The following is a 576,716-nucleotide window of genomic DNA, read 5'->3' as shown; positions in this document are numbered from 1 at the left end:
TTGGAGCAGCAAAAACATATAGAATTAGCACTGTCCCAAAATCTCCTGTTGAATGACTTCCTCTTTTTTTATTGACATATAATTGATATATAAAATTATATTACCTTCAGGTACACAGCATAATAATTCAATATTTATATGTACTGCAAAATGATCAGCATAATAAGTCTAGTTCACATCCATCACCACATATAGTTACCTTTTTTCTTGTGGTGAGACCTTTTGAGATTTACTCCCTCAACAACTTTCAAATATGCAATACAGATTATTAACTATAGTCACTGTGTTGTACATTACATTCTTGACTTATTTATTTGATCAGTGGAAGTTTGTACCTTTTGATCTCCTTCACCCATTTCACCCTTCCTCCATGCCCTCCCCTCTACTTCTGTTCTTTTGGTACTGCTCAGAATCTTTGAATGAAAGGAATCACATGGTCTACTAATGAGACCATGAGAAAGGTCAAAGGACCAGAGTCCAGCTTTTTTGATTGTATGTGAAAGTGTGTGTGCAAATGTATTTAAAACACATAGAAAAATAACACAAAAAATCATAAAATAATACATTTACTAAGTACATTTTTACTTTAATTGATTCTGATATTTTTTTTTCTTTTTCCCTTTCTCTCTCTTTCTCTCTGTCTCTCTTTCTTTCCTTCCTCCCTCCCTTCCTTCTTTTTTTCCTGGTTGAACCATATTGATTTCATAATCCAAAAATGTGGTAGTCCTCAATGTGGACAATACTGCTCCCAGGGAATGTGTTGGATATTTGTGAGGGCTTTCATGCATTTATTGGCCAGGAACCAGAGATGTGGACATATGATACAGTCCTAAATAATGAAGAATTATTGCACATATCACAGAACTTTTGATATTGGTACAGGTGATTATTGGATATGCCTGTCAGTTAACAAAAAACTGTTTACCTAAGAACTCCCTTTACAAAGTAAATGTAGGATAGTTTTAGTATATCAGTCTTATAATATGTCAGTGGCAAATTGGACTTATGTCGGTCTGTCTCATAAAATTATAGCCTGTCACATGCTAAAGTGGAAGCTCCTTGAAGGTAGGAGTGGCATAGTATTCATCTGGATAACATCTACACTTGGTACACTGGGTACTTGGCAATGGACTTTATGTCTAGGAATTCGGGAGGAGTGAGTACATAGGCTTCAGTTAGTGAAAGATGTAGTTTAAGTTCCAGCTATATCATGCTTGCTGCTTATGGGTAAGGGTTATATCATGAAGCTTCTCTAACCATCAATCAGTCCTCTGCAGAATGGATCAATAATGCACATATCACGAAATTTCTCTGGGGGATTAAATAAAATAATGTTTGTCTTATTATAACTATTATGAGTGGTAACAATTCTTTTCCTTGAAGAAATATTTGTCCCATTGATTTTTGACCCATCTTGTTCTAATATGTTTTTTAACGACAATAACAAGCACTAATATTTATTGAATGCTTGCTTTGTGTCAGAAATAAAAGCTTTATAGGACTATTTTCTTCAGTTAATGTTTGGTACAACCCTGTAAGGTAATTATATATCTATCTATCTGAGAAAACTTAGGTAACTAGCTCAAAATCTCATCATAGTGCAAAAGCTTTACACTGAGGGAGTCTGATACTAGCATATATCTTAACCATTTTGCTATCTTGTTTGCTAATATAAACAACTTTTAAAAAATTCCACAATACAGTCTACACTTCAACTGGTTTTGAGTTTGACAAATCTTTGATATTGTTCTTCAGAAATTAAGGTATACTGATATAAAGCAAGAAACATGTGCCCAAGAATACAAACATGAGACACTGTATGCAAGTGTTCTAGAAGTAACTTATATTGAAAATCAAACATCTAGCTTCCAAATATAATGTGTGAATTAAGATTGAATCTATCATGGAACCTTATTTCTCTGATTGTGCTATTTCATTAATCAACTAAGCAGGGAAATATTAAATTGCTAATATATTTAGGTGTGAATCAAGATAATAGAGTCAACCATAAGGGTAATATGGTTATAATAGTAACAATATTATATATAACATAATAATATATTTATATTGTATTAATAATAATATTATTTAATAGGGCTTATAGATATAGGTTAATATATAAGGGTAAACTTCAGGTAAATATAGAGAGCTTCTGTACTGAGCCTAGCATGAAGTACAGTACTTACAGGCCCTGCCTGTCTCTTCCCAGTTCTCTGTGTACTGGTCTACAGCCCTCTGACACATGGCCATGAGGGAGTTGTATTTTTTTACCTACAGCTAAGTGTCAAATTGAAGCCTCTAATCTTGTGGAGATGGAGAAGTCAGGATGGTTTGATTTGAACACCTCACTACTACTGCAAACACAACTCAGAATACCTTACCATCCTAGGCTGGGGTCAGCTGATGCTTCTTGTTTATGATGTAATCTCTATATATGATGAATTTATGCATGAGTGTGGGGGAGGACATGGATGCTATGCTGAGCTCCTGAACCAGTTCATAGCATTCCTTAAGAGGCCACATCAGACATCAGATGGCAGGCAGGGCTGTGCTTTACACTCAGCCCAACAATATTGCGAAAGAGCTCATTTATAATTTAATTTTGCTGACAACAATGACCGACTGTAGAAGTGCGGTAAAGTTAAGACAGGAGGAAAGAATCACTCAGCAGAGCTGGGGTCTGAGGATAGCTGCAGAACTGCCCCACTGATTTGACAATAGTGTCTTTGACCTCAGCTTCATAATAGGCACAAGTGACCCATAGATGAGAGGATATTGTGGAAGGAGGATGTTAGCAGAACAGTTGAGGAAAAGACTGAGAGAAAGCCTTGTGCCAGAGAGAAAGCCTTGAGGGGCAGGGGTGGGGGTGTTAGTGACAGGAAGGATCTTAAAGAAATGTGGAGCAGTTGAGACTGGAGCCAGTTTCTCTGTGGCTTGAAAGAATATACGTGCATAGGAAAATGACGACCCCCAGTTTCTTACCGTAACGTGATTTTTGTTGCCAGCCCACACAAATGCCAGAAATGAGAATGAAGATAAGGAAGATCACTCTGCCAACCTTTTAGTTTGTTGCTGCTTTTGTTAATTTATAAAATTGAGTCATTTCAAGTTTTGGTGTTCCTTAAACCTTCACGCATGATGAACTTAGTTTCCATCAGGTGTGGGTGATTTGACGGATATTAGAAAAAAAACATCTGGAAACTCTTTCTAGTCCTGGGGCTTGAGGATGGGTGCATGGTGTGTCCTTTAGAGTAAATGAAGGAAAATAACTCCATACAAAATCAGCCAGGTATTTTCAGATTATCAAGAGTTGGCAGACTAATTTGCTCAAATTAAGTTTAGAATTCCTGTGATAGAATATACAAATTCATTTCCACGTAGTTCTTGAAGGACAATATTTCTGTATATTCTGAAAATTTTTTTCAGCTCTGTACCACCCAACAGTAATCTGGAATGTTCTACAAAGTGAAAGTCTTTTTAGTATGAATCTTTGGTTTGATGATGAGCCATCGTTATGTTATCAAAAGACATGCCAAATGTAAATGCAACTGGAATTTAAGATATTTTAACATCAAAAATAAATATTGCATATATATTGCCTGGAATAATATCAGAAACATGGTGGGTGCTTTGTAGACATTTGATGATAGTAATGAAGTGATGAGAATGAGCCACCGTAGCTATAGTCCAGATATTTCATCATGCTACCATGCTATCTTGCTATGATGTTATCATGCTATCATGTGTGTCTTCTGTTAGTGTTTCTAACATGATCTTTATAGATACCTGCAATGATTGAATTGACTTTTTTTGAGTGTGTTGTATTTTTCTTATATGTATTTGTCAGTGTAGGCTAAGTTTTGTTGTGCATATAACAATCTCCAAAATATTCTTGGTTTAACACAATAAAGATTTATGCCTCATTCTTGCAAAGTCAGCTGTAGGGTGAGATGGTCCTCCAAACAGCAGATCACGTCTGCTTTTGCCTGGGGCACTCCTATGTCAATGTGTGCTACCGGTGTCCTACCAGAGTCATATCACAGCAGGCAAAAAGAGTATATGAAAAATCCTATACTAGCTCTTGAATGCTTCCACCTGGAAGTGCCACATGTCCTTTTTATTCAGATTTCATTGACCAAAGCAAGTCATGTGGCTACATCTAACCTCATGGAAGTGGATAGGTACAATCCTGTGACCCAGAAGTAAATGATAAAATGATATATTAGTGAGCGGCAGCAACATCACCACACCTACATTATCTTATTTATCATTTCATCTTTCAAAGAGTTCTATGAGGTTCAAAATTTTAGTAATCTTGTTTTGTAGATGAAAGAGAAAAGAATCAGAAAAATGAAATAACTTACCTGTAGCCAGGCAACTAATTGAAATGGGTGAGCATTTGATCCCAACCTTCTAACTCCATAGCTCTTATTTTTTTCCATTCAATAGACAGTTATGAGTCTATCACTGAGAATATGTGTTTAGAAGCAGACTTTACATCAGCTTGGATTTTTTTGCAGAGTTGCCACCATATTGACAAGTATGTAGTTGTACCTGAAGTATCAATATGAAACTAATATCAGGAAGGGGCTGCTTATTATATTGTTTCTGGGAAATTTCCTGGGTAGATGGGAGAAAATGTGCCAGGACTCTGGAACACATGCACTGCCTGCTAAGTGGGTCCAAAGGGTCTGAGTACAAGGAGTAGTTGGAGCTAGTCTTTAGGTCTCCTGAGTTAGAGACTGGCCTTCTAAGTGTCTTGTGCTATGATCTGCTCTACTCCTACAGCCAAGGAACCTGGAGATGAAGGAGTGCAGTCATTAGTTGACCTTCCTTGACCTTCCTTCAGGGGCCTGAAGGGTGCTTTCTACTTTATAGATGATGATAGCAGATTCTTGAAAAGGTTCAGTAATTTGCCCAAGGCTGGGAGCTAAGGGGGTTGGGGAGATCCTAGGATTCCACAGACTTAGGAAGATTCTTTCCATTTGTACCATATGCGCTCTTGAAAGATGCCCCACGAAATGCTTTGCCAGACTTCTGAGAGCTGATAAGAGGTAGAGACAGGAGTTACACCTTTCAGCTGGAAAGAGCTTATTTTTTGGTGAAAAGGGGGAGGAGTTAGTGACTCTCTTGTTTTTTCGGATAACAGTGTAATTATCATCCCCCACCCCCAACAACTTTGAAATACTGAAAAGTAAATATGATCCATTCTTCCAAAATTCCAAGACAGATCGCCATGGCAGGGAAGTACAAACAAATGTACACATGCAAACATACACAAACACAAAATATATAATCAAGGCTTTTCTGATGATCTTATGTTCCTAAACTTTTCATTACTCACTTCTTTCTCAAAATAGCCTCATGTAAAATGGAGTGTACTTAAACAACAAATGAGAAGTGGAGAAAGAAATTACTTTTGATGTTTGGGATTTTTAAATTATGTATGATCTTATTTTTTTTGTTGTTGTTTAGAATAAAACTATAAATAGGGTAAACTTTTATTTTGATTTGTGCAAAGTAGTCTTATTACCAAAATATTTCATAAGCTCCCCAATTGCAATTTCTTATAGAATTGTGTCTAGGAAAATAGTTCTAGGTGGACTCCTTAAGAAAACTCATCTTCAGGCACCTGGGTGGCTCATTTGGTTGGCCTTCTGCCTTTGGCTCAGATCATGATCCTAGGGTCGTGACATCAAGCTCTGTATCGGGCTCCCAAGTCAGTGGGGAGTTTGCTTCTCCCTTTCCTACTGCCTCCTCTCTGTTCGTGCTCTCTCTCTCTCTTTTACTTGTTCTCTCTCTCAATAAATAAATAAAATCTTTTTTAAAGAAGAAAAAAAGAAAATTCATCTTCTCCAGGACTGAATCCCAGCATGCACTTAGTTTCATGATTGTTAAAAGATAATGATCCTGGAATGCATGAGAACAGCATGTAGGAGAAAACAAGAACTGCATGCATTTCTTGTTACTGGAGCCCAACAGATGTGTGACATCAGTGGAGGAGAGAAGTCTTGCTGTAGGGCTGATGTCAACTCCCCCTATCCTGTTTCCATTTCTTTGTAATTAAGGATCGTACACACCAGTGCCACCATGACATAGTTCCCCTTCATTTTATGAATACCTTTTTTGAGAACATGTACAGTGTAATGGGATAAATTCTATTACAGAGAGAATGTTTATGAGGAGAGAAAACTGCCTTTCTCAATGACTGAAATACTTATACACTGAGGTACTGAGAACACCATATATATGAAGCTGTCAGAGGCAGTGTAAAGCCCTTTATGGATTTCTGTATATAAATAATTGACATGAAAACTGCAGACCATTCTCCCATGTGTATTTAAGCAAATGGCCTAAGGGCCTTTTATTGGGCTGCTGCTTTGGTTGAGTTTTTCAGCAAATAGGCTGCATCTATATTCTTTTCTTTCTTTATTCTCTTCTCCTTACACCTGTCCTCCTTCCTTCTTTTTTTTGACAAATGATTATCGAGGGCTACTAGGTGCCTGTCCCTCTTCTAGGCCTTAGGGAAACAGCCATGGACAAGGTGTAGCTCTCTTCTCATGGAGTTAACATTTGAGTGTGAAGGGGAAACACAGCATGACATATATGAAGTTCATTTTAGGAAGTGGGGAATGCCTTGTGGTTAATGGCATGGGGCTTGGCAGTGATGCTGGGTTAGGTAGTCAGGGAAGGAGTCTCTGAGAAGTTTGTACTTGGAATGTGAGCCAATGACTGCAAGAAGACGGGAGGAAAGAGGATCTCAGGAGGACTGAAGAGTGGAAGCAAAGGCAGAAAGCAGAGGGCAAGGTTAGTTCAGAGCCTGTGTGACTGGAGCAAAGACATCAACAATGGCAGGGCCAGGATGAGGGGTGGGCAAGATCCATATCATATGGCAGTACCCGCCACTAAGGAACTCAGGCTTAAGAAGTTCTTGGTATATTGTTTGGTTTCAGCATTTTTCCACAATTTGGATTTCTTTTTCTAGCTATTCTTCCTCCAGTTTCAAAGCCAATACTCTCCCCTTCAGAACTAGAATCCCTACCCCACAGTGGTGGTGGCATCACTCTCTCCTTTTCTTCCCACTTCTCTGACTCTTTACCTCTGCTTCTTCACTGATTCTCTTCCTTTCTCTAGACACCTTCTCTGGGTGACCTTTGAACCATGGTTTCTACACCCCTAGTTCTCCAACCCAGTTTTGACTTCTCAGCAGAGCTTATGGGCCAGTTCCACTGGAAGATGTCCCCTCTTTTCAGTGTCAACCTTTCCAATGTCTCCCTACTCCTAAAAGATGAAGCTAGAGCTCCTGAATGACCCTTATGATCTGTCCTTGCTTCATCCCAACCCTATACCTGCCTCTTCCTCCCAAAGCTGTGAGACACAGTAGGGCATTTTGTGGGCTACTGTCACCAATCCAGCTCTTCCCCAGATGTGGATTCAGTGATGAGCTTGTTCTCTGAACTGCTGGCCACCTATGGTGTGTGTCAGATGGTGCCCTATGCTCAGCACGTGAAGGTGAACAGAACCTCCTGGATTCATCCTCAAGGTGGAGGATGATGGAGTTTGAGACAACTAGCAAGCACTCAGAGAAAATAAGTGAAAGTGAAAATGTGCTTAAAATTCTTAAAGGTCAAAAAATTTTTAAGACAGGAAAGTAAACAGAGGCATGACTTGAGGAGAAGGGAAGGGATAGAAAATGGTTAGAAAGTGGAAGTTATATAAGGAAGGAAAGCTGAAGAAAAAACATGGGCAGACTCTTTTGGAACCTTAGGTGAAACAGCCTTCTGAAGAAGCAGGGGAAAGTGGGAATTTCTAGATAGGAAGGAAAGAATAGGGTGACTCCCAGGGAAACTTCCACATTGCCTTGACCAGACCATTGGCAATGGGTCCAGCTGCACTCTTTGTGGACATTACAACCTTAACCAGGGAAAGGAAAGTGATCTCCCCTAAGAACAAGGCTCAAAGTTAAATGAAAGGAAATGAAATTGTCTAAGGAAGAGAATTAATTCCTGGGTATAGAAACCTGAGGCGTGACAAATGGCAAGGCATATAAAAAGAGCCTGAGGATGTTCATTTCAGTAGGACATGAGGTGTAAGCTGGTCCCTCCACACTACTGCTGTGAACAGCCCCAGGTCTGAGGGCTAGCCCACGGTGGGCATGTCTGGCTCCCAGCAGCATAAAGGGGACTGACCAGGAGAGAAATCAAGCCCCTGTCCAGCTCCTACGAGCAAGATACTTGAACCTGACAGGTACAGCAGCACAGAGTTGCAGATGGTAGACTTCAGGACTCCTCCAAAGATCTTTTGATCTGTACAACTAAGGATAAGAGTTGGAAATGTACAAGTTAAAGATGGTCAAGAAGACTATTCAAGAGAATTATTGCAGTGGGGTTTTGCAGTAAGGGGGAAAGAGAGGGCCCGACTCCAAATACAAAAAGGAAAAGTGCAGATTTATGCCTATGAAACAGAGTGGGAGGTTGGTGGATGGAACATTTCTTGTCATATGCAGTCTAGAATTTCAGGGATATGGATGTTGATCTCTGGTCCCCAACACAATGGAGATAGATTCAAGCAACACTTCAAGAATATCTACAATGTGCGAGGTACTATGGCAGGTACTTCCGTATTTATTTTCTTTCATCCGCACAACTATCCTGTCCCTGTGATGTATCAGGATCCCATTCAAAATTGAGAAAATTAGAGGTTGAAGAAGCAACCAGGCCATAGTCATAACTTTGGGAAATGAAAAGCCAGGATTCAGGTCATCTGGCTTCAGGTTCAGAGGTATTTCCATGGCTATGTAACTGTCAGTACTGACCTTATTATTTTCCTGCCTCTGGGCCCTTTATCACTTTTAAATGGTAAGAAGACATCCCAAACAACTTCAGTTCTCCACTCCTGCCTGACCAGTGGGTATTTCAAATTAGAACTGTTTTAATCACTGACAGCTTTTAGAGCTTCTACCATTGAAATGCACACGACTTACCCTTTTCATGTTACCTTCACACATAAGAACAGATGCTGTAAGGAACAAAGGTGTGTGTGTGTGTGTGTGTGTGTGTGTATTTGGGAGTTTTGTTTCTCTATCACACCATTTTCCCCCAACAGCCCCGTAGATTAAAAATAAATTCACAGTACGCTTGAGAACGTAATTTTATTTACTACGGGCATGGTAAAACTGGACTGCCATCACCCGGGGTTCTAGCAAGGCTGGTCATGCCTTCCACAGTGAGGGTGAATGTCTAGGCACAACATTAATGACTATGCAGGCAAGTCAGCAGAGGCCTTCAGCTCTGACTTCTGTGCAGAGCAGCGCTTTGCAATCGGTGGGCAGTTGGGATGTGACTTCTTCATCCCTAGCCACTTGGCTCTGCACACTCAGAAGCTCAGTTGTGGTAGCACCAGCTGCTTCAGGTAATGATTTGCTTCAGGATGGGCGCAAATCAAATGCTCCACCCCTCTGCTCACATCATCATTAGAAGGCAGCTTCTGCGAGGTGTGGCTCCTTCATAGGCTCTTCCCCCACCCTCAGGTTCATCCACGCATAGATTCAATAAAGCCCCCCTCCCTCCTCAGTTTTTAGGAGAGCTCTAAGTCCAGATGCTCTTGAGGAAGGCAACACACTGACCTACACTGACAACAGAGGTGATGGTTCCCAGGGGATGAGGCCTCTTTGGGAGCTCTTGTCCACCGTTTTGCATCCAGATGGGAATGAGCCCATTAAAGATCTGGCAGCTCCAGCATGAACTGCTGTGAGTCTTTAAACGCAAATTTAAGGCAGTGCATAGCAAAAGAGAGAAGACCCCAGTGTGATTGGAGGAACATAACACACATTTTGCTGGAAAGAATTTGAGAGGCGGAAACACAGAGCAGACAGTCCAGCGCTGGCAGCAAGAGGAGACGGGGTTGCCAGCCTTCTCAGAGCCACTTTGTAAATATGGTGACGCGGTCTCGCCTGCTCCGGCCAGTCCATCACTGGTGTTTTCCTCAGTGTCACTTTCTCTCCTGAGTTGTCTGTAGTGCCTTCAACACAGCATGGCCAGCAGGAGAAGAATGAAAGCAATGTGATTTTTATTCATTCATCCTTAGGAACAAAGGTCACCCTTGGTAACTGTTCTTCCCTAAGACAGCTTCATAGTCACAATGACTTGTGACAGGCAGCCAGAGTCTTAATGGAAACCTTTCTTCTACTGAGAAGAACTCCCCCCCCCCGCATCCCCCCCAAAGTCTCCGCATTAGCCTCCTTCACTGTGGGGCAGATAAAAGGAGTTGTCACACTGAATCACACCGGGGAATAGACATGCTATCAAGCACACGAGTTCACACTGGCAAGGGAGACTAGAAAAGCTCCATCGTACTGTTCTTTTACCCAATGTCCTTTGGTTCCTACATAGAGAAAAGGGGGTCTCCCTTGCTGCATTATTACTCCTGCCCTGACAACCTGCCTTAGGAACTTGCATGGAGGCCTGGAGGTTCTTGTTAGATGGACATGGGGTGCAGGGAGAGTGGGGAGATGTATTTATTTAATTAGAAGACTGGGGACTGGAATGGAGAGATAAGTGAGGGCATAAACCAGAGGCTGCTGGAGACTCCACGCTCAGTAGAGCACAAGGCAGGCTTCCAGGGAAATTCCAGCTTCCAAAATAGTGCTGGCACTCTTGGTTGGCATACACAGGCATACCTCAGAGATCTTGGGGGTTTGGTTCCAGACCACCGCAATAAAACCAATTGAATTTTTTTTGTCTCCCAGTGCATATAAAAGTTATGTTTATACTATACTGTAGTATATTAAGTGTGTAATATAGCATTGTATCTGGAAAAACAATGTACATTACTTAATTAAAAAATACTTTAGGGGCACCTGGGTGGCTCAGGCGGCCTCATGGTTTTGGCTCAGGTCGTGATCTCATGGGTCGTGAGACAGAGCCTCACATTGGGCTCTGCCTCAGTGGGCAGTCTGCTTGAGATTCTCTTTCCTCTGTCCCTCCCTCCACTTACATACAAGCATGCTCTCTCTTAAATAAACAAATCTTTAAAAAATAAAAAAACACTTTATTGCTAAAAAGTGCTAACCATCATCTGAGCTTTCAGTGAGTCATACATACCAGATACCAGATCACCATAACAGTATAATAATAATAATAATAATAATGAAAAAGCTTGAAATATTATTGAGAATTATCAAAATCTGACACAGAGACAAAAGTGAATAATACTGTTGGAAAAAAATGGCTCTGATAGACTTGCTGGCTGCAGGGTTGCCACAGACCTTCAATTTATAAAAAAACACAGTATCTGTGATGTGAAATAAAATGAGGTATGCCTGTACTCTAGATTCTCCAAACAGACTAATATCCCTCCTCTAATTCTGCCTTTACACACAGATGAGGGAAGATAGGCAAACAGATGAGCTTCTTCGGGGTTTGGCAGAGAAGATAACTGCTTCCTGCTCCTTTGATCTGTGTCCTCACACATGGAAGGCATAGCTGGCCAGTATCTACTCACCCATTTTGCCCTTCATGCATTTAATCAAAATTCGTTAGAGCCCCTCCGCCCAGCCCCACTAAAGCCCCAGACATTTTGTGATACTGGTGGCACAATAGGTAGCATGGACACATTCCCTGCGCCAGCAGAAGGCTGGGTGGCACCCAACACAAACCTAGAAGAAGAGCTGACTTAGAGGAGAGAGAACACCAGGCTAGCCTGAGGGCTTAAATAAGACTGCTTTGGGAAGGAGAAATTTGGATCAGGGTCTGCAGGATGGGTGGGCCTTGACCAGGCTTCCTGGTAGGGAACATCTTTCCAGATGCAAGGAAACTCTTAAAGACACAATGCCACACAGAGTAGGCTTGCTTGAGGGCTTGCTTGAGGGTATGACTGGCGCACATCTGAGGCCAGTCCCCAATGTATACACTTCTACCTTTTTCTTCTGTCATAGTATGAAATTCTGATGTCATGTCTTAGCCACAATGGCTTTGAGGACATAGTCAGATGCCACAGCAAGTTATCCCACTTGCCCCTCGGTTACCCCAGCCTGGGCTTGGAGACAGTGTGAATACCTGTGCAACCCTGTGTGTTTAGGTCCAAGATAAGTCTCCTTTTCAGTTCTATCTACTAAGACAATAATTGCCAGGTGAGCTGCCTGTTTTGTTATGTGTGGCAGCCACTGTATCTAACTTAGATACAATCCAAACTCCCAACCCAAAACAAGGTGTGACAGAGTGTCTCAGAGTGCTTTTGGCTAGCAGGGGAAACCTATAGCTGGAAGGGAGGATGCAAATAGTAAAGGGAAACTGTTTTGAAACTAGCAGAAGTGGTCCAGGTGGCAGAGAAGCCATATAGCTAAGGAATGAGAGCTTTCCTTGGATTTACAAACACGTGGGTCATCCACAATCTGGGAAAGGCTGTTCATTTTAGCAGTGGCAGTGGGCTGAGGGGTGAACAGCAGTTAATCTGTAAAGAAGGGACACAAGGCTGTAACTGAAGGAGTGTCATGGGTTTGGGACGGAGGCTTTTATTTGTTTTTAATATTGTATGGACTTGGTTATGTTAAAATGCTACTGAGGACAGAAAACAGATGAGAGGAGACTGGTGAAACTGAGTCCAGTATGGAGTTTAGTTCACAGCAATAGACCAATGTCGATACCTTAATTTTGACAGACGTGCCCTTGTAATATAAGATGTTAGCATTAGGGAAAGTGGGGTGAAGGGCATGCCGGAACTTTCTGTACTATTTCTGCAACTTTCCTGGAAATTTAAATCTATTTCAAAACAAAAGATTGTTTTGAAAATGAGCTATTGGGAAGCTCCCTCTAATGAGAGACCAAGAAAGGAGCAAGACAAGTAGGAAGGCAGGGCCAAGAGCAGACAAAGGAGGTGGGAGGTCTGGGCAGAGGGACATTTATAAAAGCTGTGGGAAGCTCAAGGCCATCTCCCATCTTTCTCTAAAGAAAAGGTCCCGTCATTGGCTGAGTTGAGGGAAGAAGGAAATGGAAGATTGAGACAGTGGAGATACTGTTAAAAGCCACAACATATAATGGGACAGAAAGAATCTGAGTGCCATGGGTGCCTTTTAGAACCTTTATTGTTTGCCAATTGCTGATCTTCTCTCCTGCCACTTGAGAATATTCAGGCATTGGTTGTATAGATTGCAGTCCAAGTCACTGTTGTCGAATTGTCTACCGGCTCGATTCTAATGAAAAAGTTCATCTGAAAGTAGCTTTTAGAGAAAAGCAGCATTATTTACATTAGCCAGCGGTTGGGAGCAGCCCAGGGGCCCATCAATTGATGAATGGATAAAGAAGATGTAGTATAGATACGCAACGGAATGTTACTCAGCCATAAAAAAAAAGAATGAAATCTTGCCATTTGCACAGACATGGATGAACCTAGAGGGTATTATGCGAAGCAAAGTAAGATGGTCAGAGAAAGACAAATACCATATGGTTTTACTCATATGCAGAATTTAAGAAACAAAACAAAAGGAGCAAAGAAAAGAGAGAGAGAGAGAGAGAGACAAACCAAGAAACAGACTCTTAACTATAGAGAACAAACTGATGGTTACAGCGGGGAGGAGACAGGGGATGGGAGATATGGGAGGTGGGGATAAAAAAGTACACTTAGCATAATGAAAAAAAATAAGAAGATAAAAAAATAAAAGTGGCTTTTATGGATTGACTAATGTCTAATGAGGGTGAGCGAAACTTTCAATTGTCTAGATTCAGAGTAACTAGTGCAGAGTGCATCTATTAAATTTCACTGAAGCTGTGGGTTTGAGGAAAGTTAAATTAATGCTCACTATCCCTTGCTTCCCCTTTGGCTCTCAGCCGTTCTGACCGAACCACACTTAGAGTGTTCTCCCCCCAACCTCCCCAGCATCCTACCCAGGCAGTGTTAGTCACTTCCTTCACTGAGCACCAACACTTTATATGCTTCAATGAGAAGTCACATTATCTCATCACATTGCAATCACATGTTTATTTAATACTTTGGAGGTAGATTAAAATAAATACATCATACCTTTCAAATGCCCCATATAAAAGTACCTCCTTGTAAAAGTTACTAGTAGTGGTGACTGGAGAGTTTCTTCCCCACGTACCTTAAAACCATATCATTACAGCCTAGTAAAGTAGAATTGGAAATGTTTGGTTTAATATTCTTTTTCTCACTCTCTCTCTCTCTTCGTATGGCATAGAATATATGTATACCAGTGGGACCCCAAATTTTAATATTTTAAAAATTTAAATCATACTTCCAAGTTCATTTTAGTGTGTTAATGATCATGTGGTGACTATCATGCCCAAATTAAACAGGAAATACTGGAGGAAAATGCAGATAAAGACAGCATTGCACAGAGACCCTAAAATTGATTCAATATGCAGAATGAAAATTTGCTGAATTGCACTTTCCAAAACCACTGTTACTTACCAAAAAGGAACCACTATGATTTCAGTCCAGCCAGTGGCCAGATCAGTAGGGCTTCCAGAACAGGGGGAAATATAGATCCTTATTTCTCACTGTAATGTTCTCAAGAGTGCTTTTCCTGTGAGAATACTTACAACAAGCCTGCAGTCTGGTCCAAAGAGGACAATAGAAACAGGAAGTGGAGATTCTGGCCTGCTATAAGGCAGGGGCAAGGAACAGTTGTGTTTGAGAGCCTCAAACAGAGAGAGAAAGGGACAGCAGGACTAAGTAGCAGATTGGAGAGTGTGTGTAAGTAGCAAGTGACTTGAGTTTTAATTATGAGATGTTATTTTCTAGAGCTTGTCTGTCACAAGCTCTACAAAAAGTCAACAAAAAAGGGCCAGCAGGGGAATCCCAAGGAGGTAACACAGAACTCTTCCCCAACTGTCCACACAGCTGTCATGGACAAGTGATATCTGGCATCTGCTCCCGAAGCTCATCCCAAGTACAATCATCAAGAGAGGACGAAGAAATCTAGTCCATTGCCTAAAGCTAGGAGGGGCCTGTGACTCTATCTTGCCTTTGGTAAGGTTTGATCACTTGACTACTCTGCTTTTAGGTTGAGGTGTGTATTATGTATTTCTGTATAGATATATGTGTGCCTATAATCAGCTGGACAGATTTTAGTTTGAATGTTTTTAAATAGGATTTTTCTTTAATTGAGAGGCAATATGTTTCTTCTTCTTCTTCTTTTTTTCTTTTTTTTTTTTTTTGAGAGAGAGAGAGAGAGAATGCTTACATGAGCAGGGGAAGAAGGGAGGGTGGCCCAGAGGGTGAGGGTGAGAGAGAATCTCAAGCAAACTCCCCGATGAGCATGGTCGAACTTGGGGCTCCATCTCATGACTCTGAGATCATGACCTGAGCTGAAATCGAGTCAGACAGTCAACTAACTGAGCCACAGAGGTGTCCCTGGATATACTTTTTATACTACAGTTCTTAGAGAAAAATACCAAGAGGCTAATGAGAAATTGGCTCATCTCATCCATGTGAAAAATAAATGGAAAAACAACCAGCTGTAAATGGATCTTGTCGCAATAATGTAGCATAACTGACTCTTGGCAAGTCCCTTCAGGAAACCGTTTTAAGCCATGGTAACCCCTGCACGTGGGCTATTCCAGTGGAAGGTCATGGTTGAGACTCCTTGGGAAAGTCACCATTCCCACTATGGCTTCAGCAGGAAGGCACATGAATCTTTGCTCCATCACAGACCTGTTGTCAGGTCCTGCTCATGACAAAGACAACAAAGTTAAGAGTACTCCCAGCATTGAATGGAACATGAATAACTTTACACCCCATCTAGATAGGGGTAGTTATGTGATCTTTAGGAAGCTAAAGAAAAATGTACAGTCTGTGTCAAAAATGCCTTCAAAGAGCAAGTTTTCTGAGAACGGATGTTGGGACAGTTGTCTTTGCACTAGTGGGCCTGCTACAGAGTCAGAATTGGGTGTCCCTGAGCCTGATTAGAAGCCACCCTACACAGGTCTGTGACAGTCCCATGGAAGTTAAAGCCATACCTGCAAGGAATAAGGGAGCAGGGCTGCTTGGCCTCAGTAACTGATGAAAATGACTCACTTCCAGTCTATCATGTTGAGAGAAATAGAAATGACTCCCTCCACTTCTGTCACTTAGTGTTTATTGTCCTTGGTTTGGGACCATCGGGGGAAGGTTTAATGTCATTGAATGGTAATATGGGAATCCATAACCAGGAAGGTACCAAATGTCAAATGTCAGCCATATATATTTGAAGCTAGAGTCACAGCCTTTGTAAAATTTATTGACTTACCTTGGCTACAACCACTCTCCACTAAATCCCTGGTAGACGATGGCTACATTGGTTCCTTCACTCATTCATCAGATGTTTATTTACACATATTGAGTGCTCAGGCACAGTCTTGGGCTCCAGGTGCAAATGACAATGTTTATGAACCCAAGACTTCAGTCCTGAACCCAATTTTTCGGCACTGGCCAACAGAGTGGGCCTGAATCTGGAGTAGTCTCTGTGACAAGACTAGAAAAAAAAATTCTGCTTCCTGCCTCCTTGCCTCTTGACCATCTAGCTCCTTAGGCTTCTCTAGGGCAGAACACTTTCTAGAGCTTTCTGAGCTCTCAAGCAGGTACTTTCATGGGACAAGTCCAGAATGAAAGAGTTTCTAAGAAAGACTAATCCAGGGGATAGTCTTCCAATAGAAGAGACAAAATGGGGTAATTTTTTTTTAAAGATTTTATTCATTTATTCTAGAGAGAAAGAGAGAGAGAGAGAGAGGCAGAGGCATAGGCAGAGAGAGAAGCAGGCTTCAGGCAGGGAGCCTGATGTGGGACTTGATCCCCGAACTCCAGGATCACACCCTGGGCCAAAGGCAGACACTCAACCACTGAGCCACCCAGGCGTCCCACATGGGGTAATATTAAAGAAGCATTGCCCCATGTGCCAAAGATCATTAATCCTGCAGTCCACACTCAACAATGCTAGCACAGGACGTTCCTTGGTTTTGACATGCCTCGTTCCAGTGCTCCCACTAACATGGTGATTGTCCGCTCATTTCTGCTTTGATCCACTTTAGGGAGGACTCACTTGAGGAGGAGAGGGCCTACATTTTCTCTTCCAGGAGCTTACTTGAGTCAACCTTGGGGATGCAGATTCAGGTGTGGCAATCAGACCTTTTCTCTATCTACCCTGTCCTACCCTATGGTCTCCTTTGGGAAGGCCCCTGGTTGGCTGGATTGTTAAAGTACACTCCCTTTCTGGACCTAGAACATTTGGTTTGAAGAGACCTTGAGCTTTTTGGCTGGCCACAGAATTCACTGGTCTCTCTGAGGTCTTTCAGGTTGATACTAAAGATGAGTCATCAGATCCCTTTAGAGACAGCCTTGGAATAATTAAGCATCGAGCTTGCAAGAACCTTTGAGAATATGAAAACTGATCATCTTCTCCATTCTCCCGTTTGTCACTTAAATCACTTTCCAAGAGGTCGTGATCTGGTTTCTTCTAATTGTTTTAAAAGATTTTATTTATTTATTTGAGAGAGAAAAACAGAGGGAGTGAGGGAGAGGAAGAGAGAATCTGAAGCTGTGCTGAGTGCAGAGACCCATGCAGGGCTTGATCCCAAGACCATGAGAGAGTGAACTGAGCAGGCCCAGGCACCCCTGATCTGGCTTCTTTTTGAACATACACCTGAAGAAGGCACAATCCACTGGTAGTGTTCTAATGGAAGTTCTGTTGTTATGGGAACGCAGTTTCAGTTTATACTAAACTTGTTTCCATTTTAATGACAATGTATTTTCATCTTTATGGAGAACCATTTCAGCAACTGGCACATTTGTCTCTGGTGAAGTGCATGTGTTAGGATTCCTGCACCCAATAGGAAATGACTGATTTCTCTAAGGAATTGGGTCAGAAAGACAGAGCACTCCTTCTCTGCATCTGGAGTCCAAAACAGACAACAGTACGCTCTTTTTGGCACAATTTTCCAATCCAGTGAGCAAATTCCATCAGAGAGAGCATTTTGGTTTTCCATGGCTCCATCTGCTTGAAGGATTTAGGTTGTGATACATGCACTTTGCTGTCACTTCCTTCTCTCATGGTTGGAATAGTGTTGCCTATCTGCTGTTTTATTGATGTTTCATGAATAGTGCAAGGATACCTCTTAAACTTTGTGAGAGAAGTCAGGATCCAGGCCCCAGATGGTTCAAATAGCCCCTGTTAAAAATATGTGATGTTTGAGATGAATGCCCAGCATAGCTTTTGTGGAGTAATGATTTTCTTCTGAGCAGATGCCTACAGATTTTCCCAGCTGGCTGTTTGGTTACAGAGACATGCCTGTTCCTTTCCAGAACAAGAGCTAGTGCATTCCGCTTATAGCTCTCTGCTCTTAACTTTTTATTAGCTAAATGTTGTTATTTTCCAGGTTGTGACTATGTGTATCCTTGACTCAAGAGATGAGAACATCAGAATTTTAACAGGTGCTAAAGACTATAAGGGGGTTATTTTGACGACAGAGAATTTGCTAAAGAATATGCTTGGATGGGAGGATGGGATAAAGTAAAGATAAACAACCAAAACTAAGAGTGCTACCTACAAAGAAGGTCTCTTAGAGTTTTTGGGCTACTATGTCATAACTAGGTGGGCTTATTAAGAGCAGAAGTTCATTGCTCCAGTTCTGGAGGCTAGAGTTCCAAGATCAGGGTTGCAAAATGTTGACTTCCCTTTGTGTCCTCATATGGCAGAAGCGGCAGGGGAACTTTCTTTGGCCTCTTTTGTAAAGACACTAATCCTATTTATGAGGATTCTGTCCTCATGACCTAATTACCTCCCAAAAACGGACCTCCTAACACCATCACCTTGGAGGTTAGGATTTCGCTGTATGAATAACAGAACTAGTAACACACACAATACTTTTGAAAATCGTGTAAAGCACTTAGTTTTGATATAGATTTCAGGTAAACTAAGTAAGGCTTTTTAAAATAAGAACTCTGCCCAGAATTATGAGAGCAGCATACTCTGGTAGACTGAATAATGATCCGTACAGATGTCTGTATCCTAATTCTGGAACCTGTGATTGTTACTTTGTATGGCAAAAGGAAGTTTGCAGCTACGTTTAAATTAGAGATTTTGAGAGGGGGAAATTATCCTAGATTATCTGGATGGACCCTGACTGTAATCTCCAGGGTCCTTTAGGAGGGAGACTGAGGGAGATGTGACCACACAGAGGATGTGCAGACATGGGTGATGTGAGGGAGCGGTTACAAGCCAAGGCATACAGGTGACCCCGAGGACCAAAAGGCAAGGAAATGGCTTTTCCTCCAGAGTTTCCAGAGGAAACCCGCTCTGCTGACACGTTGATATTAGCCCAGTGAAACTGATTCCTACAACAAGCTTCTGACCCCTACAACTGAGAGATAATAAATTTGTGTTGGTTTAAGCCACTAAGTTTGTGGTATAATTTGATACCGGAGCAGTAGGAAACCAATACACATACCTTTATGTACTTTTTCCAGTGATTAGAGCAAAATTGAAAATCCTAAAGACTGATCAGAGGAAATTATAACTACCAGAAAGACAAAATGGAAAATTCTAATCATGAACATAAGGTTGTTAAATGAATTGGGAAGCATCTGCATGAGAAGAAAATGTAAGATTGTTTAGTACCTTACATTGTAAGAAGGTGTAAAGATCATACAAATTTTGTGAGAAAATGAGAACAGAGAACAGTGGTAGAATCAGAGTATTTCAGAAGGAAAGTGACCTTGAAGGTCCAAATTCTTCGAAGTGACCTTAAAGGTAACTATGTTCATCCTCCCATATTGAAGATGAAAGAATTTGGGCATGGATTGCTTCAGGAAATAGTCCAAAGTTACACAGCCAGGCCACTGTGAGCTGGGACCACACTTCTGCTTGCAGATTCCACATCCCTTCAGGGACTTTTCTCCTGATCTATGCATTTGACAGTCTGCAAATAACGTGTAACAAAAGAAGAAATGCTATAGATGAGCCAGTGCACAGTGCTCGGTAATAGGCACCAGGTCTTTGTTAGTCTCGTCTTCATTCTGGCTGTTATTGGGTCAGAAAGAGGGAGAGGCAGGACATTATTGTGCTTTGCTAATGCTACTAAATCAGGGTATAAAGTTGGTTGTTAGGGAAAAAGTGAGTAACAAAGAATTTAGAAATATTCTTTAAATTTAGACAATTAAAAAGGCAGATTTACTGAGAGAAGACCTTTTAAATTTAATCTGGTAGGCATAATAGCATAATTCTGAGCAATCTGGAAACTTGACATTTTTTTCCCACCCTCTTGACCTGAAATGTATTTGAGGTAAAATATTCCCAAATGTTTTGGCCCCCAATATGTTAAAATTATTTAGAAATGTGGAAGAAAGAGGAGAGGGAGGGGAAGTGGGGCACAGCAAGAAGAGGGGGAAGAAGAGGAGAAACAGAATCAGTGGCAGTGGAAGCAAAAGGAAAAGAAATTGAAGGAGACAACTTGCCCACTTTCTTTCTTCTCTTCCAGCAAACACTGGCATGCACCCATTCAACACTTATTTATCAGGCTGGTGTCAGGCCCTGGGGAAGCATCCGTGAGCAGCTTCTCTCTATTTATGTGCAATGAATGATAGAGGTGCGTTAAGAGAAGATAGATACCAAGTCTTTCCTTCCTCTCCCAGCCCAGTTCCACCCTGCCTTTTACTGGGATCAGTATCTTCTGAGTTTTTCCAGTTTGTTTAATAATTTTCTAAGTTTTTGAAAGAATTTATTAAGTAAATTGCAGCTTCACATTAGCCTTGATACTGTTTCTTGCTTTGTCATCTCTGATGGCGATGGTGCCCTTGCCCTTGAGTGGTATGCTCAAGTGAAAAAGCAGAAGGAATGCTGGAGGAATGCTCCAGACAGGCTTGATTAATTTCTGATCCTTCTCTATTTCTAGCTGTATGGACTTGAGCAAGTTATTGGATATCCCTAAGCTTGGGGCTTGGGATCTGAAGAGGGCCCATAAAATAACACTCTTCTTTTCTGCCTGAGGTTTCTTTCTTTTTTTTTTTTTTTTTTAAGATTTTGTTTATTTATTGAAAAGAGAGAGCGAGAGAGAGAGAAAATGGGGAAGAGGCAGAGGAAGAGGGAAAGAGAGAATCTCAAACAGATTTTGTGTGCTGAGCCCAACATGGGGCTCGATCCCAGGACCCCAGGATCATGACCTGAGCAGAAGGCGGGTGCTTAACTCACTGAGCCACCCAGGTGTCCTGGTAATTATTTTATTTAAAGACTAATATGGAAATAATATGAGAATTACTATTGTATAAAACTTCCAATAAATTAGAGATAGAATTTTGAGGCATCAAAACCAAATTTTAGGGCAGCCTGGGTGGCTCAGTGGTTTAGCGCTGCCTTCAGCCCAGGGCCTGATCCTGGAGACCTGGGATCGAGTCCTACATCGGGCTCCCTGCAGGGAGCCTGCTTCTCTCTCTGCCTGTGTCTCTGCCTCTCTCTCTTGTGTGTCTCTCATGAATAAATAAACAAAATCTTAAAAAAAACAACAACAAATTTTACTGTGAAAGGATAATGCCATGCAGTGAGATGCTCAGATGTGATCCACAGTGAGAATATGAGTTCAGGAAAGTAAAATCTTAAGGAAGATAAAATGGTGATGCATTAAGCATTGGGACAAATCTTTTCAAGATAGAATTTACAAACCCTCTATCTTTTGCCAGAATAAATACTTCTGAATGTTTTCTTGCTTGGTGTCCCCTGAATGTCACCTGTTTTTGGTGTTGTGGGTCCTGTAGCACAGATGCAGGTATAAACAGATGTGTTGTTCTGGCCTCTAGAGACTTCGAGGTCCTTTTCAGGCTTAGTTCTGAAACTAATGTGCAATAAACCAAATGTCATATTTAAAGACTGGGAACTCGCATGTGAACATAAACATCATGATAACCACTAATTAAATGGTAAAAAAAAAAATTTAACCATAAATCTGCATAATCCAATCACTGAGAACCGGTGCTGCTGAACATTAGGTCAGATGCAGCAGCTAGTTCCCAGCAAACTGGTCAAGTTCCTGACATGGTGTCTTGCTCTCTGTTTCAGAGCATCACTTAAAAGAAAAAATGGTTCAACTGTCTACCTCTGTAGGCTTAACTGACTTTTGCAGAGTCATCAAGCAATCCAGTCTCTCTTTGAGACACTGTGCTTTTGTATTTCGCAAACAAGCCACATCTGGAAGCTCTTGCCGAGCACCACAGGGTCCCCTGGGATTAGGTTAAGCTTGAGAGGGCCGCTATCCAGATCTACGTGGTTTCCAGCTCTTCATTTTCGAAACAAATAACACATTCTAGTTGAAATCATTGCCTTGAAAACCAGGTACCTGAGAAAGTAGCTTCCCAGAAATTGCAGTGGTGCAATTCTAGTTTTCATTATCCTGATAGATCTTGCTGTTCACATGTGGCCATGTATTTAGTGGTCAGTTTGTTTGTGAACTTATTTATAAAAACGTATACAGTTTAATCTAATAAGTAGTTATGCCTACTACATGCTGGCATTATTCTCAGCCCTGGGGAAAGAGGATTGAACAGGGCATAAGAAGGTCCTTGTTTTTGTGGAACTTAAGAGACTTCAGGTGTGGAAAATAGCTCATGAACCATAGATTACACAAAGGTGTACACACACACACACACACACACACAGAGTGCTTGGCATGTGCTGTGCTCCCAATAACCTTATGAGGTAGATATCATCATCATCTGCAATTTACAGAGAAGGAAATGGAGGTCCTTGCCACTCAAAGGCTCACACAAGTAGTAAGGAATTTGAACACACACAATGGAGCTTCAGATAACTGTGTTCTTCATCTCACATGGAAAAATAAAATATGGTGAGGCAAGAGGTGCTGAGCAGCCTCTCTGGGTTGAGAGCAGCAGGCATCTCTTTCTGAGATGCTGACCTGTCAGCTGAAGTCTGAATAACAAGAAGGCAGGCATGCAAAGGCCTGAAGGCACAAATAAGTTTGGCACGATGGAGCATCAAGAGGGAGACCAGGGTGACTGGCAAGTTGGAGGGAAAAAACACCAGGTGAGGTGGTTATGCAAAGGCCAAATCAGGTAAGGCTCAGTAAACCAAGAAAAGGAGTGTGAACATTTTTTTTAACTGCTATACCCACTCCCCCCCAAATAAAATACACTTGAAAATACAAAAACTTCCATTTGCTGTTGGTTATTCATACAAGATGAAGTCTGCACCAGTGAGAAAAGGAAACAAATGGACACACTGAAATAAGGCATATTACTTAAGTATTTATTGATTCATTTTAGAGAGAAAGAGAAAGGAAGAGTATGAGGAAGGGACAAAGGGAGAGAGAATCTGCTTGAGCCTGATGTAGGGCTCAATCTCAGGACCCCGAGATCATGACCTGAGCCAGAATCAAGGGTCAGACAGACCACTAAAATAAGGCACTTTAAACCCAGCCCCTTGATCTTTCAAAATAAATACAGAAAAATGTCACAGGATTCTGACATCTGCGTCTGTGTCATCTTATATAGTTATTATCTGAATTTTCAAACTGGAAAATGGTTGGCATTCCTAGCGCACAGCAGTATACTTCAACAGGAAGCAGTTGTTCCATATCGTACGCTCTTTGCTATCAGTTCCAAGGCAGACATCTTCTCACATTCAAATGTTTTTGAAATTGGTTTGCATCTTGCAATCAAGATGTACGTGTAGATACCACCAAAAAAAAAAACCCTGACGGGGTCTTTTAGAAATTGCAATTTCTGCAGTCTTGCAGGGCAGTATGAAAATTGAGCTCTTCACAGTTTCAGCAGGAGCCAAGGTCAGTGACATAGATCTTTCCAGGGTATCCATGGCTCCTTGGGAAGGAGTTAGATGCTGAAGGATGTGCTGCCTTTTCCTTCATTACACTCTAGCTCCGTCTTATTCCTGCAAGTTAACTCAATGTGAAGACTGTGTTTCTAAAATAAGCTTAGATTCCAGGCCTTCAACACTCACTTGCCCCGTGTGCTTCACCACAGTCCATGGCCCCTCGGGATTGACCCTGTCCTTTCCCAGATGTGTCCCTCCTTTGTTCTCTAAAGGATACAGACAATTATATGGAACTTCTGGTTCAAATACCTTAATGTCTTTTTCAAAATTAAAAGACAAATAAGATCTTAAGTCTGAGGGTACCTGGTGGCTCAGTGGTTGAGCGTCTGCCTTTGGCCAGGTGGTTATCCCAGGTCCTGGGATGGAATCCTGGATCAGGCTCCCTGCGGAGAGCCTACTTCTCCCTCTGCCTATGTCTCTACCTCTTTCTCTGTGTCTCTCATTAATAAATAAATAAAATCTTTTTAAAAAAGATATCTTACATCTGGGGGAGTATCATTGTTGTAGAGAATGTAGCAGCAGCATATTATATTACCTGCTTTTCTGTATTTTTCGAGTCCCTATTTTTAGGCTATGAGCTAATCCACTCTATCTACTCCTATTAGGTATCACTTTTAGCAAGTAGCATTTATAGCGTGCTTCTTAAGAGTCAAACACTATGTTAAGTTCTGTATTTGACTGCCTTGAGTAATTCCTACACCACTTCTGGATGGCATTAGCATCTCCATTTTGTAGGTGAACAAACTGAGTGCCAGAAAGAATGTAATTTATCTGGTCACATAACCAGACAATAGCAAAGCTGGGATTTGAATCTAGACCATCCTATTCACCTAATGCTCTTGCCTTTCATCCCCATTCCTAGAGATAACAAGAGAAAGAAGACTTACTGTTTCAAGGCCACTCTTTACATCACTTACCTAGAGCACCAAACTAGACTTAAACTCTTTGAGACAAAAATCCTGTTATAGTTTTCCTGTGCCCCGCCCAGTGCCTGACATAAAAATTCTACCAGATAATTATGGTGGATGGATTATCTCTATAGGAAGGGTTATCAGATTCATCTGAAAATATTAGCTCACCTAAAACAAATGACCACCATTTTTCCTTTTTTTATTGGTTATTTGAGATTTGTATTCTAATATTTTATTTGACTATATGGCAGATTTGCAATGTCTTAGAACTCATATGCATCAGTCAGAGTCCTGGCAGGTAACAGATGAGTAACAGAGGACTGTTTACTCAAGAGCTCTTCGCAGAGGGATGGGCCGGGTTTTAAGAAATATAGAGAAGAGTCATGCAGTCCTCCAGGGCTTAAGGCTGGAGGGTCCTGTCATCACCCCCTCGCCTGAAAAAGCAAGTGGGTGGTCAGTACTGGACTCCCAGAGAGAAAAGAGTGTGCTTTCTCTCCCAGAGAGAAGGAGTGTGCTGAATGGACAAGACCAGGTGGCAAGAGCAGTGGCTGATGGTTGAGGGAAGAAAACCCTCAACAGTAGCCCAGCGGGGAAAAAACAGGCAGATGAACAGCTTGGCCTCTTCTCTCACATGCGTCTCCTGCCGCTCCTCCCATTGGCTGAAGGTAACCAGAAGCCAAGGCACATGGGATACCTTACTGCAGTTCTAGAGTCAGTCTTCTGAACACAGATAAGGTGCGGAGAGATGAGAGTGCTGAAAGCCAGGCCTGTACCTGTATAGTTCAGAACTGTACTGATGACATCAGATAACTCTCGCTTACTCCATACACTATGCCTTCATTCAACAGCCGGATGTCGATGGTCTCACACGTGCTAGGCAAAGTATATAAATTGAGCCAGATTCTTCTAGCCTTTAAAGTGCAACTTAAGAGAATTTTGGAAGCATTAACTCTTCAAAGACATTTGAGTCATATAATGCATCCTCAACTCCAGAAAACTAACACGCAACTTTGAAGAAATTTATACATGGGGAATGTGGAATAACTATAAAATTTCACACATGCAAAACTCTGTCAGAGACCATTGAATCCTACCCTCTTGGAGAATTTTCTTCATGATTTTTAGAGAGTAATATTTTAGCACTATTTTTACCTTTTACCCTTATATAATTTTTTCCACTAAAAACATGAGCTCTAAAGTCATTAGGTGTTATTTTTCTTCAAAAGAGACAGATAGATGATATTAATCATTACTGTCTAGTTTGCAGATTGTTGCAGGTTCAAATGATTCCCTTAAAGTGTGTTGGGCTAAATATTTGTGATAAGGAGGAGGCAAAAATAAATGAATGAATAAAGTTTTTTTTACAAGAATTAATAAATATTAGGGTAAAATTCAGGCCATTTATAGGTAATGTCCTTGTTTTTTTGATTGTTACTTTGACAAGCAAATTGAGTATCATAAGAAACCATTACAAACAATTAGTCAGTCAATTACCTAGAATTACAGGTGGCTTATAAGTAAGTGCCATAGAAACATTGTATTAGCATTTCAACATTGCTTATGATTGCTATTATTTTGCCCATTCCACTTTCTATATAATAAAATCAGCATATTCTTTTCTGAATATTGTGAGCTAGGGTCTGTTAGCACATATTCTGTGTTTACATCTTCCCTGCAAGCTGTTTAACGACACTCGGAAGGGAGAGCTGATAATTGAAGTTGATAGAATTTCAGACAAAAGGATATTATTTGAAAAGCCTCAAAGGGCAACAGTCTCTTCATGAGATGGCTGGGTTTGTTTCTGAAATGAATGTTCTGCTTTGGACTAGGGCCCCGCGAATATGAGACATGCTCTTTTTAGGTGACCAACCCTTGTGCCTAGAGCAAGGCTCTTGTCTCTTTCTATTTCTTCAGTTGTAAAATCATTACACTAACTTTTAATGAACATTAGGTTTCTTTTCAGACCTAAAATTCCATAAATTTATGCTCATCAAACTATTAAGTCATCTTGGAATATATTTTTTGAGTTCTCTCAGATAAAACATATTCAAAACGAATGCACATTAATCCTTCCAGCCTCCAAAGATAATGTCTACTGCGAATATTGACCAGAGTATGGAACTGATTACTCTAAAAGTCCATGGGCTATTCATATTTTCTCCTGTCACATTGGTGGCCTATCTTGTTAAGATAAGTACGGTCTATGTTCTATAGGGAATGAGTGACATTGCAGAGAGTGATGATACCTCTTGTGCATTGAATTCTTGGCCTGTCTCAAAGCTGAGAAAACCAAAAGATGGATAGCGAGGCATTTAATGACCATGGGCTTGCTGCTAAGTATTAATCTGACTTCAAGTCAATATAAATGGACATGTTTATCCAAATGTCAGGCTTCTCTCAACTCCAGACCACTGAGGGAAAAACCTCTGAACATTCAGAATAATTGTCAGAAAGCCTCTATATTAACCCTTGCACTTTATTTTGTCTACCTTTACTCATCACTTATCAGATCAAATATAATCTGGAATTCTCAATTTAACATGCAATATAACCTGAAATTCTATAAACTAGATTTTTTGATCCTTCAGATCAAAGTATATTAGCAGCAAACTAGGAGCAAACTAGCAGCAAACGTAAAGGGAGACACAGAATTATACATAATAGAGGCAAGGAAGTGAGTCTTCAGAGCCTGGATCTGAGGAATAGATAAAATAAATATAGAAAATTGTATAATTACAAGAATGACAAATATCCGTAATAAAGTTCCTGCTTCATTAACTTTATTAATTGTATATTAAATATATACGTTATTATATAACAATATTATATACCATTAATTATACATTAAGTTATTTGCACCAGCTCATTTAAGATGCAGTATATAACATTATCTCTACAGGTTTTCATCAGAATGGTTAATTTTTCCTTTATGTTTGGTGCTATAAGAGATGAGCATTTTAAAAAAATAATCAGTTATTTAGAAGAAGTGAAGCCCAACTGGTGTCGAGGTCCCAAAAGGAAACAGATGGTACACACAAATTAGGATAATTCTAGATGGCTTGTTAATAAAAGGACTGATTACAAAGGAGACTGTAAGATAGATTGCAGGAGCTATCAAAAGCCAAGCCCTTGGTCCAAAGAGCAAGAGGAAGAGTTTACTGGAGGTGGTAATGAGCCACAGTCAATTAGAGCAAGTGGCCTGGCAACCTTCCGTCAAGGTACACAGCAAGGCTGGCATCACCTCAGAGAAGGAAACCAGGTAAATAAATTCTCTGGCCTTACTCTTCTGTCTCTCCAATCTATTTCTGGGGCTTCCCATTTCACTGAACCCAATTAGAAGCCAGAGGTTATGGGAATCTATTGATGTAGCCCATATAAGTCGGCCTCCAGGAGCTGAAAGAATAGTAGAGAAGGTTGGAGTGTAGAACTGAAGGTCAAAGGAAGATAGCTGACACATTACACGTGGTGGGTTGAATTGTGTCTCCCAAAATACATATTGAAGTCCAAATCCTGGTACCTGTAAAGATGACCTCATTTGGAAACAGGATCTTGGTAGGTGTAATCAAGTTAAGGCCTTACTAGATTGAGGTGTTCTTAAGTTCAGGGAATGGTGTCTTTATAAAAGGAAGCAGAGGGATATTTAGATACAGAGACACACTGACATACAGAGAATACACACAGGGAAGAAGAACTCTATGTAACAATGGAGACAGAGATTGGAGTGATGGTGGCTAAAAGCCAAGGAACACTGAGGACTGCCAGCTACAACAGAGCCTAGGAAGGATTCTTCCCTAGAGCCTTCAGAGGGAATACAGTTCTGCTTACACCTGGATTTCAGACTTTTGGACTCCAGAACTGTGAAAGAATAAAATTTCTGTTGTTTTAAACAACCCAGTTAGTGGTGATTTGTTATGGCAGCCTTAGGAAATTAACACATATAAAGCATTTCTGTTGCTCAGTACCATTATAATACAAATAGAGTTGAATTAACCTTCATTGGATTCTTTTTGTCAAGTGATCATAGACCCCAAAGTTAGATAACATGATGTAATTATAGTTATGGAAATGTTTGGAAGGGAAAGAGGAGAGTATATCTACTAGGTCTAAAAAAATGGTGTCCTGGGGTGGATAATACTGTGGTCACAGGTAAATAAATGAATATATGAAACATGTAAAACAAATTCTCCTGTACCCAGCAGCCCTGTGGCATGTAACCAACCAGCTTGTCCTGCTTCCCTGGTTTTCCGTCCTAGAATTTGTCCTCCCTCTTCCTTGTGGCTAATCTGGCTTATAAGTGTCCTTTCAGATCCCATCCTCTTCACTATAAACATCAGGCAGCGATATCTCAATTCTGTTCATCAGAAACTGCACCTCACCCAACCTTACCACCCAAGGTTTCATATGTTGCTTTGAAAAAAAAAAAAAAGAAAACGGAAAAACCCATCATCACCAACAAAAACCAGCTTACAAAAGTTTGCTGACAGGAAGATCCATACAACAGCCAATTAATCCCTTCTTTGCTTCCTTACAGCACATTGCTAAATTTGGCATCATCATAAATAAATAGAAGCTTTTGCTTTAAGCCAAATTGGAGTAATAGGCCCAAGTTTTCCTTCTCCTCTAAAACAACAATTAAACTGAGAAAACATAAGGAGCAATGGTTTTCAGACATTGAGCAGCAGGCAATGTGGGACAGTTCCTGAGAGAGAGGAAACAAATGAAATGAGCCCTATTGTTGCTGTAGTTTGTTTATGTCCTGGAGTGGCTGTCCAGACCCCAGGACAAAGAAAAAAATACCAGGGAAATCCCAGAGGAATCCCTGAGGTGAGGAGATAGAGTTGGGAGCTCAGGACAGCCAAGATGATCAGGGTTTCCAGAGTGGGGTATCAGAGAGAGAAGACCTGCCAGAGACCGAGCACTGGAGATCTGGAGAAGGTCCCTCCAAGTCTTCAGCAAATACGTGTGACGAAACGTCCTAAGATTGGAGAATAAACACTCAAAATAGCAAATGATTTTTTTTTCAGAGGTCACATAAGATTTGAAATAGTTGGTGTTATAACCAGGCAGAGTAGGAATATTTCATAATATACAGGGAATTAGGTATAGTGCTTAGAGAAGTATTGACTCAGTATTGGAGGAGAAAATCAGCCCTAGACTAAAGTCTGCCTTGATCCTATTAATTAATCTTAAATATAAGTCTCAAAAAATCAAACTGTTTCCAAATAACTAAAATATAATCTTTTTTAAAAAAGATTTTTATTTATTTATTCATGAGAGACACAGAGACAGAGGCAGAGACACAGGCAGAGAGAAAAGCAGGCTCCACGCAGGGAGGCCGTTGTGGGACTCGATCCTGGGGATCACGCCTTGGGCCAAAGACAGATGCTCAACCACTGAGCCACCCAGGCATCCCAAAGTAACTAAAAAATATTTTTAAACAAAGCTTATACATGTGTGTAAATATGGATAGTACTCAACCCAGTAAGATCACAATGTGTGATATTCAATCAAAAATTAATAGGCATACACAAAAGTAGGAAAATATGACCTATAATGAGGGGGAAAGCCATTTTAAGCTAACCCATAAATAACACAGATGGTAGAATTAGTAGATAAGGATATTAAAACAGTTACAACTTTATTCTATAAGTTCAGTTAAATAAAGGAAAGCATAAGTGTTAAGGAGAGATATGGAAGATACTCTGTTCAGTTAACAGTATACACTATAAATGCTATCACAGCGTCCTAAAAAATAAGTATAGTTAATAAACCAACAAAATAGATATAATGAAATTTCAAAAAAATAACTAACCAAAGGCCAGAAAAGAAGGGAAAAAGGAGCAAAGAGCAAGTGAAACAAAGGGGGGAAAAATTGAGATGATGGATTTAAATTCAACAATATCAAAGGTTACTTTAAATGTAAATTGTTTAACCATTCCAATTAAAAAGCAAAGATTGTCAATTTGAATACTCTCTGTAGATGCATTTGTGTATTTATTGTGTGTACTTTAAGGACACAAGTAGATGAAAAGTAAAAAGGTGGAAAAAGATATACCACTAATGAAAAGAAAACTGGGTGGCTATATTTGACTATATTAAATATCAGATGCAGTACATTTCAGGGGAAAGAATATTACAAGGGATAAAGAAACTCCTTTCTCAATGACAGATGGGTCAATCCTCAAGAGAACTTAATTATCCTACATATTTATGCACCTAATAACAGAACTTTGAAATACACAAAACAACTTGTACAACTCAAAGAAACAAGTAGACACATCTATAATTACAGTCAAGATTTCAATACTTGTTCAATTAATGATAAAACAAGTAGACAGAAAGTCAGCAAGGATATAGAAGACTTGAACAGGACTTCAATCAAAATGACCTAGTGGACCTGTATAAAATGTTCCACCCAACAGCAGAATACACTCTTTTATAAGAGAACGTCTTTTTACCAAAAATAAGCCATATTTTAAGCCATTAAACCCAAGTGCCAGTAAATTTTAAGAGATTCCATAACACAATGCATATCCTGTGACAATATGGAATTAAAAGAAATCAATAACATATATGTGAAAACTCACCCAAATAACTGGAAATAATATACTTCTGAGTAACTCAGGTAAAAGAAGAAATCTTAAATGTGTAGGTATTTTATACAGCCTTTCTAATCACAGTGATTATATTTCAATTTCTTATTTCTATTTCTGTTTAAGACTGTGCCAAACTGGGATGCCTCAGTGGCTCAGTGGTTGAGCATCTGCCTTTGGCCTAGGGTGTGATCCTGAAGTCCCAGGATCGAGTCTCACATTGGGCTCCCTGCATGGAGCCTGCTTCTCTCTCTGCCTGTGTCTCTGCCTCTCTCTCTGTGGGTCTCTCATAAATAAATAAACAAACAAACAAACAAACAAATAAATAAATAAAAAGACTATGCTAAACTAAATGAAAACATAATAATCCACTAAAGAATAAGTAAGCAACTTGAGTTTTTTTGACAAAGTAGATATATATATCTGCAGGTTTCTACATATGAAAATGGTTCAGGTGCCTCACTGGAAGTATAGGCAGGTATATCGCTGTTATTTAGGCATAGACAAAAATCTGGAGGTGAAAACTTCAAATTTTTAACAATTGTCATTTGGGTAGTGAAATTATAGGTAATTTTTTCCTTACTATATTTCTTGAATTTCGACATTCTTCTATAAGAGAGTGAAAATCTATTTATAAAACACAAAAAAGGGGAAAATTAACCTTATTAAACATATATATGGAAGACTTCTGGGACTACTAACAGTGGAGAGGGTTAGATTGGATTAATCATCCAACACAGTAACAAATTTAACTACTGACAAAATATGAACAATAGCTCTTCAGAGTCCCTACAAAGAGAACCAAAGCAGGAAGGAACTCGAAGAGATTTGATCTTGGAGAAAGGGAACCATATTGACTCAGACCAACATTTGTACAGCTTTTGGCCTAAGGCTACCCCCCTGCCTGTACAGCATTGGATGACTGGAACTCAAATTTAGCTGCATTCATACTGGCTTAATTTGTCACAGAGTTTGGAAACAGAGAGAGAAAATTCCAGAAGGCAGACGTAGGATGTGGAGCTTGCATATTTGTGTACAAAATCTCCTTAAATTCTTGGTTGACTCCCAATCTGAACATAAATAAAGGAAATTCCAAGTATCCCAGCAGAAAGTAACAGTGAAAGGGTGAGTAGTTCAACTACTGCCTGGCATGAAGGTGACCGTTTGGAACTTAAATTCAGTTATAAGAGGGTTTGGGAACACATTAAAATATTCTGTTGAGGGGTACGTGGGTGGCTCAGTTGGTTGGGTGCCAGAGTCTTGGTTTTGGCTCATGTCATGATCTCAGGGTTGTGAGGTTGAGTGCGCCAGGATGGGCTCCACGTTCAGCACGAAGTCTACTTGGGATTTTTTCCCTCTTCCTTTCTTTCACCCTCTGTCCCTCTCCCCACTGTGTGTCCTCTCTCTCTCTCTCTCTCTCTCTCTCTCTCTCTGTCTCATAAATAAATAAAATCTTAGGGATCCCTGGGTGGCGCAGCGGTTTGGCGCCTGCCTTTGGCCCAGGGTGCGATCCTGGAGACCCGGGATCGAATCCCATGTCGGGCTCCCGGTGCATGGAGCCTGCTTCTCCCTCTGCCTGTGTCTCTGCCTCTCTCTCTCTCTCTCTGTGACTATCATAAATAAATAAACATTAAAAATAAAATAAAATAAAATCTTAAAAAAATTCTATTGTAACTCCAGAAGAGCCAAGCCTTAGGAGTCAACAATTTCCCAAGACTAAAGATTCATCCTAAAAGTAAGGGTGAAAACTAAAACCTATCCCCCAAAAATGAAAAAGCAACAGTCAACCAGTAATGTAACTGCCCACTAGGACAAAGATTTGCAATTTTCAGAGGAAGAAAACAGAATTCAAATCCTCTGTAACATGTCACTGGCAATGCCTAGTATAAAATGCAAATATATACTAAACATGCAAAGAAACAAGAAACTGTGGTCAGGAATCAAGAGAAAAAGGCACAAACAGAAACAGTTACTGAGACATGCATATGAAGATTGGCAGAAAAGGACTTTTAAACAGCTTTTATAAATATGTTAAAGAACATAAGGGAAAAGATGGTAATAATGAATGGGTAAATAAGGGATATCAAAAAAGAAATGAAAACTTAAAGAAAAGAACCAAATAGAAATTATAGAACTGAAAACTATAATAACAGAAATGAAAAAGAATCACTGGATAGGCTTAATAGCAGATTGGAAACTGAAGGACAGTTTATTAACTTGATTTCAGATTAGCAGATATTACACATTATGAAGAGCAGAAAGAAAAAAAAAACTTTAGTGAGAAGAAAAAAAGAGAGCAGAAACAGCATTTGAAGAAATGATAGCCAAAAAAAATCCCCAAATTTATGAAAAACATTACCTTACTGATCAACAAATCTCAGAAAACTCAACCCTGATAGACATACACACACACACACACACACACACACACACACACACCCCTAAGCTCATGATGGTAACATTGCTAAGCATCAAATATAAAATCCTAAAGGCAACCAAAGGAAAATGATACATTATATACAATGGAACAAGAATAAACAGGAATATTTACTCTGCCCACTTTTATTCATTGTGCTGGAGACCCTAGCCAAAGAATATTTGTATTTGTGTATGTATAGAAAGTAAGGAAAAAATAAGGGAAGGGAAAATGAGTAGTAAAAGCAGTCTAAATTTACAGATGACAGGATTTATTTTTAGAAATTTTTGAGCAATCTACAAATCAACTACTAGAACAAATACACTTATCAAGTTTTCATAATTCTAGATCAGCATGTAAAAATCAGTTATATATCTATATAGTAGCAGCAAGCAGGTGTAATGTGAAATTTTTTAAATAAAAATATGAAATAATTAGGAGTAAATTTAACAAAAATATATAATATCTACACGTGAAAACTTAAAATACTATGGAGGGAATATATAGAAGATCTATATAAATGTAGAGATATACCATGTTTGTGGATTAGAAAGTCAATATTGTTAAGATACTATTTCTTCCAAAATTTATCCATAGGTTAAGTGCAGTTCTGGTCAAAAGCACAGTAGACCTTTTCTGAGTAGAAATTGACAGGTTGCTTCTAAAATTCATATGGAAAAGCAAAGACCCTAAAATAGTTTAACACATCTTGAAGATCAAAGTTGGAACCATAATACCTGATTTCAAGACTTCAATAAAGACAAAACAATCAGGACAGTTAGGTCATATGCTAGGGATAAGCAAATAGAAAATGGATCTCATTAGGAGAAAAAAAATTGTAACAATGTATGGTGATGGATGTTAACCAGACTTATTATTGTGATCATTTCACAATGTATACAAATAATGAATCATCACACTGCACATATGAAACTAATATAGTTATATATCAATTATACCTCAGTTAAAAGAATAAAGAATGGAATAGAAAAGTCCAGAAATAAACCCATACATATATAGTTAGTTGATTATTTTTTTTACCAAGTGCCAAGGCAGTTCAATAAAGAAAGAAACTTATTCCTGTATGACATGGGGGAAAACTGGATACACAGTGGAAATTATACTTTGATACATACTTTATCCTGCACAGGTATTAATATTGGATGGATCTAAAAATAAAAGCTAAAACTATAAGCATCTGAAAACAAAAATAGGTCAAGCTCTTTACCATTTTGTTTGGCAAAGATTTTTTTAGAAAGGACACCAAAAGCTCTAAATGTGAAAGAAAATAATGAAAAATTGGACCTAAACTTGTGCTCCTCAAAAGATAACTGGCATTCAAAAATGAAAAACCCATAGTCTCAATATATAATAAATTCTAGGAAATGATAATAAAATGACAAAAACCCAGTTAAAAAGTTGGGGGAAAAAAACCAATACATAACATCATCAAAGATGGTATACAAATGACCAATAAACACATATAAAGGTGGTCAACAGTGGTCTTATCAGGGAAATGTTAAATAATTCCACAGTAAGGTATCATTTCACACCAATGAGGATTTCTAAACTTGGAAAGATCAGTGACACCAGCTGGAACTGGCATGCATTGCCAAGAGATGCACATTGGGGTGAGGAGTTTGGCAGTTTTTTATAAAGTTAAACATCCATCTAGTCTATGATCCAATAAGTATTCAATGAAGAAAACATATTTCCACAGAAAACATTCCTATAGGAATGTTCATAATGGCTCTGTTCATTATATACACAAATATTACTATTTCCATTAATAAAAGAATAAACAGGATGCCTGGGTGGCTTGGTGGTTGAGCGTCTGCCTTTGGCTCAGGTCGTGATCCCAGAGTCCTGGGATCGAGTCCCACATGGGGCTCCCCATAGGGAGCCTGCTTCTCCCTCTGCCGATGTCTCTGCCTCTCTCTGTGTGTCTCTCATGAATAAATAAATAAAGTCTTTAAAAAATAGAAGAATAAACATAAGCAAATTGTGGTATGTTCATACAACAGAACACACTTCAGCAATAAAAAGGAGTGAAATATTGACATGTGCAACCACATGGGTGATTTTCAAAACCATTAAGAAGCCAGATGCAAAAGACTGAATCCTATAATGAGTCCACTAATGTGAGTTTCCAAAAAAGATGAAACTAGTTTGTGGTGTAGAAATTAGAAGCATGGCTGCAGGGCCCCTGGGTGGTCCAGTCAGTTAGGAGTGCAACTCTCGATTTCAGCTCAGGTCATGGTCTCATGGTGAGGAGATGGAGCCCTTCATGGGGCTCTCAGCTCAGCTCTAAGTCGGCTTGAGACTCTCTTTCTTTGCCTCTCCACCCTCTTGTGCTCTCTCTCTCTCTCGAAAGAAAGAAAGAAAGAAAGAAAGAAAGAGAAAGAACTTTTTAAAAAATGAAATTGGAACAGTAGTTGCTTATGGGGGGAGGTGGGGATTGGCTGCAATGGGGGCAAAAGGAATTTTCTGAGCTGACGGAAATGTTTTATACTTCAGTTGAGGAAGTAGTTACAGGAGTGTATACATTTACCAAGATGCAACAAATTTGACACCTAAGATCTGTGCAATGTAAATCTTACCTCAAGGAAAAGGTCCTTCAGAAACCTCATCTCAGGGAACTCTAAGAAGCTATTAAAAATCTTTCCTTATGCAGGATATATTTTTAAAACCAAATATTTCTAAAATTAAAATAAGCGATGCATTTGCTGGAATTTGGAAATGATTCTCCTATATATTTAGTTTCTAATAGTAGTAGTGATAGTTAAGAGTTCACTTCTGTAAGATTCCACACATATGAAATGATAGGACTGTTTAGCAAGAAAGAAGCAGAATGTCTTCTGTGCGCATGAAGGCTATTCCAGCTGCAGAAGGGCTCTGCAAACCCTTCTACTTATTTTTTTAAGATTTTATTTATCCACTTGACAGAGAGAGAGCACAAGCCGAGGGGAGAGGCAGAGGAAGAGTGAGAAGCAGACTCCCCGTTGAGTAAGGAGCCTGGTGCAGGGCTCGATCCCAGGATGCAGGGATCGTGACCAGAGCCGAAGGCAGATGCTTAACCGACTGAGCCACCCAGGTGGCCCTCTTCTATCTATTTTTAGGTCTTGGGTAAGTGTAAAGGCTGGTTTTTACACCCTGAGAATATCTGACTATGGAACTTAGCTCTTGTGGTTAGTAAAGCTCTGTATAGATAATAGTTATAAACCACACAGACTTCATTTTGGCCACACCCATTTTATGAAACCCGACTCACCCTTTTGGGCAGCTTCCTATCCTTCGCCACCGGTTTCTGCCTGCAGCCTATGTGCTTCCAATGTCTGTTCTGTTACAAGGAAAAAAAAGTAAGGAAGCTATTTGGCATGGAGACGAAAAGATCATGTAGGAAAACTACCTGACTAAAATCTCATTAAGGCTTTCTGATTTATTTCAGGGGCTGGGATTGTTTAAGTGTTTCCTTAATTATGTAGTATTTATTTTAAATTCATATTTTACCCATACACACAGCCACTGTCAAGTTTAAATTCACTTGCCCATACCAAACAACAAATTTTCAAGCAAATGCAGTTGATGTCTTCACCTTCTGGAGAAATTTAAAAGCCGTAATGTAGAATAGCGCTGTGGAGAAATGATCACTGCTAAGTGCTGTTGGTTTTTTTTTAAATATATTTATTTATTTTGAGAGAGAGAGAGAGAGAGAGAGAGAGTACATGCAAGTGGGGGGTAGGAGCAGAGGGGGAGGGAGAAGCAGGGTCTGAGTGGAGCACAGAGCCCAACACAGGGCTCTGTCCCTTGACCCTGAGATCATGACCTGAGTTGAAACCAAGAGTCAAGTGCCCAACTGACTGAACCATCTAGGTGCCCCTGCTAAGTGTTTTTTTTTTTTTTAAATTTTTTCCTTTTATTATTCTAATGCTTACCTGCAGGACAAAAGTGTCATCACATAATCACAGTCTATATATATAGACTTTTAAAGAGTACATAAGAACCCATCTTTCCAATGGGTGAAAGGTTTGAATAATATTCTAGTTGGAAGGGATGGGTATAGGAGGAACTTTAGAAAGACTGCTTTCTTTATCCCTAGTAAAATTAAAATAGAAGGATCAAAGTGTATATATGTATCATGAAATATTTATGACTGGAAAATGTAGTTAAATAAAAATATTTCAAAAGAGCCCTTGTTTAGCTGGCCAAAATCAGGATTATGACTTTTATGCAATGAATAAGTGCAATGCATAGATGAACATCCCAAGCTTTTCTTTTAGCCGATCCTATAAACTTCATCTGGTACCGAAGCTTTTTGCCTAATTTCTCAAAGCAGTAAAACTAGCCTTTTTGCATTTTATGATCTTTCTTCTCCTCCTGTCTTTTTTCAAAAAGAAATATTAATAGTTGGTGACTGTAGTAAAGTTACAAATGTATGATTACCATTAAATTCCTCCATTTATCCAGTAAGTTTTTATCGAGTGCCTTACTATGTGGCAGGCACATACAGCAGGAGATACAGCAGGAGACCACATAGACAGAAATTCTGCCCTCATAGAATTTGTACTCTAGTGCAGGATACAGACAATAAACAAGATAAGCACATAGGTGACATCTGTTCTTGGCAAGGAGATACAGCAGGAGACCACATAGACAGAAATTCTGCCCTCGTAGAATTTGTACTCTAGTGCAGGATACGGACAATAAACAAGATAAGCACATAGATGACATCATATGGTGGTGATTAATAAAAGGGAAAGTTAGAAGGAAACACCTAGATATGAGGATATGCACCTAATCTGTTTGGCATAACAGAAATTCCTGCGTTCCCACCAACTCCAGCCCTGGCAGAAAAGAGGATGATTTTTCTTGTTATAAACTTAGATCTTTCCAACCCTAGTCATTTCCTGAGTTAACCTTTAACCCATTGCAGCATGAGTGCAGAGACTTTGCAGCATGTCTATGACTGATCTGGTATCTGCATTATGTGTATCTTATATACAAAATTATATATTGTCAATTTGTTTGCCTTCGGGAGTTGGCTTAGCCTGTTTGCTGGTGGTGCTGATGGCAACCCAGTAGAAACAGAAGTTAGTTTGTTAGTAGATAAGGTCATAGACTCTAGAGAGAAATGTCTTGGCTCAAATCCCAGTGCTCACCAGCTGTGTGACCATGGGCAACATACTGAACTTCTCTGTGCTTCATTCTCTTTAGCTATAGAGTGAGTAGGTCATGGTGCTTACTTCACAGAACTCTCATGATCATGTGTTTATACTAATCATTCAGTACAGTGCCTGACAAATTGCTACTTAAGTAAAACAATACAAAGAAAACCACTTTGGGCATCTGTTCACCAGGATTTCAAATTTAGGTTGTGTTGAATGTGATGTTTGATGCCACATCCAGTGCTCAAACGTTACGGGTAAATGCCATTTTGCTTAAGACCTTGCAGTGACACTGAATTTAGTAGTTTTCTTTGAGGCTTAAAGATTGGGGAGAGGCTGTGTCTCCTAGATGTGCTGTGGGCTTGTAAAGAGAATGGAGTCCCTATATATCAGAAAAGTTGTGTTTGTTGTTTACTCTTTATTGTCATTTTTCTTCCACTGAAACGTAAGCTACTATGAGGGCACAGATTTCTTTCTTTTTTTTTTTTTTTTTTTTTTTGAGGGCACAGATTTTTGTTTTGCTTTACTTTGGCTTTTGCTTTTCATTGCTGTTGTTGTTTACAGATGTATCCCAAGTGCCTAGAATAGTGTTCAGCATATGGTGGGCATCCAGTACATTGCATGAATAAATGAACAAAAGAATGAATGAATGAACAATGAATGAACAAATGAGTGAAATTCAGTGTAAACAAAAGTCTCAGGAGCCTGGTTTAATTCCAGCTTAGTCACTGATCCCACTTAGGCATTGTTACTTCTCTATCTGAAAAATTTACTCACTTTTGGAACTTTTATAGAAGGCTAGTCTATGTAAGGTAATCTGCTCAACTGTGAACCCTCACCAAGTTCATAATTTGATAGTACGGATAGGAAATGGACATAAATAAATAACACAAGGTAGAAAGAGCTAGGTATTCTCACAGAAAAAATAGAAACTAGGAATTATAAAGTGAGAGAGAGACCTGAAAGAATCTGAGATTTCTTACTGCTGTTTTATCTTTTAGGGTTACTTGAGCTGATTCAGGCAATCCCACTATGAAGGGTTCTTACATAAATCTTTTGAAAATTAAGATATTTGTCAAGTTCACAAACCCTGTGAAATCCTGACAGAGAATGCATGGAGAGTTCAAGTAAAATGAGATACCCTCATGTACAAAAGCAAATAAGCAGTGAGAGAGGACAGTTGTTCTCCTGGGGCCTCTGATGAGATTTTGTAAGTCTGATTATTTTTTAGTTGATTCATATATATATTTACATTTCTAATTGTTTTGTTACTTCTCAGAGTTATGTATGTTATTTAATTTATAGAAATACACAAGATTGTTTGATATACGCATAGTGAGAATTTGTTTCTCTGACAATGATTACTTATATTTGTACAGAATAACATTACCAATGCATTAAATCCAGATACCCAAAAGAAATTGCAGCTATAAATTTCATTTACCAGAAAAGTAGACATCAACAGTTCTTTATTTTTTGCCTTTTTTAGATTTAATCTTTATAATATTGAAGACAAGATTGTCTAGTTTTTTTTAAAGCAACTCTACTGAAAGTCATTTATGATCATGATAATGCAAGTACTGTGAATGAATTTTTTATTTTAAAAAGCTGGAGTGTTCAATTTTGTATGTAAAAAGTCATCGAGAAATATCAAAATGAGAAAATAATAACTTCTTTATAATTAAAAATTCTCTGTTTACTAAAGCATCTCCAGTCTCATTATAAAGGGAATAAAGTGGGACCGCATGACACTCTTGAATCAGAACAGTAACAGCCAATATTTACTGAACACATCTTATATGCCAGACACTCTTCTAAGACTTTTACAGGTTTTAACTCATTGAATCCTTATAGTAATCATGGGAAGTTGATGATTTGATTATCTCAATCGTATAGATTAATAAATCCAAAGAGAGGCATGAAGGGAATTGCAATCTTCAGGGCCAGTAAGTAGCAGAGCATAAATTTGAACCAAGACCCCTCTCCCTCTAAAACCCCGCAGCTCAGAAAGACCCTGGACCCAGTGTGTTGACCCACCAGGTAGATAGTGGTTATATAGTAGTTGTAACCATGGCAATGATCCAGCCTCTGTCAACATGGTTTGGAGCTTGTTCCCCATAAGATTACCAGAATTTTTTTTTTTTTTTTTTGGTAATCATTATATTGAAGAGCTGTGAGAATTCTATGAATTCTCTATGAGAAGATAGTACCTAAGATAAATTCTAATGATAGATACTGGAGTCTTTCAACATTTTTTCTTATATGTTTTCATAATGTTAGCTTTAGTCCTCATTATTTCTGACTCCCAAAAGTTTTTAAAGAAGTAAATGACAAGAGTCAATTGCAGGCAGGAGGATGGGTTGGGGTGGGGTGGGGGCAAAACATTTATTAAGCACATAATAGGGCCAGGCCTGTGCAAGAGACTTTCTTGGCATTATCTTAAACAAACACAAAATAATTCTGTTATACATTCGTTCGTTCAGTCAGTCAGTCATTGGGGATAGTGATGGAAATGAATTTCAAATTGGAAAAGTGTAGACAAATATGGAATAGGGTTAGAGACTGGGAGGGAGGATGAGGTTGGGCCAAAAGATGTGGAAAAGGATGGGATGGAGATTGCTTTAAGTTGGCGTAGAGATGGGTTGAGGTTGGAAACAGCATATCTATGACCATCTGACATACTGTATATGCTACTTATTCATTGGTTGTCTCATTCTCCTAACTAGAATTTAAGCTTCCAGAGGATTCAGAGTATTCTCTTTCTTTCTTTCTTTCTTTCTTTCTTTCTTTCTTTCTTTCTTTCTTTCTTTCTTCTTTCTTTCTTTCTTTCTTTCTTTCTTTCTTTCTTTCTTTCTCTTTCTTTCTTTCTTTCTTTCTTTTCTTTCTTTCTTTCTTTCTTTCTTTCTTTCTTTCTTTCTTTCTTTCTTCTTTCTTCTTTCTTTCTCTCTTTCTTCCTTTTTTTTAGAGAGAGAAAGAGAGGGGGAGAGAGAGAGAGCAAGCGAGCAAGTGAGCTGGGAGAGGGGCAGAGGGAGAAGGAGAGAGAATCTTAAGCAGACTCTGCACTCAGCACAGCTCCATCCTGGAACTCGAGATCATGACCTGAGCCCAAATCAAGAATTTTAGGATGCTTAACTGACTAAGCTACCCAGGCACACCTATTCCTTGTTTTCTTTACTGTTACATTTCCAGAGTCTCAAACAAGGCCTAACATAGTAGGTATAAATATCTATTTAATCAATGAATGAATGGTTTCTTAAGTATTCATTTTGCCATGCCGGTCATTTCACTAGTGCTCGGATGAACACATAGGCAGGATACTACCATTGATGTGAAAGGTACTACGGTAAAGGAGGAATTCAAGAAGCACCTGTGTGATCCCGTGAACCTAATCCAGGCCTAAGGAGGCAGAATGGCCATCCTAGAAGAGGCAAGAGCATCTACACTGAGACCTAAAGCAATAGAGGAGCAGCCAAAAAGTTGTAGGGAGGATGTTCCAGGCAAAGGAAATAACAAGTAAGAATTGTCAGGTAGAGGAAGCATGGCAGGTTCAGTGGACTTGAAGGTTGCTCTTAATGTTCACGTTTTAGTTTTGAGAAAATTGAAGGTCAGAAAAGTAAAATAATTGTTCCTAAGTCACACTGAATCAAAAGTCCAGCTAAGTTCTGCCTGCATTCAAATGTCACAGCTTTTCCAATTTGCCACATGTATGTGACCTCATGGACAAGTCTCCTAGTCAATCAAATGCCGTCCTTCTACTTATGTGGCAATAGCTTTCCAAATGGAAAACATTAGTCTCATTTCTTACTATTTGACATATTCCTTAGAGACTCTCAAAGCTAATAACTTGTCTGTTTTTTTCTCATGTGATAGAAACTGGGGCCAAGCTAAACATACAGGAAGTTATGTTCACTTTCTTAGGACACCAGAGATATACTGTGTGGACTGGTATGTCCATTTAATGAATATAGCTTAAAAGGATAGGAGAATTCATGCACTATCCAAAAAAGCTCATTTTCTCCTGGGAAATAGTTGGTACATAGGGATTATCATCCCTGTTCCAAGAGAATAATTGCTTAACAATTGTTGGAGCAAATGCTATTAGGCATACCTCAGAGATACTGTGGGTTCAGTTCCAGACTACTGCAATAAAGTGAACATTATAATAAGGTGAGTCAAAGGAAAGTTTTAGTTTCCCAGTGCATATAAAGGTTATGTTTACATTATAGTGTAGTCTATTAATTCTGCAATAGCATTATGTCTGAAAAAAAAAACAATGTATATATCCTAATTAACAATACTTTATTGCTAAAAAGAAATAGTAACCATCATCTGAATTTCAGCAAGTTGTAAGCACTGATCAAGATCCCCATAACAAATGTAATAATAATGAAAAAGTTTGAAATGAAAGACTTACCAAAATGTGACACAGAGACACAAAGTAAGCAAATGCTGTTAGAAAAATGGTGCCAATAGACTTGCTTGCCATAGACCTTTAATTTGTAAAAAATGCAATATCTGCAAAATGCAATAAAACAAGGCATGCCTGTAATAAGCTGACTAATTGGTGGAAGTTTGGGCCTGTGTCCAGCCAATATCATCTGCGTATACAGCATTCATCATACATTACCTCTTAGCCAGCTTTGCCTTCTTCTGGAGACTGTTTGCCCTTGCCCATGGAACCACATTTTTTTTTCAGTTAGAAATATTTCTATCCTTTTATTTTACATTTTTGCTGTAACCACATTACTTCTCATGTGCTCTAGACCTTTCCATCTCCCCTTCATCTTTGTACACTCAGCAGGTATCTCACAAAGGTGGAACATAGTGAACTTCAGGTCTGTAGAAGGAAGCCATACTGCTATCTGTTCCTGAAACCTGTAATAATCCACTTCAGGGAGAAATTGGCTCTGACCAAATGCTACAAACAGGGCTCTTCTAAGTGTGTGGAGCAACTTGGTGGTGATTCAAGAGCTCTTCTATTATGGCAGTATTAACAAGACTCTTTAATACTCTTCTTGGTCATTTTCACCTATCTAGGAACAAGGTACTAGGGTTTGGAAAATATGAGTCTCAGCTTTGGCTCTGCAATTCAGGTTTCCTTAGGATTTTTAGGCCTCAGTTTCCTGATCTGTGAAATGGATGTAGTAACACTGGACTTCCTACTTCATAGTGCTGTCATGAGGGACAAAGGAGATAATATGTGTGGACAAATTATGAGATAATATGGTCTACAAATTATGTAGACCATAGAAATTCTATAATCATAAGCTTTTAATATTATTATCATCCATGAATTGAGATACAGTTAATTGGATGTTTTCATTTCAAGTCACTATGACCAGTCATCCTTTCAAGCAGGAGGACTTAGTTCAATGATGTAGAAATATATTGCAGAGTGTCAGTTGGACCTCAATATCACTGCCTCCATTCACAAAAGTGAAGAAGGGCAACCGTATGGACTCCAGTAATACCACACAAAGAGTTCTATTAACCACTTTTTGTCTACTTTCTGAGAGGTGATGCATTCTATATTCCTATTCAATCATATCTTAAATATTATTAAAAGACTAACTTTGGGACTGGGTTCTTAGCAGACATGTAGTAAATGGTCTAGAAGATATCACATAATGCTTTGGGCTCTGAAGTGTGCCCAATGTTCTAACGTGATATATTAGTTGGGTTTATACTAATTTATACCTGCAGGAATTAGTTAATCTTAAAATATCAGTGGCTTAACATATTGCAAGCTTATTTATATTTTATGTAAAATCAGTAATGGTTTTCCTCATTCAGTGTCTCAGGAATTCAGGTTCTTTCCAACTTAAGATATTGCTATCAATATGTGCCTTGCAGATGTGCCAAGGCAAGGGAAAAGGTTACTGTAAAATTGACACACCAGCATTTGAATGCTTTGGCCTCTGTGTGTCTCCCACCATTTTCATCCAAGTTTCATTGGCTAGAAAAGTCTTATGGCTTTGCCTAACGACCAGAGTTTGGGTAGTATAGTTTTTCCACATTGCCAGGAAGGAAGGAAGAGCCAACAAAGAGAAGTATTAGGGTCTCTACCATACCCAGTCCACCCCCTTCTTAGCCAAGTGAGTTTTGGCAAGTTAGGTTTCCTTATGTATAAAATAGAAGTAAAATAGTTTCTACCTTATGTGCTACAGTGCAGATCAAATGAAATAATGTAAACAAAACATTTAGCATAGTGTCTGGCACAGAATAATACATAATAAAATGTTAGGTGTTATTATTGTTGCTAATTAACCAGTTGACCAATTAGTCAATTATATTAGGAGATGATGAAGGCATTCCATAGCTGATCTCTGAATTACTTGATGGAAAGCCTTCAGCACAAGAATCAGCTTATTTCCAGGAGGATTGAGGTTTTTTCCCAACAACTATTAAAATATGATGAGTTTTATAATGTCTAGACAAAGTTCTTCTCTTGCTGTGAAAGCAATGCTCCTGAGGTCAATTTTATCCAAAAGCCAGATAAAAATGTATTTGTGTAATAAGATGTCAGCTCTTTGAAGGGTTTGTCATTTTTCTGCACCCATTGGACAAGACCATGATGCAATTTTTATTCAGATAGCTGTTTTGTTTGTATTTAAGACCATCTGGAGCTGGAACTTTCTTCTTCTAGTGAGTCAATTGCCACAAAGATTAACCAGATATACCCAGCAGGCAGGAAAATTCTTAGGAGACCCAGCTACTGGCTCAAGAGCCTCAATGAACATATACTGATTACCTGCTCTGCACTGAGCACCTGACATGTCCTTTCATTTAATCAACATAGTGAAACCTTCAGTTTACATATGAGAAAACAGAGTCTCAGGAGGGAGTCTTAAAGATAGTAATTGGCAAGGCTTAGATTTGAACTATGCTTTGCGGGAAGGGAGGAAAATAATGGAGGAGAATATAAACTTTGCTGTGAGAAAAAGCTGAGTTTGATCTTGGCTTTGCCACTCACCAGCACAGTATCTCAGTTAACTCATGCAATCCAGTTTATCCACCAGTATAATGAAGATAATAATAATAATGCTAACAATAACAACTAAAACTGATGTGGGCTTTTGGGCAGGGACTTCTTAAAGTTTTTATTTATTTATTTGACAGAGAGAGAGGGAGAAAGAGCATAAGCCAGGAGAGCAGCAGAGGGAGAGAGAGAAGCAAGCTCTCCACTGAGCAGGGAATCCAATGTGGGGCTCCATCCCAGGACCTTGGGATCTTGACCTGAGCCAAAGGCAGACACTTAACCAACTGAGCCACCTGGGGGCCCCTCAGCAGGGATTTTTTTAAAAAGATTTATTTATTTGAAAAAGAGTAGCAGGGTGGAGGGACACATACACACACACACACAGAGAGAGAGAGAGAGAGAGAGAGCCTTAAAAAAACTCTGTGCTGAGCACAGAGCCTGACGTGGGTCTTGATCTCACCATCCTTAAATCGCGACCTGAGCCAAAACCAAGAATTGGATGCCTGATTATGCCACCCAGTCTCCCTTGGTCAGAGATTTTTACATAGGGCTTACTATGTCAAGTTCTCTTGATGTACCTTATGCATACTAGCCCACTTAATCTATACAAACATCTGAATGAGGTGGTAAACATTATTAACCTTATTTTACAAAAAACAAAACTGAAATACTCAATGTTTAAGCAACTTGCCCAAGGTCATACAGCTAGTAAGGAGCAGAGTATGAAATTCAAACCTAAATGCTCTGGCTACTGAGTCTGAGTCCTCAGCTACTAGCTGTCCTCTGCTCAGGGTAACAATGCTTTGCAGAACAAATAAGAGAACATGTAAAGCGCAGTGCTTGCCCATGGCAGGGCACCATTATCATCATCAATTTTGCACTCTACAACACTGAGATGGGGTGTCTTCCAAGGGGGTGTCTTTTCTCCAAGGAAGGGTGCTCTAGCCCGGGGACCTATGACCATTGGCTCTTCTATGAATGACTCTTCACTCCCTTTATCCATCCAAAGGCTCCTCTCCCACCCTTTATATTGTCTTGGATTCTATCCTTCCATGGAAGAGGCATTTGCAATTTCTCTAATCTAAAGGAAATCAAACTTGAAACGACACTGTCCAGTCTCCCTTGGTCTGTAGCAGGGTCAGTTGTCTGCTGTGGGAAGTCTGTGGGCGATGACATACAAGGAGATTAGAGTCAAAGCATGGCATTTGAGAAGACCATCAATCAAAGGGTAAGTTAGCTGAATGGTATAATTGCTTAAAGATTTTATCATATATTTGGTTTTTGCTAATGGAGAGCTTAACTATAATTCCCTTAAATTGATTAGCCATTATTCCTATTGTTAGGTTGAGTTGTTAAGAATGGTTCTCATTTCCTTTCTGTTCATCTTATCACAGAAATCTAAGAGATGAAGAGAAATTCTGTTTTCAGATGAGCAGTTAAATGGTCAGGAACAATAAGAGAAAATGTGAAAGACCTGAAATCTGTAGATTAGATAAGGCATCTAATGAATTCAGAGGAAACACTGAAGGAGGGAGCTAGTTGCTAGCTGAACAGAGATGATGAACTCTATTGACTACAGAGAGCAGTCATGGTAAGTTACTATGAAAATATTTTCCAAACCTTCAGGCAAAAGCACAGACTCGGTGAAGACAAATGACTCTCCAAGTCATTTTGTTAAGTGAATACATAAGGGAGCTACAACTTACCAATGTTCTCTAATGGCTCCATTTTAATCTTCTTCCTCTCAAACACTGAATAAAATAAGTAAAAGTTGGGGTTCACTGAGAAAGCGGTCTTTCATGATACTTTTGTGTTCATATATCTTTTGATATATTCTTATCCCAAATTTAAGATCTAAAAAAAAAATAGCACACACACACATACACAGAGGCACACACATGTGTTTTAGCATAATTGCATATCGTATGAATTGCTGGATGCCCTTGGTAACTTATGGGAACATTACAGGAGTTTAATTCAATATACATTACTGAAGATGTATTATGTTCAAGGCAGTAGGTTAATTACCTCACTGCATTAAAAAAGATGTCTTCAGTAGTCACCTTGATGTTCTTTCTAAACCCCATCTAATCAGTTATGGAATCCTGTGGACTCTACTAAGAGGACCCCTGCCCCCACCTGCTGCTACCCCACTGTCTTCCCACTTGCCACCATCATCCCAGGTCTGCAGCACCATGCCAGCTTCTCACCCGCCTCCCCATACTTCATCCCCTTCTTTAAATAGCAATCTCTCCTTCAAAATGTGAATCTCATCATGCTGCTCCTCCATGGAGAACTGAGCTGCTCTCAGCATAATACCCAGACTCACCTCCTACCTCGCAGGGCTCTGCAAGTGCTGTCCTCCACACCCCCGTCAGCATGTCCACATTCCCTTTCCAACTGCATGGTTCTTCAGATCCATTGCTCTTAGGCATTTCCTCCCAGGAGCTCCTGCTTCCTGTCCCATAGCCTTCATCTGCTGCACAGCTTTCAACCCTGGTCTCACCTGGCTAACTCCTGTATTCTTTCAGAGCACTCTGTACTTTTTCACCTATGATTCTATCTTCACAGTTTATTTACATACTTAGTTGTAGAATGAAATTGCAAGTCCCGCAAAAGTAAACTCACAAAGCTTCATGAGGGAGTGGGGTGTGCTGTATCCTCATGTCAAGCACAGTGCCCCCCCCCCCGAAATGCTGAATATCTGTTGAATGAATGAATGAAAGAACTTACTATTCTTAGAAGAAGACATACAACTAACATAAATCAGGAGGAAAGAAATAATGTGGAGTACAGGTAAAATAGCCATTCATTCCTTGTAGTGGGGCTGGAGAAATCTCTGTAAATTAAAGTGGATTTTTAAGGATTAGCAAAATTAAGATGTGCAGAATTGTGGGAAAGTTCCTACCATGCAAAGAAAAGCATGAGCCTAAGATAGATAAGCACATGGTATTTTAAGGAATGGTGAGAAGATGAGTAGAGCTCAAAGCTAAAGGTCTGTTGGCGATATAGAGCAGGAGGGGAAGGTGGAATGGAAGGTGGCCTAGAATACCACACCAAAGGGTTGGAACAAGCCTGTAGAATGTGATTGTCTTTGTGAGGGAGGACGGCATGACCCCAGGTGATTTCAGTAGCACTTTACAGTTGCGTAGGAAAAATCTGGTCAAAAACATTTAACCCTGAATCACGCAAACAGTGAGAATAACAAAACCAGGGGCCAGATTCATGAGATGGTGCAAAAATCAAGTTTTGTTTTCACATTGAAATCAAATACAAATTTAATATAAGAGCATTTTTAGAACAACTGTAACTTTTCCCCCTGTGAGTGATTCATTCATTTGAAATGGCTTTTCTAACTTTTATAGGAAATTAGAGAAAGAGAGAGAGAAAGATTGTCTGGTTGATTGCTTTGGTTGCTAGAGAGATGAACTTAACCCAACTACTTTAGGCAAAATTGGGGATTTACCGGCTGTCATGCCATATAAAGGCCAGTTCACTGCTGGAGGCTCTCTTAATTTCTTGTCATCTTTCATGCTTGCTTTACTTTGGGTATCAGTTTTACTTTCTCAGACAGGTACTTTCTGAACTTTTTCTTGTGAAGTTTGTCACCGTGCTAACTTTAGAGGCTATTAGAAAACCCCTGGAGAGAAGCCCTCAGCAACATGGTTGGCCAGCACATCCACTCCTGGGGCCCAGAAGGTGTTCTGTGCCAGCTCCTCCTTAGGACCATAGAATTGATATTGCTGCTGGGGTGGACCTCTAATAAAAAAGGGTTCCATTGTAGAAAGAAGGAAAAAGTCTGGTGAGACAAAATAATAGACATCTATGACGTGGGCATACGGTATTTGAAGTACTGAATGTTGTCACATATCTAGGGACCACACAGAGCTGTTCATGTAGGTCTTGCTGGTGTTCAGTCACTTGTCTTGTAATAACTCCAGATATCATCTCCAGCATGCTCTGCTTGCAATTCGAAGAAAGCAGAAAACTTTTTTTTCTCCTCTTAGGATCTTGGATTTGGTTAACTGAAAGATTATGTTCTTTTAATGAAGTTGGAGAGCACTCCTTTCATTCCAGAAATAAAAGAATATTTGTGTAGAAAAGGAAATAGCAGAACACAATGTTTCTGTTTCTTCTGATTCTACCTTGCTTCATGGTTGAATAATGTCCGAGCTAGCCAAGGAGAAATAAATAAATGGAACCAATATTTCTCTTAAGAAATTTAAACAAAGCGAAACAAATACCCATTACAGTTCTGGGAATCTAACCCAATGACACACCCTAATGGCTTCATTAAGTCTTTGTTCTAAAGAAGTTCAAAATAATCCATTAAAAAAAAGCAACAGATGAACATAGGCTCACTGCTTAATAGTTCATCTTATGTTTCCTGTAACCACTCTTACATTATTTATTTTATTATAGAAAATAGGGTTCGACAGCTGTGGCTTTGAGCAACTGTAATCTGATGGCCGATCATTTAAAGCACATTATATTTAAAAGAGATATCTTGATATTCTTAGGAAATCAAAGCCACGAAAATATGAAATTACAGTGCATTAAGAACGCTCAAATTATATTTTTATGGATTATAAATTGTAAGATTTTTACAAAGCCTCCAAGGAATTTTAGAATTTGCTTTGGAAGCCACTCTGTGGAATTCCATAAAACATGTTAAAGGTAGGAATTTTCATGGGTCACTGAGGACTTCTGTAGAGCCCCATAAAAGTGCAATTTCTATAAAATATTATATTAATACATTTTAGTTTATTTATCTTTGTGTCTTTCCTCCAGCTATTACCTAACAATCATCTCATCTTTTATTTTTTATGTTACTTTCTTATGGCTATATTCAGATATAAATCTATACATTCATTATATTTCATGTGGCCTTTTGAGAACCATGTTATCCAAAAATAATATTTGAAATGGCACAGAGAAACATTTTTGTGAAGCTATCAGCCAACAGTGCCATGGGTTGAGAGCAGGTTGAAACGGAGACTTTCAACATTTCTAAATAAGAAGATTACATAGCAACAACTTTCATGACAGCTTCTATAATTAAAAAAAAAATTTGGCTAGTGTTGGCTTCCTCGTTCTCCCTGTGTGTACCACAGGTGGGCTGGTAAAAGCACACTTTTGGGTGTGTTATTACACCTATAACCTATCTTAAAAATAGCCCTTACCCTTCCTTTTTTAACATAGTGAATCAAATTAAACAGACCTAATTATGCTTAGAAAAACTCTACAATTTGGCAGCAGTTGAATTAAGATGGTGTATCAGTTTGCTGATATAACAAGGTAGCGATGACTGGTTGGTGTAAACAACAAGAGATTTCTTGTCTCAGTTCTGGAGGGGAGAAGTGCAAAATCATGGTGCCAACGGAGTTGGCTATCTCTGAGGGTTGTGCCTGAAAGGTCTGTTTCGGGCCTCCTTCCTTGGCTTGCAGATGGTTGTCTTCTTCTGTCTCTCTGCATTGCCTTCCCTCTGCTTGTCTGTCTCTGTGTCCAAGTCTTCTCTTATTATAAGGACACCAGTCATATTGGGTTAAAGGCCCCCCTGCAATGATTTGATTTTAACTTGGTTACCTCTTTAAAGACTTTATCTCCAAATACCGTCATATTCTGGAGTACCAGGGGTTAGGATTTAAACAGGAAATGGGGGGCCACGCAATTTGATTCATAACAAATACGTTGACTTGCCTGTCTGACCCTGCGGGCCTGCATTGGTCAGGAATGCAGTTGCGATTACTCTCATGGACAGTGGTTAAGAGTATAGGTCCCAGGGATGTCTGGGTGGCTCAGCGGTTGAGCGTCTGCCTTAGCTAAGGGTGTGATCCTGGGGTCCTGGGATTGGTCCCACATCAGGCTTCCTGTGTGGAGCCTGCTTCTCCCTCTGCCTATGTCTCTGCCTCTCTCTGTGTCTCTCATGAATGAATGAATGAATGAATGAATGAATATCTTTTAAAAAAAAGAGAGTATAGGTCCCAGAATTGCAGGGCCTAAATTGAGCTATTGCTTGTGGCATTTGTTACCTGTCTGATAGGAACTAATTCTTAACCTCACATGACCTCAGGTTCCACATCTGTACAATAGGGGTAAAAAAAAAAACCTACCTCATGGGTTGTTCTGAAGCCTACATGATGTAATCCATTAAAGTGCTCAGTAACTAGAATAGTCATAGAGTATCTTCCTCTTATGATTTTTAGTATCATGTTGTCTGTCTACTGCTAATGTTGCCCTCCTTTATTGGAGATTTTCAATGATAACACATTTTATGACTATTTTAGCAACAAAAAAAAGGAGATCCCCCTTGGTCTATTTCAGTATTTGTAGCTTAGATATGCTTCAAGAAACTTTGAATGAAAGATACTATGTGGGACACCTGGGTGGCTCAACAGTTGGGCAGCTGCCTTCGTTCAGCTCAGGTTGTGATCCCAGGATCAGGATCAAGTCCCGCATCAGGCTCCTGCTCCTGCAGGGAGCCTGCTTCTCCCTCTGCCTGTGTCTCTGCCTCTCTCTCTCTCTGTCTCTCTCTGTCTCTCATGAATAAATAAATAAATCTTCTTAAAAATAAAATAAAGTACTATGTGCAGTGTCTAAAATCTGATATTTAGAAAACTAGTAGCTAACCCAATGACTCCTTCCCTCACCCCAGGAAGTACATATAAACAATTCTGATTCCATCTATGACTTAAAAAATTATTTTGTGCACACAAGACTGAACCAGAAGCTAATTGGACTAGATATTCTAGTCTAGATCCTACAACTTCTCTGTTATCCCTTCTGTACAAAAAAAAAAAAAAAAAAAATGATGCCTGGCTTGAGGTTAAGATTTTGTCATTTTGTCTGAGAAACAATGGCTCCCCTTCAAACATGGCCACTAGTTGTCGGTCATTAGATGGAACATATGAGGAGGCTCAGACCTTGCCTTGTTTATACTGAGTATTTTACAGACAAAATTTTATTAAAATATAAAATTTTCTAAACAGAAAAGATTTTAAGGTCCCAGGTAATGATCTTCATTCAAGTAGTAGCTTGAACTATCATGAAACTTACAATAGTTGACTTTTTTTGACCTACAACAATTGCACTTTCGTGGTTAAGTGGGATCACTTCTTTAGAGGCAAAGGGAGAAAAATGATTTCAGCCCCAACTGTACATTAAAGGGGAAAATACAGGAACATGAATTATGATTGTTGCTTGTGAAACTTTCTCAAACTGAGACTTGTAAATATAGTAAAAAAAAAAGTATTTTTTTTTAATTAGGAGCAATCTGAATTAGTAAAGATAAAATCACACACACACACATGCACACACACACATTTATAATTTTAGGTCTTTTTAGGAAGAACTTAAACTCTGCCTGGAAGCTTGAGCAAGCATCATGCCCCATCCAGGAAAGAGCCTTTGCACATGTCCTCTGGAAATACAGGATCTGAAGATACTGGGGGCTGTACTGGTGTCCATCTCATACCTACCTATGTGTGTTCTTATCAACACAAACTACAAGGCCTCCTGCTCCTAGGTCAGTCAATGGCAGCAGAATAGAGGTTGGTTTAGTCGTGGTGAATAGAGGACCTTATGTTTTTGGTGCCTTTTCTTGTTTCCAGCTAATTTCCAGCTTAGCACCTAGGCCTGACTATCAACCTATAACTGTGTGTGAAAGGGGCTGGGATCACACTGAAGCATAAGCAGCTGGAACTCTGCAACATATGGGCACGATCACATCAGAAACTCACAGGATTGCCATCTCAAGGGTGCTTTTGAGGTCTGTGCAGACACAGGGAGTAAAGGAAGGGAGCAAAGGCAATTGTAGCAAATGGGGTTTTAAAATAATCCACAGATAGGGCACCTGGGTGGCTTAGTAGCTTAAGCCTCTAACTCTTGATTTCATCTCAGGTCATGATCTTTGGGTTATAAGATCGAGCCCTGTGTGGGCTTCACGCTCAGCAAAGAGTCTGCTTGAGATTCTTTCTCCCCTTCTGCCCCTGCCCCCCTCTCAAATAATAAATAAAATCTTATAAGCTACAGCTAGACATATTCAGCACAGTGTAGGTGGGAGTGCTGCCTTCCAGAGTGACTGCAGTTACATAAAACTAAGGATATGTGGGAAGAGAACACCCTGGTTTGTGCCCACAGCACCTCTGTATAATTTGCCATCCTGTTACCCTAATGTCTTTAAATGATACCCATTCATTTACAGCAAGGGAGGGTAACAGCGTCCTAGTAATTGACATTGATGTAATGGTTTATCCTTGAACACCATGATCCTTTCTGAACGTTGGCATGTTTTAGCCAACATTGTTCCCAGGACATTGGTTGTTAGCAGAGCAGTTGGGAAAGCCAGTGTGGCAGAACTGGCTTCCTGGGTGCGTGACCTGAGCAGTCTCACAAAGGCTTGTGCTTCTAAAGGGGCCATGCTTGGTTTAATGCTCTGCTGTCTCCATCTGGAGATTTTTAATTTTTTAACAAGGGCCTCACATTCTCACATTCCACTGGGGCCTGCAGATACATTGCTGATGCTGACTGGAAGACAAGGCTCTGAGGGCACCATCCCTAAAGAGGTCCGAAGAAATGCTATGAGCAGTGTCTATGGAATTGAAATGAATCTTAAAGACGAGGTGTGTGTGGATTAAGGGACTCTGAAATCTGTCAGAGAGCAGCGTTTTGTGGAAGCTTCACAGAAGAGCTCATGTGGGAAAAGAAGTGTGGTCAGGGTATCCACAAAACTCGTCAGAGTGGCCTGCTGCCAGCAGGGCCCCCTTGAGCCTGCTGTGTCTTCTCAAGAAGTAACAGTCAGCGTGTCCTGATTGTCTTCAGCTTCTGGCATGTGCTCCTCTGCTGCCCTGCCTCACTGCCTGTAGCCTCCATTTTTGCTAACCATGAGGTGAATGTTTGAAGCAAGACAATACAAAAGGTATCCCTTCTCATAGGCCATAATGAACGTTTACCCAAACTCCTTTCTTCCTTAGACTTTCTTGAGGCTTCTAGAGAAATATGAAGAAGGCTGGACATTAGAGATTTATGACAGAGACGGATAAAGTCCTCTCTCTAACTGTTAACCCCAATGAAAGTGATTGTGTAGTAAAAACTTATGAAATCACTACATGATTATATAATTAATTCTTGCTGGGATGGCAGTGAATTGAATAATAGTAAACTATCACAGGAAGGTTTTATTTTTATTCTTTTTAATAGGCAAGCCATAGAACTCTTCAAAAAATGTATAGTACTTGATTTGGCAGATGACCCCTCTATTTTAAAACAAAATAAATATTGAAAAAGTTGGTTAACCTAATGTTTTCTCAAAATTTGATTTTGTGGAAAGTAAAGAATCCTAAGTTTTTAAAAGAACAACTACTTGAAAATATAGAAAATCCTCTTGCAAACAACTGTTCAAAGAAAAAAGAAAACAAATTATAAAATGATAGAAAATAAAAATCATAAAGACATTTATAATCCTAGCACTTACACATATCGGTCAAATAAAGGAAAATAAATGAATTAAGAGTCCAATTCAAGAAATAGAAAACCAACAATAAATAAACCCAAGAAAATGGCAGGAAAGAAGAAATGGATGAATAAAAAATAGAAAATAATAGAATAAATAAGCCCAAGAGTAGATTTTTAAACAAATAAAGAAAAAGATAAAGCAATGACTGATCTAATCAAGAAAAGAAAGAAGGATGTGTAATTCAAAGGATTAGAAATGAAAAAGAGAAAGCACACAGAAAAATAACCAGCTACTCAAAAAGTAATTTACGTGATTCCACAGGGCACCTGGCTGGCTTATCATAAAGCATGTGACTCTTGATCTCAGGGTCATGAGTTCAAGCCCCACATTGGGCATGGAGCTTACTTAAAAAATAAAAAATAAAATAAAAATTACATGGCTTCACAAATTTGAAAGCTAGGGTGAAGTTTTCTAGGAAAACAAATGCTACCAAAATTGACCTCAGGAAATAGAAGGAATTAATATTATCAAAAGTCTCCCTCTCCTCCCAACACACACATACCATCAACACTAAATTTGAATGAATTTACATGTGTGTTCTTCAAACCTTATAAAAAATATATAATATGAATGCTCCATAAGCTTTTGTAGAGCATAGAAAAAGAAACTTCCAATTCTTCTCATAGGGTCAAGAACTAACCCCTCCCCCCCAAAAAATCTATATACCATTTATTTTTATACATATGAATGTACAATATGAACTAAAATCAGTGGTGCATTAAAGAAATAACTCACCACAGGGTGCCTGGCTGGTTCTGTGGGTAGAGCTTATGACTCTTGATCTTCGGGTCATGAGTTCAAGTACGACATTGGGTGTAGAGATTACTTAAAAAATAAGGTCTTTTTTTTTTAACAAAATGTGCTCTTTTAAAAAATTCTTGTAAAAAAATCATAACATTGATTTTACCACTTAAACATTTTAAGTATAAGTTTAGTAGTGTTAAGTATATTTACCCTGCTGTAAGACCTATCTCCAGAGCATTTCATCTTGCAAATCTGAAAGATTTTTTAATGTAGAGACATCTTTATTTGTTCTTTTTTTTTTTAGTTTAGATTTTAGTTAGTTAACATACAGTGCAATATTGGTTTCTGGAGTAGAATTCAGTGATTCATCACTTACATACAACACCCAGTGCTCACTACAACAAGTGCCCACCTTTATACTCAACATTCATCTAGTCCCATCCTCCACTCATATCCCTCCCTCCAGTTTGTTCTCTATCATTAATATTCTCCTAATGTTTGTTTTCTTCTCTCTTTTTATTCTTTTCCTGCTTCCCAAATGTTCATCTGTTTTCTTTCTTAAATTCCACAGATGAATAAGATCCCATGGTATTTGTCTTTCTCTGGCTGAGCTACGAATTTCTTTATCAATTAAACTGCAGTTTCCCGTTTCTTCCTCTCCCCCAAATCTCCTGGTTACTTCCATTCTAGTTTCTATTTTCGTGAATATGGCTACTTTGGATAGCTCACAGTTGTGGATTTGTACAGTATTTGTCTTTTTGTGAGGGCTTATTTCACTTAGCATCATGTCCTCAAGGTTCATGCATGTTGTAGCAGGTATCAGGATTTCCTTCCTTTTCAAAATTGAATAATATTTCATTGATGGATAGACCAGGCTTGGTTTATCCATTCATCTGTTGATAAAAATAAGTAAAACAAAAATATAAATCTTATAAAACATAAGACATAAAAATAAAATCTTAAAAAAAAAGAGAGAAGAAATAACTCAGCACAACCAAATGAAATTTATCCCAGGATTGCAAGGATGGTTCAATATTATAAAACTAACCAAAGCAACTTAGTTTAGCCTTTTACCATATACATGAAAAACTATACAGATTTTTATTGAATTTAAAGGGTATGTTTGGAATTCCTATGACTAAGATATAAGCTGTATAGTTCCAGGTAGCTACCTCAAGTAGAAAGCAGTCATGTTCCAGAACAGTTGTAAAAACAAACGATGGTTTCACAAATATCAATGCAAAGGCATGAGAGCAGAACTTCTCTCTCATAGGGCAATTTTCTCATGCTTTAGAGGGTGAGTAGCTGCAGTTTGTGTAATAATGGTTGAAGATTTTCCAGGACAACACTGATATTGTTTTGATTTTATGATTAATATAAAATGTGTGGCATTCTATTGAAGACAAAGAATTCAAGAAATTCCACTGCTACTACTACTACTACTAACTCTACTTTTATTTAAAATCACTTTAGAGGGAGGCTTGGGTGGCTCAGTGGTTGAGTGTCTGCCCTCAGCTCAGGGCCTGATCCCGGGGTCCTAGGATCCAGTCCTGTATCAGGTTCCCCACAGGGAGCCTTCTTCTTCCTCTGCCTATGTCTCTGCCTCTCTCTGTGTGTCTCTCATGAATAAATATATAAAATCTTAAGAAAAAAATCACTTTAGAAAAACTAGCCCAGGTAACTAGACAGAAGAACTTAAAAATTGCATGTATAAGTATAAAAATGTATATATTTATATAAATAATATATATTAGGATGGAGAATGACTTTTAATTATTTAATGGATGTATAATATATAATTATAAAAGTTTACTACACAGAGAATCAATAGAAAAACATTGACATCAAAAACTAATTCAGAAAAAGGACTGGTTTACCTTTAACCTATGAAACATTAGTATGCGTGTGATTTCCCCATATTCAAACTAATCATCAGAGGATGAATATATTGGATTAATGGAAAATATCTCATTTATAATTACAACAAAAAGATACTTAAGAGCAAACTTCAAAAGAAATATGCTGGATTTATAGGCAGGAAACCTTATCAATTCTATTGAGGGTAATTTAAGAAAATTTGGATACGTTAAAGACACAACTTGTCTTCAGTACAAATCATTATTTAAAAATATCAATTCTTGAATACCAATATAACAGCAAAATATTTTTCTGGAACCTTAACAAAATGAATCTGGAAAAATAAATATATGATCTTAGCTAGGATATCTTTGGAAAAGAATAATGAGAAGAACAATCAAATAGTCATATTTGGAAATCAAGTAATTAAGTAATTAAAATTAAATCTTGGGATCCCTGGGTGGCGCAGCGGTTTGGCGCCTGCCTTTGGCCCAGGGCGCGATCCTGGAGACCCAGGATCGAATCCCACGTCGGGCTCCCGGTGCATGGAGCCTTCTTCTCCCTCTGCCTGTGTCTCTGCCTCTCTCCCTCTCTCTTGGTGACTATCATAAATAAATAAAAATTAAAAAAAAATTAAATCTTACTTAATTTCAAAATACATAAGTAATTAAAATACTTTAGTGCTGAAAACAAAATTGTCAGAAAATCATTGGGATAGAATAGTTGAGAAATAGACCCAAATTTATGGAGTTTATGAAATATTTCTCAGGCTAAAAGCAAGATTTCAAATAATTGAATAAGTTGAAGTAGATTAAGTATTTTTAAAAATAAATAAAGCTAAATATCCCCTCTGTTATGTTACAGCAAATTCCATATGCATCAAAGTTTTAACTGTAAAAAGTAAAACCACAAACTATCAATAGAAAGTTTAGGCTATTTATTTCTAATCTTGAAGTGGAGTAATCATTGTTAAAGAAGTTACAAAACTCACAACCATATAAGAAAAGATCAACAAAATCACAACATAGAGTTTTGAAAATTCGTATGGCAGATTACAAAAAAAGCCAAAAGGAGGTGGATTGCAAAGCATATATCAGGGAATGCATCAATTTCTTTAGTTTTTCATTAAAAAATAATTAAAAACTAGAAGTTCACAGAAAAAGAAATACAAATGTCCAGTAAATAAAAGGAATGATGCTTGGACTTCTTCATAACTAAAGAAATTCCATTTAAAACAAAAATATATTAGATTTTACTTATTAGAATGCTAGATAATATTGGCAAAGATGTAAGGAAATAGGCATTCTCCTCTATTGCTGGTAGGAATGTAAATTGGAGCAACTTTGCAGGAAAATTTGGAACCATAATTTCCCTTCAAAGAACTTATCCTATGGATATACTCATAAATAGATGCTCCCCCAAATATACCAAAGTATGTATGTGTAAATGTGTAAGTATATATGAATACAAATATACACATGTAGACACACATATATTTACTGCAACATCAAATTCAAAGCTGGAAGCGTTTTATGTCAATGAGGAAAATAATTAAATATATGATGTTGCACTTATAGACAAGAATACCGAAGCTGTTTAACAATGAATGAATCTGGTATGTATATGCTTAATGAGGAAGGCTCTCCGAGAGATATGACTCAATTCCATATAGGTAGGCCTTATGTAATTTGACTTCTGGAAAGCATCCAACACTATCTTCTTTTTAGTTGTTGTTTTTAACAACCTTTTTGAGATATAATTCACATATGTCATACAATTCACTCATGTAAAATGTACAATTCAGTGGTTTTTAGCATATTAACAAGGTAGTGGAACCCTCACCACAATTTTTATCTCCCTTAAAATAAGCCCCGTGGCCATCAACAGCCACTCCTATTACCAACCAGCAACCCTACACAACCACTAATTGACGTTCTCTCTTTATAGATGTGCTTATTGCGGACCTTTATATAAATGGAGTTGCACAAAGAAGCTCTATGTTTTGAGGAACTGGGAAGATGTTTTTTCTGAAGTGGCTATGCCATTTTACATTCTCATCACAACGCATGGGTGTTCTAATTTCTCCACATGGTCACCAACACTTACTATCTGTTAGCCTTATTTTGGTGATCCTCATGTGGGTGAAGTGATAGCTCATTATGGTTTTGATTTGCATTTCCATGCTGCATGTTGAACATCTTTTCTGTGCTTATTGGCCATTTTTATATCTTTTGGATAAATGTCTAATTAGAAACTTTGCTCATTTTTCCAGAAGATTATTTATCTTTTTATTATTGGATTTTAAGAGTTCTTTATATATTCTGGATACAAGTACCTATCAAGCATATGATTTTCAAATATTTACTCTTATTTTCTGAGTTGTCTTTTTCGTTTTCTTTTTTTTTTTTAAGATTTTATTTATTCATGAGAAACAGAGAGAAAGAGAGAGAGAGAGAGAGAGGCAGAGACACAGGCAGACGGAGAAGCAGGCTCCATGCAGGAAACCTGAACTGGGACTCGATCCAGGGGCTCCAGGATCATGCCCTGGGCTGAAGGTGGCGCTAAACCTCTGAGCCACCCAGGCTGCCCTCTTTTTCATTTTCTTCATGGAACCATTTGCAGCACTAAAGTTAGTTTTGTTGAAATCCAATTTATCTCTCTCTCTCTCTCTCTCTCTCTCTTTTTTTTTTTTTTTTTTTTGTCATTTGTGCTTTGATATTGTATCAAAGAACATTTAATCTCTGGCCAGAAAGAGTTGCTTCTATGCTTTATTAGATTTTATAGTCTTAACTCTTTAGATCTATGATCCATTTTAAATTAAGTTTTACTTATGGGAAAAGAAAGGGGTCCTACTTCATTCTTTGCATGTGAATATCCAGTTACTCCCAACGCCATTTTTGAAAAAACTATTCTTTCCTGCATTGAATTATCTTGCCAGTATTACCTACTACAGTCAACCAAATGTTGATTGATGGTTGATTAGTTTTTATGACTTTGCCTTAAACAAAATTTTTCTTCGTTCTGAGTAAGTTTACATAGATTTTGCATTACATTTCATGAAAAATTTACCACTTAACTTTTTGTTACTGTCCAGTTTTCACACACATTTTCAGTTTTAAGGTTCTGTATGAATTGGAAAAGGCTCAATATGAAAGGCTATATTTTTTTATTTTTCTCTGTTGTAAAATTATGACAAATCACTTTGTCAGCTGATGATGATGACTTAAATGTGTTTTAGATTATTGTAATTTAGGTACTGAAGAATTAAATGGAAAAGAAAATATAGCTCTAGAGAAGGAAAATGGAATTATTAAAGAATTTTATCTTTATCATCATAATCACAACTACTATTTATTGAGCACTTACTCTTCACTACCTATATTATCTGATTTTATACTTGAAGTAACCAAAGATTGAATTCAATAATATCCCCAAAGTCACGCTATTTATAGATGTTAGAGCTGGGCTTCAAAGCCAGGTCTACCTGAATTTCAAGTTCAAAGACAGCTAACTGCCCATTCCTGGAATAGCACCTAGCATCACAGATGGCTCATGCCGAAATTCTATAAAATGGCATCATGTCCTAGGGAAATAAATTCATGTATTTGTCCAGATAAAAGGCAACTATTTCACCCAGATTGAGGAAGACCAGTTAGCAAATTCATAACTTGTTAAATATACTTCAAACAAGCACACTTCTCTTTCTGCAAAGCTTTTTCCTTATCCCAGGCAATAAGAGGTAACGAGAAACTGTAGTTCATGTTGGCAGCCCATTTGCTTCTCTCAAATCTTAGATTTCACACCAATCTCAGTCAGCAATTTTTTTCCTATAAGGCCAACTTTTGATGAAGACAGAAAGTATGACTTGGAAAAAAAAACTCCTGTTTCAACTCTGGAAGGGAATGGAGTCATATTTCCTCTGGCCTTGCATGTTCAATCTCTGGAACAATCCTAGAATCAGATGTTGATCAAATAGCCTCCAAATGCATAAGCAGTTTTTTAAAAGTTGAAAATGAAAAGAGATGTGACTGAATATAGAAGGCAGTTTGGGTTAATTCATTGATGAAAAGAGAGAAAAGGATTTGCATTGACTGTGTGAATGACCCAGATTGAAAAACACAGATAAGTGTCAGTACTATCTAGGGCTTGCACTTGGCTTTAAGGCATCTCAGTATTGAGCATACTGCATAGTGAAGATCTTATATTGAGTGGAGTAGTAAAAGCTGTATGTTGTGAAGGACTGGGTTTGGAATCTATGTTCAACTTGGAGAAATTACAAAACTCCAATTTCAGTTCCTTGTCTATAAAATGGACGTGCTTTTAACTATTAAATATGCAGTCTGATGCAGAGATCAGAGGATTCACACCTATTTGTATCAGGGATTTTACAAATCCTAGTTCCTTCCCTTGTCAGCTGTGTGATGTTGTTTAAACAGACAGCCTCTCTGAACCTCAGATTTTTCTTCTATAAATGGGATTATTAATACAAAGGATTTATGAAGATTGAGATAATATGTATAAAGAACATAAAGGTGAACTTGGCTTATGCTCTATGCTAAAAAATATATGCACCATTTGTTGTTTATTATTATTGTTATACCTGCTATGTGAGCCACCTACTAAAATGCCCACCATGTAGCAGGAATTCTTTACAAGTTACTCTCTCCCCTCACTTTTAGTTTGAAAGAATATTCATGCTTAATGATTATCCTTCCCCATATGGACAGGTATTTCCCCTTTGGCCATAAACATAAGTGTAGAAAACTTCTGGCTCCTTTTCATGAGTTCTGGGTACAGTTGTGTTATTACTTTCTCCTTAGAAGGGAACTACAGTGTTTTAGTTTAATTACTTTTGCAGAAAGTATGCCTTTCCTGGGTTAGTGAATCACATAGCTGATAAACACAGAAGTACAAGAGCTGGGGCAATGGCTTGCTAGCACCCCTTCTCTCTACATGGAAAATGTGCGTTTTCTATTAAGAATCACTATGAAAGCCACTCGCTCCAGAGGCAGAGACTATTTTTATCAGGAGAAGTCAGCCTCTAAAACTTTCTTTGCCAGCTGATTTTACCACAACTTCTCTCCTCTTGTCTGGTTCCCCACATTCCTTTCCAACTGGAAATGAGAACTGGTTTCAGGGAAATGCTTAGAGGCTGGCAGGCAGGACACATTTTATAAAAAGCAAGTATCTGAAATGAAGATTTCAACCTGCTGTCCCTGCAGCAGCTTCTTCCAGCTTTTACTTTCTACCCTGAAATGAAATTAGAAATATGGAGTTTCCAGGAAAATAAAAGGGGGAAAAAATGAAACACTTCCTTGGTTCTGACTAAAATGCACAGGCCAATGCTTCTTTAGCTTCGTCGTGTGAGTCAAAGGAACTCACAAAGAGGAACCCAAATCATTTACCAAGATAGAGGGACTCCTCATGGAAGATGCTGTTGGTGGGAGGAGACATGAAGGTCAACTATCCTTAGCTAACTTTGAGACTCCAACGATGATACTCAGAGCCTCACATGTACAAAAGCCCCACGCTACCACTGGACAACACATTGTATTGTATTTGAGTTCCTGGAGTAAAGAATTTCTGTTCCTTTGTCTTTGCTTCACTTTTGAAATGTTACAATGATCCCTATAATATGAATGCCTTATCTGGAAATAGAGATGGTTTCACATGATTTTTATAATCCCGTGCCCAATTCCTTCTTTAATCCATTGCATCCATTTTCCAGACAACTTATCAGAGTTAGCCATGCAGATTCTAGAAATTCCCCTGTATGTGTAGAGGCTGCTCCCACTAGCAGTCTGTGCCTCTTTGGACTCAACATCCACAGATCTAGAATGACTTCAGAGATTCCCAGCTTAATGTCAGAACTTAACCAAATCACCCAATTGCACCCACTCATTTTTAGATGAAGGATTGAATTGAGTCTTAGGGAGATAAAGGAATTAATCCACTGTCATCCAAACAGCTTGTGGCAAAACCGAGACTAGAAATCAAGATAATTTTTCATCTTTCCAAACTGCCCCTCTTCCTGTTATGAAGCATTGGGGATTTACTGAGTAGCAGCTTACTTAGCTGGACGTGTTCTTGCTCTACAAGATTATAAATGGTCCATTCTCAAATGAACTGCAACTGTTAAATTGCTAATAACAATTTAGGTATATTAAAATATGATAATTTGTGCCCAAAGGCACAACTCCTATTTCTAAGCAGATGACACATACATCTAATGCCAAAATTCTCCCTCTTGACTTAGGCTCACATAATATTTTGTATACAAGATAATATTCCTAATACTTGATCAGTGAATATTTAATGACTATCTCCTGTATGCTCAGCACTCTTATAGGTGCTGTAGAGATTAGAGGGGGAAAAACTGTCCATACAGATTTAGAAGACTAAAGATGCCTGTGGAGGAAATTGACAAAAAGGAAGGCCAAAGGCTTTGGCTCCCAAACACATGCTGGATCCTGAAGTATCAATGGCTGCTGGGGAGCCGCTGGGGGACAGAGATCTGATGTAGAGTCTTACTGAGATAACGTTATATCACACGGCCCAGGTCAAGGGAAAACTCTTGACGTTTCAAGATGAAAAATGCTTTACTTTGCTTAAATCAAGACTCTGTGTGTGGGTTTAATTTTTATGAAAGGAGTACAGGAGCTAAGTCATTTGCAGTCAGAGAGCTAATAAAACCCCATGAGACACCACTTTCTTTCCTAGCAGAATAATAGCCAAAAGTTAAAGATGATTATGACTTTTAGTCTGTGAGCTTTTCTGCTGACAGAGATCTTTTTCATGCATGTGTTATATCTAAATGGAACGATGGATGTCCTTGAAAAAAATGTTGCCTCTAGAATTAGGATGATGTGTGACTCAAGGTTCGAAAAGAATTTTGATGTAGTTGTAAGAAGAGAAGCACATCTTGAAATGGTCTCCAAGTTTATCAGACTACTTTTCTTTAATGAATTAAATGCCATATTCCAGCCTTCACTCTTAGAATGTTATAAACTTCTATAACTCTGAAGTTTATAGATGACTTGCATCCCCCTGCTAGGAGAGGGGAATGTTATAGATGAAGAAACTGAACTTCAGAGAGGTTAGGTGACTTGCCCAAGGTCATACAGTTAATAAGTGGCAATGTTACATGAGAAATCTTCACTGATTCCATTCGGTACTCTTTCTATCATAATCTAATGGCTCCCCATTAGAAGGAAGGAAGGGGAAAGTAAGATAAAGGCAAGAGCTAGGACTGATGAGATTCTTGCCTAGGTAACCCAGCTTCCCCCAAAGTATAACAGTTGGAAAAGAAAATTGACTCCATTTTTATATGTTTTAAAGCCCTCACCAGTGTTATATAAAATGAAAAATTAATGAACACCTGTAAAAGACTTCATTGCCCCACTCTCTGGGGCCACAATTTAAAGTTAATGTTATTTTCTGTATTAATAGCTGTTCCCAGTGATGTTTCCTTTTAAATTAATGCAGATGCCAGGTAATTTGGAAGAGATCAAATAGACCAAGAGGAGCAACTCACATTGCTCACTCAGCAGCCCTCTCATTTGAAAAGAGAGCTTCAGGAGCAGTTACTACCGTTGGGACCTTGTCGGCGGTCATTAGATGCACACAAGCTACTTCTTAAGAATAACATCCTCTATTTCTCATTCTTCAGAAAACTTGTGGGCTCCTAGTAATTGTAGAATAGAATTCCATTATCACAATACTCCCACTGAGTTTCTCTTCCACTCTTCATTTTTTAAACATTTTCCTTAAACATGACTGCTTGCTCCAGCACCGATAAGGGAGTGGGATGACACGTTCTGCTCATAAAATGGTAATGATCATCATCGGGGTGATTGCAAATGAAGAATGGAAATGTCCTGAGTCTGAGAGCCTAGGCTTAGTAATCGGAGGCATTTTGTAAACTCAAGATTTTGTAAACTCTCCAAGTCATGTCTTTATTCTGAAAGAGCTGAAACTGCAGCCCACCCTGCTTTAGCCTTCAGCCCGACCTCCCCCAAGAAAAGAGAAACTCCTAAATGTTCCCCGGTTCATGGCTAACCCCTTCTCATCAGAGACAATTATTTCTCTGGACAGGAAACAAAGGAAATGTGTGGGTGTCTTTTCTGACACTAGTTTGAAGTTATTCTGATAAATTAGCCTAAAGTAGAGTGGAATTCCCCAAGTGCAGTGAACATTTCATGTTGAATACATGTCAGGCCTTTGTATGTGCCTGCTCCCCTTCCTGTTAATTTCTAAGTTTGCTTTTTGAAGTACAACAATATGGAGAACTAATGAAGTAACTGTAGAAATAAAACTCCAAATATTGCAGATAATATATGCACCCCATATATATAATATACACATGCTAATGTATAGATATATTCTAAGAATATAAAAATATATTCTTTTTAAAATTTTTTAAAAGATTTTTTTTATTTTTATTTATTCATGAGAGAAAAAAGAGAGAGAAAGGCAGAGACACAGGCAGAGGGAGAAGCAGGCTCCATGCAGGGAGCACGACATGGGACTTGATCCCGGGTCTCCAGGATCACACCCTGGGCCAAAGGCGGCACTAAACCGCTGAGCCACCCGGGCCACCCCATTTTAATCATTTTAATGCATAGAAAATGCAAAGGTGAGCTAATGATAAATAGGAGTTGTATTTTTCCTTTACTCTAAAGAATCATCTTAAGTCCATCCTTAACCAAGGTTTTAAAATCTATTAGGTCATTGGACTAACCATCATTTTCTACTCACCATTTTCTCTCTAGTGGCCCTGTTGAGATATGGTAGGGGAACTTTGACTTTACATGGTATGAAAGCAATACACACTGAATAAAAATTATCCTTCAAATTTTGAATTTGAATCTTTTCTTGGACTGGCAATGTGTGGTATGACATTCTCTTGTAATGCTGGGCAGTGGCATTGAGCCTAAGCTCTGTCAGCCACATCAGTATGAGGGTAAACAACCAATACACACACAACCATTCTGCATGTACACAACCATTTTGTTTTTCACCTCCAGTGCAGTATTCAATAAATTGCATGAGTGCTTTTTATAAAATAGTCTCTGCATTAGATGATTTTGCCCAACTGTAGGCTAATATAAGTGTTCTGAGCACGTTTAAGGTAGGTGAGGCTATGCTATGATGTTCAGTAGGTTAGGTGTATCAGATGCATTTTTTTACTTAATATTTTCAACTTACAGTGGGCTTAACAGGATATAGCCCATCATAAGTCAAGGAAGATCTATACTGAATTACTTCTACTTGCTTATTACCAGAGTAGCAAAGGGAGCTGGGCACATGAATAGTGGCAGAGCCTCAGGTTCCCAAATACCTGGAATGTCAGACAAAGAACAGTGGGATTAGACTCAACTCTCTTTCCTTCAAAGGTACTTCTCGAATGATTATACATCTTGATTAAAATTCTCTTATAAAAAATCCATTTAACCACAGAAAATAGGAAAGGGGGAAAATATTATTCTTCCTAACATTCTCTGGATTTATGGACTCATTTTAATGGAGTCATAGAAGTAATTTTACAAATGTTCTCACCAAGTCTCAGAGAGATGACATGCCATATCAACGTTTACATAGCCAGTCCCAGTGGGTGGCAGATCTGATGCTTAAATCCTCCTATGCTCATTCTAATTCTAGGAAAATTATTTTTTTTTAATGGAGAAGTATTGGATTCCCAGGGCATCAGCAATCTCACATTTTATGCTCCCTTAAGTTCTTTCCCTTCATGCCTCTCTTAAGGTAAAGTGTACTGAAATAAAGTTTCATATTTGCCCTTATTTGTTTTCTGATTTAAGATTATTTTTTACCATTTTATTGTAAAGTGAAATGTAGATGCAGAAAACCACACAGAACACAAGAGAGATTTGGGAGCATTCTTGCAGGACCCTTGGCAGGTTAGGTGTGCTTGCCCTTCTTTGCCCAAATTCTCTCCCCACAATTCTGTGTCCTCTCCCAATTGATGCTTTACTGGGAAGCCAACTCACGGAATTGCTATGAATCCCACTCCCTTCTGGGCCTACCCACCCTCCTGTCTCTGCATAGGCTCTGCACAGCTCTCAACCTGGGACATTCCTTATTTATTTATTTATTTATTTATTTATTTACTTACTTACTTACTTACTTATTTATTTTTATTCAGAGAGAGAGAGAGAGAGAGAGGCGAGACACAGGCAGAGGAAGAAGCAGGCTCCATGCAGGAAGCGCGACATGGGACTCCATCCCAGGTCTCCAGGATCACACCCCTGGCTGCAGGAGGCGCTAAACTGCTGCCCTACCGGGGCTGCCCATACAGGGGACATTCCTTTGCTGATCTTAACTGTTGGTTTGTTTTTCTTTTTCTGAAAACATATTATTTGTTTATTTCTCATATTTTTGTTCTGCTTTCTGGAAGACTTCTTTAACTTTACCTTCCAGTTTGATTATCATTTTTTTTTAAATGTTGACTGTTTTAATTTTATTTTCCAAGAATTATTTCTTACTCACTGATTGTTTCTCTTTTATAGCATCCTTTGTTTATTTTATAGATACAATATTTACTCTTTCTGCCTGGTAATAGGTTCAAATATATTTCAAGTTTTCCTCCATGCTTTGTAGTTTCTCATTTTCCTATGTGATCTTTCTTCCTGGTGTTTGTCTTGGTCTGTCTCTCAGTCAGGAGGCTTTGCTCAGTGTCTGATAACCTTTGCTGTCTGTCCTATTTGAGAGGGGAGGCCCTGCAAACTTGACTGAAGGCTCATGTTGGGAGGGCTGACTAAACTGACAGGTGATCTACACTGCCAGGTGATCAGGGGACTAATCAAACAAGTGACAGATGGCATTATCTGGAGACTGTCTCTCTGAGGTCTTAAGTTTCCTCAGAGTAGAATCATCCAACCTAACTGGCTGCCAATATTCTGGAAGCAAGACAGGGAAGGTATCCAAGGATTCCACCATTAAACATGTGGAGTTTCACTTCATCCCATTTTGAGTTTTCTCCCTGACAATCCTTCAGTCTGCTTGGTGCTTTGAGTCCTGAGTCATCTAGAGAGTATACTTCAGCTTTCATGTAGGCAGGTTGTGTTGTGGAGTGGGTGGACAGAGAAGCAAGGGGATAGACATGTTATAAGGCATCAGAGAAACCCACTGTTCTTTCAGCCATCCCCCTTCTTTGGCCTTGTTCCCCTTCTGTACCTCCTCCAACCTCACTCCCGTCCTACCTTCGTGGTTACTAGTGCTTCCGAGAGCTTCATGGTTCTGTTGGGAGAATCAGCGGCTGCTTATTGGCATAGCCCTCAGTGGGCTCTTGAGACATAATTCTCCTCTGCTCAATCTGTTATTACTTCTCCTTCCTTTTCCTTTCCACAACAGTGTTAAAACTTCTCATCTATTGCTGTATCCTCCAATTTTCCATCTCCATATGCTTAATGCCTTTTAGGTTTTGAGAAAGATAGGAGCTAAATGGGCATCGCTATCTTGCTATTTTTAAATTTGATATCAATAGGCTACATTTGCTTTCTTAACATCTCTATAAAGTAACTTCAGTTATATGGTCCATTGTTTAAGGTTGCTTAAAGTTTTTAAGTAAAATTATATTTAGACCAAAGTATAGAGAAGTTTTATTTATGTACCAGTGAGTCCTTTAAAAAAAAAACAGAAAATGTATTACTTGCTTAGACAGTAATGATTTTAAACTGTTGAAGATATTTATCAATAACACTTATATGAGATTTGTTTTGCTACTTTTTGAAATTACAAGGAAATTTTATTTAACTCAGTCATTTTGAATTACAGCATTTTGTATTATTTTTGTTTTAGAACATACTTTCTTGAGATAATTTTTTTGAAGTTTTAACAGCTTCATCTCAGAATTATAGCCATAGCTTTTCTCTTTGGAAAGCCTCCACTAGATTTAGTTAGCCTGAACTTTATCTCATGCTCCTTGCTCCATTGTGAAGTCCCCATGTCCTTATACATAAAAGGGCTATTGGTGACCTTGAATTTAGAGGTTAATTTTGATTCTGCAAGGCTTTGTCACATCTCTAAGCAGGTGAGGGTCATTTTCAGAACAGATAATAATTTAATAAGGTAAAAAAAACTATGTGTTATTCTCTATAAGGACTGTAATATTAATTTTTTATATCAAAGCAAATGACTTTGTTGTTCTGCCTGAATCACCTACATTTTCTTCCTAGAAATTGATGTTTTTCTTGACACACATCATGACCAGCTCTACTTGCAAGCAGTCTGTCCATTAAGATACTTTCGGGCCTCCTAACTCAGCAGAGAACTGTACATGGCCCTGAACTTTTCATTACAAGTCATTTCTTGGGTTTTCTCATGAAAGTTCCAGTTATGCAAGTAACATTTCCAGCTACTGCTATCTTGGGATAATTGGGACAACTGAATTCAACAGTGCCATAGGATAGGTAAGTTGTAATGGGACCAAACCAAAAAACAATGATGGAAGACACTATCTAGAACTTTCAAAGGTGAGTTGTAGAGAGGAAGTAGAAATCCCTCAAAGCTGCTTGAGATGGAAGGGGCTGCTTTTAAGTGTAGTGAACCACACTTCTGAATTATTCACGCAAATGCCAGAGGAAATCTGGCAGAGATCCTGTAATAACTATAGCTCCCCTCGTTATGTACACATGACTATTTTCAAAATGTTTTCATATCCATTATCTCCTCTCCTTGACTCTCAGTAATCCTCTGAATCTCGTAAAGTAAGAGAACAAGTTATAATTTATAAAGAAGGAAACTGGGTACCTGAAAAATGGTGTGACCGTTCCCAACATCACACCACTGATGAGAAATATGTGGAACCAGCATTAGGATCCAAGTTTCCTGACTCCAGGCTGGGGTCTTTGCTAGATAATGTTTTTCAAAGGCCCCCTAAAATATCCCTAAAATACATAACAATAGTGAAAGTGACCAGTGAGCCCTGAGGTCTAAAAGCATAGTCTCAAGAGGCCCAAAGTAAGTGTGACATTTTCTCAAAGTCTTGCTTTATCTTAAAAAATAGTGAAGATTTTGTGGTTCATTACGTATTACTCTTTTTTTTTCTTTGTAGCAAGCAACTTCAATAACATTAGGGCTTGAGATAGTCATATTTCTATTGGGTTGGCCCAATAGTATGTGGGTTGGCCATGACTGTAGACTTGGCTCAGATAGGTCCAACTTGACTCTTGGCTGTGTGTTGGGTTCAGCTGTGTTCCACAGGTCTTCTCATTCTCCTCCAACCACAATAACCCAAGACATATCAGAGGAACAAGTAGAAAGAGGCAGTGCCTCTTAAGGCAGCTGTTACACCCCAACCTCCTTCTGAAGGCTGAAGCATGTCAAACAGCCGAGCCTAAAATCAGTAGGGCAAGATGTATATTCTCTTTGCTCTACTGTACTGCAAAGTCACATGACAGAGAAAATGCAGAGTTGAGAAAAATAATCCAGTCAACCACAGCTGTCACTCTTGACCACAATTGTTTACCTGCACCTGTAAAATATATTCATCTTCACCCTAAGACTCCAGAAAGTGTCTTCTGGTCCCAACAATAGGCTCAAAATCCTGAATCTCATGATTAACATTGGTCCAGATGCAATTCCATAAGTTATGGAGACTTATAACTAAGAAGACAAGTTACCTGCCCATCCCCTCTGCTCATATGCACACTACTACATACTCAATATGTAATGGTGGAAGTGGCAAGGCTTAGATGCCAAAAACATGTGGCAGATCAAGAATGATATAATTAACTGCAATTCTGAAATCCCACTGGGAAAATGTTGCCAGGCCATAGATAAGGGAATGTTCCTTGATTGGGCCTGGTTCTGTTCCCCGGGAGCAGCCCCTAGTACATTGTTCTCCACTGCTTTTGGCTCTACCTCCCAGAAAGTCCTTCCTTCTTGATCATCTTTCATGCCAAGTTTGAAGAGGGTTGTGGTGAATATGTTCTTCCTGGAGGCTGAGCAACTTTCTCTGCATTCCTGCCTATGGACTATTAGTTGCCTTTAAGTCTTTATAGCCAATTATACATTCTTTTTAATTAAGTCTGACAGTAGTTCTGCCAGTATAATTACCTCAAAACTTTGCAGTTTTCCATGGATTTAATGCTAGTCAATTCCATGTGCCTAAGCCACACCCACCATTCATATTGGACATAGATCTTTCTATAGACTTAATTTTAAGTCCTTTGAGCTGAATAGACTTCTAGGGAACCATACCTTTAATCTACATCGAAAAATTTTTCTAGTTAAAACCTTCTGTAGGAGCCATTTTAATCCTTTCAGATGTCTTTAAAAGCTGTGACCACCAGAGTCTTGAGTCTTGAGTTAGTGTTTGCCTCAAGGTTGTATTTTAATGAGAGTGCCCAGGATCAGGTCTTTTCCTGAGGCAGCATCTTAATGGCTTCATCTTTGGTTTGATAAGAAACAGTTTCATTTTCCAATTCTACAAGTCTTCAAATTGCTGGTCTCTCTATTCTATTTGCAAACCAGCCTTTTCTGAATTCTTTTCTGAATCTTTCTTATAGTACCTTACCAAAGGAGCCTACTCATTCTAGCAACACTTTGCCTCAAAACATTTTCAACCCAACACCACAAGTTATTATGGATCTTTTCTGTGCTCTGAGTTTTACCATAGAGGACAACTGGTCAAATCATTTGCCCATTACATATCAGAGGTCACAATTTTTCCATTCTCCTATAATGATTTCCTTGCTTCCTGTCCAGTGATCTCATAGCCAATGCTGTAGAGATTTGTTCCTAGCATTCTATTGTTAGCTACCAATTTCTGTGGGCCATTCAATGTTTGCCATGTAATAAACAAAATCAGAATCTTAAAGGGTAAAACAGCAAGTAAATATTTTTCTTGCTTAATGGTTCTCCAGTTTTGCTTGGCATGGCTCCTGGCTTTAGGTAGGGTTTAAGCAGACTCTACATGTCTCCTCATTTCCTTTGAACCGATAACTACCTGAAGCATGTTCTCAGGAGTGATCAGAAAGGCATGATGCCTCATAAAGTCTTAGGTCAGAAGAAGGTCACTGCCACGTCTGCCCCCATTCTCTTGTTCAAAGCATGTCATATGGCCAAGCCCCAAATCAGTGCCTCTCTGTGAGTCATGTGGCAGAAAGAGGGGAAGAATTGAGATAATCCAATTTATCATGCATTTCATAATATATCTTTGTTTATTATTTGTTATTTAAATATTGTTATCCTGAAGACTTCAAGGAAAATCAGTATTCCAGAATTATTCCTTCCATTTATTATGGCTTTAAATACTCCTGACACCCTATCAAATGCCCCTCAGAGGTACATGTTGTCTAATTTGGAAAGCAGAGCTTCATAAAACTGCCTCAAGCATTGTGAGGGACAATAGTCCAGTAAAGATATTCTGATTCTATGACAAAGGATGGACTGGAGGGGTGTGAAGGGCATTGAATACTTTATTCAATTTGTAATTTTGCCTTAGGCTGGTATGAGTCAAATTATGTCACTTCTCAAATGTGGCTTCACATGCTCCCTGTCTTCCAGCAACAAAACTACAAGAAAGACAAAATGAATGCAAGAGAAAGTCATCCTTTAAAAACACGTACAGATTGTTGCTTACATGTATTAGAAAAAGAACAATACAAGAATGCAATTTCCTTTTACTCATTCATTCAACAAATATCTTTTGCTATCTATTATCTGTCAGATAATGACGCAAGTAGCTAATGATATGATTATACAGTGGTTAACAAAGTGGGGTCTTGGGACTATGAAAAGCCTGAGAAATTTCTAGGGGGTCTTCAAGAGCCAAACTATTCCCATGACAATACTAAAAAGTAATTTGTATTTTTTTCTCTTGCACTTAGTATCTTAACAGAAGATAGAGAAGCTACGGTCTATTATGCTAGATATTTAATAATATTCTCAAAAAGATGATGCTACTCTTCTCACCATTTAAAAAATTTTTAAAGTAATCTCTTTGCCCAAAGTGGAGCTCAAATTCATAACCCCGTAATGAAGAGTCGCATGCTCTACCATCTGTGCCAGGCAGGTATCCCACTATTTTTTGTTTTATTTTGGAAAAACACAGTCATTTTTCTTAAGAAATATTATATTTAAGTTAATATGTAAGACTTTGTTATTGTTATTTTTGAATGAATTAATAAATTAGCACTGTTAAATGTTCACAATTTTAATTTTCCTTAGGATGAATATTGATAGATATAATCTACATAAACAAAAGTTCCCATTGATATCCTCAAAAAGTTTTAAGAGTGCAAAGGATCCTGAGACCATTTACCATAAGGGTAAAAGAAAACAGCAGGACTCCTTCCCATTTGGAGCTTGTACTGAATTTTCTGCAGACCGCCCAGCAACACTTACTCCTTCTACGCACCACCTACTATCACAGGGGCTAGAAGCCTGAGAACTCATTTCCTAGAACCCCTTGCCAGGAGGGTCCCAGATTAGATTCTGTCAATGAGATGCATTCTCACAAAATTTGGAAATTAGAAGCCAAATTCTTACTCCATAGGCAGGTGTCCGGGCTTCAGCAGATGTGAGATTTTTCAGCAGCTCTGGGTATTGCTATAATCACTAGTTTCAGCTATTCATGCAGTTATGATTATCACCAATAGTTTCAGAAATTTCTTGACTTTCTCAAAACTAGTGGCAAATTTTAAATGTTCTCCTTCTATCCTTTTGACATTTTTGTAACCATGAAATTCTATTATTTACAGCCCTTTCTGCTCAGAACACCTGGAGAGATTTTGTCTTCCCGAGCTAGTTTACTTTGTAGTTAGAGCATCAAACAAAGACCAAATCAACAAATAAATTACAAAAGATACACAGAGTATGATAAATACCACAAGAGAAATAATTGAGTGCTGTAATATAGAATAGAATAGAATCTTTACCTTAGGTTACAAAAATGTATACATGAGAACTATATGTAATCTGTTTATTTATGTTGGTGATTACATACTTTATTTTCTAAGAAGGCATGCAGTTTTTCTTAAGTTTCAAGATATAAGGAAATAAAATAACAAAATTATATTGGAAAAATGACATTGACTTTAAGAAATTAATACCAGTGTTCCTTGTCACAATGATTTGTGAATGTGTTACAGAATTTTACAGATCTTGCCATATGGAAATATTTTACACAGAAATTCTTGGGAACATAATTTAGAATCTTGTTACATAATAGCTTGATATAAAACATTGATTTGCTGATGTGACTAATGAAAAGCAAAATTTCCATTAATTTTTATTTTCATCTCTGAAAAATATTCTACTTCATTAACTCTTCTAGAAATATCAGCACAATCTAAATCCTATGACACAACTTCTAATGACTGGAACAGAAACCTTAGGTTTTAGCAATGAAATATATACCTCAGCTCTGCAGAAATGATCAGTGTTCAGCATCAATAACCATTTAATTAAAATATTTTACCAAAGTTGTAAGGAAGACATAAAAGTTGCAGTTATATTCGTCAGATAAAATGGATGTGTGTGTGTGTGTGTGTGTGTGTTGTAGAACTGATTTTCTCTGAGACTTAAAGCTATCTTTTAAGGTCCATAAGACAAAAAAGAATGTGACACAGAGGGACACACATTTGTCATTAGAAAGCGCAATAAAAGTCAAATACCAGGGATGCCTGGGTAGCTCAGCGGTTGAGCGTCTGCCTTCACCCCAGGGCTGATCCCAGGTCCTGGGATTGAATCCCACATCGGGCTCCCCGCAGGGAGCCTGCTTCTCCCTCTGCCTGTGTCTCTGCCTCTCTCTGTGTGTCTCTCATGAATAAATAAATAAAATATTTTTAAAAAGAGGTCAAATACCAAACCAGTTCATTTTCCAGATTTTGAAAATTGATAGGGCTAGTGACTTGTCTAAGGGCAGACTGATTTGGAATGCAACTACTGCCTTGTCTCTAAAGCAGTTAGTGGAGCCCAAGACTCACTGACCATGGAGAATTCCCAGAGCTCAACATTCTGGAATTTTTGATATGAAAACAACAGATCTTTGAACATTTTCCTGAATATAGAATTTACTATAATGTTGTAAGTACTTTTGAATAACTCCATATCCTTTCTCAGGGATGATTGTAAGTTCTTCCCATCCCAATCTCACTCCTCAAGAGCGTATTCCCCACCACTTGAGACTTTTAGAGGAAACTGCATTTAAAGGAAGTGAAGACGAAACATAAAATGTTTTTCTCACATGTTTAAATAGGGATTCTTATTTAGGAAGGCCTTAATAGAAGGAAATCTGGTATTAGATCTACCTTCACATAACTGTAATTTACTAAACAGGTAACTCGCATCCAATTTGTCCTCTAGACCTAAGAAGACAGTGTTAAGCTTCAAGGCAATCTAATTCTGCTGTATACATGAGTAACTGCTGGATACTCAAGCTTTTTGAGCTTTAGCTTCTCAATCAACAAGACAGGAGTGTCATACCTAACTGCTAGGACTGTAGCAGGGGCTAACCCAGTGAATGAATGGTGCATGGCTTGCTCAGTACTGGCACACAGTAGGCTCATAAAATTAGTAGTTCCTTCACATATTCACCTTGGGCACGAGCTCTGAAAGTAAATTTATTCCATGTCCCTCTTCTCATTCTGTCACATATAATGAGGTTTAGAAGTACTGAGGAGTTGGACGTGTTACAAATTTATTTATTGGCATTAATTCATTGGCTATGAGCTGTACAAAGAGGGGAAAGCAGCTATTTGATTAAACGTATTGTCTCCTAACCACAAAAGTGAATCATGGCACCTATTTCCCAACTAAGCAGGTGCTATAAAAATCACCACACAAGTCAAAGGACTGGATTTTCCTCCTTTTATTTTTAAATTCTGCTTAAATCTTTCCTTTTACAGCTTTTTTTTTTCATTAAAGCCTTAAAAAACATTTTCCTCTCTCTCCAGTAAATATTAATATAATATCCTTCACCATTATTAATGACCTTTTTAAAAAATGAGGTGGTCTTTTTGTTTATATTCAATCCACATTCTTTTCTTCATTCGGTTTCTATGGGTACCTTTCTCCTCTTCTAGTGATGAGTCATATCTGTGGGTGCTAAGAAAAGAAGAGGTTATCTAAAATATATTTAAGAAAAGTACAAAAAAAAATTACATACTTTATTTTTTTTCTGAGTTTTCTTTTCCTCCCAAAGGAGGCACATTTGTTTAAAGTACCACTAGCTTTGTAAAAACTGAGTTACTAGAAGAAGAACACAAAGCAGAAACCAAATGAAAACTAAGTATATTTTAATTATTTTTAAATTGTTGCTCTATATCTTTTTTACAGAGGTTCTCATGAACAGAGAGGATGACTGCTTTTTTTTTAACCTGGTAGCAGTGGGTATCAATGGGTATTAAGGGGGTGTTAATCAGTTTATTAACTGATGAATGGAGTGAAAGCCAGAGGAGGGCCATAGGGAAGCAAAGTAGGTTGTAAGGTTGTACGAAAGGGTATTATGAGAGTCCTGTATGGGGCTCCCATGGGGAGCCTGCTTCTCCCTCTGCCTGTGTCTCTGCCTCTCTCTCTGTCTCTCATGAATAAAGAAATAAGATCTTAAAAAAAAAGAAAAAGAAAAAGAAAGGGTGTTATAAAGGTGGAAAGAATCTTGGAGAACAATCTAATATTCCAGATCCCTTGTTTGTAAATGAGGAAGCTGCAGGCAGGTGAGATAAAGTGACAATTAAATAAGACCCATTCCTGAAAATTCAAGAGATATATATGACTCCGTTTGTACGTGGAAAAAGTAAGAAACAAAAGCCCTCCTCTACTTAAATCAGGTTTAGAAGCAGAATTGCCAAGTTGTGCTGTCTGTGTTGATGGAGTCGTCAAACTGCTCGGGAATTTTTCTAATTTCTAGTAAAAGCTGTGCTTTGCAAACCCAGTGTGGGTCTACAGGAAAGTAAAGGTCAGGCCCTGCAACCCTGTGGCTACCTGAACAGCTTTTAGCACCACATACAGCTCAGTTTGTGCTGAGAAACTGCAACCCCCTTTATATGGGCTTCTCCTGTTTTTCCAGTAGTCTGCCATCTATTCACTAAGTATCCAAGATTTGCATAGACTCAGGTTCAGTGCTTAATGAATATAAAAGTACACAGCAAGGTCCTTTAGGAACTTACAATCTAATTAATTAAGAAATTAATAGGTGAAAAAGTGGAGTGGCAGATGTGTCTGCGTGTGTAAGAAGCTCTGATTCAGCAAAGGGGGTGGCTTCATACTCTGCCTGGCACTTGAGCTGGACCAGGAAATGTGGATAGGTTCTAGATGTGTGTAGGAAACACAGAACTGCATTTTAGGGAAAGAACAGTATGTGTACCCCCCTTTAAATTGATAATAAACATCATATATATCAGGAGCAGAAAGGAAAATAATCTGTTAGGGGAGCAGGGATTCATGGTGAGGAATAGTTAGATAGGTCTGTTTTACAGGGGCTTGAGTACCAACCTGAAACATTTTATGTTTCTCTCCTTAAATACAACAGTCCTGCCCATCACAAGCCTATTAGGAAACAACCTATCCATGGTGGAAAGTAGAGAAGATAAATTGCCTTGTGATCCATTAAAATATGACACGAATCCAAGTTGCCTGATTTCCCCAAAACCCAATTTTATGAGCTTCTCTTCTGGTAAAATTCTTTTCTGACTCTGCAACTATATAAAAGAATATTCTCTATACTATAACATGGAAACAGATGAGTGCTAGTGCTTGGGCTTGCACTCCTCATGTGAATTTATAAGTCTTTATTGTTATTTCATTGTGGAAATTGTTGTGGCAAATGCATATTCAGAAATATGCTCAAAAAGCAAAAGCTTATGAAGGAAAGAAACTAAAAATGTAGTGGATTTCACAGAACAACAGAGAAATAGAAATAAAAAGGCTTGAATCTCTAGTACATATGTCAGTACTTTGTGTGACTGGACTAGAAGGAGACACGATACCTTGCCTCCTGCTTAGCAAATTCTTAAAGGTCAAAATGAGACCTGAGAAAAACGGGAAAATGATGAAGGCTGACAAAGGAAAGGAAGTCCTTTGGAATATGTTCACAGCCTGATTTGAAGTCGAGGACCCACCAGGATAAGGGATGGTCCACAAGAGATGTGTTTATGTGGCACATAACAAGGGTCAGGGGAGCCCTGTTCCATCATTCCTTCTTGGGAGGCCCTCATGCTGGGATAAGAAGGAGCATGTCCCAGCCAATGGCCTGGAAGGAGGAGCCTTTGATGTCAGGATGTGTCATGGGGTCTTATCGGTCCCTATCACTGTTAGGCTGGACATCCCTGCTGGTGCCTACAAATGGGTCTGTTTCGGGGTTGTGGCAGGGTGAAATGGGTTGTCCTACTCCACATGTGCAGCTCCAGAAGTGACACATATGGAGTGCTGAGGGCAGTGGGTCAGGGGAATAAGGGAGGACAAACCCACTTAACCAGCCAGACCAACTGACATCCACACTGCTAGACAAAAGAATTGGCAATGTCACTGCCAGCTCCACTTCATCCTGCTTTGTGTGTGTGCCTTTTAAGGGCCACTTGCAGTCACTCCTCCTCATGGACTCTAAAAGCTTCATTTTAAGACCCACCTGTATAAGATGCCTAAATAGCAAGCCTTGGGGCTCTCTTTATGGCCTTTTCTCTTTTCTCATTCTGAGTTACCTGCCCAGCCTCTAGAAGCAGTTAGCACCTTTGGGAACTCCATCTAAGGGTCTGGTAAATAGGTAGTTACCCAACCATTTCAGCATCTCAGGGTCAAGTGTTTGGCTATGTGTAGGCAGCCTTTTCTAAAGAGATACTGGATGAAGGAGACTCACCTGAGTTTACCTGGGTCTCAGCCCAGCTCCTAGGCATTCAGGACCAAAAGACCAAAGAAATGGTCCTGAAGTTAAAAACCCTCCTGCTTTTCTCCATCTGGTGGATGGGGATATACATCGAGTTTGACAACTATCCCAGCTCTTGAGCAGATCTGGGCTATTTACAGGGAAAGGAGCGATGTGAGTGGCATAACCTTTGGACTAACCTAGTAATGAACGTGTTATGTTCCCAACCCAATCTGGCCTAGACCAACCTTTACCTCAAAAATGCTTTTTGGATTTCTAAACCACAAGTTCATGATTACTGAAGCTAAACATGACCTTAATGGTCTATCAGCTGCCATGTCATAGCTGGAATGGTACCGTGGCTGTGTGGGAGTCTGAGGAATGGGGGCTCAGGGATAATTGAAGATAGGAAACTTTGAGCGGATTTTTGGATCTCGGACAGTCCCACTGCCCAATGCCATCTCACACATGGCTATCAGAGTTGCTGGGTTCTCCATTGGAGTCCTAACATCACCCTCATGAGCAGTTTGCCTTCTGCCCTGCTACCCAGGACATGCTTGGTAGAATGGAACAGAGGCAATATATGAAAGTTGGGGAGGGGCCTGAGACTAAATTTGTATAAGTCTAATCTCAGAAGTCTCTCTAGAAGGTGTTGTTATGGAAGTGAAAGAGTTATGTCTGGGTTTTACTCTAAGATTGAAGTTTCTGAGCATAGCTGAGCATGACACCACCAGGGGGCAGTATGAAGCTATATCCATTACTCATTATTTCAGTCTTGACCACAGTCCAATCCAACCTTTTCTGTCCCTGTACAGGAGCTTCATGAAAAGCTCTTAGGTGATGTTTAAACTTTAAAGCTGTGGGAATGTTAGGTAAATCCAACAACATCATTAAGAAAAGGTTATATTTTCCCCTTAAAACCAATACCAAATAAAATAAAATAAAATAAAATAAAACCAATACCAAATTCAGTTTTACTGGGAATATGTCACCATTCATATTCTCATCTAAAATGGCCGTTTTTCACTGGTTTCACCATCTGAAATAAGAATGCATTGTTTAGAATTATGTAATTCCTTGCCATCTGCTGTAAAGCAGAAAACTTGCTTCCCTGTGTCTTGTAAAGCTTTGCATCCAATCCATGTTATAAAAATTTTAAAGTATACAAGGATAGCATGATATACCAGAGATCTTATTCAGATTAATTTTTTGTTCAGCCTTTGCCATGTGTCAAGCATTACCCTGAGAATGGCATAGCTCTTGCCCTCAAAGAGCTTATGGTCTCCCAGGGGATCAGATAAATTAACAGAAGGGCCAGTTTCCTAGCACTCTGTTAGCTTTTAGGGAATAACTGGTCAATTTGGAAAATGGAAAGAAGAAACAACAATCATTTCTGGAACTGTTACAGCTTAGAGAACCTACCATGTTCATAATCTCAGATTTGGGGTTAATAATCAAGTGCCAAATGTAATATATATATGCCCCACCCTGTATATATATGGGATATATATATATATATATATATATATATATATATATATATACCCCAAACCATGTTATATATATAACCAAGTTAGGGTAAATGGCTTCTTCTTTATTAAGAGAGCATTTTTCCTTTTTCCTTCAATTGTCATTGCTTCCCAAGCAATGTTTTCTTAGGATGGTTTTGCAAATATATGATGCATGGGAATAGACAGCAGTTGAGTTGAAAATCCAGGAACTATTGCATAAAAGCACTGAGGAGTTTGGAAGAACATTGGGTTTTTGGATTGAAACAATAATAAAATAATGTCACTGCATCATGAACCAGGTGCTGCATTCTTGTCTAATGTGTCTTAATTCTAATTAGTTAAACAGCAAAATGAAGCCTTTATTTTTTGGCAAGGTTAAGTGTATGGTTGAGTGCTCTCAGCACAGGTTAGGGATTTATAAACTCTTAATCTGAGTCCCAGGTCTATTATTGACTTTGGGAAAGTCATTTAACCTCTTGTTTCTTATTTCTGGGGAGTAAAATGGAAGTAATAAAATGGCCCATCTCACTGGGATGCTGTGATGAATGTCACAAATGATGGAAATATACTTTGCAAATTCAACTGGTATTGGGAGTGCTGATATGAACCCTTAGCAAAGGGGCATGTGTCCTGTTTCTTAGAGAAAGAATCCCTCCGCTTCACTCTTTTGCTCACCTCTACCTTTGAGTATGTCCAGAAGGTCATCTAGCTCTTCTTGCCTTTATGTAAAGCAGACACCAACACTTCAAAGACATTCAGAAAGCATCTTTATGTTCTTCAGGAAGCAAGGACTGCTAAAGTAAAATTATGGTAGTTTTGCTTATACCCCTTCTTGCCTCAGGGTGATGGGGAAGGTGTTAGGGTGTGGGGAACCCTACAGATAAAGTGGCTTTATTATGTAGGAAGGAGACAATTTCTTTATGGGAGAAGGAGAACATTGGACTCTGGCTTCTTACAATGGGTTTCTCCTCACTAAACATCATGAAAGGAGGAACCAGGCAATTTCCTTTTTTACTGTGTACCCAACAACTAGCACAGTGCCTGGCACAAAGTAGCTGCGCAATAGTTTGTTAAAGGGAAAGTGGAGGAAAAAAATCAGCTGGTTCATCAGTTCAGCCACTCCAAAATGCTTAGAAGCTACATTTTCTAGGAAATAAAATAATAAAAATAAATAATCATGAAATAGTAGAGAGTAATATTAATCAATTTTTATCTTGATTTGTATGTAAAATAAAAACTTAATACATTAAAAATGAATTTTAACTTGGATCTTTGTTGGTTTATTCGATTTTCTTAGCAGTCAAATTTTTCTATAAGCTGGGGTTTCTGGAACACATAAAAATGAAGAGAGATGCTAGTTTTAAACTTACATTGTGGAATTTCCAACTAAACCTAAGTTGCTCACATGGGAAAATGTAATTTCAACCAGATGGACTTTATTCCTGTTTACTCCTAAACATCCAAAATATTTCACAATGTAAAGGTATAAAGAGTAGATGCAAATGCCTTTAAAACCTACTGTTATCTTGTAGATGCTCAGTGTTACTCGAGAATTGAAAAACAGCATGGCTCAGTGGTCTAAGCTTTTTTCAAATTTGGAAAGATTCCCTGAGGCTCACCTATAGATGGCTTGTACTGAGATTTCAATAGCTTTGTTCTTTTGGTGCTCTGTTAGAAAGAAGCAGCCACATTTTAAGATTTTCTACCAACTTAACAGAAAGTTCTATCATGAAAGGAAGTTGTTATTATTTCAGGAAAGAGTTATATTCTCTCAGATTACCACATGCCCCCAAAAAGCTATTGTGGAAAGGAACAGAGATTATTGCTCAGAGGAAAATGTAGGTTTAAAGCCATTTTCAAAAAAGAAATGCTTTTATTTTTTTTTTACATGACTTGGATCCATATTCAGTAAAGAGCTTTGCTAATCATTTTTCCTAATTACTTTGGCTAACTCATACTTGATGAAAAAATATATTGTGAAGACTGCAGTGAAGTATAAGTTGTTCTCCCATGTAATTAGTTTGTTCTCAGAGCTCATTTTTATTATGAAAATAATTTGTGGTGGTTACTTATAAGGGAGAGGCTCAAGCTGGAAGGCTTCAGTATAATATTTCCTCTATGAAACTTTCTCTACCATGACAATTCATTTTATTCCTTGGAAGTCAAATGTATATTTTACATCTAATTCCTGATATACAGACTAAACAAGCCCAGGACCTCGACTGTCTGACAGCATTTCTGTGGCATTCTTTCATGGAGAGAATTAAAGGCTTCAAGCATCTGTGGCCATGTATTTCCTTCCAGGGAATCTGTTTCGGGGGCCCTGTTTCTCTTGCCTGTCTCTCTCTCTCCCTCCCCCTGCAAATATGATTGCATGGGAAATACGGGGACTGGGGAGGGAGGGCAAAGCTATGTTCATATATGCCTGGAGTCTCTGCCCTTTGGGGATATTGGCTGGTTTGGTTCATGGTTCCCTTAAGCCAAGAGGAGAAATGAAGGGGGGGGGTGCTTTCATTTTCTTCTCTAAAATCAATCTCTCTGCCAGTGCTCTGGATCCTATCCATACCAGCCCCCCAGGAACTTTCTCTCAACTACTTTCAATTTTATCCTCCATTTGGCTCTTTCTCCTTTACCTCTAAATATGATGAGTAAGTTCATTTGTATTTAAATTTAAAAAAAAGGACTAAACCTTACCAAAGTCTTAAAAAATACGCTTTCCCTGATGCTTTTCTTTCTTTGAGACCTATTTCCTGACTTTTATGTACTTTGCAGTCTGGCCCTAGCCTGTTATACCTTTATTTCTAAAATGTTAATTCAATAAAGTCAAACTTCAAGTCTGTACATCAGAATTTCCCAAACATTTCAGGTGCCTTGAATTTTGGACAGCTCCCCCTGCTGCCCAACCCAACCCCACCTTCCCATATTCATTATAGAGGGAAAATGTATTAGAAAACACTAATAAAAATCCCACATGCCTCTGCTGATCTATTAAGGCTAACTATAGGTTTCACAACATCGCTGTAAGCATGGTTAATATATTGGAATAATTTCTAGCATTTTTAAGTACAACTCAGTAAAGTATTCCTTTATACAGTTGGCATCAGGCATTGAGGAATACAATTTGCCTGTTGGAGGGGATGATGTCATTTTTTTCAGCTTTAACTATCTCCTATGCTTTACATGAAACCAGCAATACCTAGAAAAGGATTTATGTGCTTATTTAATAGCAACTAAATTAGTAAGACCTTCTGACCTCTATACTCTTCAAATGGTATTTCTCTAACTCTGAATATCATCAACAATTTCATGGTTAGGAGAAATCTCATCTTGCATTCTTGTATCCTACCTAGTTATGCAGCCAGTTTGGATTTCTCAAATGAGAAAATGTGAGCAGTAGCCAGGGGACCCAAGGGAGAAATTCTGTTGCAAAAAGAGGCAAGTTTCACAATTGTTTTTCTCATAAAGATGGTTCTGACACAGGATGACTTCCAATGATGAGCATGCCACTCGGAATCACAGGTGTTTTCCATAATTCTGCCACTAATAGGAATTTGCTGTGGTCAAACAACAGAATTTCACTCAATCAGACTCACTAACTTTTATATTCCTCTTGTCTCAGAGTCTTTGCATGTGAAATAATTGGAGTTCAGCTGACTTGAAGTTAATATTAACTTAAGTAAAATCTCTCTTCCAAAATCTTACAAACTAACTAGGAATATTCAAAATATTTCAGGGGCCTTTTTTTTAAAAAAAGATTATATTTATTTATTCATGAGAGATACAGAGAGACAGAGACAGAGACAGAGACTCGGGCAAAGGGAGAAGCAGGCTCCATGCAGGGAGCCCAATGTGAGACTCGATCCCAGGACTCCAGGGTCATGCCCTAGGCCAAAGGCAGGTAGGTGCTAAACCACTGAGCCACCCAGGGATCCCCCTTTCAGGGGCCTTTTAATTTTTTTTGAAAATGACATTTTTCAAGTAACATCAAGTACCTTCAATGCATTCATTCACTTTTTTTAACAACCAATGATTGCAAATTTTCTTACTCATTCATTATAAGAAAATTCATTAAAGGCTTCTAGTTGGCCATGTTTAGTACTGTAACTGAAGTCACTTTGTGTAAAAGTAATAAATCTATCTGTATTTGAGGGACGCCTGGGGGGGTTACTTGGTTAAGCATCTGACTCTTGATTTTGGCTCAGGTCATGATCTCAGGGTCTGAGATCCAGTGCCGCATCAGGCTCCATTCTCAGCATGGAGTCTGCTTGAGATTCTCTCTCTCTTTATCCTTCTACCCCTCCCTTTCTAAAAAAAAAAAAAAAAAAGTTCCAGATGACTGCACATGAAATGAATAAATGTGATTCCTTGTTAAAAAAAAAACCCAAATGTATCTATTTGAAAGTATGCTAGAATACCCTTTTAATATCTGTGCCAATTAATCTGACTTCACCACACCTGACCCTAGAGAACTTTTCTACAAAGATATCTAAGCAATTTATTATTATTATTATTGCTTCCCAGCAAATAATTCAGGATATACTTTCCTGTTCTGTTGCAATATCTACTCTGTTTACACACAATTTGCCTGCCTTTTTATCTATAATGCTTTCGTATTACCCTTCTTTTCTTTCATGTGTGGTGGCATGGGTAGGAAGGGGGAAGAATGAAATGGCATTCACTGGGGCAAACTTTTTTGGAAGGAGGAGTCAAGAAGACTAATTACAAATGTTTGGAATTGGGCAGATCCTGAGGGAAGGGAAGGCTATGAGCCTTAGAATCAGGGATGACCTTGAAGCTGGTGTGGTGTCATGGGAGGCCCGACTGGGGTGGTTAGATGATGAGATGCAAGGAAAATGGAGACTGGCAATTTTTGTTCCCCACAGTAAAGATATTCCCATGGAATTGCAAGCTATGATAAATACAGAAAAGTAGCCATGGAGAGAATGGGCTATGGAGAGTTGGGCTCACACGGGTTTGAGAGCAGGCTCTGCTACTTACAACCTGCTCTTTGGACAACTTATTTAACCTCTGTGAGCCTCCACATGCTCATCTGTGAAATGAGGCTGATAATGTTGTCTCCTGACTCATAAGGTTGTTGTGATGATCACACGGGCTAATGTGTGGGGAGCAAGGCTGGGTACTCATTATAAGCTAGTTTTTGTCTTTATTGTAATAAAGCAATCAAGTAGCTATGTTAAAAATGTTTTATTTGGTGAAATGATCACTCCTTGGCCTAGTCTGTGGTTTATGTCAGTGGAAGGATCTCAGATTTTGAAGTGAGACTGACCGAGTTCACATCCTGGGTCCACTACTCAGTAAGAATATAATTTTTAATGTGGAGACTCTCATTCCTTGTGAATAATAGGGAATCGTTCTGCCTTTCTCAGTTGTTTTGTTATCAGGATTAAAAGTGATACTACTGGGCTTAATAGGATTCCTTATTAAAGATAGTTGCATAGTGATTTTCAATTCTCAGCATTTCAGTGTTTTTGCCATTCAGTGGCTAATGGAAAGTGGAACAAGTATTAAAAAGAAGAACCCAGACAAAGTAAGAATGTCCATAAGGTCTCATGATAAAGTGGAAGTAGAGTCAGTATTAGAATCTGGAATGTAGATCAGTAGAATTGGAAAACTATTCTCCATTCTATTAGCATATCTATCTACTTGAACTCAACACAAGAAATAATCTAAATGGTATAGACATAACCAATATTTTTAAAATTTTAATAACACAGCTATTTCAGGGTCAAAACTTAATGATGTTTGTGATACATTTTAATTGTGGCATAGTTCAAATTTTAATAACAAAGCTATTTTAGTGTCAATACTCAATGTGTTTGTGACACATTTTAATTGTAGCCAATGACTTTTTCTCATAGTTTCATCCATGATTTTCTTTCCACTTAGAAATGTGTTTCTCTGGATCTTAACAAGGGTTGATATGAGCAGATTTCCATTTGAGGAGATTTTCTATAGGGTTGTACTACCCCGTGTGCACTCCTTTCACAGACATCAACTAACCTCACTGCAGCTCCTGGAAGCATAGGAATCTACTGACTGCAGAGGAAGATTGCAATGTCAAGTTTCATTTTCTGGGGCTCCTCAGTGAAACTGAACTAGTCCTTCACAGATAAGATGCCCCTTGGCCTTGTCCATGATTTCAAAACCTGTATGTAGGGTAATTCATGTTCTTTGGTGGAATACTCCCCCCACTCCCCTCTGCCACCACTACCCCACACTTTACCACAGTCCCATGGTTATTTCCCACTGAGCACAGCAGGACTAATAGAAGCCAAGCATCTTTGGATAGTAGGCTCTTAATAGGATACAGCAATCATGCCTGACCATCCCTCCCCAACCAAGGGAGCAGAGAGGCAAATCAGAGATGGTTCAGCCTTTCATTCAGCCTCTCTGATTCTCAGTTGGCCTCTCCTAATTTCCTTCTCCCCCAATCAAATAAACTTGCTCTTATTTTCATGGTTGATCTAGCTTCACATGTTTACCTTCCTTTGTAGTGTGCAACTAATGTTTTATGGAAAATTAGAAGTTAAAACCTCTAATTTCAAGTATATTGCAAAGGTATATATGTGTGATTACAAGGCATTCTGTGCTATGCATTGTATGTGTATTTTACTTTTTGTTCTTCCTGTAGTTTTTAATTGGCATGAATTTTTAATTACTCAGCAGTTACTTGGTGGAAACCATTGTCATTCATTATTATTTGTATTTTTCAGGTGGAGAGACAGAGGTCCTAAATTTGTATTGATCCCACCGTGTATTCTGTGTCTCAGAGACTGTTGGAGCCCCAATCCAGAGCCCCAGGGTTTTGCTCCAAAAGATCACACTACTTATCTATGGAAGACTCTTCATTTTCTTTTTAGGTAAGGTCTTTCTTCTTGTTAAATCCCAAAATAAACATTCATCATCTTAACAGTGAATGAATAATGAACGAAATACTTCTATGTTAAACTTGACTTCTTCATTTCTTCCTCCCCAGCCCACTGGAACAAAATGTCTGAGTTGAATCTTGCGGTCTTCTTCCAATGTGTATTTGCTCTGATATGCAGCTGTTTTATTTTTTTTTAACCATTCTTTCCTTGGGCTTGCAGGCAGTGTCATTGATATGTGTTACTTTTCAGGGCATGTTTTATATTCACTTAGATGCCTGTCTTTGTATCCGGACTCTGGCTTGAAGCCATCATAATGAGTAAATAATAAGAGAATGTTCAAAGAACATGAACTTTTGGCAAACAATATGTGGACCTGTGTAGGTATCTGATGACTTTGTCTATGGATTGAATAGAATGAATAAAATATAAGAGTCCCTTTTAGGCCTGCCTAGTGATGTAATGTTGATCACAGTCAGGGTCCCACAAAAGTAGCAAGGTATATTTGCCAATTGCATTGAGATACTTTTGCTTTGCCTATAACAGCCTCCTGTAGGTGGACTTGAGTGTCTGGAATGAGTGAATAAGATGACCAAATTGACTTCCAGCTTTGGTTGTATTTATCTGGCCCAAATTCTGATCATAAAGCCATTAGTTCAGTTTTTTGTACTAATAAAAGCAATTTCCATTTTGAGTTTTCCCCCGTTACAGAAGTACACATACAACTCTCCCCATTCTGACACCACATTGTAAAATTTTGATATTTGATCCAGAGGGATTTAGGAAAGAGAACAGATAGATCCTATCCCAGCACAGTCTTTGTTCAACTTGAGTTTTGCTTTCTTGAGCAGTGTCCAAGAATGAGCCCAATACTCAGCCATATTGCAGAGCACCTGAGAACATCATGATCTGAGAATCGCTGACAAGAAGTCATTGAACTTAGCCTCACCAACCCTTGAACTGGGAATTCACAGCTTCTCTGTTTGCACCAGCTCTGACACAGAAAGTGTGCTGAGTAATACAAGAGTATTACTCTTGCAAAATAGCCTCTGAATTCAAGGAACCGAAGAGGGCATTTCTTTTCTTTCTGTAAAGTGACAGTGTTGGTAGGACACTGTCAGATGAAAGAGGGTGTGTGGATGCTGGCTTTTGTGCCACTAGAGAGCTAGTTAGTAGGTCTTGCTTATTCTTGGCCAGAAACCGAACTGACCTCAGAATGGGAACTCAGAAGTCCTCCTAGCTCCTGGTGATTTACTCTGATTTCTCGATGTAGGCATATGGATTTGATTTTCTACTGTCTCTGTAAATACTGTTGTGTCTGTCTCCCTGCCAAACCAGCTACCTTTCTCACCCCAGAGAGAAGCCAGAGATCAGACATTCCTATGCTACGGCCCCATTAGACACCATAAGGGGAGGGAGCAAATCTGGCAGTCAAAATGATGTGTGTATTTGAATCTTGAAAGAGCCAGGCTAACCTTAGAGTCAGTGGGCTCCCATAAATAACCTGTGTCCCTCTCTCTTTGTGTGGTTTGGCTTGGAATGCCTTTCTCTTTAGAGTTGTACAGGCAGCCAGAGATCAAAGAGTCAACCGTTTATGGATGCATAGTTCATTACAAAGTCATCGTGCTCAGCAGGAGGACTCTGGCTAAAGCACAAATAATTTTCTCCCATTACTATTTTGTTGCATGGATTGGGGTTGGAGGGCACTAAAAGACCTTGCAACAACTTTAAATAATGTAAAAAAGAGAGAGATGAAAATTCACTTTCAAAGGAGGGTTAAAACTTAACTGGCATCTTTTTAGGGTATGGTATGTGGTAGGAGGAAAGAGGAAGTAAAGAAATTGACCCATTACCACATGGAATGTGGTTCAAGAAGAATAATAGAAGGCAGAACAGTATCCTGTGTAATTGACTTACCCTTGGGTAAGCATTACGGAGAGCCTTTGATAAGCAGAGCAGAACATATACAGGGGTTTTTTTTAAGCCCAAACTAGATAATGCATTGGAAAAACGGGCTTTGAACTAGTTTGCTACAATGTGAAGAATACATGTGTTTTAAATTATAGCACTGGTGATGTTAACAATCCCAGAATTGTGGACGATCACAATGATACAAAATAATAACTGCTACTTATTCAGTGTCTGCTGTGTGTCCTGTGCTGTGCAGCAGCGTATGCCATATCTTTCCATATCTTTCCATCGTCCAACCATGCACAAGAGAGGTTTTGTTATCGACATTTACACATGGAAACGGGACTCCACAAAGTTCAAGTGCTTTGCTCAAAGTCATACAGTCATTAAGTGGTGAAACCAAGATTTGAACTCAACTCTGAAATGAAGCAGAAACAGCCTGTAGTTCATGTGTCTTGCTCCTAACTCCTCCCCTGGCCTCTGTTGCAGGGGGTTTTGAAGCTCTTCTGATTTCCAAACTCAGGAGTTTTGTTCGACAAAGAACCATCTCAATCTGGTGGCCGCTCTTTGGGCCAGGGTAGATCACCTCCAAGTCCTGCTTTCCTGTGTCCCTATTTCCCTTAGCCACACAGTCCTACTCTGGCTTCTAGGACTGCCATTGACCATACACCGGCCTTCTGCCAGGAGCATGATGAAGAAATCACTTAGAGGAAATACTTTGTCAGGTCGATTGCTTATTTCAAGGGCCATAAAGAACCCTTGCTGCACTTCTTGTTTAATTGTATAGAATGTGAAAAAATACTTTCTTTGAAGGAAAACTCAAGGCACTGAATGAGTCTGTCCGTGTGAGTGCCCTGTCAACGTGCTGTCGTAGGTAGGGCACGATCGTGCCCAACGTGTCCGTAGGGCACGATCACTGACAACTCATCCATCCTACTGCATAGTAATAACACTCGATCTCGTGTGTTTTCTGCATGGATGTTAGGGACTGTGTAGCTTGTAAAAGATCTGTCACATATCTGATCAGTTATAGTGATAACTGAACATTTCCTCAAATGTATTAATTTAGCAGATATCCTGTCCTACTTTGTTACTTTAATTTTAGTCAAAGCTGAACTGTATGAATCTTAAAAAGAAAAAACAAAGCATAGGGTGTAATGCAAAGAACTATTGAGTTCTTTGCCTAGAGTCTATAAAATCCCAGTGGCTAACATCTCAGTGACTATGTGATCTCTGGGAGCCTTTGTCCTCATCCCTGATAAAACCTGCATCGCAGGGAGACCCTAACATCAAATAAGTAAGATGAATGTAAAACCACAACAATCTACAAATGCTATCTTTTTCTGTTCTTCTCAGTGATACTACCTTTTGTTCAACCCCTTTCTTTATGCAGCTTTCAATAATGGTAGTTTAAAAAGGTCAGAGGGGTGCCTGGGTGGCTCAGTCAGTTGAGCATCTGACTCTTGCTTTTAGCTGAGGTCATGATCTCAGGGTGATGAGATCGTGCCTCACGCTGGGCTCTGTGACGCAGTCTGCTTAAGATTGCTGCCCTTCCCTCTACCCCTTACCCCCCAACCTGTGTGTGCTCTCTCTCTCTCTCTCTCTCTCTCTCGCTCTCTCTCTCAATAAATAAATAAATAAGTCAGAAATAGATGCAAATAATCAGTGAATTCTTTTTTTGCCAATTTAAGTGAAAGGCAATGGAGAGTGTCATCCAAAATCCTGTGGATTCTTGAAATCCCTTCCTCCACATTTTCTTGAAAGCTTTCACACGTGCAGTGTAAGAAATTGTGAGTCAGCCTTCTCCAAGCCTGACTTTAAGAGTTGCAGAAATCAGCTGCCAGGCAGCACATATGTTCTGAGTTCCATGAGAGGAAGAAAATACATTTGCTGAAAAGAAATGGAAACCTTAAAACCAATTGAGTTGTAATAAAGACACTTTGCATTTTGCTAACTTCTTTTCCCTCTGGTCCCTGGCTGCTTTTCTGGCCCTGGACAAATTCTCCTACTCCTGAGGCATCTGTCACCCCAACCACTCCCTCCCTGGGATATGGGCTCCAGCTGGCCTCAGTGGCCAATGGGGGAAAGCTGGGGAAGTGCAGAATGACCAAAAGAGGGGATTGAAATAATATATCAACAGCAAACAGTACTTCTCGAATGTGAGGCACCCAAAGGCTATAAATCCATTCTCTTATTAAGGTCTAGTAAGAATTAAATGTGGTAATAAACTTTGGTAATAAATTCCATTCTGCAGTTGTTGAGATGACTTTAGAAGGCCAAGTCATTAGGTCAAGGTCACACAGCTAGTGAACCAGGCAGAGGTGAATAATAAAGCCTCTTAGCATTACATATGGGACTTCCAGACACTGGAAAGTATTTTCTTCTGGGCAGTTGCCTTCAGTAAGCACACCCATTAACCAAACATCCTAAAGGGGAAGGCTGCTAGCGAGTACTATGCTAACATGGTAGAAACCAGATTCGAACAGGTTGTGGGTTTCTCTTGGAGCAAAAAAAAAATCAATTACAAGGAAAATGAAACTCAACTTGGTGCTCTACTTAAGACACTTTAAACTCATTTCATGATGTTTTGCCTTCTTCACCTCTCACTGAAGTAGTTCCATTCTTCAGTAATTGGTATTCTGTTGTTCTTGTGGATTGTCTGTCAGTGTGTTTTTATTCATTAAACTGCGTGAGTAAAAATTGATGTGATGGAAGAACCATGGCAGCCTCAGCCACCGAACAAAGACTTTTCTAAACCAGCATTTCTCCTATAACATCTGGATGAATGTTTCATGTGGGTTTTCCTTCCCCAAGTATCCGATGGCACAATTCTGTATTCAGAAAGAATTGACAGTGACATTCATTTGACCAAAAAAAAAAAAAAGGAAAGGAAAAAGAAAGAAACATTTCTATATTTAACAAGACCCAAAGGCAACTTGAAAAACGCTTTCAAAATTTATTTTCATTTTGCCCTCGAAAACAGACCTCAATGTTTCTGCAGACAGGTGGGGCTGGTTGTAGCTCTTCTGAGTCCTTGTGAAAAAGATCATGTTGACTTTCTGAGATTCATCATCACAAAGGGCTTTGAAACATGCTTTTAAACTCGTGTTGAAATAGGTCACAATGTAAATCCTAAAGAAAAAAAACCCAATCCAGGTAAACCCAGAATCTTGGCTCCACCTCAAACCTCACAATTTGAAACTCCAGCTCACACCTCCAGAAGTTCTCCAAAGCATGACTTCTCTATGTGCATGCTTGCCACAGACACCAACCCTGTGGTTTTCTTGACCCTACTAAAACCCGGCCAAGAAGCAGAAGCTCAAAGAATGCCATTTTGCATAAATCTCTCAAGCTGAAAAGAAATCCACAAGAAACGTATTCCTGAGTCACAGAAAACCAAGGTTTTGGTGGTAAAATAGTTGTCTTTTCCTGCAAGAGTAGTGGAAAAAATTTTACCTCCTGCCTTTAAATAAGAGATTTCCCTGAAAACAATACTGAACTCTGTGTTTAGTTGCTGGAGCCCCGCATGCCTGGGATTGAAAGAAGGGTCAGAGCTTTCAGAGGAAGCTGGAATATAATGCCCATTATGATGAACTGTAACTTAGAAGCACTCTGTATACACAAGAGAAGCCAAGGCTTTTTAAATGTGGTTTTGACAAAAAAAAAAAAAAACCTTAAATTTCAGTTGGATTGAGCTACCACTGATTCCAAATCCCTCGGTCAGTAGAAAATATACCTTTTAAAAATGGAACTTTTTCTGGGATCACAGATAGCATCCTGGCCCATGACATTTTTATGATTGAAATGCAGTCAAACTTCACAGATTATGTATTTGCAAATACCCTAACTCACTAACATTTATTTGTAGTCTCAGCATCAATACTTGGGGTGCTTTGTAGACATTCACAGAAAGCAGAGTGGCCCAAAATCTGAATCATCCCAAGTGTGTGTCTCCAGCTGAGGTCAAACAAAGTGACACTCTGCCTCAACTCGTACTGTGTACAAGTGTCCTTTTCACGGTCTATTTAGTACCACATTTTTCTCATTTTTTTGCTGTTTGTTGGCAGTTTCACTGTTTTAAGTGGCCCCAAGCACAGAGCAGAGGTGCTCTGTAGTGTTTCAAAGCACAAGAAGGCTGAGGGGTGCCTGGCAGACAAAATACAGGTGTTAGATACCCTTCACTCAGGCATGAGTTATAGCGCTGTTGGCTGTGTGTGCCATGTTAATGAGCCAACAATATACATTAAATAAGATGTCCTTAAACAGAAACACACATAAAACAAGGTTGTGTATTGATTGGTTGATGAAAATGAGACCGGAGGCTCTTGTAAACCATATCCTGTATTTCTCCTAGCAGTGGTTCAGTACTCACTAATTCTGTGTTCACGTAGATATTAGAGACTCTAACTAGTGTAAATAATGAAAATTGATTGTATTTGACTGAAAGCTCTGCACCATCTGCTGACTTAAGTGGCTCTGTTGTTAGTAGATAGTGTCCACTTATCATCTCAAATGTGACTCAGAAATGTCCTGCTGTTTAGCATGTCATTTCAGATGAGTTCAGGAGTCCTATAGACTGGATGAGGATCCAGTGATGCATGGGAAAAGAAAGGGAGGCTGGTTCTGGAATGTAAGGAGAGAAGAGAAATTTGGCCATAGGCATAGCAAGAGTTATCCTAAGATGAAGGAGGTGGAGGGAGAGGAAGAAGCTGAAGAGAGAAATCTGAAGCTAAAGGAGAATGAGTGTGCTCCTAGTAAAATCGAGAGTCCACACCCATGATAATGCTCTTAATCATTGGATGTGTCCCTGTCTGAGAGTTTTCACCATACTTCTCCCACTGAAGTATACAGTAGGTAAATTAGTGTGCATAAAATGTCATATATATGTATGTATTTTTTTGGAGAGGAGTAGGTGAGATACCACCACATTTTGCAGAGTTTAATGACATCATTTTTTTTGTGATTCAGTTTGTTTGTTTTTGCTTCCCCACGTAAGGTCATGACTCTTTGTTTCATGGCTACCCAGAAAAGACAATTTTGATTTTGGATAAATAGCATCTGTGGAAATGTTTTTCTTAAGCCAGAGGGACTTGCATGTACTTAAGTTAATGGAATTTAATAACCTATTTAATATACTATGGCAAGAGAGAGATTTTTACCACCTAACTTAGAGAAACTATGTGTTCTCATATTCATGCAAAAGGTAATTTGTTTTATAGGCAGAAAATAGAGTTTACAGTTGAAATAAACAAATCATTGCTTTAAACAGTGTAGGAGAAAGTATACTACTTCAAAAATAATTGCTTGTTTACATGCATTTGCTTGTTGGAAACAAAAGACTGAAATGAGAACTCCTCTATCATCAGTCTGTTATGTAAAGAAATGAGAAAATATATACAGGGACCTAAAGCAGTAGAGAAAATTTCCCATAATCCCAAGTGAACATGATAAATTGTACTATTTTGCCACTTAATGGTATATTAGATCAATACAGCATCTAACTCATGAGCTTTAGTTACAAATCTCAAGTCTGGTAGAAAAGTACTTTTTTTAGTATTTCAGGAAAGCTTCTCAAAACTTTAGCAAAAATCAGTGCTGATGAAATATGGCCAAGTTATATCTTCACACATGAAAAATGTACTATTTTTTTTCCAGAAGTTTGAAAATCATTTTGAGTACTGAGTTTTTTTAAGCAGTTTTAAAACCACATTGAACTGCTGCTAAAGTTTAATAGTTGTGCTCATCATATATTTTTTGAAAACTGAACAATGTTAAGGCACATAAAATACATAGAACCACAATTAATGCAAATTATTCAGTATTAACTGTTACAATAATATTGTTGTTATAGTAAATGTTAACCCTAAGCTAGTATATAATTATCAAATTTTCCTTCTTAAGTCCAGTATTTTCTTTTGAATATCATACATTCAGTGTCACTCTTGAAATCCACAAACTAACAAAGAAAAAGATAGGAAGCAATTAGGCAATAGGAGAATTTGAGGGCTACCAAGATACTTTCCTAAGTCATGCAAGATATTTCCTATAAGGGACTGTGCTGTTCCCTTATGATTTTGCTGATCACCATTCATGTGTTTCATTAGTCAGGGTAATTAAAACTAACTGCTATAACAAGCAACCTCCAAATTTAGGTAGCTTAAAACAATAAAGATTTCTTTCTTTCTCATGCCATAGTTACATAATAATCAGGTGGCTCTTCTGGGGGTTCCCTTTTAAATAGTTTCTTTCATCTTATAGTTTCACCAGTCTCAGTGGAAAGGAAAGAATTTGTATATTTGGGAGATTTATGGCCAGGTGTAGAAATTACAGTATACTCTCCACTCACATTCTTTAGACCAGAATGTAGTCCTGAAGTCACAATGTAACTTCAAGGTGTTCTGGGAAGTGTTGTCTTCTTGTTTACATGGGAAAAAGAAACAGGATATGCTTTCTTGATTCTTCAGAGATAAAAAAGGTTTAAACCTTCCAGTATGCTTAGTTTATTTCTTAGCATGCCAATAAATGGGGTTGCCAGTTATTGAAAGGGAAAAAAGGCATAATTTGATATCATATTTTATGTATCTCACCACACACAGTGGAGGTTAGTCTTAAGGACAGCTTAAGTTCCTAGTTTTCCAGAAGCTTCCCTGACCATCTCACCACACCCTGTTATGGTGAAATTGAGCAAATATTTCTTCATACACTTTATCTTTTCTTTCTATGTATTATATCTGTTATCTTCTTGTTAGACTCTAAGCTTTCTCTCTATGATAGCATAGTGTACTGTAGTGTAGTGTAACATTACACAGTATCATATCATATAGTAGGACATGGGCTCTGTAGTCAGATTGCAAGCATTTAAATCTTGTTTGCATTACTTACTAGTATTTACATTATCTAATTATTTAACCTTTTTCTACCCCAGTTTTGTCACTTAAAAATAAGCATAGTAACTAAAGTACATAGCTCATATATTGTTTATGAGGATTCATGATAAAATGCATAAAGTACTGAAAGTACTAAGCATTTAAAACACATATGAGTCCTTGGGAGATGTTTACTATAATTACTAATACAGTCAAGAACTATGACTTTATTTCCTTGAATTATTTACTGCAGCTAGTATATAGGCTTGCCCACAGTAGGTCACAACAAATGTTTACTGAAAGAAGTAATGAATATTTGTGATTGATGAAGTAGAGAATCTTCTACTACAAATGTAAAAATATTTCCCAATACATTTCCTCCAGTTTCACACAGATAGCAACATTTATTAAGGTATAATCTTGGGGCACCTGGCTTGCTCAGTCAGTTAAGCATGTGACTTGGTTTCTGCTCAGGTCATGATCTCAGGTGGTGAAATCAAGCCCCACATCAGGCTGTGCATTCAGCGCATAATCTGTTTAAGATTATCTCTCCCTCTTCCCCTTCTCCTTGCCCACTGTGCTCTCTCTCTCTCTCTCAAATAAATACATCTTTAAAAAAAAAAAGATACACTTTCAAGAGGCATCTGGGTGGCTCAGTCAGTAGAGCATTTGACTCTTTGATCTCAAGTCTTGATCTTAGAATTGTGAGTTCAATCATGAAAGACTCCTAACTCTGGGAAACGAACTAGGGGTGGTGGAAGGGGAGGGGGGTGGGGGTGACTGGGTGGCAGGCATGAGATGGGCACTTGATGGGATGAGCAGTGGGTGTTATTCTGTATGTTGACAAATTGAACACCAATAAAAAATAAATTTATTTAAAAAAAAGAATTGTGAGTTCAAGCCCTGTGTTGAGTGTGGACCCTACTTTAGAAAAAAAAAAAAGATAAAATCTCAATACAGAAATAGAAATTATTTTTAGAAGAAACAATTATTTATGTAGAAAATCCCAAAGAAGCAACAACAAATTGTTAGAACTAATAAGCAATTATAGCAAGGTCACAGGAAACAAGATTAATATAAAAAAGTCAATTGCTTTCCTATATACCAACAATGAACAAATGGAATTTGTAATTTAGAACAGAGCACTATTTAATTAGCAACAAAAATTGAAGTACTTCGTATAAATCTGACAAAATATGTACATGAGGAAGAACTGTAAACTCTGATGAAAAAAAAATCAAAGATCCAAATAAAAGAAGAGAGATTCCATATTCATAAATGGGAAGATTCAGTATTATTGAGATGTCAGTTATTTTCAAGTTGATCTACAGATTCAATGTGATCCCAGTCAAAATCCCAGTAAGCCATCTTATGGATATCAACAAACCAATTTTAAGGTATATGTGAAGAGTCCTCACAATACTGAAGGATAAGAACAAAATTGGAGGACTGACATTACCAATCATTATGACTTACTATTAAACTTCAGTAACCAAGACAGTGGGTGTTAGTGAAAGGACAGAAAAGTATATCAATGGAACAGAATGAATGGCCCAGAATTAGACCCACAGAAATAGTCAACTGGTCTTTGATAAAGGCAATTCAATGGAGAAAGAATAGTCTTTTCAACATGTGGACATTCATACACCAAAAAAAAAAAAGAATCTATACACTAACCTCACACCTTTAACAAATATTAACTCAAAATGGATCATAATCCTAAATCTAAAACCCAAAACTATAAAACTTCTAGAAGATAACACAGGAGAAAATCTTTTAATTATTTAAGATTAATAGCAGCACTCTCAACAATAACCAAATTACAGAAAGTGCCCAAATATCCATTGACAGATGAATGGATAAAGAAGATGGAGTATTACTCAGCCATCAGAAAGAATTAGAACTTGCCATTTGCAATGACATAGATGGAACTAGAGTATATTATGCAAAATAAGTCAGTCAGAGTAAAACAAATATAACATCTTTCCACTCATATGTGGAATTTAGGAAACAAAACAAATGAATATAGGGGAAGAAAAATAATTTTTTTTTTTTTAAAGGAGGAGACAAACTAGAAGAGACTGTTAAGAACAAACTGAGGGTTGCTGGAGGGGAAGTGAGTCACAGAATGGGCTAAATGGGTAATGGGCATTAAGGAGGGCACATGTTGGGCAGGCCCGGTGGCTCAGCAGTTTAGCACCACCTTCGGCCCAGGGCCTGATCCTGGAAACCTGGGATTGAGTCCCATGTCAGGCTCCCTGCATGGAGCCTGCCTCTCCCTCTGCCTGTGTCTCTGCCTCTCTCTCTCTATGTCTCTCATGCATAAATAAATAAAATCTTTAAAAAAAAAAAAAAAAAAAAGGAGAGCACGTGTTGTGTTATATGTAAATGATGAATCACTAAATTCTACTCCTGAAACCAATACTACACTATATGTTAACTAACTTGAATTTAATAAAATCTTGAAAGAAAATAATTAATTTTAAAAAATAAAATAAATAAAATGTGTGAGTTTTCCACATATAATTTTCAATCAGGTTGAAGAAAAAAAGTCCAGCAAAGATTTCTTTTATAACAAGAAAAATTCATATTAAAGGACTCCAGGATGCTATCCTAATTATCAGCTCTTTGCAATTATACTTGGTTTTGTGGGTGTGTGTGTGAAACAGTTTCATTCATTGGTTTACCTTCTATTATTTTTTAAATAAAACTTGGCTTCGCCTACATCTCTTTTTAAAAAGATTAAATCTGGGATCCCTGGGTGGCGCAGCGGTTTGGCGCCTGCCTTTGGCCCAGGGCGCGATCCTGGAGACCCGGGATCGAATCCCACGTCGGGCTCCCGGTGCATGGAGCCTGCTTATCCCTCTGTCTGTGTCTCTGCCTCTCTCTCTCTCTCTCTGTGACTATCATAAATAAATAAAATAAATAAATAAATAAATAAATAAATAAATAAATAAAATAAAAAGATTAAATCTTAAAATAATTAAATCATTTAAGATGTTGCACTAAAATCATGTCCATGAAGGAAAAAAGTCATAATATGTGCTTCATTAAAATTAAAAACTTGTTGAGTTCAAGTCCCACATTGAGCTCTATGTTGGGTGTGGCACCTACTTTAAAATTAAAAACTTGCGTTCAGTGAAAGACACTGTCAAGACAATGAGAAGACAAGGCACACACTGGGAGAAAATATTTGCACAACACATATGTAATAAAAGACTTGCATCCAAAATATACAAAGAACAGTTGAAACTTAATTAAAAAAAAAACAATTAAAAAAATGATCAAAAAGCTCTGAACATAGACCTCGCCAAAGAAGATACATAGATGGCAAATAAGCACATGAAATGATTCTCAAAATCATTCGTCATTAGGGAATTGCAAATGAGAACAATAATAAGATACCAATATACATCTATTAGAATGGCTAAAATTTAAAATACTGACAATAACAAGTGATGTCAAGGATGTGGAGCAATAGAAGCGCTTACATTGCTGGAGGGAGCATGAATGGTGCACCTACTTTTGAACACAGTTTTACAGTTCTTTACAAAATTAAGTTTATGATGTGATCCAGTAGCCACACTTAAAAGCATTTTCGCAAATGAGTTGTAGATTTATGGTCACACAAAAATCTTCATATTAATTTTTAATTCCCTTTGTCCCTATAATTGTCCAAAAATTGGAGAGAACAAGATTTCTTCAATAAGTTAATGGATCAACAAATTATAGTTATATCTATACAATGCAATATTATTCAGCAACAAAAAGAAATCAGCTATAAAGCCTTGGAAAGACATGGAGGACACATATTAGTAAGTGAAATAAGACTGTTTGAAAAGACTGTATGATTCTAGTTGTACAACATTTTATAAAAAGCAAAACTATAAGAACATTAAAAAGATCATTAGTTGCCAGGTTTGAGAAGGAAAAGAAGAGGAAACACAGAAAGAATAAGTGGAGCACGGGATTTTTAGGGCAGTGAAGTTATTCTGTATGACACTGTGATGGTGAATATATGACATTATGCATTTGGCAAAACCCGTAGAACTGCACAACATAAGGAGTGTATCCTAATGTGAACTGTGGACTTCAGTTGATAACGTATCAATACTGGTTCATCAATTTTAACAAATGTACCACACTAATTCAATATATTAAAAATAGAAAAAAAATTTAAAAAGAGAAAATTGGATGCAAAAAGACAAGGGATATATAGGGAGTCTCTGCAGTTTCTAATTTTTCTGTAAATTTAAAAATGATCTAAAAATAAAGTCTTCTAAAATGTTTTATAGTACTCAAATGAAAATTCTAGATTTGAAAAGTTATCAAAATGAAAAATATTCTGAACAGTTTCAACAATAGGTTGGAAGTGATAGAGAAAAGAATCAGTGAATTTGAAAATAAATCAATAGAAATAATTTAATCTAAATAGCAGATTAGAAAAAATATTTAAGAAAAACGAACAAAACCTCAGTGATCTGTTACACCAACATACATATAATGCAAATCCCAGGGCGAGACAAGAGAGTGAAACAGGTAGAAAATTAAAGGTCAATATTTCACAAATTTGGTGAAAGCTATTCATCTACAGATCCAAGTAGTTAAATGAACCCCAAGTAGATGAGAGAGAGAGATCAGTCTACACTGTGACCTATCATGGTCACACTGCTGAAAAAAGCTAAAGATGAAGAGAAAACCTTGAAAGTAGCAAGAGAAAAATAACTTATCACATACAGTAGACTGACAAAATGATTGGCATATGACATCTCATCAAAAGCAACTGAAACCAGAAAGTAGTGGAATGACTTTCAAAATATTGAAAGGAAAAAAAAAAGATTAATCAAGAATTCTATGTGCAGCAAAAATTATCCTTCAAAATGTTGGGGAAATGAAGACATTAGCAGACAACCAAAAACAAAAAAACTTATTGCACACAGATATCCATTATAAGAAATATTAAAAACAAAATTTTTTCATCTGAAAAGAAATGACGCCTGATAGTAATAAAATTCAAACGGAAAAAATGAGATCAAATATGCTTAATATGTAGATAAATATAAAGACAGTTAAAATATTTTCTTTTTTCTATTCATTTATGTAAAAACCATAAAATTATATGAAACAATAATTTAATGCTCTGTTATTTGGCTTATAACACATATATTGGCAATATATATGACAATAATGGCTCAAGGTCGGTAGGGAGGAGAAAGCTATATTGGAGCAAAATTGCTGATTTTCCTGAAACTTAATCAGTATTAACCTGAAGTAGATTGTGATAAATTAAAATGAATATTATAACCCCTAGAGCAATCCCTAAGAAAATAACTCAAAAATAAAATTTAAAAATAATCAAGGAGTTAATAACAGTTCACTAATATTTCTTAAACATTAAAGAGAGTAAAGGAGGAAAATAAGGAGAAAAAAGACATAAAACATTTAGAAAATAAATAATGCAGGTATAAACCTAACCTTATTAATAAATACATCAAATATGAATAGACTAGACACTCTAATCACAAAGTACAAAAAGTAAGGATATGCTGTATAAGATACTCACTTTAGATTCTAAGACAAATAGACTGAAAGTAAAAGAATGGAGAAAGACAGACCATGCAAACAGTAACCATAAGAGATTTGAAGTGACCATAGCCATAAAAAACAAAAAAGTGCTACTAGAGAATGAATATTTCATAATGATAAAACAGTAGATTAGGAAGACAGGCTTCTAACACCAAAACCCAAAAATACATGAAGCAGAAATTGGTAGACTGAAAGGAATAAGAGACAATCTTAACAGTTTTATTGCCAAATTTCAAAAAGAGATATGGTGGCATATTTAATGGAGGACAAGACAGATCCCCCCAAAAATTTGACTATGCCTGATATGTCAACAATGGGAGCCATAAACAATGAAACAATACCTTTAAAGATCTGAGGAAAAATAACAGTCATTCTAGGATTTTGTACTCAGCAAATAAATCTTTCAAGAATGAGGGTAAAAGCACTAAGTTAAAGAGAGGACTCAGATAAATTTAGAAAAGAGGAGCAGCCCAGGTGGCTCAGTGGTTTAGCAACGCATTCAGCCCAGGGCCTGATGCTGAAGACTTGGGATCAGGTCCCATGTCAGGCTCCCTGCATGGAGACTGCTTCTCCCTCTGCCTGTGTCTCTGCCTCTCTCTCTCTCTCTCCCTCTCTCTCTCTCTCTCTCTCTCTCTCTCTCTCTCTCTCTCTCTGTGTGTGTGTGTGTGTGTCTCATGAATAAATAAATAAAATATTTTTTAAAAAATTTAGAAATGAAAGGAGACATTACAACCAATACCACAGAAATACAAAGGATCCTAAGAGACTACTACTATAAACACTTATATACCAACAAACTGGAAAACCTAGAAGAAATGAACACATTTTTAACAACCTTCCAAGACTGAATCATGAAGAAGTAGAAAATCTGAATGTACCAATTACTTGTAAAGAGATCGAATCAATAATTGAAAACCTCCTTACAAATAGAAGTCTCGGAACAGATGGCTTCATAGGTGAGTTTGACCAAGCAATAAAAGAAAAATTAATACCAGTCCTTCACAAACTCTTCCCAAAAAGGAAGAGTTTCCCCACAAGAATGTAGGGAAAAGAAAATCCCTGTATACTATTGGTAGGAATGTAAATTGGTGCTATCATTGTGGAAAATAGTATGGAGATTTCTCAGAAACTTAAAAATATAACTACCATATATTCAACAATTTCAATCCAGGGTATTTATCCAGTAAAATGAAAAGACTAAAAAAAGTTCACCCCCATATTCATTGCAGCCTTATTTACAACAGCCAAGATATGGAAACAATGCAAGTGTCCATTAGAGGATAAAGGGATAAAGAAGTTGTGGGATATATAATCTATAATGGAATACTTTTCGGCCATGAAAAATGAAATCATGCCATTTGCAACAACATAGATTATGCTATGTGAAATAAGTCAGATAAGAATATGATCTCACCTATATGTAGAATTTTTAAAACTTAAACACAAAAATAAGTTAATAGATACAGAAAAAACGATTGGTGGGTATCAGAGGTGGCAGGGGACAGTCAAGATGGGCAAAATTGGTGAAAGTTGTCAAATGCCACAGCTTCTAAGTAAAAACTAAGTCACAGAAATGTAATACACAATATAGTGACTATAGCTAATAATACTGTATTACATATTTGAAAGTTACTAAAAGATTAAATCTTAAAAAGTTCTATCATTGGGGAAAAATCTATAATTATGTGTGGTGACAGTAACTAGACTTACTGTGGTATTCATTTTATAATGTATACAAATATTGAATTATGTCATACACGTGAAACTAATATAATGTATGTTAATTACATTTCAATTTTAAAAAACGGTTATGATGGTAAATAGTATGTTATATACATTTTGCCAGAATTAAAAACAAGCAATTTTAAAAAAACAAAAATAAAAGTGAGAGTAAAAGGAAGACATATTTTCAAAATAATTAGAAACTCAAAACGTATCCTACCAACAGGACCTCACTAAAGGGATGCATTTTGCATATCTCAGAATAATTTGTGACATGAGAATTAAAATTTGCTGCTTTTATTATGTGTGGCCGACTTCAGAAAGTTTGAAAGTCACTTATACTTCTATATAAACAGTAACAAACCATATCACAAATGATATTCTCTACTACATTTAATATAGGCTATGAATATCACAAGTGATGCATAATATAAAACATGATTAACAGACTTTAAGTCTTAAATAAATGTGGACATCATCTAAAAAAACAACTGTTAACTGTTCAACTGACAATTACATTGACCATGATGTTTAACTTGTAAGTTTGTTTTTTCAAAGGTCAAGGGAAAATTAAATCTTGGACCTCACTAGCATGTGAGTAAGAAGGGGATGATTGAAATTATATTTTCTGGGGCTTTGTACTTGTTCTAAATAAAGGAGAGAGGAAACTATTGATTATTTTTAGAATTTTTAAGAATAAACATTAATATCAAATGTATAAGGTAAACATAAAGAATAGAATGCGTATCCCTAAACTTATAGAAGCAAAAGTTACAAGAATGGAGAAGAAAAAGCCTGGGTAAACAAAAAGGAACCAAAAAATCAAACTTAATAAAAAGAACAAATATATGACAATAGAAATATATCAAAATATATCAGTAATCTCAATTAATACAAATGAACTATTAATGTAAATCATTACATTAACAGCTTAAAAGGGAAAAAGTATATCCCAAAAGACTCAAAAAGAAAAATAAACTTTAAAAAAGCACATGATAAATGTCAGAAATCATTCATGATCAAAACAGTTAACAACTGGGAATTAAAGGAGGAAATATATTTAAGCTGAAAAAACTATCTGCAAGAAACCTATAGCAAATATTTTAATGACTTTTGAAATGTCAAAAAGAAGTATCTTTATATTGAAGAACAAGACCAAATGCTCATCATCACTGTTTGTTTTCAGCATGGCACTTCCAGTGAGCTTAGCTATGACATAAGAAAAGGGTTTAGAGAGGGAGAAACAAAAATCTCATTATTTGCTTCTTATGTACCTAGAAATCCAAATGAATACATATGTTATTAGAGTTAATAAGGCAGTTTAGTAAAATTGGTACATGTGAGATTAGGCTGCAAAGTTAACTTTCAATACCAAATACAGCTGAGTAGGTGAAGAATAAGTCAATCGGAGAAGGACAAACATTATATGGTCTCATTCATTTGGGGAATATAAATAATAGTGAAAGGGAATAGAGGGGAAGGGAGAAGAAATGGGTAGGAAATATCAGAAAGGGAGACAGAACATGAGAGACTCCTAACTCTGGGAAACGAACTAGGGATGGTGGAAGGGGAGGAGGGTGGGTGGGGGGGTGACTGGGTGACGGGCACTGAGGGGGGCACTTGACGGGATGAGCACTGGGTGTTATTCTGTATGTTGGCAAATTGAACACCAATAAAAAATAAATTTATTATTACAAAAATAAATAAATAAACTGGGTGCAAAGACCGGCATTCTCATATTTTGCTAAGTAAAGAATAAAATTTTACAACCATTCAGGCAAACTAATTGTCAGCAACTGTGAAGCTAAATACAATAGTTAGTCTTTAAATATGAACGTGTTAGTGTGATATTTTTTATCAATGTCCTTGATGGGATTGGAGAAGTTCTCTTTGATTCTTAGTTTATTAAAATGTGTTATTATGAATGAATGTTGACTTTAGTCAGGTGCTTTTTTCTGCTTCGATGGAGATGATTACACGGTTTTTCTTTGCTAGTCTGTTAAAACCATGAATTACATTGATTGACTTTCAAATGTTAGAGTACCTTTGCATTTCTGGGATATATCTTTCTTAGCCATAATGTATTACCATTTCATATATTGCTAGATTTAAAATGCTAAAATTTTCTTAGAGACTTCTACAGGTATGTTCATGATAAATTTTGATGTATGATTTTCTTTTCTTAATGGTGCCATCTGGTTTTGGTGTCATAGTGATATAGCCTCATAGAATAAGCTATGCAATATTCTCTCTGCTTTTATCCTCTGGAAGACGGTAGGTAGATTTTGTGTTCTTTTTTCCTTAAATATTTCATATGATTCACCAAAAAAGCCATCTCCAACTGGAGTTTTCTTTATGGTAGAGTTTTTCATTTCCAATTCAATTTTTTTATATGCATATGGGAATACTGCCTGTATCCGTTTGAGTGGGTTTTGGTAGTTTGTATCTTTAAAGCAATTTGTACATTTCATCATGGCAGTTGAATTTGCTGGTATAAAGTTACTCGTCATAATTCCTTTCTATGGTGATGCCCTCTCATTCCTGATACTGATAATCTGTGTAAATCTCCTTTTTTCTTCTTTAGGCTGGCTAGATTATTATAAATTTATTCATCTTTTCATAGAAATAACTTTTGCTTGATTTTCTCTATGGCTTTTTTATCTATTTCACTGATTTTGTTCTTTGTTGCTTTTCTCCTTGTTCTTATGTTTTATTTAACTTTTTCGAAGGTGGAGGTTTAGACCATTCTTTTCTTATTTTCTGGTAAAATACCTATAATATAAGCCTATGTAATACTGTAACATTCCGTTTAAGCTTGTTTTAGCAACATCACTCAGATTTTCATGTCATGTTTTCATTTTTATTCAGTTCAAAATAGTTGTAGACTTTTTCTTATTATTTCTTCTGTAACTCATAGGCTATTTAGATGTTTATTATTTAATATCCAAATGTTTGGGGATGTTTCAAATATCTTTATGCTGCTGATTTCTAATTTAATTTTGTTGCCATCAGAGAAAATACTCCACATATTTCCGGAACTCTGTACAGCATGCTCCTGTAATTTTTTTTTTCCATGAAAATTATGCCTTTGCCTTCCTGAACTTCAAACTGTGTTTCTTTTTTATTTTTATTTTTTAAATTTTAAATTTTAAAATTATTTATTTATTTATTCATGAGAGACACAGAGAGAGAGGTGGAGACAAAGGCAGAGGGAGAAGCAGGCTCCCTGTGGGGAGCCCGATGTGGGACTCAATCTCAGGACACAAAGGTCACAACCTGAACCAAAGGCAGATGCTCAACCACTGAGCCACCCAGGTGCCCCTGAACTGTGTTTCTTAAACTCAGAGACAGCCGGCCTCTATGTGAGCATCTGTTCTTTTCACTGTGGACCAAACTCCTCAAATAGTACCCTGAGTCATTTGTTGTGCTCACCACATTTGTTTTTATTCTCTTAAAAACTCACACTCTTGTGCTGTCTATTGTACAATGTCTGAAAACCATCAGTTCATATATTTTGTCTGTTTTCCTAGTTGTTTGGAAAAGAAGGGTAAATCTGATTCCTTTTACTGGGTGAACTGCCAGAAGCAAGCCAATAACTGTTTAAGTAAATTCTGTTTCCACACAAAGCAACAAACAAAACATATAACTTTAAAATGACACCCTAGTAGCAGAAACAAGGTAAGATACCTAAGAATATATTTAACAAAAGATGTGCAATTTGTAGAATATTATAAAACATGATAAAATATATTACATAATATGTCTTAATGAGTATGAAGATTCAATAGTGTAAATTTATCAGTAGATTTAATGTAATGCAATTGAAACTTTTTTTTCCCAGCTTTACTGAGATAACATTGACACATAACATTGTATAAGTTTAAGTTATACAGTGTGTTCATTTGACAAACATATATTGCAAAAAGATTACCACCATAGCATTTCCTTTGCTGTAAAGAGGCTTTGTAGCTTAATGTAATTCCACTTGTTTATTTTTGCTTTTGCTGCCTTAGCTCTTAGAATCAAATCCAAGACCTGTATCAAGGAGCTAATATTCTGTTTTCTTCTAAGAGGTTTTTGATTGTAGGCCTTAAGTTCAAATCATTAATCCACTTGGAGTTGATTTTTGTGCATGTTGTAAGACAGTAGTCCAGTTTCATTCTTTTGCATATGGCTGTCCAGTTTTCCCAGAACCATTTACTGAAGAGATGGTCTTTTCCCACTGTATATTCTTGGCTCCTTTGTCATAAATTAATTGTGTATTTATTTCTGGGCTCTATTCTGTAAAATTGATCTGTATGTCTGTTTTTATGCCAGTACCATATTGTTTTGATTACTGTACCTTTATAATATAGTTTGAAATAAGGAATCATGAGGCCTCCAGCTTTGTTCTTCTTTCTTAAGGTTGTTTTGCCTATTTGGGGTCTTCTGTGACTCCATGCAAATTTCAGGATTTATTTTTTTCTCTAATTCTGTGAAAAATGCCACTGGAATTTTGATAGGGATTGTATTGAATCTGTACATTGCCTTAGGTAGTGTGGATGTTTTAACAATATTAATTCTTCTAATGTGGGCACAAAATACCTTTCCATTTATTTGTTTCTTCCTTAATTTCTTTCATCAATGTGTTACAGTTTTCATTGTGTAGGTCTTTCACCTGCTTGGGTGAAGTTATTCCTAAGTATTTTATTCTTTTTGATGCTGTTCTAATTGGGATTATTTTCTTAATTTCTCTTTCTGGCAGTTTATTGTTAGTGCATAGAAATTCAGTGGATTTTTTATTGATTTTGTATACTGCAACTTTACTGAATTCAAAAACTAACGGTTTTGGAGGCAGTCTTTAGAATTTCTCATATATATAATATCATGAGATATTGATTGATATTGATATTGTCTGAAATAGAGATAGTTTTACTTCTTTCTTTCCAATTTGGATGCCTTTTATTTCTTTCTTTCTTTTTTTTTTTTTTTTTCTAATTGCTGTCTAAGACTTCTAGTACTACGCTGAATAAAAATGGAGAGACTGGACATTCTTGTTTTATTTCTGACCTTGGAGGAAAAGGTTTTAGCTTTTCACTGTTGGGTATAATAATAGCTGTGGCTTTGTCATATATGGCCTTTATTATGTTGCAGTATGTTCTGTCAATACTCAGTTTATCGAGAATTTTTATCATAAAGGATATTGAATTTTGTCTAATACTTTTTCTGTATCTCTTGAGATGATCACATGATTTCTATCCTTCATAATGTGGTGCATCACATGCTTGATTTGTAAATGTTGAATCTTTGCATCGCATGAATAAGTTCCACTTGATAGTGATATATGATCCTTTTAATGTATTACTGAATTTGATTTGCTAATTTTTGCTCTACATTCATGAAGGATATTGGCCCACAGTTTTCTCTTCTTGTAATGTCTTTGTCTGGTTTTAGTATCAGAACAATGATGATTTTGTAAAATAAGTTCGGGACTGTTCCTTCCTTTTTTCCTCTTTAGAAGAGTGTGAGTTGAATTGGTATTAAATCTTTTTCAAATGTTTGGTAGAATTTACCTATGAAGCTATCTGGTCCTGAACTTTTCTTTGTTATGATCAATGAAAAATGCAATAGTTTTTGCTTTGTGTGGAACTTAGCAAGATGTTTATAAAATTTGCTTATTAGAGCAAAGGTCTAAGAATACCCAAGACACACCTTAAGAATACCCATTGTCTTCAGGAAAATAAGTCAGACAGAAAAAAGATAAATCCCATATGGTTTCACCTATATATGGAATCTAAAGAACAAAACAAATGAATAAAGCAACAAAGAAAAAGCAAAATTAGACCTATAACTAAAGAGAACAGAACCAATGGTTGCCATAAGGGAAGGTAGAGAGGTCAAAATGGGTGAAGGCAAGTGAGAGATACAGGCTTCCATTTATGGAATGAATAAGTGAGGAGAATAAAAGGTAGAGCATAGGGAATATAATCAATGGTATTGTAATAGCATTGCATGGTGACAGATGGTAGCTATGATTGTGGTGAGCAAAGATTAACATATAGAGTTGTTGAATCACTGTCTTGTACACTTAAGACTAATGTAACATTGTGTGTCAGCTACACTAAAGCTTAAAAGAAAACTCGTTCAATGAGATATCCTGGTTTATAATGAATAAGATTAGAAAAATCTCTGTGGATAGATTGGGCCTCTCAACCTACTTAGATACCTATAATTTTTTTCTCCAAAACCTCGGTTTTTTCATCCATATAGTGACAGTGCCCACTTCACAGGGTAATGATAGGAATAAATTGGTTACCATGTGAAAAGTGCTTAGAACAGTGTCTGGCATCTCAGCATGTATTAGCGATTTTTATGATGATTTAGCTCTGATTATTAAGGTAGCCCTGCGCAGAGATAGACAAACAGAATCTTTAAAAAAACATTCAAGAATCTATTAACGACTCACAAAAATGGAAACAAATAAATGACAATTCTTCAGATGGAAATAAATAAATGACAAACTGATTCTTCAGAGCCATGAGAAAAGGTGAATTGTGGTGTGGTATAATTGATTGATTGACTGTATGGAAAAAGTGAAAACAGATACTTTCCTCACACTTAAAAAAAATATTCACCAACTGCAGAATGTGATATGTTCATTCATTGTAATATATTCATGTCATGGATCACTATCCAAAATGAAAGTGAATGAATTACAGTATATCAGATGCAAACATATATAAATCTCAAGAAAAATAATGCTGAGCCTCAAAGTAAGTCACAGAAGGGCAAATTTTATTTGAAGTCATTTACATAAAGTAAAAGCAAAACTAAGCAATATATTATTTAGACAATTTTTGCATTTGTAAGACTTTGGGGAAAAGAAAAAAACAAAAGAATCATTGAAACTACGTCCAGGGAAGCTGTCACTTCAGAGTTCAAGAGGCATGTGGCCAATTGGGAGCATGTAGAGACTTCAGATTTTTCAAAGGTAGTGTTTTATTTCTAGAACATGGCAATGGGTACATGTGTGTTCTTGTTCTATTTTGATCTACACGCTTTAATATGTAACCTCTTTAATTTGCTGTACTTAAAAATTTGTTTTCCATTATCTGAAGAGTATCAGAAATCTAAATATCATTTTCAGATCAGTAGTTTACTGCTTCCATCATTAAGTATTATATTTGTTACTTTAAAATTTCCTTAACCTAAAAAAAAATTCTAAGTTATAAATTTCCCATGAAGAGCCTCTCCAGAAAGCAGGCTTTTGGTGAGTTTAAAATTACAGGTCTCCTGAGGACACAAAAAGAGATGTCAAGGAAGAAGCAGGAAGTGAAAGGATCCCAGGGCTATGAAGTGACGTTAAAATATAATGGAAAATAAATTTGTATTTCACAGTTTTCTTAACTCCCCATAAGTGAATAGTTTTCTTTGTCTAGGAGTTGTTTTAGGAAGGAAAAGAATCATCTGAGTTATCCTTCCTTCAAATGAAGTTGGAAGACACTTCTAAAAGAGATCTTTAGAGCCTCATCTGGTTTTGTAAATTAGCAGTGTTAAAAGAGGAGAAAACACCAAACTTCTCTTTAAGATAGATTTGTTAAAAAAAAAAAAAAAGAGAGAGAGAGATGCTGCTCTGTGTCTCTACATAAATACCTATATTGCCTTGTTTGTGAGCATGAGTCTGCAGAGATATGAAGGTTATAGATATTCTCACGCAGTATAGAGTAAATTCTTCCTTTCATTCACTCTAAAGAGTATTCAGGGTCTGGTGCGAACTTCTTTTGTTCCACAAAAACAAGTGCAGGGTGCTCAATGGATATTTATTTATTTATTTATTTATTTATTTATTTATTTATTTATTTTGATCTTTATTTATTTAAAAAATGGAAACACTCTACTGCAGGAGCTTCTATAAAATAATTCGCTGAAATTTTTGGAAAATAAGGGCCAAAAGATTCGTTAGAAAGGATTCTGAAGCTGTGGGGGGAAATCTGCCCCCCATTTTGAGGAGAGTTTGCTATGACTTCCAAGAAAAAGAGATGCTTTCCAGGGGGATCTAAAGGCCAGTACCAGAAAACCAAAGAGCCAGGAGACGAGTTCTGGAAAGGTGGCTCAGAGTCTTTTTGAGACAAATCCATCTTTAACTTGCTCTTTGCTATGAGAGGAGTAGTTTGTGTTTGTTTTCTTCAAGACTGTTGGGGAGAGAGAATGCAATTAAGTTCCCTTACAAGGGAACTTTTTTTTTGCGTTCCTTTACAAGGGTTTGCAGTGCAGCTGGTGTGACAGTGCAAGGGGTGATGCTGTGTCTCTCCTCTGGTAGCAGGATGACTCTGGACAGCTACTTAAATGTAGCTTGTGAAAAAAGAATTTGCATTGCCCAAGCTACAGAAAGTTGAAGAAATAGACAAAGTAGATCATTGTCTAGCCCTATGTTCACGAGGCAGGGAGGTTAAATGGAGTATCCACTGTGTGTAAATAGGAATTTGAATTATTTTTTTCTTGCAGGAAAATATACATAATATTAAATTTACTACTTGGGCCATTTTTTATTTTTGTTTTTTATTTATTTTTAAAGATTTATTTATTTATTTGAGAGAGAATAAGTGAGCATGCATGAGCAGGGGGAGGGGCAGAGGTCGAGAGAGAATCTTTTTTTTTTTTTTTTTTAATTTTTATTTATGATAGTCACAGAGAGAGAGAGAGAGAGAGGCAGCGACACAGGCAGAGGGAGAAGCAGGCTCCATGCACCGGGAGCCCGACGTGGGACTCGATCCCGGGTCTCCAGGATCGCGGCCTGGGCCTAAGGCAGGCGCCAAACCGCTGCGCCACCCAGGGATCCCCGAGAGAGAATCTTTAACAGACTCCCCACTGAGCTTAGAGCAGTCATAGGGCTCAATCCCATGACCCTGAGATCATAACCTGAGCCAAAATCAAGAGCTGGACACTTAAGGGACTGAGCCACCCAAAGTGTCCCCATTTTGGCCATTTTTAAATGTATAGTTCTGTGACATTAAAGTACATTTGCAGGGATGTCTGAGTGGTTCAGTGTTTCAGCATCTGCCTTCAGCTCGGGCGTGATCCCGGGATTAAGTCTCACATTGGGCTCCCTGCAGGGGCTTCTCCCTCTGCCTATGTCTCTGCCTATCTCTCTCTCTCTGTCTCTCGTAAATAAATAAATAAAATCTTAAAAACAAATGATACAGTGCATTTGCATTGTTGTGGAACCATCAGCACCAGCCATCTCCAGAACTTTCTCACTTCTGTATTGAAACTCTTCTCACGAAATGCCCCAGCCCAGCCTTCCTCCAGCCCCAGTATTTTTCTTTCTTACTTTATGTATGTGACCACTCTAGGTACATCATAAGTGGGTTCATGTAATATTTGTCCTTTAATGACTGGCTTATTTTACTTAGCATAGGGTCCTCAAGGTTCATTCATTTTGTTATAGCATATGCCAGAATTTCCTTCCTTTTTAAAGGCTGGATAATATTCCATTATTATTATATGGATGCACCACATTTTGTTTATCTACTCATCCATTGATGGACACTTGGGTTGCTTCCACCTTTTGGCTACTGTAAATAATATACTGCTGTGAACATGGGTGTACAAATATCTGCCCAAGTTCCTGCTTTCATTTCTTTTGGGTGTATCCTTATAAGTGGAATTACAGGATCATATGGTAAATCTATGTTTAATTCTCTAAGGAACCAGCAACACCATTTTCCACAATTGGCTGCACAATCTTATATTCTCATCAAGATTGCACAAGGATTTCAGTTTCTCCACATCTTTGCCAACATTTATTAGCTTCTGATTTTTTTTGGTCATAATTATCCTAATGGTTGTAAAGTAGCATCTCATTGTGGTTTTGATTTTCATTTCCTTAATGATTTGTGATGTTGCTTCTTCTTATGTGTTTATTGGCTTTTAATTTTTAAACATATGTGATCTAATATTCAAAGAAAAGAGGCATTTCCCAATTTTTACTACTTTTTTTGATGCCCAGCTTCTTTATTACTTTGGTGTAAAATTTACGGAGGTTTTAATAAAGAAAAAAAGGAAATGTAATCTTTAAACATATTTAAAGTCAACAATGTATGTTGTCTTTGTTGGTGAATCATATGACCCTCATGCTGTTTAAATGGATGCACTTTCTCTTAACTCATCCTTCATCAAAAGTCAATTGACCATCAGGTGCCTGGGTGACTCAGTAGGTTAAGCATCCAACTCTTAATTTCAGCTCAGGTTATGATCTCAGAGTCATGAGATTGAGCCCAGCATCTGGCTCCATGCTCAGCAGAGAGTCTGCTTAAGGTTCTTTCTCCCTTCCTCCCTCCCTCCTTCCCTCTCTCTCTCTTTCCTTCTGCCCCTCCCCCCACTTATACACTTTCTCTCAGATAAAATCTTTTTTAAAAAAGTTAATTGAACAGAACACTAAGATGTTATTTTATCTTCATATTTTGATTAAAAGTTAACAATTTTTTAAAAAGCTAATTGAACATGTAGAATTTCCCCAGAAGGTTTAGCACATTGTTAATTTAATTCAATTTTGCTCTTTCACATCATGATTAGTTCTACCCCCCTACTGCCACTAAATCAAAACCTATAGGAACCAGAAAGGTATCTTAGAAAAGCATCACACATCTTTTGAGCTAAATGTCATTCCATATTTGCACAAGTGCCTACAAGTTCTGAAAAAACCTCTTCTTACTTTTTTCTTTTTCGAGATTTGGCTTTTATTAACCTGGAAATTTCAGTATGTGGGATGTTTCATGATTAAGAGCATGAGCAAAGTAATTTGAAATTATACAAAGACCTGCCACCTTTTTTATGTTATAGCAAGAGACTTCATAAGCTCATGCACTTGTCAAAAGTCGTTGTGATGCTGCTTCACTCCTTGAAGTCTTCAGTTTTCTTTGCTGTTTTCCTCCTCAGAACTACGTAGTTCTAATTAGAATTCTTTTTAAAGGAAGGGGAAATAGTTTTCTATCAGGATTGCCTTGTTCACAATTTGGAGTGAGTAAAGGGTACTACTTATTAGAATTACAAGTATTTAAACCTTGTGGGTAAATCTGAATACACTATTATTACTAAGCTACTCATAAGAATGATGTTTAGATTGTCTTAACGTTTCTGGGATCTTGTATACCTTAAGTGGCACCTTCAACAATATCCCTGAAGGCCAGTCTCATAAGAAATGGCTTCTCTTTACTTCAGGATTCAACTCTTAAATATAAAATTTTAACTTGCACTTAGAGCTGATACAACTCTTAAAATAGAACATGGAAAACCTTCTGTGACTACAGAATTCCAGCCTCCGTCACACAACCTGGCTGTCTAACACATTTTTGTACGACTTTTCCAAACTGCTTCCAAATCTACTGTTGTTTCAGATAAGTCATTCAGTCTTCTATGTATGGGAGTGTTTTGCAATAAAAACCAGAGAAGTTCTTCTTGGCACTGACAGTCTTATAATTTTGAGACTCTTTTACAATATAGAAGTGCAGATGGATGACATCATGGTGTAAAGCAACTTTCAGTGGACTCGTAAGAAATGCCTTTTAAAGAATTCTTAGAAATTGGAGTTGTTAAATCAAGAAATCCTTATAGCATTTAACCAGGAAATTGAGAAATCTCAACTTACAAGGCTTTGTCTTGAATCTATGAAGCATGAAAAACTTTACGAGTAAAGTTCAGAGTACAGATTTGGTTAGCCTTGTGCTCAAACCATGCCTCCCACGTGGCAACCTATGTACATTAACTATTGGCACAAAATGGCAAAACATGATATAACCCAGCTAGCCAAAGAGATGGGTGCTACTCCTGTCCTCTTGCATTTCATAATTAAGTTAGAACCAATATTGGGTGTTTGTGAAGTCCATCTGAGATTCTCCTTGAGTCCCTGAATGTAAGGTCCAAATACTGTAGTGAGGTAATTTGAGAAATTGTTCACATCTGCTTTGGAGCCAAACCACAAAGTGTGCTCATCTAGACATAGAGGGAGGCCAGGAACCCATACAGCAGGTTTTGTATAAGGAGACCGGAATCAAAATGATACCGTCATTCACAAACGGTTAATTTGCTGCTATTGCACAAGGATCAACAAACTGTGGCTAACTTTCTCTGGCCAGCTGTTTTCATAAATAAAGTTTTATTGGAACACAGTCTTGCCCAATCATTTCTGCTTTCACACTCTGAGAGCAAAACTGAATAATTGCAACAAAGACCATATGGCCCACAAAACTGAAAATATTTACTGGCTGACCCCTTACAGAAAAAGTTTGCTGACCACAGCTATCGGTAGATTTTGCTAGGATACCACAGCAATGTTTAGTCAGGACGAAGAGCAAAATTGGTCATTTATAACCATACCAATGATGACCTTTAATTCATGTGTTATTTTACAATTGTCCAAGTGCTTTCATATTGATTGTCTCCCTTGATTGTTGAAAAAACAAAAAACAAAACAAAAAACAAAACAAAAAAAAAAAAACAGAGCCAGATACCATGACACTTTCTTCAAGGTGATTTGGTCTTGAGAGGTGAGGTGACTTCTGTGGTTGCACAACAAATTGGGGTGTCTGATCCTAAGGCACTCGAACAGGGGGAGCTTAGAAGTCAGACAGATCTCACCAAGTTGTTTTTCTTAACACCTGGCCAGAAAGCCAGATCTGGAGGCAGGGATGGGAAAGGTCAAGAGGACCAAGTGAAGCCAAGGCTGAGCCCCCTGTAATCTTTAGGAGAGCATGGCTGCCACTGTCCAGCTCTTCTACTGATGTGCATGGGCTAGTGGGCCCCATGTGAAACTGCTCACTTACATCATCCAGACTGCCACCCTTTCCATCTGCTCCCCCACACAGGATGTTGTGCTTCTAGACTGGAGTAGCATGATCCCCATGATGTTGAACTCAGGCAGACGTCCTATCCCCAGCTTTTGGAGCTACAGGGTGATGGGGGGGTTGAGTGAGGGGGCATGCATTCTGGCTTTTGGCACATGTCCTCTGAGGGCCGAGGCACTTTTCCCAGGTGATGCCATGGTAACTGAACAATCATTGCGTGCCCTCACTCAGTGCATGGTATGGATTGCAGCCAGACTTTTTGATTACTGGAGCAGAGGGCTAACCCCGCTGTCAGATTAACTGAGTTCAAATCCCAGCTTCTGTATGAATTGTATGTGAGATCTTGAGTGAGTTTCTAAGCCTGTGAGTACTTCAGTTTATTCATCTGTAAAATGGGATAATAATAGTACCTGCCTCTTAGGGTGCCTGTGAGGGATAAATGACTTAGAACAGTTTGAGTATGTAATAAATATACAGCAAGTGTTAACCATTGCTATTAATGATCATCATCATCTCAAGGAGAGCTGGGACCCTGAAGTAGCCTATAGTTTTCTTCTTGAACAGCATCTTTATGGTCCTTATGGAACTTGTTGCCTTTACATCCTTAATTATATGTGAATTGTCACATACATCTTCTCCATCACCCAAAGGATATCCTGCAGGTTGGAAAGAAAAAAGAAATTAGGAAAACACACATTCTGTCTGCAACAGCAAGGTGTTGGCATTGGAAAGATACCAGTCATCTAGCTTCAAAGGCAGAGTGTGGCTGACTGTGAATCTTTGGAAGGACAGGGTAAAGAAATTCACATTTATTGAGTACCATCATGTGCCAGAGAAGGTGCGGATTTGTCACTTTAGTTGAATCACTGTCTCAATCTTATTGATGAGAAAGAACTTGCCCGAGGCTGAGCTCAATATAGAATTTAGAAGTAACTTCATGTCCAATTGATTCCAAAATGTATACTCTTTCCAGCACATAATTCTGCCTCTGATAAAGTGCTAAATAGCTGTGCATTTATCAACTATAAATGGGGAATGGCATGGTATTTACACTTGGAGTGGAGTCGTATGATCACATATTCATAGAACCTTTTTATAGTTCAGAGATAGTTTGTGTAGACTCTCCCTAAGGGAACACAAAATAATTGAAGTTGGAAATAGGTTAACCCTAAGTCATAAAAATCACTGACAGAGGAAACCAAGAGGAAAATGGTTACCCTTAGTGGAGAAGGGGTTGTGTGCTCCTGGTACGGGCTATGTGTTCAATTGGTGGAAGGAATTCTTCAGCCTAGAAAAATATGACCTCATGAACACTTTATTTTTATATCACTATCAGTTTTTTAGAAAGCATGGTAATTACAAGTATTCATTTGTTCATTAGAATAAAGTCTAAGCTCTTTAAAAAGTAAAATAATTTATGGGGCACCTGGGTGGCACAGTGGGTTAGGTGTCAGACTCTTGATTTCTGCTCAGGTCATGACCTCAGGGTCTTGAGATTGAGCCTCACATTGGGCCCTGAGCTCAGCGAAGAGTCTGCTGGAGATTCTCTCTCCTTCTCCCTATGCCCCTCCTCTTACACGCACTCTCTCTCTCTCTAAAATAAATAAATAAATCTTTTTTAAAAAAGTAAAATAATTTATAGCTCTTTCCCAGACTCCTCCACCTCACCACACACACACATGCACACAACTCCCACACATACACTCATGTCCAATGTCACCAGGACACTCAACTCTTCTTATCAATCAGTAGGTACCCCATGGTAGCCCAAACAGGTATGGAAATTATATTCTTCTGTTTCCTTCTTTTCCATCGTGCTATGCATGTTCTATAAACAGCAGGAGAAGTAATCATGTAGGTGGGCATTCACTACATGGTCAACTTCGGGAATATGATATAGGAATGTACTAAGGCGAGGAAATTTTTGCTTGAACTAATGCCTGGAAACTGAATGCGGTATGCACTCCATGGTAATTTCAATTGCACATCTGGTGCATTTTTGTATATTGTACCTGAATAGGTGGGGTAATATTTACATTCATTTCCCACTCCTAGGCTGTCTGTCCGGTGTCTAGTCTGTGCATGCTTGGAAGTTCCGTGTGTGTGTGTGTGTGTGTGTGTGTGTGTGTGTGTGTGTCTTTTACATTGCATATTCTAGCATCTGCCGTTCACTCTGAGTTGAAGCATTTACCATTGCAAAACTGTCACCGGGGTCTTCAAAATACACATTTACATTCCACAGGTCTAGTAAATGGGGTTATGTGGCTGCATGATGCCTTTTGTTTAAAAGAAATCCAGCGGCAGCCCAGCACTTTCCATACAGCTGCACTTTCTGCCGTAATTGTGGCAGTTGAAGAGTGAAGCTCAAAGGAATGTTTAGAATCTGCTGCCCCAGCAGGTAACATTCTGGGGTTGGTTCTTTTTATTGTTGTTTTTTCTGCTCTTTAAAATGTCCAAACCTTCCCGCTTGGCTAGACCTTTCTTTACTAATGCAGCTTCTAAGCAGCCATCACCTCGAAGGGACGATTTGAACAGCAAACAGAAAAAAAACAGTGTAGGTGAGAAGATTTTGAGAACTGGAAATGAAGGAAATTTGGTCAAACAGCAGCAGGTGCAAACGGCAGCCACTCCTGCTCAGCGGAAGGCTTCACCACATAAAGGTAATGTTTTAAATCGGCTGCTTTTGTCAGCTTATACTTGGAAACTTCTTTCTTAATAATACTGCCAGATAACTTAAATGAGGGAGACTTTTTACGGTTTCAAAAACTTGTCCGATTGTGTGAGTATGACATTTTCTAAAATCCTGGAGTGTGTTGCTAACATAACCAATAATGTGGAAGATGAAGGTGATAGAACTTTCCTTCATTAATTAAGGAATGATAAAAGAAAAACTGAGTGTTTTCAAAAAAAAATAAATTAAAAAAAGAAAAGAAAAGAAAAACTGAGTGTTTTCAATTTTTTTTGAGAATGACATTTTATTCTTGGTTGTGTTATATAGTCTCTCATAATTCAGTTCTACTCCTATGAAGTTTCTTTTTTATTGCTTGGCTATATGAAAAGCAACCAAAAAAGAAGAGACATGTCCTAAACCTACATCATTAACTGGCCAGAGAATTTTTGCATGCTTAATTTTTTGCAGTCTCTTTTTAAAATGAGTTTGTGTCTGAAATGATCATCTAACGACGTGATTCCCTGCCAAGCATGACAAAAATCTCTGCTAGCTTTGTTACCTGGAGCATTTAAGTGAGCTTTCTGAGTGGTGTATCTACTTAGCAAGAATACTGTTGAATATTTGACCTGGAATTGAGACATGTGGTAACCAAACTTTTATTATCCTAAGGTCCAAAATCACAGAGGGCAATAAGACCATAGCTTAAAGTAGAAAAATAGTTTTCTCCATTATATCAAGGACTACATATTAAAAACTAAGCAACATTTATAGTAGTTATTTTTTAATTACATTTTGAGCTATCAAAGGTGTAATTTTTGACAGTATGATTTTATAGTATAATAAAAAATTGTTTTATATTCTCATTCTTATAACTGAAAATTTCTACTTTAGAGAAAAAAATCAGTTTATTTTATGATTTTAATCCTGACCTCTTCTCTCTTAAAAACTATTGCAAATGAATATGCAAGGATATATTTTTGTGCCATGTACTAGTTCAAAGATGCAAATTTCTGTCTGGAAATTTCAATTTTTTTCTTAACTTGGATTATTATTATTCTATCCGCTTTGATCAATAGAATGCTTGTACAGTAACTATTTTATTGACCAAAATACTTTATATAAGACACATATAGTGAACACAGAAAGACTGGAGAAGTATTGATGATAGTTGCTCTGTAGAGTGAATTTTGGTTACTTAAAAGGAAAGTTCTCTTTGAGGTTAATATGTGTAAAAAAGGAATGCAAAAAATTCTTCTAAATTTTTGTAAAAAAAATCTTCTAAAAACAGGAATTCCAGCCACCTCAAGTTGAGAAGTATTCAGATGTATATATCTGCATCTGAAAAAGTTATGCTCAGGGAGGGACTTTTTAAACAAACAATCCAAGCTAGATGCTATTCCAAAGATTTTTCAAAATACCTTCTTTTGACAACCTGTGAGGGTACCTTTGATTAGACTTAGTGGGTGAAAATAAGTGTTTCTCTGAAAACAAATTTGTTTGGGGGGTTAGTGAAAAGTCGTTTGAAACCAAGGATGATTATTGAGTTGCAAGGTCGATATAGATAATACATATTTTTGTAAAAAAAAAAAATGAACTGGGAGCAGATTATAAAATAATATGGTGGTGTTTTTCTTTGCATCTCCCTGAGAGGATTCAGGCTATCCAAAAGGAGAGCTCTACCACCAAAGTTTTGAAATCGGCAGCAAGACTGGATCATTCTTTCATTTTGAAAGATAACACTTATCAGAATATGTATTTTATTAACATTTTAAATACTTGTTTTAATCAGAATTCTCTTTTTCATAGCCACACCTCATATCACATAGTACCAATAGAAACCTTCCATTATTGGAGAACAGGACAAAAACTCTATAGGATAGCCCTGTGTTGTATTAGGTTTTTATTTAAGGTGGTTATCATTAAGATCAAGAAATCCAAACAACAGTAATGCCATCCTAGGCTTGTGTTGAGCTTGTGTGGGTTCTTGCCCATCACATTACGATCTAAGAGTTGGTTCTTTAGAATGCTTATTTTTTTTATGTTTTTTTAAAATTTTTATTTATTTATGATAGTCACAGAGAGAGAGAGAGAGGCAGAGACATAGGCAGAGGGAGAAGCAGGCTCCATGCACCGGGAGCCCGACGTAGGATTCGATCCCGGGTCTCCAGGATCACGCCCTGGGCCAAAGGCAGGCGCTAAACCACTGCGCCACCCAGGGATCCCTAGAATGCTTATTTTACCAGGTCCACAGAGTTTAATTTAGTCTGTGTAGTTTCTTATGTATCTGACATGCGTTTATCCCCCCTTGTGTAATTTGTTTAGTTATATAAGTATATTATGGTAATTTTAAGCTTTTTAAAGTTTGTCCCTCATTTAGTTTATTTCCTAAATTAATGCAGTGATATTTCCCTTCACCGCTTTTCCATGTCTCCCCCCTCTTAAATTTTATCTGTACTTTTGTTTACATATTAAAAAGGTTAATGGTAGTTACTTTTTGGTTAACATAATTCAGTCTTCCATGATTTACCTACTAATTCTATGAGTTGAAAATCAATAAAGTGTATAGCTAAGGAGACCTCATATTGTTATTGGTAAGCCAGACAAGTGTGCTGTAATCATTTCTCTTACAGTCTTTCCCTTCTCAGCGCTTTGGATTCTCCCAAGGACAGTATAGATATGATCATATTCCCAGAACTCCCTTTCCTTTCAGGTACTTCTCTCTGTATCCTTTAGTCCTCCTGCCCTCCTCTTTCCTGACTGATTTCTCAAGTCTTAGATTACTTCTTCATTTGGCTGAAGCACATCCCCAAGAAACTTCCTAAGAAGAGAAAAATGGGAAGTAAGCCTTCTGAATTTTTACATGTCCAGCAAATATATTGATTCTCTTTGTTTTTGTTTATGTTTTTGCATTTCAGTGATAGCTGGAATAGGATAGATTTTTAGACAGAAAATAATCTTTCCCTCATAACATTAAAGGCCTTTCTCCATTACCTTTTGGGATCTAGAAGTGTTGATGAGAAGTCCCATGTTGTTCACACATTCACACATTCCTTTGTAGGTGACTTTTCCTTTCTTTCTTGAAGCTTTGAGGATATCCTCTTTATCCTTGATATTCTGAAATTTCATCTTAAAGTGTGGGGTCTTTCCCATTTATTTTGACTGAATACTTGGATGGGCACCTTCAATTTAAAGAATAGCGGCTTCTGTTTTGTGAATTCTTTTTTTTATTAATTCTTTGATAATCCCCTCTTCTGTATTTGCTCAGATTTTCTCATTACAGTATTCCTATGAGTTGGCTATTGAATTTACTGCATCAATTTTTTGATCCTTATCTCTTCCTTATTTTTTTAGCTCTGTCTTTTTTTTTAAGATTTTATTCATTTATTCATGAGAGACATACAGAAAGAGAGAGAGAGAGAGAGAGGCACAGGCACAGGCACAAGGAGAAGCAGGCTCCATGCAGGGAGCCCGACATGGGATTTGATCCCAGGTCTCCAGGATCAGGCCCTGGGCTGAAGGCAGCAAGCACTAAACCGCTGAGCCACCCGGGCTGCCCTAGCTCTGTCTTTTTATGCTATCTAGATTTTCTTAACCCTATCTTCCAAGTCTTCTGTCTAATTTTGATCATCATGATATTTTTAATTTCCAAGAAGCTTTTCTTACACTGATTATTTTAAGACCAAAACACATGGTGTCATTCTTCTGTCTATAAGCAGTGGATCTGTGTGTTTTATTTACCTGTTACAGTTATACTTGATGGTACCATACACTCATGTTTAATGATGCAGCCACACCCCTGTAATGGTGTGCTTTCCATTCCGAGTCAATGGTCTAGACTAGCTCTAGAACCAAAGACACTGGCAGTCAATAAATGTTAGGACAGCAATGTTCAGTAATTTTCACCCATGAAATGCTCTCCTTATGATGAAAACTCACCAAATGAAAGAATGTTGAAGAATGTGTTGATATGTGTCAACAATTTTATTCAGGATGAGGGTATAAGTCATTTGAGAATGTGGCATTTCTTCCTGGGCTTTCTCTATTCTCCTGAATTCTTCTTGAGGTATATTTCTGCAAAATTCTTTTGTCTCGATTTTATTTACTTATTTATTTGGCCTCTTAACTATTGTTCTAAATAAAGAAAAAACATTTTTTAAAGAAGTATACATGAACATTGACCAGTAGCTTAGCTTGAAAATATAGATGTTGATGGCAATGATATCTGAGCTCTTCCTGTGTGCCCAGCACACTTCTTTTTTTAGAATTAATTTATTATTTATAAATGTATTTATTTTAGTGGGGGAGATAGCAGGGGAGAGGGGCAGAGGGAGAGAGAGAGAGAGAGTCTCAAGCAGACTCTATGCTGGGCGTGGACACAGGGTGTGATCTCATGACCTTGAGATCACCACTGGTACCAAAACCAAGAGTCAGATCCTAAACTGACTGTGCACCCAGGCCTCCATGCCCAGCACACTTCTAAGCACAATAAATGTATTGTCTTTTCTTGTACAATCCTTACAGCAATCCTATGATGGAGTACTATTACTTTCCATCTTTTAGATGAGGAAACTGAGACAAGAAGCCTCAGTTATTTGCTCAACATCATGAAGACAGAAAAAGGTAGAAGAGAACTCTAGTTTCTGGAAATATTTATTCCTGACCTGGCACACTTAACCACTATGCTAAAGCACCTTTCTATAAAGAAAACATTTCGTCCATCAAAAAAGTTAATATAAAAAATGTTAATATAATTAAAACCTTGTGATTGGACAGTCTGATCTCCAGGGAAAAAAAACTGGTGACATTCTGTAGTTCAGAATGTGCTTTTCTGGTTTCAGCCTTTTTATGTGTTGCCCCAGATTTCTGTTTCTTCAACAAATGAAAAGGGAAAAGAACAAATTGCAGTTAAAAAATTTATCACAATACGGTAAATATTTTTCTAATAGTGAGAAATGAAAGGATACATGAAGGGAAGACCTTGCAGTTCTACTATGTGTACTCATGCCTACAGACTTGAGTGTCACAGCACACACACACACACACACACACACACACACACACCAGAAACACAAAAACTCTGCATACAATTCAAGAAAGGCTCTTGCATCACACATGACCTGGTGGTCCAAGTACAAGCCTGTAGGCCAAAAATCAGTCAAGTCTCATTCTTTTCTAACACAGGCTCCCTCTGTGGCCTTGAGCAAGGCCATTATCCCTCTTGACTGAGTTTCATTAACCATTAAAGAATAATAATGCATGGCTTATGGCAGGGAGTAGTGGTGAGGATTAATGACTTAGTGTGTATCCAGTGCTTTCAAGAGCACATGTTCTGTGTGGATAGTCTAAGTTAAGCACAGTGGAGTCTCTATTTACCTTCAATCACTGTGGGAGGTAAAAACTTACTCTCTCAAAAATATCATATATATACCTAGCCCAGGAAAATTTCACAGTAAACCCTTGATGCATGCTCTAAATTATTCTTTATGCACAAGGGTAATATCACATATGTCTTATTTGCCATCCTACAGGTTGATTGAGATTGTGAATACCTGGAACTCAGTTGTCCCTGTCTATAAGTAGAAAATATTAATAACCAGAGCACAAAAAGTATGTTTTCTCTCTAGTAGGGTTCAGATTCATTCTGGATACTACTGCTGAGTGCAGTGACATTATAGCCTTAGGTTATTGTGGCTATAGTTAGGCAGAGCCTCTAAAAGGTGTACTCACTATACTACTTTTCCATGTAACAAGTTGATGATACCAGTAAATAGTCAATACTCATTGGTAGGGTCTGTACTTTGTGTAATATTTTCCAGAAGCAGCAGTGGATTTGTACTAATCATGCACTTTACTTTATCTGACTGCCTCTGACCAATCCATTCATTTTTGAGGAGAGCTAAGATAAAGGGCATAGTATTTAATATAGCAATGGTAAATTATGCTTATAGTTGTTGAATTCATAGCTTTGGCTCATTGTTGCTACCAGTTAGTCCAGAGTCATGCATGACACATTAGTATAGGCCAATAAATCTCTCTTCATCCTCTTCCTGAAACTCACATGGCTTACCCAGGAAGTCGTTTTACAAATAAAAATGAAACCTACTTAATGCTGCTTACTGGTACTTAATGGGAATTTTCTCCACCTAGATATGATATGAGCTATGACTGTATGAATATTAAAAATTAACATTTATTTCTGGAGTTCTCCTTATTTTCCTTTATTAATTTTATCTATGTTTGTCTTCTACCTATTAGTAAATGAGCAGTAAGAAATATAAGTAACACGTGTTCTCATATTTCTCATATTGTCTACCGGATTCTGTTAAAATTTAGGGTGTTGGGAAAGGAGTATGAGACTACCCCTTTAAATTAATCTGGGGATTTCTCTGAACTAATCTGTGCATTTTCAGTTACTCTGACATAGTCCACTTAGTCTATAGAGGTCAATAACTCACAAGTCTGCTGAAAACTTAAATGCACCTGCATCAGAGAAGCATGGGCTGCTGAGGAAAAAGAGAATTCATAGTCTTAGAATTTTAGAGTGGGATAAAAACTTAAAGATCACCTCATTTATCTCTCTCTTTTGATATATATGGAAAAAGTCTAGTTACTTCTTTTGATCAAGACTAAAGATGCACCATCTTGAGCCAATGTCTTCTAACTTGGTGATTTTTATCCTACCATATATCTTAAGCAGAAAGGCAAAAATGGCTAGAACACCTTCAGATTTCCCTTTAAATGTTCACTTCCTTGACATGGACTCCTTCTGTCCTCGGATATATAGTGTCTCCTGTACTGTGCTACCTACACTCCTACTACTCTGTTTTTACTTGCCTGCGCCAAGTTCAAAATCACTGGGCAGTGCGTAGTGCAGTCACAACTCACTGGTTGTGCTGATTGTTTATCAGATTTTATCTTTGTAACTAAATTACAATCAGGGCTCATTTAATGCTGAAAAATTGTGAATAGTATCTCTTACTGTGTTTATAATACAGAATTTTGCTTTTGGTTGCTTATCTCTAATGGTCCTGATAAAGGAACATATTTCTTAGCTCAATAAAGTTAAAAGATCATAAAATGGTTTTCTGTTTCTCCTTTAACTAGAGTTGAAAGCTAAAGTAACAAACTCTATTTGTACAAATATTTTTCTAAAATCTGTATTATTCAGTACCTTCCAAAATTTATATCTGTGTGCCAGGGAAAACTTTCCTCTATAAAGAGCTTAAGAGATTGTATACAATCACAGGTGAGGAATTTTGCCAACCTCAGTGGAATATTTTACTGCCTGAACTACTTAAACTTTCATTCCCATACTCAGATTTTTACTTTGCTGTGTATATTGCTTCCAACTTCAAGTTTTCAGTATAATGGGTAGCCTTATCTTCAAAATACTTCTGTTGAATTCATTTAAACAATCAGAATTTGGCTATTTGAAAGATAATCAGAATTAGTATCGATGAACAATGTGTGGTTGCCGTTTTATTTGGGAATATTATAATTCTCCCAAGCAAATAAATCATGTCCATATATCATATATGCTATATATGTTCTTAAGAATAGTTTCATTAATCGTGGCCATTTAGGAGCAAACTACCATAAGCCTCTCTACCTATCTGGCTGTCTAGAAGACTACTTACCTCTTCTAAAATCACATCATACCAGCCTTCTTAACTCATGGCCGGATAAGGGAAGGATAAATGTCTGGGAATTTGAAAATCTAGACAGAAGAAAAACCTTCTTCTTAATAATGCTGCTCTACCAGGTTAACTATTATGGTTTCTTGAGTCCGTGATCTCCAGAGTCTTAAATTAAGTCAAAAACTCTACCTCTGTGGTTTTGTCCCCAAGAGGGGAAAAAATTCAAATGGGTTAAGGTTAATTTTATCTCACATGTTTCCAAAATGTATGATGACATTACCAAAAGCAGGAGATCTCCATAACTGGAGAACACCACAGATAGGTAAAGAATCTCTTCTCGGGCAGCCCAGGTGGCACAACGGTTTAGCGCTGCCTTCGGCTCAGGGCACAATCCTGGAGACCTGGGATCGAATCCCACGTCACGCTCCCTGCATGGAGCCCGCTTCTCTCTCTGCCTAAGCCTCTGCCTCTCTCTCTCTCTCTCTCTCTCTCTGTCTCTGTGTCTCTCATGAATAAATTTAAAAAAAAAAAAAGAATCTCTTCTCATAACCAGAAACATCAGTCAAATATATCCATTGGATACAGATATTTGTTGTTATGTTTTGTATTTCTTAACAATTCATACTTATAAATACATTACACGAGCTACGTTTTTAAGGAAATTCATTTTTAAACAATTATTTATTCAAACTATAGAATATTATGTTTATATCTGATAGTTTATCATATACATTATGAATATATATAATATTATACTGGTATGTTGCCTATTATGTATATTTATTATTCTTAAATTAGTAAACTTAAGAAGTTCTATTCAAATATAAGTTAAATATACATTAGATTGACTTTTTTGAGCCAATGTAATACTTGATTATGGTGATTAGATTGTTTTCTGGAAATATAATTGCTACCATGACTTACTGACCTCCACCCCCACCAAAAACTCAGTGACCATCTACTTTGTATCTGGCATTGTGCTAAATACTAGAAAGTTAAAAAAAATTAAGTTAAACATGGTCCTTGTCCTTGAGGAGGATTTTACATTGAGTGAGATATGCTGATTATCTGGATCTCTAAATATAATTTTCCAAATGATTTATGTACAAAATTGTATGAGTACATAGAAAGGAAGCAGACTATTTGCCCCAAGTAATGCAAGTTTACCGGGTTGGACGGGAGGAGAGGAAACATCATAAAAGATCTTGTTGCATTTAGGAAATGACAAAGCAGAACAGTGTTGATGAGGTAACAGAAAGCTGATGAAAAAGAGGTAGAGATAGGGTGAGGTCTATTAGGAATGATAACAAAAGAGAAAAAGCTGTTCATTTTTTCATTCCTTCAATGAGTAGTTATTGGCCCCTACCATGTGTCAGGTGTTGTTCTGTGCTCTAAGCAAGTTGAAACAACTTCTAGGCTCTAATCAGCCATGGTAGATGAAAGCTGTGGTTCCATGGGGCTTACCTATTAATGTGGGTTCTAGAACAAAAATTAAACAACACAAAGTGATACAGAGTAATGGGAAGCAAGGCAGGAGCAGGTTCTGGGAAGTGAGAAAATCAAAAGGTCTGTTTGGGATGTGAATGTAGTCCAGCTATTAAGTATTCAGATAGGAAATTAGAAATGTGGATCTGAAGATTAAGTCAAGATGGAGGCTACCAATTACAAACAGGTAGGTCACCAGTTATAAATGCTATGTAAAGCCATAGGACTGGATTAAATCACCTCGGGAGATGGTATGATGGAAGGTATAGAAAAGAGAATGTGGCTTATGTCTGAAAACCCTGGGACACTACAACATTCAAGGGTTAAAATGGAACCAGACAAATGGCCAAAAACTTAACGCATGTATACATCAGTTTGAGAACTTTCTATTAAAACTCCAGTGCAGAGTATTAGAAGCACTCCCTCCCAACAGAGATAAATACATTCATGCCCTTTCTGTAGTTGCAAACAAATACTCCAAGTATGAATTTTGTTTTAAAGCTTTCCTATTTAAAATGATGCAAGTCTTATAATCTAGCCCATAACATTTATTTAATATAACATCATGTTTAACTGAATTTTCAAAATTAAAATGTTTCCTACCATGTTCAATATGAGCTTCAGGTATCCACAAAAGCCTATTGCATATCACTTGGAGTAACCCCTCCTACTCGAGGTGCAGAAGAAAGTCTCAGAAATGGGGAGATATTAAGAGGCATTAAAAATCCTTTGGTTCTTATTTGTAATTTAATATTTGCATCACATAATCATTTTATATAGTTTATTAGTGTTTGTTTGGCTATCCTTCATGTATCCCTGAGAATGGAGTTTTCTGGTTTTGATTAAGAACTACTTTCTCAGAAGGTGAGTACTAATTTGTTACTTCAATTTCTAGCAAAACATAATGTGAATTTTTTATGATGAAACTTCTATTTACATTCATAGAGATTCATGAAGAAGCATCTTAAATATTTAAAGATAATACAGTAGGAGAACCTCAGATCTATTCTATTTGTGCCCTGTTTATTAAAGTTATTTCACAAGGTTTTTAAATAGCTATAACTAGAAGAATTGTCAGCAACATAATAGATGTTCAGAGAATACCCTCCCAGGAGAGTAAAGCAAAAAAAAAAAAAAAACACTAGATTTAAAAAAATTATATATATCTTTTGAAATGCCTAGTTGATTTGACAGTAAATTAAAGGAATTCCCCTGGGGCAAAATACACACATACACACACACACACACACACAGCCAAGCAAGAAAGCTTCAACACAAAGGAATAAGTGAAAGTAAGAATCATGATTTGTATAGTGGTCTTTGTCAATTCTTTGTGGTCTAGGGAATTTTAATAGATACATTTAGTGGAGAAGTGACTTCCGATGGCAAGAAGAGTGATAGTTGTTAAAGCTCTCTGCATTCAGCAAAGGTAGTATCTTCAGTGGCTGACAAAAAGAAGGCCCTGCAGATGGACATCTTGAAGAAAGCTTTTGACTCAACCTCAGCTCTAGGGGGAGAATAATAAAACGAATATCCTGAAAATGTCTAACCTCATATCTTGTCTCACATGATCTTGGGGCTTAAAGTCATATCATCGTGGAGTAGGGGGAAAAAAGCCAAAAATATTGCTTAATGGTCCCAGATCATCAGTGTCACTGGCTTCCTGGTTGACAGAAGACAAAAATCTTCTTACAAAGGATGTATTTTATAAACAGGCTTCTAAGAATTCCCTCAGATTAAAGTCCAAAACATGAGCTCACAGTAAAAAATGACTACATACACAGGGAAACAAGTGGCCATGGACAAAAGTCAGCAAAGGCAAAGAATCACAGAATGAGATCTATGTAAACTGCCAAAATTAGAATTCTTAGATGCAGAATATGAAATAAAAGCATTATATATATTCAAATAACAGATTTAGGGTGCCTAGGTGGCTTCGTTGGTTAAGCCTTTGGCCCAGGTCATGATCCCAGGGTCCTGGGATTGAGTCCCATGTTGGACTCCCTGCTCAGTGGGAAGCTTGCTTCTCTCTCTCCCACCCTTCCTGTTTATGTTCTGCCTCTTTCTCTCTTTCTCTCTTTCTCTCTCTCTCTCTCTCTCAAATAAATCTTTTAAAAATATAAAGAAAGAACAGAACAGATTCTAACAAACTCTGTAATATTTGAATAGATTTTCTAGAGATGAAAAATATAATAACTAAAGGGAAAAACGCAATGTATTTGCTAAATGGCGAAGTAGATACAATGAAGAGAGAACTGGTAAACTGCAAGATAGACTTTTAAAAATTCCTAATAATTTTAGGACAACGTGATGGATCCTGAGAGACAAAGTGATGGAAAATACAAAAGAGAGGTTAAAAGACATAAATAGGAGAGTGAGAAGATCTAATGTAAGTCTAACTGGATGTCCAGAAGGAGACCATACAAACACTGAGAGAGGTATTATTTGAAAAGACAATGGCTGAGAATATTCCAGAATTGATAAAAAAGCATTAATATCTGAAGTGAGGAAGCCCAGTAATTCCCAAGATACACTGAAAAAAAATTCAAACAAAAAAAACTTATACCTAAACATATAATAACAATAAATAATTATCCAATTTTTATGGCCATAAGGAGGGTTGTGATCAAACAGCAGTTTGATAGATTGGTATATAACACTTCATCAAGTTTGATTTGAACTCTGTAGACATGTCTATGGATTATGTAAATTAGTTACCAATTCTTGCTATAGTTGTGCCAAATACATTTGAGAAGTCTAAGTTTTATAGCCACGTCTTACTTCTTAAACCAACCAAAAACACAAAAGTTAAAACTCTCAACGTGAAGTTTAATAGCTATTACCTATTTTCCCATGGGGAAAGGGAGGAATATCCATGCTCATTCATTCAATTTTTTTCATTCATTCAATTTTTGCTGAAAATGTTCAACTCACTTCCATTTGCTTATTAAGAGTGGAGAGAAAGGTTGAAGAAAAATGAATAATTATTTAGAGAATTATATTCAAGTGGGCATTAGAAAATAAAATTCTAGGAGATCATTGCTTGATATTTAGAGCATGTACAGTGGTCTGCCCTTATCCACGGGGGATATATACCAAGACCCCTCCAGTGGACACCTGAAACTGTAGATAGTATCAAACCCTATATGTATTATGTTTTCTCCTCTACATACATACCTATGATAAAGTTTAATTATAAATTAACTGGTTTAATTTTATATAATTTTAACTGTACTGGTTGTTACAACAACCAGTAACAAATAGAACAATTCTAACAAGATACTATGATAAAAGTTATGTGAATGTGGTCTCTCTTTCAAAATATCTTATTGTACTGTACTCACCCTTCTTCTTGTGATGATGTGAGATGATAAAATGCCTCTGTGATGAAATCAAATCACATAAATGATGTAGCCTTGTTGATAGAGTGTAAGGCTACATATTGTCAGAAGGAAAGCCATCTGCTTTTGGACCACAGCTGACCACAGGTAACTGAAACCATAGAGAGCAACACTGCAGATAAGAAGGGACGACTGTATATGTACCACTGAAAGTGTGTCTTATAGGACTCACTCATGTTGCTTGGATGACATTATAGTATCACTACTATTTTTAAGGTTATCTCCATTATCATTTCCTGAGTATTCAAGAAAGTAGGTACTCCATCTACTAAATAAATCACTGTGTCTGCTTGCATGCCTGGTGAGTCCAATTAAAAGGAACATTGTGCCATCATCAAGGGAATTAGAACTTCCCTCAGTTGATAATCCTTAATTACTGAAGATTATATAAAATTTGTTTCTTTTCCAGTTATCTATTTAAACAGCTAGAAAATCTAAAATCTATGCAAATAGATATATAATCCTCTTCTGTTTGAGTGAATCAGGATGGACAAAATAATGTAAGTTGTGTTTATAAAACCTTCATTGGGGAAAATATAATGGTTTGAGAAGTACTTTTGCACTAACTGGTTTATTTACATATTTAACTTTATCCAGCTAAACCTAATGCACTTAACATTGGCTATCCTACGGCTAGCTTTCCTCTTCCCACTTATACTCAGATAAGCTTAGTATTTCTCCAGGTTAGAGCCTTAAATGCTCAGTGAAATCAGCAAAGAAAGAGAAGTGGGTTAGTGTTTTTACCTGTTTTTATAACTTAATATTGAATACTTAATGATTTCTGGTTTTGAAAGCATGTTTTAGGACGTCTCATTTCTGCTCCATTGATCTTATAATGCCAAACGGTGAGTGAAAAATCAAGTCCAGCCTGATGTGGACTTACATAAGATGAAGAGTATATTTGCACCATGCTGAACACTTAACTAAATGCCATCAGTTACCAGATGACAATAAACATGAACTATGACTGCAACAATGACCCCGAAAAGGCATTATTGGCCATCATTGTCAGAAAGTAGGAAAAAAATATGGCGAGTGTTGAGGAAGTAATGGGGCATATGTCACAGAGGGAGAAAAAGAAGAGAGATGAGAAAAATACATTTGGAAAATGAAAAAATAATAGGATATTACTTTGCTTATTATTTCACAACCTTTTAAGTGAGTCTTCAGAATCCTTGATTACAAAGGACATCCTCAGCATTATTTTTTATTAATATTATGGAAAAACCAAAAAGGGAAAGTGTATCATGTTTTAATAATAAAAACCCAATTCCAGAGGAGAGGTATCTTGGAAAGCACTGATTTAATGCAGAAGCTAAATAGAAGCTTGGTCAATCAATCAGGAAAGAAGAAATAAATATTGTTCTTTTCTAAGTGTATAAGGTAAACATAAAAATAATCACATGATCATTTTTGTGCTACTATTCAGAAGTATTTTTTTAAGATTTTACTTATTTATTCATGAGAGAAACACAGAGAGAGACAGAGACATAGGCAGAGGGAGAAACAGGCTCCCTATGGGGAGCCCGATGCAGGACTTGATCCTGGGACCCCGGGATCATGCCCTGAGCTGAAGACAGATGCTTAACTGTTGAGCCACCCAGATGTCCTATACTATTTAGAAGTTTAAACTCAGGTTCTCAATTGTGTTTTGCCTTAATAGGAACCATCAAAAGGCAGGGTGTGTGCCTGACAAATGCAGTCAAATTAATTTCAAGAGTCATTATGTCAAATGGCAAGGATCATTAGTGAGCAGCCACCACGTCAGAGGCCTAAACCATGCTGAGATCACTGATAATCCAACAAGACTTTGGAGGAATATTGAGTAGAGAGTCACACGATCAAATTTACACTATCAAGGCATTTTGGTAGCAGTTTCAAGAAAGGGGATGGAGATTGAGGCACCTGGGTGGCTCAGTGGTTGAGTGTCTGCCTTCAGCTCAGGTTGGGGATCCCAGGGTCCCTGGAATCCAGTCCCACATGGGGCTCCCTGCAGGGAGCCTGCTTCTCCTTCTGCCTACATCTCTGCCTCTCTCTGTGTGTCTCTCATGAATAAATAAAATCTTAAAAAAAAGAAAAGAAAAAAGAGAGAGGATAGTGATTGAGAACACAGGTAGAATTATGTGAATTTTCCTGCTTCTTTCTACTCTCAGGTAGATGGTGTACTGGGATAGATGGTGTACTGTAATGGAACGAAAAACAGCAAGATTTCAGCATATCAGAAAATAGGTGGACTTTCCCTATAAAGGAGAGTTTCAGGTTGTTTTTTGAAAGAACAGATTTTTAGTGCCCCTGAGTGGTTCAGTCAGTTAAGCATCTGCATTCAGCTCAGGTCATGATCCCAGGATCTTGGGATCGAGCTTCCCTGTTCAGTGGATAGCCTGCTTCTCCCTCTCCCTCCACTGCTCCCCACCACTCAGGCTCTCTCTCTTACTCTATCTCAAATAAATAATTAAAATCTTTTTCTAAAAAAAAAACAGATTTTTACAAATGCTTCTGGTTTTTAATTTTCATTTTCTGTGTATATTTTCCTCCATTACCACATTCCTCTCTGATTTCTCCTCTCTCTTCATACGGTTCTCCAAAACAGCCTGTCAGTAACAAACTCGGTTTTTGTCACATTAAAACAAAACAAAACAAAACAAAAAAAAACGTCAAAGAAACCAAGTAAGAAAGAGAAGAGCATGGAGAGGCAGGTCATATGACATTTCTTTGAGCCCTAATGTCTTTTTTTCTTTCTGTTCATATTATCTGAAATTCTCATTTCATCTCCTGCACTGCCTCTCCAGCAACACTGTGCACTTCCACCTCTGCTGTCTCTGAGCTGCCTGTCCCTCCTGTGGGCCCAAGGAAGCTGAGAATGTCCTTCCTCTCCTCCTAACACACATATGTTCTTCATGTGCTGAGCACAGCCTGAAATTTCAAAGTAGGCACTTGATTGAGGCAGTCCTCCTGCTCATGTCATCTTGGATGACATGTCATTACAAATTATTACTGCTCTTTATGCCTTGTGCGAATGATTGTTACAACTCTTTAAGGACTATTTGTTGTTGTTGTTTTACGTGGGAGATAATCTAAGGACACCGAAGCTTAAGGAGGGGAAAGGCTTGGAGCCTCTGCCTCTTCCCTACTGGTCTTCTAATGCCACCACTGCATGTCTCCTAGGATTTTTGCCTCTGGTAAGAAGATATGTTACCAACATTTTTACAACTTATTTTGAACTTACCTTGTCTAGTTTCTTCCTCTTCTCCTTAATTGTCGCGATGGCAATTCATTTCAGTCAGAGATATATTATTTATATTTATTGAATGACGTAGATCCTCAATCTGATTATTTTATGTTCATATTAATGTCTCTTTCATGGTTTCCCTAGTGATCTGAAAATTTGGTTCTGTCCCAAATCTTAAGGCATTACATCCATTCTCATTACTATGCTTATTAACAAACATTAATTCTTTTTAAAAGATTTTATTTGTTTATTAATTATTACTAGTTATTAATGAGAGACACAAAGGTAGAGAAATAGGCAGAGAGAGAAACAGGCTCCCTGTGGGGAGCCTGATGTGGGAATCAATCCCAGGACCCCTGGATCATGACCTGAACCAAAGGCAAAGGCTCAACCTCTGAGCCACCTTAATTTTTAAAACATATTCTCAGAAGTCATCACTAAAAATGGTTTAGCTTCTAAGAGAAGCATGGGAATGCTATTCTTCCAAGAGACATTTTCCTTGGGGAACCGCCTGTGGGAAGAAGGGCCCTGGAGTGTGAGATGAGCAGTGAATGGGACCTTATCCATGTACCTGTGTCATCCAGACCTGAGACAGAGATTGGTAGCCAGCTTATGCTATCCATCAGTCACTCCGGACTAGCATGGCTGGCCCATGAGTCAATACCAGGCCACATGCTTATTTTCCTGCTGAGCTTATCTGAAGAGTGATACTGAGTAATTACACCATGTTTAATCCTGAACACCCAGCATCCTACTTACAGAAGTTACTGATATTAAGCAGAGTAGGAACATAGGTTTGCCTCATTAGTTGGTGTGGCTAACATATACAGAGATACATTTAAATTGTGGCCATGAAGAAATAGCACCTGCCCTAGGGATTTTTCTGAGCTTCTTCCTGGAGCCCAGCCAGCTCATCCTTGTGTTTCTGGAACCGAAGGTCCAAGAACTTTGGGATGATGATAGGCAAATCCTCTCTTTTTCTCTCTTAGGGAACTATTTCTGCCTCCTGACCATTCTAGGAATATTCGCTTCCATGTGCACAGAGCAGCTCTTTCCATCCCCACAACAATCTGCTGTACAACTGAAGCTTCGAAAAGTTAAATGCCTTATCTAAAGGTATCAGAACCAGAGAATTTTAACCCAAACTCAGGGGCCTCTGGCTTCAGCATCCATACCCCCCTCTGTGTGGATGTACCCTGACCAATACTGTTAAATAAAAGTCTCTTCTCTTTACTACGCTAAGATAATCCTAGAAAAAGAAGTAGAGAGACTTGACTTCTTGTGTGTTCAGAGATTTTTAAACGAAAAGGATGCTATTATACTCTCAGGCCTAATAAACTAAAACCACTATTTAAAAACTAATAGTAAAAATATGATTTAAAGAAATTCAAGGACACCTGGGTGACTCAACTGTGAAAGATACGTGAGTAAAAAAAAAAACAAAACAAAACACTGAAAGCAGAGGAGATATTCTGTGATGTGTAACTGTGAGGTTTGGAGTAGAGGCAGGATTTAGGGTCAGTGGCAGAACACAGTCACCCTCACTCCCTCAGAGAATATGTGAAGCTGTAATAGGGCCATGAGGCAACTCTGAGCACCAGAGTTGGTTTGGGCACTTTCTGTCCACACCGTTAAGCTGTCCTGGCACACTGTTTATCAAATGGCCACCTCTTATCATTTTCTCTCTGTATGAGCAGGATCACAATCTCTATTTTTCTTAGAAAATAAATGGAATATATATATATCGTCATTAAAAGGAAATAAGACAAGTCTATTTAAATGCAAATAAGGTATCTAATTATTCCCAGTTCTTTGAAATAGGGACACATGCTTCCTGTAGAAGATCTATGGTCAATCTTGGATAAGAAATTACCTATTCCATGACAGAAATTTTTCTGTAACTGGAAAATCAGTCATTTGCAAAGAGGAGTGCCACCCCTGACCCAGGTTGTAGATAACATTTGAGACGGTGGCACGGCCACACCTATATCCCCAGTACCCACAGACGTGGCTCCCTATAGCAGTATTTGCTCTGCAAAGCCAGGCTCTAGATGGCCCAACTCTAATGAAATGCTCATATAACAGATACTCTCTTCCAAAAAGTGAGAATTGGATCTGAGAGATGGTAGGAAGTTTCTGTTGGTACTCAAACCAGAACATTCTGATGCATCTCAGTTTGGCTCAGTACATAGGGAATCGGAGCAAGTAGTTTATAGGGAGAAAACAAGAGACATGCAAAGAGATGGAGTAGGGACAGACAAATGAATAAGGCCGCGGAGTCCACACCATCATGTGGCCCTTCATGCTTCTTGCCTGTGTCTTGAATGCCAATACCCCCACATCCTGTAAACTCTCCTTTTTGCTTAAACAATTGTGAGTGGATTCCTATTTCTTAAAACTAAAAGGTCCCTAATGAAATATCCTGATTTCCAAGACTTCTTTCCCTTTCTGATTTTCATTTAAGGCTTCTTGTGTGTCAGATCTGGTGAAATTTTAGCAGAGTGGAAGATGAAAACAGGTTCATTTTACTAGTCTTAGCTGCTGGCTGAGCAGGCCCCTTCAGACTCTCATACCATAAGCTGTTTGGTTGTTCATCTGGTCTTCCTTGGTCAATATTTATCCTCAGTTTTATTTAAGAGGATGGAGGAGGAAGAAGGGACAGTCTGTCCTTGGCATGCCTAGTATTTCTCAGTGGCACATCTGTTTACCTAAGTCATTAATGGGGTCTTCCAGAAGCAGCCAATCCTTCCTCCAGCTTTAGGTCAGCAATCCTGATTAGAATCTGCATCGACCACCCATGAAACTAGAAGCTTCCCCTGTGATTTACTGTTACAATAAAAACTCACTAATTAACCATAATTGGGAAGAAAAGCTTATCTCAATTTTAAGATTCCAAAAGAGGCAACATTTTAATTTCTTCCAACTTTGCATAGTGATCTAAACTAGGTTAACCAAGTATACTTGACTTAATGGATAAATAAAAAATATTTTTAGATAGCACATCAACTTAATAGGTGCACTTTTGGTATTTAAATGGTCTTTGGAATACCTTGTTCTTTCAGACAGGCAATTGAAGCATTCTACTTATGTTCTTATAGTATTAGTAGTTAAGAACATACTTTTCACCGTTGAAAAAACAATGATTAACTTAATCTTAACACTTGTCAAAATTATTTTTAAACAAGTAGGATCTGAATTGCAGACATTATTATTTTCGGATCAATAATGACAACGATTGGGGGGACAACTGGTATGAGTTAGAGTGTCATGAAAACCTGTTTTAAAGCTTCCTATATCTTTCCTAGAGATTTATGCTGCAATTGAAAATGAAGTGATTTGTGTAAGAGTCTAGTGGAATGATTGTGTTGTGGATGTGTTGAAAATCATTTCTCCTGCATATTTGATAATGCTGTGATCTTTAGACCATGGTTCCAACTTATAAAGAGATGAGGATACATGCAAATAAGCCTGTGATGGGATGTTTGCTGCCCCAGATCATTTCTCCTGATTGTTTGTTTGCTGTTTATGAAATCTAAAGAAAATGAGTTGGGAAGCCAAAGCTGGTGTTGTGAATAGAGATGTCTTATACAGCTATGCTAATTTCAAGCCTATAGGAATGTCTCTTTAGATCACCTGATCTACGTCGCATTAGGCTATGGAGGCACAGAGTTTTTGTTTTCTGGGGGGAAATGGAAAGAGTCTGACTCACACTGGCCATTCATCTTCCAGAGAATCTTCCTCCTACCTGGTTCCTCTACCTTCCTGTTTCACTGGATGTTTTCAGCTTCCTGCCTTGCTTTTAACCTGAGCCCGTAAAATCATCCGCACTGTCTTGTAGGATGGAGCATGCCTGAAAACTAAGACGAGTTCTTAGAATCCCTTGGAAATTGTGTACATTCTTGTGTTCCTTCCTGCAGAAGTGGAAGCTCCAACCTTGCCCAGCTGGGCGAGAAGTTCATCTTTGAGTTCATGGGATCAAGTCTGCTAGAGGTGGGCCCTTGGCAGATCTCCCAGGTGGTCACGATGGGACTAAACGTTGGGACTAAACAATGGCACTAAACTTAACACTACCAGTTAAGTAAAGGAAGATGACAAGAAGTTTTCTGTTGTTGAAGGCTGTGGTGCTTTGTTGCCCACTTGTAGCTCAGCCTCTGGACAGGAATGACTGATGGGAGTGGGTCACTTCACCCCCAAGGTATCCATCTCCATCGTACTTGCCCAGGGCACCAGCCTTTGTCCTAGTTCTTATGGACCTCAACATTTTTGAGTGTGTCTGTCATTTGTTTGGCACCTTTGCTTCCTTTTTATAATCTGTCATCTTACATAAAAATAAAACATGAGTGAGATCCCAAAAGCAAGTTTTCCTGAAGAAAGACAGGAAAGAAGCAGGAGCTGGTGGCATAAACACAGCCTTCCTCCCAGTGTCATTGCTGTTGCCTGTGGTGTCACAATCTGTCTCTGTGCTTCCCTCCAGTGGTGGCCTCCTGCTCACAGTGGGCTCATGGCTTAGAGGAGGCGGCTGGTAGAGAGTGCTGGGCCTCATGCTGCCTGAGTTCTCAGACCCCACTATTGGCTGTTTGTTTACCCTCAGGAAAATTGCTACATCTCTCTAGGTTTTGGTTTTATGAAAAATAAATAAGAGGAAGTGCTCGAAAATCACTAGCGAGCTTCATGGCATTAGGTTTAGGGTAATGTATGGGCCTCTGTGTATCCTGGGAGAGGATCCATCTCCATCCCTTGTCTAGCACTGCTTTGCAATAGAGCAATAGCACTTTACATTTTGAAGTACCTGGACACACAACTCTCAATATCATGTCCATTGAATGTTAACTAAATTATTCTTGCTTAATATGTGAGGAGATACAGTAGATTTACAGCCAAATGTGAATCTAAATGACTTAGAATTGCAACAGTAAGAAGTTACAACTAGCTAGATATTGGGGAGAGGAGGAGAGTCGAACCTAAGTTTCCCTGAGTTTCTGCCTTATTCAGTGGGTGGATGATGATACTGTTCACCAGGCAGGGATCACAGGGGAAGGCTCATCACACTGCTCGATGATCAGTTTACAGGAATACTTCATTTTGTGGTTCTCTGCTTTATTGCACTTTGCAGATTTTGTGTTTTTAACAAATTGAAATTTTGTGGCAACCCGGCATCAAGTGAGCATATTGGGGCCACTTTTCCAACAGTATTTGCTCAGCTCATGTCCCTGTGTCACATTTTGGTAATTCTTGGAATATTTCAAACTTTTTAATTATCATTATATTTGTTATAATAACCTAGTATCAGTGATCTTTGATGTGACTATTGTAATTGCTTTTTTTTTCTTTACTATTGTAATTGTTTAGAGGCAACAAAATGAAATGATTAAGTTAAGCTAGGAAGGCAAGTCAAAAGCAAGATAGGCTGAAACCTGATCTCTTGCACCAGTTAACCCTATTATGAATACGAAGGAAAAGTTTTTGAAGTTAAAAGTGCTGCTCCAGTGAACACATGAATGATATAAAGTAAAGTAGCCTTTTTACTGATGTGAAGAGAGTTTGAGTGGTCTAGAGACAAGATCAAACCAGCCACAACATTCCCCTTTGCTGAAACCTAATCCAGAGTAAGGCCCTACCACTCTTCAAATCTCTGGAGACCGGGAGAGGTGGAGAAGCTGCAGAAAAAAAGTTTGAAGCTAGTAGAGGTTGATTCATGAGGTTTAAGGAAAGAAGTCATCTCCATAACATGAGAGTATAAGGTAAAGCAGCAAGTACTGATGAAGCTACACTAAGTTATCTAGAAGACCTAGCTCAGATAATTCATGAAGGAGGCTACACTAAACAACAAATTTTCAGTGTAGACAAAACAGCCTTACAGTGGAAGAAAATGCCTTCTAAGACTCTCATAGCTAGAGAGGAGAAGTCAATGCCTGCCTTTAAAACTTCAAAAGAAAGGCTAACTCTCTTGTTAGTAGCTAATGCCGCTGATGACTAAGTTGAGGCCAGTGCTTATTTACCATTCTGAAAATCCTAAGAGCTTTTAAGAATTATGCTAAATCTACTCTGCTTGTCCACTGTAAATGAAACAATGCCTGAATGACAGTACATCTGTTCACAATGTGATATGTTAAATATTTTAAGCCCACTTTTGAGACCTACTGCTCAGAAAAAAAATTCTTTCAAAACATGACTGCTCATTGACAGTGCACCTGGTCACCCAAGGGCTCTGATGGAGATGTACAATGAGATTAATGTTGTTTTCATGCCTGCTAACACAACATAAATTTTACAGCCCATGGATCAAGAAGTAATTTTGAATTTTGAGTTTTATTATTTATTATAATAAGACTTATTATCGAAATAGATATTTCTATAAAATTTCCTATAGAAATATATTTTGTAAGGCTTTAGCTGCTATAGAAAATTCCTCTGATGAATCTGGGAAAAATCAATTGAAAAGCTCCTGTAGGGGATTCTGGGTGGCTCAGTCAGTTAAGCATCTGCCTTAGGTTCAGGTCATGATTCCAGGGTCCTGGGATGGAGCCCCACATCGGGGCTCAGCAGGGGAATCTCCTTCTCCCTCTTTGCCTTGCTCATGCTCTCTCACTTACTCTCTCAAATAAATAAATAAAATCTTAAAGAAAAAAAGAAAAAAGAAAAGAAAAGAAAAGAAAAAAAAAGAAAAGAAAGAAAAGAAAAGAAAAAAAGAAAGAAAAGAAAAGCTCCTGGAAAGGATCCACCATTCTAGATGCCATTAAGAACATTGGTGATTCATGGGAAGAGGTCAAAAGATCAACATGAACTGGAGTATGGAAGAAGTTGATTCCAACCTTCTTGGATGACTTTCAGTAATTCAAGATTTCAGACATGAAGTAAATGCAGATGGGGTGCAAATAGCAGGAAACTAGCATTAGAAGTTGAGCCTGGAAGTGCCGGGGTGGCTCAAGTTGGTTGAACATCCAAATCTTGATTTCGGTTCAGGTCATGGTCTCAGGGTTGTGGGATGGGCCTTGAGTCACTCTGTGCTCAGTGGGGAGTCTGTTTTCTTCCCTTCTCTCTCTCTCTCTTCCTCTCTCCTTTTGCCCCTCCCCCTTCTTGCACACTCCTTTCTGAAATGAATAAATTTTTAAAAATTGAAGCCTAAAGATGTGACTAAATTGTTACAATTCATGATAAAACTTGAAAGATGAGGAGTTGCTTCTTATGGATGAGCAAAGAAAGTGGTTTCTTGAGATGGAATCTACTCCTGATGAAGATACTATGAAAATTATTGAAATGACACAAAGGATATAGAATATTATATAAACTTAGTTGATAAAGAAGAACAAGGTTTGAGAGGATTGACTCCAATTTTGGAAGAAGTTCTGTGGGTCAAATGCTATCAATCTACATTTGATTGATATGTAGAGAAATCATTCATGAAACGGAAGAGTCTATTGATGCAGCAAACTTCATTGTTGTCTCACCTTAAGAAATTGCCACAGCTACCCCAGCCTTCAGCAACCACCCTGATCAGTCAGCAGCCATCAACATCAAGGCAAGACCCTTCACCAACAAAAAGAATATGACTTGCTCAAAGCTCAGATGATGGTTAGTATTTTTTTAACAATAAAGTCTTTCTAATTAAGGTACATGTGTGTTTATTTTAGACACAGTGATATTGCACTACAGTATCATGTAAACATAACTTTTTTCTATGTACTAGGAAACCAAAGAATTAATTTGTTTGACTTACTTTATTGTGACATTTGCTTTACTGTGGTAGTCGGGGACCGAACCTACAATGTCTCCAAGGTGTGCCTGTATTTGAGGACCTGCTGAATTCCATATGTCCATGGAACATCCAAAAGAGATGTGTAATCTGAGGCTGGCCTTCCAGAGAGAAATCTAAAAGACAATAGGTTATAGTTAAGAGCTGCCAAGTCTTTGCCACCTGCCATCCCCTCCTATCTGAAACACTCCAACTACTTTCCTACTTCACTCCTCATCTCCCTATGGTCTTTGCTCAAATGTCAGCTTTGCAGGAAGACTCTCCTGGCCACCTAATTTTAAGTGGCAAATGCCTTTATCAAAGCAATTCTTGTCCACCTTCTCTGTATCATATTTTTCCCATAATACATAAAACTCAACTACTATATATCTTACTACTTTTTTTTTCTTACTACTTTTATATTTTATTTTATTTACGATGTTCTATGTATTAGCATTTATGCTCCATGTGGCCAGGAATTTTGTCTGTTTTGCTTATTTCTTTATCCCCAATTGCTAGAATGGGGCCTGATACAAATGATCACTCAACAAATAATTTCCAAGAAAGAAGATGAGCCCTTTCGTATACCTGACACTAAGTAGTTTATATGTAGTATTGCAACTAATCTAGGTAAGAAAACTAAATTTAGGAGATGTAGCTTTGTCATTGGTAACAAGAGCCAGGAAAATCAACGAGATCTGTGGGGAGAGTCTTTAATGAAAAAAGAGAAGAGGAGCTAAAGCACATCATCCTTTTAGACACAGGCAATTGTGGAAATGGATCCCACATAGGAAAACAAGAAAAGCCAGTCAGAGCAAGAGAGAAAACAGGCAGACAGACCAAGAGGGAGGAAGTGTCCAAAGCTGTAGGATGCTACAGAGAAGTTGGCTTAGGTAAGGAGTGCAAAGTGACTGAGAGAGATTGTATATGTGTTCTGGCCACCTGTATATGTGTTCTTGATTCAGATTCAGATTCACTGCTGACAAGCCTCTCACCAAAATGAATATTGTTATATAATAACTAATCGTACCATAATAACTGTGTTTATTAGGACCTCCTTGGACAAAGCATTTTGCAAGGATATAAATGGCAGAGTTTACTTTTCAGCAAAAAGTAGATAATTGGTCTACAGTTCAGTGTCACCCAGACTTTGGAATGTCATGAACTGGTAACACTTGAGGGGGGAAAAATGGGTCACTGAAATAGTAGACTCCTCACAATCATCTAGTCATTGTGCTCAATTCAGAGAGGGTAGTCCAAGCACAGGGAATGAATAAATTAAGAATCATTGAGGAGACTTGAAACCCAGACAAGAAGATCACTTGGGTTGCTTTGGCTTGTGGTCCTCAATGCAAGTCAGAAATCTTTTTGGAAAAGGTATGACTTCCAGTCCTTTGTCACCACTAACTTGCCCTTAGTGGACACTGTTATTTGCCATGCTGCTCCATTTGCCATGACTCACAATTCCGAAAGTCTGGATTAAAGCAGAGAAGACAGCTTTCCCAATGGTGCCAAGAAGTAGTCTGAAAAGTTTTTAACACCTTTGACTGATAATCTCCATCAACCTCCCTACTCCACACCACAAATAAATATACACTCATATAATCGCAATTTTAAAATCTGTTTGTAGGGCAATTTCAGGCAAATCTCTCGGCCGCCCTCACTGCTTCCCCCTTCCTCCACCCCCCTCCCACTCCAGGACACTCACCTGACACTGGGCAGGTGAGAGTCTATGTGGTATAGTGTCTCGTGTTGGTTGTTAATAGAGTAAAGCTTTAAAAGGAGGAGATTACTTAAAACAGGATGGAAGTAACTTACAAAAGGAGCTTCAACAAAAGGAGGCTTTTTTCCCAGGGCCAACCCTGCCTTCGGCGGTTGAACAAATTAGGCCTTCCTTTTGCATCTGACAGTATTTCAAAACAGGATCGCCTCCCTCAGTTACGGAGAGTACAGATACACATTCATTATCAGATTGACATTAGCCAGAATATCTTAATGTCAACAAAGACATTTGAATGATTGTTAGCCTAATTATTTCTTATATTCCCTTTGGAAGATCCCATGTGTACAAGATTTTAAATAAGGAGTATGTCCAGATTGATTCTTTTTTTTTGTTCCCGTAAGAATCCTGAATTTTGTCAAGGATGCAGTCTAATTGAACTTGGAATAAAGCTTTAGTTTCATATTTTCTGGCTAATGTTCCATAAATGTCATAACTTTGCTGTTTAATGGGGAGTGTGTTTTTATGTAATAGACATGCCAAACATTAATGAAGGGAAAAAGAGAGAGGATGACTAAGAAATGCCATCTCAAGCTCAAAAACATCAAAATTAGCAATAAAAATAGAAGGTTTTTATCTCCAGGAATGGGAGGGAGATAGTCAGTCATAAGAGCAGATGCAGCCTGATCCTGTCCAGTTTCCCATGGGGCATTCACAGGGTGCACTTGACCACACTGACTCCTGCCTGTGTTTCCTCTATGTGTCCCCTGGGGACTGGGATGATCCCTCGCCTAAGTGCTGTGAGGTTTTCAGTGGATGCAAGGCTTTTGTGGCAGTCCTGCAATGACAGGGGCCTGGGTCCTTCTCATCACCCACTGTTCCCTAAGGCTTTGGATAGAGGCTTTCATCTAATTTGGAGATGAGTGCAGGATATTCGTGGTCTCCAAACACAGCAAATCTGATCTTCTCTAAATAAAAAGGTTTAATATCAACTGTCAGGGTGACAGAGTCAGCCTGATTTAGGGAGAAGTATGAATCACAGAACATTTTCAAGAAATGTAGTTTTCTTAATTGGAAAGATTTATAGTGACAAGGATCAGGTTAAATGTGGGCCTAATGGCAAATCTTTATGAAGCTACTTAGACAAATCTTTTTTTTTAGATTTTTTTTTTTAAGATTTTATTTACTTATTCATGAGAGAGACGGAGAGACAGAGAGAGAGAGAGAGAGAGGCAGAGATGCAGGCAGAGGGAGAAGCAGGCTCCATGCAGGGAGCCTGATGTGGGACTCGATCCTGGGACCCCAGGACACCCTGGGGCGAAGGCAGGCGTTAAACCGCTGAGCCACCCAGGGATCCCCTACTTAGACAAATCTTTAAGAATGGTCTATTTTTAATATATTGTCTAATGTATTATCTATATGTTTTTAATATATTGTCTTTAATATATCTTTTTTTTAAGATTTTGTTTATTTTTTCATGAGACACACACAGAGAGAGGCAGAGACACGGCAGAGGGAGAAGCAGGCTTCTCGAGGGGGAGTTTGATGCAGGACTCAATCCCAGGACCCCGGGAACACAACTTGAGCCAAAGTCAGACACTCAACCACTGAGCCACCCAGGTGCCCCTTTAATATATTTTTGAAATGTGCAACTAAGGTGAGGATTCTTGGGAAGTACTGCCTTACATAGTTTGAGTGTTCCTCTAGGACTATATTTATGTTTTTCATTGATTTATTAAGTATTTAAGTATGAAGTATTTCAGTGTTAAATTTTACATACTTTCCAAGTGATTCTCAAATTCCTTACTAAAGGAGCCCAAATATATGACATTTTATTATTGTTACATTTGACCCCAAGTTTTCCCTGCTCAGAGTGGTTGGCAAGCATAATACATGTTTGAATGAATGAATTAGTAAATGAATGAATGACTAAAGGCCAGGGTCTCAATCCTCATACCCTTCAGTTGTCCTCACTTTATTCCATGTGCAGAGACAGACTCTTAATTCTGTCTCTTTTAATGCCACCTGCGGAGGCCCATTTATACAGTCTTGGTCACTGTCTTAGCTCAGGAAAGTATTACAAAATATCATAGACTGGGGGGCTTATAAACGATAAAGATTTATTTCTCATGGTTCTGGATACTGGAAGTATGAGATCAGGTTGCCAGCATGGTCCATGTCTGGTGAGACCCCTTTCCTAGGTTGCCAACGATCTCCTTTTCATTATATATGTTTCACATGGTACAAAGAGCAGAGAGCTGTCTGAAGTCTCCTTTAGAAGAGCACTAACCCCATTCATGAGGGCTCCACTGTCATGACTGAGTCATCTCCCAAAAGCCATATGTTCTCTCATATCATCACACTGGGTCTCAACATAGGAATTTTGGAGACATGCAAACATTCAGTTAGCAATGAACGCAAAGGAAAGCATGTTATGCTCTGTGGCAAGGGGCTTATTCCATCATGGCAGACTCTTCTTGCTCATGGTGACCGATCTCAGCAACCTTTTCACATCTACACGTTTAGGAGTGAGAAGGTGATGAGCTCTCTGGCCAAACAGGGGTTAGAAAGAGTATGTTGTGAGTAATTTTCTCTTTCTATCAGACCAGAACTAAAAATGGAGCAGGGGATCTACTGGTTTCCCAAGCCAAGTAAAGGGACAGTCCACTTTTAACAAGGTGGCTCAAATGTCCTTTCCCTGGGCTCACTGGTCTATTTCCCATTTTACATGTCTCAGCAGCCCTGCAGGTATGTTGTACTGGATAGACTCCAAGGGTTAGGCAGAACATGATTTTTCCCCGGAGAAGAGGCTTCTGGCTTTGGGAAGTCAGGGATGTCAGACTTGAGGTGTCATTTCCCAGCCAGTGTTCTTGGCTTCTCTGTGTCTGAGCCCTATCTTGATGGCTCTGTCTTTGCCTTATTCTCTGCCTCCTCCATCAGGGAGATCTTGCTCACTCACTGAGATTCAATAGACATAGATGCTTTCTTAAACAGGTCTTTAGATTTTCCAGACAGAGCTCATCTTTCTTTTCCTGTGCTCCCAATGACACAAATCATACTGGAGTCTAGTCTCTGCTTTCAGATCTCTCCCAGAGAGCCTGTGTGGGGAAGGGTGGTCCATCCTACATGGAGGGACATCTCTAATCCATACTGGATCTCCAGCTCCCAGTGCAGAGTGGCTGCTCTCTAGAAGTCTGTGAGTGATTCAAAATCAGGCAACAACTTTATAATCACAGAACTACTCCCTAACATTCTTAGTCCTGCCTTAAAGATACTAAGTATTATAGAAGAAATTTCTTAAAAGTACAAGCAGATTTATTTATAGTATGGCAGCCCTGTGATATATAACATTGTGGCTGAAAAAAATCAAAACAATAACCACAAGTCATTAAAACACTAGTCACCAAAAAAAAAAAAAAAAAAAAAAACACTAGTCACCTGTGTAGATTATTTCTGGATTCACAGCCCGACATGCCACCTGCAGAATTCTCCCCTGATTATATTAGACTTATGACTGTCTCCAAGTCTTTTTCCAAAACCAAAAAACTATGTTTCCTGATTTTAAACCCCTTGCTTTTTAAGGTACATTAAGATGAGATTACCATAGCAAGTTCTTTTGTATGGAACTATTCTACAAAACATTTATTGGTTCCTGTGAGTTTTAAAGGCATTATCTCTGATATCCAACAACTGACTGTGTGATTATCAGTCTTGGCTCACAAATTGCTCTGCTGCCTATCAGAATGAGGCTTTCTAGAATCCAAATGATTGGCTGAAGTCATTTCAGATATACCCTAAAGGTCTTAAAACCATAATTTCCTCCACAACACTCTCAGCAAACTTGCATTGTAATCATTTAAACTAACACAAATGCTGTTTTTCTTATTGTGTCATTGTTGTTACCATGATTTTCTCTTTAAGAGTAGAAAAAAATATATCCTGTTTTTCTCATCAATGAGTGAGAGGGAGGACAAGTCACCAGAGCCTCTAATTATCAGGGGTCAACGTCAGGGTCCATAGAAAGGAAACACGTTTATGTTATCAAGAAGGCCAGCTAATATGCCAGATTGTACAAAGTGAGGGGAATTTTCATGACCATGCCACCTGCCCCCAAGTCCTGTGCATACTCAGGTTTTGTAATCTAGGGTCTATTTGTTGAACTGGTGGTTATTTGTGACATGGAGATCAAACATCGCTGATAAGTAGAAATTTTGTAGAAAATAAAGTAAAAATACCTCTGTAGATAAATATGAACAATCTACTGAACTAGGAACTTGGCTTCTTCTCCTGAGCACCTGTTCCATCACTGCTGGACAGGCAAAAGTGAGAAATGCCTCCTCCATATGCAATACTGGCTCTTAAAGAACAGCATGGGAATGCCTGGGTGGCTCAGTGGTTAAGCATCTGCCTTTGGCTCAGGGTGTGATCCTGGAGTCCGGAGATCGAGTCCCACATCAGGCTCCCTGCATAGAGCCTGCTTCTCTCTCTCTCCCTAGGTCTCTGCCTCTCTCTCTGTGCATCTCTCATGAATAAATAAATAAAATCTTAAAAAAAAAAAAAAAAAAAGAACAGCATGAGCATGGTGTAGTGTCTGGTAGGGTTAAGGGTTTAGACAGGCTGGTAGTTTGAAAGGCCTGAACTTGTCTTCTACTGTCCCCTATGAAGTTAGGTTAAGGTCAGGCTAGGACTTTGAGAGGTTCACTGCTTTCCTGCTCTCAGTAAAACGAGGGGGCTATTTCCTTGTAATCAAGAGCCTGCCTCTACCATCATAGAAACCTTATTACCCCTGCCTCCGCCACACTCTGCTCTTTCCTTTATCTTCAACCTCCCCCTGTCTGCTTTCTCCTTCTCATTCTCACTAAACAAATGCCAGTCTTTTTTTCATTTTATCTTTGCCAAACCCTCCACCTGGTGGTCACCTCCAACCACGGCCCTGTTCACTATCTCAGCATCAGCCATAATCCTCTAAAATGCTGCTTTCACATACTATATGCACCTCCTCACCTCCTTCTTATCTTTTTTTAAAGACTTATTTGTTTATGAGAGAGAGAATGTGAGCAGAGGTAAGGGCAGAGGGAGAGGGAGACAGACTCCCACTTAGTGGGGAGCCCCACTTGGGACTCAATCCCAGGACGCTGGAATCATGACCTGAGCTGAGATCAAGAGTCAGATGCTTAACCTACTGAGCCACCCAGGCACTCTACCTTCCCTCTTACTTTTAACCCTCTCCAATCCTATTTTGACCCTACCACCTCACCAAAACTACAAAATCATTAAGATGTTAATGATTATAAAACTAAACATAGCCTTCCTGTAAACTCAGAAATCACACTCCCAAGAAAAATGAAAACTTTTGTTCGGGCAAAACCTGCATGCAAATGTGTATGACAGCTCTGTTCATTTTCAACAAAAACTGAAAATAACCAACACATCCTTCCACCTAATGAACAGATAAACAAATTGTGGTTATAGCTGCACAATGGAATACTACTTTGCAATAAAAAGGAATGAACAATTGATTCATGTAGGAATCAATAATAGCACAAATTATCCCTAAATATATTTTACCAGCCCCAAAAGGCTGCATAATGTGTGATTCCGTGTATGGCATTTTGAAAAGACAAAACTCTAGGAATGGAGACGATCAGTGGTTTCTAAGAGTTGGGGAAAAAGGCTGAGCTAATGGGGCAGCATGAGGAGATTTGGGTGAGGGGTGGAACTGGTCTGTATCATGACCATGGTGGTGGTTGTGCAACTCTATGCATTTGTCAAAACCCAGAGAACTGTAAAGCACAGAGTGTGTTTTAGTATATATAATTGTTTTAGATGGCAACTAAGATGGAAGGGATTCCCCCAAATGGAATGCAGACTAACACATGGAAAAATAAAATTATACTCATGACTTCCTTAGCTCTATGGGACATAGTAGTCTTCAGCGTGCTGCATCCCACACCATTTAACACTCTGCTCCATTGGCATACTTCCTTCCCTTAGCTTTCCAAGTACCACCTCCTCCAACTTTCTCCTACTTGATTAGCTTCCGTTTCTCCCACTTCCTGGCAAGGTCTTCCTTCTCTACTACCCCCTTCTACCTCCCACATTCTCCTTGTCAATCTCATCCACTCCAATGGTCACAATTACCAAATATTCCAGTGAATCTCCAGTTTATGTCTCCCACCAAGACCTCTCTTCTGAGCTCCAGATGACGTGCGCTGCCATCCATTGTGGACTAAACTATCTCAAACTCAACTTAGCATCCAGGCCTTCCCCATGCCCACACCTGCTTCCTCCTCTGGGGCCCCAGCTCATGTAAGACCAAGAACTTGGCCATCATCCATCATCCTTAATTTCCCTCCCTGTCTCTCCTCTCTCTTCCCTCACCATCTCATTCTCTCTTGAATCCACGTGTTGGCTCCTTTTCCACTCACTCCCATGACACCACATTGCTCCAAGCCATCACCAATCTCCGTGGAGAGCTAACGAAGACATCAGTGCCTGCAAAGACAAGGAGAAAATGTGTTAATGGTTATTAATTTGGTATTCATCTGCAGGGCAGGTTGGGGAAACTTAAAACATGGGAGATTATAATGGAATAGGCCAGCATCAGGATTAGAGTGGGAACGGGGGAACGGGAGAGAAAAATATATAGGATTTGATGACCAATTGCATTTGGAAGTGAGAAGGGAAAAAGTAGATTCAGAAATTAGGGTCTGCTGATCTGTGAAATAAAAATAAATTAAGAAAGGAGAACTGGGTTTCAGAGGAAGCTAATGATGTCAAATCAATAAACTGTCATGGGGACCATGGAGCTTACACAGAAGAATTCCAAGTGGCCTGCAACATAGAAGTCATATTTCAAAGACTGTCTGCATACCTTTTCCAAATCAGGACCATCTGCAAGGAAAGCTGAAGTGAAATCATTGTTTATGTAGATAATTCTCTCTGCAGGTGGTCTCCTTTTCTTCAGGGGGGAGTTGTGTGAAGCCAGACCACATTTCAGTCACAGTCATGGCCGTTGCACTGTTGGGGAACTGCCTGGAGCTGGAAGCTACAGATTGTCTTATTCCAGGGGCACCACACCGCCTCTGCTTGCATTTCCTCGAGCTGCCACCCATCTTTGGCAGAGGTGACCCAGAGTGAAGGGCAGTTAGCCCCAGACAATAATGCAGTGACCCCCGAGTGTGTGGCTTACAGACCTGCCAAATTGTTCTTTCTGAGCAAGGGGAGGGGAAGAGCTATCAATAAGGCACAAGGGATTCTATGAACAGAGAAGCTGGGACTGCGGAGAGGCTCCAGAGATGTGTCCTGCTTAGGGGCCAAGATCTCACCCTAATGTGAGATCTATTTTTGTGGAACTATTTTTGCCCAACTTAAATTGAGAAGAAAAATAAAGAGTGCCAAAGCATAAAGGAAAAGAAGATGGTCTGAAATATGGGTCTGAGATGAGGGGAATTGCACCTGCTGGCGCTCCCATGGATGAGCATCATGGGGACAGCTCTTGTCTCTGTCTTCTCCTTGCCTGCCTCACACCAGCAACCAACCTGCCAGATCTCTGTGTCTTATTTCAATACTCTTCAAACCTTTTAGGATTTTTCCATCACCCCACCAGGATTCAGGGGTATGAGGCTGCTGTTATGGTAGCCCAAAGTTTTTACCCTACTTGGCCAATAACTTCTGAGGGCAGCAGGGTGCCCATCTGTCTCATGGATGAGGCGTAAAAGGTTTCTCTGCACATGGCAGCCTTTTGAGCAAATGTTCTAACGGTACCCAGAGAGAACTCTCTGTAACTACTAGCTCTAAGCCGGGGACGTGGCCATAGTACATTCATAATATGGACAGCATTCACTTCACCCAAATATATGCCTTACTTTGGGCCTGTAAATTATCCAAAAAAAAAAAAAAAAAGACCAACAAAATAAACATAACTCGATGTTGCCACACTATAATGTACTCCTTCTCTAGTCTGTCTACAGATCCTCAACTTTTACCATAAATAGGATGTGTTTTCACTCAGTGTCTGACATAGGGCAGGTGCTTAATATATAAAGTGAATTTTGCTCTTAGCAAGCCTATCATTTAGTTTGTGTCCTGGCCCAGTTTAGAGAGTTGCCTTAAAGGGAAGAAATATCATTAACTCTTCTCTTCCCAAACTATTTTTTAAGTATGTTAATTCTTGGGCACCTGGGTGGCTCAGTAGATTAAGTATCTGCCTTCAGCTCAGGTCACGATCCCAGAGTCCTGGAATCCAGCCCACATTAGGCTCCCTGCCTTAGCACAGAGCCTGCTTCTCCGTCTTCCGCTGCTCCCCCCACCCCTGCAACTTGTGTGCGCTCTCTCTCTCTCTCTCTCTCACTGGTGCTCTCTCTCTCAAATAAATAAATAAATACCTTTTTAAAATATATTAATTCTTATAACAAAGGATATATTTCTAGCAAGGTGCAGTTTGTATTATTGGAAGGTCAGTTATCCCAGATACTTTCTTCTCATTTTTCTGCCTTTTAGTATCAGTTTTAAGGAAACTGTTTTTCTGACATTTTCTTCATGAAATGGGCTAGGAAAAGAACATTTCAGCTAGGTGGCCCCATTATTAGCTGCTATAAGAAAACACATGCAAAGAACATGTCCAAGGGATGTGGGTGAACGTTTAATATCAGGAACTTCCTGGCCATTTTGTTAGACATTTTAGTCCTTGTAACAGGCATTGTTTAAGTTTTTATGGTTTTTCTTTCCCTTAAAAGCAAATCTACATAGTAACTATTGCTCAAAAGAACTAAAACAAAAAAATGCAGTTTGTCCAAACAAATCACAATAACAGCCAAGGTCAAAATACAGCCACAGCTTGGTGAAAACAGCACCTGTGTGTTAATAGCATACGTTACTGCAGAAACCCAGCTGACAGGAGGTCTGAGGAGGAGATGCCTAGCAGTGGGCACCTGGTCCTGGCACAACTCCCAAGCTGCTTTTTCCGAATGGTGATTAGTGGAGTTTTAGAATGTGTTAGTGAGTTATTCACGAAATTCTCTGACAAGTTTAAATACTGTACAAAAGTTTCGTTAAAATTAGTTGTAAATAGGAGCTCCTGGGTGGCTCAGTCGCTTAAGTGTCTGTGTTTGGATCAGATCATGATCTCAGCGTCCTGGAATAAGCCCCGAGTTGGGCTCCCTGCTCAGTGGGGAGTCTACTTCTCCCTCTTCCTCTGTTCTCTTCTCTCCCCACCCCATTCCCACTCACAATCTCTCTCTCTTGAGCTCTTTCTCTCAAATAAATAAATAAATAAAATCTTTAAATGAATACATAAAATTAGTTGTGAGTATTTGGATCCCCTTTCTGTGTATGGATTTTTTTTCTGTGTATGTTTAGGAAACTGTTGAAGGCATCTATTTTCATAGAGATAAGTCAGCAGCCTTGGAGGATACTTAAATTCAAGATTTGAATATGAATTTTAGAACGTTTGCAATTTTCATTTATTTATGTTTTGCTTACACATTATTGTTGCTATACTTGGGAACTAAGTTAAGGCAAAGACTATAGTAGACTATCAAGGTATTCTGAAACAATTCAGTGATTCAAGTATACCAATGCAAATATTAGGTTGAGTCATATGAAATTGCCACCAGTAGGCGATTTTGCTTTATAAAAATGACAATTTCATAATGTTTAGCGTAGTGCTTTTCACTTGGAAATTGGTCGTATTGTGCTTTGAATTGTATTCTGTTTTGCATTTTCCTTTTGTAATTTTAAACTCTGTCACAATAGTTTATTTATCTTAAATGTTGAGTTCCTTGTATAAAATGTGATTCATCCAGGCAGCAAGAAATGAGGTAATTATTAAAGAGTATGGAGTTTCTTTCCTGGGTGATGAAAATGGTCTGGAATTAAAGACTGGTCACGGTTGCCCACTTTGTGAGTATACTAAAACCTATTGAGTTGTACAGTTGAAGAGAGTCAACTTTATGGCACATTCATTATATCTTCATTTTAAAAAATTATCCAAAGGTATACAGATTGAGAAGGAAGAAATAAAACTCTTTGTTTGCAGATGGCACAATCATCTCTGTAGAAAACCCCAAAAAGCTAACAACAACAACAACCTGGAACTAATAAGCAAGCATAGCAAAAATGCAGAATACAAGGTTAATAGAAAAAAAAGTCTATTGCATTACTCTATACTAACAAGAAACAATTGGAATTTGAAATTAAAAAAAAATCACAATGCCACTTACATTAGCACCCCAAAAATGAAATACTTAGCTATAAACCTAACAAAATATATATGTAAGGTTTATATAAGGAAAATAACAAATCTGATTAAAGAAATCAGAAAAGGTAAATAACTAAAGGGATACCTCATGTCTACATATAGGGAGATTCAATACCATCAAGATGTCAGTTCTTCTCAATTGATCTATAGATCCAGTGCAACCCAAACCAAAACCCCAGCAAGTTATTTTATGGATATTGACAAACTGACTCTATTATTTATATGCAGAAGCAAAAAGCCCAGAAGAACCAACAGTTCTTGAAGAAGAAGAGCAACATTGGAGGACTGACACTGCCTACCTTCAAGACTTACTATAAAGCTACAATAATCAAGGCAATGTGATGTTGGCAAAAGAACAGACATATAGATCAACAGAACAGACTAGAGAGCCCTGAAATAGACCCATATACATAAAGCAACTGATCTTTAACAAAAGAACAAAGGTAATATAATGAAGCAAACAAATGGTTTTAGAACAACTGGCCATCCACATGCAAAAAATAAATCTAGACACAACCTTACACCTTTCACAAAAATTCACTCAATGTGGATTATAGGCCTAAATTTAAACTACAAAACTGTAAACCTCTTAAAAGGTAACCCAGGAGAAATCCAGGTGGCCTTATGTTTGGCAATGGCTCCTTAGCTACAACACCAAAGGCATGCTCCATGCGAGAAATAATTGATAAATTGGGCTTTATTAAAATTAAAAACTTCTGGGGCAGCTGGGTGGCTCAGTGGTTGAGCATCTGACTTCAGCTCAGGGCATGATCCTGGGGTCCTAGGATCGAGTCCTGCATCAGTCTCTGCACAGGGAGCCTGCTTCTCCCTCTGCCTATGTGTCTGCCTCTCTCTGTGTGTCTCTTGTGAATAAATAAAATCTTTTAAAAATAAATAAATATAACTAAAAAATTCTGCTCTCTGAAAGACAATGTCATAAGAAGAAGAGATAAACCACAGACAGAGAAAATATTTGCAAAAGACACGTCTGTTAGAGAACCATTATCCAAAATATACAAAGAACTCTTAAACTCAATAATAAGAAAATAAACAACTCGGTTAAAAAATGGACAAAATATCTGAGCAGACATCTCACTAAAGAAGATAGACAAATGGTAAAGAAGAATATGAAAAGATGCTCAACATAGTATGTCATTATAGAATTGCAAAATAAAACAATGAGGTGCCTATGTATACCTATTAGAATAGTAAAAGCCCAAAACACTGACAACATCGGATGCTGGAAAGATATAGAACCAGGGGAACTCTCATTGACTGCTGGTGAGAGTGCAAAATGGAACAGTCACTTGGGAAGACAGTTTGGCAATATCTCATGAAGATAAACATACTCTTACCATATAATCCCACAACTGTACTGTCGAGTGTTTTCTCCCATGAGTTGAAGTTTTATCCACACAAAAACCAGATGCTTGTAACAGCTTGGTTCACAATAACCAAAACTTGGAAGCAACCAAGATGTCCCTTAGTAGGTAATTGGATAAACAATGGTATATCCATTCTATGGAATATTATGCAATACTAAGAAGAAATGCACTGTCAAGCAGTGTAAAGACATGGAGGCAACTTAAGTTTTACTAAGTCAATATAGAAGTCAATATAAAAAGGCTGAAAACTATATGATAACAATTATATGACATTCTGGAAAGGGCAGAACTATGAAGAAAGTGAAAATTCAGTGGTTGCCAGGAGTCAGGGAAAGGAGGGATGAGTAGGACCACAGAGAATTTTTAGGATATTGGCAGTATTCTGTATGATATTATAGCAGTGGATAATCATACATTTGTCCAAACATGTAGAATGTACAACAGGAAGAGTAAACCCTAAGGTAGACTGTGGACTTTGAGTGATAATGTGTCGATGACAGTTCATCTGTTGTAACAAGTGCGGCACTCTGATGCCAGCATTGAAAGTGGAGTAAGCCCTGCCTATGGAGGCAGGAGGTTTATGGGAGCTCTGTACTTTATGTCCAATTTTTCTGCGAACCTCAATACTCTAAAAATAAAGTCTATTAAAAGTTTATCTGTACCCAGACATAAAATGGTAAGCTTGATTTTTTTTTTAATTAGCAAAGTAACATTTTGTTGTGGGAGCTATGGATCTCACTTTACCCACTGCAGAATCTTGCCTAGGATAATCAGAGGGGTTCCCCTAAGACACATTCCTATCTGTTCAAATTTCTGGAACAGTTTTCTACTTGGAATTTTATGAAGACATCAAAGAAAATGTTGACAATGACTACTAATCTGCCATTGTAAGATTGACAATTACACACATTTTATTTTATAGTTATGTAAACACAAATACACATAGCCAGCTAACTAGAATACATCTGTGAAGTCCTAGGTTTGGGTTCAGGTTGAAATTCTAGGAGCTCACAGAAGCAAAAGAAGAAAAATGGGTAGCGAGAGGAAACCTAGGACAGAGTCCCAGAAAAACAGGCTCAGGAAACACTAGGGTAGTACAAAGTATCAAGTCCCAGAGAGCACTAGTAGAGAACCAAAATAGAAAATCTCAGTGCAGGAACACCTGGGTGACTCAGTGATTGAGCGTCTTCCTTTGGCTCAGGTCATGATCCTGGGGTCCTGGGATGGAGTCCTACATCGGGCTCCCCACAGGGACTCTGCTGCTCTATCTGCCTATGTCTCTGCCTTCTCTCCTTGTCTCTCATGAATAAATAAATAAAATCTTAAAAAAAAAATCTCAGTGCAGGGGTCAGCCAGACCAAGTGGGTCCAGGAGAGGGAAGGGCAGGTGGAACAGAGGGGTTGTGTTTGGAACCATTCATGCACCAAAGATGGCAACTTTTTAATGAGCCCCTTCCTTCACCTTATCTCATAGGTGAGGACAGAGCCCTTAAGAGCAGTGAGCTGGGCCAGCCATAGATAGGCTTCTAATTTCCTTCTGCTCGAGAGACCAGTGGTGTCTGCTCTCAGCTAGGACTGAGATCTTTTTATTCCAGACCCACTGAAATCTGTGCTTTCAGTTCTGCCTGTGTCCCTCTGAGCAGAGTGGGTCCTTAGCAAGGCTGCGTTACTTCTGTGTAGAATGGTCTCATTCATTCTTTCCCCAAGTCTTTCTGGAATACCTGCTATGTTGCAGGCACTCTTCTAGGATATGATGGTGAGGAAACAAGTGAGAAGACTATGTCCCTTAGACTTAGAAGACTAGTTATCGGGCTTTCAGCCTAGGGTGGAAGCCATTGCAGCCATCAGACCATGAGGCACATGTGCATGTGGGAAACTCCCACTGGGCGAGCACTGGGGGAGGAGAGGTACATGGGCTTTGCGGTGTGAGAGGAGGACCTCCATCCAGGTAGAGAAGGAAGAGGAGGAATCACTAGGGAACTGGAGACCAATTCTTGACCCAGGAAACATGGTGATGGGATGGTGCTTTGTGACATGGTTTTAACAGCACCCTCTCCACCCATCAGATGATGACAGTTTATGTAACATGCTTTTTGTAACCACTTCCAGTACGCAAGGGTGTTAGAGGTGTTAGTTATCTATTATTGCGTTTTGCCTCCTTGGTAACAGAACTCTGGCTCTTGGTGGACCATAATGGCATCTGGAAAAAGAATTCCATTTTTTTTGGCTTTCCTCAAAATTAGTTATGGCCATAGAACTATAGCCTAACCAATGAGATGTACATGGTCTATCGTAGAGAACTTCTGGAAAGCACCTTTAAAGGGAAAGGAGTCAAGAACACCCTCCTCCCTCTCTCCTTCCTCCTGCCTAGGATGTGGATCTAGTGGATGGAGCTCCAGTAGTCATTTCGCACCATGAGGCAACTAGAGGCTGAAAGCCCACTCTCAAATACTAAATTATAAAGATAAAAGGAGACGGCATCTCCCATTTGAGCCCTGAATTGGCTATGAGCTGACATCTGTTAAATGCCAAGATAAAAATCTGTGTTTATACCCTGACATTGGGGGTAAGGAATCTCAGTTACCTTAAGCTTAATAAGAAGCGAGGAAGTAGGTTGTCATTGAGCATCCCAGCTTGTCTTGCCTTTCCATTATCATGTACACTATCCCAGATGAACAACGGAATACATCCCATCCTCCTGTGACCAGTAGACATATTTTTCTGCCTTGATGTAGAGAATAGGACCAAATCCTCCTGAAGGATCCACACCAGCTATTTCATCCATTCTTGAACAGTTTATCTTCAGAGTGAATGTCTTGCCACATCAAATCTCCCAGCAATTGTTAACAACATCCCAGAATCTTTTTCCTTTCAAAAGTCCCTTGCACTCATACAAGGAATGAAGAGTATCATTTAGTGTTTCAAAGGAGGAAGGACAATGCTGGCAAGGTGCTGGCTGGGATGTCAATCTATAAGTGCTTTCTGTTAGTCATTAATGGTTTGATCACATATTACACAACACGGTAGATGGTAAATGGGAGTGTTGCCCAAGCAAAGACAAGGCTAGGGCTCTTCTAGGAGTAGGTTCAGAGTCTCAGCATACCTCACATGTCAAGGCAGGGAAGCAGGAAGAAGAGACAGAGACTGTAGGTATAAACAACCGGGAAGGTTCTGGAAGCTTGCAAGTGTCAGATTGACTTCTCATCCTAAAGCAAGGTATTTTAATTTATCTACTAGGTGTGAGCAACTATGTAACCAGAGAATTGTATGAAAAAGAAAAAAGGAAATCACGTCATTAGAAAAACACTAACTTTGATTGAGGCAGGGATGGAAATGCTTAAATTCCCTCACAGCCAAAAATATTTAGGTGGCAGAAACAGATAAGGACATCTGACAGTCATGTTATTAACTAGAATTCAATGACTGAAGGGTTCTTAAGATTAAAAAGACATAGCTTTTGGATAGTAAATAAGAACTGGAGGGAAAAGAAAAAATGTGGTACTTTTAGTTTTAAACTAAATGCATCTTAGAATTTACTGCCCAGAGAGGGTAGCCTAAATCCATTGTGAAATAGTTGGACAAATATTAAGAGAAGAGTAACCTTTAAGCCAACTAAAGGTTAGAAAAATGAGGAGCAGAAATCATGTTTTACTAACTCAATTGCTTTTTTATGGAATGATAAAATTAATGGACAAGGAGAATACAGTAGATGTAATATATTTGAACTTTCAAGAAGCCATTATTGCCATGTCACTGAATTTTATTCAATAACTCAATTCAAACTTGCCACGATCTAAATGTGTTCCCTAGATTAAAAAGCAGATGAAAATCTAAGCAACACCTAATGAGGAATGATACAGAAGGCTTGAGAGAAAGCAAAATGCTCTCAAAACTGGCTGTAGCTTGAATTTCACTTAGAAACGCTTTTCATTAATGATCAGAGAGGTGGCTCTACACCACGAGAAACAACAAAGTGCTACTATGGATGTTTAAATTATTTGATGTCACAAATGGAAAGAAACTTACTCTTTTGTTTATCTTCCCAGTTGCCGTTTTAATTTTTTTCATTATGCTAACTACCTTGTTTTATGCAGGTAGTTGAGTTTATTCTTTTTAGTTGAATTGTGGTCTTTTTTAAACAAAACAGTCTTGGGTTGCTGGATATATTACCGAGCAGTATTTACACTGACCCGCAGCTTAAGGACTCCCAATTTCCGTTACTAATTCTCTGGATGAACTGAACTGGAGAAAACCAGCAGGAAGGTGAATAGATGGCCACTGGAGGATGGAGCGAGTGTAAGCTAATCAGAATCTGAAATCAACAGAAATCCAGGTGGACAGTCAAGGAGAAATGAAGAATGTCGAAAAGGAGAGAAAAAAGTTTAAACATTACAGAAAGGATAATAAGTAGGATGAGTGATCCAGGAATAGATACAATAAGAACCAGAAATAAAAAGAAAATATTTTTTATAGGGGTATAATAACTAAAAGAAGATCTGAGTACCTGCCAAAGTGATCAAAGACAGCAATAGAAGGGTTAGTAGGTTCAGAACAATTTGGATTTGGTGATAATTCAAATAAAAATTCCATGTGATTGTTGCTAATTCATTCAATTTTTTTTCATTTAAAAGTTTTTTTAAAGATTTTATTTATTTGAGAGAGAGCACTAGCATGAGTCAGGGGGAGAAGCAGAGGAAGAGAGACAAACAGACTCCACACTGAGCATGGAGCCAGATGTGGGTCTTGATCCCACAACCCTGGGATCATGACCTGAACTGAAATCAAGAGTCGGATGTTTAACCAACTGAGCCACCCACACACCCTCATTCAAAATCTTTTACATGCCCATCAAGTGCAGAATTGCTCTGGTCTAATTTAAATGAGAGCTGGGCTTTGGGACTGTCTTACTTACTGGAGCTCACAAGAGAATTATGGTGCACAGTTTGCCTTGTCAATGTTGGTAAATCAATCCATCTGTGTCTTCACATGAAGATGGACTAGTTGTATATTTGTATTAATGATAGGAAAGTGAAGTATCACCCTGGATGTTCAGAGCCTTCCGTTCTCCATAGAAGAGAACTAGTAAGTAGGACAGTTTGTGATTTTATTCAGTATCCTTGGGAAGCAAAACCAGGAATTAAAAACAAGAAGATTTATTTTCCCAAGGCGTTTGTGTTCACTATTAATGATAGCTATGATTAGACAATAAAAACACACAAAATTAAGGTGTTTGGCATCTCTTTACTAGTGAAATGAAAGGATGTAATTACGTGGCTAGAGAAGACAAATATATGTAGATTGAGGCATATTTATGCAAAATCCTGACCAATAGCTCTTTTTCTGTCTTTCTGTGGGGCTGATTCTTCTGTGGACTTGAAACAAATCTCAAAACGTTTTTTGGTCATAATTCCTCCAAAGCAAATGGATTATAAAACTTTGTTGAGAAGTGTTGTGAGAAATAATTCATTGATAAATGTAAATGTGGCCACATGGCAAAATGGCATAGGTTTTAAGAGCCTGTTATACACACAACGTTTCTGCACTGTAAATTTGAATTTTAAATTATATGGGGACAAATACTCAGGTTAGAACAATGTGAGTTTTAGTTTCCTCAGAGTGCATATTAAAAATGAGGTAATTTGATAGCTAACCACCAAAATCTATTTTTCAAATTATTTTTTCTGGGATGTCTGGGTGGCTCAGCGATTGAGCGCCTACCTTTGGCCCAGGGTGTGATTCTGAGGTCTCAGGATTGAGTCCCACATCGGGCTCCCTGCATGGAGCCTACTTCTCCCTCTGTCTGTGTCTCTGCCTCTGTGTGTGTGTGTGTGTGTGTGTGTGTGTGTCTCATAAATAAATAAATAAAATCTTTTAAAAATTATTTTTTCAGATGTGACATATTTTTAGTGATTTTTTCTTTATGCATACTTATTATTTAAATATTCAGATTTTTTGTAGTGGCAAGGGCCATCATATTAATATTTTTAGTGACACATTAATGTGTGCCAAGAATGATTGTGTTATGTGGTTTGTTTATACCAGTAGTTATTTTTGATGTTAGCTATTTGGTGCAAAATACAATTCGTACACGTTATGGGAACATAAACTTTATTGCTGTCTCATTACCATGCAGAAGACAAATATGAGCCAAAGAATAGCATCCTATATTAATCTTCCAAAGATTGGTTATGGGTAACCCAAGTGATTGTATTATAGTTTAATTAATGGAATAAGAAGGGAATAAATAGCTTTCAGTGCTGCCTGATAAATGTAATTCTCTCCTGGCAAGATACGTACAGTGAAAAACGATAAAATGGTTCTGATGGAATGGCTTTTTGCCTAGTTCAGTAATGCAATTTTCTTTTCTATGCCCATAAAAAAAAGAGATATCTCCATCCTTAGGCTATATTTTGTAGTGTCATTTTAGGTATTCATTTTTTGGGGGAAATAACTTGCTTTTTCAGCTTTAAGGAATTAGATCCCATTGAACTAGAAAAAAAAAGTATCTAAAATAGCTTAAATTGTTTTTTGATTTGTGAAAGGTAAAAAGTCGTCCTTGTACATGAGTGAAGCAACATTAGTTTCAATGACTTTGCTCGACCTTTTTCTCCTCTGCACAAACACTTGTCCTTCGCTGAAGGTACCACGGAAATTTCCTTAGGCGGAACAACATCAGAGGTGCATCCATAGAGGAAAAAAATCCAGATGAAAAGACTGGTATTTTTGATGGTTTATTTTGGGTTAATTATGGGCATTTCTCTGTAACATTAAGAATTTCTGACAACAAATGCATTGGAAGGAAGCAAGATGTCACTGCATATACAGAGGTACTGTGGATGATAGGATGTGTTTGAAGGTAAAACAAAATGCAGTGTCTTTCACTTTCTTTCACAAGAGCATGGTTACCTTCAAATCCTTCTAACCTCACATGCCTATAGCTGGTTCATTCAGCTGGCCAGGAACAGACAGCCAGAAGGACAAGATGTTGGACTTTTACATGAATTAGATTGCCTAATTTCAGCTTGAAAGGTGTAATGGGTTGAATAGCATCCCCTCTGGCCCCCACCAAAGTTCATGTCCATCTAGAATTTCAGAATCTGATCCTGTTCAGAAGAAGGGTCTTTGCAGGTGTAATTAAGTTAAAATGAGGTCACAGTGGATTAGGACTGGCCCTGAATCCAATGACTAATGTCCTTATAAAAAGAGAGAAAACACAGAGACACAGAGACACACAATGGAGAACACCATATGAAGACCAAGGGGACAAAGATTGGAATATGGAATGCCACGAAAAGCCAAGGTTTGCAGGCAACCAACAGAAGCCAGGAGGGAGGCATAGAACCGATTCTCCTTCAGGACCACCAGAAGAAACCAACCCTACCACACTTTGAACTGAAATTTCTAGCCTCCAGAACCATGAGGAAATAAATTCCCATTATTTGAAGCTACTCTGTTTGTGCTAACTTGTTATGGCGGCCACAGGTGACCAATACACCTGGTTGGACAACTTGCTCTCCTTCCTCCTGTCACATGGGCATCCAAGTGAGCTCGTAGACAGGCTGATGCTCCGAGGCCCACCATTGTGAAATCAACAGTGTATCTGTAAGGAAAAGAGCGCATCTTCACAATTTAAGGGTATAACTAATGCACCCAAGCCCACCCCTGCTAAACAGCAGCTCTGGCTCAGCGCCTACTAAAGAGTGTGTCTGGAGCACAGAATCTCAATATTTTATTTTAAACAGAAAGGGAATTTTGCCCACAGCATCATTAAAATCTGGAGGATCAGGATCTAGGCCGGGACCTGAGAAATGGCACCTGGCTGACTCCTGGGAGCAGAGTTGGCCTGCAAGGGACTAGTCCCCCCATGGTGATGAGGGAGCCCCTGTCCCAGATGTTGACGCCCAAACCAACCGTGCACTTAAGGCGACAACCAGGGAACAGGAAGCTGTTGCCACACCTGCCAGCTCTGGGAGTATGCTGTCCAAGAAAGGGAGGAGGCTGATCTCAGATCTGCTGGCAGGACTGGCTGTGTAATTTGTTTGGCCTGGTGCGAAATGAAAATGCAAGCCCCTTGTTCAAAATTATTAAGAATCGAGACAGTGACAACAGGGCAGCAAACCCAGTACACAGCCCCTGTAGGCATGAGGCCCTGTTGTGACCGCTCTGGTCACAGCCCGTGAGGCTGGCCCCAACTCCTGCCTGCAGAGCTGTGCTGCCAGCCTGCTTATCTGCACCTGCAAAGGGGTTGCATCCTGCGCAGTCACTGCTCCCCACTTAACAGGGCCAAGTTTAAGTCTACGAGAGTGCAAGACTGGAGGAACCCTGGCTGCAAGGGCAACTGAGAAATGTCCTTTTCAGCTGCCTAGGCTTTACCCTCAAAGAAGCACTTTAGAAGGAGCTAGAAAAGATGCTAAGTGAGCCATCTACTGTATCCACCTGGATGTTCAGGCTGCAGAAGCAAAGGTAACTTTGTAGAGCTGTGTGTTCTCTTCTCACTTTGTGGTTTCAAGACCCACCCTACCCTGCTCATTCTTCGCTTCTCCAGGAAGATGAGGTCCCTGATCTCTGGAGTTTCCTTCAAGCGGGCAGAAATGAAAAATTAACATGCAAACAAATAAATGAAATGGTTTCAGATAATTGCTTTGGGGGGCAAAGTTGTTATATTCCAAAACACATCTCAAAACCCTTCTCTTCCCTTGAACACTAATGACAGCATTTTATCCCAGCCAACACCTGCCTCTCAACTGATGTCCCGATTTTCACTCTTAGCCCCTCCAATCCATTCTCAACAACAAGGCTAGAGAAATCCTTTTGAAAACATAAACCAGGGACACCTGGGTGGCTCAGCAGTTGAGCGCCTGTCTTCAGCTCAGGGTGTGATCCTGGAGTCCTGGGTTCGAGTGCCGCTTCAGGCTTCCTTCATGGAGCCTGCCTCTCCCTCTGCCTAAGTCTGCCTCTTTCTGTGTCTGTCATGAATAAATAAATAAAATCTTAAAAACACATACACACACACACACAGACACAAATCAGATCATAGACATTCCCAGGCTTAAATCCTTCCCCTTGGAAAAAAATCCAAACCTCTTCATCATTCCTTACAGGACCACACACCATCTGGTCTCTTCATGTCTCTAACCTTCCTCTCACTTGCCCACTATGCCACATCAGTGTCTCTTCTGTGACAGATTCCTTCCTACCTGTGTGAATTCACAGCTCTCACAGTCACTGTACAACTTGCTCCTTCTCCTCTTCCAGCTTTGGCTAATGTGTTACCTTCACAGAAAGTTCTCTGGCCACATAGGAAAAAACCCTCACCCCGCTCCAGTTATTCTACATCATAGCACCTTGCTAATTGCCCCCAAAACACTTCTCATGATCTGAAATTATTCTGTTTCAGAGTTTTCCTTGCCTCCTCATGAGGCTGGAGACCTTGGCTTTCTGTTTGAGTCCTTAATCTCCAAGCTCAGCACAGTGCCTGGCACATACTAGCAGCTCAAGAAATACTTGTTGAGGGGCTGACACACAGGGCCTTGAAGGTCAGGTCACCATTCATCATTTTGGTGGAAGGAATTAAACTTAAAACCTGGGCAGTATTTTGGGATGGCTGTGAAGTTTGGGAAAATTAAAGCAAGGAGTTCACAGTAACAGGCAGTAATCAAATCATGCAGGTCAGCTATTCTGGAAAAAATGCAGGCTGGCTTTGGGGTGAAAAGGCCAGGCCAAAACTGTCCAGTAGAACAGATGATCTCATACTTGTTTTCCGGGTTGTTTGGAGGTTATCCCCTTCCTTTTCACACGGTGGGAGCTCTCCCAGCAAGGTCACTTACTCAGAGAACAGAGTCCCTGTCTTTCTCCAGTGGCCTGTGGTGGCCCCCAGTAGCACCAGAGTGGCTCCCTGCTTCTTACCTAAACTCTCTAGAGTCAGAAGATATTAAGCACTGGGAAGGCATGGCTTTCAGGTTTTTCTTTTCCTCTTGCTTTCCACGGGCTTTCTGCATAGCTCCAGCAAGTAGGATAGCCAACTGTCCAGATTCCTTGGGATGGAGAACAGTGCAGATGAGTCCAAATTGGAACACATTAGTCACCCATCCATCAGGCCACCAGAAAGAAAGTGTCCCACATCCTTCCTTTTTGCTCAAGATCTTTATCCTGACAGCGGCTTCCAGTCCTTTTGTATTACATATCCTGACTTATGACCAATGTGCATTATTTTTCCCTCCATTTATGGCTTTATTGTATTTCTCAGTTCTTGCTCTGGGCCCTGCTTCTCCGGCTTCCCTCCATGATGAGATCCTAATCCTGCCTCTGACTGTACCATCCTACAACACCCGAATATAGCCTGATCCATTCTGTCTCTTGGGAGCTTGGGATTCACCCAACCCCATAATTGCCCCCCAGAAGCTCTCCTGCCACATCTTCTTTGGCAGTGGTGAGATGACATATGAGTGACTAGCATTTCCTTAAATATGATCCTATGATACCTCTGACTACACAACTCAGGAAAAAAAAAAGCCAAAGGTCCATAGTTATCTAGTGACCCTCAATTATATAGAAGAGGAGTCTGCATGCATTTTCTGTAAAGGACAAGATAGTAAATATTTTAGACCTTGAGGACCATACAGTCTCTGCCTGTGCCACTATAGCATGAAAGCAGCCACAGATATTACAAATGGGTGAGCAAATGGCTGTGCCTGTGTTCCAATAAAACTTGATTTACAAATACTGACAGTGAGCCTTATTTTGGCCCATGGGTCATAGTCTGTGCACTCCTGATGTGATAGATCTCTCCGGATGATATTGAAAAAATTTTTATTAAGCCCACCAAAGCTTGCTTTGTCCCCACCACCCAGATAGCCAGAGCTACACACACAATTTACACATCTGCGTACCCATCGTTACTGCTTTGAATCATTCATTCTGTCACTCAGCTGGGTTTATGGAAACATTTGCTCCACAAAATAAATGCTTGCATAAAGGCATTGGAATGGAAAGAAAGATCATGTGGAATTTATTTTTAGAGGAAGTTTAACACCAGTTTGTAATGTAAAAGATGGATATGGAGTTAGAGTGAATTATTAGGATAATAGAGATTAACACATGGTTAATGCTTTGACAATGGGATTACTAGATTAATAGGAGAGAAACTCCTCTGATGGGCAGAAGTATCGTCCATGATGGTACTGGGGATGAAAGTAGTCCAAACAGTGCTTTCAAAGGTAAGTTCTGGATATTAGCTTGTTTTTTTTGTTTTGTTTTGTTTTGTTTTGTTTTGTTTTGTTTTGTTTTTATTTCAAATTAAAAAGTGTCAAACCATGGGGTCAGTGGACAGGCCTCTGTAGTGGTGAGTGTCTTCTATAGAACGCTATGTCCATCATAAGTGCAACTTACTATTCCGGAGTCTTTGTAACATGTTTTGAAATGTGTCATCCTTAGAAGTATACTTAGAAGGAATAGAGGAAAAAGAAAAACATTAGTTAACATTTAAAATTAATTTTCGGGCGCATACTCACAAAAGGCATATATTTGCAAACTGCTTATCTCAGATAAGAATTCAGGAGGTGGGGATGCCTGGGTGGCTCAGTGGTTGAGCATCTGCCTTCCACTCAGGGTGTGATCCCAGAGTCCTGGGATCGAGTCCCACATCGGGTTCCCCAGAAGGGAGTCTGCTTCTCCCTCTGCCTGTGTCTCTGCCTCTCTCTGTGTGTCTCTCATGAATAAATAAATAAAATCTTTATTAAAAAAGGAAAGAAAGAAATCAGGAGGTGATGGTGAGGAGACAGGGACGAAACAGGTTGGAAAAGAAGCCTGTAATCTCGCAGAAGGTCCTTCCATACAGTTTACCTGGTCTTGGAGGTAAGATGTGATGGAACCATGGACTTGGACAAACAGGGTGCTACCCACTGTTAACCTGCTTCCTGCAAGTCATCTGTGCTGGTGGGGTTATTGCAGAGCCTCAGAGCTCTCCTCAGAGTAGCAGTGGCACATGTGGGCTCAGTGCTGGGCAGATACTGCTGAGTCTAGAAAACAGAGAGCCTTAACAAGTAAATTCCACACCCCCTCGAATTTGTGCCTCGGCAGGGAGTCCTCAGCAGGAAATCCTCCATATGTTTTCCTTTACTACAAGGAACTTCAGAGCTTGAGTTCATTTCTCTTCAAACATCCTCACATTGCTGGAAAACAGCACTGGCTGGCTGGTGAGAAATGTCACTAGGAAGACAAGAGGACTCATTCAAACAGAGATAGGGGAGCAGTTGCCCTTCTGAATTAGATACCAGTTTTGGAGAGGTTTTCTTTTGCCTTTGCCGCTTACACTCTGGACTTTGTGGGAGTTTTGTTTTGTTTCTAAGGACAGTCTTTGTATTTTTGCTGCTTCCTAGTGGAGCTTGAATCCTTGGAGATATAAATATAAAAGGAAGATTTCTGAAAGATGTGTCCTATGGAGAAGTGGAGTGCTCTGAGGACCAGAGGATTATAGCTCAGATCAGTCTTTGCTCTTAAAACAAAAAAGCCAAATTTGAAATTCAGGATTACTTTAAAAATATCACCTCAAGTAAGTACTTGGTCTTTGTTGTCCTCTTTTGTTCTTTTTTTAATCCCCTAATCGGCATCTTTTGCATATTGTAATCTCAGTGAAGTTATCTAGTGGACTTGAAATTTAAGTAAAACAGGTTGCCAACTCATAAATTAATTGCAAGATGAGATAGGAAGTGTCCTGTTCTAAACACCGTTAGTGGGTGGCAGTTAATATTTACAGAAAGGTTTAGCTGTTTATTGCTGAGAATTTCATTAGTGTTTCAGGTGCATATCTTTTGCCTCTGTTCCTCCAGTAACATAAACTGTATTTTCGATTGGAAAATGAGCACATAAAATTTTCTTCTGAAGAGAGTGTTGTTGCCATAGCAAGCAAATCTCAAATCAACTTTTGCCGACTTCTCTGGAACACTTAGGTAGATTTGCTGACGAAACTGTAAATCTCGAAAGAAAAAAAAAAATCACTAAAACTGCAACTTCTTGTGAACCCCTTTTGAAAATGCCATGAAGTGGTGTTGCAGATATGGAGGCAGGAAAACCTTAGTCTCTGGCTAAAGGGCCTAGAAACATTAAGACATTTCAGCTGCTGTTACCTTTCCTTGGATTATACTGTTAGGTTGAACTCTGGCTGTGCATATGTTGGTGGCTGCTCGGGAACCTGGAGCCGTCTTGCTGACCTAGCTGGATGTGGTTAGACAGTGCACAAGTGATCACAGACGTGGACTAGAAGTGGCCAGTGTTCTATTCCTTCCCCAGACTCCAAATTTCCAACCCCCCCACCCCCCATTTCTCAGCCCTCTCCTGTGGTAGCTGTAAATTGTGAGTTTACTACTGGAGGGGTAGTGGTACCTTCCCCAGCAATCTTTTGGGGAAAGAGCTGGATGCTCCAAAGTGTTATTTAGCTGATATTTGGGCAAAATTGAGCAGAGGAATGATCATGCACCCTCTGGACCCCAGTCCCCCACTCCACCACTAAAGCCATCATCTGAACCACAGCTTTCTGCAGTCCAGCTGATCTGAAATGATGCATTCAAAAGAAAGATAATCACTGAGAGCCTCTCCCGTGAATGGAAAGTTGCATTCTCCCCGCCAACCTCCCCTAGCCTTTAGATACTGTCTGCCTTGTCCTCTGAGAAACATGACTCCTGTGCACCCTAGCAAACATCATTTCCTGGTTGCCAACCTGAGTGCTCCCAGAACTGGCCCTGTTACTGTGTAGCCTGTCAGTTAAACATCATTATCTGCTAGGCCATCTGTTATTTTTCACTTATATGATTTCAGTTCTATACGTGTCCTTTAATTCTCCCCTACATGTTGTGTAGTAGCTAAGATGTAGAGCAAGGGTAAAGTCCTGTTGTGAACAACGGGAATCTGTGTCCCACTTCTGAAAGCATTAGCGGTAATGGTGCAATCTTGGATGGCCCGAGAGGGAGGGGGTGATCCCGGAACAGTGAAAAATCAAGCCAAAGGAGAGTCTGGTCTTCGCCATCCTGGAGGGCCGTTGCTTTTAGGAGAATTACTTGCTGCCTGATTTAGTTGTGCCTAAGGATTAGTGCTTCTTTCTACTGGGGATGGTGTTGTCCTAGCAGCATCCTTTACGGTTGCTGGCTACTCACCTGCAGTGGCAGTTTGGGGGTTCGACTCTTAAAAAGGACAGTCATGAAGAATAAGAGTTTCTCTACCCATCATTAGTTAAGAAAATGTTCGGTAGCTTTTACATTTTTATTTTTTTTAAAGATTTTATTTATTTATTCATGAGAGATACAGAAAGAGAGAGGCAGAGACACAGGCAGAGGGAGAAGCAGGCTCCTCACAGGGAGCCCAATGTGGGGCTCGATCCCTAGACTCTGGGATCACGCCCTGAGCTGAAGGCAGATGCTCAACTGCGGGCCACCCAGGCGTCCCACTTTTACATTTTTAGAATGGCCTGTTATCTACCTTCTACGTGGGAGTGAGCCTCCATGACTTCCTTTTTCCCCAATGGAAATTTTATTGCTGAATTTCAGATTATCAAGTTATCTCTGCAACCTTGGACAACTCTCCTTCATGAAGAGAATGGCTGCTTTGAGCAGTTCTTTTATAAACCCATGTCGTGGAAAAATCTGAAGTACCCTAATCCTCTGGTGCCAACAGGTAGTGGTGATGATAATGATGTTGACACATAGCAAGTGCTGCCTGCCATCTTTTGCCAGCTGTGGTACTAAATATTCTATGGCACTTATGACATTAAATCGTCCTTACCTTACCTGTAATGCACATAGTGTAGGCTGCCTCATTCACTTTTTTTAATCAATGAGATAGAAAAAGATCCAAGAATGCGCCTATCAAGTAGAATCTTCTATTCTTTTTGTTTGCTGTCGGTGTTTCTTTCATTCAAGTGTCTAACCAAGGTTGTGGCTTGTCCAAACTCCTTTCTGTAGTACTTAATTCATGGATAGCATTTCTAGCAGAAAATTCGTAGCCTAGATTGGGTAGCAGGTTCGCGTGCAGTGGGGAGGGAAATTAGGACTTCAGTAGTGCGTTCTCATACCTCTATTAGAAATGGATTTCATTTTCCTCTGCTCTGCATTAACCTCTATGTAAAGTGTGACTTCACCCCCACGTCAGGCTTCTCTGTGCTTCATTTTTGCAGGGTTATGGAGATAATTAAACCTTGTTGGCTGAAAGCATTGACATCCTGGGGAGAAAGCAGCACATTAGTGAGCAAGTGTGTTTTAGTTGTGTGTGTTGAGCCAGATTCTTATTGGAAGCAAATAAGAAAAATGAAGACAGAGCAGTTATTCAAGTTACCAGAAGGTAGGGGGGTAGGGGCATGAGGGAGAGGGTTCAGATTTTTTATCATATTAGACATATAATTTAAGTAAAATTTACTATAACACCTCCTATTTTATAAAATTTTTATTAACATATGACAGACTAGGAGAAACTGGTTTATAGATGATCACTGAAGACATATGAAATAATGAGAAAATGAATAAAGAAACATAAGTTTGCAAGTGGCAGGCATTGAGTATTTAATAACATTTTCTTTTTGTTTTTCTGTTGTTCCTAATCTGGGTCATGAGAACATTCTCAGCTAATTTGCCACCTTTATTGCATTTGATTCAATGATGGCTTACTGAATATCTGTTAGGACAGCACTTTCTGGAATAGTCTGTGAGTGAGCATATACTTTGAAGATGGTGTCCAAAAAAGGAGAAAAATTAAATTCAGGTATAGTATCCTCTTGGAACTTCAGATTCAGAGAAATTTGAAACTAGACTAGATTTTGGATCATCTTATCCAATGCCTTTACATTATGTATGAAGAAGCTGAAGCCAGTGTGGGGAAAGGATTTACCCATCCCTAATTAGCTGCAGAACTCAGATGAGAATTCTACACCCTGGCCTCCAAAGCTGGTGTCTCATATGTTTACTTTTTAGTTCTATGCTTTTAAGTAATTTTTTCAATGATTAAAAATAATAAAGATGTGCCCCCATGTTGAATTGCATTGCTCTTTTACCTTCAAAATATGTTAATAGAAAATATCTCATACAGGGGCAGTGGTTAAGCGTCTGTCTTTGGCTCAGGTCATGATCCCAGGGGTCTGGGATCCATCCCCATAGAGGCCAGGGTTGGGCTCCCTGCTCAGCAGGGGGCTTGCTTCTCCCTCTCCCTCTGCCCTTCTCTTCAGCCCCACCCTCACTTGTGCGTGCTCTCTCTCTCCTCGTGTCTCAAATAAATAAAATCTTTAAAAATATATCTCAAACATACAAAAATTATATATTAATTATCTGCAAACCCACAACTTGAGTTCAGATAACTTATAAAATGAAACAATACAAATACAGTTAAAGCACTACTTCCTTCTCAAGAGATCATCATCCTGAAATGACTTTTGTCATCCCTATATATACTTTATCCGCTTGTTACATCCCCATGTAGTACTTTTACTGCATGTATCTGTCTTTGCATTGGAGGGAGATCCAGACTTGAGTATGACAATCTTATATCTCTTTGTGGTTATGCTATTTTTGTGTTCAAATTTTAAAATATATAAAGCATTTCCTTTTTCTTTCATAACTTTCTTTGAGACAGTGAGAGAATGTGGGGCGAGGGGCAAAGAGAGAAGGGAAAGCAGACTCCCCACTGAGCAGGGACCCCCCCCCCAATGCAGGGCTCTATCCCAGGACCCTGAGATCATGACCTGAGCTGAAGGCAGATGCTTAACCAGCTTGAACCACTAAGGCACCCCCATAACATTTTTTAATCCAACATTGTTTTGGAGATGTATGCACGTTGATACATAGGTGTCTAGTCCATTTATTATAACTGTAGAATAGCATCACATTGCATAAATAATCCAAGGTTGGTTTACCCATCTTCCTACTGAGGAAAATTTGGGTTGTCCTTGCAGTTTTACTATTACAGTGACCCTTGTACGTATCTTCTTACATTTGTACTAGAATTTCTCGAAGAGAATTACCTTCAAAGGGAGCTGATTGTTGGGTCATAGGGGCGCACATCTGTACTAGGTATTGCTGAATTCTCCTCCAAGCAGACTGGTTTGTTCAGCTGTCAAACATGTTGAGCAGTAGTTCTAAACTCTGGCTGATGAAAGACTCAATTAGGGAACTTTTAAAAATTATTAATGCCTAAGTCTTACCCTAGACCAAGTAAATTAGAAACTCTGGGGATAGGACCCAAGAATGCTATTCATTTTAAAGTTCTGTGGATGATTTTAATGCCCAAAAAGGGCTAAGAATCATTGATTTAGCATTTCTGTTTCCCTGTATCTTTCCCAATAGTTGGTATTATCAGACATTCTGTTTTTGCTAATATCTTGGATATAAGGACTTTCTAATTACAGGTGAAACTAAATGCACTTGTATAATGTTATTGAGTATTATGACGCCTTCCATTGATATACCTCTATATGTCTCAGCAATTGGGGAAGGGGTTATATGATTTCAAATATCTACCCCAGGCAATAACTTACTGTTTCAGTTACCTGCAGTATCATTTATTACACAGAAGTTTAAAATGTTTAATATGATTAATTCTGTCAGTATTTTCCTTTATGGTTTGTATGTTGGAGAATCTTAAGAAATATTTTCCCACATGACCTAATTAAACTAATTTTCTCTTTTCTTCAAAAAGTTTTATAGAATACTTTTTCCCTCTCTCTAGGTCTTTAAACTACCTAAGATTTATATTTCTGTATAGTATGATGTACTGATCAAATTTTATCTTTTTTTGTATGAATAAGCAATTGTCATCCCAATACAATGTATTGATTAGCCCATCTTTTCCCAGTCACAATACTATTGAGCCTCCATGTTTGTTTTCTAATCTATCCTTGTACCAATACCACAGTATTATTTATTACAATACAGTACTATTTATTACAATAGCCATGTAATAAATGAACCCCTTTTTGCTATTTTTGTTCAAATGTGTCTTGCCTATTCTTAGATATTTAGTATAACATCTGAATCTAAGAATCACCATTTCAGATTTTCATGAAAAACAATGTTAGGATTATATGGTTATAATTTCATTGAATTTATAGATTATTTGGTGATGATTTCTATATCTAAATATTAAGTCTCCCCATTCATGATATGATCTAGCTCTCCATTTATTTAAAGCTTACTTTCAGGGCATCTGGGTGGCTCAGTCAGTGAAGCATCCAACTCTTAAGTTCAGCTCAGATCATGATCTCAGGGTCTAAACCCTGCATCAAGTGCCACACTGGGCATGGAGCCTGCTTATCATTCTTTCTCTCTTTTCCTCAATCCCTCCTTCCACATTCTCTCTGAAGAAGAAAAAAAAAAAAACTTCCTTTCACATCTTTCTGTATATTTTATAATTTTCCCTACAAGTTATTTCCACACTTTTGATTTATTGCTAGGTATCGTATATATATTGTTGAAGTGTTTGTTTTTATTGTAAATTTTATTTTTTCTTAAATAGTCTAATTATTGGCTGATAGTTTATAGAAATATAATAGATTTTTGTTTAATTCTTGTTTCCAATCCTTATTAGTTTTAAGTTTGTAGATTACTTGGCTCTTCTAAATAAACAATCATTATATATGCAAATAATGACAATTCATTATTTTGTAATATTTGTATATTTTGTTTTATTTATTTTAGCATATATTTATCTATATTTATATATTTATTTCTTTCCCCCTGGCTTGCTCTTATGGTTAGCACCTCTTGTGCAGTGTTAAATAGAAGCATTTAGAGTACGCATCCTACCTTGTTTGGATTTTATATGAAGCCTCTGACTTGCTGCCAATAAGTATTATATTTTCTTGGATTTTAGTGAATGATATCTTTTATCAGGTTAAGAAAGTTTCTTTCTATTTTTGGTTTGCTCATAAATTTTATCAGGAAAGTATTTTGCATTTTATTAAATACTTCCTGCATCTATGAGATGTACTTATGGATTTTCTCTTTTAATATGTTAAGTGGTAAGTTAATTTAATAAATTCTAAAATGTAACCATCTTTCTAATCTTAGATAACTCCTACTTGATCATAATTTTTTTTAAAGATTTAATTTATTAATTCATGAAAGACACAGAGAGAGAGAGACAGAGACATAGGCAGAGGGAGAAGCAGCCTCCCTATGGGGAACCTGATGTGGGACTCAATCCCAGGACCCCAGGATCACAACCAGGATCACAAAGGCAGACACTCAACCACTGAGCCACCTAGGTGCCACTTGATCACAATTTTTTAAATGTTCATTCTACATTTAGTTTACTAATTTTACTTAAAATTTTTACGTTCACAAATGAGACTGGCCTGTAATTGTTTTTGCTTATTTTAAATAAAGTTTATCTTACCTCACAAAATGAGTATTAAAAGATTATCAGCTTAGGGGTGCCTGGGTGGCTAAGTCACTTAAACCTCCAACTCTTGGTTTCTGCTCAGGTCATGATCTCATGGGTTATGGAATCAAGCCCCACATTGGAATCCATGCTCAGAATCCATGCTCAGTGGGGAGTCAGCTTGAAGCTTCCCTCCCTCTGCCCTTCCCCCCACTCACTCTCTTGGTCACTCTCCCTCTGTCTCTCTAAAATAAATAAATAAATCTTTTTAAAAAAGATTTTTCTATGGAAAAGTTTATACAAGACTAGAGCTACTTTTACTTTGAAAGTTGACAGAACTTCTCTGAAGGAATCGTGTGTGTGTGTGTGTGTGTGTGTGTGTACATGTGTATGTGTGAACAGACTTTCACAAGTGATGCAGTTTCCCCATTAGTTTGGTCAAGACAAGTTTTCTCTTCCTTCTTGAGTAAATGTAAGTTATATTTACAGTGAATTGACTTTTTTGGCTAGATTTTCAAGTGCACTGACATAAAATTGTTCTTGATAATTCTCTGCTAAAAAACTTTATGCTGCTATAGTTGTGTTTCTTTTTCTTTGTACTAATATAGTCATTTCCCTTTCTCTATTTTTAAATTAGTCTTGCACACATTTTGTCTATTTTTTATTGTTTTTTTCAAAGAAACAATTTTTGGTTTTCTAGGATCTCTCTGTTGGTAATTGGCAAATACCCTTGACAGTCAAACAATAATTTAGGTGGGTATATTATTCTAGATTGTCTTTTACTTTTGTTCATTCCTTTACAAATAGTCCATTGATTTCTGTTACTTGTCTTTGCTTTTGAGAAGTCTACTGTTGTGGAATTTGTCTTTTCTCTCTGATTGCTTTCACCACAATGTATCTCATCATGGATTTGTCTTTTATTTATCTGGATTTTTTCTTAATCTATATGAATCATATATTTTATCAATTCTGGGACATATACAGGCATATATCTTTGAATACTGATGCTTCCATAATTCTATTCTTTTTCTAAAATTTATATTAGACATATCGAGATTTTTTATTATTTTATGCTCTCGTAACTTTAGATTTATCCCTTTATTTCATAGTGCTCCATTCTAAGTTGTTTCCTTAAATCTGTCTTTCAGAACATTGTTTATATCTTCCCCTATTTCTAAACAGCTACTTTGCCTATGCATTTTTTCATTCAGCTATAGGCTTTGATTCTAGATGGTCTGTGATCATTTTAATACTACATTTTCCTTTGTATTCCCTTTCATGTTAGTAATTTTAAAAAGTTTTGGGGCACCTGGCTGGCTCAGTTGGTAAAGTATGCAACTTTTGATCTCAGGGTTGTGGGTTCAAGCCCCAAGCTGGGTGTAGAAATTACTTAAAAATAAAATGTTAAAAAAAAGTTTATACATCTGTTATTTTGTTCATTCATTCAAATTTCTTAGGACTCAGAGTCTTTTATTTATTGTGTCTTTGATATGATTCTTTTAGTGGATTATTTCTTCATGTGATTTGTAATTTAGGATTATGAGTCCAGCACCACCAGGAGACACTATAAAAATATGTAACCAGAGTGGATATGGCCAACCCTTCAGAGACATTTTGCATTTGTGTTTGCTTAGTGTCCTACAATGTGTTCTTAGGCTAATTTCTTGATTCAGGTTTTTCGGGATCATATACATAGCCCTAGTTATAAATTCTGTGAAGATGCTATCTTTTCCCTTCACTTAGCATCTCAATAGAGACAGACAGGCATCATTACTATATCCTTTTGCTCCTACATAGGAAATTAAACCTAAGCTTCTAGGTCACTAAGACTTGCAAGCCCCCTTAATGCAAATCAGTTTATTCGTGTCCCTACCACTTTGCTTTTTAGATCTCTCTCCCTTTCTCTGTCACTGTTGCTCTCTCCTTTTTTTTGGAGGGGGGGAGGGCATGCTCAGTAATGCATTTGAAAGAATGATGTCTTTCTATTTGTTATTTCTAAGCATTTGTAGTGGCAAAATGGTCAGGTTTTCTTGAGAAAATTTTCAGAATAAGAAGTCTTACTTTGGTCTTTTGACATTAAAAAAAAAAAAAAAAAGCCTAAGAAGGGTACATGGCAGGCTTGTTCAGTGGAGTATGCAACTTGGGCTTGTGGTTTTGACCCCACTTTGAGTGTAGAGATTACTTCAATATAAAATCTTTTGTAAAAAGTCAAAGAATTTCACAAATCATATTCTTCATGCAAAGTGTTTTTGCTAGTCTCTATAGAAATTCAGAATATCCAAAATTAGCTCAAAAATTATTAAACTAATGTAATCCTAAAAGTTTTTCTATATAATTGCTGTGGAATTGCATTCCTTTGAAATTCTACCATAAACTCAGCCATAGCCTGGCATGTTGAGAATAATGAGCAGGTAGTGAGGAAGGCCTATATCCTACTTTGAGAAAATTTTCATGGAGTGTTCTATAGGGGAACAGATAATATTTTCTGAAATAAATCTTTCTTATTGAGATGCTAGGAAGTCATATTTTTTTAAAGGTTCTAATGAAAAGCACAAAGCCCTTGCTAGCTCTAGAGTTCTGTGATTTTTCTTTTATCTTGAGGCATTTTTCCAACAAAGCACATAGCCTGTTTGTAGCTTTGTAACTAAATCTTAGGTATCAGAGGTATGGGGTCTTTTCAAGATGCTCTCTGGTTCTCCCTACCACTCACCACTGCACTCCAGCAAGTCCATAGATATGAAGTGAATCGTAATCAAAATTTGTTGTTGTTGTTGTTGTTCATATTTCTTGATCTTTTTTGTCCACATATAATTTTTATGACATGTCAAAGACTACACTCCCAAATAATGAGTTGATTAAAGAGAATGTTGGTTATTGAATGTTATCTAAACATGGCATAATTTGAAATACACACTTTTGGAAGTTTTTATTACTTCCACTAAATATGCTATAATTTTGAGATATTTTTGTCCCAAAATTATCTTTGGAAGCAACAAGTTAGTAATAAGACACAGTTGGAATTAAAACAAAGGCTTCATTTTAAAAATATAGCAAATATTGTTTTAACACTCGATACCCAAAGTTATTTCTGAAGCCTCACCATATTATTTTAGATTAAATATCTAAAACAAATTATTACAAAAATAAACCCATCTCTTTGCTGAATTTCATTCTGTGTTTGGATTAAGGTGGAGTCAGTTGTTAGCTGCATGATCAGAGCACAGACGCTGAGTCCTTTTATTTTCCTAATTAAGAATTACCATCCCAAACCCTTGTCAGTGGTTTACAATGGCAGTAATCCCTACCAAAACAGTTGTTCTTCTAGATCCCAAGTGGTTTGCCAGAACATTAACCTTGACTTGACCCCTCATAGTCACAGGAGAGATAAATGAGGATCAATAATCATCTCTAGAAAACCATAGATGGAGGATTGCCTTCTAGATTATGTAACTTGCCTTTAAAAATAATTAGAATGTGTTTGTCATTTAAAATGACTGAGATCAGCAGGGCTAATGAAAATGTTTAAAGCCTTATCAGTCCGGACACGAAGGGCTGGCTCCAGAAAGTGCTGACCTCGAAATTTTTGTACTGCTTTTGTTGATCTTGTCTGCTGATGCACACGATCTACTGATGTGTGGCTTGGCTTGGCATGCCATAGAGACTTATTCATCCATGATATATGTGGAAGGGGCTTCCGGGTCTCTACATGTGCTGTGGCACATTCCTCTAGTTCCCTAACAAAGCTTTTCATTGGCGGCTGTGACTAATGAGCATGAAGTCCCCAGGGAGAAATGGAGCACAGTCTTCCACCACCCATTAAGATGAGCTCAAGCCCCAGGCTTATCAAGCTTGAACCAGGAGAAGCTAGGGCTTGAGATAAAACAGTCACTAAGAGTTTCATAAACTGCATTAATAATCCTTGGCCAAATTATACTGCACATCAACTGTTATTACCCGAGCTATCGTAGCCAAGGTCCTCACTGGCCCTGGTCCTTTTATTTTATTTTTTTTTGGCCCTGGTCATTAAAGGCGATATACCTCTTTTTTAGGAGAATCCTAATTAACTCTGCTTTACCTGAAGTTTCTCTGGGGCTATTTCTCCAGGTAATCTCCCCTGTCTTTGTGTAGAGAAGCAATCTCATTCTTCCTGAGGTCATGTGGGATGAAGTCAGTGCAGGAGGGGAGCCATAGTGAGTGAGCTAGTGAGAAATGTACAGAAAATCTTGATGCAGATGGTTCTGCCTTAGGATTTCTGGTATTTTTTTTTTTATTTAAAATTTCAATTATGTGCCTTGCCTGCAGTGTAATGGAGGAATAATAGGATTAGAAGAGAAGCAGGACAAAGAACTCACAGCCATTACTTATTATTTACTATATTTGGCTGGGAATGTCAAATAAATTAGGTCGTTACAAATCAGTAAGTTGCTGGGACCAGGGAGGGGGTCATCCTCCTTTCCTAAGACCTTAGCACTGATGTTTGAAAGGACACTTGAAGGTCTCATTTGGCCACTGGAATATTATCGACTTCATACTTCTAAGTGGTTTAAGTGACTGAAGACATATTCAATAAAAATACTTAAAGGTCTTTGAAGTATACTAAAATTAATTTTTAGTTTGAAGACTCTTATATATTTGCCACGTTTGTTGTTGATTTTTATTTTAAATAGCCATTTCTCTACCATATGACTCTACCATTTCTTGTTGTATGTATATGTATCTGTATTCTGTTATTTCTACATATCCACCTCACTCACATTATAACTACGTTTACTCATTCCTGGAAAATTGGCTTGAACCTCCTAACATCCTGTCCAGATTGGCCATTCAGTCCTCAATTTTTCACTGAGCTCTTCTTTCTTTCCCCTTTTGTGGCATTCAGTTGGCTCACTATCGCTCTTAATCAGGTCCTGATTCACGATCACGGATTTCACGAGTCTCTGCCGATATACCCTGTCTCACATTACTTTTGACTCCCCCTGCCTTCTCCCACAAAAAATGTGTCTCTTCACATTGATTCCACCTTCAGTGTGTACGTTACAACTCAACCTTATAATGAAAACTTCCCTGATTGAGACAGTTGGTTATTTGAAGTGTTACTGGTTTCAAAGACATGATATAACTTGAGTAGTCATTTCCTATATAAAAACATGGGTAATTGGCATGCGCCAGGAAGGCTATGTTTCATTATCTTGCTGGATAGTACATGGTAGGCTATTTTAAGGCAATTACCAGGTTTCATGTCATGTGTAAACCCATGAACCCTTGATTCATACAATCAATATCACAACAATGAATGATAGTGGTGGCATCCACCTCTCTATGTAAAATGAACTTTTGGCAAATATATGCCTAGAACACAAGGTTAGCAGAATGCAGTGGAGTCCCTGCATTAGACTTAAAAAATTGAAGATTATACAGAAATAAATATCCAAGAACCACCCAAAACAGATAAATCATCCAGCTGCTCCTAAAACTCAGAACAATATCTATTGAAATTACATTTGCATGCACCTGGTGGCTGGCATATAGTAAGTTCTCAATAGATACTAGATGTGCTGTCATTGGACAATGTTTTCAATACCATGTGGTTAATCATTTTCATCAACTTTTCCAGCAATTTAAGCTCTAATTATTTTAGGGTTACCTTAAGAATCCTAAAGGCCAAGGCACCTGGATGGCTTAGTTGGTTGTGCATCTGCCTACGACTTAGGACATGATCCCAGGGTCCTGGGATTGAGCCCGTGTTGGGTTCCCTGCTCAGTGGGGAGCCTGCTTCTCTCTCTCTCTCTCTCTCTCTCCCTTCCCTTCTTATACTCTCTCTTGCTATCTCTCTCTCTCTCTCAAATAAATAAATAAAATATTTTTTAAAAAAAAGAATCCTAAAGGTCCTTATGAAATCAATGCAGCGATTGGAGGTCACAAACTAATAAAAGTTGAAGTTTTTCAAGATTGCTAAGGCAGTGACACCAGTTCTTCGTCACAGAGAAATGAGAAATGAAAGATTCCTACATGAATGATTTAGTTAAAACATAAAGAATTATTACATTTCAGTGTTACTGAATATTGAAAGAGATAATAGTAGGAGATACGCAATCACCTTTCTTATATTTTATTAAAAATTGGAGTACATGCCGAGGCCCAAGGTGGATTTGGATACTGATTTAAGCTCTGTGGACTTAAGATTTTACATTTATTGATAATGGTTCCCTTGTTCTTTGATTACGTGGTGTTTCTTTTGAGTTATTTTTAATTTTAGAATACTGAAGCAAAGATGTTCAAATTCAACCCTGGAGTTTAATACATCCTATCTTCTGCCAGAGACATTTCACTGATCCTGTGTTATTTAAAGGCCAAGTAGAACTGTTATGGTGAAAATCTGAAAAGAATGTCAGAACTAACACAGTATGGAGATCACATTTTCACAGAAATAATGATTCCAAGTCTTGTAATTTAATTTGCATGGCTGAATGAACTTGTCTTTCTCCTACTCCAAAAATACAGACTACCACATCCTGAACTGCAGCCCTTCAGAAAAGAGGCCAAGTCTTTAGGTTAGAATTCCATAATTATGCCCACTCTACACCTTCATACTCAGTAACAATTTTTTTAATTAAAAATGAATTCTAGGCCTACAAGCCTGTTCTTTCTGAGAAAATCATGGGAGAGGGACAGAAGTGCTCTATATTTCTCTTAATTATAAATAAAGTCCCTTAACCTAAAAAGCTATGAGACTTATATTTCAGGTGCAAGTATATGTGAAATGTTGTAGAAGGGAATAGACTATGTTACCTAGAACCCAGAGAACATACACTTTTGGCACTTTGTCAGTGGAATTAGAAAGTTCTTCCTAGAATTTCTTAGCTTGATTTTATGAGTATATTATTAGAATCTAGCCCTGTGTATTAGTGGGTATAGTTCTATGATAAACAATCTCCACATTTTGGTGACTGATTGTTAGAAAAGTGTGTGCATTACTCACAACACAATCTAATGGCATGAAGATGAAAATGGTGTAAGGGCTCTGCTCTAAACCTTCCATCAGGAACCCAGGCTACTTGTGGTGTGTGGCTTTGCTAGCTTCTGGAGCCCTTACCTTCTCTGCATTCAGCCCACCAAGTAGAGAAAATCTCAAGAGACTTCCCAAGAGGTCTTCAGGAGCCAGATCTGAAAATGGTATGTGTCACCATTGCCTCAGCACATTGGCCAGCGCTCAACCATACAATATCCCCACTAACTGCAAAGGAGACCAAGAAATGAAATGTAGGTGACTGCCAAGAAGAGGTAGAGTAGGATTTGAGGAACACAGAGCAGCCTCCATCACATCTTCAACAGTTGTGAACTGGGTTAATTGACAGGGTATGTGAAAATAGCCCCATGGTGGCTCCTGGGTGCTAGAAGCTCTAAGAAATTATTGGACCAGCATGTCCATTCCAAAAAGCTGTAGCTTTATGCTGCCCATTAGAAAGAGTGCTCACTTTTAGATGCTGTGAGAGAGACAAGATGTATTGGAGATTGCCTCTGCCCTCAGGCAGTATACAGTCTCCTAAAGGAGTAGGCTACCTGTATAACTAGCTATGTTTTAGCTTGTATAACAGGACACTAAATCAGACATTTTTACTGAGGATCTTCTAATAGATAGGAAATTGCAAAGTGGAGTATCAGATCAAGGTGCAGATTTTCAAAGGAAAATCAAGAAAGGGTTCTATGATCTAAACTTTTACAGCTACAAAGAGGCTAGGGAAGGTCCCTGAGAGTGTAAGTTGAGAGAAAACTTCATGAGGACGATTTCTATTTTAAAAAGCTAACTTAAAAAAAAAAAAGTTTTTTTTTTTTTTAAATCATGCTGTTTTCTACCTACATCCCCAAGGATGAGGGCTGTGGGATTTTCAGCTAGTTCATCTAAATCTCAGCATCACTGACTTCCACAGGATCATTCTGAGAACTTGACACTTAATCCCCTGAGGCTGGGAGAGGGAACACCATAGATGGATGTCTGTTATCTGAGAACCTTCAAAGAGAATACACCCTGACTGCTTAGCTGTTCCAATGGCAGGAGCAAAGGAAAATTGTTGTGCTGTTGAAATCTCCTGCTTCTAGTGTTTCTTCAACCAAAGGATGCACTGTGGACTTCTTCAATTCTGTCCCATATAGCCATTCAGATGGGTCCTTAGCAGAGAGAAGTTAGGAGTGGATCACTAGATGCCCAGGGGCTGGGGAGGAAGCCATCAGCTGAGCTAGAGTGGCACTGCCTGAATCAGCAAGTCAAGAGAAGACCAGAGAGTGAGCAACCTCTGAAGAACCCATAAAAGTGGTCTTAGAAAGAGTCAGCTCCAAATATTAGCTTTAAATATTAGCTCTAGGGAGCCTGGGTGGCTCAGTCAGTTAAATTATCTGACTTTGGCTCAGGTCGTAATCCCAGGGTCCTGAGACAGCCCTTCATCAGGCTTCCCACTCAGTGGAGTATCTACTTGTCCCTCTCTCTCTGCCCCTCCCCTTGCTCATGCTCTCTCTCTCTCTCTTTCAAATAAATAAATAAGATATTTTCTAAAATATTAGCTCTAAATATTCAATATTTAAATATAAGCTCCCTTATGATTCTATAAGTCAAAAAGATCTTTCCTGTCCCTCTGATCTCTCTTCCTTATTCCACCATGGGGATGTAGGTTGGCCAGAAAGAGCAATGAGTGAGTGAAGGGGGATGGGAAACAGAAAAATAGAGGGCATCAAGTACACTCTTTATGTTGAAGACTCTTTATGTTGAGGGCAACACTGACTGGGAGGTGGCAAAGTAGGGTTAGCTTTGAGTGATGATGGATGGTTCAAGTGCTGATGCAAATTAGGCTGGAAGCCCTCATTTCTGAATTGAGACTGTGTTTTGTAATCTGCAGCGAACATAGAACATTTTCTTAACTATGATCAAAAAAGTCATAGTTCTGCTGGAGTTTTTGTCAGGGGCAGGGGAAGAGCTCATCCTTTTGCACAGGCTAAAAGAGACAGTGAAAAAAAATAAAAAAATAAAAGAGAGAGTGACAGGCAAAAAGAATGTTCTTTTATGACTACAGCTGACAGAGCTGATATGTTCAATGTGCCATTTATTTTTGAATTCTGGTGGAGTGCCCCAGGAGAAATACAAATAAAGTGCTCTGAGAGGTCAAATAAAAAAGTGCTTGCTTCTAGCTGGAGTGGAAGTGGAAATTTGGGATGGTGTAGGGAAGATAGGCGGCTAATGGAGCTTTGTTAAAGGCATTTCTAGCAGAGCAAACAACATAAAAAAGCAAGGAATGAGTCAATGTAGGTTCATCCTTGGTTAAAAAAAAAAAGAAAAAGAAAAAAATGTACCATCCTGTTGATTGACGTTAATGGGAGACACTATGTGTGTGAGTTGGGGGTACGGAAAATCTCTGTACCTCCCTCACAATTTTGTTGTAAATCTAAAACTGCTCTAAAAAATTGCCCTTTTAAAAAAACATGGAGACAGAAAAAAACATAGCAGATGCATATAAAATAGAAATTTATTCCATTTGGCTGAAGTCAAGTATATAGGGCAATAATGGAAAATAAGGTACAAAGTGTGGCTTCCAGCTTCAGTGGAAGGTATAAGGCATGCTTGAAACCTCTACAGGGAGTCTGCAGAAAAGGCAAGGCATTGAGGATGAGGCAAGTGACCAGGGCAAAAGGAAAATCCTTGTAGTTAGGCTGACCTTCATGAGAGGTAGCCCAATGTCTACCATATGGTATCCAGTGAGGTATGGGGCATTAATTTTTACCTAGATAGACAAGACTGATATCCAAGAGGGTGCTGATGTGATCAATAGGGTGTGAAATCAAGGAATTGTAGGCAGTGGGGATGATAAGTTCAGTAAGTTATAATTGAAGGTAGTCATTTCATCTGAGAGTAGGTTGGGAGTGAAACCGATATAGTTAGGGAAAGCTTCTTTTCAGACAGGGAGCTTCAACACACCTGTTCTGTGACCTCTGACAAGTAATTTGTCTTCCCTAAGCTCTAGTTTCCCCATCTATGAAGGAGAAATGATAATATATAATACAACCCCACACAGGTTGCTCAGCAGGGTGACTGGCACATTTAAAGGGACCAGGAGAAGCTAATTCCTTTCTCTTTCCTTTAAGGGGAAAAGGATGGAGATTCTTGATAAGCAGATTGCAATTCAGGTTATAGTCCCTGCTGTAGTGAAGGAATTAGAGAAGACAATCCAGAAGCCACAGCAGATGCTTTTGCATGGACCAAGCCATCAGTGAGGGTAGGAGAGAACTGCAGGTCAGTGGGTTTTTAGAGCTCCTCAATACCAAGCTTAGGGCAAGAAACATCAACCCTATGGAAACTCTGAGTCTGTTGGTCTGAGGTGGGATTGGCTCAGGGACTTAGTGGGGCTGAGTTTACAGGTCACAGATCCTTAGTGTCTGGAAGGTGGCCTCAGAGACAGATATAAGTGGAGAATGGGGGGATGTGCAAAGGAATTTGAACATCATTCTGATGCACTCACAGGGTTTTAAGGAGAGCAATCCTGATAGATGGGAGAGACCTGAGATGTTGTGTGCCCATGCAGCTGTAGAGATGCCCAGGGAATGAAACCAGCATGGTACAAGGCCTGAAAGCAGGAATGGTAAGAATCAGGACAGAGACTCTAGGCACTACTCTGCTGCTATGCTTTCTGAGTCTTGGTTTCTCCTTCCATCAAATGGGCTCAGGGTGACACTTTACTCACCTATAGTCTGTGATCTAAAACTTTGTCTACCCAAAATTCAGCCAAAACTTAAGAGCAAATAAAAATGGTCCTAAACAATCAATGTAAACACTATTACAAGTTTCATGTTGAAAACATGAGACAGTAAGTACTCCAGTGCAGCTAATTCATCAGGACTATATACTTACATGGACATAATTGCAATACACTTGACATTGTAGTTACTCCTCACAGAGAACTCAAGATGCACATCAAAAAGGGATTAGAGTGTGAGATGTTCACAGAAACAAACGGGTAGAGAGCCCATTATAAGGAGGATATTTCTTTTTTAAAAAAGCAATTGTTATTTTTTTAAAAGATTTTATTTATTTATTCATGAGAGACACAAGGAGAAAGAGGCAGAGACACACAGGCAGAGGGAGAAGCAGGCTCCATGCAGGGAGCCTGACGTGGGACTCGACTCCAGGTCTCCAGGATCAGGTCCTGGGCTGAAGGCGGTACTAAACCACTGAGGCACCCGGGCTGCCCAAGCAATTGTTATTTTTAAAATAGCAATGTGGATCCATTCAGTGTAGGGACAAAGAATGTATACATCCCTCTGTGCTCTGGGGGTACCTGCATTGTGCTATAGTCTCTGAAATCAGAAAACATAATGAGTAATTGATGTTTGCAAAGACAATTCTGAGTCATCAATAACTGCTAAATTATGTTCAGAAGTTTCTATTTATAAAAGAGGCAGGGAGGAGACTGGAGTATATTTTTAAACTTCTTTTTGAAATTATAGAATTTTAAAAATTTGAGTGTTTCAAGAGGCAAGTCTTCATTCTATGAACATTCATTTATCCAATATTTGTTTTTTGTAGGTCACAGTATTCTTACACAAGCCTGCTGTGACTATAAAATATGCAGGCTGCTTTAAAAAAGGAAATAAACAGACCAGAATATAGTCAAATGAATAGTCAGTTGCCTTAGAAGGCTATAAACTTGTATGTACTCTATGATCCTGCTATTGTTGAAAATATTTTTGGAATTTGTATGTATTTTCTATATAGCCTTTTTCATGAGTTTAGGATGATACAAATCCACACCCTCCTTAACTTAGAATCTCAAGTTATTATTTACAAAAACAAACAAACAAACAAACAAAACCAATGACAATGTTATGTTGAGCTTGGTTCTTCCAGAAACATTGGCTAAGCATTTACCTCTATGGCATAAGAAGAAGACACTGGCTGGCTCTTGAAATTAGCCCAGAAGTGAGGCTGAATTATCCATATTATTCACTTTTCAGTGGCTCTCGAACACATTAGACCTGCACTACCAGTCAAATCACTGGCCACCATCGAGAAGACTTTTTTAAATGTGCCATAAACTCTGGTGTTAGGGTCCCAAGTGGACTTTCAGCGGTGGTTTGAGTGATGACAGCACCATTATAAGAAGGTCACTCCTTTGAAGGAAACAACACTAATTTATTATGTAAATGCCACCATATTCATTTTTAAAATGCATGGCATGGAATCACATTTGACAGAGCATTGACATTAATCCCTCTGCAAAAGTAAAAGTATGGCTGCCACCATCATTATATCAGAGGCTACGTTGGAGCCTAAAAATTAGAGATTCAAGTTCACCTTCACTGTCCTTGGCAGGATCATAGTTCTCTGCCTGCCCCAGCAGCCCAGTGGGTGGATGACTGAATCCTGCTGCAACACAATGATGGCAGAAGCCCAGGCTTGCAGCACAGCGTCCCTAGACCCTCAGCAGAGCTCCCTCCCAGCAGTGATTCAGAAGAGAGAATGACACTTTGCAAACAGCATTTATCTTCTGCTCGCCCTGCACCTTTTTTGAAAGCCTATGCATTTGAACAACATGCTCATCTTGAGATGTCGAGCGCCACAAAGGTGGGCCAAGAGCCAAAACTTTTTGCCCAGACTTTGTTTTAAATTGTTATAAGCTGAGTTCATCATTTAAGCATGTGGTTTTAAAACATAGAGGGAGATCATATTATTACAGAAAGTATCATAAGTCATTTATAACTTTACCGGGATGTGCCAAGCCTGAACTTGAAAACGGTAAAGACAGTATGTTGTGTTTGGAAGGTTTCAGCATCAAAAATATCCTATTCATCCTAATAACTATGAAGCATTAAGATTTAATTATGTGTTTATTCCCTTATTAAACTGATGTCATGACATTTTATTAAAAACACTCCTTTTCTACTCATGATCTTAGAACACAAGGGTTTAAGTAGACCTGTCAGGTCATTTTCAGCAGTTCTTTCAAATGAGCAAATGAATTCTGTTCGGATCTTTCAATTGCAAAAGACATTCGTTCTACTTTAAATAATGCAACTTCAAATACAAAAGTAATACAATCTTAATGTACTCTGAAAAATGCAGAAAAATAGAAGCTAAGGAAAAAAATCTAACGACTACTAAAAATTGGACTTTATCAACATTAAGACTTTTGCTTTGTAAAAAGACACTGTTGGGAGAATGAAAAGGTAAACTGTGAGCTGGAGGATAATATTTGCAAATCATGTAATTTACAGAAGACTTGTTTCCAGAATGAATAAAAATCACTTAATGCTCAACAGTAAGAAAGCAAACAACCCAATTAAAAAACAGACAAATGACTTGAACAGACATTGTACCATAAAGCATATGTGGGTGACAAGAGTGTGAAAAGGTGTTTGACATCAGATGTCTTTAAGAAAATGCAAATTAAACCATAAGAAGATATCAGTACCTATTAGAATGGATAAAATTTAAAAGATTGATAATACCAAGTGCTGGTGAGAACATAGAGCCAGTGTGAGTCTTATTTACTGCTGGTGGGAATTTAAAAGAGTATAGCCACTCTGAAAAGCAGCTTGGCAGTTTCTTAGGAGGTTAAAAATACACTTACAATATGACCCAGCAATCCCACTTCAGGGTGTTTATCCTAAAGAAATGAAAACTTGTGTTCACACAAAAACTACTGTACAAATATTTATAGAAGCTTTATTTATAATTTCCAAAACTTGGTACAACACAATGCTTCTTCCAAGGGTAAACAGATAAAAAAGTTGATAAATGCAGATAGGGGGCTAGTCCTCCATAACGATGTGGAATGAAGTTTTGATACATGCCACAACTCTTGTGAATCATAAAATATTTATGCTAATTGAAAGAAGTCAGATGAAAGAGTTCACCTACTATGTGATTCCATTTGGAGGACAGGGCTCCATCTCAGGGTCCTGAGGTCATGATGTGAGCCAAAATCAAGAGCCCAATGCTTAATCAACTGAGCCACCTAGGTGCCCCTGACACCATAAATAACTTTTAAAGTAGTTCTAGAATTTTAGTTGTCTTCATAATATAGGTCACAGCGTACTTGAAAGCAATGTCCACATTTTTGCAGGAAAAAAGATTGTTCGCCCACATCAGGCTTTCCAACTTAGAAATATTTTATTTTATTTTATTTTATTTTATTTTATTTTATAGTATTCAGGAGATAATAGAATTTGTCTAATCATCCATCCTAATCTTTTTCATGTAGTCACTGAAGAGTGCCAGCATGTCAAATTTGGTAACAGAAATAATTATTTGATTAAAAAATTACGTTCTTGCTCATTCCTTCATTAATGGGAGCACAAGTAGGTGGAATGCTTGCCTCCCAGATTGTAAGTGGACGGGGGTCTGTGGACAAGATAAAACAATGGAGCAGGTAAAAGATAGTCCCTTTGGAAACCGGAGGAATAGTTTCTTTGTCAAAGAATATCCCAATTCAAAGTAGAGGTTTCCAGAGTGTTGAAGAATAATCCTGCCTATTTGGTGCCAAATTAGGTAGAGGGGCGATTTTTGGAGATAGAAAGTTGACTTAATGAGGTACAAATTCTCACATTGAAATAAAATGGTTCTCTGTCTTGGCTGTGGACTTGAGCCCCCAGGGATTTAGTGGGATTGTTCCAAATCTCCTCTGGAATATGTTCTAGCTGGAGGACTTGGTTTGGGGACGCATCTGGTCTCGGAGTTCTGGCATGGGCGACTCAGAGCTTGCACCTCTGCGATCTGTTTAGTCTCCAGGGACCTCTGTGACTTCATGACAGCCATTCTGAGAAATGAGAACTGCTTGATTTCTTTGACGGGATGTTAAACCTTTGGGAATGGAATTTTGGCTTACTTTTAAAACTACAAATTTCTCAATGAAAAGTAAGCTTTAGATGTATAGTAGACAAGAATGGAAAGGACTCTTTTTTCCCAGGGCAAAAGGATTAAAAAAAAATAAAAAAAATAAAAAAAAAAAACAGGAAGAGTTAGCATTAATCTTGCTATAGCATTTAAATATCTGTGTTGGTTGGGTAAAGACTTTATTAGCAGTGTTCTTAACCCGCAGATGGTATTAGCATTGTAAATTAGCATCGGTCTTAACCCTCAGATGATTACAGTTGGAGAGGTACAGATCGTGACTGCTGAGTATTTCCACTGAATTGAGTCCAGTCACTGCATGGAACAGCTGTGGTCTAATTATGTTCAGCCATGGTTCTCTAACAAATACATTTCTTGTGCTCATCGAACTTGTAGTGCCAAAGAGACATAGATGATAAAAGCAGATTGAATTGATGTCTACTTTTGATCCTTTGGAAGGAGCCAAGATCAACATCTGCATAGAATACAAGCTTATGTATCTGTTATATTTATTTTTAAAGGTTATTTTATTTGACTTATTAAAACTTAGAACCAAGTATCCCATGACAATGATGTTAACATAAATAATGATTAGATTCTTAGGCTATCCTTAGAGATCCTATTTAATCCATTATATAGCTGAACCATTGAAACTTACCACCACTTACCACCTTATTTCTTTTGGAAAATGAATCCCAGTATAGAAGGCACAAATCTCTCCATCCAGGCAGCTAGAGAAAGGCCCCCTCACACACCAACTAGGTTGCCCAGTGGGCAGACTATGCATTTCCCAAGGGTATAGACAAAGCAGAAACATTAAAGTCTTTGCCAGGGTCTGAATACATTTGTACCCTCTCCTTCAAATTAATATACTGAAATCCTAATTCCCAAACTGATTGTGTTAGGATGTGGGGCCTTTGGGAGGTAATTAGGTAATGAGGGCAGAGCCCTTATGATTGATTAGTGTCCTTATAAAGATACCCCAGAGAGCTAGTTAACCTCTTCCACCACGAGGGATTACAGCAGTAAGTCAGTAGGCTGCAGCCCAGAAGAGGACCCTCACCAGAGCCCAACGATGGCATCCTGGTTTTAGACTTCCAGCTTCCAGAACTGTGAGAAATAAACATCCATTGTTTATAAGTCACATAGTTTCTGGTGGTTTTATTATAGCAGCCTGAACAGACTGAGACAAATTTATTTTAAGATAATTTGATAAAATATATCACATATACATGTGATATAAAGTTTTAAGGCACTCATGAGAAAAATTAGAATTTTGCTTAACTTCCTTAAATTTAGTATTACTTTCATATTGAATCATACACAAAGATCACTAGGGCCTCTGAAGATCTTAATCAGGGCCTGCTCCTTTCATCCTGTCCTCATATTCCTTCCTTTGTCAATTCCCACAGTGTTGGCCCCAAAAACAGAACCCAAACCTGAGGGTAGTTTCTTCAGAGGACTTAGCAAGTAGTGAGGGCTGTGGCAGAGGTGAGTTTCATGACATGGAGTGGCAAGTGGGGCATTAGATTTCTCTCCAGCTCTTCTGTAACCTGGCACTTGTAGGGATTCCAGTAATAGTGGAACCAAAGGGGCATCGGTACCTCTTCATGAGCTTGCATGGTTCAGAAATCGGGTCCTGCCTTCCTGAACATCATATATTTTATGTACTCCAGGGAATTATGGCCATTTTAGAAAGTAAGAGTATAGAACTGTTTTGTTGTTTGTTTGTTTGTTTGTTTGTTTGTTTGTGTTTTGCATTAATGGGGAGGGCCCCATAATGAAAGAGGACAATCCTGTGGGAAGGCCAAATGATAGAGAATGAGATTGGATGCAGGTGATTTTGAAAAATTTCACCAAATGGGAACCTAGCAGAAATTGCATGAGTCTGAGGGAGAAGTAAACTCAAAACAATTGTGAGTTTGCACTAGCAAAAATAAATAAATGAATAAACAAAGCCAATTCTTTAAATGGACAAAGAATTTGAACAGACATGTCTCCATAGAAGCTATGCAAGTGGACAACAGGTCTATTAAAATTGTTCAGTATCACTAATCATAAGGGAAATGTAAATCTAAACTACAATGGGATTACCCTTAGCGCTGTTGGGATGACTATTATCAAAACAAAACAAAACAAAAAAAACAAAGCAAAAACAAAAAATAACAACTGTTGGTGAGGATGTGGAGAAGGGAACCCTGATACGGTGTTAGTGACAATGTAAAGTGGTACAGCCATTGTGGAAAATAGTATGGAGTTTCTTCAAATTTTTAAAAATAGAATTACCATGTGATCCAGGAATCCTACTTTTGGGTATTTATCTGAAGGAAATGCACTCAGGAACTTGAGGAGTTATCTGCACTGCCATGCCCATTGAAGCATTATCCACAATAGCTAAGGTATGGAAACAATCTAAATGCCCGTCTACTGGTGGACGAATAAAGAAAATGTGGCCTATCTATTTATCTATCTATCCTGCTATTTTTGAGCATATGGATGGACTTGAAGAACATTATGATAAGTGAAATAAGTCAGATACACAATGATAAATACTGTTTGATCTCACTTCTATGTAGAATCTAAAACAGTCACACTCATAGAAGCAAAGAGTAATGGTGGTTGCTAGAGGCTGAGGGGAGGAGGAACAGAGGAGGTGATGGTCAAAGGGCATGTTAGTCAGGGTTCTCCAGAGAAACAGAAGCAATAGGATATATACAGATATATACAAGGGGAGTTTTAGTATAGGAATTGTGCATGTGATTATGGAGGCCAAGAAATAAATGCCATCATCTGCCATCTGCAAGGTGGAGAACCAGGAAAGCCAGTGGTATAATTCAGTCTGAGTCTGAAGGCTTTAGAACCAGGAATGCTGATGTGCAAGAGCAGGAGAGGATGGATGTCCCCACTCAAGCAAAGAGAAGAAATTTGCCCTTTCTTCACCTTTTGTTCTATTCAGGCCCTCAATAGATTGAATGATACCCACTTGCATTGGTGAGGGCAATCTTCTTTACTTAGTCTACCAATTCACATGCTAATTTCTTCTGGAAACACCCTCACAGGCATACCCAGAAATAATGTTTAATAGCTTATCTGGGAAGTCCTAGCCTCAGCAATCAGACAACAAAAAGACATTAAAGGCATTCAAATTGGCAAAGAAGAAGTCAAACTCTCCCTCTTCACCGATGACATGATACTCTACATAGAAAACCCAAAAGTCTCCACCCCAAGATTGCTAGAACTCATACAGCAATTTGGTAGCGTGGCAGGATACAAAATCAATGCCCAGAAGTCAGTGGCATTTCTATATACTAACAATGAGACTGAAGAAAGAGAAATTAAGGAGTCAATCCCATTTACAACTGCACCCAAAAGCATAAGATACCTAGGAATAAACCTAACCAAAGAGGTAAAGGATCTATACCCTCAAAACTATAGAACACTTCTGAAAGAAGTTGAGGAAGACACAAAGAGATGGAAAAATATTCCATGCTCATGGATTGGCAGAATTAATATTGTGAAAATGTCAATGTTACCCAGGGCAATTTACACGTTTAATGCAATCCCTATCAAAATACCATGGACTTTCTTCAGAGAGTTAGAACAAATTATTTTAAGATTTGTGTGGAATCAGAAAAGACCCCGAATAGCCAGGGGAATTTTAAAAAAGAAAACCATCACAATGCCAGATTTCAGGTTGTACTACAAAGCTGTGGGCATCAAGACAGTGTGGTACTGGCACAAAAACAGACACATAGATCAATGGAACAGAATAGAGAACCCAGAAGTGGACCCTCAACTTTATGGTCAACTAATATTCGATAAAGGAGGAAAGACTATCCATTGGAAGAAAGACAGTCTCTTCAATAAATGGTGCTGGGAAAATTGGACATCCACATGCAGAAGAATGAAACTAGACCACTCTCTTTCACCATACACAAAGATAAACTCAAAATGGATGAAAGATCTAAATGTGAGACAAGATTCCATCAAAATCCTAGAGAAGAATACAGGCAACACCCTTTTTGAACTCGGCCACAGTAACTTCTTGCAAGATGCATCCACGAAGGCAAAAGAAACAAAAGCAAAAATGAACTATTGGGACTTCATCAAGATAAGAAGCTTTTGCACAGCAAAGGATACAGTCAACAAAACTAAAAGACAACCTACAGAATGGGAGAAGATATTTGCAAATGACGTATCAGATAAAGGGCTAGTTTCCAAGATCTATAAAGAACTTATTAAACTCAACAGCAAAGAAACAAACAATCCAATCATGAAATGGGCAAAAGACATGAAGAGAAATCTCACAGAGGAAGACATAGACATGGCCAACATGCACATGAGAAAATGCTCTGCATCACTTGCCATCAGGGAAATACAAATCAAAACCACAATGAGATACCACCTCACACCAGTGAGAATGGGGAAAATTAACAAGGCAGGAAACCACAAATGTTGGAGAGGATGCAGAGAAAAGGGAACCCTCTTACACTGTTGGTGGGAATGTGAACTGGTGCAGCCACTCTGGAAAACTGTGTGGAGGTTCCTCAAAGAGTTAAAAATAGACCTGCCCTATGACCCAGCAATTGCACTGTTGGGGATTTACCCCAAAGATACAGATGCAATGAAACGCAGGGACACCTGCACCCCGATGTTTATAGCAGCAATGGCCACGATAGCCCAACTGTGGAAGGAGCCTCGGTGTCCATCGAAAGATGAATGGAAAAAAAAAAAAAAAAAAAAAAAGAAAGATGAATGGATAAAGAAGATGTGGTCTATGTATACAATGGAATATTACTCAGCCATTAGAAACGACAAATACCCACCATTTGCTTCAACGTGGATGGAACTGGAGGGTATTATGCGGAGTGAAGTAAGTCAATCAGAGAAGGACAAACATTATACGTTCTCATTCATTTGGGGAATATAAATAATAGTGAAAGGGAATATAAGGGAAGGGAGAAAAAATGTGTGGGAAATATCAGAAAGGGAGACAGAACGTAAAGACTGCTAACTCTGGGAAACAAACTAGAGGTGGTAGAAGGGGAGGAGGGTGGGGGGTGGGAGTGAATGGGTGACGGGCACTAGGGGTTATTCTGTATGTTGGTAAATTGAACACCAATTAAAAATAAATTTAAAAAAAATTCAAAAAAAAATAGCTTATCTGGGCACCCCTTAGCCCAGTCAAGTTGACCCATAAAGTAACCATCCCAGGGTACAAATTTCCAGTTATGCAAGACAAATAAGTTCTGGAAATCTATACAGGCATACCTCAGAGAGATTGTGAGTTTGGTTCCAGGCCACTGTAATAAAGTAAATGTTGAAATAAAGCAAATCAAATGAATGTTTTGGTTTCTACTGCATATAAAAGCTATGTTTACACTATATTATAGTCTCTTAAGTGTGTAATAGCATTATGTTTAAAAAAGCAATGTACACACCTTAAATAAAATATACTTTATTGCTAAAAAATGCTAATCACCATCTGATCTTTCAGTGAGTTGTAATCACTGATCATAGATCCCCATAACAAATATAATGAAAGAGTTTGACACATTGAAGAATTACCAAAATATGGCACAGAATCACAAAGTGAGCAAATGTTGAGAAAAGGGTACCTGTAGATTTGCTCTGGGCAGGGTTGCAACAAACCTTCCGTTTATAAAAAAAAAAAAAAAAAAATCACAGTACCTGCGAAGCACAATAAAATGAGGTATGCCTGTACAGCATGGTACCTGTAGCTAACAACACTGTATTGGGCCAGTTCTCCTTCCCGACATGGTGTAGTCGGTTAACATCACAGAGCTGAACCTGCCGCAGCTAGAAATGCTCAAGAACCAGCTGGACCAGGAAGTGGGGTTCCTGTCCACGTCCATCGCGCAGCTCAAAGTGGTGCAGACCAAGTAGGTGGAAGCCAAGGACTGTCTGCACGTGCTCAACAAGAACAACTAGGGGAAAGATCTATTCGTCCCACTGACGAGTTCTATGTATGTCCCTGGGAAGCTACATGATGTGGAACATGTACTCATCGATGTGGGAACAGGCTACTATGTAGAAAAGACAGCTGAGGATGCCAAGGACTTTTTCAAGAGGAAGATAGACTTTCTTATGAAGCAAATGGAGAAAATCCAACCAGCTCTGCAGGAGAAGCATGCCATGAAACAGGGTAAGATTGGCCTGAGGCACCCCTTCACCCTTTCTACCTCCATGATAAAGAGCATGGATTCCAGTGTGAACTGGGGGTGTCCCCTTTGCTAGATTAAAACCATGTCTTTCTCAAAAAAAAAAAAAATAAACACTGTATTTATACCTAAAATATGCTAAGAGGGAAAATCTATTAAGTGTTCTTATCATTCATGCAAAAATAATACTTATAATAAAAGGGGGAGGAAAATTTGGGAGGTGATGGATATGTCTATGGCTTTAATGGTGATGATGGCTTTATGCTATATACTTTTACTCCAATTCATTGAGTTGTATGTATTAAATATATGGCTTTTTATATATAAATAACTGCTCAATAAAGTGGTTTATTGGGTTTGAACTGAAAATTGAGCAGAAGTGGAAGTATGATCCAGATATTAAGAACTAAGATTGAGTTTATCTTTGTGTATGGTGTAAGAGAATAATCTAGTTTCATTCTTCTGCAAGTGGCTGTCCAATTTTCCCAGCACAATTTATTAAAAAGACTGTTCTTTTTCCAGTGGATAGTCTTTGCTGCTTTGTCGAATATTAGTTGATCATAGAGTTGAGGGCCCATTTCTGAGTTCTCTATTCTGTTCCATTGATCTATGTGTCTGTTTTTGTGCTAGTACCACACTGTCTTGATAATCACAGCTTTATAGTATAACTTGAAATCCGACATTGTGATGCCCCCAGCTCTGGTTTTCTTTTTCAATATTCCCCTGGCTATTCAAGGTCTTTTCTGATTTCACACAAATCTTAAGATTATTTGTTCCAACTCTCTGAAGAAAGTCCATGGTATTTTAATAGGGATTGCATTGAACGTGTAAATAGCCCTGGGTAACATTGACATTTTCACAATATTAATTCTGCCAATCCATGAGCATGGAATATTTTTCCATCTCTTTGTGTCTTCCTCAATTTCTTTCAAAAGTGTTCTGTAGTTTTTAGACAAACTCAAAATGGATGAAAGACCTAAATGTGAGACAAGAATCCATCAGAATCCTAGAGGAGAACACAGGCAACACCCTTTTTGAACTCGGCAGCAGCAACCTTTTGCAAGATACATCTATGAAGGCAAGGAAAACAAAAGCAAAAATGAACTTTTTTTGCTTCATAGTCCATAGGCATGGACTTCATCAAGATAAGAAGCTTTTGCACAGCAAAGGATACAGTCAACAAAACTAAAAGACAACTTACAGAATGGGAGAAGATATTTGCAAATGACCTATCAGATAAAGGGCTAGTTTCCAAGATCTATAAAGAACTTATTAAACTCAACAGCAAAGAAACAAACAATCCAATCATGAAATGGGCAAAAGACATGAACAGAAATTTCACCAAAGAAGACATAGACATGGCCAACAGGCACATGAGAATATGCTCCACATCACTTGCCATCAGGGAAATACAAATCAGAACCACAATGAGATACCACCTCACACCAGTGAGAATGGGGAAAATTAACAGGACAGGAAACTACAAATGTTGGAAAAGATGCAGAGAAAGAGGAACCCTCTTACACTATTGGTGGGAATGTGAACTGGTGCAGCCACTCTGGAAAACTGTGTGGAGGTTCCTCAAAGAGTTAAAAATAGATCTGCCCTACGATCCAGCATTTGCACTGCTAGGGATTTACCCCAAAGATACAGATGCAGTGAAACGCCGGGACACCTGCATCCCAATGATTATAGCAGCAATGTCCACAATAGCCAAACTGTGGAAGGAGCCTTGGTGTCCATCAAAAGATGAATGGATAGAGATGTGGTTTATGTATACAATGGAATATTACTCAGGCATTAGAAATGACAAATACCCACCATTTGCTTCAACGTGGATGGAACTGGAGGGTATTATGCTGAATGAAGTAAGTCAATTGGAGAAGGACAAACATTATATGATCTCATTCATTTGGGGAATATAAAAAATAGTGAAAGGGAATAAAGGTGAAAGGAGAGAAAATGAGTGGGAAATATCAGTGAGGGTGACAGTACATGAGAGACACCTAACTCTGGGAAAAGAACAAGAGGTAGTGGAAGGGGAGGTTGGCGGGGGGTTGGGGGGACTGGGTGACGGGCACTGAGGGGAGTACTTGACGGGATGGGCACTGGGTGTTATGCTATATGTTGGCAAATCGAATTCCAATAAAAAATATACAAAAAAAAAAAGAACTAAGGTTTGATTTGGGAGTGTTCAGAAACTAGCCTGTTGGGGCACCTGGGTGGCTCAGTCAGTTAAGTGTCTGCCTTCAGCTCGAGTCATGATCCCAGAGTCCTAGGATCCAGCCCTGCATCAGGCTCCCTGCTCAGTGGAGAGCCTACTTCTCCCTCTTCCTCTACTGTTCTCTCTACTTGTGCTCTCTTTCTCTGCTATTTTAAATAAATAAAATCTTGAAAGAAAGAAAGAAAGAAAGAAAGAAAGAAAGAAAGAAAGAAAGAAAGAAAGAAAGAAAGAAAAGAAACTAGCCTACTGGAGAAGGCAGTGATTTGATTAGGGAAAAAAAAGTGAGAGACACACACTACTATATATTGAAGTTAAAATTGGTTATAATGAATATTCATCCATTTCTCAAGACTGGGAGAGTTTACCTGTCAAAGAAGGGAAATTTCCATTCAGGATCCTGTGGATCCTGTGCAGGTACAGTGGCTCTCCTATCTACAGTGTCAATAGTACTGTAACATGAGCCATGTGTATAATTTAAAAATTTCTAGTAGCCACATTCAGACAATAAAAAGAAACTGGTGAAATTAAGCTTCATAATATATTATGTTTAACCCAATATGTCCAAACTATTAGTTCAGCATGCAATCGATGTTAAAAAGTGTTAGTGAAAAAATGTTATTAAAAATATTAATGAGAAATATAGTGTGTATTTCACATTCCAGCACAGCTCAATTGAGACATTAAGTTTTCATCAGAAATACATGATCTGTAATACAAATCTGTAGATTTCATAAAATTTGCGATTGAAAACACAGATTCGCAGACACAAGTTGTTCCAAACAAAGCTCAAAGTTTTCCAATAAGTGAATCAAGTATCAGTTTTCAGATAGAAGTTTATAAATTGAGGAGCCTTGCCTGGGTGATCTTTTCCTGGGCTAATAGTCTGTGGCTCTATTTCTTGCTCAACTGTATGATTCAACATTCATAGGCATGGCCTTCATACGGGTGAGAGGATGTCAAAGGCATTGTTGTGATATAGATAGAAAGGTTACCCAGTGTCTGGAAAGGTGAGAAAAGAAATGAGTGGGTCACACACAGAAGAGCCAGAGAAGTACAGAGACTTTGCAAACAAGGTGCTGAGGGCTACCATTAGAAGAAAAAGAAAAATACTACTGATGGCAGGAGACAGAGTGGCTGTCAACCTTGAACACCACTGGGAGTTTGTAAAGGATAAACCAGGGGCGCCTGGGCGGCTCAGTGGGTAAAGCATCTGCCTGCAGCTCAGGTCATGATCCCGAAGTCCTGGGAACAAGCCCATGGTGGGCTCTGTACTCAGCAGGGAGTCTGCTTCTCCCTCTGCCTCTGCCCTCCACTGCCCCCCATGCTCATTCTCTCTCAAATGAATAAATAGAATACCCTCCCCCCAAAAAAGAAGAAGAAAGAATGAAAGTAAAAGATAAACCAGTCTGGCCTCCCACAGTGTCATGTAACCAATAACAGTTACCAAGAGACATTACAGTTGTCCCTATATATTTAATACCCCAAAAAATGACTGGGAAAAAAATCTGAGCACTATTTTTGATACTAAAAAATGGGTATATGTACAGGAAGAAAAAAAGAATTCATTACTTATGTCAAAGACCAAAACCACAATAATTTCACACCAGGGAAAAGATGTGCGTCTATGCCATGCTAAAACTGTTTTCTTATACCATTAAAAAGTAGGACAGAGAGGAGACATAGCAAGGAGCCCTGACTGTAGAGTCTTTAGGGTTACAAATTACAGAGAGAGGTTCCGTTTACCTTAGGTGAATAAAGTTTAAAGCTAAACAGAGAAATAAGGAGGGAAGTGTCTCTGTAGCTGCATAGAAACCTGATGGAGCAGGAAAGCCATGCAGGATGCAGCTGGCCTGCGGCAGCCCTCCAAACACCCCAGCTGTAGTGACCAGGGTGACCTTGTCATCCCCTCAGCAGTAGGCGTCCGTTTCTCCTAAACCTGTGCCCTACCATTTCAGGAACTTTCTGCTTCTTACTTTGCTGCCAGAGTTTATTAACTAGCCCTCCCTTTGTGCCCATATTCAATCTCATTAAGAGCCAGGGTGTGATTGGTCCCGCCAATCACCAATGAGCTAGGTGGCCTTGGTGATGTATCTCGCGTCCTGTGCAGGGAGCAAGATTCCTGCTGAAAACAGCTCTGGTCTCCACCTCAGGGCTGTGTGGTGCAAAGCATCTGCCCTGCACAAAGAACTATCCGTGTCATCAGAAGGGCGTCCTGGGCATTGCAGACATTCAACAGATCATGGACATCTCAACTTAGAGTCAAGTCAGCTGATTCAACTCTGAAAGAAGTAACGTTGGCTATCTGCATTATTAGGCTCGATGGAAATCTACATAATCTGGATAGAAAAGTGAGAAAACAAAGGGACCAGCAATAAATAAGACAAGAACTAAATTGATCAAGGGCACCTGGGTGGCTCAGTGGTTGAGCATCTTCCTTTGGCTCAGGGTGTGATCCTGGGGTCCTGGGATCAAGTCCCACATCAGGCTCCCCAGAGGGAGCCTGCTTCTCCCTCTATGTCTCTGCCTCTCTTTCTGTGTCTCTCATGAATAAATACATAAAATCTTAAAAAAAAAAAAAAAGAAAGAAATTGATCAGAAGGATTTCTGATCATAAAGGATTTCATTGTTATTCATACATCTCTTCAAATCTTAAAGCACTTTTTAATACTTAATGAGGGACTGTACTTGCAAAGTCTGTGTCTCATTTTATCAATCCTCTAGGACGCATCGGTAGTTCAGAAACCTTTAATCAGTTAACAGTAAGAAAGCAGACCGGAAGAACAATTGTATAGCAGGAAAGCAAAAGGGCAGTGGGAATCAAAGGAAAGACACTAAAGCACAAAGTGATGTAGAGTGAGCTCTGCTGAGAGAAGGGGTGCATGATTTAAAACGTGTTCCCAAGTTTTGCATCTTCTGTACCCTCACACGTCCATGGTTGGTGACAAAGCTGAGAGGAACAACTGCTAATGACTCGATCTTGTGATTCATGTAAATTCACAGAGAGGAGGCAAGGTAACATGTCACTGACCTTTTTAAGTAAGACATCAAGGCGTAAGGACCAAGCAGCGTAAAGCAGGATGTGTAATCAGTATCTTTACTGAATAGCGAGGAAGGAGATGATGCATTTTTAAAAGATGCCTTTTATAGATCTGAACTTGAAATAGCAGGATTTGGAATACAATGGCAGACAATATCTTTAGGACCATTTCCTACAATCCTGCTATTTTTAGATGTTTTGTGCTTATTTCTTCCTTGGGTCCCATAGCCTGCATTTTAGTGCTTTCCAAGTTACTCGGCGTACTGTACCTGCTTTTCTCTCTTTAATCGCCTCTCCTTCCCCACTCACATTCTTTATAATTTATATATCCTGCTTTTCCGTGTGGTTTTCAAATCTACACAAAGGGTTATTTACAGCTGCCAAATGGTCACCATGGCTTTGTAAACAGGGAACTTATTCCAGTTAATGATTATCATCTTATTTGGGTTTTCACTACAGATCAAAGAACACTTTGGAACACTTTGATTTGGTATGAGATTGAACATTTTAGAGGCTGTATTTTGGAGTTGCATAGAGAGAAGAGTGCAAGTAAAGTCTCCCCACATGAACTGGCTCGTGTTCTAAGAGCCTACCTCTGTGGTTCACATTTATTTTATCTTTGACCCATCTCCAGCAGTTATCCAAACAGGTCTAAAATCGCTAGAAAATTGGGATAACAGTTTTAAACAATTTGGTCAAGAATAACTTGTTATACTCTTCTTTGTTTCACCATGACTTTGAGTCCTTGCTTATAAACATATGTAGGTGCTTAAATTTTAATTAAGTATTGTATACACTTATGTATGTAAATCTCCTACGAGAGAGCTATTCTGGCAATTAATTGTTTTGCTTTGTTTTTTGGGTTTTTTTTAAAGATTTATTTATTCAATAGAGACACAGAGAGAGAGAGAGGCAGAGACATAGGCAGAGGGAGACACAGGCTCCTCTCAGGAGCCCGATGTGGGACTGGATCCAGGATCCCAAGATCATGACCTGAGCCGAAGGCAGGACCAACCACTGAGCCACCCAGGCATCCCTGGTAATTAACTGTTATAAAAGAATTGTACATACAAGACCTCAAGAAAGGCAAAGTCAGAAAATAAGTATTCATCGAGTAACCAGCATATGAAATTTTTTTACACCTTTGTGAGAAATTTAGCATTTACCTGATGAGAGGAGACAAGCCTCTGCTTGTAATAGGAATCAACCATTATATATTGCATATGTGACATCTAGCCAGAAAGATACAATGACTGGATCATATAAATGCTCCTCTGAACATACATTTTTAAAAAATTAGCACTTCTCAAGGTATTTGGTATGAATATACCAAATTCGGTATATTCATACCAAATACCTAAGTTTGAAGAAAATTCAAGTGTTGTCCATTCTCATTTATGGGCTAAGTTTCTAAGTTCTATGAGGTATTTAGAGAAATACTGTCTTTTTAGAATTTGGTATCTCAAAGAGAATCCAACACACGACTGCAGGGACTGTCAATTTGATCTGTAGAGAGACTGAGTCCTTAGCTGGAAATGATCTCGTCATTACCAAGCATTTATTAATTCCCTGATGGAAATATCAAACAAGAAGGATACAGTGGTCCCAAGCTTTTGTCTGCTAACCCTCCTCAGAGGAAATAAGCCAGGATGACCCACCTCCCTATCTCCCAAACATCTCCCTACCCCATCTCCCAAACATGGAGGGAAAAAGAAGGATCTAGGGAAGTTACTTGGAAAATACTTGGTGTTTCTATAGGATTTGAGGGCTATTCGTCTCTTCAACATCATAAGCTGTGGCTTGCAAATTTCAGTGTATCTAAGAATCACTTAGTGAGCTTGTTTTTAAAAAAGAAATCCCCCCAGAGATTTCTGATTTCAGTTCAAAAGCTTTGGTGAGGGCCCAGGATTCACATTTTTAATTACCTTTTCTCTGTAGTTCTGGAATGGTCTGAATAACAGCTTCTGCTGGTGGAAAAATGTGGAGCATCTTGTTTTTTCTGCCAGTGATTTCATTGCAGAGATCAGATGCACCCTTATTTCCTTTTGACAGTTTGCAAAGTTAGTATTTTTATTTTTGTGGAACACCTCGATGACTCAGTCAGTTTAGCATCTGCCTTCGGTTCAGGTCATGGTCCCAGGGTCCTGGGATCAAGCCCTGCATCAGGCTTCCTGCTCAACAGGGAGTCTGTTTCTCCCTCTCCTTCTGTTGTTCTCCCTGCTTGTACTCTCTCACTCTCTCTGTCAAATAAATAAATAAAATCTTTAATATATATATTTTTTTATTTTTGTAATTCAGTGAGGAATGTCTAAACACATTTTGTTTTGCAGGAAAAGAAAACCCCTTAAAGTTATCTATTGTAAATTCTTAGAGAGCCTTTCCCAACCTTGAAAGCACTACTTTGGGAATTCTTGGAAGGGTCCAGTTAATGTATCTGAATTTTAAAGAGTAGGTTGTCCAACAGATGTGCCATGTCTAAACAGTGGTAAAATACTCATAATGTCAGAAATGCATGTTCAACGAAATCATTTAGTTCTTTGAAAAATGAACTTTCTACTTGGCCTGGATTCATTTTTCAGTGATGTATTTTCGGAAATGTAAAATAAAAGCTATTAAACTTAGTATATATATTATCCAAACACTAGTTTTTAAAAATATAAAGTTAAAATATTGTTTTAAATATAGTCACTTCTGAACATATAAGTCCAAAAGAGCTAGAAGGGGTTTTTTTCAACTTCCTAAAAATAAACTGCCTTTGACTTAAAACCATATATGGAATATTTATCCCTAAAGGAGACTTTTTTCTCTCTTGATTTTAAATTACTAAGACTATTTTGCATTCTTAACTACAGTATTCATTACTACGAATAGATTTTAATTTTTTCTTGTGCATATTTGAACTGAGTTTTACAGAATACTTATGTAGTATTATGTAGAAGAATTGCTACTTCTGATGCTAATCTTTTACATGTAAATATAAAGACAGTTTCCTAAAGCTAAAAAGAAAAAAAAAAAGCTGAAGTTAAACTTAGTATTTTTCCCACTTACTTATATTTAATTGTACTGGGAAAAGATGTTTTCTATCTGCTTCTCTGAATATATGTTTTCATTTCTATAAAATGTTCATTCTTGACCCTCAGAACTTAATCTGTTTTATGTGTCTTAAAATACTGTGGAAACTGCAGTGAGTTTTTATTTTTTTGATAACAGATAACCTAATTCTGTGGTAAAGTGAGAAATCTTTGGGTTTTGTATACACCCCGCTTACTGCCTGGCATTGTGTTTCCCCATGGAATCATAGTCAAAGCATTCTAGATTTGATCGATGCATGGTGTGAGTGGTTTGATGGAACTGACAGTTTACAAAAGGGTATAGGATCAACAACTAAATGTTTCTCCTCAAGAACAGTTTGGTTTTTTTTCATGTAAGAAACTAGAGGCAGTTTGTTTATAAACAGATATTGGATTTTATGTGAATTTGAAGTGTCTTGAAGTAAGAAAAAATATATTAGGAACAGATTTTCTCTTTAAATAGACTTTCAAGATAATCTGTGTTTTTCTAAAACATTCCTAAGCATTTTGAGAAAGCAGTAGGGTCTTGTTCACCAGTGTGTCCCTATTTAAGAAAAGAGCCAACATTGAGAATTTATTTAAAAGAATGGTCAAGTCTCGCCCTTGGATCCCCAGGTACTGCTGTGATACGAATTTTGCTGGGGAGTGAGGGCCAGCCCAGGGAAGATCTATGGGCTTGGAAAGACTAGAAGCAATCCTGAAGGTTCCACGAATTTCCAGGTCTATCTTTTCCTCCTTCCCTCCCTTCCTTTACTCTTTTATGCAATCTTTCAATTGTCTGGGTGGAAGTTAAGCTATCAGGGCTCTCTCACTTGCCAGGAGCAGAAATCAGCACAAATTGGCCTGATGGTAAGGTGGGATAAATTTAATAAATTGGTTATCCAATGAAATGAAGAGAATACATCAGTTTCAGGCCTGGCTGTATTCAAGGTAGCTGTCATCGGGAATCTCTTCTCCTGACTCCATCTGTAGGCTCTTCCTTTCCTGTGGCTTCATTCTCAACAACTAAATGATCCGATAGAGCAGTTTAAAAAAAGGGGGGGGGGGGGGAATGACGTTTTTAGTACTTAGAATTGAAGAGTATCATTCCTCCCAGAAAACAGAGAGGCACACTGGCCTGGTTGGAAACCTTGCCAATTCTGGGTTCCAGAGCACACCTGAAATGGAAGTACATGTTGTCCAAAACAGCTAGGAGTAAGATGAACTGGGGAGTAAAGCTTGGAAGGCTGGAGAAGCTGAGACCAGATCTCTAGTTCTAGAAGACAAAGACAAAGTGTCAGAAGCCAGGGGTGTCTGGAGCAGGCCAGGGAGAGATAATACAGAAGGAGGGAGGCTTATTTGAGGGGATTACTGGAGCCTCGTATAGAAATGTCCCCATTCTTATATCTGGTGTTTGTTGACTTTTTGGTTGTAGAGGGTGGGGGGAAGTGCTTACTTAGAGACAGTCATCACATACTTTACAATTTCATGGTAGTCTAGAGCTATGCAGACTAAACTTTAGATTTTTATCTCATTGACTAAAAACCTTAGAATTATCCACTGTTATCATTATCCCCATGTTAAGGGTAAGGATGGATGGATACTGACACTTTAAGGAACTAAGAAATTTGCCCACAGTCACTGGCCCCAGACAGGGCTAGAGCCTTGGCCAAAGGAAGGATTTTCCTGGAGTTGATTCAGAGTACCTTGCGCATGCCAGTCATGCTTTGAGGCTCTGCTGCGTGCCAGGAGAAGGATGCCCTGACAATATAATGCCGTGATATGTCCCTAGAGGCACAACCCACACTATAGGAAGTGATGTCATTTGGGTCTGAGTGCTTCATGAGGACTTAAAGTCTCCCTGGAGGGAGAATGCTGTCTCATCTCAGGAAAGAGTATGTCTGCCTTCCTCCCTGCTTAAATTCCTCCCTAAATTTTGCTGAGTTCTATGTAACTCACTGAGGGGCCCCTTGCTACATGCATAACTAGCTTTTTGTGTTGCTTTACCAGAGAATCACAACCTGTTGAAGATGTACAAATCCAAAGAAAGGCTAGAGGGCGTGACCAAGTCCCCTAGTTTTATAGGTTAGGAAACAGAGGGCCAGAGGGGATGCGTGGATGACTCAAGGTCACATGGTGGATTCTTGGCATTGCTAAAACTTGAACCTCATTGAATTCCAAATCCTGTATTCTTTCCACACCCCAACTTTTCTGTTCCACGTTTAAATATCCAAATAGATTAGCAGCACCATGCTATTGACCAACGTAGTTATATTTTAGAACCACAGGTCAGACCAAACATTGGAGTTGAGAATAATTTTCAAATTCCCTTTCTTCCTTCTCTCTCCTGCTTTCTTTTTAGTCTATATTGTCTCAATCAAGAAAGCTTTGGTTCTTGGAATGGACAATAAACTCTCACTCTCTGGGTCTCTCACTCCTTCAGCATTTTGTGTATCATGCAATGAGTATATGATTTTCTTCTGATGTGGTTTTACGTATTTTAAACTCCGGTTTGACGAGTAGACATTTGCTATTACTGCCCAGATTGCAAATGGTAGGAAGGTGCTATAAAAATAAAATGTGGTTATTGTAGCAAATATCCACAGATAGAGAATGAATGCTGATTCCCATCTCCATTTCCTTTCCTTCTCATTTACCGGCTACGTACTTCGCCTTTTAAAAACCTTTCTGTGCCAGTCAGTATGTAAAATATTTGCTGCATGTGTCCAAACTGAAAGTTAATGAATTACAAAACATTCTTATTTTGTGAAATAGCATTTTCAATCCCTTTCTGTATGAAAGACACAGCAATACACGGTGGCTGTAAGTGTGGTGATGGTCTTTACAAAGCAGAGATTATGTTACTTCTGTGAAACTTCCAAATCCTGCTCTACCTCCAGTAAATCTCCCTTTGGACTAAATAAACAGAACCTATTACTCTTTCTTCATCCATTGTCTAACACGGAAATAAACTTCACTATCTCGTACTTTCTGTTCTCTTAAAAAAGGTAAGAGTTCTCTTTGTAAAGAAAGATCATATTGATTTATTTTAGACACAATGCCAAATCTTTTAGCAAGAAGAGACGGCTCTAAAGCTGGAATTTTTTTTTCTCCTCATTTAAAACAATCTGTTCCTAGAAATTGTGGAGTGCTTGCGAGATTCTTTAATAATGAAGGTGTAAGTCTCAAATGACCAACATAGAAAAGGGAAGGCATTCACTCATTTTCAAGTTAAGAATAAACCTAAGAATAGTTTTGTTTGGGGAAAATAAAAAATCCTTGAACGTCCAAAGGGCTGACTTAACTCAGAACTTGCCTGCTGGATGCAAATGCACTGTGGTTGGGCTGCAGACCCCATTGTCAAATCATCAACTGTTAGCCTCAAGATTGGCCCATCATAAGCCTTTTATCCTTTCCACCGTGAAGTCTGGCTGTGGGGCTGTCTGGTTCACTCTGGGGTTGATTGACTACAGCTGGTCTTGGGAGCAAATGTCCCTTCATATAACATTAAGGATTGCAAATTCCTACACCCTAGGATTCACCACCAGCTGAAACAGCAGCCGGGAAGGGGTTAGTTTATGCTTTTGAGGGTAAGAACGCAACTTGTGGTAATGTCCGTCTGCAATCTCATTCTGTGTTTTCTAGAGACTTTTAACTCTAAACACTGGAAGTAATAAAAGCATATACTGTGGTTGTGTGGAACTGTACTTCTTTTGGAAGGAGCTTGGAACTTTGCACATTGCAGATGAGCTAGATACTCATTTTATTTCACCTTGGTTTTCAGAATGAAGTGATATAAATAAACACACACATGATTTATAGAGATGGGGATACTAAGCCACTACAGTTTTAAGCAGCAGATTATAGCCAGATGAATCAGGACTGGGTATTGAATGAATTCCACTGACCTGTATATTGTTCTTGGAGTTCTGTTCTCTCTTTGCTAGGTCACTGGCTTTTCATTGAATGCATTGTTATCCGGCTATAGTAATGGAAAGATCAAGGCTTTGGAACTAGCTGATCGATGTTTCGATCCTGGCCCAGCGATTTCTTAGCTGTGTATATAGAGCTCCCCATCAAAGCCTTAGTTTGTATATCATTTGGGGGGGGGAGGGAAGAATAATCCTTCCCCTCTGGTTTATTGACAGAATTAAATGGAATAACAGAAAAACACTTAGTGCTGCATGATGTCCTTATGTGACGCACCTAGAGTGGTCAAATTCTGAGAGACGAGAAGGACGATGGTGGTTGCCAGGGCTGGGGGCAGGGAGAGTGCGGAGTTATTGTCTGTCTAATGGGTACAGAGTTCCAATTTTACAAGATGAAGAGTTCTGGAGATGGATGGTGGTGGGTGCACAACCATGTGAATATACTTAATGCCACTAAACTGTGCACTTAGAAATGGTTTAGTTAGGATACTCTGGGTATTGTATTCTTCCGCAATAAGAATCGTAATAAAAAGCACTAGTGCTTTGCCAGGCAATTTTGGTTAACCTGCCATTTCTGCCTCCTTTTCTAGTCTTCCTTGTTGGTGTTGATGAAGGGCTGACAGCCCCTGGAGATCTGACTGGGTTATCTGGAGCTCTTGGAGCTGGGCAGGTCCACAAACCCTAAGGAGTGAAGCTGCGTCCACTGGGTAGAAGCACAGAATCACACATTATCAGAGATATGAACTCAGAGAACATCGAAAGCCCATACTTTCCTATGATATACAGGAAAACTAAGGCCTAGAAAAATTGAGGGTTTTTTTGCCTAAAATGACAACAAATCAGTGACAGAGCTGGAACCAAGATCACTAACTCCTAGTCCAGTTTGCTTTCCAGGAAATCTTGGACCTGCAGGAATCCCGGGCAACTCTGTGACCTCAAATTGGGCTAAGAGTTTTCTATACTCTGATCAGATAATTTCAAAGACTAAAATATAAAACATTCCCTCGACAGGCAGTTGTAAATAGCTTTATCAACGAGGTATAAATGGCCTAAAGGAACTGCACACATTTAAATCGCTATGTGAAAACATATGGAATATTCAACTCTTTATGCAGTCAAACTCATCAATCTTCTCCTCAGTGATTTGTTCTCCCACTTTGAAGTTCAGAAAATTTTTCTTGACCAGAAGCTATTAAAGATATATTTCATTATCAAAAAAAATGTACTATTTGATAAGCCTCAAAGTATGTATAGACTACGAAACCATCATCACAATCAAGATAATGACACGTCCACCACCCTCAAAAGTTTCCTTGTTCCTATTTTTTGTGTGTGATAACAATCTTAGGATCTCCTGTCTTAACAACCTTTCTATACATGACACAGCAGCATGAGTCATCATGCTGTACATCCCCAGTACTTATTTATCTTATCACTGGAAGTCTGTACCTTTTGAGCACCTTCCCCCACTAACCACCACCCACCCACCCACTCTCCTCTCTGCCTCTGGTAACCTCAAGTCTGATCTCTTTTTCTATGATTCTGGTGTTTTGGTTTTATTTTTTAAAGATTTTATTTATTTATTCATGAGAGATATAGAAAAAGAGAGAGGCAGAGACACAGGCAGAGGGAGGAGCAGGCTCCACACAGAGAGACTCGATCCCAGGACTCCAGGATCACTCCCTGGGCTGAAGGCAGGCACTAAACCGCTGAGCCACCCGGGCTGTCGTGGTGTTTTGGTTTTAGATGTTACATATAAATGAGATTATACAGTATTTTTCTTGCTTTGACTTATTTCACTTATATAATGCCTTCAGGGTCCTTCCATGTTATCACAAATGGCAGGATTTCCTCATTTTTTTATGACTGAATAATATCACATTTCATTTATATCCATCAGTAGACAAGTTGTTTCCATGTTTTGGCTACTGTGAATAATGCTGCCATGAACATGGGGGTGCAGATACCTTTCTGAGATAGTGTTTTCATTTCCTTTGGATATATTCCCAGAAGTGGAAGTACTGGGTCATGTGGTAGTTCTATTCTTTTTTCTTTTTTTTTTTAGATGTATTTATTTATTTTAGATAGAGAGAGTGTGTGTGAGCTGGTGGGAGGGAAGCAGAGGCAGAGGGAAAGAGAGAATCTCACACTCCCCACTGAGTGCAGAGCCCAACGTGGGGCTCAATTTCATGACCCTCAGATCATGACCTGAGTCGAAACCAAGAGTTGGACATTCAGCTGACTGATCCAGGTGGCCCTGGTAGTTCTATTCTTAATTTTTTGAGGACCCTCCATACTATTGTCCATAGTGGCTGCACCAATATGTAATCACACCAATAGTGTACAAGGGTTCCACATCTACACTAGCTTTGTTCTCTCATCTTTTTGATGATGGCCATTCTAAAAGCATGAGGTGATATCTCCATGTAGTTTTGATTTGCATTTCCTGAATGACTAGTGATGTTGAGCATCTTTTCTTCTACGTGTTGGCCTTCTATATATCTTTTCTGGAGAAATATCTATTCAGATTCTTTGCCCATTTCTTTAATTGAGTTATTCATCTTGTTTTGTTTTGAGTTGGATGAGGTTTTTTTTTTTATATGTTTTGGATATTAACCCCTTATCAGATATATGGTTTGCAAATATTTTTCCATTCCATAGGTTGCTTTTCACTTTGTTGATGGTTTCATTTGCTGTCAGAAATTTTCAGTTTGATGTAGTCCTACCCGTTTATTTTTTATTTTGTTGCTTGTGCCTTAGCTGGTATATCCAAAAAAAAATCATGACCAAGACCCATGTCAAGAAGCTTTATTCTTTGTTTTCAAGGGGTTTCATGGTTTCATTAAGTCTTTAAATCATTTTGAGTTAATTTTTGTGAGTGGGTATAGGATGTGGGTCCAGTTTCATTGTTTTACATGTGAAAATCCAGTTATCCCAGTAACACTTGTTGACAAGGCCATCTTTTCTCCATTGGGTATTCTTGGCTCCCTTATCAAAGATTAGTTAACTATATGTGCATGTGTTTATTTCTGGGCTCTCGCTTCTGTTCCATTGGTCTGTGTCTGTTTTTTGCCAGTACTATACTGTTTTGATCACCACAGATTTTATATATAGCTTGAAATCAGTAATACATCCTGCTTTGTTCTTCTTTCTCAGGATTACTTTGGCTATAGTGGTCTTTTTGTGGTTCCTTATAAATTTTAGGAGTATTTTTATCTGCTTCTATAAAAAGTGCTATTGGAATCTTGATAAAGATTGCACTGAATCTATAAATGGCTTTCAGTAGTATTGACATTTTAACAATATTTACTCTTCCAGTACATAAACATAGGACACTTTTCCAATTATCTCTTTCTTTTTCAATTTCTTTCATCAATATCTTATAGTTTTCAGAGTATAGATCTTTCATATCATTAAAGTTATTCCTAAGTATTTTATTGTTTTTGATGCTACAGTAACTAGAATCAATTTCTTTATTCTTTTTCATAAAATTCATTGTTAATGTATCCTTGTTTCTATTTTTTTAATTTTTAAAAGTTTTTATTTATTTATTCATGAGAGGCACAGAGAGAAAGAGAGAGAGAGAGAGAGAGAGAGAGAGAGGCAGAGACACAGGCAGAGGGAGAAGCAGGCTCCATGCAGGGAGCCCAACACGGGACTGGATCCTGGGACCCCAGGATCACACCCTGGGCCAGAGGAGGCACTAAACCACTAATCCACCCAGGGATCCCCTGTTTCTATATTTAATATCATTCTCTATCGAACCTTATCACAGGCAACCACTGATCTGTGTTTTGTCACTATATAAATTAGTTGGTATTTTCTATACTCCATTTCTGTCCCCTTCTTTTACTCAGCATAATTATTTTGAGATTCATCTATGTTGTTGCATTTATCAATACTCCATTACTTTTTATTCCTGAGTAGTAGACCATTGTTTGGATATGCCATAATCTGTTTATCCATGTAGCTGTTAGCATGTATTTGGGTTGTTTTCAGTTTGGGACTGCTACAAATACAGTTGGTATGGTCATTCATGTGAAATCTTTGTATGTATATGTGATTTCTGTATTAATCATATGTGTTCAAGTGCACCTTTTATATACAAACTAACCAATATAGAACCCCGACTCCTCAGCTTCCTCTCTTATGGGGCTCTTATACTCCAGACCACTATCCACCGGCTCTAATCATCCAGGGCTATGTATCAGACAAGTAGAGCAGCCCTAATCCTAATTAGCTTGCTTACCCTGACTTGCCCATTCCTTCCTACAAAAACCAAAGTGAAAGCTTTTGCCTATGTTTCCCCTTGCTCCCTCTAACATCCTAATTGACGCTGGGCTTCCCCTTGTGGTGCCCCTGTGGGTGTGTCATGCCTTCTGTTTCTAGAGAACAGCGAGTAAAACTTCGTCCTTCATAACAGTCATTTCTGTGTCTGTGTGTCTTATTGTACCTAATTAAAACAAATCCTAGGTACATTTTAAAGATTTATTGATTTATTTATTTGAGGTGGGGGAGGGGTTGAGGGGAGAGGGAAAGAAATCCTTGAGCAGACTCCTTGCTGAGCACAGAGGCCACCACAGACTCAATCCCAAGACCCTGAGATCATGACCTGAGCCAGTCTCAAGACCCTGAGATCATGACCTGAGCTGAAATCAAGAGTAGGCCACTTAACTGACTGAGCCACCCCGGTGTCCCCCGAGATGCATTTTGAAACACCTTAATTGCTCCTGAGTATATCCTAGTTACAAAACGGCTAGATCACATGGTAAATATGTGTTTAAGAAACTACCAAACTGTTGTCCAAAATGTTTGGGCCATTTTACATTCTCAGTAGCAGCATATGAAAATTCTGGTTCCTCCTACCAACACTTGGCATGATTCGTGTTTTTCATTTTAATCATCTTAAGCACAGTGTATCTCAATGTGATGTTACTTTGTATTACCTTAATGAATAATTATGTTGAATTTTTTTGTGTGCTAATTTGCCATCCTTATATCTTTTCTGGAGATGCATCTGTTCAAATCCTTTGCTCATGTTTTATTGGGTCATTTTTCTTATTGCTGATTTTTGAGAGCTCTTTATACATTCCAGCATAAATATTTTGTCAAATATATGGCTTGCAAAGATTTTCTCCCCAGTCTCTGGCTTGTCTTTTGGTTCTTTTAATGATATCTTTTAAAGAGCAGAAATGTTTAATTCTGATGAAGTCCATCAGAATTTTGCCATTTTGTTCTTCGGCAGATCTTGTTTCTGGTGTCAGATTTTGCCGTCCCAAGGTCACAAAGATTCTTCTCTTTGTTTTCTTCTTTAGGTTTTATAGTTTTAGAATTCATATTTAAGTCTATGATATATGTGGTATCATTTTTTTAATCTGGCACAAAATACCAATTGAAATTAGTTCTTTTTTTGCATATGGATATTCAATTCTCTCAGTACTATTTGTTGAAAAGAGTATTCTTTCCAATAGAATTGCCTTTGCACCTTTGTCAAAAATCAGTTGTCTTTGTAGGTCTATATCTGTATTCTGTATTCTGTTACATTGATATATTTGTTAATCTTTCTGCTAATTCCACAGGGTCTGGACTGCTATAGCTTAATAATAAGTCACGAAGTCAGGTAGTGTTAGTCCTCCAACTTTGTTTTTCTTTTTTCTTTCTTATAGCTCTTTTGGCCATTTAAAGTTCTATCCATTTAATATGCATTTTACAATCATTTTTATCAATTTAAAAAAAAACTCCCTGGGATACTTGTTAGAAAACATTAATTTGTGAAATTTGACATCTTAACAGTAAATATCTCAACCCATTCCTTTTTTTTTTTTTTTAAGATTTTATTCCATTATTCATGAGAGACACATAGAGAAAAGAGGCAGAGATACAGGCAGAGGGAAAAGCGGACTCCCCACAGGGAGCCTGATATGGGACTTGATTCCACGACCCCACAAGCTGCAAACGCTCAACCGCTGAGCTACCCAGGCATCCTAGGGTCTTAACTTTTTTGAACAATATTTTCTAATTTTCAGTTTACATGCTTTGCACATTTTTTGGTAAAATTGATCCTTAAATATTTCAAGTTTTTGATGCTGTGTGAATAATAGTCTTTTTTAATTTCAATTTTCAATTGGAAAAAGCCTTGTTTCATCAAACTTGAATGCTCTGTTTCCATAGAGAACAGACAAACAATGGCTTCCCTGTTCTATTTTGGCTCTTACCTCTTGCAAAAAGTTCTACAAATGGATTTTCCTCTTGGCCTTTCAAACTAAATGCCAAGAGTCCTATAATGAGACTGAAAATGTAACCATATTGCCCTGAAGGAACTAACTGTGCTGTCCTCTTTTGCAAAAGCAGCTCAGCAAACTGAGTATGTTAGAGACACAAATTTCTACAGCTTGTAAGGATTCTGTCAAGAATGTGTAATGGGGATGAATTACTCTTGCCATGAGAACTTCAACTTTTGCACTTCCTGGCTTTACTATGGCTAACATTGAAATACTAAAGTGGTCCCCAAAGTGCTTGAATTTAATAGCATTAATTACCAGGCCCCCACAAATCTATAAATTCTTATTTAAAAATTCAACTATTCTATTTGTAATCCCTGTGAGTGCTTAACATTTAGTGCCCTACCTGTAAACGTTTCAAAAAGCAAAAACCTCACCTCTGACATCAAATCCCTATAAGAATGAGTGAACAGCTCTGGCTCCCCAGAGACATAGCTGTCCTCAGGAGGTGTCTCTTGGTCTAAATTTGGCTGGATCTTATCTCCCTCTCTTCCATAAAACGTTTATTCTCTCAGAACCCTGAGGAGACATGTCTGGTAAACTACTTCAGCATAAAATATTAAGAACAGAGAACAGGTAAAACTCCTAAGAGTATTTGTATTTCAGAAGCCTATAACTCAAATGCAAGGACTTCTATTGTAATGGAAAATTTCAGACATTGCAGGAGGGAAAGAAATAGGGGGAAGAGAAAGCCTTCTGACATCCCCTCAGATCTCCTTGTTTGTCATACCTTTTAGTACTTCTCATCCAGCCCTCACCTCTCACTATGTGAAGATTGGACTCTAACTCCTGAAAGACATTACTAATGCACAGGAGACTTTTTTGTCTTGATATCTCAACTATGTAGCAGTGGGTCATGGATTTGTGGGGTTTTTTCTTTTTTTGTACTTCTTTCATGAGAAGGTTGAGAAGATGAACATGATATGCAAAGTCACACTTAAGAAAGTTCATGTCTAGGTTGAGTTGGTATTATACCATTATGCAACTTTTTCCTTAGCATGCCAGCCTCTTAGGCATTGGCAGTTTTTTGGTGACATTTATTAAATCTTTTTGAAGTCTTGAATGTCCTTGAATTCAGAGAATCAATGTGGGGTACCAGGAAAGAGACACACAGAGACAAGGGAAACACAGAGACAAGGGAAACACCAATCCAAGCTCAGTTGTACTCATACAGGAAGACTAGTGGTATAAAGGTAATGGGCAAGAAATGATACTAACTAAACAGAATCACCTTTAAGACACTTTATAAATCTAGTGAGCTCACACATCACTCTGAAGAAGGAAAGAGAAGGTCTCACAGAGAAACAAAGGTGGGATGACTCAGGTGCCAAGTGGATCATCATCATAAGTGTATCGCTTATGCTAAATCAAAAGTATTTCAAAGAGCCCACATTCCTGGAACTGGTTAAAAAAATATGAAATTAGAGTTCACTAACATCTTCAAATTTCTCTCTACCAAATTCTAGGCAGGAAAAGGGCAGAAAATTTTGAGTTCTCCTAAAGCATGAAAATAGCACCAAAGATTGTGCATGTTTAAAGGAAGTCTGCTTAAAGCCATGCTTTGTATTCACTCTTCTCTGTGAACATCAAACTACCACCATGCCTTTGTTCTAGGTTTTCCAACAAAAGTTTAACACAGGCTAACATCTGCCATGCATTATCCTTGAGGAGGCGTGGTTGGCATTTGGCAGGGCTACCCTCCTCCCTCTTCAACCCTGTTGGCAGAGACTGAGCTGAGGCAGGTCCTTGAACAGAGCAAGTATCTGTCTCTACCCTGCGTGAAAAGAGGTGAGAAAATGGAGTTGTCTCTGAGTGATGCAGCCCATCACATGGTATCAAAAGTGATTTAAAATAATTAAAGCACTGTGCCTGTATTAGTTATCTATTACTGCACACAAAAAAATTAACTCCCCACAATGTCAGCCTAAATAACAAATAGTTAATATCTTATAGTTTTTCTGTATTAGGACTCTATTTAGCTCAGTAGTTCAGGCTCAGGGTGTCTTGTGAGGTTGAAGTTAAGCCATCACCTGAAGCTAGGGTCACATGAGGCTGGAGGATCTGCCTCTAAGCTTACTAGCATGCTTGTTAGCAAGACTCAGTTTTTTTCTAGTTGTTGATCAAGTATCTCATTTCCTCACTATAGGCTGTTTGAGGATCCTCACAACATGACAGCTGGCTTCCCCAGAGTAAGTGATCCAAGAGAGACCAAGATGGTAGCCATAGTCTTTTATAACCTAATCTTGGAAGTAACATACTATCGCTTCTGCAATAGTCTATTGGTCATACAGACCAATCGGGCTATAAAGTAGAAGGGGACTACATGAGGGTGTGAATATCAGGAGGCATGGTTCATTGGGCACAAACTTGGAGACTACCAACCATAATACCTCTAATCTAACTATGCTGAGAACATAGCTGGCTCTGGTCTTCGACATAATGTATATCAGGTAGTCTTAGCATAGAGGTCCTACAATGTAGTGGCAAGACTAGTAGACTGAGAGTAAATAGGTTTGGATTCAAGTTCAACTCTACAATTATGAATGTTATATGATTTTTGGAATGTTTCTTAGCCTTTTGGATATCTTATCTCAAACGATATTATTATTATTATCTCAAATTATCAAATGATAAGGTTGTTATTAATGATCTCAAAGATATCTTTCAACTCTAAAATTCCATGACACTAAGAAATATGCCACTTGGGGCATGAATATTATAAAGGCAATTTTGTGTAACAAAATGGGCAATTCCAATGAGCTTTCTCTTATTTCAGAGTAATAAACCAATGAGAAATGGCACCCTTGAGCTTTCTCGGACCTTATTTCCTTTCTCTTCGTTATACATACTTTGTTCTAGTAGGCAAGTCTCACAATAACATATATTTTAATTATATAAGGCTCTTAGGTGTAACACACATTTTAATATGCAAGTGTATTCATCCATAAATCCCATTAGGAAGAAATTAGACATGGGAAGGAAGACTTCTAATTCTATACTTCCATTGCATGGTAGCTGAGGTTTCCATGGGTGGTAATTTGGCCAGAGTTACAGCAGCTTTCTGATAAGAATTCTCCCAAATACATGACCCACATAAATGAGTTAAAAGGCTCCTTCATGTCTCAAACCCTTAAGTCTAGAGAGACAGCCGCAACAGCCTAGCATATGCAATGTGGACTAGCAACAGAACCAGCAGTGGAGATCTTTATCTCTCAAACTAGCCTAGAGCAAGCAGAGTAAATAGAAATGCATCTTGGGAGGTTTAACTCTGAGATGAGAATGGAAAAACCAATCATTTGCTTATCTTCTAATTCCTTGAAACAGGCTCCCACTTGAAGGCCTTTGCATTTGCCCTGCCTTACTCCAGTTCAGGGATCTTACCTTCAGATAAGCCTTGTCCAGACATCAGGCTCAAGTGGTGGCCTTCCCCTGCACTCATCCTACTCTGCATTCTACTATCTCGGAGCACTTAGCACCATTTCAAATCATCTTGCTAGCATGCCTGTCTAAAGTAGTCACCTCCAATAGAATGTAGACTGTCTGAGAAAGGTAAGCCTATCTGTCCTATTTGCTGCCATATCCCCAGTGCCCACAACAGTTCCCAGTACAGAGTAGGCACTCAAGAAATATTTGTTGAATAGGAGTGCCTAAGTGACTCAGTTGGTTAAGCTTAAGCTTCTGCCATTAGCTCAGGCCATGATCTTGGGACCCTGGGACTGAGCTCCCTAGCTCCCTGCTCAGCAGGGAGTCTGCTTCTCCCACTCCCTCTGCTATTCCCCCTGCTTGTACTCTCTCTCTCTGTCAAATAAATAAAAATCTTTTAAAAAGAGAAATATTTGTCAAATGGATAAATGAATCGGTCAGTTTGGAAAGACTTCTGGTTTGACAGAGATGAATTTTAGGAGATGTTGGGAATTGGCAAGTAGGGACGAAAACTGAGATCAAGGAGGTTTCAGATCTTGCACATTAGCAATAACCCCCAAACAACTTGGGGCAAACACCTTCCCCAAAGGTCTTAGAAGAATTCGCCCTGCTACTGGAACCAACAACAATGCCCCAGGAGGGCGAAAAAAGGATGGGAATTTCTTGAAATAATTGGCCCCACACCATGACTGCAGTGTTCACTGTAGCCAGGGAGTCTTTTTGTGGGGATAGTGGGGCTGCTCTCCCCTCTTGAAGCCAAGAGAAGATTGCCTTGAGGGAAAGGTGTTAGCAAGAGGAAGAGAGTGACACATCCCTTGCTGGCTGAACCTCTACTCAGGTAGCAGACCAGAAAGTCAGTTCTTGTGCCCTGCTGATTTGGGGAAAGAGAATAGGAGAAAGGAATGGCAAAGCAAAGAACTGGTTATGAAGCTGAAAGTAGTAAGGGTGATGGCAAGGATGGATGAGATTCCTGCATGGAACAGGCGTGGCCTGGCACCATGTTGAGAGCTCTCCACTAGCACACAAGGGTTCCTGAGTTTCTAAGAGAATGCTTGGGCATGGCCTGGAGGGAGAGTGCTCCTGGTAGGGGAAGCTGTGTTGGAGTAGGAGATGTTGACCAGGATTCTGATGGTTTGCCTCCAAGAACTGTATAGATCCTCCAAAACCACCAGCCAGAAGAGAAGTCAAGCACCCAAGGGCCACATTTAGATCCTGTCACATAGTAAATGCCAAGAGCTTGTCAGTGTTAGCCTGAGAAGCAAAAGGAAAAAAAAAAAAAAAAGAGCATCCAGAGAGGACTCACCTGATACCTCCCCACTGCCCCAAACCCACTGAGGAGACAGATTTTGGAGGAGGATTGAAAAGAGGTGCCCAGAGGCAGATGATGTCGGATCCCAATGGCACATCCCTAGAACCAGTCTGTGCTAGAGGAAGGAAGGGGATGAGATTTAAATTGGATATGAGATTAAAGTTTTAAGCTGGGGGGATCCCTGGGTGGCTCAGCGGTTTGGCGCCTGCCTTTGGCCCAGTGTATGATCCTGGAGACCCGGGATCGAGTCCCACATCAGGCTCCCTGCATGGAGCCTGCTTCTCCCTCTGCCTGTGTCTCTGCCCCCCTCTCTCTCTCTCTCTCTCTCTCTCTCTCTCTGTCTTTCATGAATAAATAAATAAAACCTTTTTTTAAAAAAAAAGTTTTAAGCCGGCCTGGACTTCATAACTGAAGGTGAGCAGAAGTTTACAGGATGTAGCTGAGCTGTCATTAAGGGACGAAAAAAACGTATTTGACAGCATGGCTGAAGGCAGTAACTGGGAAAAATAAACCATTCTGTGTTTTCAACACTGAGTTCAGACTATCCAGTCACCTAGTTACAGGAGGAAAAAGGCAATTCGGTGGCCTTTCAGTAAGCAAGTTTCTCAGGCATTTGTTTTTTTCTTTGGGGGATCTATTGCTGGTTTTTGTCAGAGTGTAAGGTGACAAGACAGTTTATAAAATCCACGATTCAAGACTCACCAAGTCCTGCAGACTCAGTTGCCCTTTTTCCTTCCTTGTGCCTCCTGTGAGAGGACTCAAAGCTAATTTTCTGTAACTCATTTTCTTGAAACTTCAAAGGACTTTTTTCAAACCTTTGGGCAAATCATTTTTAAAATTTCAAAACTACTTTTTGCTAAAACTGAGTGGCTGGATGAGAGAAAAACACCGTCCTCATAGCCTTACTTGATAAATAAATCACTAGGAAAAGCTGTGAGACTATTCCTGAATTGGTGGACATCCTGAAAAGGCATTTTTTGTTGCTGCTGAAAGCTAGTTCAAGGGAAGACCTGCTGAGATCCATGTTCAGTTCAGAAAAGCCTACATCAGAAGAAACAGTTTAGGGGTTGGTAGCTGGAGGAAAAAAGTTTGGAAAGGAAGGATACTGATTAAGGTAAAAGAATATAGCTTTGAGTTTTACATAATCTATTTTTAGAGAAAGTATGAGGCGCTTGACTGGCTCAGTTAATGGATCTTGGAGTCATGAGTTCAAGCCTCACTTGGGTATGGAGCTTACTTAAAAAAGAGAGAAAACAGGGATCCCTGGGTGGCGCAGCGGTTTAGCGCCTGCCTTTGGCCCAGGGCGCGATCCTGAAGATCCAGGATCAAATCCCACATCGGGCTCCCGGTGCATGGAGCCTGCTTCTTCCTCTGCCTGTGTCTCTGCCTCTCTCTCTCTCTCTGTGTGACTATCATAAATAAATAAAAAAAAAAAAATTTAAAAAAAAGAGAGAAAACAGATTTCTTGAATGGTCAAAATAAAACAAAACAAAACAGAGAACACACTTTTAAAAGAAAAAAAAAAGATACCTAATGAATAATAAACTGGTAAAACCCTGCCTTGCTTGGATCTCTCTAAATTTTAATGATGAATCTGCTCTCAAGAACTCCCCTCATCTACCTTATGATAGAAAGCACTGGGTAACAGAATAACATCAACCTAGAGATATTAGAAAGGCTCTGTGTGTTTGTGTGAGTGCATGTGTGTTTATGTGTGTGTATGTTTCTTTAGATAAAACAAAAAGGTAAGGGAAACCAAAATCTTGTATGTATGTGTCGTGAAAATAATTTTGTGGAATTCATTTGTAAAGTCATTTGTTGGTTGACATCCCAAGCCCAGGGCATGTTTATCTTCCCTAAAGTTCTATAGAGCCTACCCAAAACCTAACCTGAGGTGGAACAGCCTCTGACCCTCTCCAGCAGTCACACAACTGGCTAGGCCAGGCCATCTCACTTCCAGGGGCATGAGGATTTTTCCACTTTTGCCCAATCCTAATAACTGTGGAAAACTCATTGACCTTCTATTATATAATTATATCCCTCTACCAGCCCCTTTCCTCATTCACCGTACTCCTTTCCTTTACTTTATAAAAACACTATTTTCTCATCATCATTAGACCAACTATAGGAATTAGGCTTTATCTCCATTTACAGTTGACATCTATTGCTAAAGGATGTCAGAGGTACTGTGTTAAGAAGGATTCTGAGCAGGATTCTGGTCTGGACTCAATGAGAAAGAGGAATATGATGGATTGACCAGGTCTTAGAGCAGAGTGACAACATATTTAGGAAGTATTTGTCTTTTCCTGACTAGGCATTATCTCTTCCCTTAAAACCATGGCCTTTGTTATAAAGAGGATATGATAGATATATATAATAGAATATTATTCAGCCATATGAGAGTGAAATCTTGCTATTTGCAATGACATGGATAGAGCTAGAGGGTATAATGCTAGGAGAAATAAGTCAGTCAAAGAAAGACCAATGCCTTATGATTTCACTCATTTGTGGAATTTAGGAAAGAAAACAAGCAAACAAAGGGGTAAAACGTGAGTGTGTGTGTGTGTGTGTGTGAGAGAGAAAGAGAGAGAGAGAGAGAAACCAAGAAACAGACTCTTAACTATAGAGAACAAACAGATGGTTACCAGTGGGGAGGTGGGTGAGGGATGTGGAAATAGGCGATGGGGATTAAGAATAAAACTTATCATGATAAGCACTAAGTAAGGTATAGAATGTCTGAATCACTATATCGTATACCTGAAACTAATATAACACTGTATGTTAACTATACTGGAATTAAAATTAAAAAACTAAAATAAATAAATAAATAAATAAATAAATAACTGGGTGCGTGGGTGGCTCTGTTGGTTAAGCATCGGCCTTCAGCTCAAGTCATGATCCTGGAGTCCTGAGATTGAGCCCTACATCAAACTCCTTGCTCAGTGGAGAGTCTGATTCTCCCTCTCCCTCCCCCAGCTTCTCCCCCTTGCTTGTGTGCTTGTGGGTTCTCTCTCTCTCTCTGTGTCAAATAAATAAATAAATAAAATCATAAAAAAGAACCTTGACCTTTGACCTTTGTTAGTGGATAGAACATTAAGGTTCTAATTCTGACCCTGATTCTGACAGATTCTTTACTCTCAGTCCGCTGCTGAAATTGAATCCTGGATATTTCAGGGGTTATGTAATACAGAGAACTAAAAATTATAAGATTTGAATTCCTAATAATAGTAGAAAAAACTAAAACCATCAATAATTAACATTCTGCTAGATGCTAGGTAATATGTAGATATAGGTATAGATACAGGTACAGGCACATAATTCCCTATCCTTAAAGTGTACTTTATAAGTTGGGAATTATTCTTTTTCTCAGATGAGGAAACAGGCCTGAGGAAAGTCTGTCATTTGCCCGAGGACACATGCAAGTAAGCAGATAACCTGGGCTTCAGTCCGGAGTTTGTCTGCCTAGAGCATGGCCTCGTTCCAAAGAAAACTTGTAAGCAGAAGCTGAAATATCGCAGGGCCATTTCCTCTGTGCCACAGAGACCTTTTGCAAGGGGTGGGGGTGAGGAGAATTCCTTCCCTCAATGATCCCTGCATTTTCTTGTTTTAGGAGAAACATGACAGAAGAGCTGATTATTCAAGAATTAGGTTCTTTTCTGCATGATAAAGTGAGTTGGGAAGAACCAGCAGAGTCGCCAATATGTTGGAGGATTTCCTATGTGGGAGGATTTCCTGACAGTCCCTGCGGCAGCAGAAGGCACAGCCCGGTTTAGCACTCAACAAAGCGAGTCTCGGGCTCTCCGTGGCCACTGCTTGACATTATCAGTGTTCCCACGTGTGAGCCTCAAAGGACACCCTCCTTTCCAGAGCACCCCACCTCCAGTTCCTGGAGAAATTGCTTTTCATTTTTTAAGCAAAAGCAAACCCCACAGTAAAGAGATCATTTTTCATCTGGATCATCCAGCAGTGGTTCTGAAGTTGTTCCCACACTCAGGTGTGCTTGCCAAGCATGAGATCCAGGGGCTGGAGGGGCTCATCCAGGGCCATGATTCACGGAGATGCCAGCTGCCAACAGGGCCTGGTGAAGCAGGCCGGAAGGTTGGCTGCCCTGATGAGTTTAGTTAACTCCAGAAGCATGAGGTACAGCAAAATCTTCCACACATCACATTTTCGTGCTGTGCCCGCTCTTATCTTTATTTTTCTTTTAATTACCGACGGCACTGAAACTCAGAGCTTTGAGGCAAGATGGCTCTCAGTAAATGTATCATCACTTTTCATCATACTGGACATAAAATTTTACAAGACCCTAATGGTTTGGCCCATACCGGCCCTTCTTGACCATTTTCTAATACTCTCCCCTTTATTTCCTCTGTTCTGGTCTCTTCTGGAGACTTCTTGGTGCTCTATTTATCAGACATGCTTTGCCTCAGGATGTTTGCACATGTTTACTATTCCTTCTACCTGGAATATTTTCCTCTGGGTAACTGTGGGACTCCCTCTACCCCCTCATGCAGGTCCCTAAGCATCAATATTACCTCATCAAAGACACCTTCCCTAATCATCATCCTCCCATCATTGAAATAACACTGCCTGCACTCTCTATCCCTTGTCCTGCTTTTTTATTTCATTTACCAGTCTTTGTTTCCTGTCATCTCTGCTACCAGAAGGCTAGCTCCACAAGGTAAAGAAATTAGTTTTGTTCCCTATTATATCCCATACCTAGTAGTTAGTCAATAAATCCAAAAAATGATAAATTAATAAATGAAATATAGATTTGGAAAAGATGGTGATAATCAATTAGCAAGTCAGTCAAATTTTACTGAGTATTTAACCTGTCCTGGGTTCACTGTGCTAGGATATATACAGCCTTCAGGCTCCCAGGGGACCAGGACCCTTCCAAGAGAAAGGGTGCTTCTCATAGACAGGATAGGTTTGTCTTCTAGGTTTGGTCACTATCTTGCTTTCATGGCAGCCCATTCATGGTGCTTGTGATGTTGAACAATTTATAGGACATAAAGTAACCTATATTCATAAAACACTAAACATCTAACTACATTACTGCTTTGGAGTATAATTCACTAATATTCAAAAAGTTTGAAGGGATTTTTTTTTCAGAAACAAGCTACATTTAATAGCAATAATTGAATATATTATGCCAGTCCATCTCTCTTCTAACTAAGGAAAATGCACAGATTTTGTCCTAGTATAGGGACTATTGGGCCTAATTATCTACACATATCCATGCATTACACAAAAACTCAAATTAAGAATAACATTTTCCAATGCTAGTTTGTCTCTGTCCTAAATACAACAGCATTGAAAAGACTGTTTTGTGTTCAATATTTTGCAGCATTTGCTGCTCATTGCTTAGTAGCAAGTTGAGACTTTAGAACAGGGAAATAAAGTTGCTCCTGAAAGCAGGAAAGGAAGGTAGGAGTCCCAGGGGGACTGGGCTTTGTGTTTGATGAATGAGTCTTTTTCAGGTGTCTGTTCTTTGGCTTTTAAAGGAAACATAGACACTCTTCTATCTGTCCCCACGTCCATTGTATGAAATTTGCCTCATTTGGGGACTCCATTATTTTCCTGGCTGTGAAATGGAGAGGCAGTGGGGTTTGCAGGAATGTGCTGCCTGGATGCATCCCCAGGGGAGGCTCTTCTTTGGCAACCTTCCTCATACTACAGTCTGAGGAGGAAGACTTAGTAAGTAAATCCAAGTTCTATGATAGAGAGAGGACAAAGGAGCAGTGAATGGATATGGTAGTCAAAAAACCCTCACCACTTCTGGCTTTCTGTTCATATCCCTGCCACCTCTACTGTCTATGTAACAAAAGATTGAAGTTGGCTCCATCCATTTCTATTCTGAATTGACTGGAATTGTGTGACTCTAAAAGATAATCTATAAACTTAAAGAAAAGTCTGCATGAATTGAAAGTTAGAAAAATTAAAAATAGTATGGTTTGTAGTTGCAAGATATCCTTGCTGGAACTACCTGATGGGTAAAGAAGCTTCATTTCCTCTGGGTGCTCTGGCTATAAAATCCTCTGAAGGGGTCATTCCAGATGGACATGCTTGTTACAAGGCAGCATTCTGCCCAATAAGGATTCGTGGAAAAGCAATGTTCAAATGTAGTTTATAAACACTCTCATCTCTGAACTGCATCAGCAAAACTGATCCTTACCAACCCGCGAGGGATAGCTCAGAGCTCAGATCAGCAGGCTCACTCTGCCAAGAGCAAACAAGGCATAAAGCATTTCATTCACTCAGAGATTTCATTCAATCTGAATTATCCTCATCAAATTAGGCATCAAAGTGATGAGGTTGGTCATGGGCATCATCATCATCATCATCATCTTCATCTTCATCATTTTGTGGTGAATTTATAACACCAAAATATACATCCCTGATGAGAAAAGTTCTAAGACACATTTCCACGGAAAAGATCTCACAAATAAGGAATATGACATGACTGGAAAAGACTTCACTAATCTAGATATTTATAAAGACCTCATGGCATGTTTTTAAAATACATGACCTTTAAAAATCTTAATAAAACGCACTGAAACAATTTAAAATAAAATACTCTTTCTCCCTTCAATAATGCTGATCAACACCACAATCCAAACTAGAAAATAGCTAGGAGTTACCGAAAGCTTCCTGCAAACCAAGAGCTACAAGGAGCAGTTTACATACTTATTTTAATATAATCCTCATGAGATCCTCTGAGATTAGTGCTTTTTGCTTTTTTTTTTTTTTTTTTTTTTGAGGTGGCAGGGCAGGGGAGAGGTAGAGACTCCTGAAGTAGTCTCCAGGCCCAGCACGGCCCTGATGCCCAGTGCAGGCTCAGTTTTATGACCCTGAGATCGTGACCTGAGCCAAGATCATGACCTTAGCCAAAATCAAGAGTCAGACACTTAACCCACTGAGCCACCCAGGCACCCTGAGGTCAGTACTATTTTTATTCCCATTTAACCAAGTAGGGAACAGACTTTGAGAAGGCAAATGACTTGACAAAGGTCATCTAGCTGGTAGGTGATGGAAGTGGAATTTAAGCCCACAACTGTGGGTCGCTGTACTGAATGTGTAACACACAGTGGGGGGAACAGAACTAAATAAATTAGAAATTTTGGATTTCTATTGAGGCAGCAGGAGCTAACCCTTTGCTGTGACTTTCCCTCGAATACTGAAAAAGGAGAAAAGCTTTAAAGGAAAAGCTGTCAAATAATTTGCCATTTCTAGAGGAGCCATTTTCCTACTACCGCTAGACCAGGAAGGTATTTTTGTCCTGTCCAGATTCAAGGACAGGATAAAGAGCCTGTTCCAGGATTTTGAAAGATGACTGCTCAGTCACAATTTCGAGAGGCAGTCTGTATAGTTTTGGGGGTTTTTTTGTTTGTTTGTTTGTTTGTTTGTTTGTTTTTGAGAGCAGGCACATGTGCTAGTGAAGGTTGTGTGGAAGAGCAGAGAGAGAGAATCTCCAGAAGACTCTCCAGTCAGCCCAGAGCCTCACAACCCTGAGATCATGACCTGAGCTGAATCAAGAGTCAGATGCTTAACTGAGTCACCCAGGTGCCCCTCTGTGTAGTTCTTAAAATCACTCATTCTCACAATGGCTCAGAGAAATAGGTGCTATTATTTCTTTTTTTCTACTGATGAGTAAACAGAGGCCCAGAGAAGCTAACTTTGCCAAGGTCACACCTTGTATGTATTAGAGCCAGAACCTGCACTCAGAGAGTTTGACTTCAGCTGTTGTGAGAATTAGAGTCAACACTTGTCCAGTGGTTAGAGCACACTTGGCACACTGTACAGTAGGCCTCTGCACAACGTGGGTGTTAGGGGTGCTGACACCTGGTGCAGTCGAAAATCCATGTATAACTTGCTTTCCCTGAAACTTAACTACATTAGCCTACTGTTGACTGGAAGCCTTACCAGCGATATAAACAGTTGATTAACACATATTTTGTATATTTGCATGTTTATATATACATAAAGCATACAAATAATACAAAATTATATAATATATATTATATACTGTATTCTTACAAATAATAGGCTAGAGAAAAGAAAATGTTATGAGGGGCACCTGGGTGGCTCCATGGCTGAGCAACTGCCTTTAGCTTAGGGAGTGATCCTGAGGTCCTGGGATGGAGTCCCACATTGCACTCCCCGCAGGGAGTTTGCTTCTCCCTCTACCTGTCTCTGCCTCTCTCTGTGTGTCTCTCATGAATAAATAAATAAAATTTTAAAAAGAAGAAAATGTTATTGAGAAAACTATAATAAAGAGAAAATACATTTATTATACTGTATTTATGCACCAGAAAAAAATCCATATATAAGTGGACCCATGCAGTTCAATCCATGTTGTTCAAGGGTCAACTGTAAGTATTTTATAAACTATTGGCTAATATTAGTGCCCACAGGGGAATAATCCTTGTTTAAGACCCAATAGTTGACCAAAGAGTTCAGTGCCATTCATGTTTCCCTTCTTGTCCACAAGTTCAGACTCAGGCTCTCCATGCATATTATTCTAAAAGTGTTTAAGATATATTGTTCACTCCTACTTTCCCACTATGACCTGATGCATCAGACCTGCTCTCACCTTCCTAGCTCACTCTGAAATGAACATGGACTTTTACGTTGTTCTGCATAACTAAAAAGTTAATTCACCTGCCTTATGACCTGACCAGCTCGCCCTTCACCTCAGGGTGCCCCCCGGGCATCTCCATATCTTAGAATCCACATCATACCACCAGCCCTTAGGGGAAAGGAAGGCATTCCTCCCTACCACCTTCATCATGTGCCTGTACACACATGCACACCTACACACCCAAGACTAAAGCTATACCTTAAAACCTAATTTCCTATCCTATCACAGAAGAGGACTCTTCCAGGAGATTGAAGAGTGAGAAGTTCATGTTCTTCCTGGGGCAACCGTGCCCTTCCAAAAAGAGGGTGTTCTCTCCTTCTTAGCCACCAAAGAAAACAATTCACATGAGACCACATTGTTCTGACATAGTGCATTTGGGGTCACACCTCCACTAAAATATTCAAGTTACATAATCAGGTCCCTAAACACCTTAATCTGAAATATCTACATTCAGGCACTACTTCAGTACATTGTTGCCTTTCCCTTGCTTACATTTCATTGATTAAAAAGCCCAATGTCTGCCACAAGGTTAAATCCAAGTCTCTAAGGAACTATAAAGGGCTTATAACTTTAATTGATTGAATTAATTTGATTATTAAAGCTTAGGGTATAGTCTCAGGGAAACCCTTTAGAAAGAACAAACTGATATGTACCCACCAACTTGCACACAGACGCACACAGAATGCATAAATTAAGGAGAGAATATTGATGACTTGGCATGGTGTTCTTGACAAAGGAGTCCCTGTAAACTTACAGGGACATGGGTTACAGGCTCTTCCAAAGTCTTACATGGGAGGAGATGGTGACTTTGATGAGGTGGGAGCAGTAGAGAAGGAGTCAGATTTGGGATCTATTTTTGAAGTAGAGTGAAAAGATCTCTGTAAATTGTACTCTATAAATTGGATATGGAGTTTTAGAGAAAAAAGTAATTCTGGTGGAATGTTATTTAACCATAAAAAAGAAGGAACTATTGCCATTGTGACAATATGGATGGACCTTGAGAGCATCATGCTAGGTGAAATCAGTTAAAGAAAGACAAATACGGTATGATCACTTATATGTGAAATCTAAAAAGGCTGCACTCAGAGAATCAGGGTTTGTTGGTGGCTGCCAGGGGCCAGGGGATGGTAGAAAGGAACAGATGTTGGTCAAAGGGTCCAAACTGCCAGTTAGGAGATGATCTGGTGTATGATCCAGATCTGAGGATCTGATGTAGAGCACAAGGATGATAGTTAACAATACTGTATTGTATACTTGAAAGTTGTTTAGAGAATAAGGCTGAAATGTTCTCAACACAACAACAAAAATGGTAACTATGTGAGGTAATAGATGTGGTCATCATTTCTCATTATATATGTATATCAAATCATCACAGTATATACCTTAAACATACACAATGTTGTATGTCAATTTTAGTTCAATAAATATGGGAAAATGTAAAACAAAAAACAAAATGTAATTTAGGGCCTGAGTAGCTCTAATCATGGGAGTGTCACAGACCTAGGTGGGGGCCCATAGGTAGACCAGGCTTGGAAGGGGAGGGGCTAGGAGTGGGAAATTAGGAATTTTTGTTTGGGGCATGTTAAGTTTGAGAAGTCCATTAGATACCCAAGAGGAGATTTTGCAGAGGCAAATATGCAAATATGGGGCTCAAAGGAGAGGTAGCAGAGAAGCCTGAGGAAGGGATCTGCAAGGAGAAGGAGAAACAGGTGAGGGTGGTGTCCCAGAAGCCAGTAAAGAGAATGTTTCAGGAGGAAATAGGTGATCAAGCCTCTCAAATGCTCCAGAAGGCCAATTGAAGCCACAGCTGAGTTGACTTTGTCAGGGTGAGGTTGGTCACACCTCAAATGAGAGGGCTTTCAGTGGTGGGGGGTGTAGATATAGGAGACTGAGGTCAAGACTGTGGAGGGACCTATGTAGTTTTCTTAGTGGAGGTGCAGGTTCTGACTAGAATTCAGGACTGAGAAAGCACATAGGGTCTTGGTGTCTTTTGATAATCCTGGTCATCTTGAATGTAGGTAGAGCTTTTATTTTTTTTTAAGATTTTATTTATTATTTGAGAGAGAGAGAAAGAGTGAGCATGAGCTGTGGGGAGGGGCAGAGGGAGAAGGAGAAGCAGACTCCCCACTGAGAAGGAAGCCCAATATGGGGCTTGATCCCAGGACCCCGGGATCATGACTTGAACTGAAGGCACACTTAACCGACTGAGCCACCCAGGTGCCCCTAGATAGAACTTCTAAACATCTCATAGAGGAGGTAGTTTTGTTGTCATCAAAGCACATAAAATATATAATTTTCTGAAATATTAGGAATAAACATTATTACTGAAACCTCAGAAGTGGAGGACTTAGGTGAATGGCCATGACGATGCTGTTAACCCCATCACTGTAGACATAAGCATTGGGAAAGTAGACGGTTTGAAGCCCTTCAAAAGGTAATTTCCCACCTGCCCACACCCCCTCTCACCTAGCTAGGGCCTGGCTGGTTCCCTTTGTGCAGGAAGGAGGGGATCTCACACCCCTCAGTGGTGCTGGCAGAACTTGGTGCACTGGGTGGAGTAGGGGACTAGGTTGGTTTAGGGTCTGGCTGGAAAGCTGAGCTGTGGCCCAATGAAGTGGTGCTTGAGAGCAAGGGTGAAGACATGCTGGGGTTGATCACAGAGGTAGGGATTGGGGACTGAAGAGTGCAGTCGAAGCCAGGAGAAAAGTGGATTCACAAAGAAAGGAGATGGTTAGAAGAGATTCCTGGGATGGGAAGGAAATGTACAAAGAAGTTTTTTGTTTTTTGTTTTAAGATCTATTTATTTATTTATTAGAGAGAGAGAGAGAGCATGAGCATAGGGAGGGGTAGGGAGAGGGGCAGAGGGAGAGAGAGAGAGAATCTCAAGCAGACTCCCCCCTCAGTGTGGAGCCTGACATGGGGCTTGATTCCATGACCACAAGATCATGACCTGAGCCGAAATCAAGACTCAATTGCTCAAATAACTGAGCCACTCAGGCACCCCAGAAAAGGGTTATTATGAGCATCAGGTCAGTATTTGAGTCAGCTGGGCCCACTTCAAGGAACCCGAGGATGATCCCCCATAGTAATAGTATTGGTAGAAAAAGTTCACAAATGCCTAACAGAGTTATCTTATAGGCTCAGATTTGTTCTGTTTAGATATTGTGTGCCCAAAAAGGGTACACTGAAGCCCTAACTCCCATCCAGACCTGTGAATGTGACCCTATTTGGAAATAGGATCTTTGTAGGTATAATTAGGTTAAGATGTGGTCATACAGGAGTACAGTGATCCCTGATCCCATATGACTGGTGTCCTTTTCATAAGAATAAGTTTGGATGCAAACACAGAAGGGAGATGGCCATGTGAAGGTGAGGCCAAGATTGATTGGAGGGATGTGCCTCAAGAGCTACCAGAATTGGGAGGAGGGAAGAAAAGATCCTTCCTTAGAAGCTTAGGAGGGAGTGGGGCCTTCCGAACAGCTTGATATCAGTCTTCCAGCCTCCAGAAGCATGAGGAAATAAATTTGTCTTCTTTTTATCCTGTTGCTTTTTAAAATTTTTATCTTGTTTTAAGCCATTCAGTTTTCCATACTATTATAGCAGCCGTAGGAAACTAAAATAGAAACTATAGAAATTTTTTGACATATACACGTATCTGTACACATAAATCTGTATAAAGAAAATATTCTACTACTTTTGCAAATGTCTAAGGGATGAGGTTTTAAAATTCTCAACTCAGGAATAAACTGCATAAAATCCAAATCAATGCCTGTATTTATTTTCTCCCCAAGTAATTAAACAAATGTAAGGTGGTGGCGGAGGCTAGCTTCACTTGGTTTCCAGTGAATAGTGTTGATGAGTCAGGACCATTACTTCTCTCAGAAAATGCCCTGTAAAAAGCAAAATCTGAGTGTTGTGTTTACGAAAGTGATACCATATGTTGGTTGATTAACAAGTTGTCAGAATATTAGAAGTTCTTGGCTGATTGCAAGAAGGAGCATCTGTTTGCTGAATCTCTTATCTAATGTGTATACAGATATCGCCAGGTTTGGCATTTTTCCTAAATATCAGATATAAATTCCTGCAGTATTTAGCCTTTGGAGAGTAACATTGATGTACTGCTGGGGTTTAATATGTTTATTCTCAGGAAAGCAAGTGAAGTGAGGCCAAAGAGATGATATATATACAGAAGAATGTTATGTACCATTCAGAATCATTTTACCGCTATACCTTGTATCATCTACCACAACTAATGTTTACTTGAATGTCACTTGCGTAGAAACTTAAGAAAAAAATGAAATCAACTTAAGAGCTATTTATTGCCTTATTGATAGAATTTCACAATGCTTTCTATGTATAAAGTAACTTAGAGTTCACAAATGCTTTCCCTACACAACCCTGTAAGGATGGCGAGAAATTGTATCTCCATTTCACAGATGAAGAATGTGCAGTTGAGCAGAGGATAATCCACCTGGCATTGAAGTGTTGGAACCAGGACATAAAGCCAGCTCCTTTCAGTTCTATTACCGCACCACCTACACATTCCATACACTCGGGAACTGGTTGTGGGCACTCTGACAGGATCTCGTCGGGGTGAAATTCTGGAGTTTTCCTTTGTTCCTTTTTAAAATATTTTATTTATTTATTTGAGAGAGAGCACAAGCAGCGGGGAGGGGCTGAAGGAGGGGGGGAAGCAGACTCCCCACTGAGCAGGGAGCCTTATGTGGGGCTCAATCCCGGAACCCCAGGATCACGACCTGAGCTGAAGGACAATTCACTGACAATTAACCAACTGAGCTGCCCAGGTGCACCCTCTTTGTTCTTTTTCACAATCCCTGTTCCATCCAGTCAGCCACTATATGTTTTGGGTTGTGCCATTTGAGCTTCAGCAAGTAGATTCTGCTGGGGAGGAAGAACTTTTCCTCTGGTGTTCAGCATATGGAGGCCTAACAAATTTAATTGATGAAGAACAGATTAACAGGAGAATATTAACAGGAGAATATTAATTTCATTAATATTTTACATGGATAGGAGTTGTCCGAAAAGAAGTGAAACTCAAAAAGGTGGTTAGTTTCAGGGGTTAATATACCATTTAACCACAGCTCTTCTTTGGGCTTCAAGGGACAATAAATTGTGCAGAAGCAACTAGAAAGTAAATGGGGGTAGGGGTGCCTGGGTGGCTCAGTAGGTTAGGTATCTACATTTGGCTCAGGTCTTGATCTCAGGGCCCTGGGATCAAGCCCTGCATTGGGCTCCCTGCTCAGCAGGGAGTCTGCTTCTCCTTCTCCCTCTGCCCCCACCCCTGCTTGTTCTCTCTTTCTCTCTCTCTCTCCCTCCCTCCCTCAAATAAAGAAATAAAATCTTTTTTTAAAAAAGAAAATATATATAGAAAGGGAACTAGTGGAAGATACGGGTTATTTTAGTAAGATGTGTTTATGCGGACTCATCTCAGTGCTGACTCTGTCTCCAGTGATAAGAGTTGTTCCTGGAACAGGTGTGGGGCACACCTTCACAAAGGGAAATTTATGCCCTGCTTTTAAGCAGAAAGGAGGAGGACAGAGAGTTTCTCCTGGGTCTGCTGTTCCTTAATTGCTTTCAGCTCTAAATAATCCTTATACCAAAGTGGAATAGTTTGGGGAAGAATATCCTGATCCCTTTCAAGCTGTCTCCACTGCTCATCAAAGCAGACATGAAATAAGTAAGGTAGAAAAAGGACTCCTCTTATGTTAACTGAGTTCACAGTTAGACTTACATTTCAGCTGTTCCGTTTTCCTTGAAATTCTTCAGCACTCATGGTCTTAGAACGAAGTGCCTCTCTGACATGATGTACACACCATCTTCTTTAGCCTTAATTCTTTGTCCTATATTTTTACAACTCACATGAAGTCTACATTATGGAGAAGTCCTTCAGTACATCAGGAAGGTGGGGCATACTATAAAAACAGAGGATTTTTTTTTTTAAGTATCTCAAATTTAAGCCCTTTATTTAGATTGCAAGTCAAGTATTACGTTTGGGAATTTCTGGCTGTCATTCCTTTGCTTAAGGTAGGAGAAGGAAAAAAAAAAAACTTCACCTCTACATCTTATCTTCAGTGACTGGGACCTGTGAATTAAAGTGACAACAGGCAGAGATTCATAGGAGAGGAGGTTTATTTCATATGCACATCAGAGACCTCACCTAAAAGAATTGAGAGCCCTAGGGTGCCAGTCTGGCTAAGTGGGTGGAGTATGCATCTAGGGGTTGTAAATTCAAGTCCCATGTTGGGTCTAGAGATTACTTGAAAATAAATCTAGAATAATAATTGAAAATGCTTAAAAGTGGGTAGACCTGGAAGCTTATACTGTTTTAATAAAAGGTGGTAAATTATAGAGAAGTGACAGGACAAAGGAAAATAGGTTTGGGCTTCTAGAGGAGTTAATTGTGGGAAGGTAAGTAAATATATGGGGGAAGCCAAGAAGAGGTAAGGGTTGAATAAGGTAAGGATTTTGAGTTCTGTTATGCAGATTCAAACTGACTACCCTCTCCAGTGAAGAGAGTCATCTTCTTTGATAGCAGAGAGGGGAGGCAGGACACCTTTACAGAGAGAAATATATGCCCTCCTTTTAGACAGAAAAGAAGAGGGCAGCAAGTTCTCCCTGCATTTACTGCTTCTCAGTGGCCTTCACCTCAAAATAATCCTTATGCCAAAGTGGCCTATTTTAGGGTGGCATATCCTGACTCTCCTCATTACCTCTCCAGTCAGACCCTTCCCTATTTCTAATCATATTCCTAGCCACTCAACTTCTGGACTTTCAAGCAAAGTAGTTCACTTCTTGCCCTCTACCCTCCTTCCTCTAAACTCATGCTCCTGTATCCTTCTGTAATACCATTTCTTCCCATCTTCTCCCCTCCAACCTCATTCTCAAATTTATTTTCCTGTTTTAACAACCCACGCCCCCCCCCCCCACACACACACACAGACCTCCAGCCACTCCAGATGGCTTCTTCTTCTAAGTGTGTTGGGCTCTCATTGTCTGAGGATTTCATTTGACAATCTGTCACGTAGTCCTTCAGAGGTTCAGTGGTTGTTTGAACAATTACATAGATCTCCTATTGTTATTTAATTTCTCACATTTTGCTCCCTTTGTCTGTTTAATCTCAATTCTGCTTCTCTCCCTACCCCCACCCACCCACCCCTGCTGTCTGCATCTTGGAGTATTGCTCTTCAGAGTGTGAGCCAAGGGAAATCTAGACCAAAGTCCTCCAGAGCTCTTGGTAAAAAGGTAGATTCCCAGGGCTGATCATGGATCTGCTAAATTGGCTTCCCGGAATTCTTCTGCATAGTGAAACGTATGAATCATTGATTTAGACAGCACATGTCATTCATTAATGTGTTCATTCAACAATGATTTGAGCACAAATTAGGTGCAGGGTACATGGAATACAGCATTGATTGAGGCAGACATGGTCCCTGTTATCTAGACATTTCTAACCTCCTTTGGGAAGCTGACAATGAATAAGGACTGGAAAGTATGATGTGGATTACAAGGGGAGATGACAAGAGCTGTGGGAATATTTAAGTGGGGGTCTGATGTAGCAGTGGCAGGTGTCAGAGAATGTTTCTTTGCTGAGATGGAGTTGAGAACTGAAGGAGGAGTAGGACTTGGCTAGGAAGGGAGATGCATAAAGCTCTGAGGCGGGAAGGAGTATGGCCCCTTCTTGGAAGGGACAGGGAGCAACAGGACTTGAGTCCCCAGGCTACTTCTTCCCAGTTAGAGAAGTAGCAAGTGGTCAGATCATTCAGGGCCTTGTGGCCAGGCTGAGGAGTTTGGAACGTATCCTAAGGGCAGTGGCTTCCGTCGAAGGGAAGTAGCATGATCATTTTTGTCTTTCGGATTGTTTTAGCTCTAGATTGAAGCAAAGCATGTACCTGGAGAGACTAGCTGGGAAGACTTTGCAATTGTCCAGAAGAAAGGTGCTGATAGGATGAATTCAAATAGTACATAGGAGAGTAATTAGGTGGGCTTTAGTTATTAATTGCATATTGTGGTGAGAGAAAGGGTGGTGCCAGGAATGTCTTTCATGTTTATTTTGCTAACAGTGGTTGGAGCCATGGAACCCTAAGAAAGGACCAAGTTCTTTTCTTCCTGCATGGAACCTGCTTCTCCCTCTGCCTGTGTCTCTGCCTCTTCTCTCTCTCTCTCTCTCTCTCTCTGTCTCTCTGTAATAAATAAATAAAATCTTAAAAAAAAGAGATAGAATTTAAGTGGGCTTTGAAAGGACTCTGGAATTCAGTTTAGCACCAATGGGGATCCAGTTAGAAGACCACATACATGCTGATCCTTCTTGGTGGGTTTTTTTCTTGTTTACTTGATATTTGGTGATCAGCTGAGTTCACAGTTCTGTATTCTTAAAATCCATCTTCAAAAGTGACTCTTTCTTGTAAGGAGATTGTGGTGGCTTTGTTTGCTTGTCTGTTTGAATTTGGTTTTGTTTAGGAAGTAGGTTGGGTCTATAGGGCTCTTTGCATGTACTTATGTTTGTTTGGGGAAGGGGAGCTTAGTGGAAGTATGCATGTTCTTTTTTTTTTTTAATATATTTTTTTTAATTTTTATTTATTTATGATAGTCACAGAGAGAGAGAGAGAGGCAGAGACACAGGCAGAGGGAGAAGCAGGCTCCATGCACCGGGAGCCCGACGTGGGACTCGATCACCGGGTCTCCAGGATCGCGCCCTGGGCCAAAGGCAGGCGCCAAACCGCTGCGCCACCCAGGGATCCCAGTATGCATGTTCTTTAAAGTTAATCTGTAAACACAACTTGTGTCATCCAGCTATGGATGAGCTCAGATGTACTGGAAGATACCAGAGAACTTCCATGAAGAGGACAAATAAACACAAGAGCTATGTTATTGTATATGGACATTGCAGTGCTGCTGGTGAAAGTTCACATCTAGTGAGAAATTTTAGGGTGAATTGGTCTTTGATGAAAGTGCACTCTAGGTGTGCAGTGGTTCTCATTGGATATGACCCTTCCAATTTAGCCTAATTTCCAAGAAAGAGCAGGCCATGGGAAGCTCTGGATTCTCCTCCTACCCCTCTTCCTGTGATTTTCCTTCCTTTCTGTGTGTGTGTGTGTGTGTGTTCATCATCTGCTTGTCATTCATCTAAACAAAAGAGAATAATGACTAAAGAAGCAAAGGGGCTACATCACTGTGTCCTAGAAATACCCCAGTCATTGTTCTCTGAGTTTCAAAAATTATACAAAAAGCTTTATAACCAAGCCCAAATGACAGATTGTAAAAGCATAGTCATTGGCTTGGTCCTACATTCTATTTTATTTTATTTTTCAGATTTTATTTATTTACTTGACAGAGCAAGCACACAAGGAGGGGGCGGGGGCAGAGGCAGAGGGAGAAGCAGGCTCTCCACAGAGCAGGGAGCCTGATACAGACTCGATCCCAGGACTCCGGAATCATGACCTGAGCAGAAGGCAGCCGCTTAGGCAACTGAGCCACCCTGGCACTCAGTCCTACATGTATGAGAAACCTTCCGCTTGACTCTACTTGGTTCTTCTGAGTGGCAGGGAGCTCCCCCTCTATTTTAAGAATCAACCAATTGTGTTACTAAATCTAATTAGACAGAAAGGTTTCCTGTAACGAATCAAAATGAGCCCACTCGCCGACACTTGACACTTGTTCTGCACCTCACAGCAACACAGAATAAATCTGTTCTATATTCTGTGTGACAGCCTTTCAAATGTACTAAGACAACTGCCGTGTCTCCTCCAGCAGTTTCCTCTGCAAACTAAATGTCTCCAGTTCCCTTGGATGCATTTCTTATAGGGCATAGTTTCTGCATTCTTCACCATCTTTCTAAAAATGAGCCTCCTCTGGGCCCCCTCTCGGAAGCCAGTCGCCCCTTTCCGAGTGACACCCACACCGACCAGAGCCCTGCATGGCAGGACGGCTGCCTCTTGGTCCATCTTGTGTTTCTTTCTATGACAATCACTTCATTTTAAGTGGAGGACAATGAGTGGAGACCAAAGGAAGTGTGGGATGTGTGTTGTGTTTAGAGCCCTGAGATATTCCCAGCTTGGTGGAATATTTAGGTTTGCTTTATAACAGAGCAGTTTTTCACTTGCAGGACTTGAAATGTACTGAATCCCAGTGAAATGACTGGCTAGTAAATGGAAGGGGTTTTAAATTCCTTCAGAGTAGAATGGAAAGATGTTCCCCTTTTTCACTTTTCATGTGACAGTTGTACCTTAATCTGTTTTTGGGAACAGCTGTGGGAACAGATGTTTATTTTAGATGTAGTTTTCGTGTGTGTGTGTGTGTGTGTGTGTGTGTGTGTGTGTGTGTGTGAGGCCTTTGGTTTTTTGTTTTGTTTTGTTTTGTTTTGTTTTTGTTTTGTAGTATACCCAGCAAAATCCTTTTCAGGAAGAGATGTTTATGAAAGCCCAGATCGTTTTTCTTTCTTTTTTTTTTTTAATTTTTATTTATTTATGATAGTCACACAGAGAGAGAGAGAGAGAGGCAGAGACACAGGCAGAGGGAGAAGCAGGCTCCATGCACCGGGAGCCCGACGTGGGATTCGATCCCAGGTCTCCAGGATCGCGCCCTGGGCCAAAGGCAGGCGCTAAACTGCTGCGCCACCCAGGGATCCCCCCAGATCGTTTTTCTAGTGCAAGTAGGCTACCACTTGTATAGTACATTCACACTGTTACCCACACTGCTAAGCTCCTTCCAAGGGCACGGGCCTCTGCTCCATGTTCTGTGTGGTTTTTCATGCAGCCGCCACCCCTTCCTTGCTTCATAAGACTCCCAGTGCAGGCTTACAACTGACGGGGAGGTCACTGGTCAACAGAGAGTGTCTGATAGAAATAGGAAGTTGACCCTTCCAGCTGGCAATATTAGATTTAAAACCAGGAGCAGCAGAAGATTGCTCTTCCTGTTTGTCCTCAGTACGATCATCATTAACACTATGAAATCACAGATGTGCTGGCAAATCCTGGTCTTCATTGATGCAGGGGCAATAACTATTATCTCAGAAAAAAAAAAGTTATTTCTTTCATTAATATAGCATAACCTAGATATGTGTAACACTGATAAAGTGCTTCTGTATGTAAAAAGAGAAAGACACAAAATGCTGAAATAATAGTTTTCACTGATCTTAAAGCTTGACCTGCAATGAAAGATGAGACCCTCAGGAAGAGGCTCCCTTTCCGATCTGTTTTCCATTTATCTATGAACTGAAAAGAGAAATTCTTTGCTAAAAAGTGAACTCTTGGAACACCATGTACACAATCATCGCTGTTGTAAGTCTTCCAACTTTCTCTGTGTACCCTGTAAAACCACACGTAACATTCCAATATCTGAGCAGCATCGATGCTCCAAGATGCCTCATGTCAACCCTCCCATATAAGGAATTCCAGCTGAGGTAAGTTACAAGTGCTTGTACCAGGTCACCACGGTACCACGGTTCTGCAGGTTGGTTGATAAATGCTTAATAAGAATCTCCTCCAGGGGTGCCTGGGTGACTCAGTCGGTCAAGCGTCTGCCTTCAGCTCAGGTCATGATCCTGGGGTCCTGAGATCGAGCCCCACATCGGGCTCCCTGCTCAGCAGGGAGCCTGCTTCTCCCTCTCCTTCTGCCATCTCCACTGTTTGTATGCTCTCTCTCAAATAAATAAATACTTTAAAAAAATCTTCTCTGTGATGCTCTTTAGTATCCTCTTGCAAGACCTCTTCCTTTTTTAAAAAAATATTTTATTTATCCATTCATAGAGACACAGAGAGAGAGAGAGAGGCAGAGACACAGGCAGAGGGAGAAGCAGGCTCCATACAGGGAGCCCGACATGTGACTCTACCCCATGTCTCCAGGATCACGCCCCAGGCCCCAGGCTGCTGGCAGCGCTAAACGCTGGGCCACCAGGGCTGCCCGCAAGACCTCTTCTTTTGTTGCAACTAGGTTATTTTATTATTATTTTTTTCTGGTTATTTTATTATTCTTCACTTATTTTAATAAGTATACCTGTTCATGTGATTAAAAAATGGCAATACTAATTCATACTTCTATTACCTGAATAACCAGCTTTCAGGAATGCCCCGCCCTCATTTGAAGAATTAGGACATCAACATACCTACTCTACCTTCTATTCTATCTTCCCAATACACGTTAGCAATATTGTTCTATTTAAATGTCCACTGTTCATAACATTTCAGTTCTGAAATTATAATGTCCACAGTTGTCTTGGTTTTAGTACAAATGGTGCTCTGTCCTCATGGCAGCTCTTTTCCTCCAGCTTTTTAAATCTTCTCTTGGATGATTGGCCTTTGGTCTTCCAAATTTTTTTTAGAAAATCTGATATTTCTTCAAGAAGGCTCACAAATTATTTTCCTGAGTTCTTTTTTTTTTTTTCTTAAAAATGTTATCTATTTATTCGTGAGAGACACAGAGAGAGAGGCAGAGACATAGGCAGAAGGAGAAACAGGCTCCCTGCAGGAAGCCCAATGTGGGACTGGGGACTCAGGACTGGATACCAGGACCCTGAGATTACAATCTGAACCAAAGGCAGATACTCAACCACTGAGCCACCCAGGTGTTCCTTTCCTGAGTTCTTAAAATTAAAAATCCTTTTCCTTTTTACCTGAATGAGTGTGAAGTATAGAATTCTTGAGTCACACTTGACCTCTCTGAAGACTTTTAGTGTGATACCTTGTACGATTTGCTCTGTATCCATTTTGGTCTTAGTCTATATTTCAATCTGTAGATTCAAGTCTTTTATTTCAGGAAGTCTTCCTGAATTAGCTTTGGATATAATCATATCTTCTTCTCTTATTTGAGATTCTCCAGAGATGCCTATTATTTAGAAGTTGGGTCTCTTTAGTTTTCCTCCCATGTAAGTTCTTATTCATTCAATTTCACTTGTTTTTTCCCTCCAAGCTCATTTTACTTTGTTTCCTCAACTCTACACTCCCTGACTTAGATTGTGCTTCCAGCATCATTTCTCCTCTTTTCTTCTTCCAACATTGCCTCATATCTAAGCTCACTTTATTTAGGTGCCTTTGAAATGTTCATCACAACCCTGACCCACAAGCCCAGCCCATGTCTTTAGATTTGTTCATAAGTGATTACTGAAGACCTAATTAGGGATCCAATTTTCACTCAATTTCCCTTAACCTGAGCTTCCTCCCTTGTCACAATACCATGGGTTCATCGAATCCCTTTTTCTTCTTTTTTCCTCTTTTATATTTGTTCACATAACTTGTGAACTGACTAACCATAGTAAGCTCCTCACAGTTTCACCCTCTACCCTGCCTCCTAGATGATGTTTCCTTTCTCAGTTTCTAGAAAATACCACTATCTATATGTGTCTGTATCCCTTCACTAACACTTTCTATGCTTTTACCCAGTTCCCATCTCATTGTGAAGCAGCCTATTATCAGCACAGAAAAGGGAACAAGTAACCTTGGGAATTTAAGGGGGTAACCCTTAGGGAGTTGACCTCATGCATGCAATTTCTTAGAAGTTCAGTGTTTTATCTTTAAAAGAAGGCACTATTTTTGTTTAATTCCATGATTTCTGTGTTTGCTTAAATGTTTATGGGAAATGGTCTAAATTATTTAGCTACCATTACTTAGTTTAATTCCCTCACCTTACCTCCAATCTTTGAGTAAAACTGAAGCCTTGAAGAGATAAGCCACAATAATAATGAGGTTTCAAGTACTTTCTAGCAAGCCAGTGGGGATCCTCAGGGATCTAAGGATCTCAGCCTCGAATAAACCACATACATGTTTAAAAGGGCCCCTCATTTCCATCTTTGAATCTCTGGCCTCTGGCACAGTACCAGGTGCATATTTGTCATTCCATAATTGTTTGTAGAATTGACTAGAATTGTAGTTGCAATATTTCTTCTCCATGTTCAATAGGCCACAACCTATTTTGGCTAATTTCTGGTGCATTCTAACCAAAATTCAATTGTTCTTTGTACTGAAGGAAGGATCAAGGTGAGGCCTTAAGGAATTCACTGTAATGTGTGTTTATACAGTGATTGCCAAGACTCAGCTCTTGAAATACGTGTTTCTGGTCATCCCCTCCAGCCTCAAGGAGACCGGACATTTTTCTTAAGCCTCGGTAAGGAAGTACAGTAAACTGTCTGGGAACACAGGTCCTGTAATCAAACTGCCTGATTACAAATCCTGGTATCACTCTTGATATTTGTATGTCCATGGGCTTGTTCGCTGACTTGTCAAGGTTTCCTTTTCCTCCTCTGTTATATGGGAATGATAATACCTACCTCGTTGGGTTGTTGAGAGGAATACATGTCATGTATGAAAATATTCAACATAAATCCTGAGACAAAGTGTGCCCTCATTAAATGACATCTATTGTTACTACTAAATGGTTGACTGAAGGAATAGATTTATGAACCAAAAACATTCTGTTTAACAAAACTTTGAAAATGTGACCCAAAGACTGGGTGGCACCTCTTGACAATAAGTAACTGCCTTTGTGTGAAACCCCGTAATTCCCACAATGAATGTAACAATTAAAAATCTTGTCCCATTTCCCCCTCACATATACATGCACATATGCTGTCATCCAGTAATAATAAAATAGAGGAAGAAGGTTTAGCCTATATAGGTCTTGTGCTATATTCATTTCTCACCCTTACTTCTTTTTTTTTCTTTTTTTTAAGATTTTATTTGTTTATTCATGAGAGACATGCAGAGAAAGGCAGAGACACAGGCAGAGGGAGAAGTAGGCTCCCTGCGGGGAGCCTGATGTGGGACTTGATCCCCAGACCCCAGGGATCACACCCTGAGCTGAAGGCAGATGCTCAACCACAGAGCCACCCAGGTGCCCCTCTCACCCTTACTTCTTTCTAAAGCCTGAACTTCCCCAATAGCTTTGTGTGCTTGGGGCCCCGAACCACCTACCTCAGAGTAGAATGGTAAGCAGCCTTGGACTCCCACTGAGCTTTAGAAGTTAGCTTTTGGGCTTTCCCATTGCAGGATTGCCCTGGTTGACAAACATAAGGAGCCCAGAAGTTTCTCCTACCCACAGATTCCCCCAGTCCTCCATATGTCCTGGGAGAGCCCAGTACTATCTAGGAATTCCAGAATTAGAACAAGCCATTGAGAATGTCATGTTTAAGGGTAGGCAGGCTGCTGACTAGTTATTTTCTTAACATCTTCTCATCCTTTGGCATCCACTCCGGGAAACGCCAGCCAGAACTCTCCAATTAGCTACCATATGGATAGCATCTATAAGAAAACAATGTATAATCTATATCAGTTACATGCTCTGATGAACACAATTTCATGGCCCAGAAAAAGGAACAAGGAAGTAGGTTTGTCCTACTGTCCTCTTAAAAAGTTATCAGGCAACCTTAAACCATGGAGCCTGTTTTTTCAAAGCACAATTTTTTTTTTCTGCTTAATGGGATGTAAAGACCCACATTCTTACCGATGGATTTGGTCAAGAGTAAGAAACATTTAATGGGCAGAATAGGAAAGTTCTCCATCCAGGAGAAATAGCTATGGTTTTGTAATTCCTGTGAAAGAAGTCCAGATGAGGATCAAAGTCCAAAGCATGAAACAATCATTGTGACTTTATTTTCCAAAGCCGTTCCCACATGGTCCAGTGCTTCACATCCCCCTCGTTTAGGCTCCTGGCTTCTAAGAGAAGCACATTTGAGACAGATGGTGTGGGGCCACGCTAGGGCCCTCCAACCCAGAGCTAAAGGTCACACCCAGATCTCTAATGGGCTGGTGAAAAGCACAGGGTCCAAGGATTCCTTCTTGTATAGGACCAGAAGCAACATTAACAACGGCTGGGGTGATGCTTACAGCAAGAACAGGAAAGCTTATATTGAAAATATAAACACTCTAGCTTCAAAAGTCCCCTAAGGGCCTCCTGGGTGGCTCAGTCGGTTGGGCATCTGCCTTCAGCTCAGGTCATGGTCCTGGAATTCTAGGATTGAGCCCTGGGGTCCCGTTCCCTGCTCAGTGAGTAGTCTGCTTTTCCTTCTGCCTCTGCCCCTCCCCTTGCTCATGCTCTCTCTCTTTGCTCTCTCTCAAACAAGTAAACACAATCTTAAAACACACACACACAAAAAAAAACACAAAAAACAAAACTCCCCTTAGGTAACTTTTTATTTGTCTAGAACAAATCTTATAGCTCTGGTTTTATTGGAATCCTATGACTTCTCTGGACAGAATATTTGCTGTGAAGCAGTCACCGAAACAAGATTTTATGCCAGGATCCAAATGATCCAAATGGTGAGTCCTGTGCAGACAGTAAGGTCTTTGCTGTCACATGCTTAGCCATCCATCCTGCTGAGTTATAAATACAGTATTAGGGACTTCTTCATCTTCTCCCCAGCCAGGTCACATAATACTTGTCTTCCTTTAGCTAGAAGGGAGAATTCTCTAAATTGTTACTATCTCACTTGAACAAGAACGATGGCTTAAATTGTCTCTCCTTGAGGAAATAAGTGAGCTGCTAGGTGTGCTAATCTAGAGAGCTCTATCTATGTCAACAGTAGATGAGAAAAAGTGTTCGATTCTTAACATTTGAAGTGTTAGAGCAGATCTCAGCTCTCAGCAAGGGCATTGGTTTTTGTCTTGGTGTTTTCTCCTTCAGCATTTATTTAACAAAAAGAATAGTCACACACATGTACTTCGGGTTTGTTGATTTAAAGAGAATTTAAAATAACTCAGTTAGAAAAGCAGGAGAGGATTAGACCACAAAAGAAAGCCGAGCAGAGGCAGCATAGCCTGGAGGCAGTTTCTAGGCTCTGCAGCCTTTCAGTGAGTTTGAATCCTGGCCTCTCCCCTCCTGAAATGGGTGACCTTTGTGGAGTTGATGAATGTATTGTTTTCTCATTTGCAAAATAATAATAAAGCTTTCTTCCTACAAGGCAGTGAGAATTAAATACATAAAGAATTTAGAATAATGATCCACATCTACCAGGAGATAGTTTGTGGTTTTAAAAAGGCCCCACCTAAATACAAATCAGAACCACAATGAGATACCACCTCACACCAGTGAGAATGGGGAAAATTAACAAGGCAGGAAACCACAAATGTTGGAGGGGATGTGGAGAAAAGGGAACCCTCTTACACTGTTGGTGGGAATGTGAACTGGTGCAGCCACTCTGGAAAACTGTGTGGAGGTTCCTCAAAGAGTTAAAAATAGACCTGCCCTACGACCCAGCAACTGCACTGCTGGGCATTACCCCAAAGATACAGATGCAATGAAACACCAGGACACCTGCACCCCGATGTTTCTAGCAGCAATGCCCACAATAGCCCAACTGTGGAAGGAGCCTCGGTGTCCATCGAAAGATGAATGGATAAAGAAGATGTGGTCTATGTATACAATGGAATATTCCTCAGCCATTAGAAATGACAAATACCCACCATTTGCTTCGACGTGGATGGAACTGGAGGGTATTATGCTGAGTGAAATAAGTCAATCGGAGAAGGACAAACATTATATAGTCTCATTCATTTGGGGAATATAAATAATAGTGAAAGGGAATAGAAGGGAAGGGAGAAGAAATGGGTAGGAAATATCAGAAAGGGAGACAGAACATGAGAGACTCCTAACTCTGGGAAACGAACTGGTGGAAGGGGAGGAGGGCGGGGGGTGGGGGTGAATGGTGACGGGCACTGAGGGGGGCACTTGACGGGATGAGCTCTGGGTGTTATTCTGTATGTTGGCAAGTTGAACACCAATAAAAAATAAATTTATAAAAAAATAAAAAATAAAAATAAATAAAAAGGCCCCACCTATAATATCACTTTTCCTATCCAAGTTCGAAGCAAATTAAGAGGTAAAGAGAAAGAAAGAGACTAAAACATCAGTTTGGATACTTGACAAAGTCAATGCTAAAGTATAGTTTAGGGTCAGGGGAACAGTGGGTTGCACCCTGGAATTAGGCTAACTTTCTTTTCTTATTTTTTAAGATTCTGTTAATTTATTTGAGAGAATGGCGGGGGAGGGGCAGAGGGCCAGGGAGAAAGTACTCCAGGATCCCAGGACTGCAGGATCATGACCTGAGCCAAAGGTGGATGCCTAACCAACTGAGCCACTCAGGCAACCCTAAGGCTAACTTTCCTACTTGTTCCAGATACATATGAACCACTACAGGCCTCCCAACATGGGGGCCCAGAGAGAGACAGAGACAGAGAGAGAATAAGTTAGACTGTGCCTCTCTTGGAAAGGGTAAGAGGAGGGGCAGGAAGATTTGGAGGAGGGGGGAACCTGTCCTTTGGAAGGTCAAGGAATGGGAAATAAGTGCCCCCTGCCAACACGATCATTTATTGTGAGCAGTTAAACTGTGGGCATTTCTAACTTGACCGGCATCGCTCCATAGTTGACCTGGGACAGTAGGAGACCCCCAATAAGTGTTTCGGAAGGACGGAAGGAGTGCTATGTACTTGACTATTAGTTTTTATTAAAAATCAACTCCAAGGAGTCTACAAATAACTTGCCAGTTCTTCTGTGAAACTCCCCTGCCAATCCTGGCCTTTCACCTTCTGCTCAATTCTCAAATGGGGTGTCTGTACAGCTCACTTGGTCCTTAGCTCAGGCAACCTGTCTTTGTATAGAGTTTACAGACCTGTTAGTTGTCTCCACCCATCTTATCCCTCCAGGATCCTCAGCACCCTGTACACTGTAGGCTTCACAGCATTTCCCCAGATTTTATAACACTTCTTTCTCTGTGCAGGGGGCAGAAGGAGTGGAAAACCTGATGATACCAAGTCAGCAAATGAGTGTTCTCCTTCATGGTGTAGGTGAAGAAATGGCAAAGCAGGGAGGGCAAAGGAGGAGGGGGTGTAGTGCTTAGAGCTAGGGCTTTGCTGGTTATATTATTTTTAAAAGATGTCACTGTGCTGAGTTTCTGCTGGGATAGCTTCTGTGCTAGGCAGAGAAGACACAAAGATGAACAATAAACAAGTCCAGGCCCTGCCGTCAAGGGGCTGGTAATCTAGAGTGGTGGTTTCCAACCTTGCTTTTTATTTTTAGATTTTATTCATTCATTTGAGAGATACCAAGAGAGAAAACATGAAAAGGGGGAGGGTCTGACGGAGAGGGAGAAGCAGACTTCCCACTGATCAGGGAGCCCCACACAATGCAGGGCTCCATCCCAAGACCCCAGGATCACCACCCATGCTGAAGGCAGACGCCCAACCATCCAAGCCACCCAGGCACCCCATGCAACTTCGCTTTTGCTTTCATGGATAGGAACCTGCGGAGTCAGTGCTCCTCCCAGGTGATTCAAATGTGTCTCCTCCCTTCTGGCCCCCTCTGAAAATCACTGATCCTGTCACACACACACACACACACACACACACACACACACACACACACACACACATACTACTCTGGAAAGCTAGGCCAGCGTGATCAACACTACACCATTCAGGCAACGTGGCTCTACAGAGCTCTGAAGGGGAAGCAGGAGGTAACCATTCAGCCAGACCTTGACTAAGGAGTATCATACGAGGAGCGATGTGATTCCTGAAGAGCATTCCAAACAGGGGAGGCGGAGCCTGAGGAAAAGGCAAAACCATGAAGGTTACCTGATGCGTCCAGGAAGAGCAAGCATCCTTGTGCCCCATGCGGGGAGGGTTGCCAGATTTTGCAGATAAAAATAACAGATTACATCCCCATTTGGGGCAGATCTATGTATAAAAAGTATTCATTATTTATCTGAAACTCGAATATCACTGGGCTCACCTGGCACCCTTACCTGATGACGCATAGGGCCTCGGGGCATACCACCTGGCTGCTCTAAGGTGCACACCTGTGCTCACAGCTTGGAGCAGTTGCACAGATGCTGACAGCTCAGGGCAGTAGCCTGACCAAGCCCTGCTTGGTCAATCTTGGGAATTTGCCTGATTGTTTTCTGTCTTCGCTTACAAATTATCATTAGGGAAAAAAAAAAAAAAAAAAAAGACAAAGGTAGACGTTTACCAAAGGTAGACATTTCAAATTTCTCGAAGGGCGAAATTGCACTAGGAGTCCTGCTGTACCAAGTATTGGGGACCTTTAGAAAAAGGAAAAGCTGGGACCCCTGGGTGGCTCAGTGGTTGAGCATCTGCCTTTGACTCAGGTCGTGGTCCCAGTTTAGGGATCGAGTCCCACGTCGGGCTCCCCGCAGGGCGCCTGCTTCTCCCTCTGCCTGTGTGTCTGCTTCTCTCTCTGTGTCTCTCATGAATAAATAAATAAAATCTTTAAAAAGGAAATGCTGGATGCTGCAGGAAGGCTGGACGCTTCCGCCCTGCAGAGCAGCACATTCATTCCGAAGCAGGCTTGTGGCTCTCTCGCCCTCTAGCGGCCGAATGCCTCAACAGGGATTTCAGTTCCTACTTCAACTCTGCCCTCCCCTGGGACTGGGCTGTGGCTTTGACTCTCCCTAGGTGATGTAATTAAGAAAGACAAGAAGGTGCAGGTGCAGGTAGACGCTGAACCCAGTCTGAGGGGCACTTGGGTTCAGGAAAGAGATGTAGAATGCTCTTCTGTCCTCCTGTGACCTCTTGCTTCCTCATGATGCTCCAGGGCCAGGCTTCCAGTCCCCTCGGGTACCCCCACCCAAAGGAACTGTCTTTACTTTCATTCATTTCTCCAGCAAATGTTCCTAGAGCCGCCACTATGGGCCAGGCGCTGTGCTGGCTGCTGGGCCTAACACCTCAAACATAACAACGTATTTCATCATGATCTGGAGTCAAACCAAGGACTTTGCCCAGTTCTGGACATTGTACCCAGGCCAAATTGAACACCTCGGTGGGCACCGGAATTTTAGAATTGTAGAAGTGTCTACGCGAATAATAGAGTTTTAATTTTTCTGCCACTTCTCTGCATCCTTACTCATACATACAGTGTCACTTTGATAAATGGTTATTGGACTTCTTGACAACTATTTACGATTTCGCACATAGTGATCAATCAGATTGCATATAATACAAAATTAATGCCATGTGCCCAGAGTCATTCCTAATTATGAAAAAATTAGGGGCTTGGCAAACCCCTAATTTTTAACCTTGACTTCTCTCTGTTTTCCTAGAATGTGCAGGGCTGTACCTAACATCGAATGAATATGCCAACAGTAACCTGTTTGGGCAATGAAGTTATTTTGGGAATAGTTGGGTCTGTTTGTGGTAGAACTGACCAAACTAAAGCCGCATAAAAACCTTGGCAGGGGGCAGCCCAGGTGGCTCAGCGGTTTAGCGCCACCCTCGGCCCAGGGCCTGATCCTGGAGACCCGGGATCGAGTCCCACGTCGGGCTCCCTGCATGGAGCCTGCTTCTCCCTCTGCCTGTGTCTCTGCCTCTCTCTCCCTGTGTGTCTCATGAATAAATAAATAAAATCTTAAAAAAAAAAAAAACCTTGGCAGGATGTTGATGTGTTACCTGAGGCTATTTAGCTGCTATGGGGTCACATCTTTTTTTCCTGAACTATGACCATGGACACTGGAGTGTAGTCCCCTTTCCTGCTCCTTTCAGATCCATTCTTCCACCCAGTTCATCTAAAACACAGATGTAACTGTATCATTGCTGTTTCATCCTGCACATGACTCCATGGCGCTTATAGGATGAAGTTCAACCATGTTGTGCATCGAGTGCATAGGACTGCCATCTGTCTAGCCATGTCCACCATCACTCCATCATCCTTCTCAACATGACCCTGCTAGCGTCTAGTGGGCGCTCTGAATTGGTTTGTGGACCTATTCAGTGACTGTCCAGACACATTAATCTATTTCTTTCGGTCTTTATCTTCGTTTTATCCTTCGCAAAACCAGAGCCCAGAGAAGACCAAATCCCATTCTACACATTATGAATCTGTATTGACTGTGTTTTAAGAGTCCCAATATCAGTGGGTAATATGCTTATCAGATTCCAAAGGCTCCCTGCCCATCCCTCCCTCATGCCTCAATTGTGTAGCATTCTCTGACTAATTCTCCTTGGTGTTAATTTGATTTTGACCTCCACGTAGAGTAGAAATACTTTGGTTACAAAGGTTCATTCATTCATTCATGAAATGTTGTTGATGGGGTGAGAGTGGGGAGTTTCAGGCTTTCTGAGGGAGCAAGATCTTCGCTGGCAGATGCTTCCCACACTAGAAGGCAGTTTCTCCACATTCTAACTTTCCCAGCCAGTTGTGCAAACTTCATGTCACTGGGCATGCCTCATCCAGATCTATTATGTTTAGATGACTGAGGTTACTGTGTTTTGTTTTCGTTTAGAGCACTGCACACATTGAATAAAAGTGCCCAGATAAATTCCCTTTAGAGTCAAGAGGACATGTCACCATGGAGGAGTGAACTGATGAATACTAGAGGGTCTTGCTCATCTGTCCAGCAACAGCACTTTTGACTTATGTCCAACAGCTTTAATCACACGTCTGGATCCCCTAGAGATCGTGACCCACGTTGGGATGGTAGAGGGCGGATGGTCATGTTGTGACCGACATTGATAGAATTGCCTATCACATTATTCTGTTCATTTACTCACCATACTTACGTGACACTTACCATGTGCTGGGCATTGTCTTCCTTTTATCCTCCTGGAAACCCTAAGGAGAAGTTACTCTTCTTATTTCGATTTTGCAGGTGGGAAAACGAAGTATCTTGCCCAAGGCTGTACAACAATTAAGTAGTGAAGCAAAGGTTTGAGCTTGGACTCCAGAGTCTGTGCTCCCTTCACACCAGCATTCTTTGAGAAATATTAGCAGTTCGAGGCTGCTAAACCATGTTCTTCCCTTGACTTTAAAGTGGTAGCCTTGTCTATGCAGCCAGTATTTGGACAAAGGAAGAACACAGAATAAGCATAGGTAACCCTCTTCTCCCTTCCATTAGTGAAGTTGGCAGTGTTGCTGGGGGAGGGAGTGGTCCCCAGGGTGGGTTCGCCTGCCTTACCAATATGGACCTGGCCTGTCCGCAAAGCTATAGAAAAACTGGATAGAATGTTATAATTGACAGGAATGTATGAGTATATTTAGCCTAGAGCCTTCATTTCACAGGGCCCAGAGAGGCTAAATAACCACTCATCCAGGACCACCTAGCTCAAGAGCGAGCATGAGGTTGTTTCTGAATAAATTGAGAACCTGAATGAAATAGCACTTTTTTGGGGTACCTGGGTGGCAGTCGGTTAGGCATCTGCCTTCAGCTCTGGTCATGATCTCAAGGTCCTGGGATCAAGCCCCATGTCAGGTTTCCTGCTTATCAGGGAGTCTGCTTCTCCTTCTCCCTCTGCCTCTCCCCTCACTCCCCTCCGGCTTGTGCTCTCTCTTTCTCTCAAATAAATAAATAAAATGTTTAAAAGATGAAAAAAAGAAAAGAAAAAGGGGTGGCTAAGTGGCTCAGTGTTTGAGCATCGGCCTTTGGCTCTGGTCGTGATCCTAGGGTCCTGGGACTGAATCCTGCATCAGGCTCCCCTGCAGGGAGCCTGCTTCTCCCTGCGCCTATGTCTCTGCCTCTCTCTTTGTCTCTCATGAATAAATAAATAAAATCTTAAATTTTTTTTTTTGTAAAAAAAGAAAAAAAGAAAGCACTTTGTTAATTCCTAGCTGCCTGCCTCTGTTTTCTTACCTTTTGATTTTTAGCTCCCCAGACCACCTTTGGTGTTGTTTATTCTTTCCTCTGATTGGATACACATAGATCCATGATTTCTGTGTAAAAATGACTCAGACTTGTGTGTAACGGATAAGCTTGAACTTAGGAAAATATTTAAACCAGGGTGGCAGGTTGCAGGGCATCTGCCCTTTTGAGCAAATAGGCGGGGGAAGGTGGGAAGGAGTAATGGAGGGACATTGACCGTGACTCCCAGACAACACACACCGTGAAATACCATGCGTGTGTCACAGTTCCTAACGGCACGGCTGCTCATCTCCACCCCTCCCCTGCCACCATTCAGTAAAGCCAACATTATGCCAACAGAATCCCTTTTCTAAAGTACAGATTTGGTCCTGTCATTCCTCATTGCCTAGTGGATACACTTTAAACTTCCCATTTGAAATGCAAGAACCCAGGGCACCTGGGTGACTCCTAAGCATCTGCCTTGGGCTTAGGTTATGATCCCGGCATCCTGGGATACAGCTTCACGTTGGACTCCCTGCTCAGCAAGGAGTCTGCTTCTCCCTCTGCCCCTCCTCTTTCTTATGCTTTCTCTGACTCTCTCTGGCTCTCAAATAAATAAATAAAATTTCTTAAAAAAAAAAATTGAAACGCAAGAACCTTCAGAATTGCTCCTTACCTTTTTTTTTTAATCCATCTTCAGTCAGTCCCAATCCCAATCATTAATTTTTTAAATGTCTTTACTTTCTGCCATTACTTGCCACCACCAGTTACTCCCCATACTCCCAACCACACACATCCCACTCATACTCTCCCAGGCATTGGCCATTGCACTTGGGGTTCCTTGGATTGAACCACTCTTTCCCCAGTGACACACTTGGTGAAACTCTATTCATTCTTTGAGACCACACATTACCTTGTTACCTTTTCCCTCAAGCTTTCCTGTTCTTGACCAATGTGGCTGCTCCTCCTTCCATGCTTTTTGTTTATATCTCAGCTAGAGCTCTACTTTTCTTTAATTAAGTGAACATAGACATTATCTTCTTGGTCTACATGATTTCATCATTCCTTCATTGATCCCACCAAGCAAAAACACATTTACTCAGCATCTCAGTGCACACAGGGCTGTCTGTGGTAGGGGCTGGGGTTCCAAAATGATTGAAACTAGTTTTTTTCCTTTGTGACTTAACAATCTCATGAGAGGCTCATGTATTGGCAAATACTATGCAGGGCAATGATAAACATTCACATATCTATGCCTTGTCTTATTCATGCCAGCATCCTTTGCACCCCCTCCATGGCAAATTAGTACTCAATAATTTTTTAAAGATTTTGTTTATTTTAAAGATTTTATTTATTTATTAATGAGAGACACACAGAGAGAGAGGCAGAGACATAGGCAGAGGGAGAAGCAGGCTCCTTGCAGGGAGCCCGAGTGGGACTCAATTCCAGGACCCCGGGATCACGACCTGAGCCAAAGGCAGACACTCGCCCACTGAGCCAGCCAGGTGCCCCTAAAGATTTTATTTTTAAGTAATGTCTGCACTCAAGTGGGGCTCAAACTCACAACTGTGAGATCAAGAGTCACATGCTCCACCAACTGAGCCAGCCAGGCACCCCTGTGCTCAATAATTTTTTTTTCAATAATATTTTTTAAAAAGAGAAAGGGGTGAGTGAATGACAGGATGGCTGGATTGGTTACAAACACTATACTAATACTCTTCAGGCTGCAGCTGTTTTGTAAAGCAATTACAAGAACAAATATTTTACTTATTAAAAATTGTTAAATACTGACTTATATTGTAAGAAAAGTCAGAAAATACATCCTTTTATCAAACCCATAATTTTAACAATATTATCAAGGACAAAAAGCTTAATCTTTTTAAGTGAGTCAATATTGAGTTAATACTAGTATGAAGTGTGACAACTTGATAACAGAAAACAAATTGCTGATGTTTGAGAAATACTGACTTGAACTAGGGAATTGTCAGTTTCCTTTTCCTTCATTTTTTTTCTTTTCTTAATCCAGTCTACATTAATTTACTTCTAGAATTTTTGGAACTTCTTGAAATAAATCATTTTACTGTAAAAACCTGCAGCCAAAGGCAATTATAAACTATTTGGTTTCAATCTTGAAAAGAGTAGAACAAAGAACACTGTGTTTTGAAGATGAACGAAACCATATTTAGTATTTATCTCCAAAGTGACTCTGCAAACTCTCCACTTCAGTGTCCTGCTTTTCACAGGCCATGACCTACACAGATGACAAGGAATAGACCTACCCCATAGGTTGGGCTATTATTTATATGAGGAAGCAGGAAGATTAGGAAATGGTTTTCCCAGACCTCTTGAGCAGCTGAACATGGTCCTTTGACATTTAGGATAAAGCAATAGTTACTCTGGGAAACCAACAGAAATCTGTCCTTGTCCTTCATTTAGCCACTCCATCCCTGCCAACTTCTTTCTCTACTGCCACTACTGCTTGCTGGTTAACACTGTGCTCTCCCCCCCGCCCCAGCCCATTCCTTTCTTTTGCTGCTTCTTGGCTTTGCTTATTAATGTCTGTTTGTGAGGCTCTGCTTTGGCTGCCATATTGCCGCACCTGGGGTGACCACCTGTACCTACGTGGCCTGGAACTTTCCTGGTTTTAGCATAGAAATATATGCATCCTGGTAACACCCTAAGTCCTGGGCAGACCTGGCCCATTGGTCACCCTAATGCCTTTTTCTCTACACCTCATTCAAATTCTGTAAGAAAGAACAGGGGAGATGTGACTGGGTCTCCGAATCCTTCTCTAGCCCAGAGCACCCTGAACTCTTCCATGGAGAGCACTCCAGCTTGGTTCCTACTGATTTGGGGTGGCACAGAGGAGCTCCCCACTGCCTTCCTCAGAAGGCACTTGTGCGTAGGGCACACTTGAGATTTTATCAATTCCTCACTCGTCTACGTTACTACATCAGTTTGCCATTATCAGGGTCTTGGGTTATTTTTTTTTTTTCTTTTTCGTTTATTTATTTTAGAAAGGGGGGGAGGAACAGAAGGAGAGAGAATCTCAAACAGACTCCCCACTGAGCACAGAGCCTGACCTGAGACGATCCCACGACCCCAAAATCATGACCAGAGCCAAAATCAAGAGTCAGATGCTCAACCAACTGAGCCATCCAGGTGCTCCAGGGTCTTGGGTTCCTATGCACATGGGTTGGGGGTACATGTAGAAGGAAGGAAGGAAGTGCGTGTTGGAGCACAGAAGCAACTAGAAACTACTTACCATTTTCTTCTTTTGCTTTTATGAATTCAATCACTTCACATAAACTAGACTCCTCATAGAGTGTTGTGGAAAACTTGGCCCAACCTCTAATTAAATATTTTATCCCACTAAACCTTGCCCAGTTGAGTGATTGTAAAGTTTGAGAAAGAATGTGTTTCAAAAGCAAAACAGTATAATCTGAGAAAGAACATTTTAAGCCCTAGTAGCACATGAGGAGGAGCACAGAATTCACCTGGCAGGGTAGGGGGGAGAAGCAGAACCGCAGGACAGGGGATAAATGCTACCCAGGTCTTCTTCCTCCTCCCATTTGGCTCCTGAAATGAGGTCCCTCATTATTAAAACTGTTTCTTTCCATCTGCAAGAAACACAAGTTATCCCCTCTCCTTCCATTCTGAGGGCTGGGGTGGGAAAAAATGAAATCACTGTAAAAGTACTTAAGCTCTGAAGCACATGATTGGTTTTCAAGAATTGACTATAAAACCTGAGGGGGGGGGTGCAGCTTGGTGGAGAAGCTGGAGCGTGGCCCACCCTCTGCACACCCCGAGCCTCTGGAGCACCTGCCCCTGCAGCACTGCTCCCCCACACACACACACTGCCCTTATTCCACTGGCACAGTGTTAGCCTCCCGGGGCTGAGATAGAAGAGCAGCAGCGTTTGCACTGACCCTTCTGTTCTTGGTTGTCTGAGGCTCTCACAAACTCACAAAAACCGTCTGTGGCTATTACTCAGTAAAACTAAGAACTGAATGGGGCACCTGCGTGGCTCAGTGGTTGAGTGTCTGCCGTGATCCCAAGGTCCTGGGATTGAGTCCTGCATCAGGCTCCCCATATGGAGCCTGCTTCTCCCTCTCTCAATGTCTCTGACTCTCTTATGTCTCTCATGAATAAATACAAATCTAAAAAAAAAAAAAAAAAAAGAAAAGAAAAAGAAAAAAAAAAACCCCAAAACGTAAGAATGAAGAAAACGTGGGAAAAAATATTCAGGTGCATTATTCAAACAAATTCTAGGGACACCTGGCTGGCTCAGTGGTTGAGCATCTACCTTTGGTCCAGGGCATGATCTCAGAGTCCCGCGATCGAGTCCCACATTGGGCTCCCTGCATGGAGCCTGCTTCTCCCTCTGCCAGTGTCTCTGCCTCTTTTTTTCTCTCTCTCTCTGTCTCTCATGAATAAATAAATAAATAACATCTTTAAAAAAAAAAAGAAAGAAAAGAAACAAAGTCTAAGTTGGTGTTTATTTGACAGAGAAGCATATAGACACAATCCAGTCTCACATGTTTCTCCCCTGTCTGGTAGGGAAGACCAGGCGCTCTGAGTTCTAGGGTAGGAGGCAGGGGGGAAGGAGAGCAAAGGTTCAGGGGGAAGAGGTAAGGATAACCCCCCTTCAGGACCCTAGGAGGCATGTCGTGAACCTCTCTTTCTGCTGTACCAAAGTCATCTCTAGGGTGGGGCTCTCAGAGCTTGCACACTCTACCTCTGTGCTATACCCCAAGCCCACCAGACTACGGGACATACCTGTACCCGCCCCCACTCACCTCATAGGCTCTTTCCACTGTCAGACCATGTTCAGGCTTCTCCTCTTCATCTCTGATGGCTGGTCCCAGCCTCATCTGTCCCATGTCCTGGGATGTCCTTGGCATTATAGAACTGGCACATAGGCAAGCACGTGCATCACACATAGTGTACGCTGCATCTCAATGAGCAGAGAAGGCACTAATGCCTAATGCCACGTGGCCTGTACAGCAAAGATCCTGACTTTGCTGACCCCAGATAAAACCAACCCTGACTTTATTGTCTATGTCAATATAGCAAAAGGAATGAGAATAATTGAGGGGTCCCTAGGGAAGTTGTGAGAAAAGAATACAAAAGCTCTTGAGTATTAAACAAACTCAACAGAGTGATGGCTGACGGCGGAGGCTGACAGGTGCTAACCCTGCAGGCCTCTGTTTGCTCATCTGCGAGATGGGTGAGGGCAGTAGAAGCTAACATCTGATGGCAATTTTCTGGCTCTGTGATTGGTTCCCTGAAGTAAGTGCTCCCCCAACAGTTCGGAACAGCTTTGCAGAGCATGTGGATTAGCTCAAGGGCAGAAGTAGGCCAGGGAAATGCCTTCCCAGGGAGGCCTCACCAAATGCTAATGAAAGGGTTCACAATAGCACCATTGGGTAAAGCAAGTAACAAGCGGAGTGCTCAGTGCTCATAACTGTGGGAGTGCTCACATTCTCCTGGGTTCCTCTCTAGCCTGGAGGGACTCTATATAGACTTAGATCATGGTTTAGCCAGCTCTGGGATAAAAGAGGTGAGAGCATACAAGTTGCAATTTTTGCTTAAAAGTTGCCACCTGGAATCCAGACCTGGTCTGCAGTGACCACCCAAATTAGAGCTGAGCGCTGGCTTCTCCCTGATGAGCTGCACACATGGCAGCTCCGGCTACACTCTTTGGCACACGTGGGTCTTTGCTTTCCAGCGTCTTCCAACTTAAAAGAGATAAATGAAACCCCGATAAAAATGAACATCAGTGGATTCTCTTGAAGAAAAAAAAAAAAAGCAAATACGCTTAAAGCATTAACACATTGGGTCTAAGTGTAATTCATATTTCTAATTGCCTGAAGAATTTTATGGGGAAGGGGAAGCAAGTTATATGACATGGAAATAGACTTGAGTAGTGGGGGAGGCTATTGGCCAACTCCCTTCTCCTAGGCTGGCCAGATCTCCTCGGAGCCGTTGGGATTTTCAGGACTCAAGTGAGATCAGGAAGATTGGTTACCCTGTAGAGGGAATGCTGGAGATATAAATGGTGATATGGTCACATCTGTGAGATCGTTGCCCTAAAGACAGGAAAATTCTGTTTTGATGGATGAATCATACCAAATATATCATATGGTAGACTTGTATTCTCCGATGTGAAATTGGTGGTGGGGCTTGTAAAACAGCTCCGATGAGGTTCACACTTTTAATTAATGCTTAAATGTCTCGCGAGCTCCACATAGGGAAACTCGAACAGCATTATTTATGCTCATTCTGCATTTCGAAACCTGAGGAGCACATGGGGCTTATCTTGGCCTACCCACAGGTGACCATCTGTGCTGGTTTGCCAGGGACAGTCGTGGTTTCTGCATCTTGTCCTGTTGCGATCATGAATAGTGTCGCCTTTCCTTGTCACAAGTGCTCTGGTTTATATTTAAGTATAAGGTCACCCTCGCCAGCTGACACGCTGCTGGCAAGAGTGGAATTAGAGAGCCTACATTTCATTCACCAGATCGTCCACTTAAGCAAATGTTTTCCCAATTGTCAAAAGTCTTTTACTTCTGAACTCCAGGGTGAGGCACAGCAGCGTCCCCTTGGGAGAGGCGATGTGCAGCACGTCAAGGCATGGGGGCTCTGGATGAAACATTCCTGCTCCATCTTTCACCTGATCTTGTTTCGTCTTACTTTCAGTTACCAGTGCCTTTGAAAAATGTCATTTTATGGCTTACGCGAGCATTAATTATTTCTTTCGTGTCCTGATGTTGAACCGCTGTAGGCTCTCTTGTTCTTAATAGGGTTTATAATAAAAAAAAAAAAAGAATTTGAAAACATATCAATGCAGTTTCACGAATGCTGTATTTTAGCAATTCCTCTCTTGAAGAACTTACACGAAGAGTTGACATGCTTTTCGCTGCTCTATAATTAAAGAGGACCGCTAAGAAGTCACATGTAATAGTTTCTGACCCTTGTGAATAATGCCCATCGTGGCAGCTAAGTTGTGCTATCAAAATCAGTAGCGGCCCAGTTCTGCAACAGGTTAGCTCCGCCTGCGAAACCACCATTTGCCCCCTTATCTCCATCACTTGTCTTTCCTTTGAAATGACACTTGTGTGTGTGTGTGTGTGTGTGTGTGTGTGTGTGTGTGTTGGCTCATTCTGAGGCATGAATTGCCAACATATGGAGCCATTAACGAAGAAATAGTCTTGCACCTTCGCTGGTTAACAGAAATGGAGTTGAAAATTTAGCCCCCTGGTATCATTATTGTAGCTCTCTGTATGACTGCAGGAAAATCACATTTCAAGTTCCTCCCGCTTTCCTTCTGCCTTTCACAGCAAATTTCAAAGTAAGGCAGTAGGCAGATTGGTTTGTAATAGCAATTTTTAAACCTAGAAATTAAATTAAACCTAAAAGCACGGTGTGCTTCTAGTTCAAATAGGGTTTCTCCCAGAAAGAACATTTGCACAGTAACAGCAATGACAATAATAGTATTTTCTCATGAAGATCTGAGTTACAGAGCTTACGGAGATTGCAGAAAACAGTCAGCGTTTTCTAGAGACCCCTCTCAGAAAAGCTGACAAGCAGCTGAAAGGTCCTGGCAAGGTCTGTGCGCTTTAGAGGGAAATGTATAGAATAGCCAGTGCAGAGGCATTAATACAGTGCTTTCTCGAATTGTTTTCAGTTCTCTTTCTCAAGGAGAAGGAACAAAGGGTCAGTAACTAGTCCGGGAGAAGCTTCCCCGATAGAACGGTGAGAAAGTTTCACCATTCAACAGAACATGATTTACTGTAAATATATGTCTAGATTTCATGGTCCTTTAATGATTTATGTTAATTATCTTCAGTGGTAATGCCTTTTTCTTTTGTGCATTCCACACAGAGTTTTCTTGGAGGACTATCTACACAGCCCCGCAGTCGGCCTTGCCTGTGGGGGAGGGGAGGGTCCCAGCAGCTGGGACACGTGGTGGACAGAGGGGCTTCCTTGGGCTGCCTGGGAGCTAACCAGAGTTTAGAACTGGTGGGAGAGTTGCCCCTATTTGGCCCATTCGGGGATCCACTGGCCCAGAAAGGGCTGCTCTCATACTTTCCAAACAGCCCCAGGAAAGTAAAATCTACGTGAAAAAAAAATTAAAAAAAAAAAAAAAAAAGCAAAATCTACATTTTTTTTTTCCTTCCTGGATTGAAAGGCTTCCTAGCAGGCAGGGTGCTGTTGGTTGTTACGGACTGCTATTATTACAAGTGTGCTATTGTCTCCTTCTTTCTGGGGGTTTTGCCACCATACTGTGTCAAGTGGCAGGTAGGAGCTGCTAGGAATAGGCTCTTCTCGCACCAGAGCCCAAGGACCGCTGGTCTAGACCAGCTCTCTGGCTGTGGTGTGTCTCTGCCCTCTCCTCTCCCCACCCCAGTCATTTCTGGCAGTAATAATGTGAAGACGAAGACACAACAGCTACACACAAGGATCAGAATGATCTGGACCTGGGGGCCCGAACACGGATCCCTCCTTCCTGAACATTTTGTATCTGAGAAAATTGTAAGGTTAAAACAAGATTCATCTGGCGTTTGCCCGCAGGGAAGCAGTACAGAAACTGTGTAAGATTAGTTCCTCCTTAAAGCAAGATTATCAGGTAATTCTGTTGCAAAGTCACAGAGACCTTGAGCTCTGTCAACTCAACTGCCTGTATTCATGCTGCCAGGCGCGGCTTTAACTTTCTAGAAGATTCATCACCTCCTGTTAGGAGTTTCAGGGTCTTTTCTCCCCTTCCTGGCTTAAGTTTGGCTCCTTCTCTGGGATGGCCATTTACCTTCTGGTCTATATCCTTTGTCCATTAGGGGTTTCCTACATATTTTTGCCCTGAAAGGCCAAAATATGTCCCCCATACTGCCAAAACACACAGGTGACTCAAGGTCAGAATCTGGAGGATGGGCCAACCATTGTTCTGCATGGATTCTTGATCTAAATTAATCTAAACCTTGCCCCAGTGGGGTGTTCAACTGGGTCAAGGTATGGTCAGCAGGCTAACCATTGTTCTTTTTTTCCCTATGAAAGATGGGGCCGCTGCAGATGAAAATATCACACTCTTCCTACTAGTGATTGTGTTACTTTTTAGATGGCTGGAATGGCAGAGCTAACGTTGCTTAGATTATTTTCCCATCTTTTTTGTGTGTATGTGTGTGGACATTGTGTCTCCTATTTTCACTTTCTGGGAAATTTGCCAGTTTTTCAAGGACTGGGTAAAGAACAAAATAAATATTTGTAGATGGTTTAAAAGGAGAATGAGTATGTTGGATGCCACTCTGCCCATCCGAAGAAAAGCAATCTTACTGCCTTTCAGATATTTTAAAGTAATTAACTCGAGAACTTCAGAAGGTTGATTGGACTAGTTTACTTTTCAGATTTGTGACCGTGTGTGTGTGTGTGTGTGTGTGTGTGTGTGTGTGTGTGTTGGGGAGAGGGGAGGTGTCAAAGCCTAGGCGAAGGAGTGCAAACTCTTTTTAAAGTTCAGTTTAAGTGATTGAAATTGTGTGAAAAGTAAACAACCTCTTTGTATGTGTTAATCAGGTTCTAAACAGTTATCGCCAGAAAGTGTTTACTTAACAACATTCGGCACATAGGATTTCTTTCTTTTTCTTTCTCTCTCTTTTTCTTTTCTTTTCTTTTCTTTTTTTCTTCTTTTCTCTTCTTTCTTTCTGGATTTCACTGAAATTTGGGATGTTCAGCAGTTGGCTGCTTAGTAATACGTAAATCAGCCTGTTTGGGGAGGTTCACTCTGTCTGTGTCTGAGATTAAAGAAACCAGAGAAGTGGCTTCCAGCGCCTGCCGGTGACCCTGTGTGAAATGTGTCCCTTCCCTGGCTGCGGAATCGGGGCAGTCTGCAGCGGTGCAAACAGGCGGTCTGGGTCCTGGGTGGGGAAGCCCATCACCTGTTGGGGCCTCGGGCGCGCGCGGCGCAGGGCGGGCCCGGGGGCAGGGGCAGGGCCCGGGGTCGGCACAGGGGCAGGGGCAGGGGCAGGGGCGGCTCCGAGCACAGCACCCTCCACCCCCCCCACCCCCCCGCTTCCTCCGGGACAGTCTGGCGCGCGGACGGACGGACGCGGGGACGCAGGCACCGAGGGACGGGGGCGGCCCGACGCTGGAATGCAGTTTTCTCGGGCTTGGGAGACTTTGCACCGGAGCGGAGAGTAGTTTGGGGTGGGGTTTCGCACGGTCCCCTCCTCCCCACCCCACCCCCGGGCCCCCTTCCAGGCGCTTTCTGGGAGCTCTCAGAACTGCGCTCTCTGAAGTTTAAAGAGCAGCGAGGGGCTTGTGCCGCAGGCGGGGACAATGGAAGAAAGCGAAAGCCAGAAATGTGAGCCGTGCGTCCCGCGCTCAGCAGACGGCAGACAGAAGCAGGGTAAGTCCCCGGCTCGCCCGGAGATGGAGTCAGGGCCCCGCGTGCTCCGCGCCGCCCGCCGCCCTCGAGGGCCCCGACCTGGCGCCGTCCTGGGGCGCAGCGCTGTCGGGGCCCAGGGCAGACCTGGGACCCCTGGGTCCGGCTGCATCTCTGGCAGGCCCTTCTCCAGCGGCAGGAGCGGTGGCGGGGGGTGCCACATTGGGGGCACAGGGAGCAGTCGGTATGTGCTCAGTCTCCAGGCGGTGACAAAACACACCGCCCGGGGCGGCTTTCGGTCCGCGCAGCTCCGGCCGCGGGGGAAGAGGAGCCGCGTCTGGGAAAAGCCGCCCCGGGGACCGCGGCGTTTCCATTCATTGGTTGGGGGCGGGAGGGAGTCCCGTTAGGCAGATGCCTGCTCCCTGCAAGTTTTGCGGAATTTTCGAGTTACGTTACAGACTGCGGGGACGTTTTCTTTTCCAGATCAGAACTGCAGGGCGCCACTGGCAACCTCCGGATGATAGATGGGGCTGTGTGAATCTCTCAATGCTCTGGTTCAAAAGTCGGGAGTTGTAAGACCATCTTGGTAAATTTTCCGCAGGCAGTTTTCCTTTCATTGTGTTTGTGATCGGCTTGTCTTTTCCGTAGGGAATTTCCAGCAGCTTATGTTGTTCCAAAGAAATTGCACAGCGGGGCTGGGTGGCCAAAGGACTTCTCTGCTCTCCGCTCTCTGACGTCTGTGATGCCTGAGCCTATCATACCGGGTCCTATAGGCAGCCTGTTGGTAAACCCGCACAATCCGAAACCGTCCCCGCCCACGCCACCCCGGGTTCAGGCGGCGGCCAGAGAGCCAGAGGAGCGCTTGCGGGGCGGCTGTGCTCCGAGTGGGAGTAGGGATTGATTATGCACAGGGGAAAAGGTGTGTGTTTTAAAAAGGCCAAAGGGAAGTAACAAATGACTCATCTACACTGAAAATGCAAAACTAAGCTACGCAGAAGAAAATGGAATTGCGAGAGATAGAACACCCCTGCACCCCACCCCCACCCCTTACTCCCTCCCCGGTGAAACTCAGGAGACCTTAAGCTTAGTAAACCCTGAGGAATCCCCCGGTTTTACAGTCACCAGTCTAGGTATCTGTGTTTGTGCTTCTAAAACAGAGCACGCTCCTCCCTGAGGGCGCCTGGTCGGAGGGGTCCAGTGGAAGATAAGGTTTCCCTTCCATCCCCCACCCCCACCCCCAATTCGATAAGAGGGGAGCCTACAGCAGGGATTCAGTCTTTGGGCCTCTGCTGAAATAAATGACACAGAATCTGGAGGGGCAATTAGAACGGGACCAATTTAAGAAATGGCTTTCAAAAAAGATGCTGCAGAGGCTGGAGAGATGGTCGGGGCTGAGGGAGTGTGATCACTTTATTCATTTACTCATTCATTCAGTGAATATTGAACATCTGTTATGTAGTAGTTACTGTTTTAGCTGCTGGGGATCCAGCAGTGAACAAAGTCGTTGGAAAATACTTGCCTTCATTGAACTTATGTTCTAAGAGCCCAGTCTGGAGGGGAGAGGGTAGTAGAGAGAGGCAATGGACAGGTAAGCAAAAATATATAGCATGTTAGATGGCAGTGTTGCCAGATTTAGCGAATAAAAATTACAGGATGCCCAGTTAAATTTGAATTTCAGATAAACAAGGAATAGTTTTTTTGTTTTTTGTTTTTTGTTTTGCATAAGTATAGCCCATGCAATATTTGGGACATACTTCTGCTGAAATTATTCATTATTTATTTGAAGTTCAATTTTAACTGGGCATTTCCTATGTTATCTAGCAACTCTATTAAGTGGAAATAAGACTACAGGGAAACATAAGCCAGGGAAAGGGAACAGGGAGTACACAGGGTTGCAAGTGAAACTGTAGTAGACAAGGTTATCAGGGAGATCCTTACTCGTGTATATTTGAATAAACCTCTGACAGAGGCAAGGGAGGGAATAGGCAAGAACATGTTCATAGAGCAGCAAGGCCGGGAGAAAAGAGGTTAAGAGGTAATGCCAGGCCGGGTCACACAGGGCTGTGAGACTATGGTAGAGATTTGAGCTTTTATTTCAGAGGAGGTAGGGAGCTGCTGGCAGGCCCGACTTGTCACATAAAAGGGAAATACCGGGTGCTATCCTGAGAATAACCCCAGTAGGGGTAGGGGAAAGGCGGGAGGCCATTTTGGAGGCTTCTGCAGTAAACCAGGCAGTAGCTTGGACCAGCAGGTAGTAGAACAGGTGGTGATAAGAAGACAGGTAGGTTCTAGATGTATATCGAAAGTGAAGACAAGGAACGCCTGGGTGGCTCAGCCATTGAGCATCTGTCTTTGGCTGGGGGCCTGATCCTGGAGTCCTGGGATCGAGTCCCGCATCGGGCTCCCAGTGAGGAGCCTGTTTCTCCCTCTGCCTGTGTCTCTGCTTCTCTCTGTGTCTTTCAGGAATAAATAAATAAAATCTTAAAAAAGAGAAGGCAGGAAGGCCAAAAGAATTTCCTTAGAGATTCAAAGTGGGATATGAGAGAAAAGGAGTCAAAGATGGTTTCAGAAACATTGGTCTGCCTTGATGGAGGAATGGAGCTGCCATTTATGTAAATGCGAAAGCATTGGAGTACAGTAGAGGAGAGGGTGTTTATGGTTTGGAAGTGGAAGGGGAGAACAGGAAGGCCTCTGGATAGGTTACGACCTAGATGTTTATCTCGCACCTAAATGGAGATGCTGATTGCTGCGTGGATATTCTCCCCTGGAATTGAGGAGAAAGGTCTAGGGTCTGTGGCAGGTCTGCTAGGATTGAGTCTGTGTGTACAGGACCCAGAGGTGCTCTCTGGAGCACTTGAGCATTTAGACGTCTGGGAGAAGAGGAGGGGTGGTCAGAGAGATCCTAGGGGTGAGAAGTATTCAGGTTAGATGTGTAGGGTCCTGTTGAGTTCTGGGTGAAGCGAGCCTGAAAAGGAGAATGGCTTCTGTTCCAGTTCTTCGGCCAGCACGAGGACCATCCAGAGAGGCCAGGCTTCTGCTCACATCACCCGTAACACCCCGTGCCTGTTCCTAGCCTGGCACCCCTCGTGGTGTTCGTTTATGTATACTTCACTCAATTACAGCGTGGTATTCCAGGGCAGACGAGGCCTTCCTCATCTGTACATTCCCTGCACCTCACAGAGCACCAGGCATGTAGAAAGCACTCAATAAATATTTCTTGAACAAAAGGCTAATTATACCACCCCAGGGCTTGGAGTTTACCAATCTATTATAGATAAGGATTCCCCCAGGGTGATCATGAAACTTACTGTCCAGACCAAGGCTCTTTGGGAGAGAAAAGGAGCCCTATAAATAATTTTGCTGGGACAGCAGTTGTAACACACAACTGTTTTTGGCAAATTGGGGCATATGGCGGCCTCAAGAATAGCTCTAATCAATGAGGCTTCCATGGCTGAATGGGCAGCCTACTTAAGTCAACAGCAGCATGAATGCATACTGCGGGTGAGCTGCACCGTGCAGAGGAGGCACTCAGTAGTTACTGGCTGAATTGCATCTAAGAATCTGACACTCCCTTTGAAGGCCATGGGCTCCCCAGAGTGATCCTGGGGCATTCCTTGGGATGCGTGGGCTCACAGCAGCCCCAAGATGCCTGCTTTTTCTCAGGCCCCTAAGCTCTTGAAACCCCTGGGCCGGCAAAGCGTTATCAGCCCTCCTGCTTGCCGCCCCCCTCCCCCCCAACCCCTGAATCCCCAGTGTTTCAAGATAGTATTTATCTGCTTTGGTGGTAATCATTTTGCAATAAACAGATGTATCAAACCCACATACAGTACACCTTGAGCTTGCAAAAATAGCGTTGGGAGCCCCTGCAGAGCACAAGCTTGGGGAGTCCCAGATACTCAAGTCTTTGCCCAGAACTCTAAAATTGCCCCATCAGTCTTTGCCCCTTACCCGTTTTATCCTTCAGAGTACTCGTTACACATTTGTTTATTGTCTGCCTCCCTGATTATAATGTGGATCCCCCGTGAGGCAAAGGAATTATGTCTATCTTGATCACAACTTCAGTGCATTTCCTAACTCCTTTCCGGGTATGGAGGAGGCACTCAATAAATATTTTTTGAGAAGGAATAAATGAATCATCTGACCATGAGAGATGAGATGATGAGACTTTTCTGGAGAGTGGATAGGCTGTTCCTCTTATGTCTAAAACCTATACCAGAAACCTTCTTTATCACTTACTTAATTTTTAAAGCTTTTAAGGTGAATATATATAATGGTCTAATTTCAGCTGTAATTTCTTTTTTTTTTTTTTTAAAGATGTTATTTATTCATGAAAGACTAAGGGGTAGAGAGACAGAGACATAGGCAGAGGGAGAAGCAGGCTCCATGTAGAGAGCCCGATATGGGACTCGATCACGGGACTCCAAGATCACGCCCTGAGCCAAAGGCAGACGCTTAACCGCTGAGCTACCCAGGTGTCCCTCAGCTATAATTTCTGTGCCAATTGGTGTATGATGTATGGTGTATGTATATCCTAATATCTGTAGGATATTAATGCAAGAACTGGCCAACCAAGGAACCCTGCGGGCCCCCCAAAAGAATATGTGGTATGTATTAGGTAGGCTAATTGTAACAACCCTGAAATCTCTGTGGTTTAGCTCAATGTTAATTTTTTTGAACACAGTGGAATGTGGACATTCCTGGCCAGGTGGATCTCCTGAGGGCCCATCTTTAGGCTGATGGGGATCCCATTCCCCAGGGCCTTGACGGCTTCCACTGGAGCTTTTGCATTCACCCAGCTAAAGAAGAAAGAGAAGGAGCACAGAAGATTATTCAGGAAGCCTGGGGGCCAGGACTAGAGGTGCCTGACATCACTTCTACCCACACTGCATTGGCCAGAGGAATTAGTACAAGGCCCCAGCTTGATGAAGGATACTGGAGTAACAGTCTTTCCCTGTGGGCAGCAGGAGGACATTATGGTTTGGAGACATAGATGGACAAAATACTGTCACTGCCACAGTAGGTCCGCGTAGGTAGTACAGCCAGACAGTGACTCCTCACAATGTCTCCATGACAAGAGGGGATCTTGGCCTAATTTTAAAAGCCATACCTTAGAGATAACCACCAAAGAGCCACTATAAAGAAGTGAGGAGGTGGCTTCTCTGATCTTCACTGGGGAATAAAAATCTCAGGGAAGTGCTGTTGCTGGCTCTCAGGGTAGAAGGCAGGTGTGGGATGTCTGAACCATGCAAGGTCTCCTATCCCTCCTGTAAGTCCACCCACCTGCCTGGGGCAGCCTGACCAGGGCCGGAGGCCACCTCGCAGCTCCTGTGGTCTCCTGCCTGCGGGAGAACTTGCTGCATCTCAGCCAGGAAGCCCTTTGAAACTCAGAAGATTCTCTCTCCAGGCACTTGGGCCCCGCATTCCTCCCGGCTTCTGCTCACAGGAATGCTCGATGGGCTGCTCTGTGCCCGAAGCTCCTGTTCTGCTGCAAGTGAGCTGCAAGGAGGAGTGGCCCTGGGCGCGGCAGGAAGGGGAAGCTGGAAGCCTTGTCTTCATGCTACAGCTTCATTATTTGTTTGACACGGATTCCCAGAATAGCAAGCGGCCCGCCACACCCATCGTTACATGTTAGCACCCAAGTGCATTCCAGGCAAGAAATAGAACTGTATTTCTGTGTTGATGGCTTTGTGGATAATGAGGACTTGGCGGGACCCGGCTCTCTGACTCCATGGCTGTGGAATTGTGGAATTGTGACTAAATGCCCTTGGCCTGGTCCCCTTCTTGGTTGTTTCTGTCTCTGCTTAGTCGTTCCGCCCCCCCCCCCCCACAAAGATCGTGTTCTCCCCAGATGACTGAAATGGTGGACTTGTCCCTTCTGCTTCCAGCGTGGGGGTCGGCAGCTCCCGAGGACCGCACCTGACCGCACCTGACCGAGGAGGAGAGGGCTCAGGGGCCGGGGATGCCTGTTCAAGTGGCTTTTCATGGAACTTGGGGTTGGGTGTGGGTGCCTGAAAGGGTGGAGCAGATGCCTGGTGGTGCGATGGGAAGCAGATGGGGCCCAGAGCTGAGGGAGGCATAAGCTCCGCCGGGATGGGCTATCTGCAGGGGGGCTGTGCATCTGGCTGGCGGTGCATTAGCCATTGGGGCCCTTTGCTGCTTTCTTCCAAATCGCATTAAACCTTGTTAGGTGGGGATCCCTGGGTGGCTCAGCGGTTTGGAGCCTGCCTTTGGCCTGGGGCCTGATCCTGGAGTCCCGGGATCGAGTCCCATGTTGGGCTCCCTGCATGGAGCCTGCTTCTCTCTCTGCCTGTGTCTCTGCCTCTCTCTCTCTCTCTCTCTATCTATCTCTTGTGAATAAATAAGTAAAATCTTATTTTTTTTTTTTAAAAAAAACTTGTTAGGCAACTGGAGACATTTTATTTTTTTTAATTTTTATTTATTTATGATAGTCACACAGAGAGAGAGAGAGAGAGGCAGAGACACAGGCAGAGGGAGAAGCAGGCTCCATGCACCGGGAGCCCGATGTGGGATTCGATCCCTGGTCTCCAGGATCGTGCCCTGGGCCAAAGGCAGGCGCCAAACCACTGCGCCACCCAGGGATCTCAACTGGAGACATTTTAAAGATTTATTTATTTATTTATTTATTTATTTATTTATTTATTTATTTATTTATGATAGACAGAGAGAGAGAGAGAGAGAGAGGCAGAGACATAGGCAGAGGGAGAAGCAGGCTCCATGCACCGGGAGCCCGACATGGGATTCGATCCCGGGTCTCCAGGATCGTGCCCTGGGCCAAAGGCAGGCGCGAAACCGCTGAGCCACCCAGGGATCCCCAACTGGAGACATTTTAGAAGAATCCATGAAAGAGAGTGAGAAAAGGGAAAGTACCATAAAGTTGACCTGACCTTCTAGCGCAAAGGGTTAGGAACAAACGGGTTTAGAGAGTCAGCGAGTCGGAGCTGCTCCAAGGTGACTGGTGGCAGAAGATTGACTCTGAACCCCGCCACTCCCCCTCCTGTTCCTTTCCCAATTTATCTGAAGGAAGGAAGCGGAAAAGTCTTTTTCTGTCTCCAAGGGGCTACTGTTCTGGCTGTCTTGACCTAATCTGGGGATCCTTGAAGGAAACCAAATAGTTCTTGTGAGTCCATGTGTCAGACCAAGGCAGAATGGAACTTTCTGGCCCTGCTAGTAGCAGAGGTGCCTGAAGGTTTAGTTAGCCACATGGGTGTCTGTGTGTTTGCCGGTGTGAAGAAGTCTCCTTTCCCCGGGATTCAATCTTGCTAATGAATCTAGCTGTCCCGGATAATTTTAAAAATATGTTAATGATGTCAAAAGTAATCTTAGAAATCTGTACAAAAGTCAACAGTGTTATATCAAGTATACAACAGGTTTTTGGCTAATAGAAAACTCATGTGCACACATACACGCTCCAAAAGCAAAAGCTAAACCAGATTGCACACTATTTACCAACCTGACATATGGCATTTTCTGCCTCTAGCTTTATTCAGTGGGTCCTGTCTTCTATTTCTTTTTTTTCCAAGAAGACACCACAAAAAAGGGAGCCATTGTGTGAGTCCATGTAATGAGAAGGGAACCAAAATAAATGATAGTTAATCCTTCAATATCTTTAAATCAATAGTTTCATCTTCTTCCTCTTCTAAATTCACTGCTGAAACTAATGAAAAGTAGGGGAATTAACCAATTTGGCTATTTTTTCCTCCCTTTCCTCATCGGTGTCTGATGGAGATGCTATAATTAGCAACTTAATGAGAAGTGAAGGGTAAACAAGAAGAATTATTCCCAGAACACTCTTCTAGGGATGGAAAACCAGAGTAGGAAAACCAGCCTGAGTTTAAAATGTTTTCTATGCCTAAGCAAAGAGTGTTGTACCTAGAGTTCTGTACAAAGACGTTTCTAGACAAAGAAGCGGGAAATGCATTGGTAGCATTGCCTTTAGATGAGCTAGTTTATGCATAAACTGGACACTCCGGATATCACTGGTGTAAAGTTTTGTTTCTTTATCTAGACTCCCATCTAGAACTTGCAAATACTGGATCTCTTTTTCTACATGTAAATTTTTGAGATAAGTAGTGAGCAAATGAGCTCTTATTGGAAACTACTTAAAAAAAAAGTTACAGGGATGCCTGGGTGGGTGGTTGAGCGTCTGCCTTCAGCTCAGGTCGTGATCCCGGGGTTCTGGGATCAAGTCCCACATTAGACTTCCTGCATGGAGCCTGCTTCTCCCTCTGCCTGTCTCTGCCTCTCTTTGTCTCTCATGAATAAATAAATAAAATCTTTAAAAAATAAAAATAAAAAATTGGGTAGGTTTTAAAGGACTTAGAGCTAGCAGACTGCATATCTCATACTAGTCCAACCATCTCCGGTTTATTAATGAAGATGGTGAGGCTGAGATAGATCACATTATATAGTCTAAGTCTAGAGTAAAAAGCAGAACTCCCGAGACCCTGCTCTGCTTTTCCCTGGGAATTCAGGGAACAGGGACACGTTATTCCACCTGCATCCGTGTAGTATGTAAGAACTGCTCCTTATGAAGAGAATCTGAAGGCTTCTGAACATTCATAACCTTCTCTCTCTATTCTCATTCTTTAATAATATTTGCCTGTTTTTCAGGTAACTAGAGAATGCAAACCTGACACCCTATCTGCCAACCATTGAAAATGAATACAGATTCTCTATTCATGTCCTGTAGGTGAAGCACTGTCATTGCCTGACTTACTTGCTCCCTTCTAGATAGAAATCAGTTTGTTCCTAAAGGCCAGGTCAGAGGCAGGGTCAAGGCCAAGGGTCTAGGTCAAGGCTGTCAGAATGATATCAAAGCTCTTCCCTTTTCACTGTGTGTTTTGTTTTATGTATGTATGTATGTATGTATTTATTTATTTATTTTTAAGATTTTATTTATTTATTCATGAGAGAGAGAGAGAGAGAGAGGCAGAGACAAAGGCAGAGGGAGATGCAGGCTCCATCCAGGGAGACCGACATGGGACTTGATCCCGGGACTCTAGGATCAGGCCCTAGGCTGAAGGCCAGGCGCTAAACCGCTGAGCCACCCGGGCTGCCCTTCACTGTGTGTTTTACAGACCCCTTCAGGTGAAATGTGTTCAGGCCTTTACATCCTCTCCATTTCTACCTGATAATAATATTAACCTAATAATATTTTATTGTTTTATAAATTTATTTTTTATTGGTGTTCAATTAGCCAACATATAAAATAACACCCAGTTCTTATCCCATCAAGTGCCCCCCTCAGTGCCCATCACCCAGTCACCCCAACCCCCAGCCCACCTCCCCTTCTACCCCCCCTAGTTCGTTTCCCAGAGTTAGGAGTCTCTCATGTTCTGTCTCCCTTTCTGATATTTACCACTTATTTTTTTCCTTTCCCCTTTATTCCCTTTCACTATTTTTATATTCCCCAAATGAATGAGACCATATAATGTTTGTCCTTCTCCGATTGACTTACTTCACTTAGCATAATACCCTCCAGTTCCATCCACATCAAAGCAAATGGTGGGTATTTGTCGTTTCTAATGGCTGAGGAATATTCCATTGTGTACATAGACCACATCTTCTTTATCCATTCATCTTTCAATGGACACCGAGGCTCCTTCCACAGTTTGGCTATTGTGGACATTGCTGCTAGGAACACTGGGTGCAGGTGTCCCAGTGTTTCATTGCATCTGTAGCTTTGGGGTAAATCCCCAGCAGTGCAATTGCTGGGTCGTAGGGCAGATCTATGTTAAACTCTTTGAGGAACCTCCACACAGTTTTCCAGAGTGGCTGCACCAGTTCACATTCCCACCAACAGTGCAGGAGGGTTCCCCTTTCTCCACATTCTCTCCAACTTTTGTGGTTTCCTGCCTTGTTAATTTCCCCCATTCTCACTGGTGTGAGGTGGTATCTCATTGTGGTTCTGATTGGTATTTCCCTGATGGCAAGTGACGCGGAGCATTCTCTCATGTGCTTGTTGGCCATGTCTATGTCTTCCTCTGTGAGATTTCTGTTCATGTCTTTTGCCCATTTCATGATTGGATTGTTTGTTTCTTTGCTGTTGAGTTTAAGAAGTTCTTTATAGATCTTGGAAACTAGCCCTTTATCTGATAGGTCATTTGCAAATATCTTCTCCCATTCTGTAGGTTGTCTTTTAGTTTTGTCTTTAGTCTTTTGCTGTGCAAAATCTTTTCTTTAGTCTTTTGCTGTGCAAAAGCTTCTTCTTGCAAGATGCATCCATGAAGACAAGAGAAACAAAAGCAAAAATGAACAATTGGGACTTCATCAAGATAAGAACCTAATAATATTTTAATGCTTTCTTAGTTTATGCTAATGGGGGGACTGGAATTTTTAGGTGGTTTACAAATCAGTGATTATAATAGCTACTTTTGGTCTTGGGGATGAAATAAATGTCTCAGAAACCACCTTCAGATTATAGAAATATAAAAGTCCTGTTACCAGCATGACATTGTAATTAAAAATAAAGAAATAATCAGAATCACTGGAGTTAACTTTTCTGTAATTACAGAGGAAGGTAAGGGGTAACCCAGTTGCCTGCAAACTAGTGTGCCCAAGTGTTTTCATTTTGAATAACCTCAGAGAAAGAGTCAGAAATAGCCCACCTTTTTCTGCAACTTATTTTAGTGTGATTTTTTTCCTATTTCCTTTGATTGTTGATTTTTCCCCCTTCTTTCCCCCCAGAAAATACATCTGCTAGGTGACACTTATACATTAAAAGCTGCCACAAACCCTCTTGGTATTCAGTAAATGAGCTTTGTAGTGAAATATTCATTGTGAACCATATTTTGTTTTTCTTTTGTCTTTCAGAACAAGGAAAAAGCAATCTACATGTAACGTCATTAGAAGATGCAGAATGTCGCAGAACCAAGGAACGCCTTTCTAATGGAAACAGTCGTGTTTCAGTTTCCAGATCTTCCCGCAACATCCCAAGGAGACACACTCTAGGTGGACCCCGAAGTTCCAAAGAAATCCTGGGAATGCAAACATCTGAGATGGACAGGAAGAGAGAAGCTTTCCTGGAACATCTGAAACAGAAATACCCCCACCATGCCACTGCAATCATGGGCCACCAGGAGAGGCTGAGAGACCAGGTAGGAACATGTTGCCACTTTGCTGCACAGAGCTCATTCTGAAATGAACATGAGGGCAAGCAAAGTGACCAATATTTCAAAGGGGAAAAAATAGTTGAGTGGCTTTTGCCCACCTTTGAGTTGTTCCAGATCTCTTTGGGGCCTTGGGAGGAGGAGGCAGCCTGCAGTAAAAGGTTTGACCTGAAGGCTCAGTTCTCTTTATCAGCATGCCAGAGAGGAGAGACCCAGAGAGTATGGAGTTCCCCCAAAAGGAGTGTCCAGATGTTCAACCAAAAATATATCTAAAGTGCAGGCAGTGAAGCGTATTACTTTACTGAATAAACCCTGGGATCAATTGCTGTGCACCCAGATAACACTTGAATGCTTAGCACAGTGAATGAATGAATGAATGAATGAATACATACATACATACATTTTTCAGGGTAAAATGGAACAGAGAGGGACAGACAGACTTATGGTCAACCCCTTTTCCTTGGGAAGCTGACAGGGTTCTGTTTCTTCTCTCTTTTTTTTTCCTTTTAATCACAGATGTTTACCTTTTGCATTCTTGGCTTTCTGCTGTCATCAGCTACCTGTTTTCTCAGGTTATCTTGACAGCTACACAGATTATCACCCAACTGCGGCTTGGGATGTTTTTGTTTCTTGGCTGTGTGCAACGACTTTTTTAGCAGATAACACAGTTTTGGAGTTGCAGGAAAGGGACGACCTCCTCTGTAGCCCTCACAGACACGTTATCAAATTGACCTTTAAGGATAGAGAACATGGTAAAGGAAGCAGAGCTCACTATGCGATATATGTGGTTGGGGAAGAGGACAGACTGTTAAGGATTTTGACACTCCAGGGAGAGAGGCACATTCAGTATTTTCAGTCTTGCCAGTTAACTGGTTGCAAAAGTGATGTCTAGCTAACTCAGCTTTTGATATCCATGGAAATGGAATTTGGCATTAACCTGAAAACTTTGAACCTATACTTCATCCTCAATCTCATTGCTTACATTTAAATTCAACCTTCACTTCCCTTAAATCTTTACTAGAGTGCCTAAAAGTATCAAATGAGCTTTATGGACTGTATGTTTGCTTCTTGTTCACCTTGCCAAAAGGTGGCAGACCCAGAAAAGGAGAGAAGAACCAGGAATCCTGGTTGATGTCCAGCAGATAAATTCTTTAGTAATTAAGAAAAGGAAGGCTGTTTTCATTTCAAGCATATATAGAAAAGACACCCTATTTTATTTTTTTATTTGTTTATTTATTTATTTATTGTTTTCTTCTACAGTTTTATTGAAATATAATTGACACACATAAAAATATCCCTATTTGTTAGTTGCTAGTAGGATCAATATCCATATAAGTAATGTGTCATGTTTTTGTGAGGTGCCATTCTTTATCCAAAGAAGTTCAGGCTGAGGAAACTCAAACTCAGAATAGCTATAATTACACAGTTTCCTAAGGAAAAGTTGGAATTTGAATCTGGCTAAATCTGAACCCAGAATCCTTGGTTATTCCACTATTATGTAAGTTGATCATTGCCTGTAGAACAGATAGTATAATGAAAACAAAATTCCTTCTAACCTGCTAGTTTTTGACTCATCTAATAATTAAATTGATATAAGACAGATTAACAGGAGAAAAACAAACAAAAGTTTAATGATATGTATACCTACTATGTATACATGGGAGAGACCCAGGAAAACTGAGTAACTCCCCAAAATGGCCAAAGCCATGACCTTAAATATCATGTTCAGCAAAAGACCAAAGTAGATGTTGGGGATGGGAGTTAGTTATGGGAGGTTACCCTGCAAAGTAAAATAAACAAGGATAAAGTTGTTATGACTTAAAATAATTAAGATAGTGGGCCTGGCTCAAAAAAAGAGCTACTACCAGAAATTACTTTTTTTCTCTGAAAGACCTATCTGTACAGCAGGGCAAACATCTATCTAATTACTGACTATCTCTTCTTATTGTCCTATTAATTACCCTCCTCCCCTTTGAAATCCCAGACCTCAACCGCATTCTTTAGCTCAGGATGGCATATAAGTCTCAACCGACCCAACATGTCCTTGAGTCTCATATTTACATGGGGCTCTCATATGTACATAGTTAACTTTGTTTTTCTTCTGTTAATATGCCTTATGTCAGTTTACCAGCCGAAAAACGTGGAAGGTAAAGGAAAATATTTTTCTCTCCAACAGTCTACATGGGGCATAAGGGACATGGTGGGGATATGTGTGTGTGTACGCATATGTGTGTGTGTACGCATATGTGTGTGTGTGTGTGTGTGTGTGTGTGTGTGTGTATGACTATGGGGAAAGGGCTGAGGGCAAAGGAGGTTAGGAAATGCATAGTGTGTTGAATGAGGAGGGAAAACATTTTTTTAAAGTGAGAAATGTATTCATTTTGCTGAGAAATTGAGAAATTAGTATTTCAAAATGGTATTTTCCATGTTAAAAATATCTGTTACTATCATTACTGTTATTGTTTCTGATCTCATAATTGTTGTTACTGTTTTGATGATGGTGGCTTTGGCTAAAACTCTCACATGGGGAGCCTAAATATAACCTGAAGGGTGCATGGTATCAGATGACTGGGAATAATGACTACGGCTTAGTGGCTTCAATCTCTGATCTCTTATCACATACATCTCCGCCACAGGTGTCCTCTGCCATGGCTGGTCAGCTGTCCCTTTACTGGGTACTCAGGATGAATTCTTGTGTATTCCAAGCTGGAAAGAGGAAAAGATTCTGATGCGTGGATTTGTATATACATTTTTCATTCCATTGTCATGTCATAGATGAACCCTAATCAGCTTTGTGAACAGTAGAGATAAGCTCAGATAATGGCTTAGGAAATTTCTATGGACAGCGCTTCAACTTTTGGCTCTCCCATTCTTTTTCTCCCGTTTCCTCTTTCCTGTCCTCTTCTCCAGGACACCCTTTGTTCCTCCCTGACCTTCTTTAAAATGGATTATTCCAGGCTTCCTTTGCAGGAAGATCTTATGACTAGCTATAAGGAGGAATTCAGATAAACAGGTCTGACCACTTATCTATTATTGAGGTTCTAAATACCACATACTCTTCTGGTGGCTGTTTTCCTGGCTGCCTCCCAGAGAATGCCCTTAATGAAAAGAGTGCCACTGGAGGAGTTTAAGAATTAGGTAGTAACCGTGCTGCATCTAGTAACTTACATGAAATACCTGGGTACTGGGATCCCTGGGTGGCGCAGCAGTTTGGCGCCTGCCTTTGGGCCAGGGCGCGATCCTGGAGACCCGGGATCGAATCCCACGTCGGGCTCCCGGTGCATGGAGCCTGCTTCTCCCTTTGCCTATGTCTCTGCCTCTCTCTCTCTGTGTGTGACTATCATAAAAAAAAAAATAAATAAATAAGTAAAAAAAAAAAGAAATACCTGGGTACTAAGGGAATCTCAGTTCCAATTCCTTGGTATTAAACATAAGTAGAATTAGAGCATACTTTGCATTCCAAAATCTGAGTTCAAACACTGGGAGATTTGTGGTTGAAAACATGTATTTGAGCCTTTGAAGGTAAGTCAACAAGAATTTTCTTCAGTCTCAATTACTGAAAAGAGGTTTCCTTAACCCCCTTCTACTGTCTTCTAAAAATGCAGATGACCATTATTGCGGCATAATGCTTATCCGCAGAGTAGTAGCTGTAATGGCCCTGACCCCCCCAACATACTTGTTGAGGCAATCAGAGTATGAAGCTACAACACCTGGCAACTAAGGGTTTGGCAATGGGGCCAGGCAGAGCTGGATTGGAATCCAGCCTCTACCATGGGCTAATCGTATGATCAGAGCTAATGGTTTCATCCTTTTCTGTTCCAATTCCCTTATTTGTCAAAGGACAATGACAGCAATATCACATAGGGTACTGAGAAAGAGATGGATCCTCTTACTGTTTCAATGACAGCTCCCAGCATTACAATATTCTTCTTTTCAAATTAGTGTTTAAAGTCATTTTACTTTTTTTACCAGCATGTATTTGAATGCCTGCAGATTTTTTTTTCCATTGTCAGAACATAATATTATTACATTTCTGAAGCTATTTGTACATTTCCGTCATTAAAAGCTTAAAATTTGGATTTCTTTCACTTACTCATACCATATATATTTATTTGGCACCTACCATGTAAAGGCGTGACGAGGCACCATTAAGTCAGTAAAAGAAATAAGGCATTCGTGTACAGATACTGATCCATCAAGGGACACCTGGGTGGCTCAGTGGTTGAGCGTCTGCCTTTGGCTCAGGTCATGATCCTGGGGTCCCGGAATTGAGTCCTGCATCAAGCTCCCTGCACGGAGCCTGCTTCTCCCTCTGCTTATGTCTTTTGTCTTTGCCTCTTTCTCTGTATCTCTCATGAACAAATAAATAAAATCTTAAAAAGAAAGATAATGATCCTTCAAGATCTGGCCCACTTGTCACATCTTCTGAGTTGGTCACAACATCTTGCAGTAGTCATATTGTAGTATCTAATCATGCCTTTACTGTACTTCTCTTTGTTTTTCTTTCTCCTATATAAAATATGCTTCTGGAGGCCAAGAATGCTGCTTTAATTACCTTTGTAAAGTCAGCATTTAGAGAGTATACAACCTAAATGAAGCATGATCATTTTTCATTGAATGAATGAATGGTGATCCAATGTATTTTTTTAAAAGATTTTATTTATTTATTCATGAGAGACACACACAGAGAGAGAGATAGAGAGAGAGAGGGAGGCAGAGACACAGGCAGAGGGAGAAGCAGGCTCCATGCAGGGAGCCCAACGCGGAACTCGATCCTGGGGCCCCAGGATCACACCCTGGGCTGGGGTGGTGCTAAACCGCTGAGCCACCCGTGCTGCCCATATTTCTAACATGATTAGAATGTGATAGGTCCTATTGGAGTGGTACAGACAGAAGGGTGGAGAATCCAAGAATTAAGACTTTGGGAAGTCAGAAGAGACTGAGGCTAGGAAGCTAAGATAAGAGAAGCAATTTCCTTCAAGTCAAGAATCCACTGTTTGAACAAAGTCAGAGTTCCTCAAGTCTGTGGTCTTCCTCTGTAACTGACTTGGGTGTTTACTTCCTCCACCTTACTTTTCCTAAGCTTTGGTAACAAAATTATGTATATCACAGTGGGTCAAGCAGTAGAGACATTCTGTTGCCATTTCTTTAAAAAAGTTAAATCTTGGGGCACCTGGATGGTACAGTGGTTGAGCATTCAACTCTTGGTTTGGGCTCAGGTTGTGATTTCGGGATCGTGGCATTGAGCCTAGAGTCGGGCTCTGCACTCAGCAAGGAGTCTGTTTAGGACTCTCTTCCCCTGTCCCTCTGCCCCTCCCTGCAGCATGCACATGCACACACTCACTTGCTCGCTCCCTCTCTCCCTCCCTGTCTTTCTTTCTTTCAAACAAATAAATCTTTAAAAAAATAATAAAAAATTGGGGCACCTGGGTGGCTCAGTCAGTTAGGTGTCTGCCTTGGTCTCAGGTCATGATCCCAGGGTCCTGGGATGGAGCCCTGCATCAGGCTCCCTGCTCAGTGGGGGGCCTGATTCTCCCTCTCCCTCTGCTGCTCCCTCTGCTTGTGCTCTCTCATTTTCTCTCAAATTAATAAATAAATAAAATCTTAAAAAAAAAACGAAATAAAAAGATAAATCATTCAATTCCAGAGCATACGAGATAACCATAGAAAATAGATTCTTGTGTATATTTGACATTGAAAGAGTTACTTTTTTTGAAGTCGCTCTTAGTTCAGAAAGGTCTCCGGGTCAGCAGTCTCTCAGCCATGGTCGCTGTAACTACACAATTTGGAAATGCTCTTCTTTTATTCCTCCACTGATAAGCAAATGTCCAACTAGCTCTCACTTACAGAAACCAGCTCTCCACTCCTAGCCTCAGAAACTCTTCTGAAAGTAATGTTTTCATTTTTATTTCCAGTTACCCACAGAATTTCCGTTCAGTTAACTAGGTCTAGAGTACCTGCTTTGTGGTTACAGTTCATTTATGTGTATTTCTGTATTTCTATATCGAATGTAGTGGAACTTTAGAGGGAAAGAGTAATACATTTTAACTTGAAAGTTTACTGTGTCCTTCCATCCAGTACAGTGAGTAAAAGAGATATAAAGGTGTATTTTCCTTTGACAGGAACATAGTGGAGGGCTAAAATAAGGAGAGTAATAAAGAATAATGAATAATAAAACTATCTGATATGGGATCAGGAAGGCCTCCTGGCCAGGGCCAGGGCTGTGCTGCTGTCTGAGTGCCCCTCAGGGCTTCCTGGTGCCTCCTCACCAACCAGCCTCACCTTTGTGCTTGTTCGGAAACAGCACTGGAGAAGTTTTCTCAGTGCCTGGTTGGTTTGGCGCCACTGACCATTTTCTCTCCCAAAGTCCAGTCCATCTGGTGCTCAAATGTATGCTGCCAATTGTGAAAATGAAAATAAGGAAAATATTTATTAGTCTGTTCATAAATACCCCAAGTTCTGGTTTACTCTATTTTTAACAACTCTAAGAAAACGTGATTTATTGGTGAAGAGTTGTTCTAAGGAATTTGGAACGTAGGCTTTGGATCAGACTCAACATTATCTGTTCTTTTGACTGACATCTCCTTTTCAGAAGGTATATACTTGATTTTATCAAGAATCATTGAAAATTGCCCAGTTGAAGACAGAGGAAAAGAGCAGTCTTAACTGCATTTGAATCAGAAGAGCAGGTCTTAAGAATCAAATACTTGAGAAGCAAACACTACCCCCTGTTCCCTCAAAAGTCACTGAAAAAAAGTTAAGAGCATTAACAGTGGAAAGAGAGAGAAACATAATCCATCTGGAATGAAACAAGGAAATGATCAGGACCCATAGAATGGTTTTGGGCGACTAGGGAATGTCTTTGTGGAGGCTCGTGTACACAGAATGTAGAAAGTGGAAGTAGAGTTGATGATGAAGGGAAGTTTGCTGCCGACAATTTGTATGATCTTGACCTCACCTTCCACAGATAAGAACTTTCTGGGCAGAATAGAGGGTTTATAATAGAGGGGAGACAGTGATTACCAGATCACAACACAGCCAGTCACGGAAGGCCTGTGATTTAAAGAGCTTTGCTGGGGCACCTGGGTGGCTCAGTTGGTTAAGTGGCCGACTCTTGGTTTTGGCTCCGGTCGTGATCTCAGGGTTATGAGATGGAGCCCTGCATCAGGTTGAGCACTCAGCAGGGTATCTGCTTGAGATGCTCTCTCTGCCCCTCCCCCACTCTAAAAATAAATCAATAAATCTTTAAAAAAAAATAAAATAAAGGGCTTTGCTTTATGCCACCCAGGCAGTGAATCCCACAAACTGTTGAGTGAGGGTGGCACACTTTTAGGGCAAAGCAAGTAACATTTTTGTGGAAAGGGCATTTGATGTCACAAACCAGAGATGAGGGTGCCAGCCACTTCTTCTAATTCTTCCCTTCTGCATGCTGGTTTTCAATAGCTAGCCCACCCCTCTTAAATTGGAGTTATAATTCAAAAGAAGCCAATGGGAGATGTATACCTTTAGGCTGATGTATTAGCCAGGATGGTCATGATTATGCTGCATAACAAGTAAACCCTGTAGGGGCTTTTTGTGCCATGACACAAAAATAACTCACTTCTCGCACATGCAGAATGTATTGTTTGGGCATCTCTCTGGAGAAGCTGCCCTTACAATGACTTAGTGATTCAGGCTACTTCCAGCATGTAATGATGCTGTCTTCACACACAGATTCCAAGTCTCCATGGCACCAAAGGAAAGAGCCCTAATGGTCTGCACCGGCTCTTAAATATGTTGGCCCATATGTCACTGCCCTTTATTCTAGCATCTTGGTTTTACTGGGAAGTTTGATTTATCCAGATTTTGGCTGTGGAATCTGACTTAGAAAGGAAAGTCCCTCCTCACTTTCATATATCAGCTTCCCCAAATGTAATGAATGGTTTTATCAGCACATAGCACATCCCATATATAGTGATTTTATACTTATCAGTACAATAGCATTCATCACATTTATATCTTAGAAATATATATTAACACATATTTACACCTATATGTAGTGGCATTTTTAACTTACTTTTTTAAATAAAGATTTTATTTATTTATTAATGAGAGGCACAGAGAGAAGCAGAGACATAGGAAGAGAGAGAAGCAGGCTTCTCGCAGGGAGCCCCATGCAGGACTCGATCCCAGGACCCCAGGATCATGCCCTGAGCCAAAGGCAGATGCTCCATCACTGAACCACCCAGGCGTCCCTTCTGACTTACTTTTGATGAACTTCACAGTATTATGACAGAGTTTCAATCACACTGGTTTACTCCTCATTCAGTAGATCTCAGGGTATCAGGGTGTACCTTTGGAAATTGATGTAGTCCCTCTGTGATGTGTGAAAACTCCAAATTATTCAAATTTCATTCTTTTTTTAAGGTTTTAAGTAATCTCTACACCCAATATAGAGATTTCAAACCCTGAAATCAAGAGTCACATATTCTACTGACTACACCAGTCGGGTCCCCCAATCAGATTTTTTTTCTATCACATGTGTTCTAACTCGATCATCCTATGTATGTGAAATGTTTGAAATTCCCAAGTATGCATCTACATTCATGGATGTGTGGGTCAGTGAAGCCTGGAAAGTTAGATGAATTGGAATTAAAGGCACACTGGGCATAGACCTGCATTAGTGAAGCCTCAGGCCATAGTGAATGTGTAGGATAAAAGGCTGAAGTTGTAGAGGAAGCAGGTTTTAACCATTATACATGCTTTATAAATAAATGAAGATAAATGAAAAGTTTAGAAATTATACTGAAGCAACAGACTCAGTTAAGAAATTCCTCTTTAGAGCTATTGATTTATTCTAATCCAAAAAGAAAAAACGGTGGGCGAATAGCCATGTTCAGTAGCAAGAACCTGTTAGCTTTTGGAAGCAATGACGGAGTATGCATTTACCAGGCCAATTTCTTGCCTAAATCTTAAGGAAAAGGGAAACCATTTCTTGGCAATTAAGAAATCTGATACAATGTATATGGAATAAATACTCCTAACAAGCCGCAGACACGCTTTACTCTGATGACTGTGAACATGGAGAATGTTAGTTAAAGGTTCCACGTTTCTTTAGCACTGTTTTCTCAAATACTGTTTATAGTGGTGAAAAAGTGGAAAAGACTGCAGGGAAAATATATTATTGGCATCAGCTAAAATTGTGACACTCTTGCTCTTTGCACATATTGTCGTGTTTTATACTCCCAACAATGCTGTGGGACAGGCAATATTACTAACTCCTCAACAGAATGCAATACTGAGGCACAGTGTAGTTAGCTATTGTTCAAGGTGACACAGCAAGTCAGTGTGGCAGTACCAGGATTTAAATCCTGTGATCTGGCTGTGGGGGTTCTTGCTCTTTACCTCCAGATCACACCATCTCTCTGTTGAATGGCAAAACCGAAAGACTTGTATCTAAAATGTTGAGAAAATGGGGAAGGACGAAAACGGGGGGACCAATTTGGCCTAGTGTCCAGAACTATGACATTTGATCCAAGAATGGCTGAAATGCCCACCTCCTAATTAGATTGGCCTTCAATAATTCCTGGCAGAAAAGGAATTTGGCACCAAAGAAGCAGTGACATAAATAGTGATAAATATCTACACAACGTAAATGTTGAGAAGATTTTATTTTTTCCAGAGCAACACTTCCAAATGGAAGGATTGTGGTGTCATAACAAAATTACAAGTTGTATTTAGAAGATTTATATTAGTGTATATGTGATTATGTGTTTAATGAAATGCTAGAGCGTGTGAATAAAGACTATGATAAGATTGAAAGAATCAGTACCAAAAAAAATTGTCCTCAGAAATTTCAAATCTTCACTATGTTTAAGAGAAGTCAGAATGTGATCAGAAACAATAGTCATCCAAATTTGGGCGTGATGAAAAACATTGGGGAAAAAAATAAGCAGAAAGAGCAGTCTAATATTTAACAGATGATGTTACTCAAGGGACCAGATGAAGGAGCTAGCTGGAAATGTTTCCCAGAGGACTGATACTTTTATTGTGTCTTAAAAGGGAGGGAAGTGCATTTCCAAAGGTTTGGAATATTACATAGTAGGACATCTTGTGGTGGCGGGGGGGCGGGTGCTCGGTGATCAAAAAGACTAAATTCAAGGGGTTCCAATTTTACTTGCAAAATTGACTTGAAGTTGACATTAATCATAGAGAATGCAGAAAAAGAGAAAAAAGAAGATCATTCATAACACACAGCTTTTGATCCATGCTTAATTGGGTGCCACCAACCTCTGCATTAGCTTTCGTTTTAATTAGTGTTGTGGAAGAGCAAGAGAACAGTGCTATATTAAGAGGAGCTCCGAAAAAAAAAAATCAAAATAAGATTCTGCTGGAAAACCTGCTAAGGAGTGTCTGGGAGTAGGTGGACAGCAACGGGGAATCAGAAACCAGAGTGTAACTGTGTGGTGGCAGGAGACACCTGGGATGTGGGGATCAGCAGAACCTAGAGAAAACTGCCACCTGATTAGATGCAAATTTTCAGTATTGAGGAATCCAAAAAAGACCAGTGTGATTCAGTCCAGCACATCGATGCAGAACTCATATTGCAAGTGTCTAAATTGTCCTTCTGCTTCTCACGCATCAAGCTTACGTCTTTGCCATTATTCATCCTTCCTGCAGGTGTTTTCTTGGATTAATTCAATCAGATGGTTGTTTATCATCGACCTACACCATGAGCTCGACATCAGGCAGTATATATAGAGTGCACAATACCTGCCCTGCCAAGGATACATCTGTTTAGTGGGAAGAGTACCAACTTTGGGGTCCCATATAAGTGAGTTATTTATTTGCTGGGACACTCTTAGCTGTGGAGTGTAGGTAGGTGAATCATCTGTTTTCCTGAGGCTTTTTCTTAACCGCAGAAATGAGAACGACAATACTGTTGTGGTGAGGATTACATGAGATGATACATCCTATCAAACAGCAGGTGGGCAATGCATGTCAAAACCCTTCTTATTAAGGAGAGCATCATCACTGAGAAATGAGGGCAGTACACTTTAGGGCAGCCTGAAACAGAGTCCGTTCTAAGGTGCCATGATTTAGACCAGCATTTTGTAGAAATAGATTCTACGCAATCCTAAATCCCCAGACTTGTTGGTAGCTGTTTGGGGAATGGAGAGAAAGTTTCTAATTTGGGAATATTTTTGGTTAAACAAAGTTAAATGAATTTCTACACTGCAGGACCCACCGATCAGATCTTTTAATATGCTAAAAGGTATTGCAAGTCACATTTAGAGATTTGGGAGCAGGTCCATAAGGAATAAAACATGGAATGTTTCCCAAGCCTATTTGACCACAGAATTATTGTTCTGAGGACTCTTCTTTTGTGAGACACACTAGGAAATGGTAGGATGTACCTCAGAAGCTTACTGGAGTTCAGGGCCACCTGGGTGGCTCAGTTGGTTAAGCATCTGCTTTTAGCTCCTGTTACAATCTCAGGGTCCTGGCATTGAGCTCCCCCTTACAGGTCCCCCCTGGGGGGGACCCCATCGTGTCATCAGGCTCCCTGCTCAGTGGGGAGTCTGATTCTCCCTCTGTCCCTCCCCCCCTTTGCTCTTGTTTTCACTCTTTCTCTCAAAATAAATAAATAAGATCTTTAAAAAGAAGAAGAAGAAGCTTGCTGGAGCCCAGAGCATTGAGAGAGCAGAGATCTCACATGAAGATCGAAATTCAAATGGTGTCCCTTGGAATGACGGAGGTCTTTTGGAGACAGGAGAGACTTGTCCAGGGCACAGTAGGTGTTCAGCAAGGATATTGATGGATGATAATGTGAAGGAATAGAATGAAGCCTTGGAGGCATTGTGATGGAGGATGGGGGACAGGCAACCTTGAGACAAGAATAGGGCCCCTTGTGAATCAGTGGGTAGGCCAGTGGAAGTGAGGTGGCGGTGTCATTGGCAGGAGGGCGATGTCAGTGGAGTCAGGTTGAGGAAGGCCAGGTTACATTGGACCTGGAAAGTCAGCAGAAGGCTTGGATGGGCAGGTGCAGAGCAACCCTGTAGCCTTGAGTTCAGAAATGGAATAAAATCAAAGTTGCAAGGTTAGGTGCTCATGCTAGGTAGAGGGACTAGGAAAAGAGCCTGGGTCCCAGCCTGGCAGTGGTTCCAAGTGTCCAGAACGCAGTGCTGGCTTCGGGAATGGAGCTCAGCCAGCATTGAAGGCACCACCTCAGAGATTTGAAAGAAAAATGAGAATGACTTGGTGTCTGACCAGAGAGGGACTTAAGTGCAGAGGGCTGTGGCTGGGGTAGCGGGAAAGGAGAGGACACCCGGTGAGGACCCCATGTTCTCATTCAGCTTCCACCTGTGCCCAGACCTCGAGCCAGTCACTACGCACTCTGCATCATCTGTACAGAAGTCACTGAAAGACAAGTGGACTGCCACGGAGGCACAGTGGTCATCGTCATGAGAGGAGTGGGTGGAAAGGGACCCACCAGTGTTAACTCCTGGAATCAGCTCATAAGGATGGGATGTGGAGGGGGAAAATAATCTGCTCTGAGCTCAGTGGGTTTTTCAACCAAATTCTCTAGGGTCTTCCTTTTAAAATGCTCTCAAGCTTGAGCACCAGTGTCCTTTTTTTATTTAAAGATTTTATGTATTTATTCATGAGAGACACACAAAGAGAGGCAGAGACATAGGCAGAGGGAGAAGCAGGCTCTCCGCAGTGAGCCTGGTGCAGGACTCCATCCCAGGACCTGGGATCACACCCTGAGCCAAAGGCAGAGGCTCAGCCGCTGAGCCACCCAGGCGTCCCTAGTCCCAGTGCCCTCTTGCATTCCTCTCTCAGCATCTTTGTCTTCTCGGGCCTGTCCTTCCCTCTTCCTTCCGGGCCCCTGATCTGGGGTGCATGCTGCCGCCGTTGGGCAGCTGTGGAGGTGGATAGGGCCCGATGGGTAATGTGGGGGTAGCGTGGGTAATGTGGGTAATGTGCATGGAACTTTGAACTGAGGTGGTGCTTTTGACGGCGTGGGGACAAGTGCTACTTCCTGCAGTGAGTTGTGTCATGTTTGCACCAAAGGAGTATTTTGGGGTACTGGAAAGTGCAAGGACTTTCCGCCACGAGCACCTCCTGAGGTCACAGCTGAAGCAGTCGCCAAGCTTGCTCAGACAGCAGGGTGCTGAAGGGCGAGGAGCAGGTGTGTGTGGGGGTACGGGGGTAGCGCTTGTTCCTGAGACACAAACAGGCTGTATGTGTTATCAGTACCGCTGACTCGGTCCATCTTTTGGGTCCTTTGTCTTCCTTCTGTCCCTCCTGGCCCCCCTCCCTTACTTTAACCTCTTTCTGTCCTTTTTGTTTTTAAACACTGAACTCAACAAGAACATTCTTCTATAGGAATGTGTGTTGAGTATTAAGAGGACAAGGACCGTAACACCTGGGTGGCTCAGCGGTTGAGCATTTGCCTTTGGCTCAGGGTGTGATCCCGGGGTCCCAGGATCGAGTGCCGCATCGTGCTCCCTACATGGAGCCTGCTTCTCCCTCTGCCCAAGTCTCTGCCTCTCTCTGTGTGTCTCTCATGAATAAAAAAAATCTTTAAATAATAAGTAAATAAATAAAAGTGCGAGGACCATTGCTCTCCAAGCCCAGTGAGCTCTTGCCCCATGTCCCTGTTCTTTCTCCAGTTACTGCACACAGCATCTGTTTTACTGCCTAGGTAAGAACCACAAAGTTTAGGTCTCCCATAAGTTTTAAGAGCAAGTGTCATTTTTGTACTCTATTTGGTTTCCGTTTTATTGATTTTTTTTCAAAGAACCAGTTTACATTTAAAAAAAAGATTTTATTTATTTATTCCTGAGAGATAGAGACAGAGACAGAGTCAGAGGGAGAAACAGGCTCCTCACAGGGAGCCCGATGTGGGTGGGACTCGATCCTGGAACTCTGGGATCACACCCTGAGCGGAAGGCAGATGCTCAACCGCTAAGCCACCCAGGTGTCCCAGTTTACATTTTTCTTCTCCAGATTATGGTTTGCTGTTTCCTGGCTTTTAGCTTTTTTCAGAATTACCTGCCTTTTCCTGGTCTTTAAAGTTGTCTTGGTTGTCTTTTGTAATTTCTTAAAATGAGTATTAAGTTCATCTATTCACAGTATTTCTTAATAATGAAGGTATTTAGGGGCATTCATTTCCTGACACCAGATTGGGCTGTGTCTTGCTGTTTTGTATGAAATATTTCCTGTTTCATTGGTTTAAAGAAAATTCAAAATGTCTTTTTTGATTTTTTCCTTTGATTTAAGGGTTTTCCAGGAATATTTCATTTTCAAATAGTTGAAATTCTTCTTTATTTATAATTTTATTAGGTGTGATCAAGGAATGCAGTCTGTAAAATTCCTCCTTTTTAATTAATTTAAGGACTTATTTACATTTTTTGAAGAGTCAAATACACAATGTTTGTAAGTAGTCTATAAATATTCTTTAAAAAATACCTATTTTATGTTTATCATATATATATATGATACATGTACACACATATATATCAGGTTTCTTCTTTGTTTCATTTATTTTGTCTTGATCCCTATTTTTCTAGTGTTGTTTCGATTTTGGGGGGTTTGGTTTTTTTTTTAAGATTTTATTTATTTATTTATTTATTAGAGAGAAAGTGAGAGAGAGAGTGAGCAAGTGGTGACAAGCAGAGAGAGAGGGACAAGCAGACTCCCTGCTGAGCAGGGAGCCCAATTGGGGGGCGGGAGGAGCTCCAACCCAGGACTCTGGGATCCTGACCTGAGCTGAAGGCAGATGCTTAACAGCAAAGCCACCCAGGTGCCCCTGTGTTGCTTAGTTTCAAAGTATCATATAAAGTCTCTCACTATCAACATATTTTTGTCCTCTTCTTGCATTCCTAAGAATTTTTTCTTTACAGTTTTTTAGTTGCCTTATTTGTTGCAAACAAATTTATGATGACAATTCCTTTTTCATAAATTGTCTCTACCAAATGATCTCTGTATTCTGTGTATTAATAAACTTTTCTTATTATTAATACTGTCACTTTTGCTCTATGTTTGTTTGCATTTGTCTGATATGTCTTAACCCATATTTTCAAATTTTCATTATTAACAATGAGTATGTTGATTAGAAATTACATATAAATTGGTTTTGCTTTTTTAGCTCAATTTCTTAGTCTTTTTCTTTTAATGGAGGAATTCAGTCCATTGGTATTTAGTATAATACTCAGTGAACTGTATATTTCTTCATCTTAATTTGACAGCAGATATGTCTCTTCTTTGTGAAATCCAGTTCACGCTCAGTAAATTCTAAACAGTTACTCAAGTTTCAGTCTTGACAAGCAGTATTTGAAATGACAGTAGTGCTCCAAGTAGAAACGAGTATCAGACAACAATATGGAGGTCAGAGAGGAGTGGGGTCTAAGCCTGGTCAGATATGTGTTGGCATTACCCGCTCCACTAGTCGGGGCTCTCCAGAAAAACAGAACCAATAAGTTGGAAAGAGAACAAGAGCAAGAGTGAGAGAGAGAGATTTAGTTTACTTCAGTTTAAAGGATTGGTTCACACAGTTCACACAGTTCACACAGTTGTGGGGGAACTGAAGTCTGGAGGGCCTGGCCATCAGGATGGAAATTCGGGAAAGAGTTGATATTGCAGCCTTGAGACCGAGATCTGCAGGCTGGAAACTCAGGCACGATTTCTATGTTATGATCTTGAGGTGGAGTCTTTTGGAGGAACTCTGTTGTTGCTCTTGAGGCCTTCAACTGATTGGATGAGGCCCACCCACACACTAGGGTCACAGTGTGTTGACTCAGAGCCTGCTGATGTAAATGTTAATCACATCTTAAAAATACCTTCACAGCAGCATTCAGACAGGTGTTCAACCAAACGGCAGGGTACTGCTGCCTAGCCAAGCTAACACATAAAATTAACCGGCACCATGGCAAAAGCTGACCAAATGTAGCTGGATAATTTTTAAAGCAAACAATGACTACAAACAAAAATAGAGCCCGTGTTTGAGCTTTAGGGAATTACCACAACTGGTCTTCATTGTTTTGTTCAGAAATCAAAGTGCCCTTATTCTTTTGGTGATGCATCCAATCTGTGCTTGACTTGTGAAGTGTATACTTGATTTTTTTTTTCTTTTTAATGTTTGTCAGTTTTTCTTTAGACCAGAACTTTAGGTTGCAGATCCTTCTTGAGAGGCTGCTGTTTCATTAGCCTTATCTGCATGCTCGTGGTCTGTTTGTCTTGGGGTCGACAAGCTATGGTCCATTAATCCTCCTCTGGGCAGTCCTCCACGCAGCCTGAAGCTAAATAAACGCACGGCTGTACCACCGCTGCTGTGCCAATGGGCCACCCTGTCTAGACCCTTCTAGCCTCCAGCCACATCTGTGGATGTGATGTATCTGGGAGGATCTGCAGAAGGTCTGTGTTTACCCTTCTCGGTCCAACATGCACTTTCAGGTTAACCTACTTAAAAAAAAAATCCTTTTAGTGTGGTTTAGATTAGTTAGGATTTTAGTATCCCCAATTATGAGCAATTTTATGAAACCAGGATAACAGTGCGTAGTGGTTAAGCACATGTGTTTGGGATTCCAATCTTGGGTCAGCCTGCTTGGATTAAAATTGACACCCCCACACTTAGTAGGCGTGTAAACGTAATCAAATTATCTAAACTCCTGAGGCTCCCTTTCTTCATTTATAAAATAAGGATGATAACCGTTCTTGTATCATTTTTGTCATGAGATTTAAATGAGGTAAGAATTGCTCATTTTAATGATAAAAGTACTGCTTTTTCTACCCAGAGAAGCATCCCTTTTCTGCATGACAAAGTCTAACTCTTGTATTTTAAACAACAAAAACTCAGGCCATAACCCAACCTCTTCCCCCCCGTATTCTTATATTTTCATGGCCTTTTTCAGGAAGCAGTTTCTATGTCTATTATAAAAGGTTTCTTGAGGGATGCCTGGGTGGCTGAGTGGTTGAGCATCTGCCTTTGGCTCAGGGCATGATCCTGGGATCCGGGATCAAATTCCACATCGGGCTCCCTGCATGGAGCCTGCTTCTCCCTCTGCCTGTGTCTCTGCTTCTCTCTCTGTGTCTCTCATGAATAAATAAATAAATCTTTAAAAAAAGAAAAAGGTTTTTTGAAACAGATTCAGAGAAGGAATCTTAATTTGCTATCCAAATCAATGGTGGATACCTCTGATGTGGCTAAATTTAGAAACAAAATAGCCTCCCTGCCTGCATTAGGGAGCTCTGACTTGGTTAGTGTGCTGCTGGGTTGCTGCCAGACAAATCATGATGCTATTCTAGTCCAACTGGACATGTTCCTTGTTTAGGGACAGTAGGAAAAACTCATTACCAGATTGGTCACCTCTAAGCACGCCTTGGCATTTCTGCCCAGCCTGTGTTGTCCTCATTGCTGAGAGTAATGGGTTTTAAACTTTCTCCACTCTTAAGTACTTCAAGATTCCCCATCATCGTGGTGATGTTGTTGCTGGTTACCAATTCTTCTGGCAGGGCTGACCTCTCTGCCTGTCTCCGGACTGGTGGGGTAAGCGGGTTGCCTTCACATCTGAGTTATTTCTGTCACCGTCTTCATTTGCCTCACTCTCGGATTGTAACTCTTCTCACTCAATGTATTTTCTAAGCTTGAATTCGGTAAGTAAAAGCTGAGATATTGCAATTTCCTAAATAACCCAAAGGGAAGCTTTGGCATAATTGATAACCGCCTGACTGCTGAATCAACTTTCTCATGCTCCTCTCTCTGATGGAACTTGGAGGAATAACCGTGATTGAAGAGTGCCTCCACCCATCTTCGGATTGCACTGAACGAAACAGCCTAGATCTGGTTATATCTCATATTTGTTTGTTTCCTGCTGTGGGTACCGCACAGGCATGGGCTTCATCTGGATGTATTTTCATCTGGCAGTAATTGAATCTCTGACGATAGTCTTGCCTCCGAGGAGTGTTCCAACTCAGGCTGTTATATTAAACCAGGGTAGCTCTTGGTTCCCTTGGAAGGTAACGTCCCATCTGTTGACCGGGAACTATGGTAATGCACAACTCTCAGCATAATCAGAGGAGGGGATCTAGGGCATTTACAATTCTTTCTAGGAAATGAGCCATTCTGAGTGCTTTTTACCCATGAATGCTCTCCGTGCAAACATCTAGGTAGGCTCAGCAAGGTGTGGGAGTTAAAATAGGCTCTTTGACCTTTCAGAGACACCACTGGTTTTCTTGCACTTTGAAGCAGGCTGTGTGGTAAGTTAAAGCAGGCTGCACTTCTTTCCATTGCTGCTGCTTCCAAGACGCTGCAGTTCATGGTAGAAGCTTCTGCTGGAGGCTGCCTTCAGATCCTTCCCAACTCCCTGCAGCCCCACTGAAGAACTTTCAGCAGTAGCATTTGAAAGTCCGTCTGATAACATCATTGTAAACTGTCATAGGTATGGACCAAGTCCCATTCAGACCTCTCTGGTACCTGAGGGTCAGCAGTCTTAGACTTGAGATTGCAAGGTGTGTCCGCAGTAAAGTGAAAGGGCGAGAAGAAAGAGTGCTGAGCCCAGTGTCACCAAAAGGAGCTGGGCACAAATTGGGCAGAAATTCGTCCAGAGCTTTATGTGAACATTAGGGATGGGACGCCTGGGTGGCTCAGCGGTTGAGCATCTGCCTTCGTCTCAGGTTGTGATCCTGGGGTCCTGGAATTGAGTCCCACATCGGGCTCCATACTGGGAGCCTGGTTCTCCCTCTGCCTGTGTCTCTGCCTCTCTTTCTGTGTCTCTCATGAATAAATAAATTTTTTTTTTTTTTTAATGAACGTTAGGGACTCTATAACATTTGATTTGACTGATTGGGATGTTATTCTTGTAACTTATGTAAGTTAGAACAAATATATGAAAGATGCGAGTTTGTTATGAAAGAGTTAAAAAATTCTCAACACCTTCTCCTACCTCCTCTGCAAACATAGGCCAAGAGAAAATGCAAACACACACACACACAAACACACACACACACACACACACACATTCCAGCAAAGAACCTGTTTTGCAAGTTTTGCTGCTAAAAAGCAGGAAGGGGGTTGCAGGAAAGTGGAAAAACCTTAGAAGTTTCAGTTGAAAGTTTTTCAAAACCTGCGCTGAAAAGTGTAACTTTATCCTGCAGAGAGAGGCATATGTGCCACTGTAGGTTTTTCTTTAACCGATTAAGTGCATTGTTAGACAGGGAGGGGCAGATTAACGAATGCCTATAATTTTGATCATTGTTTTGTGCAAAACAGCTCAGGCTTTGAAAATGAAGCCATCGTTCTTGGCTAAGTTTCTGCCAACAGCACAAATTATACTGTGCAGAGATCCAAAGCCCCTAAAAAGGTTTCATTAATGAACAGTTTAGAGGGTTGTTTAAGTCTCTGCCTGACAGGTAATGTTGGCATGTAGGCAGGTGGGGTTAGGGTTTCCATGGAGATTTATGATGTCATGCTTGAAAGAGCATGTCAAGACAGCCAATTTAACAAGTAGCTACTCAAAAAGTCCTATAGGCTAGAAGTAGGCTTTATGCAAATGACAGGAGTTTCACTGGGAAAAACTGCAAAAGAAAACAGTGGAGACATGGAGGGGGGTTTACCTGACAGCTCGGAAGGATGACCCCGGAGTCCATTAGAGACGGAAACCTCCAGAAGACAAATTAGATTTTTTTACTTTAACTGCTGCTTCACCTGTGGAGCTCTGGGTACAGGTAAATATGAGGCTTTTTTTTTTCCTTCTGAGTTATTGCCAAAAATTATTTGGAAGCGTCGCATTCTATTTCTCTGCATTGTTCTCTTGGCAGGAAGAACTGAATCAGTTAAGTGCAGCTTTCCCACACTGAATATTCGTGTTTCAGGGCTGTGTTTGCAGGATTTTTTTATTGAATGAACTGAGATTTTTGAAGAGATCTGAAAAACAAGTAAAGCATTATGCATTATGTTGATTGTGCCCTGCAAATAATGCTATAAAGTCTCTGGATAAGGGTTAGGAAGATCTGAGACAGTCTATGTATTCGTGGAGGAGTATTCACAGATCTTGGTTTCTTCTTCTTCTTTTTTTTTTTTTCTTGTTTAACTCTTAGACCAGACCTGAAATTGGGATTATGCGTATTTCTGTGTTTTCAAATTGTGAAACGCCAGAGATAAAACCTATGCAATATTACAGAACTTCTTGTGAACGTCACAGTCTTTAATTTTGAGGGTGTCTGTGTACTTTTCACACATTTACAAGGCTAGACAAATTTCCTGTTTGAGATATCAGAGTTTCTGGACTTTAGAGAAGCAGGATATGTAAATTCTTCGAAGACAGGTAAAGGTTTCTAGGGTAGGGGGAATGGTTGATAAAAGTGGTTTTGAAAGCATGCTTTCAAAAGGAAGCCTGGCTCTGGTGGTAGGGGACTTTCTGTTTGCATCATCGGTTCCTAGTGAGACAGAATAAACAGTCTTGCCTGAGATGCGGATGTGATAGCGATCACTAAAGGTAGCAGTATTCCTGCAAAGTTGACTTAGAGGGGTTAGCTTGGGGACACCAGGCGGGGATGTAAGTAGTCTGGTCCCCCCAGCTTAAAAAGAAATGAAAAACAGTTTTAAAGGTTAAGGCGCAGAGTTAAGAATAAGTGCAAGATACTTTTGAATTGGGGGAGTTGGGGCTTTTGAAACCCAGACTATTTAGGTGTAAATGGGCAGGCATTAAAAGCATTTTTGAAAATGTCTGAGATCAGAGAATGGAAAGCTCCTGAAAACTTGCAGTCAGATCACGTGGATTAGCTGCAGAGCCGCTCTTGGCTCGTGTGATCTGTGATCGTGTGATTGTGTGACACCATGGTCGCCGTGGAACACTTTGACAAAGAGCTGTGACCCCCAAGTCGGAATGCCTGGGGTTTGAGTCCTGGCTTCACCACTTACTACCTGTATTCACTTCGGGGAAAGTAGATTCTTGTTATTTGGCCTCAGTTTTCTCCTCCATAAGATGGGGGTGACAACAGCGGCGCTGTGAGGCCTGACTTGACAAAATCTGCTGTGTAGTCCTCAGAACTCCCACTCCACATGCTACCTGTTGTTCTTATTCACTGCTAACGTGATACCTGAGTTGTTCATGAAGTGTTTTTATAGCCTTCATCTTATTGCAACAGTCCAGGAAGATTAGCAGAATCTTTTTAGTCCTGCTTCACAAATGAAGAAATCGTGGCTCAGAGAGGTACTGAAATCTGCAACACGAGAAACTGCCCTTTTACACTTTTCTGCTTTTTTTTTTTCCTCACCTAAGGGGTCTAGGAAAAAGTTAATGTGCTACTGAGATAAGGCCCAGATGCAACAATTATTTCTATAAATTAATTAAAATACAAAGTGTGAAGCGTATCAAAGGAGTCGGGATACTCATGTTTTTATATGAGTTATGCTTGTGACACTTTTTCTGGGCAGGCTAGAGAAGTTACATTGATTTACTTTTTTACTGGTACCTGTTGATGGGAGCTCAGATCATTTTGAAGACTTACAGGGTTTTTTTAAAGATTTCGTTTATTCATAAGAAACACAGAGGGGGGAGAGAGAGAGAGGCAGAGACTTAGGCAGGGGAGAAGCAGGCTCCCTATGGGGAGCCTGTTGGGGGACTCATCCCAGGGCCCCCGGATCACACCCTGAGCTGAAGGCAGCAGACGCGCTCAACCGCTCAACCTCAACCGCTGAGCCACCCAGGCGTCCCAGAAGACTTACAGTTTTAACTCTTACCTGCCTCCAATGTTTCTTGGCCCTGCAAGAAGACTCAGATTTGCTGTCACAGGTATATCCTGTGCAGGAAATCCAGTCACCAGGGGGCTGTGGGAATCGCCACAGGGAGTGAGGGGCTGGGCACAATGTCTTTTCTCCTTTTGTGTTCTAGACTTTGGCAGCTCCCTCCTGAGCCTATATCCCAGAGCAAAACAACCCATAATTATGTTCTACATCCATTGTATGTAAGAGACAAATATGTTTTTCATTGTGTTATTTTTAGCAGCAGTGTTTCTAGCCAGGGAAAACACTCTATTAGTTCCACGGTTTTCCTAATGACTTTTCCAATTTTTCCAAATTTTCCGCATCAGACCATTCAGGATTGTTCGGGTCCCACACTCCTGGAAGAGTTTTCTTAGCAGGAATGTTGGGTAGGCTCATCCAGTGGGATTATAAAGGAGTTCTGATCTCTGAGCTGCTGAGGTTGAGCTCATTCTGTGCCAGACAATGAGTAAATTAATTAAATGTGGTCATCAGACTACATTGTGGCCTGCAGTTCCCAGCACTGGTTTGGGGCATCCGGAAAAGCTCTGGTTATCACAAGGGCAGATCTGTGAGTCTGAAAGCAAATATTTATTTCATTCAAAGTTTCAATTCCAAGTCTGAACCACAAAGCAGCAAGTTTAAGGTAGAAAAGAAAAGTCATGAAATCACACTGCTATAGGATGCCAAAATTCCAAATAGGCTCAGAATCACTAATGCCTATTTTTTTTTACATTTTTCTACCTATTTTTGATGGACTTTTGGAAGTCCATTAAAGCTTTTTATTACACTTAATTGTTGTATTGTTCAGAGATTATCTGCTGATTAATAAGCAGTGATTGCATCTAGAAGTGCATTTTACATCTAGTGGGTTTAGGTCTGTTAAGTCACAGGAGCTGAGTGAACAGGGATTCAGAAACCACATGGCCTGGATTTGAGTCCTGCCCGGATTACTTATTAAGTAGCTCAGATTTCCCACTGAAGAACAGACATGGGTCTATTCATATTCCAAATAAAATATGGCATCCAAGCTTAAAAAGCCTCTGAGTAAAGGAATTGGTGGTCTTTAAATGTTTTTCTCTTGAAAAAAAATTTTTTTTGGAATTTTCATGGAAATTATTTCTTCAAAAAGAAAGACACGGGGCAGCTTCGGTGGCCCAGCAGTTTAGCGCCGCCTTCAGCCCAGGGTGTGATCTTGGAGACCCGAGATCGAGTCCCACGTCAGGCTCCCTGCACGGAGCCTGCATCTCCCTCTGCATCTCCCTCTGCCTCTCTCTCTCTCTCATGAATAAATAAATAAAATGTTAAAAAAAAAAAAAAAGAAAAAGATACCAAAATCTCCCAATTTAGGAAATGGAAGTAGAACTTCCCCCAGCCCCGATCCATCTTGGAGCTCTCCTCAGGGCAAGGGAAGCTCTATCTAGAAGCTGTTTAAAGCTCAGGCCCTTGCCATTACTATTTGTCAATGTTACGTCATTAGAAATGCTCTCAGGAGCGGCATTTGAAACTGGTTTGGAGCAGTTTTCAAAAACCTATTTTTAAAAAACCTCTCCTGAGAAATGGTGTCATCTCAGATGACATGGCTTATCTTCAGGTGTGTGGCTGCTGAGGGTTGAGCCGGTGGAGTGGGAAGGGTACTTTCTTCTTCTAGCAACCAAGCTTCCCTCTTGGTTTTCTTTTCTCAACTTTTTCTTAGGTAGGTAGAAAAGTAATTCACTAGAAGCTAAAATTCCCCAGAGAACCTGAGTTTGGGATCTGTTTTGTTTTTTCTCCCTGCAGAGTTCAGTGTGCAAGAGAGAAAGAGAGAGAGAGAGAACATGAGTAGTGTGTGTGTGTGTATTTATTTATTGAAGTATAGTTGATACTGGGGATCCCTGGATGGCTCAGTGGTTTAGTGCCTACCTTCAGCCTGGGGTGTGATCCTGGAGGCCCAGGATCGAGTCCCACATCAGGTTCCCTGCATGGAGCCTGCTTCTCCCTCTGCCTGTGTCTCTGCCTCTCTCTCTGTGCCTCTCATGAATAAATAAATAAAATCTTTAAAAAAAGAAGAAGTATGGTTGATACTATATATTGAACACAATGTTACTTTAGTTTCAGGTGCACAGCCTAGGGGTTGGACACCTCTATATGTTATGCTGCGCTCACCACAAGTATAGCTGCCATCTGTCCAGGATCTGTTTTTATTATGAGTTGTGAAGCAGCACGGCTGGATTCTGCTATGAATTTTGGCCATTTCGTATTTCAGAGTGGAATTTCCTCCAAGATCATTCTAATATCGATCACCTTCTGGGAGAAGGATTTTGCTTTTGCTTTTGTTTTTGTTGGGGGTGGAGGGAGTCTGAGGTTACTAAATCTGCCATCTCCTATAAAACCAAAATTAATTCTTCTTGGTTTGTGGTGACAGTTGTGTGGCATCAGGACAACCAGAGGCCATGGTACCTGTGGAATGCAGGGCAGCCTTAGATGGGGGAAGGACCAGGGAGGGAGGGACAAAGAGTGGAGACAGGGATGAACGCTATCCTAATGACACAGAGCTCTGCTGCTTTCGCTTGCAGACAATAAACTTACAGGTAGCAGAAAGAATTTTGAATTACTTATCTGTATGAAAAGAGCAATTGTGAAATATTATACATTTAGAGAATTTCCTCTCTAGAGATCATACAGTAAGGGGTGCAAAGATAATTTTTTGTGAGGATGTGAGTACAGTCAGTCCAAAGTGAAGGTGGGTGGTAGCTTTGTGGCCTTTCCAACCCTAGGGCTCTGTAATGTGGTCTTACTTCATACCCCTGTGTGCCTTTGCCTGGTACTCCTCTACTCTTGTCTGCCTGGTCATGATTAAGCAATGGAAGTGAAAATACTGTTTCCCACCATTGGCTTCACTAGGATTCATAAATGCACATGCTCATGTTGCCCCCATAAGCCCAACAGTGGGACTGTCCTCAGAGCCATGGATCTTGCCTGCCTGTTTGCCTTGTTCTGTGCTCTCCTCAGATGGTACATGCCAGAGCAAAGCCCTCATGCATGAGACGTTGCTGATCCGTCACATGGCGCTGCAAACTTTCCAGAAAGGGCCTTCTTTGTCTTACTTCTTGCCACTCAAGCAAAGCAGGCTGCTGTACAACATATTTTTGGAAAGGCTAAGAAAACAGATTTTCGGCTGGACCCTGGGTCATTTTCAGTCTTCGATATTAAGAACCTTTGTAAACACCCTTCACAATGACACTTGGAAGTCAGGTCATGTTTGCGCAGCCGTTGTTAGTAAGGTACATGTGCCACCACCATCTTTCAGCCTACTGTTCGTTCCAGAGGGACAGTTTGGTTTTTTTTTTTTTTTTTTGAATCATCTGCTTGAATTTTGCACAAAGATAGGTTGCATGGGCCGCCTTCACTTTTGATTGTAATTTTATTCGAATCCCTTTTCAGGGCAAGTTTTAAGGCTGCAGAAGAAGCAACTCTGGCCAACTGCCTCGTAAAGGACAATTTTCAATTCATTCTGTGTGTATGTCTGTGTATCTCGTGTTTGCGATGAGAAGAGCACAAACTCTGATTTAAAACTCTTCTTTCTTCAGAGCAATGATAGTGACCCCATAATATGTTAACTTGACCCTTTTAAATTGCTGTTTCAGTTGCTTATTTTCTCTCCCCCTTTGATGAACAATGCTGCAGTGACCTTTCTGTATCTATGCACGTGTCAGCAAATATGAAGAACAAATCCCTACCTGTCAAATTACTAATTTACTACTGCTAGTTTGCTAGGATTACTAGCATTGAAAGGTATTGTCTAATTTTCTCTCAAAAAGACTCACCAATTTATTCTGTCACTAGGGATATTTGAGAGTATGTTATGATACATACAGATACTATAACTCATTGCACTCACAATGATATATGAAATAGATCCTATGTGCAAATATGAACCCATTACCAAGTTATGTAAAATAAGCAGGACAGTTTACAGAGCAGTATAGGTAGCATGATCCCTTTTATTTTAAAAAGACTGGATTCAAAAAAAAAAAAAAAAGAAAAGGCTGGATTCTACTTGTGTGGAAAAAGCATATCCATTTTCTGTGTATTTATCTATCCATGAAAACTTTCTAAATGATGCCTAATAAATTAGAGAGAGGAGCTAGTGTGTGTGGAGGGGGAGATTTATTTATTTATTTATTTATTTACTTACTTACTTATTTATTTATTTATAGAGCCCATCTGCAAGAGCAGGGGGAGGGGCAGAGGGAGAGAGAAAGAGGAAGAGAAGCAGAGTCAGATGTGTAACTGCTTAACCGCTTAATCGCTTAACCCACTGAGCCACCCAGGCACCCTGAGAAACTTCTATTTTTAACTTCTGGACCTCTCTACTATTTATCATAGTAGTATCATATGCATATAATACTTTACAATTTAAAAACTAGTTTACAACAAAAGCGGATACTCTAGCATAGCCTGTGTTCTTCTAGAGGCAGCTGTAAGTTTTCAGGTAGTCTGAAAAAGTGACTTTTTCTATCCCACACACCAGCCCAGAGCACATTTGTTTTTTGATGTAGTTGTCCCTTGAAGAAGGAAGTGACTCTTTTTTTTCTTCTTTTTTATAAGAACAGTCATTTCTGAAGGTGTCATTTCTAGCAGAATCTTCCCTCAATGAATGTATTTCAGTTAGGATCCCACCTTTCTTTTTTTTAAAAAAGATTTTATTTATTTATTAATAAGAGAGAGAGAGAGAGAGAGAGGCAGAGACACAGGTAGAGGGAGAAGCAGGCTCCATGCAGGGAGCCTGACGTGGGACTGGATCCTGGGACTCCAGGATCATGCCCTGGGCCAAAGGCAGGCACTAAACCGCTGAGCCACCCAGGTGTCCCGAATCCCACCTTTCTAAATAAATGTTGTTTTGGTTTTGAACACCAGTTATATTTGGACTGGTGTTCAAAATACACTTAAGTTGCCTAAACTTTTCTTTTAAAAAAAAAAAATTAATTTATTTAAATAATCTCTATACCCAACATGGGGCTTGAACTCAAAACCCCGAGGTCAAGAATCAAGTCGCATGCTGTTCCAACTGAGCCACCCAGGCACCTCTGAACTTGTCAACAAAAGCAGTAAATTCATCCTCCTAGGTCAGGCCATCCTCAGACCCATTGTATAAAACATTCACTTCAAGTTCACATGAGTGTACTTTAAACCTCACCCCTAGCCAAGTTTGCTGGAGATCAGTTTTGGATAAAAGGTACTTCAGCTTTCATGCTAAGTCTGTAACTATAGAACTATAATTCAGTTTCGTAAGTGAAAAATCTACAGAACATGTAGATTTGTAAAGACTTCTTTTACAGCCAGACAAGAATAGAAGACAAGAAGACATACTGTCACAGGATACCTTTTGGAAGAAAAGAAATGACACTTTTTATACTCTCAAATCATTGAGGAAGCTTTAGACATTATTTTAAACTCTAAATCCTTTTTAATTCAGATGCACATAATGCATTTAAGCCACAAGTGTGGTAGATTTATGTGTTCCTTTTGTGCAAATCGGTAGATATCTTTGGTAATTAGATTTTTCTTCATATCTCCCTCTCGAAAGCTGCTTTTGAAACTTCACTTTTTTGTAGTTTTTTTTTTTTTTTTACTTCATGAAATATCTCCGTTCTGTAGCTAACTGCAAATGTTTGCAAAAGGGAACCAACATAAAACAAATGCCTCTTAATATGGTATTTTGTGAATAAACAAACACCTGACATTAGTTGGTTAACCTAAAAAAAGAGAGAAATAACTATGTTAGGGGAAAAAAAGGGTAGGATCATGGTCGTGATGTTGAAAGCAAGGAAAGCTGTGATTTAAGCAATTTCTTTTTTTTCTTCTACCCAATTTCATATAGGTAATATAATTATTATAGCCTCCAGGTGGTGGCATGTCACTTTTAAAGCTAATTGAACTTTTTTTTATATAATTAGAAAAATGGACCAAACTTCCTATATCATGGAGTAAATACAAGATTTCCTTCTTCCAAATATTTAATACCAGTGGTTTTTTAAGACAGTCATGGTACCTCCAAATCTCAAATGTGGTCAGGTATGCTGTCGACACCAGGCAATAAGCAATTTCTCTGGATGCATTCAGACCACCACAGATAAGAACTAGAATGCCCACAAGTGTGATTACTTACTGTAGGCTGGAAACTTTCACACAAATTATCTCATATCACCCTCCAGAAATCCCTTAGGATAGCATGCCTAGAAATAAGAGTCTCAGAAGAGTCTAGAGACTTGGTTCTTCAGGCAGCAGATCAGTTGTGATTCAGGCCCAACAGCATTTTCCTGGGATCCCTGAGGTGTTCACTGTGAAAACTGTTGTTCATTTTATGAGGGTGGATTTCCAAACAACATCATCATGCAGAGAGTGATTTACTTCTTATTTCTATTGCCTGAAGTCCTCATATGTACCTCCTCTCCCTCCCCCCGCCTTTTTTTTTTTTGCCATTTCAGTGTTAGCCCAAAGGGTGGACTCGAAGACGCCGAGGAGGTAGGAGCAGCAGTTGGTTTGCTCCTTGTGAGCAATACCTCTTAAGTCAAGCCTGGAGCTAAGTTGTCAGGAACGCATTTATTAAGCAACCTTCTTCCCAGCATCAGAGGAAGAAAGCTGCATGCGTTGATCAAATCTCTTCCCTCAGTGTGCTCTGGGAGCAGACCTTTAGAATTCACCCCAGAGAAAGAATACTTTGTGATTCATAGAAAATGCTTCACAAAATGGCTCTTGCTCACACATTTTGCATAATAACCCCCAAACACACTACACTCCCATTGCCAATATTTTTTCTGTGTGATTGCAAAAGTTCTTACGAGAATTGAAGGGACAAATTGGGCAACTTTTCACAGGTAATTCCTTGTGCGGGCCAGAGTAAAGTATAGTTCAGAGGCGCCAGACCTGGGCCTCTGCTCTCTAAAGAGGCCTGCATCATGGCTTCTGCTTCTTGATAAGCCACCAGAACTTTGTAGAATTGGGAACTTTCACAGAAAAATCCAATATCTTACATTTTGAGGGGGGAAAAAATCAGATGATCAAGAAACCCTGGACTCCAGTTTATTTGTTAAAAGTTGTATGAGAGCTAAGCAGCAGCTGCCCCATTAAGATGGCGGGGTTCTGGTTCTCAGGTTCCCCCCACCTCCCCCACTCCCTCTCCCACACCTGTCTCCCTTACCCGCCTAACTCCTGTGGTAGCTAGCCCTGCCGTGTTTGTAGGCCTGCTCCATGAGGCACTGTGGTGAGGTGGGAGCCATCTGGCTTTTGTTGTAGGACAGACTAAAGTTCCAGAACTGGTTCTACCACTTACTATTTACGTGGTCTTGGGCAAGTCACTCAGTCGAAGGAGTCTTCCATTTCTGCAGCAGGTAGTTTACAGATCCAGGACAGAATAAGAGAAGTATTTAACCCACTGTCTGGCTTAGTGTACTCAATACCTGGAAGCAGCTATCATGGAAACATCTCAATAAAAACATTTCATGAGCAAGGATCAGTGTCTTCCAATCAGGGTCTTAAATGTTCATGGTTGTTCAGGGTGGGAGGGGCCTCAGAACTGCAGAAAACACCTTAGTTTTATGGAGAAGCAATCGAAAGCTAGGAGTTGACCAGTCCAGGCTTACTCAGTTACTTTAAGGCAAACGGGTTCAGAGCCAGTGACTTGCCACCAACCCACGAAAAGGCCTCAGAGGGGAGTCTTGAAGATTAAGTATGTGAAAGTGCTTTTTTTTTTTTTTTAAGATTTATTTATTCATTCATGAAAGAGAGAGAGAGAGAGAGAGAGAGAGGCAGAGACACAGGCAGAGGGAGAAGCAGGCTCCATGCAGGGAGCCTGATGTGGGACTTGATTTCGGGTCGCCAGGATCACGCCCCGGGTCAAAGGCAGGCGCTAAACCGCTGAGCCACCCTGGGATCCCCCCGTGAAAGTGCTTTTTGAATCAAGTGTGAGCACAGGGTAATTTCAGTTAGCATAAAGGTTGTACAGCTACATGTGATCGCTGGATTTAGAGAACCAACTGTCATTCACCACTGAGCACTGAGAGTCTGGTTTGGACAGGTCCTGCTGAGGCACCGGGGATGGAGCCCTGGGCCGTACTGACGAGGCCACTGCCCCCACAGAGCTCGGACACTAGTGGGGGGAGCCGGGAGAAAACCGGTGTACAGATGGCTTCAGATCCAGAGAAGGGCCACGTGGGCGATAAAGGGGATTTTGTGAGAGGCAGCCAGTCTCCCAAACAGCCAGGCAAAGCACAGGCAACATTTTTCTCAGGAAGGGGAGTAGTTAAGTGCAGAGAGTCCAGGGCAGGAAGGGGCTTGTCTGGTGAGAGGTGGCTACAGGCTAGGGAAGCCACTAAAAGGAATTTGGATTTTATTCTCAGTATGTGAGTTTTAGAACATTTTAGAATATTTTTAGCTTTTGTTCAAACATTGTTTTACACAGAAGCCCCTTTGTGGCAGGCGGAGCAGAGGCTTTTAACTAAGCCAGTCCCCAAAGTGTCCTTGGGCACTCCAGGGCTTGATGGTCACTGTGGAAACCTCCAGAACAGGCAGTTTACAGAATCCTGAGAATCTGTGACTTGCTTACCAGGGGTCCCATTCCTGGGGTCCAGAAAACCCCATCGTTCTTGTCATTAACCCAAAGGCCAAATGTTGGTGTTTTTGTTCTTTGTTTTTTCCTAATTGTTCACACTTTCATTAGGTCTCACGTTTACAGAGTATCCACTAGGATGTTTCATCTTGACCACAAAAAAAGGACATACGTCGATGCCGCAGTATCTGAAACGGGATACACATGTCCTGTGTCTCTGAGTTGGGGTTTTCCCAGTGGCATTGGGATCCATGCAACCTTTGCCTTTTCATCTGCTCCACAACTCACAAAAAGAAATTGTTAATTTGTTTTCCAGCCCAGCCCAGTGTTCTTCGTTTTGGGGTCGTTGATTTGAGGTCAGGTTTTGGCAGCAGATGAATCCACCAGTTCACAAAGGGAACCCACCGGAAGCCCCTCCCCCCCACCTTGCTCAGGCCGGGCCTTCTGATCACACCCAGCTGATGTTGGCTGACAGTGGAGCATTCAGGGTGCGAGTCCCACCAGCACCTTTAATACAGGGCATTGCTCATTGTGGGCCGGCTTGCAAACATTTTGGCCATGTTGGCAAGGTCAGAGGATAGCATTCACCTCCCTCATTTTACAGATGGAGAAACTGAGCCTCAGAGAAGAGATGTGCTTTGGATCGGTGTCAAGGCTTATGATCGCAGGGTGGGTCTGTGGTCCTGGTGTCTGACTCCCAGTGCCCGGGTGACCCTTGTATACCAGCACACATTCTCTAGAGTGTGCTGCCGTCAGAGTGCAGTCCGGTGGCATAGGTGACACAGGATATGCCATCAGGAAATCGGAGGCATGTTCTCTGGGTAGTTCTCAAGCATTTGGCTATCATAGCCCTACCTCCACCCCTTTCTTCCGCTCTAGAACTCTGGCCTGGTGGGTTGTGAGGCAGCTATGCATTCACCATGACTGCACTTTTCAGGATGCAGCGAATTGACCAAACACTGGTGTTGAGACGGCTGGCAGTTTGGCCTTCGCCTCATGATGTGAGAAATAAGTTTTGTTATGAACTGAGCAAAGAGCAGTCTCTCTTTAATCTGAAAGGGCGCGTGGACATGAGCTGCCCAAACGTGCGCGGGCCCCTTCTCACTCAGTGCGACTCAAGTTTTCTTTAATGAGAGGTGCGAGGGCCGGGCCCAGTTAGCCAAGTGAGATACGTGGAAAAGAGCATTCTCACCCTCCTTTGCAGCGTCCACATCCGGATTTGCCTAAACCCCACCCAGGCTGCATTTGCGTAGCAGTGAAAAACCGGTATTTTCTATCCATGAATCACACTGCAAATCCTGGGCCTCTGTCCTTTGGGTGCGTCAGGCCAGCTTCTGGGAAGGATGGGCACAGCTGAAGGCAGGCTGAGCATGGAGGAGAGAGGACCCTGCACCTGGGGGTCGAGCAGGTGACTGCTGTTGTCTACCTGCCCCTCTGGACATGGAGCCATCTCCGTGCCCTCCCATAGAAAGACCAAGAGAGGAAGGCGGAGTCCTGAGTTTCTGCTGTCGGGGGCTCTGCAGCGTAGCAGAGAGGAGCAAGGTACAGAAGTGGCACGATTCTGGGGATTGCCGTTCCTCCCTGAGGTCTCTCCTCTGCTCTGTCATGTGTCCCTGGCCACCTGGACCTAGCAGCTCCTGGCCATTTATTGCCAAGTGAGGGCCAGAGAGGGCTGGGGTGGGGGTGGGGGGTTGGTCCACTGTAGTTTCTTTTAAGTTAAATTATGCTTCAGTGCAGGGGATGATTGCCCGCAGCAGTTAAACGTTGTTTAATGATAATTAAATTACTTTTCTTTACTCCGAAAGACCTCTTCATTTTCTGGACAAAGGTGGGAAGCATTGTTCTTTGATTATATACAGAAGGTCTCTAGGTAAGGTGTAAACCATCTATTGTGCCGGGCTCTCAAGTCATGAATCTAGGGGATTCTGATGTGGAGAAGGCACAAAGATTAGCAAACCAAGTGCTTCCCAGTTTAAGAATCTTGTCAGAAACCGAAAAAGCTGCCTTTCCCTCCTGCCTTCCCCTTCACACTCTGGCTAGGAGTCTCTTAGAACACGCACGGCCACTCCTGAACTGGTCTGGATCATCCCTTCCAAGCATGGAGGAGGTTTGGCATGTCCCGTCCTGTTCCTTCCTGGCTTTAGTTCCTCCTCAGACTGCGTGGATCTGCCCGGGAGCCCGCAGAGCTTTACCAGGACACAGCTCCATTCTTCCTGGGGCTTGGGAATTTCACCAGCTTTCTTCCTGGGAGGAAGACACTCTCATGCAGTGGCAGGAGCACAGGGATGTTGGCTGGAGCCCATTGCAAGAAAAAAAGAAAGAGAGAGAGCCTTCAAAAATGAAAAGCTCTATGACAGGATATTCATTTGATGAGTCTTTGTATCGGATCTGTTATGTCATGTACCTGATGTCCTGCCGCCAGAATTAAGATGTTCTAAAAAGAAACCTTTGGAAATGTATCCCAGTGATGGAGTTTGATGTAGGAATAAAAGGGAGGGGAAAAATGAATCTTCCTGATGGAACTGAACTGGCTGTGATTGCACAAAGCCTGCATTTTAAATTTTAATAGAAATGATTGGCAATATGAGGATTTGTGTGTGTGTGTGTGTGTGTGTGTGTGTGTGTGTGTTGTTTTGTGTGTGAGCCTTGGAACATTTTGGTTCAGACTAGTTCTGCTTTCTCAGTCTTGGGCGTCGATTCAGTGGCCTGGCGTGCTTCGTTCAGACTTTTTTGAGCTCGGGTGATACTGAGCTGGCAGCAGGAAGGCTGTAGGTCAAGGTTTGGGTCCGTAGCAAATAACTGCAGAATGAGACACACCAGCTCATAGGCCGGAGAAAGCAGGTGCTGGTCATTAGCAGGAAGGGAAAAAGCCTAGGGATCAAGGACTGTAACGTTTGGACTGGGCAGAGCAGAGGAGTCTGGGCACATAGCAGGGTATTTAACCGAGGTGGTCAGCAAAAACCTTCTTTCAAAGGAGCTGTGAGTGGAGGAAGGTGAGGAAAGGCACAGTCACGGTGTTGGTGGCATGATAAAGAAGGACAGGGTAACGATCTCCACGTGGAGACTTTAATTCTGTCCTTCCCAGAAGAGAGAGGGTAAGAGCATTCCATTTTGGAGAGGCTCCTTCAAGTTATACCTGGGTTGTTTCCCTTTCTTTTTTTAAGATTTTATTTATTTAGTTGAGAGAGAGAGGAGAGAGAGCATGAGGGGGCGGGGCAGAGGGAGAGGGAGAAGCAGACTCTTGGCTGCACAGAGAGCCAACATGGGGGCTCGATTCCAGGACCCCGAGATCATGACCTGAGCCAAAGGCAAACACTTAACCGACTGAGCCACCACCTAGGCACCCTTCTACCTGGTTTTCTAGTGGCTTCTGGAAACTTGGGTCTAGGAGGAAGCGGAAAAGAAGATCTGCTTTATTAGAGAAGTGACTGGCAAGCAGTGCTGGGCTCGTTCTTAGGGAGGACAGTGTGGCATGGAGTGGGGAGCGCCCTCAGCCACACCCAGAGTTCCCCTGAGCCGGTCAGACCCTGGACTGGATCCGTGAGGCCCTCACACATTCCCAAGACCCTATCCCCTGGTGAATCTTGGTTAATCTTCCTAGTCTTAAACTGCCAATCAAACCTCACTCAAGATCAAAATCTAACTCAGAATCAGAGAACCCAGGAGCCTCGGGGAATATCCAGCCATCCTCAAATGGGACATGAGGCCACTAAGGCCAGAAAATGTAGGGGACTTATTCAGGGCCACGTCAGTCTTCCTGAGAATAGCCTCCCCACTGCTGGCTCATACTTCTTTTTGGGGAAGGGCAGAAGGATGTGGATAAGGCAGGATAATCTCAGGGTTGTGTGTAGCTTGGGCACATGCCCCCACAGCTTCTCTGTGTCCCAGGGCCCTGCTCTCTGATACACCCGGCCCGGGCTCCTGACCGGTCTTCTTGCTCTTCCTACAGTGGACAGCGCCAGGTAGCCTGAAGAAGCTGAGTGGTGTCCCTCCCAGGCAGCATGTCTCCCATTGCCCAGATGTCACCCGTGAAAACCTCCAGTGACAAGAGCTACCTCTGACAAGTGCTGTATGCCAGACAGATTCGGGAGAGGGAAAGAAAAGTGATGTATAGGTAAAAAGGAGAATGTTAGACCCGATTATTTATTGTGTCATCCAAACCCCAAATGCAGAGACACACACAAACACCCATACACACAATGGACAAGATCTTTCAAATCCTAACTTGGCTTTGAAAAGCTGGAGCTAACAGTTGTACTAAGCAAAAGCTAGATGAGAAAAAGCAAATTTGGGAACGATCCAGACTGACGGTGGGGACCTGTGACTTGAAATACAGTCTGTCGAAGTCAGGCATGAGGGAGACTATTATTGGAGCCAGCTCCAGTTGCAAACAATGCTCAGAAGCATTTCCTGTCATCCAGGGTTTTACATTTTAATGAGCCTGTAGATGCCCATCAGCCCTGTGTCATCACAAAGGTGATTGCTTTTTCCAGCAAGCTGTTTCCCCTCAAAGCCCAGGGCTCAGGGGCAGCTCTTCAAAGATGAACCACTGTCTGATTCTAGCAGAGGCAGATGGAGGGAAGTTAAGCTCCCTCTGCCCTGTTCAGTTGCACCAAGATTTCCAGCTAAAGTCAGTAATCAAGGCACCCTACTTGGTGAGGGATGCTGGTATCTTTTAAAAATAGAGGGGTCCGTCTGTGTGAGTAGTCCCTTTGTGTGTGTTTGCGAGCTTTCTTTCAGTGGGAAATAAGAGTGCAGCTTTTTTTTTACCGTTATTGTTCACAAATTAAACTTTGGCTGTTCCACATAGGCTTTCTTAACTGCAAGTACGCTTGCCAAATCACTTGGAATTACCCTAATAGGAATTTGGTCAAACTGCTTAGTGCTAAAAATGAGCCCTACTTGGGGGTCCCTCCTGGAAAGTCCTGGAGTCTTGGAGCTGAACTGTTAGCCTCGTTCCCTTCTTCCAGGAGTCTGAGCACCCCTGAAGACGGTAGCCTCACAAGGGAGTCTGGCCATGGCCCACTTGCTGGGGTTCCACCTCCAGCAGCCCCGTGGAGGGGTCACTTCCAGGCCTAAAGCAGAACATTCTCAGTGCTTCCCACTCCCCTCAACATGAGAGGAGTAAGAACATGAGAGGAAAAGCAGACAAACCTCCACTTGCTTCCCTGCTTCCAGGCCCAACCCCCAACTCACGTACACATACACACTCACACCCCAAGGTTGAGATTCTTTCTTCTGTGAAACTGGATTCTGAAACTCTGAACCATTCCGTCTGTGTTTTGGCTCAGTTTCTCAGAAGGGCTCAGGTGTCTAAAATCAGGATTTTCCCATGGCTTTAAGATTTGGCCTGCAGATCTGTCCCCTGTAGGAAACTGAGGGGCCTTCGTTGGGTTTGTTTTTCTCACCCTGTAAAGAAAACAGAAACATTAAGATCTTATTGGCTGTGAGAGCCTAAAGACATTTAAATCAAAGTACTCTTGTTGTAGGACCGTAGGCCTGGCTTCCATCTGTGTGCTGTGCTAGCTGCAAAAATGAAGATGAGAGTCGACTCTCTGAAGGATTCTTCAGATCCTCTGAAGGAAGGAGATGCATAAAAGAGCAGTTACATTTTAGGCAGCAGGTTTGCATACAGGTTCCTCAGAAAGGCTCCCTCAGACTAGTCAGGGAGCCTGTAACTAGGAAAGACATCACGAAAAACAAAGTACTTATTAGTTCTAGTAATATTCATTCGTGCCATGATTGACACTTGATTCACGTAGTCGGCACACACAAGAAAGACACAAGCATATTTAATTTTTTTTTAAGATTTTATTTATTTATTCATGAGAGACACAGAGAGAGAGGCAGAGACACAGGCAGAGGGAGAAGCAGGCTCCACGTAGGGAGCCCGATGCAGGACTCGATCCCGGGTCCCCAGGATCATGCCCTGAGCCGAAGGCAGATGTCCAACCACTGAGCCACCCAGGCATCCCGCATATTTAATTTTTAAAACATTTTTGAGATCTAGAATAGTCCACTAACTGTTTAATCTAGACTATTTCCTTTCATCTAGACTCCACTGAAATTGGTAAATACTGGAATGTCATATTATATACCCTGCCTCGCGTGTTCTGTCTATGAATAGAGATGTCCACCCTTTACATCGTTTGGAGGACTATCATGAGGAACGATGAGGTAATGATAGATTTAGAGTATTAGGGAGAAGGGGGTCAATATGCCCCTTCAGAAAAGAGAGTGACAGGTCATATGAAGTAATCATTTAATGTCAGTTCCAAATGGGTGTTCTGAGGGCCCCAGAATAGGTGGTATCAATACTTCTTTGCCATTGTACGTATGCCCTTCTGCAAATGACTGTTTATGGCTATAAGAATTAATCTTCTAAGCTCGTGCTATGGAGTGTGCCTTCTAAATAGTCCTACAGAAGTTCATTTAATTTGGAATTTTGCTGACCTTCTGTGCTCTGATTTTCTGTTGTTTCAGTGGAAATGGGTTCTGGGTTCTAATTCTGTTTCTGGGCCCAGTGAGCACTTCTCCCCCAGACCGCGATGGCCTGAGAGGGGATTCTTTCTCCAGTGCTGTGGGTGGAGAGGCTGTCTTCCCAGTGAGGGCCTTCCTGGGGATATACGATGGGGTGTGAAGAAGAAATTTCCCTAGTGGTCTGTGAGAGGTCCTGGGGAGGAGTCACAGGCTGCCCATGAGTAGGGATGGCTGGAGCTGTTGTGTGGAGGTTGGGCTGCAGTGGCAGCCTGGTTACTGTAACCAAGACCCTGAGGATAGACTCAGGGACAGTTGGTGGCCGGGAGGAGTTGTGGGTTCTGCTGCCATGCATATTGCATAGAAAGGATGTTTGCCTGAGCTAAGCCATGGGAAAAAATTTAAAGACCTGAGCTCCTTTTGGCAACTGAACCAAGACAGTAGATAGAATGGTTTGACCTTTGAGAATCCAGTTTTTGACACACAAGGGGATCCAGTTTCATGGGAGAATAAAGTTCCCAACTTCCCAACTCTTGTGTGTGCATGGGGGGAAAATCAACATACAAGTCTCATTACAACATACTGGACCTTGGTCACTGTCTTCAGTTCCATTCTCCTTACCACGGAGGATCCAGGGAGGAAGAGGCGACAAACACTAGAGTGATGGGAGAATGGAAGAAATGGTATGATACTGAAGAGAAGGCTGACTGTGATGGGTTTGTTTTCTGGAAGTACAGAAAGGGTTGCCCTGAAGAGGGTCCTGACATTATTTCACTGTGCAGAGAGCCACACAATGAGCCACACATAGAGAAAAAGACCTTGAGACTAAATACTAGTTGACCAAGTTGTGACAAAACTTTGGCCTCTGTTACCAATGAGGTAGGTAGGTTGTTGCTGTTGTAGAGACTGGATGGTTAAGAGCAAATATTCAAGGGAGCCCTAATTTAAGGGGCTAGGGAAGTGGGAGCTCTGTCTGGGGTTTCCTTACAGATAAAACACTAAAGAGTTACTAGAGAACTCTAGAGTAATATCTGTGTTGGGGATCAGGGCAAAGACCTACCCACATACATAGTGCTCCCCATAGGAAGACTCTTCTGTCTGTGTCTTGACACCTCATTCTGCCGAGGTCACCCATTCTGGTCTACCTGCTTCTCCGTCCCAGACAATATGATACATGTGTGTGCATGTTGGGTTGTCAGGGCTTCACCCAAAGCCTCCCTCCCTCTTTCCCTGTCTCCTTCCTCCCTTCCTCTCTGTCTGTATAAATACTCACAAGAGATGAGAATCTATTTATAAATTTTCCCACTGTGCCTCCTTTATAATGTATTCACTGCTACTCCTGTTTGTCGGTGGCCATGAGGGAAGAGTCCATATGAAGGAAGTTGAGACTTGAAAATGTGCAAAATGTGGGCACCCGGTGGCTTAGTCAGTTAAGTGTCTGCCTTCCGCTCCGGTTATGATCCTGGGGGCCTGGGACCGAGCCCTGCCTTGGGCTCCCTGCTCAGCGCGGAGCCTGCTTCTCCCTCTGCCTACCACTCCCCCTGTTTGTGTGCATGCTCTGTCTCTCACAGAAATAAATAAATAAAATCTTAAAAAGAAGAAAAAATGTGCAAAGTGTTAGTCCATGTGAATGGGGAGTGAAGGCTTGAAAAAAGGTTTGGGTCATCCCAGTGTGCTTAGCTCTTGTGGGACATGCTTGCCACATCAGGCCACTGTGTCGCCTCCTGTCTGGGTTTCTGTCCCTTGGGGAGAGTCTGGATGGTGGCTTCAGTTTCATAGAGGAGGGATTCTGGGTTCTTGAAGGCCAGTGTCGTGCCACTTCCACCATCCCTGACTTGTCTTGACTCTGATAAGGCATTTTAACCTGTCAGTCCCTTGTTTTCTAGCCAAAGGTGGCTAGTCTTTTGTTTGCCATGTGTGGTTGTGAGACTAACCACTAAGCATTTAGTTTTTTTAGTTTTGAGAGGCTGTTTTTTTCTGAGATTGGAGTTGCTGACTGGTCTTACCTAATTGAATGACCTTATGTTTACACGTCTGGGTGGAGCCTCTAACATTTTTATTATGAAAATATTTCCTTTTTTTTTTTTTGTCCACTGAATAGTAGGTTTGCGAAGAGTATTATTTAAAATTTTGTAGGGTAATTACAGATTTAGTGCTAGAGGCACTCCCAATCACACACCTCAAATCCATATGGCAGGTATAGAGTGATTTTTCTTTCTTTGCTCTGAGGTGAGTGGGCCAGGTACAACATACACAGGAACGGTCACGACTGTGTTCGAGTGCTTGAAATTTGGTCTCTCCCTATTTTGTTATATTTCTGAGTCCTAGAGAGGGCCAAGAAAAAGATGCCTTGTGGAATTCCCTGCTAGTCAACACAAACCCAAATGGTCATTTCGGAAAGGAATAGTCAAGAAGAAGCAAAAGGTTCACAAAAGGTTGTGAAGGAGATGAAAGTTGAGGTCTGTGTTAGTGTGTTGAACTAGTAACACCAGTTTTAGAGTTCAAAGAAGAAGAAGGGGGGCGAGGGGGAGGGGGACCAAAAGCAGGAGGAGGGGAGAAGGGGAAGAGGAGAAGGAAAAGGAGAAAGAGGAGGAAGAAAAAGAGAAAAGCACACACATGAAAGGAGTGGCACAGAACATTCCAGAAGATCACTGAACTGTGGGCGATGACATGTTTACTTCTCTTCCTTCAGAAGTTTATTTCACAGGAGAGCTGGGACAGGACTCGTAGGATGAAAGCAACGTGGGGGATCTGTAAAGAACAGGAGAAGCAGCTGTCTGACAGGACACATATCACCAGAGTTTTTCTGAAGTTATTTTAATCTGGACTTACTACTGTGTTGGTCTTGATAATTTAATACAAAGACATTTGCCATGGCCTTCGTAATTTATTTGGACATGAAGACCTCGTGTCTTCGCCCATAAGTAATGCTTCAATTGGTCCTATACAGAGTTTCAGATCCACGTACACTGCGTTTGGGTCAAATAACTGTCATCCTGGTGAAACCACTACTTGTGACTGGGGTCCTTCAGAAAATATTTAAAACATCTTTTGTAACTGATAACACCGTGACCTTCGCCTTCATATTAGCACATGCACCTTAACCCCATAAGACACACTGCTCCATAGTCAGCCTTCCCCTTAGCTCTCTTCCTTAAGCTCTTGTCTTTATCTTAAGACTGAACAAAAACTTCTTTCTCGAAGAGTCAGAAGAGTGGAGGATGAAGAGACACTGGCCGGCCAGCCATAGCTGTTTCACATCTTTTTTGTTGTTGTTGTTCTTTTAAAGATTTTATGATTTATTTGAGAGACAGAGAGAGAGAGAGAGAGAGAGAAAGAAAGCACGCGCACAAGCAGGGAGAGGGCCAGAAGCAGACTTCCCCCTGAGCAGGGGGCCTGATGTGGGACTTGATCCCAGGACCCTGAGATCATGACCTGAATGGAAGGCAGACGCTTAACAGACTAAGCCACCCAGCCGCCCCTGTCTGTTTCCCATCTTAATGTCTTTGTCTCACCTGTATTCCTCTGAAAGTTTTTCTTTTCCCTCCTTCCTCTTTTCCCTCCATTCACTGAACAGAGTATGCACTTTGTACTGGGTACTGTGTGAGGCATGACATACCATGGTGAGCAGGATGGGCTCCCTCTAAGGGGGGAATCAAATATAAAATAATTACAACTGTGGTGAGTAGTGGGTTATTTTTGTTTTGTTTTGTTTTTGAAGATTTTATTTATTCATGAAACACATAGAGGGAGAGGCAGAGACACAGGTGCAGGGAGAAGCAGGCTCCCCGTGGGGACCCTGATGTAGGACTGGACCCCAGGACTCTGGGATCATGACGTGAGCCAAAGGCAGATGCTCAACTGCTGAGCCACCCAGGTGCCCCTGTGGTGAGTGTTAAGAAAAGATTAAGGAAGTTCAATGGGAGGGGGGTACTGACATAGTCTGTGCCTGGGATCAGGAGTAAAGTGTGAATAAGCAAAGCCAGAGAGGAAATGAAAGGACTCCAGAGTTATCTTTAGAGGACAGGAAGGAGAAAGGACAAATCCAAAAGGGAAAAAGGCAAAAGGTACTTTGTTTTATGCAGAACCTTGGAGACCACATTATAATTCAGTTCTCAATCTGTGGATCTGTGAAGACTGATCTTTCTTTTGAAAAATCTTTTTATTAAGTTTTTTCATTTTAATTCCAGTAGTTAACATATAGTGTTATGTTCGTTTCAAGGGTACAGTGTAGTGATGCAACAATTCTATACATTACTCAGTGCTTGTCATGCTACACGTGCTTTTTAATAGGACTGACCATTTTCTTTTTAATTTTCAAGTTTGACTTTTATTATTGATATTGCATTGTTTTGTTTTGTTTTGTTTTTAACATCATGCTCCTTCACTTGGTTTTAAACCATAATCCCCAAGGGACTCCTCAGTTCTGAGTAGTCTCAGCCTCCTCATCCAGAAGATGATGATGAAGACACAGCCCATGTCTGTGGGTGTTCAAGCTCGGTCCCAGCTTGAATTGTCTGGGGCCTTTCTTCTTTCTGAGAATCTCAGAGCAGAAAGGTGACTTAACTCCTTTTCCCCCTCATTGTGCAGATAAGAATGACTACATTCTTGCTACAAGGGGTTCACAGCTCACAGTGGGAAGGAGGGCTGGCTCTGGGCGCAATCACCCTACCTGAACTGTTGGGTCATTTTAGATCAGCCCGCTATTAACACTGTATCCAACTCTAAAGGGGTTTGTTTGCAATGAACCCTAATCTAAAAGTGATTTGCTACATGATTAACAGGATCAAGGACTGATTTTTTTTTTTTTTAGATTTTATTTATTCATATGAAACACAGAGAGAGGGGCAGAGACATAGGCAGAGGTAGAAGCAGGCTCCCTGCGGGGAGAATGGTGCAGGCAGGACTTGATCCCATGACCCCAAGATCATGACCTGAGCCAAAGGAAGACGTTCAATCACTGAGCCACCCAGGCATCCCAAGGACTGATCATTTTTTATTGATTGTCCATATACTTCATCTTTTCTCTTTTTCTGATACCATTACTTTTGTCGATCATGCGATTATGCTGTTCATCAACAACCCCTCCACCCCAGGACTGGATGACAGCAATCAAACAAAAAACCTGCCAGGATGCTTTTGTGATCACATAACTAGCTGTAATGCAGGTGAGAAGTTTGGAGTAGAAATTTGTCAGTTTTGATTACAAGGAGATTGAGTTATTTAAACTTTATGCTTCTCCTCTTCTCCATAAATATAATAATGAATTCTCATTAAGCATCCACTAAGAGCCAAGAATTCACGAAGCTGACGGGAACAGAAAGATTAATAAAGATGGTTTGTGTTCTCAAGGATCTCTAATCTAGTGGCAGATATATATATATATATATATATATCTGCCTGTATAAGACAGATGGAATAAATCTTCTGTGGGGAATATGGGTAGGCATTATAGGAATCTAGAGGAGGAGAGTTCTCCCTGAATGAGAGAACCTGGAAGCCCTTCAGAGAGAAGGAGTATTTGCATTGATCTTAAAAGTGTGATAGACTGCTACTACAGCCAAGTGGGCTCTTTTAAACAATCAAATTATTTTAGTGGTTAATGCTTCATATGTTTGATAATGCCTTAAAGAGAGAAAAAGCGCCTGTTGAAGCAGACCTGTTTTTCTTTTATCTGGGCATCCTACCTGGCACATGTTGATTTAGAAATAACTTAGTATTCTGCTCACGCTGCTGAATGGTCTGCCTAATGTGTCGCAATAGAGGGAGCCTTGAAATTTGGATGTAGGTTGAATTTTCATAAATCAGACGCATTTCCCATTACCTTACATTTAATTAAAGAGACAGTGTGCTTTCTGATTCCCTGTAATTGGCAGTGGTAGCTAACCCTCTAGCTCTCTTCTCTTGCCCTGAAGCTCCCTTCTCTAGCAGTTAGCTAATTATCAGTGCACTTAGAGTAACAGTGAGTCACCAGAGGAGACACAATTAAAAAAAAAAAAAAAAAAAACAGAAACAAGATACTGTCTGTGAACAGGGATGGGTCCTGGGGCAGATCATCCCTTCTTAGTTCATTTTGGAAGAAAGGTCAGATTTCCTATATTTTGATTTTCATAAAACTGGGCAGACCAACAGTTCCCTGCGAACCGTATGTCAACAACCTGTTATATTTGAAATTACTCTTTAAAATGAGGTGTAAAACTGCACTACACATTCTCCCTGCCAATTAATTGACTTGCTAACCTCCTGCCAAGTTTCGTCCATTTTAAAAAGAACTGCTTTAAACATTCATCAAAAAGCAGACAGCAAGTTGTACTTTGGCAGAAACATGAAGGCTAATATTTGGATCTGAGCACCCACTCACTCAGGGCTGATCACACTGAAGGCACAACGCATGGAGTTGCTTTTCTTTTAGAGAAATGTTGCTTTGGGACCAAGAGCCCATGGTCTTTGTTTTGTGCAGCCTACCAGCAGAGGATGTGTTTGGTTACCTCTAGAAGTTCTGCGATACATTTAGACAATGCAGATACTTATTAAGGGGCCCTTTGAGGAGTAGCAGAATGTCAAACCTACCCCCCAAAGTTTGGGGCCCCATCCTATATAAAACACTAAATAAATCTCACTTCTGTGGTTTTAAGAGTTGGTGAGAGGGCCCTTCATTCTCTTCCCTTCATCTCCTCATCTGCCATAGACCACACTCAAATCAGTGCAGGTAGGGAAGTGTCGCCCAGCTGAGGGTGGGGCAGGGGTGAGGACAGGGGAGGAGTAAGTAGTGGGTGATGGAAATAGATTGCTAAGCTCTGGTTTCAAGTCTGCCCATCACTGGTCTGGTCTGTTTCCCTCTCTACAGAAGGAAGGTGTTGGTAATGGAAGATCCTTAGTGCATTCCTTCACTTCCAAAAGAGAACAGTTTTCATCATCTTTTTAAGTAAATCTTTCACATTTTGAACAATGATCTTGGATCAATACCCAAGATGGTTGTTGGTGTAAAGAGTAAGTGGGGTCCCTGAACACTGTGTTCTGTGATACTTCCAGTTCTGTGACACTTGGATGAATAGACGGCTCACCTTTACCCACTTACCAGGGTCCAGTGACACTCTTCTCTTGTTACAAGCGGGCTGCTAAAATACTTATAGACTGTTCCTCTATCATCATAAAGGCAGTCCATGTGCATGCATTCCATTGAAATAGAATACACTGTCCCTAAATTGCAGGAAGAATGGCATCTTTGTTATTTTTATCTTTTTGCAAGCATGAAAAATAAAGGTAATAAATGAAACTACTGCACTGAGAAGTGTAGCTTAGATTTCTTGCTTTTGAAGACACTCAAGAGTAATCCTGGCATGTGCCACCCCTAGCCCCCACCGCCTAGCTCCATTTTAAAGCAATATGTCTTTGAACGACAAGCCACAACATATAGCTTATTTATTCTTCTGAGGGAAAATGGGTGAGATTGCCAGATTTCTATGAGAATTATAGGGTTTCCAGTCCTCTTGGAGAAAATGACTGAGGTTCAGTGTCATTGGAAAAAGCATATTCTTAATTTGCCTATAGTTTTTCCTTTAATTAGTACTTTGGTTCCCTTTCAAAAGCACTTTTGAAGCTTTCTTTTCTCAATTTGGTATCAAAATTGCCCAAAAAAATGCCATTTAATTCTAGGATTATTTTCTGTTTTGATTGACATAAAACATGTCATTCTTAAGGGAAAAATATTAATACATATTTTGGTAAGGGACTCAGTTAAATAGGGTTTTTGTAATCTTTTCTCTAAGAATGATGTTTAGTGGCAATAGATAATTGGGAAAATCTCTCAATATAACCACCATGCTGTCTGAATCTTGGTTGAGATTCTAGGTCACTGGTGCTAATTTAGGTTCTAAGGGTAACTGTTCCATCAGTTATTACTTGCATTTGATTAAGGGAATAAAGAGAGGGATAATGAATGATTTGTTAAAAGGCCTTTTAACAAATATTCCCCCGTGTGCATAGCTGATTCTAACTGCATATATTCCATGGATATCTCCTGCCTCAATCTCTTCCATGAAAATTGTTTTATTAAAAAAAATATGACTTGCCCTCACACAAGATGAAATAGTGCTCATCATCAGGTTCATGCAGAGCTCACTTCTGTTTTAGGCTGGCCACAAGAAACACAGAGAGACCAGGGCTCATGGGGACACTCATAAGAGTAAAAAAATATGGTGATGGTGATGGTTGTGGGGAAGGTCTGGGTGGGAAAATAACCTGGCATTTCTCTACCCTTAGCCAAGTGATGACACTGGAAGTTCTCTCAGGCTCCTATCCCCTTCTTCCTACATGATTAGAGTCCCGTTCCTGTAACAGATGCAATGTGTTCAGGCAGTACATAATCTGTTGGAAAAGATGTTCAAGTTGCATACAAGATGAAATGATGTCTGAGGTTTCTTTAATGCCAAAATTCCTTGAGTGAGTGACCCACTGAGAAGAGTGTGAGTTTCTAGAGCCGCGCTCAGGGGAGCCCTGCCTTCACCAAGTCGCTCCATTGTTGTTGAGCATTAAATATGGAAGTTGATTGTCCAATTCCAGTCAACTCGAATATACATTTACAGGTTCTTGCCACATTGCAGCCAATTTGGAGATAGCTATTAAAATAGTAATGGATTTATTTAAAAATTGTCTTTGAATTTATTTTTTACTTATTTTTTTCTCAAGGCAACCATCCATTAACAGCCATCCTGGAATTTCATCCAGAGATCTGTTTCCACAGTGATCCCTGTGAAATAAATCAGATTGAAGGGGTTTTTTTCCCCTCTTCTGAGTTATTTGCCTAGAGGAAAAATTCTTAACTTTCCTTTTCTTCTAAATGCATATTAGAATAAAGTGTTCTTTGAAAAGTCTTAATGAAAAGAGCAAACATGGGAATAGCTTTCAGTCTGATTGTTACTCCGGGATCCAGGCTCTGAAAAAGAAGTCTGCAGGAGGAATGTCAGGGGACTCCCACCGTGTAAAAGTCTATGCCCTTCTGCCCCTTAGACAATTGGCCTGTTGACGATTTATGGAGAGCAGCCTTTGTGGAGAAAAAAATACTACAAATTAGTTCATGTTCTGAGTTATTTTTGCCACACTAAATGCATAAGAGCGGGAAGCTGGCTTTTTTTTTTTTTTTTTTTATGTTTTGCATGTAAGATGCCTCATTTTGTCCAACTCCAGGGAGTGAGGCAGTAGAAATTATGTTGAGAGATTGGTAGAGGTCCCTGTGGTTACTATCAGGAGATCAGACTCTTATTAACTTTTGCAAATGTGAACAGGGAAGAACACTTGAAAAATAAACATCAAACTAAGTATTTCTCTTTCTCCCATTCCCCTTTCTCTAGAGAGATTCTTAGACCACGCAAGGCAATAACCATCTTCTCTGAAGCAAGATACACTTTGCAACTTCCCTTTCTTAGTTGTTTTCAAGTTCTTCCTTTTCGAGTATTTGAGGCAAATGACATGACTGAGTCTCTCACATCCAGCTTGCTACCCCAACGCAGGGAGGCTCCCACATGAAGGCCCTTTGCTTCTCTCCGGATACGACTGTCCTGTGCCACATCCTTAAGTAGAACCCCATGTTGTCTTTGAAAGTGACACAGCGTGTCATCTTCATTATCTTAATTCAAAAACGTGGATAATACTCCCAAACGTAAAAATGTAAGATCTTGAGCTCAATTATAGCAGACATCTAGTGGGCCACAATTTCCAGTACAGTACACATGAATTAGACATATGTACCGTAAGCGACATATGTACGTAAGCCAAGAAACACAACTGTAATCTCTTAAGTAAGAAGGTAAGGGTCTGTGGGCCACGTATTATCAGGAGTAATTCTAACAACACACATATCTGTGAATCGATCTTATGCAAATAGCTAGAAACTTTAAAGTCAGGAGAAGACCCGAGGCGACTGATGCTTATTTTCAGATTGGTCCAATATTATTGGGTGATTTGGGGGGAATAATGAATGCTTCCTAAGACTTGGTGATAAGAAAATGAAACAATTGCTTTCTTTTAAAAAACTTGGAAATAGGGATGCCTGGGTGGCTCAGTGGTTGAGCGTCTGCCTTTGGCTTGGGTCGTGATCCTGGAGACCCGGGATCGAATCCCACATCGGGCTCCCTGCATGGAGCCTGCTTCTCCCTCTGCCTATGTCTCTGTGTCTCTCTCTGTGTCTCTCATGAATAAATAAATAAAATCTTTAAAACAAAACAAAACAAAAACCCTTGGAAATAGACTTAACAGTGTTAACCAAATCAGACCAAAGTAAATGGTGACAGAGGTGTTAACATTGTGTTAACTTAGTCTACATCAAGAGGATTTCTCTGGTTTTCTCCTAATAATCTAGTTGTTGTGATTTAGATTTCCGTGAAAAAAATAGGTCTTGGATATCAGAGGTCCTGTGGCCTAGGTTGGGTAAGGACGGAATAAGCGCACAGCTCCCAGTTGAAGCAGCGGCCTAACATTTTATATTGCTTTAGGTGAAGAGCAGTTTTGCAAAGTGAGCGTGTACTGTTCTTCATCTTCAGAATAGATAAGACTAGATTTGAAATCTTGAAATCTTAACTCCCCAGGGAATGTGAATGGCACACCCGTGAAATTCTCATTTCGAAGAAGATAATTTTACAGATGGTGTAAGATGAAAATATACTTTATGTTTAGGAGTTAATTATAACAATCATGACTGATATCTAATAGAACAGTTTAGAGGACCACATAAGTATCCAACATAAACCCGCGAGCAGAAATTGTCAAATTCAGAACTCCGCAAAAAAGTACAAACAATGAGCCCACTACCTGTAAATATCCTTTGCTTTCCCCTTCCAAGTTTTATTTTACATGACTGGTGATGTTTTTGCTGTAATTTGAAAACACAGCAGATTCCTGTTCTTTGTCATAGTTACTTGTCCAGTTAAATGGCTGGAAACACGGACTTAATGAATACTGAATTTATTAGTGAATACTGGATTTCCTAAGGGGAAATACAAGGTTAGGTTCCTATGAGCCTCTGGTCACAACATTCTTGCCAACCAGTCAACACAAAGTCTTGCTTTATATGTATTTCTTACTTTTTTATAAAGATTTTATTTATTTATTCATGAGAGACATACAAAGAGAGGCAGAGACATAGACAGAGGGAGAAGCAGGCTCCTCACAGGGAGCCTGATGTGGGACTCATTCCCTGGACCGGGGATCACAACCTGAGCCGAAGGCAGATGCCAAACCACTGAGCTACCCAGGTGTCCCACTATGTATTTCTCTTTGAAACAACCTTATGTAATGTGCAGTGGTGATTCATTGACATTGAACCTGTGGCCAACAGCACTATAAATCCTGCCTCAATGAAGCTTATTATCTAAGACAACTCTCTTGTCTGTATACACATCACAAGTCTTTTTGCACTTAGGAACCTGTAGACAGTGCTTCCACACATTTGGGGGACATTTTAAAAAGTGAAGTCACCAAAAAAAAAAAATGTGGGAAACATAGCACTAAAGCAGTCTGCAGAAAGGATTTTTTGTTTGTTTTGTTTTACAGTATGAGAGTTAAAACAAGGCAGAATGTGGCCTTGTTGGACATCAGCCATTAGCGTGCTCATTCTTCGTGTGTCAGTGAATGACTGCAAAAGTGCTGGGATTATTAATGTGGAGGGGGTAACAAATAAATTTCACTAAGTAGGTGAGTTTGCACATATAGAATCTGTGAATAATGAGGATTGGTTGTATAATAACACAGTAGTTTCTAGTGGGTTTCTTTCTCATTAAGCCTTTGCTTACAAAGCAGGTGAACTATACGTTTTAAATATCTTAAAATTTGGGTTTTTTTTTTAAGATTTTATTTATTTATTCATAAGAGACACACAGAGAGAGGCAGAGAAATAGGCAGAGGGAGAAGCAGGCTCCATGCAGGGAACCTGATACAGGACTTGATCCAAAGGCCCCAGGATCATGACCTAAGCCAAAGGCATACACGTTCAACCAATGAGCCACCCTGATGTCCCCAAATTTTATTTGTTAATTATATCTCAATAAAAATTTTTTTTGACTAGGAAAAAAGAATACAGGTGAGATTGATGCTACTGGCTCTGTTGACTTTTAGCATGGGTGTAATTTGGTTTTTGGTTGAATTTGCCAAAGTAGAGTTTACTTGCAATTATGATGTGTTAGGAGGAGACTACAGCAGGAGTCCTGCCCATCATTTCTGCCTTCTTGGCTTTTTTGATATTCTTATCTAACCTGTTCTTCCAGATTCAACCCTCTGGTGCACTTGACAGTGTTCCCATGAATATTAAGGGGAGGGGAATTCAGCCCAGTCCCCACCATTTCTTTGTCCACCCAGGCCTGCTCCAGTGTGGAAAAGATGAATCTAATTCATAAATTCCACAGCTTGAGTGCTCTTGATTTTACTCTTCCTTAGTGAGACTGTGATTGGATTGGGCTGCAAGGTCATTGGAATCAGGGCTGTTTCATTTCATATCATTTTACAAGTTATTCTAATAATAGTACAAAGAGAGTTGGATGCTATTTGCTGATCATCCATCTTATTGATGTCATTGAACAGATCGCAGAAACACAAAGGAAATTTTATGGCATTTCAGCTTTGATGTCCTTTGAAAAAAGGAAAGAAGGTCTTTGCAGAAATGTAAAAGACAGAATGACTTAAAATTCCATCTATTTCTGCTTGGTTTGAGAGCATCCCTTACTGTGCCTGAGATAGCTCCTAAATCCTATGGAAATCTGGGTTTGAGTTTTTCAAAAACTTTTAAACCATTATTCAGATTTGTAGATTGGAAATCTTTGTTTCGTTCAAACTCCAGCAAAACTCAAACCTGATTCAAAGGGAGTGACTTTTCAAATACAGGCTTTGTCCACGGTTGGCCTGGATGTGTTAGTTTCAGGGAATGGCCTTTTCTGGATTGCTGAATTTATTTATTTATTTATTTATTTATTTATTTATTTATTTATTTATTTATTTATTTATTTTTGAGTAAGCGTATGCCCAATGCAGGGCTTGAACTCATGACCCCGAGATCAAAAGCTGCATACTCTAGTCCCTGAGCCAGCCAAGCACCCCAAGATTTATGATTCTTCATGTATTTCTGAGGTAGACCTGAAGTGGCTGCTGTATGCAATGGAGCCAGCCCATCTGTGGCAGGTCCCACTTCTACAGGGAAGCCTCATAATCAGAGCCCAGGAGATAGTGCACTCTGTGGCCTTTGAATAGGAAGACAAAAGCCTACCTGCTTTCTCCATGTCACCTCTCTGACTCACCCTCTCCTGAGGCAGACAAGTGCCAAAGGCCAGCAGCAGCACTGCCAACAACTGTATGGTTTCTGCCTTTTGTCCTGTTGATGCATGGTCTTAGCAGTCGAGGGAGCTGTCACGGGTGAGATGCTTTAAAGCCTGGTGACGCTGCTTCTTAGGCTCTGTGTGAGAACAGCGAGGAGAAGCAGGACCCCAATGAGCCACTTTGGGCAGGGCTTTAGTCACCATGAAAGGAGCACAAGGGTTCAAGCCACAGTGGGAGGTTGCGAAAGGTCAGCCTAACCAGCAGCTTCTGGAAAGTCTTCATTTGTGAACAACTGTCAGGTAGAGGATGGATTAGAATTACTCTGTGATGCCCAAACCATAGAACTCTGGTCATTGTGCAGGTGACAGAGAGAGGCAGTGTTTGTAGGGAGATAAGCAGGAATTTTTGAAACTACACAGACCTGGTTTTCAATTCACTTATGAGCTGTGTGACTTAGAAAAAGCTGTTTAATTCCACTGACCTTCGAGTGTGAAATGTTCGAAAATAACACAGAGCTTGCAGAGCTGTGCGGATAAGAGATAATCTATTCAAAGCATCTGGCAGGTTGCCGCCATGCGGTGGGCAGTAGGTAAGTGGCAGCACCTTATATTGAGTCTCATTCATCCATTCAGTGAATGTTTGGCTGCCAGCTCTGGGCTGAGTGTTATGTTAGGTACTAGGGAGATAAAAGGGATAAAAGAGACAGAGTAACCTGGTGCTTACAGTCTAGCAGGACAGCAAAAGAAACAGGTAGTTAAAATAGACTGTGAGAAGTTCTGTGATAAAAGAAGTTGGCAACATGAGGCCACATAGAAGGGGCTTCTAAGCCGTACTTGTGTGGTAGGTGACTTTTCCCTGAGAAAGAAGCATCTCCACTGAGCCATGAAAGATGAGGTAGCCAGGCTAGGAGAGAGCAGGTTGGGACAATTGGCAGCAGGCTGTTGCAGGATCCCTGCAAGAGACAGGAGCGCCTGATTTGGGGTAGATGCAGTGGCAGGTAGATTGGGGAGAAGGAGATAGATTCAAGGTGCACTAAGAGAAGGCTGAAATCAACAGGAATTGGGGGATGGAGGTGTGGGAAGAAGGAGAAAGAGGAATCAAGAGACTCCAGTTCCTGGCATAGACATCAGGTTGGATGATGGTGTCTTTCACAAGGTGAGAGAGTGGTTTGAGAAGTTGAAGTAGATAAGGAATTTGGTTTTGGCTACTGTGCTCGGGTTGCATAGGACATTGGAGGAGAGACTCCATCATTAGGCAGTTCCCCAGCACAGGGTAAAGCCCACGAGAGAGATGTGAGCTAGAGGGATTGATTTGAGAGTCACCTGCATATAAATATCTGAAGTCCAGGGAGTGGGTGGGATAGCGAAAGGGGAGTGAGCTGAGGATGCGATTGTAGGACAGATCCTGTACACAGTGAAGCACAACCAGAAAAGCTGAATACTTCTCAGAGACCTCTTATCATTCTTCCAATTTTGCTTAGTTATATTGATCAGCTAGGAGGGATAAACAGAAAAGTTAGGGATACTCTACATTTTTTTTTGTTGGCTAGTAAAACCAACGTTAAAGCAGATTTTCACGAGTAGAAACATAGTGAGGAAGACTTTATAGAAATGGAATATTCTAAGAAACCAAGACATTTCTGAGGGAAGTTATTTGCATAGATCAAGGCCCAGCAATAGTGAACCTAACGTCTAAGTGGTGAAGAATTCTGCGATCAAACATTGTTCTTTAGGGGCTTGTGAAATTTATCTCTCCAGGTGTATGATTTGAGATTTCCTAGTCATGCTTCACTTGCATCTCTTACTTTGCAAATAAAATAGAACCAAAAGGGTTTTATTCTGTAGGTAAATAAAATTGTTTTTAATTGTATAAGTGTTCTCTTCAGTAACATGAAGGACATATTCATTTAAATCTCTTGAGCTCTCCAGGTTTGCAGAAAGGGTACAGGAATCAAAATTAATGTTTGGGATTCTTGGCATTTATGTTCACCTCTCAGCTCTGCAAAGATTTCCTGTATGATTAACAATGAGGATAAGCTCTCTGTGAGCACAAGAAGAGAGACTTCTTAGTATTCACTGGTGTTCAGTTTAACATTTTTAAAAGGCCCTGGGTCTGGAAAGGTTGTGCAAAACCATCCAAAATGCACATTGGGAAAACTGTGTTCTGTCTTTGAAAAACTGACTCTTATTATCTCCAAATTGCATTTCTATCTGAGACACTTTATTTAAACTAGTTTCTACAGGAGGAAATTGGCATAGTTAATGATCTAGATCTTACAGAAAGCCCAGAATATAAAATGAATGCTAGGTTGGGACACCTGCATGCCTCAGCGGTTGAGCGTCTGCCTTTGGCTCAAGGTGTGATCCCGGAGTCCTGGGATCGAATCCCACGTTGGAATTTCTGCATGGAGCCTGCTTCTCCCTCTGCCTGTGCCTCTGCCTCTCTCTGTGTGTCTCTCATGAATAAATAAATAAAATCTTTAAAAAAATGAATGTGAGGGTCAGCACACACTTAAATTTCTTAGCAAGGTAACTCAGACTAGGGCCTACGCCCAAATCCCCCACTGTGCCTCAGTTTACAAGTTAATGGCAGCATAACATGAAGGGATTTAATATCTTGCTGATATACAGTACGTGTGTTGGTTATACAATTAGGGATTGGAGGTGAAGATGAGGTGGTGCTACATCCCTTATTTATGTTTGAGGCTCTGGTGATTAAGAGGCCATGCACATCCTTTCAAGGGCCTTCGGCAGCTTTGTGGCCTTCTCTAGGATATCTGTGTCCATACGTCACAAATGAGAGCAACCCCTCAGTTTTGTCTGTTTGGACAGAATTCTGAAATGCTATGGGCTTTCCTGAAAGCCATCAATCATCTTGCCAGCATTTGCCTGTCCTGTGGATGTGAGGGTTTGACTTTCCCACACTCTGTATCTGAGTGTGCAGCCTTTCTATTTTGCTCCATCCTGCCTAACCTCATATGCCTTTTGGAGGGAATTGTACTAAGTCCAGTTCAGTTTTGTTAGCCTGGACACCACTAGGTTTTGTGGGATGGCATAGATACTGATTTTTAAAATTTTCTTTATTCTGGGTTAAAATTTTGGAAAAAATATGAAAAATATTCCCTCATAATCCCATCCCCAAGAAACAATTCACATTAACATCTTTGTATTTTCAGTATTTTATCTAGGCACAAGTATTTTAGACAAAACTGAGGTCCTTTGGTACACTCTAACCTTTTAAATTTTTTTTTTTTTTTTTATTGGTGTTCAATTTACTAACATACAGAATAACACCCAGTGCCCGTCACCCATTCACTCCCACCCCCCGCCCTCCTCCCCTTCTACCACCTCTAACCTTTTAAATTTGTTGACATTTCCTAAGCACATTCTCAAGTCATCAAAATAAGGGATGTACATTTTTAACTTTGTTCATATCCTCTTAAAACTGAAAATTCATTGTATTGCAGCTCTGATCTCTTTGCCGATGCCTAGCAAATCCCAACTTTAGAGACTGTCTTCAAGTAATAAATGTACAATTACCTTGTTACAACACTTTTAAGAATAATTATAATTCTTCTATCCTATTTATACCAGAGATGCCAGGTTAATTTGTGACAGACAACTAAAGTCCACTGTTTATTTCATTCATTGTAGAAAATCCCAGCCAGATATATACCATGTCATAACTGTCACCATCTCGATCAGAAAGCATTAATTAGTCACATAAATTATAAAGCACCCAAGATCCCCTGATCAATAGGAAAACTACTGCATAATCTCTACCTTCAAGGATTTACCACTGTAGGTGAATGAGCTCCTGGTTTTACTCCCCAAATATATCGCTTTGATATAACAGGAGCCAGCACTGCACCTGGCTCCATCAGACATAGTGACCATTGCCTAATGTAAATCATGAATGCTGGCTCAAGCCATGACACATGTTCTAGAAAATCAGGGTTGAACCAAAGCACAGTGATTTTTGAGTCCACTAATTCCAACAGCTGGATTCTCCTTGTAAAATGGATTGGGTGTTATCACCAGCATGCTTTATAATGTCAAACTAGATACTCACTTCCATCAAGTGATCACCAACCTCTTTGTTTTTAAATAAAAAAAAAGAGGTTGGAGATTGCTGACTGGGAAGGCATCACTAATGAAGAGTTGAGGCAGTTGAATCTGCTGGGGATAGAATCAAATTCATGGTAATGATTGGGGAAAAGACAGGGTAGGAATTAGGGACTTAACTTTCTGCTTCTGGTCCCTTAGATCTGTGATTTGTAGATGTACCAAAATAATTTGCAGCATCTATTATATACTTCACTGGAGCCCAGAGCATAGCAGTATCCTTGATTTCAAAGTCCTTTGGCATTGGTGGTGTCTGACTCAGTCATAATTGTCTTTAACACATCACTGTACAATCTACGATATTAATCAAGTGAAGGTGTTGCCATTCAACCGGGAGGTATTGCTGATTAACGAGTATGTGGAAAATTTATCTAGAAGATTAAGAGTCTGTGAAAGGAATGAAAGATTTTTGCAAAACACCATATGAGAAAGATATTCCAAACCAAAGGCTTATGAATTCTGCATATTACATATAAATAGCTATTCAAATATTTATTTTATTATAATTAAACAGTCATTAAATTGGAGTCCATCATTAAGAATTTAAAATTTATGTGAAAACTTATAAAACTAGAATGTAATAAATTTAAAATAGAAAAAGAAAGTCACTAATTAACTCCAGTTAAAGTCTTTTGCCTCTTTTTTTTTTTAGTTCAGACGGAAAAAGTTGCGAGCCAAACACATTATTATGGGGAAAAAAAGGAAAAATAATATTGCTAGTGGACAGAAGAAATAGTGAGAAGTATTGAGAAAACTCAAGTTCATCTGGTGATTACAGCTCTTATGTTCTAAGGAAAGTCCTTGTCATTTGAGTCTTGGGGTTTAACGTTTGACTTTTTAAGATCTAATTTGAAAATTCAGGATATGCAAGGCTCAGTGAAGAATCATCTGGGTGAAGAAATGACTCCTTGGGATAAAATGGACATGTGGGTCCTTGTCTTTTTTTTTTTTTTTTTTTTTTTTTTTTTTTTTTTTAACATGATAGGGAGTTTGGGCTCACGAGAATAGGTTTGAAGAGGTGGATGTGGGTCTTTTGTGCTCAGGTGACTATATTGACGCTTCTCTAGAAAGGAATGCTGAAGTCTTTTTTTTTTATTTTATTTTATTTTTGTACTTATTGGATTACAGGTTTATCACAAAGTTTATTAAAAGCTGTGGATCAACAGCCAGATGAAGAGATATGTAGGGTGAGATCCGGAACAAAAAAGCTTCTGTCCCCATGGAGTCTGGAGTCCAGCACAGGGATATGGGGAAGAGTTCTGGTTCGTCAACCTGGAAACTCTTGATCCCCTCCTTTTGGGTTTTTATGATTTGATTTCCTTTGGGAGGCTTCATTAAATGGGCACGAGTGATTAAATCATTGGCCACTGATGATGGACTTGGAATGTTGAAGTCTTTTACATGGACCCGTATGAAATGGACATTTATGCATGTCAAAAACAGGCAAACAGCTGCAGTTTCTTGTGGTTTGGGCTGATGAATTCTAAATAGGAATAGGATCATGACTTGCCTGAGTTGGCAAGCAATGCGATTCCATGTGTTGTTTTGTTTTAAAGATTTTATTTATTTATTCATGAGGGACACACAGAGAGAGGCAGAGATATAGGCAGAGGGACAAGCAGACTCCCCACTGAGCAGGGAGCCTGATGTGGGACTCGATCCCAGGACCCCGGGATCATGCCCTGAGCTGAAGGCAGACACCTAACTGACTGACCCACCTAGGTGCTCCTTGATTTCTATATTTTTTAAAAAACTTTTTTACTTTAGAATAATTTTGGATTTACAGAAAAAGTTGCAAAGTACCACCGCCTCCACACAATTCTCCTTATTATTAACATCTCACGTTGTACATTTGTCACAATTGATGACCCAGCATAATCTATTATTATTATATTATTATCTGTAGTCCACAGTTTATTCAGCTTTCCATAGTTTTTACCTAACATCCTGTTTCTGTTCTAGGATCCCACATTATAGTTGTCATGTCTCCTTAGGCTGCTCTTGGGTGTGACAGTTTCTCAGACTTTCCTTGTCCTTAATGACTGTGGTGATTTGGAGGAGAGCTGGTAAAGTATTTTGTCAGTTATTTCTTTCATATATTGTGCCTTTGGTGTTATATCTAAAAAGTCATCACCATACCCGGGGTCATCTGATTTATCTCCATAAATTATTTGCATTTCTTCTGCATGAGAGCTTTGTCTCTTCTTCCTCATTTATTTATTTAATCATTTATTTATATCCATTTAGACTCATGGACATTTATTTATACTTTGGGTTTTAATTTAATATTACTTTATTGTGTTGCTGAAATTGTTCCGACTTCGGCCACTGGGAACTCTTCTGACTGGTCCCTGTGTTCCTTTGATAGATGTGGATCTATGTGTGTGTGTGTGTGTGTGTGTGTGTGTGTGTGTGTGTGTGTTGAGAACTTCTTTATATTATGACACCAAAAAATACTCCAGATTCATCATATGTGTTTCCTGCCATAGTTCTAGAATCAGCCATCTCACTAAGGAATTCTGGTTCCTTTGATTGGAAAATGGTATAAGAGACCAAGACTTGCTTTTTGCTCCTGGAGTGTTGCTTCTTTTAGGGTTTCTTGGCAACATAGCAAGGAAATATACATGTATGGAAATTAACCCATGCATGTATACCTATCTATGATGTTTCTGTGTGTAACCATCTATGTGGATATTAAGCTAAACATGAGTTCATACAGATGTTTCCAACTGTCATCCATTACCACAGGCATTATTCTTCCCCTTGCTCATCTGTAAACCTCCCACTCCAATGGGGAGAATCCCTCCTCCCACCATCTGTCATTCATTTACTTGAGCGTTCACTTCCAGTAGACGTGACTCATGGTATCAGAATGTGAGCCAGTGCCCTAGGGAAACGAATTTATCAACTAGAGTACAGTTCTTATGTACAGTTTCTTTTGTCTTGAATTTGGTGGATTTCACTCCTTCCCAAAGTTAATGAGCACCTCCCCCACCCCTCACATATCCCCTCAGTGAGATTGTTTCATACATTTGTTATGCAGTTAGATTGTTTTGTAGCATTTTGTATTTTATCCGGGGGCCTTCCAGACTCCTAAATAATTTTTTTTTAATTTATATACTTTGAAGTTTACCCTTTGTGCTTTAAAGTTTTGTGGATTTTGACAAACGTGTAGGGTAATGTGCCCATCATTACAGTATCCTATAAAGTAGTTGAGCATCCTAAAAAAATCCCCAGTGCTTTACCTGCTCCATTCTCCTCCCTCTCCACCAAACTTCCAGCAACTGCTGGCTTTTTTTTTTTTAAATCATCTTTATAGTTTTATCTTTTCTGAAATGGTGTATAATTGGAATCATACCCAGTGTAGCCTTTTCACACTGGCTTCTTTCATTTGCCAATATATGTTTGAGATTCATCCATGTCTTTTTGTTGCTTTGATGGTTTTTTTACTGGTAAATAATAGTTTACTTTTGAGTGTACCACATTATCATTGACATACTGAAGGACAACTTTGTTGCTTCCAGTTTTAGAGATTATGAATAAAGTTATCATCGACATTAGTGAGGACTTGTTTGGACAGTTGTTTGGAAGTTGCCAAATCAACTGTAAATGCCTAGGATCAAGATTGCTGAATTGTATGGCAAGATTGTGTTTAGCTTTGTAAAAAACTGACAAACTGTCCTCCAACATGGCTGTACCATTTGGGATTCATACGAGCAATGAATGAGAGTTTTTGCAGCTCTGTGTATTTGCCAGCAGTTGTTTTTTTGTCAGATTTTTGTGTGTTAGCCATTCTAATAAGTGCATAGTAGTATCTCATTGTTGTTTTAATTTTCAGTTCCCTAATGACAATTGGTGTTGAGCATAATTCCAGTATATTCATTTGGCATCTGTGTGTTCTTTGGTGAGATATCTGTGCAGATCTTTTCTCCATTTTTAATTGTTTTTCCTTAGTGTTGAGTTTTAAGAGTTCTCTGTATAATTTTACTTATTTTTTACAACTAAAGTACTCTACATATTTTAAGATACCTTAAGTTCTATCATCAACTTCTTCATTTTACAAGACTTCTTACCGATTTAGAATAAGGTTAACCCTTCCTCTGTTATTCAGGTTAGAAGATTTATTCACTTAGTTTCTATATATATATATATATATATATATATATATATATATATATATATTTGCACACATCAAATGGGGCAGACAAGGACCCTACTTGTAGAAGTTTACAATTCAGGAAGGAAGATTCAGTGGGAGGTATTATTATAGATTTAATTTGATGGGAAATGAGGCATAAAGCTTCAAGGACATTATCCCCTTAATATCCTCTTCACCCTTTGCTGATTCTGGCTTTAGAGACTTCAGAAGTCTTTCTGAGACATTTTTGCATTCTCTGAGGAAATGTCAGGAAATCTTAACTTGGGGTTATTTTGTGTTACTCCAGACTCTGAACGCTAAGATTCTGTGATGTAGTTTCTCATCGATTCATTCTGTTCCCTCCAGGAAGGGAAATATTGATGATGAATAAAATCACCCATGCTCTCTCAATTTTTCTACCTAGCACCAGTTGAAAGGCCTACCTAGTCAGCCTATTTATTTTACTTTAAGCCAAAGATAGGGGATTATGATTGTATTTGATTCAATGAAATAATGGAATATTCCCCAGTCCATGCCTATGGATTTGGATTTAATAGCATCCTGTACTTTACCTTTGAAGTTTTCCTTACTTGGTTTCAGTTAGGACACTTAGGTCACTGACAACTTTTTTGAGTCAAAAACAACCACATTCATATTTGAGAAAACTTTGGCTGACAAATCAAGTTTTTAATTACAGAAAATAATCACAACTATTGTAGGTGCAATTAAAGGCATTTTTCTTTGGGGGAAGCCTGTTTGTCTTCCATATTTTCCCCCAATCTCATTATAAAAAATGCTGTACTCTTTTGTGCTTATTGCCTGAACTCTGTAACTTCCTGCTGTGAATATGGAAATGGGTTTCGTTGAAATCAAAGAAATTAGTTAATAGGATTTTTTAGTCTATTAGTAGAAGTGGCTTAATGTTTTCAAGAAAATATTTGCTTTGTTCATGATTTAATTGAGTAAGACATCTGACCTCTCATATCTACCATCTCGTATCTCTCTTTCTGTGACAAATGAATGGCTTTAAATTTTATGAGTAGTGAATTGATGAAATAAAACCATAATTCAATTCTCCAAACTGTTTAGAGCTCAAATGTATAAAATGTATCATGCTTAACAATGAGAGGCTTTTGTTTTTGTTTTTGTTTTGTTGTTTTGCTTTGCTTTGCTTTTTAAACGTGTACTCTGGCATTTAGTAGCCACCAGAGAAATACTGGGTTTGAAGGGGTATTTCTGATCAACCCTGAGCACCTGCAGAAGTGAGTTTGTGGAAAATAATCCTGCCAGTTGACATTTAGCCAGCCTTTGACATTTATTCTCATCTAGAAAGTACTACAGGAGTTTAAATAATATAATAGGCATGTTATATAGGAGCCCAGTCCCTATATTCTTCTCATTACTTATTTGCCAAGATGACTTGTTTATTTGGAAGATACTGGGATGGAGGCACCTGAGTGGCTCAGTTGGTTAAGTGTCCAACTCTTGGTTTCAGTTCCGATCATGGTCTCAGCCTCATGAGATTGAGCCTCAGGTCTGGCTCCCCGCTGAGCGGGGAGTCTGCTGGAGACTCTCTCCTTCCTCTGCCCTTCCCCACCTCAAATAAATAAATAAATCTTAAAAACAAAAACAAAAGAAAGACACTGGGATGGAGATTAGACTACATATTTTGACTCCCTTTTTTCCTGTGTATTATTTCATTTTGAAAATGTCAAAGTATATTACCAAGTGTTTTCCTGTTTCACAGATGTATAAACTGAGGGACTTGATTTTGATGAACTTACCTTCCAGGGCTAGGTCACCATTTAGCTTTATCTTCTAATATTCATGGAATCCATACAAGGCAGCTGACTCTAAAGCATTTTCTCTGAGTCCTATTTCTGTTTGCCATTCCTTTGACAAATGCACATGTTGGACAGCATCCACATGCCCAGCAAATGGAACTGCAAGCATGGGCAGTCATCAGCAGGTAGGAAAGAGAGCACAAGATTGCTATGTAGGACATGGGTGCTGAAATGGGACAGAACGTGTAGTGACGCCTGAGGAGTAGGGCACCTAACCCAGGAGGGAGCAAGGAAATGGGAAGCAGTTTGAATCAGGGAAGGTTGCCCAGAGGAGCTGACCCTGAACTGATTCTTGAAGAATGAGTCAGAGTTTGCCAGACACAGAAGAGTCCGTTGGAAGCAAAGAGGTAATGGTGTGTCCAAGTAGCCTGTAAGTAGTTTAATGAGCAGTGAGGGATACTGGGACATGAGGGAGTGAAGGCTGGGTGTGAGGTATAAGGTATGTTGGGTTAAGAAATGTGGGCTTCATCCTGTGAACAGTGGGAAGCAATGAAAGATTATTAAGAAAGTGACATGATCAAATTTGCATTTTAGACAAGCCCATGAGGTGGGCTTGAGGTTCATTTTATAAAGCTTTCAATGCTCTTCACACTTGTATTAATGCATTAATTATATAATGTATTAATAATAATAAGAGCCATGTATTAATCCCCTACTGTATGCCTAGGCATGTCTGTGTACTTTGTTATACTCGTGACCCTATTCTCGCTCTACTGGCTCTTATTTCCCTCATCCCATGCTAAGTTTATTTATTTTTTATTTTTTATTTTTTTTATGATAGTCACACAGAGAGAGAGAGAGAGGCAGAGACACAGGCAGAGGGAGAAGCAGGCTCCATGCACCGGGAGCCCGACGTGGGATTCGATCCAGGGTCTCCCGGATCGCGCCCTGGACCAAAGGCAGGCGCCAAACCGCTGCGCCACCCAGGGATCCCCCATGCTAAGTTTATAAACAAGATTAAGCCAGATATTAATTTATTTATCATAAATTTATTAATACAATTATTAAGTAATATTTATTAAAGTAAATTACTTATAAACTAATATTTATTTACATAAATCAATGTTATGGCATTAAGGCGAGGCTATTGCATTGCTGTTGGATTCAGTGTTGGTGAAGTCATGCAACTGTGGGAAGAACCATTTTAATTGAGGGACAGGAACAGTGCGTCAGGAATTGACTGGCAAATCCAGAAGGTAAAGTGGGGAACAGGGATGCTCTTTCTAGAAGCCTTACTGTGAAAGGAAGGAATTCACTATGGGAAGCAGTGAGAAGTGTGTGGTCCCCAGGGAAACCTGATAGGAGAGAGCCTGAAGGCCTGGAGAAAGTTGGCAGGTGGACCTGCTTTCAGTGGTGGAAGGAGGAGGAGGAAGTGGAGGAAGAGGAGGAGGGAGGATGCAAAGATCTTTTCTACTGTCAATGAAGAAAGACTGGAGGTTGGTGCTGAATACAGATGAGATGATCTGTGTCAATGTGGTGAGTTAGAGAAGCCTTGCTGCCTGCCTTGGATTTTTCCATGGAGATCTCCTAAGAGTGGTAGAAGATGCTGGGGAGGAAGGAGCTTGAAGAGAATGGACAAGGTTTGAGGGGGGGCGGGGGTGTGGAAAGGAGAGAAGAATGTGGAGAAGGATTACCACCAAGGAGCCGGGTGAGCCCAGGGTTAGAGACCACAGGTAGGTGGTGGCCCACGGGCCCTAAAGATGCCCAGAGGGGTAGCAGAAATCAGTAAAGACAGAGGGTAGGAAGGGAGCTTCCAGGTTATCAGTGAACAAGGGAGTCAAGATCAGTGTAGTGTGGAATGTGCTCCTCTGTAGAAGAAAGCTTCTTACTTGCATTAAAAGTATTAAAAATAACTCTTAAAATCTGATATTTTCACAATTTCTCACCATGGATTTGAGGATTTTGGGAAAGGTCAAAAGTGCTCTAGAGTAGGAATCTATTGGAATGCTTAAAGTATCCTTAAAGCTATGCCTGTAAATATTGTCAGTCATCTCTCAGGTGGAGTTCCATAGATTCAAAAACAAAAACCAAAAAAAGAGATAGTTTGTTCTCTTTGGCTGAGTTTCAGCTTACCACCATAATATGACAGAAAAAAAGCTTTAACCAAGCATAATATGAACAGGTATCTATCTCGCTTAGGACTTTTTTTTTAAGATTTTATTTATTTTATTTATAAATAAATAAAGAGAGAGAGAGAGAGGCAGAGACACAGACAGAGGGAGAAGCAGGCTCCATGCAGGGAGACCAACATGGGACTCGATCCGGGTCTCTGGGATCACGCCCTGGACTGAAGGCGGTGCTAAACAGCTGAGCCACCCGGGGTCCCCCGCCCCCTTGCTTAGGACTTTTTTCGGTGTGATGGGAGGGTACAATATATCTAGCAGGGATAGCAAATTGTTTTCTCTTTTTCAAAGCTTGTTTTCCATCTGTCACCTATTTGAGTTCTGTTATACATTAAGTTTTGTCATACCCTCCCTCCTGCACTGACTGCAGTGGTTATAAGGATGGGAAGTGTAGCCCCCCTGCGGTGGTCCTGTGGACAAGGAGACCCAGCCTACTTTTTCTTGCCATATACCATGGGCATTTTCAGAGCCTGCCCTCCCATGGGAGATTCCCACTAGCTTTTATCCTCAAGAACTTTGGCCAGCTATTTCACTTCTGCTCCTCCTGTTCCTCCTTGGTGTATGGGGACATTTCTAGGGCAGTCTGTAGGGATAGTGACTTGTGTCCCTGTCCACTCATAAGCTTTGATCAGAAGCATACTTTTGGTTAAATAGCACCATTTCTATGTCCTACCATAGAGCTGACAAAGAGTGTTAACCTATTTCATCTGGCTTTTTGACCTCAGTTTGAAAAAGAATCCTACTAAGGATTATGTTTCCTTTTCCTTTGCAGATTTTTCAAATCAAGAGCTCTTATTTAAACACAAGGGATCCCAAAAGTCTAAGACTCTGAAGACGTTAGATTCATCTACTATGTGTTAAATTCACACACACACACACACACACACTGCCTTAGGTAGAACATGGCAAATAAGTGATCCCTACCTCTGCAGCACACCTAGAGAGTCTGTATCCTGAAATCAGCCGAAACAACATTGAGGATTTTGTTTAACGACTTAAGTAATACTTGAAACACTGTCCAGGTCTGTCATGGAGATGCTCGGATGAGCATCTCTGGCACTTTTCTAATCACAAACGGGTTTGCTGGAAAATTGAAGGAGACATGCGTGAACAACTAAGACAGTCAAAACAGTGCAAAATTGTTCTGAATTAATTTTCATGGTATAGAAAAAGGTGGGGGATCCCCAAGAGAATAAATTGATGTAGTTTGGAGTTAGGGCTGAATAGTCACAAGGGTTTGCTATAAACGTTGTTTAACTGTTAGAAAACTCCAGAAAATGAGCCCAGGAACTGAGTTGGACCGACTTGGACCAATAATAACCTGAAGCTCAGAATCAGCCACTGTTTTCCTCTGGTCACAAATGCTGCTCATCCAAAAACTTCTTCCCCTGCTCTGACAGCTCAGGCTGGTTGTGCACACTTTCCCCGAGACCCTCATGGTTCTGGCTCTAAAGGAAGGCCTCACTTGGCAAAAGTAAAAGGAGTTTGGGTGTGCCTGGGTGGCTTAGTCAGTTGAGCGTCTACCTCAGCCCAGGTCATTGTCTCAAGGCCCTGGGATTGAGCCCCGCGTCTGGCTCCCTGTTCAGCAAGGAGTCTGCTTCTCCCTCTCCCTTTGCCCCTCTACCCCACTTGTACTCTCTCTCTCTCTCAAATAGATAAAATCTAAAAAAAAAAAAAAAAAAGTAAAAGAAGTTTATTCTGTGTAATTGTGAACAGGTTAAGGAGAAGGGTGGAGGAGGTGGTCAGTGTTCTTACATTCAACCAAGAGTTATTAACTTCTTAAAACCCTGGCAGCATTTGCCCCAGACTATTTATGGTGCATTTCGTATCTACTACAGATTTTGCTTTGTGGCCAATGTGCTGACTCCAAAAATGGGGAAACCCATTACACTGCTTTTTCTTTTTTCAAGATTTTATTTTTAAAAATATCTTTATTTATTTATTCATGAGACACACACACAGAGAGAGGCAGAGACACAGGCAGAGGGAGAAGCAGGCTTCATTCAGGGAGCCCGATGTGGGACTCGACCCCGGGACCCCAGGGTCGTGCCCTGGGCTGAAGGCAGGCGCTAAACCACTGAGCCACCCAGGGATCCCCAAGATTTTATTTTTAAGTAATGTCTATTCTCAGTGTGGGGCTTGAACATAAAACCCTGAGATCAGGAATCACATGCTCTGCCAACTGAGCCAGCTAGGCTCCCCAGGTCTAGTTTCTTGATAAGGAGAAACTACTACTCATGGTTGAGGTGGATTATTTAAAGAAATCACAGTCTGAGTCAAGTTAAATGTTTAGGATCTGCAGCCTGAGTGTGAGACACTGCCTAGTGCAGCCGCTTCTCGAAGTTCTCAATGGTGGATGAAGAGGGGACACACAGGATGTCCTTGGGTTGAAAAACAAATCAAACCAAAAGGTGGTCTAAGATACTCTTGTTTAAGTAATCTTTGGAAATATACAGACATCTAGGTGTCTGGTTGTAGTGTCTGGTGAACCAGAAATCTGACTCCTAACTTGCTTCAAGCTGTACTTCAAAATGCACCTGCCTATATGCTCAGGAAGCCTTTTGCAATGGTGCTGGCTAGATGAACTCTCTTGCCTAGGCTAACCCTGAACTCACAGCTTCCTTGCCTGCTTCCCCTCCCCTTCCTGCCCACACACTAGAGGAAAGCACCTGGCATTTTGCAGCTTCCCTTCTATGCCCAGGAAATGACAGATACACTCAGGGATTTTTCCTCTAACTTGTAACCAAGCACGTTTGCTGGGCTTGGCAACCATCAGGAGCAGCTTCGCCCACAAGCTTCTGCGGTTGATCTGCACTCCCAGCGCGTGCCACGGGGCTCAGAGCTCCAGGCTGCTGGGTGTGTGTGCTTCAAACTCCGAAGCCCTCCTTTGTCTGCTCTTTGGTTAGACCGTGTCATCAGCAGTGCCTTCAATTAATCACTTCTTTCTCCCCGCAGTTTACCTGCCAGAGTCAACATAGGGTTTCTCAGTCCTGAGTACCCGTGAATGAAGCGAACATCTGGGGCACAGACACCTGTGCAGGGTCTGTTATGCCAGCCTTACTGGCCCATCATGGCATGAAGAGTTCCCTGCAGCTGCCCTTGCTATAACCGCCTTCCACCAACTGGGGGGGGCGGGGGGGGACTGACCACTCTGGGTCTTCACGTTTGCCAACTTGGTCCAGACAGTTTCCTCCTAGACCCTGTACATTTCCCTCTTTCCCTGGTTTCCCGCAGCTCAGGTCTTGATGTGATTGCCTGCTCAGCTATATACTTCTTTTCATAGTCAATCAGTTAAGGACTCCACTTTTTTGTTGTTTCTTCTTTATATCAATGAGATGGAGACTGAACAACTGACTTGGCACATTCCCCATCCATCAAGGGGTGTGACGTTCGCTGCGCACGCAGGCTGCTTCTCTTAGGCACGTTAATGGCAGTGATAGACACTCACATCCAGGAGAAAATAGACTACTGAATATGTATTTCGTAAACAGAAGTGCAGTCGGTGCATCTGTTTCCTTAACAGAACATGGTTCTGCTGCAGTGTACAATTCAACAAACTGCTTCAGAGCGAAATGATTCCTTGGAAGAATTTTCACTTAATTAGGATTTAGAAAGTAACATGGAAACTTTAAGACCTCCATTTGGTCTACTGCATACTTCAGGGGCCTCCGCTGTCTCCTGCCGAGATGGGAAGAGTCAGTGGTCTGAAACTTTAAGATTCAAAAGGTAGCCACAATTTGGACATCGCGCACATGACTAAGGTATCAAGATGCTGCCTGATTCTCTCCTTGACTTGGGGATCGTAAAATTGTAATATTTTCCACCCTGGAACACCTTGCATTCTCCCACTTTGTAAACTCATGTTTTGGAGGCTGCCTCTGGTAATCTGTTTCAAAGCCAGATACTTTTCTCTGAAAATAGGTCTCTTTCTGGGGTGACCTAAAACGACACCTGCAAGTGGGGAAAGAGGCAGTGTGGCTAATGACGCTAGGAACGCCCCTTCTGAGAATGAAAAATGACTGGGTATTTTGCGTTTGGTGGGACATTATTCATTTACAGAGAATTTAAATTTAGCCTAAAGTCTCTGGAACAAGTGACAACATCCCTTAGTTATTTCCACAGAATCCCAGAATTGAGCACTCCAAGACCATCATGTTGTAACTTTCATTATTCAAAGTAAAACCCAGTATAGGTAACTAAGGTATCAATGGTTCAGCTTCTTTTTAAGATTTTATTTATTTGTCTGACACAGAGAGCACAAGCAGTGGGAGCGGCAGGCAGAGGGAGAGGGAGAAGTAGGTTCCCACTGAGCAAGGAGCCCCATGTGGGTCTTGATCCCAGGACCCCAGGATTATGACCTGAGCCAAAGGCAGAGTCTAACCGACAGAGCCACCCAGGCACCCCTAGCTTTTTTTTTTTTTTTTCTCATCAATGATTTATGACTGCCTCTATTTCAGGCTTTCTTATTTTCTCTCTTGGACTATTCAGTAGCCTCTTCAATGATCTGTCAGGCTGTTTCTCTTCCTCCGCCTCTTTCATCTGTCCCTCCTGCTGCTCTGGGGATAGTTGATGAAGCTCAGTTCTCCATTTCCTGACTGGGTGTTGTAAAGGAGAAAAAAAATTTACTCTACCCTTCTAGGTTTTTTTGGCTGGTCTATTAATTAAATCGACATAAGGCAGATTAACAGGAGAAAAACCAATTTAATAACTTATGTACAAGAGCCCCATGAAAAGTATTAGACCCAAGGGCAAGTTAGGCAATTGAGGCTTATATGACAACCTGAGCTAAGGAATGGGATAGGGGCTTAGGGCTTCAAAGTTTGGGTGGGTGATTCACAGGACGATAAGAAGAACATACATTTGGTTATTAGATGTTTGTCCTGCCGTACAGATAGGTCATTCAGATTAAAAAAAAAAAAAATCTCTGGTGATAGCTCCTTTTCTGGTGCAGATCCCCTATCTGAATTCTTTTAGGTAGTTGAGGTAGAGGTAGAAGTGTTTTTCTGAGTCTGCTGGGTCTTGATTGCCTTCAGCTTAAAATCATCCACGTGCCAAAGTGGTGATTTTTGGGGTCACATACTCCTCTCCCTTCAGTGTACAGGGTGCTTCTCAGACTTCTCTCAGGTCAACTCAACCCCATCTCCCACTGTCTTATTCATACCCTCCAAATGAGACTCCTCCCTCTTCACCTGTACATGGCATGCTTTTTTTTTTTAAGATTTATTTATTTATTTATTCATAGAGACAGAGAGAGAGAGGCAGAGACGCAGGCAGAGGGAGAAGCAGGCTCCATGCAGGGAGCCCGACGTGGGACTCAATCCACGGTCTCCAGGATCACGCCCTGGGCTGCAGGCGGCGCTAAACCGCTGTGCCACCGGGGCTGCCCGCATGGCATGCTTTTTAATTCTCTGCCTCAGTTGACACTGGTCTCTCTGCCAGGTGTACTCCCCCCACCTTCCCTGTGGCTTCACATCCAGCCTGCCCTCCTTAAGGAAGCAACTGAAATGCCACCTTCATCATATTTTCCCAGACACCCACCACCCCTCAGCCAAGAGTCATTCTTTGACTTTTTTTTTAATCTTTTATTTTTTTATTATTATTTTTTAAATCGATCTTTTTAAAAAAATTTTATTCATCCATTCATGAAAGACACACACACAGAGAGGGAGAGAGAGAGAGAGAGAGATTGGCAGAGACACAGGCAGAGGGAGAAGCAGGTTCCCTGCAGGGAGCCTGATGTGGGACTCGATCCCGGGTTTCCAGGATCAGGCCCTGGGCTGAAGGCAGCAGTATACTGCTGAGCCACCCAGGCTGCCCTCATTCTTTGACCTTAAATCACACTTTATCTGTTACATTGGTCTTACAGCACATAACTCTTCTGTTTATTTAAAAGACATATATCCCCTTATCTGAACTGTAAGTTCTTTGAGGGCAGGGTCCATGTTTAATTTAATTATTTTATTCTCTGAAGTGCCTTGTTTGTCAAAATATAGTTGCTGACCAGCAGCATCAACATCACATGGGAGCTTGTTAGAATCCAGAATCTCAGTACCCATCCTGGAGCTGATGAATTAGAACCCACATTGTAACAAGGCCACCCAAGTAGTGACAATGCACATGAAAATTCCAGAAGCTCTGCTATGGTACATCACACCGAACCTCTTGTGAAGCAAGGACCCCATGGATATTTGTTGAATGACTAATGAATGAATAACATTAACAGCTGACATTATTATCATTGACTTATGGGAATACTATTGCATAAACAGACAGATAAAATGTAACCTGGGATACATTATTTCTCTCTGACCATTTTTAGTCTTAAATCATGGGTTTTCTTCTTTTAAAAATCTTTGATTTGCCACTTTCAGATCATCTTTGATAGTTTTGTTTTTGTTTTGTTTAATCCCCTCCTGGGTCAGTATTGGCCTTAGGTGAATAAGTACAGAATAAAAGCTTGCTGGTTGGGTCCAAATATAGATAATGTGCAAAAAACCATTGTTAGCTTCTGAAAATAAGCACTTGGATGGTCTGCAGCTTTTGTCATCTTTGCAGCTATGATTTTCGGGATCAAGTTAAGTGGCAGCTAAAAGCTGGAAGGATTTTTTTTTATTAATTACATCCCAGGACATTAAAAGAGGTGTCAGATCTGATAGGTTTGAGAACAGCCTCATTCGTTTGGGGCTAAAGAAAAGTAAAGGCCGAGGCTGAGTGTATGCATAGGAAGAGTCACATCCCACACGATGAGAAGTATAGATCAGGGCAGAGGATATATGTGTTGGGCAGAAGTGACAGAGCTTGGGGTCTGAGATGACCACACTTGAGTGTCAAGCTCTCCCTTGTCACTTAACTACTGGGTGACCTTGGTCACCCTCCTGAACTCTGGCTTCTGGAGATCTTTGCAGAGTCAGAGTGAACATTAGAGTTTGTGACATGAAACTCTTGACATAGAGGTTCAAACATGTTACAAATTACAAATAATATTTCATATGTATTTATATATAATTATATATATTTTATATTTATAATATAGATAACCGTAATATATGACTCTGTAAATAGAATAATAAAGAAGCCGTTATCACTGGCTTGCAGAGAAGTTGGCCAGGTTTTCTACAATTCTCAGGGCTTGATTGGGCCGGCGCTCCAAAATCCAGGTTCTTTAGGATAGGATTAACGCTGCCAGCCACCTGCAAGCAGAACTCCTGACTTGAACCACTCTCTTCCCTCGAAAAACCCCTTAGATTCTAGGTTTGCTCTCATGGGACCTTTCCCTCAGATTCCAGCAAACATCACACAAACCCTGCAATCCCTCAAGCAAACCTGACTTTCCCACGGCAGCTTCAGTGTCTTCAGCACACATTAGGTTTTTGTTTTTGCTTTTTTTTTTTTTTTTTTTTTAACAGTCATTGCAGTTTAAGGAAGAAAGAGGAGATGAAAAAGAGTATTTTCCCGGGTGCTGTCCAGCAGCCCTCCATCATCCCAGAACCCCCTGGGTGCCCGCTTGCTCTGACTCTGGATTCCACCTGTCAGCCCCTTAGGAGATTGCTCCTCCCACTCCGGCTTCCCTCCCCGACTGAGCCCTTTCTGTTTCCCTTCTCTTTATGCCCCCAGAACCTATGCGAGCCTTGAATCCAGCGCCAGCTTTTCTTACAGGGTTCTCGACTAGTCTGTTTAATTTCAGGTACAAGAAGGATGGACTTGCCAACTACTTCAGGTCTTTTTAGAATGGATTTGCTTTTAACAGGGGTGGGAGTGGAGTGGTGGCTGGTCACCAGCTCTTTACTAAAGCCACACAAATAGGGATGCTTAGCCACCTATTCACCGTCCTCCCAAGGACAACTGGGGAGGGGGGGATTAATGGAAAATCTTTGTAAGACAATGCAAGTTAGGTGTTTTGCATTAAAACTCCTTTTAGATGATAAAACTAAAAAGAATCCTTGCTTTGTAGTGCAAAGGGATCCCTGTTTAGTCATTTCACTTTTGGAAGGGCTATTTCAGATGCATTGTCATTAAAAAAGTGACCTTGTGACCATTTGAGTCTGTTCTGACCTTTCTGTTCATTTTTCCCCCTCCTCTTCTCTGCCTCTTTATTCATTTGTCACAAAGTGCTTGCAGAAGTCCCTCCCATTCTTGTCTTTGGCTTGATTGTCTTTAAGCGCCCTAAAATATACCGGACTCTGTTCTGTGATGAAGGCCACACTTGGCATTTTGTGCATGGTTTCCCTTAAGCTGTTGTGTGCCTTTTGGGGAGGTATCTGCCTTCTTAACGCTGCTTCTACGTTTCAGCATCTTGGACAGTGGAATCCAGTGCATCTGGGGCAGACAGTGTCCTCCACTCTGACATTTCTCTTTGGTCTTGCTGTGTTAAAGTTAGACCCAGGTCATTATTTTTTATCAATGACATTTTCATAATGCACTAAATAACCAAGTGTTAAGAACGCCCCCTAAATGTGTTAAAAATAACCAGAACATTTCCCGAAGCATTTAATATTAAGGGTATTAACCTTTCACATCTCTTCCTTAATATAAATTGGTTATAAAGCAGATCGAGTGACTTCAGATCAAGGTATTCAGTATCTGGAAAATTGAAATTTAATTGCAGTCCGCACCAGAGCACCACGTGCCCGGCTGAGCCCTCTTCCGTGTGCTGCAAGCACCTTCCATTTCCACTCCCCAGATAGAGCCCTGGGTCTTCTCCCCACCATCCCCAAAGCCCTGCCCTCTGCGGTGTAGAAAATAGAGCCAGCCAAGATGACCCCAGCAGGAAGTGCTTTGCCCTTTTCTGAATTTCAAGGAGGCATTTGCCTGCAAAAAAGGCAACAAAGGTTCCACATTCAATCCTTTATATTCAGGCTCTGTCTTCTGGAATGTAATGGAGTATGGACTTCTTGAAGGCAGAGGATGACTGGTTGTTTGATATTTCACTCTACAGTGCTCCTAGCACACTGCCTGTCCGATACTACACGATGACTTTGGAATGACTAATCAGATATCACTTATGCAGGCGCTACTTACGGAGTTGCACGTGAGTCCTATGAGAGAGAGAGAGAGAGGAGGCGGGAGGAAGAGAGAGAGAGAAGCTCATTATTTAAAATAAATTTCCTGGGAAGGCAAAGGATTTTTTTTTTTTTTTTTTAGCATGAAGAATCCCTGCCTTCATGACCTACCTTTGCTCTGGCATTACAGTTAGTACATGCCTCACTTATCTTCCAGCGTTTCATTTATTCAGCATATATCTAATAAGGACATGTGCCATTGTCCAGGCATGAGAAAACAGTAGTGAGCACAGCAAAGTATCTGCCCTCTTAGTACTAGAGACAGGCAGATGGTAAACAAACATAAACTGGCCCTTGTGGTAGAAGGGCTATGAACAGAAATAAGGTGGGCCTTCAGGGGTGTGGAAAGCTCGGGGTGCCTTCCTAGAGAAGATCTGAGCAGAGACCAGAGAGGGTGAAGGGGGAGGCAGGCAGGTGGGTGCCCACAGAGAGGAGGAGGCCGGGGTGCAGAGGAAACGGCCAAGGCCTGGAAGTGAACGTTCCCTGGGGGGCATCAGAGGCATGGGGTGCCAGGAGACAGCGTGGTGGGAGCAGACTGAGAACCATTTTGGGGGGACGTTCTGGGGACTTAGCTGGGCAAGGTCAGGAAGGGCCAACAGGCTGGGGCATATACTGGAGTTTTTACTTAAGCAAGGAAGTCATTGGAGATTTGGCTGGGGCGGGTGGGGAGGTGTCTGCCTACGATTTTTGAAAAGCATGACTTTGCAGAGTCATCCATAGAAGGTAGGTCAAGCCTGGAAACAGAAGAGCCGTGATGAGGCCCCTCGGTAGCCCAGTGAGAAGCAACAGAAGTGACTAGGGTGGTGGCCTGAGAGGCGAGAAGGAGTCGGACCTTGTTCATGGAGTTGATGGGATTCACTGCTGCTCTGACCATAAAAGGCCTTGAGAGAAGGAGGGCATCAAGAACCACTGGAAACAAGGTTTGTGGCCTCGGCAGCGGCAGATTCACGTTGTCACTTAATGGAGATGGGGATGATGAGTGGGGTCTTGAGTCTGAGGGCCAAGCTCCAGTTGGGTTTGAGACACACTCTTTTTGAAGTGCCCTTTGGGGGCTCCCTTTCAAAGTCACGAGTCGTTAGTTCGAGGTCATGTCTTGGTCATCTTTGTGGAGACACAGGACACCCAGCACTTGTGTTTGATGAACAGAATTCAGACTGGCCTGCAGGAGCTTTTCTGCAAATGGTCTGCGATTTCACTGGGGCCTCCGTGTGCTCGTTCATTATAGGAAGAAATGCCAGATGTGCTTGTTCATTTCTAAAAAAAAAAAATGCCAGATGACACTTGCTGAGGGACGCCTAGGTGGCTCCATGGTTGAACATCTGCCTTTAGCTCAGGGTGTGATCCCGGGGTCCAGAGATCAAGTCCTGCATTGGGCTCCTTGCTCAGTGGGGAGCCTGCTTCTCCCTCTGCCTATGTCTCTGCCTGTGTCTCCGTGAATAAATAAATAAAGTTTTAAAAGGAAAAGAAAAGAAAAAAAAACAAAATGAAACTTGCTGAAAAGGGGTAGAACCAGAAATGATGCTGACAGGAGGTTTGGAGGAGCAAATGAGCGAGTACTCAGACCAAATACAAGAAAATTAGCATAAATCATCGTTCCCTGATTTTCCTGTCTATATCGCCCGAATTGGCTGACAGCACAGCTGCTAGTGTGGCCACAGCTGTGTCATTTCCTTCATGCACAGGAAATGTATTCCACGGCTCCATGACTCGTGATTTTGTATTAGATTTCCTTTATTTATTTATTTTTCTTGCCACTGCCTCCCATTCTGTTAACCGTTCCATTTGTTTTCACTTGGGGTTTTGTTTTAGGTCCGTTCAGAGTTTTATCACCTTTGGGGTTCTCCAGGCAGCTCTTCTTAGAAGTTTGGAAATGCTTCTCTCGGGGAAACTTTCATCTACTTGGTTGAGCCTCCCAGGATGGTGGGCGTCCCAGATGAAGAAAGACCTCATGGGCAGAGGGAAGAGCAAATGCAGAGGCAGGTGCCCCTGGAAGGGCAGGTGTCTAGCATGGTGTGGCTGCGGCATGGGCTCCAAGGGGGCGTGAAGAGAGCTGAGGCAGAGCGACAGGTGACAGGCAGGTAAAGGTCACCATGGGCAATGCCAAGTAGTCAAGAGAACCAGGAGTGTCAGAAGTGTCTGGAAGTACTATGATGAGGTAGGGTTTTTTTAGGCAAAGCTGCTATGACTGCCATAGGAAGAACAGATGGAAGGTGAGAGACACTGGTTGTTGATGAAAGCAAAAGATGATGAAAGTCTCATAATGTTCTTGGAACAGTAACTGGCACAGTCAGTGCTATATAAATGTTTATGAAATAAAATTGTAAAAAGGAAAGCAGAAATGTTCGTGATGGGGAGGAGAACCCCAAATTAGAGAGGTATCTTACAAGTAGGATTGCAACATCTGCTTGGATGAACAGTGATTTCATTCCCAGGTGAGGAGCAAGTGGGGTTAGGTGGAGGTTGACTAGGGGCCATAGTTTTGTCCCGACATGCCCTCTTTGTGGAGCCCATGCAGCATCCATTAGCAGCTGGAAATATCGATCTGGGGCTCAGCTGAGACCTGCAGGAACGTGTTTGGAACGTGTTTAGAAGTCTTCAGCATCTAGATAGGAATGAAAGAGATCACCCCAGGAAAGGAGAAGGCAAAGCCGGGAAATAGTCAAAGATGGAGTCGTGGGGAAGCTATTTACATGGAATTGAGTGTCTGTGGTGCCACTGGTTCTACCCCTGATGTCGAATTTTAAAAAGAAAAGAGAATTATCTTCAAATTCTGGTTGTTTTAGTTTGTTGTTAAGATTTTCTGGCTAACCGGGACACCTGGCCGGCTCAGTGGTTGAGCATCTGCCTTCGGCTCAGGGTGTGATCCCAGGGACCTGGGATCAGGTCTTGCATTGGGCTCCCCGTAGGGAGCCTGCTTCTCCCCCCTCTGTCTGTCTCTGCCTCTTTCCCTGTGTCTCTCATGAATAAATAAATAAAATCTTAAAAAAAAAAAAAAGATTTTGCTAGCCAACTCGTGACTATTTCAGGAAAATACTATGTTCTTTTTGTTTTATTAAGAAAAAATACCAACTTTGCTCATCCTTCAGGCAGTGCCCAACAGTGTCAATGGAAACTTCTTTGTCAGGTACCCCTTCTACCGTGAAGACCCTCCAACCAACTTTGGAGTTCAGTTCTCACAAAGGATAACTGCATGGTCTGACTTCCTGAACCACTAGTACTTTGCAACTGGTGGTTGCAAAAAAGAACCTGCTCTGTTCTTTTTTTTTTTTTTAATATTTTTATTTATTTATTCATGAGAGAGAGAGAGAGAGAGGCAGAGACACAGGCAGAGAGCGAAGCAGGCTCCATGCAGGGATCCTGATGTGGGACTCAATCCTGGGACTCCAGGATCAGGCCCTGAGCCAAAGGCAGGAGCTAAACCACTGAGCCACCCAGGCGTCCCCCTGCTCTGTTCTTAATATTGTCCAACAGCCAGTGGTATTTGAGACTTCTGGAATCTTAAGGCATTGAAGTAAAGCATCCTTATTTTTTCTCAAACCTGATCGCCACTCTAGAAAACCACATAGCCTCCTCTTACCAGTCATATGGATTCCTGCAAGATAATATGGAGTGATCATGAACCCCTACATTTGTGAATTCTCAAAACTCCCAAGTCCTTACCATGGGATCTAAAGCTGCCTCCCTGGCCACATGTGCCTCAGTGACTTGCAGGCAGCTGTCAGCCTATCACAGAGGTTATTCTCTGAAGCCACAGAATGGGTCAGGGGAGGCTGGGCACATATCACATCTGTGCTGGAAAGTAGAACTTTCGGCAGCAGCATCTTCCAAGTGATAAAAATAACTCAGCCTTAGTCAGTGGCCCTGATGCCAAGTGTCCTCTTTCACTTCCTGTTTTCTGTTGGTGTCCTACAAAGGAACATCTTGTCTTCCATAGTTTGGAATGTGATGTTTCTGGCTTCACTAATCCAACTGTCTGTCAGTCTGTCCCTTGTCGAATATTCGGAGATATATTCTATCCATCAAATATTCACCCCTTTGCCACCTTGCATTCTGCGTTCCTCACCTCTGTTGTCCACACAGCAGGAGTTTGGCAGCTACCTGCCAGGCACTAGCGGCGTAGATGTTTATACTTTGACTTCTGTTGTTCCCCTCCCTTTCAGGCCTAAGCTGTCTAATTGCTGGGCAACGACTTTCATGTCAACAAGTCTCTTAAAAGTCTTTATTTTGTTCCCCTGTCGCGGAAGTTCTTTCAGGTTCCATGTTCTGATAATGGATGCATGTCCTACAAAATATCAGATCGGCTTTTAGATTTTAGAAGTTCTTCACCAGTTCCCTGTGTGAAGCCTTCGCTGACTAGTGAGTATAATTTCTTCTTTATCATGAGGCTGAGTTTGGGCTCCTTCCTGAGAGCTCTTACGTTGTAAAGCCTCCATCCAGGAGCATGCAGGGGTGGATGGTGGGTGTTATTAATCACTGAAAGATGTGGCTGCCCGTGGTGTTACTTCCTGTGTCAAGCTTCCCACCATCAGAGCTGGCCAAGAGCTGGGGCGCTGGGGGGACCGCCTTCATGGAAACGCTGCTTGGCCCCACACTCCCTCCTTCCTGTCGTGACCAGAATAGTGTACATCTCTGCCCAGCACGCCGGGCAGCCAGGCTTTCTCACTGCAGAGAAACACCTCCCATGTACCTGCTGGAATTAACTCCTGAGTGGTTTGTTATTGAGAGACAACAAAGGAATGTTAAGTCATACAGTCACTGAGTCATCAAAAGCCCTTCTTGCTCTCAGCAGCCATCTCCAACTGACCAGTTACTCCTAAAATTGTAGGAGGAAGACATAACCCGAGATAATGGGCACAATAAACCAATTTATTGTATCTGTTATTACATGTAAAAACTGTTGTTTGGGGACTATGTTTCTTGTTGCTAGGCAGTGAGGAGCCTTCTTTTTGAACTCTTGGCTCTTCTTCCCATCATTTTCTCCTCCATGTCTCTTCTCAGCCTCCTGTGCTAACTGATAGCACGTGTGGTTCAGAAGGAAACCTGGAGAAGGAATGTGTATGGCCCTTGTATGGAAATACCATTCCAAATTCCATACGCTGTGAGATAATACACTGGCTAGACCGTCCCGAGTCCCCCCAGAAAGGGGGGAATTTAGATTGGAAAGGAATCAAAGGAATTGTGGAGCTAATATAATTGACTCAGTGAAGCCGTAATAGGGTGGTCTGGACAACTGGATGAAAGCCAAGTGCAAAATCGCAGGCAATTCCCCCCTACCCTTTAGAATGAGGTGAAGTCTACTGAATGGAGAACAGGGCAAGTCATCAACTTTCTTAGGGTTTAATTCAAACCTGGGCTCTGAGCTGTGCCTTTTGTTCTCAAAAAGGGTAAAGATATTGAATCCAGCCAGAAAACCCTGCGCTTATCCATCATAGACATCTACATGGTGACTTTTTTTATCCCCCTTATCCTTCTCTTTCAGAAACAGGGTTCTGAAATTAGTTCTTGGTTGTGTCTGATAAATGTCATCCGATGTCCATGACTCCTTCATTTCCTTTGTCTTAGGCATAGTGTCTAGGATAATGTATTCTGTGAAAGAAGAGCAGTGGTGTCAAAAACACACAGAAAATGTTAGTTATTGGAGGAAAGAGTGAAAACAACACATCCTAGTTTTAAGAATAAGGAATAGGTGGCTCCATTTGTTGAACATCAGACTCTTCATTTTGTCTCAGGCAGTGGTCTCAGTCATGGGATGGAGTCCCACATCGGGTTCAATGCTGGGCATGGAGCCTGCTTGGGATTCTCCCTCTCTCTCTCTCAAAAAAAAAAAAAAAAAGTAAGGAGCATGCCCTCAGTGCCCTGGGGAAATCAATATGGTCTGAGTGCAGGGTTACCAAACTCTGTATCCCATGGAGCCGTGGACCATGACAGATTACACATGAACACACATACACGCACACACACAGGCTTCTGTGATCTGACAGGGGTTACACACTATATTACTGGTGGGATCTACAGTGTACATTTATATACTGAAGTCTCTGAAAAGACCTGCAGTGAAGATAACCTGATAACCTTAAACTTTCCTCCCAACATATTTGGCTGTGGATATAGAGATACATCTATCTAGTCTGAAGGCCATTAGGCTTGAGACCTAGGAAGAGTTGATGTTTTAGCTCAAGTCCAAAACCATGAAAAACCAATGTCCTGGCTCAAGCAGTCCTGCAGGAAGTAATTCTCTCTTACTTAGGGGTGGGTCAGCCCTTTTGTTCTGTTCAGGTGCTCAGCTGATTGGACAAGGCCCACCCACAGTAGGGGGAACGGTATCTACTTTTTCAAATATAATCTCACCCTAAAACACCCTGGCAGACACACCCAGAATAATGTCTGAGCAAATATCTGGGCACTTCATGGCCCAAACATATTGACACATAAAATTAGCCCTGACATGCCCCAAAGTTATAAATCGCAAATTAGGCATCCTCCTCTCTAGTTTCTGTATTTTCAAGCAAGGTCACCGGAACCTAGTGGGGAATTTCTAAGTTCAGGGCCCTCATTCCAAAAGCACCCTCAAAACTCAGCCCCTTTCATGAGATGGGCATAACTGAATATTGTCAAATATTCACGTGCCAATTATTATTAACAATTGAAATATCTGAAGTTTGATCAGGGGTCTCTTTGAAGTAAAAAACTGCTGTTTTCCCCAGTGCCAGTATTCACAACAGGGGACCCCAGGCTGTCTGGGGGTAGTTGTACAGTGAGTCCAAGTTCAGAGCTCTGTGCTCTATGTCCATAGTGTGGCCCCAGGATCCACCATGTATTGGGTCCTGGCCTGTGCCCTGTGACAGTTGGGAGAATGAGTGAGATGGGTTTGTATTTGGAGGGGTGAAGGAACCTTTCTTTTGCAGGATCTACTCTGCTGTTCTCCAAGCATCTCGAGGGCAATAAATGGGTCTTAGACTCCCCGCTGAGCTCTCCACTTGGCCTTGCACACAGGAGACCAGCAGTAAATACCAGCTCAGGGAATTAGCCGATATTTGAGTATCCACTATGTGCTTTCTGATATTTGCCATGGAATTAGTGATAAGGTGGGGGAAAGATCCAAGGAGTAATATGGAGCTACTCTCTTGAGTGGATTCGTGACACTGACAGTGTTACTTTTCTTAGCCCGTGGTTTCAGCTCTATGTAACTATTTCTAATTATTGCTTGAGATAATTGCCTTCAAATCCTGGTAACTCGGGATCCCTGGGTGGCGCAGCGGTTTGGCGCCTGCCTTTGGCCTAGGGCGCGATCCTGGAGACCCGGGATCGAATCCCACGTTGGGCTCCCGGTGCATGGAGCCTGCTTCTCCCTCTGCCTATGTCTCTGCCTCTCTCTCTCTCTCTCTCTCTCTGTGACTATCATAAATAAATAAGAATTAAAAAATAAAATCTTTAAAAAAAAAAAACAAAAAACAAATCCTGGTAACTCATGCCTTGTTGGGTGGGACCACAGTGGTGGCCTCTGTGTTTGAGTTACGATTCCTTATCTCACTAAGAGATACGTATGGATCCAGAATCAGGGTGTTGTCAATCATTTGGGGACTTTTGTCAACTGGGGGGTGGGAGTGGGGGGAGCTCTTCCAGAAAGTTAACGAAGAAAAAAAATCTTCTTTACTCTGTGCAGATGGAAAAGAAATGCAGTGGGGGATTAAGTGGGGGCCTCTTGTAGACGAGAAAAGAGAGGGGCTTGCCAGGTGACTCTTGAACTAGCTCCAGAAGCAGAGACAGCACCACAGCTGGTTCTGTGAGACTCGCTGACCCTGTGGCTCCCTGGACAAGAAGCTCTCTGCCCTGCAACATGGAATCTTCTTGCAGCGGGATTTTGTTTTCTTCCCTGGGCCGGTGTTAGATTCTCTGGATACATAAGGTGACACGAGGAGAAGCAGATGATGGCAGCATCACAGTTTATTTGTGGCATCTGGGCCTCCTTTTCAAAGGCAGTGCTTTTCATCCAAGGGGCGGGGGGGGGGGGGCGCTTACTGATGTCCAAGATGCCTGTTCGCTCTCTGAGTCTTTCTGCACCAAAACAAGAAGGGGACAAGTCCAGCTTGGGGCCGGCAGGGAGGTAGGGTGAAGGGGGCAGGGGGATCCATAAGTCATTTCAGGAAAAATGGATATAAGTGAAATACCTGGAAGACTGAATGTGTTTTCTGCTGTAAGAAAATTAAAAAGGAAGCTCAAATCATAGGTTTTCTGAAAATGAATATTTAAGAAAACACCAGGTGTGGAAACTGGCAAAGGATCCATTCATTGGTTTAAGAACATACAAACGGGGCATCTGGGTGGCTCAGAAGTTGGGTGTCTGCTTTCGGCTCACGGTGTGATCCCGGGGTCCTGGGATCAAGTCCCGCATGAGTCTCCTTGCAGGGAGCCTGCTTCTCCCTCTGCCTATGCCTCTGCGTCTCTCTCTGTGTCTCTCACTAATAAATAAGTAAAATTTTAAAAAAAGAAAAAGAAAAGAAAAAGAACATACAAACAGGAATCTCACATCACCATTGTTTCCTTTCCCTGCCTCCTTCCCTGTGACCTCCTCCAATGAACCTATTGAGGAAAATCATCAGGAAAGCGAGATATATTTCACAGTTTTTCTCTTGATCTTCAGGGGACCTGGGAGGGGACTTGCGAATGTTTCTTGGGAGACAGTGACGGAGCCCTGGCTGTCAGCGGAGCTCACAGGGAAGTATGCTGTTTGCTGACAGCCGCTGATAAGAGCGCGGGACAGCGAGCTCCCATTGGTGGGTTTGGGAAGTAGCCTGGTGACCAAGGGTTCTTATTTGAGAGTGAGCCGTGTGGCTGTGTGCAGAAGAGCCCATTATGTTGAGTGTGAGGCTCATCAACAGTCTAATTAAGAGGAGGGGGTGGTGGCTGTGGAAATATCAGTGGGTTGTGTTGCTAAAGCTGTCTGGGTTTAGAGCCAAACAGGGCTTTTTAGTATGAAGTCCATATGAAAGTCTTGTGTGTTTTCATATCAGATGCCCTCCTACAGAGGGGGGTGGTTTTAGATAATGATTGTTTTGCTTCTTTGGGATACCACCTGCAGAAATGTGTTTATTTTGACCGTTTAGAGATTGCAGAAAGCCAGCGAAACTGTCTTATGAGGGAAGATTAGATGGGTGTTGTCCTATCTGATGGAATAGGCTTGGAATTGCTGACAGGCTCAAGGTTATAAGCCATGATGTTAGAGCTTGGTGTCAGTATATAGAATTGCGGGTAATAGTTGTGGTGGGCATCCTTGGGATCAGAGGAGTGGATCTTTTTAAATTTTATTTTATTTATTTATTTTTATTTATTTGAATTAGAGAGAGAGCGAGAGAGCACAAATGGGGGGTATAGAGGGAGAAGGAGAAGCAGACTCCCCACTGAGCAGGGAGCTCAACGTGGGGGCTCGATCCCAGGACCCGGAGATCATGACCTGAGCTGAAGGCACACTTACCCCAACTGAGCCACCCAGGTACTCCACGGATCATTCCACCCCATTTTAAATGGAAGAAGAGGGATCCCTGGGTGGCGCAGCGGTTTGGCGCCTGCCTTTAGCCCAGGGCACGATCCTGGAGACCCGGGATCGAATCCCACATTGGGCTCCCGGTGCATGGAGCCTGCTTCTCCCTCTGCCTGTGTCTCTGCCTCTCTCTCTCTCTCTGTGTGACTATCATAAATAAATAAAAATTAAAAAAAAATAAATGGAAGAAGAATGATTCCATTCTCCATTTAAAAATAAACCTGTAGCGTCCTGTTAGCTCTTATGCACTTCTTACTGTAGTTTTATTTACATGTTGTAAAATGAAGAGAACCAATTTCCTGGCTTTTCAGGGGACTAGCCCTGTTAGTCTATGGCAACAGTTCTGCCAAAAATTTAAGCGTCTTGAGAACATGATAGGAGTGGCTAAGGACCATTTTGCAGAGGAATAACCTTCCACTCAGCAGACTTGTGTGATCTATCCAGGACAGCACATGAGCAGGTGCCATGAGCGTAGGTGTGCCTCCATGTGTGTGACGTGAGGAACTGCCCTAGAGCATCTGTTAGTTCCTTTGGATGCGATCTTTGACGATGACTACTAGCTACAGAATAAACCCCTTGTTGGCCCGTGACCCCATTATCTTTGGGATGGTTCTCCACCTAGCCTTGGGGCTGACAGCCTCTGGCACTGGGTCTCCCATGGGACCCAGCAGTGCCCCCGAGGCATCTCTGGAAGGCTGACACGGAGAAAGGGGGTGTGTGCAATGGGTCAGGGGCATAGCATCCAGGAAGCTTACAAAGAGGAGAAGGTGGTCCATAGCAACCAGGAGCACCAGCAGTTGGCTCAGCTACTGATGTTAAATGTTGCTGTGGAGAAGTAGTGCTTCTACCTTAAAAGAAAAGGGGGGATGAAATTTAAGGCCCAGGCTGAGTGGAAGGAGCCCAAGAGTTTCACAGGATTTCCAGGACAAATAGTTCCCTGTCTTTGTCTGATTCTCTGCTTCAAAAATGGAAATCCTTGGAAAACCTGGATGGCTCAGTGCTTGAACATCTGCCTTGGGCTCAGGGCATGATCCTAGGGTCCTGGGATCGAGTGCCGCATCAGGCTCCCCGCAGGGAGCCTGCTCCTCCCTCTGCCTGTGTCTCTGCCTCTGTGTGTCTCTCATGTGTAACTAAATACAATCTTAAAAAAATTTTTTTTAAATAAAACAACAAAAATGGAAATCCTCTAGTTAAAGGAGATAGAAATACAGGGCAAACTACATGCCTCCTGCCTGCTTTCTGGAGAGGGATTCTGAGTATTGCAAGTTATCTGAAAGGAAAGAGGTGGAATTTTGACCAATCATGAAAACAGCACTTTTTCTGTTTTCAAAGAGGACAGACTCATTCCTGTCCCTGGCTGGCACAGCACATCAGCCAGATCAGCAGGGAGCCCGATTCGGAACTTGATCCCAGAACCCCAGGATCACGACCTGAGCCAAAGGCAGACACTCAACCACTGAGCCACCCAGGTGCCCCTAAAATCTCTTTCTTTAAATACTTTAGTCTTTTTCTATGTAGAAGATGAACGTGGAGCCAAGTCTAGAGCACCTTTAGGTGTGCTTTTAATAAGTTCACTGTACACCCAGATGGTGTTGGAAACACCAGATTTCTTCTACCTGCATCAAGTGATGTTGTCTACCGCCGGATAGGTAGTCCTCACTCTGGGGTACTTAATTTGTTCCCAGATTACTGTGATTTAGTTTGATCTCACTTCGAAGTGAGATCACCTGCTATATATTATAGTTTATGTGGAGGATAGGGTAGCCAACTGGCTTGTTCCAGTTGCCAGCACAAAGGGAGTTCCAGAGACAGGGGCTTCCAGCTTTCAAACTGGGAAGGTCCTGGACAGACGGGAATGGATAGTCACTCTCTGTGGGATAATGGATTTATCCATGAACATCAGCATCACATTTGAAAATACTAAGCGGTTGTCATTCTGAATGTTTCTAAACATACCTTACAATTTGGAGCGGACTTGCTTCCAAAATACCCTGTGTCCGTGCCTAGTGGACTTGATGAGCTCTTGAAATGCTGCTCCTGGAAAGGAACAGCAGAGTGGTTTCAGAATGCGTCTCATCCCCCTTAAGTGGCTCTGTGTTCCTGCAGATCGGTACTGATAGCAGGCTTAGAAGACAGGTCCTCACCCCTGTCCCCTGGCCTCCCACCTTCTTTTTTTAAGCAGGGTGTCACCGCTTTTATCTGTCAGGACAAAGGCTTTACAACTCAAATTTTAAAAAATAATATATTTCCAAGCCAGTGACTAGATGCCCACATACTGTGGTCTTCCATGGAGAATTGCTAATTTTCTGAAGGCTTTGATGGAATGAATTTAAAGAAAGCTGCCTGTTCAAATAGTTCTTATGATAGTGAGAGATACTCACTGTGTGGTCCTTTTATTTTTAGTAATAGTGTTGGAAAAAATCAGGTTATGTTTATTCTGAGTGCCTGGGGGGCGGGTGCTGGTAAGATTGTGTAGTCTAGAAAGTGCTGGAATTAGAAATTATCATAAACGTTGGCTGGTGGGGAAATTCATATACCAAAATACTACAATATATAAGTTAACCTATAGATTTTTCCTCTAGTTCATTGCCCCAAAATGTATACACTGAGAAAGTACTTTCACAGAGAAATATGAATACATTTAACTGTGCTGTTCCTTTGTCAAATGTGGTTTTATATCAGATTTCTTGCCTGCCCCCAAGACCCTAATTATGAATTTATTTATATTTTGTTACCTTCAGTGTCCATCTCATAGCGTGGACTTTTTTTCCTGTTAGATAAATACGTTCAAATTGTCATAGTTGCCTTTTTTTTTTTTTTTTGCCTTTTTTTTTAAGTATTAACTGAATATTTTGTGGACTTTCCCTGAGCTGTCATTTGCTTTCTAGCCTTTTGATGTTTGTTTTCACTAGAATACTGAGTTCTCGACAGGCTGCTGACGTCTACAGGTATTGGAGAGCTGGTGATAGCGGCGTTCACTCAGCTGGAGCCAGAGGCCCCGTGTGAGTGGGCTGGCTTCTTTTCATGGCAACGCAACGGCTCTCAATGAATAACGAATTCCCCTCCTTGAGAGAGAAAAATCACATTGCCTTGGTATCTCAGGAATACAGTTCCATAAATAATATTATGCATGATGGAGCAGCATCTTTATTCAACAGAGCAGATATCGCCAACAAAAATGAAATAATAGAGGGAAAAACTTCTAGTGGTTTCCAGCTTTAATTATGAGAAATAAGTGAAAAAGAGAGTTTGCAATCAAAGTGTTTTTGCACAGTGATCACTGGCTATCTTATTCTTAGGTGTGTGCATGTGTTCTCGGTGGATGGGAAGGGGAATAGATAATGTGAAAAAGTTTTTAATATTTTCTGCCTCTGGTTTTTGCCATATAAGGTCAATGGTACACTTGTCTTTTAAGCCACTCATGCATTTAGCTCTTTGGGTGGGGTTGAGCTCATCACTGGGACAGAGGCTGGCTTAAGTTTATTATTATGGGATGGCCTCACCATATCAAGACTCATTTTAATTCAATATCTGCCGATAAAATGTTTCATTAGAGACAGAATTGTAAAGTATTGGGGCTTTCCCCCCCAAATCAAGGAGAATTTCCCTTATAAAAACATACTGATTTATCCCTGGGCTGTATGCTTTTCCTATCCTATCTTGACTGCTTTTTCTAAATATGAAGACAGGGGGGAAGTTAAAAATAAACATTTCCCTCCTGAAAAATTATGAACCCATAATTTGTGACAAGGGCTCTAATCTGTTTGCATATAATTTTATTTCTGTAATAACATATATCACATAGGGAAGAATTATTGTATTATGTTTCAAAGGAGTTCCATGGTGGGGTGGATAGCAGCAGCTAATGGGGAGGAGGGGTGGTGGGTGAGATTAAAAATACATTTCTGGAAATCAGATTGACAGTAGGTTTGGTGGAGGAAATAAGAAACTGAGTTTGGAACATTTGAGGGAAGGTAACTGGGAATTTCTCTCTTTGGAATATATAAGAATATTGGCGTTCATTAGAATATGCATGCATATTGAAATTCGTTTAGAATAGATGCATTTTGACAACCATGTAGAATGTGCATGTCAAGAATTTGGGAATTTAAAAAGAGAGAATTTGGGAATACAAACTGGGCTGCAGTTATCTGCATATAGGTCAGAAGCTCTTAAGCTTTTTCTCTTCATGGCATTCTTAGTGCCTGTAGGCCAAAAGAAATACCTAACAGTTCCATTTATTAAGTAGTAGAGTCTAAATGACGCAATTAGCATTTATGTCCTAATAATTTAGTGGCTGATTAAAAATATAATTGTAGGGACCCCTGAGTGGCTCAGCAGTTAAGCGTCTGCCTTTGGCTCAGAGAGTGATCCTGGAGTGCCGGGATCGAATCCCACATCAAGCTCCCTGCATGGAGCCTGCTTTTCCCTCTGCCTGTTTCTGCCTCTCTGTATGTGCGTGTGTCTCTCATGAATAAATAAATAAAATCTTTCAAAAAAATAAAATCTAAAAAATTTAAAAACTTAAAATATAATTGTATATTATATTTTAATATACAATGGATATTAAATGCTTGGGTGGCTCATGTCATGATCTCAGCATACTGGCATGGAGCCCAGTGGGGAGTCAGCCTCTCCCTCCCTCCGCTCATGCTCTCTCTTGTCTCCCTCAAATAAATAAATTTTTAAAAACTTAAAAAAAATACAATTGTATAAATTGGAAAGAAAAAATACACAGTTTTCATTCTTGTGATGGTTAATCTTATGTGTCAACGTGGTTTGGCCATAGTAACCAGATTCTTGATCAAACATCAGTCTGGATGTTGCTGTGAGGGCATTTTTTGGGGGAGATTGACATTTGAATCAGTAGTCTTTGAAGAAAGCAGGTAACTCCATACAGTCAGTGGGCCTCAGGTAGTCAGCTGAAGGCTGGGGAGCTAACAGCTGAGGTCTGCCAAAGAGGGAAATTCCACCTCACATGCGAGCTGCAAAATCAGGTCTTCCCTAGGTCCCCGCTCTGCTGTCCTGCCTTGCAGATTTTGGACTTGCCAGCCCTCATAATGGCATGAAATAGTTCCTTAAAATCAGTCTCTTTCTCTGTACCCACACACACACACACACTGTTGGTTCTGGTTCTCTGGAGAACCCCAACAGATACACTTACACAATGTGTGGGTTGTATGCACATGCTGAGCGCTGCACAACTTCTCAAATCTTAGAACCAGACTGGATACCATTTCCTGCTCCACTTTGATTTTTGTACTTTCCTTACTTTTTATCACAACTGCCTCTGAAAAGGTGGTATCTTCCAAAGGGCCGGTGATCTCATGCCGAAACTGTGAACTACCTCGAGCTACTGTTTTTCACAGTGTCCAACACGCATCAAATATGGCTGTTTCCCTCAAAAAGTTAAAATATCCCTCAGTACCTCTGGGAGTTCACTGTGGTATCCCAGGACACCAGGGCACACAGTTTGGGAACCGCAGGTGCCGCTGGTGGCCATTGCCATGGGGATAGATTAACTCTGGCCGAGGGAGCAGAGATGAGCTCCAGTGAGAGGAGGCAGCACAAGAGGAGCTTTTGATTTTTTTTTTTAATTTTTATTTATTTATGATAGTCACAGAGAGAGAGAGAGGCAGAGACACAGGCAGAGGGAGAAGCAGGCTCCATGCACCGGGAGCCCGACGTGGGACTCGATCCCAGGTCTCCAGGATCGTGCCCTGGGCCAAAGGCAGGCGCCAAACCGCTGCGCCATCCAGGGATCCCAAGAGGAGCTTTTGAGAAGAGACTAAAGGGAATCTAGAGACTCAAGGAAAAGTGCAGTATTAGCTGAGCAGAGCAAGGGAAGTGTGCTTACAGCCAGGAAATGGATTTGGATGAAGCTTCACGGTTGGTGGAGTTGGGGTGGGCTACGGTAATACATTTACCTTTCTCTTTGCCAGTTTTTAAAAACCTGTTATCTCCTCATTGTATAATGAATATATGTATATATTGACAACCCTGAAAAAAAAATGCTGTCTAGCTCTCCTGTTACTCAACACTGCTGATTTTTTTGGTTGGTTGGTTTTCCTTTGCATGGACCACATTTCTTTTCTTTTCTTTTTTTTTTAAGATTTTATTTATTTATTCATAGAGACACACGCAGAGAGAGAGAGAGAGAGAGAGGCAGAGACACAGGCAGAGGGAGAAGCAGGCTCCATGCACCGGGAGCCCGACGCGGGACTCGATCCCGGGACTCGATCCCGGGTCTCCAGGATCACACCCCAGGCCGCAGGCGGCGCTAAACTGCAGCGCTAAACTGCTGCGCCACGGGGCTGCCCCGGACCACATTTCTGTTGAGTCCCAGCACTGATCCGTGGATGGCTGTAAAGGCTGGGGCAGATGGTAGAGCAAGGGTGGGACAGAAAATCCGGATGTCCAGGTTTGCTTCTCTTCATGAAACATTCGCTAGAATTGGGGAGCAGAGTGTGAAGCGGGTTTGCACCAGGCCCCGTCATTAGTGGTGGGACGAAGCCAAGGCCGAGGGCACTGGAGCAGAAGGCAGAAGGGACGTGGGGCCGGAGTGGCCCTGGTGAGGGTGAGAGATGGGCTCCGGTGAGCCGAGCCAGGATGGACACCCCAGTGAGCCTTCGTGCAATGCCTGGACGGGACCCCAGCAACTGGCCCTTCAAAGGGGCCTGCGATGATAGAGCGTGGCCCTGCTTTCATCCAGAGCCACTTTCTCAAGCCAGCACTGAAACCACTGGTGTTGGCCAGAGCACCCGAAGGATCTTGGCATTTTGAAATGAAATTACCTGCCGGGAAATTCATATAACTAGCTTTTCTCTTTTTTTCTTTCTTTCTTTCTTTCTTTTTTTTTTTTTTTTTTTTTTAGATTTTATTTATTTATTTGACAGAGCATGAGCACAGGCAAGAGGGAGAAGGAGAAGCAGGCTTGTGTGCAGAGCAGGGAGCCTGACTCAGGGCTAGACCCCAGGACCCAGAGGTCACCATCCAGGCAAAGGCAGATGTCCAATCAACTGAGCCCCCCAGGTGCCCTTAGATCTAACTTTGTTAACTGTACATTGAGGTAAAATGTTTCTGTGTAAAAACTGAAGCCCCTATTAATGATAGAGTGTGATAAAACAAAACAGTGACATAATTAAGCATATAGAACTCCAGATTCTCTGTAATTACTCTCATCTTGCATCTGATTATTTCCTCGGGTAAAAGCAGTGATTCTGAGAATCATGTGGCTGGAACCAGTGGGCTTTGGAGTCTGATATAAAACACTACCTGGCACCCTTTTTTATTTTAAGGGGAAAATAAAGGGCAAGAAGGCATCCTATATTCTGAGTCTCCAGGAAGGTTATGTTTTTAATTCCACACCACAGCAACTGCAAACAAATTTGTAATTACACTTCATGCATGGAGCCCTGTAGAGGAAAAATAAATTGGTATCCATCTATCCAAAACCCATAAATCAGACATAGAATGGCTAATCACAGATATAAATTATATGCTCGGTGCTGATTACTTTCTCCTCAGTCTGTTGTGTACAATTAACAATTTAGATCTTAGGCTGGCAGCCCTGTTTTTGAAATATGGCTCAAAAAAGCATACGGCTCATTTTTAAATTTTCCTAATCCTGGTGTACACTTCTTGTTCCATTTTGGTTAAAGAATTATCTTCAGGAGCCTCATACTAAATTAGAAGTATGCTTTGGGGCAGTTTTCTTTGCACCACAGCACCTGTCCATTTATTGGAATAACCAGAAGCACTGGATGACTGCGAAAACACAACCGTCTTTACTGTGTAAACACAAAAACATGAAATAGTGGCAAGTCTCTGTTCATTGATTTAATGGGGTGGAGATGGTTCCAGTGGGCCCAGCACTGGTTCTTGTGAAGAATCATCTTAGTTATGGAGGAAATGGTGCAGCTGTTTTGAAAACAGTAAGGTGGTTCCTCAGAATAATTAAAAACAGAATTACCCTCTGACCCAGCAATTCTCAATATATAACCAAAAGAAATGAAAGCGAGGACTTAAAACATAAATTTATTATGTATTTTTATTTTATTATTTTATTTGTTTTTTAAAGTCACCTCTACCCCCAAAGTAGAGCTTTAACTCTCAACTCCAAGATCAAGAGTCACATGTTCTACCGAGACAGTCAGGCATCCCTGAAAGCAGGAACTTGAAGAGATCATTTGTACAGCCGTGTTTGTGGCCGTGTTATTCATAGTAGTCAAGGAGTGGACACAACCCATGTGGAAGGGTGGATATGCCAGTGTGTAATATCCATACAATGGAATATTATTCTACCTTAACTGGGAAGGAAATCCTGTCAAGTGCTACAACATGGGTGACCCATGAGGACATTATGCTAAGTGATAAGCCAGTTACAAAAGGACAAATACAGTATGATTCCACTTGTAGGAGGTACCTGGAGTACTGAAAGTCATAGAGACAGAAAATGGGACCATGGTTTCCAAGGCCTGGGGCGAGTGGGGAAGAGAGAATAATTATTTAATGGGCATAGAGTTTCATTTTTGCAACATGGCAAGAGCTCTGGAGATGGGTGGTGGTGATGACAGCTGTACAACAACGTGAACGTACTTCATGCCCCTGCAGTTGACCCTTAAAAATGGTTAAGGTGATAATTGTATATCATGTTTCTTTTACCACAGTTGAAAAGCAAAACCATAGAGGAGTGGGCTCCACCACAGAAATTCCATCCCATTGAGTCTGCAGCTGGGGCCAAGCTGCAGTGATCCTGGCCTAAAGCATGGGGGTGATCTCCAGAGTAGTCAGACCCAAGTGGCGCCATCGGTAGTGAAGGGCACCCCCCTTGCCGCCAAGTGGTGTGAGGGGGTTGCCAAGCACCGGGAAAGACAGAATGGCCATGCAAGGGGCAGAGAGAAGGTTCTCCGGCAAATGACAAGATCCTGCACACTACCACAGCCAAGGACCTACTCCAGTGAGGGAAATTTCAGGCAGTGCGAATCATTTGTGTGCTCAGGCCAGAGAGTCTTCCAGTCATGCCTAGGCTACCAGCCTTCAATCCACTCAGAGTCCGTAGATATCTGTCGCGCCACCAGGAAGCACCAACTCTGTCCTCGCTCTTGTCTGGCTGGCCGCTCCGAAGAATCTCGACGATAGTGGCTATGCATCTGCTCTAGTGAAGCAGAGAGAGAAGGGAGGCCCCAGATGAGCAGACCGTACTGCTTTCCACCTCAGAGATTGGTGACTAAAGAAAACAACTTTTTTCGATGCTTACAAGAGCCACTTGGTGATGTGGCTTTTAAGTGGTACTTCTCATTTTTATTTATTTATTTTTTAAAGATTTTATTTATTCATTTGTGACAGAGAGAGTAAGAGAGCATGAGCAGGTGGAGAGGCAGTGGGAGAAGCAGGCTCCCTGCTGAGCCAGGAGCCGGATGCGGGGCTCCATCCCAGGACCCCGAGATCACGACCTGAGCCCAAGGCAGATGTTTAACCATCTGAACCACCCAGAAGCCCTTCTCTCATTTTTATTTATGACACATGGACGTGGTTTCAGCCTTTTGTTTTCTCACGAGCGTGGACTTCTCCTGGCCCAGCAGCACCTTATTGAACACTGGATTGATATACCTGTGCAGGGAGTTTTATGCGTGCTTTAGTGGCTCACCAAATAAGGCAAACCACCATTCAGTCAAGTAAATCCTTCCACACTGGGCATAATCCCCAACGATGCAGCATTTCTCCTTTTGCGAGGAATTTTATAGCAATCAATAAGAGCTAGTCCTGGTATCACTACCCCAGCTCTTTATTGAATGCAATTCATTTCGAGTGACCTTTACTCTTCAGTAATAGTCCTTTATTTGTGACCTACAGATTGCAAACAGTCTAATCAGCTCTCTGGCTTTTGGTTACTAGCATTCCATCTGCTTCAGAAGGCTATTGTAAAATCCAGCTGTGCCAGGAAGGAAAAAAGTATAGACCAAATCTTTTTCTTCTCTGGAAGAAGAATTTATTTTGCATCAAGATTGTCAAATAATAATGGCTTTTTTGCTCCTGTGTGTGTGTGTGTGTGTGTGTGATACTTCTTCTTAATAGCTAAGAGTTCATGTGACTTAGTGAATATTAGAATTGTGAACAGAAAGTTTCTAAAAACCAAAGAGGGAATAATAGTTTTAATAATAAAATGTAATTAACTTTGATCTAAGTAACAAAATGTTACAAAGTTAAGCATTAGATCTTGGACTAAGGAGCCATTGTAAATGGGAAAAGAAAATATGGATGGTCTGGGACCCAAAGTGGAAGTGGTAGGAAGAATTCTTGGATTTTAATTCCCAAGCTGTGGCTTATAAGTTATTTATTTTGTCATTCTGCTTCTTCTGTAATCCTCGTGTCTTAGACCCTTCTTGAGAAGATGATGTTGATACTTGTTTTTACACTGGTCTTGTCAGGTCTTGCAAACTTGTACTGCTGTTGTGCTAATTTCTTGGAGAGGACCTAAGATTATCATGTGTTCATAATAATGCTTACACTTGTTTTTATTCCAAGATTGTTTAAAAGGAGCCTTGCCTTCCTGGGTTGACCATGAGCTTGACCCCTGACATATTGACTGTGCGGAACTTGAGCTGGAGAAGGTCTATGCAGTGACCACTGAGGTGCTGGTAGGTTGTTCCTTTCTCATCCTCAAATAAACCTAGAAATTCTCATTCCCATGTATCAAAGAACAATGCCAAAGCCACCTGGAAATAAGCAGTACGTGTAAATCGAAGCTCAGTTTTCTCACTTGTCTTCATTCTTTCAACATTTCCTCTTTATGGATGTGTGGGGGGTGATTTGCAAGTTCTTTGAAGGTGGTGTTTTGTATTGGGGATTTTCTTTTTCCCTTTGAGTTTGGAGCTTAGCTCTTGGATTCAAGGAGAAAAGCTCAGGCAGACTATGGCAGCTTACTCTCTGTTGGCTTCAGTTCCTGGAGTTATGGATAAATTGGGAATTATTAAGGGGAATACATGGAAGTAAGATGAGTTGAGAACAAAGGGTGTATATGGTCCCTGGGTGGGCATATAAGAATGAGAGCAGGAAGGTCATTTTGGTCTCAGCTCTTCAACTTACAGATAAGCCCCTGGAGAGAACAGAGGGCTCTCAACCAAGATCTTAGCTAGTTAACAACTACTCAGCCTCCAGACACCTTATCGGCCGTCCACCTTTTACACTATAGGATAGATGGATTCTCTTAAACCTCTTGGCAAGACTAATTATAAGCAGTCAGTTGATCCTGTAATTCACTGATTTGTCTGATCTGGCTATAAGATTAGAGAAAATTATGCTCTTGATGCAGAATGAGAAAAACAGAGTAGTAGGTAATGGGGCGGAAGTTTCGTGTTGCACCTGGGTAAGCAGGGACAGGTATGAACGTGTTTGTACACTTTGGAGGGGTGATGAAGAGAAGAAAATGAAGAAATCAGCCAGTTTGTCAGTTTCTCTCCTAAATTCAGTTTCAGTATTTTGTTATCTTTCTACCCTGTACCGTTTTCTCGTATGAGTTTATGCTCTTTGGATTAGTTTTTGTGGGACTAGATTTAGGGTTCTTGTTCCTCAAATCCAGAGTTTGTAGAATTATTTGAGCTGACTGGTTAAATCTCTTTCCCACTCTAGTTGGTTACACTACTGATTTACAATTGTGGCTGTTGGGAACAAGAGTAGGTGTATTGCTCATCTCCCTCCCCAACACACTCTTGGATTACTTCTCAGTACATTGCTTGAGAAAACCTGACCCTAGAAAGAAAAAAAACAGTGCGTGGTAAATAACAGGTGTTATTTGTATAACTTGCTGTGCCAGGCTGACATGTGACTGAATAATTGGCTCTAAATTTTAGTGATCCTTTTATTAATAAAAGGCATTTATCCCAGCCATGAGCATTATTCCCTAAAGTGGAATTTGGAGGAGTTGGCATAGGATAAATCCCAGGATATGAACTTCTCCCCCTTGTCCCTTGACTGGAATGCAGGCCTCTTGTCTCTTGTAAGTTGTGGGCTGTAGCCTCTAGTCTTCTTTTCTGGGACACTCTGTATGCCAGCATCTTTCAGGATTGTCTCTCTTCCAGGCATCCCTATGGGAGCAGGCAGGTTACAAATCCCAATCCTGCTCAAGAGATTTTTCTAAGAGAATACCATGATTCCTTTTTCCTAGACCCATCACCCAGCATGAACAGAGGGTGCCTTTCCCAACCACCTCACTGACTTGTCCTGCCTCCTTCTCAGATTTACCCATCAAGGCATCCATGTACTTGAGGGAGAACTGCTGTCTCTAAATGATCATGCCACTGAACCTGTAAGGAAAAACCTCCTTTAGGAACACTGAATAATTACACTCCCATTTTTGTTTTAAAGATTTTTTTTTTATTTATTCATGACAGACATGTATAGAGAGGCAAAGACACAGGCAGAAGGAGAAGTGGGATCACGCTCTGAGCTGAAGGCAGATGCTCAACCACTGAGCCATCCAGACATCCCTATACTCCCATGTTTGTTTTAAATTTTGTTCACTGTATGCTGCCTCATTCCATTTATGTTGTTACATTGTTCATGAAATAGCGTCCTCTACAGCTAAGTAATTTTCTGTGGTTTTAATGTACTTAGAGCTACAGCTGAAGGGTAGGTCATCTTCAACATGGCTAAAATTTCTTGGTTTTACTTAATCTATGATACTGTTATATATATATACACATTACATATATATAATTACATATATGGACATATATATATGTTTATATGTGTTATTGCATCATATGGTTGAAGGGAAACATGAATATAAGACAGTCATTTTTTTGTTTTTAAGATTAGCAGTATTAAGGGAAGCTTGTATGCTAGTGAGAATGATCTAGAGAAAAGAGGGAGACAAGTGTGGGAGGGAAGACAAATGACCGGACAGTGGAAAGGTTGGCCCCAAGAGCAGAGACTTTGACGTCTTAAGAGGAGGAAAGTCATAATATCTAGGTGTGTAAATTTGGCGAATTAGAGGGTAAGAGGATGAGGTAGTTCTTGTCTGTCAATGACAAATGGAGGAAGGTGATCAGCTGAGAATAAGAAAGAGGAGGATGTTGGCAGTTTGAGGAGAGAGGGAAAGCTATGAAATAGATGGTCGTCCCAGAAAATTATAAAGGGAAATAACAAGGAAGGTATAGAAGAATCATTTTGCAGAGTTGAGTGTTAATTTGAGATGTGCAGTAATGAATTTAAGATAAGACCATTAAGTTGTGGGTTGTGTGGGGTATTTTCCCCTCCTGCAATTTTAGCTGCTCTGTTGCAGATGGTTGGTTAGGCTGAACCTAAACTGATGGCCAGGGGATCCCTGGGTGGCGCAGCAGTTTAGCGCCTGCCTTTGGCCCAGGGCGTGATCCTGGAGACCAGGGATCGAGTCCCACATCGGGCTCCCTGCATCGAGCCTGCTTCTCCCTCTGCTTCTCTCTCTCTCTCTCTCTGTGTGTGTGTGTGTCTATCATGAATAAATAAATAAAATCTTAAAAAAAGAAAATATTAAAAAAATTAAAAAAATAAACTGATGGCCAGAATGGCACCATGGGGCAGAGACGGACAAGGCTGATGAAGATATTTGCAGGGAATTGATCATAAAGTTGGACCGCAAAATCTCAGCTAGGCATGGAGGACATTGAGCATGTGCAGTGGAAGGAGATTGAGGTTGAAGGGTAGGATTGATACAGGGTCAAAGAATCATGGAAAGGAGGTTCGAGTGTGTTTTTGACCAGTGTAATCTTTATGCCTCCAATCTGACCTCATGACTGCATTGTTTATACTCTGCCTTGTAGCCAGCTGTCCCAAGGGCTAAGTAGGGGTGATGGTGGGAAGGATGTATATCTCTAGGCCAACAGCCAAACTCTCATATCTAGGGAAAACTTGGTAGCAAGACTTTTTTTTAAGATTTTATTTATTTATTCATGAGAGACACACAGAGAGAGGCAGAGACACAGGCAGAGGGAGAAGCAGGCTCCCTGGAGAGCCCGATGTGGGACTCAATCCCAGGACCCTGGGATCACGCCCTGAGCTGAAGGCAGACACTCAACCACTGAGCCACTCAGGGGTCCCAGTAGCAAGATTTTTATTTAATAGACTGTGTTAGCATTTGAAACATGTCAGAACTTTCTTTGGTTTATCAGCCTTTATTCAATTTGGGGTGAATAATAATTTTTTAGAAGCTCAGTTGTTTTTAATAGATTCTTAAAAAATGTATCCTTTTTTAAAATTTCTAACTGATTCTGAAAGTAAACCATAAGTAAAGATGAGGATTAATATTTAGTCCTCTGGAGATAATTTTTTAAGTAAATCACATCCATTACGGAAAGTTCAGAAAGCATTTTTTAAAAGATTGTATTTATTTATTCATGAGAGACACAGAGAGAGAGAGGCAGAGATGTAGGTAGAGGAAGAAGCAGGTTCCCTATGGGGAGCCTGATGTGGGATTTGATCCCAGGACCCTGGGATCATGACCTGAGCCTAAGGCAGATAGATACTCAACCACTGAGCCACCCAGTTGTTCCCAGAAAGCATTTTTTAAAATCCTATCCTACAGACGGACAGAAACATTCTTTTATTTTTTTTGTCATATTTTTATATAGTTTCTGCTACTTAATGTCTCGCCTTATTATTTTTAATGGCTGTAAGATATTTGTGTTAACTTTTTTAACATATGAAGTTATTGTTAGTAGACATTGAAATCTTTTCACATTTATGTTATGGATAATTCAGCAATGGACCCCAGAAGGAGACTATCTTAAGTTGTAGCTAAACCAATTAAAAGGGCCATGACCTACCCTGCTAAGACTTTGTTGGGAGTAGTGTTTCTGTTCCAGAAAGTTCCAGAACTCTCTGGAGGAAAGTGCCATTATGAGGGCTTCAGATACTTAGAAAAGTAGATGTGGTGATACCGTTAAATGTTGTCAGTTATAAAGGTTCTGACAGGCTATCATTTTACTCATTATATCTCCTAAGACTGTTCATTTCACCCATGGTATTGAAATTAACATCTTACGGGAGAAAACCTTAAATCACAAAAATTCTACTTGCTTCTTTTGCACCCTCACCCTCTACGAATTAAAATGAATGCGATTTTGCCATTTTGGTGTCAGAATACTTTGGCCTAGCTCATGAAATACAAATATTTGAAGTTGCCCAGTTTGAGAAAAATGGACAAAAGCTCTTCATAACACAGGTGTTGTGGTTGTATAATTCATTTTTTCCAGTATGCTCTGACATTTCTCAATTCTGAAGGTGTGAAGGACTTGCTTACCAAACACAAATAGATGTGAATGGTGCTGTGTTATTAAATGTCATGCTTCTTGATTTGCCAGTCATGTATTATCTCAAAACAAAAATGGATTTTCCTACTCATGCTTTTGCGTTTTCTCAACTGGGCTATCCACTAAAAGGCTTGTGGCATTCTTATTTTCCAATAAAGAATGGAAATCTAAATTGGTTTTGGTCCGTTTGACAATTATATGAATTAATGCTGGCCCTTAAAACTCTTCTGCAGGGGTGCCTGGGTGGCTCAGTCTGGTAGGCATCTGCTTTCAGCTCAAGTCATGATCTCAGGGTTCTGGAATTGAGCCCTAAGTCCAGCTCCCTGCTTTGTGGGAGACCTGCTTCTCCCCCTCTCTCTGCCCCCTGGCTCATGCTCACTTTCTTGCTCTCTATCTCAGGTAGATGGATACAATCTTTGGAAAAAACTCTTCTGCAGAGGAAGGGACAGTTGAAGTAGAATGGTGTTTTGATGCTAACTAGGGAGGAGACTGATATGAAACAGCTGATGGTTTATAAACGATGCGCCATAATTTAGGAAAAGAAAGGTAATAAATTATCCATGTTGGAAATGTTTTGTGCATACCACTTTTAGTTTTCTTTTCATCACATTATATTTGCTTCTTGGCATTTTCAAAAGACAGCATAAAATGTTGTTTTTGAGATGTTTTCTGGAAGATAAGATAAAAAGTGCAAACTCCTCACATTTTTATTGGCATGGAGGCAAGTTAGTTGTAGTCTTCCAAATAGGTACTGCTTATCCTTTGTTGAGAAGTAGCCTGGGTATTGTCAGCACTTCAGAAAAACATTTCATGGGTGCTGTCTTTACAAAGCCAGGTAAGAGGCCAAATATGGGTGTTTCCAAAATATTAGTTCAGCATACTAGCATCACTGTGACACTAGTATATCGCATACATGAGATGTTTAACAATCTCTCTCCAAGTTTGATTACATGATTTTAAGTCTGTTTTTGCTATCTTATTAGTTGTTGTAAAGCCCCCTTTCTGTTTAAACTTAAGGGACTTGCTTATTGGGTCCTATGTGCTTTATAGGTATTAATGCTTCTCAAATACCCCTTGAGATATGTAATTCTGCTTTTATTCCCATTTTGCTGATGAGGAAATTGAAGCATAATTGATTTGTATGACCTGCCCTGGATCACAGCTAACAAATGGCAGAATCAGGATTCAAACTCTAGGTCCAGGGGTGCCTGGTTGGCTCAGTTTGTAGAGCATGTGACTCTTGATCTCGGGGTTGTGAGTTCAAGCTCCATGTTGGGCATAGAGCTTACTTAAAGAAAAAAGAAAAACAAACGCTGACTCCAGAGAGTGTGATATGTAAGCTGCTGTTTCCTTCCATTTCAAGATTCTGGGCCTAATGTTCTTCATCTGCTAAATACTACCATGGTGCACCCTGTTTTGAAGGTGAGATGCTAATGTCGTCTCTGTGTGTGACCCAGACTTGGCCACTGGCGGTGAAACAGCTCTATTAACAGAGATGCCAATGTATCTACTTATTTTTTATTTACTAGGAATCAGTTAGTAATTGATATGTTATGCTTTGATCATTAGTAGATGACCATACGGAACTTGAACAGATTCAGAGAATCCACCATTAGCAAAGAAATCGTCATGGCAGGAGGCTCTGCAGATGCACTGTTTTGTGAGTTTGTCTAAAATACAGGAAGTAAGAGAAAATGAGAGCAAAGAATTCCCTCTTCTTGACTTACGCTGCTTGACTTGTATAACTTACAATTATACTAATGTATAACTTACCTAAGATTTCAAGTTTGGACCGTTGAAGAATAGATAGGGACTTGAAAAGTAAGATATGTCGCCATTTGCACAGTTCTTTTTGTGATTTGAGAGAACATAAAAGGAGATCGTGAAGAAGTTTGTAATTTCAAAAGTAAAATCTTAGCTAAGGGAACCCTTTCAAGTAATTTTGATGTCGATCTCTCATTTAAGAGAAGCCATGGGCAGGCTTTCTGAACCAAGTCAAAGATCTGGATGGTGTTAGGGATCTGCTTGCCCTCTCCTGCCTTCTGGAACCAAATAAACTCAGGGAGGAAAAGGGGGGTCATTTTGGAAAAGACAGCAGAAAGATTCAAAGAGGATGGAGGCCATATTTGTAATTAACTATTACAAATGTAGGAACTAGATTGGTATGTAATTGTGAAAGATGGATCCTCAATGATGAAAAATAGTTGAATCCATGAAATTGAATTTGTGACAGTGACTTCAGGTATTTAAGAGGAAAGTACTGATTGCGCTTTCATGAAATTCATGAAAGGAAGCAACGAACGGCCATTCTAACGAAGGTAGGGAAGGTAGGAGGAAACCCAACAGCATGAACAAAGAACTGCTTGAATAGTGGAGACAAGAACAAGAATGCCACAACAAAGTAGAGGGGATGGCAGAGGGCCAAGGAGGAGTACAAAGAAATAACAGCAGAGGAGAGTCGGGAAAGCTCAAGCAGGAAATGAGAAGCAACCTTCAAAACACATCAAGGGAAACATTCTTTAAATACATCAGAAGCAACAGGACAGGGAAATGTTGTCTCTCTGTTGGGTAAAGGAGGGAATTGGTTTTAAATGACAGCAATAGGTCAAGTTATCTGTTTTGTTCTGTCTGTTTTATTTTTTTCAAAAGCAAAACTTCTTTGTTTTCAAAAAGTCTGGTAGTATTGACTGGGAGTAGGTGGAAGAAGCAAAATTATTAGAAGAACTGGGGAAAGGCTGTCTTAGCAGACTGCTTATATTAAAATCTGTAGGTACTGATGAATATGGAAACAGCTGTTTGGAATGAAACCCACACAGAACACCAGTTGTAGAGAGGATATGGAACTAGAACAGGAGCAATGTGTCATCTCTATGTACCCTGGAGGGAAGAACGACCTTGAAATGATGCATATGAAGGTGTTTATGACCTGGAAGGATATGGGGCATTCAGGGAGAAGTAGCAGATATCATCACCAAATCAATTTGCAGACTGAAAGGTAGCAGGTATACCAGTTGGTTTGAAAGAGAGAAAGTTCTGTCAGACTAATGCAGTTTCTCTAGGTGACACAGTAGCAGCCCAGTTGGCTGAGGGAAAGTGAAAGAAGTGATCTAGTTTGATCTGGTTTGTGATCTAGTTTGATTTTAGGAAAGCCTGCTTCTCCCTCTGCCTATGTCTCTGTGTCTCTCATGAATAAATAAATAAAATATTTTTTTTAAAAAAGGAATTAATGTTACAATGGGTATAAAGTGTCGTAGCAAGAAATGTTTTTGAAGTGATCATTACTTATTCTGCTGCTTAGTCACAATGTTCTAGAGAATGTTCTACAAATGTGCAGGAAACACAGAAAATGACCACAGTGTTGGTGGGAATGGGGAAGAGGGGAGGATTTAAGTCAGAATGATTGTGGCCATTTGGAGGCACAGTCAAAAAAGTAGTAGAAGGTAATGGCAAGGGCAGCAGGGTGGGGCATAAGAGAATATTTACGTTTTTAAATGTAAGGTTCATAATGATATGATCATAATTTGAATTCAGGTTCAGAAGGCATACATTTTGGAGGTGCCTGGGTGGCACAGTCAGGTAAGCAGCTGCCTTCAGCTCAGATCATGATCCCAGGATACTGGAATCAAGCCCCAAGTCAGGCTCCTTGCTCAACGAGGAGTCTGCTTGTCCTTCTCCCTCTCTTGCTGCCCCTCCCCTCTGCTAGGGCTTTCTCTCTCTCTCTCTCTCTCTCTCTCTCTCTCTCTCTCTCTCTCTCCCCCTCCGTCCCTTTAAATAAAAAAATAATCTTTTTCTTTTTTCTTCTTTCTTCTTCTTTTTTTGTTTTTTAAAAAGGAGGCACCCGAGTGGTTCAGTGGATTAAGTGTCTGCCTTCAGCTCAGGTTATGATCTCAGAGTCCTGAGATCCAGCCCTCCCTTTGGCTCCCTGTTCAGCGGGGAGCCTGCTTCTCCCTCCCTCCACCCCTCACTCATGTTCTCTCTCACTATCTCTCTATCTCAAATAAATAAATAAATAATATCTTTATAAATAAATAAATATATACATACATAAAGGAAGGCATACAGTTTATCTAATGGTGGCATTTTTTTCCCCCTAAAGCAGCTTTGAGTTGGTTTCTTTCTGAGAGCCCTTATACGTTGATCCTTTCTGGACCAACTGCCCTCCAAGTAGAGTTAAGAGAAGGCCTTGTAGCTATAAAGCTCAAAAGCAACAGTCCAATCTACAAGGTCAAGTAACAAAGTACTTTGTACTAAGTTCTGGTTGTATCCTAAGGTAAACAAGGACCCAGTTTTAGTCTACAAGTAAAAAGAGCAGTTGGAAACATTGAAAAGCACCATACAGATGGTCAACAGGTTGAGAAAAATAAGGCTTCCAGGTAAAACAAAACTTGAATTCAGTGTGGAAAAATATTGAGTAATGGGTTATTAATGTTAAGTATCTGAAGAAATCATAAAAACACATTGGAGAGATCTGCTCTGTATTTCATTTGATGACAGACAAGAGGGCAAAGACTTAAAGGATTTGGAAAAGATTTAGAAGAAGGCAGGGTGACCTCTATTAAACATTGAGGTAAAGTAGTGAGAAGGATGTGTGTCCCCTTCCTAGAGACCTTTAAAATTATGTTTGGAGGATGAGTACATTTTATACATTTATGAGATGTTTGGGTTTGGAACTAGAGTAGGCAGTGAAGGAGATGAGCCTTCTGATCTCTTTCAACCTTATGTTGGAACTTGTATGTGTTTTGAAGGACTCAGTCTTTTGTAAGAAAGTTTTAATTGGCATTATCCTCTTCCTACTACAACTGTGTGTTTAGCTCTTTTCTAATTACCATGTAATTCCCTTATGGTAGTGAGCATAAGTTTTTATTATATTTGCTTGCTTAATTAACACTCTCAGGGCGCCTAGCTGGCTCAGTCGGTAGAGCATGCAGCTTTTGTTCTCAGGGTCATGAGTTCGAGCCCACGTTGGGCATGGAGTTGACTTAAAAATAAATAAATAAGAATTTTTAAAAATGAACACTCTTCTTGGTTCCTGTCAGCTCTGTAACAGACCATGTCTATCTTGTTCACCATGGTCATTCCAGTTCCAACACCTTATCCGGCACACAATTATAATATTTGTAGAATGAATGATAATATCAGAAGAAGTATGGCTTAGAAAGCTGTCATTTTTGGAATGATTTGTTGGAGACTAGAATAGCATTATAATGTATTTCTCAATCTTGGGCTCTTTTGTTGAACTGCACACTGCTGGAATGGTGTGTCATTTGAATCAGAGAACTTCCTGTCTGATCATCTTCTTTTAAAATGCAAATGGGATCCACACAAAAACTTGTATAAGATGTTCTCAGCAGCATTATTCATAATTATCAAAAAAGTGGAAATAACCCAAATGTCCGTTGGCTGATGAATGGGTAACAAAAGGTGGTCTATCCATACAACATATTTGACAATAAAAGTCAATGAAATCCTGATACATGCTACAACATGGTTATATTTTGAAAATATTATGCTGAGTGAAAGAAGACAGACACAGAGGGCTAAATCTTGTTTGATTCCATTAATATGGAATTCATATTATTTGAATATTTGAAACATTCAAAGCAGGCAAATCCATAGAGATTAAAAAGTAGATTGATAATCCCCTAAGGCTGAGGAAGTTAAGGGGAGATGGGAAATAACTGCCAGTTGGCATGGGATTTCATTGTAGGATGAAAATATGTATGTTCATGGAGGCACCTGGCACTATGGTGGTAGGTCTCTAACAAGAAAAAGAGCATATGAAGAATATGGAATACAGACAGCACAAAATCCAATTTTTTTTCTGCTAATTTTGCCTTTTTCTAACTGTATTTAAGGATTGTATTTGGCAAACACCTTTCCTACAAAACAAGCATTGTGGAGTGTTGCTTTTTTCTCTTAGAATGTGTGCAGACTTCCTCATCTTACATTTAGCACAAAAGATGTCCATGTGCATTTTTGTGTTTGTCTCAACCTTCACAACATGAACAAGAGTACTGTGATCTCATCTTGTTCAGCGCTCTGTCCATGTTGATTTATCCAGGGCCTGACCCATGGTAGGAGGACCACAGATGCTTGCTGCAATATCTATACTTAAGTGTAAAGATCTGGGGGAGATTTTGCTTAAAGAAGTGGCACCAAAAAAAATAAATAAATAAAAAAAAAAATAAAAGGAGGAGCACAGACTCTTGTATCATTGTATCAGCTTAGTAAGAGTTTCTTGCTTAGAAAATACTTTTTAAGAAATTGTTTTTCAAATGATTTTTAATAAGAATGTCAAGACTATTCAATGAGAAAGGACAATCTTTTAACAAATGGTGCTGAGAAAACTCAGTGTACACAAGTTGAAACATTACCTTATACCATGTACAAAAATTAACTCAGAATGGATTAAAAAAAAAAACGCAAACGTAAAAGCTAAAACTGTAACTCTCTTGAAGAAAACATAGGGGAAGTCTCATGGCACTGAATTTGACAATGATTTCTTAGATGTGATGCCCAGAACACAGGCTACAAAAGAAGGAATTGGACTTCAAAATTAAAAATGTGTGCAGCCTGGGACACTACCAGTAGAATGAAAAGGCATCCCAGAAAAATGGATGAAATATTGGAAGTCATGTGTCTGATAAGGGATTGATATCAGGTATATATAAAGAACCCCTACAACTAAACAGTTACCAACAATTAAAAAAAATCAAAAATGGACAGAGGACTTGTAAAAGGAGAAACATTTTCTCCTCAATACTTCATTCACTTCTGACACCAGATGTGTGGCTTTTTCTATATCAAACTATTCTCCAATTCTTAGCAGATCCTAAATACTTGTTCTACAGTTTAACTCAATTCTGACACTAACTGTCCAAAGTTACTACAAATCACACAGATTGAGGACTCAGTCCAAGACTGCCCCTTGCTTTAGACTACAGTCACAAGTAGTGGGTCCTAGATTACCCACAATTTCTATCTGATGTTACTACAGATCAGAGGTTCCCATGCTTCCCTCCTCCTTTGGTGATAAATTCAATGCTCAGTCCCTCTTCCCTCCTTGAAGGTGGGGGGTGGGACTGAAAGTCCCATTTCTCTAATTACATGGTTGTTTTCTCTGGCAGCCATCCTAGGGGATTTCCAAAATCACCTACAAACATAACTCAGGTGTGGTTGAAAGGGGCTTTTTATGAATAACCTTTATTACTCTGAAGCTGATTTAGGAGCTGGGGAAACAAACCAAATATTATAGCAAAAGACACTCGTACAGTTCCTCTCAAACTACCAAGAGTTGTAGGAGCTCGAGCCAGAAGCAGGGGGAGGAGACCAAAGGTACATTGTTTTAAGTCGAACAGACATTTCTCCAGAAAAGACATACCAATGGCCGATAAGCACACGGAAAGATTATTAACATCGTTACTTGTTAGAGAAATGCAAATCAAAAGCACAACGAGGTAGGACTTCATACTCATTAGGATGGCTGTTCAAAGGAAGAGACAAAGGAGGGAAAGAAGGAAGGCAGAAGGGCAGGAGAGCGAGAGGAAGTGAGAAAGGCCGAGAGAAAGTACACAATCTTAACAGCATTGTTAAAGATGTGGAGAAATTGGAACCCTGAGACATTGCAGATGGGAATGTAAAATGGTGCAGATACTATGGCAAATGCTGTCACACTACTTCAAAAAATTAAACAGAGAATTACTATATGACTTAGCAAAGCTCCTCCTGGGTATATAGACTCAAAAGAAGAAAAAATAGGGATTCACACAGGTATCTGTACAGCCATGTTCATAGCAGCCTTATTCACAATAGCTAGAAGATGGAAACAACCCAAGTGTTCATCGCTGGGGAAATGGGTAAATATTACTCAGCTTGATAAGGAAGGAGATTTTGACAGATGATCAAACATGATGAGCTTTGAAGATATGCTAAATGAGTCAGTTACAAAAGGACAAAAATGGCATGATTCCACTTTATGCATTTTCTAGAGTGGTCAGATTCATAGAGACAGAAAATTGAATGCTGATCACGAGGGACTAGGGAAGGGGGGGAAGGGGAAAGTATTGTTTAGAGGAGAAAGAGTTCTCCTTGGGAAAGATGAAAAGGATGGTGGTGATGGTTGTACTTAATGTGAATGTACTTAACCCCAGAACCATATACTTAAAAATGGTTAAGAGGGCAAATTTTATGTTGTATATTTTTACCATAATAAAAAAATATTATTTTAAAATAATGGTGTTTGTTTATGTTGACAGAAGTCTGCCATAAAAGGCCCATGTTACCCACCCAAGCATAACTGTCTTCAGTTGCTTCTTCTAGAACACAGCAAACTTTGCAAGCATTTCCTATAACCTTGATTCTTTTATTGCCTTTACTTCAAGATTACTGAGTGAACCAAGCAATAATTGACAAATTTTCTTTTTTTTTTAATTTATTTTTTAAAAGATTTTATTTATTTATTCATGATAGACATAGAGGGGGGTGGCGGGGGCGGGGGCGACAGAGACACGGGCGGAGGGAGAAGCAGGCTCCATGCCAGGAGCCAGATGCAGGACTCGGTCCCGGGTCTCCAGGATCACGTCCTGGGCCAAAGGCAGGCACTAAACCGCTGAGCCACCCAGGGATTCCCCATAATTGACAAATTTTCAATAGTACTTAATATACTACTGAAAAACTTGGGACTTGTTAACCATCATCTGGGCTAGACTCTGAGATTTCATAATATTATTTTGTTCTTGTTGATTTTCTGATAATTTTTATTATTAATTTATCTGATTCAATAATTTCAAAATATATTTACAAATAACGTATTTTTGAAAGATACTACTGTGTCTGATGACCTATTTCTTAGTGGAAATCAAGAGTCTTCCTGATAATTACGGAACACAATTTTGATGCTTGGAAAGGGGTCTTGAAAATTGAAGCTGTACGTATTATTTCTTCACTGACCTATGGCTTCCTGTCTTTGGTTGGATTGTCCATGCATATCTCACTTCCTGGGAACATGACGCGTCACAATTTGTCAATCTTCAGACTTAACATTTTTGCATTTGCCTTTTTGCTGGACTTTTTTTTTTTACCAGTTTCAACAAAAATAGATGGGGCACTGTAATCTCTGAAAATGTTTTCAACCTAAGTGATTTGGAGTCTAGAAGGTAACTGAAAAATGCCCAATCCGGCGTAAGTCCCAGTTTCCTGCCAGCTTCATTCACTTCCCCTGGAGTCCCTTTCTAAGCCAGAAGTCAGGAATAGTGTTTGTCCCAGTGTGAGTAATTATCAGGTTTCTTTGTCAAGGCTTCCTTCCCGGTACCTTCCCAGATTCTCCTAGTGTCTGAAGTGCGGGGCCTTTGTACCTTACAGAATTCGTAACATCCCGTTATGGGGGATCTGGACCGTAAGCAATCTCCTTAGCCCGAGTCCCCCAGTCCTGGAGGATCACACCTAAGCGGCCCCAAAACAAATGACATCAACGGCTCTGTCCTTCTAGAAGACTGACAGGTACCCTTCAAGTCCTATCAGATGTGGCCATGCTGGAAAGAACCTCATGAAATTATTCATGTGTTCAAGGTGGGCTGAATTTAATCTTTCAAAGAGAGGCAGCTGTCAGGTTTTCAAGATGTTGAGTATATTTTACAATTTTGACCTTGACGTTCAAGATGTTTCTCTGTGTCTAACCTAAAATTTGTTTGGAATGAGTTTTCTTTTCACATAAAATAAATTTATATGTACACCCCCCCGCCCGATTCTAGAAGTAATACATGTTCCTTTTGAAATATTGTCAATTGAAGGCATTTTAAGTTTATTTCCTTAGTTCTTTTCTTGTGGGTATGAAATGTAGATACAACTGATTCTTTTAATGCAGGTGACTCTTAAGAAAGAGGAATTTAATCTTAGCAAGATCATGTTGAAACCATCTTATAGAAGGACACAGAGAAAAATATAAACTAATGTTTCTGGAATAAGTTCCATTTTCAGAGAGAAGGAAAACACTGAGTCAAAAGTGACTCACATGTAGATCCAGATTTATGCCTGAAAGCAGCTTTTTTTTCAGCAAGTTTTTGAAGCTTGGTTTCCTTATCTGTAAAATTGAAGATACCATATTTTTCTCAGTGTCAATATGTGGATTAAATAAAATGCGACATGAGAGAGGACCTGATGAGTATCTGGTACATGTAGCTTCAAGAAGCTGTCTCCTCCTACCCATACCTTCTTATCGGTGTCCAGTTCACCTCTTTTTCTTATATATTATCTCTTTTTAGATATCCCTTTATTAGCACAGAAAATATGCTTCTTTGGGGTTGTAATCATAGCAATTCAGTTAGTGAAAGTGGGTGTTGTCACCCACTTTTTGGCCAGAATAAGTCCTTATTTATAATTCAGGTATTCCCTATTTTCAGTCTAAAGAAAACCCAGCTTCAAAATGAAAGGAAATTTCACAACATTCGTTGTAAGGGATTTACTCTCTTAGTGTCAAAGTAGCATGTGTGGGCCTTAGACTCAATCTTACATGGATCCACTGAGTTACTAGATGAAAAGCTGGCAAGCTCAAAGGGGAGATGATAATTAGGAATCTGGGTCCTATTTGTTTAATATCTGCTGTGGGCCAGGAACAAGGACAGGTGCTTTACATCCGTTTCACATTTTAATCTTCATGACTCTTCAGTGGGTGTTATTATCATGGTTTTATGGGAGAGGAAATGAAGGCCTTGCAGAAGTTGGTTAGGTCACTCGGGATGGCACAGTAAGAAAGTTCTGGTTCAGTGTTACGCTTGGGCCTGTCCACAACTCCTAGTCTTACAGTTTAATTGCATTTAGGAGTCATGATTATGAGGAGGCATCTTGTAACCTATGAACTTAGTAGCCTACCAAAGCCAATACCACAGTCTGTCTTACAAGATTCTCCACCACCAACCCCACCTGCCCCCCGCTGACTCCATCTTCTCTTCTGCTCTCCCTTCCTTGCTGGAAAAACAAGTTGATTGTTTAGAGTCTGTTAATACATATAGGCAATTTCAAGATGTCATGATGTCAGGAAAGGAAATCTATTTCCGGCTGTACAGTTCTATGTAAAAGGAAAAGAGAAACAAATAGGGACTTGATCGCCAGGCATTTGGGATTGGGTCAGGAGGACTGCCTGCTTTGGCCTCTGTCCTGGAGGCACATGAAGCCAACACTGCCAAGATGGCTGCCCTTCCCTTAGCACTGCCAGCCCCCACTTCACCCCTCTCACCCTGCAGTGTGCGTCCCCCCCATCCCGGGACTGGGGCCAAGCCAGGCACCCCTGGCTCCAGCAGATTGATTCACTGTGAAGTCTCTTGGAACTTTCTTTGGCCTTAAACTGCCACATGCTGCAGTTGACTACCTCACATTTGATTGAATGCTCCTTTCTTCTGAGAGAGCAACCTTCCAAGGAATCATAGAATTTGCTTGCAAGTTATTTTCAGGTAAGCAGACATACTTCAGTCTTCCATCCAGCTCTCTAGTGGTGGGAAATTCTTTGAGCGTGTGCATGTGCGTGTGTGTGTGTGTGTGTGTGTGTGTATAAAAGTGTCTGACACATGTTATGTGGAGATAGTTCTCTGTTGTGTAATCCTAAGAAATGCAAATCCTTTTCTCTGAGTGCTTTGCTCTTTCCTTCCCCATAGATATTGTGCTGCTCAATAGGCTGCCAAGTCTATATGGATTAGAGCTGCTTATTACCCTTCCACCCCTCCTGTCAAAATAATCAACCATCACAGTGTGAAAGGAAAACCAATAGATGCATTCTTCCTGGGTTGAAGTGGGATTCAGTGCCACAGCCTGCAAATGAACTCTTCTCTCATTTCTTCCTAGAAGTATCCTGCAGTTGAATGGAGAAAGGTTCTCTTTCTCATGTCTTCTGCATGTAAGCAAAATCTTTACTAATCCCTTGTTAGGGTGGACAGTCGGGATCTTTTGGAAAATGGTCATGGCAGCATAATTCCTTCTTTTCCATCCCTAAAAAAGAGACCTCACAAAGTTGTTTTCATTTAAATTCAATGTTTTGTTCATCACAATCTGGACTTGAGTCATCTTTTCGCTTCCTTTTCAGTGGAGACTTGATGTCAATTTCATTACTTCCTTTTCTAGATAAGTATAGTATCTCTCCTATCTGAACCCAACAGTTTTTTGGAAAACTTTATGAAACCGAATCAGGAAAACACAGTGTATTTCCTTTTCATGCCTTTTGTCATATCATTATGGCTCCTTTACTATTTATTTTTGTGAGCTGAGGTGGTACTGTAGAGTTCCCCATTGTGATTTTGTAGAGTGAAAAATGTAGAGCCAGCACTCAGGAGATCTAGGATTTCCCACTGGCTCTGCCAGTTGCTAACTGGTGACCTTAGATAAGGCAATTCATTTGTCTAGCTCCAATTTCTTCAAGGTGGGGGTTGAACTGAAAGGCCTGGAGAGTTCTTTTAGCATGAAAATTCTGACTCTGAGAAAAGATAGTTGCATAGAATGGGAATACCTTTATTTGTTCCAAAAAAATTGTCCTTTATAATAATTGATGTTGTTTGAAAGGAGTACCATGCACAGATCTTGGAGAAATAATTCAAATGGAAGGAAGTCTAACCAGGTCACTTTTTCTAGCATAAGTTTTAAGGCTTTTACAGGCCTTCAGCTAGTTTTTGAGAACCACCACCCACCATGGACATGCGAGTAGCTGGTGAGCTCTGTATACAAATACGCATAAGGCCGCAATCGCAGAGAACAACAGCCACAAACATCTGGAATACAGCTATAAATCCAGATGTGGGAAAAAGGCAGTCAAGAAATAAACGATTGCCATTAAGCCTCAGCATTTCAATTAGAGAGACAACCACTTACCCCACACGCTTGATGAATTTCACAGAAGACTATGACCACAGGAAGGATGGTAGCTGACAGCAGAAAGAACTACTTTCTTAATTAAAAATTTTAGGTTAAATCTAATATTTGTACATGGTAAAATCTTCAACTCATACGTCATACACACACACAAAATTAAAAGCTTCTGTCCTACCTTCTCAGTCCTTCTTTCTAAAAGTAAGCATTGTTAATAGTTTTTTGGTAGGTCCTTTCTCAAAATGGTAGATACATATCCCAGTAGAACTATATGTGGCTTCTTTTTACATTTATATAAGTGATCAGAATGTACAGTGGTTCTGTGCCTCCTTCTTTAATATTTATTCATGAGAGACACAAAGAGAGAGCCGGAGACATAGATAAAGGGAGAAGCAAGCTCCTTGCAGGGAACCTGATGTGGGACTCGATCCCAGGCCCCTGGGATCCCACCCTGAGCCGAAGGCAGACGCTTAACCACTGAGCCACCCAGGTGTCCCTGGATACCAATTAAAAAAAAAATTGCAAATATAATAAGTGAGAAAAAACACTCACTGTTTTTTTGTTTGTTTTTAACACTCACTGTTTTTATTGATTTTTTTTTTAAATAAATGATGTTAAGGTATATTTTCCTATTAATTATGGTTGATTTTTCTATGTGGATTAGTTTTCAGTTTGTGCTTTTGCCCATTACTCTTTTACATATTGATTTGCAAGACTGCATCATAAATTAAAGGATTAACTTTCTGTTATACCTGTTGCAAATATTTTTTTTAGTCTGTCTGGAGTTTGTTTGTGGAGGTTTTTTTTTCCTCCTTAGAAATTTAAGATTTTCATGTAATCAAATTTAGAAATCTTTCTTTTTATATCTTTGCCTTTTAGAGTTGTGTTTTTAGAAAGGCCCTCCATTTGCATATTACATGTTTAAAAATTACTTGTGTTTCAGTCTCGCACTTTTAGAGTTTAACTTTCTTAGGATTTACTATTTGATCCATCCGAAGTTTTTTGGAGGGTTAGAAGTTTGATAATATTTCAGCTTTCTTTATTTTTCCAAACGGCTAGGCAACGGTACCATTACTACTGACTCAATAATTGATCTTTCCCCCACTGATTTGAAATGCCACCCTGTGAGACCAAATTTCTGCCTTGTATTTGAGTTTATTTCTGAGCTCCATGTTTGGTTCCATTGAACTATTTTCCCCTTTCTTGATTCCAGTATGTTTGAGTTACTGTAATTTCAGACATAAGTCAAGCAAGGGGAAGATTAGCTATTGTTCTGCTCAGTTCATAGGCACACTGTTTAGTGCCAATTTAATGAAGGGATGTCTGTTTTCAATTTTCTCTATTAACTAATGCTCAAGATGACATTGTGTCATCTGAAAAAATTAACTTTTGCCATTGTACTAAGCTACGAAGACCGAAATATATGCCAAATTAAAAATAAACAAGATGATTTTTTAAAATAGCATGCAAAGAGATGTTTTTCAAATCTTATCTGGAAATCTCACTTCTGTGACATCGTTCCATAAATAAAATGTTACGGTGTCTCTTCACTCACTTACTTATAGGAGATCAGTCAGAAAAGTATTAGTATTTCTTGTGCTGTGTCTTTTAGTATATGGCACATCAAATAGAGTTATGGGTTGTCTTGATCTGATTGATTTCATATAAAGGTCTTTGCTTTGGCAGCAGTTGGGACCTATTCACTTTCTGAGGTAAATCTTGTAGAGCAGGAAGTTGAGGTTTTGGGGTGGAATCCAGGAGTCAGTTCTGATCTTATTGTTGGGGAATGTGGAAACCTAAAGCCTTCCTTCAGTTAATAATGTGAATAGTGGAGGATCTTTTTTTCCCCTATACTGATTAAGAATTTTCTAAAAGACGATAAACTTTTATTAATAGGAACATAGCTTTATTTTTCACAGATCTGTGCTTAAACATGGTCAGAGAATGGTCCCTGTTCTAAAATCTCCTTATTTGTACATGTTGGAGTTCAAAGGAGGAACCTCACTATTTATGTGGAGAGAAAATAAATGAGATTTCTTTCTAACTGTCTTCATATGTTTCATGATAAGAGTGTGTCTTGGGTCCTATTTCGAGTTAAAACTGACTGGAGTCCATGAGTTGCTACAATTAAAAAACTGTTTTTACCTCAGAATCAACTCTGGAGAGTATCTCAGAGAATCAGTTACCAACTCTGCAGGCAGTAGATCCATCTTGAGCTGAATGGGCAGTTTGATTGTTTCTTTTCAGTTGAACAGACATAGGTGCTCATTTGTCCCAGATTCTGTCAGAGAAGCAATACAGGTGTGTGACAAAAAAAGGTATGTATATCCCACGGTCTTATCTTCAGTTATGAAAAAAAGTTTTTGTAGTCCACCTAACTTGAGACACCAAGCATACTGATTTCTTCCCTGACGGTGGGATTGAAAATGAACAACTGTATCTTCATCCAATACATAAGCAGGCGCTTGGGAAAAGCTATGGCAGAAGGCACTGAAGGGATGGTTGGAGTGCTTGGCTTGATGTCTCCCCAGCATCCAGCAGCAAATGGAAGAAGATAGTAGCAGTGTTCGCCTACACATAGGCACTCCCCAGACAAAAAGGACAGCATAGGCCAACTGCAGTCCACCTCAGCGAGCCTTCCAAAGGGCATCTGTGGATAGTCCAACATTTGAGGGTAAATATTTCAAGGAATCAGGGTATTGGGAAAATACCAAAGGAACCATTAGGTGAAATGAAATGTGGCCAAGATCTTCATTCAAAAATGTTTTTTTAAGATTTATTTATTTATTCATGAGAGACACAGACTGAGAGAGAAAGGCAGAGACACAGGCGGAGGGAGAAGCAGGCTCCTCACAGGGAGCCCGATGCGGGACTTGATCCCAGATCCCAGGATCACAACCTGAGCCAAAGGCAGGCACCCACCTGCTGAGCCACCCAGGCATCCCATTCATTCAAATTTAACGGAGTCCAAAGGCATTCATCTCTGGAGAGAGCCATTATGATAAGACACAGCTTTGACAGAACACACAAGCCAGGAATTACCCTCGCACCACAAATGATGTGCTAAAAATAATCTGCCGTTTGATCCCTCCTTATATCTTTGGATTCTTTGTAGAGAACCCAGGCTAGGAGTTGCTCTTTCTATTTACTTTATTTTGCTCTCTTATTTGTTTTGACTGTTGACAGTATCTAATATTATTTTTATTTCAAATTGTGGTGACATGAACATCACAAAAAATTTTACCGTCGGCCATTTCTGAGTGTACAGTTCAGTGGTGAAGTCATTATGTGAAATCATACAGTATTTGTCTTTTTGCATCATACTTAATACTTCGCTTAGCCTAAGCGTCCTCAAGGAATGTCCTTCCTTTCTAAGGGCTCCTTTTAAGGGCCAAGTGCTGTTCTATCATGTGTATCTACCACATTTTGTGTGTCCAGTCATCTGTCAATTGACATTCGGATTTTTTTTTTCACTTTTAATCAATCAAATGTACACACACTACCATTACCCATGTGACTATGCCTCAACAGAATAGTTTTAGAATTGGAAAATACTCCTCGGTTAGCCTTTTACTGTTGTTGATAACTGTGATTTGGTTTAGTGAGTGTTAATACTGGTAGAAATGATCACTTTAGAAATGAATTATAGTAATTGATCACTAGTCTTGAAACTTCAAATCTCCCTACCTCAAGTTCAGGCACCTGCAGGATCCAAAAAAAAAAAAAAAAAAAAAAAGCCGAAGGACAAAAGTGACAACCACTTGGTGAGAGATGCTTGTTTTTCTGGATTGATTTCTCTGTACCCAGCATCCAGAAAGGTGTGTTTTTCATGGACATTTTCAGGCCTCGAAGCTTGGGCTGTGGGTTTATTTCCTTAAAGACACAGTACGTGATCTTTCTCACCAGACTCTCCCAGAGGCTCTGCTAGATAAACACTCAAAGGTCCAGAAAAATGGGAGTAAGGGGAGTCATTTAGATTATTTCACATCCTCTCAGCCTGGAGTACTTTCCTTACTCAACACTTTCCTCACGTTTCTCAGAGGAAAAAAAGAAATGGAAACTTGGTACATTTATTTTTTACATACATGCCAGCTTTGACCACTCTTGGCACTAGGTGAACAGGAGATTAATGATTGGGGTCGTGCCATGGAAAAAGCCATAAGGCTTTACATCACAATTTTTTGTTTTTAAAACATTTTGTTTTCATAGCTGAGGATTACTCTGTTGGCAGAGGGTAGGGAGAATGAAAAAAATATATAGTAGAATAAAAGAGTACTGATTTTTTAAAAAGACACAAAGATTCAACCAATTCCATTTCAGTTTTGTGAAGAAATGCTTTGAGTTTTGAGGTGAATAAATAGGACAGTATCCCTCTGTGTATGCTATTTGCATATCGTTCCTTGCCTTAAGAAAATGACCATATAACGAAGAGGCACTTATTGACCTAATGTACTTAGAGTATGATTATTCTTATCCTAAAAGGATCACTAATAGATTTACCTCAAAAATAGGAGTTACTTTGGTTCATTTCAATATTCTCATAATATACTCAACTTATGTGACAGCTGGACATTAAATGGTGAAAACTTAATTGAAGATAAATTACAAAGGAAAATAAAAACATTAGTATAATCCTAATATTTAACCAATTAAGAAATGAAAAGTATGTAATTCCATTAAAGTATTTTGGACTTTTATGTAACTTTGCAGGAATATACCCTGCAAAAGTAGTTTTAGCTGAATGCAGTAGTTCTAGAATAGCTTATCCAGCACAGTGTAGCAGATGGGCATATTTTAGCTCTTAGTATATACTCACAAGAGTATATACTCTTTCCTTTTTACTCTTTGTTTGTGGTATAAGAGATCTTTTTTAAATTATCTTGCATTTTTGGTAAAAATCACCTTAAGATAAAGGGAACTTACATTTTTTTTTTAAATGAGAAAATAATGAGGACTTAGAGATAAAGAAAAGATGTCACATACATATTCCAAAAGTCACCTCCTTCACGTTCTGCAGGATCTTGTAGATAATGGAAACAGGAAAAATTTTGTTAAGAGTAGATCTCAAGGGATGCCTGGGTGGCTCAGCAGTTTGGCGCCTGCCTTCGGTCCAGGGCGTGATCCTGGAGACCCGGGATCAAGTCCTGAGTCAGGCCCCCTGCATGGAGCCTGCTTCTGTCTCTCTGCCTCTCTCTCTGTATCTCTCATGAATAAATAAATAAAAATCTTAAAAAAAAAGAGTAGATCTCAATAAGCAGGTTGAATTCTCATACCTGTTCTGTGAGCAGGATGTTCAGTGAAAAGCAATGATTTGGGGGAGAAATGTGAAGCACTGGCAAAGAGTAGGGGGTGCTCGGAGCGAGTTTGTGCTCCCACAGTGTAGATCCAAGCATGCAGAGTAATCCCAGGTCTGATATTTTTATAGAAAGTTACATTGATTATCACTAGGTGAATATTAACTTTGTGATTCTGTGAAGGACACGTAACCCTGATCTTTTGAAAGAGAATAAAATGCCTGCCAGAGTCAGCCAGTGCATAATATAGAAAACAGCCTCCCATCCCAGTCTGGGCAACTCCTAACATCCATGTGTATTCTAGACAGATATTTGAATAGAGGTTGGAGAATGAGCAAAGCAAAAATATTTATTGAACACAGACCATGTGCCAGGCATGGAAGTTCTTTCTCCTCCCTGAAACTCTGCATGGTGGTATTCCCATTTTGCAGACGAGAAGACAGAGGCTCAGCCGGGCTAAGTTATTTGGTAGACAGTATATGGAGGACAATATGATTCCAAGTCTGTGCCCTTTCCAAAACAGGCCCCTGCTCCCAGTCAGCTTGTTCTACGAGACACACTGATAGGTAACCTCCTCGAATAACCCGAGGCGGTCTTACCTTCTCTGCTGGGAGTGTGGAATGTGCCTGCCAATGTCTGAAAGCCATTAAGGAGAATGAGTCACTTGCTGGATGCATTGAACTTCTTTCGATGATGAGCGCTTCATGGAGAAATAAAGTACCAAATGATTTTTCTTCGTAAAAAGAATTGAATCTCCCTCCTGAGTAGACTGTTGGCAAGTTCACGTGCATCATGGTCAGCAGAAAAGAAATATAAGCAGTAATGAAAAGCTTGTGAATGCCTCTAGTCCCCAGAGCTGAAGAGCAGGCCTTTGGGAAATGATGTTGAAAGGATGCAGAATGGGGGCAAGAAGAGAATTCTGGCCCTGGAAGAAAAGTCAGGGAACGGAAAATGAAGAGATGAAAAGCAGGCACATTGGGTGGTTACTCTTCACCCCTGGGTGAGGTGCTGGAAATTACTTTTGCTTCACCCCGTAGCCCCCAAATAGTTTTTTTTTTTTTTTTTTTTTTGTAAAGAAAGAAAAGATTTTTGAGGTAACTCATTACCTTTTGGCTTTAGGCCTAGAAGCCTCAGAAGTTAAAAGTAATTTTATATGCTACAGATGCTTCCTGGTTTTAAAACTGTGACCTGGCTTCTAAACAATGATGACATCAACACTGAACGATACTCTTCTTAAATATCATGTCATTCCAGTAGCTGCTGTGGAGGTGTCTTTAGGAACTTAGGGAGAGGGGAGGCCATCCCATTCAGATCACGAACTAACCAGAAAAGATATTTAGTGTGATTTCCATTGTTGTAAAGACAAATATGCATTATGTTCTAGTTCTGAGACAGTACGGTAGATATGCCTATCTTGCCTGTTAGTATTTTTAAAAGGTCTTGGTATTGATTACAGACTTTTGATGTGTTTTCATGACCAGTTCAGACTACCCAAGCCATAAAACACGAGTAAATACTCTCCTTCAGAGGAGAATCAAGGGAACCCTGCTTCTATTATTTAATTTTTGACATCTCTGGAGAGATGCAGCAAATTCTTTTTACTCATTAGTAGTTGACCTTGAAATAGGATATGTATTTCCTCTGTGGTATGCTGGTGAGTCTCAGCTTTGTTCTTGTGAGCATGAGGTTAAGTGATTGAAACAAAAGGAATTTCACAGAACCTTGTTTCTAAATCCTGTCCTCCTATATTCACGGGACCTAGCTTGCAGTAGATAGGTGACTTTTATGGCTGATCATTTGCAATGGGTGATGTATTTCAACTGTTATTTTTTGGAAGAGTAGATATGTAACTTTGAAATCCAACTCTGGTTTCCTGTCTGGCTTCCTTTCTTCCCCTCAAGAGTCTTCATTTTCTTCCCTGCCTTGGGCTTCATTCTGTTTTAGAGTTCTTAAAGTCTCTGTAGCCATGCCCTTCCTAGCAAAATCCAAGTTCATTGGGTGTGTCTCCATATCTGTTTGGTCATTTGACAGTGTTAGGCGATTGCAGGTGTGCTCCACCACTGTGCTCAGGAGACACACCAACAGAGTCTCAACCATAATCTGAGCCTATTGCCCAGTGTGAAATGGGAGATTCGTCCTATAGGAGAGGGGGAGCTGGAGAGCCAGTGAGAATACAGGATTTTTCCTCACCTTGTGTTCTAGGCTCATGAACTCATGGAAGACCATGAAGTAAGGAACAGTTGCCTTTGCACAATTCATTTCATGTCTGGATCCCTTTTCTTGCATCCTATCAAAATCTCCTCTCTACAAGGTTTTACTATATTATTGATACCAAGTCTATCAGATAAGACTGCTGTTGTGTCTCTCCCCAGGGGTCTCTGCACTTTTAATAATGGAGTCAGTCCAAAACCCCTGCTTAGCTAATCAAAGACCTGTGGATTTCCAGGGTTCATCTGGGAGGTTGTTCCTGGAACAAGATGGCTCCTTAGTTCCCATGAAATCACCCTCTTGCCCCACAGCCCAACCGTAAGCCACTGCCCTGCCCACTCACAAAGCTGACCCTGCCCTTGTGGTTAATAAAAAGCATAAGAGTCTACACATGTTGGTGGTAATGTGATAGGAAGACCTATGATCTCCTGCTTGGGGGTATAATATAGCCCAGGGCCAGGAATGGGCCTTCTGGTTGCCCTTGGGATGGATCGCTTGCCCAGCTGAGTTGTTATGTCTCAGCCCAGGGTGGCGAGTGCTGGCCATCAATGTGACTGTTCTGTGTGGACAAAGCCCGCCTTCCCCCTCTGCAGCACCCTTTGCTCCACTGAACTGGGAAAGAAGGCAGTAGACAAATCTACAGCGGAGCCAAACATTGGATTACACTTGCCTCATAAGTCTCTTCAGCTGATCTAAAAGCTGCATTACGAATAGGGCAGAGAGGTGACTCACTGAGATAATCCTTGAAAGAGATTGCGTCCATAGAAAGTCTGCCTTGTTTCCAGCATTCCACACGGAATAATCATGGGCCACATAATAGTCTTGCATTTCCATGCCATTAATTGCAAGGCTTAAAAACAGTGCTTTACCCTCTCATAAATGGGCTCTGATCTGCCTATTTTAGATTATGGTGGCCAGAGCACTGCCATTCCATTAAAACATACAATGTTTTCTCATGCCAACCATTTAAATGCTCTATCTGTTTAAACTCTGCCCTCCTCGCTGGATTTGAAAGCTCTGCAGTGACATCTCAGAGTCAGCCATATATTGACAAGGCCATTGTCAAAGTAGGAGTAAATGAAGAATCGAGGTTATTCTTGTTCTGCACTTTTGTGTAACGGAGTGAGTTACCATTCCCAGAGGCAGAGGAACCGTGCTGTGCTTTAGTAATGCATATGCAAGTGGGATTTATTAGCTTTGGGAAGGAAGTCGAAGGTCATCATGATAACTTGGTAAATTACAAGAGGGAGTCAGAAGGTCAAAAAGAGGGAGCTTCCCTGCCAGACATTCCTGGCTACGAGTTGAAATACCATGGAGCAAATTGTTTAAAAATTATAAAGTAACCTTGTCAACTTCGTCCTCGACCCTCATGCCTGAGAGTGCATCAGGGGGTATAGCTTTGCAGGGATTGCAGGGTAGGAGGATGATGGCTGGCCAATTTCTTGTGGGGTTCTACAGTGAGCACTAACGGGTGAAAATACTGTCAAGGCCTCCCTGAAAGCCCGAGAATGACCCTATATTACCTCCACATCAGCCTTAGACCCACAGCAGCCTCCTCCTGGCTCTTCCAGATGGAAGAGGAGAGAGATGTTCCGCTCTCGTGTGCTTGGACCAACGGGGAGTGCTCATCTCAATGATGTGATTTCCTCTTTGCTCCCTATTGGAGGGTCTCTCCTTCCTCTCACTCCACCTCACAACTGCTGAACCAGACATCCTTCAGAGAAGAGAAAAGAAAGCCACTTAATGCCATGGGGTTGACATTTCAGTACTGCACCTGCCTGCTGCTTTGAAGGACAGGAGATGGGACAGCCTAGGTGGACAGTCCAGATGGAAATGCCTGTGAAATCATAATGTCATCCCAGTCCCCATTTGGAGCTCGCTTAGGGTGAAACACCACCTTTACGATGGCACTGAATTTTTTGCCTGTGAGTTAACAATGTCTGTTTTCCTTTCTCTGTCAGCCCACTCTTCACTGGGTTTGTTCCATCATAGATTTCCAGCTTATTTCTGTGAAGTTTTAATGGGAAGAGTGTCAGAGAGGTTCTGCGGTAACTTTATTTGGCACTTCTCCTGGAAGGGCAGTTGATAATCTGAACTGTTTTTTGAGAGCCTTTTAATAGCATCAGCCAGTGCCCCGCTGATCATTTTTGAACTGTGATTTGCACCGCAGGTCCAGAAATTCTATACTGATGATGGTGAACAGGAGCTATGCAACTTATAATTTTGCTGTGGGGCTCATTTCTCTCTCTTGATCTCGCTCCTCCAGTTTTTCACTGTAGGGCCAGAGGCTGTTGGTGTATTTGGAGACTGTTTTCAACTTTTTGCTCCTGCTATTTTCAGACAATTAGCAAAGTCTGCTTAGAGTTGAATTGTTACGTGTGCACGTTCTATTTTAATTCATTGTAATAATCAGGGATGCATATTACACTTCTTCAAGAACTCCTAAAATCCAATCTTTTGTTTCAAAAGATTGAAATCTTTACTTGTTTTATGAACAAAAAATTTAACTGGATGTTAAAAATGACAACAAACATTCATTCATCCAACTGGAAGAATGTATGAACTCTCGTAGCTTCGAAACCATGCTAGAGAGCTCTAGCTGGGTTGTTTTCTTTCTGCTCCACCAGATTATTTTCCTTAATTGCAATGTTAAAAATACTAATTTGTAATTATGGCCCGGGTTACATTGTATTAATTATAATTATAATGTTTTACTGCACAAACTAGCAACTGATGATGGCCTTTGTCTGTTTAAATAATATCAATCCATCTTTGAATTTGAGAAATGGCACCACTCACTTATTTAATTGACGTTAGCAGTGAAATGACACTGTCAAGAATAGTATTTGTGTAAGAAGGCATTTTTCCCAATAAAGCTTATAGCTTTCACAATAATTTTCTTTTTTTTTAGGAGCCCCGCGGCCCTCACAATAATTTTCAACCCCAAAAGTATATTTGGCTGTTTCTGGCGACTGATAGGCCAGAAATGAGGGAAATGAGGCCAGGTTCCAGCCCTGAGCTCCTGGGTGATATGGGCTGAAGAGGGCTGGCCGGTTGGCTGAGCCCCGTCCCAGGAGCTCAGCACATATGTGGCAGCAGAGAATCGGAGATCAGAATAGCAGCTCGCCTTGGGGTCAGGGAGGTTGCAGCCTCACAACAGATGGGCCTTAGGGTTTCAGGACAGCAAGTGTCAGGGCCCAGGCCCCCAGCTGTGGATAGGAAGCTAACATCCACCACCATAATCTTTGTTTGCTCATGAGTTGAGACTGCATGTTGAAAGGCCTTCCATCCCAGCAGCTAAGTGGCCTAGAGTGAAACAGAACCAGACCCCCTTCTTCAGCAGCAGAACATTCTAAGAATTCTTGTCTGTGTGTGCCTGCTGCCTGCCTCCAACTCCTTGTTAAGAAAAACACTACTCTATTATTATTATTATTATTATTATTATTATTATTAAAGCCTCACACTCAACAGTGACTTTTGTCCAATTTACTTCCCCTTGTACTTCTTGGTGATGTTGTGAAGCAGGCAGGATGGTTGTTGCTGTTTTGCAGAGAGGGAAAGTGAATGTTAGTGGTTTAACGGGCCCAATACAAAGCCCAAGGTCAGCTCAAGTAATTTATTCAAAGTCGAGCGGTGATGGAGCACTGAACCTAGGCCTGTAGCCAGGTTCTCCCCACCGGCGCTTGGAGCTCTGGCCTACGCACTCGGCGTTCCTCAGTCATGACTGTGAGTAGAGTGCTCTGCTGTGGCCACGGGTGTTAGGAGACAGTATGCCTCAGCAACCCAAAGCTGAGGTCAGCCATAGAGCTCGAATCCAACTCTTCATTTTACACATAAGGAAACTGAGGACCAGACAGATGCCTGAGTTATGTTGAGTGCCTGGAGAAGCTTATAGAACCGAGACTCCAACTCTGCCCAGTGCTTTCTGGACCACTGAGCCTCATGTCTCCCTTACAGAATGGCGTGAGCTGTTATTCTGCAAATGCCCCATGTATATCACCTCCAACCATTTTGGAAATTTCTGGAGTAGAGGTATGCAAAGGCCAGTGCTCCTGCAATGTAGGTAGGGGAAGACAAGATGCTCAGAGGCATCTTTTAGCTGGTCTGGGTGGTGTAAGTCACCTTGCTTCAGAGACAAATTGGTCCAGATTGAAGGGATTCTAGTTTCTGTGGCTCTTTTCTCTGGGAGAAGAACAAATCAAAAGTGCAGTGCATTCCCAACTTGTTTCAGTAAAAGATCCCATTTTTTACCCTACCTTTCCTACTTATTAAAATTCAGTTATCCCCTCTTTCTTCCCTATTAAATTTGTACCTTTGGTTGCATTTCAAGTGCAAAGAGGCTGCTTCTAAAGCAAGGCCTGGTCAGATCATGGCCCAATGGAGGCACTGCCATCCCAGCAGGAAGCATCACTCCCTTGCAGCAACAGCTCTCCAGGCAAGGATGGAGTGTTTTACAGAGTTTTGGAATAATGAAGGAGAAATAGAAACCTAGGGTTCAGAGGCCCTTTTTAGGGGTTTTAACTATTTTTGCTTCCCTTGAGTTTTAACGTTCCAGAGGAGGAAAGTTTTGGTGGAAATTGAAGGGAAAGAAAACTCTGCCAAACAGAAATTCCGTATCAGATGGAGATTCTCCTCCTTCCAAGAAGGTGTGAGAGTAGCCAAGAAGCATTAAAGCATGCAGGAAGTCAGGGTGATGAGTTGGAATGCTCTTGAGGGAGCGTGAGCCATGGCTAGGGACAGTCCTGCAGGTTGGCTGGGGAGGATGATGTGAGCATTAGTGAGTTTCTGGGCCGGTTCCTGGCGCCTGAACTCCTTGCATCTGAAGTAGTTTAGGGACAGGAGATAAGCCCTTAAATCAAGCTGTCTGCCAAAGCCAAGGCTCCCAGAGCACCAGTGCCTCCCTCCTTCCAGATTTTCTGTTCATTCTGGAAGTGAAGTCTGAGCACTGGAGAGATCCCTGCCCTTCCTAGTGCTTACTTGGGGAGTAAGAGGGCACAGACAAGAAACAAGCAAGTAAGTGAAATATCTGATGTGCCAGGTAGCATTAAGTGCTATGGAAGAAAAATCGGCGGAATTCTCAAGGAACCGGTCATCCCGATGTCCATAGATGACATTTGGTGGTGGCAGTTCCAAGATACCTGCCATCTTTATGGGGGCTGACCTGGCGTAACTCTTCCCAGACATTTCATATAACACTATGTGGGGCACTTCACTTCCTTTTCCTTCTTTGTTAAGCAGGAATGTGGAGGAAAGACCTCTTAGGAAAGCCCTCTGAGATCTACAAGGGTCATCTCCGTCATCTCGGTCATCTTGTAACTAGGGAGCTGGTGCATTTGTTTATCCTAATGCCACCTTCCGTTTGCATGAGACCTAACCTTTTCAGATCTCTCAGAGATGTGGCATCATTTAGTCTCATATTCTGTGAGTTAAGAAGGGTGGAGTTTGAAACACCAGAATTGAAGAAGAATGACTAAGGTTAATACTACAGTATTTCCCAGCTGCTGCCCCACAGGCTGCCCCAGTCGGAACACTGGCCACAAACGGGTGTGGCTAGAGCGTGAACTGGCTGGGCGTCTGCCCGGAGTGGGGCAGGTTTCCTGGCATACTTTGCGATCTGTTTTTGGAGGCCATGGCAAGGTCATAGAAATAACTGTGTAACCGTGCAAACTCACTACTTTGAAAGCCAACAGTCCACTCTATGCATAAGTTGACAAATTTAGTTGTTTTTTATTTTTCAAACATCAGACTCCCTACCTCCATCGGGGTCCAGAGGGGTTTAGACACTTCCCTTGACGGCAGACTAGCACAGGAGGTGTGGCCATCCTAATATTTCTCAGGCTCTTATTAATAAGCCAGGTATTGCGTTTTTGTTTGCTAGGCACAGATTTGCATGTTTTCAGAAGTAATCTCATTTCATATAACGAAACTGTAACATAAATATTATCTAACTACTTTAAGGATGAGGAACTGCACGACACATAACCGAGGCAGCGTTTCCAAGGTGAGGTGCACAAGACGTTTTGAGAGTTGAGCTTGAACCTGACAAGGCCAGTTCTCTCTCTCCAAAAGTGATACCCCCCAATCACTGTCCTAAATTAACTGTAGAATTACTTAGAATTCTCAGGAAATTCCAAATTCCTAGGATTTCTGCCCTGAATCTTTTTCTTTTTGAGATAGTGCAGCTTTTTTGTTTGTTTGTCTGTTTACTCTTGAGAGTCCCTCAGACTCTATCTTGTTTTAAGATTATTGTTAATCAATTATAAAACTGAACATGACTCACAAAGTCTCACAAGGCTACCTTTTATTCCATATTTAATATTTTAAATATTTTTAGGAAGGAATTATGTTACAATTGGGTCTCTCAATGGAGTTAGCAACTTTTTTTTACCCCAAATAACCTGAAATTGCTTTAGTCCCCAAGTAACTGATAGAACTGTGTGTCTTTTTTTTTTTTTTTTAAGATTTTATTTATTTGTTTACAGAGAGAGAAAGAACAAGCACAAGCAGGGGGAATGGGAGAGGGAGAAACAGACTCACCACCAAGCAGGGACCCTGGGATCATGACCTAAGCAGAAGGCAGACACTTAACCAACTGAGCCACCCAAGTGCCCCAGAATTGTGTGTCTTTAGGATAGAATTACTTCGGAGATAATTTCCCCAATGTTTGCTTTTGTTGTGTTCTTTGTTTTGTGTCACAGGAGCTACTAATTTTTATTTCTTCGATAGCAACTTATTAGACTTGGCAGAAATCAACTCCCTGCAGTCATTGGTGTTAAGGACACAAACAGTCACCCTGTTGTTGTTGTGGCTTTTTTCTTACTGGTTGCATACAGCCAAAGTGCACTGTACAAGGGACTCTGGGGCATTTTGAAGAGATGAAGATTGACTCAAAGCCATCAGTATGGAGTGTTGCCACCAAAGTTTGGGATTTCAGCTGTTTCTTTCCATCATGCTAGGGACATTTATTGTACGCTTTAGGTTCAAGGCGCCCCCTCGTGGTGCAACTGATACTTAATCAAGTGCTTGACAAGCTTACAAGTTGATAAAAAGACTGCATTTAGATATTATCTTATTGTTCTTCCCATTTTTAAGGCTATCAAGTGAATAAAATCTTGTTTTCTGATTTTGTTTTATTTTTTATTTTTTAAAGATTTTATTTATTTGATAGGGAGAGAGAGAGAGTACAAGCAGGGGAAGGGCAGAGGGAGAGGGGGAAGCAGACTCCCTTCTGACCAGGAAGCCAGACTGGAGCTGGATTCCAGGACCCTAGGATCTTGAGCTGAGCCAAAGGCAGACACTCAACCATCTGAGCCACCGAGGTGCCCCTGATTTTGTTTTAAATTCATCTGTAGCTGTTTATATCATATTCATTGCTTCATTTTTAAAAATGTATTTAAATTGAATTAATAAACATATGGGATATTATTAGTTTTGTAGGTAGAATTCAGTGATTCATCAGTTGCATATAACACCCAGTGCTCATTACATCTCAGTGTTTCATTTTGGGGGAGGAAGAAATGAATCAGAAAAGCAAGCACAAATCCCAAATCCTAGGCAACTTTGAAAAAAAAAATTTTTTTAAGTACAAAAGTAATACATGTATATTCTAGAAATGCTAGAAAGAACAGATTAAGAGTGAAAAATCACAATCCCACAACCCATGGGGATTAACATTTTGGTGTATGTCCTATTTTTTTCCGGGAATACAGACTTAAGGAAATGCAAACACATGTCATTTTACCTTCGGTGATTTTCCCCACTGAATTCTATGTATGAGCTTCATTCTGTGTGGTTACAGGGTCTGCTTCTTCGTCATTGTTAGTGGTTGCTTAGTTTGGTGGATTCCATTGCGTGCACGCTTGTGGATTATTGTGGATTATTTCCTTTAAAGTCAGTTGCTTGGAATAGAATGGCTGAATCAAAAGGAAATGCAAAATTTTAAGGCATTAGATACTTATTGCCTTATTAGTGTAAGTAAAGCATCTTTGGGGGAATGCAGTTGTTTTAATAAAAGTTTCAAGTTCCTAGCATTTGCCTTGTTAGGCTGTGCCAGGAATTGTGCCTCTTGGTTTCCATGCCTCACTCCCATTTGATCCTCATAACAACTATGTGAAGTAAATACTATTATTGTCCTCACTTTCCAGATAAGGAAAGTCAGGCTTACAGAAATTAAATAGCTGCTATGTGGTTCCAAGAGCAGGAGACAGAAGGCTTTCAGAAATTGGATAAAAATAGCACTTTGCATCCCTTGAATCTTGAACTAAGTGGAAACTAATACTGATAATTCTCCATTGGTCAAATAAAGAACAAGGGTGTTGGCAATGAGAGAGGAGGAAGAGGAAATACGGGTCCATAAATTTAGAAACATGAAGAAAATTCTAAGTTAAGTCTCTGGCAATTAGATCTTCTTGTTAGGAGAAGATAACGGTGGACAGCTCAGTGATTACTGTATAATTACAAACTCTGGGGAACTCCTAATACAGACATGTTTTCACGAGATCTTGTCATTTTTTTTCATGAATGCATTTTCTTTGACCACAGTTAGTCTTCAAACTGCTTAAATTACCCCTCTGAATAGTCGAAAGTTGACTGGAAGGAAAGAGTATCAGAAAATCTTCAATTTCTGTTCAAAACCGGAACCTTTGGAGAGCTTTCCAGTTTTAGCAAATCTCCAAAGTCCCTGATAGTTTCTCTCTCATTCTTACTCCTGAGGGACCTACATTTCCTTTTTGCCACCTTTACCAACACTCTTCTTCTTTTCCCTATTATTATTATATAATTATCTTTATTCTAGAAAACTCAGAAAGAGATAGAACGAAAGGCATTCATTCAACACTTACTATTCCTCATGTGCCCTTCTCAGGCTCATCAGCACTCTCTTTTTCTGTTCTTGGGAAGAAAATCTTTGAGCCTGTTTCTTCTCCTGCTACACTAGCCTTTGGAAGAGATCTCAAGCACCCTTCTATGAAACAAGCCCCTCTGTAGTTTCTTTTTTTTTTTTTTTTTTAGATTTTATTTATTTATTTATTTATTTATTCATGAAAGACTGAGAGATAGAGAGAGCCAGAAACAAAGGCAGAGGGAGAAGCAGGCTCCATGCACCGGGAGCCCGATGTGGGACTCGATCCCGGGTCTCCAGGATCGCGCCCTGGGCCAAAGGCAGGCGCCAAACCGCTGTGCCACCCAGGGATCCCCCCTCTGTAGTTTCGCTTGACTATTTTTCTCTTAATGATAGCCATTGGATTTACTAGGGGGCCTTTGAAATTATCAAAACGTCCTTCTGTTTAATTTTTATGGCATTATGATGATTGCCACCACAGCTTTTGCCTTGAGGTGGTGAGTCTTGCGTTTTCCCTGGTTACATTCCCTCAGTTAACATAGCCTTATGATGACCATAAACCACTGATCTCCATGATAATCCTCCAAAGTGACTCAGAGACGCTCCTACCCCATTCCCACACTGAATTTTTTGGTTTTTTAGGGACAATTTTCTATTTTATGGTCAAATCTGTAAATAAGACTTCTGAGTTCTGCACACTTGATTTATTTATTTTTTTAGAAAAGATTTTATTTATTTATTCCTGAGAGACACAGAGACACAGGCAGAGGGAGAAGCAGGCTCCCTGCAGGGACCCCAATGCGGGACTCGATCCCAGGACTCTGGGATCATGACCTGAGCCAAAGGCAGACGCTCAACCGCTGAGCCACCCAGGCGTCCCTGCACACTTGATTTAACCCAGAGTAGGTCAGTGGAGCTCCAAACATTTTGCCCAGCAGCGCTACCTGCTGAGAAGTGAGGATGTTTTCTGTGAGTTTAATTTGGTAATCCCGGGACAATGTATCTGTCTATAGAGCTATAGAGCTCAGGTTCTTGTGGCCTCAAGAGTTCTGGAGCCCCTTTTACGTGGGAGCTCTTGCATCTCATCCTCTGCTGAGAGTCCCCCATCCAGAGAGAGGTTGGGGTGTGTGCCCTGCTGGCAGCCTCTTTGTTGGGGTGCTGGTCTCCCCTACTATAGCTCTCTGTTCTCCACCCCCACTGGGCAGGGCCCTCTCTCTCTTTCTCTCTCTCTGTCTGTTTCTCTCAATTTCCTGGGTTCTCTACCCTCGGCCCATTTTACTCCCCATCTCATTGTGGTGCCAGCTTCAGTTTTCTGCATGCTTTCCCCCTTTCGTGTCCACAACAGCTCTTCAAATCTATCATCCTGTTTTTATCTTGCACTTTTATTTATCATGTACCTACAGGGCTTTATTATTTGTGATCTACTTCAGGAGATTTCTTTCATAGCTGATGAAGTCTGTAAAGAATCCGAGGCCCTACAGCAACCCTCACCTTTCTGGGGAGAATATATTTACCCAGAAAAGGGCTTTTATGAGGTCATTCTAGCTAATAGCTCTTCTAATGGTGTCACTCTCCTTTTCTCTTAAAAGTCCCTTCGAGTTCTTTTCCTTTTTATACCCCACCTCTGAAAGCATTCTGGGTAGACTATTTTAGTACAGTTCTTGTTGGGAGACCTATCTTTTGGCTTTAGGATGTAGCCATCTGTACTCAAATGTTCTTTTTCTTACAGAGATTTGTGTCCGATATGTGAAACTGGGTTCTAACTAATATAAAATCATTCAGAAATAAAAGAAAAACACATATTATATATAGTATCATCTCTGTATCTATAATGGTGGTATGGATCACGGATATCATATAATGCAATTATGGCGAGACTTAGAGGCCTCCTATATGTTGGTCATTTGTATGGACATATCTGTGTGCACCTGCAGTCATGGATGCATCAAGCCAGGACATCTCACTGGCCGATTTCCCCCTTTTTTTCTTTCCTTTTTTTTTCTTACAGATTTTATTTATTTATTCATGAGACACAGAGAGAGAGGCAGAGACACAGGCAGAGGGAGAAGCAGGCTCCCTGCAGGTGCCTTTTTCTTTTTTCTTTTTAACTGTGGTAGAATATTTGTGACATAAAGTTTACCGTCTTAAACATTTTCTAAGTGTACAGTTCAGCAGTGTAATTACACTTACAGTGTTGTACAACCAATCCCCAGCACGCTTTTCCTTTTACAAAATTGAAACTCTGCTCACATTTATCAACACCTTCCCATCCCCTTCTCCTGCCAGCCCCTCCCTGGTGCCCATCATTTGACTTTGTGTCTTGAATTGACTACTCTGGGCACCTCATATAAATGGACTCTTACAGTGGGTGTATCTTTTTGTGTTGGATTATTATACTTCATGTAGCGTTCTGAAGGCTCATTCGTGTTGCAGCGTATGTCTGTATTTCTTTGCTTTTTGAGGCCAAATAATCATCTGTCATATGAATATACCATATTTTGTTTATCCATTCATCCATTGGTGGACAATTGGGTTTATCCACTCTTGGCATTGTGAATAATGCTGCTGTGAACGTGGGTGTACAGGTATATTTCTCTGAGACCCTGCCTTCAGCTCTCACTGGCTGATTTTGGATTCGAGAGTAAGTCCTTTGTTCATGAGGACTATGGAAATTTTTGTTTCTTAAAACACAAACATATTTTTCCACCATTGGTTTTTAACAAATATTTAAAAAATAAAGTTGTCAAAAATTATTCATCAGTGGCTCAACAAGAACTGAAATATTTAAATACTGGCAACAGATGCATAGTAAACTGAGGCATATACTCCAGGGTTACCCAGGCTTCAGTGATAGAATTAGTTCCCTTAGCCGTAATCCTGATCTTCTGTTTCTTTATGTATTCACCTTGGGTCTGTTTATGAGAGTCTTGTTAGCTTGAGTGGCGGAGCAGAGGCACAGAGCACTGTGCTCACAGGCCAGTCTTTGTAGAGAAGCCCAATGGCCAGTGCCAATCAAGATGGCGGGCTGGGTTCACCACCAAACTGCAGTCAGCCTAAGGAAGCTATTTCAGTGTAGTTTGGCAAGCTCTGATAGCTCTCCTGCAGCCTTGGGACAACCTCAGGACAATTGGCCAATGTGACATGTTCTCCAGTGACAAGATGAATTTAAATATCTGCCTGTGGCAAGATATTTTAGGGAAAACTCATTGTCACTCAGGGTTTGCTTTCAGCATTTCTTTCTAAACCATAAGGGTGGGACTGTCACCGCTTTCTCCTTCCTTGAGGGGAACAGGGGTTAACTGTACCTATGTTTTCATCATGAACGAATAGATGGTCGGTCCATTTTGGTCAACCTGTTCTTTGTCTCTCCATGTTTTCACCCTTTTCTTTTCTATCTTTTCTCTCTCTCTTTTTCTCCTATCATGCAGGCTTTGCAGTGCATGCTGATCTCTCTTCAGGCAGAACTTGACATTCAAAGGTACTTGATGAAAATTGAATCATCTCAGCGAGTTAGTACTCCACCTTTTCTTTTTCTGCATTGAGTTGTACCTCACCTCCTGCCTTTTTATTCTGTTGCGTGTGGCATTCTAATCAGTAGCAGCCACTAAACCGGACTGGCTGTCTTTTCCCCAGTTCCCTCCAAGCCTTGACTTAAACCCATCAAAACCAAATGCTTGCAGCGTTCTGAAATGTGTGTGTGTGTGTGCGCTAAATTGTGAGAGTTAATATTAAAGTTAATACTAATTGCATGCTTGCCCCGAAATATTTATTACTTTCCACAAAATGAGCTGTGGAATCAACAGTAATGCAGCAGTAAGGTAGGATCATGGCACATCATCTGAAGCGGGGGCTCTCCAGCAAGACCCCCTCCTCCCCAGCTTGCTCAAGGCAGCTCCTTTACGACCGGTGTTGGCTCCAGATCATTTTACTGATATGCATCTTAGTAATAAAAATGAGAGGAATGGACACACTCATATAGGACTTAATATTTGCCAGCCACTGTTCTAAGTGCTTTACAAGTATTAACTTCTCACAGCAACCCATGGGGTGGGTGTGCTGTGGTTCCCATTTTACAAATGGGGAAACTGAGGCACAAAGTAAATTGATTCACATCGTTCTTTTTTAAAGATTTTATTTATGTATTCACGAGAGACACATACAGAGAGGCAGAGACACAGACAGAGGGAGAAGGAGGCTCCCTGCAGGGAGCCCAATGCAGGACTAGATCCCAGGATCCTAGGATCATGACCTGAGCCAAAGGCAGACGCTTAACCACTGAGCTACCCAGATGCCCCTGGAGCCTGCGTTCTGTAAGAAGAATGTGATAAAAAAGAAAATGTTCTCTCTCATTCTAAATCCTGTCTTCCATCTTATCAAGCCCTGATATGCTTCCCTAGAGCAGCTCTAAAGGGAAAAAAGAACCTTTAGCCTAAAACTAGAACTTTGCACAGGTATTTGTTTATTTGAAAAGCATTCCAGGGACACTGGGAGGGCAGCTGGTGGTGGTGATGGTGTGTGTATGTGTTTGGGAATGTGATTTGGAAAGTATCAGCATATCCTACTTTTAAGAGGTCTCAGGTGGGTCTGGCCACAGCACTTGAAGGTGTGGTGGCCTCAGGCACCCCAGTGTCCCCCCACCCCATCCAGCTCCCTGGGGACCTCCTTTCTGCGGGAGGTGATGGAGGATCCCCTTCAGATCTCCCAGGACAGGCTTTTCTTGCTAGCGGAAAACCTCTTTGGTTTCACAACAACGCAGTTCAGCTGTAGAGACCCCACTGCAGCCTGGGCCTGGGGATGAACTTACAAATGGCTTTGTTGGTCGGCCTTCTGGGGGGCCTGCTTCGCACTCTTGTGTTGTGCTGGTTGTCTTTTACTTGCAATTTCAAAGCCGGCTAGCAGGCCCCTTGCCTTTCATCACCATAATAACAGCAGTCTGGACTTGGACACCTTTTATCCTGAAGCCTTTTAAGTGCGTTCCTGGCTCTCAGAACTGTAAAGGCATCTGCTGCTTTGCTCAGACTTCTCCTGATGAGGACGGTGGGAGCCCCAGCCTGGGAAAACTTATTTGCTTATAATACACACCTTCTTGTTGCAAAATAAAACGAGAGAGAGAGAGAGAGAGAGACTCAGTGATTGATTCAAGGCAGCTTGCGGGTAAAGAGATAGCTACCTTAGGTGGATCAACTAAAAATCTGAAGGCAAAACCTCAAAGTAGGAGGAGACAAACTTAGAGTATAGCTAACTGTAATTGGCTTGAATGTTAAATTTACGGTCAGCCCTTCCAATATATGCAACATTTTATATGTATTCTACATTTTTCTCCTTATGGCACAAAGTAATACTTTGTGCTCCTTCAGGAGGTGAAATGATTTTCCTTGTTTGAAATTCTAAAAGTGCCATTGTTCTGCTCATGCCTCCAGAAAAGGGACTTCCATCCACATCAAAGGCAGGGCTATGTTGTGTGTAGGCAGCGGTAGGCAGCGGTGTTCTTCTTCATTCAGCCTTTTTATTTCATACTGTCTCCTTCACGAGGAAAGCACGACACTAAATAAGAATTGCAGGAGTGTGTGTCTGAAAGGGGTGAGGGTCTGAGCTAATGAGATCCAGATTTGGACCTTGCTCCGGGTGTAATTTTCTATCCCCATGAAAGATTGCTGAAGGCAGAGGGAGGCGAGCTTGGCCCTATCTTCTCTCAGAAGGCTTGGTCTCATTCTGGCTTTGGAGGGAAGTCTGAGAAGAGCCAATTCAAGGTGTTGTTTCAGAAGCGAGTCTGGGTCGTATTACAGGTAGGACACCAGGCGGGCAGGTGGCGGGTGGACAGCTAATCCTGAAAGTGGAAACAGCTGCCCTGCGTGCTGACCCGGTGAGGGTCTGCAGGGTACCTGGTTCTAGCTGCTTCTCTAGGCACAGATAAACCTCTCAGAGGAAGAAAATGAGAAACAGATCATCTACATACTAGGAAGGGGTTGAAACATAGGAAATATTCAAAAGACTGTAAAAAAAAATTGCTAAAATTTCGAGTTTACCTGGACTCAGATTCTAATCAGAGCTTTAAAGTTAAGTGACAGTAATGGTATCAGAACTATAGATGTGAGAGGAGCACAAACAGAGCTACAGATGTGAGAATATTGTCTCCTTAAAAGGTAAAGTGCATCATCTGCATGTCTAGAACGTAATGGATGGCTTTTGGCTCTTCTTTCTTAGCTGCAATCTTTTATGGAAGTGGAAGTCCACGCGATTCTGGATTCCTGCAGAATTTTGCATGGCATGAGAATGAAAAATGTGTCTTCATTCCCGTGTTTTCCCCATGAATTCGTGTCCTCATTTCAGGGGCTAGCTAGAAGGATGAGTCCTTCTTCCTGGAATCTCATCATATGGAATACACATCTGAGAAGACAAGAATGGGCAGGAGTATCACCACAGACAAGAATCTTTCTGGCTTCTAAATGTTTTGTGATAGTCTTGCCTTCCTCTGATCTGCTCTTTAAAAATATCATGCTTATTCCAGTGATTGATATTTTTGTAAAAGCAGTCTATTCTCATTTTGGAGAAATAATGGGGAAAGTATGCTACTCATGCTATTACCTTATAAAGACATCCAATGCTAATATTTGGGTATATTGCTTCCATTTCTTAAGTTATATGCAAAAAAAAAATCCTTTAAAAAACCCTGATTATGACTGCATAATATTTCATGGCTTGGCTCCATGGTAATTTGTTAGTGAGCCTTCCATGTGACTCTAGGTTTATTTATTCTCTATGACAGATGTCATCTACACAAATTTGCTCCCTGGCCCACTAGTATAGGAAGTCTTACCTTGCTAATTTTTGCGAATCACATTAAATTGGCTTGGTGTCAGCAATTACTGAGAAATTTATTCTTATCACTTTGGGATCATAAATCCTAAGGAGTGCATCTAGTCCCATAAAGCTGGGTGAGGTTCCTGGGTTTCCTGGGTCTCAGTAAATGGCCTCCAAGCAGACAGTCTGCAGGTGGGCTCATGGGGCTGTCCGCCAAGCCTCCTAAGCTTGGGCACTGGTTTCAGCCACTCTAAGCATGTCACACATCTGTCCTGTCTGGTGGGGCCACTCCTTGTAAACGGAGTCCAGGTCTCCACAATTTGGAGAACACCATGGCCATCACCACCACCAAAAACAAAACTACCATCCTCTAGCCAGCCCTGCAAAGTCATTTGCCCCCTTTTTCCTGCCCAGTTAGCAACCTTCCTCCTCACCCATTGCCAGGTGGGGGTGGTAAGACAACACTGCATTTATTTTCCAAATGTCTTTACCTCCTAAGCCTAATGTAGGGAGTGTGTCTTTCTGGTGGCCTCTGTAGCACACAGACACTATGAAAAGACCTTCCCCCTGGAAAGATTTATTTTAGGACACAAAGGCTTGGCAGTTGTTTCAGGAAATAAGGGAAAGGAGTAGATTTTCCATAATTTTTTTGTTTGTTGCTGACAGCTATGTGGACATGATAAGTTAATAATATCTTGAAAGATTCATCTGACACAAGAAAAACTTGAAAGCAAGTATCAATGTAGTGTGGTGCTTCTTGAAGTAATGAAAAAGCATCATTTTCTGCCCCAGGCACCCTTGTTATTTGTTTCTTGGCATCCATGGAAGGGGGCTTTGTATGATGAGAGGGGGTTGGTGGAGGGGTCTGGCGTGGCTTGCATGGTGCAGTGCTCTGCCTGCCTCGCCCTGTGGATGCCTGTGGCTGGTTCTAGCCAGGGAGGCAGTGGCCACTGACTACTTGGCATCGCTGCCTTTTCATCTTTCTGATCTGATAATGAAGTAACACACACGGGGAAGGAAAACGTGGAAACAAAAAACACAGTTGTACTTTGCTCAACTGCTGAATCGTCTGATTTTCCTCCAGACCAAACATCTTTGTTTTCACAGGTGAAAATCATGAAAAATGTCTGGGTACTCTTTTGGTGGAAAAAGGGAAGAAAAGGTTGAAATATTACCCTTGAAGAAACAGGGTATAAACTCAGTTTATCAAGGATAACTCATCAAAATAAATCCCAGAGAAAATGCTTTCCCACCTTATGTGCAAGCTGAGGAAGGGAAGTACTGATTTTTCAGAACTAAACTTAAGACAGGAGAAACTTCTAAGAATCTCAGGTATGCACAGCTGGAAGGTGGCATTAGAGTGGGGTTTGTGCAGATATGTCTTTCTGGTCGTAAGGCCCAGGAGTTCCTGATTACTGGTAAAGCTGGCATATATCCACATGCTGCTCACATGGCACGCAGATGGGCACTGAACAATCAATTGTGTGTATGTTTATACTATACTCATAGCAGGACCACGTGGTACCTGTACTCAAGTTTTCTATTGAAAATAAAAGTTGATTTCTTCTCTAAGTCGTGAACACCAGACCCACCCTAAAGTTTCATAATTATTACAGAACCAAGTCATTCTCTCTTACATTTGTACTATAGTGCTCGCATCCAGCTGTCATATTCTAGAACAGTGGGTGTCCTCTGTCTATTCCCCAGGTTGGCCATCAGCATAGGAACGACTCTGAGGAGATAAGGACTTGGGTTTTGCTTTTCTGGCCATCCGCCACAGGTGTTGTGGGAAGTAGCCAAGGAGCTTCATGGAACCCAGGCCTGCTGCTTCTGAAAAACACCTGCTTTGCATCCCAGACTCAACTGAAAAAGGCAGGTGGGCCACCTGATGGGATGTCAGCCTAGACAAATGCAGCCACCTGGGGTGGGTTTACGTAAGGGCGGAGGCAGGATGGAAGCCAGATATGCCTCAGAGAGCTCTTGTCATTCTCCCTATCCCCAGGCCCAAACCTAGCAGAGGCCTCAGAATTTGAAAATGAGGAGGGGCACCTGGCTGGCTCAGTCAGTGCAGCATGGGACCCTTGATCTTGGGATTGTGAGTTTGAGACCCATGTTGAACATAGATATCACTTAAATGAAAGAAAAGAAGAGAATCTGGAAAAGAAGAGAAAAGAAATTGGAAACAAGGAGAGGCAAAGAAGGGAGGCAAGTGATGGCACTGTGGCTTGTAGAAAGGGCTCTAAGCAAAGGAGACACTTCAACTTTCCTTAGGGACAATCCTTCATTCTCCTGAGGCCAGTGTGAAGCAGGGATGGTAGAGAAAACAGACTTGTGGGGATGATCCATTGTTGTTAACTTCTAATATTTTGCTCCTTGAATCTTTCACAGGAGTACCTAACAACTAGAAAGTTCTCTTCAGTTGGAGTCAGTTTTAAATAGGTTTGAGTTGAAAGCTTCCTAAGTACAAGAAATAGGATTAAAGCATTGGAATGTTGTTATTAAATTAACCGTGTCAGTTGATGAATACGGTTAATCCTTGAACAACTCATAGTTTAGCGGCACTGACCCCCCACACACAGTCAAAAATGTGTGTATAACCTTTCACTCCCCCAGAACTTTATGACCAATGGCCTTCTATTGACTGGAGGCCTTGCCAATAAACAGTCGATTAACACATGTTTTGTATATGTGTTATATACTGTAGTCTTATAATACCCTAAGCTAAAGAAAAGAAAATATTATAAAGAAAATCATAATGAGGGACGCCTGGGTGGCTCAGTGGTTGAGCACCTCCCTTCAGCCCAGGGCATGATCCTGGAGTCCTGGGATCGAGTCCCACATCGGGCTCCCTGCATGGAGCCTGCTTCTCCCTCTGCCTATGTCTCTGCCTCTCTCTCTCTCTCTCTCTCTCTCTCTCTCTCTGTGTCTCTCATGAATAAATAAACAATCTTTAAAAAAATCATAAGGAGAAGAAAATACACTTAGAGTACTGTCCTGTATTTATCCAAAAATATCTGAATATAAGTGGACCTGTACCGTTGAAACCCATTTCAAAGGTCAACTATTAGGATAAGGAGTCATCCCAAATACATTTGCGTGTGAGAAGCATCATATTTCCAAATTCTTTGTGGGAATTGGGCATTAATTAGAATGATGTAAAGCTTCAGTAAGGAGGGATCCCTGGGTGGCGCAGCGGTTTGGCGCCTGCCTTTGGCCCAGGGTGCGATCCTGGAGACCCGGGATTGAATCCCACGTCGGGCTCCTGGTGCATGGAGCCTGCTTCTCCCTCTGCCTGTGCCTCTGCCTCTCTCTCTCTCTCTCTCTCTCTCTCTCTGTGACTATAATAAATAAATAAAAAATTAAAAAAAAATTTAAAACTTTAGTAAGGCAATGTTGAGTTTTGTTCAAAATATAACATAATTTGAAGTGACTCGTATAGCCTGACTAACCAGACACCTCACCATTCCCAATGGTTATCATGTTATGTAAAGCTACATTAGCAGGCTTTGTTTTCTGGACTCGGTATTTCAATTTTGACTTTAAGGGGTCCGAAAAATGGGAATGGAAACACATCATCAGTGCCTCTAGCTTTAACTTTCTTTTCTCTTTGGCTTTGGTCTCCAAATACAACAGCATTTCAGAGTAAGAATAAATTTGATCTCCTAGTATAACATAATGCTCATGGTGAACATTTCAGCAAATATTTGTTCATGATGATAGAATGTAAGTATGGCAGTCTTTTAAAAATTAATGCTGTGCAACTGTGTTGCATGTGCTTGAAGTCGTAAATGTAGAAAGTTAGATCCTAGTGCTAGTTAAGCTGCATATCTCTATCTAGCAAATGCAATAGGGTAAATAATTTGAAGGAAATCTCAATAAGCAAGCATTTTTTTTCTCAATGGTGACCAGTATCATGAGTTGCAATGAGGTTTAAATGAGAATCCCATATGACAGTCACAGTGCAGCAGGCAGCAGTTCTTTCATTCCTGGCTCTCTCCCCTCACTTCTCCATCAGGAGGAGAATCTTCCCAGAGGACCAGTCTGCACATGTTATAGATGAAACAGAGAGGGGACCTGCAGGAAGCCTGTTACCCCAGGATCACTTGGTGATAGAAAGCCCTCCAAGAAGGGAAGAGTAGAAAGGATGATTGGAGTTCAGGTGGCCTGGTTTAACAAGCCACGCCTTTGTGCATGACCCCAAATGACTTCTCTGGGTTTGTAGGTTTGGGGTCACCTGGGGATTTGGGGAAAACATCTAGAAAGTTGTAAAAGAAACAAAGGGAGATGGGTTGGTATCATGATTCCCCATGAAGTACAGAGGGAAACCCAACCTTCCAAACCCTTGAATCCTACTCCTATGGCTCTCGTACCATTACTACCATTCACTGCTCCACACGTCTTCCCCAGAGAGGGGCAGCTCTCTGCTCAGAAGGTTAAGGTAGAGGCTCCAAATGCCATTCTGTAGACAATACCTAGGGAGAAAAGGCTTGGCCTGAGCCAAAATGAGAATAACTCCCAATGTAAAGACTTTTTTAGTAGGCCAAATCTGAAATTGTGTGAGTATCCTGCCCCCCTTTTTTGCTGTTAAAATAACTCCTTTCCCCTGGGGATCCCTGGGTGGCTCAGTGGTTTAACGCCTGCCTTTGACCCAGGGTGTGATCCTGGAGTCCCAGGATCAAGTCCCATGTCGGACTCCTTCCATGGAGCCTGATTCTCCCTCTGCCTCTCTCTCTCTCTCTCTCTCTCTGTCTCTCATGAGTAAATAAATAAAATCTTAAAAAATATATATCTCCTTTCCCATGTAATAATGATACCACACACAGTAACAATTTCAGTAGAGGGGACATATTTGGGTGCCCCTAACTTTGTGAAATACCATCTTAGGAACTCTATATCATAACCTCTTCCCATAATTTTTGAAAAGAGAGTTTCATCTGTGAAATACATATATGTACTGCTGATATTATAAATGTGCTAGCGTCATAACAGCCCAAGGTACGGAGCTGTTAGAACTGATCTGTATCAGTAGTGGCTTGCTTGCAAGGCACAACGTTGTCTCAAACTAGTTCAAGAACAAAAATGGAACTAAGTAGAAGGAATTAATGGGAAAGGCCCCTCATTGTGCTGGAATCGGGAACTGGGATGCCCAGTGGGCCAGAGAGCTGCTCTCCATCTTTCGGCTCATGGGGATCTCTTAGCTCTCTTTTCCTGAACAGATCTGTCTCATCCTTCCTCTGAATTCTCTGTTTCACATTTCCTGTCCATTTCAGACACAACTTCATGTGACCTCACATTTCTAATTCTCATTCAACACTAATAAAATAGCTCCTTTGTCCCAGGTCTCCGTTTTTCAGAGAGAGACTATAATGGGCCCAGTCAAGATCAGATGTGGCTACTGCTTGGTCCAGTCAGCTGAGACTGGGTTGGGAGTGGGTGACTCTGCACTTAGCTGCTCAAAGCAGCATATGCTTGAAAGTAAAAAAGGGGGTTTCTACTAATAATCACCCCGGGACAACAGGTGCAAAGCAGGACTGTCCCAGGGTAGCTGCAATGCATGTCCTTCCCCCTCCCCCCAATATGGGACTGGGGCTTATCCAAGTGGGCAGGGAGGAATTCCTCAGGGAAGGAGGACATATCTTGGAGACAGGAACTCTTTCAAAGATCATTGAGCATCAAGTAAAATAATAAATGTGACACTTTTTCATGAATTAGCAGGAGGCAAAATCCTGCCCTGAGGTTGCCTATAGAAAAACACAACTGGGGGAGGTGCCTGGGTGGCTCAGTCGGTTGGGCGTCTGCCTTCAGCTCAGGTCATGATCCCAGGGTCCTGGGATTGAGCTCCACATCAGGCTCCCTGCTCAGCGGGGATCCTGCTTCTCCCTCTCCCTCCACAGCTCCTCCTGCTTGTGCTCTCTCACTCTCCATCTCATACATAAAAATTTTAATAAAATAAAATAAAATAAATAAAATAAATAAAATAAAATAAAATAAAATCTTAGTCTTTTATTTAAAGAAAAAACACAACTCGGTAGTCAGCTACTTTGGATTATGTATCTGTTAGTTCAGTTGAGAGAGAGACAGGGGAAAATGTCCCTTGAGAGGGCAGCAGTTGTCCCACTTTCTCCTCCTGGCTGCCCCCTAGTGCACAGACACCTGAGAACACGGGTGTGTGACTTAGCTCAGGGCGCCCCTAAGCACCTGTTCAGTCATGTCTTCCTCCCCTCTTCCCACCGCGGTCCACTCTTCGATGCCAGCAGTTATTCCCTAAACCCCTTCTGCATTCACAGTGACATACCTCTTCGCTCTTTTCATCCCACTGTTAGGTGTCTATTATCCTTGGCCCCAAAATATACCTTAAATGCGTTAGGAGCTCAGGAACCACATGCAGCGCTCCTGACCCCAGGAGCCTCGCACTGTGCTGAGTACAGGGTCCCTGTTCCAAATGCTTTTTGACTTTTCTTTTCTCCTGTAGCAAATCACAGAGTATCTGACATTCGTTAGTGTCAGCAATTTCTATTGTCTTTTCTCTGCACTAAATGATGTCTTAGCAGCGAGCTGGCGTCAAGGGAGGGGACCCTGTGAGGCGATTGCTAATATGCAATGATAGTTTGCAGGGGGAAAGTGAATGATATGAAATAAAAGAGGGGACATTTATATTTGGAACTAAGTAGCTATGTAAGGAAGTTTTTTTTTTAAAGATTAGCCCTTACATCTCTATTTTTATACATATTACCACCACGATGACCCTGAACAAGAAATAGAAATTTGATTCTGACTTTCTTCAAGGATTATTGCCTTTTGCAATGGAAAATGACAATTCATCAAATGTATTATATCTGCCCTGGGCTGCAAAGTTGACCAAATGGTAGAGGCCATGAACGTGGCCCCGCTGCTTAAAGTAATATTATTTCTTGGCTATTTTGCTAAACTGAGTGTGTAGTCTTTTTTTTTTTTTTTTTTAATCAAGTCAGAGTGAAGACATTTTCCCTTGATATTCTGCTGAGTGTAGCAACCAGGTAGCTACTTCATTGAAGACCATATGAATTTATCTAGGTCTTGGCAGGCCAGGCAGTGATTTAGGGATGATTTTTCTAATCAAGTTATATGTTCACCAAGTGCCAAAGCCAGATCCCAATGTTTATTACAGAAGCAGTCCTTATGGAAAATAAATCTGGCAATAAACCACTTTGGGAGCTTGCACAGAAAAATTAAGCCAAAGAGACAATTTAACTGTTAATGGGTGTCCTCTCCGGCATGTAATGTGAGCTGAGAGTTTCCTATGGAACACCCAGGCTGGTCCTCTCCCTGAAGCCACATCCCGCTCTTAAGGGTGTGCACAGATCTATGTGCTGATCCTGTTCCGGTTTTCCTCTGCGGAAGGTCTTGAGAGGTGTATCAAGGAGCAGGGGTGTAGATAATGCAATAGTGCTCCTGCCAAGAGGGGTCTCCTTGTATCCTTAGTAGCAAGAGAGAGGGGAAAGAAGCTGACCATTCTATCCTCAAAAGGGTTCCCTAATGTATCTGGCTACCTAATTTTCAGTGTACCTTGGTCCAAAAATCATTAAGAATTTCAAGACAGGGGTGCCTGGGTGGCTCAGTTAGTTAAGCATCCAACTCTTGATTTCAGCTTCAGGACATGATGTCAGGATTGTGAGATTAAGCCCCACATCTGGCTCTGTGCTGAGCAGGGAACCTGCTTAAGATTCTCTCTCCCTCCCTCCCTACCCTTTCCCTCCTTCTCTCCCTCTTCCTCCCCACCCCACATATTCTCTCTCTCTAAAAAGAAAGAAAGAAAAGAAAGAAAAAGAAAAAGAAAGAAAGAAAGAAAGAAAGAAAAAAAAAGAAAGAAAGAAAGAAAAAGAATTTCAAGATAGCCACAGTAGAGCATGAATCCAAGCATGGAACCCTTTTAAGTGTGGGGCCCTGTATGGGGCATAGGTTGTACACCCATGAAGCTGCTCTTGCCTTGAGAGGTAAATGCTTTGGTGCTTAACTTCAAAATGCAGTGGCCTCCTTAGGAAGACTCAAAGGAAATTAAGGAATGCAAACAAACCAAGAAACTAGCTACCGTGGCCTGCCAATAGCCCAGCACTAGCCCCTCAGCACCTTTAGCATCTTAGTAAGAGAAAACTCGCCTGCCTGATGCATTCTGATCAGTTTGCCTTCCAGAAGGTGCCTGGGATCATGTAATGCCAGTCACGGTGGGCAGTGCGAGAGGGGAGAGCTGAGATAATGTGTTCATTCAGCCTAATCCCCTATTTCGCTGACTCCTTTTCTCTGACCATCCACGGGTATAATCTCCGACCTCTACACGCTAGTTCAAGTGATCCTCTAAAAAATGTATCTGATCCTGGCCCCCTCATGCCTTTCCCTGCCTAAAATGCCTCCACGAAGTTCTGGTACCTTCAAATTCAGTTGAGCGCCCTCATTTTGACCCCACAGCTGTGTGTGAGCTGATCTCTGTTGGACATCCACTCACCCCAGCAAGTCTCCAGTGCTTGCCACTTCTTTCTGCATCAGGGACTTTGCATTGGCCACCCCTCAACCTGGAGTGTCTTTCCCTCTTTTTATCCCTACCCTCTGGCTGACCACCTCCTCCCACCTTACCTCTTCCTTGAGAACACAGTTTACGTGTCTTTCCGACTTCTCCGCTCAAGTACCCCACTCCCACCAGTTGGACTTAACATAGTCTCACCACGGCTTTACCTTTGTCTTTGTTGTTGGTCCCCTGGTGAGACTATGAGCACCATGAGGCCAGAGGCAAGTCTGTTTTGTGCATCATTCTGGCCCGAGTACCTAGCACAGTGCCTGGTACATAGTGGGTACTCAATATGCGTCTGTTGGAAGGATGAATGGATGTACCCACACAGTTCCTCATTTACACATCATTATACACTATCTTGTGCTGTTTTGTGCCTTTCACTAATTGCACCAATTAGTTCTGAAACTCTTTGACGTCGGGCAGCATGTTGTCTGTTTTTCTCCATTTCCCACAATGCTCAACCAATAGTCCATGTTCAAGGAATGTTCTTGACTAATGGATTATGAGCATCTTACACATGAAATTGCCTTCCACTACAGTACAGATAATTAAAAGTTCAGTTATGTGTCGTGTGTGTGCAAGTTATTCTAGGTCCTTTCTGCCGATTGTTGAGGTAAGTAATAACCAAAGCTAAACATAATCTTACCTATGGGATTTCTGTCTCAAAGGAAAAAATGTAACTGTGATATAAATGTCTCCCTCACAATCTTGGTTTACTGATTTTGGAAGCAGTCTTAATGTAAGACTTTAAAGGACTGGTTGTGTTCACTTTATTGTGTTGTGAATGCCTCATCCATTTAGGTATATATAAACGTGTGCAATCCCATCTGTTGTCATAACAACCGTTAAAATTTGTCTGGCCAAAGGAATTGATTTGCCATCATTCTTTCCTAGGATGTGGCTCATCCTCAACTCCTTGTTCAAGCTGACATTTGTACAGTAGATGCGCAGTGATAAAAATCTTAATGGACTACTCAGGGACAATGTGGGGTGTGTTTTTTTCCAGTAACTTTCACAATTGATACTTTGACCCACTGGATCTTCAGTTTTCTGGGTCCAGTCACTCTGATGGATTTTTCCCCTGCCATACTGTTGGCCCAGATTGGCAGACCTTGATGATATTGAAAACGTTTTCAGCATAATTAATAGTCATTTATTTTCCTACTTTCTTTCAAATGCCTTTTGCAGACAAGAAGCCCCAAACTGTCTCATAGTCCCCAGCCTCCCAATTTGGGTGACCCAGTCGAGCATTTATCAGAGACGTCTGGTGATTCTTTGGAAGCCATGTCTGAGGGAGAAGTTCCAAGTCCTTTTTCCAGAGGCAGCCGAACTCGAGCAAGTCTTCCAGTGGTGAGGTCAACCAACCAGACAAAAGAGAGATCTCTAGGTAAGCCTCAGAGGGCAGTTTCCAAAGCCCCTTTTTTACTGCGTATATACATTTTTATACTTCTGAACATATATGCCTGCATCCAAATGTTAATTAGGTCTTGTTTTGTGAAAACACAAGTACTACGACACTTGACTAATTTAACAGCAAGCTGAGGAAATAGCATGTCCAAGCTGTCTTTTGGCCCAGGCTCTGTGACAGTGAAACCATAAACACAGGGCTATTCCCACCACCGCATGGAAGGATGGAGGGGCTCGGCATGTGTTTGGCATAGCTTTTCCTTTCAACAAGCATTTAAGGAAAGCAGAAGGATTCTATTGTTCTGCCTTTACCACTTATCATTTGCTCTTTTATATTGGAAATTCAATTTCTGTCTCACTTTACTTTAAAAAAATGTTTTGGCCTTTAACAAAATGTACAGTTCATAAGGATTTAGACCTCTCTGCCGATTTCATAAGCTTAACCAGCTGTTTCAACGTTCCAGACCAGTACTTATTTTTGCAGATCGTTGGGGTCATGGGGTAAGAGGGTACAGGAACAGGATCAGCCCACAAAAGGCTTCAGGGTCTGGCGTCTACAGAAGATAGCAAAGTGATGCCACATAAAACTTAGCAAATGCCTTGCTTGGAGGAGAAAAGAGCTGAAAGCTTTGGGGAGGAATGCTGATTGTTCCCTTGGTTGCAGATTATAGGAAGACTGGTTGCAAACATTGTCCTTGCTGCCCACCCCCCCAAAAGAAAACCCCAAACTATTGTTATTTGTATTATCAATGTTACATTTTAACATTAAATTTTATATAGTTCACTTTAGATTACTAATCCAGGGCCCTCATTTTACCAATGAGAGAAGAAAGCAGCAAAGAACAATCTGCTTTTTTCTTTTCTTGCTTTTTGGTTTTGGGGGGTTTGTTTTTGTTTTTGTTTTTGTTTTGAAGTCACACGGTTGATGGCTGAAGTGGGCCTCCAGTTCCTATTTAGTCTCCCGTACAATTGAAGGAGTGGGACACACAGGGGTGTGATACACCCGAGGAACATCCTGGGCCAGGACAGGGTCAAGACAACACAGGGACACAGGCTTCCACACCTAGCCCCAGGCTGGAGCCTTCCAACTGCTTGACGCAGTGCTGTACTCTGTCCCGCTCTGCCTGAGGGAGCAGGAGCCAATCCGGGAGTGGAATTTCTCCTTTGTGCTTTGCAGGAAATGAGTGAACTGCAGGTCCCTGTAAAGACAGCCTGTGCTTTGCAAAATAAAATGAAGATAGAATAATTGCCTGCATGCCTCCCTCCATACCTGGGGACCACTGAGCCTGAGGGATGATGGCTCCTTTGTCTTGCGGGTGGGAGTTTCCTCTAGCCGCCAAGCAGGGTTGGCAGCACGGGTAGTTCCTGGCCATGTTCAGGAAGCAAGCCTGGGGCAGAGAGGCTGCAGGAGCCAGGGACAACCTTGCCCTAGGAATTGCTGAAGATCACTGGTGTTTTCTCCTGAAGTGGCTGTGCTCCCGCAAAGCGTTCAGCACACCTTGCTGTGACAGTCCTGACGAGCAGAGTCGCAGCAGATTAAACAAAAGTGCATCCAAGGTGTTTACTCTTCCAGCTCCAAGAGACACCTTGTGGCCTGTGACTTTTTACAACTCTTGGATAGAAACAGGAATACAGTGAGCAGAGAGGAGAGGAATGAGAAGTTTGCCCAAGCAAGAGGACTCGGTTGGAGGAATGAGGCTGGTGCAGGATCAGGGGGGTTGGTGCTTCCCTTGATCGCCTCTTGGTGGCCAGTTTGGGAATGTCACCCTAGGTGCACCTGGCCTTGTGGTGTAATTCAGTTGAGCCTGGATGGGAAATAAACAGGAAAGTGTGAGTCAGGGAGAGTCTAAACAGAGTCTCTCTGCCAGGGGCCTGGCTCAGCCTTGTGTTCGGGGAAAATCCCGAGTGTGATTTACTTAATATGCACACACAGGCTCCGGGGCAGGGCAGGCTCCCCAGAGAGCCCAGAACCAGGAGCCCTGGGTGTCCCCCAGCACCTGGTGGTGGAGGAGGAGCACAGCTATGACTCCACCTGCCCCAGAGAGGCTTTGGACCAGGTGTGTGTGGTGTGTGTGGTGGGGGTGGAGCGGGGTTGAGGAAGACAGACTGAGCTGTGACCTCCTGCAGACCCACTGTCCGTGCTCCACAGAACTTTTGGGATCTGGACCCTGTCACTTTATATTCATCTGCAGAATTTCAAGATCTCGCCCTGAAGCTCCGTTGATCCTGTCTTTATTTAAAATTTTTCATACTTTGTTCATGATGGATTGTTTTTACGTTGCTTTTGACTTGTAAAAAATAACACATGGAAATATTATTTATCTTGATAGCTGACTTATGGGAGGCCCCTTGAATTATGCCCTTAAGGTAGTGCCTCACTCTCTTCACCCCGGTGGCTGCCCCATGTGTCACCCCTGGAACAGCACGCCTGCCATCCGTAGGGTCTGTGGCCCCAGAGCCCGGAGTGAGGCCGAGCCTCTTCATGTTTACAAGGAGCCCCCAGCACAGGCTGCACTGGGGGTGGCGGTGGGGGGGGTGTCTGGGTGACTCGAGAGTGGGGCTGGGACTGCACAGCCTCCTCAGACCTCTCTGGCACCCTGGAGGGGAAGAGACCTGCTCTCACCTCAGCAGCCTGTGCCTGGAGATAAACCTGTCTGCTTAATCGTTTTTCCACCTGACTGATTCCTCCTTTCTATCACATTAGCGTATTTAGGAGGAGCCCAGGGGGACTGGGCATGGGGCATGGGACATGGTGTATGTCGCCTGTCTCGGAGTCTTTCAGAAGACATGGAGGCCAGAGAAGGACGGTGTGGGGGGTGCCCCAAGGTGTCATTCAGCACAGGGAAGTTAGTTAGACCTCCTTGGTGTCTGTGTAACAAGCCCCCTGCGTGCAGGATGCGAGCCTCCCGTCAGGGAGAGGGCCCTGGGACTGCAGGCATGGCCAAATGACGGCAAAACCCACAAGTCCATTCCCAAGCGGCAGCCAAAATTAGCCTCTCGTGGAGATTCACAAAGCAGGAGAGTGAGGAAAGTTGTGATTCCCAACACGCCCAGGTTCCTACGACGTGCCCACCCTGTGTGCTCACCCCTGCAGTGGTGGAGGAGTCTGTGCCCTCTGCCCCTCCACCCGTCCACGGCTCAGATGACATCTTTCTCGGTGGAACTGATCCTACTGCTCCTTCCCTCTGTCTTCAGTGAAAATAGAGAGGACTGGGAGAGAGGAAGTCTACAAAATAAAACCGCTTTGCAGTGGAGCTCGGTTTTAGAAGTCATTTCCATGAAAAACTGCCCCGCTGATATTAGGCCTCGGTCTTAATGATGGAGTCCTTTGCTTTTAATCATGGCCATCTTATGAATGCCTGTCTGGAATGTGACCCTGGGCAAGGGCTGGGGTCTGGCCGCTCCACCGCCTGGCTTTGGGGAAAGGGTAGCCACAAGATGTTCCCACCCTTCTGGGTGCCCTCAGGAATTTGAAAATAAAACTCCTGTGAAAACAAGAACAGCAGTAGCAACTTCCTCCAAGCTGCAGCCAGATGCCTTTGTTGACTGTATTCTGAATGGTGAGCGACAGGAAAAAGACCTCCCAAACCAGCCCAGCAGCCAGAGGTGTTGCCACTTCTGGAACAAATCTCCTCCTCAAGACTCAGCCTCAATAAACAACGATTTTAAATGGCTTGGGAGGATTTTAGACTAATTAAGCGAGAAGTTTCTCGGTGCATGTGAATTACTGAGCATCTCTATGTTCTTTTATTCCAAAATGGTGACAATGAGGGTAGGGTGCTCATTCTGTGACAACACTTTCAGTGGGGAGGGGGGGTGGGGGGGGAAGGTTCGAGCTTACCAGAATCTTCCCTCCTGTGCACAAGAGTAGGAGGTTCAGGCAAAGGGTTGAAGAAACCACCCCCATCTACGAAGTGGGCCAGGGCAGAGACTCGCATTTGAGTACTCGATTGTTTGAGCATGAAGGGTTAGCCCTTGGATAATTGAAAGAGAAATAAATTTCAGACAAATGTTAAGAAGGGCTGCTCTATAGAGTAAGTGCAACATTTATGAAATTTGTTTTCTTAAGCACCAGGAGTGATTGAAATGTGATATAAAAACAAGAATTTACAGAGAGTTTTCAAAGCAGATCAATAGTTTTGGGGCACATTCCAGATCTTTTTAGGGGACGACCCTAAAAGGAGACCCTAAAAGGAGAGTGGGGTTTTTTTGTATATTTTTTATTGGAGTTCGATTTGCCTACATATAGCATAACACCCAGTGCTCATCCCATCAAGTGCCCTCCTCAGTGCCCGTCACCCAGTCACCCGGTCCCCCTCCCACTTCCCCTTCCACTACCTCTTGTTCGTTTCCCAGAGTTAGGAGTCTCTCTTGTTCTGTCTCCCTCACTGATATTTCCCACTCATTTTAGCAGAGTGCTTTCTCTAGCGTGGAACTAAGTGGACAGGCATGGGTGGGTATGGTGGTTGACTGGCGTCGTCCACTCCAGCCTTCCTTCACTCCGGGGGGCTGGAATGCACAGTCATTCCAGAATATCAGATGTTCTGGGTTCCAAAAGTAGGGAGGGACCAAGGCATTTGTGGAGGCTTTTGGATTTTCTGTAGCGTCATTTGTCATTGTCCCAGGGACATTGTGGTCACTGAAGCTTATGTTGAGAGTCAAAATGCAAGGCATCCCATTTTTCTAGTGCCAAGGACACAAGTGTGGCCTGAAGTGAGTCTCTGACCACACGAATAGCTTCCTGCTCAAGGCAGCAAGGCTTGGACTCACAGCAGTCCAGGGTGGCAGGATGCTTCCTCATTGTCAAACAGGTCCTGCGGTGTCCCAGTGCTACAGTGAAAATTCAGCCCAACGATGGTGCAAGCCATTTAATAAATCTGTTTTCACGTAAGTTAACCAGAGTCAGGTCAGGCTCTGCAAGTGAACCCTGACTGGCACACATGAACTGATTTCCTGTATTTGTAGAATACAATATATTTGTGGAATGTCCCCTGTTCCTCATGTTTCTGAAAATATAAAGACCAGCAGGTACAAACTGATGACTTCTAGAGACTTGGTAGTGAACTGGAGAATGGCCTGCCAATATAGGTGTTTTCGACCATGTTTCTTAGAACTTTAGAGTTCTGTGGAGTTTTCTCACGAAATATTGGAGTTTTATATAAGATTTCATTTGAAAGTGAGCTGTGCTGAACTGCTCTCTCTCTCTTTCTTTCTCTTTATCTCTCTCTTTGTCTCTCTGTGTGTGTCTCTGTCTCTCTCTGTCTCTCTCTCTCTCTCTCTTGCACACACACACACACACACACACACTAAAAGCATCACTAGACCAGGCATGGGGGAAGGAAAAAAGAGAAGGGATTATGAAGAAATTTCCTCTATACAACAGAAGTCCTTGAGTACTTTAATTTGGCTACATTGAGTGAGTCAAAAGGATTGCCTCCTAGTTTGCTTGCACTCGATGGAATGAATGTCCCGAAATGTAGATTTTCGTAAACTGCATCGACTCTTAAGCTAAGAAAAAAGATGAGGTTGGGGCTGGGAATTAACCACTGAAAGGAATGTTTCAAGAAATCCTCTGGTATACTGATGCATGGTTTTGCAATGCGAGTAATTGTTCCCAATTTTCCTTCATAAGCTTGGGTTTTCATATATGAGGTTTTCTGAAAGAAGGGAATATACTTATCCAAGCTTACCCTCTTGGCTTTCATTTCATCCATAAGAAAGAATGTTCTTGTAAAAGATGACTGTGTAGATTCATGGTTGGTTTGTGTTTATTTTGTTTTCTTTCTTAAGTTTTTATTTATTTGAGAGAAAAAGAGTGCAAGAGCTTGAGGTGGGGGGGAAGGGTAGAGGGAGAAGCAGGAGCCCAACTCAGGTCTGGACCCCAAGACCCGAGATCATGACCTGAGCCAAAGTCAGACGCTTTACCGACTGAGCCACCCAGGTGCTCCTTGTGCTTATTTTAAAAAATGAAGTTCATCAGATGTCTTTCGAAATCTCTTGCTGTTAACTCCTGGGTTGAAACCCTTTAACAGATTTTTCAGACTTCAAAGAAAGCATTTAGTTAATAGGATATGTGAGGAGATTTGTGCCTTTGAACAATATCTTGAAGGTATTTTGCAGACAGGATGCAGATAAGAAAAACATCAACCAGAGTGATAGATGTGATGGCTTCTAAGGATCACAGCCCTCCCCAGCCACCGCCGTTATTCTACAGGGCCTGTCTTTGGTTAGGTGGTAACAAAGAGGGGTCTTGGAGAAGACTTGGGGTCTGCCATTTCTGTTTCCCCCTGTACAACTGGAGTGTTGCCAAACCTAGATTTTGCAGGTCATCTTCTGGAAAGTTTACATAAAACATTTGGATACTCCAGGTGGAGCTATGGGGTTAGATAACTAGAAAGATGACTTACATTTCCAAAGCTATTTTAGGAGATCAACCTTCCCGTAAGCAAGTATGAAATCTCTCTTTCTCTCAAAGCTGTGATACCCCAGCCTAACCCAGACACCTAGAAAATGTTTTTGCCTTCTTTTCTGATGTTAAAAAATACTCTTATTCAAAAAAGAACCCTTCATCAGGTTTCACAAGGCAACAGAAGAAAGTAAGGCAAGATTTATCTGTTATTTATATCTCTCTACATCCAAAATAGATTTGATTGGGCTCATTCAAAGACAATAAAAGTATATAAGAACCATTAAAACAAGAATTAACACAAGTAGCAGTTGGGCACAAAATGTGTGCCAGAAAAATTAAGATAGGGATAATTGCTGTAATTGCAGCCAAGACAAAAAAAAATAAATAAAAAAAAGAAGATAAAAGGGGAAATTTAATGAGTCAAGTGGATTCCATTATTTAAAAGCAGGTTTGTACCAGCTCATTAGAAAGAAGAGTCTAAAGCATTATAACCTGAGAATTCCTGCCTCTTGATGTTGTTGACAACATATTATGTAATAGACAGTTCTATGTAATAACAGTTGTTTTATGAAAGTTTTTCATATTGCTACATAAAAATTCAAAATCCCAGGACCCCATATGAAGCCACACTGTTAGGAGGCACATTTTCTTGGACTCTGCAGGTTTCTGGTGATCTCATCTGATATGCAGGTAGAGTTGATACAGTTTCGATAGTTGACCTGGCCCTTAGGTGATTGGCTCTTGACCACTCATTATCTCATCAGGGTGGGTAACTGCAGCTGGAAGGGAAATTTTGAGGGGCAGGTCATGGCTGAAGGTTTGAATGACAAAAGAGACTTAGAGAAGGAATGGGAGAGATTCCTCTCTCCCATCACCCCCATGGAGGCAAAATTCCAAATTTTTAATGTGTTCTAATAATACTAGCTGTTACTCTATACTCTCTCCAGGAATGAGTTTGGGAGTATCTGAATTCAGAGGATGTATTCTAATGTGCCCTGCTATGGTTTGGTTGGAATAAGAGATGAGACGTTAAGAGATGTTGCCTGAACTATGCTTTGGGGGAAAGATTTAGTTAATCTGTCTCTTTTGTTTTCCTTTACTGTGAAAACTCAACGTAAGAATTCGTTGCCTGTGTCTCACTATTTTTTGGTAAATGAAGATTCATTACACACTTCAAAGTTTCTTGCCAAGTTAATTTGTTCTTAAAAGCTGACTTTAAAATATAACCCTTTACATTCATCGAATTCTGTAAGAATTCCCACACATTTTTTGCATCAGCCTTTAAAGAATATTCTGTGAAACACTGAAAACAATATGAAGATGCAAGCTAGCTTTCTGTCATACACCCAAATAGAACTCCATCCTAGGTGGTGTCATTCTAGCCGTGGCCTCCAGAGGGCTGCCCACTGACATCTGGAAACAGATTTTTTGGCAGCTTCTTGTATTTCAGGCAGAGTATGAGAACATAGGAAGATACCGGTTCTGCACTGCTAGAGGGTAGACATATGTCTGCTTTGGCGAAAGAACTGGTGAATTCCTGTCCATATTTTTTTAGTTTGCTCTGGGATATGGGATTACAACTAAACAGCCTTGAAGCGTGGAGATGATGCTCTGTGTGGACCACCAGTGGACTCGCTCTCCATCCAGAAGCTTCTTTGGAAATGACAGCCAGCCCAGCGAGCCCTGAGGCACCCCTCCAATGGTGTTTAGCCTCTTGTCAGTTTGAACCACCTTCCTAGGGGCTGTTATTGGCTGAATGATACCCTTCCCTCCCCACTTATAAGAAGAGAAGGTAAAGACACAGGTAAAACAGGTATAGAGAAAGACCATGCAAAGACACAGGGAGAAGGTGCCATCCTCAAGCCAAGAAGAGAAGCCTCAGAAGGTAACAGCTCTGCCACCACCTTGATCTCAGACTTCTAGCCTCCAGAACTGTAAGAAAATAAACTTGCATTGTAAAGCTCCCCAGTCTGTGAGACTTGGTTACAGCCACCCAGCAAACCTATGCAGGGCTCAGGACACCTTTTTTCTTCCTACCTTTTTTCTCATTTGAGGGTATAGTCAGCCTTATGGTAGTTGCCACAAACCTTAAATGTTTCTTTCTTCAAGGCAGGACAATTAGATTTGTCAAGTTTTCTGTTTATTTTAGTTAGCCTTTGCACAGTGCACTGACTTGGTTTCTTGACATTGTAAGGGAAAATTAAAAAACCTTTGGTATAGATTCAGCTGCTTCTTTTTTTTTTAGTGATTTTATTTATTTACTTATGACAGACACAGAGAGAGAGGCAGAGACACAGGCAGAGGGAGAAGCAGGCTCCCTGCAAGGAGCCCGATACGGAACTCGATCCTGGGACCCTGGGATCACGACCTGAGCCAAAGGCAGACGCTCAACCACTGAGCCACCCAGGTGTCTCCAGACTCAGCTTCTGTTACTACTTTTCTGTTTCACATTTCTCAAGCCCTATCCTCCAGTTTAGAAAATGAAAGTTGTTTGACATCTAATTGTATCCCAAGAAAAGCTCCTAATTTCATCATGCTGAGTTTGAATTCTCAAAAATTTGGTTAATGTCATTAAAAATGGTACTTCCACCAACTTTTCACTTTTAGAATTTTTCTAAGGTGTTAATTGGCTTTCAGACATCTCTGGCTACATGTCTCCCAGTAGCATAAAGCTAAACATGATCAAAATAAATCTTTCATTTCTTTTCCCCCACATGTTTTGCTTACTTCCCAGTTTTTTTTTTCTCCATTTATATATTTATGCATTTATTAAGAAGCTATTCAGTTTCTGGCACTGTTAAGGGTGCCATGGTGAGTTATTTAGAAAATATATGAAATCTGGTTCTTGTATTTGAGGAAATTTCAGTATAACTAAAGACACATGGTAGCTATGTAGGGACTTTAAAATATACATAAATCAGACTACACACATGAAGCCGTGGGTACACCAGGCCATTCTGCCTCCTGACTGTTCCAGGGGTCCAGTCTCCCACCTCAGAAACCATGCCTATGCTGTTCTCTTTGCTTGGATCCAGTTGCTCACACCTGGCACCCCCACATCTGCACGACCCCCTCCCCTCTGCTCATCAGAGAGAGCCCTGCCCTGAGTAAGATCGTACCTACTCTGCTGGTCTCTATCCACTTACCCTGCTGCATTCTTTCTCATGACGCTTCTCATTGAAGACAGTGGTTCTTAAACATTAGCAGCGAACTTGTGAAAGCACACAATTCTGACTCTGCTTCTTGGGTTTCTGATTCAGTGGATCTAAGGCGGGACCCCAAAATATGCAGCTCTAACAAGTTCCCAAGTGCTACTGCTGCTGTTGATCACTGAATTAGGGTCACAGGATGCCCTAGGGAAGATATAAAACATCTTCACAATGTGGTGCCACATGAGAGCTCTTTTTTTTTTTTAAGTATGCTCCACACCCAGCATGGAGCCCAACACAGGGTTTGAACTCACCACCCTGAGATCAAGACCTGAGCTGAGATCAAGAGTCGGCCTTTAAACACCTGAATCAACCGGGCGCCCCACATGAAGGCATTTTAATCAGTCCTCAATAAAAGATGGGAAGTAGTTATTATATTTTGTTAGGAAAGCATGGAGGCTTGAAATGTCTGGACTGGATAAAGTCCTTACTAGAGTATTTAATCCCAGCACACATCACTAGGAAGGCCCTCACAAGATGTCTGGGAATAGGCATCCTTCTCACCCTGAGCTTCAGAGCATCCTGGTCACAAGCTCTGTTGCACCTGCTACTCTGTGCCATCCCTGTTTTTGATCCCTGTGATCCCAGAATCACCTTCATCTACCCTCCCGCCCTCCATCCTGACAGATTTAGATAGACTAAAAACTTCAAATTCCATTCAAAAATGGAAGGGTGGATGATGTTGCCATATGACTTCACGCCCCTTTGCACACGCATCCCATTTCTGGAATCCAGGTTTTCCTCTCACCTGTCCTCCACTGTCTGCCCCAGGGGAACTCAGCCGCAACCATGGGCAGTTAGCACCAGATGTTCATATTGCTCCTGGTACTGACAAAGCAAAGGCAAATGAATGAGACCAATAGCAGCTGAAGATCTTCCTAGGAAAGAAAGTTCTTTGGAACAAGATGCTGTATGCTTTGGTTCATCAGTTGGGTTGGTTTTGCATGATTCTGGAGTTACATATTTTCCTATGCTTCCATTTGCCTTCCTAAGAAAAGTCAATTAATGAAGGAGCCTTCTTTAGAAGAGTTCAATTTAACAAATACATATTAAATACCTACAGGGCATATGGTGCTCATATTAGGTAGGAAGAAAGAAAATCATTCTTTCAACAAATCCTTACTGAGTTTCTACTAAAGCACTCTGGAGTGCAATCAACAAAACAGTCACAACCTCCTGATCCTCTGGAGCTTTTATTCTGTTGGTAGGGGCAGATGATAAGTAAATAAAATTTATAATAGATGGTATAAATTCTATGGAGAAAAATAAAATAGGCGTATGGGTACAGAGCATGCCGAAGACATGATGGTGTGACAGCTGCCATTTTAAAAAAGGATGATGGGGAGACCATCACTGGGCAAATGGCATTTGAGCTGTGACCTGGAGTGTGTGAAAAGTCAGCCACGCAGAGAATTCCAAGCAGAGGGAACAGCCAGTGCACAGGCTCTGAGCAAGAGCATGTCTGGAGCCTTCAGGGAGCATCAAGGAGACCACTGTGGTTGGAGCTGCAAATTAGCAGAGAAGTAGGGAATGAAGTCAGAAAGGCAATGGGGATTTGATAATGTAAGGCTTTTACAACAGCAAAGATTGGACTATGCTGGCCCCATCAGGATGGAGACAGCCATATTGCAGAACTATGAGCAGTGGCATCACTTCAGTTTTAAAGATTGGATTCTGGCCACTGGGTTTGGAACAGATAAAAGAGGGCATGGGTGGAGTTGGGAGACCGGTTAGAAGTCTTGCAAAAATCTAAGGAGATGAAGGTGTTAGCAGAGGAAGTGGTGAGAAGAATTTGGATTCTGCAGGTGTTTGGAAATTAGAATAAGATGGTTTCCTGCCACCCAAGAGCTTGTGTTCTAATGGGGGTGGCATACGGATAAGAAAGCATGAACACAGATACCATCATAGTAACTAAAACTTGCTAAGCACTGACTCTGCGCCAACACTTACTCTATGCCAGGCCTTATCTAATACGCTGAGCAGCAAAGCCTGGATTTGAACCCCACAGGCTATCTCCAGAGTCCACACGCCTAACAACTATACTGTACTGAAAAGGGAAAGAAAGGAATTCCAATTTTGGTAACTTGGGAGGTTTTTAATGAAAAATAGCATTTGAATTAGACTTTGAGTGATAAAATTTGGCTGTTTGAAAAAAAGAATGGATCTTATATGAGGGCAGTAACCATAGTAATACATAACCTGCCTTAAACACTCTTACTCCTCTAGAAGCTGGGTTGGAGCTACAGTGGTGGCTTCTGTTTGTGGTATTCAGCACTGTCCCGTGCTATTCAGACCTGTAGCTACGGTGTCCCCTCCCCTCAAAAAAAGGACACTGACTGTCACAGAAGCTGCTGATGTAGTTATTAGGGCCACTTCATCAGAACTCCATTACTTACCTGGTATGTGACTTTGGGCAGGTTATTCAATCTCTGAGCATCTTCCATAAATGCCTGCCTGTAGAATAACTGTAAAGAACAAGTGAGATCATACAGGTAGTGCTCTTAATGTGGCACCTGGCATATAGAAAGTACTCTATCAATGAACTGAATTTATAATGGTGACACTAGTAATAAATCAAAATGTCAATTACATTTTTTGTTTTCTCAGGTAGGACATTACAGATTTAATTTAGAAATAATCACATCAAAATGGTGAAAAAAACATTTCCTGTTCGAGATTGATTAGCTTCTAACTTTATTTACCCACAAAGTTAACTAAAGGAATCACATCAGCTTTCTCCCAATCAGTTATTCAACTGGAGAGAGAAATATTCAACTAGAATATAAATCTTAGGAAATCTCACAATCTGAGGAGAGATTAAGAAGAAAACACTGAAGGGCAGTTCAGAGACAGGCTAAGACAACCAAGACCAGAAGACAAGACTAGGAATAATTGAGGGAAGATGATAGTAGAACAAATAACAAATGAAAATTTTTCTAAAATTGTAGTCAGGCCTGAGCCTTAAAACTGAAACATGACAAAATCCCAAGCAAGATTTAGGGGGGAAAAAAAATCCACACATAGGCCCACTGTGGGGAAACTTCAAAACAACAAATGTCAAAAGAAAATCTTTAAAGCAGACAGAAAGAAAGGACAGGTTATATAAAAAGGAAAGAAAATCTGACAACAGCATGCTTTTTTATAAGCCAAGAAGTCAGAAAACAATGAAATAATATCTTCAAAATCCTGGGGGGAAATCACTTTCAACCAATATTTCTTTAACCAGCAAAATTATTACTTAAGAATGAGTAGAGAGGGCAGCCCCGGTGGCGCAGCGGTTTAGCGCCACCTGCAGCCCAGGGCGTGATCCTGGAGACCTGGGATGGAGTCCTGCATCAGGCTCTCTGTATGGTGCCTGCTTCTCCCTCTGCCTGTGTCTCTGCCTCTCTCTCTGTCTCTATGAATAAATAAATAAATAAAATATTTTAAAAAAAAGGAATGAGGAGAGAAAGAAGACATTTTCTTTTTTTAAAAAAATATTTTATTTATTTATTCATGAGAGACACAGAGGCACAGGCAGAGGGAGAAGCAGGCACCATACAGAGAGCCTGACGCGGGACTCGATCCCGGGTCTCCAGGATCAGGCCCCGGGCTGAAGGCCGCGCTAAACCGCTGAGCCACCTGGGCTGCCCAACATTTTCAAATAAACAAAATGAAGAGACTTTAGCATTCACAGAACTCTGGCTGAAAGAACTAGTAGCATAAATATTTTCCCTCAGAAGTTCTCAACAAAATATTAGAAAATCAAATCCAACAATGTATGAAATTAATAATATGTCATAACCAAGTGATTTATTCCAGGTATGCAAGGCCATCTCAATATTTGAGATTCAATCAATATAATCTACCATATTAATAGGCTAAAGAAGAAAAATCATATGATCACACCAATTGACACATAAAAAGCCTTTGAAGAAAATCTTCTACCCATTCATTATTTGAAAAAAAATAAAACAAACTCTCAGCAAAGTAGGAATAGAGGGGAACTGTCTCATCTCACAAAAAGCAGCTACAAAAACCCTACAGCTAACATCATACTGAATGGTGACAGGATGAATGTTTCGCCTCTAAGATTGAGAACAAGAGGAAAATGTCCAATTTCACTGCTCTTAACATAATTCTAGAAGTTTTAGCGAGTGCCATAGAGAAGGAAAATAAATAAAAGCCATGCCATTGTTTTAGAGATTTTTATTTTATTTATTCATAGAGACAGAGAGACAGGCAGAGACACAGGCAGAGGGAGAAGCAGGCATCATATAGTGAGCCTGATGTGGGACTCGATCCAGGGTCTCCAGGATCACGCCCTGGGCTGTAGGCGGCGCTTAACCGCTGTGCCACCGGGGCTGCCCAAGCCATGCCATTTTAAAAAATATTTTATTTATTTTGGAGAGTAAGAAATAGCATGAGTGGGAGGGGCAGAGAGAGACTGAGAGAGAATTTCAAGCAGACTCCATGCTGAGTGTGGAGCCCAAAACAGGGCTTGGCCCCAGAACCCTGGGCACATGACCTGAGCTGAAACCAAGAGTTGGACACTCAACTGACTATACCACCAGATGCCCAAAGCCATGCCATTTAGAAAGGAGAAATAAAACTGTCTCTGTTTCCAGATGACATTATCTAATAGAAAATCCCAAAGAATGTACCAAAACAACAACAACAAAAACAAAACCTCATAGAAGTAGTGAGTTAGTAAGGTCAGAGCATAAAAAATCAACACATAAAATCCATTGTATTCCTATGTTCTAATAGCAAACAAAAGGAAGATAAAATAAAACACAATACCACTTACAACTGCTCCAAAGAAAATGAAACTCTTAGGTATAAATGTAGTAAAACATGTATGTTGAAAATCTGCAAATTAAATATGCTGATGAGAGAAACCAAGAACCTAATAATTGAAGAGACATACTGCCTTTGTAGATTAGAAGGCTCAAGAAAGTAAAAAATGTCACTTCTTCCCTAAACAGATCTATTGGTTTAAAACAATTCCTGTCAAAATTACAGCAAGGTGTTTTTTTTAGCTTATTCTAAATTTATATTAAAAAGGTAAAGGAACTAGAATAATTAAAACAATTTTGGCAAATAAGGATGAAGAGGAAAGAATTAATTTATCTGATTTCAAGTCTTACCATAGAGCTCCAGTAATTAGGACTGGGTGGGGTTGGCAGAGGGATAGACACATATATCAATGAAATGGAATAGAAAACCCAGAAATAGACCCACACAATTATGCCCAATTGATTTTGACCAAATTGCAAAAGCAGTTCAATGGAGGAATGATAGGTTTTCCAACAAGTCATGCTGGAGCAATTGGATATTCACAGACAAAAACCCAGGACTTTAACTTAAGTCTTGAACCATATACAAAAATGTACTTGAAATAGATCATGGACTTATGTGCAAAATTATGAAACCTTTAGAAAAAAATACAAAATACAAAATATTATTCAGGACTTTGAGCTTTGTGAAGAGTTGTTAGTCATCACCTCAAAAGCATGATTCATAGAACAGTTGACAAAATGGGCCTCATCCAAAAAAGACCCTGTCAAGAGAATGAAAAGACAAGCTATAGTCTGGGGAAAAAAATCTCTGTAATCACATAATCGACAAAGGACTAGTATCTAGAATATATAAAGAATTCTCAAACTCAATTGGGAAAAATCAAACAATCCAATTGGAGAATAGAGAAAAAAATCAGGAAGAGACATTTCCCAGGAGAGGATGTAAAGATAGTAAATAAGCACAGGAAAATACATTCATCATTTGCCTTTTGGGAAATGCAGATTCAAACCTCAGTGAGCTATCCCACATGCATGTCAGAATGGTTAAGATGATAAATAATGATAACACCAAATGGTGGCAAGGATTCAGAGAAACTGGGTCACTCATATATTGCTGGTGGGAGTATAAAATGGTACAGTGGTACAGCCACTCTGGAAAATAGTTTTACAGTTACTTTTTTTAAAAGATTTTTATTTATTTATTCATGAGAGAGAGAGAGAGACAGAAACACAGGCAGAGGGAGAAGCAGGCTCCATGCAGGGAGCCCAACGTGGGACTCGATCCCGGGTCTCCAGGATCACACCCTGGGCTGAAGGCGGTGCTAAACCGCTAAGCCACCCAGGCTGCCCTACGGTTACTTTTTTTTTTTTTACAGTTACTTTTAAAACTAAAAATGGACTTACCACATGACCCAGCAATTGCACTCTTTGGCATTTATTTCAGGAATATGAAAACTTATGTCCACCCAGACACTTGTACATGAATGTTCATAGCAGCTTTGTTTGTAATAACCAAAATCTAGAAACTACCCAAGCATCCTTCATTGGGTGCATAGTTAAACAAAGCCATGCAATTCTACTGAATAAAAGGAACAAGGTACTGATACATACAACATGGTTGAAACTGAAGGGGATTATGCAGACAAAAAAAGAAAAAAAGCCCCAAACTCTAAAGGTTCTATGTCATTTATGTAAAACACTATACAGATGAAATTATAGAAATGGAGAATAGATTAGTAGTTTCCAGGGGTTACCCGGGGTGGGGGTGGGGGGAATAAGTATGAAAGGGTAGCATGGGGGAGCCTTGTTATGGTGGTACAATTACATGGTAGTGTTGGGGTAGCAGTTCATTTTTATAGGATTACACACACACACACACACACACACAAACACACATCAGTGCTTGTATAAGTCTGAGTAAGCTCTATGTGTTGTCCCAATTTCAATGACCTGGTTTTGTTATTGTCTATAGTTAACACAAAATGTCAACATTGTTGGAAGCAGAGTGAAGGTGCTTGGGACCTCCCTGAACCTTTTATTGCACCTTTCTGTGAATCTATCATTATTTCAAAACAAAAAACTACAAATATATATATATGTATATGTTCATATATATGTTTATGTTATATATGTATATATAAATATATATATATGTATATATATAAATATATATATTTTACTAAACAGTATAATGAACCTAGGAGGAAGGAAGTAGAGTGTATGCAATGATAGTGAGGAGATAAACTGGTAAGTTTTTTTTTTTTTTTTTTTTTGGTAAAATCTAAATAAGCATCAGTCATAACGAATCATTTAAGGGAGTCAGAAGCAAAGTAAAATGAAAATACCAGCTAGAAACAATATAAGACCAGAGAGAGTGATGAGAGTAAAAGCATTCTAAATCCTCTTATTGTCTAGGGAGGAGGATAGAAAACCATATGTTTGAAATGTCTTTGTGATAAAAAAGGTAGAATGGCATCTAAACCAACCGAAGTTATTTTAATTCGTACTAAAATCATCTACGGAACACCTGCTCTGTGTCTGGAAACCTACTGATATCACTAATTGCTCCTGTAGTCCTGAAAGAAAGCAGTCTTACTCCCCTTTCATTGATGAAGAAACAGCCTTCATGGGGGTGAACCACGTCTGAACCGTCATGGCAGTCAGCGTTTGAACCCACACTCCCTGACACCTTAAGCCTGTGTTCCTTTAATTCCAGTATGCTCTGTGATGCAAAATGGATATCGAAATAGATGAATTTTCTGAAGAGAAAGCCTGCAGTGTGTTTTGAAGGTGAAATATTTATACCTTATATGGATTGAAATATGAATCATTTCCAAACTAGGGGCCAAACCTAAAGCATCTGTCTTACCCTTTGCACTTCATTGTCCAACCTATGGGCAAAATTTACTACAAAACAGAAAGCTTTCATATCTTGCCTTTTCCTTGTTCAGCCCTGAAGAGTCCTCATGAAGCTGTGTGTCACAGGAGCTCGTTCAACTCGTTATATTACCTGGGAGAGTGAAGGATGGTGGTTAACATTCAAGGCTTAGTTTTCTTAGGAAAGCAATGAGCTTAGAAATGATTTTTTTTTTCATTTTATCCTGTGTAGATGGGAAAAAAGGGAGATAACATTTTGAAGATCAAGGAAAACACCAGCCTCTCCAACTGTTAGTTCATTTCCCATTTGTAAGTCCTGTTTCTGTTTCTCCGGGGGCTAAAAAGAAGTTGAAGCCCAAGTATGCCCTGATACATCGTCATGCATGTATGTTCCCAGAACATGCAGGGAGGACACATGGACACATTGGTATTATAGGTGTTGGGGCTGTGTTGCTCATGTGTGTTGACAGATTTGAATAAAAGAAACCTGAGGATTTGTCTCTATCAGGCTTTCTCTCCTTCTTTTAGCCAGGAATAAATGACTAAAGCTCTCCATTTTATAGGATTGAAAAGGAGTACTTTTATCTTTGCTTGAAACATGGTGCCGCAGAAGCTTCTATTTACTGGCTCATAAAAGATTTTATGTCTCATCTGTTGTACTTAGGATGACTATAGCGGATGTTCTAGAAAAAGATTTTAAATGTGTTGCCTCCTGAAGTTAGAATTATAATCAGGTGTATTACTGAACAACCCAACTTTCCTTAATGTGTACAGATTTCTCCATTGGCAGGAAGTATTGAAGTATGCCCAAATAGAACATTAAGCAAAATGTAGCCTGAAACTCTAAAAACATGTGTGATTGCCCACCCCTCTGTGTGCAGACTTCACAACATGTTTGCCCAGTTCTTTTATAATAGTCTCATCTGATGAAACAGCAGAAGCACCTGTCATGGGCTGAGCCCAAAGCCTTCTGTAAAAACATGAGGAACATTCTGATCTCGTTACCATCCCAGTTCTGTCATGACATCACTCAGAGACCCTAGGCAAATTGCTCATCCTTCCTAGGCTTCAATTTCTTCGTCCATAAGATCCTGACCTGTTTCCCAGGAGACCTGAGGGGAAGATCCAGCAATAGAGAAATAGTTATGAAAAGCAGAATGTCTCTCAGAAATTCTTAGTGATGGTAAAGTAGGGAACCATTGGCTCTTGACCAAGTGAAGATAGCTATTCTTTTATGAAAGAAGAACCAAAAGAAAAGTACCAGAAAGAAAAAATTCATCAGAAGGTAGGCAGTGGTAGTCCTAATGTTCTGAATCCTCCATGCCCAGCACCATATTGGAGTCAGTGCTTTTCCAAAGGTTCACCTCCAGGGAGCCTTCAGTGGTGCGTGCCATGAATGAGTTCATGGTTAGGAATAGTGGAGAGGTAGCCTGACCTTACCCAAGGGGACCTATGAAAAGTGACTCCACTGCAAACTGCTTTATCTTGCTCTTAACAAAAGATAGAAAGGTTGTTTCTGAAATTTTTATTTGAGACCTTAAGTTATTGATGAGTGACCATTATAGTATTTGTTTCTCAATTTTTTGACTGGATAAGGTTCACTTGGATGACAATAGCTATCATTTCTCTTATACAAGAAGTCATATAACATATAATGTGTTGACTTTGAAGCCAGACCCCTCAGAATTATATAGCAGCTCTAGGAATGGCTCGGTGGCTCAGCAGTTGAGCTTCTGCCTTTGACTCAGGGCATGATCCCAAGGAGCCGGGATCGATTCCCACATGGGGCCTCCTGCATGGAGCCTGCTTCTCCCTCTGCCTGTCTCTGCCTCTTTCTCTGTGTGTCTTTCATGAATAAATAAATAAAATCTTAATATATATATATATATATATATATATATATATATATATATAGCAGCTCTATCACCTACCACTATATGAGGTGGGTCATGTTCCTAACTACCCTTTGCCACAGTTTCTTTATCTATAAATAGATATAAAATTAGAACCAACTTCATAGCGTTGTTAGAATTAAAATAGTTAATTTATATTAATTGCTCAGTATCATTCCTGAACTTTATTAAGTACTACATAAATTGGAAATATTGTCATTATTCGGTATTCATAAAGCCACTGTGGGGAAAATAAATCATGAGCTATTGGCCCATTTTCAAAATGTATCCAGACCCTGGACACTCCTTACCTCTTCCATTCCTAATCCACCACCACCTCTTGCTTAGACTGCGGCAATAGCTTCCTCCTGGTTTCCCTGCTACCCCTCTTACCACCAGCAGTCTCCAAGAGCAGCCTGAGTGGGTTATTCCAACCCCTGAGTCACATCACAGCACTGTTCTGTTCCATGTGCTACATGGTCCATCATTTCATTCAAACTACAAGGCCATCCACTGTCTGGCCTCACCTGCCACCCTTCCCTTGCCCCTCTGCCTTAATTATTTCCATCTTGGTAGTTTCCTTAACATCCTAGCTTTCTGATGCCCAAGACTTTTTATACTTTCTGTTCCCTTTGCTTGAAAAGATCTCCTAGATGTCTGTGAGAAGGATGGCTTCTCCTTTATTCAAGATGATAATTCACATGTCCTCAATCAGAAGTGAGCTTCCCTGGCCACCCTTCCTGAAATACCTTTTAATTTTTCTTTTTTTTTTTAATTTTAATTTTTATTATTTTTAAAGATTTTTTTAATTTATTAAATTAAAAAAATTTTAAATTTATTAAATTAAAAAATATTTATTCATGAGAGACACACAGAGAGAGGCAAAGACACAGAGGGAGAAGCAGGCTCCCCGAAGGGGAGCCCAATGCAGGATCATGCTCAACCACTCAGCCACCCAGGCTCCCTCTTTTTCCTTTTTTGTTACCAACTTACCTGCTTTATTTCTCTACAGTGGACTAATTACCGCTGGACATAGTATGTGATCATTTGTTTTTGACATTCCTGTCTCTGCCCAAATAGGATAAAAGATCCAGAAGAATTAAGTGTCTTATTTCGTTCAATGCTGTTTTATAATTCTGTTATGGTGCCTGCATATAGTGGGTGCTCAATAAATATATTTATTGATATTTAATGAACTGGAGGGATGATACAGTAGTTTTATTCTACTGTCAAGCACTTTTATATACACTGTCTTATCAAATCCCATGAAGTAGGAATCCCGGGGCAGGGATTTGCTTGCACTTATACCTATAAAGAATGGGTCAAATCCCAAAGAGATTTCTATAGTGACAGGGAGCAGGTAAGTGGTAGCTTAGGCAATGGTGAGGATACCAAGGGCTCACTGGAGCATTTGGGGGTTAAGCAGATATTCACTATCTTCACTGCAGTGACAGTTTCATGGATATATGCATATATCAAAGCTTGCGAAATTTCCACATTTTAAATATGTACAATATGTTGTGTGTTCTTTTACCTCAATAAAGCTGTTTAAAAAAGAAATTTAGTAACCTACCAAGGTCACACCACATTTTTCTGGCCAAGCTTGACCAGACCCCACGCAGGTGGACTTCTGGTGTTTTTTCCTACTTCCCTGCACTGGTCACCAGGTGATGAAGGAGAGCTGGGTCTTTAATAGTAACAATACCCGATTTACTATAACATCGATGCCATTGTATACTTCTGTATTGAAAAGGGAACTTTGATTTTACCGCTTGGAGGTACTTTCTATCACTTATGTAAATTTCCGTACAGTACAGAACAAATTCAGTACAGATCAAATAACCAAAAATAACTGGATAATATTTGAGGACTGGCAGGTTTACAGAATTTTTAGATGAGCAAATTGAAAGAATTAAATGATTTGACCGAGGTCATCAAGAATAGCAGCTTTGGCACAGGAATTAGAAACTGGATAACCCTAGATTTTATTTCTCAGCATGAAAGTCACATTTCTCTTCCTTCCATCTTTTATCGGTAAATTATAACTCTTGCCCCCCCCCCCCAAACTACCAAGAATGTCTGTTTCTCAAGGTCCTTTGTTCATGTTTTTCTTTTTTTTTTTAAGATTTTATTTATTTATTCATGAGAGACAGAGACACACACAGAGAGAGAGAGAGGCAGAGACACAGGCAGAAGGAGAAGCAGGCTCCATGTAGGGAGCCTGATGCGGGACTTGATCCCAGGACCCCAGGATCATGCCCTGAGCCAAAGGCAGATGCGCTCAACCGCTGAGCCCCCCAGGCGTCCCTTTTATTCATGTTTTCTTTTTCTGTCTTGTGAATGAGATACTCTGCATGTTGCCTGGTCTATACAGGACTCATAGTTATGCTTTTTCTGTTTAATTTTTTAATTTGCCATGTAAGAGGGGCATCATGTATTGAAAACAATATTGATAGAATTGAAATCAGTAAAGATATCAGCAAAATGTGTATGTCGGGTTAAGTTGGGGCTGAAATTCCACCTATTGTGGTCAAATGGGCCACACCGTAATAAATCTGTTCCTGACAAAGCAATTGCTCTCAAATTGATCAATATTTTTCCATTCAAATGGACCCTATAAGAAATTTCCTGTCATATGCTACTGAGTATCTACTCAATGTCCATTGACACAGGGGCACCAAGATAGGTAAGCATAAATTCCCAATAAACAGAATAGAACAAATGCACAAGTATTTTGTAATGCAAGGAAAGCATACTATCTTTGAGATTCTTAAGACTGTTTTTTTGGTTTTGTTTTGAGTTATTACTGAATCTTTACCTTTTAGCTGTTAAATCTTTTGGTTGATCCCCTTTTTTGCTTCCTAAGAACCTTGGTCAAATAATTTATAACTGTGAATTTAGGTGCATTTGCTGCTTGAAGAGTTCACTTGGTGAATTCTTTCGTAATACTAATGATCACTCCTTGGTTTATCCATTATGAGAAATTGTGTGTGTATACATGCATATGTATGTGTGTGGATATATGTATATGCATATACACACACATATATACATACATACACATATATGATTTTCTTAAATCAGAACAGCCTTTTTCCATTATATTTGCAAGCATCAGTAATCTTAGGCAAGTTTATTCTGGCAGAGAGAAGGAAAACAATGGAAAATTTAAATTCCAGTGTGATCTCTCTCTTTTTTTTTTTTTCTATTTGCAACATGTCTCACATCTAAATAGACACTAGTATGTTTTCTTGAGTCTAGCTGTGAACATTGAAACATTTTAGTTTTTCTTTGGAATTTGGAGACCAGATACTATCAGTAGGAAGTTGCTAATGGAAATTGATGCTTTTGCTTCTGGCCAAGCATACCACAGAGACTATGGGAGGACCATCCAACTCATGCACAGAGTGTGCCTTATAAAGCCAGAGAAGTCATTGTAGTGGGTGGGTTACTGCAGAGGAACAAGCTCCAGCTAGATAGCTGGACATTACCATAACCAAATTGATTTGTGTCTGCAGAATTCTAAAAGAAAGATCCTGTGCACTTTTTTGTTTGTTATAATTTTCCATTCAGACTGTAAGAATGCCACAGAAACACTTGGTCAAAGAAATCTGAACCTTCTAAAAATATTTCTATAATTACTGATGGCATTTGAGCTGTGTCTCATCTGACTTGCTTGTCAGCCCTCAGCAATCATTTGGGACTATTTTGAGACTGGATTACCCAATGCTTTAGCTTAAGCTCCCCATATTTGTCAAAATCCCCTTCCAGCTACTGTTCCATTTTGACAAAATCACCGGAAAGAGTTGTCTATAAGTATTGTATCCAGTTCTTCTCCTGAGGTTTCTCTTGAACCCACCCATTCAGACCTTCAGTCCCACCACTCCATGGAAATATCTCTGGTCAAGGTCACCAGGGACCACCACATCTGAACTAGCCCTCCTTTGACTTGATTTGTCAGCACCTGACATGCTAGACCACTTCCTGTCCTTAAGACATGTGCTTTCCCTGGTTACCTGGACCCTTCTCACTCAGCAATCTTCCTACCTCACTGACTGTCCCTCTCATGCCTTTTTTTGTTGGGTTCCTTCTCATTTTCTCACCCATCGGTATGGCTTCAGCCCCCAGACTTCATCTGTTCTCAATTATACTACTGCCCTAGATGGTCTGGTGTAGCCCCATGGTGCCAAATGTCACCATTTGTATGGTTGACTTGATTGGCTTGGGCTGCCGTAACAGAATACTATAGACTCAGTGGCTTAAACAATGGAAATTTATTTCCTCACAGTTCTGGAAGCTTGGAAGCTTGTCCAAGATCAAGCTTGTACAAGCTGGTCCAAGATCAAGCTGCCAGCATGGTTGGTTCTGGTAAGGCCTCTCTTCCTGGCTGGCAGATGACTGCTTTCCCTATCTGTCCTCACATGGCCTTTTCTTGGTACCTGCAGATGGAGAAAGAAAAAGGGCAGACTCTCCGGTGTCTCTTCCTATAAGGGTGCTAATCCCTCCATGAGAGCCCCACCCTTATGTCCTCAAATAAACCTTATCACCTTCCAAAGGGCTCACCTCCAATTACCGTCACATTGGGAGTTGGAATTTCAACATAGGAATTTGGGGGGTGGGGCATAAACATTCAGTCCACGACAATGATAATGACCCCTCTGGCTCAAATCTCTCCCCTGAAGTCCAGATCAATAATTCACATCTTCTATTTGAAATCACCCCCATAAGAGGTCCAAAAATGAATTTCTAGTTCCAACAAAACCTAGTCCTTCTCGCGTCTTCCCTATCCCTGTAAATTGCATCCCCCTCCTGACTGTTGCTCACAAATGCCAAAACCTTGCCATTCACCTTGACTCTTTTGACCTCGTTTCATACCTAAACTCTCAGAGGATCCTATTCACTCTACTTTCAAAATATATCCAGCCATCTGATCACTTCTCACCATCATTAGTACTCTGCCCAGGTCCATACCACCACAATCCCTCTCCTGTCTGACTGCCTGAAATTCCTGGGGTCTCCTGATGTTAGTCCTTGTCTACGGTAGAATCAGCTCGAATCAGCTCGTAACACAGCAACTCTGGTAAGTAAATCTCACCACCTTAGAGCCCCTGTTGGCTTCCCAGCTCACTGAGAGTGCAAGGGTCCACAGCCTGACCACTTGCTTCCTTTCAAATCTCCCCTTATCCCATTCCCCATCTCATTCATTTTTCTCCCAACGTACTAGCCCGTTGCTGTTCCTGGAACACACCAAGTGTGCTCCTTCCTCAAGGAAACTTACTACTCCTTCTGCCTGTGTTGTTCTCCACCCAGATATCAACAAGACCGGCTCCCACATTTCTTTCAAATACCTTACCAGCGGGTCATCCAACTACCGCTAAGAAAATAGCAATCCACCCACTCCCACCCCACTGCTCTGTGTCCCCCACACCCTGTTTTGTTTTATTCCCTATTACTTGGCACACTCTACCCTTTCCTGTCTATGAGCTTATTGTCTCTCGTACATCAATAGAAACTAAGACCTCTGAGCTTCCTGTTATATCCCCAAACTTCAGAACACTGTGTGGCAGGCACTCAATAAATATTTCTCGAGTGAATGAAATCTGTCTTTGATGGTACTAATTCTGCTGAAGTGAGCACTGAGCTCCTGCTCTGTTATCTGAAATGGCCCTGAGCTTCATGAACGTTCTCTATTGCTCAAGCTTTCCTTTAAGGATCAATCTGCTCCACTTTTAGTTGTGTTAACTTAGAGAAGTGCACTATGTAGGTTGAATCACTCGTGCTGTGGCAAAGTGACAGAGTCTATTATTCTTCCTTTTGTTATGCTTGTTTTAAAGCATAATGTTTATATATCAGTTGAATTGCTATTACAGAAAATAAAGCCAAGAGAATGCACGGATGCCTGTAAGTGGTAGTAATTTGGGTTGGGTATTGTTTCTCCAGGTTTCTTCTAGCAAGCGGTAGGTTGCTCAACGTATCCAATGCATGTTATGATGAGGGCAGCCCAGGTCAACAATTTGGCTTGATTTATTCCTTAGCTAATCAAGCGGGTACAGGTACCACAGGGCTTGTGGCTTCTTGCCCAATGCCTTTAGTAGGACTGTCAACAATTCTTGAGGCATTGAGGGGGGCCTCTTCCCTATGAAAGTGAGGAGAGAGGGAGGAAGGTTATTTATGGTGAATCTGGAAGCAGGGGGTGATATTTTACCGACAGTGACAAAGGAGACCCTGGGACCTAGAGCTGAGCAAGGATGCTTTGTCACCGTGGCCCGTCCCCACCCACCACTCCCAGAGCTGCTTTAGCCACCCTCAGACATGGGTTCTGTGTCGTGACCTTGTGGTTGAGAACAGAAGCTGCTCTTAAAAGGCAGCACTGCAACTTCAAAGGCAAATGAGGAGGAGGAAGTAACCATGTGTGATGTCTCTTACCTGCCTCTTCGGAAAGTACCAGAGGGGAACAGGAGGTAAAGGTACAATAAAAAGTCTTTCAGGGCCTTTTGAGAACAATGAGAAAGTTCAGTTGTCACACCAGGCCCTGGAGGTTCCCTAGCACCCAGAGCCAGGCCTGCCTCAGAGCCCCTGCGTGCTGGGGGCTGGGCATTGTCGGGGGCCCTGGGGGGAGGGAGTAGAGCGTGGCCTCATCTCTTTACCCCTGTGCACTTTTCCACTTGCTCTTAAAGCAGGAAATGGCATAGAAGGGTAGCTTGGGGAAAATTGGATAAGCCTGACAAAAATTTTGAGACGCCTTCTTCCCCACCAGGCCAAGTACCCCCAAAGGACTTAGAACACCCGAACAATCGGTCCGCCTCAACCACTGTCCCCTTTCTTTTCCGCTCACATACCCTGCATGCACGACAGTGATCCTGAGCACTCATCCCCGGCCTTGGAAGTCTGGGGCCTTTACGGTGCCATCTCTATGGATGCTCCTAAGCAATAGCTCTCTTGGGGACCCCTTTATTCTTCTGGCTGGAGCTGAGAGGACATTCCAGATCTCCCCACAGGGGCAATGACAGAGGATACAGTGGAGGCTTCCAGAAGATCCACACCCTCTGGCATGGACCCGAGGACACAGGAGGAGTGATCCTAGAAGAGCAGGGAAGACAAAGGGAGGGGGAGCGGGCAGGAGGCCAGGGACAAGCCTCGGAACCGACTCAACTTGCCTCATGCTCTGTCACTGCCCACTTGAGGCTGGAGCCTGGCTGGATTTGCCTGGGAGTGTCCCCAGGACGGCGGTGGCCTGTCATGGTGGAGGGAATCTTTACAACAAGCCAGGGAAAGTCTACTGAAAGCCCAGAGGAATCAGGTTATGAACAAAATAACAGAACAATTAGCATGTAACAGAAATAGGAAAAATACAAAGTTTAAATAATACCAAAAGCGCTTCACCAATGTATAAAATGTAGAGATACTAAAAACAGCTCAGCGTGACTCCGCCTGTCCTAACATAAAACCAAATATAAAGTACCTGAGTCCCTGGAGAAGCAGAGGACTCTCAGGTACCTGCTTCCATCAGGACTACTCAAAAAATAAATTGAAAATCACCTGTTGATAGAGTGGACCACACACCAACTTGAACGCCAGAAGGTGAGGAAGGTCCTATCCCTAACTTAGATGCTGACATTGGGGAAACATGTCTCATCTTTCTCTGCCACACTCAAGCCTGCCTGGGGCAAGAGCACAGGGGCTCATATACCATCTGTCTAAATATTTTTAAAGCTATAAATCAAGCTGGCAAACGGTTAGATAAAATATGCTCTATCCTCATACTTTGATAAATATACCTTTGTGACCACATAGAAAGCCAGATTTGATTTTAGAATCTTCAAAAATGCTCACAAGAGTTCTCTGCTGTATCACGAGATGGAAAAGGCCCTCCCCACCTCCAGCCTGTTGCAGCCCACCCCTCGCCTTGTCCTCGTTTCCACGATGCAAATGTGAGCCATTACCCAGCTCACGTGGATGAGTGCCCTCCACATGCCCTGCAAAGAGTGGTGCCTCCATCACCCCTTCATACTTGGGGTGCATGCACCTATGTTAGAGCTGGGAGAGGCTCTGAAGTGTGGTGCCCAGGGCAGTGGTCCCTTTGCCACGCTCCTCCTCCATCACACAGTTTGGCTTTTATTCCATGGGGACTTAGGCACATAAGCACTGCGCTTCCATGGAATCCGATCACAAACATTAAGGAAGTCGATCATTCCTGGGAGAGTTGGCATTAGGTGGATTGCCTTATGTTTTTGGGTCATAAGGAGAAACAGCAATTCTGGGTTGTTGTTTTTTTTTTTTTTTAAGAGCTCCAAATGAAGGCCAGTGAGATATGAATTCCCCCAAACTGCCCACACGCTTTTTCTCATCACTTTCTGGAAAAGAATTCTGAGCCTCCCCCTCAGGCACCTAAGAAGAAGCTGAGAAAAAACAGTCCAGAAGAGGAACAGCTGCTCTGCCCAGTGCATGCCTCACCCTCCTCGTTAGCCACACGCCCTGCATTGCCTTCTCTAACAGACCTGGGGAGCAGAAAGGCAAGGAGTAACATTTGAGTGTTCCTGAATATCCCTCAATGGCTGCCTGTGGCCAGAGGGTCACCTTTTGACTGAGACAGCTCCCTCTTTTGGGCCTGGTGACGAGTGGATGCACCCCTAGGCCTCAGGGTGGCAATGACCAGTCATTTACTGATTGACTGATGACTGATGGCTATTTTTCCTCAAAAATATTTCCCAGAGGTACTAGAGAGTGGATGAGTTCCACAAGAGTCACAGACCCACAGGGACTAGCAATACTGGGGATGGGAGCCCCTGTGGAAGCCTGGACCTAGGAGAAGGCCAAGGGGTACAGCTGGGCACTGGGAGACAGGAAGGGAAAAGACATGGAAGAAATGCCACCAGAAGACAAGGCTCTTGGGGGTCCCAGCATCCACATTTACTATTTTTTAAACATGAGTTTCAAATAGTAGGAGTCTGCCCTATGGAATAGGATCTTAGAGATTGGGTCTACAGGCATCTGTTTATAACATTTTTCATCAAAGAATGGTTTTTATTTTATTGCCATTAGCATATCAAAGTATAAAGAAGCAGCTCTGCTCCCACTTACCTAGAAAGTTCCCTCTGGGAATTCCTTGGTGATCCTGGAGTTTGCCTACAAGGGGACAGAAGAGGCTCATCTCACCCACATCTTACAATGTCTTTCTCCCCCAGCTTGAGGACCAAATAGGTTGTTACCTTTTCAAGCAGAATAATATTCACAGAATAGTAGAAAATAAAAGAAATTCTGAATAGTAAAATTAATACTACATATTGGTGGGGTGTTTTTCTTTTTTAAGATTGTATTTATTTATTCATGAGAGACATGCAGAGAAAGGCAGAGACACAGGCAGAGGGAGAAGCAGGCTCCCTGCGGGGAACCTGATGTGGGACTCGATCCCAGGACCCTGGGATCAGACCCTGAGCCAAACAAAGGCAGACACTCAACCGCTGAGCTGCCTAGGTGCCCCTCGGTGGGTTTTTTAAATCTATATGTAAATAACATAAAAACTAGAATGTCATACTGAAAACTTTTCTAAAGACATATTTATTCATCCATAATAATTATTATTATGTAAAATCCTAATAAAGTATCAGAAAAGAAAATAAATTTCAGATTAACTCAGAGGGTTTCTTACTAACATCCATGATCTCTGTGCCTATGATTGAAGAAAATGCAGGATGTATAAGTCTCCTAGTGGGATGGTTATAGGCTTTTCTCTGAATTATAGCTAGAGTCTTTCTGGTACTTTGAAAACATACATTGGAAACTGTAAAAGTTGCATTTCTCATATCCCTGGAAGGTCAATTAATTTTTTTCTGAGACCATGATTATTATACTTTTACACTTTTGTTCTTATCGTTAAGAAAATCTAGTTCTTCCTTTTGTGGCCTTTACCCTTTGCTTTGTACTATAGAATTTTTATACCCAATATTTTATCACAGCTATTTGCATCTGTCTAACACCTGAGAGACAGTGTAGTACAATGGTTACGGTCATTAAGAGGGAGAGTGAGTCAAGTCACTTCTCTTGCCTCAGTGTTCCTCATCTGTGAAATGGGGATAATTACAGTAGTGACCTCATAGAGAAGATTAAAAGAGTTAATATATGGAAAGGTCAGTATCTGGCATGTGGCAAGTGCTCTGTAAGCTTCTGTCAAATTTTTTCTAAAGATTTATTTATTCATTTATTTTTTTGCAAAAGAGAGCACATGCAGGAGGGACAGAGAGAGAGGGAGAATCTCAGGCAGATTCTGCCCTGAGCTCTGAGCCCAATGTGGGGCTCAATCTCATGACTTTGGGATCATGACCTGAGTCAAAACCAAGAGTCTGATACTGACTGTGCCACCCAGGCACTCCAGTATCTGTCAAATTTTAAAAGGCAAATTATCTCTTTTTTTTTTAAGTTTTTTTTGTTTGTTTGTTGTTAGTATTCTCTATACCCAACGTGGGGCTCAAACTCGTGACCCCAAGATCAAGAGTAGCATGTGCCTCTGACTGAGACAGCCAGGTACCCCAAAAGGAAAGCTCTCGTTCAGTACAATGATTCAGTCCTCTGGCATTTATAAAGAAGCAAAATGTAAAATTCCATCTCCTTTCCTTCCCCTCCTTCTTTCCCAGAGCTAAGTACACGGTGAAGCTGAGGGATGTGACTGCCACGCAACTTTTGGTGCTTCTACTGGTGTATTCATAAATAGCATGTATGTGTCATAAAACGTAACATCAATGGGAACATACTGCGTGTATCCTTTATAACATCCTGTGTCCATTCTCACATTATGGTTTTGAGATTGATCCATGTTGATAGAGTTGGTTGTAGTTCATTCATTGTAAGTGCTGTTTACTGTTCTATCATATGAATAAACCACCAAGAACAAATTGGTGGGAATGGTGTTGCAGTGAATATCCTAGAACAAGGGCTCACATCTGAGACTTTAATCTGTGTTGGATAATTTAAAGAAATAGCTGGGGGATGGGTTGCGCATCTTCAGCTCTCCCGGGTGTTCCACCAGCAATGAGTAACAGACTGTGGTTTCTGTGAGCTGGCCAATACTTCAGGTTATTGGGTTTATGGACTTTTTGTCTCTCCGTTGGGTATGATATGGTATGCCATGGTTTCCATTTTTATTTCCATAATTAAGAGTGAGGTTGGGCACCCTTATGGTTATTGGCTGCTGGTGCTTCTTCCTCTGTGACTTGCCTTTTTATGTCCATCTTTGGATATCTATTATTGCCATTTTCTATTCTCTTATTGATTTATAAGATTCCTTAGTTATTCTGAATACCGATCATTGGTAGAGCATGTGAGTTGTAAATGACTTCTCTCAGACTGTGGTTTGTCTTCTTGGTTGATAATGTCTTTTATAATAAAAATATTCATTTTAATGTAGTGTCATTAAGCAGTATTTTTCTTCTATGACTTTTGGTTTTTATTTCTTTTAAAAGTCCCTATACTGCTTTGCCAGGAGATGGTACCATGTTTTGGTATGTTTTTCAAATTTCCTAGCTTTTAACTTCTCACAGATCTTTAGACCATCAGGAATTTATTTTTACTTATGGTGTAAAGAAAGGGTTTTTGTTTGTTTTGTTTTGTTTTTTACTTTTTCTATTTGGAGAACCAGTTTTCCTGATACCACTTATTAAACAATAGTTTCTCCACTGATTTGTACCCTCCCTTCTGTCAAATGTCAAGCTTTCATAAAACCTGTGTCTTTTTCTAGGCTCTTTGTTCTATCCTGGTGCCAAAACAACATTTTTTTTTTCAAAACAACATTTTTAATAGTGTTAATAGTTGGTAGAGCAAGGACTCCTTCTTACTGTTGCTCTTTGGAATTGCCAGAGTATTGCTATACATATTTTTATTAAACTACATTTTCTATTTTTTTCTAATATTTAAGGTTGCTGTTGACTCTAGATACTGATCTTATATCATTCAGTCATATTGAATCCTTATTAGTTCTAACGTGTCTCCAGGTTTCCATGGACTCTCTGTTACATCACCTAAAATAATCACAGTTCTGATTATCCCTTCTAATCCATATGCCTTTTATTTCTTGTTCGTGTATTAACTGTGCTAGCGAGACTGACTTCAGACGCAGCAATAGTAAAAAAAAAAAATCTGAGTTTAAAGATTTTATTTTTAAGTCATCTCTACACCCAACGTGAGGCTCAAACTTACAGCTTGAGATCAAGAGTTGAATACTCTGTCAACTGAGCCAGCCAGGCGCCCCTAAAAGATCTTAGTTTAAAGAGAATGCTTCTCATGTTTCATCATGAAGCATTACCTTTCTTTGAGGTTTTTTGGTTGGATACCTTCACCAAGTTAAGAAAGTTCTCTTTAATTCTCAAATTTTTAAATTTATGCATGCATTTTGGATTTTCCTTCACATTTTTGTGACACTATCAAGATTATCGAATAGTTTCTCTTTGCTTACTTCTTTTCTTTATTTTCAGAGAGCACAGACAGAGGGAGGGGCAGAGGGAGAGAGAGAATCTCAAGCAGATCCTGTGCTCAGCACAGAGCATGACTCAGGGCTTGATCTCACGACCCTGAGATCATGACCTGAACTGAAATCAAGAGTTGGACTCTTAACTGACTGAACCACCCAGGCATCCCTTTCCTTATTTCTTAATGCATGCTGTGTTAAGACTAGACTATCCAGTGTTAAACCATCCTTATATTCCTGAGATAAATTCTTCTTGGTCATGATTTTTTTCACACATTGCTAGGCTTGTTTTGCTAGTATTTTATTTAAGGACTTGCATTTAAAGTTGAAGTTTTTCCTCTTACTAGTTTCCTGTGATTCAGATTAATACTAGCAGAACACACATAAAGATGTATTTTATTTATTTATTTATCTATTTACTTATTTATTTATTTAAAGATTTTATTTATTTATTCATGAGAGACACACAGAGAGAGGCAAAGACAGAAGCAGATTCCCTGCAGGGAGCCTGATGGTGGGACTCAATCCCAGGACCCCAGGATCATGACCTGAGTTGAAGGCAAATGCTCAACTACTGAGCCACCCAGGTGCCCCGGACATTTGCAATGTTTAAATTAGCTGACTGCTCACCTTAAGTGTAAGAGATAATCCAGTTCCGGTTTATTGTGCGCATACTCGATTGTGTTTCTCACAGAATTTTCATACATTTTCTGCCTCAATTGCTGAATGACATTTAAGATTAGATTATTGACTCCATTGACTTTGCTACAAGGTCTGTAGTGACTTTGCATTATAGCTTCTTCATAAACAAGTTTCTTTGTTTTTTTTCTTTCTTTAAAAATTTTTTGGGATCGCTGGATGGCTCAGCAGTTGGGCATCTGCCTTCGGCCCAGGGTCCTGGGGTCCCTGGATAGTGTCCCACATCGAGCTCCCTGTGTGGAGCCTACTTCTTGCTCTGCCTGTGTCTCTGCCTCTCTCTGTGTCTCTCATGAATAAATAAATAAAATCTTTTAAAAAAATTTTTTAAAATTTATTTGTTCATGAGAAACACAGAGAGAGAGGCAGAGACATAGGCAGAGGGTGAAGCAGGCTCCTCATGGGGAGCCTGAGGTGGGACTTGATCCAAGAACCCCGGGATCATGCCCTGAGCCAAAGGCAGATGCTCAGCCACTGAGCCACCCAGGTGTCCCTACAGACAAGTTTCTAACAAAGTTAGAAAATTTTCCCAGTAAGATACACTGGGAATGAATAGGGCCCCAGTACTAAAGATCAGCGTCTGATGCATTCATGACTTGAACACAATTTGCATTCCAGAAGTCATCCACAGATTCTTCAAGGCATTTTTTTAGAGAAATGCCTTGGGATGCTCACTCCAATGGTATTATCATATCCCTTGAGTCCCAACTGTACCAATTTGTCTGGAACAAAACAGAGCTAAGAGGCTGAGCACTAATGGTGCCATTACTAAGACTTTGTGTCAAAAATGAGTGCCCCCGAGCAGGATCTCTGTCTAGGACTGTTGTCTGTCAGGTTGTTGAGGGGACAAGACCATATCATATTCAACTTCTAACAAACTTATTGCTTTAACATGTTCTTCCACAATGCTACCACAGATGGCTCCACAATTATGAGCCTTTAAAGCACATTCTACGTCAGAGTTTGGCACAAAACTGCTATTTATTTTCCTGGAAATATTTAGCCTTTCATGAAGATTCTCTGTTAGGGAGCTCTCTGAGAGTCTCCATAATCCCTCAGTTATAACTACTAGAAGATAAATTAGATAAAAGACTTAACAAAGTCTCATGTTGCCTTTAAATATCAAGTATCTGAATGGAATAGAAAAAGGTTTGATTGATATGATCATTTTCATATACCAATGCAAAGATTTGGCATTTACTCAAAACAAAGATACTGAAATCTGAGAGTCCAGTTATTCCAAAAATAAAGAGCATCTAGACTTTCTTTTAAAGAATAAATTTTCTGTTATCATCTTCGTCCCCACAAGGCCAATGTCACCATCCAGCTTTGTCACCTACTTGAAAAGCTACTCCATAGGAAGGGATATAGCAGCATGGGTCTTCTCTGGGACGGAAAAAGTTACTGACATCTGAGGGCATGCTAGAGCTTTCCAAGGAACACACGCAGACTTGTCTTGAAATCGCTGCTGTGTCTGAAACGGAATGTCAGCTGGTGTTAAGTATGAATTGCTAACTTCTAAAAAACAGTGTCGATTGTGAAAACTTTGGAAGGGTTAGAACACAAGGGGTGATGAGCAGGTTACCATTGTACGTCCCATTCCTGGTATAAGACCTGATCTTACACCATAGGGGCTTATGTAGTGAATGGATGAAGGCTTCCCTACGGGCGCCACCTCAACCCCTTTAAGGGTACTCCAGTATGTTAACTATACTGGACTATTTTTTGTTTATGTTAAATACCAATGTCTTTCCCATTTCAGATGCCGATTTACCTTCTTCCAACTACACTGGAAGTTTTTATAGGAGGAGTCTCCTGTGGCCCATCTCTTTTGGCTTAAAAAAATTACTCAGTTTACTGAGTAGAATCCCTAATTGGCCAGTCTCTTTAGATCAGTGGGGGTTATCTTTTCAAATGGTCAAATCAAAGCATACTTCTTTTAGGAAATGGAGAATAGAATGTACAGAAAATCTTAGAGAATGTTATCAAACATGAACTTACCACCCTAAGACAACCACTCTTGTCATTTTGGTGTACAGTTATCAGATAGATAGATTTATCATGAGCCTGATAGAACCAAGGTTCAGTCCCTATAAGCAAATAATTAACTTTCAAACTGAATTTTATGTTTCTAATTTTGTACTGTGGTTCCTAAAGCAGTCCCTCAAAACTGTATAATCTTTAGAAGATATAAAACCTGGATTCATCACTGCCATCAAGGTGATTAATAGACTTTTGCAAATGTAGTTGCTTTCTGTTTTATAGTATGCTTTATCACTTAACAAACATAGTTTTTCTCTTATTCTTCTAGAATTCTTTTTAATAACAGCAGAGTGTTCAATGAATAGATTTATTAAGTGATTTATTAAATGAATCCCCTAATGTTGGAATTCCCCCATATTATTCTTATAGGTAATGCATTATTGAGCATCCTGATAATTATATCTTTGTGCATAAATATATAGAAATGGAATTACTGGCTCAAACCATATTTATAATTTGGGGGGCTTATAACGTATATAAATAAATAGCACTTTAGAGAAATGGTGTCCGTTTACTTTCCCAACAGTGGTTTGTGAGAAAATTCATTTTCCTGACCCTTGTCAACACTGTTTATTGTATTATAAAAACCTTTCCCAACTTTACAAGTATAAAAAAGCTATTTTCATATTTATGTTTTTCTTATTAAAAATAAAAACTATGCTTGCAATTTCAGTAAAACATCATATAAGCACATAAGTAAGAAAATTAATTCCTCAATTCTTAGTGGAAAAGTGATGGAGAAGCGACTGGGGGAAATGGCTTAGAGATGGTAGTGTGCCTGCAAGCAAACTGGTAGGAAGATCACCCAAGGTCGTGGCACAGCATGCAACATAAATATGATGCTAAGTTCACAAAACGATAAGATTTCCAGTATAACTGTAGTACCATGGGAATGTGGCATGGTTTGAGATAGGAAGGCAGGAATAGGAGCCTGAGGGCTGTACTAGTCCATTTGCTAGAACAAATCACCATAGACTGAATATCTTTTTTTTTTTTTTTTAAGATTTATTTATTTTAGAGAGAGAGCAGGGGCAGGGGGAGAAGTGGAAGGAGAGGGAGAAACAGACTCCCTGCTGAGTACAGAGCCAGACATGGGACTTGAGATCATGATCTGAGCTGAAATTAAGAGCTGGACACTTAACTGACTGAGCCATCTAGGCACCCCACCGCAGACTGAGTATCTTTTTTTTTTTTTTAATTATTTATTTATGATAGTCACACAGAGAGAGACAGAGAGAGAGGCAGAGACACAGGCAGAGGGAGAAGCAGGCTCCATGCACCGGGAGCCCGATGTGGGATTCGATCCGGGTCCCCAGGATCGCGCCCTAGGCCAAAGGCAGGGGCCAAACTGCTGCGCCACCCAGGGATGGATCCTGCTTCCCCGCCCCCCCCCTCCCCCCGTTTATGTCTCTGCCTCTCAATCTGTGTTTCTCATGAATAAATAAATAAATGATCTTTAAAAAAAAAAAGAATTGTGGGGGAGGGGCACAAACGTTCTGTCCAAGCAAGGCGATGGCGTGAAAATCCTTGCATACCATATCAAAATAAAAAATATTTGAGATGTCCCATGTTCTGGACTGATTTTTTTAAATATTTTTTAAAAAGATTTTATGTATTTATTCATGAGAGACACAGAGAGAGGCAGAGACACAGGCAGAGGGACAAGCAGGCTCCCCACAGGGAGCCCCGTGTGGGACTCAATCCCAAGACCCAAGATCACGACCTGAGCCAAAGGCAGACGCTCAACCACTGAGCCACTCAGGTGCCCCTAGAACTGATTCTGAGATTGAAAAGATCCTGAGGATGTTTAGTACAAGCATGACCTGCTGAGTGTACTTTGCTTTTTATAAAATGTGGCCAGGACTTCTTGGTGAAAAATCCACATTGCCCCCGCAGGACCATTGAGGGGAAAGAACTCTTGAATATTCTGGCGTCTTAGAATGGCTCCAAGTGTCGTGAGGTTCATTTCAACACTCTGCTGCTTCCAGAGCCCTGTGCCTTCCCCCGCTCCTCTCAGCATGTGGACTGTTTCTAACCACATGTCTGCATTTAAGTTGACTTAAGATGGGAATCTTTTTTCTGAGCTGCCCCCCTGTCATGCTTCAGCATTGTCAAGCAGATGGTCAGGCGAAAAGTGTGAGGACAGCTAAGATCGTCCAGAGAGGAATGGTGGAGGAGATGGATGTGGCTCAGTGCAGGATTTCAGAGGCCCTAGGCTTCAAGGGAGAAAACCTCGGGTCTGTGGATGAACATAATGGGATATATAGGCTAGTTAGCTGTTTACTAGCTTTTACTTCAGGCAAGTTACTTGGACCTTCTGAGCCTCGCTTTCCCTGTCTGTGAAATGGGGCTTCTAATACTGACCTGCCCCGAGAGGCAGGGCTGATTAAGTGAAATCCGTGCATACCATTTCTGACACATAGCAGATGTCCCATAAATGCATTTCCCTGTCCTCTTCTCTTCTTCATAAAAAGGGAGTTTATGGTCCAAAGTCCTTCAGACTTTCCCAGTAATCTGGAGCAGACGACGCAGCTCAGAGCTAGGAAGGTATGCCAGAGCGTACTGAACCTCATCACTGTGCCAATAAACAGCCATGATAGATTAAGAGATTTCCTTCTGAGTTTAAGCATTTCTAAATACCTCTCCTGAATTGAGAAAGCAAACTGAATCAAGTGTAAAAAGACTATTCTCCTCTGTTTGTAAAGGCATCTTTCCCGTCTTCTCCGGATTTTCACGATCTATAACTGGACTGTGTACCCAGCTGGCAGCTGCGCCAGCCAGACCCTGAGGTAACCGTAATTTGGGCCCAATTTTTTTTTTTTTCACTCAGAGCCTACAAATTCTATTTCAAGCACATACACGTACAGAATGCAGATGTGGGAATGAAAACCAGGCCCTTTGGGTGAATGAGGCTGTGATATTTGACTGGAGTGAGGCCATAAGTGGCCCATTGGCAGGGGCCTCGCCCAGGCATGGTTGGGGCCCAGGCCGCAAGAGTGGTTTTGGCCTTTTGCTGTGGCGTTACTGATCACATGGGACAGTCCTCACGTCTCCCGTTTGGGGCGAAAAATTGCAAGATCTGTGATGAGACAGACTTGAAAGGATTCTTCTGAACCCTGAGGAATGTGTAACAGCATGGATATTTGGAAAAACTAGCTCCCTGAAGAAGCTGAGAGGGGAAATTCAGCTGCTTATGCTCAATGTGAAAGGACTACTCCAATCAAGGAAACAGCACTTCAGAAAGTAATTCCAATGTGTATACAAATCGAGAATAAGGTTATGAGGCTGTTTCATGTAGCAAAAGCTCTTGTAGCTTAGATAGACCCCCAAATGAACACTGCTATTGGATGACTGATAAATCATTCACTGTTTCATTATTCAACAAACATTTATTGAAAACCTGCTACGTAATAGGTAGTATCTACGGGTCCTAAGGGTACCATAGTGAACGACAACAGCAAAAACATTAAAAAGAATCCCTGACCTCCTGAAACTTACAGTCTAGAAGGAAAAAATGATGATAAACAATAGCAAGAGTTAAAATATGAATTATATGTGGAAAATGCTGAGGAATAGAAATGGAACAAGGGTGGGGTATGAAGTATTAGGGAGAATGGGTGCTGAAATGTTGACAGGGTGGTGAGAGAAGGCCTTGCTGAGAAGCCAACTCTCCTAAATACCTGGTGGATGGTCTGGATGGATATAGATCTAGATCAAAAGTATAGCCCTCTGGATTTTCAAAGCTATTTCTCTATTGTCTTCTGGTTTCTGGGTTGCTGTTGAGAAAGCTCATGCCTTTCTGACTCCTGCTCCTTTGTTTGTGACTTTTCTCCCCAACTCTCTGGGAACTTGTAGGACCTTCTGTTTTCCACACCACCATCCGCCCCCGCTACCCCCTGCCAGCTGGAATGTCTCCATGACAAGCGTGAGTGTGTTGTGTGTTTCATAGACTTTTTCAATCTCTGATTTCAGATCCTTCAGTTTGGGGGGAAAGTTTTTTATAATACTTTCTGTAAAACTTTTGCTTTTCTTGATCTCCATTTTATCCCAGTTCCCGTAAGACTTGGGGGTGCTCTGAAATGACTGTTTTTCTTTAAAAAAGGAAGATTTTATTTATTTACTCATGAGAGATACAGAGAGAGGCAGAGACATAGGCAGAGGGAGAAGCAGGCTCCCTGTGGGGAGCCCGATGTGGGACTTGATCCCAGGACCGCCGGATCACTACCTGAGCCGAAGGCAGATGCTCAACTGCTGAGCCACCCAGTTGCCCCATGATTCTGGTTTTCTTATTGTTTTCCACTGTCTCCTGTCCCATAGTCTTTTTGCTCTACTTTCTGAGATTTCATCAACTTTTTCTTCCTCCTTGAAATTTTAATTCCTACTCTCACGATTCCCAGAGTGGACTCTTGCTCTCTAAATGTTCCCCTTTTCTTGGACTGTCTCATCTTTTCTGAGTTTCTTTTTTTCTGTTTATTTTGGTGTTTCATGTTAATGGTTTGTAGAAAATGTCTGTTAATCCCGGGTAATCTAAAAAAAAATCCTGGGTAATCGGCCAGTGTGTGAGGGAGGCACAGTCATACTAACCGGAAGCTTTCATATATGGGTTGGGCTGTTTCGCAATGGAGTGACCATATACAACCTGATCATTACTCTCAAAAATCTGTTGGTCTCTTCTCACAGGCCAGTCAGCTTTTCTAGAGAGGTTCCTCCAGGTTCTTGACTGCGGGTCACCCCTTTGCAAGCATTTTGTGAGGAGGCACCTCGCCCACCCTCCCCCGTGCCGTGTGAGCTAGAATCCGGCCTGATTGACTCTATCTCTTTAGTCTATTATGGATATGGGGGGTCAGTTGGCTGAGTGGGACAGAAGGAAAGCTTTGAACGGGTTGCAGCACCTTTAAAAAGAAAAGGAAGTTCGGTCAGGCCTCATGCTCAATCTGCAGTTCTCCCCTCAGAGGGATCTGGGGCTTTGCTTCCGGAGCTTTCCTAGCCCTGCATGTTTTATGTGGATTTCTCCCCTTGAAGATGTAGGTGTTGGGTGTTCTCTTGTCTGGTATTGTTTCCTTTCTCATTCCCTTAATTCTTTGACTTATGCTTTTTTATTCTTCACTCTCACTTTAACGGAATTTCAGGAGGACTTAAAGACAAATTTGTTGCATGAATTGCCTGATTGTAACCAGAAGCCATATTCTATTCTCTTTTGAGTCTCTCCTGCCAAAGGCTACTTGAGCAATCTTGGTCTGTCCTCAATAGATTCTCATAAGTGGATTCAAATTAAATGTCAGGATCTTTGATACCCTGTTTCAGTTATACATTTCTGAATAACTAGTGACCATAAACAGTGAATTAAATCAACAATTACATGTTTGCTTTGTTCTGTATTTTGGGCAGGGCTGAGAGGGGGCACCCCATTTCTGCTCCATGTGACAGCAGCTGGGGCAGGTCACCTGGATCTGGGGGTTCTCCTCCCAAGGTGGGCCACCCACATGACTGGCCAGTGGTGGTGGCTGTAGAATGGATGCTCAGTGGGGGCCGTCAGTGAGGGCTTTCATTCTTCTTCATGTGGCCTCCCCATGTGGTTCAGTTGGATTCGCAGAAGCTTGGTTCTGTGAGTCTCCAAGACCACACTTATCATGAGGACAAGGTCTAGTGTGTAAGCACTTACCAAGTCTCCATTTTGCACTTTACTTGCTAATGCTAATTGGTCAAAACAAGTCGCATGGCCAAGCCCAGAGTCAATGTGGGAAGAGACCACACCCCACAGGGGCATGAATAATTTGAGGTATGGTTCATTGGAGCCCTGAGAACTCTAAAATTCTCTGATCTTATGCCTCTGTTTTTTTTTGTTTGTTTGTTTGTTTTTTGTGTGTAACTGACTTGTTCCATTTTCTTTCTGAAGCATTGGAATGCCAGATTCTTTTCTTGTTGTAGTTTCATTTGGTATAAACATTCAATAAATATGTATTAGAGCCACAGTAATGTTGTAGCCTTAAAATGTTTCTGAATGGATTATAAAGATGTGAACTATATAGCTTACCCCTCGCTGTAATGATTATGTTGTTAGTTAATGAAAAACATGAGAGACACCATCCTACAGGGTCAAATTCCCAAGTATACCTTTCAAGGGAATAAAGTATTGTTTTTTGCTTTAGGCTACCAGAGAGTAGCTTCTTGTCCTTTTGGTTTTCAAATAGTTGAAAATTAGCCTCTTTAACATCTGCCTGGACTCCAAAGAATAAAAGTGAATGTTTGTGTGATAACCAGAAAGTGCATTCCTTGGAAATTCCAAACAAACATCTCCTATTACATGCTTCCCAAGCTTGTCCTAACCCTTACTGCCTGTGGTAAGACAGAAATGGCTAAGCTTTTGCTGCGTGTTGTGGGCATCTTGATCTGGGACTGATGACTGTGTTCATCTTGCATGCAGGGGTTCTCTATCTCCAGTATGGGGATGAAACCAAGCAGCTCAGGATGCCGAATGAAATCACAAGTGCAGACACAATCCGTGCTCTCTTCGTAAGTGCCTTTCCGCAGCAGCTCACCATGAAGATGCTAGAATCGCCCAGTGTCGCCATTTACATCAAAGATGAAAGCAGAAATGTCTATTATGAACTAAACGATGTAAGGTAGGTTGTTACGTTGTGTGTGTGTGTGTGTGTGTGTGTGTGTGTGTCCACCATACTGCAGTTAGCATTGCTACAGCTTTACTGAGTCCTAATCTTTCTGTGTCCCCATGAAGGCTACTATTACCCTAACTAGTAGGTTCACCTTACCCAGCTGTGAATTCACTATCTGTTTTCTATAATCCATTTATAAGGTCTGGTTTACAAAGATGAGGACAGACTTCTCCCGCCTAGATCTTGGCCTATTACCTCTGAAAAGAATATAAGAAACAGTCTAGTCCCCTGTTTATCTAAAAGTTAGGGAAAGTGAGGCCCAGAAGGTGCTAGAAAGACTTGATCAATAGCATAAGGCCATGCTTGTGACTGGAACTTCCCTGGCTCTTTCTCAAGTGTTTTTCCCCCACAGAGACTATGAACATTTTAGGCAATGATCCCATTGGGCCATTATTTACACCAGCAGGTTAGAGCAGAAGCAGCAGACCCTATGCTATTGTCCACAAGAAAAGAGGCTTAGAAGCATTCTCTATCTCCATGTTTTTCGTAAATAGTTGGCCTTACCAAAGGATCTTACTTTTTAGGTGGGCTTTCTTCAGGGCCCCGAGGAGGATGTGTCCTCAAATGAGGCTCAGTGTACTCATGCTATTGAAGGGGGCACAGAAATAAAAGCATCCATATCTACTGTGGTGGTGGTATGTCCAGAGAGAAAGGGACCCATCTGATCTCTCCCAGCCAAAGAGCCTGACAAATTAGAACTTAAATTAGCACAAACAAGGAGTCACTAGTAAAGCCCTAGACATTTTAGAACTTAAAAAATTATTTAGTAACTAATTCAGCCCTTCTATTTTATGGGACCAGAAGCTCAGATGCATAAAATTAAGAGACTTATTCAAGATCACACAGCCAATTCATTTTCAGGCATGGCCCTAGACCTGATTGTCCACATGATTTGTGAAGGTTTTTTATTCCCTCAGAATATTCCCTGCTCAATTGATCGTCCACAATGTGGATTTTTGGGTTCCTGCCCCATGGGGAGAGCAGGATGCCCTGTTTCTCCATCATGAAATTAATAGAAACCACCTTTTAAAAATATGCCTCTAGTGCATAACAAATGTAAACTGATAAATATCTAATGATGATTGCAAATGACATATTTAGGCGTGTGCCAAGGTGTGTATGAGTCATTTAAGGCTTTCAAAGTTTGATGCATGCCCTAAGGTATAGTGCTACATCTATTGCACAACCTTGCTACCTTTAAAAGATGTGTTTAAATATTCATGAGTATCAGAAAATTCATGTTCGTTTTTTGAAATAAATTATTAATCAGCCTGTCACTAAAAAAAATCGAATTTATAGAGCGTAAACATAAATATGAAGTAATCATATTGTATCTAAGGAGCATGTTTGTGGTCATATAATCCCAAGTAGTGTTTTTATAGCAATGTTCTTGAATTGCCATGTTTTGCAGTTAGAGGACTGGAGAGAAATGGCAATACTAAATCTGTACGAAAAGACATAAAGCCACTTTTGACTATGGAGCTCAAGCCTGATGAAGTTATTTGGAACAGTTGTACCCCACTGTCCTGCAGCCCCTGCAAGCATTTTTATTTTTATTTAAAAAAATTTTTTTTTCATGCAAGCATTTTTAAATTGCAATGAGTCATGATTTTCTAGGTCCTTTCCCAAACCTCAAAGTGTTCCTGCTAGGGCTCCCTTTACACATTCTTCTGGAGTGTCGTGAGGAAGTCGAGGAGGGAGAAAGAAATGAGAGGGAAGACAAAGAAGAAACAGTCCCCTCAACTTTCAAATTGAGATGATTCTCCTTGATGCAAAATCAGTTGATAAAATAGATGAAGAGTGCTTGAGAGAAGAAGAGATCCTTTCTTTAAACATTAACAATTTTCATTTAATATGTTTACATTTGTGAAAGTGATTCTTTAAAAATCTCATTTCAAATGTTTGATGGGGAAGTTACTGAATTATAAGTTTATCTATAATTTTACTTTTCAGTGTTTTGATTTACCTATAAAAATGGACCTAAATATTTTTTTTAAGATTATTTATTTATTCATGAGAGACACACAGAGAGAGGCAGAGAGAGAAGCAGGCTCCATGCAGGGAGCCCGATGTGGGACTCGATCCCGGGACTCCAGGATTACACCCTGGGCCGAAGGCAGGCTCTAAACTGCTGAGCCACCCAGGGATCTTGGACCTAAAAGTATTTAAGTGGATAAAGCGTTTTTATTTGGTGATGAATATGTTTATGCTAGATGATCCTATGTCTGAATTTTCCAAAGGATTATTCTCTCTCTTTGCTTATATGCATAAAATGTCTCAATTATATTTTATTTGAATGGTACGATAAATTCTCACCATCAACACTATATACATTCTCCCTCTCCCCCTGCAAAATATACCATGTCGATCACCACTGAGGACAATGGCTTTAATTTTTGGAGCCCAGAGGTAGATTTCCTTTCACATCCAGTGTTTTTGAAGTGCGAGTGTATTTGTTAAGCATTTAACTATTTCACCACTGTGTTTCCTTAGGGAAGTGCTATAGAGCATTTAGGTTGAAGTTCCGTGTTGTAAATGTTGCCATGGTAAACGCAATCTGGGCCTTTACTGTTGGTTCATCTTGGATGAGCATGTTTCTAAATTAATCATAAACCAACCTCATGTATTTTAAATACCTTTAGAATCACACAAAGTTTTTTTCATGGCTCAGCTGAGGTTTTCAGCTTTCATATTGTCACGTGGGGGTGGGGTTTCCCTTCAGTGGATCCCCGTGTCCCCCCACCTTCTGTGAGCTCTTGCCTTCATAGTAACCTAACCAGGGCTGCATGCTCCCCCTTCCGCCAGCTTGTAATGAGCTCCTTGAAGTCTGGAGAAACCCTGCAAGCTTGGGCTAGTCATTGCTTCAAAGCAATTACTGACAGATATTTAAAGGAGGAAGGCAAGACTAGTCCCAAGAATCCTCCACTTCATTTAAAACAAAGCATAACCCAGGAATCCCAGAGATTGCGATCAGCCCACAGAACGTGTGGCTGCACCTGGGAGGAAGGAATGCCTCTTTGTGCACACATTCCCCAGAGCTCAGCTCGCCGGCCCTGGAGGGACACAGCGTAGATGGCGTAGATGGCGCTGCAAGTGCCCCAGGTGGCCCTTCTGCGATGAGAGCTGAATGTGGGCGGAGGAGGACTTCGTAGACATTCCTATGCATTTAAATAATTTTAAGGTAGGCTCCAAGCAAGATGTGGGACTTCTGTCCTGTGCCGCAGTGTGATGGACTCCGGCGCTCTACATGCTGGACTCAGAAGGAGAAACAGAAGAGCAGAAGGTTCTAGCTGCTGCTCTTCCTTCTGAACACCCTACACATCCAGTAAGTTAGCTTGTGTGTACACAAGTATTTTTAATAGCCACTACGGGAGGAAAAGAAAGGCATTACAAAGATACCAGTAGTTTTGATCTTTGTGGTATTTTTTTTCCTGGACCGCAAATACATTCTCTGTTCCTTGCCGAAAGCGTTTGAAGGAAAAACCATTTTCCTTTGTGTGCATTCATAAGATAAGCAGAAAACCAGGTGTTTGGGCAAAGTAAACTATTAAATATTTAAATATTAACCAAATCCTTTTGAACCTATTGTAAATATTGGAGCTTTACAGTCCCTAAAAGTGTTAGCTTTCCTTGCTTAAATCTGGAAAGGGAGTCCACGTTCACCTGTATTTGTGGCTGGAGGATCACAGGGAAAACAAGTATTTTTTCCAGAGGAGCAAAGACAGGAAAGAAAAGCTGAAGTCACTTTTCTCCTCTTCCTTATTTATTTTTGCCGATTTTATGTTGAAAGAACTTTTTGTCCAGTTGACAGTAGACGGCAGTTGGATTGTCTATTCACGTCTTTTACCTGATCCTGCAGAGATCAGGCAAAGGGAATGGCCAAAGTAAGGCTCCTTTCATCTGCCATAGTCATTGATGTGTTTGATTCCAGGAACATTCAGGACAGATCGCTCCTCAAAGTGTACAACAAGGACCCTGCACATGCATTCAACCACACGCCGAAAACTGTGAACGGAGACATGAGGGTAAGTGTTTCTGTTCCATTTCTAATTTTATTTGATGGGTCAGACCATCCTTTTTTCTGGCACGGTCTTCAGATGCTATGACACCTCAACACCGGGTTTCAGGGCTTCTCACTGCTCATCTTGTCTGATGATTCATGATTTGTTCTTGGTAAAGAAATCAGGTTTCCCAGACATTTGGGGCAAAGGGACTGAAATAGAGCCTGATGCATCCTCATTTATCTGTAAGCATGGAGTTTAGTTGTGTCCTCACTCCAAGGGGATCCTGAAAATCTTTGTCTAAAAGCTTTCTTTGTCCATGTACATTAATTTTACTCAGAGGATCTCTTGCTATTTTTCCTCCAATTAAAACAAAATTAGCACACAAACAACAACAAACCCCTGTAAAATTCCATGTAGAACCTATTAATATTCTTATATCAGCTATTCCAAGCAAGCCTTAGCATTCTAAATAAATTATTCACCTTCTAATTCAGGACTGTTTGCTGCTGTACTGTATTAAATATTATCCGACCTTATCTGAATCACGTTCAAGGCATAGTCCAAAAATCTGCATGATTTGGGAGCTGAAATTCTCTAGATTTAGATCATCTCAGAAGATTATCCAAACGTTCAAAGCACACAGGGATGTTTTGAAGAGAAAAGAACAGGGAAACAGAAAAAGACAGATTTTAAAATCATATTAATGCAGGTTTGCTAAAAAGGGATGGAGTTTCTAACAATAGAGCCACATTGCCCTCCAGCTGTACCTCCTCCCCACCACACACACAAATTTAGAAGTTGCTGCACCATTTTCTACCATCTTTTCTGAGGCTTAGCACTCTGCTGCATGCTGGAGTTTAACTGGGAAAAAAAAGTAAATGAATATGTTTTCTTGCCAAAGAAGCCCAAGGCACTGCCTGTCCTAGTGCTGTGGTAGGTAGCATTCCCAAGGTGAGGCTGTCTCTGCTTCTCGACGGGATGTATCAGTTTGCTATTGCTGCTATAACAAATTAATGCACGTTTAGTGGCTTAACATGACATAGATTTGCTATCTTACAGTTCTAGGGGTCAGAAGTCCAACATTGTCCTCAGTAAATTCAAGGGGTCATCGGCAGGCCATCAGCTTTCCTTTCTGGAAGCTCTAGAGAGAATGTTTCCTTTTTACCCTATCTCCTAGAGGTCACGCACATTCCTTGCCTTGCAGTCCCCTCTTTCCATCTTCAGACTCAGCCAAACAGCATCTCTCTGACCCGGCTTCCGTGATCACATCTCTAAACCTCCTTCTTCCACATTTAAGTACACTTGTGAGTACATTGGGCTCATCCAATCTGCCACAATGATTTCCTTATTTTAAGGCCAACTGATTAGCAACCTTAATCCCTCTTTCTTGTGTAGTCAGAGGTTCAGCAGCTTAGGATGCAGACATCTTTGGGGGACCTTGGTTCTGCCTACCCCACACAGCGTATGAGCTTAGGACCAAGAGGCCAGGAGAACCGATAGAAAGTGCTGGAAGAATTTCTAGGGAATTCTGGACTGGAATATGAGTGATGACATTGTGGGATCAGAGCCCACACTTGGGGAGGAAAAGGCCTCTTACGTCCTCAACTGCTGCTTTTTTTTTATGTCAGAAATGATGTGCGATTTGAAGTGAGGGCTGTGTTGCTACTTCAGAAAATCTAGGATTTTGAGGCTTATTTTTAGCTAGTTACACTTTAAATGTAAACCAGCACCACGTGAAGACAGATTGAGTCATGCTGATCACGAAACACGGACTGACTGTTACTGTATCCTTGCTTTTTATTATTTTGTTATTCTTTCTCAGCAACATTCATAAGAGGCTTTGTTCCCTTGGATGTCTTTATTTTTTTGATATGTCTGGCCTTCGAACTGGAGTTACACGGTACTCTGAGTTCTGTTTCTGTTACGCAGAGCCCACACGGGGACCCCAGAATCGCCTCCGAAAATCCTGTTTATGGTGGGGAGAGGACACCTGTTTTAACTCTTAAGCAGATGTGGTCCTGACATAAGGACCAGCAGTGAGCATGTGGAGACTCAAATATCAACCATATGGACAAAGCCCTATCAGAATTCAGAACTCTTGCCCTGGGTTTCAGTCAAGTTCTGCTTTTACTTTTAAACGAGACCCTAACAATCTTTTGGTGTGGCCCACAGCCTCCTTCAGACAACATTTTTGTGTGAGGAACTCAGCTGTTGGCTCCAGATGTCAAGACAACAAACGTACACAGACACGCTTTTAGGTTTCCGAGAAGACAACTTTAAAAACGAGAAATAGGGGATTCCTGGGTGGCTCAGCAGTTGAGCATCTGCCTTTGGTTCAGGGTGTGATCCTGGAGTCCCGGGATCGAGTCCCACAGCAGGCTCCCCTCCTTCTGCCTATGTCTCTGTCTCTCTCTGTGTGTCTCATGAATAAATAAATAAAATCTTAAAAAAAAAAAAAGAAACAAGAAATAGAACCTGGCTTTGAAAGCAACGAGGTGCCATCAGGCCTGCAGTTTGTCACTTGGTCCCTCTTCACAGATTCCAGAAGCTAACAGACATGAAATTCCTTCAGCCTCACCTTTTGGCTGTGGAGGTTGGAATTCTCGTTCCTTCTCTGTGAATGTAGCTGTGAATGTAGCTTAAAGGAGAGGAGGCTTTGCTGAGTCCGGCCTGGAACCCAGCTGTGTTACCCCATCACTTATGGGGAAGAATGGAAGGAGAGAACAGAGCAGGGATCAATTGTTATAGACTAAACCAAGCTGCATGATGGGTTGAGGGAAGCCTCACCCTTCCACATGTTTGCAATGAGCGCGTGGCCATGAAGGAATTTGATGATAACTCCTCGTACGAGGCGGTTACGCACGCAGCCCCACACCTGGTGTCATTGACCCTCAACCTGCGGCCCCCAGACTCAGCGTGGGACAGCCTGCCCAGCTGTCCCCTCACAACCGGTAAACACACATCTCAAGACAGACACTGGTTGGATAGAGCAGAGGCCCAGAAACAGGGACACCAAAACTGAGACGTGGCCTCCGAGACTGCCCTTAAATGAGGACTTTCAGATCTTAACCTGTGAAACCAGAGAAGGCATGAGACTGAATCTACAAGAATCACCAGAGCTGTTTTATGATGGTGGTGGTGTTCCTCAGGAAGCGTGTTAAAGTATTAAGTTTGAGGCTGTGGGCCCCAGAGCATGCATAGAATATGTGCCTGGTAGGGAAAACATGTGTCTTGTTTTCCACTTAGCGGCTAGCTGAGCACTTTTGAGGCGAGTCTGTGGAAGGAGACTTGTGGTTCTCTGCTGGAACTGAGCACTCCCGGGTCCTGATTCTTTGCACGTGGGTGCAAATCACCCCGATCTAATTTAATCACAGGGCTGTTGTTTCCTTACAAAATTAGATAGAAAGCTTTGAAATTTAGCTCCCAAGGGATTGAGCTCACCATATGGAAGAGGCCCTCTTGCAAAATTAGGTATTCACTCACAGGGCTGGTAATTCACAAATGTACAACTCAGAGATGAGCCATTCCATCTTGTGGCTCTCGGAGGGTACCAGTGACTTCCTGTCCACCAAACCCAGTGGCTTTTTCTGCAGTTTGGAGGCTTTTCCACCTTCTAGCACACTTTGAGATGACTTCCTGAGATTTTTGGCTTCTATCATTCAGTTCTTTCCCTCTTGTTTATCTTTCATTTTTACTTAGATATGACAGCTCCCAGATTTTCATTTAGAACACCCTCCCCAGAACTGGCCCTACGTCTTAAATTTCCTAATACCAAAATCAGTCCCTGCATCCCAGGCCTCTTTTATTTCAGCTCTGCCTTGATACCAATAAATGGTCTTCTTAGAAACCTTGGTTTCTATTTTAAACTGCCATTTCTAAATCTCTTGCTTACGTTCAAACACATCTCAGCCTGCTTCATTCACTAACTCTTCTCCCTCCTGCCCATAAATGGTCTTCAGTATGCTCAAGTGGACTTTACCCATGCATGTGTGTATGAATTTGCTTTTTTAAAAAATCTGCGTCCTTTCACTTGTACTTGTACTGTTGTTTTTTTTTTTAAAGATTTTATTTATGTATTCATGAGAGACACAGAAAGAGGCAGAGACACAGGCAGAGGGAGAAGCAGGCTCCCTGCAGGGAGCCCGATGAGGGACTCGATCCGAGGACCCTGGGATCATGCCCTGAGCCGAAGGCAGGCTCAACCACTGAGCCACCGAGGTGCCCCCAGACTTGTGGTTTTAATCTTACTGCTGACTTAACCATTATGTCAGCATGGATGACACTTGAAATTATAACCCTAGCTCTGCCATTTCTCTAGACTCCAAGAGCCCAATCTTCAACTTCCAAGTGGCTCTCTCCATATGGATATATTTCCAATGTGTCCATTGTTTCCCATTGAAGAAAAAAAATCCTAATTTTTTTTCTCCTAAGTCCTTTTCCTGCTTGTTTTTTCTATTTTTATGCAGTGTAGAGTGACATTGATGGGGGGGTGTATGTGCATTTTGAGGGGCGGGGAAGAAGAGATTTAAAAAGTTGAGTTATCAGTGATTCTTAAATTGCTTAACTTCTGTTTCTCAACACATCCCTCAGTTACCAAAACTGGTCCAGGCCATTCAGCAAGGCCTCTTACCGATGCCCCTTCTACCATTGCCACCCCTGCTCTCATAACAGCCAACTTTTTTGAGCATTTACTGAGCACTCTTCGAGGTGATCTCATTTAATCCCCAAGACAACATTTTGAGGCAGGTATTGGTGTAAGCCCTTCTATTAACAGCTCAGAAAACAGTTGTTTTGGTATGTTAAGAAATTTGCCCAAGACCGCACAGCTAGACAGAGGCAGAGCTGAGATATGAACCCAGGTAGGTGGGCTCCAGATCTCCGGCTCTTAGCAACACTGCTCTGATGCTCTAGTTCTAGCGTTCAGTATTTTTCTAGCAATCAGTCATGCAACAGCCTTTAGCCATGCTCCCAGTTCTCCTTACCCCAGTCCAACAACCACTTTTCCAGCCATCCCCCCAAGCCCACCACACAGGGCTGATGGTCAGTATCACCTGCATCCAGATACCCAAGCAGAACCTCCTCACAGTTCTTACTCCGGGTATCTGAAGTGCCCTCTCCCGCCCCACAGATTCACCATTCAAAATTCCTTCCATCCAGTATACTACAGGACAACTGCCTAATCCCTTCAATAAACCACTGGCCTGAAAAAAAAAAAAAAGTGGGCGGGGACACTGTATGTTTCCCAGGTCACGTCTATACCATAACAACCGAATGCCATGAATGCACCATGTTGGGATGCTGATTAGAGCAACCAACTGTAAAAGATATGTTTGAAACTCTTTGGGAAATTTGAACATGTGTTAGGAATCAGGTGATGTTAGGGACAACTGGTAATTCTGTGGGGTATAATAATGGCTTGGTGGTTATGCTTTTTAAAATGAGACATACTAAGTATTTACAGGCAAAATGATATGATGAATGGGATTTGCTTCAAAATACCCCAGCAGAGAAAACCAAAACAGCAGAGAGAAGTGAAACAAAGTTGGTAAACTGCTGAAAAATGTCTCAGGTGGATGACAGGAGTTCACTAGATTATTTTCTCTATTGTTTCTGAATGGTCGACAATTTCCATTTTGAGATGTTAAAACATAAAAACTTGTTTCTCGAGGCCAAATAAAAGGCCACCTACCTGATGAGGCTCTCCCTAATGCTTTGACACAATTTATCTTTCCTTTCCTGGGGCATATTGCACGTTGTCCTGGTGTTATAACCATTTAGGTGCGTGTGCATCTCCTCCACAAGACTAAATTCCAAAAGTGCAAACCATCTTGTGTTTGCTGTGTTCGCCTCTGTATCCCTCACAAAGTCAGCCGCGATGCCTTACCCATGGTGAGTGTAAACACAGAATGCATTGAGTACTATCACGGTAGTGCTGCGATTGCTGTATTATTCATTTTCTGTCATTAACGAGAACCCACTGTAAAAATATCTCTCTGTTCTCATCACCAGAAATAGTTGTGCTTCTCCTGGTTTATTTTTGTCATATGGACACTTTGGATCTTGAAAGTGATCATTTTCCCTCTTTGTGTTGCTACTCTAAGGCTTAGAATTAAATGTGTGGCCCGCCCACAACAAGCGTACAGGCATTTGCCGCGTGTGTTTTGTGTGTTGGCTTTGTTCCTGGCCTCTCTTTATAATTTTCCTACTTTCATCTTTTTTGTCGTATGCTCCACTTTTTGACTTTTTAGAGGCAAAACTGTAATAATTTATGTGAATTCTATTAATTTCTTTGTGGAGCCAGGCAGGGTACAAGTAGTATTCATTCTATACCATTGTTCTTCTGGATGTAAGATAATAGACCTTTTTGTATCTACACAGCAGGCAGTGTGTTAACTACTTTGTATACTGATTAGCCAGTAACTCTGCAAAGTAGATATACTGACTCCATTTTTCCCGATGATGCAACTGAGGCCAAATGAGTCTTTCCCAGGCCCACACAGCTGGTAAATGTCAGACACTGGATTTGAACCCAGTTCTTTCCGACTCTCTGTATTCAGCTATAGCCTTCCTTCCTTGATAATTTATCAAAATTTTTCAAGTTTTGAAATGCTTTCCTAATGAGATTTTAGAACACATAAAATATCCTTTCTTAATATTTGTTTCACTTCTTCTGTTTTAGAACTTTTAAAATAGATCGTATTTATTTATTTGAGAGAGAGAGAGCATGCATGAGTAGGGGGAGGGACAGAGGGAGAAGCACACTCCCCGCTGAGCAGGGAGCCCGATGTGAGGCTCGATCCTAGGACCCTGGGATCATGGCCTGAACCAAAAGCAGATGCTTCACCAACTCAACTCATGGGTGGCTCAACCATGCTGAGCCACTCAGACACACCTGTTTGTTTCACTTCTTAACTCCGTTATGTGTCTATTTCATGGCATCTTTTTATATTTAACTTTACTCCATTTTGTTCTCTTTTAGCCAGATATCCCATACCCACCCCCCAAAAATAAAAGAAGAAGTATATGTCATTTAGTATATGTGTCTGAAGTGGCCATGCCAGAGAACTCTTTTTCCCATGAGGCAGTGTTCTGGTTGAGAGGAAGGTTTTGAGGTTTGGGAAGGGATGAAGTAATCCTATAGAAATGGAAGAGAAGAGAATCTCATAGAAATGGAAGTTCCCAGAAGCACTCCTAACTAACCCTCTTTCAAGCATTCAAGGTCCTCTTTCTCGACCCACTGTCAGCAACAGTGGTTTTAATGACCAGCATTCATGATATGCCGACTCTGGGCCAGGTACTGTGCTGAGCATGGCCCTTGTATTCATTCTCATTTGATTTTCCAACATCCCAGTGTGAGGGGAATTCTTGTCACCCCCTGTTTTCAGACGTGGAAGCTGAAAATCAGCGGAAAAAAAAAAAAAAAAGCCACACAGCTCTTCCATGGTAGAACTGGATTGGGAGCCAAGCAGGCCAAGCCCAGAACTGATCTTGCTCACTCTGGTGGGCAGTAGGTCCTACACTACTGCCTTTACCATCAGTGTCCATGTGACACTCATGTGTGTAGACCTCACTCAAAAGCCACCATCTTCATCAGGACTTCCCTACCTCCTCCCTTTCCATGCCTTTCTGAGCCTCCACAGAACCTCACCTGCCCACCTCCATCCCTTGGCCCACTCACCATCTCCTGCCTGCCACCGACACACCTTAGGTCCCTTCTAAGTCCTAAGCCTTTTTGGGGGTGACAATTCCTAACCAGCTTATCTTTGTGCTCTCTATGTTTCCCTCCAGCAATGAGGAAATTCTCATTAACTGTCTAGATGCAGAAGAGGTGTCCCTTCAGCACTTTTCCTATCGCAAACTTTCAGTGAACGCCCCATTTGCTGAGACCAGTACAATGATGATCAGTAAATATAAATCTGAGTTGGCCACACATTCCCGAGCTGATCTCAGTGATAGTTTCTGACGAAAAGGAGAAATAGGAATATCTGCCTGTCCTAACAAATTCCCCATCCTCTCAGTATAATTTTACAGCAGTTAGCAACCGCAAACTTTAAGATGAGAATCACAGATTTGTGAGATTGAAACAAGTGATTGTCAGAAAGGTACACGTTAGCTGCTTTTTAAAAGTTTATTTTCAGAAGTTGAGTTCACCTGCAGTAGAAAGTAAGCTAGCCTCTAGGTACCAAATTAAATAAGACAGATCTTGTCGTGCTGTATTTATAACTCAGTAGGGCACATCTTACTTGCAGAATGAGTGTAGTATTTCCAATACCTCCAAACTCAACGAAGCAGGACTGGTGATTTTAGGGCAGTTAACCCAGCTCCAGGGTTCACTGGTTCACTCACCCAGCCATGATGGGTGATGCTGGCGAACGAGTGTGGTAACTGCCCTCACAAATCTTCTAATCCCGCAGAAGGTCCGAAGTCAATAATCAACGAGTCAATAACCAGTCGTGATGCAGACATCTGGAGGTTTCCACGTCAGTTCCAGGCTCTGTGAATTCCTTGCCTCTGTTCTACTATTTGCTTGAGTTGACACAGTGGAACCCACTTGGGCAATGCATCTAATCATTGCCCCCTCTGTACCATGCTTTTCTGACAGGCAAAAAGATGTTTATGTTACAATTGGCAAGGAATCACTCTTATTGAAATGATTAGCGAGGCAAACAATTTTTAATACAGTGGCTGTCCGAACACGGTGGATATTTTCTTCCTCCCTAGCTGCTTCCAGTTAGATTTTATTTTATTTTCTAAGAAGCAAGGAAGGGTAATATATGCACATCTGATATGCAGCTTCCAAGTGATACAAATCTCATCTTTCCTGCTGTGTGGCTGCTTGCTTTTCCTTGCACTTTTTTTTTTTTTTGTCATTGAGAGGTTATGACAACATGAGCATTATTGTATTTATAAATATCACGTGTTTCCTTGATATGGCTTGCAGTTTCTGCCAGACAGAACACATGGAAGAAACATTTCTCGTTAGCTCAGCATTGGTTTCAGTTATGCTGATTTCCGGGACAGGAAAAATGCCTTCCTACTCAGATTTAACTTTCATAGAGTAGAAACAAAACCTCTGAATGTCCGTGAAATGGTTTTAACAAGGGTGGATACTGCTCCTTTAAACCACATATTTTGACTAAAAGCTTCCTTCTGTAAAAAAAGCCCCAAGCCTTGCATTTAGTCACCATAAAGACAGGCAGTGCTGGAAGCGTTCGAGAGATGGGTGGTTTGAAGGTCTCTGCAAGTCTAGAAAGTTTCTTCTAGAAGAGAAAGGGTCACGGAAGATGTAAGGTAAGAATTGTACCTTTATAACAAAATACAATTTGCGGAATATTTTTGTCATGCGGTGGGATGTTTACCTTCAACTGGCTCAGGTCTTCCTGTATTTCAGTTCAATTCAATGAGGAATTAAAATTCCAGGCTTTTAATTTTCACTTCTTACACACTGCTTAGGAAGAAACTTCTTTGTTATTGGCGATAGTCTGTTTAAAAAAAATTTTTTTAAATTACATTCGACTGTCTTCCATCTATAAATCTTATGATCTAGTTTCTGTTTAACCATATAATTTATTTTCTTGACCATATAATTTAAAAAGGATTTAAGGTGTCAACATTATCTGCCAGTAAGATCTCACTGATGTATGTGTTTTGTTACCATTTTCAGTGTTTTCATGAAGATGTTGACTTGCATTTAGTTTCTGAGACAACTGTAGAAAATTTGAAGATGTGATAGCAGTGGGAGGGGGACTGGAGTATGTGTCCTTCAACATCCTAGGGAAAATTATTTGTTGTTTTTTTCCTTGGGAAAAAACTTTAAATTTTAAATTAAAAATAGCCCTTGTATCTCCGTTTTGACTTTTTTTTTTTTAAAGAAATACCACTGTAAGCTTTATAAGTAACATGTAAAACTTCTAGTTTTATATAACAGATAAATCCTATTATGTCAGGCTTGATGATTGCAGAAATCATATGTACTTGAGGTGACGATTTTCTCTTATTTGTGCACTAGTTAGGTCACAATACTTTGCATTTTTTAAAAAAGGAATTTGGTAGAGCAGTGTTTCCCTTTAAAGGTTCATGTGTGCATGGATCTGCTTATCCATATTCCTGTGGATATCTTTATCATACTCTGGAGATGAGTTAATGTGCATGAAAAGTTGTTATCTAGTGTGGTCCAAATAATACATAGTATTTCATTTAGTCATCAGAAAAACTCGACTTCATAGGTACAACTAGACCCATTTTTAGATTGGAAAACTGAGGTCAGAAAAATTAAATAACAAGATCACACACTCGTAATAGCAAAGTTGGAGTTCAAACCCAGGCGGACTCTCTTGCCAGTAGCTAAGAGCTCCAAGTCTGTAGTCAGACACAGACAACTTAACTTGAAAGTAATGATTACAAATAAGCAATGCTTTTTTTGACTCAGGAGAAATTATTTTGTACACTTTGGGAGGGTTTTCGGTTGGTTGGTTAGTTGGTTGGTTCAGATATGTAGCATCCAAAACCTAATATCAGCCCAATAGTCTTTTCAGAGACTTGGTTATGATTCCCTCGGCGTGAAACGAAAACACTAACCAGTAGTTAGTGTGGGGAGGGTTTTGGGCAAACTACCCTTTCCTCTTTGCTCCTTCCTTCCTTGCATCATGGGCTGTGTCACTCGAAAACTGTTTTCATATACCCAGAGCAGGGAGCTTATTCGTGAGCTTGATCTAGAAGTGAGAAGGTGTCTTTGAATGGAGAACTGCCCACATGTCAGGCTACAGCCTGTCAGGCTTTCACAGCAGAGCCACTGCGGGGGAGGACGAGAACAGTGAATAACGTTGAAGGCAGAAGGTTCTAGAATCTGCGCAGCCAGCGGAGCCAGCTCAGGACCAGGACTGTGACTCTCCTCACCCGCTCCTGGAGACTGAGGCATCCACTCAGCCACAAAAATATCCCAGTGATTTGTGATGCAGAGTAATTATTGCCGACAGTGTCAACGGGAGATGCTGCTGCTCATCACAGCCCTGCTCTTGGGCTTCGGGACCGAGACAGCTAGCTGCCAACCCCACTTCTGCATAAAATCCAGGAGTGAAAGTTGATTGGGACAGGACCTTCCTTTAGCAGGGACCAAGGTCATTCTCAAGAGTCCTGTGCCAAGGTTGGGGAGTTGGGGAGATGTTTACACCGCACTCTCTACCCTTTGATATCTAAACCACATCCCTTTTCTTGGCTCTTGTAAATACAGATGTTAGTGGAAATTGCCTTTGACTGGGAGCATATGTCCTGCTGTTTTTCAGGTTGTAACCCCAGCACCTACATGCTGCTTTCTTCCTGGGGGTTGGCTTTTCTGTTTTTCCTGTGGGTCCCCATCGGGGTAACCCAGACTATAGGAAATGGTTTCCTACCACATCCACGCAGGCTCCCTCCATGGATGCGAGGGACCTCCATGGTCTTGCCCTGTAAGAGGGCTTCCAGATGACTGTTCTTTTCATTACACTATTTCTAAAATTTCTCAGGTGAGCATGTGTTACTTTTATTTAAATTTGTGTGTATGGCAGGGGAGCACACATTAGCCTTTCACAGAGAAAATGAATGTGTTCAAGGTGCATATCAACTGGTGGTAGGGTGTTTCCTCTCAGCCCTGCTTTTCTTCCCATCAGACCAGTGATCCCTTTGCTTGCGTGTAATTTGCAGGAGCAATACTATGCCTGCGACTGTAGATTTGTGACTGAGGGGATACCTGGTAGTTGGTGCAACCTCAAGAAACAGAAAGCCTGCCTTATTTGGAATCGTGGGATTTCAGAGGTGGAAAGAAGGTCCTACCCATCATCTTTTATAACCCGTTCACCTGTCAGTGGGACTCGGGAGGCCTAGCATGGTTAGAATGGCTTGGGGTAACCAGATCACACAATAAGGAAGGGACAAATATAGGGCTGGAGCCCCAAGCCACCTGTCCCTCAGACCAGCCTTTTGCCTATTGCCAGCACTTCCGTGCTTTTGTTCTGGCCTCTTTGGGTCCCACTGGATTGATTTAGGAAAATGTTGTCTGTCTGGCTTCTTGTAGGCAGCCATTGTTGGAGATGAATATAACCAGGCTTCACGTCCTCTCCATGGCAGCACATGTCTATAGTGGGACCAGAGCTCATTAATTGGAAATGCATGGTCCTAGACCAAAAATAAATGGATTTTGAACTAACCAGATTTAGATGATCCAATATTTTTATTGAGGGAGAATAAGCCATCAAGTCAACTGAAAAACAGCAGCTGCTTCAAATTATGAGATGCTTTGAATAAAACAATACATATTGGCTTAAAAGGCTTGTATTGTATTATAATATTATTTTGAAAAGTCAGCCTCTTTGCTAAGGAATATGGCTCCTGCCATGACTCTGTTTAAAACATTAATGTATTACTGCCCAGAAGACTTTCAAAGTTGGTTTTTACTAGGAACCAGTGATTTTCAGTGGCACGTAGAAAAACAGGTTTTTACATTTTAATAATTATGTCTTCATGAGTATTAGAGAGGACAAAGAACCAGAGAGTTAATGAACATTATTACTTTATCACAACTAAGTAAAGAAAAAAAAAAAGTCAACTTGAAATTGACTTAAAGAAAACCATTAATGGGTAATAGAGCACTGTTGGTGCAAGGAAATGGCCAAAATGGTGACAGTATCTTGTTAGCGAGTGAAGTGTAAAGACCAAGGCTTTAAGACAAAGGATGACACAGGGGCTTGTGAGGATAGAGCAGAATGTCATTAAAGATTGTATCCTTGAAAAAAAATGAACTGTTTCGACGTCAGAATCAAAACTAATAGTTGTTTAAGGGTTCTCAAGGACTCCAGCACTTTGTTATTTGGCACAAAAGAAGAGTTGTTCATTAAATCAGTTTTGTGCACATCTATTTATTTGAGGCCTCTCCAGATAAAAGGTGTGAATACCCAGTGTGCATTTAAGCTAGAGGATGCTTTCTCATTGTTCAGGCAGCACTAACTCACTCCATATTTCTGAAATACAGAAAATATGTTTCATTTAGTTGGTTGATCAACACATGTACTTGATTTCTTTCTTTACATTTTTTTTCTTTTCCTGTGAAATCAGAGTTCATGCTTTTCCTTGTTCTGATTTAACTCTTTGAACCTGTATGTTTTCATTTGCCCTGGATATCACAGGAAGAGCTGCCAAACAAAAACCCAAACAATGATAAGAAATCGTAACGATGTTGATGATGAGGTAATTCGGAAATAGCAGGGACCTGTTTAAACTTCAGCGCATGTTTTTCATAAAGCAAGCCTCCAGAGTATTGGGTATCATGGTCAGTCTGATAGATTAATCGAGGAGGAACGTCTATGACTGTTCCTTGCACTGACTTACAAGAAGGAAGGCAACGGATAGAACATCCTGTGCAAGGTGGACTCCTTGCAGTAGGAACTGAGGGAACATTCTGGATGCATATCCACAAAGTGGATACCATTTTTGCTTGCCTTTAAAGCAAATCTAAAAATATATTTCCTAGCAGCTGTGTAACTGCAAAACAAAAAACTGCTCTACTGCAGCGCAAATTACTTACTAGATATCTCCAGGGTTCCGATCTTAATGCTTCAGAAATTTGCTTTAGATTTTATTGTATATATTTAGACCGAGGAGCCTATTAGCTTGCGATCTAGGAGAACCTCTACATTCTCATGAAAATGAGAAATGTGCCACTGTTGGCAACCTAAGGCTATAATTATGTTAATCTGACCATTTTAAGACTGAAATATGTTGTTTTAAAATGTTTCTGTATTTTTATTATTCGTAACAATGATCTGAAGAAATTTAGTGAAATGCTAATAAGTTTCTATTCAGTATCACTTTGTGACCAGAACATAAAAATGAGTCAAATGGGGTATTTTGATATGTTTAATTTTGACAGATAATTTTTATCCAGAGATATGTACTTCTATATATAGTGCATCTTAATATTATAAAAACTACCAAAACCTTTTTTTTTGTATTTTAAATGCAGATACAGCAAACATATGCATAAGGCTATCTTGACATATGAGTTCAGTAACAGCATTTCTACGTCTACATTAAATGGCACTTTGCAAAAAATAAATAAATAAATCCTCACACTTCACTGTACAAAAAGAGAGCCAAAAACTATTTTTTGAGCAATATAGCAAGAGAAATATTTTTCTATCAAGGACTATCCTAAAGTACACAGATTTTACTATTTCTAATCTAAATATGAGATGAGACCAGAATGGACAATATAATTGAAATTCTAAGAGCATCCAAAAACTTGTGTTTAACAAATTGGTTCAGCCTTGCCTCAACAATCAAGACTTTTATTCTGGCCACAGGCACGTTTCATTCTTAAAGAGAGGTACTCCCAGGTAGCAAGCTGCGAAAGGAAGGAGAAGGACCTAAAGCAGAGATGCGAGTAATCGCCCATCCCATAATTTTTAGAAATAACTAAGATTTGAATATACTTGTCATGTCAGCATAAAGTGCATTGGAAATCTTTATTAGCCTAATCTGGCTTTAGAATCCCCAATTAATTTGGGAATGGGAAGGAGGAAAAGCACTTCCTTGAATGTGAGTCCACAGCATATAACTGGGACTTTCTTCTCAAGGATATGTCTTTGGGAAAGAATACAGCATGGAGCACCTACTTTCAGAATCTACATCCATTCTTTCTTCCGGTGAGCTCTTGTATCTCAAAAGGAGAGTGTGTCTTTCTCATCACGCTCCTATGAATATATCAAAGTGACTATTACCCATTCTGTTCATTTTACTTTCATTTGAGTGAGCCCAGGAATGCTTGTGGGAGACTTTAATGAGAACCCATGCTGATCATGTTTCTCTGCATGCAAAGTTATACCAGAATAATTCAGCTCACTTGATGTTCACAGAACTAGGAGGGTAAGCACAGAAGGTATTCCTGAAGCAACATGGTATCAGAACCAGAGGCTCAGAAAAGTTCTGTGGCAGAGCTACAGTCATGGCGGTGAGACCACAGACAAGATCCTCGGAGGGCAGTCTTTTCATTCATAAACCAGAGCTCCTTCTGCCACAACCCACCCTTCCTTGGTCATCATGGTGGGGAGGAGTGCTGATGGAAGAGGACCATTCAACCTTTGAAAAAAATTTTGAGGGGAAACTAATTTGTGGACTGCAGTCTGTTGAAGGAGAAGTTGAGGATGAGGGTCATGAGAATGAAGCCAGTGTCTCACTGTGCAAATTGTGCGAAACTCCCTCTGTCTGTTTATTCACCCATGTCTTCTTATCTTCTCTGGGAGGCAGTTTACCCTAATGTTGCTTTTCAGAGAAGGGAAGACAAGTAAGAGAAAGGATAATACAAAAAAAGAAGAAGAAGAAGAAGAAGAAGAAGAAGAAGAAGAAGAAGAAGAAGAAGAAGAAGAAGAAGAAGAAGAAGAAAGAAGAAAGAAGAAAGAAGAAAGAAGGAGAAAAAGATTGGGTTGGGTAGTGGGGGAAGCTGAGGTACTTTGGGGTCATCCTGGAGCCTCTTTCTCCTTGAAGTGAGTTGAAAGCTCTGGCTGCTGGTCATGAACTTGGAAAGGCTCCACAGATGGCAGAGCATTTTCTTCACCTGTCTTGCCATCCATGTGGCAGAGCATTCTTTCCTTTCAGGGGCAGTGTTTTGGGGTAGGGTTGAAGTACAACTAGAATATGTCTGCCCCCTTGCCCGATGTCGGCACTCTGTCACATGGACCGTGACTTCCTTACATTGGGTCACTGAGCCTGTAGCCCATCATGTTTGTTACTCGCGAGCTACCCAGATTCAGGAACCCAGGGCTCCCCTCGGAGTGTAGGAATGCTCAAAGTCCGGCAGTCCTTGGGACACAGGGAAGCAGATCTCATCTCTGAGGAAGAAGCTTCTGGCAGCCTTGGAACCGAGTAGGGAAGCGGTGACTGGCTAACCTCCCCCAGCTGTCGAGCAGGGCAAGGCCGGGCAGGGCGTGGGTGGAGACGCTTGCCAAGCCCAGCCTCGGGGTATGCACGACTCCCAAACTGCTTGTCTTTGAGGCTGTTATTTATCCAAATAAGGAGAAGTGGTGGTTTTGCTGACCATCTCAGATTTCGCAGCCATGTCCACTGGCTTGCTGGCTGACTGATCTGATATTTGAACTGAAAACACCAAGGTATTCCTTTGAAATGGAGCACTCTGGTGGGGCTCATGGGTGTCCTGGAGTCATCATTTGGAAGGTGGTTCCCCCCCCCCCCCACCATTTGTAGATAACTGGAGTATGGTCTGGTGTCTGTGGCTGCTCTCCTGTGTCTCTAACATTCAATACAGAAGACTTTGTTCAGGTATTTCTGACCCTGATTTGGGATGGAAAGAATACTGATCTCTGTGATCCCTGAACCACCGCCTTCCTTTGATGAGTGTTCAGAGAAGGTCAAGTCTCCACACTGATTTTTTACCACTGTAGTATGAGATTTTTCTGGCACTTCACAGATCCTGGCCCTGGTATTTGCCTTTGGGTAGGACACTTGAAGCCGTGTGGCCCCAGTTCCTCATCTGTAAGATTGGGATTATGATGTTTATCTGATGGGAATCCACTGGGAATTAAATGAGGTGATTTTGGAAAGCACTTGGTAAATAGGAGGTCTCCAAAAATATCCGTTCCCTTGTTACCTTTCCATCTTCTCCTGGCAGATTTAGATGAAAATATTTATAGAGAAATTATAGATAATTATCTCTGCTACCCAAAGTTTAATAAGGTCAGCTTTCTGAACTAGGATTTAACCAAACCCATAGTGGAATGGAGATTTCGATGTGAGCTTACCACTTCCCTTCTACTCCCTAGAGCAGTGGGTCTTCAAGAAGTTCCCTGGACCAACAGCTCAGCATCACCTGGGGATCTGTTAGCAATGCAAATACTCAGACCCAACTCCTGACCTGCTGTATTGGAAACTCTGGTTGTGGAACCCATTAACCTGTGTTTTATTGAGCACTCGGCATGATCACAATGTATGTTGACATTGGAGAACCGCTTGCTGTTTGGGTCAGAGCTCTACTTACCTATTCTTCCAGGGCAGTTGGCCTTCCCCACCTCTTGTCTCTAATTAGCCCGTACTTCCTGCTTGGAATACCTAAGAAAGCAGCCTTTTTCTTATCTCCTGGAATTCTGCTCATAATTTATGGATTCATTTAAATCTCACCTCTTCAGAGAAGTGTTCCTCAACTCTCCCAGCCAGAAGAATCCTACTTTTGTATAGATTCTGAGAGATTTGTGTATTGCACTCATTTAATACTTGCCACAGTTATTCTTGCTTCGTCTTATTTTGAATATTCATATACATGCCTCGGTATCCCTACTAGAATGTAAGCTCTGCAAAGGTAAGAGGTATGTCTTAAAGATCCTCTTTCCCTCATCAGCCTTAACCATGGGCTTTGTATACCTAGTGGCTATTCAGTTACCATTTCATGGACATACAGAATGCGATAGTTTAGAGATAGTCTAGATCAGAATTCTTGTTTATATATATTGTGAACCTGGTGTTACACACCTGAATCAGAGTGCAAGTTCCAACATGCTCCATTGACTACCAGAAGACACCCCGAATGGGGGGCATTTGGGGCCACTGACTTGGTCCACACTGGCAGATGCTCTTGTGTTCTTTGCCACAGATTCCCTGAAAGCAGATGCATTTTTTTTCTTTACGATTTCATTTATTGATTGATGAGAGACACAGAGAGAGGCAGAGACATAGGCAGAGGGAGAAGCAGGCTCCATGCAGGGAGCCCGATGTGGGACTTGATCCCAGAACCCTGGGATCATGCCCTGAGCCAAAGGCAAGTGTTCAACCACTGAGCCACCCAGGTGCCCCACAGATGCATTTTTTTCAAAGTATATTCATTTCATTTATAAACCTGAAACCTTTTAGATTCTTTGATAACTAATGAGAACTGGGCAAATGGATGAGCCTATATAACTGTACAAAACAGGGCATCATTTTCAGTCTTACACAAAAGAAGTTTCTCAGCTCACACTCAATCCACCTGGGATTCCCATAGAACTTCTTTTGGTTTGAGAGTTGCTGCTGAGAGGAGAGCAATTGGCTCTTCTGAACCCACGAAGAACTGGCACAAGGGCTGTTTCCATCCAGATCTGCATTGCTGTTTTTTCACGTTTATTTTGAGGAAAGATTGAACTTGGTGGATTTGTGAATTATTGTCCTTCAGCGTAATCCTCTGGGGCTCTTCAGCCTCACATGATCCTTGCTCCTTTTGACACATTAGCTAATATCGTTCAGCTGAAGGTCAAAATAACAGCACAACTAAAAAACTTTTCATCAGAAGCTACCTATAAAATCTCCTTTTAAAACTAGTTCTGCTGACATAACTCATCTTATGTTGTGTGTTTGTTCTGTTTTGTAATAAAGCCAACACATGTCCTCCTTTGATTGATATGAAAACAGACAGGGGGGTGATGCCGTGAGAAGGGCCATGATTGTAACCGGGGTCCACAGGGTTGACTCCAGAAAAGCTATGAGGAAAGAAGGAGAAGTGCTGAGGGACATGGAGTGGACCTGAAGAGGTAACACCTATCAGGGAACATTCGGTGCTAGGACACTAGGACTGCTCGGACACTGCCACGGGAGTCCTGGGATGTGACACAACAGTGACAGACCAGGAATGAAAGACCATTTGTTTTCCAGCTTGGCATCTACCACTCATCGATTTGTTTACCACCGTTTTCTCCACTGAAAAATATCTATCGTTAAGCTGTGGCTGTAGAGCATAAAATCCTGCATAGGTTGTCCTCACCGTGCTGTGTAAGTTGAGATATGGTAAGAATGTGTTATATTGTCAAACTGAAATATTTTTTTTTAAATCCTTACACTGTTGTCATGTGACCATACTGTAGCTATGTAGTAGCGTTGTATCAACTTTTTTCACTTATAATCGACTCAGTTTCCCTGATGAAAGGTTAGAGGAGCATAAGGTACAGTGATAGAATTACAGAGCCTCATTCAGTGACTTATGCATCTCTGAGAGGTGTGGTCCAAGGAATGGCACTCAGTACTGGGATGGGAGTCATAGTGATAAAGAATGTTAATCAAATGAGGCCTACAGGGATGCCTTCGTGGCTCACTGGTTGAGCATCTGCCTTTGGCTCAGAGCATGGTCCCAGGGTCCTGTGATCAAGTCCTACATCAGGCTCCCTCCGGTAAGCCTGCTTCTCCCCTTGCCTGTGTCTCTGCCTCTCTCTGTGTCTCTCATGAATAAATACATAAAATCTTAAAAAAAATGAGGCCTAGACATTTTGTCCCATAAGTAATCTGGCATCTATGACTAATATATGTGTGTGTATACATATACGAGTGTGCATGTGTGTATATACATGTTTACACATCTATAACTAGTGGTGTAGTGATATCTGTATAGTGATTATTAGTGATACAGAATATGTATCACTTTTTAAAGATTTATTTATTAGAGAGAGCGCACATGAGGAGAGGCAGAGGGAGAGAGAGAGAAGTAGACTCTCTGCTGAGTAGAGATCTCGACGACTCAGGGATGGATCCCCAAGATTGTGATCTGCGCTAAAATTAAGAGTTGGATGCTGAACTGACTGAGCCACCCAGGTGCCCCTACACATAACTTATTTTGAGGCAATAATAATAGTAATCAAGGGAGTGTCTGGATAGTTCATTCCTAAGCCCAGCTGAGATGGCTACTGTTCTTTTCCTTTGCTGTGAAAATCTGGATCAGAGAGTGAAACAGGTGAGGAACTTCTCAGTTCACCACACACTGCACGCTGAAGGTCAGAGGTTAAGCAGAGAAAGCCTCGGTAGTCCCTGCAGGGAAGGCCTTGGGGGGCAGGACTCCTCTCAGAGCAGTACACCGTGTTTTGGGGGACACCGGATTTCACACTTTAGGAAGAAGCAGTGAACACAGTAGCAAGGCTGAAGATGGGCATTCTTGCAGCTTCTCTGCTTTGTCTTTGGGCAAAGTTTCTTTCTTTCTTCTTTTCTTTTAAGATCTTATTTTTAAGTCATCTCTATACCCATCATGGGGCTCGAACTCATGACCCCGAGATCAAGATTCTCATGTTCCACTGACTGAGCCAGCCAGGCTCCTCTGGGCAAAGTGCTTAACTAATCCTTACACTTCCATTTCCTAATCAATCAAATGGGAATAGGAACCCCTGATCCATGCATTTCCCTTGGGTTCTGAGGCCCATGAAATAAAATCATGAAAGCCCTATGAATGGGCACCTGGGTGGCTCAGTGATTGAGCATCTGCCTTTGGCTCAGGACATTATCCCCGGGTCCTCGGATCGAGTCCCACATCGGGCTCCCTGCAGGGAAGCCTGCTTCTCCCTCTGCCCTTGTCTCTGCCTCTTTCTGTGTGTCTCTCATGAATAAATAAATAAAATCTTAAAAAATATATATTTCTTTTACAATCCTTTATAGAATAAGGACTGTTGTCAATAAACAAAGCCTAAGTATCATACATTGCAGAGTGCATGTTGACAAGCTAAATAGGAGTTTAGAGAACAATCATAAAAGGAAAAATAAAGTCGAAGACACCGAAAAATTCTATTTGGGTGACAGAAATGACTTACCACTAGCAACAAATCTAGAAGCTCCAGAATGGGAGTCCTGTATGAAAGAATAGTGTCCATACAGGCACCGAGTGGATGCGTAGGGACATGGAGATGAGACCCGAGGAGTTATTTGCACTATCTGTTACAAGTGGTAGAAAGAAGATACCATTTTACAAACTGTAACTATTTTAGGTACAAAAGGAGGTTGTCCTTGGCCTGGATGAGACAGGAGTATCCCAGAACAAGATTGAGTACCGGTGAGCGAAGCACATTTTTCTTTTATCTGTCCTACAGCTCCACACAGTTACTGACTGTGGCTTGGGAGTTAAATGATTTATTTAGCATTACTTTAGTGTGTTCCAGACTGGGATCTTTAATCACCATTGGGCACAGTGTTAAGTCAGCCAGGGGCTCAGCAGAGTTGCCCCTGTCAAAATATTTGTGGGAATTACGCTCATCTTAAATATAGCCATCAGCTAACCAGTGACTGGACCATCTCTTTCCTGAGAATTAAGTAATTTTGGCAACAGTCTGTCTCGTGTCTGGGAGACATTCCATTTATGATCAAATGAAACATTAATAGTTTCGCTAAAACCTCACAAATGACCGTCTTTCCAATTTTAACAGTGTAAGCAAGATGAACTTGAGATTTTTTCCAACGTCATAATTGCTTCCCTTCACAATGCCGTCTTCGTGCTTATAAGCACATTTCAAATTTCCTTTTATCATATGTAATTTTTAAAAAACCAATAAAGAAATGAATGTGTGAGAGAGAGAGAGAGAGAGGAAATAGAAATAAATTTCACAAGACTGTTAGCCTTACCAGAGCATAAAAATGATTTCCTGTTGAGGTAATGCTATTTACTAGCATGTTCTTTTTTAATACTAACTCAAAAGAAATAAATTGCTTCCACTTTGCTTATAGTGCCAGTTAATGAAAGGAAGAAGGAGAATCAATAGTAGAACACTTAATACACCACTATGGGAAGAACAAATCAGCAAATGCTGCAGCATCCCAGGGCAGGTCATGCCAAGGAAGGCAGGTCATGCAGAAAGGACTCAGTGGGCGGGGACTTAGTGGTTGGCCACACCCAGACTGAGCCAGATTTCCTGGTGAGTTAGCCTGAATGAGCTGTTCTCTGGAGGGCATGAGCCAGACAGGTGAAGCTGAGTCCTGTATGGCACCAGCATATTGCTTAGGAAATTAGCCTACCTAGTTCCACAGCTGACATTCTAGGACCTTAGGATAGTGAACCTCCCCTAGCCCCCCAAGGATGACCTGTGTGCTTCTTACCAGAGGTATAACTCATCCTGATTCATCGCAGCATTGGGCCAGCTTTCAAACTCCTGACAGGGAATTACAGCTCTCCCTAATGATGAAGCCATGCATGGAGTCTCCAGACCATGCCCTGAAGCATGTAGAAAGCGAAAGGGAATTGCTCTGTGACAGGGAGGAAGAGATGGAAGAGGCAAACCAGACCTTCCCTCACCTTGCACCCCATGACCTGCATGGCACCAGGGTCAGAGGAAGCCACCTGTCTCTGCCGTGGCTGACATGGACTTGTGTGATGAGTGTGCTCAAAGCATAAGCCTTAGTGAAACAGCAGTGAGAGCTCAGTGTGTCTGTTTTCGGGGGAGGGAATGACCCTGACTGCACACATTCATTCAATCTCAGGACCAGTCCTGCAGGTATAACAGCAGGTAAATTAGTACAAGAGCCATGCTGCTTAGGACGTCTGCATGCCATGAAACAGGGTCTTTGGGGGAGTCGTAGGGGTGGGAGCCTGGCTCAATCAGACAAGGGAGACCAACCCCGACATCCCCCTTCCTGGAAAGTGTGTGTTTGACCCAACAAACAGAACCTGCCAGATGTGTGCCAGATGCGTCAGGGGCTGATAGTGTGTGCTTCCCGGACTCCAGTGAGAAATAACAAACTCTCACTGATTAGATTAAAAATCGAAGCAGGGGTTTTCGCATTCCTCCTACTCTTTTCTGACCTCTTAGGTGGCATCTCTTGCAACCACTTCATCCGAATATTGTTTCTAATGAGACAGCTTAGAGGGTGACGCTGTCCTGTGTGCCATTGTCTCCCTCCCTTAATAACCACAAAGTGTGGTGACGACATTAAACAGTTTTTCAAGAAACCCTGCAGCACCAACGGGATTTGAACCTGGGAGACGTCATGGAATTCTTTGGGTCAGCAAGATGAGGCCTCGAAAAGCCTTAAGATGTTTGAAAAATGCGCAGGCTTCCCGGAGCGTGGTGGCCGGGTGTGGCACGAGGCCAGTGGGGCTTGCAGCCCAGCATCTTGAGCTCCTGGCCACTGCATTGCCACTTGGGTGGCTCTTCCACTCAGGTGAGTCCCTGGGGGCTCAGGAAGCCTGGTGGTGATCACACAGAGCCTACCTGCGAGCTAAGGAAATGCTTTTCCTCCCTCACCTTTTGTTCGTAATGCGTTGATACCTGTCCTCTGCTCAGCAGCGCACAAGCCACTTCTTGTCGGGAACACATACGTTCTCTTGCCAGCTCGCTCCCCTGCCGCAGAGCAGCTGCATTGACATCAGTTGCCGAAGGGGGGGGGTCTCTGGAGACTGCCCGGGCCTCTCTCCTCCTCCGCCTGGTTGAGGGTGGGGCAGAAGGGCTGTGGCTTCCTTTCTCGAATCCTCTCTTGGGGCACCGTTGGCTGGCCCTCCTTACCTTTCCCTCCTCTTTCAGGTACGTTTTCTGGAGGGATCGCTGCTGCTACTGCTTGCGTGGTGCTGCGCGGGCCTGGTGAACGGCTGCTACCCAAAGTTCAGCTCGGTAAAGCCAAGCTGGTTAATTAATAGACAGCCGCCTTCATCATCTTTATGCTCTCTTTCCTCTGGTATAAACCAGGGAGCGGGGAGGCTCACGTTTCCTTCACTTGCCAATCCACCGGCTTGAGAAGCCAGGCAGCGGGATGAGTGTGCGCGCTGCTGGTCTATCTAGATTTTCGCAGCAGAACTCAAGCTGAGCCGTGGTCCAATACGGTAATTAGCACACTGGGTTTTCCGATGGCTTTGTGGTGGCTGGTTGTCTGTTTGAATGATCCTGTTTGCCTTAATCAAATGGAGTTTGTGGTTTTTCCTTCCCTGTTAGCCCATTTACCTAGGCCTCCCAGAGTTTGCTCGTTGGTGTGTGTTTTCCGTGTAAGCAGTTGTTAAAGGCCTGAGTCACCCATGAGGTAGCCTGTGGTTGGTTTGAGCTAAGATTACCCAGTGACTAATTTCCAAGGGGAGGAGAAATTGGCTTATCAGGGGGAGGACTACTTTTCATCCATGCCCGTGACAGCCTCATTCAGAAGCCTGGGTAAAACACAATGGTCTTTACTGGTGGTAAACACTCAAGCTGGGAACATTTTACGACCTGGGGCCTTTGCAGTTTCTTCCCTGAAGAGAAAGCAGTCTAAAGTATCCAAATGTGGAACTGAGGATTTAGATGAAGCCAGCAAACAAAGGACGCGCGTAATTGGGAGCTGAGCCAAAGTGTTTTCTTCACAGCGTTAGTTATACAGGTGATTTCCTTAAGAAAAAGTAAGTGGCTTTAATTCTTTGAGGATGAGAGAGTCCCATAAGAATCCTTCTCAGTTTTGTCCGGTTACTTCATTGTGTGGTCCGATTGAGTGGTATGTTTACAAATTCTAGAACTGGAAGGGTGGGGTTTGAAATATAATAAACTGTGCATACTACTCCCTTTCCGCAAAGAATATATGTATTTTAAATAGTCCGCAAAGAGACATGATTACATGAGACAGTTTCCCAAAACGATTTGAAATAAACATTGTGTATGCTAGGTTTTTTTTATCCCCAGAAATAATTATAAGAGTTTTGCCCCTTCTTCTCTTGCGTTCAAGAAACTTCTAAGTAAGTCATGTTTGGTTTAACTTACTGGGTTTTGGAGAAATGAAATAGAGATAGGTGTGAGGATTCCTAAATCAAATTTCAGATAATTAATTTGAAACTGTCCCAGATTTCGGCCCCTCGGAAGTCCGAGCCATACAGCTTACTGAGGTCTGTACCGTGGGCAGGGACAGCAGCCTCTCACCCAGGGCTGTGGTGCTGGGCTCCGGAAGAAACGTTACTGTTTATAAGAACTGGAAGTGCTCAACCAAGAGGGAGCAGGGCTTTGGACAGTCATGGTAGGAGGGACAGACGATCCACCAACAAAGTAGGTGAGTGACGGAGAATAGTCTAGTTCATACGTTGCCAGTATATCTAGTGTAGATAAATGAGCATTCTCTTTGTCTGGGCCAAGGTGTAGGCAGATAGAGATCCATGTTGGAGTCTGGTCAGGTGTTAAAAGAACCTTTATTCTTGCATTTGGGTTCTCTTTTTCTTGCTGTAAAATGAAAAATCTTCAAAGCTCACATAAAGATAGGAGTGTGAAACCTCCTGGGACTAAAGTATCGGTGATATAATGAATGCAGATATTTTGAGAGAGATGAGATGATAAGAAGATTAGAGAGACTAGTGGAGAAGAAGGCAAGCTGGCATATGAAAGAGGGTGACAACGGTATGGGATGGGTGTGCGTGTTTTGCTCATTTATTTTACTTTTAAAGTTTGCTATAATTTTCTCTTAACTCAGACCTCTTAGGTCTGCAGGAAGAACTCATTATGCATTTAATGCCATTTCTGTCCTCATTGGCCAAAAAAAGACCAGTTAAACACCAAAACAGGACTGTAGGTGCCTGATTCCAGGAAGTTATCTCGATGGAAAGAACACTAACATATAAGGCTGGGACTTTTTAAAACTATGTATCATAGAATCTTAATCATCATCCTGATTGTCAATCAGACAGTGAATAGCTCCTAGAGTATATAAAGTCCACTTTATATTGGAATAGTAAGTGGTCTCCTTGAGAGAACACAGTAAAGACTTGAAAGAGATTCTCTTTTCATCTTCCCATCCCTTCTGCCTCATTTTAAGAGTGATTGCCTTTACTTTACCCATACATACCCTTTAGTGTTTGAACCGAAGTTTTCAAATTTTAAAGGTTCACTCTGGTTGTAGGTTTCAAACATTTTCCCACTATATCATGGAAACATCGTGTCATTCTTTTTCTGGGCTCTCTGTGGAGCTGAGGATGAAATTATCATGGGTTCTTTTTAAAACTCAGTCCTGGAAAGTCAGTCATAGCTTGGCAAAGTGAGGTAAAAATTCTGCCAGAGTCTTCCAACTTCCAAGACACCCCGATTGATGGAGATCTGTTCCGTCAGAGCTGAATGCTTGTATTCACCTCCATTGTGGGTGACTCAGGTGGACAGTGATTCTTTCAGTGACCCTGTTGGGTGATGGCAAGATGAATTTGAAGTGGACAAGGTGAGGCTGATAAGTAGCATTACCATCAGGTACATGATGCTGATTGTGTAGGGCTAGGATCCATCCTTGTTGGCCAAAGTCCCATTCTGGTTGGTAGATTGGTACCCATGTCATACTAGCTACTGGCTGTTCAATAAATATCTTGACTATCACCCACATTCCCCTATGAGTGCAGAGTGTATCAGAATTATTGTTAATTGCTACATTTCCTTTTAAATTCATCTACACATGACAGCAAGAAAGCCCAATTAAATTTTTTTGGTGTTTTATTTTTAAAGTTAGTTATATCATACACCTCCTAACCATTTATTTTCACATCACCAAGCACAGTGTGTTTTTAAAAAATATCTATGCAGGCATTTCTGTTGTTTTTTAAAAAAATTACTCAACATTTCATTAATTTTTTAAAAAATTTACATATTCTTTTCATTAATATTCTTTATCCTTCTAGACAGTTCTGTACCACTCTGATTCTTAGTGTGTCTTCCTACTCTCTTGCCAGAAAAAGGGGGGAAGAATTCACTGTATGTTAATTGAGCTCAGAATCCCCCAAATCCTGATGTAATCTGAAGCCAGATAAAGAAGACTACAGTTTAGATGGTTGTTTATCTTAAGTGGGTTCTAGACATTTGAAACCTTTTTAAAAAATTTTATATCAATAATGACAATAGTACCTATCATGTGTTGCACTTATTTGCTTTGACCACTGCGTTACGCTTTATACTCATGTATGAATCTGAATGAATTTACCTTTACCTTCGTTTGGATTAAATCTTGCATTGTGTGGTCTGATTGCGTAGCCCATCCCTCTTGTATTTTATGCTCTGTGAAGCCCTGCCTTGTTGCCATTTTTCTTTTCACTGAGCCTTGCCTTGTAGAAGATAGGAAGGAATAGTTATTTATAGAGGATCTGTATAGATCTACTGCACAGCTTCTGTCATTAGGTTGCTCAGCCATTGTGGATGGGGAATCAGGTGTATCATGGCACAGTGACCTTGGGAATGCCCTCCTCAGGTCTAAGCCCTGAGCACCTGAGTCATGAGGGGTCCAGCGAGTGAGCAGATAGAGGACCATGTGGGTTAGAGTGTCAGATCTGGGTCACATGGAGCAGGGGCACCTAGAGCCCAACCTTGACCCTCACCATCGGTTTGGATCCATGAGGGCCATGGATCCAAATGGATCCATGGAGAAATGAGGAGAGAGTCCCAAAGGTGACAGCCTAGGGATGTCCCAAGTTTGGTTTAGAACTGGGAACAGACTAACCTATTGTAGGAGTGTGTGTGTTGAGGATGTGGGACTAGTGAAGATAAAATTGTAACTGTGTATGAGGAGCCTGCATAGTCTGGGGTCCCTGGAAACAGTTGGCCTCCTCAGGGGACTGAGGAGCTAATACAATGGTGTTCAGGTGACACGCCCTCAAATGGTTCCTTTCATTTGCTCCATATTTGCATCTTGCTTGCATTTTTTTATTGGTTATTTCCATTATGAAATCCATCATAATTTGTAAAACTCCCGGATTAGGGACTCTGCACCACTGGATTCTTGTGGAGACAAGATAAGAAAGCCATGAGATTCCCGAAGCTTCTCCCCCTACACGCTTATCTAAGAGATGTACATAGGAATGCACCTTCTCAAGGGCAGAAACTTGGGGGCTTTATTTAGAACTGTGTCCTAGAACAATGCCTGGTTCTTAGCAAGTGCCTGGTAGTTACTGTTTACTAAATGAATGAATGTATAAAGCAAGGAATCAGTATGTATTCAGAACACTGCACTCTGTTTCATTTTCAACCTTCTCTTGTTGCCTCTGCTTTCTCTTGTCTCATCCCCATCACACACACCATGGGTCTCTTGATAGTTCATTTTGGCTTTTGTCCATTTGAACTTTCCTCCTCTCTCCTCATGCCCCTACCTCACCCACCCCCCAACCGTTCATGCCCTCCTTGGGTGTCACATCTCCCAAAAGTCTGGATGGGAATGTGGACTCCTGTAACAGCACAAGTAGAACTTGAAGAGTGGTCTAGGGAGGTCCCAAAGCTGTCCCTCTTTTCTCTTGTAGCCATTTGGAGAATCTCAGAGACTTCGTGATTACCCTCTGGGGTTTTATCCAAAAAAAAAGTATCATATACTCACATTTTGAATTAATCTGTATTTTTGTGTTCTGCCCCTTGCTACATACAGTAGTGAAATTGCAAATTAGTTTCCCTTTGCCCCATTAACTTGATTCTTTTATTTATTGAGATATAATTGACATATAACATTATATTAGTTTCAGCTGTACAACATACTGATTTAATATTTGTACAGATTGCACATGATCACCACAATAAGCCCAGTTAACATCCATTACCATATATAGTTACACACTTTTTCTTGTGTGGAATATAAGAAATAGTGAAAGGGACCATAAAGGAGGTGGGTGGGGGACCTGAGTGGGGAAAAATTAGAGAGGAAGACAAACCATGAGAGACTCCTAACTCTGAGAAACAAAAGGTTGCAGAAGGGGAGGTGGATGAGAGGATAGGGTAACTAACTGGGTGTTGGGCATTAAGGAGGACGATGAGATGAGCACTGGGTGTTATGCTTTATGTTGGCAAATTGAGTTTAAATAAAACTAAAAAATGTTTTAAATTAAAAGTTAAAAATATGTAAATTCCAAAAAGAAAGCCTGTTCAGCCTCCACATCCAAATTAAATATTAAGTTGCTAATAAACATGTTCTATTTGTTACTCATTCAAAAAAAATCTACTCCCCTAGCAACTTTCAGATATACAATACAGTATTATTAATTATAGTCACCATGCTGTACATTACATCCCCATGACATTTATTTTATAACCGCAGTTTACACTTTAGACCCCCTTCATCCATTTCAGTCAACCTCAATGTCCTGCCTCTGTCAACCACCAGTATGTTCTCTGTGTCTATGATTCTTGAGTCATTGATTCTTTAGTCATTGTTTCTTCCAAAGGAGAGCTAATGGAAGACCCAGTGGGAGTCCTCACTCTCTTGAACTGTATGGGAATGACACAGCCCAGAAGTCACTGCTGCCTGGGCAAGAAGTAGCCAGCTTCTGATGGACTACTCCATCAGGCTCCCCATCACATGGCAGCCCCAGAGGGTCTTTCTGAGGATTTCCTATCTCTACTGTGCCTGAAATTCTCTCCCCTCTTTTTTCCCTGTCCTCCCTACTATGAGTTTTGCCTCCAATTGCATTCTTATCTCCTAGACCATTATTTTCTCCCAACTTCTTGGAGCTGGTTTTTCCTAGGCTCAGGGAAAGCGTTGGCGAATTAATGAATGAAACTTACTTCCAAGCTTTCTCTGTGCATCTTCTTACCCTCTCTGGCCATGTCCCTAGATTGTATCTGCTTGGAAAAATAGGAAAGATGCTTACTATTTTCCAGGCCTAATATTAGAAAAATATGCTCAGGAGAAATTTTAGAAAATACAATTTTAGCACTTTTGATAACATTAGATCCACATTTATTAAGTATCTTAAAGAAGCTATGACCCCCAAAATGTAAACCACTGCACTACTTTCCCCCCAAACCTCACAATGTTGAGCTCTTTTTGGGTGTTTCTTGTGATTGCTGCAACAAACTACTACATACTGAGTGGCTTAAAACATCACAAACTCATTACCTTACAGTTGTAGCCATCAGAAGTCCAGAATGGGTTTCAAAGGCCAATACCAAAGTGTTAGCAGCACCACATTCCCTCTGGAAGCTTCAGGGGAGAACCCATTTCCTTGCCTTTTCCAGCTTTTCGAAACTACCTTCATCCCTCAGCTCCTAGGTCCTTCTGCCATCTGCACAATCAGCGGCAGAGCATTTCAACCTCTCTCTCTGATCCCGCTTCTGTTCTCACACCTCCTTCCCTGACGCTGACCCCTTCCTCACTCTGTAGTGAGGTGGCATTAGGTCCATCTGGACAGTCTGGGATAATCTTCATATCTCAATATTCTTAAAAAGGAACATCGCAGAGTCCCTTTGGACACATAAGGTTCCAGAGATTAGAGTGTGGACGTGCTGCAGAAGGAGGGGTCGTTTAGCCTGTTGCAGCAGGAAGGCCACACTGTCACACTGAGCCATCTCTAAAAATTAAAATTAAAATTTTAATCTCTAAAATTAAAAATAAATAAAAGTAGATTTTCTAACTTCTTGTTTTATTTTCAGATGCAGAGAGAAATTGTTTATGCGAGAGGAGATGGGCCTGGTGCCTCCCGACCTGGATCCACAGCTCATCCGCCTCACGCCATTCCAAATTCTCCACCATCCACTCCTGTGCCCCATTCCATGCCTCCTTCCCCATCCAGAATTCCTTATGGGGGCACGCGCCCCATGGTTGTTCCCGGCAATGCCACCATCCCCAGGGACAGACTCTCCAGCCTGCCAGTCTCCAGGTCCATCTCACCCAGCCCTAGTGCCATTTTGGAAAGAAGAGATGTAAAGCCGGATGAAGACATGAGTGGCAAGAACATCGCAATGTACCGAAATGAGGGCTTCTATACTGATCCTTACCTTTATCACGAGGGGCGGATGAGCATAGCCTCTTCCCACGGTGGGCACCCGCTGGACGTCCCTGACCACATCATCGCGTATCACCGCACAGCAATTCGCTCGGCCAGTGCTTACTGCAACCCTTCTTTGCAAGCAGAGATGCATATGGAGCAGTCACTGTACAGACAGAAGTCAAGGAAGTACCCAGAGAGCCACCTGCCTACCCTAGGCTCCAAAACACCCCCCGCCTCTCCTCACAGAGTCAGCGACCTGAGAATGGTAGACATGCATGCCCACCTCAACGCCCACGGACCCCCTCACACCTTGCAGCCCGATCGGGCCTCTCCCAGCCGCCAGACCTTCAAAAAGGAGCCAGGCACCTTGGTGTATATTGAAAAGCCACGGACCACTCCAGGATTAGCCAGCATTGTGGACTTCGGCCCTCCTCTAGTGGAGAAGCAAGTGTTTGCCTACAGCACTGCTACGATACCCAAAGACAGAGAGACCAGGTAAGGGGGTGCGGGCAGCCGAGGGTGGTCTGTGCCTTTGCGTGGTTGAGGGCTGCTCTGCAGAGTGAAACCCAGGGAACAGATGTTGGCTAAGCCCCAGCCCATGCAGCACGCCCTGCAGATGCTGCAGAAGCCACAGAGTAGGATCAAAGGCCATCTTGGTCTGCAAAGAGTTTGTGAATTGGTGGGGGTCAGGTGAAGCAGGCCAATCGCTGTGCCAAAGGGGGGCAGACATGCTCGCTGCTGTCATTGCGAGCCTGCGGAACATGGGTCTCGCATTGTCATCATTAGTGTCAGTCTGAACAAATGGCAAGAAAATTGTGATCAGCAGAAACCTTTTGGACAAAAAGACCAGGAGCTCATGAAAAGGAGTGAGTGGCTCAAGTTTTAACCGTTTGAAATGGCAATTTGGGTTTTTCCATATGGAGTGCAATTTTGCTTTCTCATCTGGCCTTGGGAAATGGAAAGAATGTGTCACTGTCTGTCCTCTAAGGTAATAAAGCATGAATTTGCATAAGAATAGAATGGTTTCAATTTAATACTCATTCAGGAGTGGTACTGAAATCAGCAAAATTTTTATAGCAAATGAGACACTCTGAGTATTTAAATTTCTCTTTTAATATACACTTTTTTGGTGTAACTTACCAGCCCAGTCCATTTAAAAAAGCCCTCCAAAGTACTTAAGAGGAAAGCTAATTTTATTAGAGGGAATTTCTCTAGCCTGAATTGGTTGAAGGAAGCCAACATAATCATTATAATCATAAAAATCTAGTCAAAGAAATTGAGTCTGAAAGAGGTTAAGCATTTTACCTGTTGTCATCTGTGAATTCAGAACGGATGCGAGAAATAAGATCTGGATATTCAGTGACTCAGCACGTTATTAGAACCACTCTTCCCTTTTTCTTGCCAAAAGGACAGTATCATTTACATATTATCATCAACCCAATTTTTAAAAAGATTATTTATTAAAGAATCCATACCTTTTATCACCGTGCAATCTTTTGCCACATGAAGGAGACCTGTGAGCCACATCTTTGCCCAGCAGAGAAGTAAATTTAGAGGTGAATTCTGAGCATTTCAGCCAGAATTCTTCAGAACTTGTTTCAGGACTAGATGCTAAGTAACTGCTCCTGAAGGATATTTACAGTCATAAACATGGTAGCATTTGCATAATTATGCTGCTAAATATATACAGGCCATTTAAAATATAACTGCCCTAGCTAGTATATTTGCACAATTATGCAGCAATGGGGAAAGAAAGAACATTTTTGAAGATTTTATTTCTGAAAAATGAATGTGAGTACTGTGTCAAAGAGAAATTTTTAAAAACAAGAGCTCCTAAAACAGTTATTGAAGCACAAAATTACAGCCCATTGCTTGTGCCTATACTGTGCTGTTACCTTAGATACATTTAATTTGTGTATTTGAAGAGTTCAGCCCCTAAAAGTCTACCTTCGTGAGGGCAGAGTCCTATAAAGTGCCAAACCGAATTCTGTCGTCATTTCATAATATTAAACAGCAAACAAATCTTGAGAGTGCTTTTTCTACGAAACTCTCAAGTGAAACTTTGCATCTAAGATGTGAAGCTACAAAAACACAGGGGGAGGACTGAAAAATCTGTAGCGATGCTTTCTTTTGGGCTCTGCTGGATTCAGGAGCTGTTCAGAAGAAATAGCCCGAATAGTTGCAGGATGTTTGAATTTCTTTCTGATTTCAGTACTTAGGAAACCTCCAGTGGTAGTCTTTCTTTCTTTCTCTCTTTCTTTCTTTCTTTCTTTCTTTCTTTCTTTCTTTCTTTCTTTCTTTCTTAAAAACATGATTTTATAACCTCTCTATTGACTTGAAAATGAAGAGTTAAAGATGAAGTCATTTCATCGTGGTCCTTGTATTTAGTCGTATGTCTGATCTAAAGCATTTGGCTTCTCTTTTCTTACAAAGATGTTTCCACAAAGCATCTAGTGATGACAAATTATATATAGAAGATCTGGGGGGAAAAATCATGTAGGTAGTAGAACCTAGGCGAAGGTTTGGCTCTCCTCCCAAGATAGCCATGGATTTGGGGCGTAGAGGAGCAGATCATAGCCACTTGACTTTCAAGATAGCAATTCTCATACCTGAATTTTTAGGAAGAAAATGATCTCAAGTGAGAAGGTGGCTTTATCCACATGACTTCCCTTCAGCCGGGACCCCGAGAAAATGGTCCACGTAGCTATGGAGGAGTGCCGTGGGCAGGGGACAGTATGTGACAGATGACTCAGTATCTGAGGCTCTGTCTTCCCTAGGTTATAAAATTTCTTCATTAAACAGCATCGTTATTTCTATTCATGGCACATAAAACAGCCCTTAAGAATTGTAAAAATCTAGGACATTTATGTTTTGCAACTTTCTATTTATAGCTTGGATTCTATAATGTAAAATATCGAAATTCAAGACTGCTTGTTGCAAAGTGACTGGTAGCTCCCTTCCCAAATGTGTGACAGATCCCTCCTTGTGTAATATTTTTCAAGACGTGGTAAGCTTGAACTGAGATCGTATTTTTACACCATTCTACACTTACAATAGCTAAATTCCAAAAAATGAGTCAAGAACCCACTGGGGAGTAAATTCTTGCCTTGCCTAAGCACCTGTATTTGGAGGAAGAAAAGCCATAGGCGATCCCGTTGTGATTTCTAAGAATTCCCCAGATTGAGAGATGCAGAGGTCCCTGTCCTGGGCACTTGGAAGAGGAAGGAAGCTTCTGTGTATGGGGGAGGGGAGAGACCTGCATAATAACTGGTAGTTTGTTCTGTTGTTAATCATTTCCCATCACTTTCTTATTTGAGAAGGATTATATGTTATTGTGTTGGTAGCTTTGAGGGGTGGGATGCATCACTTGATTGAACAATCAGTTGAGTGAAAGTTTAAATTCAGATTATATTGTTGAAAGACGTTCACGGTGACTGGCAGACCTATACTTTATCCTAAAATTAATTATTATTTTTTTCCTTTTTCTGAATGCATAGTCAAAAGTAAGCCACATCAGAGACCTCCTAAGTGGATAAACTTGGGCTCTTTCTAGAACAAGGTTTCTTAACTTCTGCACTTATTGCTATTTTGGGCTGGATAATTTGTGTTTGCCGGGCAGAGGGGCTCTCTGCTTTGAAGGATGCTTAGTGGTGTTTCCAGTTTCTACCCCACCAGATGCCTGGAACAAACTCTGCCCAACCCTGCCCTAGCCATGACAATCAAAATGTCTCCAGACATTGTCAAATGCACCCCCTGCAGGGGGGGAGGGGGGAAGGGGGCGGATACAAAATGCCTCTGTTTGAGAAGCACCACTCTAAAGGAATGTTGGACTTTTTCTACTTAATGAAGTAGAGAAATGAAAGAGTACCCCACTCGAATAGTGTCAGTTGTGACATTCATAAAATGTGGATCTTAACAATCATTACCCCAATTCTACCCTTTACCTCTTGGTAAAGCAACTTCATTATTGTGAGAACTTGCGGTTATTACCTCTGATTCAATCATCTGAGATCAACCATTAATTGAGAGGCAGCAATGTGCAGTGTTTATGAACGTCAAGTCCAAAGCCAGACCGCCTGGGCTCAATTCCCAGTTCTAACACTTGGTAGCAGCTGAGACCTTTGACAAGTTACTGCATCTCTGCTCTCAGTTTGCTTATCTGTAAAATAGGTATTATAATAATAACACCTACCTCGTGGGAGAGAACAGCTCGTTGTGATTAAGTGCCAAGTGTTCCATATGGTGAGTGCTTGAGCGTTCCTACTTTGCACAAAGCACTCTACTCCATGCTACTAAACAGAGATCCATACAGAGAGATGGCTAGGACAAGGATTGTGCCTAAAGAAGCAAGGAGACAAATTGTCAAGTATAGCACCAGGAAGAACGTGGAACAGGTGGGGGGTGTGGAGGGAATAAAACTAAGTGTGAACAGAGACCAGAATTAGCTGGGTTTAAAGATCCAAATTAGAATGTTTAGATTATCAGAGCTACTTTAAAAGCCATTTCAGGAGAGCAGTTAGAATTATCTCTTCTTGGGACCAGGAGCAAAAAGACAAGCCAGGATTAGGGCATCTTTTTAAAGGCACCTGAGCTGTAGGATTGATGACAAAGATACCTAACCAGGTAGAGCTGATGGTGTTAGGTCATCTGTTTTGATGCCTAACTGTGCCTGACTGATTCAGCTCTTGTCTGAATTGCTTTACCATGTCGCTCTAATGATGGATCAGTAAATGTTTATTGAGCCCCTCTTAAGTGCTGAGCTGTGAACTGGATGCTTTATGGTGCACAAAGAAACATAGCTGTGGTCCCCACGCATAAGGATATAAACTGGGAAGACAGTCATAAAACATTAACAGCATGAGTCAAACATATATGCAATCCCACGGTTGAGCACAGGAAGCTTCTGAGATGCAGACTAAAAACTATTTCATAGGAACAACCACAAGAGTAGGATTTCATTCAGGGGTGGTGCCCAGAGATGCTCTTCTTGTCACCTGAGAGTGACACCGTCTCCTAACGAAGCTGAGAGCAGGGAGGATGCCGTGCCAGGTCACTAAGAAGGAAAAGTGTCTCTCCCTGAGGCTGGAGCTCCAGGGGTGGGGAGGATCTGTCCTCCACATCTCCATGTCCAGCTAGAAAGTCAGGACACGTATTTCTTGAAGACAATGAAGAACAATGATACCACTAATAATATGCTGTAGGTTAAAGAGGCTTCCGTGGGCCAGCTGGCAATCTAACCACCATTTATTCCAAGTTCTAAACAATGAAAGTACAAGTAAACTTTTCAGTGACAAGACCGTCATAATTTGGGGACTGCTTATACATAATTAATTCAAAAGAAGCGATACAGATAGTAATTGCTATGAATTCAGAAAAAAAAAAAAAGGCACTTTTCCCGAACTTGTGCTGGTCTGGGAGCTTTCATGAGAATGCCGGGATGGACTGCAGTTGAAGGGATATACACAATGAAATAAAGAGATACCATTTGGAAAGACAGACTGATCTTTATCCTCTAAATTTGCTCTATTTCTGCCATTAAGGTACTATAGAAATGGCATCCAGATATGATGTCTCAGAAGTCAAATCAGTGCCAATAAATTGAATTATCCCTTCATGCACAGGAATATAACTTCACGGTTAAGTAATATTTGCCTGTCATTCCTCAGGCTGCCGGATTCAGGCAAGAGCTGACTGGTAAACATGATACTTAACCAACTGACAAATTTATGAAGATAGCTCTGCTCTTACACAAGGGATATCCTATCAAAAATACCAGTGGAATGGATGTCACAAGGTCTGTGTTACTTTAAGCAAACCAATTTCTCAAAAGGGAAAGCCATCATCTGTCACTAATTAGATGAAATTAAAATGCACCCCTGTATCTCCTTTGAATATTCACAAGGTGCTGTCAGTCAGATGCCTTAGGTCTGAAACCAGAGGCAAAGCCAGAGTAACCTAAATACTGTGTGATTCAGATAATCCGCTTTCAAAGAGAAGAGGAATAAACGTTTGGAGACAGGTTCGGGCTCCTTAAACTATGGCGAAAGCAGCTGAATGTAGAGTCAGTGTGGCTGTGACCCAGCCTGAAGATGGGGGTCCTCTCAGTAGCCCGATGGCCCCAGGAGCTGGATAATCCTGAGTCCTCAGGATGTCCAGGCCACATTTTAGCTTCTCTTGTGACCGGTTGTCCTTCTGTCTGGTGGAGATCACGGAGACTTTACACTTGTCTTTACTTGAATTTTTGGAGTTTATTTTTCATGAATGAAGTGATGCAAAAATCATCAGACCTAAGCATTATTCAAACTTGCAAAAATTGCAGGTCTTAAAAAGACTGTATTGTCCACTACATTCATGTATGGCCAACTGACATAACTAGTCAATGCTTCCTCTCCCTCTCTGTCCATCTTCAGAGTTGAAGGGGTCTTAGAGACCGCTGTGCTAATCGCTGACTTTACAGGAGAAACAGACAGGAGATTTCCCAAAGGCCCAGTGTCTGGAGCTTCTCCAGCCAAATGATGTTATCACTATCAAACTGTTTCAATATTTTTTTGTCTTTGTAATAAAAACAGTATGTCCCTAACTCCTCCAATAAACACAAATAGCTAAGAAGACAAAATACAAAAAGACACAAGGGAGGCCAACTATAAGAAATATCTTCCTTCTTTTTCCTGAGTCATTATCTTTTGAGTTCATGCCAAGATTTTACAGATCAAAAGCAGGTGGGAGTGGAGAGCGTATTTGCATAGCTCCCAAAGGACTACTCAAGAGACCATCTCTCCATCACCTCCAACACCATCTCTTGTTGGAAGGTAAATTACAGGCCCCCAGTCAGGTAGCTGGAACATGAATGAACGGGCTATTTATACTGGTTTGTACATGTACAAAATCCGAGATGTCACTTCCAGGGCATGAATATGAAAAATTACCCCCAGGGAAGAGAAAGAAAATGCAAAGTAAGTGATTTCATAAACCAGGGTGTAGGCTCGTCCTGGGGAGTGAAGGTTCTCATCTGGGAAATGGAGTGCTTCTCCCCAGTGGTGAGTCACTATGTGAGGCAGCTCAGAGCCATGCAGGGAGCTCTAGATGTGGGGGTTTGCAGGTGAACCAGTGAGTGCCCTTCAGAGAGCCCCCACCTTGCTAAGCCTCCACGCCCTTTGCCGTAGCAGGAGGATGATAGTGTGACCTCTCAATGGTTCTGTGTAACTTAAATGAACATGGGTATAAACAGGAAAGTGAACTGGAAAGTTCTATAAATAAAAGGAAGGAGTAGCGGCTCCTTTCTGCAGGGCCAGTGGATCTGGCCATTTGGATCTGAGAGACTGTGTGTCCTCATGCCTGGCTTTGGACTGTATTCTGGTTCCAGCCAGAACAGCCTGCCCACAAAGCAGGTTGTGAATTAGATTAAAGACTACCTGGAGAACTCCCAGGCGCATTTGCTGTGCCGGGCAAGAATGCAGTTGGCACATGGGCAAGGGATGATTGTGCTCCAGGGGAACTGGGTGCGGCCAAGCTTAGCCCGACATGCTGGGCCCGACCTGCTGGGCTTGCCACGCCCTCTTTTATTTTATTTATTTATTTTTTGCTTGTCAAAATCACTAAACCAGAATGGAATGAAAACTGTGGGGCCTGAATAAGTTTCTTCCAACCAGAAAATTCTGTAATTCTAGACTTTTAAGTCTGGCAGCATTTCAGACACAGTACTCTTGGAGTACTGGGCATAAGAAAACTGGCACCTCTGTTTAACGAGAGGTGGAAGCCTTTGAAGGCCCTGTTTCCTCCGCTTGCTGAGAGTTCATTCAGCCTTTTATGTAACCTGTCCCAAGCTCCTTGTTCACTGGTTTCCTGCCTTTGAACTTGTTTGGCCTTTCCTACCTCTGGGACTTTGCACTTGCTCTTTCTCTGCCTCCTGCACAGTGCTCATGCTCAGTAGCAATCACTGAAGTCACTGGCAATCAAATGTCACCTGGGTGCTTTCGGGTAAACGGCATCAATTGCAAGCTAATCTGTGAAAAACTATATAATTCAGGGAATACCATCATTCCCACAGCATTCTTTCCCCACATCTCATCATGAACCTTCATTTTCTTTGCCTCAGTGAATTTATGAAGGAAGATTAGAAATAGTTTCCCTCCCCCTAGATCCTTGTAAATGGGGCTCTATTTTTGCCTGTTTCTTCATTGGCATCATTAGACATGTATATCTTCATGGCCACAAGTAAAATCCAGAGCATTCCAGGTGAAGGCCTTTGCTTTGGTCTTTGTTTCTTTCTTGACTTGGGGGAAAGCTGGACTCTCAGATCTAGACAGTGAAACCATACTGAGTAAGAATTGAAGGTCAGAGTATGTCTGTGAAGAAGAGCTGAGGATCTGTAATGGCCAACTTTTGAAAGGGTTGCCTAAGCAGATGTGGAAGCTATAAGAGATAATGAACTGAAATGTGTCAGACAGGAGGCCAGATTCCCATGCTGAAGTCATCCAAGGACATGTGAATATCCGAGATGCCAGTAGGGCATTTACAGATGAGGAAGCCCAGAGTTTAGAAGCATGACAATGTTGAAAGGTCGGACAGAACAATGGATTGAAGCAGTAATAGGAAACACAGAACATACCCAGTCTTCCTTCTCCATGAGCAGAAGACAGGAGGAGAGATAAGCAGCCTTCAAGGTCAGTGTTATTTATACACAACAGTTCTTCGTGACCCTCTGTATCTAGTTGTCTCCTACGGACAAGAAAAATTGCCAGACATGGTTACATACGATGGTACAACGATGATCTAAATGTGTACCAAACACTGCAGCACATTGCAGTTACTGCCAACGCTATCACTATCTCCTCAATAAATCTAGACATTTCAATGAGAAGTTAAATTTATTGGGAGTTTTTGGAGGAAGGTTTCTAGTTCTTTCACCAATAGGTTAACATCGGGCAGAAATAGAAAGTTTGCTGCTCAGAGTCCTATTTGAAGCTTTACCACAAATTCAGATCATTGGAATTCCAGTGTGTTCAGTTGAACTCCTCTGAAAACAGTGACTTTAATTACTTTGGTTCCCCACCCCCCGCCCCCATACCAGAGAATCAGGACATGAGCAAACAAGGGCATAGCCTCGCTTTAAGCCTATTCACTATTCAATTCTGGAAAATGCACTGCCAAGACTGGAAGGGTTTTAGTTCACTTAGATTTCTCCCAGAAACCAAAAAAAAAAAAAAAAAGAGAGAGGGGAACTTTGAGAAAGGAATGATGATACTTTCTTCACTGCTGTGTCCACAACAGCTTGTTCTGTGCCTAGCACATGCTCTATAATGTTGATTGATGGCTTGTTGTTTATGACTTTCTGGGGAGAGAGAGATGACAAGGAATGATCAGGAACTGAACAAAAAAATAATCACAAAATATCCGCACTAGAAATGAATTGATGTGCACTCCCCACCCCGTTAGCACTCTAGAAGGCCAGCCCCCGTTACTGTCCTTGTGCCTGACCATCCTGCACCGGTGGGTTTCAGCATTGGTAACTGGTTCAGAAGGTGAGTGCCCCGACTGGGGCTGATCACATCAGCTTGGCTGACCGGTTTCCCTCAGCTCCCTGACACTTCCTTTGGTACTTAAAAACATATCCTTAGGGTTTCATTATAGAAGAATTATCAGTCTCCTAGTTGGCTTGTTTTTTAATAGCCATTCATTTACTTCAATATACAATGATAAGGACTTAATTCAGGTTTAATGAGGCTTCAGTCAGCACAAAGACAAGTCCCTAAGTCAAATGTTGAAGGTGAAAACTTTTGAAGTCAAAAGTAGGATAAATGGGGTTATTGGCTAAAAATAGGCCCCCAAATGCAGACACTTTTCCCTCCCTGTACTCTGAAGACAGAGAGCAGACCATGCAGTCTGGGCTTTGCCTCAGCACGGGTAGACTCGGGCTTGCAAGGAAAGCTGGTTGTAGCAGAGGGAATTTAAATCCTGGGATCAGCACTTTGCCTGGGTTGTACTTGAATTTCTTTTTTTATTAATATTATGCTTGGGCCCCAAGAAGATGCATTCAGCCAGACTGACTTATGGCACTAAATGACTAGTTAACCATTACATACTAATCACATAAATATGGTTTATGCAATGATACAAAATGGTTTATGAAATCACTCTTAAACCATCTTTTCAACAGTAATTATACCAGTTCTGTAATTCCTTAAGCCAAGCAATATTGGCAAGAATTGGCTTCAGCACCTTTAATATTCTGATGGTTATCATGCAGAGTTGCCACTGCAGTAAAATGACAGGGTCGTATTTAATTTCTCGTCTTCCAGTGCATTTCTCTTTTTTCCTTTTCACATTAAAACATACTTCATAACATTTCATCATGGGAGAAGGCTGCATAAGTTTCCAGTTGCTGTAATTTAGTTAAACCATAAAATTGTTTCCAGATTACCAACCATGAAATGGAAAGACAATCTTATTTATGAATTTATAAATCAGATAATCTCCCTCAAATGAATCCTGAAACCAGAAACACTTTGATGATTAAATAGGAGGGAAAAAGTTTTCTCATTACCATGTGTCAAAAGAATTGTATTTTTGTAAAGTGGTTTTGGCCAAGGCAGTGGAACACGTGCATGCGGCGCCTTGGTCACGTGAGGCCCCACTGTTCCTGGACAATGGCAGAGAATTGCTCCTCCTCAGCCATCAGGCTCAAGTCTTCTAAACTCTCAAGGCTCTGACAGATCATGTCTCCTTCTTGGTGGCCACACCAATGACATAGCCCATAGGAGGCCACTCTAGGAGCGTTCACAATCACTCAGAGATAGAGAGTATGTGTGTACAGGACCGAGTAGAGAGCTTTGCTCCAAAGCATCCAAACTCTTATCCCAGGCAGTTCTGTGATTATGTCCACATCGTGTCTGATGGGTAAGGAAGAGTGGAGTGCTATGTGGGTGTTATCTTTCTCTGCATCCTAAAACCTGTCTGGGGGAAGCCCAGTGAGAAGCCAAGTACCCATTGAGCCAAGGAAAAGGCCAAAGGCATGTATGAAGCCCTGTGGAAGCCTGTGTGGAGAGGACCCAACCAGTGCTGTGACATCCTGCACTTATTACATGGTGATGAGGCCACTGAAGGGCAGTGTTCTGAACCTGGAATGTTTCAGGGGCTTTGCTTGGTTTTTAATGCTGCCGCCCTCCTTTGTTAAATCAGGTAATGAAAGCTGTTGACCGGAGAGAGCCTTCAGAAAAAACACTGATTAAACCCTAATCAGAGCCTATGTTGGAATCCCTTCTGTCATTTCCGCCCGTCAGATTCTCATTTAATCTCTGCAGTCATTGCCTTACCTATTTCTCAACATTGCTCTCATCTGTATCTGGATCGGTGGTCACTGTGCCTTCCTATCTACCCTCTAGCTTCACAGACTCCTTTAAGCCACTTCCCAACCAAAGCTGCCACTTAAAGAAGGAAGGAAGGAAGGATTCCTTTGCATTTGCCTAGGATTGAGTAAGAGCAGTGAACTAGTACCATGTCAAGGAGGTCTGAATGCACTTCCACTCAGAGTCATGCGCTTGACTCCGGCATTACTGTGGGAAGGATGGGGGGCACTAGACAACTTTCTTCGAGTGCTCAGCACATCTGCTGGGTGTCATTCATTTACCAAAAATCCATTTGTCTAAGTTTATGTCCCCCACATGGCAGGTGGCATGATCACCCACCACCATCTTTTCTTTGCCCCTTGGGTCTGATAAACTTGGGATTTCTACTGGATGTTTACTAACCTGATTTCCTGATTGGGATTTCGTACTAAGTTCTCTGTTTGGCACATGCACTGTCTTATGGCAGAGAGGAGGCCAAAAGCCCAGGTAAGACTCAAAATGCTTGGCAACTCAGAAGTTAAGCCTTCATTACTCTGCCTGGAAACAACTGGAAAGTCACTCCATGGAATCTCTATGTGTGATTTCTTCTCTCCACACCAGTAGAACAAAGAAATCATACTATTAACTCTCCAGTTGGGTATTTTTTCCTTACTGTGTTTACAACCAGTAACTATTCAGCCTGCATGACTTCCATCCAAGAAACTCAGTATTGTGACAGAACCATCCATTTTAAAATAAAGAAAATGCCTGGAATTCTGAAGCCAGAAACTTGTAATTGTGAAATTAAGCTCAGTGTTTCATAGAGCACTAAGGGTTATACTCCCAAGGCAAAAACACAAGGCCAAAAGATTGTGTATGGACAAAATTACCCTTGAAAATCCTCTTGATTGTACAGACTTACAGATACATCATCAGTCATTTAGTCCAACTTAACCAGTTATTTTTTTTTCTAGTGAAGGAATAGTCCACCGTGATTTTTCCCACTGGATACCAGATAAAGAAGTTGGCTTGTGTTTAAAAGCCATGGTGTATGAATATGAATATACTGTTTGTAGTACAGGAATCACCATTGCTAACACTACCAGGGGCACATAGGGTGTAGACCCGCAGTGAGGAGTGGGGTCACTTCTCTGTCTCAAGCTGACACCTGCTATGACCCCTGTGGATGGGGTACGTTGGCAGCTGAGGTACCTGCACTATTCAAACCGTTCACAGCTCTGTCCCTTGTATTGCTTGAAACTACCACATGTGTATAATCGAATTCACATGCAGTGACCTCTGCACTGCCCATTCATCCTTAGTGGGGAGAGGTCACTTTGTTGTGGTAATGTTTTTATCATGTGGTGAAAATAATGGTAATACTGTGAAATTGCTATTGTCCAGGGTATAGAAATATGAACCTATTTCAAAAGCCAGACTAGGGATCCCTGGGTGGCGCAGCGGTTTGGCGCCTGCCTTTGGCCCAGGGCGCGATCCTGGAGACCCGGGATCGAATCCCACGTCGGGCTCCTGGTGCATGGAGCGTGCTTCTCCCTCTGCCTGTGTCTCTGCCTCTCTCTCTCTCTGTCTCTGTGTGACTATCATAAATAAATAAAAATTAAAAAAAAAAAAAGCCAGACTATTTGTGATGTAGCAGCAGCGAGCCCTGAACAGAGAGGCACAGTATCTGTGCATGGTGCATCACTGAGAGGATTTTTCATTTGTGTCTTGAGATGGTCAAATTGTCAGGGATGTTTGTCTTCCTGCTTGATTCTGTAGAAGTCCCCAGGTTAAGGTTCCTATGGCAGCCAGACATTGATTCCAATCATATTTTTTCTTAAGAGACATTCATTTGCGTTGCTCTTGGGCTATGAAACAATTATTACTCCACACTCCACAAACATCTCCATCACTGACACTGAAACCTGGCAACGGCCTCCCAGCTGATGAGTACCGCTTGGAAGTCTGTGCCACCAGGCCACAGCTGGCCTAGGACACCACTGACACCAGAGACAAAATTGCGAATGCAGGGCAGAAAGTCGCAAGAACACTCTGGGCAAACAATTATTTCAGAAGGAGGCACTTCTCAGTTTTCCGGGAGGCCTGTGCTCACTCATCTTTCTGGTGTTTTTTCAGTGAGATCATTGGGTTAATATTAAACTCTAATCATCGAATCTGGAACTCAGCGGGGATCTGCAGGCTTTTCACATTCCCCGGAGCCAGGATGGGGTGAACTTTGGCAGCCAACTAGGTGGTACATTTTATAACCCTCAGGTGATCATTCACCTAGACAAACCAGTCTGAAAGTCAATATAGCTTTAACAAACAATTCTCTTGTTTTACAGAGAGAGGATGCAAGCCATGGAGAAACAGATTGCCAGTTTAACTGGCCTGGTTCAGTCTGCGCTTTTTAAAGGGCCCATTACAAGTAATAGCAAAGATGCATCTAGGTAAAAAGAAGAAAGCAAACCAATGAAAATAATTCAATCTGTTTCTCTTTAATCATTAAGATAATTCATTCATTGAAATTCGTTTTCTTGTAATCATTTCAAGGCTGAAAATATTACCATCTCTATGAATCATGGTTTGTTTGTTTGTTTTTCCTTCTTGTAATTCTTGGCCGAAGGTCACACTTTGGCCCAAGAAGGGGAAATGGGCTTCCCAGTGCATGTGGCTTCATGGACCACTGCGCAGTGCCTGCAAGTGCCATCCACTTGTCTCCACGTCCACCTCATTTGAAAGTCATGAGCGCTGCTCAGCTGCATTCCACCAGCAGTGTCAGATGCACACCTGGGAAGCCTCTTCCATCCCGGCCAATAGTGATGCTGATGCTAAAATGCCCTCATTGCTTGATACCATCACTAGCTGCTGCTAATTGCTTCGAATAGTGAATGGAAGGGGGAAAAAAATGGAGGCTTTTGAAAACTGTATAGCTGACTCTCTTTTTCTTTTATTCAGCGAGAAAATGATGAAAACCACAGCCAGTAAGAGCCACACGGATAGTGCAGGTAAGTGTTCTTTGGAGCCTCCAAGGGCTGCCTTTGATTAGCTTTGGCTGGTTTCAGAGCATTTAATCTTCCTCTAGGACACCTAATTGGTGTGATTTCAGAGGCTTTCTGGATAACCCCACCACACTGTCCCTGCTTAATGCTGAAACTCCAGATTAGTCATTAATTAATTTGGAGGGGGGTGTGTGTGGCCTAAACTCTTCTTGTCCTCTCCTCTCCATTCAGCCTTTATTCATTCATTCACTCTTCTTTCATTTATTCCTGTATATGGCCCTACATCCAAAAAATATATATGTGTCTGTCACTGGGCAGGGACAATGGGCATCATTTGGATAAGGCTGCCTCCCTGGAATTCTTAAGCCTGTGGGGAAAACAGATACAGAACAAGTAATTATGAGCACAGGGTGAATGTTTAACCAACAGATCTAGCCTAGACCAAGACATTGCCCTGAGGAAGTAACACAGGCTGAGGCACAAAGGATGAATGGGACTTAGGTGAGTGAGGAGAGAGGAGAGCCACTGGGGAGAGGGGGAGGATTGTGCAAATGCTGTGGTAAGGAATTTAAATAGTATTCTAAGTGCAAAGTGAAGCCATTGGAAGGTTTTACAGTGAGGAAGGACCTCAGCTCAACTACAGAATGGGAATGGACCAGAAGGGTGCCAGTGGTCAAGGTGGAAGAGAAGGTATGCTCGTACCAGGGCCAGCTTTTTAAATGCTGGCATCCCCCAGAAGAAACCCCAATTATATTCCCAGTGGAGTTCACCAATATCCAGGTATATTTGATGTCTATCTTATACCGCAAGCTCAAGGTGGGCCTCCTCTCAAGAATAGGAGATCTTCCCTTGTATTGGATTAGAAATCAAAATCAGGGATCCCTGGGTGGCGCAGCGGTTTGGCGCCTGCCTTTGGCCCAGGGCGCGATCCTGGAGACCCGGGATCGAATCCCACGTCGGGCTCCCGGTGCATGGAGCCTGCTTCTCCCTCTGCCTGTGTCTCTGCCTCTCATTCTCTCTCTCTCTCTCTCTCTCACTGTGTGCCTATCATAAATAAATAAAAATTTAAAAAATGTTTAAAATATTAAAAAAAAAAAAAAAAAAAAAAAAGAAATCAAAATCATTACCAGGGACATGTTCAGCTACTGAATTACACAGGAAGCATGTGACCAGTTGGTGTAACCCCTAATTTGGGGAAGCCACAGAGTGTTGGGCAGCATGGTAGAGTGGATAGGGCTTGGGACTACAGTTGAGACATCTGCTAGACCTGGTTCCACCCTAGCTAAGTTTGGGCAGTTCAGCTTTAAAACTATCAAGGCGGGGCGTCCAGCATTTCCAATCCTCATGAGATTTGTTGGCTTTCTTAGAAATTAATCAGTGACCTTGGCGGCAGCCAGAGAATTATTTCGCAGAAATTGCTAAACTTGTCTTCAGGCTAGCTGCCAGTTTGTTTGGAAGACGTTGATTCGTTCATTTATTTTCTCATCTATTATGAACTCAAGAGGGAAAAAGGAATCTATTTGAACTCAGAAAAACAGACAGTGGAATGGCGGTCAGCAGGGGCGGAAGGTTGGGAGAAATCTGGAGGGTATTGGGTCAAAACTACCAACTTCCAATTACAAGATGAACAAGTTTTGGGGAAATCTAATGTACCTCGTTGTGATTATAGGGAACAATTCCTAACTATATACTTGGAAGTTGCCAAGAGAGTAGGTCTTAAATGTTCTCACCACAAAAAGGAAATGGCAATTATGGGACATATGATGGATGTGTGAGCTAACACTATGGTAATAATCATATTGTAATATGTAAGTATATCAAATCAATACATAGTGCATCTGAAAGTTACACAATGTTTTGTGTCAATTATGTGTCAGTGAAGCTGAGGAGAATAGAGAATGTCTACTGAGAACAACCTTCCATGCCTCTGGATTCTATTCTAGGAAATAAGTGCCTGATACCATTGTTCTAATCAAGATGCTCAGGCTCTTTTATACTCTCCTTTTATTCCTTTTCACTTTTGCTAACATCATCATCATCATCATCATGGGAAACACCTTAGTGTGTGTTTCCCATGGACCAGGCACTGTCCTGAGTGCTTTCCATGCCCAAACTCATTAGCTCCCCATGCATCTTCAGAGGATGGATCCCGTTGTTATTTCCATGTTCCCAATGAGAAGACTAAACACGTGTCCGCACATCCAACACACACCCACATGGTCCACCCACCTGTCATTTTAGCTCATTCTTTGGTGTTGAGGTGCCCTCGTCTCTTTAAAGATATGTAGGCTGTTTCATCTCTTTGGTGTGAAAAAAATTTGTAAGTGTCTCTATTGGGGCGAGGAGAAAGAAGCAGGTGTAATATCCTTGGGATGCAGTTGCCAGGGTGGAATCAGTAGGTCCAGAGGGATGAACATGGGTAGCACTGGCAACAGATCAGTTTTCTCCTCCGTGAGGCTGAGCCAGTTCACGATGGCACCGACAACTGCACATGCATTGTTGCCTGCATCTCTGCGGAGTTTGGTCTCTCTCATTCTCCTGTGTCAAGGCTAGATGTGGTCCACAGGGCTTCGGTTGCCATAGCAGCCTTGTACAGTGCACAAAATGTATTAATTCTTCCAGAATCCTAGGAAGTAAGCTACAAGACAAAAAACGTCATCCTTCTGTAGACAAGTACACGGAATTATAGAGAAGTCAGGGAGCTCTTTTGGCCAAGGGTGAATAAAAAAGGGAAAACCAGATTTCCTGTTGCTTTAGGAAGATTGGGTTTATGGCAGCTGTAAGAGAACAGAGGAATCCTTTCATTTTGAAGACATATCATGCATCTTCTGTTGTATATTATATCATTTTGCACGCATAATCCCGTAAGGAAGATGTTAGCCACACCGCTACAGGAGGCACAGCCAGTCCTGCCAGTTCCCAAGCCTGTGTTCTTTCTGTCCTGACAGGATACATTAAATTCACATCAAATTTGCATTAATAAGATTCCTATTACAATGTACTTGACCTAAGGCAGATCTGGTAGGAGAGAGGGGGAAGGGCGAAGTGCGGAGAAGGGAGTGAGGTTGTGCAGACTTGTCTGGGAGTGTTGGGAGCAGAAAGCAAGCACCTCCCATGTGGGTGTGGAGAGCACATCCCAGGCCCAGTGCCCCTCGTCTGAAGGGGAACTCATTTGACACTCAGGGTTCCCACCTACCAAATCCAGCTCCATCCATAGATTCTGGGGCCCCTGCCTCTAGGTCTCAGGCTATTGCTGCCAGCCTCAGCTTTTCCACTTGCTGACCCTCCAAGGGGAGGAGGGGAGCCTGGCAGAGGCTGCCCCTGCCCACTCTGCCCAGAGAAATAATAGTTACAGTTAGCCAGAGCGGGGATTCTCTGTGTGCCAGACATTGGGATAAGCAGTTCACATGTGTTTGTTCCATTATCCTACACAATAGCCCATTTACCCATTTTACAGATAAGGAAACTGAGAAAGATGTCACCTTACCTACCCGAGGTCACAAAACTAGGAAGTGGGTACTGAGAACAATTTCCAGGATTCTCGTTTAAATCATTGAGTGGGTAATACTGCCACTGGTTAAAATTAGACCTACAGGGACAGAAAGAAGTTTAGGGAAGATGAAGAGAAATAATGAATTTGACCTGCTTGCAGAAGAGCCCTGGAGCAATGCAAAGGTATTGGTATGCGCTTCCTAGAGGAGAGGAGAAGCTTCCTAGGAAAACATACCAGGATTTAAAGGATTGACTGAGGAAGAAGGAAGTGAGTGATAAAGCCCAGCATCACACCACAGAGGTGTCATGTCAGCCCAGCATCTGTTGGGTGGACACCTGACCACTGGCCATCTTAGAATGAGCCATCCAATGAATGAATCATGGAGTTAGAAATTAGATTTAGTGGATTAGGTTATAGGTGAAGAAATTTTACAAGTCAGTGTAGATTCTATAAAAACATTTGGTGGCAAAGGATACTTTCTACAACCGATGATCAGCATTCAACTCTAATAGATGGTGTGTCAACTCTGGCCCCTCCTCCATGCGGGAGACAGGTAAGGTGCTCTGGTGCCCTCACTGTGTTAGGGAGGAGAGGAGATGTAGAAGGAATGAATGTGTGCCTTCCTTTGGCTAAAGAATAGCAGAACAGTTCTTTAATACCAAATGGGAGGTAGCCAGCTACTAGCTAGCACTGTGTCGTTTTCATTGGAGAAATACCTTGATGGTATCATTTGCCGTGCACGTGATGTATGGTGTCAGTGTGTGTTTGCACGTGCATGTGTGTATACATGCATGTGTGTTGGTGTGCACATGTGCCTATGCTTGTGGGCGTGGAGTGACGCTAAAGTAACCAAACTGAATGTAAAAAAAACTTCTAATTCATTATGATCACCCTCAGAATACTCAGCTTTGAAGGTGCTTGTTAATTCTGACACGCTGGTGTTATCGGAAATGTCACTAGATGTTCTTTTTACTGAAGACCTTCATAGTTGGAGAATGTTCTTTGGAACAGTTGCAGAGATGGCAAATCTTGCTCTGCGGAGGATGATTTCGATTTGACCAAAAGTTGGTCATCACCGTGACCGGTGATGATAAGAATGGCCCGCTAGCTTGTACAAATAACAAACAGCTCTTTGTCTGTCCAACTGGGATTCCTTTGGAAATCCTTAAAATGCTTTTGGTTCTGCCCTCCTGACTTCCCCAAGGGGGCCGTGAGAGGGCTGGGAAGCTGGTTCTGGAGGGTGAGGAACTTGGTGCCATCAGCTCTCATTGACATTGCAGAGGGCAAGCAGAAGGACAGCTGTGAGCACTCCCTCGCTCACTGGCATGCCATCTAGCCATCTAGCCCCTGGCAGCCGCTCCACCAAGGCTTGCAGGGCTGTATGTGCAAGGAAGGATTCCCCTGGTTTGCTGAGCCCAGATGGAAGGAGAGGCCACTGTGCTGTATCCACTTCAGAGTATGCAAAGCAGCAACAGGGTTTGGTCCTGGAAGGCCTGCCCAGCCTACTGCAAACCCTCCAATTTGTCCTTTACAGAAAAGAGAGTTAACCAGAAGAGGGTGTGTGTGCGTGCATATGTGGTGTGAACTCAGTCTACTCTGTAGGCCTCTTCCGGAGAACTGCATTGTCCTATAAAAACAATAGCACTTCCTTTTGATTCCTGTACCTTGCTGATCCTGTAAGTGCGACTTGGGATCCTTTTGGAAGCATTTTCCGAAGCACACTTGGTCAAATCAGGCCCTTTCCAGATGGACTTAAAAATCCATGTGGCTTAAGTTGGACCCAAGGAGCACAAGTATGTGGCAGCTAGAAAACTAATTAGGAAGAGTTTTTTTCTGCTAACTTTTTTGATTCCTCTCCTAGAGAATTTTTGAACAATGCCTGATTTTTCTCACTAAAGGAGATGTGAGCAGAAGTCCTGCTTCTTTGGATCCGCAAACCTGAAGGGATTCATGAGAGTACCCTGTTCTTATTACTTGCCCCTTGGTGACTGGGTGAATCTGCCCAGAACTAAGTGCATGTTCTCAGGATACATTTGCCTGCAGGAAGTAGTCATGTAAGCACCCTGTGTTAGGTCCCAGAATTTTAAAAAATATTTATCTGGGGACCCCTGGGTGGCGCAGCGGTTTGGTGCCTGCCTTTGGCCCAGGGCGCGATCCTGGAGACCTGGGATCGAATCCCACATCGGGCTCCCGGTGCATGGAGCCTGCTTCTCCCTCTGCCTGTGTCTCTGCCTCTCATTCTCTCTCTCTCTCTCTCTCTCTCTGTGTGACTATCATAAATAAATAAAAATTAAAAAAAATAAAAAATAAAAAATATTTATCTATTATAAAATTATAGATATTCACTATGCAGATTTAAAAATAAAAAAGTGCTAATAAAAAAATTTAAGAACTCAGGGTGCCTGGATGGCTCAGTCAGTTGGGTAACTGATCCTTGATTGATTCTTGATCTCAGCTCAGGTCCCAACCTCACAGTCATGAGTTCAAGCCCTGCATTGGGCTCCACATCCAGAGTAGAGCCTACTGAAAAAAAAAATTGTACATACTGCTCTGCGATCTGCCTTCTAGAATGTGACATATACAGACTACAAACTATAATTTTGCATGAATGTTCCATAATTTAGACCCAGTTTGTTTGTTTGTTTGTTTGTTTGTTTATTGCCATTTAGAGGACCAACATAATTTAAAATTTTTTTCATACTGAAGGAGTTACCAGTAATCTGTATTGGGATGGGACTCAGAGCCTTGACTTTCCTTTCTGGGATGGTTCTTAGGTTTTTGGCTCCTCTTTTCTCCTAGGAACGCTCCATGTTTCTGGAGGGAAGACTCTCAGTGCTCTGGAGTCCTCCGGGCCACCCAGCCAGCCCCTGCCTGCCAGCACCTCGGCCATCCACATGAGCCTGCTCGACATGAGGCGGAATGTGGCTGAACTCAGGCTCCAGCTCCAGCAGATGCGACAGCTCCAGGTACCGACCAAATTTTGTGTGGACGATGTCCTCTGTCTTCGTTCCCCAAAGTCAGTTTTCTCCTCCCTGATCACCTCTGACATCCCTAGCCCCTCAGCACCTTCCTGGCGCTCTCTCTACCCTTTGTTCCCAAGAGCTAATTGAAGACCTGAAGAGTAGCCCCATAAAGGCATGGTTTTCTCTCTCACACACATAAAATTGGTCTGGAGCCTCCCACTGCAACTTGAGTCAATCTATAACCACTTCTTGAAGCTAGGCATGCTTTTACACATGAAAAAACCATTAAACATCTGTTTTTTGGAGGAGAGCTGGGAAGAGCAAAGCCTGTGGAGCATTCTAATAGCCAGTTAAGACTTCCTGCTTACAGTGTTTCGGCTCCTTGCCCCTCCTCAGTGAGAAGGCGCAGAGGTGTGACAGGCTGCACGCTGTTTTTGCAAGGAACCAGCATGTATTTAGAAATGTGAGTTTAGACTAGAAGATGAATTCATAAGATGAATTCAGAGAAGTCATAGTGGAAGATTTGTTGAGAAACACATCTGCATTTTATTTGGATAGGGTGTCCCATAATGGTTTCCTTACCTTTGTCCGTTGTTCAGGAATCTATGAACTATGTAGGATTTGAAGGGGGTGGGGGATGACCCTTTGTGTCACTAATCTTGGTGAATCCGTCCCATCAATCCGATGAAGCACACAAATGTATTGTGTGGTTCTGAGTATAAGGAGTTGGGGTTGGGCATTTCTTTGAGATGGCTTTATGAGACCTTTATGAGATGCTTCCTGTGTCAGCCTCAGGCCCCCCTACCTTGATGGGAGGTTGATCATCGAGGATGTAGTGCTGGCTTAGACTACCCCCAGGCATCTTCCCTGACTTCAGGAAGCTTATAATCTAAACAGCGGGGCGTCTTCAGCTCTCACATCTGAGCTGGTGCCACAGCTTCTCTCTCCTTTCAGCTCACTTGTGGCCTGAGCCCTACATTTGTCACCACCTCATTAAAGCTGAGATGGTGATTTCCTCTCACCCTCCACGTACAAGCAGAACAAACAGAAAGGCAGCAGCTTGAGAGCCCTGACCTGGGGCCTCCACCGTGAATCATGAGCGCTATCAGGACAGACCACATTGCTCGGTGTTCAGGTCCCCAGAGGCTACTGTGTCTCCCAGGCCACGTCCCAGATCTTTTAGACAGCCCACGCAGAGCCATCTCGGGGCTCTTCTGAATCATCACCTGCCACCTTTTCCCCACCTTTCACCTTTCCTTCTCCTTGGTTTGCAGTTTCAAAGACACGTTGCGGTGAAGGGGAGTGTACGGGTTGGGCCGAGGGTGTGTGCTGCGGTGACAAAGTCCAGTGTCCGTGGGGTCCGGGCAGTAACTTAACAAGTGAAGTGGAGGTGGGGCAGTGATGAGTTGGCCTTTCCTCAAAGATGGTCACCACTCTCGGCTCCAGCCACTTCTCAACCTGACACAATTCGAGGCTAGTGGTGTTCGGGAAACAGAGGTTTTATGTGACATTTTTGTATTCATTCTAAAAAAGGTTGGAAAGTAATTAAAAACCAGTCATTTAGTACTCAGCAGGCCAAATGACAAATGTGCAGGCCGGGGATGGGTCTGTCCCATGGCAGGTTCTTCCCTGGGAGTTTTGGAGGGGACACCCCTTCTCCCATGGCTCCTGCCTTCTAATGCCACCTGCTGGCTGTGTGGAAATGATCACTCCTCACTGGACCCTTCCAAGAAAAAAATTCCTAAATATCATTTGTGCTCTTTCCCAAGTGAACATTTGTTGGTATGGGTAAGGGGTGGGGTTGCTTTAGCTTGAGCACCATGCTTCCTCTGAAGTGTGGCACATTTCATGTGGAGGCTGATGTGCGTGGCTGTGGCATCACTCTGGGCTTGTTTGGTTTTCTGGCCAGCTAAGGATGGGAGTCCCCACAACCCGCCACGCCTCCATGGGAACCTTGAACCGTGAGAGCTGAGTTTCCAAATCCTAGCTCCTCAAGAAATGCAGTTCTTCAGTTGAGGTCTGGGAATGCTATTGCCATAGGATTGCTCAGCCTCTTTGGCTTTGAGGGTGTAAAGAAGAGTGAGCCGATGTGCTCTCGAGATTTGAAGTTTGTTGAGGCCTGAAGAGCAGATGCATAGGGAAAAATTAAACATTTTGCTTCCCAACCTGATGGCTATTGTTTCTTTGCATTGTGTCTTTGCATTTCCTGTGTCCCCATCAGCTTTCCAGCCTGTCAGTCCTCTGTCTTACTTTCAGTCAGGGGAGTCTATCTACTTAAGACAAAAACAATTTAGAGTAATTAACCCATCTCGGCACCAGTTCTCCTTTAGCATATGTATTAATACACCAGAAAAGAAGTGCAACCCCAAAGTGATTATAAGTCCAATAATGGAACTATCATTAGAGATATACGAAACTCCGTAGAATAGTCTCCAAAGAACAAAAATTGAATTAGAAATTCAAATGTTCTTTGAACTGTGTTATAAAATAGTGAAACTGAATGAAATCTTTTGTGCTTGGCAACCGGCTCCAGTAATTAGATAATTACATCACTGGAAAATCCTAGACTGTAGAGCATATCCTATTTGAGCATTTTATTTTCAGAATTGATGGATTATTCTCAGAAATAGAAATTGGATGAGGACACAGTGGGATGGGTAGTTTAAATAGAGCAAAAAGAATGTCAAGGGAGGCAAAAAGAGCCTAAGCAAAAGATGAAGAAGACCACTAAAACTCTTTTCATGCAATTCCCTCCTCTCCAATTTCACATGAATTATTGGTCTAAGAGAGTGGTTCTCAATCCTAGCTACCTATTAGAATCCCCCCCTGAGGCCTTAACAAAATATCAGTACCTGAATACCACTGCCAGAGTCTGACTTCATTGGTGTGAACAAGACCCGGCGCTGGTGATTCTAGAATGCTCTGAGGTAAGAACTATTGCACGTGGGTATTATGAATGCTCAGTCCATTTAGACACCTCTTGGAAATATCAAGGTCTCAGTCAACTATCACAAGGGTGAAACAGAAACAGATAAACCTACCACCCTGTAAGTGTGCAAGACACACCCGATGACTTCAAAGCCCTGACTTCAAATGAGGCACCCCATTCACAGTAGCTAATAGAATGTTTTGTCTACTTAGTTATAAAAACTACAAGAGCTATATGGAACTTCTATGTTGTCATGTCCCCATTCTAAGGTAACAGTTGGGTCAATTCTTAGATGGCAACAATGGACAAAGGAACAGATGAAGATCTTGTACCTAATAATTGCTTCCTTCAGAAGATAATTATCTTTGTCCATTACCTATTCTGGTGTGATTTAGAAAAAGCTTACTTTTCCTAAATGATGAGCTACATGTTTTTTTTTTTTCCAAAATGCCACAGTACTTGGATTTTCCCAAAGTAATTCTACATCCACCAAAGAGATTGCAGTTCTTCTGTTTCTCTCTGTGGGCTGAAGGAAGAGATAAGTTTCTAGAAGATATGGTACAAGTTCTGTGAGGGCTACATGAGATTTGGCCTAAAGAGAGAATGGAGATGTCCACTTCTCTAATTCCCACAATTTTCCTGCCTTGGTTCCCTTTTCCTTATTGTGCCCCCTGATAAACTTTTACAAAATGGGGTTATTCTGAACTTAATGTTCTATTCTTAAGACAACTGAGGATTTACTATGCTATCCTAAGAGAGAAAGGAGGTAAAATACCAACATAAAAAAAAAAAAAAAAACTAGCAGTACACAGAGACCTTGTATTTGAAATGATAAAATTCAATACAGTTATTTTAAGGTGCCTTTTTAAATAAGATAGTGCCTTATAGAAATGTGCCAGAGTATCATTTATCTTTTGACATCCCCCCCAAAAAATGATCATGTGACTATGCATCCCTATGCTGAGCAGATCTATTTTTCCTTACTGGGAAGAAATAATTAATGGAACTAGTCAGGGTTTGACAATTAGGCTGCCATACAATGCACCAAGCCTAGATAGACCTTCACACAGAGGCTATCTAAGATGGGGAGTCATCTCCCAGATAACATGTGGTTGTGACTAGGCATCTTATACATTGTTCCCTATAGCCTGGGGAACTTAACAAGATAGTCAGGAATCACTCTGGAGTCTGGCTATCATCATGAAACTCCTTGATTTACAGTACAACCACTATTAAGTGTCACTGCTGGACAGAAAATCAGTCTCACTATATGACACTGTTGGCTGGACTGATAGATTTTACCTAAGAAATTAGGATTCAATATGTGAGGTGGATGCCCATTTTGAGGTGGGTGGAATTAGTTTTAGGTGGTTTCCTAGTCCTGGATGTTGATAAAGACAACTTACTTGATTTAAGTAAATATTTAATGGCCAACAACATTATTTCTGAGCATTTTTATAAAAATGTTAAGGCATAGCATTTAAAATAAATTTATGTTTCCAGAATAAGTGGGTAATTTTAACTGTACTTACCTTCCCACTGTTGACAATTAGAACACTGAAAAAAATTTTAAATATGTGTGAAACAACTATTTCCCAATATTGGATAACAGACAACACAGGATTGTAATCCTTAGGAGTATAGAAGCAAAGGAAGTGAAACCTACACCTGACTCAGCTTTCTGCCTGGCAACACTTTTCAGATCATCATGTAGAAAGGAATGACCCAAGCAGAACACTGATGGTCTAACTCAGGAGATAAAATGAAAGTTTAGAGAGCTGAAACACCTAGAATTTGTGGAGTAGAATACCAAATAAGAGGAAGCTCTGCAGAGAGAAGCCTATATAATATAATCTATGGTCTGTCATTGAATAATAAGCCAAGCATGTGTTGTGTGAAAGACCACCAAGCCAGGCAAAAACAAAATGGGAGGCTCTAAGCTAAAAAATCCCCAGAGCTCACACAAGGCTGGGTACCTTGACAAGCAAGAGTAAAGAGGCTTCATTGATCACCTCGGGCATTCAGTGGAGATCAAAGAAGAACTATGTTCCTGTCTTGGGGATAAACTGGTCCCAGAGTAAAGGCTGCCCTAGATTCACCATAACAAAGCTGAAAAGAGTAACTCAACCATCTGCCAGAGCAACTCCACCTGTAATGGAAAACAAAATCTGGAACTGCCTGTCCAGCACTCAATCAAAAATTACTAGACATGTGAAGAAAAATCAGCAAAGACTAATGACAAGAACAGCAGCAAGGACTTGAAGATAGCTATAATAATTATTCTCAAGATTTAAAGAAAAATATGAACACAATGAGACAAGAAATGGAAAGAAACAAAAAATGGATCTACGTGTAACTTTCAAGGCTGAAAAACAATATCTAAATGGACTTTATAGAAGATTTATTACTGGTAAAACAAAATATCAGTTAACTTGAAAACATAGCAGTAGAAGCTGTTCATACTGAAATATAAAGAAAAAAAGATTGAAGAAAATGAATCAAACCTTAATGATTTGTGGAACAATATTAAGTGGTCCAGAGGAAAAGCATAAAATATTAGAAGAAATAATGGCTGGAGTTATTCTAAATATGATGAAAGCTGTAAATCCACAGACCAAAGAAGTTCAATAAACCCCTGGGGGAAGAAAAGGAATTAATAGAAAAGTTTTATAGGCAGCCAGAAGTTGGCAGGGAAAGGACACCTTACTTACAGGGAAATATAAATAAGAATTAACACCAACTTCTCACCAGAGACAAAAGTTAAGTCTGGAAACAATGGAATAATGACATCTTTACAGCATTGAAAGGGGAAAAAAACTCTTCAGAAAATAGAGGACACTAAAAAAAATAAAAAATAAAATAAAATAAATAAAAAAAAAAACAAACAAAAAAAAAGAAAATAGAGGACACTTCTCAACTGGCTTTATTAATCTAGCATTACCCTAAGAGCAAAACCAGTCAAAGATATTATAAGAAAAGAAAATATAGACCAATATCCCTCAGGAGAACATATGTAACAAATCCTTAACAAAATATTAGCAATTGAATCCAGCAATATATAAAAAGGATAACATATTATCCTGGTTTTTATCCCGGGAATGCAAGATTATTGTAATATGAAAAAAAGAATCCACATATTTGATCTTATTAAGGTAATAAAGGAAAAAAATCATACCATTTCATTAAATACAGAAAAAAAACCGTGACAAAATTCATTGCTAATGTTAAGAACATTTAACAATCTAGTAGAAGGATGCTTAATCTGGTAAAGGATGTCTGAAAAACCTACAGAAACATAGCTAATGGTGCAGTGCTACACACATTTTCCATAAAATCAGAAATCAGCAAGGAAGGCTGCTTTCACTTCTACTGAATACTGTACTGAATGAAGATCCTAGCCAGTGGAATAAGGCTCAAAAAAGAGAGAAAAGGCATCCCTATAGGAAAGGAAAATTGGCTTTACTCACAAATGGCATGGTTGCCTATGTATAGCATCAAAGGACTACAAAAAGTTGCCACCAGAAATAAATGAATTAAAGCAAGTTCACCAGAATCAAGTCAATATGCAAACATACAAAGATGTGTTAGCACATACAACATAAATCCATGTAGTTGATTATCCATACAAATGGAGTACCACTCTGCATTAACAAAAATGAACTACTGAAACACATACAAGATCATACTGGATCTCAAAAACTATATACTGAAGGGAAGAAGCCATACCCTAAGGATTACCTACTGTGTAATTTCACGTATATGTCCCTGTAGAACACAAAGAACCCATTTATAGGGACACAGAACAGACTCGTGGTTTCTTTGGGCTGGAGTTTGGGGGGACTAGTTGCAAAGGGTCATGAAGGAGTTTTGTGCATTTAAAATGGGTATATTTCATTTGTAAACTATACTTTAATAGACGGGGTTTTTAATTTTATTTTTTAAAGGTTTTTTATTTATTCATCTGAGAGAGAGAGCATGAGCAGAAGGAGAGGGAGAGAGGGAGTGGGAGAAGCAGACCCCCCACCCCCACTACTGGGCAGGGAGCCCAACATGGGACTTGATCTCAGGACTCCAGGATCATGACCCAAGCTGAAGGCAGACGCTCAACCAACTGAGCCACCCAGGCGCCCCAATAGAAGGTTTTTCAAGTTAATTAAAATGTAGGCATCCTTGCTAAGCAAAAATAAAATGTAATGATATGAACTGCTAATGACTAATTCATTTAAAGCATTTGGAGAGAGATGTTTATCTACATCTTGCCTCAGCTTAGCACTTCACGCGCTGCTGGGATGAACAGGGGAGTCCTGTGTCCTGGGGACCATGGCGGGAACACCAGGCAGGAGGGTGGGGGGCTCGAGGAAAGTAGAAGGAAAACCTGTGCTCACACTTATTCCTTCACAATTAACCCATCATTTTCCAGGTGCCAGCACCGTGCTATGGAAAATCCCCTCTCTGTTCCCTCCAGCTGGCTCTGGGAAGCCCCTCTTTCCAGAAGGAGGATCATATAACCTGGAACTCCAGGTGAAAACCCTGTTCAAGTGGAATAATTTATGCAATCTGCCATATTACCAGTCGCATAACTTGAATATTATGTGAGGTTGTGTTCTCCTGCGACACCTGTGGGCTTCTGAGTAATGTCCTATTGAAATTTATTGTACAGCAGCTATGTGTTCGGTGCCCACTGCGTGTCAGAAACTGTGCTTGTGGCTGAGAATAACACAGACATGTCCCTGCCTTGTCAGAGGAGCCACTTGGGATGGTTGAACAAACTGGGTTGAATTCAAAACACTCGGTTCTTATCCTGATTCTGCCCTTAATTATGGAGTGACCCTGAACAAGCCACTTAACCTCTCAGGGCTTCACTTTTCTCATCTTCCAAATTTCAATTTTAAGAATTTTAAATATTCCAGTAATAATTTCCAGTGTGATAGCCACTGTTAATACCCACTGCTAATGGGACCATTTTTTGGGAGCTTGTCTGTGAGATTTGGTGGGAGGGATTCAGCACAGAGGGCTGTGCCACACAGCTTGTGGCACAGTGACATCATCTATCCTTTTGGGAATCCTTTGCTTAGGCCATAATGCTTATCCCCAGTGGCACATAAGAATCATCTGAGAAGTTGAAAGAACTCCCAATGCCCAAGCTGCACAGTAGACCAATTAAATCAGAATCTCTCGGGGGGATAGGACCCAGGTGCCAGTCACTTTTCAACACACCTAATCATCTGTTTATTTATCCTTTGCCTACCTGTGACCCCTCTTCCCTGCACCCCTTTGAAATAAGTAGCTCCATGGGATTTGTCACATGGCATTGAATTTGAGCACGCCATTTTGATTGCTGGCAGTGTTGCTGTGGGCATTCAGCGATTACTACTGTCAGAAGGTCGGGGCATGAGAGTTGAGCCCAAGGCATATCTGAGCCTATGGGTCAGTCCATACATCTACCATCTAGGAAGGAATTTCACATTGTCCTTTGTTCATTATTATCAGCATTACTACTTAAATCATGTATTTATCAATATTTATGGAGCACCTGCTGTGAGCAGCCCTGTGTCCTGGAGGCTGTGGAGAGCAAAAATTAACGACATAGGGGTAATTGCAGGTGCAAAGTCCCTGTGGCAGAAAGGAGCCTAGCCAGTCAGAAGAACAGAAAGGACGCCTGTGTTGCTACAGCAGGGATTGCCGACTGCCTGTAATGTGAGAAAAGTGGTGATTTGGAGAAGGGCCAGACTTCCCTGTGCCTTGTGGGCAGAGCTGTAGCTACAGAGAACATGGGAGGAACTTATCCTCCATGCATTGTTTCCATTCGTGGTGACTTTGAGCAATATACTGACTGTAAGACCACAATAAAAAGACACTATTAGCCAAAGCAATGAGGGCATAATTATGAGTCATTCAGAGGGGATAACCCAAGAGTAGTACATTTGCATTTGGTTCCCTTCCAGACAAAACTGCAAGCCCCACCCCTGGGGCCAGGTTTGTGCCAGACACTGTTATAAGCACTTTATGCCCTCACTGAATCTCCATTACCAGCCTATGAGATATGAATGACTATTGCCCTTTTCATGGATACACAGAGAGATTAATAAGTTGCCCGCAGTCACATGGCTGCTAAGTGGTAAAACTAGAAATTGAACCCAGGCAATCTCTTTCTGGATGGCCAGTTAATCAGTACAGAGCTGATGTTGGAACATGATGATGGCTCTGCTTGTTGGCTCATGTTGGAATGTTTTATCTTTATTTAGCAAAACCGGAAGACAGGATGGGTTTTGAGTTGAAGGTAACATGGCAGATGGCATTTGCATGAAGACATCACTCCCATGTGGTGATACACAGTAATTGTATTACAGTCCATGAACCAGAAAACAAAACAAAACAAAAAAAACAGTAACAGCCAACTGAAATTTCAGGGAAACTTTAGGTATTATATGATAGGTATAACACTACTGTCTTTGAGGCTGATGGAATAAATTCACTTGATGGATGTGCTATCATAAAACTGTCCTGCCCCAAAGATATACTTAATATAGGACTTGGAAAAAGGCTAAGTGTTTGACTAGATTCTTATGAAGCCAGATGCAAACCACATGTTTTCTACTCTCTGGGGTAAGAAACAAGAGTGCTCTGGAAACTATATGGAAAATTATATGGATATTGTGATATTATGCATGCAAGCAGCCCACATAAAATCCAGGCAAAAACAGTAAATTGCCAAGAGCCTTGAGGTCATCTGAAATCATTATCATTGCAACCATCAACACTGAGTACTAAGTTTTAGTGGTCTGTGATTACATGATATTTGGTATGTGGATCTATGTAAATAAGAAGGACACTCTTATTCTCTTTTTTTTAATTTTTTTTAATTTATTTATGATAGTCACACAGAGAAAGAGAGAGAGAGAGAGAGAGGCAGAGACACAGGCAGAGGGAGAAGCAGGCTCCATGCACCAGGAGCCCGACGTGGGATTCGATCCCGGGTCTTCAGGATCGCGCCCTGGGCCAAAGGCAGGTGCCAAACCGCTGCGCCACCCAGGGATCCCACTCTTATTCTCTTTTAACTGATACACTGAAATAGTCCATAGCCAAATCAACATTTGTTGAGTATCTATTCCATATCAAGCAGTATCTCCTTTCGCCCTCAGACTAGCTCTGCTAAGGGAAATGAATCCTCATCCTTAAAGATAAGGAAACAGAGACCAAGTGAGTCTAAGTAACATGCCAAAGTTTCACAGTAGCCAGGTTGGTATTTGATCCAAAGTGGAACCACAAAAGACCCTGAATAGTCCAAAGCAATCTTTAGAAAGAGCAAAGCTAGAGGCATCATACTTCCCAATTTCAAAATATATTACAAAGCTATAATAATCAACATAGTATGGTATTGGCATAAAAACAGACACATAGATCAATGGAACATAAGAGGGAGCCCAGAAATATGGTCCTACACATATATAATCAATTACTTTATGAAAAAGGAGCCAAGAATATTACAATGAGGAAAGAATAGTCTCTTTGATAAGTGGTGCTAGGAAAACTGGACAGCCTCATGCAAAAGAATGACACTGGACCATCATGTTACACCAAACACAAAAATTAACTCTAAAATGGATTTAGGACTGGAACATAAGGCCTGAAACCATGAAATTCCTAGAAAAAAAAAAACATAGGCAGTAAGCTTTTTGACATAGGTCTTGGCAATGAATTTTTGAAACTAACACCAAAGGGAAAAGCAACAAAGAAGAAATAAACAAATGGAACTACCTCAAAGTGAACAGCTTCTACGTAGTAAATGAGACCATCAACAAAATGAAAAGGCAACCTACTGAATGGGACAAAATATTGGCAAATCATATTTTTGATAAGAGGTTAATATCCAGAGTATGTATAACTCAATACCAAAACCCCCAAGCAATCCAATTTTTTTAAATGGAGGGATCTGAATAGATATTTTTCCAAAGAAGACATAGATGACCAACAGGTACATGAAAAGATACTCAACTCTGTTAATCATCAGGGAAATGCAAATGAAAACCACAATGAGATACCTCTCACACCTGTGAGAATGACCAGTATCAAAAAGACAGGAATGTGGAGAAAAAGGAACCCTCATATGCTGTTGGTGGGATGGTAAATTGGTGCAGCCACTGTGGAAAACAACATGGAGGTCTCTCAGAAAATAAAATTAGAACCACCATGTAATCCAGTAATTCCACTTCTGAGTATTTATCTAAAGAAAACAAAAACAGTAACTCAAAAAGATATATGCACACCCATGTTCATTGCTGCACTGTTTACAATAGCCAAAATATGGAAACAAGAGTGTCCATCAGTGGATGAATGGTCAATAATATTGTCATGACGTTGTACTGGGTTGAGCATTGAATGTATAGGATTCTTGAATCACTGTGTTCTACACCTGAAAGTAATATAACATTGTATGTCAACTATACTTCAATAATAAAAACTTAAAAATAAAAATAAAACGAAGTGCACATCTACAATGGAATATTGTCTGGCCATAAAAAATGAAATGAAATCTTACCATTTGTGAGACTATGGTTGGGCGTTGAGGGCATAATGCTAAAGTGAAATGAGTCAGAGAAAGACAAATCCCATATGACCTCTTTTATATGTGGAATAAAAAAAAAAAAACTCAGATACAGAGAATAGATTGGTGGTTGCGAGAGGAAGGGGTGTGAGAAATGGGTGAAGGGGGTCAAAGGTTAAAAAAAGCCTTTAAGATATAAAAGACCAAGTAATAAGGGTATTTCAGGCACCATGATGGGAGGATGACAGGGTAGGCAGGAAGACCTATTTCGGTGCAGGGAATGCCTATCCTAACGTTACAGATGTTATTCTCCGAGCACCATAAGCCATATTCCTAAAGGCTCCATTCTTGCAGCTGACATCTTGAACAGGGAAAGAGAAAGTGATGTTTCCAAGGTCACTTGGGCTCAAGGAGGGAGGGGTGTTGGGGCCACTGGATTTTTCATTATCACACGTTCAAGTTTGTGTTTCAATTTGAGGCTTGCAAACGATTCCCAGGCGCATCTACCAAGCCATTAAAAAAAATAAAAATGTGCTTGGTTCCAAAGCTGATGCTTTCAGCTGCTCCCTGTAAAAACATGTCAATGAGAGTTTATGCCTGTTGTCCAAGATGCGCTGACCAGAGTAAGAAAAGGCTCCTATTTTTTTGCAGACACAGACACGAAAGTCTGGTTGTCAGTTGGCAGCTAAACCTCAGATGTTGGTTGCAGTAGCAATATTATATACAATCTTCACTTCCTTCCCTTCCTCACTGAAATAAATATTCAGCTGCAGGGCTGTTTACCCAGACCCGCTTCTGAAGACTGTCAGGCAGGCGGTTGCCGCGATGTCAGTAAGGCAGAGCCAATTGAGGCCGATTTCTTTTATTCGACAGCTGCAGAACCAGGAGCTGCTGAGGGCGATGATGAAGAAGGCTGAGCTGGAAATCAGTGGCAAAGTGATGGAAACCATGAAGAGGCTGGAGGACCCCGTACAGCGCCAGCGTGTCCTGGTAGAACAGGACCGGCAAAAATACCTACATGAAGAGGAGAGGATCGTCAAGAAGCTGTGGTGAGTGCCAGGCACCTGTTGCGTGTTTAGCCGTGTCACCCCAAAAAGGACCCTGTCCTCGCCAACGAGGAGGCCCTTCCTAATGGTGCTCTCTCCCACTCTCTTTATTGAGCACCTGCTGTGTGCAAGGTAGACTTCTGTGGTTCTGGGTGTCCGTGGACTCTAAGCACTCCTCCCACCAGACCCAGAAAGTTCAACCGTGCTCGCCTCTTTAAAAGCCAGAGCACCACACTCCTTCGTAGGGCTCAGCAACACATCAAATTAATGGAAGCAAGTGGCAAAACCCAATGATAAATGGGAAGGCTGCCTTTAATCTCAATAAATGAATACTAATAGCCAAAATAATGGTGTTAAAATTATCTTCCTATTATTCAGTTGTAGTTAAAAGCACAAAAGAAGAATTTAAATGTAAAGTATGTCTGATCCAGGAATGAAAGATGCCTCCTTGAATGTTATCAATCTTCTATGAGGTTCTTATTGAAAGCATCTATCAAGTTCCACTATTGAAATGAGCAGTTTTATTACTCCCAAGTCACTAGGGCAGGCACATCTTTTATGGTAATATGTGTTTTGTTATGCAATGAAGATTTATCATAGAATGAATTTCACCTTCTAGTATAAGGAATAGTGATTTTTCTAGGTTCTCCTACTATTGGTAAATCTCTTCTTAAATCTCCCAAATTGGGACTATAAAGATGCAACTTTCAAATTCTTCAGATGAGCAGAAAAGACCAAAAGTCTCCATGATGGAAAGTGTTATTTTCTATCACCTATTTGATACTTAAGCTTGTATCACCTCAGATGCCAACCCAGTGTGTCTATTTAAAAATAGAATATCCCTCTCAGTAGCAGTCCGGGATGGGAGGGGGAGGGAATCAGTTAAAGTTCTTTTTTCCTAAAAAATTGAGTTTGACCACTGTTCACCGACATCTCAATTGCTTCTAAAATTTTATGTAGTTACTGACTCTGTAGACATTTCATCACCCACTGTGAAGCAATAAGGCTGTTGTTTGTCTGAAATGTTTTTGTAGCAGCCAGTTGTCCAAAATCTAGGTATTAAGATTCTTCTTGAAAACTTCTTTAAAAATACGTAGGCTTTTAAGAATATTTTCTAAGTTTTCCAACTGAATGTTGAAAAAGTAAATTTTCTTCTTTTAAAAATTATGTTTCTTGATTAGCTGAGGTATGTTTTGCTTCTGGCTTAGAAAAGGCATCTTTAATGTCAATACTACCCTGAGTCTAGTAACCCAGCCCAAGAGTGAGACAGGAAGGGGAACAGGGAGCGTATCGTGGGAGGACTCTGTGGGTGGGCTGCACATGAATGAAACGTGCCCAGGGCACACGAGGAACTCCAATCTGGCAAAGCAGAACATATGAGTGTGCATATAGCACAAAATGGGTGACTCACGAGTGCCAGGTGAACCTACAAGAAGGAGAGATTCTTTTGGGCCCCAGGGATCAAGAAAACTTAACCGGAAATTAGTTATTTTTCATATGACCCCAGACCATGAGCAGTGCCATGTGTCGTAGGGTCTCACAGATGGTTTGTTAAATGGAACCAAGATGGCCTGGAGGACAGGCCATCAGTGGAGGCTCGTGGGGGTGGGGAGGCTCCCAGGCAGAGGAACCCTGTGAGGCAGGAAGGGGCAAGGTGTTGTGGGAGAATTGGGAGTCATCCACTTTGGTGGGAGAGTGGGGTACAAGGTTCTAGATCATGTCTCCTATCTGGGTAATGCCATTGCCACCTGCTTGGTGACTGCCCATATCTCAGACCACACTCACGCCCGGCAGGCCCGCTCGATGTCTGCGGGGTCTTTGTTGAACAGAAACCCGAATCCCTGGCTTTTCATGAAAGCTTTTGGGTCCAACTCCAGATTCAGAACTTCCCTGGGCGAAGCTTAAGAATGTGCACTTCACAAAGCTTCAGGGGAAATTCTGAAGTGTCTTCACATCTGACAGTTACTGCGGCCTGATGAGGAGGCCACTGAAGCTTTCTGCTTTAAGGACGTAGCAAAGTCGGAGCTGTATTTCAGAAAGGTCCCTCTGGTGATCACGTGCGGGATAACGGAGGAGGAAACGTCGCTGTCAGGGAAACCCTATTGGAAGTGCTCTGAACAGTCCGGTCAAAAGTCATTAAGGTCTGAATCAAGGAGTAGAAATAGGAATGAGAAGAGAAATCAAATGAAATGGACTGATTAGAGGGATCAGAGTAGGGAGAGAGAGTGAGTTACAAAAGACAGCCAGAAATTTCAACTCTGGAACATTAGGAAAGCAGTTCTTCTCCCCTGTCACTCCCCAGCCTTCTTACGAGCACACACGTGTGTGCGCGCACACACGCAGACACACACACACTGGAAAGTATGTTCCTTTGGGCATCGTGAGAGGGTTAAGTTACTGGTGAGCCATTCAGTTGGCAGAGAAATGAAATTTAAGTCTAGAACTGTGGAGAGAAATTCAATCAAGATCCTTTCTCTTTGGTGGGTTTCTACTTGGAATTAATAATTGAGCTTCTAATAATAGAGGAAATACTTTTCATCAGATTTGATGCTTCCTTTTAACTAAGGTAGAATGAAAAGAAACACACAAATAGAATGGATTTACATGTAAACCACAGCATCTGTGAACATCTGGCATTCCTTTGAGCAGAGTTCGCATCTCAAAGTCATATTGATTACGTAATATTGAAAATGTTTTCAGCATTCATTTTAGCTCCCCGATCTCTGTTACATTTTGAATGAACAAAAGCTATCTGACTGCTTTATAACAGATGTCATAAACATATGAACGGAAGTGACATTGTTGTATCCAATAATATCAATACACTTTCATGTATGTTCCTTGATTGACAAAGGAAAATCTGTGACATTTAAGGGTCTCCTGTGTGCAGAGTTATGAAATCCAAGAGGCATGCTATGTAGAAGAGATTAAAATAGAATTTTAGGCAGACTGCCTTTGGGTCAGATGATAGCTTCTAGGAGGATTCATTGCAGCCTGGCAGGCTTGTGGATTGTTAATGGAACCGTGATAACATTTGGGTCTTAGCTCTTCTCTCAAAACTCAGAAGGGCTGGACAGTGTGTCCCGTCTGCCACGAAAATATTTCAGTTTGGTGATGAAATGGAAAATAACTTTTCCCCACACAGGTGCCATATTTAGAACTCTTATAAGGAGTGGTACACGCTCTCTCCTCAGGGATGTGGTTGCTGTAGGAAGTTTCCTGTGGCGGGTTGGGGGGGCCTCATATAACACTGGGTACCTTTCCATAGTTTGCAAATGTGGACAGGGAGCAGGTGAGGCTTTCCCCTTTGGTGTTGAAGTTGCATCATTTCATCTGAAAGGATCATGGTTTTAGTCCATTTTCTATCATAGAATGAGAGACATCACCAAAAACCCCATCCCACTTCAGTATGGTGGATGAAGTTTGCCCCATGGTCCTTGTTAAACATACATAGATAGCATCCTGCCGAATCCCTCCCGCAGGGCCGAGCCACCCATCATTCTGCGCACCCACGTAGTGGGGAGGGTCCTGGCAGGCCATGGTTTTGTAGATCACTGGTGTCTTCTCTCACTCTTCCTGCTGCTTCAAGCCCTGCCTGCACCAGCAGGTGGAATGCTGTTCACCTGCTGCCACCTAGTGGTTCTTCATCTCTCAACATCCTTTTCCTCCGCCTTCTTTAAGAAAGATTTTCTGTTGTCAGATTCAGATTTACAGACAACTGAAGTGATACAAACGTGTGTTTAGGATGGGGCTATTAATGTGCCCAGGGGACGGGATGTTGTTAGTTGGTTGGTTTGGTTGGTTGGTCGGTTTACATCTTGAAGCGGAAGACCTTAATTTAGTTCTGTTGGAACTCCAGCAGTACCATAGGGGATGTGTTTGTGTGTGCACATGTGTGTGTGTTTCTCTCACTCCCTCTCTCTTAGAGACACATATCAGAAATCAGAACTGTGATCATTTTTCCTCTGCAGCTTAGAGCGGAAAGTCAGTCCTTATCAATGATATCATCAGTGTAAACCAGAGGTTCTCGATCAGGGGCAAATCTGTGCTCCTCCCCACCCCTCCCCGCCTCTTCCTTCCCCGGGGACATTGTACCAATGTCTGGACACATCCTTGTTTCTCACAGGCTGGGGGTGGGTGCCCTGAGCATCTAGTGTGTAGAGGGCAGGGGTGCTGCTGGACACCCTACGATGTACAGCACAGGAGCCTACAAGAAAGAATTAAACAGCCCCAAATATCAAGTTCCAAGTTGAGAGAGCTGCTATAAACCAGTGGGACCCCCTCTTTCTGCCCTGCGATAGTGTGCACACCCTGTCCCCTCTGTCACATCACACAGCGTGCACACCCTTCATTGGCATCAGGATCCCCCACTGAAAATAAGGGATGGGTCCTTTGTCAGCCAGCTGCCATCTTCCCTCTGGCCAACCTGGGCGTCCCCATGAGCATGTCCTGGGAAGATCTTCCTTGCACCCTCCTTACACCTCAGCAGAATATTTAAGGCAAACCAAGCTACTCTGGTGGGGAGGCTCGGACGACCCCTTTGCTCCTGCAGCTTTAGGAGGACCTTGGTGTTCACTCCCATCCTCTGGTCTCCCCCCACCCCCACCCCACAGTGAGCTGGAAGACTTTGTTGAAGATTTAAAGAAGGACTCTACATCGGCTGGCCGCGTGGTCACTCTAAAAGACGTGGAAGATGGGGCTTTCCTCCTGCGACAAGTGGGAGAAGCTGTGGCTTCCCTGAAAGGTGAGCCTCCTCCTGGAAGGGAGAAGTCAGAAGCAAGTCTTCGGGGGATGGGGTGTAAAAATCTGCCCAGTAGTGAAGGATTCGTTCATTCATGCACACAGAGGTATTCATGAAACACCTACGTTTGCCGGGCCCTGTTCTAGGCACTTGGGCTGTACCACTGAACAAAATAGGCAAATGTCCCTGTCTTCTTGGAGATTATATTTCAGCGGGTGCTGTAAGATTGAGGACTCGGTAATACGAGTGATAGTTTCTCTCTGCTGGGCTCTTCCAGTGTGGGCACTTGTGCCAAATTCATTTAAAATGATCCTAAGGGACAGTTGCTTTTATCCCAAGTATACAGACAGGAAATGAGGCGCAGAGGACCTCTGTCCTTGCCCAAGGTCACTTGGAACCCGGTGTCCGACCAGCATCTGCTTCCTGAAGATGTGTGCGGGGTGCTCCAGCCGATAAGCCCCACGCTCCTACCCCTAGTCCAGCATGCACGCCGGATAGGGGCTTGTTCCATTTTTTCTCCTACAACTCACCATCTGCTCTTGGCCTGCAGGAGAATTTCCAACCCTACAAAACAAGATGCGAGCCATCTTACGCATAGAAGTAGAGGCCGTGCGGTTTCTGAAGGAGGAGCCCCACCGGCTGGACAGTCTACTGCAGAGAGTGCGGAGCATGACCGACACCCTGACCATGTTGCGGAGGTAACCGGGCCTCTCCAGGGGTGGGGGAAGGTCATGAAGAGAGGCAGCAGCTCCCTCCCACCCCCAGAATTCTATTGCAACATGAATGAAGTCCCGATTCTTCAGCACAGGCTCGCTGCTGCGTTTGGCACATCCTACAGTGTAACATTAGCAAACACAGTAAACATTTAAAAAAATCATTTGGTTCTTTTCAGTAGCATTTTAAAGTTGAAGAATGGATCAAAATATTTTACTAGCCTCCTTCACTTCAGGAACACAGATGCCTTCTGTGCGTGGTGCTGCCTCAGAGAGAGGGAGGGCAGGAGGCAGGAGAGATTTACAACTGGAAGTTGCCTTCATGACGGTGACTAGTGATGGTGGAAGAGAGGGCACAGTAGCATGAGAGAGAATGGGTTGGACAGGTCCTTGGGGATTCTTGGAGATTGAAGGAATGGGGTGGGTAAAAGAAACAGATGGGATGCCTGCGTGGCTCAGTGGTTGAGCATCTGCCTTCGGCTTAGGCCGTGATCCCAGGGTCCCAGGATCGAGTCCCACCTCGTTCTCTCCAAGAGGAGCCTGCTTCTCCCTCTGTCTGTGTCTCTGCCTCTCTCTCTGTATCTCTCATGAATAAATAAATAAAATCTTGTTAAAAAAAAAACAAAACAGAAACAGAGTGAGTAGTACAAGAGAGTCCCCGAATACAATGTCTTTTTTCAAATAAAAAAGGAGAGAAAGTTTTAATAAGAAAAATAAGGGACTGATTAAGGATTATAGGTCAGGTTCGACATTGTCTGATATATAAATATCTTGATCATAGCAACAACCCCCAAGGAAAGCCTTAGAAGAGATTCTTATCTCCCGTCCTTGTCCTCACCATTATTTTTTTTAATTTTTTTTTTATTTATTTATGATAGTCACAGAGAGAGAGAGAGAGAGAGAGAGAGAGGCAGAGACATAGGCAGAGGGAGAAGCAGGCTCCATGCACCGGGAGCCTGATGTGGGATTCGATCCCGGGTCTCCAGGATCGCGCCCTGGGCCAAAGGCAGGCGCCAAACCGCTGCGCCACCCAGGGATCCCTGTCCTCACCATTATTATATGCTTTCTCTTTTTTTAAGATTTTATTTATTTATTTATTTATTTATTTATTTATTTATTTATGTATTTATTTATTTATTTAGAGCATAAGCAAGGGAAGCAAGAGAGGGAGGAAGCAGGCTCCCACTGAGCAGGGAGCCCAATGCAGGGCTTGATCCCAGGACCCTGGGATATGACCTGAGCCAAAGGCAGATACTCAACCACTGAGGCACCCAGGCGCCCCTCATTATTACATTCTATAGAAAAATATCTGAGGATCAAAAAGGTAAAGTTCCCAATACCGTCTAGCTAGACCTTGCAGAACCAATGAGATTCAAGCACAGGGCTGTCTGACCCCAAAGCCATGTCCTTGCCACTGCATCATGGGTGGAAATAGACAAAGAGCATCAGATGACCCCAAAAGGCAAAGGAGGATGAGGACTAGCCTAGCTGTTGGGTTTGAGGTCACTGTCGACCTGGCAGAATGGCTCGGTGGAGTCCAGGTAGAGAAGCCTGACCACACGAGGCTGAGCAACGTGAAGAGCAAGCAGGAGGAATTAAATACAGGTGACGCTTGAACAGCCCAGGTTTGAACTGCACGGGTCCACTTAGATCAAGATTTCTTTTGAGAAATACAGGACAGTACTGTCAATGTATTTTCTCTCCCTTGAGATTTTCTTACATTTTCTTTTCTCTAGCTTACTTTGTTGTAAGAATACAGTTATAACGTACAAAATGTATGTTAATCAACTGCTTGTGATATAGGTAAGGCTTCTGGTCAACAGTAGGCCATTAGTTGTTAAGTTTTGTAGGGAGACAGAAGTTACACATGGATTTTTGACTGTAGAGGGTCGGGACCCCGAACCCACACGGTGTTCAAGGGTCAGCTGTATGAACTGCCCTCCCCAGGGGCTTGGCGGTGAAAGGAGGAGAGCATGGAGGGCTTAGGAAGCTCTGGGGGTTGGAACTGAGCATCTCTGGGGGCTTCCAGCCAGGACCCGGTGCAGGAGTTGTTGTTAGAAGCATGTGTTCCCTGTGGAACTGGGCAGGACAGCATGGTGCCAGTGGGAAAGGAGAGACAGGCCATCTCATGAGGGAGAAACAGAGAAAGCAGCTACCAGAGACAGCCAGGAAGCACTTGGAGGACATTAGGAAGTTGCTATGGAAACCCTCAACCCTGGAGAGCTGCTACTCTCGATTTTACAATGTCTTAATTTTGCAATAACAACTTGCCTGGCTTTGGTACGACACAGCATTCAGGCTAATGCCATCAGAATAGAATGCAAGCTACCTATTTTAAGAGTTAATACTGCTGTGTATGGTTTCTCCCAGACATGTCACCGATGGGCTCTTGAAAGGGACAGATGCAGCCCAGGCTGCTCAGTATGTCGCTATGGAGAAGGCCACGGCCGCGGAAGTCCTGAAGAACCAGGAGGAGGCTCCCCATAGCCCAGGCCAGCACCCCCACGCTGCAGGGGTGCCCGGCGACATGAAGTCAGAAGTGGTGCCCTTGACCGTCCACCATGCACAGAGCTCCCCCGTGGTCATCCAGCCCTCCCAGCTGTCTGCCGCCCTGCTCAACCCCGCCCAGCACCTGCCTGCAGGGACTGGTCCTCACCTAGCCGGCCCTCCAGCCGCCACGCAGGAAGGGACCTCAGCCCTGCCATCGACCCAGGCTCCTCAGTCCCCGCAGACGCCCATGAATGGCTCCACCATGCAGAGCTTGTTCATCGAGGAAATCCACAGCGTGAGTGCCAAGAACAGAGCGGTGTCTATTGAGGTAGGGTCCCACTTCCATTTTTCACCCCATAAAGGAATAACACCTGGTCCCTTCCCTTGGAGAATTTCCAGCCTGGTTGTCAGATGTACTTCTTATATATATGTATGTATAAAAGGTAGATTTTTTTTTGTATATATATATATATATATATATATATATATATATATATATATCTCAAAGATAGATTTTAGCACTATAAATAGGTTTCAACATCCAGATTAAGAGAAAGGTCACTGGATTTCAAGAACGATGAAACACCCCAACCTGGCGGAAGGGGAGGCCCTGGTGTGCCTTGGAGTGTTTACCAGCTGACTCTCTGGGGGGAAACGCCCTGATTTGTAGAATTTGTCAATTTTGAGTTACAACAGGGTATCAGTGAGCATGTAATTGGGGAGAAATGAGTCAGCTCTCCTGAGCCAGTGCATGCGGGCTCACACTTAACCACTGGTGGGTGCAGGCCTACGGAGGGCTTGCCACTGGGCTCGAAAAATCAGTAGAATCTGGGTAAGCAGAGCAGGGTGTTGAGGGCATGCTGCGGCAGAGGAATGTTGGAGCAAAGGGAGCCACAAGGAAACCTGTTTAAGGGGAACAAGACAGAAGAGATGAGGCCGGCAAAACAGGCTGGAACCAGATTTGGGGGAGCTTGTAAACCAGTCTGAGATATATCTCAGGGTCATGGTCTGGGCATCCCCAAAATGCTGCATCTTGGGCCAGCGACTAAAAAATAGCATCTTCAGAAAATTACTCTGAAACAAGATACATAATTGATTAAGATGATGGGTCTGGAATTAAGGGTGCTGGATAGGAAGTCATTAGCATGATCTTAGGGAGGCAGAGGCAGTCAAAATGCAAAGAGAAGATGAGGCCGTAAAGTCACAGAACAGATAACATGCCACATTTTTACAGATTCTTTTTATCAAGAGATCATTGCTTCTTCCTTTCTCTTGCCCTGTGCATCCTCCACCCATGACCCCAGACCCTGGTCCTCACCATCCTGCCTCTCTCTCTCGCATCAGCAGTAGATAATTCAGATCTCGAGAAAAAAACAAACCTCTTCAAACTGCCAAGGCCACAGTCACGGCAACTGGGCCTCCGAACACTAGGTAGCTCCTGTCTGCCCCAAAGTCAGTAGCTGTGCCCCTAATCCAAGCCAACCACTTACAAAAAGTGAGTCATGGGAGGGGCAGTGTGTGATCACCTGATGGTGATTCCATCCTTTCATGCCCAGCGGGGACAGGGGTGCAACCCGAAAATACATTTCCTCCTGAGAACGTGTCCGTGTGGAAATGCTGTCAGTAGGAGGACTCCTTTATTCAACAAATATCTTTTGAGAACCTGCCAGGCGTAGTGATCATTGTTATGTGTGTGGTTTAAGTTTCCACTTATGAGTCATCTCTAAAAATGCCCCGATCAGCAGTAAGGAGGCCTGAGCCTTTCTGCCCACTCCTCTGCTGAAGAATGAGGTGAGCTTCCTTCGCAACAGGTGTCTGAGCCCCATCGTGCACCAAGTCCTACAGGCTCTGGGGCAGGCAGTGAACAGAGGCGACAAAGTCTGTGCTTTCAAGAAACCTATCTGCTTGTAGGGAGAGATCGAGAACCAGTGTATCCCAGATGATAATAAATGCTAGGAAGGAAAAATAAAGTGGAGAGGCGGGGAGGTTGGTAAGGATGGTGACGGTGGAGGTTCTCGTTTCCATAGCATGAATCTCAAGCAAATCTCTCATCTCACTGGGCTCCAGTGTCTCCTGTGTAAAATGTGTTGATAAAATGATCTCTGTCTTTTTCAATTCTTACCTTGTGGGATTTTAGTAATCTTGGCGCTAATTTCCCCTTTGCCCATCTGGAAGGTTTCCTGAACCATCCCAAAATCATAGAAAAATGTTCTCTTAAAAAATGTGCAGGTGTTTAGAAATGCATTTCATGCATTTCTCCCTGTTGTAGGACTTGATGGAACTTAGAGGTAATCTAAATAACCCCCACTGTATACGTAAGAATATTCGACCCAGAGGCCCTATAGCAATTCTTAGACAGGCATGGAATGGAGGTGTGGGTGTCTTTGTTCCTGGTGTTTTGGGTTTTGTTCCTGTCTGTTTGCACATCTCCTCTATGATGAAAACTTGGTTTAGAGAACAGAAACCTGGTTATGGGATGCATACTTTGGAAAGCATATCCCTGTGTCTTTTTTATTACCATTGGGAAAGTAGCAATAAATGCTCAATAATCATTTAATGAACGAATTTGGGTTTCTGAACTTGCTTCTGTGCGAATGAATGTCAGTCACTTGGGCTTAAGTGACAGAGAGCCCAGGAGCAGGTTTATCTGATTGCACAAATGTCTCTCAGCATGGACACCAGAGCATGATTTTATCAACAGTTTACCTGCGTTACACCTCCCCCTACACCAACATGAAATCTCTAATTAGCTTTCCCTGTGGTTTCTAAACTTTCTTCACTTGTGATTTTCCTTCAGAAAGCAGAAAGGAAATGGGAAGAGAAAAGGCAAAATCTGGACCACTATAACGGGAAAGAATTTGAGAAGCTGCTAGAAGAAGCTCAGGCCAATATCATGAAGTCAATTCCAAACCTGGAGATGCCACCAGCCTCCGGCCTGCAATCAAAGGGTGATGCTCCAGGAGACAAGCTAGAACTTTCAGGTGAGGTGCTCACCGAGCCGGGTGGCCTTGGCTGCCTTCGGGTCAGTGTTGGGCTGCCCACTTATGCATGAACTGGCCAACAGGCCCACTCTCTCACTTCTCAAGGATTTTATAAAATTATAAACTTGGAAGACCAAATCCTCAAGTATGACTGGATTCTCACTACCTCTTTTTAATCAAAACCATAGCAGGGAAACTGTGTTCTAGACTAGGATACTAGAATAGTGCCCAGTAAAGAAAAATATAGATTCCCGGCTCCCACATTTCCTATGAATTTATGACACTTCACAGCACCAGCTGGGAGAATAAGAGGGCTGCATTTAAAGTAAGAGCTTTTCATATGCTGCAGGAAGAAAATGTCAGCCTTTATGAGCTCCCAAGGGGATATTAGATCATAAGGCGAAATTACATTTTTTAAATCAAAATTATTAGATTGTATATTGAACCAACTAAACTATGGAAGTTAAGCATCAGTGTGTCACTAACAACATAAAATTACTGTCGGAAAACCCAGCCTACTAAATCTCCAACCAACGAGCCACATGCCTTATATACTCTGATTTCGAGTTGTGTACAGAGCCACGATTATACCTGCAGCCCAGTGTCTCAGGGCCACATTCCATGATGCCTCGTCCAGGAGCTAAAATTAATTTGAACAGGAATCGCCATCCTGATTGCATGTCCGGGAACATGAAAGTAGATACATTTTAGAACCACTGAAGCCCTGTCGGTTTTCCTTTCCCAAAGCTGCTCTAAAATTCCACCCACTGAAACTCTTTCCATCAGCCTGTGCTAAGTTTTTCACCCCCTTTTCCCACCTGCCAGCTGTGTAGGCCAGCTTAGGTACCCTGGAGGGGTCAGACAGCATGTGCCCGCAAAGGAAGGGGTCTGGGAGGGGTGATGGCTCTGCTCTCACCCAGACAGCTTTTCTCCCAAAGTTCCCATGAGGAACTTCTCCTGGGTAAGGACCTCGTTCCGTTTCTATCTGACCTAAATTGGCTTTCCCCATTATTAATTTTGTCAGGTAGTGCCTGCATGTTTTATAATCACAAATAAATGATTAAAAAATAGTTAAAATTAGAACTGTCCCTTCTCATGATTATACAGCAAAAATAATCACACTACATTCTGTTAACTTACCACATTTGGGCTTTTCATTCCTTCAGATTAAAAAAGTTTGCATGAAGTATTTTTAAAATATTAGTCCCCAAAGTATTTTTCACTCGTTAAAATGTTATCATTCTATCTTATTTTTTTAAGTACACTCTACACCCAACATGGGGCTTAAACTCATGGCCCTGAGATCAAGAGTCCATGCTCCACCACCTGAGCCAGCCAGACTACCTTGCTTTTTGTTTTTTTAACACATGGCCTGATTTCTTGTCAGAAAGAGTCCACTAATGTACAGGCTGCCAGAAATGCATAAGGGTACAGTCCGTTACCTGCAAATGTTGGTTTCTATCATTTTTACTTGTTTGTCGTGGATGTTATTGCTTTTATGTATTTGTGTGTACTAATGAGGTAAAATCCTATGCTGAGGGTTTTAAAAAAAACTTTTTGTATTTCCCTTTGTGTGATCTACTTAGATAATGGGGTGGACCGCTAGCTTCTAAACATCTATGGAAAAGTTAGGGATCGCAGCCTCATTCCATGTTAAAGAAAAATCATTCACAGAGCTATGTGTTCAAAAGAGCAGGGAAGACTTGATTCAGGACGGCACTGGGGGAGAGAAATTGAACTCAACTCTGAACGCAGCATATCAAGGGTAGGAAGATTCTTGCCAAGGGCTTGGATGTCCACGGTGGGGAATGAAGAACCAGATCAGATGTCAAGAATGGGAGGATTCTTACTAAACTGATTTAGCAGAATTCTTTGTGAAAACTGGGCTGAAGTGACCAAGGGCAAAGCCCAGTGGAGAAAAGGGCTCAGAGGAGCCTCACCAAAGCTGATCAGAAGGCATTCTTTGTCCTTATACAGGAGAGGAGACCTGGGCTCCCCCTAGGGTCCATCAGCCTGTGCCAGTCCCTTGAGGGACACCCAAAGCTGCTGAGGCCATCCCTGGCCAGGCTGCTGCTGGCTTAGGATCCAGCCAGGTGTCCCCGTGCTTTTCAGGCCTTGGAACCCAGTACCCTCACGCATGAGACTAGCATCACCCACTACACACAACTGTGGGCATTTCACCCTGATGATTTACCCACATCCTTACTACAATCTTATGGAAACCTCTCAAACAACTCTGACTACATGAATCAGAAGAGACGAATACATCCAGGGAGGGCAGGCCTCATTCCTAGGGAGAGCTGGGGCAAAGCCGGGTTGGGAGTTCCGACCCTGAATTTCTGGCTTCCCTGCTTTAGGGAACCCTTGGGTTGAGTGCTGGTAAAAGGCAGGGGTAAGGGGTATTAGTAATGGCGGGAATGGGGCTGACTGGTTTTTTAATTTTATTTTATTTAAATTCAGTTTGCCAACATATAGTATAACACCCAATGCTCATCTCCTCATGTGTGGGGCTGACTGTTTAAATTTTATTAAGTGCTTTTGCGGGGACATTTTTCTGGAGAAAGCTAAGCAGATATCTGCATTTTCTAACCTGTGGTGTCAATCCTAATTTATACCTGTGCGTTTCCGTGTTTACTGCCTCCTTTCATCAGCAAAGAACCCTTTCCAGCCCCATAGCTGTAGCCAAAACTACATTCTCTTCCTGATTTTGTTTTCTGTTTCATGTGCCTCCCATTTTCCTTCTGGCCCCTCAGTGACCGGATTCCATCCTGACATCCCCTGCATGAACACTTCCTGCTCACTCTGTCTTTCAGCCTTCAGAGATGGAGGCTTTTGAGGCCATGCAAGGTGTTCTAGATTTGTCTTTCGTTCTTTTTTTAAGATTTTATTTATTTATTTTGGGGATACAGAGATAGGGAGCAGGGGGAGAAGAAGAGGGAGAGGGACAAGCAGACTGCTTGCTGAGCATAGAGCCCAGCCTACAGCTCAATCCCATGATCCTGAGATCATGACCTGAGCTGAAACCAAGAGTTGCCGCTTAACTGACTGAGCCAACCTGGCACCCTTGGATTTGTCTTTGGGCCCCAATATTCCATCTCCCCAAGTAATATCCAGATTTTTTGTTTAGTAATGATACCTCATACTTGCATTGCATTTACAACAAGCCAGTGAGCACTGTTCCAAATGCTTCGTGTATTTTAAGTTATTTCATCCTCACAGCCCCCCAGTAGAGAAGATTACCATAATGGGCACATTTAACAGATGAGAAAACTGAGGCAGAGAGAAGTCAGAAGGTCCTTGTTCAGGACCTTTCTGAGATTTCAAGTGAGTCAGGCTTTTAGGGTCTATACCTTTAATCATCAAACTGTGGAGAGACTAGAAAATGTTAAAGTCAGATTACATCAAGTTTATAGAAATACACTGTTCTGGATGTTATCTTGCAAAGAGATTATTTTTAAATGACACACTGTTTTCCAGAAGACTCTCCAAATTCAGAACAAGACTTGGACAAGCTGGGGGGTAAGTCCCCACCTCCTCCTCCCCCGCCCCCTCGGCGGAGCTACCTGCCAGGATCAGGGCTCACCACCACGAGGTCCGGCGATGTGGTCTACACCAGCAGGAAGGAGAACATCACCGCTAAGGTCTGACGGGTTAAGCACTGGTAAACTGGTCTCTGGGTTCAAATGATACCCTTAGACAAGCTTCTCTCTATTCTCCTTTGGAACACAAAAAGTAGTAAGGCAGAGAAGGAGAGAATTGACTACGCTAAATCACAGGAAGGCCCCACAGATGGGAAAATCTCAGCCAGTGTTATTGGACTAGACTCAGCACCACGAGCTTTATCCTTACTTGACTTTTAGCTGCGACAATGTAAAATGCAAATCGTGAGCTACTTCCCCCAGCAAGGCGCCGTAAGATTGAAAATGGGCGTAGAAGCAGAAGCAAAAGCAAGGCCATCTTAAAAAGCTAAGTGAGATTCTCTCACAGAGTTGTGAGAGTCTGTACAGAAAGCTGTTCAATGAGCTTTAGCTTCCACTTAACTTGGCAAGTTTTGTTGTTTGTGCTAAATGTATGATACAATCGCCAAGGAGATGTAGTATGGGCAGGCCTTTCTCAAAGGCACCAAATGTTGAGTAGTTAGAATTTTATTAAAGGTCTTCAGTCCATTCATCAAAATGGCAGCTTGTACAAACAAAAACCCAAACTAAATGCAAGGGGATATTACAGTCTTTGAACTCGATTCAAAGAGATAGGAGACCAGTGTACCAGCCAGTAAGGGAACCTGTGTTCTTGTGATCTGGCCCTCTTTTTGCCAGCACCTTGAGGTGTTAAGCCAAAATCTGTGATTCGAATCTTCCACAGGCAAGCAGTGATGATGCTGGACCAAGCCCCCAGGCTAGAGCCACCAAATGTCCAACAGAGGAACCTGCTTCTGCCTGGACCCCATCCCCACCACCAGTCGCTACCTCCTCCTCAAAGGATGAGGAGGAAGAAGAGGAAGGGGACAAAATAATGGCAGAACTCCAGGTACGTGCATGAGATGACCGACTATGGCTCCCTGCCTTCCTATCTTGGACTTTCTGGCTGTGTCTCATGGATTCATTAGCTAGAGAGGGCTGGCAAGGAGCCTTTGGACATAGGCCCCGACAACTACATCTTCTGGCTTCCACTTTTCCAAGATGGCTCTGAACTAGGCTGTCAGGGTACTTCATGACATGTGTAAGGAATGATCATTTCCCCAAACAGCTCAGGACATTTATACAGAAAGTCAACTGCAAGTGTTCCTAGCTCTGCCTGAGAGGATTTACTCTCCTTGCTTTTAGTCTGAAGAGTTGACTTCCTTTCAAAAGTGGTAAAGACAGGGATCAGAAATACCAGCCATTGTCTTGTCTTCCTAAGGATTGATTAAGGCCCACTTCAGCTAGAGTCCCATCCTTTGGTTTTAGTACTTAGAATGGTTGCCCTTAGGTCTTCTGTCCTCCATACCAGGCTCCCATTCCGTGTCAGCATCATCTTTTCAAATATCCTGAAAAGCTGAAGGATTCTATATCTCATTGTCTTTGGCCTGGTCAAGAAATGATACTTTATTTTCAGTTTGGGATTTTTGTTTTTTAACCAATTGGCACAGTCCGTTCATAAGATTAAGGATGGCAAGCTTTGAGCCAAACTCAAAGCTTATCCCGCATTCGAGCCATGGCTGTGAATCTACCCTGTATGTACGTGCTATGAAATTTTCTAACCAAAGACATATGCACAATTCCCAAACCGAAGTCTGTTTGGAGAATATTCCATTTAGAGCCATACTTCTTGTAGAATTTTTTTTGCCCTTTGGATGGTCAGATGGTCCAACCAAACTACGTAGGACTCCAAAACCTGTTGCCTGGTCACCAGTGTACTAACAGTTTTGTGCAGGCCCCACGGATCTGCATTCTCCATGTGGAATGAGAGAACTTTCAAACCATGTCATTTCTACCACTACAGCTGTTCTACTTTGCTTTCCTGGGTAATAACTGCCAAAATTGGGCCATTTGGACTTACGGGGCTGCTGGTTTGATTTGTCACCATGGGTGAGCCCTTCTGAGCCTCACTAAAACTCCCAGACTGGCCTGGGACATCCCCTCCATCAATCAGCTTGCCGGCAGGTTTTTAGAATGGTTAGAGGATGTCATCCACAGATTTACAAGGTTAGTGACATGTTGATAGCATTGAGGTGTCTGTCACTCAGTGATCCAGTGAGGACCCTCTAGCTAATGATACTGGCATGACAAGGTTGCTTGTTGTTGGGGGATTGGTGCTTGTCTGAGGATGTGTAGGCAGGCTCGGGACCACTTGCTGTGGCATCTGCCCCAAGCATGGTGTGAATTGGCCATGGCCCAGTTTGGTTCACATGGGTGACAAAGCACTAGATGATTTTAAACCTGTACAAGTGAACCTTACTAGTGAACAGTCACTAGTAATCCAAGAAGCAGAGACTTTTAAGCTCATGAATAATCCTGCACTAACCCCCCAGACAGAAGTCATTGATTTGTTCCAGCCACTTAGAGCTCATTGCTTGAGAACATTTGTCAAGCCTAAATATCACTGATGCTTTCTTTGACTGGAAGTTTTCCAAGGCTGGAGTATTTGGCTCCTTGTTGTATTATTGGTGGTTAGAGAATACTGGTGAATGAAGTGCTCTCAGCCTAACTTAGCCAAAGCCAGGCAGCCCTCCTGCTGGGGTAGGGACCCAAGCTCCTGCCTCAGAAAGGCAGCCACGGGCTCTGGACTTAGATGCCCCTGAGGCAGGGCAAGGAGCAGGTGCAGCCCCGTAAATATACGTGTGGAACAGCTTTCATGCTCCAGGTTACCGGGCATCAGAAGAAGCCACCAGCTCCGAAGCCCAGGGTCTGACAGCCCCATGGAGATGGCAAGTGGCCTTAGTGGGAGCTCCAGGGCCAGCGAGGCCTGGGGGGTTTTGGGGACTGCAAGCGGGAGCCAGTGCTGCAGGAACTCAGGGAGCCGGCCGAGGATCAGGAGAGCAGGCCAGGGAAGGTCCCAAGCATCGGCTCTATTTATATTTTAGGATCAGTACTGAGATTGTCAACATGGCACGGGCATGGGTCATTCTTTCTGTCCACAGAGTTATTTCCGAAGTACCGTGTTTGACATTAAGAAAATAGGAGGCAATTATCTGGGATTTTTTTTTTTTCACTTAAATAACTGGTCTTTAATCCTGGCTGCATATTTGAGTTGTTTGAGGGGAGTTTAAAAAAAAAAGGCCTCCTAATGAATTCTGAATTAATTATTCTCTGGGTGACACCTGCATAACAAAATTAATTTTTAACTAGGTGACAGACAGGCAGTGGAGTTGAGAACCACTGATGTCAAGAAGCCTGGCTGCTGGGGTCTTCATCTTTCATGTCCCCATCTGCCCCAGAGACTCAGACTGTGCTGTCTGCCCTCTGAGTGGCCTCCATCACCCAGTGCTCACGTGAGCCGATGTGGGCTCCTCGAACCAAAATTGACAGTTTTCAGGGACAGGGCTAGAGGCTTGGGCTGCGCTGAGGCCATGCAGAATCCTCTGGATACAAAGAGCATCACTTTATTCTAAATGCACTTCCGAACACCCCCAAGCAGGGTGGTACCTGTTACTCCTGCAGATGGTAATTGATAAGGATTACTTTTGCTAGAAGATTTAAGGGTTGGCAATATCTTGTGCCCTTTTATCTATGACCTCAAGAAAGCTGGTTAAAAAAAAAAAAAAGCAAACAAGAAAATGTTGCTTCTTGTTTTAATTCATTTATATAGTCCACTTTTTTTTTTTAAAGATCAAAGCAAGAAGCCCTACTAAGTACAAATCAGATTCACCTTGTACTGAAAGGAAGGGTGTTCTTTTCAAGGCTTCTGTCCGTTAATCATGCCGGGGCACAGACGCTAAACAAGCTTTGCCCCTGGCTCAGCACTCAGCTTTGGTGACCCGAGGCCGAATGCAGAGCCCACTTTTTCCAGGCTCTGCCTCCCTGGCCCGGGTGCCCCTGCGTGCAGGGCTGGGCTGAGGTCTCCATGCCTCCAGACCACCTACCTACTCCCTCCATCCTCCTTGCTGCACGTGGATCCCCGTTAACCTCAGTATTTTAATCCCTTAGGCATTCCAGAAGTGTTCCTTTATGGATGTAAATTCAAACAGTCATGCCGAGCAGTCCCGGGCTGACAGTCACGTTAAAGACACTAGGCCGGGGGCCACAGTCCCACCCAAGGAGAAGAAGGTAACGTGGCGGTGACACATCTGCCACATGGTCCAACAGTCCTTCTTTCCTTGCTCTGACACTAACACTACTCCTGCTTTTGTCCTTCTGTGCCCTCTCTTTTCCTCTCTTGCCTTTTTTTTTTTAAACTAATGGAGATACCGCCTGAGGTTTAATCAGAGATTATTCAGTGACCTCTGGGTCCCTCTGCACACCACCAACAGTCTATGGCAGAATTTTAGGCATTATCTTCCCAAATTGTAGAGTATACACCTTGCCAGATTTTTCTAGAACTCTAGGAAAAAAAAATAGAAACAGCAATCGAGTATGTAGCACTTTTCCTAATTTTTAACACGTCTTCCAGATCCAACCCACCTCCATTAGAAGTAGCAGCAAGCATTAGATTCTAGGAAGAAAACACATGGTGTCGCTGAATGCCCGCCACCATCCACAGGTATATCCTCATTGAAACGTACACATATGTATTTGCGCACGTGTTCGAGAATGCCAGATAGAATTTTTGTTAAGTACTACAAATTCTCAAGCTATGCCTTGCGAGACAGTAAGTCCAGTATAGGTTTAGTGCTAATACACACAATGTGTCATCCTAATGGCTTCAAGACCGATGTCCAGGCTCTGGAACAAAATTCACTGTTATTAGATAAGTGCTTGACCGGGAGGACCTTAGCCTGAATGTTTGAATGTCACCTTTTTAAGTCTGACCTAGAGCCTTTATGATTTTTGCATAAAGAGCCATCTGATCTGAATGAAGCCTCTGACTAAATTTCAGGATTGACAGCTTATCATGACCAACTCAAGTCCTAGCATCTTTCACCAGGAATGTCTATTTCAGAAATTGAAGATACTAGTGTCCCCCAAATAAAACCAAACAGATCAGCCACAGTGTAGCCTAATAGCTATACCAGGTGGGTACCTCAGTCCCTGTGTAAGAAAGCTCAGTGAGGGAGATAGAGGATCACAAGTCAGAGGGCCATTCTAACATGATTATGTTCAAGAGACGCAGTCCTGAGGCTTCTAGCTTCCAGCTGTGAGGCCCCAAGCAAGGAAGCTGACCTCTTCCTCCCTGCCTCACAGCCATCGCAAAGCCTCCTGCAAACCACATCTGCCACAAAACTGACATATACAACTGTCACAGGGCGGGGCAGGGTGGCCGGAGGGGGGGGGGGGCGGTTGTCTGTGCACCAGCAGGGGTTTTGAGATTATTATTGATTAATTTTTCTCATGAAAATCTGTTAATTTGAATTGACCCCATGGCATCATATTGGAAATATATTGCCCTTTCAGTCTGTGGGATTGCCCTGCATCGCCTTATTAAAACCAATTCATGAGACGCCCGGGCATATCCTGAGTCACGGGGCATAGCTGGGCCAATGTGACTGTTTCTGTCTAAAACACTGACTGAGCCCCGGAAACTTCTTGAAAATCTCTCTAGAGACAATCACTGTGTCGTGGAAATTTGCTAATTGGCTAAAAAGTTACATTAGGTTCCTTGCCTTGTGATTTGAAAGCCATGTCCTTCCGATCTCATTCATCTCAATCAAGAGTCCATCAGATAATAAGTAGGTCTGTGTAGTAAGAGCCTTGTAGGGACTTAAGTGCTCATTTCAGTTAATTGTACTCGGTAGACTGGCCTATTTTGTAATAACCATGAGACTTGTCCCCAAATTTTTATCATTATTAACCTCTCCCTGGTCTATTCATCTACTCTTCTACAAGTCAAATATTTCCTTAAAGTTTTCTCCTACCATCATGAGGTGCTAGCCTAGTACTTCACTTGTATGGGATTTTCCTATAACTATGTCTCTGATTTCGGTTTATTGCCCATATGCATTTTGAGCCTGCTACAAGTTGTCTGAACAATCCAAATCTCAGGGCCTATGAACAGATATTAAGAGGTTTGATTACCTTTTGTGCAGACTCTTGACCATCTGAGGTTATATATAAGATACCATTGTGAGGTTACATGACATTTGTGACCAAGCTGCGCTGGATAAAGTTCATGTACTTGCTTCAATACACTCGTTCTTTTTTCTAGCCCAGTGACAAAACTGACAGGTCATGTGAAACTTACCCTTGACATCTTTATCTTAGTGGTTTTCATCGGAGTCTTCCTGCTACAACATCTGTTTTAACATATGTATGTCTCTGGGTGACATTTGAAGTACTTAACAATGGGTAAAGCTGGGGCCATGAGCCATCAGAACAGATGTCAGCCCTGACCCCAGGCCATGGGCCAGCAGAGAACATCAGCTGCATAGGTGTCATACATGTCAATTCCTCGTCCGATTCATGGGTAAATTCTCACTCCAGTCCTACCATGGTACACTAACTCCATGTTTGGAGTTGAAATCTTAGGTCAAAATCTCACTTATTCTTCTTAAAACCTTTTACTGGATGTGTTTGTTGTTTAATAATCCAAGTTTAAAATCCCACATTAGACATTATGTTGTTCAACCACACCAGCTGAATCGTTGCACACTTTTGGAGGCTTAATTGGGATGAAGTCAATCTATACAGGAGGTGTTCAGTGGTGGATGCACCTTGTAGCCTGTATGATGTTTCCTTGTGATTAATACTGACTTTGTTGTTTGTGTGTTATTCCTTGAATGTATATGGACGCTCTTTCCGTTTGTAACAGGGCGGTGGGATTGCTCTGGGTTGACTTGGGCGGGGCCTGGTTATTGTGCTTTGTTGTCATTGCTTTAACCAGACAACCTTCTTGGGATTGTGTCTCATCCTGCTGTAACCACCTCCTCCTCTCAGGCTTCGGCAGCAAGAAAAGAGGGCAGTGGTGCCTTGGGAGCCACAAGGCACAGCTGTTGTTAGTGTCATGGCAGGGCCCGAGGAAAGTGGTAGACACGTGCCGGGAAAGGCCACGCTTCTTGGTGAAGCACTATCCATATCTGGTCCTCACGGCTGGGTTCTCAGGTCCTGAATCTTGGTGAGAGCCTCAGAAATCTACCTTCACTCCATGTCAGAGGATATAGAGACTACAGGCCGAATGACAATGTCACGGCCACCATTTTAGTCTCAAATGTCTGCTCTGGAAATGTTTAGATGATATTTGGGCAACATTTTCATTCTGCATTTGGATTTGATCGCCTTGGGTCTGATTAGTTCGAAGGCTATTGTGACACCTGACTTGGCGAGTCCAAGCATAAACCGCAAGTACCTTTCCAATCTGTCGTTTGCCCAGGAACAAATAATGGGTTTTGTCATCTCCAGATACCACACCCAACAAATGCAGAGTCCTTATAGGACAATTTCCATAAAAGAAGCAGAGATAGTACTGAACTAACTAGCTGGAAGGGACGTGAAACCTCTCCTGGTCTAGTGCCTCGGTGTCTAAGCAAGAAAACTGAGGCCCAGAAAAGTGAAGTAACACAGTTCACTGGCAGGTCTGGATTAGAATCACAACCTTCTGCCTGCTGGGATACTGTACTTTCTACAGCGCCACACCACTCTTCCCGTTTTAGATTCCGCTGAGCTCACAATCAGAGGTTGGAAAGAGAACGCGTTGATATAGAATCGGTCCCCTTATTCTCTTAACTGCTCCCTCACAAACATCTGAAATCCTTACAATCCTTTGCTAATTGAGATTTTCATCTTGTGCAAACACAGGGCATTTTTGGAAGTTGGAGAACAAAGCAACCCAAGGTAAACAGAGCTCTATAGGCTTTGGACTGGTGTGTAACAAATGTGCTTGGCCCGCATGGTTTGGAAGTGTAATTAAAGGAGTTATAGGCCACTTTGGGGGGATGTGGTTTTGTGGAGTAACGTGTCCTACACTGTTCTACCAGAATTTGGGATTTTTCCATGAAGATGTACGGAAATCTGATGTTGAATATGAAAATGGCCCCCAAATGGAATCCCGAAAGGTGAGTTTAGCAGATTTCTGTTCCAACTGATACCACGCAGATTAATTACCTTCTCTGGCAGATCCATTTCTGATTAACGTGTGTGGTTTCCCTCTTCCACTGTCCTTCTCAGGTCACCGCAGGGGCTCTAGCACCTCTTGACCGCCCTAAGTGGGAAATAGCAATGGGGAATAGTCTTTCCGATGCATCAAGAACATCAGAGTATAAAACAGACATCCAAAAGAAGGAACATTCCCTATCCAACAAGAGTTTATTTAGAGACAGTAGAAACTATTCCCAGAAAAACGTGTCTAGGGTCAATTCTGGCCACCCTGGCACTAGTCTGTCGGAGGTCGAAATACACAAAGGACCTAAGAGCTCAGGACCGCAGTACCCTGTATCCGACACTGAGCATCAGAAGATGAATTATGGAAAGACAAAGGAGATGAGTCTAGAAGGAGCAGAAAATACGGATGCGTGTGACCTTCCTTCTCCCACTAGGTCAACCGAATGGAGCCCGTGTGACGTCAAAACTCAAGATCAAGAGGTGCCCATGACAGAGCTGGGCCAGGTTGTGCTGAGACCCAGGGGGGCGCGGCCCGGGAACGCGAACCCCGGAGAGGACGGGGAGTCGGCCCCAGGTTCCCCCACTGAAGACAACGCGACCCCCGACAACATTGCCTTCATGATCACCAAGACCGCTGTCCAGGTTCTCTCCAGCGGGGAGGTCCGAGACATAGTGAGCAAAAAGGGGGAAGACGTGCAGACGGTTAATATAGACGCCAAGAAGGAGACAACTGGCCAACAGGAGGGAGCTGAAAACGAGGAGCCAGTCGTGTGCCTGGACAAGAAGCCAGTTATCATCATTTTTGACGAACCCATGGACATCCGGTCTGCGTATAAGAGACTTTCGACCATATTCGAGGAATGTGATGAGGAACTAGAGAGAATGATGACGGAGGACAAGATAGAGGAGGAGGAGGAGGAGGAGGAGGAGAGCGGAGACCCTGCGGTCCAGCACAGCGCGCCGGGGACGGTCCCCGAGGCGGTGGCGGCCGGCAGCCCGGGGCCCGCGCGGCCCGCTGACCGTGACCTGCAGCCGCGCTGCCCGGCGGCCGAGGCTGACACGTCGGGGGGACAGGAGCTGGACAGGAGGGAGCAGGGCAAGTGCAGCCAGGCGGATTCTCCCGGGGCAGAGAGCAAGGCTGACGGGCCAGACGACCAGTTTGAAAGCCACAAGAAGAAGTTCAAGTTCAAGTTCCCTAAAAAGCAACTGGCGGCTCTCACTCAGGCCATTCGCACGGGAACCAAAACAGGGAAGAAGACCTTGCAGGTCGTGGTCTACGAGGAGGAGGAGGAGGACGGCGCTTTGAAGCAGCACAAGGAAGCCAAGAGATTCGAAATCACTCGGTCCCAACCCGAAGACACCGCCAAGAGTGTGCTTAGGAGACCAGAGCCACCCGGTCCGGAGGGCTCCACTCTGATTTCCAGAACTGATGAAATTAGAAAAAATACCTACAGGACGCTGGACAGCCTGGAGCAGACCATCAAGCAGCTTGAAAACACAATCAGCGAAATGAGTCCAAAAGCCCTAGTTGATACTTCGTGCTGTGCCAACAGAGATTCTTTCGCAAGCTCACCCCACATGGCCCCAGAGGCCTCTCCCCGCTCCCTGCTAGTTCTGGATGAAGCGCCCACTGCCCCAGAGCCCCCCTCGTCCGTACCTTCAACTTCACGTAAGGTATCTTGGTCTGATGGAAAATGAAACGACCCAGCTGCTTTCTTACATCTGCCATAATCACCGTTAGCAACAGGTGTCTTGTGATTTACTTGCTTCCTTTCAGGTGGCTCATTGTGTTTTGTTTTTTGTTTTGTTGGGTTTTTGTTTTTTTGTCTGTTCGCCACGATCCCTCTCTCTCACACTTTCTCCCTCACCTTCAAAACAACAACTAGGTGTCTAACAGCTAATCGATTCTCTTTTTACCTCTGTTGCTGATTGGTGTTGGGTCAACGCAAGGACGCTGGGTCAGTCATTTGCTGTTGAAATGATTGCTCTGATACTCACATTAAAATTCGTTTGATCAGTAGTGGAGCAGTTTATTCTGTTTGATTCTTCCAATTAACCCCAGTGGTGTCTCCTGATGTCCGTCTCCTAGATCTGTCCTGCATGTAGGGCTGTGGCTTCTCACGTTGACCTTCTCTGCACACAGTGGGAGGGCCTCGGTGATAACCCACTCATGTGCTTCTCCTTCTTTTCCCCTCCCGCTGCTCCTTCCCCCAGGGCTCCACTGGGACCCCGCAGACCAGCAGGATGCCAGTGCCCATGGGCTCCAAGAACAGACCCGGAAGCCTGGACAAGCCCGGCAAGCAGTCCAAACTGCAGGATCCCCGCCAATATCGTCAGGTAGTTTTACCTTAAACCCAATTTTGGATGGACACTATTGCGGTTAAGAAGCAAGTCACTGACTTAGTTTATACCAAATACTGTGTTTTCTTTGTAAGATACGATTTACATAGACACCCTGGATCTGGGGCATGAAGAAAGTCTAAACACCTTTGTTAAACTTTTCACCACGCTTCTGCATGCTTGCAATAAAACATCTTTTACTTTGTGACTCCCAAGTTTAACTGTTAACACCAGGTGCCAGGCCCATTGGCTTTTCTTTGGTGAATGTAGTGGTTCATCAGAACGCCTTGGGAAACCGAGACAGACCCGTCCTTGAGCCGCCCTGAAAGTCACCAGTACTAACGTGTAGGCTGCCCGCATTGCATTCGAAGTACATTAACTGTCTACCACGACGCCCCAGCCCCACCCCAGTAACCCCCCAGACGCATGGCGCACCCAGCACCCGGGAACGGTAGTGGGTTGACGTGCCTCTTCTCACCAACACTGTTCTTCCTTCTTTCCTGTTCTGCACATCCTCCACTCTGTCCTCTGGGGCTGTCTACCAGGTCCAGTACAGCACAACAGGACTTAGCTCAGGCCTTGAACTGGTTTGGTTTGGTGTGGTTTGGTTTCTTTTATTTAATATTCTCAGAAGGGCTGTGTTGCCAGAGCCCGTGGATTGATCGTGTTACCAGCTTTCTGACAAACTCTCCTGCCATCTTTATTTACAGGCTAATGGAAGTGCTAAGAAAGCTGGTGGGGACTGTAAGCCTGCTTTCCCCTCCTTACCTGCTTCTAAGATTCCAGCCCTTTCTCCCAGCTCTGGGAAAAGCAGTTCTCTGCCCTCTTCTAGTGGTGACAGCTCTAACTTGCCTATTCCATCTGCTACTAAACCACCGGTTACTTCTAATCCTCTCAGCCCCCAAACAGGACGATCTGCTCCCTCTGCCTCCCTCATCCCCTCTGTCTCTAATGGCTCCTTAAAGTTTCAGAGCCCCACTCATGCAGGTAAAGGCCACCATCTCTCATTCTCACTGCAGACTCAAAACGGCCGAGCAGCCCCTCCCTCCTCCTCCTCCTCCTCCTCCCCGCCCTCCCCCGCCTCCCCCACTTCACTGAATCAAGGTGCCAAGAGCATCAGGACCATCCATACTCCTGGCCTCACCAGCTACAAGGCACAGAATGGAAGTTCAAGCAAAGCCACCCCATCCACAGCAAAGGAGACCTCTTAAAGGCCAAATCCTGTTAGGCACAAGTGGGAGTTACCTTTAAAAAAAAATTTTTTTTTTTAAACAGTCTTCAACAACTGTTTTCACAAGAGAATGTAACATATTGCTGTACTGTTTGAGGCTTAATGCTAAGTATGTGCTAAATACTGGATGAGTAGATTTCAGTAAAGCTCGTTTGGTTTTGTTTTTTTGTTTTTGTTTTTGTTTTTACTTTGTTGCTGTTGTAATTACCTAGTGTTTACTGTCTATATTCAATACCTGTTACATGAAGTAAGCATGTGTTACAAAAAGAGTGGCTGGCAGGAGAGAAGGGTGTGTGTGAGATGGGTGGGGGGGAATGTATTCAGCATGTAAAACATGTATGATTCCAGAATTTTAGTATGTTTTGTACAAAAATATTTTTCATTACGGAGACTAGACGTGAACAGAGAAATACACAAGTGTGACTATACAAATTGTAAAACAGATACTATAATATTTCCTTTTATTTTAGTGTTATTTAGCTTTATTACAGATTTCTATTTTTGTCAAAACTTCATGATTCCTTTCGAGATCCTTTTTGCCAAAAACATTTTGATACTATAGCATTGTACATTTGAAAGTAGTGTGCTAGACCATAAGCCAGTGAACTTCTACACAAGCCAACCCAGAGGCACGTGTAGAAGGCAGTTTATCAAACCTATTGCACTGCCATGAAAATTATGTATAATAATTTGCAGCCCAAAGCAAGCTAGCTTTTTCTTTGCTTTTCTTCTTTTCTTTCTCTTTGTTCCTTTTCTTTTTTTTTTTTTTTTTCTTAGACATATTGGGATTCTCTAAGTTGTTTTCTTTGCAGTATCAAACCCCTTCCTTTGTTTTCGGAGACTGGTAACCCATACTCTTACATTGTGAATTTTAACATGTACACTTCTATATGGTTCTGTAAACTGATAAACTTTTGTACATATATAAATAGACATAAAAAATACTGTATGTGACAGCACAGAGTAGTTTTCCCACACCAAAGTTAATTTTTATGCATGCTTTAAAACTATATCTTGGGATGGGCAGAAATGGGGGCTACCCCGTACATTTTTAAAAAGCAACAAGTTTGCACAGCTAGAGTGTTTTTGTAAATAAATGTATTTGTATAACACAGTCATGTAATATACAGAACTATAAGCAGAGAATTTGCAAATCTAAATAAAGGGCTGCATGCTTATTATTTTTTGTACCTTGTCACTCGAACTACTTCCTAGTCAAAGGACAAACGTAACAACTATTACCGAGTTAAAGGGTTTGGGTTTTGAGGAGGTTATAAGTAACATGTAACCGAACACGAACTGGTTTTCGGAAAGCTCTGCTTTTCCTCTTCGTGATGAGTTTCTGATTAATTCATTGCAAGTGTGGTGCCTTCTGATATAACCTGCTGACTCTCTTCTCTGTGGCTTCCCCAAGGTTTGGTTCCCAGAAAGCAAACCTGGGTACAGAGTTTCCACCCTCATTGACCGGAGGGCTCATATTACTTTTTCTTTTTTAATTTCCAGTAGAAGTAAAGTAGAAATAAAACATCTTTGTCACTATGATTCTTTTTGAGTTCTCAATTTTAACAAATGTTGGTGTAGAGGGCCATATGCGAGCTACCATTACACTGTACGTCTTCACTTGAAAAACAGGAAGAACACTTAGTGAAAATAACACCAAGATTATGAATCACAAACAAGAACAATCTCAGGAAACTACTACTTATTTATTTATTTTTTGCCTCCAAAATATTTAATTTGGTTTGATATAAAGGGCAGATCATTAGTAGTTTAGTACCTGGTTGTTAGAACACGGTCGTAAGCTTCAAGTGTACGGAGCTGGCATGCTTTCATCAGAAATAGTATATTCTATCTCTACTCATATTGATTGTAATCTCAGGTTTCAGGGAGGGCTCAGGAAAATCGTCACCTTAGAGCTTTTAGGTATAAAATGTTCCAACACCTCAATCGTGTCCCATAACAACTCAACAACTACACTAGGTTAAGATACATAGAGTAGCCAGCTGACTTGTGCCAGTTTATTTGCTCCTCTGTATGGACAAACTGAGATTTCTTTATAAGCAGCTAACCACAGATGATGGCTCCCGTCCTCAGTTTACCTTCAGACTTCCCAGGGTGCTGGCAAGGATATACAGGTGATGGTCACTTGCTGCTGATGTCATGAAGGATAGGGCATGTCCCCCAGGTGATGAAAAACTCAACACAGCTCCCAGGCATAACCCTGAGACCCAGCAAAGTGCCACCCACCTCCTCAGGACATTGGAGGGAAACTGAGTCCAGGTGTGCATGGGCTTCCTCTGACATGCTTCACAAAGACACCTTGGTTCCTTTTAACAGCTAAAGTGGGCTGCCTCTCCCCAGCCCCTCTACTTCTCCAAAAAACAAAAAACAAAAAACAAAACAAAAAAAATCCTGACACAGATTGCATTCAATAAAGGTTAGGATTGTTGTCCTTATCCCCGCTACACAGATAACTGGACACTGCTCCTGCTCTTAAAATGCTTCCATTTAGTTGTGGAGGGCGTGGCAGAAACATGGGCAGGCGGAGAAGTGAGACCAGCCTGAGTCCAGAGGAGAGGCCATTCGCCGAGGTGATGGCATTTGGCCCTCCTTGCTACAATACGGAACTTTTCAAAGAGGCTGCTTTTCTTTCAATGCTACTTGTGACTGCGACTCTTTCCAAGGTAAAACAAAAGATTTATACGGTCTTGGAACAAAGCCAATGTCCTAGAATCTTGGCTCCAGAAGAGTGGTCCTTTTGCAAGGTTGCATTTTCAGGATTGGGAGAGGGTATACCCAAATCACCCCACCCAGACTCCTCATATGGTGGGCGGACTTGATGCCCATCCCTGAGGAGCTGGGTACCAGGGGCAAGACCGAGGAAGAAAAGCAGACACATCCACTGGGCTCCCAGAGCAGCTGTGGCCATGCCTGTCTCCCGGACTGCTTCCCGAGTGCCCCAGCCTGTAATTCAAGCTTCTTCCCCTCTCCGTGGCTCTGAAAACGCAAAAGTGTTTGAGAGCAACCAAGAAGCTTTTCTGGAGGGATTGGAGGAATATAGAGTGCTTCAGACAAAAATTCAAAAGGTAATTTTGCAGAAAGCAACCAGGTGACATTGCTGGGGAGACACACCATGGGGCCCAGGCAATTGTGCACTTTGACGTGTGCTTCTGAGAAGCTAACGTCCAAAAGAAACTGACCGTGCAAGCACTTTTGAGGAGGGAACCTCATCTGTCAGGGCTCGTGGCCATCTAGCTTGAAACAAGAGCACATTCTGATGACCTGGAGGTCAGAAGGTCAAGTTATGCTCGACACACTCGATGAGAAGGCAGAGGAGCTTGCAGTGCATGCCTACACTGACACAGAATGCTTAATTTGTTTAATTAGTATTGATGGAGAAGTCCTTGACCCTTGTGTCTGTGAACACATCCCCAGTAACTGTCCTCTGTTGCCTGTTATGAGCCACGTATGTGCTAAAGTGTTCTGCACGTATCACCTTTTAATCATCACAAAACCTTGGGAAAAAATCACTGTCCTTATCCCTTCCCCATCTGTAGAAAACACAGGCTGAGTAAGATCTTGAGACAAAGTGCTAGATGTGTGTCTGGGATGAGGCTGAGGCATAGGCGCTGATTCGTTCTGCTTGGGACGGGAGTTCCACTGGTTGTCTCCGAAAGGACTTGGCGGGCAGCTTTTCAATCCTGGACCAAAGGAAAGAGCATATAAAAACAAAACAAAAACCCACCTCGTGCATTTAGGGATTATCACAAATTTTGGCTGCCTCGCTTAGGGGGTTAATATTCTCATCCAGCGTCACTGGGTCCTTACCTGGGATCACCGACACCTTCCCTAAGCAAGTGAACCAGGCACCAGGAGACTGCAGAAAAATGAATCCGCCTGCCAGGAAGGCCACGCCCACTTCAAAGCCCCGCCCCTTGCCCCGCCTACTCCGAGCTGGCCACGCCTCTCCCTGCTCCTCCATCCTCAGTCCTCAGCCTGGTTGCTAGAGCACCTTCTCCATTCTTGGGGGTAAACGGCTCCCAAGGGCCCCTCCAAGGCATTTCTAGTTCTGCTTCCCGACACCTCCCAGGCACAGGACTTGTGGGTGGGCAGTTGCACCCCTCAGAGAGAGTCTGAAATGGGAGGACGGGGGTCTAGTCTTATCAGATCCCATGCTCCCCTTTAAATTACAAATGCTGTGTAGGAAAATTCTTGTGGATACATCCTACCTACTCACGCAGTTTCAAATACTAAGCAAAACACAATCCTACGCCCCACCGGTTGTGGGACGAAGCCCAATGAGCCGGCACCAATGAGCAGAACACAGCGACAAATGCATTTGCTTCATTTGGAGGCTCAAGCCCCATGAACACTGTTTGCTGATGGGACTTTTTCCCAAAGCGTGAACGATTCTGTTTGAAGCTTCAAGCAAAGCAAGTGCTCCCTAGTTTTACACCTTCCTGGAAAATATCTGGCCTATTTTAAGAATGCCAAAAAGCTTGTTTGCAAAGCAGAATTGGTCTGCAGGTGCAGGTGATTGTAAATAGGTGTTTTCACTCACATGAATGTTCGATGGGAGACCACCAGGTCCTGCTGGAGTGGCCAGCTCCTGGCAGCTCCACTGCGGGACCCTGGCAGCCCCGGGCCGCACCCACACCATGCCAGTTTTGCCTCATCATTGTGACAGCGTCAAAGGTCTCCACAAATACGCACACTTGCCTCTAAAGGGCGGGACTGCCGTGGCTGAGAACCGCTGGTGTGGAATAAGGAACACACACTTCATTGTTGAAAATGTCGGGCGAACCCCAAGGGCCTGAGGATGCAGCAGTGAAGATCCAGCCTCCTGAGGCCTTCTCCACGAGATGGGAATGTAGGGAGACACACGCAAAGCTCAGGTCCCCTTGAATCCCCTGGCATTTCTGGAACTTGCTCGTGACACCTGCAGCCACATCAGCATTTATGCTCTCTCTCCACTCATGCCTGGAAGAGCAAATGATAAATGACAAGAGAAACCCAATTGTTAAGCATTTGGAAGGAGGAAAGGGACAGGAAATCTTGAGAGAAGGTAGGTGGGAAGGGATTTTTTTTTTCTTTTAAATGTTGAAGCCCTGGGATTAGCAAGAATCGTTTAGAACCAGAGCTCTGTCCTGCCACAGACATCGTCTCCTCGCAGACCTAATGTGAAAGGGGAGGAAACAGGCTGATTGCCAGTGGGATACACCCTGGCAGCAAAAGAACCCAAGAAAGCCCAAACTTGCATTCAGGATAAATTCGCCTCATGTCCCAGGTTTTCAAACTTGGCTGCACCTTGAGATCCCATGGGAAGTTTTTTAAAAAGCTGAGACCTGGGTCCCACCCACAGCGATTCTGAAGTAGGGGGACCCAGGCTCTGTCTGTGCAGGGGATTACCCAGCCTTTCTAGGTGATTCTAACAGGACGCCCCAGCTGAGAAACCAGGTCTCAAACTAGGAAAGTAGAAGCCCCAAAAGTGATGAGAAGATGCTGTTTCTTAAAAATAGAAGGTGACTTTTACCTCCAAGATAGCAGATTCAAACTTGAAAAAGCATTTTATTTTTCAAGCTCTCCAACTGTATATATATGACACTGGAATCGATGGACACCATCTTTCCCTCCAAATGTTGCTTGGTGCATCTAAAGCTTTGCTTGTATTTTGACCCTTCCAGGGCCGCCAGGTCTCCCAACACGGGCTACATTTAGGGCTTGTTTTGTTTGCAGGTAGCTAAGAATTATAGTTCTCAAGTGCCCTTGGAGTTGGAATAATTTAAGGATCTGACGTCAAGAAAGTACCATTGCAGCTCTTCCTTTAGCCTCTGGAGACGAAGGGAGTCCCCACAGTGGCTCCTAATAGTTGGTTTAAATGAGACATTTCAAGTGTCCTCATTACGGAGGTCCCACCTGCTGGCGAATACCAATTTAGTGATGTTTCAAATGGTGCATCTAGGTCTCTATTTGAGATATTAAGGATGTATAAAGCCAAAAAAAGAAAAAAAGCCAAAAAGTGCAGAATCACGTTTTTGGGGGAGGGACTGGTGGGAAGGTGGCCCACATAGATCTGAAAACAATTCTGCTGATATGGGATCCCAGGACAGGGCAGAGAGTTCAGAAGCCTGTGGTGAGCAGAGGAGGACCAGGCAGGAGAAGCCTGCCTTCACTTCGACTTCACCCTGGTCCGGTGAGAAGGTCAGAGGGTGGTGTGCAGGATCCCAGACTCAGGTTAGAAATGTAGGCAGGGCCAGGCCCACACCCAGGGGGCTCCTCCCCTCCAAGAGCCCCAAATCCCTCCCTGAGAGGTCCTTCCCAGGGCCTTAACCCAGCTCTCAGACCCCAGCCACCCTCTTTCTTTCAAAGCAGACCCTCTGCAGCGCCTTGTGGTCGTCACCCCTAACCCCTCCAAGCCCCACCGGCCTCCACTCCCACTGCGCCCTGAAATGCCTTCCTTCGGTGGCACCAATGCCCCTATATCATGACACCCAGTACACACTTTTCAGTCCCAAGTTTGGCTTTAGAAGATTTACCCACAAATATTCCACATTAAACAAATGAGATTAAGTCCCTTTTCCATTGATAAAGGGCAGTGGGGACCAACCTTGCACCCTGACCAGTGAGCAGACCTCCAACAGGGCAGAAGGAACACAGATGAGCAAAAACATTGGCGAGCAACAGTGCTGTGGTTCCCTCCGGGGGGAGGGGGGGTGCCTGGAATGCTCTCTCCGAGGCAGGCTTGCTTAATCCTACTCTGTTGGAGCCAACACTGAAAGTGGTTTAAGCGTTGCCTCTGGGGCAGATCAGATCTAGGATTCGAGACATAAGAGTCCTTAGATCTGTAAGGATGGCAAAGCTGTCTTTGACCTGTTGAGTCTCCTTTCTTGGGTGTCTATCCTCATTGGATTTTGTGCTTATTGGACTACACGCACCAGAGCCAGAGTCTCAGGCCGCAGCACCTCTTCCCCCACATGCCTGGTGTCCTCTGACACAGAAAGGGCCTCCCGGGCAGGGCCCCTGTTCCTTCTGAAGCAGAAGGCCCTGTCTACCTCCTGGACCTTGAGAAGTGGGTTGGGGTTTTTGTTGTTGTTGTTTTATTTTGTTTACCCCAAGAGCTGGAGAAAACCAAACCAAGAGCATCTATTTTACTCCCAAGAAAGAGTTCACTAAGCCAGAAATGGAGTCCGGGAAGGAGACGTTTTGGGAACCAGTAGATCACTGAACGGTGATGCCAGCAGACTCCTTCATTTCCACGGAGGAACAGAATTGTGCGGTGGAAGGGCTTTGCCAGCTCTGACACACCTTGCACGTAGTGAAGAAAGACTGTTCTTTCACTGAGTGACTCCAGAGGCCATGCCCTCCTCTGCCCTTCCAGTTCTTTAAAATTCCTTAAAAGAGGCGCTCCAGAGGGAAGCAGGGCCTTCCTGCCTTCCTGCCCTCGGGGTCAGCTCAAGCCGCCCCCCCCTTCCCCCCCCCCTCCTTCCAGCGGCACTCCTGCCTGCTCCCAGTTGCTCCTCCGCCTGGGTTCCTCTCCAGGAAGCCTGGGTCAGGGCACCCTCTCATCCACAGCATTTAGGGGTGTCAGAAGTGGATGGTGGTGTGAGTTTAGGAAGTATAGGAATTAATGGATATGCACGCGCGCGCACACACACACACACACACAGGCGCCCTGAGCAGGACCTGCTAAAACCCACGCAGGACCTTGCTGTTCTGTGGAGGCACAGGCTGGTGGAGAGGGAATGGGAGGCCCATGCTGTTCCCACCCCTCCTGTCACCCACAGGCAACACTTCATAATCCCCAAGATCCTATAGGGTTTTAGGAAAACAACCGGTCCCCTGCTGCCACCTGGTGGTCATGTCTGGAACTTCCTCTAAGGGTCTGAGGCTAAGGAACCGCTTCTCACGGAGTCCATCAACTTCCTTCGTCCGTCTTGGCCACAGCTTCATTTTATTTTTTTCTAAGGATTTTATTTATTCATGAGAGACACAGAGAGGGAGGCAGAGACGCAGGCAGAGGGAGAAGCAGGCTCCCCGCGGGGAGCCCGATGCGGGGCTCGATGCGGGGACCCCGGGATGACGACCTGAGCCAAGGCAGATGCTCAACCCACCAGCAGCCTGCGGCCCTGCCCTGGCCCTGGCCCTGGATGAAAGTGTGAGGTCGGGGCCATCTGTCCTCCTCCCGGGGTCTCTCTGAACCCCTCACGACGTCTCATGACTCCTGTTTTGGAGAGGGATGGTAAATGAAGGAACGAGAAGATTCGAGCGCCGTGGGGAAGAGGCGGGCGGCGGGTCAGCGAGGAGCCCAGCGTCCAGGGGTGGGCTCCCCGGCATCGGAGGCGGGACTCACGGGCCGAAAGCTGGGGTCCCCCGCAGCTCGGATGTTGAGGCGCGACGGTGCTGGGAGGGCGCCGGTGAGATGAGGCCGCGAGGGAGGGCCCCAGAGGCCCCGAGACCTATGGCTGTCACACTTCGGCCTGCTGGAGTCAACAGGTGATTGCAGGTACCTTAGAGGGATGCAAGCCCTTTATCCATGAATGGGTAAGAAGCTGTGGTCTATGTATGCAATGGAATGTTCCTCAGCCATTAGAAACGACACATACCCACCGTTTGCTTCCACGTGGGTGGAACTGGAGGGTGTTATGCTGAGTGAAGTAAGTCAGTCGGAGAGGGACAAGCATTATATGTTCTCATTCATTTGGGGAATATAAATAACAGTGAAAGGGAATATAAGGGAAGGGAGAAGAAATGTGTGGGAAATGTCAGAAAAGGAGACAGAACATAAAGACTCCTAACTCTGGGACACGAACTAGGGGTGGTGGAAGGGGAGGAGGGTGGGGGGTGGGGGTGACTGGGTGACGGGCACTGAGGGGGGCACTTGACGGGATGAGCACTGCGTGTTATTCTGTATGTTGGCAAACTGAACACCAATAAAAAAATAAATTTATTTTTTAAAAAAAGGAATGCAAGCTCTTTCCGAGGGCTGCCGGGCTCTGCTGCTCCCCCACCGCCCCCCCACCCCCACTCCCCCCCCCCCCCCGGGCGACGCCTCCCGCGCAGACCCTGCCTGCCTGCCCGGGTCCCAGGCCCTCCAGCCGTGGCAGGTAGCGTGCCCCGAGCCCCAGCGGGCGGGGGGGGGAAGGGGACTGCTCTGCACCCGGGAGTCACGGGCTTCGGCAAACGGGGACAGATGCTGCCCTGGCATCGTTCTGAAGGGCTGCTGCCGGTCCGTCCCTCGTCCAGGCCCTCAGCCCTCGGCACCGGGTGAAAACCGGGGCCACCCCGAGCCGGACGGGTCGTCGCTGGGATGTGCGGGGCCCCCGTTCTCTCGGAGCAGGGCTGCGCCGGGGCGCGGGGCTCCGTCTCGTGGCCACCAGCACATCTGCGTCAAGGGTCCTCGGCAAGAGGCGGGGTTGCCCCCAGGACACGTGGGGAGACGTCGGGAGACACTCTGGGTTCTCACAACGGGGGGTGGCCGTGGGGGTGCCGCTAGCACCTGCTGGGGAGACGTCAGGACAGTGCACAGGCCAGCACCCACAGCACGGAGCGGCCCGGCCCAGGGCTTCGGCCCAGCACCCACCTTGGCTGGCATGTTTTTTGTTTCTTTAAGATTTCATTTATTCCGGTGGCCCAGCGGTTTAGCGCCGCCTTCAGCCCGGGGTGTGAGCTGGGGACCCGGGATCGAGTCCCACGTCGGGCTCCCTGCATGGAGCCTGCTTCTCCCTCTGCCTGTGTGTCTGTCTCTGTCTGTCGTGAATAATTTTTTTTAATCTTTAGAATAAAAAGATTTCATATATTCATGAGAGACACAGAGGGAGACAGAGACACGGGGGGGGGGGGCGGAGAGAGGCAGATTCCCCGCGGGGAGCCCCATGCGGGACTCAATGCCAGAACCTTTTTTTTTTTTCAGTCTTCAAATATTTTTTTATTGGATGGCCACGCGTTGCCTTCATTTATTCTATTTCAAATCACTGTAAATTTACTTTTGTGAAAACGCTGCCTGCATTTTCTAATACAAAAAAAAAAAAAAAAACCTAAAAATTGTTTCAGGAATGCAGAGAAACATCCAACGTAAACAGCAAAAAAGTGCACCATAATTACTGCTGCACTGCAGTCATTTCTGCACTTTCCATGTTTCTTAAATGACTATCTTGTCTGATAACACACAATATAAAGAGCAATTATGAAAAACAGATACTTACATATACTTCGAAAGTCTTACTGAGAATATCCTGTTGGCTTCGGATAACCAATCACAGGGGCCGGACGTGCATATGCCTGCTGCTTCATGCCTCCGAGCATATTGGGAACGTTGCTTCCATGCTGCTGGGCTGTCATCAGGCCCCGGGCCCAAGGCAGGCGCTCGCCCCCGAGCCGCCCGGGCCCCGCTGGCCGGGACCTACCCCCCTCGCCTCCGCAGGGCCCCCAGGACAGGGCCCGGGCCATACTACGCTGTCCCCTTGGAGGGAAACCCCTACACGGGCGGTTGACCGCACACACGTGGCCTCCGATGGCGGAGGGAAGAGGAGGTGCCTGCCGGCCCCTGCGCACCTGGCCTCCTTCCTCTGGCTCCTCTTGTTGGGCCGCACAACGTAGCCTTTTCAAACTTTGGCCCCTTCCTGATTGTTTTGACACGTGCGCCCCTGTTTTGATGGGGTTGGATGGGGTGGTTGGGGTTTGATGGTTCCCGGTCGCAGGCCTGGGAGCAGCCAGGTGAGTCACCTGTGGGGCGCGAGCTCCCGCGGAGGCCGAGGGCGCCGGGGCCGCGCGACCCGCCGGGGCCAGCAGGTGGCACTGCGACCCCGGCCCGGCTCGGCGGCCTGGGGAAGACCCGAGGCGTCCCTGCGTCTGCGGCCCCGCTCGGAGCCCCGCGGGGGTGTGAGCCGCTCTTCTGTGAGTTGGCCCGAGGAGACCCCCTCGGCAGCAGGGCACTGAGCAGTGGCGGCCGGGGGGCCTCCGGGCCGGGGCCCGGGCGGGGCGGGGAGCAAGGCGGCGGGGTGCCCCAGGAGCCCCAGGGCAGGGGGGGCCTGCGCGCGTCCGAGCCCCCCTCCCCCCGCTGCCTCCGTTCCCCGCAGCTTCGGAGGCCCGCGGCCAGTTCTGAGGCACCCTCAGCTCTTTCCTTGAATACTGGGGGGAGGGGGGGGTGCCCCTGTGTAGACATGCTACATCCCAGCAAGCTCCAAGCGCCCCAGGGAGTCCCGCGGGGGTGTCCACTCTGCAAAATCGCACGCGTGAGCTACAGGCAGGACTCCCAGAGACCGTGTTCCCTGACAAGGGAGGGGTCGTCTAGAAGAGAAGGTCACCTCTTCCCAGGGTGACCTTGAGATCCCTCACAAATGCTGTGGGAACCCCAAGACACAGAAACTGCTCCTTGGAGAAGGCTGGTGAGAAAATCCACGGGGGAGCCGGCATGTGAGCCGAGTCCGGATGGGTGGGCAGGAAGAAAGGAGCAAAGAAATGGATGACGTGTCTGGTGCTACCTGGGTGGCCGCCAGGTGCCACCCTGGGGGGGCCGGAATGGGGAGCAGCCTGTGGCCTGAAGGGGAGACTGGCTCCTGGGCGCTGTGCTCAGAGTCCATCTGGACCAGCCTCTAATTACTCTGGCTCTTTGCCCCTAGAGGAGGCCCTGGCCACACCACAGCCACCTGACATCACCCTTGGGACTTTAAGGGTGTGACTGCCCCACTGCTGACCTGCCCCAAGGGCACTAAACCTGCAATGCCAGCAGTTCTACTGTGTCCCTCCTGGGAGACAATTTGGCAATGGTGTGAGGTCCTGGGGGGGAACTCAGTGATGTCCTCAGAGAACTCAAAGTCTGGCAGGAAACGCAAAACAACAAATAGACCCAAACCACCGCGTGGGGCCGAGGTTGGGGTGGGCGGGAGCGTGGAGCAGGATGGCCCTCACTCGCCTAACCAGGGGCGGGAAGCAAAGAGAAGCAAGGCAAGGAAAAACTTTATTTGGCTGGGCTGGTGCCTTAGGGAGGGAGCAGAGGCGACGTCATAAAGGTAGGGTGGAGTCGTATTAAGAAAGGGCTTGCATACCAAGCAACAGAACTGGTCATGTTCTATGTAGGCAAAAGGAGAGTGTTCATGGATTTTAAACAGGAAACTGGTGCAGTTGGCATCTTTGAAAGCATTTTGGAAATGCGGCGGGGGCGGGTGAAAGCAGGCGGAGGCTCACAAGTGTGAACTGTGGCAGGACGACAACAAGGAGGACGGACCATAGAAATTAATAGGAAGAAGGACTCCATCGGTGCCTAATCGGACGTGTGGGGACCGTTCCCATGTGGCCCCGAGTCTCCGTTCTCCTACCCTGTCATTCCACCTCTGCTTTCTGCAAAATTAAATTACCCTGCTCACCCGTGAATGATACTCGGGAAAGTCTCTGAATCCCATCGACATTAGGCACCAAGTGCATTTTCCTCATTCTGTTGCCATAGCAATACCAGGTGCTTCTGGCAAGATGGTGGCACTGAGAAAAATTGACAATATTTTAAAAAACAAGATGCTTTTTTTCCTAAACGGTAGACCAACGTTTTGAAGCATTAAATCAGTTACTTTCTCAAGTTCAATCGCATCGAAGGAGGACAGACCTCCCAGCAAAAGCTTTGGCGCTTTCCTGGCTGTCTCAAGGAACCACTATTGTGGGGGTAACCACCTGGGGGTAACACCCCTGAGGTCTAGCTGCCCCCTTCTGGTCGCCACCAGAACTGTCCTGCCTTTCCCGTTTCCCCGCTTCTGGGAAGCCCTACGGTGGGGACAGCCAGCTTGTTCTGGGAAGAAGAGCAGAGGCCCTCAGTTAAAGACCTGTGTGGCCTGCAGCCCAGCTGACAAGCAAGCTTCCCCGCGGATGCAGGCAGCAGGAGGCCGATGGGGAGCCCAGGCTGCCCCTGCCTCTCAGTGACGGCCACTGAGGCCTCCAACTAGGAATGGCTCTCTGTCAGGCCATCTTCCTGCCGCAGAATAGGAAAAGACCAGGCATTGCCTGGAGTAAGGGACCAGATCAGCTTACTGCCCCCAAGACCTTTCCCTATATCCCTCCCAGCCGGAAAGGGGCTGGGAAATGGCACCTGAGGGGAGGTGCCCATTATTCCAGGGACGGGGAGAGGAAGGAGAGAAGGAGGCTGAGAAGAACAGACACTGGGGCTGATGTCATGGTGGCCAGTGTGGGCCTGAAGTCAGGAGGAGTCGCAGCAATATCAGTGGTAGCTTCCAGAAGCTGAGAAGCATCAACGAGGAAAGAGAGGCTGAGTCAAAGAAGAATCCCGGGGATGTCCGCAGAGCCAGAGGGTCACCCATGAAGATGCATTGAGGAAAACAAGGGAGATTGTCCTAGAATGTGGTGACGGAATGACAGCCCTGGGCTCACGTCTGATTTTACGGATCTGGCATATTCGGGCTCTCTGCCTTGTTTTTAAGAAATTGTGTGCACGGCGTGATTGTTGGGATTTCAAGTAGGGACTGAGCTTGGCCGCACGGTTTAGTTGGAAAAACTGCAGCTGACTAAAGTAGGAGTAACTAAAGTTGCAAGTAACTCAAATCATGTTTAAATGATGTATGTTTGGAAGTGTTTAAACTGTCAAAAGTTGTGCTCTGTATGCCCTCTATATTTCCTTTACTGGGTGAGCCCAGTAAATTCTCTCATTTTAGAAAAACCTCAGGTGGCTGGTAGATTTTATTCAGCCACATAACACTAACCTGATGTTTGCATTTACTGTTGTGTAAATTACAAAGGGAGAAATCTCTGAGTTTTTTAGAAAGATTTTATCTATCGATCTATTTATTTAGAGCATGAGCAGGGGGCAGGGCAGAGGGAGAGGGAGAGAGAATCCCAAGCCGACTCCACGAGGAGTGCAGAGCCTGAAGCAGGGCTCTATCCCAGGACCCTGAGTTCATGACCTGAGCCGCAATCAAGAATTGGTTGCTCAACCGACTAAGCCACCCAGGCACCCTGAGTTTTATAACTTCTAAGATTCTGTGTTACTAAGACAAAAACCAGAACCACTGGGGTCAATTTGATGGAGTCAAGTGCCACTGTTAGGTATTCAAGCACACTGGGGGGATCTGACCTGCTGGAACATTTCGCACTCCTAGCTGCATAGTCTTAGACAAATGCCTGAATGCCTCTGTCTCCTCATCTGCAAGAGAGGGACAAAATTCTGCTCTGTCATCTAGGAGTCAGCTGCATGCAATAGAAAATCCCAAGTAAGATGGCTTAAACCAGAGAGAAGTCTATTCCTCCTGTGTCCAAGCTGCCCAGACCTCAGGCCCACAGTCGGTGTGGCAGTCCTCAGGGTGACGGGGGCAGCCTCCACCACAGGAAGCTCACTTTCCCGGGTTACCTCCTGGTGTAAGAGGGCTTCCAGAGGGGATCCCTGGGTGGCTCAGTGGTTTAGCACCTGCCTTTGGCCCAGGGCACAATCCTGGAGTCCCGGGATCGAGTTCCACGTCGGGCTCCCTGCGTGGAGCCTGCTTTTCCCTGCCTCTCTCTCTCTCTCTCTCTCTCTCTCTGTGTGTCTATCATAAATAAATAAATCTTAAAAAAAAAAAAAAAAAAAAAAAAGAGGGCTTCCAGAGCTCCAGACTCCTGATGGTGGGAAGAGGAAAGGTCGTGGAAGGGCCTGCCCCTCCATTTAAAGACAGTTGCTGGAAGTTGCATGAATCACATCTTCTGGACAGTGGGTGAGAACTTCGTCATCTGGCCGCCCCTTGGCTGGGAAGTCGTCTTGCCAGATGGATGCTGGGAAATAAGCAAGACTGTGCCACAATCTGTTTCACTGGGCAACTGTGAGAATCAATGTGTTGATGTATAGAAAACATGTAGAATGGTTGGTAAGCATCACACCGGGAGTGGTGGCGACAGGCGGCTGGCTCAGGGAAGTGTAAATCAAAAGAGCTGCCTCTTCAATAGTCTTTTCTATTCTTTCTTTCCTTTAAAAAAAAAAGATTTTATTTCTTTCTTGGAGAAAGAGAGAGAGAGAACGAGCAGGGTATGGGGGGGCAGAGGGAGAAGTAGACCCCCCACTGAGCAGGGAGCCAGATCCAAGGCTTGATCCCAGGATCCCGAGATCATGACCTGAACTAAAGACAGATCCTTAACTGACTGAGCCACCCAGGCACCCCTTTCTGTTCTTGCTTATCCCTGATTAGACTCTGCTATTGGGCCTGGAGAGAGAGGCCAAAGGGTTGTACCTTCTTTATTCGGGACATCAAATTCACTCCGGAGTCAGGGTGGTAACTCGGGTCTTCAAGCAGAGACTACAGGACGGGCTATGGGCCCCTGCAGGAGGGGGCAGCAGGCAGGGGGGCCCAGGGCGGGGGGCCTGAGAGCACAAGCCCCATCTCTAGTCTGCTGGGATGTGGGACTAGTAGGGCCACATCCAGTTTTCCAAAAAAGAAAAAAAAATCTAGATTTTTATGTGACATCTCTTTTTGTTCACCTTGACCATTCTTATTATGGCCACGGGCAAGCAATCAGTCCGTTAAGACCACATGAGATGAAACTAATTAGGAAAGGGGCAGGCTGGAGAAAGCAATCAGGAGCTGCGGCTGGAGGGCACATTATTGAAATGTTGGGAGACAAGGTTGCATAGGAGGAGAGCTGGGGTACAGCTTAGCAGGGTTGGCCTGCAGCGTGGTCCTTCCGCCTGCAGACCCTTCACAGCAGGGTAAGGAACCCAAGGAAGTGGGAGTGCTAATGGCACAAGGTCAGGATTTAAGTTTTGTCGGCATGGTGTCTGCTGGGGCGGGCTGGAGGAATGGAAAGATTACCGTTTCCCAATATTAAAAATGTTATCTATCATAGAAATACAATACAGCAGTCATTAAAAAAAAAAAAGAAGAAGAAGAAGAAGAAAGAACGATCCTATTTCTGCTTTTGGCTTGAGTCTGCGAAGCTCTCAGGTTTGAGTTTTTGTTCTGTTGTCCCTGGTGAGAAATCTACACACACAGGGAGATTACCTTGTTCATTCCTTCTTTGATTGGGGGTGAATCCTTCTGTGTTCGAATGATGTTTTCCCAGGGTTGGGATGGGAAGTGCTGCTAATCAATAATAATCAACCACCAGGCACCACTAGGGTCGGGAAATTAAAGCCCTGGCGTCCCTCATGATTCCACAGCAAAGGGGTCCTGCCGGGTTCTGTTTAGGTTTTCAGAACAGATCATCACGGTAAATGGAAAGAAAATAATTGGATATTTCTCCTAAGAATAAGTGAGAGGGAGAAATTTGGAATGTTAAAGTGTAAACATGTCAACACAGCCTAAGGGAAACTTTAATAGGTTTCTTCAAATCTATCCATTTCGCCAAAATGAATAGAGATAATGAACAAATTTAAAGCTCTCTCTAGCTGCTTGAAAAATGAAATGAGGGAGACTGATTTTTTTTTAATTGGTCAAGAATACGGTCTAAAAATGTCAAGCTTGTTGCCAAGGTTCTCAGGTTTTGATTTCTTGGAGTCTGTAATTAACCACAGAAAAGTGAAATATTAGGTTGCTTGTCTTCACAGTGGCTCTGGTTGGTTTTAGTTATTGATAGACTTTTATTCTGTGATTCTTAAGGTAAGGAAGGGCTCCTCTAAAAGAACTTTCCTGTGAGGCTCCTGTGAGTCTACAAGCTCCTAGGAATCTTCCACTGACCTTCAAAGCCACAGAGTAAGTGGGCATTAAAATTCCTGTTTCCTCCTCCATAGTCTTAGAAAAGCAGACTTTGGGAATTCTCAAAAATAGAAAAATATCACATAGGTGTAATGAACTGCATGCACTGCAACAAATGCTTACCTTTTGGGCACAAAGAGCAAAATGATAAAATCATAAATCTATGATTCTGATTTGGATGAATAGAAACTACAAACATATGCTTTATTGTATGAAAAAACAATTACTATACACAAGAGTCAGTAGAAATGTCAGATATAACAATCAGACCTAAAGTTTCTGAGGGTAGATCTTAAAAGTTCTTATCACAAGAAAAAAAAATGTAACTATGTGTGGTGATAGATGTTAATTAGACTTATTGTGATTATTTCACAATATATATAAATATCAAATCATTATGTTGTACACCTGAAGCTAATGTTATATGTCAATTATATCTCAATAATAGTAATAGTAATAATAATAATGAGCAAGAAGAAGAGAATCAGACCTGATAAAATTAAGCTATGGCAATTATTGGATCCAAAACCAGCAAACACCTATAACAGTGTCTGTGAGATGGGGATTATTATTTCCTTCATTGCACATGTGAGGAAGTAGAGACATGGAGAAGTTAGGTGGCTTGTTCAAATTCATCCAGATTTTAAGGCAGGGAGTTTGATTCCATATTTAATGCTAAAATAAATGTGCTTAATAGTTTATAGAAATAGAAGAAAGCATAAAATGTGATGCAAACAAGGAGAGCTCAACATAGTCTAGGCTGTTTTGGAATTTAAAAAGATGAACTGCTAAAAATGAGAGAAAAGTGAAATAAAAAACTCAATGGGCAGACTACACTGCAAATTAGACATGGCTAAAAGTAAAATAATGAGCTGGAAAGGAGCTTGGAAAGTAGGATCTTTGATGCAACAAAGAGAGAAAGGGAGACCTAAAATATGAGCAAGAAGGCAAGGGACAGGGAGGATCAAGTGAGTTCATTCAACAGATATTTAATAGGACCTCCTGGAGGAGATAATAGAGCAAGGGAGAGCAAATATTAAGAAATTACTGAGAAGCTTTATAGAATATGTGAAAGATGTCAATTCTGCTTCAGAAAACCAAATTCTAAATGAGATGATAAGAAGAAATCCACACCTAGGGCACCTAGGTGGCTCAGTCAGTTGAGCATCCAGTTCATGGTTTTGGCTTGGGTCATGATCTCTGGGTCTTAGGATTATGCTCACATCAGGCTCCAGGCTCAGAGCAGAGTCTGCCTGAGAGTCTCTCTATCCCTCTCCCTTTGCCACTCCCCCTTCTCACTCACTCTCTCTCTTAAATAAATAAATAAAAATATTTTAAAAATTAAAATTTTAAAGAAAGAAATCCATACCTAGACATATTGTAGCAAAGTGTCAGAACACTAAGCACAAAGGGAGAATCTCAAGGTAGTGAGAGAGTGAAAATAACATGTTACCTACACAGACCCAGACCCACTGCTGATTCACAACAACAACACCACCAAAGTCCAAGGAGAATGGATTAATATCTAATGACACTGAGGGAAAATACTGTCAACCTATAGTTGTATATCCAGCAAAATTATCTCTCCTGAGTGAAGGCAAAAACTACATTTAAAGATAAATAAAAGCTGAGAATATTCATCATCAACCAAGGCTCACTACAGGAACTTCTAAAGGATCTAAATATCTAATTCAGGCAGAATGATCCCAGATGATAGGGCTACAGGGCAAGAAGGCATAGTGATGCCTTTGATGAAAATGGTAAATATGAGATTAATCTCAGCATTGCATTGACACTTTAAAACAACAATTATGTCCACTTTATGGAGTAAAAAATAAAAATAGAATTCTGGAACGTGATAAACTCTGGAAAATGATAGTATATAAGTTGGGATAGGACAACTGGAAATAAAGTATACCTAGATCTTTGAATAGCTTGAGAGGAAGATACAGGTGTTGATTAATTCTAAATTTATTTAGTATCCATATTAAAGTTTCTGGGGGTAAATAAATAAATAAATAAATAAAGTTTCTGGGGACTCCACTAAGGAGATAGAAATTAGGTAGGGAAAAAATGGAAAAAGAGGAAAAGATCATTCAACCCAAATAAAGGTGAGGATATAAAGGCAAAATAAAACAAGAAAAAACAGGCAATTCAATAGATTTAAGCCAATCAAAACCAACAGATGATAGAAGGAAGCTCATATACACACCATTATTGTGAAAAAGATTAATAATGGAAGGGAAATGATAGAGCTCATAAGACTAATTTAAACACAAGAAAAAGGGGAAAAATGCACTATGTGCTCATGATAAGAACAGACTTAATAGAGAGAGGCATAGAAAGATGAAAGATAAAAGTATGGGAAAAATATACCAAGCCAATACAAACCAGAACAAAAGTAGGGTAGCTAGGGGACACACACCTGGGTGGCTCAGCAGTTGAACATCTTCCTTCCGCTCAGGGCGTAATCCTGGAGTCCTGGGATCGAGTCCCACATCGGGCTCCCTGCATGGAACCTGCTTCTCCCTCTGCCTGTCTCTGCCTCTCTCTCTCTCTCTCTCTCTCTCTTTTTGTCTCTCAGGAATAAATAAATAAAATCTTCAGAAAAAAAGTAGGGTAGCTATATTAATATAAAACAAAATACAAAACAAGCTTTACATTAAAAAAGAGATGAAACGCATCACAAAGAAATGATAAAAGTTCAATCATTCTGTAATCACAAGTGTCCTTCTGAGAAAGAGGCAGGAAGTTACAGCATTCTAAACTTGTAAGATGACACAGAAAGTTTCCCAAGAGCAAAACCAACCACCCACCTACCCAACCAACCAACAAAAGACCCTAGAAGGAGAAAGTGACAAATACAGTGCAGTGGGCAGCCATCTTTGCTAATTGAGAGAATTGAGAGAATTCCCCAAACTGGAAATGGTAATAGATCTGAACATCTCAATGGATATACACAGAATGGTATGTGCCTCTCAACTAGAGCATATACATCTTCTCCAGGCACACACAGACTGCATACTAGCCTCAACAAATTGCAAAGAACTAGGATCATATAAACCACATACTCTACCAAATGCAATTAGGTTTAGAAAAAAACTACAAAAAGGTAAGTTAGAAAAACCCTATGTCTTTGGAATGCTTAAAACATACTCCTAAACAACCCATGTGTCAAGAAGGAATCATAATGAAAATTTAAAAATACTTAGCATTAAAACTTGTTTGATATAGTTTATCCCACTTAGAGAGGAATGTACAACTTTAAGAGATTATATTACAAAAGAGGAAAGACTGAAATAAAGGAGCTAAGCCCCTTGGCCTAAGCATTCAGCTTGAGAAATTAAAAATAGAATAAAACATCCCCAATGAAACAAAGGAAAAAATGAAAGACAACATCACATTGAATTATAGAACTCATGCGGAATCTCATAGTACCTTGAATAGCCTAGGTAAGAAGAATCAGGAAGGGAGATTTTTCCTATTAAGATTAATAAAATAAAAAAAAGATTAATAAAATATGTAGGAGTCAGGACCTATGGACTAGAGTAGACCAATGGAACAGGATAGTGAACCCCAAACAGTTGCACATCAGTGGGGAAATGGGCTCTATTCAGTACATGCTTCTGAGACCATAGGATGAAAAATAATAGATCCTCACTTCACAACATGCACAAAAATCAATGCTACGTGGATCAAGACCCTTTACTCAGAAAAGTGTCCAGTATTGGATAATAAATTACAGATGATTCTACTTCTAACCATATATTTTCCCCTCAATCTAGACTTTCAATAAGATCTTCATTCATTTAACAAATATTTTGTGTCCACTGTGTTCCTGCCCCTGTTCTAGGCATCTGGAATACAAGGTAAACTGACAAAGACCTCCACCCTGTGGGGTTTAGTCTTGTAGATAACTAACGTATATGGCACTTTCAATGTATCAGGCACTTTTTTTTTTTTTTAAGATTTTTGTTTATTTATTCATGAAAGACACAGAGAGAGAGGCAGAGACACAGGCAGAGGGAAAAGCAGGCTCCACGCAGGGAGCTGGACGTGGGTCTCGATCCCAGGACTCCAGGATTACACCCCGGGCCAAAGGCAGACGCTAAACCACTGAGTCACCCAGGGATCCCCTATCAGGCACTTTCTAAGCCTGATGTTAGCTCATGTAATGCTTGATGTTAGCTCACAAAATCCTTGGCAGATGCTATTATTATTTTAAGTGGCAAAGCTAGGACTTTATTTTTTTTTTAAAAGATTTTATTTATTCATGAAAGATAGAGGCAGAGACATAGGCAGAGGGAGAAGCAGGCTCCTTGAGGGGAGCCCGATGTGGGACTTGATCCCAGGACCCCAGGATCATGCCCTGAGCCAAAGGCAGACGCTCAACCACTGAGCCACCCAGGTGTCCCCAGAGCTAGGACTTCAAATAAGCCAGCCAGCTCTCAGAATCCCAGGCACTAACTTCTACATTATACTGCACCTTTTAGCCCTATGGTGATGAGTCTGTTGTGCTATGTTTTTGCTTAAATATATACATGTGATTGGGGCACCTGGGTGGTTCAGTCGATTAAGTGGCCAACTTTTGGTTTTGGCTCAGGTCATGATCTCAGGTTGTGATCTTGCTATTAGTTCTGAGATCCAGCGTGCCTCAGACTCAGTGTGGAGTCTGCTTCAGATTCTCTCCCCCCTAGCCCTCTGCCCCTTCTCTCCCTGTTCCTGTGCACTCTCTCTAAAATAAATAAATAAAATCTTAAGAAAAAAAAGTGTGTGTGTGTGTGTGTGTGTGTGTGTGTGATGAACCTAAGACATCTGTTGTGTGTAATGAATTGCCTTCTTTCTATTGCCTTCTGTTGCCTTCTTTTCTATGAATCTAGGATAGTACTGGACATGTACCATCCAACCTTGAGAGAATTGCTACATGACCCATTTTCTGTGTTGTGTGGTCCAGATGAGAAAATCTGATTGAGAAAGGCTGCAAAGATCATGTTATAGGCCAAGAGAGTGCCAAAGTAAAGCACTACTGAGCTGGAACCTGTTCTTCCCTCCAGAATTGTCATCCTTGCTGCCATGGTATAGCCAACAGAGATTTAGCTTCTTTAGCATAATGGAGAAAATGGGCAAGAGTCAAGTTCTTGCCTCCTGCTTATGTTAGGTACATTGAAGGTTAGTCTATACTAGGGGGGAAAAGTATGTCATTAGAATGTAGTCTTTTAAAACCTTCTGGTCGACCAAAGCTGCACTACGCTGGATAATGGCCTCCAAAGACATACAGGTCTTAGAACCTGTGAATGTCACCTTAACAGGGCAAAAGAGATTTTCTTCCCCATGTCATTAAATTACGGATCTGGAGAGGAGAGTATCCTGAATTTTTGGCATAGTTCCTAAGTGTAATCACAAGTGTGTTTATAAGAGCGAGGAAGAGGGAATGCAGGAGGAGGGAATGTGACAGCTGAAGCAATGTTCCATGCCATTGGCTGGCTTGGAAGCATAGAAGGAGGCCATGAGTCTATAGGTGCAGGGACTACAGCTTTGGAAGCTGGAAAAGGACCAGGACAGGGGCACCTGCATGGCTCAGTGGTTGAGCATCTGCCTTTTTTTTTTTTTTTTAAGATTTTATTTATTTATTCATGAGAGACAGAGAGAGAGAGAGAGGCAGAGACACAGGCAGAGGGAGAAGCAGGCTCCATGCAGGGAGCCCAATGTGGGACTCGATCCCAGGTCTCCAGGATCATGCCCTGGGCGGAAGGTGGCGCTAAACCACTGAGCCACCCGGGCTGCCTGAGCATCTGCCTTTGACTCAGGTTGTGATCCTGGGGTCCTGGAATCGAGTTCCACATCGGGCTCCCCGTGGGGAGTCTGCTTCTCCCTCTGCCTATGTCTCTGCCTCTCTCTCTGTGTCTCTCATGAATAAATAAAATCTTAAAAAAAAAAAAAAAAAGGACCAGAACAGACTCCCTCCTAGAGCCTGCCAAGGGCACAGCCTCACCGCTGCCACCTTGATTTCAAGCCAGTGAATTCTGACCTCCAGAAATATAAGAAATATGAGAATACAGTCGTGTAGTCCTAAGTCACTAAATCTGTGTTAGTTTGTTGCAGCAACGATAGGAAATTAGTACAGCAGTTATTTCTACTGAAGCAATCTCAGGCTCAGGCCTGTACTCCCCCTTTTGAAAACTCCAGCTCTCAGAGGGGAGGTGGAAGCATTAGCACCACAGCCCCAGATGTGATGGGCTAAACAAGACACGCACAGAGAGTGGTGGAGTATGTTACCCTGCACTCCTGTTCATCCCCTCCTGGGAGATGAGACCCCTCCATCCTGTAGAACCGGGGAGCACTTCTAGCTTTGACCACTGAGAGGGACGGCCTCTACAGCCGGGGCAGTCGGCCTGACAGCCAACGCTCAGCCCAGAGTGGAGAGGACGTGGAGCAATGTGGGAGCCGGCCCACGGTCCCCAAACACAAGTGAGCCACTGAGCTCTTATTTGCCACTGCAGCCTGAGGGGTCCAGCAGGCAAATCTTAGCTATGCCACACACCTTCACTGAATCTGCAAGGAGATGGGACTTCTGAGTGAAAATACTTACGGGACTCTTACTTGGCTTTCAGTTTTGGAAGAATGGGCCTGTGAGTTGGAAACAGAGTGAACTGTGCTTATGATTTTAACTGTGTAAGTAGGGGAGGAGGCTTAGAAGGATGATTCTGGAAACTGTCTTGCTGCTTAGAGAAAATACCTTTGAAGGGAGTTCAAACTTATGAATACTAATACTAAAATAAGTATTTGAGGAACCCATGGATGTAGGTAGGTGAATCATTAAGGCAAAAGAATTGCAATGCCATAAGCCAGAGGTAAGAATTTACACACAGAAGTGCACAGTGGGGTCATTGAAAGAAGGCCACAAATCCTTTGCTGTCCTTTGTCTTGACGGATGGAGTCTCATTCCCCTTCCTTTGCATCTGGTCTGGACTTAGTGCCTTGCTTAAAGAATAGAATGCAGCAGAAGCGATATTCTGGGCTTCTGAGGGTAGGTCACAAATAGTCTTGCAGCTTCTGTTCTGTTGTCCTTAGAGCAGCTTGTTGTTGGGATATCCTTGCTTGGAACCTGGCCTCCATGCTGTGTGAAGCCCAAGCTGCTTGGAGAGGACATGTGAAGACTGGTCAACATGTGCAGCTGAACTCCTAGCTGAGAGCCAGTGTCAGCTGACAGCTGTGAGTGAGCCATCTTGGAGGTGGGAGCCCAGTCAAGTGTTCCGATGGGAGCAGCCCCAGCTGACGCCTGACTGCAACAGCCTGGCTGAACCAATCATTCCACACAACCATACAAGAGCATCTTAAAAATTGTTATGTTTAAGCCCTGGCGTTCTGGAGCGGTTAATCATTCGGCAAGAGATTACTGGAATACATATGTGGTCCTTGTGTCCTATTATTAAAGGGAGCCTACAGTTTCAGAGGCGTTAGTCTGAAGAATTGCTGGAACACTAGGAAGCTCACAGCTAAATCAGGGGAAACCCTTAAATATTACAAGAAGCATGACACAGTGGATATTCTATTGCCTTACACAATGGCCAGCATGTAAGAATTCAAATTGAAGGGGACAGCTGGGTGGCTCAGCGGTTTAGTGCCTACCTTCGGCCCAGGGCATGATCCTGGAGTCCTGGAATCGAGTCCCACATCAGGCTCCCTGCTTGGAGCCTGCTTCACCCTCTCCCTGTGTCTCTGCCTCTCTCTCTTTCTCTGTGTCTCTTATGAATAAATAAATAAAATCTTTAAAAAAAAAAGAATTCAAATTGGAATTAGAGGTCTTTCTCTGAAAGAAAGGTTAAATTATTTCCTGTGGATGGAAGAAAACCTTAAGAGACTACAAGCAGTAGTAGGTGTGACTTTTTTCAGGATATTAGAATTTGCTTACTTCTTCGAGCAAACAAACATCCTTGGTAGTGTCCATGAAGGGATGCTTCCCAAGTTGCTTCTGTAATATCTGAGTGGAAAAGGGAGTGTAGGTCCTGAACTCTCCATAAACAACACTCAGTAAAGAGGATAAAGCAGCTGTGAGACCTTGCACATAACTGATTTCCAAAATCCACTTCCTACTTACTGTCAGTCCAACAACCAGAACCTGAATGGAAACAGAATGGAGAACATTCCAGCACTGCAAATGCACACTGAAACGTGAAGGGTTAGAGGTGAGAGCTGAGCTGGTGTCAGCAGTGGGATCAGCTCTACACTATTTCCAGGCAACTCAATTCACCTTTAAACAGTTAGAACTGATTAGAATTCTCTTCCTTATATGGAGATAATATCCACCTCCTTTTTTTTTTTTTTTTAAAATTTATTTATGAGAGACACAGAGAGGCAGAGACATAGGTAGAGGGAGAAGCAGGGTCCCCTTGGGGAGCCCAATGCGGGACTCGATCCCAGGACTCCAGGATCATGACATGAGTCAAAGGCAGATGCTCAACCACTGAGCTACCCGGGTGTCCCAATATCCACCTCCTTTTACCTTTTGATCACTTGTCGATGGTGAGAAGTTAGAATGCTTACAATGGAAAGAGAGAAGGTTTGGGAAACATGATGAAGATCTTCAATTATTTGCTGGGTAGTTCTGCAGAAAATGTAGATTGACTTCAATATGTAAATTTAAAAACCCACCATGAAACTGTGAACATCGGTGGAAGATTACTCAAACATTTGTTTATCAATAGTGCAGCCAAGAACTGGGGCATAGTAATTTCACCTCCTGGAAAAACATATCCCTCACAATCTAATGCTGACTAATCTCTGTGAAATTCGGCATACAGCTTGTGAGCACCACAGGGTTTTGGTCAATTCTGTTGCTAGGTTTTCACAACTGTCATCTTTATCCTATTTTCAAAAGGTAAAGGCTTAAAGCATCTTTTTTTTTTTTTGCTCTCTCTGTCTGTAAAGGAAGCATCTTTAGGAATC

General features: G+C 41.4%; 1 protein-coding gene, 3 long non-coding RNA genes and 1 pseudogene across 21 annotated transcripts; 2 read left to right on the top strand and 3 right to left on the bottom strand.

Annotated features, from left to right (window-relative positions):
• The first annotated feature begins 119,637 nt into the window (after window positions 1–119,637).
• Window positions 119,638–552,296, top strand: KIAA1217 (KIAA1217 ortholog). 18 transcript variants are annotated; one of them, XM_049099757.1, is made up of 24 exons: window positions 119,638–119,790; window positions 273,735–274,018; window positions 402,876–402,956; window positions 415,979–416,177; window positions 456,986–457,184; window positions 461,167–461,260; window positions 484,510–484,596; window positions 491,311–492,143; window positions 505,318–505,422; window positions 505,931–505,980; window positions 512,267–512,433; window positions 524,778–524,953; window positions 529,564–529,694; window positions 530,242–530,389; window positions 532,775–533,222; window positions 535,692–535,875; window positions 539,353–539,516; window positions 540,238–540,402; window positions 543,501–543,620; window positions 547,242–547,277; window positions 547,421–547,498; window positions 547,611–549,218; window positions 549,759–549,881; window positions 550,595–552,296. In XM_049099757.1, exons 2-24 carry the CDS (start codon window positions 273,905–273,907, stop codon window positions 551,093–551,095), a joined length of 5,811 nt encoding a protein of 1,936 aa, XP_048955714.1. In that variant the 5' UTR covers window positions 119,638–119,790; window positions 273,735–273,904; the 3' UTR covers window positions 551,096–552,296. The 18 variants fall into 18 exon arrangements, with proteins under 18 accessions (XP_048955714.1, XP_048955715.1, XP_025319715.2 ...); XM_049099758.1 differs by lacking the exon at window positions 402,876–402,956; XM_049099763.1 differs by lacking the exons at window positions 119,638–119,790; window positions 402,876–402,956 and adding an exon at window positions 262,602–262,925.
• On the top strand, window positions 196,654–209,982 carry LOC112670312 (prefoldin subunit 5-like; annotated as a pseudogene).
• LOC112670314 (uncharacterized) lies at window positions 275,249–293,766 on the bottom strand. Its single transcript, XR_003142872.3, has 4 exons — window positions 293,630–293,766; window positions 280,313–280,425; window positions 277,199–277,367; window positions 275,249–276,736 (listed from the first exon to the last, which is right to left on the bottom strand). It is a non-coding gene; the product is annotated as an uncharacterized LOC112670314 (long non-coding RNA).
• Window positions 505,974–523,142, bottom strand: LOC112670313 (uncharacterized). The gene is made up of 4 exons (XR_003142871.3): window positions 515,283–523,142; window positions 513,013–514,549; window positions 508,204–508,612; window positions 505,974–506,341 (listed from the first exon to the last, which is right to left on the bottom strand). It is a non-coding gene; the product is annotated as an uncharacterized LOC112670313 (long non-coding RNA).
• LOC125753415 (uncharacterized) lies at window positions 551,866–556,074 on the bottom strand. Its single transcript, XR_007405183.1, has 2 exons — window positions 555,677–556,074; window positions 551,866–554,816 (listed from the first exon to the last, which is right to left on the bottom strand). It is a non-coding gene; the product is annotated as an uncharacterized LOC125753415 (long non-coding RNA).
• Between the last annotated feature and the right edge of the window lie 20,642 nt (window positions 556,075–576,716).

This window comes from Canis lupus, chromosome 2, assembly GCF_003254725.2.
Source record: "Canis lupus dingo isolate Sandy chromosome 2, ASM325472v2, whole genome shotgun sequence".
Classification (NCBI taxonomy): domain Eukaryota; kingdom Metazoa; phylum Chordata; class Mammalia; order Carnivora; family Canidae; genus Canis; species Canis lupus.
The sequence above is the reverse complement of the archived record's forward strand: the minus strand, read 5'-3'. Positions and strand labels throughout refer to the sequence as shown.

What these genes read in the sequence shown, in the direction of transcription:
- KIAA1217 (XM_049099763.1), top strand. Translation starts at nt 262,856, where the DNA reads ATGGAAGAAAGCGAAAGCCAGAAATGTGAGCCGTGCGTCCCGCGCTCA. An exon ending in GAGCCACACGGATAGTGCAG is followed by an intron (nt 505,981 to 512,266) that starts GTAAGTGTTCTT and finishes CTTTTCTCCTAG; the next exon opens with GAACGCTCCATGTTTCTGGA. An exon ending in ACCCTGACCATGTTGCGGAG is followed by an intron (nt 530,390 to 532,774) that starts GTAACCGGGCCT and finishes GGTTTCTCCCAG; the next exon opens with ACATGTCACCGATGGGCTCT.